The 576,716-nt window shown below is 43.9% G+C and overlaps 6 protein-coding genes and 1 long non-coding RNA gene across 9 annotated transcripts; 5 read left to right on the top strand and 2 right to left on the bottom strand.

Annotated features, from left to right (window-relative positions):
- Positions 1 to 33,012: 33,012 nt before the first annotated feature.
- Positions 33,013 to 50,004, top strand: SMARCB1 (SWI/SNF related, matrix associated, actin dependent regulator of chromatin, subfamily b, member 1). The gene is made up of 9 exons (XM_044275536.1): positions 33,013 to 33,170; positions 33,454 to 33,574; positions 36,090 to 36,219; positions 38,007 to 38,144; positions 39,887 to 40,014; positions 41,193 to 41,359; positions 41,722 to 41,912; positions 47,121 to 47,252; positions 49,529 to 50,004. The coding sequence occupies exons 1-9, from the start codon at positions 33,081 to 33,083 to the stop codon at positions 49,566 to 49,568; spliced, it is 1,137 nt and encodes a 378-aa protein (XP_044131471.1). The 5' UTR covers positions 33,013 to 33,080; the 3' UTR covers positions 49,569 to 50,004.
- A 747-nt stretch (positions 50,005 to 50,751) lies between these two features.
- LOC122934357 (derlin-2-like) lies at positions 50,752 to 100,168 on the bottom strand. The gene is made up of 7 exons (XM_044289760.1): positions 100,019 to 100,168; positions 99,875 to 99,940; positions 55,824 to 55,897; positions 53,295 to 53,388; positions 51,516 to 51,711; positions 51,309 to 51,399; positions 50,752 to 51,001 (listed from the first exon to the last, which is right to left on the bottom strand). The coding sequence occupies exons 1-7, from the start codon at positions 100,088 to 100,090 to the stop codon at positions 50,899 to 50,901; spliced, it is 696 nt and encodes a 231-aa protein (XP_044145695.1). The 5' UTR covers positions 100,091 to 100,168; the 3' UTR covers positions 50,752 to 50,898.
- A 117,808-nt stretch (positions 100,169 to 217,976) lies between these two features.
- On the top strand, positions 217,977 to 321,952 carry SLC2A11 (solute carrier family 2 member 11). 2 transcript variants are annotated; one of them, XM_044289749.1, is made up of 12 exons: positions 217,977 to 218,012; positions 297,621 to 297,713; positions 310,414 to 310,574; positions 313,628 to 313,752; positions 313,866 to 313,995; positions 315,471 to 315,619; positions 315,699 to 315,886; positions 315,999 to 316,109; positions 317,826 to 317,927; positions 318,568 to 318,643; positions 319,251 to 319,378; positions 321,309 to 321,952. In XM_044289749.1, the coding sequence occupies exons 1-12, from the start codon at positions 217,992 to 217,994 to the stop codon at positions 321,507 to 321,509; spliced, it is 1,485 nt and encodes a 494-aa protein (XP_044145684.1). In that variant the 5' UTR covers positions 217,977 to 217,991; the 3' UTR covers positions 321,510 to 321,952. The 2 variants fall into 2 exon arrangements, with proteins under 2 accessions (XP_044145684.1, XP_044145679.1); XM_044289744.1 differs by lacking the exon at positions 217,977 to 218,012 and adding an exon at positions 256,967 to 257,414.
- A 10,045-nt stretch (positions 321,953 to 331,997) lies between these two features.
- LOC122924437 (solute carrier family 2, facilitated glucose transporter member 11-like) lies at positions 331,998 to 365,790 on the top strand. Of its 2 annotated transcripts, XM_044275534.1 has the most exons (14): positions 332,108 to 332,122; positions 332,210 to 332,250; positions 339,119 to 339,259; positions 342,879 to 342,977; positions 343,825 to 343,985; positions 344,848 to 344,972; positions 345,298 to 345,427; positions 345,569 to 345,717; positions 345,804 to 345,988; positions 354,990 to 355,100; positions 355,217 to 355,318; positions 361,366 to 361,441; positions 361,958 to 362,085; positions 364,749 to 365,790. In XM_044275534.1, the coding sequence occupies exons 3-14, from the start codon at positions 339,239 to 339,241 to the stop codon at positions 364,938 to 364,940; spliced, it is 1,479 nt and encodes a 492-aa protein (XP_044131469.1). In that variant the 5' UTR covers positions 332,108 to 332,122; positions 332,210 to 332,250; positions 339,119 to 339,238; the 3' UTR covers positions 364,941 to 365,790. The 2 variants fall into 2 exon arrangements, with proteins under 2 accessions (XP_044131468.1, XP_044131469.1); XM_044275533.1 differs by lacking the exon at positions 332,210 to 332,250 and having other exon boundaries at positions 331,998 to 332,122.
- Positions 357,583 to 366,703, bottom strand: LOC122924439. The gene is made up of 3 exons (XR_006387401.1): positions 366,548 to 366,703; positions 364,724 to 364,890; positions 357,583 to 357,645 (listed from the first exon to the last, which is right to left on the bottom strand). It is a non-coding gene; the product is annotated as an uncharacterized LOC122924439 (long non-coding RNA).
- Positions 366,704 to 381,488: 14,785 nt separating this feature from the next.
- On the top strand, positions 381,489 to 471,078 carry LOC122924438 (solute carrier family 2, facilitated glucose transporter member 9-like). Its single transcript, XM_044275535.1, has 12 exons — positions 381,489 to 381,527; positions 403,307 to 403,405; positions 407,748 to 407,908; positions 408,483 to 408,607; positions 409,184 to 409,313; positions 409,561 to 409,709; positions 448,365 to 448,552; positions 458,192 to 458,302; positions 461,714 to 461,815; positions 461,929 to 462,004; positions 465,759 to 465,886; positions 468,878 to 471,078. Exons 1-12 carry the CDS (start codon positions 381,504 to 381,506, stop codon positions 469,061 to 469,063), a joined length of 1,479 nt encoding a protein of 492 aa, XP_044131470.1. The 5' UTR covers positions 381,489 to 381,503; the 3' UTR covers positions 469,064 to 471,078.
- Positions 471,079 to 534,954: 63,876 nt separating this feature from the next.
- On the top strand, positions 534,955 to 576,469 carry LOC122924436 (solute carrier family 2, facilitated glucose transporter member 9-like). The gene is made up of 12 exons (XM_044275532.1): positions 534,955 to 535,144; positions 535,978 to 536,076; positions 538,664 to 538,824; positions 540,959 to 541,083; positions 542,542 to 542,671; positions 547,541 to 547,689; positions 555,497 to 555,684; positions 557,785 to 557,895; positions 558,403 to 558,504; positions 560,307 to 560,382; positions 562,406 to 562,533; positions 575,081 to 576,469. Exons 1-12 carry the CDS (start codon positions 535,118 to 535,120, stop codon positions 575,279 to 575,281), a joined length of 1,497 nt encoding a protein of 498 aa, XP_044131467.1. The 5' UTR covers positions 534,955 to 535,117; the 3' UTR covers positions 575,282 to 576,469.
- Positions 576,470 to 576,716: the final 247 nt, after the last annotated feature.

Raw genomic sequence — 576,716 nt, 5'->3', positions numbered from 1 at the left:
GCACTGCCCTTAAAAAAGGCCTCCTCCAAGGCTATCGCCAGAGAGCTTTTTCAGATCTTTTCCAGAACAGGGCTGCCCAAGGAGATCCCGACTGACCTGGGGACCACGTTCATGTCAAGAGTAATGCAGGATCTCTGTAAAATACTGAAAGTTACTCAGTTATGTACCTCGGTTTACTACCCACAGACAGAAGGCTTGGTAGAATGTTTTAACAAAACCTTGAAGGCCATGTTGAAGAAAGTAGTTGAAAAGGATGGCCGGGATTGGGATTACCTGTTGCCTTACCTACTGTTCTGAATCAGAGAGGTGCCTCAAGTGTCAACAGGATTCTCACCTTTTGAGTTGTTATATGGCAAGCATCCTTGAGGGCTGTTAGATATAGCTAAGGAGACCTAGGAGAGCGAGGTCACGCCTTACAAAAGCGTGATTGAACATGTCACCACCCTGCAAGAGCGAATAGCTCAAGTAATGCCCATTGTGAAGGTGCATCTTCTCCAGGTTCAAGAGGCACAAGCTAAAATATACTGTATAACAGGTGCGTGAGTGAAGAGGGCACCTGTTGGAGTTGTGTGTCAATGCACGCTTTGTGTTGCTTCCTGTAGCAACCAAAAAATGTCCCAATCACTCAATATAATGGACCGCAACAGGCAGTATAATCTGTTGGAAATGTTCAACTGTTCCAAGATAGTCTGATTAGACTCATCGACTGGAGTCTTACCTCTGTCTCGAGGGTATGAACAATCTTACCTCCATATAAAGAGGTTGCTGGTTTCGAACGCTGGAAAGGACCGCTAGGCTCACCGCTGCGTCTTCACGGCTTTGCAGGAGCTGACAGTCCAACCCGGTATCGCGATAGTACGAGTGAGACTTGCGTCCGGTCTCAGTACTTACTCAGATGATTAGAGCTGTTTCGCTGATTATCCGGTGCCAGGTTCTTAAATAAATCTTTCCCTTTGTTGCATGGCCATGCAAAGTCCTTTGCAAGGAGGTGTGAACGGAGTGTCTGATAGCCCAGACGCGTTTCGGGATATTACTAATCCCTTCCTCAGTGGTATATCTTGTACTCCTTACCTCCTCCTTTTTTATACGTTCCTAGGGTCCTCCGTGAGACCCGGTTTCCATATTCCAGGATTGGAGTCATTTTGACTATTTCTGCCATGTTGCGGTTCTGGTGCGTTTTTGTTGTGTTTTTTTCTCTTATAGGTGCGTTTTCATTTGTTTAATCTTCTTATGATCATAATCAGTTAATAAACCCCAATAACAAATGTGTATCTATAACTCATGTATTTAAACCATGATAAACCTATGACCACATAGGACGATATAGAAGCCTTCCTCACAATCCTTGAACGGGTCGCTGAGCGTGAGAGACTACCAGCTGAGCAATAGGCCGAGGTCTTGGCCCCATTTCTCTCAGGTGAACCCCAGAAGGCTTATTATGACTTGTCACTGTAGGATGCACAGGAATACCCAAAACTAAAAGCAGAGATCTTGGCACGTCTGTGGGTAACCGTCACAGTCTGGGCTCAGAGGGTGCATCAATGGAGGTTTAGGAGAGGCAAGCCCCCAAGGTCCCAAATGTTTGGCCTACTACACCGCATCCAGAAATCGCTACAGCCGGATGTCTGTTCCCCAGTCAAAATGGTGGAGAGGGTCGTAATGGACCGCTTCATGCACGCTCTCTCCAAGCCAGTGCAGTGCTGGGTTGCGCAAGTAAACCCACAGACTGTGGATGACTTGGTAGGCTTGGTAGAGAGATTTTATGCAGTGGAGAACACCATAGTTGACTCAGGCTCCCTGACCTCCCCATACTGGAATGACCGGAGTGACTCTGAAGGCCAGAGGAAGGGACAAAACACTCCTCGGGAACAACGTTCTAAGGCCAAGATCATACACAAGCCAACGCCAAGACCTTCCCTAAGAGAGATCATCTGGTCACCCAGTGCCTCCCCAGCTCTGACCTAATGGACTGTTCCGTGGGGAGACGGAGCTCCATGTTTTCATGTAGTGCTGTTCCAAAGTCTGGGGAGGGACTTCTATTGTGTTCAATCAGCGTTAATGACATTCCCACAACTGCACTTCTGGACTCAGGGAGCTGGTCACGCTCCTAACGGCCCGTATCCCTCATAGGTTGGTCCCTGGGAAAACCTTTGGGGTCACCTGCATTTATGGCGATACCACGGTTTACCCAATGGCCCAGGTCACCTTAAAAACAGATTAGGGTATGGTGTCCCACCAGGTAGAGGTGGTGCAGGGGCTGATGCACAAGATGATCATTCACCAGGATTGTCCTTTGTTCTGGGATTTTTGGGCCAGGGCGGTACCGCAGCAACGCCCTGTGTGTAAAGACAGCCCCATGCTCATTGACCCTGAGGTGGTCCCCGAATTTCCATTCTCGGCCATAGTAGGTAATAATGAGGAGGAGTCTGCCCTTGAAGCAGCAGTCCCTGACTTAGAAGTATCTCAGGGAAACTTTGGGACGGCCGAACTCCGAAATGAGACTCTAAAAGGGGCCTTAAATATTGTGGGGGTAGTCAATGGGGCACCCAAGAGCCAGGGGCAGGCGAAAGGTACCCTCATTTTGCCATGAATGAAAAATTGTTGTACAGGGTGACTAAAATCCGTGAAAAATTAGTGGAACAGCTCATGGTCCCCAAGCCATATAGATGCATAGTAATGGACTTGGCACACGGCCGTGTCTTAGGGGGACACTTGTGGGCAAATAAGTCCCTTGAAAGGGTTTTACAAAGGTTTTATTGGCCAAGGTGTTACCGAGAAATTAGGGATTACTGCCAGTCCTGCCTTATGTGTCAAGTAACCTTCCCAGTCACAAACTTCCGCAGCCCTCTAATACCATTGCCTATTATCGAGGTCACCTTTGAGAGAATAGCAATGGATTTGGTAGGGCCTTTAGTGACGTCTGCTAGGGGGCCAATATATATTACTTGTAATGGATTATGCCACCTGGTACCCTGAGGCACTGCCCTTAAAAAAGGCCTCCTCCAAGGCTATCGCCAGAGAGCTTTTTCAGATCTTTTCCAGAACAGGGCTGCCCAAGGAGATCCCGACTGACCTGGGGACCACGTTCATGTCAAGAGTAATGCAGGATCTCTGTAAAATACTGAAAGTTACTCAGTTATGTACCTCGGTTTACTACCCACAGACAGAAGGCTTGGTAGAATGTTTTAACAAAACCTTGAAGGCCATGTTGAAGAAAGTAGTTGAAAAGGATGGCCGGGATTGGGATTACCTGTTGCCTTACCTACTGTTCTGAATCAGAGAGGTGCCTCAAGTGTCAACAGGATTCTCACCTTTTGAGTTGTTATATGGCAAGCATCCTTGAGGGCTGTTAGATATAGCTAAGGAGACCTAGGAGAGCGAGGTCACGCCTTACAAAAGCGTGATTGAACATGTCACCACCCTGCAAGAGCGAATAGCTCAAGTAATGCCCATTGTGAAGGTGCATCTTCTCCAGGTTCAAGAGGCACAAGCTAAAATATACTGTATAACAGGTGCGTGAGTGAAGAGGGCACCTGTTGGAGTTGTGTGTCAATGCACGCTTTGTGTTGCTTCCTGTAGCAACCAAAAAATGTCCCAATCACTCAATATAATGGACCGCAACAGGCAGTATAATCTGTTGGAAATGTTCAACTGTTCCAAGATAGTCTGATTAGACTCATCGACTGGAGTCTTACCTCTGTCTCGAGGGTATGAACAATCTTACCTCCATATAAAGAGGTTGCTGGTTTCGAACGCTGGAAAGGACCGCTAGGCTCACCGCTGCGTCTTCACGGCTTTGCAGGAGCTGACAGTCCAACCCGGTATCGCGATAGTACGAGTGAGACTTGCGTCCGGTCTCAGTACTTACTCAGATGATTAGAGCTGTTTCGCTGATTATCCGGTGCCAGGTTCTTAAATAAATCTTTCCCTTTGTTGCATGGCCATGCAAAGTCCTTTGCAAGGAGGTGTGAACGGAGTGTCTGATAGCCCAGACGCGTTTCGGGATATTACTAATCCCTTCCTCAGTGGTATATCTTGTACTCCTTACCTCCTCCTTTTTTATACGTTCCTAGGGTCCTCCGTGAGACCCGGTTTCCATATTCCAGGATTGGAGTCATTTTGACTATTTCTGCCATGTTGCGGTTCTGGTGCGTTTTTGTTGCGTTTTTTTCTCTTATAGGTGCGTTTTCATTTGTTTAATCTTCTTATGATCATAATCAGTTAATAAACCCCAATAACAAATGTGTATCTATAACTCATGTATTTAAACCATGATAAACCATATCATGGTTTAAATACATGAGTTATAGATACACATTTGTTATTGGGGTTTATTAACTGATTATGATCATAAGAAGATTAAACAAATGAAAACGCACCTATAAGAGAAAAAAACGCAACAAAAACGCACCAGAACCGCAACATGGCAGAAATAGTCAAAATGACTCCAATCCTGGAATATGGAAACCGGGTCTCACGGAGGACCCTAGGAACGTATAAAAAAGGAGGAGGTAAGGAGTACAAGATATACCACTAAGGAAGGGATTAGTAATATCCCGAAACGCGTCTGGGCTATCAGACACTCCGTTCACACCTCCTTGCAAAGGACTTTGCATGGCCATGCAACAAAGGGAAAAATTTATTTAAGAACCTGGCACCGGATAATCAGCGAAACAGCTCTAATCATCTGAGTAAGTACTGAGACCGGACGCAAGTCTCACTCGTACTATCGCGATACCGGGTTGGACTGTCAGCTCCTGCAAAGCCGTGAAGACGCAGCGGTGAGCCTAGCGGTCCTTTCCAGCGTTCGAAACCAGCAACCTCTTTATACGGAGGTAAGGTTGTTTATACCCTCGAGACAGAGGTAAGACTCCAGTCGATGAGTCTAATCAGACTATCTTGGAACAGTTGAACATTTCCAACGGATTATACTGCCTGTTGCGGTCCATTATATTGAGTGATTGGGACATTTTTTGGTTGCTACAGGAAGCAACACAAAGCGTGCATTGACACACAACTCCAACAGGTGCCCTCTTCACTCACGCACCTATTATCACCATTTAATATTACGGACTTTATTTAAAACTCACCACCTTAATAATTTATCACTTTATCTTCATTTCACTATTTATTTGGACACCATTGGAAGATGTGTATGTATTAAGCAAGTTTTATGTGCTCAACTAAGGTCCCATACAACAAATGTGAATATCAGTGCTATATTAAGGTCGACCTTATTACAGTTTTATTATATTTCTTTTTATTTAGTGTTTTAACCATTGTGTTTCATTGTATTTTAAGTGCAATTAACTAGCATTTTATACCAATAAATCTGAGTATTGCCATAGAGCGAGTGCTCGCTTCACTTTTTCTACAATTCTTATTACATTAAGGTAGGGCGTCCTTAATTTTTAGTTTGAAGCACCGTGCCACCCACCAGCAATAAGTGAGCCACTCCATTCAGCTAAACCAATACTGTATAACAGGTTGGCCCGTCTTAGACAGTTTAGTCCAGGGGACCAGGTTGTAGTCCTAGTGCCCACAGTGGAGAGCAAATTCCTGGCATAATGGCAAGGGCCCTTTGAGATACTTGAGAAGGTTGGTGAAGTAAACTATCGGGCACACCAGCCAGGTAGGAGAAAGCCCTATCAGATTTACCATATCAACTTACTTAAGCTATGGAAAGATTAGGATCCTCCTGAGGCCCCTTGTCTGATGACCCAACCAGACACCACCATAGAGAATGTGAAGATTTCTGAAGCCTTCCCCTTCCCAAAAATACTAATGCAAGCTTCTGTTGCAGCAGAATAGGGACTTATTTACGGAAACACCAGGGTTAACCAATGTCATGGAACATGAGATTATCAAGACGCCTCATGCGCAAGTAAATTTAAAACCGTATAGGATTCCCGAGGCCCGTAGGGAGGTAGTCTCCAAGGAGATCCAGAGAATGTTAAAGCTGGGGGTGATTGAGGAATCTAAAAGTGGGTGGTCCAGTCCCATAGTGCTGTCCCAAAGCCCAATGGAGAGTGGCGATTCTGTAGCGACTACCACAAGTTAAACGAGGTATCCAAGGTAGATGTATATCCCATTCCCCGGGTGGATGAGCTTATTGAGAGACTAGGGCCAGCTTGCTAAATAACTACCCTAGATCTTACCAAGGGGTATTGGCAAATTCCTTTATCGAAAGAAGTTAGAGAAAATACTGTGTTTTCCACACCAGAAGGGTCCTTCCAGTACATAAGGATACCATTTGCTTTGCAAGGGGCCCCTGCCACTTTTCAGAGGGCTATGAACCAGATCTTACGCCCACACACGGAATATGTGGCAGCTTACTTAGATGACATAATGATCTTTGGTAGGGATTGGGAGAGTCACCTCAGTAAAATTCAAGATGTCCTGGATGCACTAAGAAAGGACGGCTTCACTATAAATCCAAGTAAGTGTGACATGGGGATGGATGTACTTGGGGTACATCGTGGGAAGAGGGGTGATAAAACCCTGAGTAAATAAGGTTGAAGCTATCCAAGAATGGCCCTGCCCAAAGGTTAAGGCATTTCTTGGTTTTGTGGGATATTATAGGAGATTTGTACCCAAGTTCGCGGAAATAGGAGTACCCCTGACCGACCTTACAAAGGGAGGAAAGTCTATCATAATCAAGTGGTCCCCCGAGGCTGAAGAGGCCAGAAGCTTAAGTCGGCCCTCTGTAGACAGCTAGTGTTGGTAGCTCCTGACTTCTCCTGAGACTTTATCATTCAGACAGATGCATTAAAAGTAGGCCTAGGGGCAGTGATGTCTCAGGTCATAAATGGGGAGGAATATCCTGAGTGTTACCTCAGCAGAAAGCTGTCCCCAGCAGAGCAAAATTATTCTATAATTGAGAGAGCATGCTTGGCCATTAGGGGGGCACTTGATTACCTCTGATACTACCTCCTGGGACGAAAATTTAAGCTGGTATCGGATCATGCCCCTCTGTAATTGGGAGAAAAAGGGTAACAATGCCCATGTCACCCTCTGGTTTCTGGCTCTACATTTTGGGTTTTCTGTGGAGCATAGGCCAGGCAGGCTGCAAGGGAATGCAGATGCCTTATCTAGAGTACACTGCATGCTCACTGAAGTTGCCCAGACCCCCGGCTTTGGACAGAGGGGAGGGGGGTATGTAGGAAGGCACAAGGGACCATCGTTGATGGTAGATATGTGTCACTGAGGTTCCTGGACTCGGTGAAGTAAGAGCCAGTATTTCAGGTGTCAGGGGCAGTAGGTGGTTGACACTGTTTATTTAGTATAGCTGTGAATAGGTGATCTGGGACGGCTCTTACTAGGGGTAGTTATAGTGCTGGGTGGATGACTAATCCCCATGTTCCAGGCCGGGTCTTGACTGGCCTACAAAAAACAGCCAGCAGTGTCAGGTGGGGGTGATTACCTTTCTCTGACAGTGGAGCTCTGTGGAGTGCTGTGTGGGATCAGAGTCTGAGCTGGAGTTGCTGTGCCTGAAAGACTGAGGACAAAGCAAGGTACACATACACCCCGTGGGGTTACGGTACTGTGCAAATCCATACCTGTGTTGTGCTATAGATACGGGACTTTACTGTTTCTTTAAGGCTGGCTGGAGCAAGCCTGGTCACTGCCGATAACTGCCTTATTGTTTTGTCAAGAATAAAAGACAACCGTTGATTTGCTTTCACTGCTAAAAGGCTGCTGTGTTCTTAACTAAAGGCTACAATTGGGGCAGATCCCTACAATATACACTGCCTGTCCCCCCCAAAAAAAGTCGCCACCTAGATTTAACTAAGCAAATAGTTATGAGCCTCCTATTGGATAATTACTGCATGGGCGATTATCTTTCAGCTGGCAACCAGTTATTTAACCCTAACTGGTGCAATGAGTTGCTTCTCATTGTCAGTATGGGATCTGCGTCTCCACTGCAGGGTGGCAGATCGCTGTCTACACATGGCAGCACTATGGGTCCCAGTACAGGCTTACCTTGTAGGAGATGCAGGTGCCCGCCAGCATACCGCCGCAGTCGTCCTCTCTGCCAGGTGTCATCTGATGCGCTATAGCACGCGCGCGCACCTCTCCCTTTCTTATAGGAGTAGGCAGCTGGTTCCTGATTACCATTCCCACCCGGAGGCGGGACTATTTTGTATTTAAGGCAGCTTCCCTCATCATGAAGTGCCCAAGCGTGGTTGTTGTACCTCTTGACTCCCGCTGAAGCATCCCACTGTGTCTGTTTATTGGATTTCCTGGATTCTGACCTCCGCTTCATTTGACTACGCATCTGCCTGCCGTCTGTTTATTGGATCACCTGGATTATAGACCTCTGCACTGCCTGACTACGTGTCTGCCCATCTTCTCCTGTAAGCCTGCCTGGATCCAGACCCTGCACTGCCTATGAGACTGCTTATATCTGCACTGCCTGACTACACATCTGCCCATCTCCTCCTGTAAGTCTGCCTGGATCCAGACCCTGCACTGTCTATGAGACTGCTTATATCTGCACACTATAGTGCTATGAACTTTATGTTGCCTGTATCTGTCAAGTGACTTTTGAATACTGTCTGCCAGTAAAGACCATCTGTTCCTTTATTCTGCCTTTGTTGGACTCTGTTCACACTACTGCAGGTAGCTGCATTCAAGGTAACAGGTGCAGACACCAGGGTCCTGACTCTGAGAGTCAGCAGTCAGCAATATTGAACTAATTCCCAGTCCTCTATCAGCTGACACAGAGGATCCACATCCTCTGGTTGTAACACTCATTTCCTAAACAACCATGTCAAAAGACACATCTCGTGGTCGAGGAAAAGATGTTAGTCTGTTTGAGAAGGGTCAAATCATTGGCATGCATCAAGCAAAGAAAAGATCTAAGGAGATTTCAGAAACTACTAAAATTGGGTTATTAAAAACTTAAAGGATAGTGGGGACCCATCGTATTCGATGAAGAAATGTGGCGGGAAAAAAATTCTGAATGATCGTGATCGGCGATCACTTAAACGTTTGGTGAAATCAAATCGAAGAAAAACAATAGAACTCAGGGCTATGTTTTATAGTGAAAGTAAGAGCATTTCCACACGCACAATGCAAAGGAAACTCAAGGGATTGGGACTGAACAGCTGTATAGCCGTAAGAAAACCACTAATCAGTGAGGCAAACCAGAAAAAAAGGCTTAAATTTGCTAGGGAGCATAAAGATTGAACTGGAGCAATGGAAGAAAGGCATGTGGTCAGATGAGTCCAGATTTTCCCTGTTCCAGAGTAATGGGCGCATCGGGGTAAGAAGAGAGGCAGATGAAGTGATGCACCCATCATGCCTAGTGCCTACTGTACAAGCCTGTGGGGGCAGTGCTAGGATATGGGGTTGCTGCAGTTGATCAGGTCTAGGTTCAGCAACAGTATGTGCTCCAAGAATGAGGTCAGCTAACTACCTGAACATACTGAATGACCAGGTTATTCCATCAATGGATTTTTTCTTCCCTGATGGCACGGGCATATTCCAAGATGACAATGCCAGGATTCATCGGGCTCAAATTGTGAAAGAGTGGTTCAGGGAGCATGAGACATCATTTTTTACACATGGATTGGCCACCACACAGTCCAGACCCTAACCCTATCGAGAATCTTTGGGATGTGCTGGAGAAGGCTTTGCGCAGCAGTCAGACTCCATGCAAGATCTTGGTGAAAAATGTATATAACACTGAATGGAAATAAATCTTTTGACATTGCAGAAGCTTATCGAAACAATTCCACAGCGAATGTGTGCCATAATCAAAGCTAAAGGCAGTCCAACAAAATATTTTTGGTGGCGACTTTTTTTTTTGGGCGGGCAGTGTATATTTATATATAATACTTTTTATTTTTATTTTTTATGATGGAGTGGGGGTGGTCTGTAGCTTGCACCAAAATACGTTTTCACACAGGGTGCCAACTAACCTAAAGCCGACCCTGCTACTGATGAGAAAATCACCAGAAACGATATGTTTGTCCCTATCCCCGACCTAGGACTGGCAGCAGCTTAACACCTTTTGGAACTTTTCCCGATAGTTGTGGCTATGGAATTATGGGGTCCTCAGATGAGGAACAAGCGTATTTAGTTTTGGTCAGACAATGAAGGGGCAGTTATAGCAATTAATAGTCTAACCTCTAATTCTCTGCCTGTATTGGCGCTGTTGCGTCATCTTGTTATAACGTGTTTATTGCATAACGTGGTTTTCAAGGCATGTCACATGACGGGTAAGTGTAATGTAGTGGCTAACGCTCTTTCTCGTTTATAGTTTCATTGTTTCAGGATGCTGCAGCCAGCTGCGGACCTGATGGGCTTCCTATGACCTCCTTTTCTATGGGACCTTCCACTGACAGATTAATGCCTCTGATTCAGAATGCAGTGGCTTCTTCCACCTGGTCCAGTCATGGTAAAGCATGGGTTGAATGGTTGTCCTTTTCTGAGGTGGAACGCGTTTCTTACATCGTACTATTGCCGTAGGGTCACACAGTTATATTTGTGTCATCTTCGTGATATGGGCCGATTGTCAGGCGTCGTACAAAAACGGCTATTGGGCGTTTCCTTTGCATTTCGTCTATTGGGTATCCACAAAGTCACTAAAGAATTAGCAATTTCTTTGATTATAAAAGGGTGGAGAAAGGAATCTTGTCCAGTTGACAAACGGCGACCTGTGTCATTTGCCTTGCTGCGCAGACTTTGCAACGTCCTCCCTTTAGTCCCCCCGGACAAATTGGAAGTTGGATGTGGCCCTAGAGCAATTTAGGAAGGATATTTAACACTGAGTCTGAGGGAATTCAGTTCCTCAACCCCTGACGAAGCCTAAGGCGAAACCCGGGTCGGGTGTGATTTTATGAAATGTCTTTTATCACATGGACTTTGTAAGTGCAATAAATTGGATACTTACTTTTACCACTTGGGTATTGCGCTATGTGTCTCTTTGTCTTGTGAAAGAATTGGTGCCGTACATTGAAGTTTTCGGTTGGTATCAAGACGCTGCAGGAGACGTCCATAGGAGTGGATTTATAACAGCTGCCTGCTGGAGCGTGTGTTGAAGTCTGAAAGTGGCTATTAATGCTGGTATCAGCGCGGTCCCTGCAACTACTTGTGGATTTGACTGTTTTAAGGAGACTGAACCTACTCCTGGATAAGCGTTCCGCTGCTTATTTGTGACTGTGCATTTAGGGCCCCCCCCCTTTTTTTACCCTCTCTGGTGTTGCAAGGGTTAACTCCCTCCTCTTGTGTGTGTGTGTGTGTGTGTGTGTGAGTGGGTGTGGCCGCTTGGGCTATTTAGCTTCCGCTGGAGACCTGAAGCTGAGGGGTACTCCAGCCCTGTATGCTGGAGTCATCCTCCTGGTCTCTTATACCATCTGTCCAGTGAGGGCCACCCTTGTGGTCATAAAACAAATGTATAGATGTTAAGATTATGTTTGTGTGGTGTCTGTCCTTATTGCAGCTATGGTTCTGGTTTCCTGTGTGATTTGTGTGTGTGCTGTGTCCTTTTATGTGTGTGTGGAGATCAGCACTTGTGCACGGGTTCCGGTCAGTGTGTCTGTGGCCGGTAGGTGTGGAAGTGGTTTCACTTACCTGCCATTTCCATATGCTGTATATGTTACTCCTCTACTTGCGGCTTGGCCAGTTGAGACTCCTGTTCGTCCGTGATGTGGAGGAACGGGTCGTCTTACCCTGCTCCTAGTCCAGGGATTTCCTGAGGGCTAGTAGGGACCCGAGGTTCTGGAGTATGAGCCCTCCTACCATCTGGGTTGGCTCATACGGTTAGGAGTCAGGGTCAGAATTAGGGATGCATTAGGAGGTGACCTGCTCCCTGTCGTCCTGGCCTAGCAGCTTCCCTATTCCTTTAACATCGCACGGTTGAGGGTTTCCCCCACTCTCAACCGTGACAGCGGGTTGTTCGTTCATTTTCCGACATCCGTCCCAGGGCGCCTAGTTTTTTAGTTCACGCTGATGGTTCTCCTCTTACCAAATATAAATTCACAACGATATTTAAACACTATTGCTAAGTCAGGTTTTTCCCTGTCCGAATTCGGTACATATTCGTTTTGCATCGGGGCAGCTATGGTCGCAGATGCAGCGGGTATGACGGAAGCGCAAGTTAAGAGACTTGGGAGAGGGAAATCTGATTGTTTTCGCAGATACATAAGGCCTGATTTATTAACTGGTTAATAGTTGCTTGTTTTTCCTTCTAGGTTTTAAGAGGCCGGCGGTGTGGTTGATTGGTCATTCTTATATTTACTGGGCCGTGCAAAGGGCATTATATCCCGCCGGTGAGGCTTGCAGTTGGGGTTCATGCAAGCATACGTGTCCTGGAGAGGTGTTCGGGGTCTTAAATGGCTGCAGGTGCTACTGGAAGTGTACAGCGGCTTGGGAGTTAAGTGTAGACAAGGTCCCCCTGTCTTTGTAATAAAGCTGTGGCTCCCCCCCCCCCTTTTTTTATCACAAAGATAAGATTCTGTGTATTTATTTGATAGATAGAGAACTCCCTGAGTGTGTTGGATGGTGAATGTCACTTTAGTCGCAGCCACATGGCATGTCAAGGCATGTGTTGAGTCTATATGTTTCTATTAAACTTAAACTATACGTTTGAACTTACATCAGTACGAATTTTATCCGAATATTATTCGATTCGATTTTATTCCATTGTGCACAATTGCGAATTTTACATAGGACCTATATGCAGACTGATCACCTGCATGTATAGGCCATTCCTTCTTTCAACATATGCTTATGATGTAATTTGATGTATGCTCATTTTGCCAATCATACAGGGAAATTTGTTAATTTATTTTGTGACTATCACACTACCACTATCGATCTACTGATCGATTTATTGAGTTATTCTATCTTGTATGATAAATTTTAAACAATAAATAATAGGTTATATACCATATCTATTATCTGATTCCTTATATATACCCAGCCATTTTGAGTGCCCTCCATTTTGTTAATCTTTATAATATACCCAATACCTTGGCATTAGGTACTGCCATATTGGAGAGAGCACCTATCCGTGTCTTTGCTATCAGTAGAGCCTCTGTAATCTTTCTATACTTATGTTTAATATACTGTATGTCAGACATATAGCCTTATAGGTATAAATCCAAGTGCTACAACAAATAACGCATCTAGACTATGATACAAGCTGCAACTGATCTGTGACTCCCCCGCACTGTCTCTTACTTGGTTTGTACCTTTCTCCAACTGCCACTGTGTTTCCAGCTTCAAAGAGAACATGGTGTCGAGTGGGGCAAGAAGTTTGCCACCATAAATGTGATATCAGTGGGGATCAAACTTTGCAAGATCTCCTCTGATCCCAAAGATGAAGGGGCTGTGACACACTACAAGAACTCTGGACCTTCGACTCCCATTGGGCACACTCAGTTTTGCATAGGAGGCACCTTTATAATGGGCTATGGGTAAATATGGGCATCGAAGGTTTATGGTACCAGGGAGAGTGCTTCATTTTTACCAATTGGCGGTGTTCTCAGTGATAGGACAGTATAAGAAAATGGGAAGATTATGGTGGAGCTACAACACAGAATAAAAATACGAGGGCTCCCCTTTAATGTGATGTCATCCTGGATCTTATGACATCACAACAATTTCCATGGATACAGAATCTTAAAAAGAATGCAAGGAGAACCCAAGTCTCAGACAAGGTATCAGCTCTTGTATCAAAGATTTACTGTGTATCAGATGGATATTTCATAATGTCAGGTCAGAGGCTAAAGCCAGATTACTGCGGGATTATCATGTACATCTTGTCTGTATACCTCTATAGGTGTCCACATTTATTTATTGTATTGTCCTTTTTCTATAGGACGTGCTGATAATGCGGCGGCCGCACCCAGCGCAAACCCTGTGATACCGAACAGGCTTATCTATGGGGGACGTCAGCTCCGTGTGGTCTTACCAAGACTGGATATTGCACGGATTCATCCATACAGAAGATACCGGAGGAGACATTGATGAGAAATTAAGGAGGTATGGGAATAAAGCAACAGGAAGAATAGGAGGAGGGGAGAAGTGTAACGAGGGGTGAGAATGTATTTTCAGCTGTTATCTGTGTGTACAGAACAGGATTTTGGCAAAAATATTGGGTCACGTTTACAAAACTATCTAAAAGCTGCCTTTGTTGCCCATAACAACCATCCCAAAGTAGCTTTCATTACTCAAGAGCAGGATACAAAATGAAAGCTGCACTTTGGTTGCTATAAAGAGAAAAAAGTTTGTTAGATTTTAGAATGTATACCTAAATATCTCACCATGGTCTCTCCAACTTGGGAAGGTCTCAAGTCAACACTGAGGCCCCTCCACTGGTCTGAAAGCCAAAAACCAAAGACGCTCGCTGTTCTGTATTTCCTCCATGTTTGCATTATTTTTTTCAAATTTTTATTTATTTTATTCTTTAGGTGGATATTGCCCCTGTCCAAGTGATGACCCCAGCAACATGACATGGTCGGAGGACAGGGAGCAGGAAGTGGAAGGGGGGGGGGGGGGTTAGACAAAGAATTGAGCATGGATAAGTAGTAGATAATAAAGGTCAGAGTTGAGGAACCAATTTGTGAAAGGGCTGAGGTACAGCTGATGACCATGGATCCGATCTTCAGGTTCCTGGAAGTGGAGTTGTTCTGAAATCACCACTTGGAATCTATATGGAGAGTGAGAAGATGATCCTGTATAAATGGATAGAGAGGTTCACCCTCAGCACCACCGGACAAGGTATGACATCAGAATGCTCTCACGGAGGACACCACTGTCATCACAACTAGAGATGAGTGAATCTGAAAAAAGTTGTTACTCCGCTGTCTTTCCTACAGATACATTTCCCATTACGGAGATTCGGCTCCGTAACTGGAAATACGTCCATCAGTGGAGCCGGTGGAGATTTGCTCATTTCTAACCATGGTCATAGGGTAAATTTGGGTTTTCTATGTGTGATTAATTTTTATTTTTTTATTTCTTTATTAGGTCTCATGTCATGACTAACAGAAGAGTCAGAAATATCATAAGGATGTAGATGAGAAGATGGACATCACATAGACAAAAGGAATGCAAAGGAGAATGGAGAACTTCTCCCAAGGAGAAGGGCCAATGGGCTAGTTAGGAGAATGGTTGACAATTAGGGATGAGCGAACTCGAACTGTATAGTTCGGGTTCGTACCGAATTTTGGGGTGTCCGTGACACGGACCCGAACCCGGACATTTTCGTAAAAGTCCGGGTTCGGGTTCGGTGTTCGTCGCTTTCTTCGCGCTTTTGTGACGCTTTCTTGGCGCTTTTTGAAAGGCTGCTAAGCAGCCAATCAACAAGCGTCATACTACTTGCCCCAAGAGGCCATCACAGCCATGCCTACTATTGGCATGGCTGTGATTGGCCAGAGCACCATGTGACCCAGCCTCTATTTAAGCTGGAGTCACATAGCGCCGCCCGTCACTCTGCTCTGATTAGCGTAGGGAGAGGTTGCGGCTGCGACAGTAGGGCGAGATTAGGCAGATTAACTCCTCCAAAGGACTTGATTAACTGATCGATCTGCAGCTGTGGATCATTGAGCTGCTGATCCTCAATTGCTCACTGTTTTTAGGCTGCCCAGACCGTTTGTCAGTCACATTTTTCTGGGGTGATCGGCGGCCATTTTGTGTCTTGTGGTGCGCCAGCACAAGCTGCGACCAAGTGCATTTAACCCTCAATGGTGTGGTTGCTTTTTGGCTAAAGCCTACATCAGGGTGAAGCTGTCACACCAAGTGCATTTAACCCTCAGTAGTGTGGTTGGTCAAGCTATCACACCAAGTGCATTTAACCAGCAATAGTCTGTTCATTTTTTGGCCATATACTAAATCAGGGGCAAGCTGCGCCCGTCACCAAGTGCATTTAACCCTCAGTAGTGTGGTTGGTCAAGCTGTGACACCAAGTGCATTTAACCAGCAATAGTCTGTTCATTTTTTGGCCATATACTACATCAGGGGCAAGCTGCGCCCATCACCAAGTGCATTTAACCAGCAATAGTGTGGTTATTTTTTGGCCATATCCCAGTCTAATTCTGTCACTAAATCCATACCGGTCACCCAGCGCCTAAATACTAGGCCTCAAATTTATATCCCGCTAAATCTCTCGTTACCGCTGTCCTGTTGTGGCTGGGAAAGTTATTTAGTGTCCGTCAAAGCACATTTTTTGTTCTGGGTTGAAATACAATTCCCAATTTAGCAATTTAAAAATTTAGTGGTTTCTGCTGTATCAGAGCTATTTGAAATCTATCCCTAAAAGGGTATATAATATTCAAGGTGCACATAGGGTCATTCAGAATAACTTCACACACCCGCTACTGTGCATTTCCAAGTCTAATTCTGTCACTAAACCCATACCTGTCACCCAGCGCCTAAATACTAGGCCTCAAATTTATATCCAGCTAAATCTGTCCTTAGTGCTGTAGCTGGGCGAGTTATTTAGTGTCCGTTCAAGCACATTTCTTGTTCTGGGTTGAAATACAATTCCCAATTTAGCAATTTCATAATTTAGTGGTTTCTGCTATATCAGAGCTATTTGAAATCTATCCCTAAAAGGGTAGATCATATTGAAGGTGCACATAGGGACATTCAGAATAACTTCACACACCCGCTACTGTGCATTTCCAAGTCTAATTCTGTCACTAAACCCATACCTGTCACCCAGCGCCTAAATACTAGGCCTCAAATTTATATCCTGCTAAATCTCTCGTTAGTGCTGTAGCTGGGCGAGTTATTTAGTGTCCGTTCAAGCACATTTCTTGTTCTGGGTTGAAATACAATTCCCAATTTAGCAATTTCATAATTTAGTGGTTTCTGCTATATCAGAGCTATTTGAAATCTATCCCTAAAAGGGTATATAATATTCAAGGTGCACATTGGGTCATTCAGAATAACTTCACACACACCCGCTACTGTGTATTTCCAAGTCTAATTCTGTCACTAAACCCATACCTGTCATCCAGCGCCTAAATACTAGGCCTCAAATTTATATCCTGCTAAATCTCTCGTTAGTGCTGTAGCTGGGCGAGTTATTTAGTGTCCGTTCAAGCACATTTCTTGTTCTGGGTTGAAATACAATTCCCAATTTAGCAATTTCATAATTTAGTGGTTTCTGCTATATCAGAGCTATTTGAAATCTATCCCTAAAAGGGTATATAATATTCAAGGTGCACATTGGGTCATTCAGAATAACTTCACACACACCCGCTACTGTGTATTTCCAAGTCTAATTCTGTCACTAAACCCATACCTGTCACCCAGCGCCTAAATACTAGGCCTCAAATTTATATCCTGCTAAATCTCTCGTTAGTGCTGTAGCTGGGCGAGTTATTTAGTGTCCGTTCAAGCACATTTCTTGTTCTGGGTTGAAATACAATTCCCAATTTAGCAATTTCATAATTTAGTGGTTTCTGCTATATCAGAGCTATTTGAAATCTATCCCTAAAAGGGTATATAATATTCAAGGTGCACATTGGGTCATTCAGAATAACTTCACACACACCCGCTACTGTGTATTTCCAAGTCTAATTCTGTCACTAAACCCATACCTGTCACCCAGCGCCTAAATACTAGGCCTCAAATTTATATCCAGCTAAATCTGTCCTTAGTGCTGTAGCTGGGCGAGTTATTTAGTGTCCGTTCAAGCACATTTCTTGTTCTGGGTTGAAATACAATTCCCAATTTAGCAATTTCATAATTTAGTGGTTTCTGCTATATCAGAGCTATTTGAAATCTATCCCTAAAAGGGTATATAATATTCAAGGTGCACATTGGGTCATTCAGAATAACTTCACACACACCCGCTACTGTGTATTTCCAAGTCTAATTCTGTCACTAAACCCATACCTGTCACCCAGCGCCTAAATACTAGGCCTCAAATTTATATCCTGCTAAATCTCTCGTTAGTGCTGTAGCTGGGCGAGTTATTTAGTGTCCGTTCAAGCACATTTCTTGTTCTGGGTTGAAATACAATTCCCAATTTAGCAATTTCATAATTTAGTGGTTTCTGCTATATCAGAGCTATTTGAAATCTATCCCTAAAAGGGTATATAATATTCAAGGTGCACATTGGGTCATTCAGAATAACTTCACACACACCCGCTACTGTGTATTTCCAAGTCTAATTCTGTCACTAAACCCATACCTGTCACCCAGCGCCTAAATACTAGGCCTCAAATTTATATCCAGCTAAATCTGTCCTTAGTGCTGTAGCTGGGCGAGTTATTTAGTGTCCGTTCAAGCACATTTCTTGTTCTGGGTTGAAATACAATTCCCAATTTAGCAATTTCATAATTTAGTGGTTTCTGCTATATCAGAGCTATTTGAAATCTATCCCTAAAAGGGTATATAATATTCAAGGTGCACATTGGGTCATTCAGAATAACTTCACACACACCCGCTACTGTGTATTTCCAAGTCTAATTCTGTCACTAAACCCATACCTGTCACCCAGCGCCTAAATACTAGGCCTCAAATTTATATCCTGCTAAATCTCTCGTTAGTGCTGTAGCTGGGCGAGTTATTTAGTGTCCGTTCAAGCACATTTCTTGTTCTGGGTTGAAATACAATTCCCAATTTAGCAATTTCATAATTTAGTGGTTTCTGCTATATCAGAGCTATTTGAAATCTATCCCTAAAAGGGTATATAATATTCAAGGTGCACATTGGGTCATTCAGAATAACTTCACACACACACGCTTCTGTGCATTTCCAAGTCTAATTCTGTCACTAAATCCATACCGGTCACCCAGCGCCTAAATACTAGGCCTCAAATTTATATCCCGCTGAATTTGAATACAATACATTGGGCCAAATAATATATTTGTTGTTGTGGTGAACCATAACAATGAGAAAAACATCTAGTAAGGGACGCGGACGTGGACATGGTCGTGGTGGTGTTAGTGGACCCTCTGGTGCTGGGAGAGGACGTGGCCGTTCTGCCACATCCACACGTCCTAGTGTACCAACTACCTCAGGTCCCAGTAGCCGCCAGAATTTACAGCGATATATGGTGGGGCCCAATGCCGTTCTAAGGATGGTAAGGCCTGAGCAGGTACAGGCATTAGTCAATTGGGTGGCCGACAGTGGATCCAGCACGTTCACATTATCTCCCACCCAGTCTTCTGCAGAAAGCGCACAGATGGCGCCTGAAAACCAACCCCATCAGTCTGTCACATCACCCCCATGCATACCAGGGAAACTGTCTCAGCCTCAAGTTATGCAGCAGTCTCTTATGCTGTTTGAAGACTCCGCTGGCAGGGTTTCCCAAGGGCATCCACCTAGCCCTTCCCCAGCGGTGAAAGACATAGAATGCACTGACGCACAACCACTTATGTTTCCTGATGATGAGGACATGGGAATACCACCTCAGCATGTCTCTGATGATGACGAAACACAGGTGCCAACTGCTGCGTCTTTCTGCAGTGTGCAGACTGAACAGGAGGTCAGGGATCAAGACTGGGTGGAAGACGATGCAGGGGACGATGAGGTCCTAGACCCCACATGGAATGAAGGTCGTGCCACTGACTTTCACAGTTCGGAGGAAGAGGCAGTGGTGAGACCGAGCCAACAGCGTAGCAAAAGAGGGAGCAGTGGGCAAAAGCAGAACACCCGCCGCCAAGAGACTCCGCCTGCTACTGACCGCCGCCATCTGGGACCGAGCACCCCAAAGGCAGCTTCAAGGAGTTCCCTGGCATGGCACTTCTTCAAACAATGTGCTGACGACAAGACCCGAGTGGTTTGCACGCTGTGCCATCAGAGCCTGAAGCGAGGCATTAACGTTCTGAACCTGAGCACAACCTGCATGACCAGGCACCTGCATGCAAAGCATGAACTGCAGTGGAGTAAACACCTTAAAACCAAGGAAGTCACTCAGGCTCCCCCTGCTACCTCTTCTGCTGCTGCCGCCTCGGCCTATTCTGCTGCTGCCGCCTCGGCCTCTTCCTCCGCCTCTGGAGGAACGTTGGCACCTGCCGCCCAGCAAACAGGGGATGTACCACCAACACCACCACCACCACCTCCGTCACCAAGCGTCTCAACCATGTCACACGCCAGCGTTCAGCTCTCCATCTCACAAACATTTGATAGAAAGCGTAAATTCCCACCTAGCCACCCTCGATCCCTGGCCCTGAATGCCAGCATTTCTAAACTACTGGCCTATGAAATGCTGTCATTTAGGCTGGTGGACACAGACAGCTTCAAACAGCTCATGTCGCTTGCTGTCCCACAGTATGTTGTTCCCAGCCGGCACTACTTCTCCAAGAGAGCCGTGCCTTCCCTGCACAACCAAGTATCCCATAAAATCAAGTGTGCACTGCGCAACGCCATCTGTAGCAAGGTCCACCTAACCACAGATACGTGGACCAGTAAGCATGGCCAGGGACGCTATATCTCCCTAACTGCACACTGGGTAAATGTAGTGGCAGCTGGGCCCCAGGCGGAGAGCTGTTTGGCGCACGTCCTTCCGCCGCCAAGGATCGCAGGGCAACATTCTTTGCCTCCTGTTGCCACCTCCTCCTTCTCGGCTTCCTCCTCCTCTTCTTCCACCTGCTCATCCAGTCAGCCACACACCTTCACCACCAACTTCAGCACAGCCCGGGGTAAACGTCAGCAGGCCATTCTGAAACTCATATGTTTGGGGGACAGGCCCCACACCGCACAGGAGTTGTGGCGGGGTATTGAACAACAGACCGACGAGTGGTTGCTGCCGGTGAGCCTCAAGCCCGGCCTGGTGGTGTGTGATAATGGGCGAAATCTCGTTGCAGCTCTGGGACTAGCCAATTTGACGCACATCCCTTGCTTGGCGCATGTGCTGAATTTGGTGGTGCAGAAGTTCATTCACAACTACCCCGACATGTCAGAGCTGCTGCATAAAGTGCGGGCCGTCTGTTCGCGCTTCCGGCGTTCACATCCTGCTGCTGCTCGCCTGTCTGCGCTACAGCGTAACTTCGGCCTTCCCGCTCACCGCCTCATATGCGACGTGCCCACCAGGTGGAACTCCACCTTGCACATGCTGGACAGACTGTGCGAGCAGCAGCAGGCCATAGTGGAGTTTCAGCTGCAGCACGCACGGGTCAGTCGCACTACAGAACAGCACCACTTCACCACCAATGACTGGGCCTCCATGCGAGACCTGTGTGCCCTGTTGCGCTGTTTCGAGTACTCCACCAACATGGCCAGTGGCGATGACACCGTTATCAGCGTTACAATACCACTTCTATGTCTCCTTGAGAAAACACTTAGGGCGATGATGGAAGAGGAGGTGGCCCAGGAGGAGGAGGAGGAGGAGGAGGAGGAAGAGGGGTCATTTTTAGCACTTTCAGGCCAGTCTCTTCGAAGTGACTCAGAGGGAGGTTTTTGGCAACAGCAGAGGCCAGGTACAAATGTGGCCAGCCAGGGCCCACTACTGGAGGACGAGGATGAGGAGGAGGTGGAGGAGGATGAGGATGAGGATGAAGCATGGTCACAGCGGGGTGGCACCCAACGCAGCTCGGGTCCATCACTGGTGCGTGGCTGGGGGGAAAGGCAGGACGATGACGATACGCCTCCCACAGAGGACAGCTTGTCCTTACCCCTGGGCAGCCTGGCACACATGAGCGACTACATGCTGCAGTGCCTGCGCAACGACAGCAGAGTTGCCCACATTTTAACCTGTGCGGACTACTGGGTTGCCACCCTGCTGGATCCACGCTACAAAGACAATGTGCCCACCTTACTTCCTGCACTGGAGCGTGATAGGAAGATGCGCGAGTACAAGCGCACGTTGGTAGACGCGCTACTGAGAGCATTCCCAAATGTCACAGGGGAACAAGTGGAAGCCCAAGGCCAAGGCAGAGGAGGAGCAAGAGGTCGCCAAGGCAGCTGTGTCACGGCCAGCTCCTCTGAGGGCAGGGTTAGCATGGCAGAGATGTGGAAAACTTTTGTCAACACGCCACAGCTAACTGCACCACCACCTGATACGCAACGCTGTTAGCAGGAGGCAACATTTCACTAACATGGTGGAACAGTACGTGTGCACACCCCTCCACGTACTGACTGATGGTTCGGCCCCATTCAACTTCTGGGTCTCTAAATTGTCCACGTGGCCAGAGCTAGCCTTTTATGCCTTGGAGGTGCTGGCCTGCCCGGCAGCCAGCGTTTTGTCTGAACGTGTATTCAGCACGGCAGGGGGCGTCATTACAGACAAACGCAGCCGCCTGTCTACAGCCAATGTGGACAAGCTGACGTTCATAAAAATGAACCAGGCATGGATCCCACAGGACCTGTCCGTCCCTTGTCCAGATTAGACATTAACTACCTCCCCATAACCATATATTATTGGACTCCAGGGCACTTCCTCATTCAATCCTATTTTTATTTTCATTTTACCATTATATTGCGAGGCTACCCAAAGTTGAATGAACCTCTCCTCTGCCTGTGTGCTAGGCCTAAATATATGCCAATGGACTGTTGCAGTGGTGGCTGACATGAAGCCTGATTCTCTGCTATGACATGCAGACTAATTCTCTGCTGACATGAAGCCAGATTGTCTGTTACGGGACCTCTCTCCTCTGCCTGGGTGCTGGGCCTAAATTTATGACAATGGACTGTTGCAGTGGTGGCTGACGTGAAGCCTGATTCTCTGCTATGACATGCAGACTGATTCTCTGCTGTCATGAAGCCAGATTGTCTGTTACGGGACCTCTCTGCTCTGCCTGTGTGCTAGGCCTAAATATATGCCAATGGACTGTTGCAGTGGTGGCTGACGTGAAGCCTCATTCTCTGCTATGACATGCAGACTGATTCTCTGCTGACATGAAGCCAGATTCTCTGTTACGGGACCTCTCTCCTCTGCCTGTGTGTGTGCTGGGCCTAAATATATGCCAATGGACTGTTGCAGTGGTGGCTGACGTGAAGCCTCATTCTCTGCTATGACATGCAGACTGATTCTCTGCTGACATGAAGCCAGATTGTCTGTTACGGGACCTCTCTCCTCTGCCTGTGTGCTAGGCCTAAATATATGCCAATGGACTGTTGCAGTGGTGGCTGACGTGAAGCCTCATTCTCTGCTATGACATGCAGACTGATTCTCTGCTGACATGAAGCCAGATTCTCTGTTACGGGACCTCCCTCCTCTGCCTGGGTGCTGGGCCTAAATATATGCCAATGGACTGTTGCAGTGGTGGCTGACGTGAAGCCTCATTCTCTGCTATGACATGCAGACTAATTCTCTGCTGACATGAAGACAGATTCTCTGTTACGGGACCTCTCTCCTCTGCCTGTGTGTGTGCTGGGCCTAAATATATGCCAATGGACTGTTGCAGTGGTGGCTGACGTGAAGCCTCATTCTCTGCTATGACATGCAGACTAATTCTCTGCTGACATGAAGCCAGATTGTCTGTTACGGGACCTCTCTCCTCTGCCTGGGTGCTGGGCCTAAATTTATGACAATGGACTGTTGCAGTGGTGGCTGACGTGAAGCCTGATTCTCTGCTATGACATGCAGACTGATTCTCTGCTGACATGAAGCCAGATCCTCTGTTACGGGACCTCTCTCCTCTGCCTGTGTGTGTGCTGGGCCTAAATATATGCCAATGGACTGTTGCAGTGGTGGCTGACGTGAAGCCTCATTCTCTGCTATGACATGCAGACTGATTCTCTGCTGACATGAAGCCAGATTCTCTGTTACGGGACCTCTCTCCTCTGCCTGTGTGTGTGCTGGGCCTAAATATATGCCAATGGACTGTTGCAGTGGTGGCTGACGTGAAGCCTCATTCTCTGCTATGACATGCAGACTAATTCTCTGCTGACATGAAGACAGATTCTCTGTTACGGGACCTCCCTCCTCTGCCTGGGTGCTGGGCCTAAATATATGCCAATGGACTGTTGCAGTGGTGGCTGACGTGAAGCCTCATTCTCTGCTATGACATGCAGACTAATTCTCTGCTGACATGAAGACAGATTCTCTGTTACGGGACCTCTCTCCTCTGCCTGGGTGCCGGGGCCTAAATATCTGAGAATGGACTGTTCCAGTGGTGGTTTCAAAGGAAAGGACCGGCACTTCGCTGATGTAGATCACAATGTAGATTTATTCAGTCACATATTCAAAATGGCATAGTGACGCGTTTCAGCACAGATGTGCTTTCATCAGACTGCATAAAACATCTTACACTCCAGCTATTTATACATAAATGAAACACAAAGGAACTGACATCATCAAAGAAGCTCCGCCTCCCTCATTAAATAAAATTCGCATATCAAATAATCGCAATGAAAAATTCGCAATTGAAAAATTCGCAATTGAAAATTCGCAACTGAAAATTCGCAATTGAAAATTGAAAATTCGCAATTGAAAATTCGCAACTGAAAATTCGCAACTGAAAATTCGCAATTGAAAATTCGCAAAAAACATATCCACTCTATACTGGCGAAGATTTTCAGTCACATAGTCCATTCTTGCAGTGATTAATCACGCTGAAGAAAAAAAGAAATATATTTATCAGATTGCATAAGGCCGAATGCCTTATAGGAAGCAGGACACATTGTACTCACGATTGAGGCCCCTGGGCTCCATTGTCTGAAGACGATGGATCCAGTAAGCCTCCCTTTTCAATAACAATTTATTTCTGTCACCCCCTCGACGGGGTAATGATACACCTTCAATAATCTGATACCTCAACTGCGAGATGTTGTGTTTTTTATCATAAAAATGAAGGGGTATTGGGAGTAATAAATTCTGTTTACGGATAGTAGATTTGTGTTTACTTAGTCTGTCCTTCATTCTCATTGAGGTTTCCCCCACATATAGTAATCCACATGGACATTTAAGAATGTAAACCACAAATCTACTATCACAAGTGAACGTGCCCCTTATTGGAATATTTTCACCTGAGTGAGGGTGGGAGAAACATGAACCCTTTATAACGCTGGAACAATTGACACAGTTTAAACAAGGAAAAGTGCCCCGTCTAGGTGTAGATAAAGTACTCTGTCCTCTTTCTATTTTATTACTTCCCACATCCGCCCGGACTATTTTATCCCTAATATTTTCTGCCCGTTTATAGCATATCATGGGTGGCCTCTGGAACTCTCCTATCCGTGGATAGGACTTAGATAATATGTGCCAATGTTGATTAACAATAGTCCTAAGGCGCTGGGACCAGGGATGGTATTTAATCACTAAGGGGATCCTTGTTTCTTTCTTAGTTCTATCTGGTGGTGTAATCTCAGCTTTATTACGCTGTATTTTCAATAGATCAGGGGGGTAGCCTCGCTCTCTAAATTTATTGGTCATATCGTCTAATCTTGTTTGACACATATCCCTATCACTAACGATCCGTCTAACCCTCTGGTATTGCCGCCCTGCTTCTTACTAGAATTGTTCCAGTGGTGGGTGACGGGAAGCCAGATTCTCTGCTATGGAACCTCTCTCCAATTGATTTTGGTTAATTTTTATTTATTTAATTTTTATTTTAATTCATTTCCCTATCCACATTTGTTTGCAGGGGATTTACCTACATGTTGCTGCCTTTTGCAGCCCTCTAGCTCTTTCCTGGGCTGTTTTACAGCCTTTTTAGTGCCGAAAAGTTCGGGTCCCCATTGACTTCAATGGGGTTCGGGTTCGGGACGAAGTTCGGATCGGGTTCGGATCCCGAACCCGAACATTTCCGGGATGTTCGGCCGAACTTCTCGAACCCGAACATCCAGGTGTTCGCTCAACTCTATTGACAATGCAAAACTGAAACAACCGAATGACAGACGAAACATACCTTTAATCTACAGACATCAATGTGTCAACTTCTAGATATAACAGTCTATTTATCACCTTAAGGAGGTCATCTGCCTTTTGACAATTGGATTAAAGGATGAACAAACTTTAGTATTTCCTCCAGACATTTTAGTTTGAGCTTTTTTTGTTTGTTTTTGCTACAGTGGTTCTATTCTGAATTCATCATTTTATTTCACAACACGTTTCGGCCTCTGGAGGAAACATCAATGATTTCCAACTTTTTAACTCCTAGTGCAAGAATCAATTGTCCATGATTTCCAGGAGACCAAAAATGATGCAAAATGCAACAGAGTATATTATCCATAGTATTCTTAAAGGGGTTGTGTCACTTCTGCAAATAGAATTTATTAGTAGAGGAAGTTAATACAAGGCACTTACTAATGTATTGCCATTACCCATATTGCTTCCTTTGCTGGCTGGATGTATTCTTTCATCACATTATATACTGCTCCCACGGTTCCAGCCACCAAATAGGCCGGCGCTTTTCTTATACTGTGTGAGCACGACCACCACTGATGGATAGAAGGGTGGTCATAACCATGGAAACGAGCAGTGTATAATGGGATGGAAAAATGAATCAAGCCAGCAAAGGAGGCAATATGGACAATCATAATACATTAGTAAGTGCCTGGTATTCACTTTTCTACATGATAAATGCCATTTGCTGATGCGAGACAACACCTTTAACCCCTTCAACCTGTTTTCACCTTCCTGCCCAGGTCATTTTATGCAAATCTGACGTGTCACTTTATGTGGTGATAATTTTAAAACGCTTTTACTTATACAGGCCATACTGGGATTGTTTTCTCGTCACATATTGTACTTCATGACAGTGGTAAAAATAAGTTTAAAAAAAACAAATAAAATTTAAAAATTATTGGAAGCAAATCTTGACATTTTTTGGAAAATTTCCAAAACCCACTTTTTAAGGACCAGTTCAGGTCTGAAGTCACTTTGTGAGGCTTACATAATAGAAACCACCCAAAAATGACCCCATTTTAGAAACTACACCCCTCAAGGTATACAAACTTTGTTAACCCTTTAGGTGTTCCACAAGAATGGATGGAAAATGGAGATGAAATTTCAGAATTTCACTTTTTTGGCAGATTTTACATTTTAATCCATTTTTTCCAGTAGCAAAGCAAGAGTTAACAGCCAAATAAAACTCAATATTTATTACCCTGATTCTGCGGTTTACAGAAACACCCCACATGTGTGTCACGGAAGGTGTACAGAAAACTAGAAGACACAAAATGAAGATCCGACTGACTGGATCCAAAACTAAGGAACAAAAGGGAGAGCCCTGCATCAGACCTGGCTCTCTCCCTAACTGCTCAGCCTATGCAAAAATCCCAATGGTAGATGATCGCATATCCTCGTACCTCGACTGTATAACACCTGAACACCCTATAATAGTGAGGGGACACGACCACCGGCTCCCTACACTTGATACAGAGAGAGTCAGGGTCACCTGGGATCCAGCAAACAGGAAAACACAAATGAACGAACAAAACTTATCTGTAGAAGACTCAGTAGTAGGATCAGCATGCACACACTCCAGGAAGTAATATAAACCGCAAAGTGATGCAGTATGGGGAGGGATTTAAAGGGATGCAATCAGTGCAACTACATGACAGCTGAGAGAGGCTAACGAAAGCAAAACAAAAGGAACCTCAAGGAGGAGGTTCTGAAGGACGTCTGTCAGAGCTTCTCAGATGTCTGGTGGTGACAATGTGATCGTAAACTGCTGTACGGGCACACGGCAGGGCGCAGAAGGAAAGGAACACCGTATGGTTTTTGGAAGGCAAATTTAGCTGAACTGGTTTTTAGATGCCATGTCGCATTTGATGCACCCCTACAGTAGAAACTCAAAAAAGTGACCACATTATGGAAACTAAGGGATAAGGTGCCAGTTTTATTGGTACTTTTTTGGGGTACATGTGATTTCTTTTTTTATTGCTCTATATTACGTTTTTTGTGTGGCAAGGTAACAAAAAAATTGATGTTTTGGCTCCGTTTTATTTTTTTATTTTTACAGCGTTTAACCGAGGGATTAGGTCATGTGACTTTTTTATAGAGCTGATTGTTACGCACGTGGCAATATCTAATATGTATACTTTTTCTTATTTATTTAAGTTTTACACAATAATAGCATTTTTGAAACCGAAATAAAGATATTTTAGTGTCTCATAGTCTGAGAGCCATAGCTTTTTTATTTTTTGACCGATTCTCTCAGGTAGGGTCTCATTTTTTGCGGTATGAGGTGACTGTCTAATTGGTACTACTTTGGGGGCATACGCCTTTTTGATCACTTGCTGTTGCAATTTTTGTGATGTAATGTGACAAAAATAGCTTTTTTTTTTATGGTGTTCACCTGAGTGGTTAGGTCATGTGATATTTTCATAGAGCTGTTTGTTACGGACGTGGCGATACCTAATATGTATACTTTTTTTCTTTAATTTTCACTTTAGCACAATAATAGCAGTTTTGAAGCAAAAAATAATCATATTTTAGTGTCTCATATTCTAAGAGCCATAGCTTTTTTTATTTTTTGACCGATTCTCTCAGGTACGGTCTCATTTTTTGCGGGATGAGGTGACGGTCTGATTGGTACTATTTGGGGGCATATGCGGCAGACGAGGATTTTTAAGTATGCTTAAAAGTCACAATTGTCCGATGAACTATTTCCTTGTTCATTGGGTAATCGGAGGCAGTATTAGGCTACTTTCACACTAGCGTTCGGGGCTCCGCTTGTGAGTTCCGTTTGAAGGCTCTCACAAGCGGCCCTGAACGGATCCGTATGGCCCCAATGCATTCTGAGTGGATGCGGATCCGCTCAGAATGCTTCAGTCTGGCACCGTTTGGCCTCCGCTAGGCAGGCGGGTACCCGAACGCTGCTTGCAGCGTTCGGGTGTCCGTCTGGCCGCGCAGAGCCAAACGGATCCGTCCAGAGTTACAATGTAAGTCAATGGGGACGGATCCGTTTGAAGTTGACACAATATGGCTCAATTTTAAACGGATCCGTCCCCTATTGACTTTCAATATAAAGTCTGGACGGATCCGTCTGACTTACTTTCACACTTAGAATTTTTTCTGAGATATAATGCAGACGGATCCATTCTGAATAGATCCCATCATCTGCATTATAGGAGCGGATCCGTCTGTGCAGACACCAGACGGATCCGCTCTGAACGCAAGTGTGAAAGTAGCCTTACACTGCCAGATCATCGCTAACAAATGTTCCTGTGGATGCTCGTTAATGATGAACTAGCCGAGAACTAGCCAGTACAAGGCCTCATGCACGCGGCCATTGCCGGCTGTGGCCCGTATTGCGGGTCCGCAATATGCGGGCACCAGCTGTGTGCTCCCTGCATCACGGATGCAGACCCATTCACTTGAATGGGTCCGCAATATGGAGCTGCGGTGCAGAACAGAGACATGGAACCCCACTGAAGTACTACGGAGTGTTTCCGTTGGGTTTCTGTCCGTGCCTCCGCACCGCAAGGTGCAGACGTATCACGGACCCATTCAAGTTGAACGGGTCTGGATTCGTCGCGGCAGCCACACGGATGGTCCCCTTGCATTGGGGACTGCAAACTGCCGTGAGCTAGAGGTCTAATACAGGCTTTACCCTTCACATTTCTTGACATTTCTTTGTTTATTGACTCGCAGATGTAGTCAGCAGAAGTGGACCTAGCTGATAGGTCAAGTTGTCTATGGATCATGGGCTATGGTTGTAGATAAAGTAATTTGATATATGAGCTTCTGTGAAGAAGTGCGTTTTGATGGCACAATGAATGCAAGGAGCAAGTCTGATGGACCAGGACAATGAGCTCTTTGCGAACAAGAATAAGCATTTGAAACATAGGGCGGGACCTGTGGAAGGGAAAATGTGGGATGCACAAGGAAGGTATCCGCGTTTTGTGGACCACAAAAACGGATACGGCCACATGCATGAGGCCTTAATGTCATACCTACCCCTGCCTTCTCAAACATCCTGAGGATAGGTCATCAGTAGTAAAATGTCAGAAAACCTCTTTAAAGGCAAAAAAGGGACAATTTATTGCATTTTGGTCACCTTGCCAACTACAAGTCGCCCTGCAAAAAAAACAAGCCCTCATGCATCTTTCTCAGGAAATATAAAAAAGTTACGGGTGTCAGAATAAGGTGATGCAAAGAAAAATATTTTTTCAAAGGTTTTCATTTTTTTAAGTAGTAAAACATAAAAACTATTTCATATAGCTGTAATCGTACTAACCTGCAGAATAAGGTCGTCATGTCATTTTTAGTGAACACCGTGAAAACAAAACCCAAAAAACAATGGCAGAATTCAGATTTTTATTTTTTTCCATTTTCACCCCACAAAGAATTTTATGCTACTTTTCCAATACAGTATATACCTTACTCCCCGGCACCCGCGTCCCTTCTGAAGCCCACACAGCCAACTCTGCTTCTCCCCATGCACAGATGAAAGTATCCGGCCTCGGGAGGGGGGGGGGGGGGGGGGGGGGGGTCAGCCAATGGCAGGCGGTGACCGGGGGCTCAGGCATATGAAGGGGGGGGGATTGATCTTGGATAACCACTTTAAGTTTCCCAGGTGTTCTTTTTTCATTTTCTAGTAATAGATAGATTACAAATTGTACTTGTATACTATCCTCACTGTAAAGTCCTTAGGCCTCTTTCACACTTGCGTTGTCCGGATCCGGCGTGTACTCCACTTGCCGGAATTACACGCCGGATCCGGAAAAACGCAAGTGTACTGAAAGTGTACTGAAAGCATTTGAAGCGTCTTCAAAATGCTTTCAGTGTTACTATGGCACCCAGGACGCTATTAAAGTCCTGGTTGCCATAGTAGGAGCGGGGAGCGGGGGAGCGGTATACTTACCATCCGTGCGGCTCCCGGGGCGCTCCAGAATGACGTCAGAGCGCCCCATGCGCATGGATGACGTGCCATGCGATCACGTCATCCATGCGCTTCGGGCGCCCCGACGTCACTCTGGAGCGCCCCGGGAGCCGCACGGATGGTAAGTATGCTGCTCCCCGCTCCTCGCTACACTTTACCATGGCTGCCAGGACTTTAGCGTCCCGGCAGCCATGGTAACCACTCTAAAAAAGCTAAACGTCGGATCCGGCAATGCGCCGAAACGACGTTTAGCTTAAGGCCGGATCCGGATCAATGCCTTTCAATGGGCATTCATTCCGGATCCGGCCTTGCGGCAAGTCTTCAGTTTTTTTGGCCGGAGCAAAAAGCGCAGCATGCTGCGCTATTTTCTCCGGCCAAAAAACGTTCCGTTCCGGAACTGAAGACATCCTGATGCATCCTGAACGGATTTCACTCCATTCAGAATGCATTAGGATAATCCTGATCAGGATTCTTCCGGCATAGAGCCCCGACGACGGAACTCTATGCCGGAAGACCATAACGCAGGTGTGAAAGAGCCCTTACATTGAGGAGCGTATATGGTTAGGTAGAAGGAGCACAGTATATACAATGAAGTCAGTATATAATTGATATTAGCATATACAGATGAGAGAGAGTTTGTACTGTTAGCGGGGCAGATTGGCCATAGACCTTACAGGGAAATTTCCCGGTGGCCGATGCCCAGGGGGCCGCCTGGGCCCTCCTCACGGCCGGCCAGTGGAAGTTTTTGGGGATGTATTTTGTGCTGCTGGCAGTATTTTGTGATGGACTGTGGTATTTGGCTCTGTTAGTATAATGCACCAAAATATGGTATTACTGGCCCTGCCTTCCCTCAATTTGGACCCAACTCCAAAACAGGGCCACTTTTAGTATTTTTGCAGGGCCACTTTAAAGGGATTCTGTCACCAGGTTTCACCCCTGTCAGCTAAACATATGCTGATGTTCAGGGCCTCATCAGGATTCCTAATGTGGGCTTCTAAATGTGATCTGTAGCCTTATTTTGCTAAAAAACAGCTTTTACTAACCTGTCACTCAAAGAAATAAGGTGCCCAAGGGGATGTCAAGGGATGCAAGCTGCCGGCCGCACCCGCCGCTGTTCGTGCCCAGCGCCGCCTTTCCAGACTTCTGCGCCGCCTCCTAATCCTCTGTGCCGCCTCTCGCTCTCCCTCCCTTACCCTCCTCCTGCTGTAAGATCTTGCGCGTCATACAGGTCATACAGGGGTTGAGCGAAGTGCCGGCGCATGCGCACCTCGTTTTTAGAAGCCAAATGGAGAAGTCCGCACGGGCGCATCAGGCAGAGCCCTGTGCGCACGCGCGAGATCTTACAGCAGGAGGGAGGGAGAGCGAGAGGCGGCACAGAGGATTAGGAGGCGGCGAAGTCTGGAATGGCGGCGCTGGGCACGAACGGCAGCAGGTGCGGCCGGCAGCTTGCATCCCTTGACATCCCCTTGGGCACCTTATTTCATTGAGTGACAGGTTAGTAAAAGCTGTTTTTTTTTTTAAGCAAAATAAGGCTACAGATCACATTTAGAAGCCCACATTAGGAATCCTAATGAGGCCCTGAACATCAGCATATGTTTAGCTGACAGGGGTGAAACCTGGTGACAGAATCCCTTTAAGTTCCCAATCCACCCCTGACTGTTAGGGCTCATGCACACAAACGTATTTTCTTTCCATGTCCGTTCTGTTTTTTTGGCAGACCATATGCGGAACCATTCATTTCAATGGGTCCACAAAAAAAAAAAAAGGGAAGTTATTCCGTGTGCATTCCGTTTCCGTATTTCTGTTCCACAAAAAAATAGAACATGTCCTACTATTGTCCGTACTACGTTCTATTATGACTGTTCTATTAAGGCCAGCTGTTTTGTTCCGCAAAATACGGAATGCACACAGATGCACGCAGACCGCAAAATACATACGGTCGTGTGCATGAGCCTTTAGACTGCATGTACTGCACTATTTATGAAATCTATGAGGGAAGAGTCAAGACTTTCCCTCCTTGCACTGCACTATGAATAAGCACGTGCCTCTCTCCTGACAGGACCCAATGTAATACTAAACTGAAGGACCAGTATTATTTATATAACATACTGAGAGCATTTATTAAAAACGTACTGGAGAAAACCAGCTCCATAGGAAACAGCCAAAATCTTCTACAGTCGACCTCATGATCCACCCCTCTGCGCATGCGCCACAACGCCAAGGTACTTGATCCCGAGTGTGACGTACGAAGTCAGCCCCTTGCTGGCTTGTTCTGCGCATGCTCGCCGTCACCTTGCTCAGCATAGGTTTATTGGCGGATAGTCCCACGCATGCTCACAGTGAAATAAATTTAATGCGCATGCTCGGTGAGCCGGGCCAGGCGCTGGAGACGGCAAAATGATCATGGCGCTGAGTAAAACATTCGGCCAAAAGCCGGTGAAATTTCAGCTGGAAGAAGATGGGGACTTTTACATGATCGGCTCCGAGGTATGAGACTAATAAGTTCGGGGGTAGAACCCTAAAACACCGCAGAACTGAGCGGCTTAGAGCAGCCTCAGAGACAAAGGCTGTGGAGGGGGTGGGGGAGCTGTAGACAGGAATATGTGGAGAGCATAACAAAAGGGTGATTGTTCCAGCTCTACCTGCATGGCCTCTTCCCGTCTCCCTTGGTAACCATATTTTGGGGTACACGGGGTGACTGGCTCATGCCGGGCATATTACAGGGGGATCTCCTATGTGTAGGGTCTGACAGATGTGTTTCTGTTCACAGGTGGGGAACTACCTGCGCATGTTTAGGGGTTCACTGTACAAGCGGTACCCCTCCCTCTGGAGACGCCTGGCCACAGTCGAAGAAAGGAAGAAAATTGTCGCCTCTTCACACGGGAAGAAATGTAAATGTCACTTTTATGGTTTTCTTGCAGAACTGGTGTATGTGCCATAGGTTTACAGCCCACCAGGGGGAGGTCTGCAGAAAGCCTGTGCCTCCGCGTTAGATTCCTTCTTATAGGACAATCTGCAGAAGGTGTCTGTGCCCCCGCGTTAGATTCCTTCTTATAGGACAATCTACAGAAGGTGTTTGTGCCCCCGCGTTGATTCCTTCTTATAGGACAATCTGCAGAAGGTGTCTGTGCCCCCGCGTTAGATTCCTTCCTATAGGACAATCTGCAGAAGGTGTCTGTGCCCCCGCGTTAGATTCCTTCTTATAGGACAATCTACAGAAGGTGTCTGTGCCCCCGCGTTAGATTCCTTCTTATAGGACAATCTGCAGAAGGTGTCTGTGCCCCAGCATTAGATTTCCTTCTTATAGGACCATCTACAGAATGTCTGTGCCCCCGCGTTAATTCCTTCTTATAGGACAACCTGCAGAAAGTGTCTGTGCCCCCGCGTTAATTCCTTCTTATAGGACAACCTGCAGAAAGTGTCTGTGCCCCCGCGTTTAATTCCTTCTTATAGGACAACCTGCAGAAGGTGTCTGTGCCCCCGCGTTAGATTCCTTCTTATAGGACAATCTACAGAAGGTGTTTGTGCCCCCGCGTTGATTCCTTCTTATAGGACAATCTGCAGAAGGTGTCTGTGCCCCGCGTTAGATTCCTTCCTATAGGACAATCTGCAGAAGGTGTCTGTGCCCCCGCGTTAATTCCTTCTTATAGGACAATCTACAGAAGGTGTTTGTGCCCCCGCGTTAGATTCCTTCTTATAGGACAATCTGCAGAAGGTGTCTGTGCCCCCGCGTTAGATTCCTTCTTATAGGACAATCTACAGAAGGTGTCTGTGCCCCCGCGTTAGATTCCTTCTTATAGGACAATCTGCAGAAGGTGTCTGTGCCCCAGCATTAGATTTCCTTCTTATAGGACCATCTACAGAATGTCTGTGCCCCCGCGTTAATTCCTTCTTATAGGACAACCTGCAGAAAGTGTCTGTGCCCCCGTGTTAATTCCTTCTTATAGGACAACCTGCAGAAAGTGTCTGTGCCCCCGCGTTAATTCCTTCTTATAGGACAACCTGCAGAAAGTGTCTGTGCCCCCGCGTTTAATTCCTTCTTATAGGACAACCTGCAGAAAGTGTCTGTGCCCCCCCGTTAGATTTCCTTCTTATAGGACAATCTACAGAAGGTGTCTGTGCCCCCACGTTAGAATCCTTCTTATAGGACAATCTGCAGAAGGTGTCTGTGCCCCAGCGTTAGATTTCCTTCTTATAGGACCATCTACAGACTGTCTGTGCCCCAGCGTTAGATTTCCTTCTTATAGGACCATCTACAGACTGTCTGTGCCCCAGCGTTAGATTCCTTCTTATAGGACAATCTGCAGAAGGTGTCTGTGCCCCAGTGTTAGATTTCCCTCATGTCACATTTGTCATTGGGAAATGGTTGTGGCTCTGGGAGACGACTGATGCACGAGGGCCACACTATTCCCTTGCTATGGCTACATCTGTATAGGATGTAATACAGGAGACTGCTTAGTGTTCATGAATAGTTGAAAGCTGCAATACAATTGTCCCTTCTAAAGAGGACCCATCACCTCTCCTGACATGTCTGTTTAGTAACTACTTGCATTCCCCATGTAATAACAATTCTGGAGCATCTAGTCTTATAACTATATGTTGTGCCATTCCTTTATTATTCAGACTGTGCAGGGACACACGCCCAGCTGGTGACACCCATCTGGACCTTTATTGCAAGCTGCTAATAATTCACTCATAAGTTCTAATGGGAATAATAATGGAATGGCACATCCTTGTCATAAGACTAGATGCTCCAGAATGATTACATGGGGAATGCAAGTAGTTACTAAACAGAGATGTTAGGAGAAGTGACAGATGCTCTTTAAATTATTTCTTACCGATGGCAAACCTCAGGGGTGAGAAGGATCAGACAGTTTGATTTCAACATGCTTGATCTTTTTACACTTGAGGATGTAAGGCACTGCCAGCAGTTTCTGTCAGTGGCTTACTCCCTAACCCATTCAGAGCACATGCATGCTCAGCGAGCGGTGTATGGGGAAGGGAAAAATAACTTTCGGCCAAATGAGCATTCGACTGACAGCTTCTGAAATGTATGGCCATCTTGACTGGTGACAACCAGTTGGCGCTCGTCTTTCCAGACTCCTGAATAGCAGATCTGCTTATTGCTGTATGACGAAGCTTTTGGGGTCTGAGAAGACTAGATGATAAGCTGTGAGATCACTTGTGGCTTTGGTGGCCACCTCCATAGAAGCGGAGAAGGTGGTTAGGTTGTTTGCCACCCACATTCTTCAGATACTTAAAGTTGAATGAATATTTGACAAAATGTTTTAAGGGTTCTTGTTGGAGTCCCTAGCTAAGCCAGCACTAGAAGGGCAGGTAGCACCGTAGTGGTCGTTGCTTGGTATTGTGAAGTTGGTATAACATGTATTTTTTATTCTTTTGTAGATCACGGGTACACAACATTAGCTACTAGTGTCACCCTATTGAAAGCATCAGAAGTAGAAGAGATTCTTGATGGGAATGATGAAAAATACAAAGCAGTTTCTATTAGCACAGAGCCTCCAACTTACCTCAGGTAAGCAGGATTTGGTATACTAAAGTTTTAAGCTGCCCATACACCTTCGATAGCCGTGGCTGGCAGCTATTCCTCCAAGTACACATGCATGCTCAGCCAAGGATCAGACATGTTTAAAGGCAACATGGCAATTCCTTCTTTTCTATAACATCTGCTGTTATAGGACAGTAGGCACACCTTTATACATACAAGAGGGTTAGCTGGCCCTGCAGAATTTGGCAGGTTCAGACAACTTTGCTCTTTTTCTGTATGGTCGATTTTACGCCAGATCTGCAGAAAGCGCAGTTTACGAATAGACTGATTGCACTCTGTACGGTTTGTGCTAGAAAGCGGCAGTAGCGTTGAATGAGCGTTCTGAGAGTAAGGCCCCTTTCACACTGTTAGGTATTCTCTCAGGGTGCATTCAGTGAAGCTCACGCAATTTTGCAAGCAAATTCGGTCAGTTCTGTCTGCAATTGCATTCAGTGTTTCATATATTTTTTTTTCGTATAGGTGCAATCAGCTTTGCTGCGTTTTTCAGAGTTACATCCTAGCAACCATCAGTGGTGAAAGGAATGGGTCAGCATTCAGTGCGGGTGCTATGCGTTGACATCACGGATCATACCCGCGCGGAAAACTCGCTCGTGTTAAAGGGGCCTAAGGGTCCTTTTTTTGGCCAATTATTGGGAACAAGCATCTATAGGAATGCTCTTTCACAGTGAGTGGCCCATATAATCGATCAGCTGATGAACGAGCAAGCGCTTTTTTTGTCGGTTGATGGGCATCTATCATCAGGCTGAAAGATACCTGATAATCGTCAGTACATCTCCCTGTGTAATAAGGGACGCCCTGCCGATAATATTCAATAGAACTAAATGAGGAAGGAACAACTGCAGTAGCAATGCTTCCTCTGACATTCATTTTGCATCTGTCTGTGTAATCAGACTGGTACAAACGAGCGCTGATGGATGTGTTATCGGCCAGTGTAATAGGAACCTAAAGCACGTCTTCTCAGTTTGTGTACGTGCAAACAGGATGGTGGAAATGAATCATGAGGGTTGAATGGCATTTAAATCTAATATCCCAGTATGGTAAATTCCAGATGGCCACAATATTGCTGCATAATATGGCCCATATTACAGCAGCAAACAACCTCCCCTAATGTTTTAATGAACTGACCATAGAGCTGTGCAGTCACCTGAAATACCAGGTCATTGTAGCGTCCCCCGTGCTACAGATCTGGACATGGACCGTGCTGGTGGTTGACATAGTAAGTTCATGGAGAGGACGGCTGTCGGCAGTGATCACGTGCTATTGATCTTCTTTTGACATAGTCCGTACTTGTGGTCCCTCTTTGGGTATACACTGCTTGTGTACTTTTCAGCTGCCCAGAAAAATAAAATGGCATAGTATTGTGGTGTCGCACTAGCTGGCAGCCATATGTAGTGTTTGAGCAGTGCTGATTGAACGCGATTTGTGAGTCTGCTAGTACATATTTGACAGTAGGAACACTTCATGTAAAAAGGATGGACACCGTAATAAATCCCTGACTGACCCCAGTGTGGTGGTTTGGGCACCATTTTGTATCTTATGCAGTGATCTAGAAGAGCTTGGTGGCATTCATTATAAACCAATGCCATGACCCAGATGTGAACCGGGTAAAAACCCCTACTATATACTTTACAATAGCCTTAGAAGCATAGATTTACCTGCACTTGCGTTCTTTACGATGTATACATGTATTATTTGCTCTTCTTGGGTTCCATTTTTTGGGATGTGCCTAAGCTACATGTATGTTTTCACTGTAGGGAACAAAAAGCAAAAAGAAACAGCCAGTGGGTTCCAACTCTGCCGAACAGCTCTCACCACCTGGATGCTGTGCCCTGCTCTACTACCATCAATAGAAACCGCTTGGGTCGTGACAAGAAGAGGACCTTCCCGCTGTGGTGAGAGGCTTACTTTTTTTTTTCTTGCATCGTTGTGTATCTATTATCAACATTAGTGCTTTTTAATGTGGGAGCTGATCAGTATTTCATATTGCCCGTGGTTAAGGCAGCAGGAGTCTACTGACAGGTTCCTTTTTATGGGGTTGTCCAGTGATATAATATGGACGATCTATCCTCAGGATATGTCATCAGTATCAGAGCAGCGAGGGTCCGACACCAAGCAGCCCCGTCGATCAGCTTCTTGAAGGGGATGCAGCGCTCGTGCGAGGACTGTGTCTTCAATATTTACCTGCACACATTGTAGTGGTGGCGCAGTACAACTACAACTGCTCGTCCCATTCAAGTCAATAGGAAGAGTAGTTTTGACGGGAACCTGTCATATTGAACATGATGTCTGAGCTGCAGGCAGCGTGTTCTAGAGCAAGAGGCGCTGAGCAGTTTAGTATTTAGTTTTGTGGGAAAAGGTTCAGTATAAATGATAATGTATAGAATTGAATTCCTGCTCATTCTGTGTTTTAAAGTCAAGGAGGCGGTCCTATCAGTGATTGACAGCCTGCCCTCTATTACTGTGCATACAGAGATAGCTGTCAATCACTGATCGGACTGCCTCCTTGACTTCAAAGCCCAAAATGAGCAGGAATTCAATTCTATACATTATCATTTATACTGCACCTTTTACCACAAAACTATATATCGGTCTGCTCAGCTCCTCCAGCTTTACTGCCTGTAGCTTCCATTGCATTTTCATGGTGACAGGTTCCCTTTTAATAATTACAAGAGAGATGGCGTGCAGTTAAACTTTGAAGAAGATGCAGTGCTAGCATGAGCACTGTAGCCCCTGCCCCATGCTGATATGATAGTGATAACCTGCACAACTTCTTTAATCCCTTCCCAACCAGCGCCGTAATAGTAGTGCTGGCCTGGTCTTTAAAGATGGAGCCTGCTCCTGAGCGCTGTAGGCGCCATAGCTACGGGGGGCCCCCTGCTTCCTATAGCAGACAACTGTGGTGCATGTCCACAACTGGCAGTAATGCCTCCAAACGGCAACCCAAAACCCACTTATTTATCGCAAAGTGCCAAAACGGCAATTTACCCGGAATAGTACAGTCCAATTCAGTATATCTTCCATGTACTTTATAATTTAGCTATAATAGACTGCCTACATTCAGAGTGCTGCCTGTGCTGTTCATGGTGCGCCCTGCGCAGGAAAAGTCTAAGGCATATTGGTACACCATAGAACTTTTCCAGGGTGCGAGTGCCCACATAGAGGGCTCAGAGTGCTGCCTCTGGAACCAGTGCCATAGGTCCGTCACCACTGTACTATGGGATCGCTGGTGTCTCTTAAGCCAAGTAAACTATTAGGCCCCATTCACACGTCTGCAATTTCGTTCCGCATTTTGTGGAACGGAATTGCTGACCCATTCATTTCCATTCCCCCAAAAAATAGAACATGTCCTATTCTTATTGCGGACAAGAATAGGCATATTCTATTAGTGCTGGTGATGTGCGGTCTGCAAAATGCGGAACGCACATTGCAGGTATCAGAGTTTTGTGGATCCGCAAAACGCGCTACAGACGTGTGAATGGAGCCTTATTCTCAATTTTTACCTTACAGGCTGGCGTTGTACCGCTCAGTAAATCTTCCTCCCGTTAGTTGTATGTCACAATAAAAGTTGTCTGTGAGTTGATTGCCCATATTACATAGCAATACGTTTCATGGTTTTGTTTTTTCCCCCTCGTAGCTTTGATGATCATGATCCAGCAGTGATTCATGAAAATGCTTCTCAGCCAGAGGTGCTTGTTCCTATCCGACTGGACATGGAGATTGATGGGCAGAAATTGCGTGATGCCTTTACATGGAACATGAATGGTACTTTTGGCTTCAAATCAAATGCGTTGTATTTTGTGATCAATGTTTTGTAAAGCGCCTTAACTGAAAAATGCATCACTGCAAGTAGAATTTACTGGGAGTTCCTCCAAAAGGAGACTTCACATGGTGGTTTTGTTTCCATAGGGTATATTCTGTACTACTTATAGGCCATACAAATACATTATTTTGATGGAAATGTGTATATGTGGACACATTCAGTTACTTCAGACAATACTCGCTTGTTGGTGGTCAGAACGCTGAGATGTGCACTGATCGCTAGAACACTTCAGAGATCTTCGGGAGAATGTAATCACTTTTTTCCCTTCCCCATATCACTATCAATATTAAAATAATAACCTGCAGCTCTTACTTTGGCCACTGCATAAACGGGTTGCAGAGCTTGTCGGGAAAGCTCCTATAGAAGTCAGTGAGTTATCTCCTGTCTATTGTGTCCTGTTGTCCATTTGGCTGCTGTAAACTGTATGTCTAAATGCTGAAAACGGAGCTAAAGTAAGAAGGCTTTCCCCTTTAAAGGGCCACTGACAGGGCCAATAAGCATATTGAGGTATATATATGGCAGTACAGGTCTTATAATGGGTATTACAATCATCTAAGTATCCCCCCCTGCCCACATTATACATACAGTAAACTTACGTTTTATAACCTGCTCCAATGGTCTTCAATCTGCCCAAGGGGCGGCGTTTCACCTCTCTTGCGCCCAGCCAGCCTCCCCCAACTGCCGCTTTGAAGCGCCGCCCAGCTCATGAATATTCAGTTTGCTGGGCGGCTTCTGCGGTCCCCGCTCTGAAGCGCTGCGCTGAACAGTGCCCTGCGCATGCGCCGGATCTTGTGAAGTCGGGGACAGTAAGCGCCGCCCAGCTCATAAATATTCACTTCGCTGGGCGGCGCTTACTGTGGACCGTGGACCCAACTTGTGGGACAACAGGTTATTTTGCAGCACCTTGCCAGGCAGAGGTTTGAGTGAGGCTTGTTGCAGAATTGATATGTATGCTGTTTTAGTGGGACAACAGGTTATTTTGCAGCACCTTGCCAGGCAGAGGTTTGAGTGAGGCTTGTTGCAGAATTGAGATGTTAGATGCTTTGATATGTATGCTGTTTTAGTATGTTTTGGGTTTTCTGGGGGTTATGATTGTTCTTTTTTTTTTTTTCATCTACAGAGAAATTGATGACTCCAGAAATGTTTGCAGAGATTCTCTGCGACGATCTAGACCTCAACCCTCTTGCCTTTGTCCCAGCTATTGCTTCAGCTATCCGCCAGCAGATAGAGTCTTATCCTACTGACAGCATTCTGGAAGACCAGTCTGACCAGAGGGTCATCATCAAGGTACATCTGAGAATGTAATCGGTCTTCACTGTGTGCCATAACATTGCAACAATGGCTTATGTGCATTTTCAGCTGACTCCATTGCATGTTGTTGCGGTGTGTTGCATGGGTTTCTTAGAAGCCTGCAAGATGATTGCATATTTAACAGTTTGATTATCCATGGACATTGTGTTGATTTCATACTTGGATGATGTTTTTTGCATGGCACTTCTGTATGAGTATTTTCCTAACATCAAAAGGCTGGCCGTGTGTGTTCCGAATCTGCATAATGTCTCCGTATCGAGACTATTGCTGTGTTGGTGAATGAAAGATAGCGGCCTCACTTTGTGGTTTGCGGTTTTTCTCCTTTTGCTCTTCCTCAGCTAAATATCCACGTTGGGAACATTTCCTTGGTTGACCAGTTTGAGTGGGATATGTCAGAAAAAGAGAACTCTCCAGAGAAGTTTGCCCTGAAGTTATGTTCGGAGCTTGGCTTGGGTGGCGAGTTTGTTACCACTATTGCATACAGCATTCGTGGGCAGCTCAGCTGGCATCAGAAGACTTATGCATTCAGGTAGGAGATGCTACTGGTGCAAGTACAACAGCAAATTGTGGCAAAACACATCATGTGCAAACACCTTGTGTGAATGGAAGTTTGATTTTTTTTTATTTTATTTGATACTGGGGGAGATTTATAAAAAAAAAAAAAAAAAAGTGATGTAATGGAAAACTGGATTAGTTTCCCCTAACAGCAAATCGGAGTTCACCTTTCATTTTCCAGAGGAGCTCTGAAAAATGAAAGGTGCAATCTAATTGGTTGTCATGGGCAACTGAGCCAGTTTTCCTCCACCACTTTTGATAAATCTCCCCCACTGAGTTTATTTTAGTCTCTGGTCTGACATTAGAAATAGAAAGATGTAACTGTATGCTGGGTGGGTCAGGTTGCAGAGCCAATATCTGTCTGCCCAGCGAATATCCTGTATAAGTCCCATTCATTTGAGTAGGACCTGTACACAATACCTGCTGGGCAGCCGATCATTGCCATGGTAAGCTGACCACCCATAGTGCACTTGTGGCTCTCTGCGCTCTGCCGGCTGGGCTGGGGATGAACATGCAGTTTTTGAGGCAAAGCCAGAAGTGAGTCTTGGAGGAAGCAGAAGTCGTTCTTTTATATTTCCCGATCCCTTTGACGTTGCCTGCTCCCATGACCACTGGTCAATCACAGGCCACAGCAGCTTGAATGGTATATCTCTGCTGTGATGTAGCGTTCAAGTCGCTATGAGATTAGCCCTGTATTCGCTGTAGGATTTCTATAAGACTGTGCCAGGATCTTGCAGAAAATGCTGCAGGCTTGTAAACGGTGAGGGCAACTATAGCCGTTATTCCACTGCAAGGTACCGGTTCTACCATACTATACTCTGTTTTGGTACCTAACAGTTTGTTATCCACTGTAGATATGGTACCTTCTCAGTATAACCGTTAGCTGTGTTTTGACTAATAACCGGTGTGGTTATGTAACCTTCATGGTGCCGGCTTGGAACCTCCTCATATGTGATACCAAAAAAGTGCTAGGTACTGTCTGCAGCTGGCCAGTTCCATGCAGTGGAAAAGGAGCTTATATTTCTTTTACTTTTTACATTCATTTCTAGTTTTAGTTTTACTTTTAAAGGGGTATTCCCATCTTAGACAATGGGGGCATATCGTCCACCACCAAAGCGCTAATCCCCGCCTCTCCCATAGAAGTGAATGGGAGCATGCCACGCATGCACGGCCCATGCTCCCATTCAGTTCTATTGGGCAGACGGCAATAGCCGAGCCAGCGTTCGGCTATTTTCGGCGGCCCCATAGAAATAAATAGAGGGCGGCTGCGCATGAGCAGTGCGCTCTCCTTCACTTTCGGGGCTCCGTTCTCGATATAGGTGCCAGTCCCAGTGCTAGGACTTGCACCTATAAGACAATGGGGGCATATCCTAGGGATATGCCCCCATTATCTGAGATGAGAAAATCCCTTTAAGGGTAAATGCACACGTTCAGGATTTATGTGCTGACAAATTAGTGCGGATTTGCATGCAGATTTTCCTGTCCCCATTGAACCAAATGGAGAAAATCCGGACAGGAAAAATAAAATTGACATGCTGCGGATTTTAAAATCTGCGCGGGAAAAAAAATCTGCATCTTGTGCAGAAAATCCGCACACAATCCTGATCGTGTGCATTTAGCCTTAAGGATTGTCCCACAATAAACACTTAGCCAAGCACTATTCTGTGTAGGGGTGCACCGAAATGAAAATTCTGGTCCGAAACCGAAAATTCAGGATACCCCTTGACCGAAACCGAAACTGCCTTTTTGCCCAAATACTTTTAAAAGACCCCCCCACCCCATAACAGTGCCATCCACAGACCCCCCCCACCTCATAACAGTGCCATCCACAGACCCCCACCCACCCCATAAGTGCCATCCACAGACCCCCACCCACCCCATAAGTGCCATCCACAGACCCCCACCCACCCCATAAGTGCCATCCACAGACATCCACCCACCCCATAACAGTGCCATCCACAGACCCCCACCCACCCCATAACAGTGCCATCCACAGACCCCCACCCACCCCATAACAGTGCCATCCACAGCCCCCCCCCCTTGTACAATTAATAGAAAATAGCGGGGAGGGACTGGGAGGAGGAACTGGGGGCCGGTGCGTTCACTGTTCTCCGGCCCCCAGCTCCAGTAGTTATAAAATGTTGTACAATTAATAAGCATTCTATTCATGAGGCCCCCCTCTGCAGTATTACATTCAATACAGCCACATCCTACTCACAGGGCTGTGCTGGCCGGCCGGGCAGAGGAGCGGCAGCGTCACAACTGACGTCATGTGCCCGGCCTACTTTCTGAATGAAGGAGGCGGCGCAGGCATGTGATGTCAGTCGTGACGCTGCCGCTCGTCTGCCCGGCCGGCCAGCACAGCCCTGTGAGTAGGATGTGGCTGTATTGAATGTAATACTGCAGAGGGGGGCCTCATGAATAGAATGCTTATTAATTGTACAACATTTTATAACTACTGGAGCTGGGGGCCGGAGCACAGTGAACGCACCGGCCCCCAGCTCCTCCTCCCAGTCCCTCCCCGCTATTTCCGGCCGATATGTAAAAATATCGGCAGAAACAGATTAGGTGCATTCTCGGCCGATATTTTCGGTGTACCCCTAATTCTGTGGATAGGGGATATCTTCTGCTGTCCATGGAGCACAGATCCCTGCTAAGCTGACACTTATCCGCTATACACAGGCTAGGGATAAGTGTTTGTGGTTGGACAACACCTGTAAGGAGTTTTTTCACTTGTTGGCTTTTTTAAGTGTTTCAGTTGGGGTACTTTCACACTAGCGTTTTTGATTCTGGCAAGCCGTGTACAAACGGAAAGCCTTTTTTTTTCCTGATCCGGTATTATTTTTTTTTTCAAAGATCAAAAGTAAAAAATAGCTCCTCCTAAGTCCCGGCGTATGCGCAGACTTGAAAACCGGATGCCGCAATTTCCGGAACACTTGGTACCGGATTTAGCATTTTTACATCTCTATGGAAATGGATGCCTGATCCGGCAAGTGCGGTCATGTTTCGGGACTTTGGCCAGAAAAAATACTGCAGCATGCTGTAGTATTTTGTCCGGTCAAATATCGTACAAGGGACGGAACAGAAGATATCCTGATGCATACTGAACGGGTTTGCTTTCCATTCAGAATGCATTAGGACGAAACTGATGCGTTTTTTTTCCTGGTATTGAAACCCTTTACCGGATTTCAATACCAGAAAAGAATAACACTAGTGTGAAAGTACCCTTAGACATGTCACAGAAGTTTAATTGGTGGCATCCAACAACTGGGACACCCTTGTCTGGGGAAAAAGGGACACTGTAGCCATTCTATTTGAACAGTGACAACATGTGTGTCTTCACGAATTCTGCTTCCATACTACTTCTGATTTTGTTTTTAGAAAATGGAAAGTCACATGCTGCAGATATTTTTTATGCTGAGAGTGCGCAAAGTGTTAGTATTTTTGTGGATTCTTTGGGCACAAGCAGGATGTTTTCAGATTATGCAGCATTTGTGGTTAACTCAAGTGTTCTTGTGAATTGCTGCGTGTCTGCATATTCTGAAAATGTGAAACAGTGTTTTTGTGTCACTGTCAGGATGGAATGCAGATGAATCCCTTTTACCCTCCTTTAAACTCTGCACAAAATAGTTCTCCCTTGGGTCCTTTCCAGAATTTGTGATAAAACTTAAAGGGGTGGTTACTTCATGTACTGTTGCCAGCACATGCAAAGTAATATCTACTGCTCTGCCGGAGGATGCTCCTAATTTATGATGTGATTTATGCTGCAGGCATGTATTACTATAATGGAAACTGAAAATTATATTACTTGTAAATGTGTGGTATAGGACACCGGGGGGCTGAAAAAAAAAATGCTAATGGCTGCAGCTTTACAATATGGTTTATATGTAATTTTTGCATACAGTGCTCACACAAAATAAAAGGTCACATACTTAGAAGCCACTTTTAAAGGCTATGGACACCTTCTGGGATTTTCTATTTATTTTTTATTTACATGTTTTGTTTTTTGTTAATTTTGTATTGGAGGTTTTATTGCAAACTTTGCGCCATTTGGCTTGTTTATACAGTGCATAGTAGCTGCACAAAGCTGTTCTTTGATGAACTTGTTTCTGACATAAAACAGCTTAGAACAGGTATGCTCAACCTGTGGCCCTCCAGCTGTTGTAAAACTACAACTCCCACAATGCCCTGCTGTAGGCTGTTTGGGCATGCTGGGAGTTGTAGCTTTGCAACAGCTGGAGGGCCGCAGGTTGAGCATGCCTGGCCTAGATGATCAATCAAGAAAAGTTGGAGGGGGCTGTAGGACAAAAAGCCAGCCAGCCTGACGGATCGATCACTGAACAGCTTTCTGCACCTGCTATATGGTGTGAAACACAGAAGCTACAGAAGCCAGCTAATGCAAAATCTTAAATAAAAACCTGTTCCAAAAATGGTTTTGCTCAAAATACATGTAAATCGGTATTGAAAAGGGTGTCTATAAGTTAGGGACACATCTTTTGATTTAAATATGGGATGGATGCAAATAGGGATCATAGTAACCCAAATTCTTTATCCCCCCCCCCCCCTTTCTGCCTCCATAAGTACTGTATATGTCGCCTATATTTACTGACTGGAGACGAGACATTACCTAGCTTTTTTTGGAATTGTGGCATATGCAGTTCTGTACTAGATCTATATTTGCCTATGATTCAATAGAAAAAAGTGATAAGAGTTTAACAGAAATAAACAGTTATTTCTATAGAAAACTTTTTTTTTTAAGGTCTCATGCACACGAATGTAGGCGGCTCGTGCCTATATTGCACCTTCAAACAGCGGGTCAGCAATATACAGGCATCGGCCGTGTGATCACCGTGTCACGGATGCAGACCCATTCACTTGAATGGGTCCACAATCCAGAAGGTGTGTGTGGAACGGAGGCACGGAACCCCACGAAAGCACTACGGGGTGCATATACATTTTTGTGGTGCGGATTATGGACCCCATTCAAGTGAATGGGTCTGCGTCTCCCGATGGTGGGCACAGGATCTGTGCATTGCAGACCTGCAGCACTGGCATGGCCGGCACGTGGTCTAAATATTTGTAACTGAATGAGGGGTTGCCAGTAGCAGCTGATACCGTATTGTTGTGGAGTCTGTCATTTTTCTGATATTTGTTACATAACATCTTAATACTTTTATTTCAGTGAAAACCCCTTGCCAACAGTGGAAATCGCTATCCGAAATACAGGTGACGCAGACCAATGGTGTCCTCTTCTAGAGACCCTCACAGATGCAGAAATGGAAAAGAAGATCCGTGATCAGGACAGGAACACCAGGTGCCACCGTCGTTTCATACGCTTTTCCTTCCGGGCTTCTCGCCGGGGTAGAATATAGACAACCATGTGGCACTTCCTCGGAGCATCCGCGAGGAAGACTTTTCAGCTTTTGCGCACCAGCCTATGAAGTGATGTGTGTCTATCCGTGTCTGTGCTGTCGTGCTTCAGCCAGTGGAGCTGCTCTTTTAATTATCGCACTTTGCAAGTGTTGTGTTGGTATTTTATTTGACTATAGCTGGTGGGATTGGACATTTCTCCCAGTGCTCGCCATTAGCTTAGTAGCACCATCTGTGCCCAATTCCCCTTATTAGAAAATAATTTCTGTTTAAACGCTAATCCCGGTTCTTGGCCCTGAGGCTTAATGCACTTATAATTGATTCCCAACTTCTAGCATCTTTGTCTCACATTGAGATAGTCACCCTCTTGCCTCATAATTATTATGTTTTTATTCCCTCTTACTGGGACCTACAATTTTGCAGGTTCCTCTAGCAAGAATCCATCCCTGTGACTAAAGAGTGCCCACAGCAGAATCTTTAATGTTCTTTAGTATTCTTTATATTGATAGGTGATACTTAAACCTGGTGCCAAAAATATGCGTGTGTAATGTCGATATAGATATAGCTTTGCTGCTTCAAACGCTAATAATAATCCTTAACTTTTGCTAGTTCCTTTTAAAGTATAAGGCTACTGGTACATGCTGGGTTAATGGAACACGAATCGCCACTGGTCATATTACAGGTGGTGGCTTTATGAAGTTCTTATGTGCAGTGTTAAGACTTTTTTAATTTTCCTTTTACGTGTAATGGCAGTGTAGTGACAGTATTAATGTTTTTATGGACGGTTAGGAGCTATGTTTTGGGGAAGGTTGGCTCACGCTGGTCGGAGAGCCTCTTTCGGCAGAAGTCAGAATTGAAACGGTACACGTGGACGGACGGATTTATCTGAGGTTTAGAGTTCCTTGATTTTGCCTGTGCATTACTTATCATAGAGTTGATCAAAATTGGAGAAACTCATAGCGGATCTCTCTTCCCCTCTTGAATTTTAAAGGGCTTACGGACACTAATGACTGTAGCACTGCCCTCTTTGTTGTGTAAGCTGGAATTGCATGAGTAATCGACTTGGTGGTATTGTGAGAACCTTCGTGTAGCTTCTAGTTTTTGATATTTTATTTTTAATTTCTTTTGTCATTGAGGACATTCGGATCTATATTGAATGTAGGCATGAGAGTTGGGTTCCGTGTTTTAGTGGAATACTTTCTTATATAAACTGCAGCAGCACGTGCCTTTGTGAAGAGTGTATGTTCTTGTGGTTGATGTTTGCCCAAATAATGGTGGCAGAGATGGCTTGGAAGAGCACAAGAGGCGTAGGTCATGTTTCCTAGTAGCTGTAGTGAAAGATCACAGAAAACGCTGTGAATGTACTAACATTTTGAGTCTGTACATAAATTCCTTACCTACCATAGGCAAGGAGAGCCTTCAGTTTGGCACTTTACCTAGTAAAAAAAAAAAAGACCACGATGAAGGAAATTTAAGGGGTATTTTTATTGCCTCAAGTGTTCTAATGATACACAAATGCATGTGTAAATATGTTCTAGATAGGTTTTCTCTTTAAACTAATAAGTAGGTGGTTTTGATTTCATTTTAACCCTCAGCACTTATTGTGGTAGGTCATAGCGGTAAAACACGCCACCATGTTGAAATCAATGAGCTTGACCATTTTAATAAGGTAGTGCTAAGTTGTGCACTAGCTGACATCTCATAGTACTGTGGTTTTTAATAAAAGGCTCCTTTTAGGCTTCAGTATTTTTCATCATCAGGTGTGCGTTTTCACTTCTCCAGCACTAGGCTGTGAGATTACAATAATGTCTTTCCCCATCAACTTGATGTAGAGCAGAAATGTTTAACATTTGGCCACCGGCATGCAGACGTGTATACAATGGCCTTAGCAGTTGGCATTTCGCGTTTTGAAGTAGTGCCATTGTTACATATTATGCTGCCGTTTTGTATAACGTGACTCTTGGCAAGACAGTTGATTAGGAGATGGTTTTTGGTTTTATGTTGGCTTGTTGGAGAGCGCCTGGAAGGGTATCTGAATTCTATTCAGCAAAGAATGTTTTTTTTTTTGTTTTTGTTTTTTTGTTTGTTTTTCAAGTGGCCAGTGTGAAACTAAAACCCCTCCCCCCATGAACATAACCTGATCCTCTGCCTTAGTGTTAAGAAAACGCCTACAACCTCCTTATCATTTACCTTGCCCCTCTTCTCTTTTCCTCCCTATAGGCGTATGAGACGTCTTGCCAACACTGCACCAGCCTGGTAAACAGTCCCCTCCCGACGAAACTTGCGGTTCACATCCTGGAGATGGAACCTCGCCCCATAAATAAACAAAAAAGTAATCATAAAAAAAGAAAAGAAAAATGTAAAAAAAAAAATTCTAAGACTAAAGAGTTGTGGAGGAGAGGAGGGTTACCTTAGCACCTCTTGAGCCCAAATCAGAAGGTGTAGAGGACCCACACATTCCACTTTCAAAGCAGCTGGGTGCTGCCTAGTTTGACTCCCTCATCCTTTCCTTCCATGTACAGAGTGTGAAGCTTTAGTGCTACCTGACTACCGGAAGACCTGAGACAGATGTCCCAAGCCCTCCTTTATACCTGTGTACGTGATATGTAAAGCTTTTTTGTGTTCTATTTTTAATTTGTATAGGTGCATCATGCACTTGTAGAGAACTTTTTAAATAAACCTAATGCTCAATATTTTGTATTGAGGGTTTTGCCTTTTCTTTCCTATACCTTTGCTCTAACCTGGCAGGTCTGTCCTGCTTAAAATCGCATGTTTGGTAATGGATATAATCTGTGCTTCATCCAATTATTACTGTTGTGAATGGATCAAGCTACGGTAAGAATGAGACCTATTTTGTTGACCATTAAATTGATGCACAAGTCTAAAGATTAGAAAACGTATTTATTTAAGATGTCCAGGAAATCTGGGTTTAAAGGGAAACTGTCATCACCTTTGTGCTGCCCATACTAACGGCAGAATAAAGTAGAAACGGGTGAGAGGATTTCAGCGGTCGGTCGTTTTTAAGTTAAAAGTAAGTGGTTGCCGAGAACAAACATCACAATCATTGCAGATTAGGCCTAGAAGAGTCACGGCCACCTGAGAAGAGTCATGGTTATTCAAAAATTCCTGCCCACCTGCCGATGACTGACGGGCTTCTACCTAGTTTTCTCTCTTCCTCTCTAGAAGAGAACTGCCAATTATCAGCAGGTGGGCAGGAGATTAGGAATAACCAGGACTCTTCTCACTTGGTTTGACTCATTTTTTTTTTCAAGGCCTGGGCTGCCATAATTATGAGGCTGGTTCTCAGCAACCACTTACTATTAGCTCATGAGTGACACATCGCTGATACTAGCATTTCTGTCACTATTTTATGCTGCCCCCAGTGAGGTCAGCATAAAGATGATGACAGGTTCCCTTTAATACAGTTGGGGTATGGCCACATGGGCAGGTTTCCTGATGCAGTTTTGGAAACCAAAATCAGGAGTTAATAAAAAAAATTGTCGTATACGTTCTCTCCTTTTATGATCCAGTTTTGATTTTGGCTTCCAAAACTGCATGGAGAAACCTGACCGCGTGGCCGTACCCTTGCTTTAGTCGTCTTGAGGCTGTTGATCGGTGTCCCATTGGTTTCTTAGATCTTCTGGTAAAGGGTTGTAGTTGGGGTCTGAGGGAGGATCATCAAATAGTTGTTTCCTGCAGAAGACATTAAAGACTAGGCTGATCATCATAGCACAATGAATAAAGTTCTTGGTTGTAGGAAGCATTCATACTTAAGAAGGTAATAGGTATGCTTGGTTTTTCAGAGTGCACTCCTTGAACACGTCCTTGTCTCCATGCCATATTTTGTTTTAATACAGTGCATTATCCAGTACAAGATGTTCTGATTTAAAGTCTCTGCAAATAGTGTCTTAACCCAACCACTGCCTATTAGCTGAACTCCTGCCAGCATACTATATAAACACATGGCTGAAGACACGTCATCTGGGTTTATCATACTCACAGAATTGCTGGCGTAACTAACAGCTTCTTTCCCCCTGGTTGGTTTGGGAAAACATCCTCAAGAAAGAAGTAAATGTGCCCAGCTGCGATGCCTAAAATGGGGGGGAAAAAAACATTCAAATGACGTGGTGTGAAAAGAGAGCCAACTGTGAACATGTGTAACATAAGGTTATGACTTCACAGTACACCTAGAAGAAATAGATCTTACCTAGTGCATCCACAAGGATGGAATCGCCCACTAGTACGGAGATGCATATAAACACCCAGGGCAGGTAAGGGGCCTGAACGGTCACAAGTCCAAGGATGTTGATTTGGACAAAAGGGTTTCTGCGGCACCAAATGTACATTAACATCAGAGTAAAAGCCTGGCCCAGGAACAAGAGATTGACGAAAAGACCAAATGTCTGTTTCTTGTTTAGGAGAAAAGGGGGGTATTGAAATATTTAGGCGTACCTGATTATATTAAAGGGGTTTTCAGAAATTTTGATAATCTATCTTTAGGATAGGTAATCAGTATCTGATGGGTGGGGTTCTGACATCCGTGACCCCTGCCGATCAGCTGTTTCAGAAGGCACCGACGTTCCTGTGAGTGCCGTGGCCTTCTCGCTGCTTACCAAGCACAGGCCGTACATTGTATAGCAGCTGTACTTGTTATCTTGCACAGCCACTGTACGGCACTGTGAGAAGGCGGCGGCAGAAAACCCCTTTAATAATTATATCCTGTTAATGAAGTCGCTGGCCTATTGTCCGGATACACATTCACTTTTATACAGTGTTGATGGTACCAACAGAAAATGTCTAGGTTCAACAGTTTTGATCAGTCTTAGGGCTCATTCAGACGGCTGTATGCGGATCCGTTTTTTTTTAGGTGCTGTCTGATTCACTTCTATAGGGCCCTTTTCTTCCATTGCACGGCTCAGCAAAACAAATGAAACATGTTCTATACTTGTCCGTGAAAATCAGGACATGGCCCTTTTGGAGTCTATGGATCAGCAAAAAAAATGGATCTGCATTTTTGCGGACAGTATACGGCCGTCTGAATGAGCCCTTAGTCTATATGATTTTTGCAGAAAGACAAAAAAAAAAGCTGAGGTAAGAGCCTGCACAAATAAATCCATGATGTAGGTAATCTGACTGATACATGTAGGGACTATACAGGCATGGCAGTGCAGGAATTGGCTTCTCTTTGGAAGCAATGTAATAGGCAGGATAGTGGCATTTTTATTGAACACTAGGTGACTATAGGCATTTCATTTAAGGCTGGGTTTACATCAGCGTTATGCATTCAATTTACTGTTTTTCGTTATAGCGGAATCCTTAAGACGGAAATCAAAATGGAAGCCTTTAAGAGGCGTTCTGTTTCGATCCGTCATAATAGAAGTCTATGGGCAAGTATAACGGATCTGTCTGGTTTCCGTCCTGCAGGACAGAAAACAAAGTCCTGTTGACAGGACTTAGGGCTGTTTCACACGAGCGGATGCCGTGCGTGACATCCGCTGCGTGAATGACAGCCAAGACCCCATGCGGACAGCAGAAGCACTGAGCATTTAACATGATTGATAATGCTCCGTGCCTCTCTGATCTCTTATCAATCATGTTAATGCTCCGTGCTTCTGCTGTCTGCATCTGGTCTTGGCTGTCATTCACGCAGCGGATGTCACGCACGGCATCCGCTCGTGTAAAACGGCCCTTAGTTTTCTGTCCTGCATAACGGAAACCAGACAGATCCATTCTGCTTGCCTATAGACTTCTAACAATAACTGTTCAAAACGAAATGCCTCTCAAAGGCTTTAGTTTTGCATTCTATTCGGAACCTATAACGGAATGTCCTAACGCAAGTGCGAGCCTACCCTTACTTGATGAATGTGTGCACCACCATGCAAGCTGTGTGCATGAGCCTAAGACTGCATTCTAACATCCATATTACGGCACAAAACCTGACCTTCAGCAGTCAAGCAATCTGCGCTTTTTTAGCATAAAAGGATACGGTAATGATGAGTCCTCCAAAGAGAAACATGAATACAAAATCCGCTGTGCGCCCCCTAAAGGACGTTTCTTCTAACATTTTACAATATCTATACCTGGATAGAACAAAATATCTGTAAAGGAAACTAACAAGATAACAGAACCAAATGAAAGGAGTTGTCTGATTGGGGTGGCAGGGCATGGGCTGAAAATAAAATACACTCCTCACCTTGTCATACCCTTCTGGTGCCTTCCGTCCCTGTGTATATTCATGTGACACTTTTGCTTCAGCAGGTACCATTAAACCTGGGCTACACTGACTTTTTGTAGCTAGACTGATTGATTTTAACTATTGAGTGACAGCTGCAGTCCACAAGATTGTATTCAACTGAATGCATTTGTTTGGACTGCAGTTGTAGCTCAACAGTTAAAATCAGTCAGTCACACTACAAAAAAGTCATAGTGTCTGGGACAGGAGGTGCAGCACTGGAACTGGGGAGAGGGGGCGTCTGACTAGGTTAGTAGTGTGTGTATTTTTATTTTTTATCCCTAGCCCATGCTCATCAATCGCTAAATATTTTTAGCTCTCCGGCAACAACCCCTTTTTAAAGAGGACCGGTCACCTCTCCTATTATGTCTGTTTTAGTTCCTCCTGAGTAACAGTTCTGGAGCATCTGTTCCCTTTCTCCAGGATGTCTGCTAGAATTTTTTGAATAAATTTACAACCAGGGGGGGTGTCCCTGCACAATCTGCCACTGCCAGCACAGATTGGATAGTGTTAGACTGTAGGGACCCACCACCCACTGGTAGCACAATGATGGGCCTTTATTTGTGAACTTCTAGCACAGGGATGCTCAACCTGCAGACCTCCAGCTGTTGTAAAACTACAACTCCCACATGCTCTTCTGTAGGCTGTGCGGGAACAATGGGAGATGTAGTTTTGCAACAGCTGAAGATCCGCAGGTTGAGCATGCCCGTTCTAGCAGGAACAAGAGAGGAATGCCCAACACAGAGTCATAAGAATAAATCCTCCAGAACTGTAACACACTCTGTATTTAAATATGATTGTGATGTGATACTCGCTTTATTGCGCTTATACTATCTGATGATCTTTGTTTATTTGATCAATAAAAAAGAGATTTCAAACAGAACTGTAACACATGGAATAGTTATTTACTAAAATGGGCATATCAGAAGAGGTGACGGGTCCGATTTAAGATCATGCATCTTAGGCTACTTTCACACTCACATTTTAGGCAGATCCGTCATGGATCTGCAAAAACCGATCCGTTACAATAATACAACCGCATGCATCTGTCTTGGATGGATCTGTTACAATAATACAACAGCATACATCTGTCGGATCCGTTTGTATTATCTGTAACATAGCCAAGACTGATCCGTCATGAACTCCATTGAAATTCAATGGGATCTGTTTTCTATTGTGTCAGAGAAAACGGATCTGTCTCCGTTGACTTGCATTGTGTGCCAGGACTGATCCATTTGCCTCCGCTTCATTAGGCGGACAGCACAACACTGCAAGCAGCGTTTTGGTGTCTGCCTCCAGAGCGGAGGCAAACTGATGCATTCTGAGCGGATGATTTTCAATTCAAATGCATTGGGGCAAAATTGATCCGTTTTGGACCGCTTGTGAGAGCCCTGAAAGGATCTCACAAACGGAAAGCCAAAATGTGAGTGTGAAAGTAGCCTTATATTGTCACGTTAAAGGGCTTCTGTCACCCCACTAAACCGTTTTTTTATTTTTGGTTTACTTATCTCTATAGTGCGATTTCTGCATACATAAGCTAAATAATCATTTCGGTTCAGTAGAATTTGTTAAAAACGTAATTTTAAAATATGCAAATTACCTTGCTACCAGCAAGTAGGGCGGCTACTTGCTGGTAGCAGCCGCATCCTCCGATCCTAAAGATGTCCCCTCCGCATGTTGATTGACAGGGCCAGGGAACGGGATCGTTCTCTGCTGGCCCTGTTTGAATTCAAAATCTCGCGCCTGCGCTGTACCTGTCTTCAATCGGCGCAGGTGCACTGAGAGGTGGCCGCTCCATCCTCAATGCGCCTGCGCCGGGTGTAGATGTGACGTCATCGGCGCAGGCGCATTGAGGATGGAGCGGCCGAGCAAGCGGCCACCTCTCAGTGCGCCTGCGCCGACTGAATACCATTACGGCGCAGGCGCGAGATCTTGATAGCAGACAGGGCCAGCAGAGGACGATCCCGTTCCCTGGCCCTGTCAATCAACATGCGGAGGGGGCGTCTTTAGGATCGGAGGATGCGGCTGCTACCAACAAGTAGCCGCCCTACTTGCTGGTAGCAAGGTAATTTGCATATTTTAAAATTACGTTTTTTAACAAATTCTACTGAACCGAAATGATTATTTAGCTTATGTATGCAGAAATCGCACTAAGTAAACAAAAAAAAAAAAAACTGCTTAGTGGGGTGACAGAAGCCCATAAGGCCAGTGACATACCGTATATTCTTTTTATTAAACTTGTCATTATTTAGTGGTCAGGTCCTTACTTATAGGTGAGGATACGTAAAAACCATATTGAAAAGAAAACTGAAACTCAGCTCTCCAAAGTACAGAAAATTGGTTACTAATCTCCAAATCTGAAAAGAAAACATCAAAATATTAATGAACTTATTGATCAAAGTTTTCTCTTTGGATATGCACCGAGTATATTTGTAAAACTGAATAAATACTAAATAAGGAATAATAATAGTGCTGGGGAAAAACAAATCTCTTGCAAGCCAATAGACCAAATTTACTACAAATGATGATGGCTCGGGCACTATTTAAAGAAATACTCCCTGATACTGATTATATGACTGTATTCTAAAGATGTTATATGAAGTAAAAAAATTTACAATAAAAATCTAATTAAAAAAAACTACTTTTTTTTTTTTTCGGACTTGCATTTGAAATAGATATTAAAACTCTTTTACTAATAAAGTTACATCATGATTACATCATACATTAGATGCTTACTTTATACAAATTCACATTTATTTTCAGTTACTGCATCATGTGGCTTAGACAGGACTAACCATTCTGTCCTTCTACTTGTAGTGTAACTGTCATGTTTCCATATAAAGAAAATCTATGTTAGCATATGTTACTGCTGCTGTTTTCCTTGAGTATTTCTTCGTTACGGTTTTGAATCCTCTGCCAGTTCTGAGGCCAAAGCTGCCTTCCCGAACTTGACATACACATGTCCTTTTTCCAGCAGCCAATCAGATTGGACTACAGTGACACATGCCTCGCCCCTCTGTCTTCTGCTTATACTAAAGGACCGACAGACAAGCCATAGCAACAATCTTTTAAGGGACCAGTGGAAAGTGACAGGGGTCATTAATGAAAGCTGTTCTTATAAGATAATTACAGATCTTTTGACAATCATTGACAGACTAACTCAGGTATACATGCCTAGCTCTAATAAACTAGAAAATAACAAAATATTGACTTTGTGTACCCCAGAAAGTCATTTTCTCTCCTTCCTGTGCAAAGAGAAACTACAAGCAGAGTCTGAAGGAAGATTATCATCTGCTGTATCTCCGCCACTCAGCCGCTCTTCTTTCCTCCTACTACAGCCCCCACCTCCTCGACACCAGCATAGAGTGCCTAGGATCACTAAGGTATGAAAACATTAGATATTTCACGAAAACTTAAGCGTGATCATCACGCTATTAAGAGATTTGTGGCTGATTCAGAGCACAGACCGGTTCATGCATATAAAGGCACATTGAGGAAGATTTCTGCCAGATCCATGCATGGGATCAAGAGAGCAGCTGCTAAAATACCATTACATAGCAGCAAACAGATATTTGAAGCTGCTGGAGTCCCACGGACATCAATGTGTAGAGTCTTGCAACTGTGCATAAACCTTCTATTCGGCCACCACTAACCAATGCTCACAAGCAGAAACGGCTGCATTGGGCAGAAAAATACATGAAGACTAATTTTCAAACAGTCCTGTTCACTTCGGCAGATTATATCCCCTATATACTGAACAGAGCCACATCCACGGCACCTCCCTTTTGGAAACTTCTTAAAAATGTGATTATCCATTCGATCCTGACAACAAAAGGATCCCAAGACTCGCCCATTTCAGCATGCTACCAAGTCATAGGGACAGGCAAAAGCTAAACTTGAACACTCCTGCAATAAACCCAGAAAATTATTGAAGTGTTTAAAGCTTGTCTTTCACACTGACAAATGCTGCAAAGGCACCAGATGTAGGGTATTGCACTGATGCCCAACCACTTATGCTTCAAGATGAGTACATGGGAGGACCAACTGCAGCATGTCTCGGATGATGACGAAACACAGGTGCCAACTGCTATGGCTTTCAGTGTGCAGACTGACAAGGAGGGCAGGGGTGAAAACTGGGTGGAAGATGATGTGGAGGACGATGAGGTTCTCGACCCCACATGGAATCAAGGTCATGCGAAAGACCTGTGTAGTTCGGAGGACGAGGCGGTGGTCAATCAGAGCCACCAGCACAGCAGAAGAGGGAGCAGGGTGCAAAAGTGGAGAGGCCGTCCCCTAGACAGTGCGCCTGCTACTGCCCACTGCAGCAAGGGACCGAGCACACCAAAGCCAGCTTCAAGGAGTTCCCTAGCGTGGCAGTTCTTCCGACAATGTGCTGACGACAAGACACGAGTGGTTTGCATGCTGTGCAATCAGAGCCTGAAGCGAGGCATAAACGTTCTCAACCTGAGCACAACCTGCATGACCAGGCATCTAAGTGCAAAGCACGAGCTGCGGTGGAGTAGACACCTCAAAAACCAAGAAAGGTCTCTGGCTCCTCCTGCTTTCTCTTCTGCTGCTTGGCCTTTTCATCCACCTCTGGAGTGACAGTGCCACCTGCCACCCCGCAAACAGAGGATCTGCCAGCAACACCACCACCTGGGTCACCAAGCATCTCCACAATGTCCCACGGAAGCGTTCAGCTTTCCATCTCCGAAACCCTGGAGTGGACGAGGAAGTACCCCCCTACCCACCTGCGATTCCTGGCCCTGAATGCCAGCATTTTAAAATTACTGGCCTTTGAAATGCTGTCATTCCGTCTGGTGGAGATGGAGAGTTTTAAAAGCTTTATGGCGTGCCATCCCTTCCCTGCACAACCAAGTGGGGGACAAAATCAGGTGTGCACTGCGCAACGCCATCTGTGGCAAGGTCCACCTAACCACGGATGCGTGGATCGGTAAGCATGGTCAGGGACGTTATATCTCCATAACAGCACACTGGGTAAATGCAGTGGCGGCTGGGCCTGAGGCGGATAGCAGTTTGGCACATGTCCTTCCACTACCGAGGATTGCAGGTCGCTTCAGTTTGCCTCCTGTTGCTTCCTCCTCCTCCTCTGCTTCCTCATCCTCTACCTGCTCCTCATCCGGTCAGCATAACACCTTCACCACCAACTTCAGCACAGCCAGGGGTAAACGACAGCAGGCAGTTTTAAAACGTATCTGTTTGGGGGACAAACCCCACACTGCGCAGGAGCTGTGGATGGGCCTTGAACAACAGACCGATAAGTGGTTAGTGCCAGTGAGCCTCAAGCCAGGCCTGGTGTGCGATAATGGGCGAAATCGTAGCAGCTCTGGGACTAGCCAGTTTGACGCACATCCCTTGCCTGGCGCATGTGCTGAATTTGGTGGAGCAGAGGTTCCTGAAAAATTACCCCGATATGTCAGAGCTGCTGCATAAAGTGCGGGCCGTCTGTGCGTGCTTTCGGCGTTCTCACCCTGTTGCTTGCCTGTCAGCGCTGCAGCGTAACTTCGGCCTTGCAGCTCACCGCCTCATATGTGACGTGCCCACAAGGTGGAACTCCACCTTGCACATGCTGGCCAGACTGTGCGAGCAGCAGCAGGCGATAGTGGAGTTTCAGCTGCAGCACGCACGGGTGAGTCGCTCTGCGGAACAGCATCACTTCACCACCAATGACTGGGCCTCCATGCAAGACCTGTGTTCCTTTTTGCGCTGTTTCGAGTACTCCACCAACATGGCCAGTGCCGATAAAGCCGTTCTCAGCGTTACTATCCCACTTCTATACCTCCTGGAAAAAACGCTTCTGGCGATGATGGAAGAGGATGTGGCACAGGAGGAGGAAGAGGGATCGTTTCATAGGGTTTCCGGCCAGTCATTCACAAGTGGCTCCGAGGGTGGGTTCCTGCACCCACAAACGCCAGGTACACAATTGTCCAGCCAGGGCACAGTTCTGGAGGATGATGAGGTGGAGGATGAAGAGGAGGAGATGGAGGAGGAGGAACCGCAGCAGGGTGGCACCCAAACCAGCTCATGGCCATCACTGGTGCGTGGCTGGGGGAATACAGAGGACACAGACGATACACCTCCCACAGAGGACAGTTTTTCGTTGCCTCTGGGCAGCCTGCGATTACATGCTGCAGTGTCTCCGCAACGACCGCCGAGTTGACCACATTCTAACTTGTGCTGATTACTGGGTGGCCAAGCTGCTGGATGCCTTTTACAAGGACAAAGTACCGTCCTTAATTCCGTCACTGGAGCGTGATCGTCAGATGCGCGAGTACAAGCGCACGCTGGTAGATGCACTGCTGGTGGCATTCCCACCTGACAGCAGGGGCACAGTGGAAGCACAAGGCGAAGAAAGAGGTTGCCAACGCAGCTGGGGCACCACCAGCACCTCAGAAGGCAGGGTTAGTTAGCATGGCCGAAATGTGGAAAAGCTTTGTCAGCATGCCACAACAACCAGAACCACCAGCTGATATGCAACGTCTTAGCAAGAGGCAGCATTTCAGCAACATGGTGGAGCAGTATGTGTGCACACGCCTACACGTACTGACTGATGGGTCTGCCCCATTCAACTTCTGGGTCTCCAAATTGGGCACATGGCCTGAGCTTGCCCTTTATGCCTTGGAGGTGCTGGCCTGCCCTGCAGCCAGTGTATTATCTGAACGTGTGTTTAGCACGGCAGGGGGCGTTATCACAGACAAGCGCAGCCGCCTGTCCACAGCCAATGTGGACAAGCTCCTGTTCATTTAAATGAACCAGGCATGGATACCACAGGACTGGTCCGTACCTAGTGCAGAATAGACATGTATACCGGCCTTACCCAGCCGTTGTTATACAACAGCGCTATTGATCATTGTTGTATTTTCGATATTTCCCACTCTTTTGGGGTGTACCCTAATTTAAAAAAAATAAAAAATATTAAAACCAAAATCCAGTGTTGGCTACCTCGTCCTCCTCCACTGCCGCTTCCACCTACACCGCTACGTCCACCGCCCCCTCAAACTCCTACTCCATATGGACCTCCACTTCATAAATCAAGATTTTTTTTTTTTTATTTGTACGTATTTTATTTTGTTTTATGTCATTTCACAAATTTGTCAGTTACATTTTTGGGTGAAATTCACCACTGCTATACCTAGTAGACAGGTAAAAACATTTCACTAATTTGTCTGTTACATTTTCTGGTGAAATTCACCAGTTTTTGGGCGTGATATACCACTGCTATACCTAGTAGACAGGTAACATTACTCTAATTTGTCTGTTACATATTCGGGTGAAATTCACCAATTTTTGGGTGTGATATACCTCGGCTGTACCTAGTAGACAGGTAACATTTAACTATTTTGTCTGTTACATTTTCGGGTGAAATTCACCAATTTTTGGGTGTAATATACCCCTGCTTTACCTAGTAGACAGGTAACATTTCACTAATTTGTCTGTTACATATTCGGGTGAAATTCAGCAATTTTTGGCTGTGATATACCACTGCTATACCTAGTAGACAGGTAAAAAAATTCACTAATTTGTCTGGAAAACATTCGGGTGAAATTCAAGAATTTTTGGCTGTGATATACCCCTGCTGTACCTATTAGACAGTTAAAAAAAAACACTAATTTGTTACATTTTCGGGTGAAATTCACCAATTTTTGGCTCTGATATACCCCTGCTATACCTAGTAGACAGGTAAAAACATGTCACTTATTTGTCTGTTACATTCATGGGTGACATTTGACCATTTTTACCGTGATTAAACCCCTGCTCTGCATAGGTGACAGGGACATAAATTTCAAAAAATCGTCTGTTACATTGTCAAGTGACATTTTACTAATTTTGCCATATACAAACCCCTGCTCTGCATAGATGACAGGGAATTAAATTTAAAAAATTCTTCTTTAACCCCTTAAGGACCAGGCTCATTTTCACCTTAAGGACCAGGCCATTTTTTGCAAATCTGACCAGTGTCACTTTAAGTGCTCATAACTTTAAAACGCTTCGACTTACCCAGGCCGTTCTGAGATTGTTTTTTCGTCACATATTGTACTTCATGACACTGCTAAAATTGGGTCAAAAAAGTTAATTTTTTTGCATAAAAAAATACATTTTTTACCAAACTTTTTGAAAAATTAGCAAATTTCAAAGTTTCAGTTTCTCTACTTCTGTAATACATAGTAATACCCCCAAAAATTGTGATGACTTTACATTCCCCATATGTCTACTTCATGTTTGTAGCATTTTGGGAATGATATTTTATTTTTTGGGGATGTTACAAGGCTTAGAAGTTTAGAAGCAAATTTTGAAATTTTTGAGAAATCTTCAAAATCTAACTTTTTATGGACCAGTTCAGGTTTGAAGTAATATTGTGAGGCTTAGATAATAGAAACCTCCCAAAAATGACCCCATTCTAGAAACTACACCCCTCAAGGTATTCAAAACTGTTTTTTCAAACTTTATTAACCCTTTAGGTCTTCCACAAGAGTTAATGGCAGATGGAGAAACAATTTAGAAATTTCTATTTTTGGGAAAATTTTCCAATATAATCAATTTTTTCCAGGAGTAAAACAAGGGTTAACTGCCAAACAACACTCAAAATGGGTTGCCCTGATTCTGTAGTTTGCAGAAACACCCCATATGTGGTTGTAAACTACTGTTTGGCCGAACGGGAGCACATAGAAGGAGGGGAACACCATATGGGTTTTGGAAGGCAGATTTTGCAGGACTGGTTTTGTTTATACCATGTCCCATTTGAAGCCCCCTGTTGCACCCCTAGAATAGAAATTTCAAAAAAGTGACTCCATCTAAGAAAGTACACCCCTCAAGGTATTCAAAACTGGGTTTACAAACTTTGTTAACCCTTTAGGTGTTCCACAAGAGTTAATGGCAGATGGAGAAACAATTTAGAAATTTCTATTTTTTGGAAAATTTTCCAATATAATCAGTTTTTTCCAGGAGTAAAACAAGGGTTAACTGCCAAACAACACTCAAAATGGGTTGCCCTGATTCTGTAGTTTGCAAAAACACCCCATATGTGGTCGTAAACTACTGTTTGGCCGAACAGGAGCACATAGAAGGAGGGGAACACCATATTGGTTTTGGAAGGCAGATTTTGCAGGACTGGTTTTGTTTATACCATGTCCCATTTGAAGCCCCCTGTTGCACCCCTAGAATAGAAATTTCAAAAAAGTGACTCCATCTAAGAAAGTACACCCCTCAAGGTATTCAAAACTGGGTTTACAAACTTTGTTAACCCTTTAGGTGTTCCACAAGAGTTAATGGCAGATGGAGAAACAATTTTGAAATTTCTATTTTTTGGAAAATTTTCCAATATAATACATTTTTTCCAGGAGTAAAACAAGGGTTAACTGCCAAACAACACTCAAAATGGGTTGCCCTGATTCTGTAGTTTGCAGAAACACCCCATATGTGGTGGTAAACTACTTTTTGGCTAAACGGCAGGACATAGAAGAAGGGGAACGTCATATGGTTTTTGGAAGGCAGATTTTGCTGGACTGGTTTATTTACACCATGTACCCTTTCAAGCCCCCTGATGCCCCCCTAGAGTAGAAACTCCATAAAAGTGACCCCATCTAGGAAACTACGGGATAAGGTGGTTGTTGTTTTGGGACTATTTTTGGGGTAAATTTGATTTTTGGTTGCTCTATATTACTCTTTTTTGAGGCAATGTAACAAAAAAATTAAATTCTAAAATTGTTTCTACATTCGCTATTTAGTTTTGTGGAACACCTAAAGGGTTAACATAGTTTGTAAAGTAACTTTTGAATACCTTGAGGGGTGTAGTTTCTTAGATGGGGTCACTTTTTTGGAGTTTCTAGTCTAGGCTACATCAGGGGGGGCTTCTAATGGGACATGGTGTAAAAAAAAAAACTGTCCATCAAAATCTGCCTTCCAGAAACCGTATGGAGTTCCCTTCGTTCTATGCCCTGCCGTGCGGCTATATAGCCATTTACGACCACATATGGGGTGTTTCTGCAAACTACAGAATTGGGGCAATAAATGTTTAGTTTTGTTTGGCTGTTAACCCTTGCTTTATTACCGGCAAAATGGATTTAAATTTAAATTTTGCCCAAAAATAGGTGTTTTGGCACCGTTTTTATTTTATATTTTTAACACCGTTCATCCGAGGCGTTTGGTAAAAAGTTATTTTTATAGCGACGACTTTTACGCACGCGACGATGCCCAATATGTATGGCTCTCAGACTTTGGAGACACTAAGCAGGCATCCTAAAACTGCGGCCCTCCAGATGTTGTAAAACTACAATTCCCACCATGCCCTGATGATGGCTGTAGGTTGTCTGGGCATGCTGGGAGTTATGGTTTTACAACATCTGGAGGGCCGCAGTTTGAGGATGCCTGCACTAAAACTAATATTTTTTGGGGAAAGAAAAATTGTTTTCGTGTCTCCAAAGTCTGAGAGCCATAGTGTTTTATGTTCTCTAGTGAACTGTTGGGGATTATAAAAATTTAGTACTCCATGGAAGTGTGATACTCCCTGAAGCAATCGATAATGCAGAGGCCCGGATGATCGGGGCACGTGTCACATTGAGTGGTGGTGTCCTTCCGTATCCCCCTCTTGTGACACACTCTGCACTTTTTTTGGGTTCGTCCCTTCTTTCCAGTATGGGGGACCACACCTGGAAAGTGTTGGCCAGGGACGATCCGGGCGCCTCCAGTTCCCGAGGTACTCCGGCCTGCTCTTTCCCGGTCCGAAAAGATCAGGTCCTTGAGGACTGCCTCATAGAATTGGAGGAATGTCCCTGTGCTGCCAGCGCTTCGGGATAGTACAAAAGAGTTGTACATGGCAACCTGCACCAAGTAGACCGCAACTTTTTTGTACCATGCCCGGGTTTTGTGCATGGCGTTATATGGTGTGAGGACTTGATCAGAGAGATCAACTCCTCCCATATACCGATTGTAGTCGACGATACAATCGGGCTTGAGGACCGTTGCCGCGGTACCTCGCACAGGGACTGGGGTGGTGCTGTTACCGTGGATTGTGGACAGCATAAGGACATCCCTCTTGTCCTTATACCTGACCAGCAACAGGTTTCCACTGGTAAGTGCACGGGTCTCACCCCTGGGGATAGGTACCTGGAGGGGGTAGGCAGGGAGGCCGCGTTGATTTTTCCGCACGGTCCCACAAGCGAACGTGGATCTGGCGGCAAGGGACCTGAACAAGGGAATGCTGGTATAAAAGTTATCCACGTACAAGTGGTAACCACTATCCAGCAGTGGGTACATAAGGTCCCACACGAGTTTCCCGCTAACACCCAGAGTGGGGGGACATTCTGGGGGTTGAATACGGGAATCTCGCCCCTCGTACACACGAAATTTGTAAGTGTACCCTGAGGTACTCTCACAAATTTTGTATAGCTTCACGCCATACCTCGCCCGCTTTGTGGGAATGTATTGGCGGAAACTGAGTCTCCCCTTGAACGCAACGAGAGACTCATCAACCGCGACCTCCCTTCCAGGTACGTAGGCCTGCTGAAATGTGGCCCCAAAGTGATCGATGACCGGCCGTATCTTATACAGCCGGTCATAGGCAGGATCACCTCGGGGTGGACATGCTGCATTATCGGAATAATGCAGACATTTCCGGATGGCCTCAAACCGGTGACGTGTCATGACCATACTGTACAGTGGGGTCTGGTACAGGACGTCCCCACTCCAGTATTGCTTGACACTGGGTTTTTGGACTAGACCCATATGCAGCACGAGGCCCCAAAATGTCCTCATTTCGGCTGCACTGACCGGCGTCCAGCCACCGGGTCTAGCCAAAACTGAGCCTGGGTTTTGAGCGACGAACTGTTGGGCGTACAGATTCGTCTGCTCCACCATCAAATTCACCAGTGGGTTACTGAAAAAAAAACTAAAAAAGTCTATTTCAGTAAACCCCACTGTGGGAATCTGGATTCCAGGATTGCCAGCGAAATCCGGAATCTCAGGCTCAAAGTCCACTGGGGGACACCAGCTAAGTTCATCGGCAGGGGGCTCCGGTGGACTTATTTGGTGGGCCGGGAAACCAGTACGAACCCCAGGGCGGCTCGTACTAGGGTGGGCCACAGGATCTGGGGAGCTGGTGGGGGGGGGGGGGGGCAAGTGGCAGGGGGGGTCGGGGTTAGGGTTAGATGGATAGATGGAAGTTTGGAATAAAAGTGCTTTTTTTTTTTTTTTTTTCCCTAACTTACTTTTCCCTTCTTTCCCTGCCTAACGGTGCCTCTCCCTCACTGACCCTAACCTACCTGGGTGGCGATGGGTGCAGGAGGGTGATGGATGGCGATTAGGGGGACACAGGAGCTGGTGCTGGACGATGCTGCCGGGTGCTCGTGCAGAACAGGAAGAGGAGGGGAGAGAGGAGCGCAGGAAGTTTGAATCTCGCGCCTCTCTCCCCTGCACCAATCAGCACCCTGGACAGCAGTGTTCAGCACCAGGGCCAGCACCGCCTCCTCAAATCCTCGGACTGCGATTGGTGGTGTAAAATTACGCCACCGATCGCAGTCTTTTTCCGGTTCATCGGGTCACAGGACACCCGAATGGACCGGAAACGCAGAAAACCGCAGGTCTGAATTGACCTGCGGTTTTCTGCGATCGCCGATACGGGGGGGTCCAATGACCCCTCCCTGCGTTGTTACGGGATGCCGGCTGAATGATTTCAGCCGAAATCCCGTTCCGATTAACCCCCGCGGCGCCGGAATTACATTTTTAAGTCAGGACGTACCGGTACGTCCTCGGTCCTTAAGGACTCGGGAAATAGGGCATACCGGTACGTCCTATGTCCTTAAGGGGTTAATTGACGCGCGCCTCCTCCTTACATTTAATGCTTAAAAGATAACTGTCATATTTATTATTATTTTTTGCTAAAGTGTAGGGCAAGTGATAGGTAACAATTTTGCAATAGACTTTATTTAGCCAAAACGTTTATTTTTGGTAGAAAACTGGGGCTGAAATGGCCCTTAGCAGCACTCTTCAAATGTGCGTTGCTAAGAGCCATCCGTCTCCTGATAGCAAAGGGGAGACGGGCTGTGCAGACGCTATGCTTTAGCCTCCCGTGCTTCCCTGGGAGGCTGGGCACAGGAGTCTTAGGAGTTAAAATTACATTTATATTCAACCTTTCTATGCAATCAAATGCTCCGTTACATTCACTGACCTGCGATCCCTGTGATAATAATTCATGAAGCAGCCGCGGGAAGTAAAATCACTGTGCGCAGTGAGCCGGTTGCTGCTTCATGAATTATTATCACAGGGATCGCAGGTCAGTGAATGTAACGGAGCATTAGATTGCATAGAAAGGGGGAATATAAATGTAATTTTAACTCCTAAGACTCCTGTGCTGAGCATTCTGTCTCCCAGGGAAGCACAGGAGGCTGAAGCATAGCGTCTGCACGGCCCGTCTCCCCTTTGCTAATAGGAGACGGTTGGCCCTTAGCAACGCACATTTGAAGAGTGCTGCTAAGGGCCATTTCAGGCCCAGTTTTCTACCAAAAATAAACGTTTTGGCTAAATAAAGTCTATTGCAAAATTCTTACCTATCACTTGCCCTACACTTTAGCAAAAATAAATAAATATGACAGTAATCCTTTAAACTTTAACAACTTGTCCCACATTTGCGCTTCCATAATTTGTCACACTTTTCCGCTCGATCATATTTCATTTCAAACAATTAACCTCCCTTGGATGTGGTATGCCTTTCTCACGCTCCCTCTCCGGCATGGAACCCTGATTCGCTGCTAACCGCGATCAACATGGTTGGCGCAGAAAAGAACATCGAAAGTTGATAGAGCAGATATCCAATTGGATCGTGGACATCACGGGGACGTGCAACATGGTGGAACAGTATGTGTGCACTATTCAATAAAAAAAATCCCATAAAAAAGTACACTTTTTTCCATTGGAAATACACTTTTCAATAAAAAAAAATTGCAAAAAAATAAATCTTCCTCATATGTTTGGTATTGCCGCATCCGTAACGACCCGGACTACATAAGTATCATGTAAATTATCCCCTATGGTGAATGCCATAAAAAAGACAGAATTGCTAATTTATTCTTAGTTGCCACAGAAAAAACTTAATGACAGAGGCATGGAACCCTGATTCGCTGCTAACCGTGATCAACATGGTTGGCGCAGAAAAGAACATCGAAAGTTGATAGAGCAGATATCCAATTGGATCGTGGACATCACGGGGACGTGCAACATGGTGGAGCAGTATGTGTGCACTATTCAATAAAAAAAATCTCATAAAAAAGTACACTTTTTTCCATTGGAAATACATTTTTCAATAAAAAAAATTGCAAAAAAATAAATCTTCCTCATATGTTTGGTATTGCCGCATCCGTAACGACCCGGACTACATAAGTATCATGTAAATTATCCTCTATGGTGAATGCCATAAAAAAGACAGAATTGCTAATTTATTCTTAGTTGCCACAGAAAAAACTTAATGACAGAGGCATGGAACCCTGATTCGCTGCTAACCGTAATCAACATGGTTGGCGCAGAAAAGAACATCGAAAGTTGATAGAGCAGATATCCAATTGGATCGTGGACATCACGGGGACGTGCAACATGGTGGAGTAATATGTGTGCACTATTCAATAAAAAAAATCCCATAAAAAAGTACACTTTTTTCCATTGGAAATACACTTTTCAATAAAAAAAATTGCAAAAAAATAAATCTTCCTCATATGTTTGGTATTGCCGCATCCGTAACGACCCGGACTACATAAGTATCATGTAAATTATCCCCTATGGTGAACGCCATAAAAAAGACAGAATTGCTAATTTATTCTTAGTTGCCACAGAAAAAACTTAATGACAGAGGCATGGAACCCTGATTCGCTGCTAACCGTAATCAACATGGTTGGCGCAGAAAAGAACATCGAAAGTTGATAGAGCAGATATCCAATTGGATCGTGGACATCACGGGGACGTGCAACATGGTGGAGTAATATGTGTGCACTATTCAATAAAAAAAATCCCATAAAAAAGTACACTTTTTTCCATTGGAAATACACTTTTCAATAAAAAAAATTGCAAAAAAATAAATCTTCCTCATATGTTTGGTATTGCCGCATCCGTAACGACCCGGACTACATAAGTATCATGTAAATTATCCCCTATGGTGAACGCCATAAAAAAGACAGAATTGATAATTTATTCTTAGTTGCCACCGAAAAAACTTAATGACAGAGGCATGGAACCCTGATTCGCTGCTAACCGTGATCAACATGGTTGGCGCAGAAAAGAACATCGAAAGTTGATAGAGCAGATATCCAATTGGATCGTGGACATCACGGGGACGTGCAACATGGTGGAGCAGTATGTGTGCACTATTCAATAAAAAAAATCCCATAAAAAAGTACACTTTTTTCCATTGGAAATACATTTTTCAATAAAAAAAAATGCAAAAAAATAAATCTTCCTCATATGTTTGGTATTGCCGCATCCGTAACAACCCGGACTACATAAGTATCATGTAAATTATCCCCTATGGTGAACGCCATAAAAAAGACAGAATTGCTAATTTATTCTTAGTTGCCACCGAAAAAACTTAATGACAGAGGCAGGTGGCAGCAGGCCACGCACAGAGGCAAGTGGCAGCAGGCCATTCACAGAGTCAAGTGAAAGCAGGCCATGCACTGAGGCAAGTGGCAGCAGGCCATGCACAGAGGCAAGTGGCAGCCATGTACGGAGGCAGATGGCAGCAGGCACAGCACAGAGGCAGCAGGCCACAGACACGGAAGCAACAAGCCGGGCACAGAAGCCCTGAGGCGACACCCCGGGCACAGAAGCCATGAAGCGGCACGCTGGGCACAGAAGCCGCGAGGCGGCACACTGGGCACAAAAGCCGTGAGGCGGCACGCCGGACCCAGGCACAGTATAATTTTTCCTAGATAAAGGAAACAAGTCAGACAAACTAAGCCAGGTTGCTAGACATGAAAAGATTTAAGTCTGCGACCTTGGCAATTTAATGCAGCCTGAAAATTTTAACTCCACATTCAGTCCTTAAACAGGTGATGCTACTATTGTTTGAGCTCCCATTTAGATCCACACACGGGTTCTTAATTAAAGCAATTAGAACTGTAGAGGCAATCCAGCTGGTTAAACACGTCTGATTTATTTACCTGACGAGTAGTTTGCCTGGTTTACTTACCAATCTTGGCGTATGTGCCGCCAAAGCAAGCACCAATATTGTCACACAGCTTCTGCCAACACCTGCATACAGAGCAATGGTAAGGAGAGGAGAAAAGGCCCCATTCCAGCTGCTGATTTTTTCAGGCACACTGACGCAAGATCCTATTGAATTCCACATGCACAGGCAGGGTTAAGGAACAGCGGATCTAAGCTCCATAAACCCATAGCCATCCATAATGAGGTAACCACCAGCTGCATTACTCACTTCATCAGGGTTAGGAGCAAGACAGGGGACCTCCGCATAAGAGGGCCATCAGAGAACCCATCTATAAATTCGGACTCCACAGAGTCAGGCAGTAAGCCATGCACCGCCAGGTGGGTTTCGGGCTGCTAAGGGACCTCTAGCCCGAGAGGTTTTAGCAAGGCTATTTGAGACCTGGAAGGGGAGGACCGACACCTCCCAATCCTAGTGCCAGTCTTAGGCCCTAAAAGTTCTTGTAGAATCTCTTCAACTCTAGAGCAGGGAACCTCTCTGAGTCCTTCCAGGAACAGGACAGGAAGAACACTGGTGAGTGGAGGTGGGAGGGACCTTTTTAACCTCTCTGTTTCCTGTCCTAAGAAGGCCAAAGGGCAGCATCCTCCTGTTGTGCTGTCATGAGGGATGAACTGGAAAGTAGTAAAATGTAAAAAAGACTATATGTATTTGGGATCACTGTAATCGTACTGACCCAAAGAATAAAGATATTATGTTAGTTATACCGAAAAATGAACATCGTAAAATTTATAACGTAAAAACGCAGTGTCAGTATTGCTGTATTTCCATCTCCCTCTGAGGAAGAGTTAATAAAAATTAATCAGAAAGTTATGTGTACAACAAAATGGCACCATTAAAAACTACAACTTGTCCCACAAAAAACAAGCCCTCATAAAGTTATATAGATGGAAAAATAAAGAAGTTATAGTTCTTGGAACACGACGGTGAAAAAAGGAAGAAAAACGCTTGGTCGGTAAGGCCCAAAACAGGCTGGTCATTAAGGGGTTAACCATCTCTGATTTTGTAAAAAAAAAAAAAATCTGAAGAGAGAAATCAGTTCAATCTTAAAAAACACAATGGTTTATCTTTTAAAGTGTTATTAAAAAAAGAAACATCCATAGACCGGTCCGTGAGGACAGAGTCAATAAAAAGGTCTGCTTCTTTCCTTAAGGACATTTTTTTAACTGGACTCCGGTCCCAATAGAAGTGGATTGTCTAGGGGTATGGCTAACCTCCGGCACTCCAGCTGTGGTAAAACTACGACTCCCAGCATGCTCTGTTCATTTCGATGTAGTTGTTAGAACAGCGAAGCAAGTGTGCATCTTCATGGTCGTAGTTTTACCACAGCTGGAGTGCCGGAGGTTAGCCATCACAGGTCTAGGATCTTTTTCCACAGTCCAAAGGATATACAATACATACCCTGATAGTTGTGTCTTCCTGCACAACAACTCTAGGTGAGTGTGTTACCCTATCTACCTACAAACTGACATGTTTGCTACAATCTTGTCTGTGATGAGTCCCTCTCTTTTTCTATTGCACACCACTGTTATGGTATATAGAGTGAAGAACACATGGAGAGATAGCTTCCTGCTATGGAGCATTTGGCACACCAAGTTTTACACGGTTATGCCAAGCAGAGGTATTTCATTCCCAGGCGACAGATCAGACAGGTCACTGGCTGCAACAGCACAAACTTCCCTCCATAGTATGAACACTATGCAAAGAAGAGGAACAGGTCAACGTCCAACCCGCAGAGAGCCTTCAGCTGAAGATGGCACAGAGACAAAGTTTGTCCTGTTTTCTCTTGCATTGTCTCAGGACAAATATGTGCCGTTCTGTTTCACTGGAAGAATAAATGTCACATTATCTGACCATAAAGAAAAGGTAATGCTACTGAACGTGCCCTACATGTTGTAGGTGACGGTCAATGAGAAGCTTTAAAGGAAATCTCTCCCCACTTCCCAGTGTATAACAAATTGCCATACCTTCTAGTTCACTTTACCATCATGGCAATTATACCTTTGTTAGGAATATCGCTGTTTCCTTTCTGCAGAAAATCAAGTTTGATATGCTAATTCATCTTCAACGACAGGGCGTGATTAATGGTTGTAAGTGCCCAAGCCCATCTCTACTCAACTTCCCATTGCTGCCCTTTGCGCCTTCATGTTCGCCCCCTTCCCTGCAACGTCACGATCTACACAAAACTTAACTGCTCTGCACATGTGCAATATTTCAGCGAGACACACAGTGACCAGGTGGGTAGAGTTTTGTGCAGATTGTGACATAGCAGACATGAAGGCGCAAGTGGCGGCACTGGAAATGTGAGTAGTGGCATGCCTGGGCTCTTCATGAAGGAATATCTGGGCACTTGAAGGGGGTGTCCGCTTTTTTATATTGATCACCTATCCCAGAGGTGTATCCAGGTGTAGTGCGGCACGCAATTTTTTTTACCCTTAGACACTCCTATAACTCCGCCCAACGCATAACTACAAAGCCAATCCCCTTTTCTATCAGACACACACTTGTGTGTCTACTGTCTGATAGAAAATGGGGATTTACTTTTTTTTTTCCCCACCATGAACATTAACCCCTTCCTGACCATATATATTATGCACTGATCAAGCAGTTGCAGAAGCTGCATTTGTTTGATCAGAGGCAGATGTCTACTCTGGCAGCTGGTACCTGGAGTCCTTGCTGTACCTGTCACGAATACAGGGGAGGGGAGGTACACAGCACTAGGCCTCAAGGCTAGGGAAGAGGGACAAGGTCACCTCCTAGTAAGCCCCAAAACTTGGCCCTGACTCCTGTCAGTATGTACAGTGAGGAATGGAAGTATTTGAACACCCTGCGATTTTGAAAGTTCTCCCTCTTAGAAATCATGGAGGGGTCTGACATTCATACTGTAGGTGCATTCCCACTCTGAGAGACAGAATAAATAAAAAAAATCTGAAAATCACATTGTATGATTGATAATGAATTTATTTGTCTTGCACAGTATTTGAACAGCTCAGAAAATCAGTGTAAATATTTGATATAGAAGCCTTTGTTTGCAATTACAGAGGTCAAACGTTTCCTGTAGTTCTTGACCAGATTTGCACACACTGCAACATGGATTCTGGCCCACTCCTCCACACAGATCTCCTCTAGATCTGTCAGGGTTAGGGGCCTTCACTGAGTTTCAGCTCCCTCCAAAGATGTTCTATTGGATTTAGGTCTGGAGACTAGCTAGGCCACTCCAGAACCTTGATGCTTCTTACGGAGCCACTCCTTGGTTATCCTGTCTGTGTGCTTCGGGTCATTGTCATGTTGGAAGACCCAGCCACGACCCATCTTCAATGCCTCTGACTGAGGGAAGGAGGTTGTTGCTCAAAATCTCACAATAAATGGCCCCATTCATCCTCTCCTTAATACAGTGCAGTCGTCCTGTCCCCTTCACAGAAAAGCACCCCCAAAGCATGATGTTACTACCCCCATGCTTCACAGTAGGGATGGTGTTCTTAGGATGCAACTCATCCTTTTTTTCCCTCCAAACACGACGAGTGAAGTTTAGACCAAAAAGTTCTACTTTGGTCTCATCTGACCACATGACTTTCTCCCATGCCTCCTCTGGATCATCCAGATGGTCATTGGCAAACTTCAGACGGGCCTGGACATGTGATGGGTAACCTTCCGTGCAATGCATGATTTAAAACAATGACGGCGTAGTGTTCTACCAACAGTGACCTTTAAAACTTTGGTCTCATCTCGCTTCATGTCATTGACCAGCTCCTCCCTTGTAGTTCTGGGCTCATTCCTCACCTTTCTTATCATCAGTGATACCCCATGAGGTGAGATCTTGCATGGAGCCCCAGTCCGAGGGAGACTGACAGTTGTCTTTAGCCTCTTCCATTTTCTAACAATTGCTCCAACAGTTGATCTATTTTCACCAAGCTGCTTGGCAATTGCCCCGTAGCCTTTTCCAACCTTGTTGAGGTCCACAATTTTGTCTCTGGTGTCTTTTGACAGCTCTTTGGTAGTGCCCCTGGTAGTAGTTGGCATCTGACTGACTGTGGGGTGGACAGTTGTCTTTAAAGAGCTCAGACAGTTGCTACTAAGTTAGATTAATCAGTGGAGTAGGGGTGAACTTTTTAAAGGCACAGTAACAAGTCTTTGAGAGCCAGAATTCTTGCTGTTTCTCATGTGTTCAAATACTTATGTTCAGCAGTGCAAGACAAATACATTCTTTAAAAATCATACAATGTGATTTCCTGATATTTTTTTTTTTTTTTTTTTGTCTCTCAGAGTGGGAATGCACCTCCAATGTGAATTTCAGACCCCTCCATGATTTCTAAGTGGGAGAACTTGCAAAATCCCAGGGTGTTCAAATACTTCTGTTCCTCACTGTATAGACCCTGAAGGTGAGAAAATACATACGCCATAACCTAGACCCTAGGAGCCCTGAAATGCCCTAGGTAGTGGCAGGGAATGAGACTACTGGTTCCTACCCAGGTGAACAAACCAGCGTCTCCCTGAGGCCTAGTAACAACAAGCACAGGGGAACAACCAAATACAAAGAGCAGTACAACTTATCTTATAGAACATGGATGAGCAGGAACACAGGTAAGGTCCACACACCAACTCTTCCAAATCCAAGCAGAGAATATCAACCTCATGGTATAAAGTGTGAGACCAAACTAAGTAGGGAATGCAGTAATGACCATGGGCTGCACCTGACAAGAGGTGTGGTCATTACCAAACAACAACACTGAGAATCAAGAGACTGTCAGTTAACCCCATGTGCAGTCAGTCTCTCCGATCTTCAAACCTCTGTCACAGAAAGTATCGTGACAGTACCCTCCGACATTGCTTGATGCCAGTGGGTACAGCAGGGGCCCCGGGCATGTCTGTCAGCAACTGACTGCCGGGGTAGACACCAACCTCGGATCCAGCAAATGCAGCTTCTGCAACCGCTTGATCAATGTGTACTGTGCATAGCATGAGCCAGGAAGGGGTTAATGTTCATGGAGGGGAGAGCGTTTCTATCCCTGGAGTCTGAGTAACCACACCAATATAGGGTAAAAACATGGTGGCAATACTGGTACATACAATACACTGGCTCTGTACTATATAATTGTACATTGCTTGCTCTTGCTACAGTTGAGTCTATAATGACTGTCTGTGCCCCCTGCCTGCCCCTGGGCTGGCTGAAGATGGAGGGGAGACAGTGGGGTCACTTGACTACAGTCTACAGGCCACTGGCCAGGCCAGTCAAGTTGGCAACACCAGGGCAGAGCTTCTCCAGGCTCCTCTTGGGAAACACAGAAGGGCGGGACCACTGTTCCCACATAGAGATGGCCTTGTGGTTCGCCCGGCGGTCGTTTCGCGGCAAACTTTGCTTGTTTGCTTTTCGCTAAACATGCGAACATATGGCGATGTCCGCCAGCGCCATATTCTTTTGCATTGCGCCAAACTTTGACTCATGACACATCCATCAGGTGGGACAGGACAGCCAATTGAGACGTTTCAGCACATGCACACACCCCCTACCCTATAAATAAACCCAATCTGGCCGCCATTTTACATTCAGTCTTTTGCCAGTGTATGGAGAGGTTGCTGTGTGGAGCAGGGACAGACTGTTAGGGACACCAAATGCTAGCTAATAGGGTCACAAAAGTCTTTTTAAGGACTGGTATAGGTGTGCTATCGATAGGTGTGACATACTGAGGGGTGTGATATACTTATAATATACTTTCTAACAGTTGTGTGCGGTTGTGCTGCGATACTGCAGCTATACAGAGGGACAAACGCTATTGGAATAACTAATTGCAACTGGTGTGATATACCAGTTGGCCCTCAAAAAAACTGATTGAGGCAGGGGTGTGATATACAGTACAGACCAAAAGTTTGGACACACCTTCTCATTCAAAGAGTTTTCTTTATTTTCATGACTATGAAAATTGTAGATTCACACTGAAGGCATCACAACTATGAATTAACACATGTGGAATTATATACATAACAAAAAGGTGTGAAGCAACTGAAAATATGTCATATTCTAGGTTCTTCAAAGTAGCCACCTTTTGCTTTGATTACTGCTTTGCACAATCTTGGCATTCTCTTGATGAGCTTCAAGAGGTAGTCACCTGAAATGGTTTTCACTTCACAGGTGTGCCCTGTCAGGTTTAATAAGTGGGATTTCTTGCCTTATAAATGGGGTTGGGACCATCAGTTGCGTTGTGGAGAAGTCAGGTGGATACACAGCTGATAGTCCTACTGAATAGACTGTTAGAATTTGTATTATGGCAAGAAAAAAGCAGCTAAGTAAAGAAAAACGAGTGGCCATCATTACTTTAAGAAATGAAGGTCAGTCAGTCCGAAAAATTGGGAAAACTTTGAAAGTGTCCCCAAGTGCAGTCACAAAAACCATCAAGCGCTACAAAGAAACTGGCTCACATGCGGACCGCTCCCCGGAAAGGAAGACCAAGAGTCACCTCTGCTGCGGAGGATAAGTTCATCCGAGTCACCAGCCTCAGAAATCGCAGGTTAACAGAGCTCAGATTAGAGACCAGGTCAATGCCACACAGAGTTCTAGCAGCAGACACATCTCTAGAACAACTGTTAAGAGGAGACTGTGTGAATCAGGCCTTCATGGTAGAATATCTGCTAGGAAACCACTGCTAAGGACAGGCAACAAGCATAACAGACTTGTTTGGGCTAAAGAACAAGGAATGGACATTAGACCAGTGGAAATCTGTGCTTTGGTCTGATGAGTCCAAATTTGAGATCTTTGGTTCCAACCACCGTGTCTTTGTGCGACGCAGAAAAGGTGAACGGATGGACTCTACATGCATGGTTCCCACCGTGAAGCATGGAGGTGTGATGGTGTGGGGGTGCTTTGCTGGTGACACTGTTGGGGATTTTTTCAAAATTGAAGGCATACTGAACCAGCATCTTGCAGCGGCATGCTATTACATCCGGCTTGCGTTTAGTTGGACCATCATTTATTTTTCAACAGGACAATGACCCCAAACACACCTCCAGGCTGTGTAAGGGCTATTTGACCATGAAGGAGAGTGATGGGGTGCTGCGCCAGATGACCTGGCCTCCACAGTCACCGGACCTAAACCCAATCGAGATGGTTTGGGGTGAGCTGGACCGCAGAGTGAAGGCAAAAGGGCCAACAAGTGCTAAGCATCTCTGGGAACTCCTTTAAGACTGTTGGAAGAGCATTTCAGATGACTACCTCTTGAAGCTCATCAAGAGAATGCCAAGAGTGTAAAAAGCAGTAATCAAAGCAAAAGGTGGCTACTTTGAAGAACCTAGAATATGACATATTTTCAGTTGTTTCACACTTTTTTGTTATGTATATAATTCCACATGTGTTAATTCATAGTTTTGATGCCTTCAGTGTGAATCTACAATTTTCATAGTCATGAAAATAAAGAAAACTCTTTGAATGAGAAGGTGTGTCCAAACTTTTGGTCTGTACTGTACCTATAATATAATTTTGATATAGTGGATTTGTATTGTGCAGCAGTTGTGTGCGGTTCTGCAGCGATACCGCAGCTATACAAAGGGACAAAGGCTATTGGAACAACTAATTGCAACTGGTGTGATATACCAGTTACCCCCAAAAAAACTGATTGAGGCAAGGGTGTGATATACCTATAATATATAGTGCATTTTTATTGTGCAGCAGTTGTGTGTGGTTCTGCAGCGATACCGCAGCTATACAAAGGGACAAACGCTATTGGAACAACTAATTTCAACTTGCCCCCCCCAAAAAAACGGATTGAGGCAGGAGTGTGATATACAGACGTGGACAAAATTGTTGGTACCCTTTGGTCAATGAAAGAAAAAGTCACAATGGTCACAGAAATAACTTTAATCTGACAAAAGTAATAATAAATTAAAATTCTATAAATGTTAACCAATGAAAGTCAGACATTGTTTTTCAACCATGCTTCAACAGAATTATGTAAAAAAATAAACTCATGAAACAGGCATGGACAAAAATGATGGTACCCCTAACTTAATATTTTGTTGCGCAACCTTTTGAGGCAATCACTGCAATCAAACGCTTCCTGTAACTGTCAATGAGACATCTGCACCTCTCAGCAGGTATTTTGGCCCACTCCTCATGAGCAAACTGCTCCAGTTGTGTCCGGTTTGAAGGGTGCCTTTTCCAGACTGCATGTTTCAGCTCCTTCCAAAGATGCTCAATAGGATTGAGGTCAGGGCTCATAGAAGGCCACTTTAGAATAGTCCAATTTTTTCCTCTTAGCCATTCTTGGGTGTTTTTAGCGGTGTGTTTTGGGTCATTGTCCTGTTGCAAGACCCATGACCTGCGACTGAGACCAAGCTTTCTGACACTGGCTAGTACATTTCTCTCTAGAATTCCTTGATAGTCTTGAGATTTCATTGTACCCTGCACAGATTCAAGACACCCTGTGCCAGACGCAGCAAAGCAGCCCCAGAACATAACAGAGCCTCCTCCATGTTTCACAGTAGGGACAGTGTTCTTTTCTTGATATGCTTCATTTTTTCGTCTGTGAACATACAGCTGATGTGCCTTGGCAAAAACTTCGATTTTTGTCTCATCTGTCCACAGGACATTCTCCCAGAAGCTTTGTGGCTTGTCAACATGTAGTTTGGCATATTCCAGTCTTGCTTTTTTATGATTCGTTTTCAACAATGGTGTCCTCCTTGGTCGTCTCCCATGTAGTCCACTTTGGCTCAAACAACGACGGATGGTGCGATCTGACACTGATGTTCCTTGAGCATGAAGTTCACCTTGAATCTCTTTAGAAGTCTTTCTAGGCTCTTTTGTTACCATTCGGATTATCCGTCTCTTAGATTTGTCATCAATTTTCCTCCTGCGGCCACGTCCAGGGAGGTTGGCTACAGTCCCATGGATCTTAAACTTATGAATAATATGTGCAACTGTACTCACAGGAACATCTAGTTGCTTGGAGATGGTCTTATAGCCTTTACCTTTAACATGCTTGTCTATAATTTTCTTTCTGATCTCTTGAGACAGCTCTTTCCTTTGCTTCCTCTGGTCCATGTCGAGTGTGGTACACACCATATCACCAAACAACACAGTGATTACCTGGAGCCATATATATAGGCCCAATGGCTGATTACAAGGTTGTAGACACCTGTGATGCTAATTAGTGGACACACCTTGAATTAACATGTCCCTTTGGTCACATTATGTTCTGTGTTTTCTAGGGGTACCATCATTTTTGTCCATGCCTGTTTCATGAGTTTATTTTTTTACATAATTCTGTTGAAGCATGGTTGAAAAACAATGTCTGACTTTCATTGGTTAACATTTATAGAATTTTAATTTATTATTACTTTTGTCAGATTAAAGTTATTTCTGTGACCATTGTGACTTTTTCTTTCATTGACCAAAGGGTACCAACAATTTTGTCCACGTCTGTACCTATAAAATAATTTCTATATAGTGCATTTGTATTGTGCAGCAGTTATGTGTAGTTTTAAAGCGATACCGCAGCTATACAGAGGGAAAAACGCTATTGGAAAAACTAATTGCAACTGGTGTGATATACCAGTTGCCCCCCCAAAAAAATTATTGAGACAGGGGTGTGATATACCTATAATATAATTTCTATATAGTGCATTTGTATTGTGCAGCAGTTATGTGCGGTTCTGCGGCGATACCGCAGCTATACAGAGAGACAAATGCTATTGGAACAACTAATTGCAACTGGTGTGATATACCAGTTGCCCCCCCAAAAAACTGATTGAGGCAGGGGTGTGATATACCTATAATATAATTTCTATATAGTGCATTTGTATTGTGCAGCAGTTGTATGCGGTTCTGCAGCGATACCGCAGCTATACAGAGGGACAAACACTATTGGAACAACTAATTGCAACTGGTGTGATATACCAGTTGCCCCCCAAAAAAACTGATTGAGGCAGGGGTGTGATATACCTATAATATACTTTCTATATAGTGCATTTGTATTGTGCAGCAGTTGTGTGCGGTACTGCTGCGATACCGCAGCTATACAGAGGGTCAAACGGTATTGGAACAACTAATTGTAAATGGTGTGATATACCTGTTGTTGCCCCCCAAAAAACTGATTAAGGGGTTTGATATACCTAATTCCAGCAAATAATCATTAAGGGGTTCTATATACCTGCTTCCACAAATAGTGCTCTTCTATAGGGACTTTGTCACAGGGTCATTTTAAAAATGACAGGCAGAGGAAGAGGCAGGCAATTCTGCAGAGGTGGTAGGGGTCGGGCAGGTGCACCAGGCCGTAGCCTAATAGGGAAGTTGTAGAAGGTGCATGCGATTACGTCAGCCTTCCGCTTCTGCACCCTCCTCATCCTCTGTATCAGCACCCTCCTCACTCTCTGCTGTGTGCCCCCCCAAAGACACCACCACCACCATAGCCCAGACCTTACTGATGCGCAGCCATTCTTGATGAGGAAGAGGAGGTAGCAACGGCCACCACCCAGGGGTCTGACGAGAGTACCCAGATCAGCCCAAGGAGGGTGGTCCCCGCTGTTGCTGCCTACTCCGAGATCTCTAATGTCAGTGGTGGTGGTCACGTGGGTGTCCACAAGAGAGGAGGAGGAGGGGAGTTCAGAGGTAGAGACGGAGCATCAGATAGGGAGGAGAAGGAGGAGACGCAGGCAGTGCACAGGAGGCAAAAAGCAGACTGCAAATGTATCTGGAGCGAGCTATCCACCATGCACAGTCATCTATGGCGCTCCCAGGACGCCGGCACATGGCTCAGCAGTGTGGGCTTTTTTTAACGTGTCAGCTGCTGACAATAGTGTTGCAATCTGCAGCCTGTGCTGTTAACGCATAAGTCGCGGTAAGCCCAACACTCACCTAGGGACAACCATCTTAAGAAGGCACCTGGCCTCCCATCACCGAGCCCAGTGGGAGCAACACTATCAGAACCCACAAAGCCAAACTCCCGGTGCTCCATGTCCTGCCTCTTCTCCTCTCTCCTACCATTTGTCCTCCACTCCACCTTCCACCGTGCCGTAGTCGCATTCATCTGGCAAAAGGCAGGCTTCCGTGGCCAAAATGTTTGAACGTAAAAAGTTGATGATGCCGGATAACCCTCTTGCCCAATGACTGACTGCCGACTTGTCAGAACTGCTAGCCTGCCTACTACTGCCATATAAACTGGTGGACTCGGAGGCCTTTAGAAAATTTGTGGCCATTGGCACACCGCAATGGAAGGTCCGCGGAAGGAAATATTTCTCCCAGAAGGGCATCCCAGAGCTATATGGCCATGTTCAGCAGCAAGTGAATGTATCTCTGGCACACAGTGTCGGTGCCAAGATACATCTTACCACAGACATGTGGTCTAGCAAACACGGGCAGGGAAGGTACATAACTTTTATTGCCCACTGGGTAAACCTTCTGACGACTTTCAAGCATGAAACCCGTGGCACTCATGTGGATTTGGTGTTACCGCCACGGATTGCATGCAGGCCTGCCTCTTCTTCTCTTCCTCCTACTCCATCCTCTGTCTCCTCCTCGGCTGACTCCTCCTTTTCCACTACTACTGCGTCTTCCGCTGCACCCCCACAGCTCCCCAGAACCTATTCGACGTGCCAGGTGAGACGTTGCCATGCTGTGCTGTGGCTGTTGTGCCTGGAAGCCAAGAGCCACACCGGTCCTGCACTCCTTTCAGCTCTGTGGTCACAGGCCGATCAGTTGCTAACCCACTCAATTTAACAGTTGGAAAAGTGGTGTGCGACAACGGTGCCAATCTGCTGAGCGCACTGAAACAGGGCAAAATGCATGGCACACGTCCTGAACTTAGTCGTGCACCGATTCGTTGCCAAATACCCCGGGGTCCAGGACGTCTTGCGGCAGCCCAGGAAAATCTCTGGCCATTTTAGAAGATCTTACACGGCCATGGCTCGCCTTGCTGATGTTCAGCGGGGACACCACTTGCCCGTCAGACTTCTGATTTGTGAGTGCTCGACACGCTTGCGGGTACCAATCCTACCGCACATGCAAGAAGAGAGCGGTTTGAAGATGTGTTGGTCACTTCGAATATGAGATCATTTTTGCAACCAACCCATCGACAGCCGCCCTCCAGATCCAGCCTCAGAGAATGCCTAGACCGACAGATGTCCGACTACATCGGGTTAACGGCCGATGTGGACGCTCTGAGAAGCGAGGAACCCCTTGACTACTGGGTGTGCAGGCTTGACCTGTGGCCAGACCTGGCCCAATTTGCCATGGAACTCCTTGATTGCCCCTCGTCCAGTGTCCGGTCCGAAAGGACGTTCAGCGCAGCAGGGGGGATCGTGACCAATAAGCGCACTCACCTAGCTCACAACAGTGTGGACTACCTCACATTTCAAAAAATGAATGAGACATGGATCTCAAAGGAATTCAAGACCTGTGATGACCATGTTTAATTGAATTTCACCTATTACCATTGGGGGGGGGGGGTTTCAAGAGGGGGGATTTCGTTAACCATGTTTTTAATCCAATTTTATATTTTTAGTTCTTTTAAACAAATGTATTTGACATGTATTTGTACTGGCCTGCAGTAAAATTGATATCCAATGACCGTCTAATATACCTCCAGCCACATAATCACTTGATGTTTTATGTCCGGTGAATGCCTAATGTTTGGGGCCTGTACTCCACTGGCCTGCAGTAAAATTGATATACAATGACCGTCTAATATACCTCCAGCCACATAATGACTTGATCTTTTCTTTACGGCGAGTGCATAATTTTTTAGGCCTGTAATCTAACTGGTCAACAGTAAAATTGTTTTACGGTGACCGCCTAATGTACCTCCGGCCACATAATCACTTGTTCTTTTCTGTACGGTGAATGCATCATTTTTGGGGCCTGTAATGTAACTGGCCAATAGAGTTGAGCGAACACCTGGATGTTCGGGTTCGAGAAGTTCGGCCGAACATCCCGGAAATGTTCGGGTTCGGGATCCGAACCCGATCCGAACTTCGTCCCGAACCCGAACCCCATTGAAGTCAATGGGGACCCGAACTTTTCGGCACTAAAAAGGCTGTAAAACAGCCCAGGAAAGAGCTAGAGGGCTGCAAAAGGCAGCAACATGTAGGTAAATCCCCTGCAAACAAATGTGGATAGGGAAATGAATTAAATTAAAAATTAAATAAATAAAAATTAACCAAAATCAATTGGAGAGAGGTTCCATAGCAGAGAATCTGGCTTCCCGTCACCCACCACTGGAACAGTCCATTCTCAGATATTTAGGCCCCGGCACCCAGGCAGAGGAGAGAGGTCCCGTAACAGAGAATCTGTCTTCATGTCAGCAGAGAATTAGTCTGCATGTCATAGCAGAGAATGAGGCTTCACGTCAGCCACCACTGCAACAGTCCATTGGCATATATTTAGGCCCAGCACCCAGGCAGAGGAGGGAGGTCCCGTAACAGAGAATCTGTCTTCATGTCAGCAGAGAATTAGTCTGCATGTCATAGCAGAGAATGAGGCTTCACGTCAGCCACCACTGCAACAGTCCATTGGCATATATTTAGGCCCAGCACACACACAGGCAGAGGAGAGAGGTCCCGTAACAGAGAATCTGGCTTCATGTCAGCAGAGAATCAGTCTGCATGTCATAGCAGAGAATGAGGCTTCACGTCAGCCACCACTGCAACAGTCCATTGGCATATATTTAGGCCCAGCACACACACAGGCAGAGGAGAGAGGTCCCGTAACAGAGGATCTGGCTTCATGTCAGCAGAGAATCAGTCTGCATGTCATAGCAGAGAATCAGGCTTCATGTCAGCCACCACTGCAACAGTCCATTGTCATAAATTTAGGCCCAGCACCCAGGCAGAGGAGAGAGGTCCCGTAACAGACAATCTGGCTTCATGTCAGCAGAGAATTAGTCTGCATGTCATAGCAGAGAATGAGGCTTCACGTCAGCCACCACTGCAACAGTCCATTGGCATATATTTAGGCCTAGCACACAGGCAGAGGAGAGAGGTCCCGTAACAGACAATCTGGCTTCATGTCAGCAGAGAATCAGTCTGCATGTCATAGCAGAGAATGAGGCTTCACGTCACCCACCACTGCAACAGTCCATTGGCATATATTTAGGCCTAGCACACAGGCAGAGCAGAGAGGTCCCGTAACAGACAATCTGGCTTCATGACAGCAGAGAATCAGTCTGCATGTCATAGCAGAGAATGAGGCTTCACGTCACCCACCACTGCAACAGTCCATTGGCATATATTTAGGCCTAGCACACAGGCAGAGCAGAGAGGTCCCGTAACAGACAATCTGGCTTCATGACAGCAGAGAATCAGTCTGCATGTCATAGCAGAGAATGAGGCTTCACGTCACCCACCACTGCAACAGTCCATTGGCATATATTTAGGCCTAGCACACAGGCAGAGCAGAGAGGTCCCGTAACAGACGATCTGGCTTCATGTCAGCAGAGAATCAGTCTGCATGTCATAGCAGAGAATGAGGCTTCACGTCAGCCACCACTGCAACAGTCCATTGGCATATATTTAGGCCCAGCACCCAGGCAGAGGAGGGAGGTCCCGTAACAGAGAATCTGTCTTCATGTCAGCAGAGAATTAGTCTGCATGTCATAGCAGAGAATGAGGCTTCACGTCAGCCACCACTGCAACAGTCCATTGGCATATATTTAGGCCCAGCACACACACAGGCAGAGGAGAGAGGTCCCGTAACAGAGAATCTGTCTTCATGTCAGCAGAGAATTAGTCTGCATGTCATAGCAGAGAATCAGGCTTCACGTCACCCACCACTGCAACAGTCCATTGGCATATATTTAGGCCCAGCACCCAGGCAGAGGAGGGAGGTCCCGTAACAGAGAATCTGTCTTCATGTCAGCAGAGAATTAGTCTGCATGTCATAGCAGAGAATGAGGCTTCACGTCAGCCACCACTGCAACAGTCCATTGGCATATATTTAGGCCCAGCACACACACAGGCAGAGGAGAGAGGTCCCGTAACAGAGAATCTGTCTTCATGTCAGCAGAGAATTAGTCTGCATGTCATAGCAGAGAATGAGGCTTCACGTCAGCCACCACTGCAACAGTCCATTGGCATATATTTAGGCCCAGCACACACACAGGCAGAGGAGAGAGGTCCCGTAACAGACAATCTGGCTTCATGTCAGCAGAGAATTAGTCTGCATGTCATAGCAGAGAATGAGGCTTCACGTCACCCACCACTGCAACAGTCCATTGGCATATATTTAGGCCCAGCACCCAGGCAGAGGAGGGAGGTCCCGTAACAGAGAATCTGTCTTCATGTCAGCAGAGAATTAGTCTGCATGTCATAGCAGAGAATGAGGCTTCACGTCAGCCACCACTGCAACAGTCCATTGGCATATATTTAGGCCCAGCACACACACAGGCAGAGGAGAGAGGTCCCGTAACAGAGGATCTGGCTTCATGTCAGCAGAGAATCAGTCTCCATGTCATAGCAGAGAATCAGGCTTCACGTCAGCCACCACTGCAACAGTCCATTGGCATATATTTAGGCCTAGCACACAGGCAGAGGAGAGAGGTCCCGTAACAGACAATCTGGCTTCATGTCAGCAGAGAATCAGTCTGCATGTCATAGCAGAGAATGAGGCTTCACGTCAGCCACCACTGCAACAGTCCATTGTCATAAATTTAGGCCCAGCACCCAGGCAGAGGAGGGAGGTCCCGTAACAGACAATCTGGCTTCATGTCAGCAGAGAATTAGTCTGCATGTCATAGCAGAGAATCAGGCTTCATGTCAGCCACCACTGCAACAGTCCATTGGCATATATTTAGGCCTAGCACACAGGCAGAGGAGAGGTTCATTCAACTTTGGGTAGCATCGCAATATAATGGTAAAATGAAAATAAAAATAGGATTGAATGAGGAAGTGCCCTGGAGTCCAATAATATATGGTTATGGGGAGGTAGTTAATGTCTAATCTGGACAAGGGACGGACAGGTCCTGTGGGATCCATGCCTGGTTCATTTTTATGAACGTCAGCTTGTCCACATTGGCTGTAGACAGGCGGCTGCGTTTGTCTGTAATGACGCCCCCTGCCGTGCTGAATACACGTTCAGACAAAACGCTGGCTGCCGGGCAGGCCAGCACCTCCAAGGCATAAAAGGCTAGCTCTGGCCACGTGGACAATTTAGAGACCCAGAAGTTGAATGGGGCCGAACCATCAGTCAGTACGTGGAGGGGTGTGCACACGTACTGTTCCACCATGTTAGTGAAATGTTGCCTCCTGCTAACACGTTGCGTATCAGGTGGTGGTGCAGTTAGCTGTGGCGTGTTGACAAAAGTTTTCCACATCTCTGCCATGCTAACCCTGCCCTCAGAGGAGCTGGCCGTGACACAGCTGCCTTGGCGACCTCTTGCTCCTCCTCTGCCTTGGCCTTGGGCTTCCACTTGTTCCCCTGTGACATTTGGGAATGCTCTCAGTAGCGCGTCTACCAACGTGCGCTTGTACTCGCGCATCTTCCTATCACGCTCCAGTGCAGGAAGTAAGGTGGGCACATTGTCTTTGTAGCGTGGATCCAGCAGGGTGGCAACCCAGTAGTCCGCACAGGTTAAAATGTGGGCAACTCTGCTGTCGTTGCGCAGGCACTGCAGCATGTAGTCGCTCATGTGTGCCAGGCTGCCCAGGGATAAGGACAAGCTGTCCTCTGTGGGAGGCGTATCGTCATCGTCCTGCCTTTCCCCCCAGCCACGCACCAGTGATGGACCCGAGCTGCGTTGGGTGCCACCCCGCTGTGACCATGCTTCATCCTCATCCTCCTCCACCTCCTCCTCATCCTCGTCCTCCTCGTCCTCCAGTAGTGGGCCCTGGCTGGCCACATTTGTACCTGGCCTCTGCTGTTGCCAAAAACCTCCCTCTGAGTCACTTCGAAGAGACTGGCCTGAAAGTGCTAAAAATGACCCCTCTTCCTCCTCCTCCTCCTCCTCCTCCTGGGCCACCTCCTCTTCCATCATCGCCCTAAGTGTTTTCTCAAGGAGACATAGAAGTGGTATTGTAACGCTGATAACGGTGTCATCGCCACTGGCCATGTTGGTGGAGTACTCGAAACAGCGCAACAGGGCACACAGGTCTCGCATGGAGGCCCAGTCATTGGTGGTGAAGTGGTGCTGTTCTGTAGTGCGACTGACCCGTGCGTGCTGCAGCTGAAACTCCACTATGGCCTGCTGCTGCTCGCACAGTCTGTCCAGCATGTGCAAGGTGGAGTTCCACCTGGTGGGCACGTCGCATATGAGGCGGTGAGCGGGAAGGCCGAAGTTACGCTGTAGCGCAGACAGGCGAGCAGCAGCAGGATGTGAACGCCGGAAGCGCGAACAGACGGCCCGCACTTTATGCAGCAGCTCTGACATGTCGGGGTAGTTGTGAATGAACTTCTGCACCACCAAATTCAGCACATGCGCCAAGCAAGGGATGTGCGTCAAATTGGCTAGTCCCAGAGCTGCAACGAGATTTCGCCCATTATCACACACCACCAGGCCGGGCTTGAGGCTCACCGGCAGCAACCACTCGTCGGTCTGTTGTTCTATACCCCGCCACAACTCCTGTGCGGTGTGGGGCCTGTCCCCCAAACATATGAGTTTCAGAATGGCCTGCTGACGTTTACCCCGGGCTGTGCTGAAGTTGGTGGTGAAGGTGTGTGGCTGACTGGATGAGCAGGTGGAAGAAGAGGAGGAGGAAGCCGAGAAGGAGGAGGTGGCAACAGGAGGCAAAGAATGTTGCCCTGCGATCCTTGGCGGCGGAAGGACGTGCGCCAAACAGCTCTCCGCCTGGGGCCCAGCTGCCACTACATTTACCCAGTGTGCAGTTAGGGAGATATAGCGTCCCTGGCCGTGCTTACTGGTCCACGTATCTGTGGTTAGGTGGACCTTGCCACAGATGGCGTTGCGCAGTGCACACTTGATTTTATCGGATACTTGGTTGTGCAGGGAAGGCACGGCTCTCTTGGAGAAGTAGTGCCGGCTGGGAACAACATACTGTGGGACAGCAAGCGACATAAGCTGTTTGAAGCTGTCTGTGTCCACCAGCCTAAATGACAGCATTTCATAGGCCAGTAGTTTAGAAATGCTGGCATTCAGGGCCAGGGATCGAGGGTGGCTAGGTGGGAATTTACGCTTTCTATCAAATGTTTGTGAGATGGAGAGCTGAACGCTGGCGTGTGACATGGTTGAGACGCTTGGTGACGGAGGTGGTGGTGGTGGTGTTGGTGGTACATCCCCTGTTTGCTGGGCGGCAGGTGCCAACGTTCCTCCAGAGGCGGAGGAAGAGGCCGAGGCGGCAGCAGCAGAATAGGCCGAGGCGGCAGCAGCAGAAGAGGTAGCAGGGGGAGCCTGAGTGACTTCCTTGGTTTTAAGGTGTTTACTCCACTGCAGTTCATGCTTTGCATGCAGGTGCCTGGTCATGCAGGTTGTGCTCAGGTTCAGAACGTTAATGCCTCGCTTCAGGCTCTGATGGCACAGCGTGCAAACCACTCGGGTCTTGTCGTCAGCACATTGTTTGAAGAAGTGCCATGCCAGGGAACTCCTTGAAGCTGCCTTTGGGGTGCTCGGTCCCAGATGGCGGCGGTCAGTAGCAGGCGGAGTCTCTTGGCGGCGGGTGTTCTGCTTTTGCCCACTGCTCCCTCTTTTGCTACGCTGTTGGCTCGGTCTCACCACTGCCTCTTCCTCCGAACTGTGAAAGTCAGTGGCACGACCTTCATTCCATGTGGGGTCTAGGACCTCATCGTCCCCTGCATCGTCTTCCACCCAGTCTTGATCCCTGACCTCCTGTTCAGTCTGCACACTGCAGAAAGACGCAGCAGTTGGCACCTGTGTTTCGTCATCATCAGAGACATGCTGAGGTGGTATTCCCATGTCCTCATCATCAGGAAACATAAGTGGTTGTGCGTCAGTGCATTCTATGTCTTTCACCGCTGGGGAAGGGCTAGGTGGATGCCCTTGGGAAACCCTGCCAGCGGAGTCTTCAAACAGCATAAGAGACTGCTGCATAACTTGAGGCTGAGACAGTTTCCCTGGTATGCATGGGGGTGATGTGACAGACTGATGGGGTTGGTTTTCAGGCGCCATCTGTGCGCTTTCTGCAGAAGACTGGGTGGGAGATAATGTGAACGTGCTGGATCCACTGTCGGCCACCCAATTGACTAATGCCTGTACCTGCTCAGGCCTTACCATCCTTAGAACGGCATTGGGCCCCACCATATATCGCTGTAAATTCTGGCGGCTACTGGGACCTGAGGTAGTTGGTACACTAGGACGTGTGGATGTGGCAGAACGGCCACGTCCTCTCCCAGCACCAGAGGGTACACTAACACCACCACGACCATGTCCACGTCCGCGTCCCTTACTAGATGTTTTTCTCATTGTTATGGTTCACCACAACAACAAATATATTATTTGGCCCAATGTATTGTATTCAAATTCAGCGGGATATAAATTTGAGGCCTAGTATTTAGGCGCTGGGTGACCGGTATGGATTTAGTGACAGAATTAGACTTGGAAATGCACAGAAGCGTGTGTGTGAAGTTATTCTGAATGACCCTATGTGCACCTTGAATATTATATACCCTTTTAGGGATAGATTTCAAATAGCTCTGATATAGCAGAAACCACTAAATTATGAAATTGCTAAATTGGGAATTGTATTTCAACCCAGAACAAAAAATGTGCTTTGACGGACACTAAATAACTTTCCCAGCCACAACAGGACAGCGTTAACGAGAGATTTAGCAGGATATAAATTTGAGGCCTAGTATTTAGGCGCTGGGTGACAGGTATGGGTTTAGTGACAGAATTAGACTTGGAAATACACAGTAGCGGGTGTGTGTGAAGTTATTCTGAATGACCCAATGTGCACCTTGAATATTATATACCCTTTTAGGGATAGATTTCAAATAGCTCTGATATAGCAGAAACCACTAAATTATGAAATTGTTAAATTGGGAATTGTATTTAAACCCAGAACAAAAAATGTGCTTTGACGGACACTAAATAACTTTCCCAGCCACAACAGGACAGCGTTAACGAGAGATTTAGCAGGATATAAATTTGAGGCCTAGTATTTAGGCGCTGGGTGACAGGTATGGGTTTAGTGACAGAATTAGACTTAGAAATACACAGTAGCGGGTGTGTGTGAAGTTATTCTGAATGACCCAATGTGCACCTTGAATATTATATACCCTTTTAGGGATAGATTTCAAATAGCTCTGATATAGCAGAAACCACTAAATTATGAAATTGCTAAATTGGGAATTGTATTTCAACCCAGAACAAGAAATGTGCTTGAACGGACACTAAATAACTCGCCCAGCTACAGCACTAAGGACAGATTTAGCGGGATATAAATTTGAGACCTAGTATTTAGGCGCTGGGTGACAGGTATGGGTTTAGTGCCAGAATTAGACTTGGAAATACACAGTAGCGGGTGTGTGTGAAGTTATTCTGAATGACCCAATGTGCACCTTGAATATTATATACCCTTTTAGGGATAGATTTCAAATAGCTCTGATATAGCAGAAACCACTAAATTATGAAATTGCTAAATTGGGAATTGTATTTCAACCCAGAACAAGAAATGTGCTTGAACGGACACTAAATAACTCGCCCAGCTACAGCACTAAGGACAGATTTAGCGGGATATAAATTTGAGGCCTAGTATTTAGGCGCTGGGTGACAGGTATGGGTTTAGTGCCAGAATTAGACTTGGAAATACACAGTAGCGGGTGTGTGTGAAGTTATTCTGAATGACCCAATGTGCACCTTGAATATTATATACCCTTTTAGGGATAGATTTCAAATAGCTCTGATATAGCAGAAACCACTAAATTATGAAATTGCTAAATTGGGAATTGTATTTCAACCCAGAACAAGAAATGTGCTTGAACGGACACTAAATAACTCGCCCAGCTACAGCACTAAGGACAGATTTAGCGGGATATAAATTTGAGGCCTAGTATTTAGGCGCTGGGTGACAGGTATGGGTTTAGTGCCAGAATTAGACTTGGAAATACACAGTAGCGGGTGTGTGTGAAGTTATTCTGAATGACCCAATGTGCACCTTGAATATTATATACCCTTTTAGGGATAGATTTCAAATAGCTCTGATATAGCAGAAACCACTAAATTATGAAATTGCTAAATTGGGAATTGTATTTCAACCCAGAACAAGAAATGTGCTTGAACGGACACTAAATAACTCGCCCAGCTACAGCACTAAGGACAGATTTAGCGGGATATAAATTTGAGGCCTAGTATTTAGGCGCTGGGTGACAGGTATGGGTTTAGTGCCAGAATTAGACTTGGAAATACACAGTAGCGGGTGTGTGTGAAGTTATTCTGAATGACCCAATGTGCACCTTGAATATTATATACCCTTTTAGGGATAGATTTCAAATAGCTCTGATATAGCAGAAACCACTAAATTATGAAATTGCTAAATTGGGAATTGTATTTCAACCCAGAACAAGAAATGTGCTTGAACGGACACTAAATAACTCGCCCAGCTACAGCACTAAGGACAGATTTAGCGGGATATAAATTTGAGGCCTAGTATTTAGGCGCTGGGTGACAGGTATGGGTTTAGTGCCAGAATTAGACTTGGAAATACACAGTAGCGGGTGTGTGTGAAGTTATTCTGAATGACCCAATGTGCACCTTGAATATTATATACCCTTTTAGGGATAGATTTCAAATAGCTCTGATATAGCAGAAACCACTAAATTATGAAATTGCTAAATTGGGAATTGTATTTCAACCCAGAACAAGAAATGTGCTTGAACGGACACTAAATAACTCGCCCAGCTACAGCACTAAGGACAGATTTAGCGGGATATAAATTTGAGGCCTAGTATTTAGGCGCTGGGTGACAGGTATGGGTTTAGTGCCAGAATTAGACTTGGAAATACACAGTAGCGGGTGTGTGTGAAGTTATTCTGAATGACCCAATGTGCACCTTGAATATTATATACCCTTTTAGGGATAGATTTCAAATAGCTCTGATATAGCAGAAACCACTAAATTATGAAATTGCTAAATTGGGAATTGTATTTCAACCCAGAACAAGAAATGTGCTTGAACGGACACTAAATAACTCGCCCAGCTACAGCACTAAGGACAGATTTAGCGGGATATAAATTTGAGGCCTAGTATTTAGGCGCTGGGTGACAGGTATGGGTTTAGTGCCAGAATTAGACTTGGAAATACACAGTAGCGGGTGTGTGTGAAGTTATTCTGAATGACCCAATGTGCACCTTGAATATTATATACCCTTTTAGGGATAGATTTCAAATAGCTCTGATATAGCAGAAACCACTAAATTATGAAATTGCTAAATTGGGAATTGTATTTCAACCCAGAACAAGAAATGTGCTTGAACGGACACTAAATAACTCGCCCAGCTACAGCACTAAGGACAGATTTAGCGGGATATAAATTTGAGGCCTAGTATTTAGGCGCTGGGTGACAGGTATGGGTTTAGTGCCAGAATTAGACTTGGAAATACACAGTAGCGGGTGTGTGTGAAGTTATTCTGAATGACCCAATGTGCACCTTGAATATTATATACCCTTTTAGGGATAGATTTCAAATAGCTCTGATATAGCAGAAACCACTAAATTATGAAATTGCTAAATTGGGAATTGTATTTCAACCCAGAACAAGAAATGTGCTTGAACGGACACTAAATAACTCGCCCAGCTACAGCACTAAGGACAGATTTAGCGGGATATAAATTTGAGGCCTAGTATTTAGGCGCTGGGTGACAGGTATGGGTTTAGTGCCAGAATTAGACTTGGAAATACACAGTAGCGGGTGTGTGTGAAGTTATTCTGAATGACCCAATGTGCACCTTGAATATTATATACCCTTTTAGGGATAGATTTCAAATAGCTCTGATATAGCAGAAACCACTAAATTATGAAATTGCTAAATTGGGAATTGTATTTCAACCCAGAACAAGAAATGTGCTTGAACGGACACTAAATAACTCGCCCAGCTACAGCACTAGGGACAGATTTAGCTGGATATAAATTTGAGGCCTAGTATTTAGGCGCTGCGTGACAGGTATGGGTTTAGTGCCAGAATTAGACTTGGAAATACACAGTAGCGGGTGTGTGTGAAGTTATTCTGAATGACCCAATGTGCACCTTGAATATTATATACCCTTTTAGGGATAGATTTCAAATAGCTCTGATATAGCAGAAACCACTAAATTATGAAATTGCTAAATTGGGAATTGTATTTCAACCCAGAACAAGAAATGTGCTTGAACGGACACTAAATAACTCGCCCAGCTACAGCACTAGGGACAGATTTAACTGGATATAAATTTGAGGCCTAGTATTTAGGCGCTGGGTGACCGGTATGGATTTAGTGACAGAATTAGACTGGGATATGGCCAAAAAATAAACAGACTATTGCTGGTTAAATGCACTTGGTGTGACAGCTTCACCCTGATGTAGGCTTTAGCCAAAAAACAACCACACCATTGAGGGTTAAATGCACTTGGTGACAGGCGCAGCTTGCCCCTGATTTAGTATATGGCCAAAAAATGAACAGACTATTGCTGGTTAAATGCACTTGGTGTGACAGCTTCACCCTGATGTAGGCTTTAGCCAAAAAACAACCACACCATTGAGGGTTAAATGCACTTGGTGACAGGCGCAGCTTGCCCCTGATTTTGTATATGGCCAAAAAATGAACAGACTATTGCTGGTTAAATGCACTTGGTGTGACAGCTTCACCCTGATGTAGGCTTTAGCCAAAAAACAACCACACCATTAAGGGTTAAATGCACTTGGTCGCAGCTTGTGCTGGCGCACCACAAGACACAAAATGGCCGCCGATCACCCCAGAAAAATGTGACTGACAAACGGTCTGTGCAGCCTAAAAACAGTGAGCAATTGAGGATCAGCAGCTCAATGATCCACAGCTGCAGATCGATCAGTTAATCAAGTCCTTTGGAGGAGTTAATCTGCCTAATCTCGCCCTACTGTCGCAGCCGCAACCTCTCCCTACGCTAATCAGAGCAGAGTGACGGGCGGCGCTATGTGACTCCAGCTTAAATAGAGGCTGGGTCACATGGTGCTCTGGCCAATCACAGCCATGCCAATAGTAGGCATGGCTGTGATGGCCTCTTGGGGCAAGTAGTATGACGCTTGTTGATTGGCTGCTTTGCAGCCTTTCAAAAAGCGCCAAGAAAGCGTCACAAAAGCGCGAAGAAAGCGACGAACACCGAACCCGAACCCGGACTTTTACGAAAATGTCCGGGTTCGGGTCCGTGTCACGGACACCCCAAAATTCGGTACGAACCCGAACTATACAGTTCGAGTTCGCTCATCCCTACTGGCCAACAGTAAAATTGTTATACGGTGACCACCTAATGTAACTCCAGCCACATAATCACTTGTTCTTTTCTGTACGGTGAATGCATAATTTTTGGGGCCTGTAATCTAACTGGCCAACAGTAAAATTGTTATACGGTGACCGCCTAATGTACCTCCAGCCACATAATCACTTGTTCTTTTCTGTACGGTGAATGAATAATTTTTGGGGCCTGTAGTCCACTGGCCTGCAGTAAAATTGTTATCCAATGACCGTCTAATATACCTCCAGCCACATAATCACTTTTCTGTACGGTGAATGCCTAATGTTTGGGGCCTGTACTCCCGTGCCCTAAAATAAAAATTGTCTAGGCTCCAGCATTCATTTCTATGGGGCTGTTCACATGAGCGGTGATTTTCATGCATCACTTATGCTTTGTGTGAAAATCGCAGCATGCTCTATTTTGTGCGTTTTTCACGTAACGCAGGCCTCATAGAAATGAATGGGGTTGCGTGAAAATCGCAAGCATCCGCAAGCAAGTGCTGGATGGAGACCTGATCATTATTATTTTCCCTTATAACATGGTTATAAGGGAAAATAATAGCATTCTGAATACAGAATGCATAGTAAAATAGCGCTGGAGGGGTTTAAAAAAATAATAATAATTTAACTCACCTTAGTCCACTTGATCGCGGAGCCGCCATCTCCTTCTGTCTTCATCTTAGCTGTGTGGAGGAACAGGACCTGTGGTGACGTCACTCCGGTCATCACATGATCCATCACCATGGTAAAAGATCATGTGATGGATCATGTGATGACCGGAGTGACGTCACCACAGGTCCTGTTCCTCCACACAGCTAAGTTCAAGACAGAAGGAGATGTCGGACTAAGGTGAGTTAAATTATTTTTTATTTTTTTCTAACCCCTCCAGCGCTATTTTACTATGTATTCTGTATTCAGAATGCTACTATTTTCCCTTATAACCATGTTATAAGGGAAAATAATACAATCTACAGAACACCGATCCCAAGCCCGAACTTCTGTGAGTTCAGGTTTGGGTACCAAACATGCGCGATTTTTCTCACGTGCGTGCAAAACGCATTACAATGTTTTGTTCCCGCAACGCACCCACACATTTTCCCGCAACGCCCGTGTGAAAGAGGCCTAAGATGCATAAAAATGGCCCCTGATTAAAATACATATTTTTTGTGGGAATTGTTGCCATTGATCCCCCTCTGGTATGTCACTGTCCATGTTGTGGGCCGATTTGTGCACTTCTAGTAAGTATTTGGTGGCTGCAAATATGACCTGAAGATTTTTCAGGTTTGCCTGCCATTAAAGTGAATGGGGCCCGCCACTAACTTTTGGTTTGCGAACATTTGATCGCGTTCACGAATTGTCCCGGCCGATGTTTGTCCATCACTATTTCCGCATTCATCTCTCCCGCCTGTTTTATGCCCGGCCTGCAAGGGCTGCGTCTCAGTCACTGGCCTTACCACACAGTGAGAGCAGCCCTGGCTGTCTGATGGATCATGCCTTGCTAGAGGCTGTCAGCAGCAGCCTTTAGCAAACAAGCTAACGAACTGTGATCAGCTGTTCTGAAGTTCAGAAGGGGAAGGGGTTGCGCCCGCGCAGGCATGTAAACACTGTATTCCGTGTGAGCAGACGGCCTGTCTTTGTGATGTCTTCCTTCCACCTTGACTGTGCGGCCTGTGCCATCAATAGAAAAAAAGTAGACAACCCCTTTAACTGCTCATTTTCATATGAAATAAAACTACATTCTCTCTAGAACGAAGCCAGTGAGTGAAAGGTATCATTACATTCAGTTGAACTAGCCCTACAAGGCTTTGTGCCTGGTTTAAAAGTGAATTTCACAGTGATAGATTTAAAGGAAACCTGTCACCAGGATTTTGCGCATAGAGCTGGGGACATGGGCTGCTAGATGGCCACTAGCACATCTGCAGTACCCAGGTCCCATAGCTCTCTGCGCTTTTATTGTGTTAAAAAACAGTTTTGAGTGATATGCAAATTACCTGATATGAGTCCTGTAGCCGGAGATGAGTCAAGCGGAAAGGAGCCCAGCACCGCCCCGCGTCCTCCGAATCTCCTCCTTGCTGGCTGACGTCACAGAGCTGGAGCGTGAGCTAGCGCATGCGTAGTTCGTTCCCTGTGCTGATGCCAGTACAGGGAATGAACATGATGCCGAGACTGCGCATGCGCTAGCTCGCGCATCGCGAGATTTCGCCGCTCCAGCTCTGTAACGTCATCCGGCAAGGAGGAGATTCGGAGGACGCGGGGCGGTGCTGGGCTCCTTTCCACTTGACTCATCTCCGGCTACAGGACTCATATCAGGTAATTTGCATATCACTCAAAACTGTTTTTTAACACAATAAAAGCGCAGAGAGCTATGGGACCTGGGTACTGCAGATGTGCTAGTGGCCATCTAGCAGCCCATGTCCCCAGCTCTATGCGCAAAATCATGGTGACAGGTTTCCTTTTAGAAATCTCATCCACACACTGTAAAAAAAACTGACCTCCGATGCAGAAGACGACATCCAAATCTGCAGTGGAAAATCTGCGGTGTATCTAACCAAAATCCATAACACATTGTGCAGATTTTGATGCAGCAACTCTGAGGACCTGCGATATATAATGACATGCTGCCAATTTAAAATCCACAACACAGATGAAGTTATGGGCGAATGCTCCGCAGGGCGTGGATGACTTCTTAAAATCTCATCTGTTTCGCTGCTACTATAAGGGTGGGTTCACGCTAGCATTAAGGATTCCGTTATGGCTTTCTGTTATAACATGGATATAACGGAAAATAACGGAATACCCAGACAGAATGCAAAACGGAAGCCTTTAAAAGGCATTCCATTTGCTTTCCGTCCGAATAGAAGTCTGTGGGAAAGATTAACGGATCCGTCTGGGTCCCATTATGCAAGACGGAAAACAAAGTCCTGTCAGGATTTTGTTTTCCGTCTTCCATAACGGGACCCAGACGGATCCGTTTTGATTCCCATAGACTTCTATTAGGACGGAAAGCAAAAGGAATGTCTTTTAAAGGCTTCCGTTTTGCATTCCGTCATAATACAAGTCTATGGGCAGAAGAACGGATCCGTCCTTCCGTCTTATGGATTCCGTTATTTTCCGTTAAAACCATGTTATAACGGAAAGCCATAATGGAATCCCTAACGCTAGTGTGAACCCACCCTAAACGGTGCAGACAATTCCACTAAGAATATCTTAGCAGTTAGGGCTCATGCAACTGACCGTGTGTCGGCCGGGCCTGTATTACGGCCCGCAAACAGCGGTTCAGCAAAATACGGGCCCGTCCTTTCTGGCACCGCATCACTTATGCGGACCCATTCACTTAAATGGGTCAGCAATCCGGAAGGTTGTGTGGAACGGAGGCACGGAAACACCATGGAGTGCTTCCGTGGGGTTTCTGTCTGTATCTCCTCACTGCAAAAAAGTAGTCCATGCACTACTTTTTTGCGGTGCAGACTTTCGGATGCGGTTCGCAGACCCCATTTAAGCCTCTTTCACACTACCGTATGGCTATTTCAGTGTTTTGTGGTCCGTTTTTTGCGGATCCGTTTTTTGTTTCCGTTGTGTTTCAGTTTCCGTTCTGTTGTTCCGTTCCGTTTTTCCGTGTGGTATATACAGTATACAGTAATTACATAGAAAAAGTTGGGCTGGGCATAACATTTTCAATAGATGGTTCAGAAAAAACGGAACGGATACGGAAGACATATGGATGCATTTCTGTATGTGTTCTGTTTTTTTTGCAAACCCATTGACTTGAATGGAGCCATGGAACGTGATTTGCGGGCAATAATAGGACATGTTCTATCTTTCAACGGATCGGAAATACGGAAACGGAATGCATACAGAGTACATTCCGTTTTATTTTGCGGAACCATTGAAATTAATGGTTATGTATACGGACCGTATACGGAACGCAAAAAACGGCCCGCAAAACGGAAAAAAAAACGGTAGTGTGAAAGAGGCCTTAAGCTAATGGGTCGGTGCCCGGCCGCGTGAATGAGCCCTTACACTGTGTAGATGTATTCATAGGTCAGGTCCACACGTGACTGATTAGCTATGGATTTGCTGTCATGGATTCTCAAGCGGCAAATCCACTGAGTTGTACTGTACTAGGAAAGCGGATGAGAATTTCTCAACTCTCATCCACACGCTGCGTACAAAAAGCGCAGCATAAACTGACTTGTGGTTTGGAATAGAAATCTGAAGTGCGTCAATTTACACCGCAGACCTCTCCTGCAGATTTTACCCTTAGCAATGGAGAGGATGAAGTCCGCTGGATTTTCAGCCACTTGTTAACCTAGCCTAAGGCCTCATTCACATTTCCGTTTTTCACCGACGCGTGCTGTCCGCATTTTCTGTGGACAGCACATGTACCCATTGTTTGTTCACATATCAGTATTTTTTGACTGATGAAAAATCCCGGAGACAAGCACTACTTTGGTCTGTGATGTGGCCCAAACACGTCTATTATAGTCTATAAGTCCGTGAAAAAACACAGACACGACACGGCGTCTGTGTTAGGTTCGTGTTTGGTCCATTTTTCACTGACCACCAATTGGAGATGTTTTTAAAAAAAAGAATTTCAGTTGAGCAATGTCCGTGGAATACGAATGGCACAGAGGGCAAAAAAAGGACACACGGACCAAACACGGACATCTTCACCAATGAAACATGGAATGATTTTTTTCACGGGCTTGAAACAGACACGGAAATGTGAGCGACGCCTTAGGACTCATTAACAACAACATCATTAGCAAACAGCGGGTCCACAATATGCGGGCACCAGCCGTGTGCGCTCCGTATCATGGATTCACTTGAATGGGTCTGCAATCCGCAAGATATGGAGCGGTGCGGATTGGAGGTATGGAGCAGAAGCACTACGGATAGCTTCAGTGGGATTTCTGTCCGTATCTCCGCACTGCAAAAAAATAGAACATGTTCTATTATTTTGTGGTATGGACTGAATCTTCTCACATCGCAGACCCATTCAAGTGAAAGAGTACGCAAATGGCAGGTACGCGGCTGGTGCCAGTGCATTGTGTAGCGCTATTTGCGGTTTGCTGCACGTGACGCAGACGACTGTGTGCATGAGGCCTAAGGGTTCATGCACACGACTGTATGTATTTTGCTGTCCGCAAAACATAGATCCACAAAAAATACGGATGATGTCAGTGTGCATTCCGTATTTTGACGAACGGAACAGCTGGACCCTAATAAAACAGCCCTATCCTTGTTCGTAATGCGGACAATATTAGGACATGTTTTATTTTTTGGGCAGAACGGACACATGGAAATTGAATGCACATAGAGTCATTTCCATTTTTTTGTGGCCCCATTGAAGTGAATAGTTCTGTATATGGGTCCCCCAAAAAACGGAACAGACACGGAAACAAAATACCTTCCTGTAAGTGAGCCTCTGTTATGCTGACCAAACACCATGGGTCCATGAAAACTGGGCATCGTAGACTTGGCTATACCATATATTAGGGATGCCCAACCTGCAGCCTCCCAGCTGTTGCAAAACTACAACTCCCAGCATGCCCTTAAAGCCTACAGCGATTATCCTACAGCTGAGCATGATGGGAGTTGCAGTTTTACAACAGCTGGATGGCCACAGGTTGAGCATCCCTGCCATATATGATACCCCCTGCTCTGTGTTTATGGGGAATACCAGTGTATGGGCAGTGTACTCTGGGTCTTACACACCAGTGGGCACCTTATGTGGCACTTCCAGCTGCTCCACAGACACGCACCTGCAGCCTTTTGAAGATCAGATCTGGGTTGAAATAAATCTGGAATGGGCTGACCAGTTCCATCTGCTGCAGAGGAGACAAGGACCGAGGTCAGTCACAGGGATCACATCTGGTACTGGATGACAGGTGGCAGCGGGCACTTACCACAGCGGCTGTGGTGAGGAAGCAGGCTGTGGTGTACGCCCGGGTGACGCTCGGGACGTGCTGCTGAGCCATGTCTCTCGTCCGGTGCCCGCGGTTCTGGAGCAGCTGCTGCGGTCCGGGACAGTCGTGTTCTTCAGAGCAGGTGGCTCCCATGGCATCCTCATCTGTGAGGTGAACCCTGGAGGCGCTGGACCTGTGCCAGCACTTCCTGCATTACCAGTCTGCCCTGCTGAAGCTTCACACTATGTATACCTCTCCTTGTATTAGGGGAATATCTAATCCCCTTAATTTCAGAGGGAAATCATTGTAATCGTCTGAGGAGGACTTCAGGCTGAAATCAAATCGGGGATCATCTGGTATCCAGTGCAAGAAGGGGGCATTATACACCATGGGCCCAATATTACAATTATATTTGATATTAGAATGCCCTATATTATAATTATATTTTAGATTACAATGGGGCTCATATTACAATTATTCTGTGCGGATTTTCCACCTGAATTTTTGTGTGGAAAATGCACATCTAAATAGATAAGATTTTCAAAATCTCATGTACATGGTGCAGACATTTTTTACGTGGAAATTGACCTGCGGTATGAATTTTAAAATTCACAGATCGCCAATCGTTTGTGTGGATTTTCAGTGAAATGAAAAGGGTGAGATCTGTGGCTAATCCATATTAAAATCTGTGACAAAATCTGCAAGTAACACATGTAGATTTTGATACGGATTCAGAGCAGAAACGCTGCAAAAACTGCATGAAAATCTGCATAAACTTCACTGCTGTGTGCATATAGCCTTCCTGAGGTAGATTTCCAAGGAAGAATATGGTGTCTTACGGAGGCACCTGTAGTTACTCTGGATTCAGCTCTGCTGAACCCGGACATGTCCCCATTTTCACCCAGGCAGGTCAAGGGAATTTTCTGGAGATCCGGTGACGTGCAAGGCTCTCCATAGGGTAAGCTAGGCGGAGGCTTTCGCCTAGCAGTGAGCCCAGTGACGTCAGCAGCACTGATGGGTGGACTTTAGCTCTGCCCTAGCCTGTAAAACGGCAAGGGCAGCACTAAAGCCTGCCCATCAGTTCCGGTGACATCACCGTCAACACCGGTAGGTGAAAGCCTCCGCCTAACATTGAAAATCTAAACAAACAAGCACTTGCCCTGCGCGATTCAGCACAGGGAAATGGATGGCATTGGGGGATGAAATGCTTATGTCAGAGGGGCTGCCTGGGTGAAAAACGGGATATGTCCGGGTTCCTTTTTTTTTTTTTTTTATAAAACCTTCTTTTTTACACTTCTTTTCATAGTTCCCATAGGGAACTATAACAAGCAATCATTGGATTGCTATTTTTATAGACTCCAATGCATTAGCATTGGAGTCTATGAGGATTTTACTATATTTCTATGGAGCACTGCTACAGGCAGGGGCTCCATAGAAATGACTAAGCAGGAGGCCAGGGGTTGCTGCTAACACTCCCTGGGGGAAGCCGGAGCACACCCGGAAGTGCCCGCTTCTGGGTTTTCAACATTCAGATGTCATGGTCAGGATTGACCATGGCATCTGAGAGGTCAAATGTCCACGATCGTCATTACCGCCAGTCTCAGACATGATGCCTGCTATATGAAACAGAGCAGAGCAGGCATCATACTTAAAGTCCGAAACGTCAATGTATATAGCCGTATGGCGGTCGGGAAGGGGTTAACAACTTATGTCTGGACCTCACAGTTCAGGGTACTGCAATGAAGGAGCCATGGCACTTATACTTTAACCCCTTAACGCATAATGCCATACATGTACAGCAATTTTATGGAACAGGCTGATAAAGTGAGCGGCAGGCATCCGACCGCAGTGACAGGGAACGGCCATAACTCTGAAACACGTAATTTAACCCCTCAGATGCCGCGTTCAACAGTGATTGCGGCATCTGTGAGGTAAGGCAGAGGTAGGCGGCTCCCTCTGCCTTCCGATCAGAGCCCCCACAGTGAAATCGTGGTGCTCTGATTGGTTACCATGACAGCCCTGGGGCCTGCTGAGGCTTCCTAGGGCTATCATAGTAAACTTCCTGCTCAGCTGTGCATGAGGCACAGTTCAGTTGGGAGCGCATCAAAATCCCATTGGGACAAGGGATCAAAAAAAATTCCGGTTTCTAGCACCCTAAACGGTCTACTAGTTATCAATGGGAACCTGTCACTGGGATTTTGTGTATAGAGCTGAGGACATGGGTTGCTAGATTGGCGCTAGCACATCCGCAATACCCAGTCCCCATAGCTCTGTGTGCTTTTATTGTGTCAAAAAATCGATTTGATATATATGCAAATTAACCTGAGATGAGTCAGGCTAATCACTGAGCCACTGTGCTCAATCAGAGCCCTCATTGGAGAAAGATCTTCGTAACCTACTGTAAATGGCTATTTCTCCATTGACAGCTTTAATCCACAGGAATAGACTGGGGGATAGTTATTTACTCCTTACATTCCCGGAGTCATAACTTTTTTTTTTTTCCGTTCATATAGGTCTATGAGGGCTTCTTTGTTTTAATATTGCATATGATGTAGTGGGAAGCTGAAAAAAAAATTGCGCTACAGATTTATGGGTTTAATTTTTACTGCGTTCACTATGCGCTAAAACTGACCTATTAGGCCAGCACCACATATCTCTGGCGATCCAATTCAATTCCGCTCTGGTGTGAAGTAGAAAATTCTAGAGGGGAACTGAAGCCAGGACTGATTCCATAGTTTTCTACAGGATCATTCATATTCATCCGATGCATTACTGATCAACAGTCAAATGTGCTGGACAGAAAAACGCTACATGCAGTGTTTGCATGTCCGGCGCATCAGATTATAGATGCCAGATCTATGCACTGAAGTGATATGCACTTACCATATTTTTTGCCCTATAAGATGCCCTTTTTTCTCCCAAAAGTGTGTGTGTGTGTGGGGGGGGGGGGGGGGGGGGGGTGTCAGTGCATCTTATGGGGAAAATACTAAGGAGCACTCCCTTTATGGAAGCACTCATTAGTACAGGAGGATCGGGAAACGAAACAGTGAATGCAGCGCTTCCCGGGCTCTGTACTCACTGCTTCCTGGTCCTAGGTTGCTCACTGTGCTGTGACTGTGAAGAGCATGAGGATGTCGCGTGCTGTGACCTTACCCTGTGCGTGTTGTGTCACAGCACAATGCGCAGCAGGCTGAACTAGAAGAGTGTGGATGTGAGGAGCGACAGCGGTGTCCAGAGCAGGAGAGGTAAGTTAATTGTTTATTAATGTTTGCTCTGAGCCTGGGGGTCTGATCTGAGGACTTCATGGGGGTCATTCACATCCGGCTCTGATCTGAGGTCTGCTTGGGGGGTCATTCACATTAGGCTCTGATCTGAGGTCTGCTGGGGAGGGTCATTCACATTGGGGGTCTTATCTGAGGTCTGCTTGGGGGTCATATTCACATAAAGGGTCTGAATGGGGGGTTCTTATTCACATTGGGGCTGTGATCTGAGGTCTGATTGGAGGTCTTATGAACATTGGGGGTCTGACCTGAGGTGTGATTAACATTGGGGGTCTGAATGGAACTCTGAGCTGAGGTCTGATGAAAAATATTTATTTCTTATTTTCCGACTCTAAAAGCTAAGTGCGTCTTATGGGCAGGTGCATCTTATAGGGTGAAAAATATGGTATATCAGTTGTGTCCGTCTACTAGTCTGAAGTAGCTGTCCGGACACAACTTATACTATAGATGTGAAGGGGCCTTGTCTTCATTCTCTGGGTAAGTACTATTACAGTGATACCACATTTATATAGTTTTTCTTGTGTTTTAATAATAAAAATAAAAATAACTTTGGAAAAAAATATTTCCCTAATTTCCATCTACAGGGCTGTGTGAGGGCTCATTTTGGTGGGGTGATATCTAGTTTAAATTAATATTAATTTGGACTGTCTTGACTTTTTATAAAAAATTTTTGGTAAGGTGATGCGTCGGAAATCTGCTTTTTTCCCATTATGCATTCGCCATATGGGATAAATATGTTTATATTTCAATAGTTCAGGTGTTTTGGGATACACTGGTTCATTTGATCTTCATTTATTAATTTTTATTATGAGGAAAAATAGGTGATTACATTTTTTGGATATTTTTGATATTTTTTAAAACTCTTTTTCTTTTTTAAGGGGCATGAGGGTGCAATGATTAGATTGCTTCTCACATACTGTCACGGCTGAGGATGGGGAAAACCCTCAGCCCTGCGATGCCAGAAGATGTTAGGCTGCTCGGCCAGGACGACAGGATTAGGGAGCAGGTCACCTCCTAAAGCGTCCCTAACCTGACCCTAACTCCTAGCTGCATGGGCCGACCTTGAAGGTAGGAGGGCCCATACTCAGGAACCTCGGTTCCCTAACTCACCCTCCGACCGGTCCCTGAACTAGGAGTCAAGGTAAGACGGCCTGTTCCTTCTGGACACGGAGGAACAGGGGTCTCACTGGCCAAGCTACAAGGAATGGGGAAACACATACAACATACAGATATGACAGGCGAACAACTAGTTCCACACGTACCTGTCACAGCCACGCTGACTGGAACCCATGCATGCACTACTAATGTCTACAAAACAACTAGAGGACACAGCACACATAACACACAAGTAACCAGGACATCCGTAGTTGCAAATAAACAAAGACAAAGGAAAACATCAACTGAACATCAAGACATAAACTTCACAGATAAACCTATGACCACAAGGGTGGCCCCCACTGGCAGATGATATACACAGGAGGCTGCTCCAGCTAAGCATGGCTGAAGCAACCCACTGACACATGCCAAACACTGAGGCTTTACAGGCCTAAGAGGCCACACCCACACAGACACACCCAGTGTCTCACACACACAGAAAGGGAGTTAACCCTTCCAACACCAGGGAAGGGAAAACACCACTTAAAGGGGAAGTGTACACAACACATATAACACCCCGTGCACACTGATAAAAGGCACACCTATAGGAGAGGTTGCCAGGTGCAACCGCATGCCTACTGCAGCAAGCTGCCTAGCACCGCTCAGGCTGCTCTGCTGCCACATACCCACTGTTGCCAGCGGCAACCACAGGTGAGGCAACATACTATAGCCCTCACCTGTGATTGACAACAACACCAGGACGGCAGGCAACTGCATGCGGCCACAAGAGTCACGACCATGACCAAGGGTCGTGACACATACATACATGATTTTAGTGCTGTGGCTAATCGGACTAAGAGTGGTGTCAAAATGCAAGCGTGATGCCGCCAAAAGCCCTACATCAATACGGTTCTAGGCAAACCACACAGAGAAACAAGTTAACACTTTATTTCATCAGCTAACTGTGTTGACAGCGGTCTTTAGGCCGCATTGTGGGGACACTTCGTCTGTGGTTCAGTTGTGGCTATATGTGGGACACCACCCTATAACCAACCAGCAACCCTATTCCAGCTGTATGTGGTGACACTTTAAGAGACATCTTGGGAGAGACTGACAAACCCTAAAGGGTTCTCATGGTAAACTATAAAAAAAAATTAGATTCCTCAATTGTTGATACCCTTTAATGGCTAACTGAAAAGATGATAACACAATTGCAAGCTTTTAAGACAACTGAGGCTTCTTCCTCAGGCAACTTTTTAACAGTATCTGATTATTCACATATTTATACACCAAAGTACATATGAATAATGAACTAGACGAGACAAGTGATGTAAAGCAGATCAATATAAATGGAGGAGGAAACCAACAGTTGCAGTAGTAAATTAAAGCAATTATAGATAACGAGTGTGAAAGTGTAAAAGTCTTCCAATAGATATCCAGTCCATGAATGCGATCAACCCAAGAAGTTTGAGGATGTCCTTCTACATCTATACAGAAACGAAGGTGGAGATGTGAACAGAGCCAGATGTCTACATTGTGTCTATCTAATAGTGTGTATCTGTGAACTTTATGAGTTAGATGAAGGACCAGGATTCTTGTTATAATAGAAAGTCGCAATCAGGACACTGTACTGGTCACAGTTCTCTTGAATTCCAGAGGAGAATAAAGAAGGTCTGGCTGTAATTTTACTTTAGTATGTGAATAACCTTAAGGGTCAATGTCTGGGACAATGAGTCAGTTTATGTTTAGCTTTAGCCAGCAATAAATTTTAAAGAGAAACAAGAAATCCCACAAGGAGCGAAGCAGCAGCTGCTACGAAAAGCAATTTTCTCCTTCATAATTTCCATATCCCACTGACCTAATTTTACCTCGCTAATCTGCCATCAACCACAAGAAATAGAAGCTATGTGTCTAATGATAAGTCGGGGGAGCCAGGCAGCGTCTTATTTCCTTCTTCAGCTCCTTTTTGTGCTTAATATAGAAAATTTGTTTTTCTTTTGTCCCATTGCAGATATGCGTCATGGTTTCTGGGGTTTACAACAAAACAGGAACAGGGTCAAGTCTGTAACCCATTAAAAGTACAGAACACATTTCCATCAGCTGCAGATTCTATGTGTCCTCAATCTATAGTTCAGCAGGATGCAAATACTTTTAGTAAATGTGCTCTCAATTCAGTATTTCTTTTCTTTCTGAACATTAGGCTCTTTCTTAAAGCCTCACTGAATGAAGTTTACATGCCATTTCAAAATAGATCAAAATACAATTGTCATGGCTCTGTGGTTGCTCCAGCTTGGGAAGTAGAGCAAGGATAACTTGTCCACATTCATGTAACCCATACATTAGCAGCAGAGCTAAGGTTCATAATGCAGTTTATGCTGATGTGCTTTCACTGCCACCTAGTGTTTACTAGGAAGCATAGCATTATTCTGTAATTGAGCTACACTGGAACGGCTATTGAGCCTAACTCCCAGCTTCTCTGCAGATCAGCTGTTTGCGGGAGCTCTGGTCCTGGGAGCAGGCACCACTGTGTACTGGTCTTGCCAGAATACTGCAGAGCTGTTCCATGCAGTAAATGGTCAGTAAGCAGGCACTTTAGTAGGAGCAGCCAGTCACCAGTAGTAACCAGGCATGGCCGCTACACAGTGGATATAGTTTGGTAGCTCTGGACCCTCACTGATTTGATATTGATAACCTATCCTCAAAATAGGTCATCAATATCTGATTGGTAGGGGTCTGACTCCTTGCACCCCCGACTTCTGGTGCTTGCTATTAGGGTCATTTAACCTTCTCTATTTATACACTAAACAAAAATATAAACGCAACACCTTCAGTTTTGCTCCCATTTTGCATGAGCTGAACATCTGAAACATTTTCTACTTACACAAAAGACCCGTAGGAGCAGTTTTATAGCAGGGTCCATCACGTGGTGAAGGGCGTCCATGTGCCTTTTTCTGGAGGTGGTGATTTTGAAAATCCGAGTCCTATACTGTCGGAAAGGGTGGTGATATCCACTCTATACCCTTAGAGGTGAAGGTGTTACAGGCCCAGGGAGAACTACGTGACAAGGTGACAGGATGATAGGTGACAGTGAAATTTGAATCTTGTGAAAAACTAAGACCATATGGCCTGCTTCGGGTTCAGTCTTTTAGCCGACTCCAGGTAAGCCAGGTTTTTGTGATCTGTGAACACCGTGATCGTATGAATCGCCCCTTCCAACCAATGACTCCATTCCTCAAAAGCCAGCTTAATGGCCAGTAACTCTGTGTTCCCCACATCATAATTTCTCTCTGCGGAAGAGAGTTTTTTTTAGAGAAAAAGGCACATGGACACCCTTCACCACGTGATGGGCCCTGCTATAAAACTGCTCCTACCCCCACCTCGGACGCGTCCACTTCCACAATGACAGGTTGTGATACATCTGGCTGCACCAATATAGGGGCGGTAGAAAAGCATTCCTTAATCACAGAAAAGGCTTGCAATGCCAAATCAGACCACACTGAAACATCTGTCCCTTTCTTAGTCATGTCAGTTAAGGGTTTTACTATTGTCAAATAGTTCTGACTACATTTCGGTAATAGTTGGTGAACCTCAAAAACCGCATAAGAGCCTTCAGATTTTAGGGTCGATCCCAGTCCAATACAGCACGTACTTTCTCTGGATCCATTCGAAAACCTGAAGATGACAGCAGGTAGCCTAAAAACTGCACCTCGTCTACAGCAAAAACACGTACAATTTATTATCTCTTAGGATCTGTAACACCTGTCTAACGTGATCCTGATGTATCTCCATATCTGGAGAATAAATTAGAATGTCATTCAAATACACAACTACAAACTTCCCCACAAAGTAATTAAAAATGTCATTCACAAAATGCTGGAAAACCGCAGGACCATTGGTCAACCCAAAAGGCATGACCTGGTTCTCAAAGTGCCCCTCAGGAGTATTAAAAGCTGTCTTCCATTCATCCCCTTCCTTGATCCTAACCAGATTATAAGCCCTCAAATACATCGGCAAAATCAGATATAAAAGAGGGTAATGTCATAGTAGTTAAAACAGAAAAAGAAGTATTCAGACAATTGTCAATGCAATAATCACCCCAATCAAAAATCTGTCTAGCTTGCCAATCGATGGTGACAACCCGTGCATACGGACGAACTGAGCATCAATCAGGTTCACCCCAGCCCAACTGTCGATAAACACCTTAATCCCCACAGTTTTTGACTCTAGCGCAACTTCAGCAGTCAGGAGAAAATGCAAATTTTCTGACTCTCCTCTCACCCCACCAAAAATCAGATGGGAATTAAATGTCCCTCATTTTTTCTTTTTGCCGTTGAATGTATGGACATACTCTGATAAAATGTCCCTTCTGTCCACAGAAAAAACACATTCCCTTCCTATTACCAATATGCTTAAAAGCGGATCCAGGCGTAGCTCCCCCTAATTGCATGGGTTCGTCCCCAGACATAAACAGAAGTATCTTCACCCAAAGTGTCAGAGGAGGATGATACAACATGTGATAGTACATCCTGAGAGTGGGGGCCCCTAGATCTCTCTCTCAGCAGCCTCCAGAGACACTGAAAAACGCATTGCATCCGCAAGCAAGTGCGGGTGCGATGCGTTTTTCACTGATGGTTGCTAAGAGATGTTGTTTGTAAACCTTCCGTTTTTTATCACGCGCATGAAAAACGCATCAAAACGCATTGCACCCGCGCTGAAAAAACTGAACAACTAAACGCAATCGCAGACAAAACTGACTGAACTTGCTTGCAAAATGGTGCGAGTTTCACTGAACGCACCCTGAACGCATCCGGAACTAATCTGTCACACTCGTGTGAAACCAGCCTAAGAAGGGCAGTTTTTGAGACTCTGTTTGCTGAAGTGAGGGATTATCCTGAAAAATTCTTTAACTACTTACGGATGACCGTAGAAAGTTTTGATGATCTTTTGCAACATGTGTCACCTCACATTCAAAGACAAGACACAACTTTTCGCTGCTGTGTTTCCCCAGCAGAATGCCCATTGTTGACCATAAGGTAAAGTACATACTTAATTTTATATAGTACCAATTCATTTCTGTCTACATTTTTTTAAAGCTGCTCTTTAGTAGTGTGAAACCATAAAAGTTTTTGAACCTAAATTTGCTCAGTTTTTCTGGGGTCACTGTACAAAGTGCCTGATTTTGGCCACAATTGATGCTCAGCATTATTATTTTTAATTCTACATCTTGTATGTTAAAGTTTTAATCCATATAATGGTCATTAACCCTTTCATGACCAAAGGTCATTGATGCCCCAGTGTCCAGGTCAAAATTTACAAATCTGACATGCGTCACTTTAAGTGGTAATAGCTTTGGAACACTTTTACTTATCCACACCATTCTGAGATTGTTTTCTCGTGACACATTGTACTTCATGACTTCATAAATTTGAGTCAATATATATCTCCAATATATATATTTTTTTATCCCAAATTTACCCAAAAATTTAAAAAATGAGCAAATTTCTACGAAAATTTCCAAAACCCACTTTTTAAGGACCAGTGCAGGTCTGAAGTCACTTTGTGGGGCTTAAATAGTGGAAACCCCCCATAAATGACCCCATTGTAAAAACTACACCCCTCAAGTTACTTAAAATCAATTTTACAAACGTTATTAACCCTTTAGGTGTTCCACAAGAATTAAAGGAAAATGGAGATGAAATTTCTAAATTTCACTTTTTTAGCAGATTTTCTATTTTATTAAATTTTTTTCTTTAACACATTAAGGGTTAACAGCCAAACAAAACTCAATATTTATTACTCTGATTCTGCGGTTTACAGACACTCCCCACATGTGGTCGTAAACTGATGTAAGGGCGCGCGGCAGGGCGCAGAAGGAAAGGAACACCGTATGGTTTTTGGAAGGCAGATTTTGCTGGATTGGTTTTCTCAAACGCCATATGTTTTTTATTTTTCTACCGATCGTCTTGTGCAGGGGCTCATTTTTTGCAGAAAGAGTTGAGGTTTTTATTGGTACCATTTTTGGGTACATAGGATTTTTTGATCATTCATTATTACACTTTATGGGACAAGGTGGGCAAAAAATTGGCTGTTTTGGAACATTTTTTTTTTTTTTACAGCGTTCATCTGAGGGGTTAGGTCATGTGACAGTTTTATAGAGCAGATCGTTACGGACGTGGCAATACCCAATATGTATACTTTTTCTTATTTATTTAAGTTTTACACAATAATAGCATTTCTGAAACCAAAAAAATGATGTTTTAGTGTCTCCATAGTCTGAGAGCCATAGCTTTTTTATTTTTTGGGCGATTGTCTTAAATATGGGCTCATTTTTGGCGGGATGAGGTAACGGTTTTATTGGTACTATTTTGGGGTATAGTCGCCTTTTTTGATCGCTTTGTGTTGCACTTTTTGTGATGTAAGGTGACAAAAATGGCTTATCTTTTGCAACGTTTTTATTTTTTATTTTTTATGGTGTTTATTGGACGGGGTTGATGATGTGATATATTCATAGAGATGGTCGTTACGGACGCGGTGACACCTAATATGTGTGGTTTTTGTTTGTTTTTTTGTTTGTTTTTTATAGGAAAAGGACATTTATTTTTTACATTTTTATTTATTTTTACTTTTATTATTTTCACTTTTTTTTTTTATCAGTTCCCTCTTGGATCTTGAAGATCCAGTGGGGCTGATGGTTGTACTATACTTTGCAATGCTCTTTCATTGCAAAGTATAATACAATCAGATGCCTGTAGGTGGCAGCACTGGACGCCTATACCATGGCAACCGGACTCCTTTGCAAAGCGTCCGGTTGCCTTGGCAACCATCGGGCGCTGCGATCACAGCAGCCCTGATGGTTGAGAGAGAGGGAGCCGCCGCCATCACACACACAAGGGGGACCGCATCGGGGGCAGGGGACAGGGGGCAGTGGACAGGGGGCAGTGCTGGAAACGGGGGGGGGGGCATTTTACTTACAGATCGGGGCAGGAGGGGGCGGACCGCATGGGGGGGTCAGCATAAGAAGATTGGTAAAAAGGGGGCACAGATCGGGGCAGGAGGGGGCGGACCACATCGGGGGCAGATCAAGAACAAGGAGCACAGATCGGGGGCTTCAAGGGGGCACAGATCGGGGGCTTGAGGACACATTACCGATTTCAGGCTCTGATCTGCAGAGCGCAGATCAGAGCCTGAAACCGGCATTTTAACACTGCCGCGATCCGATTGGTTAGTCTGCACAGACTTACCAATCGGACCGATTGCCGGCAAGGGGCCACTCTGATTGGTCCCTTGCCGACATTACTGCACTGTATGCTGTCCGTGACAGCATACAGGGCAGGGGCAGAAGCTTTAATCCAAGCGCTTTGCAGCACTTGGATTAAAGAGCTGCCAGAACGTATATATACGTGGTAGCTGCACGGGGTATGTGCAGCTATCATGTATATATACAGATTGCAGACGTGAAGGGGTTAACGATGTAGAATGAACTGTGATCAATATCGGTCACAATGGAGAAGAAACCATTTTAGTTGTTTTTTCCAAAAATTTGAATTGCCCACATAAAAAATCTTGTCTAAACAAAAATATTGAAATAAGGTGCCGTCGACGTAGGGCCTATGGACGCACCAACGATTCAATGGTATTTAAAAATTCTTATATGGGCCGTAGTCTATGTAACAGACAATTTGATTTCCCTCTGCCTCAATTACTGCCAGGTACTGATGCCCCACCCATGCCGTTTGTATTGGTTGGTGATGAGGTGTCACGGCTGAGGATGGGGAAAACCCTCAGCCGTGCGGTGACAGAAGATGGTAGTCGCTGCTCAACCAGGACAACAGAATTAGGGAGCAGGTCACCTCCTAATCGCATCCCTAATCTGACCCTGACTCCTAGCTGTGTGAGCCGACCCTGATGGTAGGAGGGCTCATACTCCGGAACCTTGAAGTCCCTGCTAGCCCTCAGGGTGGCCCTAAACTAGGAGCAGGGTAAGATGACCTGTTCCTTCTGGACACAGAGGAACAGGAGTCTCACTGGCCAAGCTGCAGGGAAAAGGGGAACACAAACAGTCCTATGGATATGGCAGGTGAACTGAACTAGTTCCACCTACCTGCCACAGCCTTGCTGACTGGATCCCTGTGCTGGCAAGCTGATGTCCACACAACATTAAATGAACCCAGCAAACACACATCCACACACAGGAACCCAGATCCATAGCTGCACCAAATAACAAAAGGAAAATATCAACTGAACATCACATAGACATAAACTTAACATCACATAAACATCTTGTATCATAATTTATGACCACAAGGGTGGCCCTCACTGGCAGATGGTATATAAGACCAGGAGAGTGCCTCCAGCTTACTACAAGGCTGGAGTACCCCTCAGACCTCAGGTCTCAACTGAGTTTAAATAGCCCATGTAGCCACACCCATGCAGACACACCCAGTGCTCACAGACTAGGAAGGGAATTAACCCTTCTCACACCAGGGAAGGGAAGACAGCAACTAAAAGGGGAATACACACAATAAACCCTGTGCACAACAGACAAGGAAAGTGTACACATAAACACACGTTGCCAAAGACAACTGCATGCACATTGCAGCAAACTGCCTAGCACCAGCTCAGGCTGCTATACTGCCACATACATAATAAAAACATGTTGCCAGCGGCAACCACAAGTGTGGCAACAAATAAGCGGCCCTCACCTGTGGTTGAAACAACGAAACGAGACCGCAGGCAACAGCATGCGGTTCAAGAGTCACGACCATGACCATGGTCGTGACACTCCCACCCCTCAAAGCCCCCCCACCAAAAAAAAGGGAAATTGGTGAGGGACCCAACAAGAGGATAGGAGAAGGGGAATCAGAGTCATATTATGCGTGTCTCCCCAGGACTGCTGCCGGCCCCTGAAACAACAATCAGGAACCAGGAGCCGACTGCCAGGTTCTGGAACAACACACAGGAACCGGAGACCAGCAAAGAAACAGCCCGGGGAGAGCGCACTGACCCTGCGTCCCTTCTCCACACACATCCCCACTCCAGTCGCTGCCAGCAGACACCCCTAACCAGCACACAGCCGGACCACTAACGGAATGCTGCCAGCAGACGACCAGAGATAGGAACATAGAGAGGGACGAGGGATCACCAACACGGACACGGAAGGTAAGGTGGCGGCGAATAAGCCACCAACCGCGCCGTTAACGGTGATCCCCAAAACGCTCTCCCTCCGGAGAACGCGCATGCAGGCCAAAAGCAGGTGGCACTGCATGCTGCACCCTCTTTCAAAGGTGTGACACCGCACACCAAACTAAAGAACGGTGAGGGAATAAAAAGTAAGGGGACGCCAAGACAGACAACGGTGAAGGAATGACGGGGAAAAGCCTCTCACCGGGCCATCAGCGGCGAAACCCTCATAACGCTCTCCCTCTGGAGAATGCACATGCACCCCATCAGCAGATGGTGGTACATGCTGCACCCTCTTTCGAGGGAATCGCCACGTGAGGAGCCTTTGTGGTCATACTGTCACGGCTGAGGATGGGGAAAACCCTCAGCCGTGCGATGACAGGAGATGGTAGTCGCTGCTCGACCAGGACGACAGAATTAGGGAGCAGGTCACCTCCTAATCGCATCCCTAATCTGACCCTGACTCCTAGCTGTGTGAGCCGACCCTGATAGTAGGAGGGCTCATACTCCGGAACCTTGAAGTCCCTGCTAGCCCTCAGGGTGGCCCTAAACTAGGAGCAGGGTAAGACGACCTGTTCCTTCTGGACAGGGAGGAACATTAGTCTCATTGGCCAAGCTGCAGGGAAAAGGGGAACACAAACAGTCCTATGGATATGGCAGGTGAACTGAACTAGTTCCACCTTCCTGCCACAGCCTTGCTGACTGGATCCCTGTGCTGGCAAGCTGATGTCCACACAACATTAAATGAACCTAGCAAACACACATCCACACACAGGAACCCAGATCCATAGCTGCACCAAATAACAAAAGGAAAATATCAACTGAACATCACATAGACATAAACTTAACATCACATAAACATCTTGTATCACAATTTATGACCACAAGGGTGGCCCTCACTGGCAGATGGTATATGGGACCAGGAGAGTGCCTCCAGCTTACTACAAGGCTGGAGTACCCCTCAGACCTCAGGTCTCAACTGAGGTTAAATAGCCCATGTAGCCACACCCACGCAGACACACCCAGTGCTCACAGACTAGGAAGGGAATTAACCCTTCTCACACCAGGGAAGGGAAGACAACAACTAAAAGGGGAATACACACAATAAACCCTGTGCACAACAGACAAGGAGAGTGCACACATAAACACACGTTGCCAAAGACAACCGCATGCATGGACAGCGAGCCGCCCAGCAACCAGCTCAGGCTGCTCCACTGCCCAACAACCACAAGTTGCCAGCGGCAACCACACGTGAGGCAAGATACTGGCCCTCACCTGTGGTTGACAACAATACCAGACCGTGGGCAAATGCATGCGGGTCTCAAGGAGTCACGACCATGACCATGGTCGTGACATGAGGCCTTCCAAATGTGTGGAAATCTTCTGAAACTGTATTCAAGCTGCGGAATAGATAAAAAAAACCTCACATACAACTACCGGTTGACTAGGGCTCGAAGATTGTTTGAATGCACATTTGGAATTTTGGTCGCAAAATGGAGGATTTTCACCAAACCAATTCATATGAAGGTTGAATTGGTCGACAAGGTTGTAAAGTCTGCTGTTGTGTTACACAACTACCTCCTTAAAAAAGAACAACTCAATTTGGAACAGATACCGGAGGACAGCGAGATGGCAAGCATTCAAAGTTTTGGACCTCGGTCAAGTGTTGTGGTTTCACGTATGAGAGACTGTTTTGCGGATTATTTCTGCTATGAAGCAGGATGGGTGGACTGGCAGGACCGATTTGTATAAACATTTTGCGATTAATTTTCAAATAACTGTTAATTTCGGTTTATTTGCCTGTTTTTTGTTGGTTACAGTTTGTTGCATTTGTTTTCAATTGGATTTGTGGTTCAATAAATATTGTTTTTCAACGTACTTGAAATTTTCATTTTATATATTTATTTGTCCACGATAGAGGAGAAACACATTCTTGCGTTGCTACGCTGACGACGTTATATTATGTGAGGCATGTTTATAGAGACTCATTTTCAATCTCCCCACGAGAGAAGCGACACATACTTGAGTCGCTCCACTGGCACAGGTAGATTTTATTAGGCCTGTTATGTAGTGAGGTTAAATCTGCCCACGCTAGAGGAGCGACACATACTTGTGTCGCTCCACTGGCGCAGGTAGATTTTATCAGGCCTGTTATGCAGTGAGGTTTAATCTGCCCACGCTAGAGGAGCAACACATACTTGTGTCGCTCCACTGGAGATTGGACATTTTTAAAGACCTGTTCTAAATACACTAAAGTTATCTCCCAACGCTGGTGGAGCGAACCGAGTATAGGTCGCTTCAAAAGCGATGTGAGATGTTAACTTTTATTAAAAACATTAAAAAAAATACAAAACAAATACAATTTTGAAACAAAAAATATTTTATTTGAAAAATAAATATATTTAAATAATATAAAAGAAATTTTTTAAAGAACAAAAAAAAGGCTACAAATGCCTGTAGGTAGGACCGGTGAGAGTAGAAGGTTGGGTGGTGGAGGGGCGAACACTAGTTGGTCCCCCTCGTTCCTGTTCCTGTGCCCCTGTGGACATACAGTATATGTGTGTGTTGGGGCAAGCACAACAGAGGGAGTATGCAATCTGGATGGGGGAGTAGGAGAAGGAGTTGACCGAGCAAGAGTAGAAGGAGTGGTAAAACTGGTAGCAGGAAAGTAATGAGGAGGAGACGGAGAAAAGTGTTGAGAAAAGTGCTCGGTGGATTGGGAATGGGGATGGGGAGGCTGGGATAGGGGCTGAGGAGGTTGGAAAGGGGGTAGGTAGTTTGGGAAGGGGGTTGTTGAGGTTGTGATGGGGGATAGGGCATGGATTGTGGATAGGGCATGGACGGGGGATAGGATGTGGGGCGGTGCTGTACTTGCCACAAGACACTGTCCACCTGTCTTCGGGCCTCAAACAGCTGGTCGGGCGTAAATCGTTCCATCACAGGGAGCAACGATAACCAATAGTGATGCACAGGACCCAATTGCAACGTATGCACCGCCCCCTACTGCAGATATCGCACTGTTTCCTCCAAAGCGGCAACTCTATTGTTGAATCCCATCAAGGACTCGTAAACGAGCCTTGTGAGATCCTCGTAGTCCGCCTGACGGCTCCTACCGGTCCTCTGGCGACGCATCGATGCCTCATAAAGTGGTGCCATTGTGGCCATTGTTGAGTCGCCAGAGGGCACAGGTAGGGGAACATTGAGCTGTTGGAGTGGGACGAGAGGGACCGCCTCTGGTGCTCCAGCCTCTGGAAGGACTTTACGAGGAGGTTTGTGCGCCTGAGTACTGCTAGATGTGCTGTAAAGGAAACAAAAAAAAAATGTAATTAAAGAATAGAGAACTATATGTGGATGTCCCGGACAGAGTGTCAAATGACAGTCTGCCTGGGCCACACACATAGATTGGAGATTAACATTCATAATTATTTTAAACATTAGAGCTTACCTTCGCAGCTGTAGGGTTAGTCTGAGAAAACCGCATACCGGTACGGCCGCATTTGGCTCACTCTTGAAGCACTCCGGCGCTTGACCTCCTCGTCATAGTCCTTCTTATAGCGGTCCCTCATTGACCGCCACCGCACCAGGATCGTCGTTACTGTCCACAATAAAAAATAAAAAATAAAAAATTAATATTATAATTTTTTTTTATCATACATCAAAAATGGTTTAGTATTTGATTGAACCTGCCACAACAACAATAAAAAAATATTGATGTTCACTATAGGTAGCAGTGACCAACTTCAACCAGACACAAAACCAATTTTGAACGAAAAGTAGACATGTGCATTATACAAAGTTATACTGTATACTTACGCCACTCCTCCCGTTGACTGTCATTGAGGTCGTCCCAATTTGGCACTATAACTTCGCATATCTCAAGCCAGAGGAGCCGGGTAGCATGATGGTCTGCGTGGCAGCAGTCGGTGTGGTCCCACAGGGGTGGTCTGTCCTCCACCATCTGGATAAGGAGTTCATTGTCGATAATCAAACCACCAAATTCCTCCTTATCCGTTCTGGTGGAGCCTCTGGAACCCTAAAAATAGAAAATAAATAAATAAATTAGAAACTCATGTTTGAAAGATTTACAATTAAAAAGACTCATTGAGGAAATACTCACACAAACACGACCTCCGCGTGCTCCCTGACTTCCTCTGGCTTTTGCTTGATAACCTCTATTGGAGTCAACGGGACGAGCGGCCTGTAATAGAAATAACAATAATTTAAAAATTCCAAAAATAAAAATTCATATTATTGAGCAAAAAAATAAAAAATATTTTAAAAAATTACTGCTTGCTGTCCTCCTCCACCGACTTCCTCCTCTCCTGCGGTCTCTAAAAAAATTTAATATTTAAAATGCGTTTATAATATTTTGATGCTGAATGCTTACAACATTTTCTTACCGTATCATGTCTACGACGATGTCTTGGAGGAGAGGTCCCGGCCTCAGTAGAAGATGATGAACCTGTATAAAAAAAAGTAAATAAATTAGATTTGAACTATTAATAATACAACAAACCCACACAAATAATACTTACTTGACATTCTAGTAGAAATTTTTAAAATTCGAAGTTCTGGCTGGCCTGTTCTGTTTTCCTTTTTCAGGATCTTGCGAGCAAGGCAAAAAATTATTTTTTTCTTTTAAAAATATTTTTGAGTATATTTTTTGGACTACATGAGAAAAAATAATAATAAGAGAGTTACCATGTTGTAGGAGTACTACCCATAGCATCCACTAAGTACTTGCACCACATGCATTGCCTATGCAAAATTACATAGGCACTGCATGTGGAGTAAGTACATAGTGGATGCTAGGGGTAGTAGTCCTGATGACTACTACCCCTAGCATCCACTATGTACAGTACAGACCAAAAGTTTGGACACACCTTCTCATTCAAAGAGTTTTCTTTATTTTCATGACTATGAAAATTGTAGATTCACACTGAAGGCATCAAAACTATGAATTAACACATGTGGAATTATGTACATAACAAAAAAGTGTGAAACAACTGAAAATATGTAATATTCTAGGTTCTTCAAAGTAGCCACCTTTTGCTTTGATTACTGCTTTGCACACTCTTGGCATTCTCTTGATGAGCTTCAAGAGGTAGTCACCTGAAATGGTTTTCACTTCACAGGTGCGCCCTGTCAGGCTTAATAAGTGGGATTTCTTGCCTTATTAATGGGTTTGGGACCATCAGTTGCGTTGTGGAGAAGTCAGGTGGATACACAGCTGATAGTCCTACTGAATAGACTGTTAGAATTTGTATTTTGGCAAGAAAAAAACAGCTAAGTAAAGAAAAACGAGTGGCCATCATTACTTTAAGAAATGAAGGTCAGTCAGTCCGAAAAATTGGGAAAACTTTGAAAGTGTCCCCAAGTGCAGTCACAAAAACCATCAAGCGCTACAAAGAAACTGGCTCACATGCGGACCGCCCCAGGAAAGGAAGACCAAGAGTCACCTCTGCTGCAGAGGATAAGTTCATCCGAGTCACCAGCCTCAGAAATCGCAGGTTAACAGCAGCTCAGATTAGAGACCAGGTCAATGCCACACAGAGTTCTAGCAGCAGACACATCTCTAGAACAACTGTTAAGAGGAGACTGTGTGAATCAGGCCTTCATGGTAGAATATCTGCTAGGAAACCACTGCAACAAGCAACAGGCAACAAGCAGAAGAGACTTGTTTGGGCTAAAGAACACAAGGAATGGACATTAGACCAGTGGAAATCTGTGCTTTGGTTTGATGAGTCTTTGTGCGACGCAGAAAAGGTGAACGGATGGACTCTACATGCCTGGTTCCCACCGTGAAGCATGGAGGAGGAGGAGGTGTGATGGTGTGGGGGTGCTTTGCTGGTGACACTGTTGGGGATTTATTCAAAATTGAAGGCATACTGAACTAGCATGGCTACCACAGCATCTTGCAGCAGCATGCTATTCCATCCAGTTTGCGTTTAGTTGGACCATCATTTATTTTTCAACAGGACAATGACCCCAAACACACCTCCAGGCTGTGTAAGGGCTATTTGACCATGAAGGAGAGTTATGGGGTGCTGCGCCAGATGACCTGGCCTCCACAGTCACCGGACCTGAACCCAATCGAGATGGTTTAGGGTGAGCTGGACCGCAGAGTGAAGGCAAAAGGGCCAACAAGTGCTAAGCATCTCTGGGAACTCCTTCAAGACTGTTGGAAGACCATTTCAGGTGACTACCTCTTGAAGCTCATCAAGAGAATGCCAAGAGCAGTAATCAAAGCAAAAGGTGGCTACTTTGAAGAACCTAGAATATGACATATTTTCAGTTGTTTCACACTTTTTTGTTATGTATATAATTCCACATGTGTTAATTCATAGTTTTGATGCCTTCAGTGTGAATCTACAATTTTCATAGTCATGAAAATAAAGAAAACTCTTTGAATGAGAAGGTGTGTCCAAACTTTTGGTCTGTACTGTACTTGCACCACATGCATTGCGTATGCAAAACTACATAGGCACTGCATGTGGAGCAAGTACATAGTAGATGCTAGGGGTAGTAGTCATCAGGACTACTACCCCTAGCATCCACTATGTACTTGCACCACATGCATTGCCTATGCAAAACTACATAGGCACTGCATGTGGAGCTATGGGTAGTAGTCATCAGAAAGAAAAGATGGATCTAATGCATTCCTATAGAGAAAAACGCCGGATCCGTCATTCCGGCAAGTCTTCAGTTTTTTTTCGCCGGAGAAAAAACGTAGCATGCTACGGTATTCTTTTTTGTCTGATCAGTTAAAACGACTGAACTGAAGACATCCTGAATGGATTACTCTCCTTTCAGAATGCATGGGGATATGACGGATCAGTTGTTTTCCGGCATAGAGCCCTTTTGACAGAACTCTATGCCAGAAAACAAAAACGCAAGTTTGAAAGTAGCCTTACATACCTATTTTGGCCTGTCTGCTTCCATAAAACACAGCTCTTAGTGGAGTGAATGTCTGTTCAGCTTCTCTCTCTGGTGAATAATGATTTCTAGCAGCTCCTGCTAGGGAATTTCCCACTCAGGCTGTGTGTGAGGCTGGCTGTGTTTGGCAAAGACTCCTGCTGTGTGTGAGGCTGGCTGCGATTGGTCTAGACTCCTGCCCAACAACAACAGTTTAACTCTATGCTTTCTGTTGTTTCTGCTGTGTCATTGAGCTTACCTCACATCCATATAATGAATCTTAAAGGCATATTATCTCTCTGCATCTGTGAACACAATATATATAACAGTTATGTGACATCCAAACATAAAATCACTGTAAATAACTCTTCTTTTGTCTTTAACACACAAACATAGGAACTGTATTAAGGTTATTGACTGGTCTAGCTGTATCAACATAAAAGCTATGTTAGCAACCTGGGACAGGTCTTAGCTGGCCAGCTACACTGGTGTCAGACTTTCCCTGTTCTTCCTCCATCAGAAAGCGTCATCCCTGTCAGAAAGTGTTCAGGCAGGCGCCATCTTGTCATGTTGTGTGGTAGGTGACATTGCTGCAGTATTTGATATGTGAGATGAGATGGTACCACCTACAAGTTGGATGATCTCTGGTAATCTCTGTGTGTTGGTATGACAATTTGCACCGGTCAAGGATAGCCCGTGCGAAGAGGGAACTGGTCAGGAGGTTAGATGTAACAGAAGCATTTCTCTCCCTCGTCTTTACATGTCGGCGTCGGAACCGGAAGTCCCGTGAGGAGACTTTTCAATCAAGCGGCAGTTGGTGACATGAGATAAAGATGAGGGTCTAAAATAAGCGTTGTCACTTAACTTGGGCAATTATCTGAAAAAGAATATCTGAGAAACAGAAAGATGAAAGAAATGAGTGCCATTTGCTGAGGAAATCCTGTCTGAATGTGTTAGTTTGAACATACTAGAGGTTCTTTGCACATAGTGGCAAAACTGATTCTGGAAGGATGAATTAAATTATACCACAGGCTTTTTGTCAGTAAGAAGATACATAGAAGTATGACTCATTGAACAGAAAGACTTTAATAAAGTTGTTTCATTTAACAAATGGTTGTGGTGAGCTATTCTTTTTGGAGTGCCTAGATGAATGCAGCAGACCAGTGCAGTGTTAAGGAGTCTTATGTTATACAGGCTCATTACTGCCCCTCAGTGGCTTACATTTGGAAAACATTTATTCTGTATGGACCTTGAACAATATTATACTAAATAATTTTATTTTACTCTTTATCCATGCAAACATTTTAAATAGTTTCACATCTGTGACGTGGGAACAGCTCTTCAGTTTCCAATTTTCTTTATAAAAAAAAAAGCTGATTAGAGTTCACAAGGAGAATTTTTAAAAAAGATAAATGATTTAATAAAAAAGAGATTCGGTACCTGCTGCTTTTTACTTCTTGGTCCTGTCTCAACATGCCAGAACTGCCAGGAGAGGAACACTTAGACAATTACTGGCCTTAAGGAATAAATGCAGTACAGTGGCTCTGACCTCTCGTATCAGCTGGGTATGATAGCTTTGATAAAAGTGTTTTTTGTGATGAATCTATTAAATCTACAGATGACATTTTCAAAGACTTAAAGAAATTCCTGCATAAACAATTGAGGAATAAATGGGAAATCAGATCGCTGAATCAATTTTTACACAGCGGTCTGATTCCCAAAGGTTTACAATTGAGTAAAGAACCAGCTCAGGATTTAATATGTGACTTGTTTAAATTAGAATGGGAGATGTTCCTAAAAGAACAATCCTGCCAACTCATAAGACTGATCTTTAAGAGATGTACAGAAATTCTAGAAGACATAACAAAATAAATAGTGAGTTTAAAAACTACTATAGATATGTTACCACAAGACGCCACCTATACCAAGTGGCAAGAAAGAATTTGTCTGGACTCTCTAGAGAGAGAAATAATAAATAAGAAAACCAAAAAGTTCAGACATACTAACAAAATGAACAGTCAAATACAGGATACCCCAATACAGGGATACACTCAGACACAGGAATCGATAGAACTGCAGAGCAATGACAACTACAACCACAATAGATTTGAAGATCTGTCATCTCCCCTTTTTTTAGATCACACTCCCCCACATCACAAGACAAGGAGACGTCAAGCACAGTCCCCCACCCCACCTCGGGGTCCGATAAAACCACAGACACAGGCACGAACACACGAATTACAATTTGCGATAGCACCATTACAACTACAGAGGCACAACAGGGAACAGAATTACCCACAGAGACATCAACAACATCACAAGTAACACTACAACTCCAGGGCACCTATAAGGACACACAACCACGATTACAGAGACCAATACGTAGAGGAAGATACAAACAGAATAAGACCAGTACACAACCGAAACAGGAGACATCTATAATAGTAAATCTTAGTGACACTGAATTAACCCCAAGACAAACTTTACTTTTGAATAAAGGTCTCAAATGTTCACCCACTACTCCCCTTGACGAGTTTTCTACCTTTATAGGGATAGAAAAATTTGTAAGAAAACTGTGTTTGAAAAAAATACTTTATAAAAAACCCTATAATTAAGGAACAACCCGACCCTATCCCGTTTGCACATACAGACCTTAAGATCTCTAAAAAGAATGTAGAAGCAGATTTACGCAAACTGAAATACCCTAGGGTTATAAATAATCTTACTAAAAAAGAATTTGAAGCCATCAAACAATTACAGTCTAGCAAAAATTTAACAATAAGACCTGCTGACAAAAGCGGGGCGTTGGTGATCCTAAATACGACAGACTATGAGAAAGAGTGTAGGAGAGTGAGACAACTCATGGATACAGTCACATACAACAAACTCCCATCAGATCCAACACATGAATATCATCAGCATTTGATTGCCCTAATCAAAAGTGGTTTGGATAAAGAGATATTGTCAATCAATGAGTGTAGATACATTATTGAAACTTAAAAGCAGATACCAGTCTTTTACTGCATCCCTAAAATTCACAAAAGCCTTATTAATACACCAGGAAGGCCAATTATATCAGGCATAGGTTCTATCTCCTCCAATCTATCACAATATATATATATAAACTTTTACAACCTACAGTAAAGAAAATTCCATCTTTTATAAAACATACCACGGATATCATTACAACACTTGAAGATATTGCATTTGAGGATGACTGGACCCTAGGCACCATAGATGTGACTGCCTTATATACAAGTATAGAACACACACAAGGCATGTCAGCCTTAAAAAAGCAATTGAACAGTAATAGTGGTCTCCATAAGGATCAAATCTCCTTCCTATTGGAGGGAGTCCACTATATTCTTCACCACAATTATTTTTCATTTAATTCAGATTTTTTCGTACAAAGGCGGGGGACAGCCATGGGCACCAGATATTCCCCCAGCTACGCCAATCTATTAATGGCCCAATGGGAAGAGGATACCATCCAACCCAAGCTGGGGACAAGTCAGGTGCTCTGGCGACATTACATCGACGATTTTATCTTTAGTTGGAGAGATTTAGACACGTCTTTAGAAGATGTCCTACATAATATCAACATAAACGACAGGAATCTACATTTTACTAGCTCTATCGGTAAGACCCAAATTGAATATCTTGATCTACTGATAACTAGGAGTGCTGAAAAATTGGTGTGCAGCACATATTATAAACCCGTCATGCGCAACAGCTATATTCCCTATAACAGCTGCGACCTTCCTAGGTGGCTTCTTAACATCCCTACCAGTCAGTTTTGGAGAATCAAGAGAAAATGTTCGAACACAACCCAGTGTACAATTGGATGTACAACCAATAGTTTAAAAGTCAGAATTTGTAAACACCTCTCAGACATCCCACATACCAAAGAAAGAAATGTTTCAGCGGCCAGTCTACATTTCGCGGTCTCTCATCAGGGAGACACCGCAGGTTTTCAGGTACAGGCCCTAGAAAGGGTTAATCCTCCTGCTAGAGGTGGTGACTATAAGAGAAAGCTCTTTAACAGGGAATCCTACTGGATTTTTTGTATGGGATCCCGGGTCCCAGCAGGGTTAAATCGCAAACATGATTTAATCCTGCATTACTGATCTTTGCTCAGATATACTTTTAAAACAGTTTATGTGTTTTTTGACATATCCAACTTTTTATTTCTATATGTGTCTTTGCCCTTATACTCACATGGCATTTGGATAGTAGGCGGAACCCAATTTGTGTGTCCACTCCTGCTAATCCAAACCATCTGTGAGTGCTAGGAAGTTCAGCTATTTAAGTATGTAGCCATTCAGCAACCAATGTGTCATGAATAAGGATCAGTATTAGAGCATCCGAAACATGTAGACCTGCTTGCCGTGTTGGATTGTCTTTTATCCTGTGTTATTTTGGAATAAAGAACAACGTCTTTTTTGGAAAGCTGGACATCCCGTCTTATTTTCATACAGTTTGCAACTGGTGCCCCTTCCAAGCACCGTCCGTGCTTCCACTGCAAGACTGACCAGGTGAGCGCCGCCTACGGAACTTTTATACTTTGTACTTTATCATTTAGCTATTAAAGCCTGCCTACATTCATTGCCCTGCCTGTGCTGTTCATAGTGCGCTGATGAATGGCAGGAAAAGTCTAAGGCATATTGGTACACCATAGACTTTTTTCACTGTGCGGGTGCCCACAGAGAGGGCTCTGAATGCCGCCTCTGGCACCCGTGCCATAGGTTCGCCATCACTGTTCTAGGTGATAAAATTATTGGTAGCACATTAACCGATCCACAAATAGTTTACACCAGAGCACCCAATTTGGGCTTACAATTGGCACCTACAGTCAAAAATAGGACTACACATAACGATTCCAATTGGCTCAGTTTTAAGGAATTCTTTAGGTGCGGAAGATGTAACAATTGTCGCATTACAACATTCCCAAAAAAAACATGCATCCAGTCCACCCAAAATCCCTTCACATATACGATAAGAGACGGCTTAGCATGTGATTCAACGGATGTTATCTACCGTCTTGAATTTCCTTGTCGTAGGCAGTATATAGGCAGGACAAAAAGAGCCCTAAAAACAAGAGTGTCTGAGCAAATATTAAAAAAGGTTTTGAATCCCACACAGTATAACTTCATTTCAAAAACTTTCACAATAGTGATCCATCCTTGTTGAAGTTCTTGGCTTTTGAGAGGGTCAAGAAACCATGGAGAGGTGGCCACCATATCGTTAAAATGTCATGAACTGAATCAAGGAGGATCTTTGAATTCAATATCCCATCTGGTTTAAACGCCGAATTTGAACTGTTCGGCTTTTTGTAATATCCTGGGGTACATGTCGGTCGGCAATGGGACATCGAGTGTCAGGCTGTTTACCAGCACCTCGATCCCCCCTTTCCGTCCGACAATTACCTCAATGACTCCTCCACCTCTACATCTACACCTCAACTGTATAGTGATATACAACTTTCAGTTCTCTCTCTATATCTCTATCTCATCTCACATACATCATCACTTAATCATAGGGATACACATATCCCCCTCCTCCACGATTTTTGATACATAACTTTATTAATCCATACATGGGTTACATCCATGTAAAATGTTTTTTTACTTCATCCATCTTATATAATCACCATTTTGCTATGTTCCTATATTTACCTATGAAAACGCATATAAATCGCATATGAATATATAATTAACTAGAATCGCAAGAATGTGTCCTTTGCAAAGAATGAGACTAATTGCCGACTAGACGAACAGTATAGCTATTTGAACAATCATTTAGGTTTGTGGAATTAAAGGTTTAAATGCTGAATATCACACACGTGATGATAGACTGTCTATGTAATCTTGGGACATTCTATCTATATCTATTAGGATAGAGAATTATAGAAGTTTTAGACAAGACAGAATGACTTACGACAAATACGCAAGAAAGACGCAAGACATCCATAGCATTTTTAATAAATCGCAGCAGCGTTATTTAAAAAAAAAAAAGTTTTTTTAACTTCAGGACTTCAAGAAAATCCAGTATTCGTTATTTGATATGCTATGTGACATTTCATTACCCGCTTTTTCAATCATTTTGTGTTTTTAGTGATATCGATTGTGTACATCACACTTTTATATATGAGATTCTAAGACCTTTTTTTATTTTCCTTTGGATCATTGTATATAAATGTCATCTGTATTTTAATCATATTCTGGTATATACCCGGTGTAATTCATACGGTACATCGTAACAAGTCAGCTCCAGTTCTGCTTTTTCAACCATTCCTTTCAAAAAGAGACACCTCCCCATTTAGGTGCAATCTTCTATAAAAGGACAAGGATCCCACTATGCTGTTGACCACTGAGGAAGGGGCAAGTTCAGACAGCTACCATCATCTAATGGATTCCACAATATTACATCTGTGGATATGAACACTACAAATACCAGCTATACTTTGCTTCCAGTTTAATAGGCGCGCACCTCAAGCAGCGAAATCACCTAAGGAAATCCAGCCTCTTGACCTCTCCCCTCCGATCACGTGGTTCTTCTCCAATCAAATAACCTGAGATCGCGTGGAACAAGGCGGAAGGTCCTAGACACACACTTGGCGTCTGACCGCATGAAGACCGGATCACCCAAGTGAACCACAACCGGACCAAACGTCTTCTGGAGGGGTAAAGTACTCATGGTATAAAGTACAAACCACACATGTACCCATGCTAATGTTATTTTTCAGCTGCCTATTGCTCATCATCATGCCCTTTATTGGGGCAACGGTATATAGAAAGCAGGCTGCATTAACCATTTCTGATACACAGCACTATATCTCATACAAGAGATTTTTGCTTGCACCTGGATACCCTGATCATCCGAAGTCCTTGTAGTTCACGGTACCGCAGACCTAAATAGACTTGTATATTGTGGACTCAAACATGCTTATATGTTTCAAACAAGAGCACTTAAGCTCCAACGATCATGCTCCTAATGCACATCACCAACCATTAGGAGCAATCAGTGACATTTTTTTATCCTCATTTTATTTTTTATTCTGATTTTTATTATTTTTCATTTTATGGGTACATTTTTTCCTTGGCGCCATATTGTGTGATGTTATGTTTCTATCTGTATATTTCTGTCCTACACGATTGTTTTTAGCGATACACCGAAGTGGACCACATCACCACTATTACCAGTTTCTATTCGAATAAATATAATTGCTAGATTACTGTTTATAGCATCCGTGTCCATCTGGCACCAGATAGTTGAGTGCCCCCTACCACTTGACATATCTGCTTAATCACTGGCCTTAGGCTTGTTCCACACTGCCGGCAGGCTGTTTGGCCTAGAATGCCGGAAATTGGCTGAACAAAAACCATTGCATGTAGCAGTATTTGTATGGCTGATTCTCTGCATATTTGCTGGATCATGACTGGATCACCACTGGACAGCTGGTCAGAACAAGTTCTAGGACGGGCAAAAAGCAAATGTGAAACAAGCCTTAGCAGTAACCTGTGATTGGTTGAACAGGCCTTTCCTAAATGGCTTGTTTAACTGGAACCAGGAAGTAAAGAGCACAAGGACCGAAGATATACTTTGCCCTTAAATATTTTGACTAACTCCTAGCATTTGCAAAATTCTCCAGTTGTAGTCATGAAACATTCATTGCAGGAGATTTACTAGTGACTAGGATATTTTTTAAACCTCCCCATTCAGTGGTACCTGTGAAGAAATCTATATTTACCCCATATCATCAATAAAGTTTAATTGGCTTGTAATAGTATAATCAATAAAGTCTAATAGGTTTTGAATCAAATACTTTTTTTGTCTGGGCCCACCAGAGGATCGTCTGGTACTCTGGTGGGCAGGTTTCTGCATGCACGAACAGGACATATGCTTGTGTTGGGCAACCCCTTTTAACTAAATTGGCAGTACCAGAAGGTGGTGCCATTGTAATTACTGCTTCCACTCCATTGTAATTCTGCTTATAAGAGGGAATCCACATGTTAGATAAACTGCAAAAATTTCTGCCACTGAAAACTCATTCCATTCATCCTTATGGGCTTGTTGCAGCGGTATGCACATGGATTTTTGCAAGCCCCTCGATATAAAAAGGACAGTTACAGAAACTGACCAAGATCAACACAGAAAAACCACATGCGGTTTTACAACCTGTTGTCACTGTTTTGACAGTTTTAATGAACTTCACCTTTGCTGGATGCATGTGGTTTCTGCCATGTGGCTCTCAGCCAGGCAGCAAAAAACTGGTCACAACTTCACTCTCTGCATATATCCTAAAGCACTCTTAGTAGTTATCATGTAGTCATAATATTGCATAAATAGCAATGTATCAGTATGTGGTTCAGCTAGCAGAGGCAGATGTACAAAGTTAATTCAAGTGGTAATTCAGTTATAAAGATTTACAGTAAGTTTACACCTACAGTAGCTACTGGATAGGTCATAATTGCTAGACTGATGGAGGTCTGACTGCTGGGACCTCAACCAATTGCCAAAATAGAGGGTCCCATGTGTCCCATTTGGATGGCACAGTAGTTGATCATACATACTACCATTTCATTTCAAGTCTATTATTGCTGGATGGAAAACAACACATCTTTTAGGTGCTGGTTTGTTTGGCATCCACTAGTACACAGGGTTGGACTGGCCTACCAGAGGATTCTCCCAGGAGCCCAATCGTAGAAGCCATTGTGGGCCTTGAAGGCCCAGGAGGAAAAAAAACAATTTGGAGCTGCATCTAGAGCTAAATACTTGACACTAGGGTCTATTTCTTTCATTAAAAACCTATTAGACTGTATTGATGATATATCATTGTATTAATGAATAATTTTCTCTGGTTGCCCCAAGAAACCCCAGTTTTACTCTTCTAGGATGGGTCCATATACAAAGTAGAGACAGAACTCAAGGGAACATCACAGTGAGACAAGCAACATTTCAAGTGATTGCAGTGCCCTTCTTCAGGATTTGAAAACTGGAAGTTAACAGAATACAGTAAATACATGTGCTTATCTAGGGAATATACATATGCAATGACTTAACTCAAGTCTGGAAGCTGTACAATCACTATTAAACTAATTACAACGCCTGGTAGTGGTGCATTTCTGTGTTGTAAACATACCTTTTGATTTCAGGTGTGATCCTGAAATCTGGAGAAAATCATGTTTTAATAAACATGCAAATTAGGTATTCAGTTCACAGAGGGCAAGCCCAAGCCACTTGGTGCACCATAGTTCCCATCGCCAATCTACTTTATTGTCAAGGCCAGACATCCCCAGGATCATTGCACTTGGCCCTGAAATCCTGCAATGCTCTGATTTAGACCTCGGCGTCTGCATAGTAGTATGCATTGAGGCCAGGCTAGTACAGAGCAGTGTACAGAGTGTGTCCCAAGGTTTGAGACAACAGCACTTACAAGGGATTTCAGGGCCAGGTGTAATGACGCTAAGGAAACCCAGCCCTGTCAATCTACACAGCCTATGTGATTCTTTACATGTACACAAGGAATACATACGTACTTACTGTGCTCAGTTGCCTTTTCATATTTTTGTTTTGCAGCCTGAAGAAGGGAGAATTCATTTTCCCTGTCTGAAGCCATTGAGTAAGGCTACGTTCACATCTACATTTCTGATATCTGTCTGCTTCTGGCACAAATGCCGGCTATCAGTTGGACAAACAAAAGTTGCAGTCTTTGGCCAAAACTGGTATTTATGCTGGAAATCAACTAGATCACTTGCGGACCTCATTGCAGTCAATGGGGATTCGGCAGTGAAGTAGAGGATCCGGCAGGCTGCTCTGTGCTCGAACAGCCTACCAGAACTCCTAACGGAGATGTGATCAAGGCCTAAGTGAGAAGCAATGCTCTTGCTGACTCATCAGTCTACAGAAGTTAATTTGAATCCGATTCCAAAAAGGAATTGTGTTTGTGAACTATGAAATCACTGGAAATGGCCACAGATGAAAGGCAAATCTATCATTTACTGAGCATGTATTTTAGAATAAGAATGCCAGAGCATTTATAATAATTAGGGTAATGGTTCTCTTGTGTTTCTCATGCCAAAGCTTACATGAATGGCAATATCATGCCGACTGATCGATGATAAAGAGGCTAATTTTACATCTGTAACATAAGACTTGTAAAGTTTCCAGAACTTAATCGTTCTTGTAAAACATTAGGAGGGCATTCATTCCCTGTGTGCCAGAACTAATGTTTGCAAGCTGTACAGTTTTATGGAGATGACAGATGTTGCCCACTTCAAAACACTTTTTATAAGCTAGGGACCTGCCGAATGCTGATATCCATGCCGGCATGCGGGATACCCAAGAGACCTCATTATAGTCAATCAGATCCATCAAGCGCTGGCACTGTCCAACATGTAACATAGTAACATAGTATATAAGGTCGAAAAAAGACATCTGTCCATCCAGTTCGACCTGTTATCCTGCAAGTTGATCCAGAGGAAGGCAAAAAAAAAACTTTCAGGTAGAAGCCAATTTTCCCCACTTAAGGGGAAAAAAAATTCCTTCCTGGCTCCATTCAGGCAATCAGAATAACTCCCTGGATCAACGACCCCTCTCTAGTATCTATAGCCTGTAATATTATTACACTCCAGAAATACATCCAGGCCCAGCTTGAAGTCTTTTAGTGAACTTACCATCACCACCTCTTCAGGCAGAGAGTTCCATAGTCTTACTGCTCTTACCGTAAAGAATCCTTTTCTATGTTTGTGTACAAACCTTCTTTCCTCGAGGAGCAGAGGATGTCCCCTTGTCACAGTCATAGTCCTGGGGATAAATAGATGATGGGAGAGATCTCTGTACTAACCCCTGATATATGTATACATAGTAATTAAATCTCCCCTCAGTCGTCTTTTTTTCTAAAGTGAATAACCCTAATTTTGATCATCTTTCAGGGTACTGTAGTTCCCTCACTCTTGTAATTACTTTAGTTGCCATCCTCTGAACCCTCTCCAGCTCTGCTATGTCTGCCTTGCTCACAGGAGACTAGAACTGTAAACGGTACTCCATGTGTGGTCTGACCAGTGATTTGTAAAGTGGTAGGTCTATGTTCTCATCACGGGCATCTATGCCCCTTTTGATGCAACACATTATCTTATTGGCCTTGGCAGCAGCTGCCTGACACTGGCTTTTACAGCTTAGTTTGCTGTTCACTAAAATTCCTAGGTCCTTTTCCATGTCAGTGTTACCCAGTGTTTTACAATTTAGTATGTACGGGTGACTTGTATTATTCCTACCCATGTGCATAACCTTACATTTGTGAGTTTTAAACCTCATCTGCAACTTCTCTGCCCAAGCCTCCAATCTATCCAGATCCATTTGTAGCAGTATACTGTCCTCTTCCGTGTCAATTACTTTACACAGTTTAGTGTCATCTACAAAAATGTATATTTTACTGTGCAAGCCTTCTACAAGATCATTAATAAATATATTGAAGAGGATAGGGCCCAATACTGACCCCTGAGGTACTCCACTAGTGACAGGGACCCAATCTGAGTGTGTACTATTAATAACCACCCTCTGTTTTCTATTACTGAGCCAGTTACTTACCCACATACAGACATTTTCTCCCAGGCCAAGCATTCTCATTCTATAGACTAACCTTTTATGCTGTACAGTGTCAAATGCTTTGGAGAAGTCCAGATATACAAGATCCATAATTCGCCAATATCAAGCCTAGAACTTAACTCCTCATAGAAACTGATTAAATTAGTTTGACATGACCGATCCCTCATGAAGCCATGCTGATATGGCGTTATTTGATTATTTTCATTGAGGTGCTCCAAGATAGCATCTCTTAGAAAACCTTCAAACTGTTTATCCACGACGGATGTTAAACTTACTGGCCTATAGTTTCCGGGCTCTGTTTTTGGACCCTTTTTGAATATTGGCACTACATTTGCTATGCGCCAATCCTGTGAAACATTCCCTGTCAGTATAGAGTCCATAAATATCAGAAATAAGGGTCTGGCTATGACATTACTTAATTCTCTTATGATACGGGGGTGTATGCCATCTGGTCCCGGTAATTTGTCTATTTTAATCTCTTTAAGACACTGCTGTACTTCTTCCTGGGTCAGACAGGGCACTTTTAATTCTACATTTCATCTAAAGTTTTTTTTTCTTCAGTGAATACAGTGGAGAAAAAAAATATTTAATAGCTTTGCTTTCTCCTTATCGCTCTCTGCAACTCCCCCCTCATCACTCTGTAAAGGGCCGACACCTTCAGATTTATACTTTTTACCATTTATATAATTGAACAACATTTTTCGGGTTAATTTTGCACTTTGGCAATTAATCTCTCGGTCTCTAGTTTGGCAGCTTTTACTAGTTTTTTTACATGTTCTATTTTTTTTCTTATAGTTTTTCAGTGCTTCCTCACTACCCTCCTGTTTTAGTGATTTAAATGCTTTCTTTTTGTCATGTATTGCCTTCTTTACAGTTCTATTTATCCACATTGGTTTCTTCTTGTTCCTTAACCTTTTATTCCCATAAGGTATGCACAATTAGATTTTAGGAGGCTTTTAAAAATATCCCATTTTGTCCCAGTTAGTTAGGCCTATGGCCTCTCTTAGTTGTCTAAATTTAGCTTTTTTGAAGTTTGGTATTTTTGTTCCTCCCTGAAGAAACACTCTTTTGAATGATAATTGAAGGTTATTACTTTATGGTAACTATTTCCCAGGTGTCCCCCAACCTGCACATCTGTTGTTCTGTCATGTCCATTGGTTAATAATAAGTCTAGTATGGCCGTCCCTCTAGTCGGTCCTGAACCAATTGGGAAAGGTAATTGTCTTTCGTTATTGCCAAGAACCTGTTTCCTTTATGATATGTACAAGTTTCAGTTTCCCAGTCTATATCTGGGTAGTTGAACTCCCTCATAGCAACGACCTCATTATGTGTCGGGTTATTCTGGTTTTCTGTTCCTATGCCACAATAGAAAGGCAGAATTTTGGTAGAGATGTGAACCTAGCCTAATTCATCAGGTATGCTCATATCAATTGAAAATCTGTCAGCACTTTTGACCATGCTAAACTGCTGACAGCACCAGGTAGGGTCTGGAGAGGGCAGTACAAGCATACCTTTTTGGGAGCTTTTCTCATCAAGAGTAGTAAATAGAGAACTTACTCTAGGAATATGATATGATTGTATATCAACACAGAGTAGTATGATAGGTCACTCTCTATACTTGAACATGTCCACTTGACATACAGGGCTTTTGGCTTAAGGCTTTTATCAGAGTAACATATGTAGTTTTGACCTCACTAATGGAATTTCACCTAGACATTGTCGTGATTGCATTGTTCACACATCTACTTTTTTACCTATTTGTGAATCAAATGTGACAAAAAAAAAAAAAAAAAAATCGCTGTCCCTAGCTTGCCAGGGGGGCATGACTTAATGGGAAAGGGCATGACTTAATATGTAACTATGGGTGCTAAAACTAATAAAATTAGAGAAAAGTGTCTAGCCTTGCAATAAATGTATCATCCAGCCACTCTGATAAAAATCTAGCACATGTTTAAACTGTTTAAAGGCTATGAAAACCTTTGGGGGCATTTTTTTTAAGAATTTCATTTTACTTATTTTGGGCTTAAAATATTTTTTTCAATTGGTCTTTATTAAAATTATTCAGCAACTTTGTCATAAAGGGTTAACTTCTGCCTAGCTGTGAGAATCGTACTTTCACTTTGTGCCATCTAATAACTCTTATCTCTAAATTACTAATAGCTCAAAAACACTTATTTAAGCTACATTCTTATCAGTAAGAAAATAATTGAGCTATAAGGAGTGTTTATAAGGTCAGAGATATGGAGCCGTCAGCTGATCTGCCTGACAGAACACAGTAAAAAACACAAAGCATGTTACTAGAGAATTTAGAGGCTGTACAGAGAAAAGGGAACAAAATGTTTAATAAAGACAAATTTAAAAAAAGATTTTTAGCTCAAAATTAGTACAATGCAATAATAAACAAAGGTGTCCTGCTTAGAGCAGGTGCTGTCTAAAATGAATTTTAAAATAATTTACCTGTTAAATGTCAGACAGGTAGGGTATTACACCGCCACTCTGGTCCTGATGTTAATTAATCATGTGACTGCTACAGCTAATTACTGGTTTCATTGGACACTTGAAAATTTAAGCACACATAACTGCTGAGGCCAGTTGTTAACTGCAGCAGTTAGATGAACGGAACGTTAAAAGAGCTCAGCGGTGAACTAGCAAAACCATTAACAGATTTATTTAACCAATCACTGGCAACAGGAGTCATCCCAGAAGATTGGAAATTAGCAAATGTTGTGCCCATTCACAAGAAAGGTAGTAGGGAGGAATCGGGCAACTATAGGCCAGTAAGCCTGACATCAATAGTAGGGAAATTAATGGAACCCATACTTAAGGAGAGGATTGTGGAACATCTAAAATCCCATGGATTGAAAGATGAAAAACAGCATGGGTTTACTTGACGGAGATAATGTCAAACTAATCTTATAGATTTTTTTGATTGGGTGACTAAAATAATAGATGGCAGAGGTGCAGTTGACATCGCTTATCTAGACTTTAGTAAGGCTTTTGATACTATCCCACATAGAAGGCTTATCAATAAATTGCAGTCTTTGGACTTGGACTCCCATATTGTTGAATGGATTAGGCAGTGGCTGAGGGACAGACAACATAGGGTTGTAGTCTATGGAGTATATTCAGACCATGGTCTTGTTACCAGTGGGGTACCTCAGGGATCTGTTCTGGGATCCATATTGTTTAATACAAACCGGATTCCAAAAAAGTTGGGACACTAAACAAATTGTGAATAAAAACTGAATGCAATGATGTGGAGATGGCAAATGTCAATATTTTATTTGTAATAGAACGTAGATGACAGATCAAACGTTTAATCCGAGTAAATGTATAATTTTAAAGGAAAAATACGTTGATTCAAATTTTCACGGTGTCAACAAATCCCCAAAAAGTTGGGCCAAGTAGCAATAAGAGGCTGGAAAAAGTAAATTTGAGCATAACGAAGAGCTGGAAGACCAATTAACACTAATTAGGTCAATTGGCAACAATTGGATATAAAAAGAGCTTCTCAGAGTGGCAGTGTCTCTCAGAAGCCAAGATGGGTAGAGGATCACCAATTCCCACAATGTTGCGCAGAAAAATAGTGGAGCAATATCAGAAAGGTGTTACCCAGCGAAAACTTGCAAAGACTTTGCATCTATCATCATCAACTGTGCATAACATCATCCGAAGATTCAGAGAATCTGGAACAATCTCTGTTCGTAAGGGTCAAGGCCGTAAAACCATACTGGATGCCCGTGATCTCCGGGCCCTTAAACGACACTGCACCACAAACAGGAATGCTACTGTAAAGGAAATCACAGAATGGGCTCAGGAATACTTTCAGAAACCATTGTCAGTGAACACAATCCACCGTTGCCAGCTGAAACTCTACAGTGCAAAGAAGAAGCCATTTCTAAGCAAGATCCACAAACTCAGGCATTTTCACTGGGCCAGGGATCATTTAAAATGGAGTGTGGCAAAATGGAAGACTGTTCTGTGGTCAGACGAGTCACGATTCAAAGTTCTTTTTGGAAATCTGGGACGCCATGTCATCCGGACCAAAGAGGACAAGGACAACCCAAGTTGTTATCAACGCTCAGTTCAGAAGCCTGCATCTCTGATGGTATGGGGTTGCATGAGTGCGTGTGGCATGGGCAGCTTGCATGTCTGGAAAGGCACCATCAATGCAGAAAAATATATTCAGGTTCTAGAACAACATATGCTCCCATCCAGACGTCATCTCTTTCAGGGAAGACCCTGCATTTTTCAACAAGATAATGCCAGACCACATTCTGCATCAATCACAACATCATGGCTGCGTAGGAGAAGGATCCGGGTACTGAAATGGCCAGTCTGCAGTCCAGATCTTTCACCTATAGAGAACATTTGGCGCATCATAAAGAGGAAGGTGCAACAAAAAAGGCCCAAGACGATTGAACAGTTAGAGGCCTGTATTAGACAAGAATGGGAGAGCATTCCTATTTCTAAACTTGAGAAACTGGTCTCCTCGGTCCCCAGACATCTGTTGAGTGTTGTAAGAAGAAGGGGAGATGCCACACAGTGGTGAAGATGGCCTTGTCCCAACTTTTTGGGGATTTGTTGACACCATGAAATTCTGATTCAACATATTTTTCCCTTAAAATGGTACATTTTCTCAGTTTAAACTTTTGTTCCGTGATTTATGTTCTATTCTGAATAAAATATTAGAAGTTGGCACCTCCACATCATTGCATTCAGTATTTATTCACGATTTGTATAGTGTCACAACTTTTTTGGAATCCGGTTTGATGGAAGCATCTCAGGGCACTATAACAGTCATTACTGAGGGTATTATAGGGATCATTACTGGAGCCATTATGACATAATTTTAATATTGGGGGCACTATGGGAGCACTATTATTACAGGCAACACAATAGAGGGCATTATTATTGGTGGAAGTACTATAAGGGGCATTATTACTAAGGGTACAATGGGGGGCATTATTATTGCTGGGGGCACTATAGCGGACATTATTAATCCTGGGAGCACTATGTTTCATGCTGGGAACACCATACCACGCACACTATGGGAACATTATTATTACTGGAGACATAATACGGGGCATTGGTATAGGTGAAGGCACTGTAGGGGAATTCTTGCTGGGGGCACTATAGGGGTAATATTATTACTGGGGATGTTATTGACACTGTTGGGGCACCAAGATGGGGAGTTTGGGGGGAGACTGGGGGATGATGTAAAAGTGAGGAATCTAAGATTTCGGTGTGACAAATAGTGCAGAGACAAGATGTGACTGAAAAATGGGAATCTGGTCCAAATAGAAAAGATGAGGAAAGACAATATCTACAAAAATACGTCACTGGATGAATAGGTACATAGTGTTGTATTCTAAACATGCTAAAGGTAGGGTTGACTCTGTGCTGTGGCCCATGTCTGATCTCCTCTGCCCTACTCCACTGTGGTATTTAGTTCTGTTAGGGCCGTATTTTGTGCTGTATTGTGGGATTTGGATCTGATGGGGCAGTATTTTGTGTTCCATTGGTGTTATTAGGTTCTGCTGGGGCAGTATTATTATACTAGCAGTCCATGGCAACTGCTGTCCCACCTCATCTGATGGGTATGGCTGCCAGAACACTTTCTCTGGTGATAAATACCCATTAGTGTCTTCCTGTTGGTTATTAGAGATGGCCTTGCGGTTCGCCCGGTGGTCGTTTCGCGGCAAACTTTGCGCGTTCACAGTTCGCCGAACATGCGAACATATGGCGATGTCATGCCGGTTCCATATTCTTTTGCATTGCGCCAAACTTTGACCCATGACATATCCATCAGGTAGGATAGGACAGCCAATTGAGACGTTTCAGCACATGGACACACCCCTACCCTATCACAGAACCCGATCTGTCAGCCATTTTACATTCTGTGTTTTGCCAGTGTAGGGAGAGGTTGCTTTGTGGAGCAGGAACAGGCTGTTAGGGACACCAAACGCTAGCTAATAGGGCCACAAACATCCATTTAAGGACTGGTATAGGTGTGCTATCAATAGGTGTGATGTACTGAGGGGTGTGATATACTTATAATATATTTTCTAACATAGAAAGTATATTATAGTGCATTTGTATTGTGCAGCAGCTGTGTGCGGTTCTGCGATACCGCAGCTATACAGAGGGACAAACGCTATGGAACAACTAATTGCAATGGGTGTGATATACCTGTTGCCCCTAAAAAAACTGATTGAGGGGTGTGATATACCTTCGTCCACAAAATACTGAATGAGGTGTTCGATATACCTGCTTCCATCAAATATTGATTGAGGGGTGCGATATACCTGCTTCCACAAAATACTGATTAAGGGGTTTGATATACATGCTTCCACAAAATACTGATTGAGGTTTGTACGCCTGTCTCTTGCACGTATGCTAACTTGTTCTTGACCGTCTTTGAGGACAGGTTTGTCTTCACCATGGCCAATCCAATATATACAGCTATTTTTAAGATATGTCGGCGACGTATTTATAATCTGGTCGGGCACTGAGATGCAATGCAGGGAGTTTGTGTCCTATCTCAACAACAATAACAATATGAACATGAGATTCATCCTCAATTTTGGGGGTCAGTCTCTTGAGTTCTTGGATGTACATGTTGAGGCTGGTGAGAAAGGTATGCATACTAGCGGTCACCGTAAGACTACAGCCACGAACTCCCTTCTGCATCACAGGAGCTTTCACCCGGAGAGTGTCAAGAAATCCATACCTTACAGCCAATGCATGTGGTTAAGGCGGATTAACAACACGGAAGAAGGCTATAGGAGACAGTCAGTTTCCACCAAATATTGATTGAGACCTGCTATATAACTGCTTCCACAAAATACTGATTAAAGGCATTGATATACCTGCTTCCACCAAATATTGATTGAGGCCTGCCAGATACCTGCTTCCACGAAATACTGATTAAGGGGTTTGATATACCCGTTTTCACAAAATATTGATTGAGGCCTGCGATATATACCTGCTTCCACAAAAAAACTGATTAGGGGATTGATATACCTGCTTCCACCAAATATCGATTGAGGCCTGCGAGATACCGGCTTCCACAAAATACTGATTAAGGGGTTTGATATGCCTGCTTCCACCAAATATTGATTGAGGACTGCGATATACCTGCTTCCACAAAATACTAATTATGGGGATTGATATACCTGCTTCCACAAAATACTGATTGAGGTCTGCGATATACCTGCTTCTACAAAATACTGATTATGGGGATTGATATACCTGCTTCCACAAAATACTGATTGAGGACTATGATATACCTGTTTTCACAAAGTACAGATTAAGGGGATTGATATACCTGCTTCCACCAAATATTGATTGAGGCCTGCGAGATACCTACTTCCACAAAATACTGATTAAGGGGTTTGATATACCTTTTTCCACCAAATATTGATTAAGGCCTGCGATATACCTGCTTCCACAAATACTGCTCTTCTCTAGGGACTTAGGCACAGGGTAATTTTGAAAATGACAGGCAGAGGAAGAGGCAGGCCGTTCCGCAGGGGTTGGAGAAGGTGCGTGCGATTACTTCAAAGGACAGACCAGAGTTGCTTGAGTGACTCATTCAGCCTACCACTTTTGCATTCTCCTCCTCCTCTGTATCTGCACCCTCCTCACTCTCTTCTGTGTGCACCCCCAAAGACACGACCACCACCATCATAGCCCCTCCACTCGAGTCAGAGGAATTATTTTCCCATCCATTCCCAAACCTTACTGATGTGCAGCCATTCTTGACATCGGATGAGGAAGAGGAGGTAGCAACGGCTGCCACCCAGTGGTCTGACAACAGTACTCAGATCAGCCCAAGGAGGGAGGTCTCCTCTGTTGCTGCCTACTCCGAGATCTCAAATGTCAGTTCTGGTTAAGGTGACGATGATGACGTGTTGATGGACGTCATGTGGGTGCCCACAAGAGAGGAAGAGGAGGGGAGTTCAGAGGGATAGACGGAGCAGCAGAGAGGGAGGAGAAGGAGGAGAAGCAGACAGATCTCGCAGGACACAGGAGGCAAAAAGCAGACTGCAAATGTATCTGGAGCGAGCCATCCACCATGAACGATCACTTCTGGCGCTACCAGGATGCCGGCACATGGCTCCGCAGTGTGGGATTTTTTTTAACGTGTCAGCTGTTGACAATAGTGTTGACATCTGCAGCCTGTGCTGTCAACGCATAAGTCTCGGTAAGCCCAATACTCACCTAGGGACAACCGCCTTAAGAGGGCACCTGGCCTCCCATCACCGAGCAACGCCGTCTGAACCCACAAAGCCACACTCCCGGCACTCTACGTCCTGCCTCTTCTCCTTCTCCTCTCTCCTCCCATTTGTCCTTCACTCCACCTTCCACCGTTCCGTTGTCGCGTTCATCTGGCAGAAGGCAGGCTTCCATGGCCCAAATGTTCGAGCGTAAAAAGTTTATGACGCCGGATAACCCTCTTGCCCAACAGCTGACCCCTGACTTGTTGGAATTGCTAGGCCGCCAACTACTGCCATATAAACTCGAAGATTTTTTGAAAATCTGTGGCCATTGGCACACTGCAATGGAAGGTCCCCGGAAGGAAATATTTCTCCCAGAAGGGCATCAAAAAGCTATATGGCCAAGTTAGGCGGCAAGTGAATATATCTATGGCACACAGTGTCGGTGCCAAGATACATCTGACCACAGACACGTGGTCTAGAAAACACAGGCACTGGGTGAACATTCTGACGGCCATCAAGCATGTAACCCGTGGCTCCCGTGTGGCTTTGGTGTTACCGCCATGGATTGCATGCAGGCCTGCATCTTCTTCTCCTTCTCCATCCTCCGTCTCCTCATTTTCCACTGCTACCGCCTCTTCCTAAGCATCCCCCAAGCTCCCCAGAACCTATTTGACGTGCCAGTTGAGACGTTGCCTGCTATGCTTTCAGCTCTGCGGTCATGGGCCGATCAGTGGCTAACCCCGCTCAATTTGACAGTTGGTAAAGTGGTGTGCGAAAACAGTGCCAATCTGCTGAGCGAGCTGAAAAAGGGCAAAATGACACATGTGCCGTACATGGCACACGTCCTGAACTTAGCCGTGCAGCGATTTGTTACCAAATTGCGTCTTGCGTCAGGCCAGGAAAATCTCTGGCCATTTTAGAAGATCTTACACGGCCATGGTTCGCCTTGCTGACTTTCAGATGTCTGATTTGTGACAGCCCAACGCGCACCTTGTATATGCTTGATAGGCTGCTCCAGCAGCAACAAGCCATTAACGACTACATGTACGAACTCTGCAGGAGGACAGGTTCTGGGGAGCTTGGTTTCTTTTCACTGCACCACAGGATGCTCATGCACAACGCATGCAGACTTCTGCGGCCATTTGATGAGATCATCAAACTGGACAGTCGCAGCCAAGGCGCCATCAGTGACATCGTACCTTATGACTTCTTTCTGGAGCGTGCATTGTGTCGCGTCATTGATCAAGCCGTTGAGGAGCAGGAAGATGAGAAAGTCGCAATGCGGAATGAATTCCCAGGGGGGGGCTACTCCATCTGAGACAAGTCAGCAGTAATCTGAAGAGGAGTCAGAGGAGGATGGTGGCTGGAGGGAGGAGGAGGAGGAGCAAGAAGAGCAGGCTTTGAGGGGGGCTTTAAACTTTTCGGGGATCCCTGGTATTGTCCCTGGCTGGGGGGAGGAGACCGAGGATGACATTCTCCTGGGTGATGATCAGGATACAGGGTGCTCCACTGCTTCCAATTTAGTGGAAATGGGGGCCTTCATGCTCCAGTGTTTGAAGAGGGACCCCCGTATAAAAAGCATAAAAGGCAAGGACCAGTACTGGGTGGCAACATACTTAGACCCCCGGTACAAACACAAAATGGCAGCATCACAGGGTTACCAGCATCACAGGGCTGGCAGAATGCAGCATTTCCAGGCCTTGCAGGCACTGGCAGAGGAATTTTCACCCACAGCTATAAAGGTGCGGGTACCAATCCTTCCATGCCTGCAAGAAGAGGGTGGTTTGAAGATGTGTCACTTCGGATATGAGATCGTTCTTTCAGCCAACCCATCAACAGCCGCTCTCCGGATCCAGCCTCAGGAAAATCCTAGACCAATAGGTGTCCAACTACATTGGGTTAACAGCAAATGTGGATGCTCTGAGAATCGAAGAACCCCTGGACTACTGAGTGTGACTTGACCTGTGGCCAGAGCTGGCACAATTTGCTATGGAACTCTTGACTTGCCCCTCATCGAGTGTCCTGTCTAAAAGAAGGGAGGGGGGGGGGGGAATCGTGACCGATAAGTGCACTCGCCTAGCTCACGACAGTGTGGACTACCTCACATTTCAAAAAATAAATGAGGCATGGATCTGAGGAATTCAACACCTGTGACGACCACGTGTAATTGCATTTCCTCATGCCAGCCCACACACATCTGCCACCACCCAGAACAAAGAATGTTCCTTGTCTTATGTATATACAGCTGCATAAAAGATCTTTTCTGTCAGGTGAATGCCTATTTTTGGGCCCTGTACTGGCCTACAGTAAAATTTGTATCCAGTGACCGCCTCATGTACCTCCAGCCACATCATCACTAGTTCTTTTCTGTAAGGTGAATGTCTAATTTTGGGGGCCTGTACTCCAGTGACCTCCAGTAAACTTTTTAGCCAGTGACCGCCTAAAGTACCTCCAGCCACATCATCACACGTTCTTTTCGGTCAGGTGAATGCCTAATTTTGGGAGCCTGTACTCCAGTGGCCTACAGTAAAAATTGTATCCAGTGACCGCCTAAAGTACCTCCAGGCACATCATCACAAGTTCTTTTCTGTGAAGTGAATGCCTAATTTCTGGGGCCTGTACTGGCCTACAGTAAAATGTGTATTTAGTGACCGCATAATGTACCTCCAGCCACATTATCGCAAGTTATTTTTTGTCAAATGAATGTCTAATTTTTGGGGCCTGTAATGGCCTACAGTAAAATTTGTATCCAGTGACCGCCTAATGTACCTCCAGCCACATCATCACAAGTTTTTTTCTGTCAGGTGAATGCCTAATTTTTGGGGCCTGTACTGGCCTACAGTAACATTTGTATCCAATGACCGCATAATGTACCTCCAGCCACATCATCGCAAGTCCTTTTCTGGCTGGTGAATGCCTAATTTTGGGGGCCTGTACTGGCCTACAGTAACATTTGTATCCAGTGACCGCCTAATGTATCTATAGCCACGTCATCACAAGTTCTTTACTGTCAGGTGAATGCCATATTTGTGGGGCTTGTACTAGCCTACAGTAACATTTTTATCCAGTGACCGCCTAATGTACCTCCAGCCAAATCATCACAAAATCTTTTCTGTCAGGTAAATGCCTAATTGTTGGGGCCTGTACTGGCCTACAGTAAAATTTGTATCCAGTGACTGCCTAAAGTACCTCCAGCCACATCATCACAAGTTCTTTTCGGTCAGGTGAATGCCTAATTTTGGGAGCCTGTACTCCAGTGGCCTACAGTAAAAATTTTATCCAGTGACCGCCTAAAGTACCTCCAGGCACATCATCACAAGTTTTTTTCTGTCAGGTGAATGCCTAATTTTTAGGCCTGTGCTGGCCTACAGTAACATTTGTATCCAGTGACCGCTTAATGTACCTCTAGCCACATCATCACAATTTCTTTTCTGTCAGGTGAATGCTTAATTTTTGGGGCCTATACTGGCCTACAGTAAAATTTGTATCCAGTGACCATCTAATGTACCTCTAGCCACATCATCACAATGCCTAATTTGTAGGGCCTGTACCAGCCTACAGTAAAATTTTTATACAGTGACCATGTAATGTACCTCTAGCCACATCATCACAAGTTTTTTTTCTGTCAGGTAAATGCCTAATTTTTGGGTCCCGTACTGACCTACAGTAAAATGTGAATCCAGTGACCGCACAATGTACCTCCAGCCACATCATCACAAGTTCTTTTCTGTAAGGTATATGCCTAATTTTTGGGGTATGTACTGGTAGACAGTAAAATTTGTATCCAGTAACCACCTAATGTACCTCTAGCTACATCATCATAAGTTTTTTTCTGTCGGGTGAATGCCTAATTGTTGGGGCCTGTAATGGCCTACAGTAAAATTTGTATAAAGTGACCGGCCAATGTACCTCCAGCCACATCATCACAAGCACTTTTCTGTCAGGTGAATGCCTAATTTGTAGGGTCTGTATTGGCCTACAGTAAAATTTTTATACAGTGACCATCTAATGTACCTCTAGCCACATCATCACAAGTTCTTTTCTGTCAGGTGAATGCCTAATTTGTAGGGCCTTGTACCGGCCTACAGTAAAATTTTTATACAGTGACCATCTAATGTACCTCTAGCCACATCATCACAAGTTCTTTTCTGTCAGGTGAATGCCTAATTTGTAGGGCCTGTACCGGCCTACAGTAAAATTTTTATACAGTGACCATCTAATGTACCTCTAGCCACATCATCACAAGCTCTTTTCTGTCAGGTGAATGCCTAATTTTTTGGGCCTGTACTCCCGTGGCCGACAGTAAAATTTGTATCCAGTGATCGCCTAAAGTACCTCCAGGCACATCATCACAAGTTACTTTCTGTCAGGTGAATGCCTAATTTGTGGGGCATGTACTGGCCTACAGTAAAATGTCAATCCAGTGACCGCCTAATATACCTCTAGCCACATCATCACAATTTCTTTTCTGTCAGGTAAATGCCTAATTTTTGGGGCCTGTACTGGCCTACAGTAACATTTGTATCCAGTGGCCACCTAATGTACCTCCAGCCACATCATCACAAGTTCTTTTCTGTCAGGTGAATGCCTAATTTTTGGGGTCTGTACTCCATTTGCTTACAGTACAATTTTTATCCATTGACCGGCTAATGTACTTCCAGCCACATCATCACAAGTTCTTTTCTGTCTGGTGAATACCTAATTTTTGGGTCCTGCACTTCTGTGGCCTACAGTAAAATTTGTATCCATTGACAGCTTAAAGTACCTCCAGCCACATCATCACAAGTTCTTTTCTGTCAGTTGAATGCCTAATTTTTGGGGCCTGTACTAGCCTACAGTAACATTTGTATCCAGTGGCCGCCTAATATACCTCCAGCCACATCATCACAAACTCTTTTCTGTCAGGTGAATGCCTAATTTTTGTGGCCTGTACTGGCCTACTGTAACATTTTTAGCCAGTGACCACCTAATGTACATCCAGCCACATCATCACAAGTTCTTTTCTGTCTGGTGAATGCCTAATTTTTGGGGCCTGTAATTTGTATCCAGTGACCGCCTAATGTATCTATAGCCACATCATCACAAGTTCTTTACTGTCAGGTGAATGCCATATTTGTGGGGCTTGTACTGGCCTACAGTAAAAAAATTTATCCAGTGACCGCCTAATGTACCTCCAGCCAAATCTCTTCCCACCCCAAAGAAATCTCAGTAGAATATCCAGTATTTTTTTAAAGAATGATTTGGGAATGGGTATCGGAAGAGTCTGAATATAGTACAGGGTAGTAGGCAGAAGGATAGTTTTAAATAAAGTCCTACGTCCAAACCATGAGACATATGGACGTCCCATGAGCTAATAGTATCGGAGGGGTACAAAGTTTTCATGACATAAGCGGGAGAAATCCGGGGTAAGTTTTATCCCTAAAAATGTAATATGGTTTGTAGACCATAGAAAGGGTGTAATCTTTTTCAAAACTTCAAAATCACTTGACTCTATAGACATGTATAGCACTATAGATTTAGTCAGATTCACCGAAAAGTTGGACATGTCGGAAAAAATTTGAAGCGTCGACATGATGGCTGGAAAGGCAATTATAGCGTTAGAGATCAGCAACAGAACGTCATCAGCGAATGCTGCTGTCTGATGTACTGATGATCCTACTGAAAGTCCTGCTATCTCCTCATGTTTTCGAAAGGATTGCAAAAAAGTCTCAATCACTAGTACGAACAACAATGGAGAGAGAGGGCAACCCTGTCTCGTGCCATTTGATATTTGGAACATGGGAGACAGCATGCCATTCACCAGAATCCTTGCAGTAGGTGAGTTATACATTGCCATGACAGCGGCAATAAAGGAATCCAGGATGCCTACCTGTTCAGGGGAGATAAGGTCCAGCAAATATACCTTAAGCCTATTGGCAAGTAATTTTGCATATAGTTTTAGGTCATTATTAAGTAATGAGATATTATTAAGTAATGAGAAATGGTCTATAGCTGGCACACAGTGAGTGATCTTTCCCGGGTTTGGGTATAATAGTCACCTGGGCTGATAGCATATCCCTTGTAAACTCTGCTCCTTCTCTGACAGCGTTGCAAACTTTCAATAGGTCACATAATAGTCCACTGGCAAACCATCTGGTCCAGGGCTTTTGTGAAGAGGAGAGTCTTTCAATGCAGTTTGTAATTTGCCAAGTGTGAAAGCGGTGTTCAATGTTGCAACCCGTTCATAGCTGAGGGACGGCAAATTTATGGTTTTTAACCATTCGTCAATTAGACGATTTCTTTCTGCATATTGTGCAGGGGATTGTGCCTCCCTTAAATTATAAAGTTGGCTGTAAAATTTGCTAAACTGTTCAGCAATCAATTCAGTCAGGCCGGACGAGGAGCGCAGCGGTGGGGGAGGCCGTTCATGAAGAGGCGGCTGGCAATGAAGGGACAGGCGAGGTAGCGGTTAAGTGGTTGAGGTAGGGAAAGCTGGGGGCGCGAGTTGCTAGGGGAGCGAGGGGTGTGGCCAGCAGACAAGAGGGAGGAGGAGGCGGGAGCAGGAGCATTGCGGCCAGGGCAGGAAACAAAGCGGTCAGGCTGTGCGATGGCGGCGCCGGTGATGTCTGTGGAGGAGATGTTGGAGTGTCTGAGGAGGGAGGCGGAGGTGCGGGGGCCTGGCTGGCTGCAGGAGCAGGTGGGTGCATGCAGAGTTTTGCCTGCTCCTGTAGCAGCCCCTACTGAACGGGCGGCCCAGCCGCGGCGGGGTCACCCACCGGCGCGCCTAAGCTCTGAAAGCACCCCCTGGGTCCGGCGCCGATTAGGGAGCCCCTCTGCGGACCCTCCACGGCGGAGAGTGGCCGCTCAGCCATCAGCGAGTCGCTCTCGCCGCTGGAGGAATCCCACTACACGGCGGGGCCCTGAGAGGAGCGGGACGCCCCTTTCCACGTTCCCTGCGGCAGTCATGGTGGATGCGGGACCAGCAACGGTGGACCGGCCCGGTCCTTCCTACAGCGGGCGGTCCACTCGGCTTCTTGATGGGATCCGGGTGCTTGGGGCTGCATTGGATGGAGGGGAATACCCGTGCAGGCCCAGGGAAGATCAAGGTGGAGAGGAAGAGTGTCCCCCTGTCGTGGCGGACGCCGTGTTTCCGGCCCGTGGGCCTTCCAGCGTGGTCCAGAGGGTCGTGCAGGTGGTCCAGGAGGAGCAGCCGTCGACGTCCAGGAGCTACGCCGGTGAAGTGTCCGTGTGATGGGAGTCAGGATCGGCGGCAGCGGGAGTCGCAGCGCCCGTGGTGCCTGGTGAGATTCGATGGGGTCCCATTTTAGCGCAGGTCTTCCCAGTGGGGGGTGCTGGGGGTGGGACGGCCATGGGCGAGTTAGGTAAGGGGTTGGGGCAGTTTTTGGGTGGACTGGCGGGATGGTTGTCTAGCTTGGGGTCGGTCGGGGGGTCGCCATTGCCGGGATGGGGAGTGTTGCCGGGGTCGGTGGCTGGGACGCCGGGGGGGGCGGCTGGGTCGGTGTTGGTTGAGACTCAGGTGGGGGAGGATGAGGAGGGGCAGAGGTTGGATGACAGGGCGCGCGGCAAGGTGTATGTGTGCTTTGAGGGCCCCCTGGGGGCCCATTTGAAGCAGGAGGTGAGGGAGAGGATATGGAAGGGGGAGTATGTGGAGATATTTTCGCTGCTCCCATTGGAAAGGTTTAACTTGGATAGGGGGAAGAAGGATGAGGGTAAGAAGGTGGAGGAGGAGGATAAGCGGCGGCATCGGTTGATCCCACGCACACTTGCTAATTGGCAGCAAGCGTTTGCCATATTAGCAAGTGTCATTGGGGAGAGGTCCCCGGAATGCTGTTCAGCCCTGTTTTGCTATCAGGATGCCATAGGGGAAGCGTATCGGGTTTACGGGGGGGGTGGGCTGGCTCTGTTATGATGAGCAGTTCCGGCAGCGTAAGGCGGTGAGGCCTGATATCCGGTGGGACCATAAGGATATTGGGTTATGGCTGAGGGTGACGGCACCGCCTAGGGCTGGGCAGTCCTTTTGGGGGGAGCCCGGGGGGTCCTCTCCGGGGGCGTTGGCGGCTGCGTCGGCAAAAGGGCTGTGTTTCCTCTTTAATGAGGGAAACTGCAGAGTTGGGGCTAAGTGCAAATTCAAGCACGAATGCACAGTGTATGGGGGCTCCCATGGAGCTAGCCGTTGCTTTAAGGGGGGAAAGCAGAGGGGGGGTGAGGGTGCTGGAAAAGGGACTGACTCATGTGCGGGTGGCAGAGATGCAGGAGTTTCTAGATAGGTATCCGGATCGGGAGGCGGCCAGGTTGTTGGGGGACGGGTTTAGGTTTGGGTTTCGCATTCCTTCAGTTGTGGCGGCGGGGCCTATTGTCCATAAGAACCTTAGGTCTGCGCTTGAGCATGCGGGGGTAGTGGAGGAAAAATTGAGGAGGGAGGTGAAGTTGGGGCGGATGGCGGGCCCGTTCGGGGAGCCGCCGCTTCCGAATCTTAAGGTGTCTCCTCTGGGGGTGGTGCCAAAGAAGGAGCCGAATAAGTTTCGGCTCATTCACCATTTGTCTTACCCGAAAGGTGCGTCGGTCAATGACGGTATAGATCCTGAGCTTTGTTCGGTGGTCTATACTTCCTTTGACGCGGCTGTTAGTTGGGTGAGGCGGTTGGGGCGGGGGACATTGTTGGCTAAGGTTGATGTTGAAGCGGCTTTTCGTTTGCTTCCGGTTCATGTGGAGAGCATGGGTTTGTTGGGCTGTTTTTGGGAGGGGGAGTATTTTGTCGATAGGTGTTTGCCTATGGGGTGCTCCCTCTCGTGTGCATATTTTGAGACTTTTAGCTAGTTTTTAGAGTGGGTGGTGGTGGAAGTGTCGGGTTGTCCGTCGATTATTCATTATCTGGATGACTTTTTGTGTTTGGGGCCGGCGGATTTGCTGGTCCGTTCTTTGTTGTTGCACACGGTGCAGTCGGTTTTTGCGCGTTTTGGGGTGCCGTTAGCGCGGGAGAAGACGGTGGTTCCGGTGACTGAGTTGTGTTTTCTGGGGATTGTCATAGATACAGAGCAGATGGAGTGTAGGCTTCCGGAGCATAAGTTACTGGATTTGCGTCGGGGGATTGATAGGGCTATAGGGAAGGAGAAGATTAGGTTGCAGGATTTGCAGTCGTTGTTAGGGAAGCTTAATTTCGCATGTCAGATTATGCAGATGGGTAGGATTTTCTGCAGACGGTTGGCTGCAGCAACGTCAAGGGTGTCAGCGCCTTATCACTTCATTAGGTTGGGGAAAGAGTTAAAAGGGGATCTGAGGGTGTGGGCGGAATTTTTGGGTCAATACAATGGGCGGACGTTAGTGGTGGGGGAGTTGTGTGATAGTGTGGATTTTGAGTTGTATACAGATGCGTCGGGGGTGTGGGGTTTGGGGCTTATTGCCAGGGTCAATGGTGTGCGGGCGGGTGGCCGGAGTCGTGGGTGATTCGGGGTTGGGTGAAGAATGTGGCGTTGTTAGAACTTTTTCCCATTATCATGGCGGTTGTGTTGTGGGGGGAGAAATTTGAGAATAGGAAGGTGCAGTTTCATTGCGACAATCTGGGGGTGGTTCAGGCTATCAACAGTTTGTCCGTGTCTTCCCCGCCGGTGGTTCGGCTTTTGCAGTTTTTGCTATTGCGCTGTTTGTCGATTAATGTATGGTTGGTGGTGGTGCATGTGGCTGGTGTGTCTAATTCTGTGGCTGATTCTCTTTCTCGTTCACAGTGGGAGCGGTTCCGGCTTCTAGCACCAGAAGCGGAGGTGGAGGGTCTGGAGTGTCCGCCGTGGCTCTGGGGGATCCTGGAGGAGAAGTGATGGGGTTGTTACTTGGAGGGAGTATGGTAAGGCGTGGACGACCTGGGAGTGTTGGAATAGGACCGGGGGGACTGGTGTTGGTTCCGGTAGTATGTGTATGAGCACCAATGTTTATCTATATGATTGGTTTAACACTGTTGTTATGCAAACTTTTCTACTGCCTATATAAGGCCAAGCAATAGCATAATAAAGTTAGAGTGATACCTGTGTATGTGTGTCATGTTATTGCCAACTGAGAAATATCTCTCCTGACGTCAGTGACATCCAACCAAGGTGGTCGTAGAGGTCAAGAAAGGTCCAAATCCTTTCAGTCCGGGTGAAGGCCATACAGCCTCTTCTAAAAGGAGTAGAACATCTAAGATAATGGTGGAAGCTAAATGTTCTTCTGACTCAGATCCTCCATCTCCAGATATAAATGAAGGAGGAGACATTGTTGCACAGTACGATGTTGACAATGCTGGAAACTCCTTGAAGTCCTTTAAAAAACTAGACAAAGATCTAAAGCCAAAATTCAGAAAGAGCGAGCGTAAAAAAGAGCGCAACCTTTATAAGTTTCGGTGGAAGCAGGTACAACATCTCTCCAGTCAGTTCTGGAAAAGGTGGAGAAGAGAGTACCTCTGCCTCTTGTAAGAGCACAGAAGGTGGCAAGAACCAAGGCCTAATTCAAAGGAAGGAGATTTTGTTCTGTTAAGAGACAAACAAGTTGATCGTCTCGACTGGCCTACTGGACTTATTACTAAAGTTGTTTCCAGTTCGGATGGGAAGGTTCGTAAGGTGGAAATAAGAACCGTGAGAGATTGAGTAACCAAGACCTTCTTCCGCCCTGTTACAGAAGTTGTGTTACTCATGCCTGCAGAACTTCCATGTTGAGATCCCTTTCTACCAAATATGCTCAACATCTTCTAAGACTGTTTCCAGTACCAGATCTATGGCCCGAACTGAAGACTTATCCTTTTTTGATTTGATTAATGTTCATTGCATGTTTCCTTTTCAGGTAGCTGGACATTATTTGCATCTGCAAGCTATTGGTATTTTTACAATTCCATTGTATGCATATATATAGTGGTATCTACCGATACCAGACGGGGAGTGTTCTGTTCCAGTATCTTGCATTGCATTTTGGTATGCTCCTCTCTCCCCCCACCCCCTTGTTTTCAGGCTTCTAGTTAGTTTAGCCTAGCCACTCCCTGTTTTCCCAGTGATGCCTTGCGCTCATAGTGTGCTCATCTTTCTGAGTAGCAGCATCTATCTTCTGAGTTAGGAGTTATTGTTGGCATAATTCTTTTACCATCTGGATTACCCTGCAACATCTTGTAATATAATCTCTGTATTAAAAGGCTACTTGATTAACGCCTGGGTGTCTGATACGTAAGCTGTAAGTGGAGAAAGTCAAATTCAACAAGTCACTCTCGCTGCTCTACACAGGTGCGTGATTGTATATAGCTGACTTTTGAAACGCCACATAAGCCTTCTGCTTGCACTCACGTATTCAGTTGACAAAGCGATTATATTTTCTTTAAGAAATTTAGCCACAGCTATAAAAAAAGCTTGAGATTAATGTCCATTTGAAATACCCATTTGTGCCCAAGCTTTAACTTCCTCACAGATTTCTTGAGATTCTTCAAAATCTCCACAGAATTTTCATTCCTTGTAATGGCATCTATTTTATTAAGTGCACTGGTCCCTCTTGCAGCAAAGCATCCCCACAACATGATGCAGCCACCCCTGTGCTTTACAGTTGGAATGGTGTTCTTTGGCTTGCAAGCCTCCATGTTTTTCCTGCACACATAACGATGGTCATTATGACCAAACAGTTACATTTTTGCTTCATAAGACCAGAGAAAATTTGTCCAAAAAATAAGATGCCCCCAGGTGCAGTTGCAAACTTTAACCTGGCTTTTTAATGTCGGTTTTTGGAGCAGTGGCCTCTTCTTTGCTTGAGTAGCCTTTCAGGTAATTTCAATGCATCAACCCAGAGGGGAGGCGAGGAGGATTGGAGAGGCAATTGTCACCTTGAGGGAATGTAGTAGTAGTAGTAGTAACAGTTTACAGTAGCAATCTCTGTGGCTGTCCCTGGGGCTGTGTACTGATCGGAGGGTGCACTCTTTCTATCCTTAGGGCTCACTCTGGTCTTGGGGCACCCTTGATTTTAGGTTTCTCTGAATGCAAGTCAGGATGTCAGGTGGAACGGCCGGCGAATAGTGGAGTCAGTAACTAGGCCAGTTGGTATCAATAAATAAGTCTCTCTTTAATAAATAGCAGAATATGAATAGTAATGGCAGCTTATGGACAGTAGCAATGATAGAGATAGTAGTACTCCCTGCCTCTCTCTAAAGTCTGTCTGCACAACCTTAGTCAATTCATGGGCTCAGGGGTGCAGATTTGCGATACAGTTGGCCACACTGTCTCCAGATATGGAAAGATGTGGTAGCAATGTTCCCTCTCGCCGCAGTAAGGTCTCTCTGCCATAAACGTGCACAATACCTTGCTGTCTAACTTCAAATACACAGCCTTGTAGATTCTGAACCTTCTAATCTTCCTTCTCTCTGGAGCACTTTTAATGATAAAGTAGGTTCCTTGGCTGTAGAAGTCTCAGAGATGAAGGATGTGGCCTAGCTTTGAGGGGGTTGCACATGTACCTCTTCACTGTTTCTCAGGCAGAACTAGCATAATTAATCAGGGGGCAGACCCAGGTTCATCAACAGTAAGAGACAATGTCTTAACGCTTAACTGTTCATACGATGCCATTAGGTACACAAACAGCAAATCACAACATTTAACTTAGCAATATAACATTATAGAACTTAAAGGGGTTTTCTCATCTCAGACAATTGGGCCATATCGCTAGGATATGCCCCCATTGTCTCATAGGTGCGGGTCCCACCGCTGGGACCCGCACCTACAGTACAGACCAAAAGTTTGGACACACCTTCTCATTCAAAGAGTTTTCTTTATTTTCATGACTATGAAAATTGTAGATTCACACTGAAGGCATCAAAACTATGAATTAACACATGTGGAATTATATACATAACAAAAAAGTGTGAAACAACTGAAAATATGTCATATTCTAGGTTCTTCAAAGTAGCCACCTTTTGCTTTGATTACTGATTTGCACACTCTTGGCATTCTCTTGATGATCTTCAAGAGGTAGTCACCTGAAATGGTTTTCACTTCACAGGTGTGCCCTGTCAGGTTTAATAAGTGTTATTTCTTGCCTTATAAATGGGGTTGGGACCATTAGTTGCATTGTGGAGAAGTCAGGTGGATACACAGCTGATAGTCCTACTGAATAGACTGTTAGAATTTGTATTATGGCAAGAAAAAAACAGCTAAGTAAAGAAAAACAAGTGGCCAAAATTACTTTAAGAAATGAAGGTCAGTCAGTCTGAAAAATTGGGAAAACTTTGAAAGTGTCCCCAAGTGCAATCACAAAAACCATCAAGCGCTACAAAGAAACTGGCTCACATGCGGACCACCCCAGGAAAGGAAGACCAAGAGTCACCTCTGCTGCGGAGGATAAGTTCATCCGAGTCACCAGCCTCAGAAATCGCAGGTTAATAGCAGCTCAGATTAGAGACCAGGTCAATGCCACACAGAGTTCTAGCAGCAGACACATCTCTAGAACAACTGTTAAGAGGAGACTGTATGAATCAGGCCTTCATGGTAGAATATCTGCTAGGAAACCACTGCTAAGGACAGGCAACAAGCAGAAGAGACTTGTTTGGGCTAAAGAACACAAGGAATGGACATTAAACCAGTGGAAATCTGTGTTTTGGTCTGATGAGTCCAAATTTAAGATCTTTGGTTCCAACCACTGTGTCTTTGTGCGACGCAGAAAAGGTGAACGGATGGAATCTACATGCCTGGTTCCCACCGTGAAGCATGGAGGAGGAGGTGTGATGGTGTGGGGGTGCTTTGCTGGTGACACTGTTGGGGATTTATTCAAAATTGAAGGCATACTGAACCAGCATGGCAACCACAGCATCTTGCAGCGGCATGCTATTCCATCTGGTTTGCGTTTAGTTGGACCATCATTTATTTTTCAACAGGACAATGACCCCAAACACACCTCCAGGCTGTGTAAGGGGTAGTTAGTTGACCATGAAGGAGAGTGATGGGGTGCTGCGCCAGATGACCTGGCCTTCACAGTCACCGGACCTGAACCCAATCAAGATGGTTTGGGGTGAGCTGGACCGCAGAGTGAAGGCAAAAGGGCCAACAAGTGCTAAGCATCTCTGGGAACTCCTTCAAGACTGTTGGAAGACCATTTCAGTTCTTGAAGCTCATCAAGAGAATGCCAAGAGTGTGCAAAGCAGTAATCAAAGCAAAAGGTGGCTACTTTGAAGAACCTAGAATATTACATATTTTCAGTGGTTTCACACTTTTTTGTTATGTATATAATTCCACATGTGTTAATTCATAGTTTTGATGCCTTCAGTGTGAATCTACAATTTTCATAGTCATGAAAATAAAGAAAACTCTTTGAATGAGAAGGTGTGTCCAAACTTTTGGTCTGTACTGTATATATGCTTTTACTGCTGTTTGTTGTCCTCTTTAAACGGATAGTTTAGCCTTATGTTGTGTTCATTTTTACCAAATGCTGCATTACAGAGGCAGAAGGTGTATTGCATACACTCACATATAAAGGTATTTCTATAGATGAGCTGCACTCTAGCTGCATACAGTATTTAACATTCAGTATATGAGGCCATTGAGTAACCCTTATTGGTGACCTGTAGACATTACCAAGTTGCTCAATCCCTGTCTCCAATACAGTTCACTAAATTTCTATCCGCTTGCATTTTAATACTTTTGCCTTAAAAGTTAGGCTATTTTCACACTTGCGGCAGAGTGATCCGGCAAGCAGTTCCATCGCCGGAACTGCCTGTCGGATCCGGCAAAACGTATGCCAACTGATGGCATTAGTAAGACTGATCAGTCTTAAAAATGCATGATCAGTCAAAAAAATTCATTGAAATCCCAGATCCGTCTTTCATCCGTGTAATCCAGCAAAACGGTTCCGGCATTTACTTTTTTCACCTTTTTTTCGGCCTGCACAAGGACGAACCCGGCATTCCGGTATTTTGAATGCCGGGTCCGGCACTAATACATTCCTATGGAAAAAAATGCTGTATCCAGCATTCAGACAAGTCTTCAGTTTTTTTCGCCAGAGATAAAACCGTAGCATGCTACGGTTTTCTCTTTTGCCTGATCAGTCAAAATGACTTAACGGAAGAAATCCTTATGCATCCTAAATGGATTACTCTCCATTCAGAATGCATGGGGATATACCTGATCAGTTATTTTCCGGCATTGAGCCCTTTTGACGGAACTCAGTGACGGAAAAGAAAAACGCTAGTGTGAAAGTACCCTAATACTGCAAAAATGAAAGCAACTTTATATTATTTTTAAAAGGATTTGACAAAATAAAATCTTTACAGTTGCATATAGTTAGCAATAATTTTGTATTATTTAAATGGACCAAATATATGTTTCTTTTATTATTTTTGAGATAAAGAAATGTTTGGATGTGTTTCTATTGTCTACCATAAGCTATTACAAAGGGCAAAAAAATGGGAAAATAAAATGAAAGATGATGACGTTCGACACATACTGTACTTTCAAATACGTTGCACTCTGAGAAAACTTATGCATATTATACTTATACATTTTCTATACATATTTTTAGGCAAAAAAAAAGTTTCCAAGGGAATACAAAAATGCTTCTGTCCACTTTTATCTAACAGGTAAGGGCAGCTGTAGCCCAGAGCTGTCTATCATAATGAATGTTTCACCCATTCAGACCCTCATAATATAAGTTGGTAAGGCTGATTAGCCAGCCTGCATTTGTGGGAGGGGCGGAGGCTCTTTATATACGAGCCACACCCTCACTCACAGGCGTGTGTTTTCAGGTGCACAGCTGCCGCTGGGTGTCATTAGCAAACTAGCTTCTCTGGTGGTAGGAGTCTTTCTTTGCAGCATGGAGCTTGTTATTTTGCTCTCTGCAACCGTAGCATGCACGCGCCATACTACGTAAGTAGGTTGGGCCGGGGCTGTCTCTCCAGGCCGGTCGGATCCGACTTTGCTAGCGAACGTGAGGCTTTGCCTCAGAATCTGCTACCTCAGGTTTGCTCGTTGGGCCTAAATACTTCTATTTGCTTTTCAATTTAGTTTGTTGGTAATAGGAGTTAGTTCCTATAAACCTTACAAGTTTCACTTTGCTTCGTTAGTCTCGTATGAAAAGTTACTTCAGCCGGTTTGCTGTAAAGAAAGCGTTACCTGGGCTGCACGTGACGTCATGTTTGGAGATCGGACGCACCGTTTATTGTTTAGGCCTTTTGCTGTAGCTGTTCCTTGCCATGTGTCTACCCCCCCTCCCCCCACTACCACCATCTTTAGACTTCATGTATTTCACTTTGTAAGCCGTGTACCGGGGTGGGCTCCCCAGGATACAGCAAAGTCACAGACAAGGAAGCAACACTGACACCAGCTTTATATGCAAGAATATAAACTTTACTTTGGAAACAGTATTAACACAAGTACAAACAGTATAAGTAATACCCCAGGCCCACAGTCACCGTCCCTGTCCAAGGGACAGGCCTAGCCCGTTGGCGTACACAGCAGAGCCTACAAGTCGTACTGTGCCGCTATAGAGGACACACCTAACAGACGCAGCAGAGCCTGCAAGTCAATTACTGCGCTGCAGTCCAGTACAGTAAGGCCTATCAAAGCTATAACCCTATCTAACTAGCTAATACAAGGCCTAGGCTAGTCTCTGTTACTTTAGGCACCAAACATTAAAGTACAATTGGTAATCAGGTATACTGACCTGCTTCCGTTCTGGGCCCTAGGATGCTGCTTACCCGGGATGGCCGACTAAGTTCTCAGCAACCGTGCGGCCTTGCTTGATGCTAAGGTTTTCTGTCCATACACTGGAACTGGTCTTCCTGGGACAACCTCTCTTTCAAAGAGCTGGATCCTGACAGGGGACAGCAGATACTCTCCTTCCCTTGAGTGTCCATTCACTGCCGGACATCCGCAAGCCAGGATGGTTCGGATTCAGTCCCTCACAGCACAATCCTTCCACCATGTCAGATCAACACTTCCTGGTTCACACAGAAGCATGCTGACTGTGCTGCAAAACAGTGGCCTCTAGTGCCTGGCATGCCAAATGACAGCTCCAATACAATTTAAACATAAATATACAGGCAGAGCTTATCCACAATCTCACACTTTCATGCTCTGCTGTTATCCTGAGCGGCGTTTACACTTTTGGCTTTTATTTAATGTCTTATGCTGCATCCGCACGTCCTTACTGTACTGCACTTTTCTACTCTTGGTTCGTATTCACTGAGATTGGTCTCACATTCAAGCTGCGTTCACCTGTTGGCTGTTACATCTCATTCCGTCCCCAGCCGACAGCCGGATCCGTATTACATGCCTGTTATTACATGTTGTATACTCGGCTTACAGCCATAGCTGCTACTGTTACTCCGTTTTCATGCTCTGGACGCACCACCCTGGTGTTCCCACCTTGCTCCACTCAGAACCAGAGCTGCGTTTGTACCAATTTTCATGCTCTGCTTATACCCAAAGTTGTGTTCACACTTCTACTGTTACACCAGGTCGTATACCCCACTTGCCAAAACCGCTTTCCATGTCTGCTGTCACATCAAGTTAATATTCCGTTCACATCCAAAGCTGCGTCCGCATGTCTGCTTTTCACATCTTGTCCTATACTCCTTTTACTACTAGAGCTGCGTCCATGTGTCTGCCTTCGCATCACTTCAATACTCTGCTCACTTTCAGTTTGCATTTATACGTCTGCTTTATACCATGCTTTGTTGTTACATCATGTGTTGTACTCTGCTCCACCCCATGTCTTTGTCTTTCTAGGTTATCGAGTCCCGGTTGCTTACTAAACCCGTTGGGTTAAGCCCCAATCTTTTCCCCAGCCGTCCTTAATTCTAAGGTTCGCATCCCGGCGGCTGCCTGGCCCCATGGGCCCCTGGTGGTTGCTTCAGCCCCATGGCTTCAGGGGTCTGACCAATGGTTGTCTGTCCACCTGTGCAGCTATGCTTTTGAATGACTCATATCTTTACCTGCTTGCCAGCTTATGTTATTAATTTTTGTTAATGTCCATTATTATCTCCATTTGCTGTCACGTTTCCCTTCGTCTTTTCAGATCATGCAGTTGAACTATTGGGGTCACCTTCCACGTCGGTCAGGTCTCGTTCCTAACAATATTTCGCCTTGCATGTTATTCAGGCCACGTAGTTTATCTTGGGTATCGCCTGCCACATCGGTCAAGCTCATGGTTTAATTTCACCTGCACCTTATTCAGGTCACTTTTTATAGTTATAATTCTAAAAAAAAAAAAAAAAACTCGGCCCCATGGCTTCGGGGGCCCGACGACTGCTTCGGCCCCATGGCTTTGGGGGCCCGATGACTGCTTCGGCCCCATGGCTTTGGGGGCCCGACGACTGCTTCGGCCCCATGGCTTTGGGGGCCCGACGACTGCTTCGGCCCCATGGCTTTGGGGGCCCAACAACTGCTTCGGCCCCTTGGCTTCGGGGGCCCGACGACTGTTTTCAGTCCTGCTGGGCTGATTGCCTGGTTGGTTGTCCATCTGTGCATCTAGGCTGATTTGGGCCCTATGTATCGCATATATACCTGCTTCCCTAATTTCCTAATAATCCATGTTGATCGCTCACTTTATGTTTTGACCGCAAACTGGTCCGGTTCGCCCTACAGCATCATTGTCATGTCTTACTGTCATGGTCTTACCTTCTCACTGTTCTCCTTCGTTTGACATGTGCTGGCGGCCATCTTGGTTTCTGGGTTTCTTGTAGCCTCCCACCCTGCGGCTCCTCCTTCCCACTGGGAGGAGCTGGATGCCTAGCTCATATATATAGAAGGTCTGTGGCTTCAGTTCCTTGCTTGGTCCTCCTGTGTGCACATGCTTCAAAGACTGCTGCTGCTTCTGGTTCCTGATCCTGGCCTCGTCTGACTACCCCGTTGGTTCCTGATCCTGGCTTCGTCTGACTACCCCGTTGGTTCCTGATCCAGGCTTCGTCTGACTACCCCGTTGGTTCCTGATCCTGGCTTCGTCTGACTACCCTCCTGGTTCCTGACCTCCGTCTACGCAAGACCCTGCTTCGGTTTAGCCATCCGTTTGGACTTTAGCTACGGCTTGATTTTCAATAAAGCCTTCTTATTTCCACCTATCTCTTGTTGTACGTCTGGTTCATGGTTCCATGACATTAGGACCAAGCCATGAATTCTGACGGTGCAGGGCCATCCTCGCTACCTACGCTGGTTGCCAGACTTGATCAGCAGGATCACCTGTTGGGTCGGTTCGCTGTGGCGTTACAAACCCTGCTTGAACGCACGGCTCATTTAGCTTCCATTGCCGATGGGTCGGTTGTCGCTCCTGGGCCCGCTCCTACTGCCGCTCCGGTTGTTGCGCCAGAGTCTACCCCGACACCTGTTGCTGCGCCTGCGGTGTTTCGGGGTATGACCGGTTCTGCCCCCCTTCCACAGCGCTTTGGGGGAGAGCCAACTCAGTGCCGAGGTTTCCTTAACCAGGTGGGCATTTATTTCGAGTTGCTGCCACATGCCTTTCCTACTGAGAGATCAAAGGTGGGCTTCTTGATCTCGCTGCTCTCGGACAAGGCCTTGGCCTGGGCCAGCCCTTTATGGGAGAACAACAATCCGGTGGTTGCCGAGTTTTCCGGTTTTGTTGCTTCTCTTCGGAAGGTATTCGATGTGCCGGCTCGTGCTGCCTCTGCTGCGAAGCTCCTTATGTCCATCAGACAGGGTTCACGATCCGTAGCTGAATACGCCATTGAGTTTCGTACCCTGGCAGCAGAGGTGGGCTGGAATAATGAGGCTCTGGTCGCTGCTTTCTCTCATGGTCTCTCGGATGCCTTGAAGGATGAGGTTGCAGCCAAGGACCTACCAGTGGAGCTCGAGTCCCTTATTTCTTTCCTGATTTTGATTGACACCAGACTCAGGGAGAGACCTTCCTTTAAGGAGAGCCTGCGGAGGCCTTCTAACAGATTGGCGCCTACGTTTGCTGTCCCACCCGTGCCTCCCTCTCCTCCCACGCCTCCTGGGGATGACTGGTCTGGGGGTGAACCCATGCAGCTGGGGTTTGCTCGCCTGTCCGAGGGGGAGAGGGTACTCCGGAGACGCGAGGGCCGATGCATGTACTGTGGTCTCGGTGGGCATTTTCGGTTGGCATGCCCGAACCGTCCGGGAAACGCTCGCACCTGAGATCCTGTCGGGGGCAGATCTTGGGTGGAGTCTCCTCGTCCCCGGTTTCCCGTGTTGACAAACCACTGATTACTGTTGTCCTCTCCTGGGTCGGGGGCTCGGTGACGACCCAGGCGTTGGTGGACTCTGGTGCTGGTGGTTTGTTCATTGATAGTGTGTTCGCTGCCGCCAATTCCATTCCTCTGCAGCCTCGAGGTTCCCCACTGGCTCTTGAGGCGATAGACGGCAGACCCCTTCTGCCGCCACACGTGACTCAGGAGACCCTTCCAGTGGGGATGGCCATTGGTGCCGTTCACAGAGAGTCGGTCTGTCTCCAGGTTATTTCGTCTCCACACTACTCGGTGGTCTTGGGGTACCCCTGGCTCCAGAAGCATAATCCGACTTTCGATTGGAGATCGGCCGAGATTCTCTCGTGGTCACCGCAGTGTGGGGCTAGTTGCATCCATGGGCCTGTCAAGTTGCTGTGTACTTCCTCGGACTCTCTGTTGCCTCCTGAATACGAGGAGTACCGGGAGGTATTCGATAAGGTGCGTGCGGTTGCCCTACCTCCGCACCGCCCATACGATTGTGCCATAGAGTTACAATCTGGTGCCGTTCCTCCTCGTGGCAAAGTCTATCCACTGTCGGTAGCGGAGAATGAGGCCATGGAGGAGTACGTGAGGGAGGCGCTTTCACGCGGACACATTCGCAAATCCTCGTCCCCGGCAGGGGCTGGATTTTTCTTTGTGAAAAAGAAGGGCGATGAGTTGAGGCCTTGCATCGACTACAGGGGTCTCAATCGCATCACGATCAAGAACGCTTACCCGATACCCTTGATTTCCGAGCTGTTCGATCGCCTCAAAGGGGCCACGGTCTTTACCAAACTCGACCTGAGGGCGGCATATAACCTGGTAAGGATCAAGGCGGGCGATGAGTGGAAGACCGCGTTTAACACCAGGACCGGTCATTATGAATCCTTGGTTATGCCCTTTGGGTTGTGCAATGCGCCCGCAGTCTTCCAGGAATTCATCAACGATGTTTTCCGTGACCTGTTGCAGCAGTGTGTGGTGGTCTATTTGGATGACATCTTGGTATATTCTGCATCCATGGAGGCCCACATTCTGGATGTCAGACGAGTGTTGCAACGCTTACGAGAGAACAAGCTGTTCGGTAAGCTTGAGAAATGCAAATTTCACCGATCCCAGGTAACCTTCTTAGGTTACATCATTTCCGCTGAGGGGTTCTCCATGGATCCTGAGAAGGTTTCGGCTGTCTTACAGTGGCCCCAGCCCAGTGGGCTTCGTGCCCTGCAGCGCTTTTTGGGCTTCGCCAATTATTATCGGAAGTTCATCAGGGACTTTTCCATGCTAGCCAAGCCTCTCACGGATCTGACCAGGAAGGGCAGTAATCCTCAGGTCTGGCCGCTCGAGGCCATCCGAGCTTTTGAGGCTCTAAAGTCCGCCTTTGTGTCGGCTCCGATTCTGTCACATCCCAACCCTGGGTTGCCTTTTGTCCTCGAGGTGGACGCGTCTGAGACGGGAGTAGGCGCCCTCCTGTCTCAGCGTAGAACACCAGAGGGTCCTCTGCTTCCTTGTGGGTTTTACTCCCGGAGACTGTCTTCCGCGGAGTGCAACTATCAGATTGGTGACAGGGAGTTATTGGCCATCGTGCAGGCCCTTAAAGAATGGAGGCACTTGCTCGAGGGCTCGGTGGTTCCGGTTCTCATCCTGACGGACCACAAGAATCTGACCTACCTCTCTGAGGCCAAGAGATTGACACCACGTCAGGCCAGATGGGCTCTGTTCTTGTCACGTTTTAATTACGTGGTCTCCTACCTACCCGGTTCCAAGAACATCAGAGCGGATGCCTTATCACGGCAGTACTCCGAGCTGTCCGGGGAGGAGTCGATTCCGACTACGGTCATACCCCCGAATCAGATCCTGGCCGCTATTCGCACCAGCCTGACCTCTCCTCTGGGTGAGCAGATTTTGGCGGCTCAATCTGGTGCTCCCTCTGGGAGACCCAACGGCAGATGTTTTGTGCCTGAGGAGTTGCTGCACTCGGTTGTTGCGAACCTACCATAACTCCAAGGCCGCGGGGCACCCTGGAAAGAATCAGCTGTCCTGGGCGGTTTCACGTCTGTTCTGGTGGCCTTCTCTACGTTCCGACATCGCCGCATATGTAGCGGCATGCTCCGTTTGTGCCCAGAGTAAGTCCCCTCGGCACCTTCCGTTGGGCCTTTTGCAACCCATAGCCACCGGGGAGCGTCCATGGTCACACCTGGGGATGGATTTCATTGTGGACCTCCCTGCATCCCGAGGCCATACGGTCATTCTCATGATTGTGGATCGGTTTTCCAAAATGTGCCACTGTGTTCCTCTCAAGAAGTTACCCTCTGCACAAGAGTTGGCCTCGATTTTTGCCAGGGAGGTCTTCCGGTTGCACGGTTTGCCCAAGGAGATTGTGTCGGATCGGGGGAGTCAGTTTGTGTCCAGGTTCTGGCGCGCCTTTTGCTCCCAGTTGGGGATTCATCTCTCTTTCTCCTCGGCCTACCACCCTCAGTCCAATGGGGCCGCAGAACGATCCAATCAGGCCTTGGAGCAATTCCTTCGTTGCTATGTCTCCGATCACCAAGACAATTGGGTTGACCTCCTGCCTTGGGCTGAGTTTGCCAGGAACACGGCGGTGAACTCTTCCTCTGGGACGTCTCCCTTCATGGCCAATTATGGGTTCCAACCTGCCGTGTTACCAGAGGTATTCTCTCCCCAGGATACTCCGGCTGTGGAGGATCACCTTTCCGTCCTACGTACTTCTTGGGTACAGATCCAGAGACTCCAGGCTAATCGCAGACGAGCGCCCGCTCCTTCCTACCAGGTCGGAGACCGTGTATGGTTGTCCAGCCGCAACCTCAACCTTCGAGTGCCCACTCCCAAGCTGGCGCCTCGCTTTGTTGGTCCCTTCCGAGTGCTTCACAGGGTAAACCCGGTAGCCTATGCCCTTGCGCTTCCTCCTGGCATGCGGATCTCCAACGTGTTTCATGTCTCCCTGTTGAAGCCATTGGTGTGTAATCGTTTCACTTCCTCGGTTCCTCGGCCCCGTCCGGTCCAAGTGGGCAATCGTGAGGAATATGAGGTGAGCAATATCCTGGACTCACGCCTGGTCCGCGGTCGGTTGCAGTTTTTGGTCCATTGGCGTGGTTATGGTCCAGAGGAGCGTTCCTGGGTTCCCTCCGCAGATGTCCATGCTCCTGCGTTGCTCCGAGCCTTCCACGCACGCTTCCCTCTGAAACCGTTCCTTACTCCGCGGAGGAGGGGCCCTTGAGGGGGAGGTACTGTCATGGTCTTACCTTCTCACTGTTCTCCTTCGTTTGACATGTGCTGGCGGCCATCTTGGTTTCTGGGTTTCTTGTAGCCTCCCACCCTGCGGCTCCTCCTTCCCACTGGGAGGAGCTGGATGCCTAGCTCATATATTTAGAAGGTCTGTGGCTTCAGTTCCTTGCTTGGTCCTCCTGTGTGCACATGCTTCAAAGACTGCTGCTGCTTCTGGTTCCTGATCCTGGCCTCGTCTGACTACCCCGTTGGTTCCTGATCCTGGCTTCGTCTGACTACCCCGTTGGTTCCTGATCCAGGCTTCGTCTGACTACCCCGTTGGTTCCTGATCCTGGCTTCGTCTGACTACCCTCCTGGTTCCTGACCTCCGTCTACGCAAGACCCTGCTTCGGTTTAGCCATCCGTTTGGACTTTAGCTACGGCTTGATTTTCAATAAAGCCTTCTTATTTCCACCTATCTCTTGTTGTACGTCTGGTTCATGGTTCCATGACACTTACGCAGATATTTCGTCTTTCTTTAATTGTTCATGCTTTCGTTCAGGTCCTGCCAGAGGAAGAACAAGTAGGGCAATTCCCTCTAGCATTTCAGTCTCTGATCGTAGTCAATCATATCTTGTTAACCAGGTCCCCGCGCAAAGTCTTTGCCTTTTTACCACGACCAGGAATTCATTTTCGCCAGTAGCTTCATTGCATTGCATTCCCTCACTCATGGGAGGGCACTAACCTCCGACTCCCTACAACCACGTCGAATCGGATTTTGGACAAGGTCCAGCATTTCCTCACGGTAGAAGATTCAGATAGTAGGTCGGTCTCAACCGTAAAAACAATTCTCAGGGGTGCACAGTAGAACGCGCGGATAGCTGTTGTCTGGGGAACTATTCAAGGGTTCTCTTCCTATCTACATGGTTCTTTTTGGCCCTCATTCCTGCATAGTCTAGGCAGTTAGGTTTCGGTCCAACGATCTCCTGACGCTAGAGCATTGCCAGTACTCGCACTAGAACAAAACTTTTACAAGTTTTAGTTGGTTTTTATGATCCCTTTCACAACGTATTCCTGGTCCTCCATTCCGCTTTGGGGCAGTATCCGCAATATTGAGCATCATGTCTCTGGCCTTGTCATCCACAAGATGGGTTGTAGGTTTCCTACTGGTCTTGCCTCACATACCCCGAATTTTCGTTCTAGATCCCGGACGCCTTGCAGTTGTCTTGGGAATTAGTTTGTACATGCCATTCAAATTCCTTTTCTACCCTACTTGGCTTGGTTTTTGCCCACTTATAGGCCTACCCACGATCATGGCTTAGGGCACACAACAAGCCATTTAGTCAGGTCAGCTAAGACACGCCTAGCTGGGTTAGGTTGTTCCTGTTGTTTTCTCCCTAGGGTTCTTCGGATAGCTCTTGGCCGTAGCCATGACCACAAGTTGGTAAGGCTGATTAGTCAGCCTGCATTTGTGGGAGGGGCGGAGGCTCTTCATATACGAGCCACACCCTCACATACAGGTGTGTGTTTTCAGGTGCCCCACCCTCCCTCCCTTATCTTCTCATTTCCATAGGGTATGCCCACTTATAGGCCTACCCACGATCATGGCTTAGGGCACACAACAAGCCATTTAGTCAGGTCAGCTAAGACACGCCTAGCTGGGTTAGGTTGTTCCCGTTGTTTTCTCCCTAGGGTTCTTCGGATATCTCTTGGCCGTAGCCATGACCACAAGCAGGGAATATAGAAGTGTCCAGGTTCGAATAATCAAGTATTTTTTTTATTACAATTTTTTCAATAGATTAATACAATAAATAATAGCACTCATAAACAACTAAAATGCCCCCCCCCCAAGTGAACCGCCGCCGCCGGGCACAGGGAGATGAGCGCTTCCATTGCGCTCATCTCCTTAATCTGCCTGTGCCAGCGGCGGTGCAGGGAAGGGAGAGGCGTGTCCCTTCCCCTTGCTCTGATAGGCTGCAGGCACTAGGCCAGCAGCCTATCAGAGGCCGGCGCAGGCGGCGCAATGACGTCAGCCATACAGCGTGGGACACAGGCCAGAAGAGGCCTGCATCGCATCGCTGACACTGAGGTAAGTATAAGTGTTTTTGTTTTTTTTAACAATAGTGATCCTGGCACATTGGGGGGGGACTTACTTAATACTGGCACATGATGGGGGGGACTTACTTATTACTGGCACATGATGGGGGGGCTTATTACTGGCACGTAATGGGGGGCTTATTACTGGCACTGTCATGGTCTTACCTTCGTTTGACATGTGCTGGCGGCCATCTTGGTTTCTGGGTTTCTTGTAGCCTCCCACCCTGCGGCTTCTCCTTCCCACTGGGAGGAGCTGGATGCCTAGCTCATATATATAGAAGGTCTGTGGCTTCAGTTCCTTGCTTGGTCCTCCTGTGTTCACATGCTTCTAAGACTGCTGCTGCTTCTGGTTCCTGATCCTGGCCTCGTCTGACTACCCCGTTGGTTCCTGATCCTGGCTTCGTCTGACTACCCCGTTGGTTCCTGATCCAGGCTTCGTCTGACTACCCTGTTGGTTCCTGATCCTGGCTTCGTCTGACCACCCTCCTGGTTCCTGACCTCTGTCTACGCAAGACCCTGCTTCGGTTTAGCCATCCGTTTGGACTTTTGCTACGGCTTGATTTCCAATAAAGCCTTCTTATTTCCACTCATCTCTGTTGTACGTCTGGTTCATGGTTCCATGACATTAGGACCAAGCCATGAATTCTGACGGTACAGGGCCATCCTCGCTACCTACGCTGGTTGCCAGACTTGATCAGCAGGATCACCTGTTGGGTCGGTTCGCTGTGGCGTTGCAAACCCTGCTTGAACGCACGGCTCATTTCGCTTCCGTTGCCGATGGGTCGGTTGTCGCTCCTGGGGCCGCTCCTACTGCCGCCCCGGTTGTTGCGCCAGAGTCTACCCCGACACCTGTTGCTGCGCCTGCGGTGTCTCGGGGTATGACCGGTTCTGCCCCCCTTCCACAGCGCTTTGGGGGAGAGCCAACTCAGTGCCGAGGTTTCCTTAACCAGGTGGGCATTTATTTCGAGTTGCTGCCACATGCCTTTCCTACTGAGAGATCAAAGGTGGGCTTCTTGATCTCGCTGCTCTCAGACAAGGCCTTGGCCTGGGCCAGCCCTTTATGGGAGAACAACAATCCGGTGGTTGCCGAGTTTTCCGGTTTTGTTGCTTCTCTTCGGAAGGTATTCGATGTGCCGGCTCGTGCTGCCTCTGCTGCGAAGCTCCTTATGTCCATAAGACAGGGTTCACGATCCGTAGCTGAATACGCCATTGAGTTTCGTACCCTGGCAGCAGAGGTGGGCTGGAATAATGAGGCTCTGGTCGCTGCTTTCTCTCATGGTCTCTCGGATGCCTTGAAGGATGAGGTTGCAGCTAAGGACCTACCAGTGGAGCTCGAGTCTCTTATTTCTTTCCTGATTTTGATTGACACCAGACTCAGGGAGAGACCTTCCTTTAAGGAGAGCCTGCGGAGGTCTCCTAACAGATTGGCGCCTACGTTTGCTGTCCCACCCGTGCCTCCCTCTCCTCCCACGCCTCCTGGGGATGACTTGTCTGGGGGTGAACCCATGCAGCGGGGGTTTGCTCGCCTGTCCGAGGGGGAGAGGGTACTCCGGAGACGCGAGGGCCGATGCATGTACTGTGGTCTCGGTGGGCATTTTCGGTTGGCATGTCCGAACCGTCCGGGAGAACGCTCGTACCTGAGGTCCTGTCGGGGGCAGATCTTGGGTGGAGTCTCCTCGTCCCCGGTTTCCCGTGTTGACAAACCACTGATCACGGTTGTCCTCTCCTGGGTCGGGGGCTCGGTGACGACCCAGGCGTTGGTGGACTCTGGTGCTGGTGGTTTGTTCATTGATAGAGTGTTCGTTGCCGCCAATTCCATTCCTCTGCAGCCTCGAGGTTCCCCACTGGCTCTTGAGGCGATAGACGGCAGACCCCTTCTGCCGCCACACGTGACTCATGAGACCCTTCCAGTGGGGATAGCCATTGGTGCCGTTCACAGAGAGTCGGTCTGTCTCCAGGTTATTTCGTCTCCACACTACTCGGTGGTCTTGGGGTACCCCTGGCTCCAGAAGCATAATCCGACTTTCGATTGGAGATCGGTCGAGATCCTCTCGTGGTCACCGCAGTGTGGGGTTAGTTGCATCCATGGGCCTGTCAAGTTGCTGTGTACTTCCTCGGACTCTCTGTTGCCTCCTGAATACGAAGAGTACCAGGATGTATTCGATAAGGTGCGCGCGGTTGCCCTACCTCCGCACCGCCCATACGATTGTGCCATAGAGTTACAATCCGGTGCCGTTCCTCCTCGTGGCAAAGTCTATCCACTGTCGGTAGCGGAGAATGAGGCCATGGAGGAGTACGTGAGGGAGGCGCTTTCACGCGGACACATTCGCAAATCCTCGTCCCCGGCAGGGGCTGGATTTTTCTTTGTGAAAAAGAAGGGCGGTGAGTTGAGGCCTTGCATCGATTACAGGGGTCTCAATCGCATCACGATCAAGAACGCTTACCCGATACCCTTGATTTCCGAGCTGTTCGATCGCCTCAAAGGGGCCACGGTCTTTACCAAACTCGACCTGAGGGCGGCATATAACCTGGTAAGGATCAAGGCGGGCGATGAGTGGAAGACCGCGTTTAACACCAGGACCGGTCATTATGAATCCTTGGTTATGCCCTTTGGGTTGTGCAATGCGCCCGCAGTCTTCCAGGAATTCATCAACAATGTTTTCCGTGACCTGTTGCAGCAGTGTGTGGTGGTCTATTTGGATGACATCTTGGTATATTCTGAATCCATGGAGGCCCACATTCTGGATGTCAGACGAGTGTTGCAACGGTTACGAGAGAACAAGCTGTTCGGTAAGCTTGAGAAATGCGAATTTCACCGATCCCAGGTAACCTTCTTAGGTTACATCATTTCCGCTGAGGGGTTCTCCATGGATCCTGAGAAGGTTTCAGCTGTCTTACAGTGGCCCCAGCCCAGTGGTCTCCGTGCCCTACAGCGCTTTTTGGGCTTCGCCAATTATTATCGGAAGTTCATCAGGGACTTTTCCATGCTAGCCAAGCCTCTCACGGATCTGACCAGGAAGGGCAGTAATTTCCAGGTCTGGCCGCTCGAGGCCATCCGAGCTTTTGAGGCTCTAAAGTCCGCCTTTGTGTCGGCTCCGATTCTGTCGCATCCCAACCCTGGGTTGCCCTTTGTCCTCGAGGTGGACGCGTCTGAGACGGGAGTAGGCGCCCTTCTGTCTCAGCGTAGAACACCAGAGGGTCCTCTGCTTCCCTGTGGGTTTTACTCCCGGAAACTGTCTTCCGCGGAGTGCAACTATCAGATTGGTGACAGGGAGTTATTGGCCATCGTGCAGGCCCTTAAAGAATGGAGGCACTTGCTCGAGGGCTCGGTGGTTCCGGTTCTCATCCTGACGGACCACAAGAATCTGACCTACCTTTCTGAGGCCAAGAGATTGACACCACGTCAGGCCAGATGGGCTCTGTTCTTGTCACGTTTTAATTACGTGGTCTCCTACCTACCCGGTTCCAAGAACATCAGAGCGGATGCCTTATCACGGCAGTACTCCGAGCTGTCCGGGGAGGAGTCGATTCCGACTTCGGTCATACCTCCGAATCAGATCCTGGCCGCCATTCGCACCAGCCTGACCTCTCCCCTGGGTGAGCAGATTTTGGCGGCTCAATCTGGTGCTCCCTCTGGGAGACCCAACGGCAGGTGTTTTGTGCCTGAGGAGTTGCGCACTCGGTTGTTGCGAACCTACCATAACTCCAAGGCCGCGGGGCATCCTGGAAAGAACCAGCTGTCCTGGGCTGTTTCACGTCTGTTCTGGTGGCCTTCTCTACGTTCCGACATCGCCGCATATGTAGCGGCATGCTCCGTTTGTGCCCAGAGTAAGTCCCCTCGGCACCTTCCGTTGGGCCTTTTGCAACCCATAGCCACCGGGGAGCGCCCATGGTCACACCTGGGGATAGATTTCATTGTGGACCTCCCTGCATCCCGAGGCCATACGGTCATTCTCATGATTGTGGACCGGATTTCCAAAATGTGCCACTGTGTTCCTCTCAAGAAGTTACCCTCTGCACAAGAGTTGGCCACGATTTTCGCCAGGGAGGTCTTCCGGTTGCACGGTTTGCCCAAGGAGATTGTGTCGGATCGGGGGAGTCAGTTTGTGTCCAGGTTCTGGCGCGCCTTTTGCTCCCAGTTGGGGATTCATCTCTCTTTCTCCTCGGCCTACCACCCTCAGTCCAATGGGGCCGCAGAACGATCTAATCAGGCCTTGGAGCAATTCCTTCGTTGCTATGTCTCCGATCACCAAGACAATTGGGTTGACCTCCTGCCTTGGGCTGAGTTTGCCAGGAACACGGCGGTGAACTCTTCCTCTGGGACGTCTCCCTTCATGGCCAATTATGGGTTCCAACCTGCCGTGTTACCGGAGGTATTCTCTCCCCAGGATACTCCGGCTGTGGAGGATCACCTTTCCGTCCTACGTGCTTCTTGGGTACAGATCCAGAGGTCCCTTGAGGTCTCTGCGCAGCGCCAGAGACTCCAGGCTGATGGCAGACGAGCGCCCGCTCCTTCCTACCAGGTCGGAGACCGTGTATGGTTGTCCACCCGCAACCTCAACCTTCGAGTGCCCACTCCCAAGCTGGCGCCTCGCTTTGTTGGTCCCTTCCGAGTGCTTCGCAGGGTAAACCCGGTAGCCTATGCCCTTGCGCTTCCTCCTGGCATGCGGATCTCCAACGTGTTTCATGTCTCCCTGTTGAAGCCGTTGGTGTGTAATCGTTTCACTTCCTCGGTTCCTCGGCCCCGTCCGGTCCAAGTGGGCAATCATGAGGAATATGAGGTGAGCAATATCCTGGACTCACGCCTGGTCCGCGGTCGGTTGCAGTTTTTGGTCCATTGGCGTGGTTATGGTCCAGAGGAGCGTTCCTGGGTTCCCTCCGCAGATGTCCATGCTCCTGCTTTGCTCCGAGCCTTCCACGCACGCTTCCCTCAGAAACCGTTCCTTACTCCGCGGAGGAGAGGCCCTTGAGGGGGAGGTACTGTCATGGTCTTACCTTCGTTTGACATGTGCTGGCGGCCATCTTGGTTTCTGGGTTTCTTGTAGCCTCCCACCCTGCGGCTTCTTCTTCCCACTGGGAGGAGCTGGATGCCTAGCTCATATATATAGAAGGTCTGTGGCTTCAGTTCCTTGCTTGGTCCTCCTGTGTTCACATGCTTCTAAGACTGCTGCTGCTTCTGGTTCCTGATCCTGGCCTCGTCTGACTACCCCGTTGGTTCCTGATCCTGGCTTCGTCTGACTACCCCGTTGGTTCCTGATCCTGGCTTCGTCTGACTACCCTGTTGGTTCCTGATCCTGGCTTCGTCTGACCACCCTCCTGGTTCCTGACCTCTGTCTACGCAAGACCCTGCTTCGGTTTAGCCATCCGTTTGGACTTTTGCTACGGCTTGATTTCCAATAAAGCCTTCTTATTTCCACTCATCTCTGTTGTACGTCTAGTTCATGGTTCCATGACAGGCACGTAATGGGGGGCTTATTACTGGCACGTAATGGGGGGTCTTATTACTGGCACGTAATGGGGGGTCTTATTACTGGCACGTAATGGGGGGTCTTATTACTGGCACGTAATGGGGGTCTTATTACTGGCACGTAATGGGGGGTCTTATTACTGGCACGTAATGGGTGGTCTTATTACTGGCACGTAATGGGGGGTCTTATTACTGGCACGTAATGGGGGGCTTATTACTAGCACTATAGGGGCATCTACTGAGGCCACAAAGAAGGGGTGTTTTATATGGGGGGCTCTGTACAGTAGCATTTTATACTGGGACACATTATGGTGGGTACTATGGGGAAGGGGGGAGAGGAGTACTATGGAGTCATCTACGGGGGCACTAAGAAGGGGTAATTTATACTTGCAAATTATGGGGGACACTGAGGGCATTTACTGGGGCATTTTATACTGGTACATTATGGGGGGCACTAGGAGGAAGGGGGAGAGGAGCACTTTGGGGGCATTTACTGGGGGCACTATATAGGGGTATTTTATACTGGCACATTATGGGGGACATTAGCTCAACTGGGGGCATAAGGGGGTATTTTTTGCATTGTCACATTATAAGGAGAATTATTTCTACTGGGGGGGGGGGCATTATGGGGGGGTTTTATTACTCCCACATGGTATGACCCCCTAGTAGCAGCACAAGCCTCTCCCTGCTCTGCTATCCCTCTGCCCCTTCTCCAAATCCTTATTATGAAATCTTTCTCATTAGGATAAAACACAACATCAGCTCCGCCGAGCCCCCGGCCAAAGTGTGGAAGTGGCGTCCGAGACCCCCAAGGGCCAAGTAACTGTAAGTGTTCATGTGGAATATGTTTATGTTACACACACATAGCCTACACTGTGCCTCACAATATACAGTATACCTCTACACTGTGCCCCACAATATACAGTATACCGCTACACTGTGCCCCACAATACACAGTATACCTCTACACTGTGCACACAGTATACAGTATACCTCTACACTGTGCACACAATATATAGTATACCTCTACACTGTGCCACACAATATACAGTATACCTCTACACTGTGCCACACAGTATACAGTATACCTCTACACTGTGCCACACAGTATACAGTATACCTCTACACTGTGCCCCACAATATACAGTATACCTCTACACTGTGCCACACAATATACAGTATACCTCTACACTGTGCCACACAATATACAGTATACCTCTACACTGTGCCACACAGTATACAGTATACCTCTACACTGTGCCACACAGTATACAGTATACCTCTACACTGTGCCCCACAATATACAGTATACCTCTACACTGTGTAGTCTGTTCTATAAGCACCCTTGTTCTGTGGTGGCGGACAGAAAATAATCTGGAAGTGCCCCTCCCGAGACCAGGCTCTGGATCCGTCACTAGACCGCTCCCAGGAGTGTGCATTTCTTCTAAACTGTAATCCGTATCCTCTGACCTGCAGAAATCAGCACTCGCTCGATAACAACTAACAGGCAGGACCTGTAGGCTGTAGCCTGGCCCTGTTACCGAAGCTAGCCGAGTGATGTTAAGGTACTAGTAGAGATGAGCGGCCGCTTAATCCTGATTTAAAGTTACAGTTACTGCAGGATATGGATTACGGTTTAGAAATGTCAAATGTACACTCCTGTGAGAGGCGGGGAGGGAGATCTGTGGATGACACTGTTATGGAGGGGGAAATGGGTATAACACTGTCATGGGGTGGATCTGTGGATGACACATAAGATGCTATACACGGTATGTGGCATCCACAGATACCCCCCATAGCAGTGTCATCCACAGATCCCCCTCTCTATAAAAGTGTCATCCACAGACAGCTGGACTTTTCTTCCCTGTTGCAGTTTTAGGTATTGGGTAAAGTATCGCAGCATTTCTAAGTGTACTTGTGTAAATGTATCGTTGTTATAGCTGCCCCCCCCCCCCTACTTTTGTCCTGGCCCCCAGTGTGCCCCCCCAAAATTTGAAAGCTAGAGACGCCACTGAACAGAGCCAATAAAAACTGAAGGTGTAGAGAGCGCTGAGAACTATCACCTTTGCCTTTAGGTATGCTTTAAAGATGGGAATTTCCCTTTAACAGACATTCTTCTAAAAACTTTGATATGAAAATGCTGTAAAAAAAATGCTTTCAGTGCTGCATTTTGGTTGCAACAGCTTTTGCTATATTATTATTTAAGCATAATACTAAAAAATGTGAGATTCATGGGAGACGAGCTCAGGAGCATGCAGCATTGTGAAATGCTTACAATACGGGCTTTATCTAAACTGCTACATCAAAAATAAGGCAATTATAATAACTAGAATTGTATGTTTCCAACAGAAATAACTACTTAATTTACTGTTGCCAAGAAAGTTTTCAGTTTTTACGTGATAGGAATACATTCAAGCCCTACTGGATGTGTTGCAACCAAAAAAATAAATAAATGATCATGCTAATTGACTGGACTTTGCTTAGTTTGTGAAATCAAGCACGCTACCCTCTTGTGTATAAAGGTCATAGCCCTATCTCGTTACACTGGATCTACACACATTTGCTTTAAGCTCCATTTAATCTTAATGTCAGACAGAGGAAACAATATTTCTTCATTCCAAATTACTGACTACTAAAGGGCGTAACAGTGCTGAACCAATATCCTTTTGTCTGCCTGAATTACAACTGGGAGTATACAGTTACATACGGTATACATATGCATGAGTACTAGTGAAACAGACGCAGAGTTCTCAGCACAGATGTCCAGGGTTCTTTGTAAGAATCACGAAGTCATATAAGGATTAGGCATCATGCACGTGACCGTGTGCCGGCCATGCGGGCCTATTCATTTGAATGGGGTCTGCGATCCGCATTCGATGAATGCACTACTTTTTTGCGGTGCAGAGGCACTGACAGAAAACCCACGTGTAGTGCTTCCGTTCCACCCTGCACCGTATCTTCCGGATTGTGGACCAATTCAACTGAATGAGTTCTCATCCGTGATATGGTGCGCACACAACCGATGCCCATATATTGCGGACCTGCTATTTGCAGGCCGCAATATGAGCATAGCTGGGCAACGTCAGTGTGCATGAGGCCTAATAGGTTGAATTGAGTGGAAGTCTCTTTCTTTCAACTTTGAAATGTGTTTAAGTTAAGTGTATATGTAGAGTTGAAGTCATAAGTGTACATACACCTTCATTAAAACGTAGGTTTTCCCAATTCCTGGCGTGTAATCCTAGAACACATTGCCTCTGTTAGGTCACTTAGAGTCATTACTGACCTAAGAGAGGGAATGTGTAATAGGATTAAAGGTCAGGAATTGTGAAATTACAGTTTTAATAGCCTCATGCATGCGACCATCATTTTTCCGCCTCTGATCTGCATTATTTTTGTAGCAGATGGGATGCAGACCCATTAATTTCAATGGGGCCGCAAAAATGCGGGCAGCACGCTGTCCCAATGTCTGTCCCGCAAAAATAGAACATATTCTTATCTGTTTTACTGTCAAGAATATGTGAAGCCTGTACTGACGCCTGGACAGCGCGATATAAGCGCTGTGCAGGAGTGTCAGCATAGCGATCAGCCACAGAGGTTGATCGCTATGCTGTGCATGTCACAGGGGGCCCTTGCAGGCACAAAAGGGGGCACTGGATGGCACAATGGGGGCACTGGATGGCACAAAGAGGGCACTTAATGGCACATAAGGGACACTAGATGGCACAAGGGGGGCACTGGCAGGCAAAAAATTGGCACTAGAAGTCACAAGAGGGCACTAGATGGCACAAAGTGGCACTGGATGGCTCAAAGGGGGCACTGGAAGGCACAATAGGGGCACTGGCAGGTACAAAGGGGGCAATGGAAGTCACAAAAGGGCACTGGATGGCACAATGGGGCACTGGATAGCAAGTAGGGGGCACTGGAAGGCACGAGGAGAGCACTGGGTGGCACAAGGGGGCATTGAAAGGCACAAGGGGGCAATGGCAGGCACAAAGGGGCATTGGAAGGCACAAGGGGGGCACTGGACTTTACTGTTATGGGTGCTCAGTATAAGTGATAGGGCTCATGCAAATGACCAGATCCATTTTGCAGTCTGCAAGTCGCGGATCCACTAAAATAAGGATACTGTCTGTGTGCAATTTGCGTTTTTTTTAATGTCCCATTGAGTTTTATGGGTTTTAGATCTGCATTTTGAGGACCAGAATAGGCCATGTTCTATCTCTCAAAGAACTGACATACGAATGTGGACAAAATGAAAGTGAGAGGAAAAGAGGAAATATTTACCATTGTGCTGTTCACCTCTGTGAGATTCATGCTCCCCTGTGGATTTTGTTGCCTCGGGCCCCCATGTCTGGTCCAAGTTGTTTCTAGGCTGGTTCTCTATTAGAATTCCTTTTATTATTTTTCAAGTCTCCCTGCCACATGTGTATATATAACCCACAGTGTAGCCCTCCATATCCCTTTGCTATTGTCTCAGTTTGTGTCACTGCCAGTTCTGTGAGAAGGTCTGGCAAACGTTCTTCTCTACCTCTTGCATGACGTTCTTTGTTTTGGTTTCACTTTGTCATCTCCTTTCCTTCTCCCAGGTGTCACCTATTTAGACTAATTGTCTCCCTTCATATTCCCTCCCATACTGCCTCACTTTGTGGTTTATACTACTTCCTGGATGAGGTGTTCACTGCTGGAGGCTGCTGCTGTTTCCTCAGATAAGTCTTTTTCCTTTATTTGTGTTTCCTTGCTGGCTTGATTCTAGGTGACCCTGACTCCGTCCGTATTAAGTGCAGGGAGCCGGTGGTCATGTCCCCTCACTATTATAGGGTTTTCAGGTGTCACACAGTATTAGGTACGTGGGCATGCAATCGTCTACCATAGAGACCCTTGCATGGGCATAGCAGTCAGGGAGAGCTCTAGGGGTTTTATAGGGCTCACCCATATGCTCCTTAGTTTGGGATCAAGCCAGTCGGATGTTTATTTATAAGTTCCAGCTATCTGCAACACCATCTGTGACAGTTTGGTTGCCTGCAATTCATTTTTCAGTTTATCAAAATGGTTGGTACAGTTAGTAACATATTTGTAAAAGTCCACAGTTGATAAAAACACATTTAGATTTGTTGTATCTTCATTTTTAGAGAGGCTACCTCCATTTGGAGGAACTCCACATTTAACAAAATGATATCAAATGTATATTTTTTGGTTATTTGTAAAAAAATGAGCACAAAAATCAGCGTTATTTATAAATAGATCAGGTCTCAAATGGGAACGCTTTCCTCTAGGGCAGTGGTGTCCAACCTATGGCACGGGTGCCAGAGGCGGCACTCAGAGCCCTCTTTTTGGGCACCCGCACCCTGGAAAAAGTCTATGATATATCATTATACCTTAGGCCCCTTTCACACGAGCGAGTTTTCCATGCAGGTGAACCGCGCTGAATCCTATTACTTATGTGCTAAATGTATTTTGCTGATGATAATAACATGTGACTTGACAATTTTTTTTTTTTTAAGTGAGTTCATATGTTAATTAACATGTTCTGTTTTTTTTTTTATTGTAAAGAACAGAGAACAACCTTGAGGAGGAAGCAGAAGAGTCCACTCCACAGCTCTCCAGCGCCTGCGAGGAGGACACTCCCCCTGGTCCACCTCCTACAGAGAGTGCTGAAGGACCCTGCACCTCGTGTCCCGCTGCTTCTGGAGTGGATTCCCCCCCCCCCCACTTTTCCTCTACCCAGCCGGCAAGGAAGATGGCCCATGCCTCCTGCCAAAGCTCTCTCTGGTCAATAGCCAGGTCCTGGACTATTTGTCCAGATTCCGGCAGGAGGACCACGTAGACCTCTATGCCCAAAGTCTGGCACATTATTTGAGGAGTGTGCCTCCAGAACAATTACTGAGATCCAAAGCGGCTCTCGGAATCGTTTTGGAGGCAGCCACTCTGCCAAATTACCCCACTGAGATGTTTGTGGCCCTGGAGAATTGGCGCACCCATGGGCACATGTCTGGCCCCTGCCCAATGCCAATTCCTTAGGGTTCACAGGCGCCGCCACATTTCCCTACTTCAAGGGTAACATTATGGGCAACCAAGTCGGCCATATGGCCAACCTTATGGCAACACATCATATGAGCAGCCTGTCCCCTCCGCATCCCAAGCTGGCCCAACTCAGCACTCTGGCCTCCCTTCACAGCCCTCCTACCATGGCCCTCAGTTTCAGGGTCCCCCATCGCCACCTGGGCGGTTTTTTTAATTAGTAATTTTTCTTTTGTATTTTTTTTTATGTTTATTATGTTTGAATAAACAGAGTTTTATTTTCATGATTTTTATTGTTTGTTCTCTTTATTATAAGCAGTGCATAATGCTATTTATGTAGCACAAACACATAGACCACAATAATAATTGTAAATGTTTAATATACATTAATATAACCCAAATACACTTACTATATAAACCTGATTTCTCAATCATTTACACACACTAATATAAATTTTGTTATAAACAATATCAACAAATGTAAACACTTTATTCAACATATTTTTATTTATAATACATATCTTCCAAAAATTTCAATTAACATATAATGTACATTATGCACACAATGGTAAAAACAATACAGATGGAGTTAAGTGCCATGATATATGTAATGATAGTGTTTATCAATTCATAATGAGGGTAACTCCAACTTTATTAATGATGATTATGAAACAAGCATACATTTAGTGCTAAAAATTCACTTTATATTAATGAGGTATTAGTACTGTGAGGGATTAGCTCTCGTTTCGGGGGTCATTCTCACAGTTATCTTCAGGACACCAGGTTCAAGGTCCAAACAATGCATTTATTGTGGCACCCCAGAAAAAAATAGAACAACAAAACAATAATAAATAAACACCCTGCCGTCTGGGCTCTACCTAAACACAGTCATATCCCTGACTTACCTAAAGTACCATTCACACATGGTCATCACATGTGGCTTTTCCAGCCAATCAGTCCAGGTGATCCTTCCACCTTTTGGGGGATTGTGGCCCAGTAGTCCTCCCAACTTTGGCCTCGTGACCCTTGTTCCCAGGCGTTCCCCAATGTCCCGGCTAGCACCTAGACTTGTGGACCCTCAGCCAGCCTGGCTAAGACCACTCTTACAGAGCCTATAGCAGGACTCTGTTTCACAAAGACTCTCTCTCTCTGACTGACAGTCTGGGCTTTTATCTCAGACTGATTGTGTCACCTGGTGCTGCCTCAGACCTGATGACTGATGGGGAAGACATGGAAACTCCTGCCATAAATCTCCCCTAGCAGCTATGAGGCCTGTCATTGCCTCACAGTACATATTTCACATACCGTGTCCTAAACAATATACACTCACCTAATTATTAGGAACACCATACTAATACGGTGTTGGACCCCCTTTTGCCTTCAGAACTGCCTTAATTCTACGTGGCATTGATTCAACAAGGTGCTGATAGCATTCTTTAGAAATGTTGGCCCATTTTGATAGGATAGCATCTTGCAGTTGATGGAGATTTGAGGGATGCACATCCAGGGCACGAAGCTCCCGTTCCACCACATCCCAAAGATGCTCTATTGGGTTGAGATCTGGTGACTTTGGTGGCCATTTTAGTACAGCAAACTCATTGTCATGTTCAAGAAACCAATTTGAAATGATTCGAGCTTTGTGACATGGTGCATTATCCTGCTGGAAGTAGCCGTCAGAGGATGGGTACATGGTGGTCATGGGGTCAGAAACAATGCTCAGGTAGCCCGTGGCATTTAAACGATGGCCAATTGGCACTAAGGGGCCTAAAGTGTGCCCAGAAAACATCCCCCACACCATTACACCACCACCACAAGCCTGCACAGTGGTAACAAGGCATGATGGATACATGTTCTTATTCTGTTTACGCCAAATTCGGACTCTACCATTTGAATGTCTCAACAGAAATCGAGACTCATCAGACGAGGCAACATTTTTCCAGTCTTCAACAGTCCAATTTTGGTGAGCTTGTGCAAATTGTAGCCTCTTTTTCCTATTTGTAGTGGAGATGAGTGGTACCCGGTGGGGTCTTCTGATGTTTTAGCCCATCCGCCTCAAGGTTGTGCGTGTTGTGGCTTCACAAATGCTTTGCTGCATACCTCGGTTGTAACGAGTGGTTATTTCAGTCAACGTTGATCTTCTATCAGCTTGAATCAGTCGGCCCATTCTCCTCTGACCTCTAGCATCAACAAGGCATTTTCGCCCACAGGACTGCCGCATACTGGATGTTTTTCCCTTTTCACACCATTCTTTCTAAACCCTAGAAAGGGTTGTGCGTGAAAATCGCAGTAACTGAGCAGATTGTGAAATACTCAGACGGGTCCGTCTGGCACCAACAACAATCCCACGCTCAAAATTGCTTAAATCACCTTTCTTTCCCATTCTGACATTCAGTTTGGAGTTCAGGAGATTGTCTTGACCAGGACCACAACCCTACATGCATTTAAGCAACTGCCATGTGATTGGTTGACTAGATAATCACATTTATGAGAAATAGAACAGGTGTTCCTAATAATTCTTTAGGTGAGTGTATGTAAGCAAAATATGTAAGCTTGCAACCCACATCAAGGGTCCTCATTATCTTGCGAGTCCCTAACTAAAAAATACAAACACTAATTAAAAATTAACCATCCAGGTTGTGAAAAAAAAAAGATGGCAAGTACAACCTCCCAAAATGCAAGTACTGGTGTTGGAAAGGGACAGAACCGATAGGGGACATAAAATAATCGGAAAATAACTCCTTCACTCTCAGTCCAGCAAATCCTGAACTTCCAAGTTGGAAAGTGTCTCATCCAGATGGCGGACTATATACTTGGGCGTCTTCATCAGGTGTCGACTCATAGGTGCGTATGTAGTTGTTCAGCACTACACACGCTTTGATGACCACATTCACATTTTCGGGGGCCAACTGTATAGCCGAAAGAAAAACCCAGCATTTGCTTGAGAAAATACCAAAGGCGTACTCCACAAACCTTCTGGCCCTACTTAGACGATAATTAAAAGTGCGCCTGTTTTCATCCAAACCTTGCCTAGGAAAGGGACGCATAAGGTGGGTAGAAAGGGCAAAACCCTCGTCCCCTACAACCACATAAGGTGCAGGTGGACCAGAGGAGCAAGGAAGGTTTGCTGGCTGTGGTACGTTCAGTTGATTGAACTGAAGCCACCGACCCATTCTAGAAGCCCTGAAGATGCGAGCATCTTCAGTACTTCCATAGGACCCAATATCTACAATTATAAACCTGTAGTTTGTGTTAGCCAAGGCCAACAAAACTACAGAGAAAAACTGTTTATAATTATAGAATCGGGACCCTGAGTTCGGTGGCTTCTTAACCCGTATGTGCTTCCTGTCAAGGGCACCTATACAATTTTGGAATTGAGCCCTCTCTAGGAAGCCCTGGGCTATATCAAGCCACTGCTGCATAGTTGGATGTGGCAGCACCAAAGCTTTCAGTCTCAACCAAATGGTGGCACATGTAGCCCGTACCACGCCAGCAATTGTGGAGGTCCGCATTTAAAACTCAAAATGTAAGGACGAAAAAGAGTTGCCAATCACCAGTTGCTGCTACAGACATCAGGAGCAACCCCGAGCGTCCACGATGCCCAGAAAGCAGTCCGTACCACGATTCCTAAGATGACCCCCGCAGATGACATCGAAACCTACCTGGTGATGTACAAGAAAGTGGCCATCAGGGAAAAGCTACCCTGTGACCAGTGGGCTGAGGTCGTCGCTCCATTCCTGGCATCCGATTCCCAGCAGCTGTATTTCGACTTGCCGGACAATCAAGCGGCTGACTATCAAAAAGTAAAGGGTGAGATTTTGGCAAGAATGGGGGTGAATCTGTTGGTCCGGGCCCAGCGGGTACATCAGTGGGGGTTTAAGCCGGCTGAGCCTGCGAGGACCCAGTATTATGACTTACTCCACCTCTTGAAAAAGTGTCCCCATCAGGTGGAACCCATGGATACTCACTATGGCTAACGTCAGTCACTATATGCCAGGAAGCTGTGTGCAGCAGGTACCCCAAAAACTCTAATCCACCTGTGCCAGGTGGAGGTAGGAGACACTCTAGCAGAGGCTCTGCTTGACTCAGGGAGTCTGGGGTCCCTAGTAAGGGCTCCCCTGGTACAGTCAGCGGAGTATACTGGCCAGAAAGTCTGGGTCATGTGCATCCATGGAGACTTAAAAGACTATCCCACTGCCCTGGTGTCTCTAACCACAGGTGCTGGCAGATGAACTCACAAAGTGGCATTTGCCCCATGAAGAAAAGGAGCTGGAGACAGTTGCCTCTGCTACAGAGGGTAGTACCCATGGAACTTTCATTCTATCTGTTCAGTGTGTATGGGCAGAAGAGGATGAGGAGATGGAGCGTTATCCTGATGTCGACATTGACATCTTGCCTGTTGGTACTCTGGCACACATGGCTGGCTTCATGTTAGGCTGCTTTTCCCATGACACTCGCGTTATACACATTTTAGATAACACTGATTACTGGGTGTTCACCCTTCTCGACCCCCGCTACAAAGAGAACTTCTCATCTCTTATTCCTGTGGTGGAGAGGACTAGTAAAATGGTGCAATACCAGAAGGTACTTGTTGAGAGATTGCTCCAAAATTTTCCATCTGACAACGCAGCCAGCAGAGTCCATACTTCCTTAGGCAACCGATGAAGGGAGACAAGGGGGACACACAGCAGTTCCAACAAAGGCAGGGCAACACTCTCCAAGGCATGGGACACTTTCATGACACCCCGCCAGCAACCTCAACTTGAAGCGCGGCCTAGTGGTACAAAGAGGGAAAAGTTTTGAAAGATGGTGAAGGAATACATAGCAGACCGTGTCAGCATACTAAATGATCCCTCAGTGCCTTACAACTACTGGGTGTCCAAGCTGGACACATGGCACAAACTTGCGCTCTATGCCTTGGAGGTTCTGGCCTGCCCTGCCGCCAGCGTTTTGTCTGAGCGTGTATTTAGTGCTGCTGGTGGCATTATAACAGATAAGCGTATCCGCTTGTCCACTGGCAATGCTGACAGGTTGACTCAGATAAAAATGAACAAGGCCTGGATTCCCCGTGACTTCTCAACTCCACCAGAGGAGAGCTGATCGGATGATGAACATAAAGGCAATTTCAATTATTTATAATGTACTCACAGCATGCACCTGCATATAATGTTTTAGAGCGTCAGCTCACCTGCAGGCACTCACATATAATGTTTTAGAGCGTCAGCTGAACAGCATGCACTCACATATAATGTTTTAGAGTGTCAGCTCACCTTGCAGGCACAAGCATATAATGTTTTAGAGCATCAGCTCACTAGCAGGAACTCACAGATAATGTTTTAGAGCGTTAGCTCACCAGCAGGCCCTCACCCCTAATGTTTTAGAGGGTCAGCTCAGCAGCAGGCCATCGCCCCTCATGCTTTGGATGGTCAGATCAGCAAGCCCTTGCTCCAAATGTTTTTGAGGGTCACCAATCATAATTTTTCAAGGGTGTGTATGATGCCCTCCTCTATGTGTAATAAAGGGTGTATTGTAGTGCAGGTTCCTTGTAATTTTTGGCAGCCCTTTCACTTAGTGTATAGGCTTTATGAGTGTAGGATTCTCACTACCTGAACTATTGTACCACAATGTGAATGAGGCCCTCCTTTATGTGTATATTGTTGAATCTTCATTTTCTCATCCTCCTCTTCCATCATATTAACATGCTTATTCATCGCATATAATTTTTTACAGGGTGAGCTCATCTGCAGGCCCTCGCATATAATATTTTGCAGGGTCAGCTGACCTGCAGTCCCTCGCATATAATGTTTTACAGGGTCAGCTCACCTGCAGGCCCTCACATATATTGTTTTACAGGGTCAGCTCAACTGCAGACCCTCGCATATAATGTTTTACAGGGTCAGCTCACCTACAGGCCCTTGCATATAATGTTTTACAGGGTCAGCTCACCTGCAGGCCCTCACCTACAATCTTTTACATGGTCGGCTCACCTTCTGATGACGACAGCGAAGTCTTGCCTGTTGGTACTCTGGCACACATGGCTGACTACATGTTAGGCAGCCTTTCCCACGACTCGTGCGTTATACGCATTTTAGACAACACAGATTACTAGTTGTTCACCCTTCTCGACCCCCGCTACAAAAAGAACTTCCCATCTCTCATTCCTCTGGTGGAGGGGACAAGCAAAAACGGAGCTATACCAGAAGGTCCTTGTTGAAAAATTGCTCCAAAGTTGATAGGGCAGACATCCAAATAGATCGTCGCCATCAAGGGGATGTGCGATTGCCTAGAAGTTAACTAGAGTCAACAAGGGCCTCACCTACAAGTCCAGTCTCAGTAGTCAAGAGTCTGGTCAACACAATCCTCACCATGATGACACACTGTGTGAACGTTGTGGAGGCCGGGAGCAAGTTGGCTGCTGGCACCAGACTTGCCCTCCAATAGATCCTTGTTAACGGAAAGAGTACTCATTCTAATAACAGGGCCGCTTAGGAGTGCTGTATTGTTATTTATCATCACTACCTCCCCGAGTCGGGAGTGGGTAATTGGCGCCCACCTGCTGCCTTTCTTGGATTCTTCTGCTTTAATACCCTCTCTGGGTGGTTCACAATTAGGAAAAAAAAAGGGGCAAGGCAACAACAGCCAATCAGATTTCAGCCATTGACCTCCCTTGGATGTGGTATCCCTTTCTCAAGCTCCCTGTCAAGTATCAAACCCTGATCACCATGGTAGGCGCAGAAAAGAACATCGAAAGTTGATAGGGCAGACAATCAAATGGATCCTCGCTGTCACGGGGACATGCAATCACCTAGAGTCACCAATATGGCAGCAGGCCCTCGCCCCTAAGGTTTTATATGGTCAGATCAGCAGGCCCTTGCTCCAAATGTTTTTGAGGATCACCAGCAGGCCATCAATCATAATTTTTCAAGGGTGTGTATGATGCCCTCCTTTAAGTGTAATAAAGGGTGTTTTGGAGTGTCGGTTTCCTTGTAATTTTTGGAAGCCCTCACTTAGCGCATAGGCTTTATGAGTGTAGGAGTCCCACTACCTGAACAATTGTACCACAATATGAATGAGGCCCTCCTTTTTGTGATATACAGGGTGTTTCGGAGTGCCTCTTGCTTGTAATTTTTTGCAGCACTTGCACTTTATATACAATTGAATATACAGGAAAGAATGTTTCCTAACAATTTTTCCAGTAAAATAGATTTTTTTTTGGGGGGGGGGGGGGGTTTGTGCATATAAAAGTGGCGTACAACTTGGACAACATGGTTCCCAGCAGTGACCTGGGTGTCCAAGATGCATTCAGACATGGTCCCCATGCTGTTCCCGATCCATTTCGGTGGTGTTTCTGTCACTTTCTGAGATTTTCCAATGGACCAGGCACCCTCCCCTCTTCAGAGCAGGGGGTGCCTGGTTGCATCCCATTGACTTCCATTATACTCGGGTGCTCGGCCGAGCACACGAATATAGCAATGTGTTCGGGTTGCCAAATACTTTGGTGCTCGATCATCACTAGGTACTGGCAGGTGCCCTTAACGGAGGCTGCCAAAGAGAAAACTGCCTTCATCACGCCTGAGAGGCTGTATCAATTTAAGGTCTTACCCTTTGGTCTGCATGGTGCCCCCGCCACTTTTCAGCGACTAATGGACATTGTGCTTCATCCACATCGTCGGTAAGCTTCCCATTTTTTTATACAAAGTTGGCATTTGACCAAGATATTTATCTCACCCAGCATGGGTATATGTAAAATGACACCCCAAAACACATTCCCCAACTTCTCCTGAGTACGGCGATACCACATGTGTGACACTTTTTTGCAGCCTAGGTGGGCAAAGGGGCCCACATTCCAAAGAGCACCTTTCGGATTTCACCGGCCATTTTTTACAGATTTTGATTTCAAACTACTTCGCACGCATTTGGGCCCCTAAAATGCCAGGACAGTATAACTACCCCACAAGTGACCCCATTTTGGAAAGAAGACACCCCAAGGTATTTCATGATGGGCATTGTGAGTTCCTGGAAGTTTTTATTTTTTGTCACAAGTTAGTGGAATATGAGACTTTGTAAGGAAATAAAAAAAAATCATAATTTTCCGCAAACTTGTGACAAAAAATAAAAAGTTCTATGAACTCACTATGCCCATCAGCGAATACCTTAGGATGTCTACTTTCCGAAATGGGGTCATTTGTGGGGTTTTTCTACTGTCTGGGCATTGTAGAACCTCAGGAAACATGACAGGTGCTCATAAATTGAGAGCTGCTTCAAAAAGCGGAAATTCACATTTTTGTACCATAGTTTGTAAACGCTATAACTTTTACCCAAACCTTTTTTTTTTTTTTTACCCAAACATTTTTTTTAATCAAAGACATGTAAAACAATAAATTTAGGGAAAAATGTATATATAGATGTCATTTTTTTTGAAAAATTTTACAACTGAAAGTGAAAAATGTCATTTTTTTGCAAAAATTTAGTTAAATTTCGATTAATAACAAAAAAAGTAAAAATGTCAGCAGCAATGAAATACCACCAAATGAAAGCTCTATTAGTGAGAAGAAAAGGAGGCAAAATTCATTTGGGTGGTAAGTTGCATGACCGAGCAATAAACGGTGAAAGTAGTGTAGTGCAGAAGTGTAAAATGTGGCCTGGTCATTAAGGGTGTTTCAGCTAGGGGGGTTGAAGTGGTTAAAGGATCTGCTTCTCATCGTCACGAGTGTAAGAGAAAATGTGAAGGTGATTATATCCAGTGGCTTGATCCATGTGATTGGTGCTAAGCTATTGATGTCCAATGATAATAATACAAAAAGTACAAATAGCAGCACTACAATTGAAAGTCCAGGAGCTAGAAAATCATAATAATTTGCATATTTTTTTCCAGAAGTCACGAGGTGCTTTGTTTATGTAATAGTGTATATCAACTGGACTCAAAGAGAGAGTCGGAAGGAAGGAAGGAACGGTAGTACTGTTTCCTATGTACAAGAATATAACTACTGTAATATTTGTACCTACTAAGCGAGAGAAAGTTAATCGTATTGTTTTTAATAATTATATGACTATTGTAGTATTACCTTCTACATGCAAGAAGATAACTGCTATAATACTTCTCCAAAAATGATAATAGCCAACAACTGAGAGAGAGAGAGATAATATTACCTCCTTTGTATCACAATATGACTACTGTTCTGCTTTGCGTTATTGAACTGTTGTATAACACTAGTCAGACAGTCTAACAATAATTCAGAAGTCAAGAAACGTGAGACATCAGATCTGTATGTATTCTTTGTTCTCACGGACAATTCTACCATAAGTCCAGGAATAGCTCAGAGCTCCACTGAATGCTGCTTGCTAGATCCAGAAGCAGTCACGAGATGGAGGATAGAAAGTTTCAGGTTAAAGGTTACTATTTCCTGTCAAGTCCTGGCATAATAATAACTAACTCTGACCACTAGATGGTAGCAACATCAAATTAACATCACAGTATAATCTATAACAGTAAATTGCATACATTTGCTTTAACAATATGGGCAGAACACTCCATGTCTGGCATTATTTATTATGCCACTACCTATATAACTATTGCTATGCAGAAAAAACACAAACAGGAAAATGGAATCCTAGCTAGTCTTTCCCAGACACCACCCATTTTTACATTTGGGCGATCCTCAGTCCATTTCCTACGGCACTGCAAAGTTGACAGATACTCCCTCTAGTGCGACGGATTAAAACTGACCACGGACCAAACACATCTAAGCCCACATTGGTGAAAGGTGGTTGTGCAATTACTCTGTCCTCTGGTAGCTCTGCCGTCTTTTGATTTTGTAATCTCTTGCAGCTTGCCATAAATGACACATTTGTGTATAACAGCCGATACTAAGCATTTGCCACCAAGAATCAAGAAACCTGCAGATCTAATTGTACCTTCTGTGATATGGCGCCCTTGGCGAACTACGAGTTCATGACAGTATCTAACAAGCAGTGTAGCAATGTGGTGATCATGAGGTATAATGATAGGCTGTTTCTCTACCTCTGAAAGTTCACCAAGAGACAAACGTCCACCTACTCTCAACAACCCATTCTTGTCTACAAAGGGGCTAAGCTACCTAAGACAGCTTTGCTTTGGGAATGTCTTTTGTTTCGTGATACAGTCAATTTCCTTCTGGAAATGTTTGTTTTGAATGGACTTTGCCTGTGCAAGTTTTTCTAGATTGACCTGATCGCCATTCAGGTCACACCTTCTGACCTGATCGCCATTGGTTTCTCTCCGGAAGGTTTTAGCGACATGGATGAGTCTGGCTAGGGTCTTAACTAATATCTTCCAGCAAGAAAATATCTTGAAACAATGTGAGTGAAGTGTGGCTTCAGAAGCTTTGGTAATTTCCGATCTAATTTCAGGGTCAGCTTCGGGCTCTAAGAGTGGATAAACATTAGCAGTGTTTATATCCTCACAGTGTGGTTGGTACAGAAAGGATGGGCCTGAGAACCATATAAAGTTCTGCAGGCATGCTGCCTGAGTAGGTCTAATGGCAAAATCTGAAGGGTTTTGCTCTGTAGATACATAGAACCGCTGATCTGGGTGTGTAGATTGCCTGATTCTATTCACTCTGTTGGAGACATACAGATAGAATCTACTAGTGGTGTTGCAAACGTACCCTAGGACAATCTTGCAATCAGTGAAGAATTTCACAGCATCAAAGTCAGTGTCTAGTTCATCTGTGATTAGCTCATACATTTCAACACCAAGTACAGCAGCACACAACTCTAAACGAGGAATCATGTAGGCTGGTTTAGGGCTTAATTTGGACTTTCCCATGACAAATTCAACATGACACACCTTTTCTGCATCAATTACTTTCAAGTAGGCTACTGCACCTATCGCTATGCTGGATGCATCTGAGAACATGCACAGTTCTTTCCTGCAAGCTGATGACAGAGATACAGGAACATAGCATCTGTCCATCTTTAGGTGCTCTAACGCTTGCAAGGATTCTGTCCATTGAACCCACTCACATAGTCTCTCCTGTGGAAGCAATGCATCCTATTCACTTTTACCAGATGACAGTTCCCAAACTAAGGCCTCACCTTTTATTATCAGAGTTGATACAAACCCTAGGGGATCATAGAGGATATTTACTGTGGATAGAATATCTCTACATGTAAAAGGATTTTCCTCTGAGGAAACAGAACTATCCATTTCTAGATACCAACTTAGGCCTAGGCTTTTCTGCAAGGGAAGAGAGTATGTACCTAGGCAAAGATTTTTAAGGTCCTTAGCTCTGTCTGCTACAGGGAATGCTTTCATTACTTTTTGGCTGTTGGAAGCAATTTTATGAAGACGCAGATTGGATTCCGCCAGCATTTTCTTTGTTTTACTGAGGATGGAAATTGCATTTTCAGGTGTGCTAGCAGAAGCGAGTCCATCATCTACATAGAAACGCTTCAATACAAAGTGCTTGGTTTCTTCTCCATAGTACTCTGCATTTTTCTGGGCCGTCTTTTGCATGCAGTATATAACGACAGCAGGAGAGGGGCTGTTGCCAAATATGTGCACTTTCATTCTGTACTCGACAATTTCTTTGTCTATGTCATTGTCTTTGTACCAGAGAAAACGTAGAAAGTCTCTGTGATCTTCTCTGACAAGGAAGCAATAAAACATTAGTTGCACATCTGCTGTGAAGGCAATGGGCTCTTTTCTGAAGCGCATGAGTACACCTAGCAAAGTATTGTTTATGTCAGGGCTTAGCAATACGTCATTTAAAGAAACTCCTTCATACATTGCGCTGGAATCAAAAACTATTCTGATTTGGTTAGGTTTGTGTGGATGATAAACACCAAACATTGGTAGATACCAGTGTTCCCTATCTGTCTCAAGTGGTCCTGCAACTTCAGCGTGATCATTGTCTAACATCCTTTCAATGAATTCAGTGAAATCTCTTTTCACTTATGGCTTCCTCTGTAGTGTTTTGCTGAGTGAATGCAAACGCTTCATGGCTTGCTCCCTGTTACAAGGCAAAACACGTCAGGGTGTGCGAAAGGGGAGAAGGGCCACCCAACTGTGATCGTCATCTTGGTAGGCCTCTCTATCCATAATCTGCTAAAAGGTCTGATCCACTATAGAGAGGGCCTGTTTATCATCATATTTAGTTGTCTGGAACACTGTAATCCCTAGATTGTCTGTCTCAATGTTGGAATTGACTTCTTCCTTGCCATATAGTGTAGAAGAGTCCCAGTGTTATGTTGACCTGCCAAAAAATTTCTTGACAACGAAGCTGTTGTGACAGAGACTGAGAAGAGATGTGCATCTATTTGTTAACACAGATGTCTTCAAAGTGTTAATGTTGTCAGGCTGGTGCACTGTCCCACAGGCAAACTTCTACAATGGAAATAAAAATAAAACAGGCACTCAACAGCTGGTATGTCTATAGTAGAATATTTATATAGTAAAATTTGCAATAAAATATCACATAAAAATTATAAAACATATAAAATATAGCATATTCATGAAAGCACTGCGCTTGGTTTAGCTTATCTGTGGTTAACAAGTACTGTTGGGGTTCAGAAAATTGCTTACATCAATAAATGCATTGTGATATTAATAAGTGACAATTTGTGAAACATAAATAAAAATATAAGAAAAATTAATCCTTGTGGAAAAAAGAAGAAAAGATAGATGGTGATGAACTGTGTCCATATAAAATTGTTGTAGCAACTTGTTTTAAGTCCAGTATTTGGTAACACTGCTGTAGCAGAGTGAAGATACAAATGTAGCAGCACACAGAGTCCGCACTCCAAGTACAAGGATATAGGTAATATTCGGGTTATTTGAATGGGGCGTCCCCCTCACTGTAAGCCCTCTTACCTTGACTTTCAAAGTGCTTGTTGCTGTGTATAGGGTACTTTGTAGCGCTCGGTTGTAGAACTTTTAAACTTCCCGCTTGTTGCTCTCCGGTCTCGGCGTTACCACGTGATGTTGATACGTGTCACCTTCCAGGAAGCAGCGTGCAGGGATCGCGTAGTCTCGCGATAATTCCAATCAGCTCCTCTATCGCTGGTATCAAGAAGCTTTTGTTCGCTGATAATATTACCGATGATTTGTAAGTCTCTTTCCTCGGGTTCGGATGGGTAGTGTATCACTCGCAGGACCAGCCAGACGCGTTTCGAGGGGTCTCCCTCTTCCTCAGTGGCTATATTGCGAGTGCCTCTACCCTCTTCTTTATATACTCCTCCAACACGAACCTCATCAAATACCCGGCATGGATTCTTGATCTTCATATATAGCTTTTACTCAATGCATATCATTATATATCTCTATAGACAATTTTATTTATAAACTGACATTAAAAATAAACATTGATAAAAATGTAGGTTATACATTTAAATTCAGAAAAAATATTCAGAAAAAATATTGAAAAGAATATTTAAAAGAACGTCTTTGGATAACCCTTCCTTTGTATACTCACTCAATTGATTGATATTTCTATCAATTCATTTTACATTCTAGATTCTTCGGTTGTTGCAATCAATAATAGTCTATAATAGAAAAAACGCATCGAATTTTGGAAAAAACGCATCATGCTTAAAAAACCGCATATGCGTTTTCGATGCGTTTTCTCCACCATGGGTTTCCCTATAATTTCTGTATTGTCCCTAATGCTTGGGGACTAAAATAGATTATTTTAGAGACACAAAAATGGATGTTTCTTAATTCCAATCTTATTACTTCTCATTTTTTGGGTTGTTCTGCAGAGTAGACTTTGCACAATAGATAGATGAGTTTAGATTAATTTGCACAATATCTGCATGGATTTTGGATGTATTATGGGGAGCGGGCCCAACTCCGAGGGGAGATCCTGGTGCTGCTAAACAGCCCGACTCAGGATGTCACCATCAGAGGAGGGCACCCATCCCCAATGTCTACAGGAAGCCAAACAACTCAAAGTCCGAGTTAAGTCCTCGTGGGAGGAGTGTTTCAAAATCGAAGATTCTTCTGGATTCCTGCCTCGACATCCTGGCGATGTGGTCTCCCCCTCTCCAGTGCACATCCACTTTTTCAAAAGCTGCGAAGACCATACCCTCAGGGTTTTTATTGTGATATTCTTTATAATGCAGTGAGAGAGAATGCTTCTCATAGCCATTTCTTATATTTGTAATGTGTTCTGACAGTCTTTTTTTCAGTGTATGTTTTGTTCGTCCAATGTATTGTTTTTTGCACTGACATTCTATAACATATAAGATATTGGTTGAGCTACACGTCAGAAATTCCTTTATTTTCCATGTAAAAGTGTTGACGCATGATTGTATTTCAGTGGTCTTCTTGGGAAATGATGTGATTTTACATATTGCGCACTTCCCACATTTATAGAAGCCACTCAAATTCAACCAACCCTGCATGGATAATTTATTCCTTTTATTTGGGACAGTTGGTGCTATTTTTAATAAGAAATTCTGAGCTCTTGAGTATGTTATTTGAGGACCATTGCTAACCAAAGGGCCTATTAATCTATCACTTAATAAATGGTGCCAATGTTTCCTCACAATTCCTTCTATTTTTCTGTGTTGTTTGTTGAAGGGTAATATCATTCTCAACTGATCATTGTTTTCTTCTTCTCTGTCCTTCTTTGTTTTTTCTACAAAGAAGGTATCTCTATGCATATTTTTAACTTTTGTGAGTGCTTTATCCAATACAATATTTGGGTAATTTTTCTCTAAAAAACGTTTTTTCATAATCTCGGCCTCAACTTCAAAATCATTTACATCTGTACAATTCCTTTTTATGCGTTTAAATTGGCCCTTTGGTACTTCCAGCAACCATCTTGGTAGATGGCAACTTGAAAACAGTATATAACTGTTTCGGGAGACCTCTTTTTGGTATGTGCTACAGATTAACTGGTTATTCCGTACTTTAATTAATAGGTCTAGGAATTCTATTCTCTCTTTGTTTATATTGGCAGAAAACTTTAGATTATATGCATTGGTGTCGATGTTTGCAAGAAATATATCGAGATTTTCTCTTGTACCTTTCCAGATAAATAGGATATCATCGATAAACCTATGCCAGAGTACCAGGTCTGCCCCCAGGATGGGCAAGATCTCTTCACATTCCCAATTTGCCATGAATAAATTGGCATAACTGGGGGCAAACCTGGTACCCATGGCGGTTCCCCTGGTCTGGAGATAATAGTCCAGATTATAAGCGAAATAGTTACGAGTTAGAATAAATTTTACCCCCTCCGCTATAAAGTCTATTTGTTTCTCAGGGAAATCACTATGTATCTTTAGTTGGTTCCTCAATGCCTGTATTCCCTGATTATGATTTATGACTGTATAGAGGGAACTTACATCTAAAGTCCCCAATATCCAGTCTGTTTCATATTTTAATCCCTCCACTATTTTAATAACTTGAGTTGTGTCTCTAATATATGCAAAATTCTTTTTCACACTTGGCTGTAGAAGTTTGTCAATGTATTCTGACAAATTGGACGTTAGTGAACCTATGCCAGAGATGATTGGTCTGCCAGGCGGGTTCATCTGGTCTTTATGAACCTTTGGAAGACAGTAGAATACAGGTAATCTACTGTGAGTGGTACTGATATATCCAAACTCTTGTTCATTTATTATTCCCTTTTCCCAACCATCTCTGGCATAGTCCACCAACTGCTCAATGTATTCTTTTGTGGGGTCCTTCATCAGTTTGGAGTATGTGTCAGTGTCTGACAATTGTCTTTGACATTCTACATCATATTTTTCTGTCTCCAAAATGACAATGGCTCCTCCCTTGTCAGCAGGCCGTATAGTAATTTTTTCAATCTTTTGTAATTGTTTTAGGGCCTGTATTTCCTGTGTTGTTACATTGTTTCCTATTCTTCCGTTTATATTCAGTTTTCTTATGTCTTTCTCTACAGACTTTTTAAATGACGCCATCTCATGGCCTATTTGTTGCCTTGGGTACATCTTACTTTTTACTTTTAAATTTGTGTGTGTGAAAATATCTTTCTCCCCAGAGTTTCTAATTATAGGGTTCCTCATAAAATGTTTCTTTAAGCACAATTTTCTAACAAATTTCTCTATTCCAATGTAAATATCGAATTTGTTAGCCTGTGCCGTAGAGGCGAATTTGAGACACTTATTTAACAGTTGAATCTGTGCTGGAGTAAGTACTGTTTGGCTGAGATTAATGATTGAATCTTTTTCTTTCTGGAGTTTTATTATCTGTGATTCCTTCTTATTTTTTCTTTTTCCCCTCCTTGTCCCCTTTGATCGTAATGGCGTTGGTAACGGTTTGGGGTATATTTTGACCTCCTGCCCTGATAATCCTCCTCCCTGAAGTTGTATTGTTGTTGGTCCCTGTATCTTAGATTGTATTGGTGACCTGCTTCTTGGTGATAAACCGTCTTTGGGGGGGATTTTTCTCGTTCCGGGGTTGCATGTCTCATTTGGCGTGTTTTCGCTTTGTGGTGCGGGGGGGTCCCATCTAAAAAATGATTAGTCATAATTGGTTCATACCTGTTTCTCACTGGGATTGCATATTCAACATGTTGTCTACTTTCTCTAATATGATCTTCATTTATCTCTGTATTTGTATGGTGATTCTCAACTGGTATGTGTTTGTCTATTTCACCCCTGGTAGTTTTTTTTAATTTTTTACTCTTTTTATTGATTATTTCCTGTTCTATTGATCCTAAATTTTTACAGATTCTCTGTTGCCAATTTATGATTTCATCATTGAGAGGAAATTTTTGTATTATTTCTTTGATTTTTAGGATTTTTTCTGAGGTTTCCTCTAAAATCTGGTTCCTCCTTTTAATAATTAATTCTACCAGTGCTATAGACTGTTGTAGTAAGAGTTTATCCCATTCTTCTTTAAAGGAATCAGTGATCAAATCCATGGCTGGATTCTTAGAGAGCTGTAATCCTTTGGGTATTATACCCAATTCTAGGTGTTTCCCTAGGGATTTGATCTCCCATTTTTGCTTGAGCTGTCTAATAAGCAAGGTTTCCAGCTCTCTAAAAGATTCCGTAATGGATTTTTCCATAGGTTCATCTATGTTTTTATCTTCAAAGGAAAAGGTTTCCAATCTGACATTTTGATTCTCTATAAACTGCCAGATGTCCATACTAGCAGACAGTGGGGAGCTCGCCGATATGTAGGTGAAAAATGACAAGAAAAGGCACAAATATAACGTGGCTCACCCGTGTCTGTTAGTGTGGTCAAGGTGCTCTGTTTTGAGGATGTTTCACCTAATCATCCAATATAATAATTGCGTAATAGAAATAAAAATAAAACAGGCACTCAACAGCTGGTATGTCTATAGTAGAATATTTATATAGTAAAATTTGCAATAAAATATCACATAAAAATGATAAAACATATAAAATATAGCATATTCATGAAAGCACTGCGCTTGGTTTAGCTTATCTGTGGTTAACAAGTACTGTTGGGGTTCAGAAAATTGCTTACATCAATAAATGCATTGTGATATTAATAAGTGACAATTTGTGAAACATAAATAAAAATATAAGAAAAATTAATCCTTGTGGAAAAAAGAAGAAAAGATAGATGGTGATGAACTGTGTCCATATAAAATTGTTGTAGCAACTTGTTTTAAGTCCAGTATTTGGTAACACTGCTGTAGCAGAGTGAAGATACAAATGTAGCAGCACACAGAGTCCGCACTCCAAGTACAAGGATATAGGTAATATTCGGGTTATTTGAATGGGGCGTCCCCCTCACTGTAAGCCCTATTACCTTGACTTTCAAAGTGCTTGTTGCTGTGTATAGGGTACTTTGTAGCGCTCGGTTGTAGAACTTTTAAACTTCCCGCTTGTTGCTCTCCGGTCTCGGCGTTACCACGTGATGTTGATACGTGTCACCTTCCAGGAAGCAGCGTGCAGGGATCGCGTAGTCTCGCGATAATTCCAATCAGCTCCTCTATCGCTGGTATCAAGAAGCTTTTGTTCGCTGATAATATTACCGATGATTTGTAAGTCTCTTTCCTCGGGTTCGGATGGGTAGTGTATCACTCGCAGGACCAGCCAGACGCGTTTCGAGGGGTCTCCCTCTTCCTCAGTGGCTATATTGCGAGTGCCTCTACCCTCTTCTTTATATACTCCTCCAACACGAACCTCATCAAATACCCGGCATGGATTCTTGATCTTCATATATAGCTTTTACTCAATGCATATCATTATATATCTCTATAGACAATTTTATTTATAAACTGACATTAAAAATAAACATTGATAAAAATGTAGGTTATACATTTAGATTCAGAAAAAATATTCAGAAAAAATATTGAAAAGAATATTTAAAAGAACGTCTTTGGATAACCCTTCCTTTGTATACTCACTCAATTGATTGATATTTCTATCAATTCATTTTACATTCTAGATTCTTCGGTTGTTGCAATCAATAATAGTCTATAATAGAAAAAACGCATCGAATTTTGGAAAAAACGCATCATGCTTAAAAAACCGCATATGCGTTTTCGATGCGTTTTCTCCACCATGGGTTTCCCTATAATTTCTGTATTGTCCCTAATGCTTGGGTACTAAAATAGATTATTTTAGAGACACAAAAATGGATGTTTCTTAATTCCAATCTTATTACTTCTCATTTTTTGGGTTGTTCTGCAGAGTAGACTTTGCACAATAGATGAGTTTAGATGAATTTGCACAATATCTGCCCCCTCCCCATAATTCATCCAAAATCCATGCAGATATTGTGCAAATTCATCTAAACTCATCTATCTATTGTGCAAAGTCTACTCTGCAGAACAACCCAAAAAATGAGAAGTAATAAGATTGGAATTAAGAAACATCCATTTTTGTGTCTCTAAAATAATCTATTTTAGTCCCCAAGCATTAGGGACAATACAGAAATTATAGGGAAACCCATGGTGGAGAAAACGCATCGAAAACGCATATGCGGTTTTTTAAGCATGATGCGTTTTTTCCAAAATTCGATGCGTTTTTTCTATTATAGACTATTATTGATTGCAACAACCGAAGAATCTAGAATGTAAAATGAATTGATAGAAATATCAATCAATTGAGTGAGTATACAAAGGAAGGGTTATCCAAAGACGTTCTTTTAAATATTCTTTTCAATATTTTTTCTGAATATTTTTTCTGAATTTAAATGTATAACCTACATTTTTATCAATGTTTATTTTTAATGTCAGTTTATAAATAAAATTGTCTATAGAGATATATAATGATATGCATTGAGTAAAAGCTATATATGAAGATCAAGAATCCATGCCGGGTATTTGATGAGGTTCGTGTTGGAGGAGTATATAAAGAAGAGGGTAGAGGCACTCGCAATATAGCCACTGAGGAAGAGGGAGACCCCTCGAAACGCGTCTGGCTGGTCCTGCGAGTGATACACTACCCATCCGAACCCGAGGAAAGAGACTTACAAATCATCGGTAATATTATCAGCGAACAAAAGCTTCTTGATACCAGCGATAGAGGAGCTGATTGGAATTATCGCGAGACTACGCGATCCCTGCACGCTGCTTCCTGGAAGGTGACACGTATCAACATCACGTGGTAACGCCGAGACCGGAGAGCAACAAGCGGGAAGTTTAAAAGTTCTACAACCGAGCGCTACAAAGTACCCTATACACAGCAACAAGCACTTTGAAAGTCAAGGTAAGAGGGCTTACAGTGAGGGGGACGCCCCATTCAAATAACCCGAATATTACCTATATCCTTGTACTTGGAGTGCGGACTCTGTGTGCTGCTACATTTGTATCTTCACTCTGCTACAGCAGTGTTACCAAATACTGGACTTAAAACAAGTTGCTACAACAATTTTATATGGACACAGTTCATCACCATCTATCTTTTCTTCTTTTTTCCACAAGGATTAATTTTTCTTATATTTTTATTTATGTTTCACAAATTGTCACTTATTAATATCACAATGCATTTATTGATGTAAGCAATTTTCTGAACCCCAACAGTACTTGTTAACCACAGATAAGCTAAACCAAGCGCAGTGCTTTCATGAATATGCTATATTTTATATGTTTTATAATTTTTATGTGATATTTTATTGCAAATTTTACTATATAAATATTCTACTATAGACATACCAGCTGTTGAGTGCCTGTTTTATTTTTATTTCTATTACGCAATTATTATATTGGATGATTAGGTGAAACATCCTCAAAACAGAGCACCTTGACCACACTAACAGACACGGGTGAGCCACGTTATATTTGTGCCTAAACTTCTACAATGACCCACCCCAAGTCCAGTCTCTGTGCATGGGGGGCATCATAAGGTCCATTGATTTGCTGGCGCACCTTGTGTACCCGAAGGATGTCTCTTCCAAAAAGTAGGATAGAAACATCTGGCTCAACAGCTGGTATAAGGTGAGCAATTGAGCGTAGGTGAGTGTGATGATGGGCTACTTCTGGAGAGGGAATCTCAGTTTTGTCGTCAGGTATCATGCCACACTCTATTAGGGTAGGAAGTGGGAACTGCGCTTTCTTATTGAAGGCTTCAATGGTAGAGTCAGTAGCTCTTCTCCCTGTGGTTTTAATTGTCCCTGCACATGTCCTTAGAGTGTATGGAACTGCACTTGCTTTAAGGTTAAAGATATCAAGGAAGTCTGACTTTGCAATAGATCTGTTGCTCTGTTCATCTAGCACTGCATACATTTTCACTGACCTTTCTCTCTTGTTGGTGGGATACACAGTCACTAAACAGATTTTAGAGCATGATCATGCACTCTTGCCATGTTCACATACTTCACTGCAATTAGACATTACTGAGGAGAGTGGGGTCTCTTGTTGCTCCCTGCCCTGATCTTTCATGGGTTCTACAGTCTCTAGTGGTGGAGGAACAGGATCAGGGTGCAAAGCAGCAATATGTCTCTCACTGCCACATTCTGTACATTCTACTGGTATGTTACAGTCTTTGGCTATGTGATCCGCAACACTTGAAACAGTTGCCGTTTTGTTTAAGGAAGGACATTCGCTCTGCAATGGGTTTGCTTCTAAAGCCTTTGCATTTCTTTAGTTTTGTGTGATTGCCGCCGGTGGTGAAGGCGAAACTGGGATCACTTCGGATTTTCGCTTGCTGTCAGACTAACCTAGAAAACACAGAGAAGGGGGGAAAAGTGACTCCTTAATCCTCTTTGAATTTACCTCCTACAGACATCCACTTGTCTTGCAGATTTGAAGATAGTTTCTCTACTATGGGATTAGTGCCTCTAGCTGTATCTAGATATGAAAGTCCTGGCAACTAGCCATCCTCTTTGGCATATTCTATCTCTAGCAGAAGATCACTCAGTTCTTGTAGCCACACGTTGTCTCTGTAGCCCACTTTAGGAAAGACTTCACGCTTTTTCAACAATGCTCCTTCAATTACCTCTGGGGATCAATACGTTTTTTCTAGTCTTTTCCAGGTTATGTTGAGTCCTGCTGCAGGGTTGAACAGGCTTGCTCTTCCCATCCTTTTTGCATGCTCTGCTGACTCAGTACCAAGCCATTTTATCATTAAATCAAGCATCTCGGCTGGTGATAATTTCAGTCCTCCAGTGGCATTCAGAAAGGAAGACTTCCATGCCCAATAGTTTTCAGGACGGTCATCAAATTGGAGAAAGCCTGAGCTAACCATCTCTTTGCGGATGAGATATTTGGTGACATCCACTGCACATTGTTGTTCGCACATATAATCTTTAGGTTGAGGTGGTGGGAACGCTAGTTTTTTGTTCCTAGGGGGTTCTGGTGCTTTATTCTTGGTTTGCTGGCAGCCATTGACCTCATGTGTTGACCTCAGCCTGAATTCCTTTGCTTCAGGTTTAGGAGACTGCTCCTTTGTATGCATATCAATAAGGTTCTGGATGTACTCACTTGTACGATCTGCAGAGGATAGAGGTTTTTCTGGAACCTTTAGGTCTTTATACGATTTTTCACTTCCTGACCGACTTGTTCCCATGTAGGCAGCGGCCTCTGCTTCAGCAACTGCAGCTACAGTATGTAGCTGCAGGATGAGCAATTTCGATTCTAATTCAGCTTCTTCTTGGGCCATGGCAGCTTCCCTAGCTGCTCTCTCTTGTGCTATGGCAGCTTCTTTAGCTGCACTCTCTTCTGCTATGGCAGCTTCCTTAGCTGCTCTCTCTTGTGCTAGGGAAGCTTCTTTAGCTGCTCTCTCTTTTGCTATGGCAGGTTCCTTAGCTGCTCTCTCTTGTGCTATGGCAGCTTTCTTTGCTGCTAACTCCTGCATCATCATGGCTTCTTTTTTCTGCGTACTGTAGCTGGACATAGGCAGCTTCTGCCTTGGCACGAGCTCTAACTGCTGAGAAACTTGCTGAAGACATCTTACTAATCCGATAAAATCTGGATGCCTGCGATTGTGCATTGTCTTGCTGAGCACTGGGAATGTTCTCCCTGCCTTGCTGTGTCAGCTGTAACGTGTCATCAGCCTGGTATTTTGTTCCAGATCTAAGACTCATACTACAGTAATGGCCTCTCCGTTTTTTCCAGACCGTCGCATGGGTGTGCTTTTACTGTTCTGCTTTGCGTTATTGAACTTTTGTATAACACTAGTCAGACAGTCTAACAATAATTCAGAAGTCAAGAAACGTGAGACATCAGATCTGTATGTATTCTTTGTTCTGATTAACTTTGTAAAACCACAACATAAGCACAAACAAAACATATGTATCAGCACATTAAACATTATACAACAGCCTGATTGCATCAGTGAGAGTACTCACGGACAATTCCACCATAAGTCCAGGAATAGCTCAGAGCTTCACTGAATGCTGCTTGCTAGATCCAGAAGCAGTCACGAAATGGAGGATAGAAAGTTCCAGGTTAAAGGTTACTGTCTCTCTCTCTGTGAGAATTACCACTTCCTGTCAAGTCCTGGCATAATACCACTAGATGGCAGCAACGTCAAATTAACATCACATTATAATCTATAACAGTAAATTGCACACATTTGCTTTAACAATATGGGCAGAACAACTACCATAGTATTGCCTTCTATATTTAAGAATAACTGCTGTAATACTGCTCCCAAATTACAAATTCTCACCAAAGGAAGGGAGAGAGAGAGGAAGACAAAGAGAGAGAGACACAGTTATGATAATCTGCTCAACTCTATAAGGCCCCTTTTACACAAGCGAGTTTTCCGCGTGGGTGCAATATGTGAAGCGAAGTTCTGCGTTGTGTGAGAATCGCAGCATGTTCGATATTCTACATTTTTCACGCAGCCCTGGCCCCTAGAAATGAATTAGGCCTCATTGAAAAATGCATTGCATCCGAAAGTAGGAGAAGTTGTTTGTAAACCTTCAGGTTTTTTTCACGTGCGTGAATAAATGCATCAAAAATGATTGAACCCCTGCAGAAATAACTGAAACACTGAACACAAATGCAGACAAAACTGACTGAACTTGCTTGCGAAATGGTGCGAGTTTCACTGAGCGCACCCCGAACGCATCATGACACAATCCATATCGTTCGTGTGAAACAGGCCTAAATTTGTTTTCTGGATATCAGTATATACAAATTTACTTAATCTTGATATGTGTTAGGGTGGGTTCACACTAGCGTTAGGGATTCCGTTATGGCTTTCCGTTATAACATTGTAAAACGGAATGCAAAACGGAAGCCTTTAAAAGGGATTCCGTTTGCTTTCCATCCTAATAGAAATCTATGGGAAAGCATAATGGATCCGTCTGGGTCGTGTTATGCAAGACGGAAAACAAAGTCCTGTCGACAGTACTTTGTTTTCCGTCTAGAATAACGGGAACCAGACAGATCCGTTTTGATTCCTATTCTATTAGGACGGAAAGCAAACTGAATGCCTTTTTTTTTTTTACAAAAAAATTGAAATTCACAATCTATTGATACAATATCCAAGGAAATGTTATACAACATAATTTCGTTTTATGTTAAATCTCCCTCTTGTCTTTTCCCTTCTGTCCCTCCCTCCACCCCCCTTTTTCCGCGGAGCTACTGTCAGGTCGCCAAATATTCTCATTTGCAATTACCCCATATCCGCAGCCAGGCTGCTTTTTTTTTTTTTTATGTTTGGGCAATACCATTTTCGTATTCCTTAACCCTATTCATGAGTTCCATCCATTCCTGGAAATTTGGATATTTCATGGAGCCCCAATGTTTGACTATTATTATTTTAGCCAGAGCTGTATCCCGAAGCCAAAGTAGTTGCTCAGTTTTGTTATTGTCTGTTTCTGAGAATAAACCCAGAATAACATATTGGATACATACGGTACTTCATATTTCATAGGGGTACTATTCTGCAGTTTCCGGAATATTTTAATCCAGTAGTCTTTTATCACCGGGCATTCCCACAGTAGATGTTTGTAGTCTCCTCTGTCTTTATTGCATTTATGACAGTTCTGTTCTCTATCTTTGTATATAGTATGCAATAGTACTGGTGTATAATAGAGACAATGTATAATTTTTAAAAGAATCCCTGTATGGGCAAGGGAGACTGCAGATCTTTCAAGATGTTTCTATATACAGTATTTCACTGGATTAATTCCACATTCTGCAAATCTCTCTCCCATTTAACCTCACCTCTAAATGTGATTGATTTTGTATATTCGTATTTTAACTTTGAGTAAATATGTGATATAGGGGAAGTGTTTAACGTCATATCGTGACAAAAGTCTAAAAAGGTGTCCCGTGCAATATTTAAATAATTCTTATTTTCCGTATAGTGTATAGCGTGTCGTAACTGTTCATATCGAAATTTATCAAGAAATCCTCAAATAGTATCTGGAAGGATTTCGGTTAGCGACTTAACCTGTCCTTTATAAAAAAAAAACTGTGTGATTAAGTGTATCCCCTGTTTTTCCCAATACTCAACATCTGTTAACTGTATAACTTATGGTAAGTGTATATTCCCCCACAAGGGGGTGTAATGAACCGCTTGGGATACTCCGGCCATTAGCCTAACTTGTTTCCAGCTGTACCCAAGCATTCTACTAAACGGATTTGTTATTATTTTATTCTCAAGAATACCAGTTTCCAGAATGTGAAAAAGATCCTCCCAGGGTCTGCAGTGCTCCCCAAAAATAAGCCATATACAGTTATTCTTTCGATTTCTCACACACCATCTCAACTGTGCAGCTACATAATATCCTTTTAGAAAAGGAACGGAAATTCCGCTCTCATCTTTAAACAGGTATTGTATTTTGATTCTAACCCGCTTGCGCCCCCATATTAGTTCGTTAAACAAAGTCTCTAATTTATTTTTTTAAAAATCTTCAATCGTTATTGGGCTAGCATTTAGTACATATAGTAGCATTGGTAACAATGTCATTTTTATGAGAGCTATACGATTGATTTGTGACAGAGGCAGTTTTAACCATGTTGGGAGAATATTCAATTTCGTGTAATATTCCAGTTTAGTCCCTATGTGGATACCCAGGTATAATAAAGAGTCTGATGGGGTCAATGTACTGACCCGAAAGTTGTAACCCGATGGAACTGGGCGTATTAATGGGAGGAATTTCGATTTTTCCCAATTTATTTTATATCCAGATAGGCATCCAAAGTTGTCCACGCTTTCCATAACCCTGGGCAGGTTTATGTACCCCCTCTGTAAAAAAAGTAGAATGTCGTCTGCATATAAACTTATTTTGTCATTTGCTCCCTCACACCCGAAGCTCTGAATTTCCTCATCTGCTCTAATTATACATGCCATTGGCTCCAGGAACAACGAAAAGAGCAGAGGGGAGAGGGGGCATCCCTGACTCGTCCCTCGGGTCAGGGGGAAGGGAGAGGAATATTCCCCATTGACACGAACTCTGGATAACGTTTTTTGATACAAAATGCAAACCCATCTAGAGAAGTATTCACCTATTTTCACCTGCGACAACACTCTCCAGAGAAAGGGCCACTCCACCCTGTCAAAGGCCTTGGCCGCGTCCAAAGACAGGATGGAGCAGTCCTCCCCGCCCCCCATCTGTATATTCAAAAAGGCCCTCCTTACATTGTCCTGTATGTTCCTTTTGGGAATGAACCCGGTTTGGTCAGCGTGAACAACTTTGTGAATAACAGTTTTTAATCTGTTAGCTAACAATTTGGCAAGAATTTTATAATCTGTGTTCAACTGAGAGATGGGGCGGTAGGAAGTCACTAACAATGGGTCTTTCCCTTTTTGGGGGATTCATGTAATGATTGCTTCCATCCATGACAGTGGCAGAGAGCCCAATGTCCACAATTGATTTAATACTTCCATCATCGATATAATTCGAATGGAAAACCATCCAGCCCTGGGGACGTATTACCTTTAATAGATTTCAGCGTGGTTTGTAACTCAGACAAAGAGTGACGCACAGGAATGGCACAAACGATGGGGGAGGTGCTCTCAGTAAAAAGGAATCACCCTTCCTTTTAGAAAATGAAAATTAGTAAAAAGATACTGGGCACTCTCAATATATATGAACCTCACAGTTTATTAGATAGCATATGCAAACAATTCATAAAACACACATATTACTTAAAACATTAATATCATAAAATCTGGGTAGATTAGGGAAGATTATACACAGAATGAGTGGTAATGGCCTCTGAGTGTTGAGAATAAAAGTACTTAATGTAGATGTCCATCCAACCTTGGTTGGAATATAGTAAAAATTGCTCTTTAGGGTATATGAAACCCACAGTGATCGTCTCCTCCGAACAGGGAAAAAGTAACGCAGCTGATGAATACAGTGATTGAATCGTGCGGCGTCCCGCTTTACTCACTGTTAAGTTGCGATATAAGGCTCCGCTGCTGTACCAATGCCAATAGGAATTGCGATTCGGATCTGTACTTTATTCGACCCTTTCCCCTCTCTGTCTCTCAGGCGCCGCTCCGTAGATGTGAGCACCGGCGCTTAGTGTATTTGCAGGTTCCCTCTTCAGCGCTGGACTCTGAGTTCAAGTGAGCGTCATGCGCCCCTCTAGTGGTCCTGTTAAAAAGCGCATCGGGTCTCTGGTTAGACGGGGTTAATTTAGGTACATGCGATCCTTTGGCTGGCGGAATCAATGTCCATAGGGGGTTCTTTACATCAAACGCGTTTCGGGGTCCGTTGTCACCCCTTCCTCAGTGGTAGTGAAGTCCCCCTTCTAACTTCCTTTTTATAGTCATTAGTAATTAGATTACTATCGTCTGCTGTGTGATTTGGGCTTGCTTCGCAAAACCTGGTGCGGATTTCAAACTGCCCATTTTCCCGTATATTCCCTCTTTATTTTCCATATTGGATTTACTTGTAAAGGAAATCTTTCCCATTAATTTACCAGCTAGTATTTCCGATCCTGGCTGCAAAGTTATAGTGTCATTTAACATTTATAATGTAACCACACTCCATTTCAGTGTATTTGCTTTGTAACAATTCATTTCGATACATATAATTACAACTGTGTCCATTTATAGTCTTTCATCTGAACGCCAACAAAAAACGCAATCTTTCCTGCGGCATTCGTGCGATTTTGTTCAGACTCGCTGCTATTGCAAAGACTAATATCTCCCCGGATATATATATATCCACACCCCGGCTTTCTTTTCTTTTGTTTATTTGATTACATACATATATATAGAATAGATACTAAAAAGTGCATATAATATAAAATAAAAATATATAATAAAACCATTTAATAAAAATATTACTATTCCAATATAAAACACAAAAAAAATCTTCAGGTCCTAATCTTTTTTTTATCTCTTATATTACATTATTTTATTATTGTTCTAAAAAGATATTTTCAAAGGGTAACGGAGAAAGTGTGGATATGCAGATCGTATATGAAATGTAACAGGTCTGTGACTGGTGGACCGGTGGAAGTCCGCCGCGAAGGACCGGACCCCCCCCAGAAACAAAATCACTGGGAAGGATCCCATCCCCCACGGCAGGCCCCCACCCATCTCACAGGAATCCGAATAATTAGAACTCTGCGTTCAGTCCTCCCGGTACAAGTGTGTTTAATTCATATATTCTCTGCGTCTCCAACCTCAACATTTTACTGATATGGTCTCCCCCCCTCCATTCTTTGTTCACCTTATCAATTGCGGCGAATTTTAAGCCAGACGGATTCTGATTATGTAACACCTTGAAGTGTTTAGACAATACATGTGTTTCTAACCCTTTTTTGATGTTAGCTACATGTTCAGAAATGCTCTTTTTCAGGGTTCTTTTCGTCCTCCCCACATATTGTTTCCCACATGGGCATTCTATAATGTATATAACGTTTTCGGAACTACAGGATAGGAAGTTTTTTATCACGTGTTTATGTTGATTCACTGATGATATCACTTCTCCTATCTTACGTGGGAATGAGGTGATTTTGCAGTTTCCACATTGCCCACATCTGTAGAATCCCTCCATGTGGATCCAATTTTGTACGGAAGGTACATGTCTTTTCTGCCTTTTTATTGTTGATGCTACAATATTTGCCAAATTTCGGGCCTTAGTAAAGGTGATGCACGGGTTAGGTGGAATTAGGGAACCTATTGTTTTTTCTTTCTTTAATATATACCAGTGTTTACGTATAATTCCCAGAATTTTTCTATACTCATTATTAAATGGTAGTATAATTCTTATTTGTTCCTTTTTGGCTTCTATATCTTCGACTTTTTTATTTTCGAAAAAATCTTTCCTTTGCATTCCTCTTACTTTATCTAGGGATCCATTAATTAATTTTACAGGATACTCCTTTTCCCTAAAGGCTTCTGTCATTAATATCGCCTCCTTCTCAAATTGTTCTTCCACTGTGCAGTTGCGTTTTATTCGCTGAAATTGTCCCTGTGGGATGTTTATCAGCCAGTTCGGAAGGTGACAGCTACTATACAAAATGTAGCTGTTTCTAGATGTGGGTTTAATATATGTGCAATTTTTTAGCATGTCATCCTCTACATATATTTTTAAATCTAAAAATTCCAATGACTCTTGACTGATGTTGTGAGTAAATTGTAAGTTAAAATCATTTACATTAATATTGTTTAAAAAATCTTCCAGACTACTCTTACCCGATTTCCAAATAAAAAACACGTCGTCTATATATCTTTTCCAGAGCACCAGGTCCGTCCCCAGTCAGGGGGGGAATGATCATCTCTTCCCAATACGCCATAAACAAATTGGCGTAACTGGGGGGCGAACCTGGTGCCCATCGCCGTGCCCTGGGTCTGCAAATAAAAACTACCCTCATAATAAAAATTATTGTGCGTTAGTATAAAATCTATCCCTTTTAATAAAAACTCTATTTGTTTGTCCTTTAAGCTCCCTTCTTTTCTTAATTGGGCACTCACTGCCTCCTTGTGGTTTGTAACTCGATCAATTCAATCGGTCGATTCAACCAATCTGTGTCTTGTTTATCAAATTCCGGAATCTTAATGTTATCTAAATATTGATCTATTTTTTCTCCGTAATCTATAGGCCCGGCCTGGTATAACGTGGAGAAGTATTGAGCAAATTCCCCTAAAATATCTTCAGGGTCTCGTAAAAATGTTCCTGCCTCTGTCATGATTCCCGTAATGTTATTACTCCCTCTTTAATTTTTTACTATTATAGATAGCAATTTACTTGGTTTACCAGATTCGCTGAAGGTCCTCTGCCCCAAAAAGAACATTTTATTCTGCGCTTTTTTATATAGATATTGTTTGTAATCATCTCGTGCTTTTTTTTAATTGATCTTGTTTTTCAGGCCTTTTTAAAGGCTTCCGTTTTGCATTCCTTCATAGGATAAGTCTATGGGCAGAAGAACGGATCCATCCTTCCGTCTTATGGATTCCGTTATTTTCCGTTATAACCATGTTATAACGGAAAGCCATAACAGGATCCCTAACGCTAGTGTGAACCCACCCTTACGTTGGTTCCGTTTGTTTTTTTTTCCTATGGATTCCGCATGCTTGAAACCCCTATTATAAAGAATACATGTGTGCAGTATTGTAGGCCAGGCGATGCCTCTCTGGAATGGTGGGAAAGATATTCAAATGAGCTTTTCAAAAGCCTATAGCAGGAGATGTTAGATCTAATAATTTGCATATTTTTTACCCAGAAGTCACGAGTTGCATTGTCTATGTCATGGCATATATCAACTGGTCTCCAAGAGAGAGTCATGACCTATATCACAAGTAGTCTCCCTAATCCAAATAGTACCCAACTAAAGGTATCCACCGTGTGCTAAGCTCCTACTAATTAGACATCCATCTGTTTGTCCGTCTGTCCAACATCCTAAAACGCCAGTATTATATATACTGTCAAAGATTCATAAGTCTTAGATAATTCCACCAGGCCATCCTATTGTATCAGGACAGGAGTCCTTAGTGTCCTGTATAGCTACGTATATTTTTGGATCAAGCATTACGACCCTATGCCACGTCAGCGAAATAATATATTGAACATACCACTAACTTTCTGAATGCAATACATGAGCTACAACTACAGTAACAGATAAGGGCCATTTTAGCATCATTCGATTAATCACGACAGGGGCATTGAAGCTGTTAAGGAGTGCCTTAATAACACTTCATATTCTAATAATGCAAAGAGTCTTTGATTGAATTACTTGAATGTTTTTTGCGTAAATACTTTTAGAATGTAAGAAACAGGCACTCACCATCTGTACTACATATTCATATCTAAAATTAATAGTGGTAAAAAATCTACTATTTATTATATAGAAATACAAAAATATTACCAATATGAAATAAAACAACTTTGGCACAATGAATAGCAAGTAGTAATGCTGCAAATAACTTCCTTTACAGGATACACATGCTATCTAATATACCAAAATGGATATGTGTTAGTAATCGTTAAGAAGGTTAAATTTATCTTTATATTGAGTCCAGGACAGTTAGAAAACTCTTATATTGAGTCCAGTGCAGTTGGAAAAAGAGCTGCAGGGGTGGGTGGTTGACTTTCTCCCTGCATCTCACACTCAGACAGCACAGTGCTGCTGTCTGAGAGTGAGCTGTTCAAAAGGACATCCCTGTGTATGTCCAGGTACTGCCTAAAACCGGACCTCTGGCCACCCTATGGGCAGGCTGCTGTGGAGGTCACAATTAAGGGGACAGTCCGCTATGTAGGTCAGTGTTAAGGGGCAGATTGCTGTAGAGACTACTGTTAAGGGGCGGGGTGTTGTGGAAGTCACTGTTAAGGAGAGGGGTATTGTGGAGGTCACAGTTAAAAGGGGCTTGTGAGTTCGTGTCCGCCTGGCCTTGCGGAGCCAAACGGATCCGTCCAGACTTACAATGTAAGTCAATGGGGATGGATCCGTTTGACGTTGACACAATATGGTGCAATTTCAAACGGATCCGTCCCCCATTGACTTTCAATGTAAAGTCTGGACGGATCCGTCTGACTACAAATTGGACTTTTTTCTGAAATATAATGCAGACGGATCTGTTCTGAGCGGATACCATCGTTTGCATTATAGGAGCGGATCCGTCTGTGCAGATACCAGACGGGTCCGCTCCGAACGCAAGTGTGAAAGTAGCCTTAAGGGGGCAGGGTACGGTGGAGGTCACAGTTAAGGGGCCGGTCCGCTATAGAGATCAGTGTTAAGGGGCGGGTGCTGTAAAGGTAACTGTTAAGGGGGCGGGGTGTTGTGGAGGTCACATTTTAAGGGAACGAAGCTCTGTGGAGGTCACTGTTAAAGGAGAGGATGTTGTGGATGTTACTGTTAAAGGGGCGGGCACTGTGGTGGTCACTGTTAAGGGAGGAGAGGACTGTGGAGGCCACTATTAAAGGGGCAGCGGTGTACTTTGAGGTCATTGTTAAGGCAGCGGGGTACTGTGATTTAACTGTTAAGGGAACGGGGTAGTCGCTGTGGAGGTCTCCGTTAAGGGGGCCGGGTCTAGTCCAGACACAAATTTCTTTTGGAGCCTATTTTGGATTAAAAATAGTAGGATGTTTTCCTTGTCATGATTGTATTAATTTCCCATTAAAGGGAACCTGTTCACTGGGATTTTGTGTATAGAGCTGAGGACATGGGTTGCTAGATGGCCGCTAACACATCCGCAATACCCAGTCCCCATAGCTTCTGTGTGCTTTTATTGTGTAAAGAAAACGATTTGATACATATGCAAATTAATCTGACATGTGTCTTGTCCCTGAGATGAGTCAGGGATAGGAATCATCTCAGGTTAATTTGCATATGTATCAAATAGTTTTTTTTAACACAGTAAAAGCACACAAAGCTATGGGGACTGGGTATTGCGGATGTGTTAGCGGCCATCTAGCAACCCATGTCCTCAGCTCTATACACAAAATCCTGGTGACAGGTTCACTTTAATGCTGAAAGGCTCCAGTTTCACACACTTGGTTACAGGAGAACTATTTCAAATTAGGAGATATCTGACATGTGATTCTGCATATGTCAAATACACTGAGCAAAAATATAAACGCGACACTTTCGGTTTTGCTCCCATTTTGCATGAGCTGAACTCAAAGATCTGAAACATTTACTACATACACAAAAGACCAATTACTCTCAAATATTGTTCACAAATCTGTCTAAATCTGTGTTAGTGAGCACTTCGCCTTTGCCTAGATAATCCAGTCCACCTCACAGGTGGGGCATATCAAGGTGCTGATTAGACAGCATGAATAGTGCATAGGTGTGCCTTAGACTGCCCATAATAAAAGGCCACTCTGAAATGTGCACAGTTTTGCCTTACTGGGGGTGGAGGTCAGAAAACCAGTCAGTATCTGGTGTGGCCACCATTTGCCTCACGCAGTGCAACACATCTCCGTCGCATAAAGTTGATCAGGTTGTTGATTGTGGCCTGCGGAATGTTGGTTCACTCCTCTTTAATAGCTGTGCGAAGTTGCAGAATATTGGCAGAAACTGGAACACACTGTCGTATACGCCGATCCAGAGCATCCCAAAAATGCTCAATGGGTGACATGTCCGGTGAGTATGCTGGCCATGCAAGAACTGGGATATTTTCAGCTTCCAGGAATTGTGTACAGATCCTTGCAATATGGGGCCATGCATTATCATGCTGCAACATGAGGTGATGGTCGTGGATAAATGGCACAACAATGAGCCTTAGGATCTCGTCACGGTATCTCTGTGCATTCAAAATGCCATCAATAAAATGCACCTGTGTTCGTTGTCCATAACATACGCCTTCCAATACCATAACCCCACCGCCACAATGAGCCACTCGATCCACAACGTTGACGTCAGCAAACTGCTCACCCAGACGATGCCACACAAGCTGTCTGCCTTCTGCCCTTAACTGTCAAAACCGGGACTCATCCATCAACAGCACACCTCTCCAACGTGCCAGACGCCATCGAATGTGGGCATTTTTCTCACTGAAGTCGGTTACGACGACGAACTGCAGTCAGGTCCAGACCCCGATGAGGATGACGAGCATGCAGATGAGCTTCCCTGAGACGGTTTCTGACAGTTTGTGCAGAAATTCTTAGGTTATGCAAACCGATTGTTGCTGCAGCTGTCCGGGTGGCTGGTCTTAGACGATCATTGAGGTGAACATGTTGGATGTGGAGGTCCTGGGCTGGTGTGGTTACACGTGGTCTGCAGTTGTGAGGCCAGTTGGATGTACTGCCAAATTCTCTGAAACGCCTTTGGAGACGGCTTATGGTAGAGAAATGAATTCATTGGTCAGGCAACAGCTCTGGTAGCAATTCCTGCAGTCAGTATGCCAATTGCACGCTCCCTCAAACGTTGCAACATCTGTAGCATTGTGCTGTGTAATCAAACTACATCTACAATCTCTTAAACCTACGGGTTTAACCCCTTAAGGACACAGCCTTATTACACCTTAGGACCAGGCCATTTTTTGTAAATCTGACCAGTGTACTTTAAGTGCTGATAACTTTAAAACGCTTTGACTTATCCAGGCCTTTCTGAGATTGTTTTTTCGTCACATATTGTACTTCATGACACTGGTAAAATGAAGTAAAAAAAATTATTTTTTTCCACCAAAAAATACCTAATTTAACAAAAATTTGGAAAAATTTGCAAATTTCTAAGTTTCAGTTTCTCTACTTCTGTAATACATAGTAATACCCCAAAAAATTGTGATGACTTGACTTTACATTCCCCATATGTCTACTTCATGTTTGAATTATTTTGGGAATGATATTTTATTTTTGGGGGATGTTATAAGGCTTACAAGTTTAGAAGCAAATCTTGAAATTTTTCAGAAATTTACAAAAACTTACATAATAGAAACCACCCAAAAATGACCCCATCTAAGAAACTACACCCCTCAAGGTATTCAAAACTGATACATACGTTGTTAACCCTTTAGGTGTTGCACAAAAGTTATTGGCAAATGGGGATGAAACAAAGCAAGGGTTAACAGCCAAACAAGACTGTATCTTTATTGCCCTGACTCTGCCGTTTACAGAAACACCCAATATGTGACCGTAAACTACTGTACGGCCACACAGCAGGGCGTAGAGTGAAAGGTGCGCCGTTTGGTTTTTGGAAGGCTGATTTTTATGGACTGGTTTATTTACACCGTGTCCTGTTTCAACCCCCCTGATGCACCCCTGGAGTAGAAACTCCCTAAAAGTGACCCCTATCTAAGAAACTACACCCCTCAAGGTATTCAAAACTGATTTTACATACATCGTTAACCCTTTAGGTGTTGCACAAGAGTTATTGGCAAATGGGGATGAAATTTGAGAATTTAATTTTTTTGCCTTATTTTCCATTTTAACCAATTTTTTTCTAACAAAGCAAGGGTTAACAGCCAAACAAGACTGTATCTTTATTGCCCTGACTCTGCCGTTTACAGAAACACCCAATATGTGGCCGTAAACTACTGTACGGCCACACAGCGAGGCGTAGAGTGAAAGGTGCTCCGTTTGGTTTTTGGAGGGCTGATTTTTATGGACCAGTTTATTTACACCGTGTCCTGTTTCAACCCCCCAGAAGCACCCCTGGAGTAGAAACTCCCTAAAAGTGACACCATTTTGGAAACTACGGGATAAGGTGGCATTTTTGGGGGGACTATTTTTAGGGTAAATATGATTTTTGGTTGCTCTGTATTACATTTTTGTGAGGCAAGGTTACCAAAAATTGAAATGCAGAAATTTCATCTCCATTTGCCATTAACTGTTGAGGAACACTTAAAGGGTTAATAAAGTTTGTATAATCAGTTTTGAATACCTTGAGGGGTGTAGTTTCTTAGATGGGGTCACTTTTAGGGAGTTTTTACTCTAGGGGGGCTTCAAAAGGGATCTGGTGTCAATAAAAAAGGCCATCAAAATCGGCCTTCCAGAAACCATGTCGGTCCTTTCCTTTTGCGGCCTCCCTTTTACTGATGCAGCAGTTTATGACCACAAATGTGGCGTTTCTGTAAACTGCAGTATCAGGGTAATAAATTTTAACTTTTGTTTGGTTGTTAACCCTTGTTTTGTTACCGGAAAAGAGGGATTGAAATGGAAAAGTGTCAAAAATAGCGGTTTTGGCAGTTTTTTTTTTTTTTTAACAGTGTTAATCTTGGGGGTTAGGTCATGGGATATTTTTATAGAGGAGATTCTTACGGACGCGGCAATACCTAATAAGTCAACTTTTTTTTTTTTCTTACAATTATTTAGGTTTTTGACTATATTATCTTTTTTGATACAAATTTTTTTGGGGGTATCTCTAAAGTCTAAGTGTCATTTTTTTAATTTATTTTTTATCCAAGTTTATGTGGGGGCTCATTTTTTGCGGGATGAGCGGGCGGTTTTATTGGCACTATTTTGGGGGCTATATGACTTTTTGATCGCTTGCTATTAAACTTTTTGATATGATATGTAAGGTGACAAAAGAAATTTGCACCTATTTTTTATTTTATCTGATTATCTTATATGGGGGCTCATTTTTTGCGGGATGAGACGACGGTTTTATTGCCGTCTATTTTGGGGGCTATATGACTTTTTGATCGCTTGCTATTAAACTTTTTATTATGTTAATCTGCGGGGTTAGGTCATGGGGCATTTTTATAGAAGAGATTATTACCGACGCGGCGATACCTAATATGTCTACTTTTAATACATTATTTTAGTTTTTTGGGGTGTCTCAAGTCTGAGAACCAGTTTTTCTTATCCGATGTCAGTGCTAAATTGGGATATAAATTTAGTACTCCATGGAAGTGTGATACTCCCTGAAGCAACCGTCAATGCAGAGGCCCGGATGATCGGGGCACGTGTCGCACTGAGTAGTCGTGTCCTTCCGTATACCCCTCCTGCGACACTCTCTGCACTTTTTGGGGGTTCGTCCCTTCTTTCCAGTATGGGGGACCACACCTGGAAAGTGTTGGCCAGGGACGATCCGGGCACCTTCAGTTCCCGAGGTACTCCGGCCTGCTCTTTCCTGGTCCGAAAAGATCAGGGCCTTGAGGACTACCTCATAGAACTGGAGGAATGTCCCTGTGCTGCCAGCGCTTCGGGATAGTACAAAAGAGTTGTACATGGCAACCTGTACCAAGTAGACCGCAACTTTTTTGTACCATGCCCGGGTTTTGCGCATGGCGTTATATGGCTTGAGGACTTGATCCGAGAGATCAACTCCTCCCATATACCGATTGTAGTCGACGATACAATCGGGATTGAGGACCGTTGCCGCAGTACCTCGCACAGGGACAGGGGTGATGTCGTTACCATGAATTGTGGACAGCATAAGGACATCCCTCTTGTCCTTATAACTGACCAGCAACAGGTTTCCAGTGGTAAGGGCACGGGTCTCACCCCTGGGGATAGGTACCTGGAGGGGGTGGGCAGGGAGGCCGCGTTGATTTTTCCGCATGGTCCCACAAGCGGACGTGGATCTGGCGGCAAGGGACTGGAACAAGGGGATACTGGTATAAAAGTTATCCACGTACAGGTGGTAACCCTTATCCAGCAGTGGGTGCATAAGGTCCCACACAAGTTTCCCGGTAACACCCAGAGTGGGGGGGACATTCTGGGGGTTGAATCCAGGAATCTTGCCCCTCGTATACACGAAATTTGTAAGTGTACCCTGAGGTACTCTCACAAATTTTGTATAGCTTCACGCCATACCTCGCCCGATTGGAGGGCACATACTGGCGGAAAATGAGTCTCCCCTTGAACGCAATGAGAGACTCATCAACCACGACCTCCCTTCCAGGTACATAGGCCTCCATGAATTTGGCCCCAAAGTGAATTTGGCCCCAGAGCTGCTCGTACTAGTGTGGGCCACAGGGTCCCTAACATGGCGGTCCCCTTGCTCCGCCTGGCAGCGTCTCTGCCGCCTTGGGGGCTCATCATCATCGCTAGATGATGAGGAGGACGCGGATGACAACAGGAATGTGGGGTTCCTCATCCTCACTGGGACTCTCGGAGTCGGAGGCAAGTTTGGCGTATGCCTCATCGGCCGAGAACGTCCGGCGGGCCATAGGGGAGTGTGTGTCTGTGTGTGTGTGTAACTCTTTATTTGGTGTGCGTGGGGGCACGGGTGTTCACGAACTCACCCTAAAAATGTGGGGAAAAAAATTCAAAACCGCTGATCAACCGTCTGAAGTTGATCAGCGGTGGGGTGTGCGATGCGCTAACAGTGGCCGGACGCTAAGGCTGAGTTCACACGGGCGAGATTTCCGCGCGGGTGCAATGCGGTAGGTGAACGTATTGCACCCGCACTGAATCCGGCACCATTCATTTCTATGGGGCTGTGCACATGAGCGATTTTTTTCACGCATCACTTCTGCAATGCTTTAAAATCGCAGCATGCTCTATATTCTGCGTTTGTAACGCAGGACAGGCCCCATAGAAATGAATGGGGCTGAGTGAAAATCGCAAGCATCCGCAAGCTTTTCACTCATGGTTGCTAGGTGACAGTCTATTCACTGTATTATTTTCTCTTATAACATGGTTATAAGGGAAAATAATAGCATTCTGAATACAGAATGCTTAGTACAAGGGCAATTGAGGGTTAAAAAATAAAAAATAAATTAACTCACCTTGTCCTTTTCATCGCGCAGTTCCCGGTCTCTTCTGATGAGCTGTCGGCTAAAGGACCTTTGGTGACGTCAGATCACATGCTCCAATCACATGGTACATCACCACGGTGATGTACCATGTGATTGGAGCATGTGATCTGACGTCACCAAAGGTCCTTTAGCCGACAGCTCATCAGAAGAGACCGGGAACTGCGCGATGAAAAGGACAAGGTGAGTTAATTTATTTTTTATTTTTTAACCCTCAATTGCCCTTGTACTAAGCATTCTGTATTCAGAATGCTATTATTTTCCCTTATAACCATGTTATAAGGGAAAATAATACAATCTACACTACAACTAACCCAAACCTGAACTTCTGTGAAGAAGTTCGGGTCTGGGTACCACAGTCGGTTTTTTATCACGCGAGTGCAAAACACATTGCACCCGCGTGATAAACACTGAACATCGGAACGCAATCGCAGTCAAAACTGACTGCAATTGCGTACCCAATCGCGCGGGTTTGCCGCAATACACCGGGACGCATCCGGACCTAATCCGGACACGCCCGTGTGAACCCAGCCTAAGAGTGCCGGCCACAGTCAGCGTACACCAAAAAAAATGCACCCCAAAAAAGGTAGGTGGGGGGGGCAAGTGGCAGCACCCCTGGGGGGTCTAGGGTCACACAGCTGTGCTGTGGACCCCAGACACCCTAACTTAGGGTGATGCAATCAAAGTTCACAAACTAACTTTCCCTTTTTTTTTTCCTGCCTAACCCAAACTTTCCCTATGCTTTCCCTATGTACCTGATGGGGGGTGCTGGGGCACAGATCGGGTCCTGGGGGCACAGATCGGGGGCTGCTGGCAGCGATGGCGGACACGTGAAGGCAGCTCCTCTCTCCTCCGGCTCCGGAACACAAAAGAAGGAAGAGAGGAGCGCCTGCCTCTTTTGAATTTGCCGCCGGACCGCCCACAGACCAATCAGAAAGTGATCCTGAGTGGTGATGTCACCAACACCACTCAGGATCGCTGGATGGTGATTGGTGGGGTGAAATCACACCACCATCACCATCCTGTTCCGGGTTATTTGGTCTTCAGAGACCTGAATAACCCGGAAACGCAGAAAACCGCAGGTCTGATTTCCCTTACAGATTTGGTGGACATAGGCATGGCTATTAGGAGAAGGGATCCATGGCTGGGGGTCTGAGCTGCAGGAATGCTGTTTGGACCCTCCGAGCCTCAGGGTTCTCTGGGCCGGGATGGTTATCTCAATCTATTGTGTCCCTGATTGGAACCCCACGGTTAGCAGCATTGCCGATCATACCAAAGATATAAATATAAACATAACTTTGCATTGTATATAAGACAATTGATTCACTTGAATTACGGGAGATCTTCAATATACTTGCATTACCTTGCTTGTATATTATTCTCACTATGTGGGTCTCTAATGACTGTATATTTCTGTTTCCTTACTTATGCGTATTCCATTTTGAATGCATGGATGTGCCTATATTAGTTGTGGGCATGGTGACGCAGGTGCATAACGTACACGTAAGGCATGGGCCCTTGCGCACTATACAGTTTTGATACCATAATCGGGAATCCTCTGAGTAAGGCGACTTTCACACTTGTGGTAGCCTTTTCCAGTAGGCTGTTCCAGTGGGGGAACAGCCTGCCAGAACCGTGCTACCGCAAGTCCACCCCGGCCGCAGCATGGCAAACATGCTGAGAGGCTGACAGAATGGCACGGCTGAGAGGCGGACACCGGACTTCCGGTGGCACGGTGGACTTGCGGTAGCATGGATCCAGCAAGCTATTCTCCCGCCGGAACAGGCTACCACAAGTGTGAAAGTAGCCTAACCTATAACCGCGGAGCACTGACGCAGGCGCACTGTGATTTTCAAAACACCATTTAACATGCTTTGAATAGAAGTCTGAATTATGGTGAGCTCACCAATTACATGTCCAATTATTGATTTTAAATGAAATACACAGCACTTTAATATTATAATTGGCACAATCAAATGTATTACCACTTTATGAAATGTACAGTTTAATTATATGATCACAGATATTACGGTTTGGCATGAAATGAGTATTGTTGTAATAATCATGAATTTCCTGAGTATTGAGGATAAAATTAATGTTTGAATTATGTTTTTTACACAATTAGATCAATCATGACATAATTAGAATAATCACATGTGTGTGTTGTATTTAAACCTGATGAGCACTTGTAGTCACTGCTTGATAAAGACTACATGGAGCAGTTGAAACGTTGCATTGAGTGAATAAAGGGATCCTATTTTTTTCACATCATCTGGAGTGCTGCCTCTTTGCTTTTCTTTATATACTGTTGATCTGCTGTCCAAGATTTCTTGAGGATTTTCTAGCACCTGGACTTTCAATTGGAGTGTTGTGTATATATATATGTACAGGACAACATATTCATGCAATTTATATGTTTTTCCATGTTTCCTTCGGGTACTTTGGTTTCCTCCGACACCCCAAACCATAATGGTAGGGAATATAGATTGTAAGCTCCATTGGGGCAGCATGTGTTTGTAAAGCGCTGCGGAATATGTCTGCGCTATATAGGCAAGTTAATGAATTAAAAGTCAGAGTTCAACTAATCTGAAAGAATCAGGGGGAGCTGTAAAATCAGATACATTTTGATTATACAACTAGAATAAGACTGCTGTTTGATATTCTTGGATCTGACTGCTTAGATCAGACCATAATGGATAACTAAACTGACATTCCTTCAAGGGAGAGGTCTAGAATTATATTTCTTAATATTTAACACAGAAAGAGAATGGAAGAAAAGCAGAGCTTGGTAAGTCTGTGAGGGTGGTATGTACCTGACATATATCTATTACTCTTTTATATTTAGAATGGAATTTTATGATTGCAGAGTGAGGCATGGGGCTCTTCTTAAAATGTTTCAAACTCTGGATTATTTAAAAGGTACCAATCATATGTAATGGTTAAACTGGTGACCTCACCAAAGTAATTTTTCTACAAACGACATCTATATTGCACCTCAATGAACTTCATTCAAAGTCTGTGGGACTGATGGAGACAGTTGATAAAGAAAATAATCATATATGGCTTTGCTAAAATTCAATTGCCAGTTTTATATTTTATGCACCTACTAAAAGGTTTTTAGATACCTACATGTGCTAGAAAGGAATTTGTGGTGTGACACCCACTGCTTCCTCCCTGAGGAAGGGCGCAGCCGGGGAAAGTCAATCTCAGAAAAGATGGTCAGAAGACAATAAGGCTAAATGTACACGATCAGGAGTGCATGTGGATTTTCCGCATGTACATTGTATTCTACGAAAATTGGAAATTCTCCATGCACACGATGCAGATTTTTTCTGTGCGGATTTTAAAATCCGCAGCATGTAAATTTATTTTATTCTTCCTGACCGGATTTTGTTCATTCACTTAGTAAAATCCGCATGCGGAAAATCTGCACCAAATCTGCATCAAATCCGTACCAATTGATTCACCACACAGATTTGCCTGCGAACACCTGCGGATTTCAGTGCAGATTCTCCGCACAGATGTTGCAAAACTACAACTCCCAGCATGCCCAGACAGTCTACAGCTATCAGCCTACAGCAGGGCAGGGTGGGAGTTGTAGTTTTACAACAGCTGAAGGGCCACAGGTTGAACATTTCTGTTCTAGACAAAATATTCTTATTGTTAAAGGGATTCTGTATTTTTTATAAATCATCAGTATCTGATCGGCAGGGGTCCGACACCTGGGACCCCCGCCGATCAGCTGTTTGAAAAGGGAAGCGGCACTGGCAGAAGCGCCGCAGCCTTCTCTCAGGCTCAATGATGTCATGACTAGTATTACTGGCCTGGGTGTGGCTTAGTGTTAGCATGTAAATTGTGAAGAGAACACCCAAATGGCAGGTCGCCATTATAAAGCCCTTGCTTTAGCAAAAAGCTAGACCTCTTGACCATCTGTCTCTGGTTGGGGACGATCCATAAACATGTTTCCAACTTATTTCTATTTCCTTAAAAAGGTTTTCTGGGATTTTAACCCCTTAGTGACTAGCCTGTTTTGGGCCTTACCGACTAAGTGTTTTTCTTCCTTTTTTCATCGTCGCTGTCCAATTTATTTATTTTTTCCGTCTATATATCTGTATGAGGGCTTGTTTTCTACGGGAGAAGTTGTAGTTTTAATGGTGCCATTTTGGGGTACACATAACTTTTTTTATTAACTTTTATTAACTGTTTATGGGAGGGAGATGGGGAAAAACAGCAATACTGCCACTGAGTTTTTAAGTTATAAATTTTGTGGCGAACATTTTTCGGCATAAATAACATGAATATCTTTATTCTCTGGGTCAGTATGATTGCAGAGATACCAAATACATATATATTTTTTTTACTTATTGTTTAGTTTACTTTTGTGCAATAAAACCCCCCCTTTTTTTTTTTATAAAAGAAGAAAATATTTTTGCATCACTGCTTCCCATGACCCATATCTTTTTTATTTTTCTATCTATGGAGTTGTATGAGGGCTTTTTGCAGGACGACTTTTTGTTTTCATTGGTATCATTTTGGGGTAAATAAAACTTTTTGATCACTTGTTATTACGTTTTTTCGGTGACTACATTTCACAGCAGCTGTGCCGAAGGTTGGTGATCCCTGAACTATAAGGATAGTGCATTGTATTTTAGAAGCAATCAAAACATTGAAAAATAAACAAAAAATTCAAGAATTGCTAACTTATTGTTAGCAATTCTTGAATTTTTTGGTTTCTTTTTCAATGTTTTGATTGCTTCTAAAATCTAATATCCTTATAGTGCAGGGATCAGCAACCTTCGGCACAGCTGCTGTGAAACTACAACTCCCAGCATTCACACATACTAGGCTGCTCTTGTAACTCCCACAGAAGTGAATGGAGGATTCTGGGAGTTGCAGTTTGAGAACATCTGGATTGTCGGAGGTTGCTGATCCCTGCTATAGTGCATTGCATTTTAACGTCAGTGCTAGACTGACATTGACCAGCAGGATGCGCCAGAGAGGGACAGCTTGTAGTTATACCTGCTCACCGCTGCGAGCAGGTAAACAAAGAAGGGAAGGCTGCGCTCGCACTGAGCGCGGCCTTCTCTTCAAACAGCTTAGCAGCGGTGCGATGGCCTATCCTTTATGGCTGACCCCCATGCGTGGCCAGACCTGCCTAGAGAATCAAACTTTTAGGCTACTTTCACATCTGTGTTTTTAATCCACGTTTGAGATCCGGCAAAGAATCTCAAAACCTGAATTAAACAGATCAGTTGCATTTAACCTCTTGGGGACACAGGGCGTATTAGCGATCGCAGCAAACCGCAGGTCAATTCAGACCTGCAGTTTGCTGCGTTTCTGGGTTATTTGGGTCTCCGGTAACCCGGAATAGGATGGTGATCGGTAGTGTGATAATACACCACCAAGCACCATCTTTAGATCCTGGGAGGTGGCGGTGACATCACCACCCAGGATCGCTTCATATTGGCTGCACGGGTGGGCGGGGGTTAACTTCCCCCAGCTCTGTTTAACTCCTCCACACTGCGTCCTGGAGCAGTGGAGAGAGGAGCCACAGCAGCGCGGGGACTGAATGCGCTCCCTCACCTGCTGGAAACAACTTCTATGTTGCGGTCAGCATGGACCGCGGCATAGAAGGGGTTAATCTGCCGGCATCACTGTAAAGGTGATGTAAGGTGACAAAAAATTGCTTTTTTGACACACTTTTTATTTTTTATGGTGTTCATCTGAGGGGTTAATTCATGTGATATTTTTATACAGCAGGTTCTTACGGACGCGGCAAAACCTAATATGTATACTTTTTTATGTATTTATGTTTTACACAATAAGCGCATTTTTGAATAAAAAAAAATAATATGTTTCAATGTCTTCATATTCTGAGAGCCATAGTTTATTTTTTGGGGAGATTGTCTTAGGTAGCATCTCATTTTTTTGCGGGATGAGATGACGGTTTGATTAGTACTATTTTGGGGTGCATATGACTTTTTGATCGCTTGGTATTACACTTTTTGTGATGTAAGGTGACAAAAAAATTGCTTTCATGACACCGTTTTTTTTTTTTTTTTTTTTTTACGGTGTTCACCTGAGGGTTTGGGTCATGTGATATTTTTATAGAGCAGGTCGTTACAGACGCGGCGATACCTAATATGTTTTTTTTTTTTAATTATGTAAGTTACACAATTATATCATTTTTTTAAACAAAAAAAATCATGTTTTAGTGTCACCATAGTCTGAGAGCCATAGTTTTTTCAGTTTTTGGGTGATTGTCTTAGGTAGGGTATAATTTTTTCAGGATGAGATGACGGTTTGATTGGCACTATTTTGGGGTGCATATGACTTTTTGATCGCTTGCAATACCTAATATGTCTGCATTTTTTAAACAAAAAAAAAAAACATGTTTTAGTCTCCATAGTCTGAGAGCCACCGTTTTTTTAAATTTTTTTAGCGATTGTCTTAGGTAGGGGCTCATTTTTGAATGCTTGGTGTTGCACTTTTAGTGATGAAAGGTGACCCCAAAAATTTTGGGGATGGTTGAAACGTTTAAATATTTTTTTTTACTTTATTTTTTTTTCCCACTCTGTGTTTCAACTTTTGGGGGTCTGATCCCCTTTACAATACATGACAATACTTCTGTATTGTGATACATTGGCTGTAAGGCCTCTTTCACACGGGCGAGATTTCCATGCGCGTTTTCCCGTGACGCACCCGCATCTTATCCGGACCTCACACGCGACGCCCGTGTGAGGCTACTTTCACATTAGCTTTAATAGAATTACAATTAGTTACAATAACAGTTATAAAATGAATTGCCCACTAAGTATTAGACATATCCTAATAGCATATCAACTCAATAGCATAAATGAATAGGTATTTTAAATGCGGAGCTCACGCATATACCCAAACAGCAGGAGTACTCCAAAAAGATAATAGGACCACTTGGTTATATTGCGTGGTGTCTGTCAATAGCACATTAGATTTGAACTTAGTCAATGCTCTGATACTTAAAACTAACTTGCTGAGAAGGTATCCACCCTGCGGTCACCGGTATGTGGTTCTGGCGTCCAGAAAAATACTTACAAAAGAAAGTACAAAGTATTTTTCTGGACGCCAGAACCACATACCGGTGACCGCAGGGTGGATACCTTCTCAGCGACTTGTATGTAGAGCATTGGCAAGTTAGTTTTAAGTATCAGAGCATTGACTAAGTTCAAATCTAATGCGCTATTGACAGACACCACGCAATATAACCAAGTGGTCCTATTATCTTTTTGGAGTACTCCTGTTGTTTGGGTATATGCGTGAGCTCCGCATTTAAAATACCTATTCATTTATGCTATTGAGTTGATATGCTATTAGGATATGTCTAATACTTAGTGGGCAATTTATTTTATAACTGTTATTGTAACTAATTGTAATTCTATTAAATGTAATAAATGCAAAAATACTGTGAGCCAGTCTGATTGTTTTTACAAAATTCTTTGGTTTTCAGTTGGTATCTGAAAGACTGGGCTCCAGTAAGTTGCTGGTGAGCTCCTCTAAATTGTTTATTACTTTCACATTAGCGTTCGGGGCTCCGCTTGTGAGTTCCGTTTAAAGGCTCTCACAAGAGGCCCCAAACGCATCTGTCCAGCCCTAATGCATTCTGAGTTGATGCGGATCCGCTCAGAATGCATCAGTCTGGCAGCGTTTGGCCTCCGCTCCGCAGGCGGACACCTGAACGCTGCTTGCAGCGTTTGGGTGTCCGCCTGGCCGTGCGGAGGCAAACGGATCCTCCAGACTTACAATGTAAGTCAATGGGGACGGATCCGTTTGAATTTGACACTATATGGCTCAATTTTCAAACGGATCCGTTCCCCATTGACTTTCAATGTAAAGTCTGGACAGATCCGTCTGAAGCTACTTTCAGACGTAGAATTTTTTCTACAATATAATGCAGACGGATCCGTTCTGAACGGATCCCATCGTCTGCATTATATGAGCGGATCCGTCTGGGCAGACCCCAGACGGATCCGCTCTGAACGCAAGTGTGAAAGTAGCCTGAAAGAGGCCTAAGTGTATTACCAGTGTAACACACTAACAGCTTGCTTGCCTGTGAGATCCAGGGGGCTGGATCTCACAGGCTAAGAGGGAAGGCAGCCACGATGCCTAAGTAAAGCATCGGGCTGCCATTGGGTCCCTGTCACAGGAGCGTGGCGACCCGATGGATCCTCCCTCCCCATACATCGCACGTGCCGCGGTCAGCGTTGGCCGCAGCACATCTAAGGTTAATGTGTTTTCACCGATGCTGGCGCATATGGCAGGGGTCCGGCAGTGACTGATAGCCGGACCCCTGCTGTTACGGTGCTGGTCTGGAAGGGGATAAAAGGCCAATCACTTAAGAGAGTCGCCACTGCAACCAGTGATCACATCAGCAGACATCATGTTTTGTTGACGGGACGGGACCAGCATGACAATGGGCTGGTGATACTGCTTCTTTTTTTTTTTTTTTTTTTTTTACACATTTAGAAAAAATATAGCAGATAAAAAATAGATTTAAAAAAATTATTAAATATATATATATATATATATATAAATACTTCAGGAGCTTTACTCTTTATTCTCAACACCTCTGCCTGCCTGTCAGTGAATGAAAACCTTTGTTTGCTCTCAAGAGTGAGGAAAGATTGCCTATATTCTAGTGCTGCTCACTGTGTACCGTAACTGTGGCCGGACATGGACATTCAGTCTGTGACTGTCAACCTTGAAGGTTTCCATTCACTGCCAGCAAGCAGAAGTGTGGGAAAGGTAGGAGACCTCTTCTGGCAGCTGAACTAGCCTGTGCTTAACCCCTTATAGGCTGCTTTAGTGTCATTATCCCTCTTTTTAACTTCACTACATGTCTTTGGAGCAGAAAGGTGCCGTGCACTAACACTTTCCTTGATCGTGCGCAGTATAGGCAGCAATCTCTCTTTGTTAGGCCCCTTGCAGACGAGCGTGTATTCCGCGCGGGTGCAAAGCGTGATGCGAACCATTCATTTCGATGGGGCTGTGTACATGAGCGTAAAAAAAAATCATCGCATCCGCAAGCAAGTGCAATGCATTTTTCACGGATGGTTGCTAATTGTTTGTATACCTGCAGTTTATCATGCGCACGCATGCAAAACGCATTAGATCGCATTGTACCTGCGCGATAGAAACTGAACGGGATCGCAAACAAAACTGAATGACTTTGTTTGCGAAATCGCGCATTTTTAACTGAACGCATTCGCAACGCATCTGGGCCTAATCCGCACACGCTCGTCTGCAAGGGGTCTTAACCTTCTGCCGTCACACTAACGCCGAAAGGCGTCAATGCTGCGGCGCTGCCAGGTCACACTAACGCCGATTGGCGTCATCTCGCGTGAGCCGAGATTTCCTGTGAACGCGCGCACACAGGCGCGCGCGCTCACAGGAACGGAAGGTAAGCGAGTGGATCTCCAGCCTGCCAGCGGCGATCGCTCGCTGGCAGGCTGGAGATCCGAATTTTTTAACCCCTAACAGGTATATTAGACGCTGTTTTCATAACAGCGTCTAATATACCTCCTACCTGGTCCTCTGGTGGTCCCTTTTGTTAGGATCGACCACCAGAGGACTCAGGTAGGTCAGTACAGTCGCACCAAACACTACACTACACCCCCCCCCCCCGTCACTTATTAACCCCTTATAAACCCCTGATCACCCCATATAAACTCCCTGATCACCCCCCTGTCATTGATCACCGCCCTGTCATTGATCACCCCCCCTGTCAGGCTCCGTTCAGACGTCCGTATGATTTTTACGGATCCACGGATACATGGATCGGATCCGCAAAAAGCATACGGACGTCTGAATGGAGCCTTACAGGGGGGTGATCAATGACAGGCGGGTGATCACCCATATACACTCCCTGATCACCCCCTGTCATTGATCACTTCCCTGTAAGGCTCCATTCAGACGTCCGCATGATTTTTACGGATCCATGGATCGGATCCGCAAAACACATGCGGACGTCTGAATGGAGCCTTACAGGGGGTGATCAATGACAGGCGGGTGATCACCCATATACACTCCCTGATCACCCCCCTGTCATTGATAACCCCCCTGTAAGGCTCCATTCAGACGTCCGCATGCGTTTTGTGGATCCGATCCATGGATCCGTAAAAAATCATGCGGACGTCTGAATGGAGCCTTACAGGGGGTGATCAATGACAGGCGGGTGATCACCCATATACACTCCCTGATCACCCCCCTGTCATTGATAACCCCCCTGTAAGGCTCCATTCAGACGTCCGCATGCGTTTTGTGGATCCGATCCATGGATCCGTAAAAAATCATGCGGATGTCTGAATGGAGCCTTACAGGGGGGGTGATCAGTGACAGGGGGGTGATTACCCTGATCACCCCCTGTCATTGATAACCCCCCTGTAAGGCTCCATTCAGACGTCAGCATGCGTTTTGTGGATCCGATCCATGTATCCATGGATCCGTAAAAAATCATGCGGATGTCTGAATGGAGCCTTACAGGGGGGGTGATCAGTGACAGGGGGGTGATCACCCTGATTACCCTGATCACCCCCTGTCATTGATAACCCCCCTGTAAGGCTCCATTCAGACGTCCGCATGCGTTTTGTGGATCCGATCCATGGATCCGTAAAAAATCATGCGGATGTCTGAATGGAGCCTTACAGGGGGGGTGATCAGTGACAGGGGGGTGATTACCCTGATCACCCCCTGTCATTGATAACCCCCCTGTAAGGCTCCATTCAGACGTCAGCATGCGTTTTGTGGATCCGATCCATGGATCCATGGATCCATGGATCCGTAAAAAATCATGCGGATGTCTGAATGGAGCCTTACAGGGGGGGTGATCAGTGACAGGGGGGTGATTACCCTGATCACCCCCTGTCATTGATAACCCCCCTGTAAGGCTCCATTCAGACGTCAGCATGCGTTTTGTGCATCCGATCCATGGATCCGTAAAAAATCATGCGGATGTCTGAATGGAGCCTTACAGGGGGGTGATCAATGACAGGGGGTGATCATGACAGGCGGGTGATCAATGACAGGCGGGTGATCACCCATATACACTCCCTGATCACCCCCTGTCATTGATCACCCCCCCTGTAAGGCTCCATTCAGACATCCGCATGATTTTTTACGGATCCATGGATACATGGATCGGATCCACAAAACACATGCGGATGTCTGAATGGAGCCTTACAGGGGGGGTGATCAGTGACAGGGGGGTGATCACCCTGATTACCCTGATCACCCCCTGTCATTGATAACCCCCCTGTAAGGCTCCATTCAGACGTCCGCATGCGTTTTGTGGATCCGATCCATGTATCCATGGATCCGTAAAAAATCATGCGGATGTCTGAATGGAGCCTTACAGGGGGGGTGATCAGTGACAGGGGGGTGATCACCCTGATTACCCTGATCACCCCCTGTCATTGATAACCCCCCTGTAAGGCTCCATTCAGACGTCCGCATGCGTTCTGTGGATCCGATACATGTATCCATGGATCCGTAAAAAATCATGCGGATGTCTGAATGGAGCTTTACAGGGGGGGTGATCAGTGACAGGGGGGTGATCACCCTGATCACCCCCTGTCATTGATAACCCCCCTGTAAGGCTCCATTCAGACGTCCGCATGCGTTCTGTGGATCCGATACATGTATCCATGGATCCGTAAAAAATCATGCGGATGTCTGAATGGAGCCTTACAGGGGGGGTGATCAGTGACAGGGGGGTGATCAGGGAGTCTATATGGGTGATCACCCCCCTGTCATTGATCACCCCCCTGTCATTGATCACCCCCCCCCCCCCCTGGTAAGGCTCCATTCAGACATTTTTTTTGGCACAAGTTAGCGGAAATTTTTTGTTTGTTTTTGTTTTTTCTTACAAAGTCTCATATTCCACTAACTTGTGTCAAAAAATAAAATCTCACATGAACGCACCATACCCCTCACGGAATCCAAATGCGTAAACATTTTTAGACATTTATATTCCAGACTTCTTCTCACGCTTTAGGGCCCCTAAAAAGCCAGGGCAGTATAAATACCCCACATGTGACCCCATTTCGGAAAGAAGACACCCCAAGGTATTCCGTGAGGGGCATATTGAGTCCATGAAAGATTGAAATTTTTGTCCTAAGTTAGCGGAAAGTGAGACTTTGTGAGGAAAAAAACAAAAAAAAATCAATATCCGCTAACTTATGCAAAAAAAAAAAAAATTCTAGGAACTCGCCAGGCCCCTCATTGAATACCTTGGGGTGTCTTCTTTCCAAAGTGGGGTCACATGTGGGGTATTTATACTGCCCTGGCTTTTTAGGGGCCCGAAAGTGTGAGAAGAAGTCTGGGATCCAAATGTCTAAAAATGCCCTCCTAAAAGGAATTTGGGCCCCTTTGCGCATCTAGGCTGCAAAAAAGTGTCACACATCTGGTATCGCCATACTCAGGAGAAGTTGGGCAATGTGTTTTGGGGTGTCATTTTACATATACCCATGCTGGGTGAGAAAAATATCTTGGTCAAATGCCAACTTTGTATAAAAAAATGGGAAAAGTTGTCTTTTGCCAAGATATTTCTCTCACCCAGCATGGGTATATGTAAAATGACACCCCAAAACACATTCCCCAACTTCTCCTGAGTACGGCGATACCACATGTGTGACACTTTTTTGCTGCCAAGGTGGGCAAAGGGGCACATATTGCAAAGTGCACCTTTCGGATTTCACCGGCCATTTTTTACAGATTTTGATTGCAAGGTACTTCTTACACATTTGGGCCCCTAAATTGCCAGGGCAGTATAACTACGCCACAAGTGACCCCATTTTGGAAAGAAGACACCCCAAGGTATTCCGTGAGGGGCACGGCGAGTTCCTAGAATTTTTTATTTTTTGTCACAAGTTAGCGGAAAATGATGATTTTTCTTTTTTTTTCTTTTTTCCTTACAAAGTCTCATATTCCACTAACTTGCGACAAAAAATAAAAAATTCTAGGAACTCGCCATGCCCCTCACGGAATACCTTGGGGTGTCTTCTTTCCAAAATTGGGTCACTTGTGGCGTAGTTATACTGCCCTGGCAATTTAGGGGCCCAAATGTGTGAGAAGTACCTTGCAATCAAAATGTGTAAAAAATGGCCTGCAAAATCTGAAAGGTGCACTTTGGAATATGTGCCCCTTTGCCCACCTTGGCTGCAAAAAAGTGTGACACATCTGGTATCGCCGTACTCAGGAGAAGTTGGGGAATGTGTTTTGGGGTGTCATTTTACATATACCCATGCTGGGTGAGAGAAATATCTTGGCAAAAGACAACTTTTCCCATTTTTTTTTATACAAAGTTGGCATTTGACCAAGATATTTTTGTCACCCAGCATGGGTATATGTAAAATGACACCCCAAAACACATTCCCCAACTTCTCCTGAGTACGGCGATACCAGATGTGTGACACTTTTTTGCAGCCAAGGTGGGCAAAGGGGCACATATTCCAAAGTGCACCTTTTGGATTTCACCGGTCATTTTTTACACATTTTGATTGCAAAGTTCTTCTCACACATTTGGGCCCCTAAATTGCCAGGGCAGTATAACTACCCCACAAGTGACCCCATTTTGGAAAGAAGACACCCCAAGGTATTCCGTGAGGGGCATGGCAAGTTTTTAGAATTTTTTATTTTTTGTCGCAAGTTAGTGGAATATGAGACTTTGTAAGAAAAAAAATAAAAATAAAAATCATCATCATTTTCCGCTAACTTGTGACAAAAAATAAAAAGTTCTATGAACTCACTATGCCCATCAGCGAATACCTTAGGGTGTCTACTTTCCGAAATGGGGTCATTTGTGGGGGTTTTCTACTGTTTGGGCATTGTAGAACCTCAGGAAACATGACAGGTGCTCAGAAAGTCAGAGCTGTTTCAAAAAGCGGAAATTCACATTTTTGTACCATAGTTTGCAAATGCTATAACTTTTACCCAAACCATTTTTTTTTTTGCCCAAACATTTTTTTTTTATCAAAGACATGTAGAACAATAAATTTGGCGAAAAATGTATATATGGATGTCGTTTTTTTTGCAAAATTTTACAGCTGAAAGTGAAAAATGTCATTTTTTTGCAAAAAAATCGTTAAATTTCGATTAATAACAAAAAAAGTAAAAATGTCAGCGGCAATAAAATACCACCAAATGAAAGCTCCATTAGTGAGAAGAAAAGGAGGTAAAATTCATTTGGGTGGTAAGTTGCATGACCGTGCAATAAACCGCTAAAGTTGTGGAGTGCCGATTTGTAAAAAAGGGCCTGGTCACTAGGGGGGTATAAACCTGTGGTCCTTAAGTGGTTAAACTGCATGCCTTGGGACTGCTGAGCGAATCCCTTGGTGGAGGGAACACTTGTCTTGTCGAATAATGATAATAGATATTACGATTTATGATCAGAAATGGTTACTAGTCTGTGCATTGATAGGACTACGCTGGTTTTACACCACAGTATGTCTGCAGGAGCTCTGTACTAATATATAGCATTATATTGATTTATGATGCTATGTAACCCTAAGGCCCCTTGCAGACGAGCGCGTCCGGATCTGTTCCAGATGCGTTCAGTGATAACTGCGCGATTTTGCAGGCAAAGTCATTCAGTTTTGTCTGCGATCATGTTCAGTTTTTATTGCGCAGGTGCAATGCGATTCAATGTGTTTTGCACGCGCGTGATAAAAAACTGAATGTATACAAACATCTCTTAGCAACTATGCATGAAAAACGCATCGCTTCCGCACTTGCTTGCGGATGCGATTTTCACGCAGACCCATCCATTTCTATGGGGCCTGCCTTGCGTGAAAATCGCAGAATATAGAACATGCTGCAATTTTCACGCAACGCACAAGCTATGCGTGAAAAACAACGCTCATGTACACAGACTCATTGAAATGAATGGGGCCGGATTCCGTGTGGGCGCAATCCGTTCGCATCACGCATTGCACCCACGTAGAATACTCGCTCGTGTAAAAGGGGCCTTAAAGTTCTGAAATGTATTGGATAACACTGACAGCATTATGTCAGTGTTACCCAGTACACTCCATACCTCTAAGGCCTCTTTCAGACGGGCGTTGCGGGAAAAGGTGCGGGTGAGTTGCAGGAACATTGTAATGCGTTTTGCACGCACGTGAGAAAAATCGGCATGTTTGGTACCCGAACCTCTTCACAGAAGTTCGGGCTTGGGATCGGTGTTCTGTAGATTGTATTATTTTCCCTTATAACATGTCCTGTTCCTGCACAATTTAATTTTTTTTTAACCCCTCCAGCACTATTTTACTATGCATTCTGTATTCAGAATGCTATTATTTTCCCGTTATAACCATGTTATAAGGGAAAATAATACAATGTACAGAACACCGATCCCAAGCCCGAACTTCTGTGAAGAAGTTCGGGTTTGGGTACCAAACATGATGATTTTTCTCACGCGCGTGCAAAACGCATTACAATGTTTTGCACTCGCGCATGTTCCCGCACCTTTTCCCGCAATGCCCGTCTGAAAGAGGTCTCCATCCCGATCGTCTCCTAGCAACCGTGCGTGAAAATCGCACCACATCCGCACTTGCTCGCGATTTTCATGCAACCCTATTCATGGGGCCTGCGTTACGTGAAAAACGCACAAAATAGAGCATGCTGCGAATTTCACGCAACGCTCAAGTGATGCGTGAAAATCACTGCTCATGTGCACAGCCCCATAGAAATGAATGGGTCGGGATTCAGTGCGGGTGCAATCTGTTAAACTCACGCATCGCATCTGCGCGAAATACTCGCCCGTGTGAAAGGGGCCTTAAGGGTTACATAGCATCATAAATCCATACAATGCTATGCGACCCGGTTAGTGCTACGCAGGTGAGGACGAGAGAACGCACCGATATACTGTAGTGTGAAGCCGGTGCTTTATACATGTTTTAACAGGGTTTACCTTCTGACCTCATGGGGACCCAGTCCTATAACACACACTAATAAATCTGCATGCCTAGTGTTATCAGTCGTGGACTGTGCGGGAGATCTGTGTGTCCCTAGTTGACATGTCTCCAGAAGATCACTTCCACCAGCAGCTCAGCTCCACAGCACAGATTCAAACTTGCCAGACTGCTGGAGGCGGGAGCCCAAGACGCAGGAACCCAATCCACGCCCTCTATGCCGGGTATTGTGAGGGGCGGATATTCACCCAGAAGATGTCTGCTGGATGAAAGCCTTTTTTTCTTAGACACAGAGCAGCGGAGGGTCTAGGAGCAAATGGCGACAAGACTACAAAGTCCATTTTGGTCGCCATCTGGAGCAGTGTGTGTGCTATATATGATCTATGTATCAGTGTTGTATGTGCAGCATGTACCACATTTGTTGTTCCATCCAGAGCAATTATTCGAGCAATATAATTAGTTAAGCAGTACAACCCCAACGTTTCGGTCGGTGTCTACCTTTATCAAGGTATCTGTGACTTTGGATATACAGGGTCTGCTCTGGAGGTGCAGCCATGTATAAGTGTCTTGTGTGCCACATGTGTCCAATGAGTGATTGGCGTGTGCTGCATGTGTCTTGTTTCTGACTGACTTAAGTACAGGATATCCATATACTGTATGTGTAAATTCTGCCACATGTATGTTTGTGCATTTTGCTATGAATGTCTGCCATCATACTTCATCTTTAATATTTCTGTTATCACTGTTAGGGTCCATTCACACGTCCGCAGTGTTTTTTGGATCCGCAAAACACCGGGCTGGCGCCCCAATAGAAATGCCTGTTCTTGTCCGTAGTTACGGACAAGACAAGGACATGTTCTATTCTTTTGCAGAGCTGCGGACCGGAAGTTCAGGGCCGCGGACCAGAAATGCGCATGCGGACAGCACACTGTGTGCTGTCCGCATCTTTTCCGTCCCAATTGGAAATGAATGGGTCTGCACCCATTCCGCATAATTGCAGAACGGATCCGGACCATTCATACAGACGTGTGATTGGACCCTAAGGGATTATGAACACGACCGTCAAATCTTTTGCAGTCCACAAGTTGCGATACGCAAAACATGGATACAGGGTGTGTGCATTATACATTATGCGGAACAGAACAGCCGGCCTCTAATAGAACAGCCCTATCCTTGTCTGTAATGCCGACAATAATAGGACAAGTTGTATCATTTTACAGAACAGCCATGCTAACATACAGACATGGAGTCATTTTTTTTTTGCGGCCCCTTTGAAGTAGAGTGGCCAGACGTCCGGTTTTCTGGCTCCCTGTTCTTTGTCCGGCGCAGGGCCTGGACGGACACAGGGATGTCCACCCTTTCAGTAGCTCACGCTCAGACAGCAGCACAGCGCTGTTTGAGTGTGAGCTGCAGCAACTGACTGAGGGTACTTTCACACTAGTGTTTTTCTTTTCCGGCATAGAGTTCCATCCTAGGGGCTCTATACCGGAAAAGAACTGATCAGTTTTATCTTAATGCATTCTGAATAGAGAGCAATCCGTTCAGGATGCATCAGGATGTCTTCATTTTGACTGATGAGGCAAAAGATAAAACTGCAACATGCTACGGTTTTATCTCCAGCCAAAAAATTGCCTGAATGCCGGAGTTCTAACAAATTTCCGTACCCGTGAAATTTCCCTACCCTCGTCACTTCCTGTTGTGACGCGGCCGCACCGGACATGACGTTCCCAGCTTTGGAAGGAGGTGTGTCGCACCACGCAGAACGACGGGATAGGGAAATTTCACACCAGAGTTGGGGAGAAGGGGTCACCTAATGCGTTTGCGCCTTACCTCTCAGCTGGCTCCAGATGATCAGACACCGCATGTGCGCAGTGAGTGGTAGAGAGATTTAACAGAACAAATGGCCATCATCTCCCTACCCCCACACTGCGCAGGCATGGTGATCGGATGGATGTTCGGTATAAGAGATCTCCCTGTCCGCTGGTGCGCACGCGCGGTGTAGCCCGTTTTCCCTACTCTCTAACCGCTGCTGAGTCTCCCGGCACATGCACAGTGTCCAGCTTGATAGGTAAGTCGCAAGCGCATTAGTTGGCCCCTTCGCCCTAACTTTGGTGTGAAATTGTCCTACCTCGTCGTTGTGCGCCTGCGCGGTGTACCTCCTTCCAAAGCTGGGAACATCATGTCTGGTGCGGCCACGTCATAACAGGAAGTGACGAGAATAGGGAAGTTTGTTAGAATACTGCATCCGGCATTTTTTTTACATAGGAATGTATTAGTGCCGGATCCGGCATTCAAAATACCGGATCCGTTTTTCCGGATGAAACCGGAAAGACGGATCCGGCATTTCAATGCATTTGTAAGACGGATCAGGATCCTGATCCGTCTTACAAATGCCATCAGTTGGCATACATTTTGACGGATCCGGCAGGCAGTTCCGACGACGGAACTGCTTGATGGATCACTCTGCCGCAAGGGTAAAAGTACCCTGAGGCTTCTTTCGTGGCTGACTAAGGCTACATGCACATGGCCATTTTGGCGGCTCGGATGAGGATCCATTCACTTCAATGGGGCAGCAAAAGATGCGGACAGCACTTCGTGTGCTGTCCACATCCAATTCTCAGTTTCGTGGCCCCGCTAAAAAAATATAACATGTCCTTTTCTTGTCAGCGCTTTGCAGACAAGAATAGGCATTTATATTAACTCCTTAAAGAGGACCTTTCACCTGTAAAAACAATGTGAACTAAGTATGCTGACATGGGCGCTGCTCCGTTCTCCCGTTATGCCCTCCGGTATCTCCGCTCTGTAAGTTATAGTAGGCGGTGTCTGCCCTTGTCCTGTGGGCTTCTCCCAGGCTGTGAGCAGCGATTGGCCAGCGCTGCAGCCTAGGAGGAGACGCCCACAGGACAAGGGCAGACACCGACTACTATAACTTACAGAGCAAAGATACCGGAGGGCATAACGGGAGAACGGAGCAGCGCCCGGGGATAATAGTAAGTGCAGTGAGATCCCCGGGCACCGCTCTCCATGTCAGCATACTTAGTTCACATTGTTTTTTCAGGTGAAAGATCCTCTTTAACCCCTTAAGGACCAGGCTCCTTTTCACCTTAAGGACCAGGCCATTTTTTGCAAATCTGACCAGTGTCACTTTAAGTGCTCATAACTTTAAAACGCTTTGACTTACCCAGGCCGTTCTGAGATTGTTTTTTCGTCACATATTGTACTTCATGACACTGCTAAAATTGGGTCAAAAAAGTAAATTTTTTTGCATAAAAAAATACATTTTTTACCCAAAAAAAATTAGCAAATTTCAAAGTTTCAGTTTCTCTACTTCTGTAATACATAGTAATACCCCCAAAAATTGTGATGACTTTACATTCCCCATATGTCTACTTCAAGTTTGTAGCATTTTGGGAATGATATTTTATTTTTTGGGGATGTTACAAGGCTTAGAAGTTTAGAAGCAAATTTTGAAATTTTTGAGAAATCTTCAAAATCCCACTTTTTATGGACCAGTTAAGGTTTGAAGTCATATTGTGAGACTTAGATAATAGAAACCTCCCAAAAATGACCCCATTCTAGAAACTACACCCCTTAAGGTATTCAAAACTGGGTTTACAAACTTTATTAACCCTTTAGGTGTTCCACAAGAGTTAATGGCAGATGGAGAAACAATTTTGAAATTTCTATTTTTTGGAAAATTTTCCAATATAATCAATTTTTTCCAGGAGTAAAACAAGGGTTAACTGCCAAACAACACTCAAAATGGGTTGCCCTGATTCTGTAGTTTGCAAAAACACCCCATATGTGGTCGTAAACTACTGTTTGGCCGAACGGTAGCACATAGAAGGAGGGGAACACCATATGGGTTTTGGAAGGCAGATTTTACAGGACTGGTTTTGTTTATACCATGTCCCATTTGAAGCCCCCTGTTGCACCCCTAGAATAGAAATTTCAAAAAAGTGACTCCATCTAAGAAAGTACACCCCTCAAGGTATTCAAAACTGGGTTTACAAACTTTGTTAACCCTTTAGGTGTTCCACAAGAGTTAATGGCAGATGGAGAAACAATTTTGAAATTTCTATTTTTTGGAAAATTTTCCAATATAATCAATTTTTTCCAGGAGTAAAACAAGGGTTAACTGCCAAACAACACTAAAAATGGGTTGCCCTGATTCTGTAGTTTGCAGAAACACCCCATATGTGGTGGTAAACTACTATTTGGCTAAACGGCAGGACATAGAAGAAGGGGAACGCCATATGGTTTTTGGAAGGCAAATTTTCCTGGTGCACCCCTAGAGTAGAAACTCCATAAAAGTGACCCTATATAGGAAACTACAGGATAAGGTGGCTGTTGTTTTGGGACTATTTTTGGGGTAAATTTGATTTTTGGTTGCTATATATTACTCTTTTTTGAGGCAATGTAACAAAAAAATTAAATTCAAAAATTGTTTCTACATTCGCTATTTAGTTTTGTGGAACACCTAAAGGGTTAACATAGTTTGTAAAGTAACTTTTGAATACCTTGAGGGGTGTAGTTTCTTAGATGGGGTCACTTTTTTGGAGTTTCTAGTCTAGGCTACATCAGGGGGGGGGCTTCTAATGGGACATGGTGTCAAAAAAAAAACTGTCCATCAAAATCTGCCTTCCAGAAACCGTATGGAGTTCCCTTCGTTCTATGCCCTGCCGTGCGGCTATATAGTCATTTACGACCACATATGGGGTGTTTCTGCAAACTACAGAATCAGGGCAATAAATATTTAGTTTTGTTTGGCTGTTAACCCTTGCTTTATTACCGGCAAAATGGATTCAAATTGAAATTTTGCCCAAAAATTGGTGTTTTGGCACCGTTTTTATTTTATATTTTTAACACCGTTCATCCGAGGCGTTTGGTCAAAAGTTATTTTTATAGCGACGACTTTTACGCACGCGACGATGCGCAATATGTATAGCTCTCAGACTTTGAAAACACTAAGCAGGCATCCTAAAACTGCGGCCCTCCAGATGTTGTAAAACTACAATTCCCACCAGGCCCTGATGATGGCTGTAGGTTGTCTGGGCATGCTGGGAATTATAGTTTTACAACATCTGGAGGGCCGCAGTTTGAGGATGCCTGCACTAAAACTAATATTTTTTTGGGGGAAAAAAATTGTTTTCGTGTCTCCAAAGTCTGAGAGACATCGTTTTTTATGTTCTCTAGGGGACTGTTGGGGATTATAAAAATGTAGTACTCCATGGAAGTGTGATACTCCCTGAAGCAATCGATAATGCAGAGGCCCGGATGATCGGGGCACGTGTCACATTGAGTGGTGGTGTCCTTCCGTATCCCCCTCTTGTGACACACTCTGCACTTTTTTTGGGTTCGTCCCTTCTTTCCAGTATGGGGGACCACACCTGGAAAATGTTGGCCAGGGACGATCCGGGCGCCTCCAGTTCCCGAGGTACTCCGGCCTGCTCTTTCCCGGTCCGAAAAGATCAGGTCCTTGAGGACTGCCTCATAGAATTGGAGGAATGTCCCTGTGCTGCCAGCGCTTCGGGATAGTACAAAAGAGTTGTACATGGCAACCTGCACCAAGTAGACCGCAACTTTTTTGTACCATGCCCGGGTTTTGCGCATGGCGTTATATGGCGTGAGGACTTGATCAGAGAGATCAACTCCTCCCATATACCGATTGTAGTCGACGATACAATCGGGCTTGAGGACCGTTGCCGCGGTACCTCGCACAGGGACTGGGGTGGTGCTGTTACCGTGGATTGTGGACAGCATAAGGACATCCCTCTTGTCCTTATACCTGACCAGCAACAGGTTTCCACTGGTAAGTGCACGGGTCTCACCCCTGGGGATAGGTACCTGGAGGGGGTAGGCAGCGTTGATTTTTCCGCGCGGTCCCACAAGCGAACGTGGATCTGGCGGCAAGGGACCTGAACAAGGGAATGCTGGTTTTAGGGGCCCTAAAGCGTGAGAAGAAGTCTGGAATATAAATGTCTAAAAGTGTTTACGCATTTGGATTCCGTGAGGAGTATGGTGAGTTCATGTGAGATTTTATTTTTTGACACAAGTTAGTGGAATATGAGACTTTGTAAGAAAAAACAAACAAAAAAATATATATATTTCCGCTAACTTGGGCCAAAAAAATGTCTGAATGGAGCCTTACAGGGGGGGGGGGGGGGGGGTGATCAATGACAGGGGGGTGATCAATGACAGGGGGGTGATCACCCATATAGACTCCCTGATCACCTCCATCATTGATCACCCCCCTGTAAGGCTCCATTCAGACGTCCGCATGTGTTTTGCGGATCCGATCCATGTATCCGTAAAAATCATACGGACGTCTGAATGGAGCCTTACCAGGGGGGTGATCAATGACAGGGGGGTGATCACCCATTTAGAATCCCTGATCACCCCCCTGTCATTGATCACCCCCCTGGTAAGGCTCCATTCGGCAAGGGACCTGAACAAGGGAATGCTGGTATAAAAGTTATCCACGTACAAGTGGTAACGACTATCCAGCAGTGGGTACATAAGGTCCCACACGAGTTTCCCGCTAACACCCAGAGTGGGGGGACATTCTGGGGGTTGAATACGGGAATCCCGCCCCTCGTACACATGAAATTTGTAAGTGTACCCTGAGGTACTCTCACAAATTTTGTATAGCTTCACGCCATACCTCGCCCGCTTTGTGGGAATATATTGGCGGAAACTGAGTCTCCCCTTGAACGCAACGAGAGACTTATCAACCGCGACCTCCCTTCCAGGTACGTAGGCCTGCTGAAATGTGGCCCCAAAGTGATCGATGACCGGCCGTATCTTATACAGCCGGTCATAGGCAGGATCACCTCGGGGTGGACATGCTGCATTATCGGAATAATGCAGACATTTCCGGATGGCCTCAAACCGGTGACGTGTCATGACCATACTGTACAGTGGGGTCTGGTACAGGACGTCCCCACTCCAGTATTGCCTGACACTGGGTTTTTGGACTAGACCCATATGCAGCACGAGGCCCCAAAATGTCCTCATTTCGGCTGCACTGACCGGCGTCCAGCCATCGGGTCTAGCCAAAACTGAGCCTGCGTTTTGAGCGACGAACTTTTGGGGGGGGGGGCTGGGTTAGGGTTAGATGGAAGTTTGGAATAAAAGTACTTTTTTTTTTTTTTTCTAACTTACTTTTCCCTTCTTTCCCTGCCTAACGGTGCCTCTCCCTCACTGACCCTAACCTACCTGGGTGGCGATGGGTGCAGGAGGGTGATGGATGCCGATTAGGGGGACACAGGAGCTGGTGCTGGACGATGCTGCACGGTCAGGGTGCTGGACAGGAAGAGGAGCGCAGGAAGTTTGAATCTTGCGCCTCTCTCCCCTGCACCAATCAGCACCCTGGACAGCAGTGTTCAGCACCAGGGCCAGCACCGCCCTTTCCAAATCCTCGGACTGCGATTGGTGGTGTATAATTACGCCACCGATCGCAGTCTTTTTCCGGTTCATCGGGTCACAGGACACCCAAATGGACCGGAAACGCAGAAAACCGCAGGTCTGAATTGACCTGCGGTTTTCTGCGATCGCCGATACGGGGGGGATGGGGGGGGGGGGTCAAATGACCCCCCCCCGCGTTGTTACGGGATGCCGGCTGAATGATTTCAGCTGAAATCCTGTTCCGATTAACCCCCGCGGCGCCGGAATTACCATTTTAAGTCAGGACGTAACGGTACGTCCTCGGTCCTTAACCACTTCAGCCCCGCTAGCTAAAACCCCCTTCATGACCAGGCCACTTTTTACACTTCTGCACTACACTACTTTCACCGTTTATCGCTCGGTCATGCAACTTACCACCCAAAAGGAGATTTTTGTGAAACTCACCTGTAAAATCTTTTTCTCGTCTTTTCCATTGGGGGACACAGACCATGGGTATAGCTTAGAGGTATTAGTAGGAGGGACACTATGCAAATGAAAGAGCTCCTCCTCCTCGGGCTATACCCCCAGACTCCACCAGGAGGAACTCAGGCGTTGCACAAGCAGTAGGAGAAGGAGCAAGAAAAAATCATGGAAACCATCGGACCAAGCCATAAGGTCCAACCAGAAACAGAAAAACCGAACTAAAGACCCCTCCTGCAACAGGAATAATGGGTGGGAGCTGTGTCCCCCAATGGAAAAGACGAGAAAAAGATTTTACAGGTGAGTTTCACAAAAATCTCCTTTTCTCGTGCTTTTTTCCATTGGGGGACACAGACCATGGGACGTCCAAAAGCAGTCCATGGGGTGGGAAAAAATATCAGCACCGCCAGGAGGAACGCCCCAACGGTCAAACAGGAACCACAGCCTGCAAAACCCTGCGGCCAAAGCCGCATCAGCCGAAGCCAGTGAATGCTACTGACAAAAATTTGCAAAGGTATGCAAGGACGACCAGGTGGCCGCCGTACACAGCTGAGACGCAGAGGCACGACTGCGTCTTGCCCAGGAAGCCCCCTCCGCCCCAATGGAGTGAGCGGCAATTCTAGCCGGGGGAACTCCACCACAAGCGTGACAAGCCGCGGAAATAGCCAAGCAGATCCAGAGCGCCAAGAACGGCGGACGGAAGCAGTAGCCGCGAGACACACCTTCAGGACCCGTACAACATCCAGGGAATGCAGAGTGCGTTCCTTGGGGTTAGCCGGAGAAGGACAAAAGGAAGGCAGGACAAGATCCTCATCAAGGCGGAAGGGAGAGACCACCCTGGGCAAAAAGAAGGGGACTGGACGGAGCACAACTTAATCCTGGAGGAAAACCATTAAGGCTCCTGATAGGAAAGAGCGGCCAGCTTCGACACCAGTCTGACCTAAAAGCTCGTGATGGGACGTGAACTCACAGCCACTGCATAATAGCCCAGAACTTTAATCACTACGCTATGTAGCTGTATCAGAAGCTATGGTCACAAGGAAGTCCAGATGAGAACAGTCAGAGAGACCCTCCTCAAAGGCTCGAAGGGAGCCGACTGCAGAGCGCGCAGAACCAAATTGAGATCCCAAGGAGACAAAGGGGGAACATACGGGGAACCGAATGCGCCACCCCCGAAGAAAGGTCACCACCGGACCCTTAAGAGCAAGGGACCTCTGACGGCCCGCGCCGAAACCTGACCTTACAGGGAACTAAGCGACAGTCCCTGCACAAGCCCAGACTGAAGAAAAGACAGTACCATCAAGATGGAAAACCGAAGGGGAGGGAACCCCGAACCCTCAAAAAAGGATAGGAAGGCCATCCAGGTACGATAGTAAATCCGGGAGGAAGAAGACTTCCCCGGACTGATCATGGTCCTAACCACTGAATCCGAGAACCCCATCTTTATCAGGATGGCGGTTTCAACAGTCACGCCGGTAAACGAAGAGACCGCAAATTCCGGTGGAAGAACGGGCCCTGAGACAGTAAGTCCTGTCCGTCGGGAAGAGGCCATGGGGCGTCCGCCAGCAACCGAGCCACGTCCGAAAAACCACGCGCGGCGAGGCCACTCTGGGGTGATGAGAACGGTCGGAGTCCCTTCCGCCTCGAACTGGCGTAGACCCTTTGGTAGGAGAGGAAAACAGAGGAGGCTGAAGTCCTGCCACGGAGACACCTGCGCATCCATCCGTACGCCTACGGATCTCGGGCGCGAGCCAGGACCACTGGGATCTTGTTGTTGAACCCGGACGCCATTAAGTCCACATCCGGACGGTCCCATCTGTGGCAGATTTCTTCGAACCCTTCTGGATGCAGAGACCACTCGCTTGGATCCACCGTGTTGTGGCTTAGAAAGTCCGCTGTCCAGTTGTCCATTCCTGGAATGCAAACTGCTGACAACACCGGAACGTGAGTCTCCGCCCACGTCAGAATTCACTTCACCTCCTGCATCACCATCCGGCTGCGGGTCCCGTCCTGATGGTCGATATAGGCCACGGCCGCGGCATTGCCCGTTTGAACCCGCACTGGGAGGCCCGCAAGGAGAGAGGTCCAATAGGAGAGAGAGAGCGGAAAAAATCGCCCTCAATTCCAGAAAGTTGATTGGAAGGCGAGACTCTGCCGCCGGCCAAATTCCTTGAACCGTGCGAGACTGGAAAACGCCCCCCCAACCCAGGATGCTGGCATCGGTGGCGGCGATCGTCCAGGAGAATGCGAGAAAGGAACTCCCCGACCTCAGGTTCTTTGGGAACAGCCACCAAGGGAGAACTGCCCGAACCCGCTGAAAGGTAAAGGATCTCCTGTTGCGCCAGGCGAGTGTGAAACTGGGCATATGGAAAGGCCTCGAAAGAGGCTACCATAAGACCCAGGACCTGCAAGTATTCCCGAATGGAGAGGCACGGGGAGCGCAGCAGATGCGACACTGCCCCCTGGACCTGGGAGGACTTGAAGGCTGGTAGAATACTTTGGCAGCCGAGGTGTCCAAAATCACCCTCCGGAAGGAGAGCCTCTGGGACGGGAAGAGGCAGGAGTTTGGGAAAGTTACCAGGCAGCCGAACCGTTCCAGGGTCTGAACAGTGATCCGGACGCTGTCCGTGGTCTGCGGTAGAGAGGGGGGCCTCTATCCGGATATCGTCCCGACAGGGCAGCAAAGGAATGCCCCTGGTACGAAGAAGCGCCATGAGCGGTCCAGGACCGTGGCAAGGACCCGCGGGGTGGTCGCCAACCCGAAGGAAGGGCGACAAACTGACAGTGTCGACGCATAATGGCGAAGCGCAGGAATCGATGGTGGGATTCCGCAATCGGGACATGTGATAGGCCTAGGAGCAGCAGGGCGGGCTGACTGGGCCCTCTAGTGCCGGGAAGGCTGGTGCAAAGGAAGGCCTCTTTGCGGGCGACCTGAGACCCCCGGCGGAGGAAGCAGGCGACGGCCTACCAGATGAGAAACGGCAAAAGGCATGCAGAGACGAACTCGTCCAGCTGATCCCCACAAGGCCTGGAAACCCCAAAGGGGAGATTAGCAAGGGAACGCTTGGTGGAGGCGTCAGCGTCCCACACCTTCAATCAGATCTCTTCGCGCTGAGTGACAGAGATGGCCAACCTGCGGGCAAAGAGGGAAACAATGTCCCTAGAAGCTTCGCAAAGAATGTTAGAAGCCTGAGACATCTGGAGAACCAACTCCAGTGTGTTAGTAGCCGCATCTCGTACCGCCAGTTCCTGGTGGTGGTGTTGTAACCACACCGAGAGAGCACTGGCTACCCCTGCTGAGTGAAAGGTAGGTCACAGGGACGCGCTGCCAGCGAAAAAAGGACCTGGAAGAGAGTCTATGCGTCTGTCTACAGCATCCTGGAAAGAGGAACTGACTAAGACAGGAAGGGCCACATAATTGGCTAATCCGGCCACCGGAGGATCCACCTTAGGGGGAGGAGACACCTCTCCTCGCCGTCAGCAGGGAAAGGAAAGTATATTCATGCGCTGGGTGGTCGAGAACCTTATTAAGACCACCCCAGGCCCTGGACATGACCGCGGAAAAATCCCTCATGGACCGGGAACATGGTAGTCTCCGACTGCCTGGACGGAAAAAGGGGGAACTCCTGACCAGTGGAAGGAGGAGAATCCCCTTGGAGAATAAAGGTGTCTCGGACAGTCACCACTAAGTCAGCCACCCTGGTGGAGAGCTTAGGCGAGGGGTCCCGCTCCATGACCTAATCAGAGCCGGAAATTCTCCTTCAGACTTGCGCTCCCTAAGGGAGGGGAGAGTCGCCCGAACGCGCCTCTAGACGAGGGGGGGGGGGGGGGGGGGGGGGAGAGCCAGAGCCATCCGAGGAGGGATGCTGCTGCTCACGCTCCCTGTTAGTATTCGGGCGTCTTCTGTGGAAAACCACTTAGAGAGGTGGTTGGCGTCACAGGATTTGAAAATGCCCTATAGTCCAAAAAGGACGTGGCTCGTCCGAGCCGGATAATTCTCCTTCGAAGTACTCTCCCTAGGGAGGGGGAAGAGCAGTCCGCAAGCGCCACCGGCGAGGTGAGGGGGGTGGAGAGACAGAGACATCCGAGGTGGGATGCTGCCGCTCACGCTGCCTCTTCGTAGTCAGTCACCCACTGTGGGGACCACTGAGAGAGATGGAGTCGTTAGCGCCACAGGATTAAAGGACATGGTTGCCTTGGTGACTAAGACCAATTTAGCGGCCGCGCTGGACATGGCAGATGCCCAAGCGGGGACCGCAGGCCCCCAGGGACGTGGAGGAGGGGTGGAGGAGGGGGGTAAGGCAGGGATGCAGGTAATACTTATCTGCTCCTGCAGAACTTCTCCCTCGACTCCAGGACCAGCAGGGATGCACCTCATCAGGCTTCTGACTCCTTGTCCAGGAGTGCAGTGTTCTGGTGGAGGGTGGCAGCAGGAGACCCAGTAGCTGGTGGGATACCGGAGCTGCAGGTCGAGCCCGGATCCACTTGTCTTCTTTGGGGGGCAATGGAGGCAGCCAGGCAGCGTCCAAGGACGGCAGCGGGCATTCCACGGGGGACCAGGAAGGCGCCATGCCGACCTGTGTCCCCATCTAGAATAATATAAACAATTTTTGAAGGCTGAAAGGGGCTTTGAACTCAGAAAGCCTGGACATGGGGCAACAGCAGCAGTACCACTGAGCTACCAGCTTGCCTGGCACAAAACGGAGTAGAGTGATGAGGAGCTGCACGGCCATGAGCAAACAGAGTCTCCGGTGTAAGGAGAGTCAGAGCGGCATGCCGAGGCTCCGCCTCCCCTAACGCGTCATTATGGCGCGAAAAAAGCGCGCGAAAATAAGCGCGCGCACGAAAAATAAGCGCGCGCGAAAATATGCGCGCGCGCGAAAATATGCGCGAAAATAAGCGCACCACGTGGAGGAGCGGCCTGCCGGCGGGCGCTGAGGGAGCGCAGCAGCCAAGGCCCGACGAGAGAAGCGCTGAAGCCCAGTTTAAGGGGAAGAGATGCCAGTACTCCAGTGCCAAAATGAAGAAAGTGCCCCATCAGGATCCTTCTTCAAGCTCACCCAGGCAGCCACAGACAAATAGACACAGAGGGAGGGGGAGGGATTGCAACACTTATCTGCTCAGCATGCTCCCTCGATGTCCAGACCAGCAGGGATGCGCCTCTTCAGACTTCTGACTCCAATCCAGGAGAACAGTGCTCTGGAGGAGGGTAGGCAGCAGGCGTCCCAGCAGCTGGTGGGATGCCGGAGCTAACAGGTCGAGCCCGGATCCACTTATCTTCTTGGGGGGAAATGGAGGCAGCCAGGCAACGTCCCAAAGACGGCGGCGGGCACTCCACGGGGGACCAGGAAGGCGCCATGCCGACCTGTGTCCCCATCTAGAATAAAAATAACAAAAAGGAGTAGAATCAGAGAGTGTCAACCTCCTTCACCAGACACTAAGCAAAGACTGAGTTCCTCCTGGTGGAGTCTGGGGGTATAGCCCGAGGAGGAGGAGCTCTTTCATTTGCATAGTGTCCCTCCTACTAATACCTCTAAGCTATACCCATGGTCTGTGTCCCCCAATGGAAAAAAGCACGAGAAATGAATTTTACCTCCTTTTCTTCTCACTAATAGAGCTTCCATTTGGTGGTATTTCATTGCTGCTGACATTTTTACTTTTTTTGTTATTAATCAAAATGTAACGATTTTTTTGCAAAAAAAATGACATTTTTCACTTTCAGCTGTACAATTTTGCAAAAAAAACGACATCCATATATACATTTTTCGCTAAATTTATAGTTCTACATGTCTTTGATAAAAAAAAATATGTTTGGGCAAAAAATAAATGGTTTGGGTAAAAGTTATAGCGTTTACAAACTATGGTACAAAAATGTGAATTTCCACTTTTTGAAGCAGCTCTGACTTTCTGAGCACCTGTCATGTTTCCTGAGGTTCTACAATGCCCAAACAGTAGAAAACCCCCACAAATGACCCCATTTCGGAAAGTAGGCACGCTAAGGTATTCGCTGATGGGCATAGTGAGTTCATAGAACTTTTTATTTTTTGTCACAAGTTAGCGGAAAATGATGATTTTTTTTTTTTTCTTACAAAGTCTCATATTCCACTAACTTGCGACAAAAAATAAAAAATTCTAGGAACTCGCCATGCCCCTCACAGAATACCTTGGGGTGTCTTCTTTCCAAAATGGGGTCACTTGTGGGGTAGTTATACTGCCCTGGCAATTTAGGGGCCCAAATGTGTGAGAAGTACTTTGCAATCAAAATGTGTAAAAAATGGCCTGCAAAATCCGAAAGGTGCACTTTGGAATATGTGCCCCTTTGCCCACCTTGGCTGCAAAAAAGTGTCACACATCTGGTATCGCTGTACTCAGGAGAAGTTGGGGAATGTGTTTTGGGGTGTCATTTTACATATACCCATGCTGGGTGAGAGAAATATCTTGGCAAAAGACAACTTTTCCAATTTTTTTATACAAAGTTGGCATTTGACCAAGATATTTTTCTCACCCAGCATGGGTATATGTAAAATGACACCCCGAAACACATTCCCCAACTTCTCCTGAGTACGGCGATACCAGATGTGTGACACTTTTTTGCAGCCAAGGTGGGCAAAGGGGCACATATTCCAAAGTGCACCTTTCGGATTTCGCAGGCCATTTTTTACACATTTTGATTGCAAAGTACTTCTCACACATTTGGGCCCCTAAATTGCCAGGGCAGTATAACTACGCCACAAGTGACCCCATTTTGGAAAGAAGACACCCCAAGGTATTCCGTGAGGGGCATGGCGAGTTCCTAGAATTTTTTATTTTTTGTCTCAAGTTAGTGGAATATGAGACTTTGTAAGGAAAAAAGGAAAAAAAAGAAAAATCATCATGTTCCGCTAACTTGTGACAAAAAATAAAAAATTCTAGAAACTCGCCGTGCCCCTCACGGAATACCTTGGGGTGTCTTCTTTCCAAAATGGGGTCACTTGTGGCGTAGTTATACTGCCCTGGCAATTTAGGGGCCCAAATGTGTGAGAAGTACTTTGCAATCAAAATGTGTAAAAAATGGCCTGCGAAATCCGAAAGGTGCACTTTGGAATATGTGCCCCTTTGCCCACCTTGGCTGCAAAAAAGTGTCACACATCTGGTATCGCTGTACTCAGGAGAAGTTGGGGAATGTGTTTTTGGGTGTCATTTTACATATACCCATGCTGGGTGAGAGAAATATCTTGGCAAAAGACAACTTTTCCAATTTTTTTATACAAAGTTGGCATTTGACCAAGATATTTTTCTCACCCAGCATGGGTATATGTAAATTGACACCCCAAAACACATTCCCCAACTTCTCCTGAGTACGGCGATACCAGATGTGTGACACTTTTTTGCAGCCTAGATGCGCAAAGGTGCCCAAATTCCTTTTAGGAGGGCATTTTTAGACATTTGGATCCCAGACTTCTTCTCACACTTTCGGGCCCCTAAAAAGCCAGGGCAGTATAAATACCCCACATGTAACCCCACTTTGGAAAGAAGACACCCCAAGGTATTCAATGAGGGGCCTGGCGAGTTCATAGAATTTATTTATTTTTTTGCATAAGTTAGCGGAAATTGATTTTTTTTTGTTTTTTTCTCACAAAGTCTCACTTTCCGCTAACTTAGGACAAAAATTTCAATCTTTCATGGACTCAATATGCCCCTCACGGAATACCTTGGGGTGTCTTCTTTCTGAAATGGGGTCACATGTGGGGTATTTATACTGCCCTGGCTTTTTAGGGGCCCTAAAGCGTGAGAAGAAGTCTGGAATATAAATGTCTAAAAGTGTTTACGCATTTGGATTCCGTGAGGAGTATGGTGAGTTCATGTGAGATTTTATTTTTTGACACAAGTTAGTGGAATATGAGACTTTGTAAGAAAAAACAAACAAAAAAATATATATATTTCCGCTAACTTGGGCCAAAAAAATGTCTGAATGGAGCCTTACAGGGGGGGGGGGGGGGGGGGTGATCAATGACAGGGGGGTGATCAATGACAGGGGGGTGATCACCCATATAGACTCCCTGATCACCTCCATCATTGATCACCCCCCTGTAAGGCTCCATTCAGACGTCCGCATGTGTTTTGCGGATCCGATCCATGTATCCGTAAAAATCATACGGACGTCTGAATGGAGCCTTACCAGGGGGGTGATCAATGACAGGGGGGTGATCACCCATTTAGAATCCCTGATCACCCCCCTGTCATTGATCACCCCCCTGGTAAGGCTCCATTCGGCAAGGGACCTGAACAAGGGAATGCTGGTATAAAAGTTATCCACGTACAAGTGGTAACGACTATCCAGCAGTGGGTACATAAGGTCCCACACGAGTTTCCCGCTAACACCCAGAGTGGGGGGACATTCTGGGGGTTGAATACGGGAATCCCGCCCCTCGTACACATGAAATTTGTAAGTGTACCCTGAGGTACTCTCACAAATTTTGTATAGCTTCACGCCATACCTCGCCCGCTTTGTGGGAATATATTGGCGGAAACTGAGTCTCCCCTTGAACGCAACGAGAGACTTATCAACCGCGACCTCCCTTCCAGGTACGTAGGCCTGCTGAAATGTGGCCCCAAAGTGATCGATGACCGGCCGTATCTTATACAGCCGGTCATAGGCAGGATCACCTCGGGGTGGACATGCTGCATTATCGGAATAATGCAGACATTTCCGGATGGCCTCAAACCGGTGACGTGTCATGACCATACTGTACAGTGGGGTCTGGTACAGGACGTCCCCACTCCAGTATTGCCTGACACTGGGTTTTTGGACTAGACCCATATGCAGCACGAGGCCCCAAAATGTCCTCATTTCGGCTGCACTGACCGGCGTCCAGCCATCGGGTCTAGCCAAAACTGAGCCTGCGTTTTGAGCGACGAACTTTTGGGGGGGGGGCTGGGTTAGGGTTAGATGGAAGTTTGGAATAAAAGTACTTTTTTTTTTTTTTCTAACTTACTTTTCCCTTCTTTCCCTGCCTAACGGTGCCTCTCCCTCACTGACCCTAACCTACCTGGGTGGCGATGGGTGCAGGAGGGTGATGGATGCCGATTAGGGGGACACAGGAGCTGGTGCTGGACGATGCTGCACGGTCAGGGTGCTGGACAGGAAGAGGAGCGCAGGAAGTTTGAATCTTGCGCCTCTCTCCCCTGCACCAATCAGCACCCTGGACAGCAGTGTTCAGCACCAGGGCCAGCACCGCCCTTTCCAAATCCTCGGACTGCGATTGGTGGTGTATAATTACGCCACCGATCGCAGTCTTTTTCCGGTTCATCGGGTCACAGGACACCCAAATGGACCGGAAACGCAGAAAACCGCAGGTCTGAATTGACCTGCGGTTTTCTGCGATCGCCGATACGGGGGGGGGGGGGGGGGGTCAAATGACCCCCCCCCGCGTTGTTACGGGATGCCGGCTGAATGATTTCAGCTGAAATCCTGTTCCGATTAACCCCCGCGGCGCCGGAATTACCATTTTAAGTCAGGACGTAACGGTACGTCCTCGGTCCTTAACCACTTCAGCCCCGCTAGCTAAAACCCCCTTCATGACCAGGCCACTTTTTACACTTCTGCACTACACTACTTTCACCGTTTATCGCTCGGTCATGCAACTTACCACCCAAATGAATTTTACCTCCTTTTCTTCTCACTAATAGAGCTTCCATTTGGTGGTATTTCATTGCTGCTGACATTTTTACTTTTTTTGTTATTAATCAAAATGTAACGATTTTTTTGCAAAAAAATGACATTTTTCACTTTCAGCTGTAAAATTTTGCAAAAAAAACGACATCCATATATACATTTTTCGCTAAATTTATAGTTCTACATGTCTTTGATAAAAAAAAAATGTTTGGGCAAAAAATAAATGGTTTGGGTAAAAGTTATAGCGTTTACAAACTATGGTACAAAAATGTGAATTTCCACTTTTTGAAGCAGCTCTGACTTTCTGAGCACCTGTCATGTTTCCTGAGGTTCTACAATGCCCAAACAGTAGAAAACCCCCACAAATGACCCCATTTCGGAAAGTAGGCACGCTAAGGTATTCGCTGATGGGCATAGTGAGTTCATAGAACTTTTTATTTTTTGTCACAAGTTAGCGGAAAATGATGATTTTTTTTTTTTTTTCTTACAAAGTCTCATATTCCACTAACTTGCGACAAAAAATAAAAAATTCTAGGAACTCGCCATGCCCCTCACAGAATACCTTGGGGTGTCTTCTTTCCAAAATGGGGTCACTTGTGGGGTAGTTATACTGCCCTGGCAATTTAGGGGCCCAAATGTGTGAGAAGTACTTTGCAATCAAAATGTGTAAAAAATGGCCTGCGAAATCAGAAAGGTGCACTTTGGAATATGTGCCCCTTTGCCCACCTTGGCTGCAAAAAAGTGTCACACATCTGGTATCGCTGTACTCAGGAGAAGTTGGGGAATGTGTTTTGGGGTGTCATTTTACATATACCCATGCTGGGTGAGAGAAATATCTTGGCAAAAGACAACTTTTCCAATTTTTTTATACAAAGTTGGCATTTGACCAAGATATTTTTCTCACCCAGCATGGGTATATGTAAAATGACACCCCGAAACACATTCCCCAACTTCTCCTGAGTACGGCGATACCAGATGTGTGACACTTTTTTGCAGCCAAGGTGGGCAAAGGGGCACATATTCCAAAGTGCACCTTTCGGATTTCGCAGGCCATTTTTTACACATTTTGATTGCAAAGTACTTCTCACACATTTGGGCCCCTAAATTGCCAGGGCAGTATAACTACGCCACAAGTGACCCCATTTTGGAAAGAAGACACCCCAAGGTATTCCGTGAGGGGCATGGCGAGTTCCTAGAATTTTTTATTTTTTGTCTCAAGTTAGTGGAATATGAGACTTTGTAAGGAAAAAAGGAAAAAAAAGAAAAATCATCATGTTCCGCTAACTTGTGACAAAAAATAAAAAATTCTAGAAACTCGCCGTGCCCCTCACGGAATACCTTGGGGTGTCTTCTTTCCAAAATGGGGTCACTTGTGGCGTAGTTATACTGCCCTGGCAATTTAGGGGCCCAAATGTGTGAGAAGTACTTTGCAATCAAAATGTGTAAAAAATGGCCTGCGAAATCCGAAAGGTGCACTTTGGAATATGTGCCCCTTTGCCCACCTTGGCTGCAAAAAAGTGTCACACATCTGGTATCGCTGTACTCAGGAGAAGTTGGGGAATGTGTTTTTGGGTGTCATTTTACATATACCCATGCTGGGTGAGAGAAATATCTTGGCAAAAGACAACTTTTCCAATTTTTTTATACAAAGTTGGCATTTGACCAAGATATTTTTCTCACCCAGCATGGGTATATGTAAATTGACACCCCAAAACACATTCCCCAACTTCTCCTGAGTACGGCGATACCAGATGTGTGACACTTTTTTGCAGCCTAGATGCGCAAAGGTGCCCAAATTCCTTTTAGGAGGGCATTTTTAGACATTTGGATCCCAGACTTCTTCTCACACTTTCGGGCCCCTAAAAAGCCAGGGCAGTATAAATACCCCACATGTAACCCCACTTTGGAAAGAAGACACCCCAAGGTATTCAATGAGGGGCCTGGCGAGTTCATAGAATTTATTTATTTTTTTGCATAAGTTAGCGGAAATTGATTTTTTTTTGTTTTTTCCTCACAAAGTCTCACTTTCCGCTAACTTAGGACAAAAATTTCAATCTTTCATGGACTCAATATGCCCCTCACGGAATACCTTGGGGTGTCTTCTTTCTGAAATGGGGTCACATGTGGGGTATTTATACTGCCCTGGCTTTTTAGGGGCCCTAAAGCATGAGAAGAAGTCTGGAATATAAATGTCTAAAAGTGTTTACGCATTTGGATTCCGTGAGGGGTATGGTGAGTTCATGTGAGATTTTATTTTTTGACACAAGTTAGTGGAATATGAGACTTTGTAAGAAAAAACAAACAAAAAAATATATATATTTCCGCTAACTTGGGCCAAAAAAATGTCTGAATGGAGCCTTACGGGGGGGGGGGGGGGGGGGGGGGTGATCAATGACAGGGGGGTGATCAATGACAGGGGGGGTGATCACCCATATAGACTCCCTGATCACCTCCATCATTGATCACCCCCCTGTAAGGCTCCATTCAGACGTCCGCATGTGTTTTGCGGATCCGATCCATGTATCCGTAAAAATCATACGGACGTCTGAATGGAGCCTTACCAGGGGGGTGATCAATGACAGGGGGGTGATCACCCATTTAGAATCCCTGATCACCCCCCTGTCATTGATCACCCCCCTGGTAAGGCTCCATTCAGACGTCCGTATGATTTTTACGGATCCATGGATACATGGATCGGATCCGCAAAACACATGCGGACGTCTGAATGGAGCCTTACAGGGGGGTGATCAATGACAGGGGGTGATCACGGAGTGTATATGGGTGATCACCCCCCTGTCATTGATCACCCCCCTGGTAAGGCTCCATTCAGACGTCCGTATGATTTTTACGGATCCATGGATACATGGATCGGATCCGCAAAACACATGCGGACGTCTGAATGGAGCCTTACAGGGGGGTGATCAATGACAGGGGGTGATCAGGGAGTGTATATGGGTGATCACCCCCCTGTCATTGATCACCCCCCTGGTAAGGCTCCATTCAGACGTCCGTATGATTTTTACGGATCCATGGATACATGGATCGGATCCGCAAAACACATGCGGACGTCTGAATGGAGCCTTACAGGGGGGTGATCAATGACAGGGGGTGATCAGGGAGTGTATATGGGTGATCACCCCCCTGTCATTGATCACCCCCCTGGTAAGGCTCCATTCAGACGTCCGTATGATTTTTATGGATCCATGGATCGGATCCGCAAAACACATGCGGACGTCTGAATGGAGCCTTACATGGGGGTATTTAATGACAGGGGGTGATCAGGAAGTGTATATGGGTGATCACCTCCCTGTCATTGATCACCCCCCTGTAAGGCTCCATTCAGACGTCCGTATGATTTTTACGGATCCATGGATACATGGATCGGATCCGCAAAACACATGCGGACGTCTGAATGGAGCCTTACAGGGGGGTGATCAGGGAGTGTATATGGGTGATCACCCACCTGTCATTGATCACCCCCCTGTAAGGCTCCATTCAGACGTCCGCATGTGTTTTGCGGATCCGATCCATGTATCCGTAAAAATCATACGGACGTCTGAACGGAGCCTGACAGGGGGGTGATCAATGACAGGGGGGTGATCACCCATATACACTCCCTCCCTAACAAAAGGGACCACCAGAGGAGCAGGTATATTAGACGCTGTTATCAAAACAGCGTCTAATATACCTGTTAGGGGTTAAAAAAAAAATCACATCTCCAGCCTGCCAGCGAGCGATCGCCGCTGGCAGGCTGGAGATCCACTCGCTTACCTTCTGTTCCTGTGAGCGCGCGCCTTTGTGAGGCTTACATAACAGAAACCACCCAAAAATGACCCCATTCTAGAAACTACACACCTTAGGTCCCTTTCACACGAGCGAGTTTTCCGCGCGGGTGCAATGCGTGATGTGAACGCATAGCACCTGCACTGAATCCTGACCCATTCATTTAAATGGGTCTGTGTACATGAGCGTTGTTTTTCAGGCATCAGTTCTGCGTTGCGTGAAAATCGCAGCATGTTCTATATTCTGCGTTTTTCACGCAGCCCTGGCTCCATAGAAGTGAATTGGGCTGCGTGAAAAACGCATTGCATCCGCAAGCAAGTGCGGGTGCGATGCGTTTTTTAACTAATGGTTGCTAAGAGATGTTGTTTGTAAACATTCAGTTTTTTATCACGCGCGTGAAAAACGCATCAAAACGCATTGCACCCGCGCGGAAAAAAATGACCTAAATGCAATCGCAGACAAAACTGACTGAACTTGCTTGCAAAATAGTGCGAGTTTCACTGAACGCACTCGGCCCCAATCCGCAACGCCCGTGTGAAACCAGCCTTAAGGCAGGCATCCTCAAACTGCGGCCCTCCAGCTGTTGCAAAACTACAACTCCCAGCATGCCCGGACAGCCTACAGGTATCAGCCTACAGCACGACATTGTGGGAGTTGTAGTTTTACAACAGCTGGAGGGCCGCAGTTTGAGGATGCCTGCCTTAAGATATTCAAAACTAATTTTACAAAGGTCGTTAACCCTTTAGGTGTTCCACAAGAATTAATGGAAAATAGAGATACAATTTCAAAATTTCACTTTTTTGGCAGATTTTCCATTTTAATATTTTTTTTTCCAGTTACAAAGCAAGGATTAATAGCACAACAAAACTCAATATTAATGGCCCCGATTCTGTAGTTTACAGAAACACCCCATATGTGGTCGTAAACTGCTGTACGGGCACATGGCAGGGCGCAGAAGGAAAGGAATGCCATACGTTTTTTGGAAGGCAGATTTTGCTGGACTGGTTTTTTGACACCATGTCCCATTTGAAGCCCCCCTGATGCACCCCTAGAGTAGAAACTCCCAAAAAGTGACCCCATTTTAGAAACTACGGGATAGGGTGGTATTAGTTTAGGGTACATATGATTTTTGTTATTTACAACATTTTTTTATTTACAGTATTTTTATAGAGCAGGTTGTCACAGACGCAGCGATAGCTAATATGTATAATTTTTTATTTATTTATGTAAGTTTTACACAATGATTTAATTTTTGAAACAAAAAAAATAATGTTTTAGTGTCTCCATAGTCTGAGAGCCATAGTTTTTTTTTTAGTTTTTGGGTGATTATCTTAGGTAGGGTCTAATTTTTTGTGGGATGAGATGACGGTTTGATTGGCACTATTTAGGGGTGCATATGACTTTTTGATCGCTTGCTATTACACTTGTTGTGATGTAAGGTGACACAAAATGGCTTTTTTTACACCGTTTGTATTTAAAAAAATGTTACAGTGTTCACCTAAGGGGTTAGGTCATGTGATATTTTTATAGAGCTGGTCGATACGGACGCAGCGATACCTAATATGTATACATTTTTTTTATGTAAGTTTTACACAATGTTTTTATTTTTGAAACAATAAGAGTCTCCATATTCTGAGCCATAGTTTTTTTTATTTTTTTGGCGATTGTCTTAGGTAGGGTCTCAATTTTTGCGGGATGAGATGACAGTTGGATTGGCACTATTTTGGGGTGCATATGACTTTTGATCGCTTGCTATTACACTTTTTGTGATGTAAGATGACAAAAAATAGCTTTTTTTTTTACACCATTTTTATTTTTTTACAGTGATTACCTGAGGGGTTAGGTCATGTGATATTTTTATAGAGCAGGTTATTACGGACACGGTGATACCTAATATGTATACTTTTTTATGTAAGTTTTACACAATAACAGCTTTTTAAAACAAAAAAATGATGTTTTAGTGTCTCCATATTCGGAGCCATAGTTACGGACGCGGCGATACCTATTTTATTTTAACTTTATTTGGGGAAAATGACGTTTTTGTTTATTTTTACTTGAAACGTTTAATTTTTTTTGGGGGGGGGGGGGGGGCTTTATTTTTTAAACTTTTTTTTTGTTCCACTTTGGGACTTCAATTTTTGGGGGTCTGATTCCTTTTACAATGCATTCCAATACTTCTGTATTGGAATGCATTGGCTGTATGAGTAATACTGTGTGTATTACTCATACAGCTTCCGGCCTGTGAGAGCCAGAGGGCTGGATCTCACAGGCTCGTCACCGGAAGGCAGACCTGTGTCCATAAAGCCTCATTCACATGTCAGTGTTTGGTCAATGATTTCCATCAGTGATTGTGAGCCAAAACCAGGAGCAGAGCCTCCACAGACATAAGGTATAAGGGAAAGATCTGCACTTTTTCTGTGTTTAGAGTCACACCTGGTTTTGGCTCACAGTCACTGATGGAAATCACTGACCAAACACTGACTGTGTGAATGAGGCATAACAGGTTAACCACTTCAGCCCCCCTAGCTTAAACCCCCTTAATGACCAGACCACTTTTTACACTTCTGCACTACACTACTTTCACCGTTTTTTGCTCGGTTATGCAACTTACCACCCAAATGAATTTTACCTCCTTTTCTTCTCACTAATAGAGCTTTCATTTCTGCTGACATTTTTACTTTTTTTGATATTAATCAAAATTGACCAACATTTTTGCAAAAAAATGACATTTTTTAATTTCTGTTGCAAAATTTTTCAAATAAAACTCAATTTCTATATACATTTTTCTCTAAATGTATTGTTCTACATGTCTTTAATTAAAAAAATGCAATAAGTGTATATTTATTGGTTTGGGTAAAGGTTATAGCGTTTACAATGGTGCAAAAAAATTAATTTACGCACTTTGACTTTCTGAGCACCTGTCATGTTTCCTGAGGTTCTACAATGCCCAGACAGTAGAAACACCCCACAAATGACCCCATTTCGGAAAGTAGACACCCTAAGGTATTCTGTGAGGGTCATGGCGAGTTCATAGAAGTTAGTTTTTTTTTTGCACAAATTAGCGGAAAATGATTTTATTTTTTTCTTACAAAGTCTCATATGCCACTAACTTGTGACAAAAAATAAAATTTTACATGAACTCGCCATGCCCCTCACGGAATACCTTGGGGTGTCTTCTTTCCAAAGTGGGGTCACATGTGGGGTATTTATACTGCCTGGCATTTTAGGGGCCCTAAAGCGTGAGAAGAAGTCTGGAATCCAAATGTCTAAAAATGCCCTCCTAAAAGGTACTCTTTGGGCCCCTTCGTGCACCTAGGCTGCAAAAAAGTGTCACACATGTGGTATCGCCGTACTAAGGAGAAGTAGCGCAATGTGGTTTGGGGTGTATTTTTACATATACCCATGCTGGGTGAGAGAAATATCTCAGTAAATTGACAACTTTGTATAAAAAAATGTAAAAAAGTTGTCATTTACAGAGATATTTCTCTCTCAGCTTCTCCTGAGTACGGCAATACCACATGTGTGACACTTTTTTGCAGCCTTTAGGATTTCACCGGGCATTTTTACGCATTTGGATTCCGTGAGGGGTATGGTGAGTTCATGTAAGATTTTATTTTTTGTCACAAGTTAGTGGAATATGAGACTTTATAAGAAGAAAAAAAAATAAAAAAAAATAAAAATCAATTTCCGCTAACGTGTGCCCAAAAAAAACTAACTTATATGAACTCGCCAGGCCCCTCAAAAGTGATCTTTATAGCGCCGCAGCGATTTTGCGGTGTTTTTGCAGTGAAAAAAAAAAATATTTCTGTCACTGCGGTGGGGCGGACTGAACGCAAGAGTGCGCACAAGATCAGGCCTGATCGGGCGAACACTGCGTTTTTTGTAGAGCCTATAGAACATGTCCTATTCTTGTCCGCAATTGCGGACAAGAAAAGGCATTTTCGATATAGTTCTGGCAATGTGCGGATCCGCAAAATGCGGAAAGCACATTGCCGGTGTCCGTGTTTTGCGGATCTGCAAAAACACCTACGGATGTCTGAATGAAGTCTGACAGGGGGTGATCAGGGGGTCTATATGGGGTGAGCAGGGGTTAATAAGTGACGGGGGGGGAGTGTAGTGTTTGGTGCTACTTACAGAGCTGCCTGTGTCCTCTGGTGGTCGATCCAAGCAAAAGGGACCACCAGAGGACCAGGTAGCAGGTATATTAGACGCTGTTAACAAAACAGCATCTAATATACTTTTCTGATGCCATTATTTTAACATCTACAGCCTGCCAGCGAATGATCATCGCTGGCGAGCTGTAGTATAACTTCCGAGCAGCGCGTCGCTGTGCGCACGCATTCATGCAAAATCTCACCTCTCACGAGATGACGCACCGGCGCGTCAACGAGGAACAACCCGACCGCCCGCAGGACGCATCCCTGCGTTAAGAGGGTAAAGGCTGTCCGTGCCGTTCTGCAAATTGCGGAACGCGCACGGGCGCCATCCATGATTTGCGGACCGCAAAACACCCTACTGTTGTGTGCATGAGGCCTTAGGGGGGAGAGAAGCACCCTGGCTGCCCCCAGCTCACCTTCAATTGAGAAAGTTCTTCCCTGTCCTCCTCCCTGGTGATGAGGGCCTAGCTTCACAGAGGCGTGGTGGGCCCGCCCTTAGTACCAGTCCGACACTGCACATACACCTGCAAATATGATTACAAAGAAGTAGAGAATCCCTATGTTATAACCTAATGTCTCTCTGAGGGAAAAGTGCGCGGTTATCAGCTCCTTGTAACAACGTGTGTCAGGGATCAGGAGGAGGCGGCCGCGTCTGGTCCTGCCAGTCACTGTGGAGCCGGGCAGCAGAGAAGCCGCACTGCTGTATGCTGCAGCTTGTCACCGTGCACGGCGCGCCCCTCAGCACTACCATGGATGAAGAGGAGGAGGAGACGAGGGCACGGACATCGGTAAGAGCGGGAGGCGGTGTGCACGGCGTGCGTGCTGACGTCTGCGTCCTCCTCATGAAGGGTGTGCGGTGTGGGGTACATATAACGTCTGAGGAGAAACAGGTGTCCCTGACGTTTATATTGGCGCATGTTCTGTCAATGTGTCAGCGTCAGACTGGCCCTGAGCTGCTCAAGACATGGCCGTTATCATGAAATGCGTTTATCTGCAGTCACACCTGGGCAGGGGGCGTCCTGTCGCCCCATACACAGAAATGGGCTTTTGTAAGCCATAACCAGAAGTGGGGTAAACAGAAAATATAGATTAGCGCCTTTTTAGAATTGGTTTGAGTCAAAGGGGGCGAACAGTGTGCCACCAGATCTGGCCATAGCTATATCACACTAAAGCCTGCGTTTTCTGAGATCATTCTACTGATGATCTGGATAGGTCATTGGTATCTGATCTGTGGGGGGGCCGATGCCAATCAGCTAGCACCGCGGCCTTCTCACGATTGTCAGAGGTCCAGGGTGTCGGACCCCCACGATCAGATACTGATGACGTATCCAGAGGATTAATCATCAGTAAGAAGACTGACGTGCTGACTGAAGGGGGGCGGGTCCTGGTGCCTTGAGGAACATTGTCTACCAGGGACAGCACCGTACATTTGGTGGTTGCTGCGCCCAGTATAGGTCACTTGAATGGGGAGAACTGCAGAACCAGACATAGCCCTTACAAAGCATTGTCAGCCAGCAATCTAATGTGTATGGGTACCTCCTGACTCTCCTCTACAAGATGTTGGGGGAAGGGGGCGGAATTGAGCAAACTGAATATTTTTTGCCCGATCCTTTAGTCCCTGGAGATAAGCCACAATTCAGAGGTGTCTATCAGTAGCTCTCTCCTCTTTCCTCATTGTGTGCACATATAAGAGTATAAATGTATTGGGGAGGAGGGACAGTTCACTGTAAGCCAAACTGAACATGTATGGGTATGGAGGAGTCGAGGGAGATAACTCTCAGCCAAATGATCATTCAGCCGACAGCTATTAACCTCTTGGCGACACATGACATACTAATATGTCACAGTGGGAAGTGACTTTGCGCAAATTGACGTACGTTTCGATGATCCGGCGGGCACAGGAGCTTTGCTCTGTATCTGCCGGAATCAGTGTAAACGCAGATGCCAGCAGATTAACCCCTTATATGCCGCAATCAATGTTGACCGCAACATATAAGAGGATCGCAGAGGGGGCTTCCTGTGGCTCTCCATTGGCCTCCTGCACTGTGGTGCCAGGGGGCCGATGACAACCTCAGGCCTCGCAAAAAAAAAAAGGCCTCTGTGTCTGCCATGTTCGGAAGAAGCATGTGAGACCCAGGCTGGGTCTCACAGGCACACTGTCATTGTGAAACTGACAGTTCAATGCAGTACAATACAGCATATACTGTACTACACTGAAACAGGGATCAGACCCTGTACAGGAACAAAAATAAAAAGTAAAGTGTTTTATAAAAAAAAAGTTTACAGTAAAAATAGTGCCCCTTTCTATTCATCAAGTGATTTTTAATAAAAAATAAAATGTAATAAAAATAAACATTAGATATCACCGTGTCCATAATAGGCGGCTCTATAAAAATATCTCATGACCTACCCCCTTAGGTGAACACCGTAAAAATCTGGAATTAGACATACCGGTAATTCTGTTTCGATTAAGTCACCATAAAGGCCACACAGGAGATTAACCCATGACCTCTGTAAGGGCAGGAACAGAGAAGAGGCTAAATTGCCCCGTCCAACCACCATTCCTCAGTGTTTCAAAGATTACTAAGTGCCAGAATCATAAACAAAATAATTCAAGGTATTACATCATACCACAAAAAGGGAAAACACAAGGTATTACTTCATACCAATAAAAAGGGGAAGGGAATTATGGGCCGTCATGGTGATTTCATGGAAACAGAATTACCGGTAAGTCTAATTCCGGATTTCCATTTCATCACCATGACGGCCACACAGGATAATTATAAAATTATACATTTGGGGGGGGGGCAACCGCTTGAAGGACTTTGCGTCTATATGAAAGGTCGGAAGACCTGGATAAGTCTAAGCGGTAATGTCTAACAAAAGTGTGTATGCTTAACCAGCTGGCTGCCCTGCATATGTCATCTAGGGAAGCTCCTGCTTTTTCTGCAAAAGTGGTGGAAACTGCTCTAGTGGAATGAGCCCGAACATTTGCGGGTGGATCCAGGTTCTGAAGTTTGTAGCAGGGCAATAGAGGACTTAGAGACTTTTAAGCCCTTATTCTTTCCTGCAAACTGGATGAGAAGACTGTCATATTTCCTAAAGTCTTTTGTGGCTTCCATATATTTTAGTACGGTACGTCCAACGTCAAGAGTATGGAAGTTGCTTTCCTTCTAGTTTTTTGGTTTGTCGCAAAAGGAGAGGAGGATGATTTCCTGGCTTCTGTGATAGTTGGAAACTACCTTGGGCAAGAATCCTGGATCCAGTTTTAAAACGATCTTGTCGTCGGAGATAGTGAGATATGGTTATCTTATGGAGAGTGCTTGTATCTCTCCCTGTCTCCTGGCTGAGGTAATGGCGATGAGAAAGGTGTTTTTGAAGGAGAGTAATTTTATTGTGCAGTCTTCCAGGGGTTCAAAAGGAGAATGCATAAGTCCGTTTAGGACTAGGCTTAGGTCCCAGGTAGGAGTACGAGATCTTAAGGAGGGCCTTAACCTGATTGCTGCCCTAATAAATCGCTTAACCCACCTATGATCAGCGAGACTGGTGTCGAAGAAGGTACTAAGTGAAGAGATTTGCACTTTCAATGTAGAGGGTCTAAGTCCCAGCTCTAGACCGTTCTGTAAGAAGTCAAGTATTTTCTGGATGTTAGGTTCCCTGAGGTTTAGTTCTATCTCCCCAGACCATGAGCAGAACTTCTTCCATATTTTTAGGTATATTGCGGATGTTACTTTCTTCCGACAGCATTTCTTTGTGGATATGACTTTGTCAGAGAGACCTTGGTGTTTTAGTATGGCGACCTCAGGATCCAGGCTGTGAGCTTGAGGAACTTTGGATGAGGGGGAAGAATAGGACCTTGATGAAGAATGTCCTGGATGGGCGGTAACTTTCAGGGTTCCTCTATTGCTAGTTTCTGAAGTAGGGGGAACCAGCTCCTCTTTGGCCAAAAAGGAGTGATCAGTATAACTGTGGTCCTCCCTTCCATGATTTTCAGAATTATTCTCGGAATCAGGGGGAGAGGGGGAAAGGCGTATGCCAAACCCGAATTCCATATTAGTGAGAGAGCATAGATTCTCCAGGGGTTGTCTCTTGGTTTCAGCGAATAGAATGTTCTTAGTTTTGTATTTTTTCTTGAGGTGAACAGGTCTATCATGGGGAGGCCCCATCTCCTGGTTATCGTCTCGAACACCTCCTGTTTGAATGACCACTCTGACTGGTCTATTTTCTGTCTGCTGAGGAAGTCTGCTTCCTGATTCAGAGAGCCCTTCAAGTGGACTGCTGAGATAGATTCCTCTTCTTTCTCTGCCCAAGAGAATATTTCTTCCCCAATGCTCTGGAGTTTTTTTGAACGTGTACCTCCCTAGTGCCTGAGGTTTGAAACAGTCGTCATGTTGTCCGATAGGATCTTTACATGGCGGTTCTTTAGAAACTCCCTGGCTGTGTTCAGGGTCTTCCAGACAGCATATAGTTCTCTGAAATTTGATGATTGATTGGACGTGTCCTTTCCCCAGGAGCCCTGGTAATATCTTTGACCTTTGCCCCCCAGCCTGATTTGCTGGCGTCCGTGAGAACTGTAATTGATGGGTATTTGCTCCATGGGACTCCTCTGGACAAGTTTTTTTTCCACTATCCACCATGAGAGGGATACCTTCACAGAGCTTGGGATCCGCAATCTAGTTTTTTGTTCCACAGATCCAGAAGCCAGTTTTGCATGACACGATAATGGGCCTGAGCCCATTCTACTGAGGGGATGCAAGAAGTTAGGAGGCCCAAGAGGCTCATTGCCTCTCTTATAGAACATTCTCTTTTTGATTGGAATCTTCTGACCTTTTGTTTGAGGGACTGGATTTTGACCTGGGGGAGAGCTTTTGCGAGTCCAGGGTTACACCTAGGAAGTTCACACTCGTGGAGGGATGTAGAACAGATTTTGATCTGTTCACTATCCAGCCCAGCTCCAATAGACGGGATAAGAATATTTCTAAAGGTGGTAGAAGGAGTCTCGTCGAGTTGCCTATGATTAACAAATCATCTAGGTAGAGTACTATGTTGAGTCCTTCCTGTCTCATAGGGGCTACCATCTCTATTACCAGTTTTGTGAAGAGTCTCGGGGCAGATGAGCTGTGAACTGGAAATGAAGGATCCGGTTGTATAAGTCGTGAACTGTGAATCGCAGGTATTTTTGATTGTTGGGATGTGATAATATGCTTCCCTTAAAGGATAACTGTCACACTTAGACCCTAATTTAAATTTTCATATATGTAGTTACTAATAACATGATATTCCAGAATCATTGGAATGAATGGACGGCACTCGCAGCAAGTGGGATACAACAATATAGTTTATTTAGATTATAAAGATAAGGGGAATTTAAAAAGTGTCAGTTGACTGTGTCAGATGATAGTTGACATATATGAATCTAGCTTGTCTGTTTGGTTTTGATAGAACTTGTGATGTGTATACTCATTAATAAGTGACTGAGTTTATAAATAAATAAGTGTATACATGAATTAATAGGAATTTGATAGGTGTCCTAATCGAGGTTAAATGTCCTTAAAATTATCAATTGATGTGTGTATGTATATATATATATATATATATATATATATATATATAAACAATTCATCAATAAGTATTAAAACATATTTAGTGTCCATCTGTGTTTTAAAAATTCATATTATCCACAAACAAGTTGATATACTCCAAAAAAGTCCATAAAAAAAGTTTGTAAAAAATTCAAATTGGAATTATACCTAAGAAATGTCTATAGATCAATAAATAATAGATCCCAAAAATTCATGTAGTTCCAAATAAGTTGTTTTGATTTCATAAATTCATGCAGATAATTTTATCGATCGATCTCAATAATAGATTTTTTAGTGATCACTAATAATCAAAGGAAGGAATTGAGGTGATAATGGATGCTGACAGATCCTTTTATAAGTAAATCTTTCATATAGTTGCTCCTATATTTGGATATGTGCTTGTGCTAATAGTAGTTGAATCTCCACCTGGAAGGGAAATGACACAGATGTACGTTACCACTCTTCTGTGTGTCTCCAGCTGACACCGCCGACTACCTGGACAGCTGTGAAAATACAGGTGGACAGTACTCCTTAGTAATAATGTTTTGGGTGCTCGTCTCCAGGAGGGGTGATAAAAAGCCCCTAGTAAAGCAACACGTAGGTATCCAAAAAAATATCTGTTCATACGTATTCATTATGCAACAGTATCCAAGGAAATTAACCTGTTTATGTTGGTGCATTATGTGAGTGTCACATAGGGATGGAGCCCTGTGACACAGTCAAAATCCATTTTGTAGGTGGCTGGGGCACACGCAGTGTTTGATTTCTGCGCATTGGCGGGGCACACTAGTTGCGCTCAGATATACTCATTATATGCATATATGCAGGCTTATTCCATTGCGCATACGCCCACTCCCTTTTCCCAGCCCTTTATTCTGCACTTAGACACATTGCAGATATATGCACTAAACGTTATTGCGCATGAACGCTATACAATATTGGAGCTTCCAATCCGGATTGAGTGCCGTGGAATACCATTGTTATTTTTCCATCATCTCCCCCACATAGTGCGCCCAACACCGACCCTCTGTACAAATATAGTGGCATTATATATTTAATAGAGCGCACTGTTGATTCTGGCTCTTACACTACCGGAAGAGTCGGGCTGGAACGCAAATGCGGTCCACATGTGACTGGCACCTGCATCCGGATGTTACCTAACCGGAAGTGCCGTTTTTGGAACGCAAATGCGTTCCACGAGGGTTCGGCACAGGAAGTGACGACCTCGGCAGCTCGTTGCTGGAACACAGATGCGTTCCACCTGCATTTGACTTCCCTAGGCGTCCCTCATGGCGTTACCAATGGCTCCAACACTACAGGCTACCCGCCCAACCTCACCTGCACATCATGGATAAGGTATGTTATCCCAAACTGCTGATGACAATGAAGTTAATTGTATCACAGGTCACTCCCACTCACATGTTTTTGTATGTGGGTATTTAATCCCCACCTTCTGATGTATATGCATGCTTGAAAAAGGCTAACACAGCCGAAACGTTGCATCTGGAATAAATTCCACTTTTTGCACCCTTTGGACGTGCTGTCTTCATTTTTATTTTTATTTTTTGGATACCTACCTGGACAGATGGAGACACACAGAAGAGTGGTAAAGTACCTCTGTGTCATTTCCCTTCCAGGTGGAGATTGAACTACTATTAGCACAAGCACATATCCATAGCTATTATTGAGATCGATCGATAAAATTATCTGCATGAATATAAATTCATGCAGATAATTTTATCGATCGATCTCAATAATAGCTTTTTTAGTGATCACTAATAATCAAAGGAAGGAATTAAGGTGATAATGGATGCTGACAGATCCTTTTATAAGTAAATCTTTCAAATAGTTGCTCCTATATTTGGATATGTGCTTGTGCTAATAGTAGTAGTTATTTGGAACTACATGAATTTTTGGGATCTATTATTTATTGATCTATAGACATTTCTTAGGTACAATTCCAATTTGAATTTTTTACAAACTTTTTTATGGACTTTTTTGGAGTATATCAACTTGTTTGTGGATAATATGAATTTTTAAAACACAGATGGACACTAAATATGTTTTGATACTTATTGATGAAGTGTTTATATATATATATATATATAGACATCAATTGATAATTTAAGGACATTTAACCTCGATTAGGACACCTATCAAATTCCTATTAATTCATTTATACACTTATTTATTTATAAACTCAGTCACTTATTAATGAGTATACACATCACAAGTTCTATCAAAACCAAACAGACAAGCTAGATTAATATATGTCAACTATCATCTGACATAGTCAACTGACACTTTTTAAATTCCCCTTATCTTTATAATCTAAATAAACTATATTGTTATATCCCACTTGTTGCGAGTGCCGTCCATTCATTCCAATTTTTCACTCTCCTTTACTTGAAGCTTTTTGGGTTAGCTTACTCGGACTGAGCACAGCTACCATTCTATTACTGGAAGTGAGCCACCTATATTGCACATTTTTATATTCCAGAATCAGTATTATTAGACTGACTTACCCCATATTTAATAAGATTCAGCACAAAACTGCAATTTTACTATTCAGTTAAGATGGCCGCCACTGCCCTCGCCCTGAGGCTAATCCCACCTGCCCTCACTAGCCAGTAACAATAGCCCCCCAAAGGTGTCAGTAACCAGAGCCCTCCCCCCCTAAAGGGTTAATCTCCTGCAGCACAAAGAGATCCTCTTACCTCATGTTGCTTTCATTTATACACTGAGCAGATGGAAGATCTCCCTTCCCTGGTCTGCGCTGGTTCAACTCTACTTCTCCAGCTCTGCTGAGTGAGGGAGCGTCTGCCAAGCGCAGGGACAGGGAGAAGTGCACACAGCCCAGGCACTGTTATCAGCTGCTGGGGAGGACCTGGCTTTAATCATTTACTTACAGTCCCTGGCTGTCAGTAATCTGACCTTGCACGCTGCGTGCTTCTGCGTCCTCCGTCCTTCAACAAATAGACGGACCATGCCTAGCAACCCTATTTTAAGCACAGGTAAAAGAAGCCTGTACAGGGAACAAAACTGTGGAATTAAGGGGTAATTGAATACACTGTGAAAAGTTGAAATAGGGCCACCAAGGAGATATTAATCACCACAATCCAATACTCCCCAAAAAAATATACGACAGTTATTCTTTAAATCGACCGAGCACATGAGCTCCCATGTTTATTAGAGGGGTAATCGACTTCCGGGATTTCATTTTCAATTTCCTGTATAGGATACGTTTGTTCAGGTGTTTCAGATTTATTATCGTGCAAAAGGATCCTTCTTTCTTCCTTACTAGGAAAAGAGTCGAGTAGAAACCCTGTTTTATTTGGGAAACTGGGACTGGAACTACCACTCCCTTTTCCACTAGTTCCTGGACGCCCAAAGGAATGTTTTTCTTGGAAATCCTGGAGCCTGCATTTGTGATGACAAATTTTGCTGGGGGGATGAAAGTGAATTCTATTTTGTATCCTGACTGAATGATTTCCAGAGCTCAGGGATTTCCAGAGCTCAGCCTCCCCCCGACTATGGCGTCATTGCTTGTCGTCAGACTTAGCCTGGGGTTTGAGAAGGATACCTCTTCCTTTACCCCTTTAGGGTAAGTCCAGCGACCAGATTTGCCCTTGCCTCTATAGGATTTGTTTTGGCTAGCGTAGGGACGAAAGGACTGGTTCCTTCTATAGGGTCTATCTTCTGGGAAGCCCTTCTTATTATCCGCAGCCTTCTCTAAGATTTTATCTAAGACAGGTCCAAAAACGTATTTCCCCGTGAAGGGGATTGAGCAGAGCTTCATTTTGGAGGCTTTATCGCCTGACCAGGACTTCATCCATAGGGCTCTACGAGCAGCATTAGATAAGCTTGCGTCCCTGGCGCTGAATCTAATAGATTTAGTCGAGGTATCAGCCAAGAAACCTGTAGCAGATTTTAACAACGGTAAGGACTTAAGGATTTCCTCCGTAGCGGTTTTCTTCTTTAAATGGTTCTCCAGTTCGTTCAGCCGTAAGAACATGGATCTGGCCACAGACGTGGCCGCTATATTAGTTTTAAGCCCATTTTTTTAGAAGAGCGTCCGCTTTGCGTTCCATGGCATCTTTAAGCTGAGCCGCGTTATCGAATAGCAAAGCAGTCTTTTTATTTACTTTTTCCACCTGAATGTCAATTTTTGGAATTTTATCAAACAGTTTTGACTGCGATGGGTCAAATACTAAGCGATTGTTTAATTCTTTAGCTATTCCAGGTCTTTTCTCTGGTTCGGACCATTCCTCCAACACCATGTCTCTGATGATTTCATTTATGGGGAATACTCTTGCCCTTTTTACTCTCAGTTCCCCCAAAATTTCACCCTGGATGAAATGAGTCTTGGGGACCTCCTCAATCCCCATGGTGGCACGGACCGCTTTTAGCATCTCATCCCCATGGTGGCACGGACCGCTTTTAGCATCTCATCCGCAGAGAAATAGCATTTCTATCGCCCTCTGAAATTCCTCCTTCAGAAAGGGAGACATCCCCGTCCCATGTTCTGGAGGAGAAAGCCTCATCCTCCATGTAATCCGAATCAGAACAAGAAAGGAGCTGTGGCCACTGCGCCACCAATGAATGTAAAACATATTAATACAAGTACAGGCAGCGGTATCACAGACCCGGCCTCAATAACAGGGCATGCGATGCATGGCAATTAACCCCTCAGGTGCCACATCTGAGGGGTTAATTGCCACGGATCGCATTCCCTGTTATTGAGGCCGGGTGTCAGGTCTGTGATACCGCTGCCGACACTTGTATAAATGAGTTGAAGAGGACCTTTCATGGGTCCAAAAAATATGAACTAAGTAGCAGGCTACATAGAGCGGCGCCCAAGGATCTAAGTGCACTTACTATTATTCCTGGGCGCCGCTCCGTTCGCCCGCTGTGGCCCCTGGTATTTTCAACATTTAGAGCAAGGAAGAGGAGACGTCAGTGTCTCTCCTCCCTGACAGCAGCGCTGTCCAATCGTAGCGCAGAGCTCAGAGTCAGCGATTGGACAGCGCTGCTGTCAGGGAGAAGGAGAGACACTGGCGTCTCATCCTCCTTGCTCTGAATGTTGAAAATACCACAGCGGGCGAACGAAGCGGTGCACAAGAATAATAGTAAGTGCACTTGGATCCCTGGGCGCCGCTCTATGTAGCCTGCTACTTCGTTCATATTTTTTGGACCCATGAAAGGTCCTCTTCAACTCATTTATACAAGTGTCGGCAGCGGTATCACAGACCCGACACCCGGCCTCAATAACAGGGAATGCGATCCTTGGCAATTAACCCCTCAGATGTGGCACCTGAGGGGTTAATTGCCACGTATCGCATGCCCTGTTATTGAGGCCGGGTCTGTGATACCGCTGCCTGTACTTGTATTAATATGTTTTACATTCATTGGTGGCGCAGTGGCCACAGCTCCTCCCTTTCTCCTCCCTGCTATCTCCCTATTGGTGGCAGTGGCGGCCGCGTCACAGTGGGGAGGGAGGGACTCCCTCCTTCTCCACTGTGCTAGTGAGGAGAACATGGCGCGTGCCATGTTCTTTAACTGATACTAGGCTGCGCAGCGGTCCAGTCGCAAATGGCGACAAGACTAAAAAGTCTTGTCGCCATCTGCAAATTTTAAGGCGCATTAACAACCTTTTTGGTCGCCATCTGGAGCCCTGTTATACTGTCAGTACTTCCTCACTACACACTGTTAGTGTATACTGTACAAAACAAGATTCCCACAGGACAAGTGTCTAATAGGATTCCAAGGTTCCTGGTTCTTTTTCATTGCATTCTCAATAATTCTATATATAATTCAAATAACAACAGCTACATTAATGCAGATACCCAACACAAGACCAAAGCTTTCCCAGTCAATTCCAACGTCCATGTCTCATTACTCAGCAATCATAGGAATCATGTGGTTCTTACTTACAAAATAGGCTCGACTGTGAGTAGACTTTTATAACTTCCCCTCAACCTCGAAGGCTGATTTTCAGACAACCGGAGAAACAGATGGTTGTAAGAATAAGCTTCTTAACTTTTACAACGCTGTTTGTTATCTGTGCATCCTTGTCCAAGCCTCAGCATGGTTTCGATGCCTCAGGGAAGAGTCCACTAGTCGAGCCCCACTTTCCGGCGCCAAGAATTGTTAGGGCAATCGGCCCTTCTCTATGGTTGCCGGGGTTCGAATTAAATTACAGACTTTTATGTGCACAGAGAAAACTGATACAGACACAATGGCTGGATCAAGTAATCTGTTTAATTTAAAGACAAGCTCATGATAATATAGGCTTCAAACCATCATGAGGAACATGAAATTTGCGGTTACAAGATACAGATTATAAGACAATACATATGATTTCCATTCCTCTCCCACCCCACCCCCACCCCCCACAGTTCTTGGCTCAGACTAGTTTCTGCTAAAGAGGAAACTGTCTTATTATTATCTGCATATTGCCTTTTTCTATTTAACCCTCTCCATCTCCCACATTGCCATATCAGCATTCTGTATTTTTCCACCAAGAACCATTGCATTCCCATCTCTCACACCTTACATAAGAAAATTGCTCAAAAAATAATAATAAATATAGCTCTCAAAACATAATTTTTTTGTTTCAAAAATACTTATTAAAGTGAAATAAAAAGTATACATTTTAGGTATCGGCGCGTCCGTAACAACCAGCTCACATGACCTAACCCCTCAGCTGAACTTTAAAAAAAAGCAATTTTTTGTCACCTTACATCACCAAATGATCAAAAAGGTGTATACCCCCAAAATATACCCCCAAAATAGTATACCCCCAAAATAAAACCAATCAAAAAATTTGCCCCTACCTAAGACAATCGGTCAAAAAATAAAAAACTATGACTCGCAGACAATGGAGACACTAAAATATGATTTATTTATTTTTTGCTTCAAAACTGCTGTTATTGTAGTTAGTGTAGTTATAAAGTGAAAAAAAAATAAAAAAAAATAGACATATTGGGTATTGCCGTGTCCGTAGCAATCTGCTCTATAAACTTTTCACAAGACCTAACTCCTCAGGTGAACACCGTAAAAAAAAAAAATATATAAAATGTCCCCCAGAAGTTAAAAGTTAAAAAGTTTTTTTATAAAAATAAAAAGACGAGGCGGGAAATCATAATGAGGTCGTTATTATGGGTGACTTCAATTATCCAGATATAGACTGGGAAACTGAAACCTGTACATCTCATAAAGGAAACAGGTTCTTGGCAATAACCAAAGACAATTACCTTTCCCAACTGGTTCAGGACCCGACTAGATCCATGGCCATACTGAACTTAGTATTAACCAATAGACCTGACAGAACAACAGATGTGCAGGTTGGGGGAAACCTGGGAAATAGTGACCAAAGAGTAATAACCTTCCAATTATCTTTCAAAAGAGTGTTTCTTCAGGTAGGAACAAAAATACGAAACTTCAAAAAAGCTAAATTTAACCAACTAAGAGAGGCCATAGGCCTAACTAACTGGGACAAAGTCCTCAAAAATAAAAATTAGGGGTGCACCGAAATTCCGGCGGCCGAAAATATCGGCCGAAAATGCACCTAATCCATTTCGGCCGATATTGATACATATCGGCAGAAAATAGCGGGGAGGGACTGGGAGGAGGAGCTGGGGGCCGGTGCGTTCACTGTGCTCCGGCCCCCAGCTCCAGTAGTTATAAAATGTGTACAATTAATAAGGATTCTATTCATGAGGCCCCCTCTGCAGTAGAACATTCAATATAGCCACATCCTACTCACAGGGCTGTTATCTTAATGCTGGCCGGCCGGGCAGAGGAGCGGCAGCGTCACGACTGACGTCATGTGCCCGGCCTACTTTCTGAATGAAGGAGGCGACGCAGGCATGTGACGTCAGTCGTGACGCTGCCGCTCGTCTGCCCGGCCGGCCAGCATTAAGATAACAGCCCTGTGAGTAGGATGTGGCTATATTGAATGTTCTACTGCAGAGGGGGCCTCATGAATAGAATCCTTATTAATTGTACACATTTTATAACTACTGGAGCTGGGGGCCGGAGAACAGTGAACACACGGCCACCAGCTCCTCCTCCCAGTCCCTCCCCGCTATTTTCTATTAATTGTACACATTTTATAACTAGTCTGTACTGGAGCGGCAATGGGGGGGGGGAGGGGGGGTCTGTGGATGGCACTGTTTTGGGGTGGGTGGGGGTCTGTGGATGGCACTGTTATGAGGTGGGGGGGTCTGTGGATGGCACTGTTATGAGGTGGGGGGGTCTGTGGATGGCACTGTTATGGGGTGGGTGGGGGTCTGTGGATGACACTGTTATGGGGTGGGTGGGGGTCTGTGGATGGCACTGTTATGGGGTGGGTGGGGGTCTGTGGATGGCACTGTTATGGGGTGGGTGGGTAATATGATTTATTAAATTCATGAAAAAGAATTATTAATAAAATCATTAAAAAAAAAGTATTTTAAAAGTATTTGGGCAAAAAGGCAGTTTCGGTTTCGGTCAAGGGGCATCCTGAATTTTCGGTTTCGGACCAGAATTTTCATTTCGGTGCACCCCTAAAAAAAATACAGCCACAAAATGGGATATTTTTAAAAACATCCTAAAATCTAATTGTGAGAGGTACATACCTTATGGGAATAAAAGGTTATGGGACAAGAATAAACCAATGTGGATAAATAGAACTGTAAAGAAAGCAATAAATGACAAATAGAAAGCATTTAAAAACTATAAAGAAAAAAGTTGAATATGTAAAAAAACAAATAAAAGGGGCGTGGCTTCGGCATGGCGGCGTGAAGACGCATGTTGGGAGAGCTCCGTGTCCTAGCTCAGAAAAACTAGTGGAGATCACCTTCCTCACCGCTCTCTTTGGGCCATGACCAAGGGGAGAAGATCGAGGAGTCAATCTGCGATCCCTCCTGAACAATCCATTGGCCGTTTCCTCCGTTCCAACCAGCAAGGAGGTTCAGAGTCGCCGGCAATGGCTGCCGCGTCTTCATCATTGCGGCGCCAGCCTCGGGGATCCCGCTCATACCAGACCACAACCAGGGTGAGCTCCATCCGCACGACTCTTTCCCACCCTCTCTAAGTGAGTTGTCCGCCCGACCGGATCCCCCACTGTGCCACTCAGCTCCGATCCAGCCTGGTCAGACAGATACCGCCGCTCAGGCGAGAGCGGGGCCTACTACGTGTAAAGGCCTGCACTCTCGCGCCTCCTCGCTACACCCGACGGATCGCTCTGCGGGCGGGACTCAGCATGTTCCCGGGAGAGATGTTGCCCATGACCCCCTGCCTAATGCTAGCTGCGCAAGGGGTGCTGCTGAGGGGTTGCCTCAGGCCCTACTCAACTCTACATCTGCGCTGGGCTGACCATTGTCCACCCCTGACACCCAGTCTCTCAGTCAGGACATACCTGCCATCTTCTCCTCTCATATGCAGCATCCTGAGGAGTCGCAGGGGCTCCCCCCACCTCCATCCACCATCGACCGCACGCTGGCGGAACTGTGGGAAATGGTGTGGGCTCTGCCTACACGGTCAGATCTAGAGGCGCAAGTAGCCCGTATTGAGACCAAACGGGCCCAAGCTCTTCAAGCAGTACGTGATGATGTGCAGCAGCTATACGACCGACTCGTTGCTTGAACGCCACTATTCAGCTACAGCCTCTAAGGTTCAATCTCTCTCTACGTCCCTGTCTTCACATGCCTCTCAATTGCAGGACTTTTCCTTACATCTTGACGACGTGGAGAATAGAGGTCGCCGAAATAACCATAAACTCCGTAATATTCCGGAGTCGATCCCCAGCGACCAGTTACACACTACTGTGGTCGACATTTTCAACTCGATTCTTGATAATCCGCCTCTGACCAAGATTGAGCTGGACAGGGTCCATAGGACCGCAGGACCCAGAAACCGTGACTTAGAAAGGCCACGAGACGTGATTTGCCGGGTTAATTTTTACACAGTGAAGGAGCGCATCCAATGCAAGGCCTGGGAAAAGAAGGAACTTTTCTTTGAGGATACACGATTACCATCCTGCCAGATGTTTCTCGTCTAACCCTATCCATGCGGAGAATGGTTAGACGCTTGTTAGAAGCTGTCAAAGAGGCTGGTGCATCCTACCGCTGGGGCCATCCGTTCCATATCATTGTTCGCCATAACGGCCAATCAGTGTTAGTTTGCTCTCCTGCCGATCTTCCAGAGCTGTTCAAGTTCCTTGACATTCATCCATTTGCGGTTCCTGATTGGACATTACCTCCGTTCCTGCAGGATCCACCACCAAGACCCGATTTTCCACGGAGATCAGCATCACCCTCATCAAGACGCACATCACCTGGTCTCTCCGGCTTCTCCCTTGGCCGTCCATCCAGGCCCCAATATCTACCTCCAAGAAGACTTCCACCGTCTCCCCGTTGAACCATCATCTTGATCTTCCTTGTTGGGATCCACCCTCTGCACTCCTGATGGGGACTTTGATGATTTACTTATCTCATCTCCTCTGTCTCCAATGACACTTATTGTTCTATTGCTCTCTTCTTCTCTTAATCTCTCTGATTTCTGTTTCTTGCCTGCGCTGCCTTTATTTCCTCTATCTCGTGGTCTAAGCCCCTGCTCTTGTCTTCTTTTCTCCTTGCTGTCAAAGTTACATCTCATTTCTGAAGGGGTCTCCTTGGTACATATCTTGGCTCCTTCCATTTTAGGTCACTGGGCTCCCAGATGTTATGTTCTACTACCTTCTTTAGGCGTCATCTGTTCTCCTTCCCCCACTAGGGCACTGTGAGTCCCTCCCTTAGGAAACCCTCCTGGAAAGGCTACTCACAGTTCATTATAGCTCTGAAGCTTTTTTCTCTTTTTACTCCTTTCTCTTATTACTTTTAGCTGTTAACCTATTTTTTCCCCCGAATTCAATTTAACTCCCCCCTCCTTTTTTTCTCCCTCTCCTGCTCCTGTCCATATCTCCCTTCCCCTTCCCATTTATTACAGTATACTTCTCTCTCACAAAAATATTCTCGGCGTACTTATTTTTGAATCTAACTATTACATTATGTCTGATGTTCTATTGGTCTCCCTTAATGCACAGGGTTTGAACCTCCCGGAAAAGAGATCATCCCTCTTGCGTCTCCTCTGGAAAAAACGGGCACAAGTGGCGTTTATCCAAGATACACATTTCCATTCTACCTCCGTTCCGAAGCTCTCGGACAGGCGTTTTCCTCATGTCTATCACAGCACTGCTCCTGATACCAAGACAAAAGGTATCTCTATTCTTGTCTCCAACGCTATCTCTTGGGAGCTGATTGACTCTCGCACTGATGGGTCAGGCAGGTACCTGTTTGTCAAAGGTAGGTTGGCAGGTACACTCGTTACTTTGGCGTCCATTTATGCCCCCAATACGGGATAGGTTTGTTTCCTATCCACGGCTCTTAGGGCCTTGGAGGACTTCACTGAGGGCCTCCTGATTCTTGGGGGTGACTTTAATTTTGTCTTAGACCCTCGCTTGGACTCCTCCAAGGGCCAAGTTTCATTACCCCGCTCAGCATTATCCAAACTCAAGGAGCTCCTTTTTTCCCACCAACTTGTAGACACCTGGCGCATCTTGTACCCAACATCTCGAGATGATACGTTCTATTCCCACTCACACAACTCCTACTCCAGAATAGACTACCTCCTCCAAAACCATGCTAGACTAGACCTCCTTACCAGGACGGAGATTGACCCTATAGCCTTCTCTGATCATGCTTTGATCTCTATATCACTCTCTTTTCTGACCTTCCAGACCAGGGCCTGGCATTGGCAGTTAAATGACTCGCTCCTACAAGACCTACAGGTTACTATCTGAGTTACAGGCAGCTATCAAAGACTCCCAAACTGGGAAGGCTCCTGGTCCAGATGGACTCACGCTATCCTATTATAAGCAGTTCGGGGACATTCTGTCTTCTCAATTTCTAGCTGCCTTTAACTCATTTGATATGGCCCATGTCCTCCCCAATGATACACTCAGAGCAGACATCACGGTCGTCCCGAAAGAAGGGAAAGACCTATCGCAAGGCCAAAGCTATCGTCCCATCTCATTGATCAATGTGGACTTAAAGTTGTTCTCTAAAATACTAGCCACGCGTTTTCTACCACATCTCCAAAAACTAATCTATTTAGACCAAACAGGCTTTTTACCCCTGAGAGAGGCCCGTGATAGTACCACGAGAGCGATAAACATGATTTACCAGGCCATCAACTCTAAGATTCTGTCACGGAAGGTGTACAGAAAACTAGAAGACACAAAATGAAGATCCGACTGACTGGATCCAAAACTAAGGAACAAAAGGGAGAGCCCTGCAACAGACCTGGCTCTCTCCCTAACTGCTCAGCCTATGCAAAAATCTCAATGGTAGATGATCGCATATCCTCATACCTCGACTGTATAACACCTGAACACCCTATAATAGTGAGGGGACACGACCACCGGCTCCCTACACTTAATACGGAGGGAGTCCGGGTCACCTGGGATCCAGCAAACAGGAAAACACAAATGAATGAACAAAACGTATCTGTAGAAGACTCAATAGTAGCATCCAGCATGCATACACTCCAGGAAGTTGTATAAACCGCAAAGTGATGCAGTATGGGAAGGGATTTAAAGGGATGCAATCAGTGCAACTACATGACAGCTGAGAGAGGCTAACGAGATGAGAAAACGAAAGCAAAACAAAAGGAACCTCAAGGACGAGGTTCTGAAGGACGTCTGTCAGAGCTTCTCAGATGTCTGGTGGTGACAGTACCACTCCTTCTAAGAGTGGACTCCGGACACTCAGAGCCCACCTTCTCAGGATGGGACCTATGGAAAGACCTGATGAGATGAGTGGCCTTAATGTCCGTCACTGGGACCCACATCCTCTCCTCAGGACCATAACCCTCCCAATGAACGAGGTACTGGAGAGAACCGCGGACAACACGAGAATCCACAATCCTAGAGACCTGAAATTCAAGATTCCCATCAACCACAATCGGAGGAGGAGACAAAGACGTGGGTACAATGGGTTGGACATAAGGTTTTAATAAGGACTTATGAAAAACATTATGGATCTTCCAAGTCTGAGGAAGATCAAGATGGTAGGCAACAGGATTGATGACGGACAAGATTTTGTAAGGCCCAATAAACTTAGGACCCAACTTCCAGGAGGGAACCTTCAATTTGATATTCTTAGTAGACAACCACACCAGATCACCAATATTCAGGTCCGGACCAGGCACACGTCTCTTATCCGCCACACGCTTATATCTCTCACTCATGCTCTTTAGATTATCCTGAATCTTTTGCCAAATAGATGACAAAGACGAGGAGAATATGTCCTCATCAGGTAAACCAGAAGACCCCTCTCCAGAGAATGTCCCAAAATGCGGATGAAACCCATATGCACCAAACAATGGTGACTTATCAGAGGACTCCTGACGACGGTTATTTAAAGCAAACTCAGCAAGGGACAAAAAAGAACACCAACCCTCCTGATTCTCCGCCACAAAACAGCACAGATATGTCTCCAGATTTTGACTGACGCGCTCTGTCTGACCATTCGACTGCGGGTGGAAAGCAGAAGAGAATGACAACCGAACCCCCAAGCGAGAACAGAAAGCCTTCCAGAATCTGGAAACAAACTGTGTGCCCCTATCAGAGACTATGTCTGAAGGAATACCGTGCAATTTGACAATGTGATCAATAAATGCCTGCGCCAGCGTCTTGGCATTGGGCAAGCCAGGAAAAGGAATGAAATGCACCATTTTGCTAAAACGGTCCACCACCACCAGAATCACAGTCTTCCCCGAGGAACGAGGCAGGTCCGTAATGAAGTCCATGGACAGATGTGTCCAAGGACGGGAAGGAATGGGTAACGGAAGGAGAGGACCTGATGGCCGTGAATGAGGGACTTTGGCACGAGTGCAGGTCTCGCAGGCTGCCACAAAACCCTCAACCGACTTACGAAGCGCCGGCCACCAGAATCTCTGAGCGATGAGATCCACTGTGGCTCTTGCCCCCGGGTGCCCAGCAAGGACAGTATCGTGGTTCTCCTTAAAAATCTTGTGTCTTAAAGCGAGAGGCACAAACAACCTCCCAGGAGGACAAAGATCAGGAGCCTCTGACTGGGCTACCTGAACCTCTGCCTCCAAGAGCAGAGACCACCACACCTTCAGCCAAAATGGGACCCGGGTCTTCAAAATTCCCACCTCCCGGAAAACAACGTGACAGGGCATCCGCTTTCACATTCTTAACCCCAGGGCGGAACGTGAGAAACAAAATTAAACCTTAAAGAGAACAAAGACCATCTGGCCTGTCTCGGGTTCAGACGCTTGGCTGACTCCAAGTAGGCCAGATTCTTATGGTCAGTAAACACGGTAATAGGGTGTCTGGCTCCCTCTAGCCAATGGTGCCATTCCTCAAAAGCTAACTTGATGGCCAACAACTCCCTATCTCCCACATCGTAATTTCTCTCTGCGGAGGAGAGCTTCTTCGAGAAAAAGGGCACGCGGTCGCCATTTGGCAGGAGAGGGACCCTGAGACAAGACCGCACCCACACCCACCTCAGAAGCATCAACCTCAACTATGAAGGGTAGAGTTATATCAGGTTGTACCAAGATGGGAGCGGAAGCAAAACTCTCCTTGATATTAGAAAAGGCCTTACGTGCCTCTACCGACCAGAAGGAAAAATCTACCCCCTTTCTAGTCATATCAGTGAGTGGTTTAACAACAGAGGAATAATTCAAAATAAACTTCCTGTAATAATTGGCAAAACCCCAAAAACGCATCAGCGCCTTCTGATTCTCAGGAAGCTCCCACTCAAGCACAGCGCGGACCTTCTCGGGGTCCATGCGAAAACCAGAAGCGGAGAGAAGAAACCCCAGAAATTGAATTTCTGGAACCGCAAACACACATTTTGCGAGTTTAGCGTACAATTTTTTCTCCCGCAGGATGAGCAAGACCTGACGTAAGTGTTCCTTATGAGTTTTGAAATCAGGAGAAAAAATCAAAATGTCATCCAGATACACTAATACAAATTTCCCCATTAAATGATAAAAAATGCTGTTCACAAAATGCTGAAAGACGGCTGGAGCATTCATCAAACCAAAAGGCATAACCAAATTCTCAAAATGGCCCTCAGGGGTATTGAAGGCCGTCTTCCATTAGTCTCCTTCTCTGACGCTGACCAGGTTGTATGCCCCTCTTAGATCCAACTTGGAAAAAACTTTAGCCCCAACAATCTGGTTAAACAGGTCCAGGATCAGAGGAAGCGGATAAGGGTCACGAATTGTGATACTGTTCAGCTCCCTGAAATCCAGACATGGTCTTAAAGAACCATCTTTTTTCTTAACAAAGAAAAAAACAGCGGCAACAGGTGACTTCGAGGGTCGTATGTGTCCCTTTCTCAGACTCTCAGAGATATAAGCACGCATAGCGACCCTTTCAGGTTGGGAGAGATTGTATAAACGGGATTTAGGCAGCTTGGCAATCGTACTCCCTGTGAGGGGGCAATTCCTGAACACCACTCTCAGAAAACACATCCGAAAATTCAGAGAGAAAAGATGGTACAGTCTTAGTAGAAACCTCTGAAACAGATGTCGTGAGGCAATTCTCTCTGCAGAAGTCACTCCAACCATTTATTTGCCTTGCTTGCCAATCAATGGTGGGGTTATGTTTAGTGAGCCACTAAAGGAGTAGGTAACCCACTTAGGACGAAACGTGACACATCCTCAACATGAGTATCACTCACAATCAAACGGATATTGTGAACTATGCCCTTTAACGATTTCTGAGAAAGTCGAACGGAATCAATAGCAAAAACAGGTATATCCTTTCCCAAAGTGCATACCTGGAAACCATGAGTTATAGCAAATTGATTATAAATGAGATTGACAGCTGCTCCACTATCTACAAAAATCTCACAAAAAATGTTCTTGCTCTCTAGCGCCACCCTGGCAGGTAGGACAAAACGGGAACTAAAAGCAAACGGAAAACCTTCAATTTCCGCATCAACCTTGCCAATAGTAACAGATGGAACGTCTTTAGAGGATTTTTTTCTTTTTGTTTCTTTATTACTCTCAAAAAAACTGCCTGAATCTCCTAGAGGGACAAACATTTGCCAAATGATTTATACCTCCACAACAGAAACAAACCTTCCTATGAGAGCTGAATCTTCTATTGTCAGAGGCAAGCAAACCCAGCTGCATGGGCTCCTGCTCGAAGGGATTGAGAGCGACTGAGACCCCTGTGCACTGAATGAGACCGCCGCACTGTCCTTGGACTGAGTATGACAGGAAGGAGTGATCTCTCCTCTCTCTCTAAGACGCCTGTCAATACGAACGGCCCGAGACATGGCAGAGTCCAAGGAGGTAGGTCTCTCATGAAAGGCAAATGCATCTTTCAATCCCTCTGAAAGACCATGGCAAAATTGACTTCGGAGTGCAGCATCATTCCAACCAGTATCAGCTGCCCATCTCCGAAATTCTGAACAGTATATCTCTGCGGACTGTTTACCCTGGCATAAAAGACGTAGTCTAGACTCAGCCAGAGCAATACGATCCGGATCATCATATATCTGACCCAGGGCTAAAAAAAATGTATCCACTGATCAGAGGGGCCGTGCCCCCACCGGCAGCGAAAAGGCCCAGGACTGAGCGTTATCCCTGAGCAGCGAGATGATGATCCCCACCCTCTGCTTCTCATCACCAGAGGAATGGGGAAGTAGGCGAAAATGGAGTTTGCAAGCCTCTCTAAAACGAACTAAATTCTCACTACCCCCGGAGAACGTATCCGGGAGCGAGATCTTAGGCTCAGAACAAACTCCATGAACGCAAGCTGAACCGGTCACCTGAAACTGAGAAACAGTCTTACGGAGATCTGCTACCTCCAATGAAAGACCCTGCATGTGTTCAGTCAAAAGTGAAACCGGATCCATGCTTGAGACGGTTTTGGCGGTTTTTAATGTCACAGAAAGTGTACAGAAAACTAGAAGACACAAAATGAAGATCCGACTGACTGGATCCAAAACTAAGGAACAAAAGGGAGAGCCCTGCAACAGACCTGGCTCTCTCCCTAACTGCTCAGCCTGTGCAAAAATCTCAATGGTAGATGATCGCATATCCTCGTACCTCGACTGTATAACACCTGAACACCCTATAATAGTGAGGGGACACGACCACCGGCTCCCTACACTTGATACGGAGGGAGTCAGGGTCACCTGGGATCCAGCAAACAGGAAAACACAAATGAATGAACAAAACGTATCTGTAGAAGACTCAATAGTAGCATCAGCATGCACACAGTCCAGGAAGTTGTATAAACCGCAAAGTGATGCAGTATGGGAAGGGATTTAAAGGAATGCAATCAGTGCAACTAGATGACAGCTGAGAGAGGCTAACGAGATGAGAAAACAAAAGGAACCTCAAGGAGAAGGTTCTGAAGGACGTCTGTCAGAGCTTCTCAGATGTCTGGTGGTGACAGATTCCAACACTACTATCAACCGACGCCGAAAAGGCTTTTAATAGGGTCAATTGGAAGTTCATGTTTGAGACCCTGCGACACATAGGATTGGGTGATAAGATGTTGGCTCGTATTAGTAATCTTTACTCCAATCCTATGGCTGTAGTCAAGGTGAATGGCCAGTTTTCCACGCCTCTTACCATTCGCAATGGAACGAGACAGGGCTGCCCCCTATCCCCTTTAATATTTGTCATTTGTCTGGAACCGCTTTTATGTCATATTGTCACCGCCAGACATCTGATAAGCTCTGACAGATGTTCTTCAGAACCTCCTGCTTGAGGTTCTTTTGTTTTGCTTTCGTTTTGTCATCTCGTTTCCCTCTCTCAGCTGTCATCTAGTTGCACTGAATGCATCCCTTTAAATCCCCTCCCATACTGCATCACTTTGTGGTTTATACAACTTCTTCCTGGAGTGTGTACATGCTGGATGCCACAACTGATGCTTCTACAGAAAAGTCTGTTCATTGATTTGTGTTTTCCTGTTTGCTTGATCCTAGGTGACCCTGACTCCCTCCGTATTAAGTGTAGGGAGCCGGTGGTCGTGTCCCCTCACTATTATAGGGTGTTCAGGTGTCATACAGTCGAGGCACGAGGGCATGCAATTTTCTATCATAGAGATCTTTCAGGGCTTAAATAGGGGTCACCCTTTTGTTCCTTAGTTTCGGATCAAGCCAGTCGGATCCTTATTTGTAACTTCTTGTTTTCTGTTACACCATCCTTGACTAATATGCGGGGGAATCCCAACATCTCAGGTTTACAGATCCAAGGGAAGTCGCAGCTCAGGTTTACAGATCCACACAAAGTCGCAGCTTATGCGGACGATCTGCTGTTTTTTATCACCAACCCGAGAATTACCCTCCCGAACTTGCAACATGAACTTAAGACGTATGCCCACTTCTCAAACTTTAAGATCAATTATCAGAAATCTGAAGCCTTAAATATTACTCTCCCACCTGCCCTGGTCGCGACGATATCGGATAACTTCCCCTTTAAATGGGCGAGGGCGTCACTAAGATACCTTGGGATATATTTGACCCCCTACTCTCTCTGACCTGTATCAGGTTAACTACCCGCCTCTTCTCCGAACCATAAAATCAGACTTAGAGCGTTGGCATAAAAGCACGTTTTCATGGTTTGGTAGGGTCTCTATTTTTTAAAATGAACATATTACCAAAGATTCTCTTCTTTTTTCAAGCCTTGCCTGTCCACATTCCCAGACTCTTTTTTTCACAATCTCTGACGCAATTCATTTGGGCCGGCAAACCATCCAGAATAGCCAGGTCAGTACTTTTCCGTCCCAAGCTGGAAGGAGGTCTAGGGCTACCAGACTTTCTTACATATCACAGAGCATCACACCTCTTGAGAATTGTCGATTGGTGTCGCCATAAGGCGTACAAACAATGGATCTCAGTTGAACAATCTTTCCTGCCTACTCCTTTAGCCGCTACACCATGGTTAGCTGCGCATATCCCTCTGGAGGTGCGCTTACACCCGACCATAGGCCCCTCTTTGAAAGTCTTTTCTTCCATACAGAATCGTCCTGGTGTCTCCCCATCCCCTTCTCCCATGTTCCCTATCCTGGGTAATCCCCAATTTCCCCCTGGGATGGAACGAGGTTCTTTTCGTGACCTAGTAAAATGTAACAAATTCAGGGCCCATCACCTGATTGCCTCGAATACGTGGCTCACCCCCCAACAGATCACAGAGATAACAGAGTCCCCTAATTTCAGCCCTTGGCAGTCTCGGCAACTTAAACATTTCATGACCACACTCCCTCCGGCGACGACGTATAAACGTGACAAGACAGACTTTGAGTCTCTTTGCGACCAACCTCTTTGGATGTACAGCCTGTTGCTCACACCGCCTGACCAACCTGTTTTTTATCACCAACCCGAAAAATTACCCTCCCGAACTTGCAACATGAACTTAAGACGTATGCCCACTTCTCGAACTTTAAGATCAATTATCAGAAATCTGAAGCCTTAAATATTACTCTCCCACCTGCCTTGGTCGCGACGATATCGGATAACTTCCCCTTTAAATGGGCGAGGGCGTCACTAAGATACCTTGGGATATATTTGACCCCCTACTCTCTCTGACCTGTATCAGGTTAACTACCTGCCTCTTCTCCGAACCATAAAATCTGACTTAGATCGTTGGCATTAAAGCACGTTTTCATGGTTTGGTAGGGTCTCTATTTTTAAAATGAACATATTACCAAAGATTCTCTTCTTTTTTCAAGCCTTGCCTGTCCACATTCCCAAACTCTTTTTTTCACAATCTCTGACGCAATTAATTTGGTCCGGCAAACCATCCAGAATAGACAGGTCAGTACTTTTCCGTCCCAAGCTGGAAGGAGGTCTAGGGCTACCAGACTTTCTTACATATCACAGAGCATCACACCTCTTGAGAATTGTCGATTGGTGTCGCCATAAGGCGTACAAACAATGGATCTCAGTTGAACAATCTTTCCTGCCTACTCCTTTAGCCGCTACACCATGGTTAGCTGCCCATATCCCTCTGGAGGCGCGCTTACACCCGACCATAGGCCCCTCTTTGAAAGTCTTTTCTTCCATACAGAATCGTCCTGGTGTCTCCCCATCCCCTTCTCCCATGTTCCCTATCCTGGGTAATCCCCAATTTCCCCCTTGGATGGAACGAGGTTCTTTTCGTGACCTAGTAAAATGTAACAAATTCAGGGCCCATCACCTGATTGCCTCGAATACGTGGCTCACCCCCCAACAGATCACAGAGATAACAGAGTCCCCTAATTTCAGCCCTTGGCAGTCTCGGCAACTTAAACATTTCATGACCACACTCCCTCCGGCGACGACAATAAACGTGACAAGACAGACTTTGAGTCTCTTTGCGACCAACCTCTTTGGATGTACAGCCTGTTGCTCACACCGCCTGACCAACCTCCTCCCGGTTATATCACTCAATGGGAAACTGATTTGGGTACTACTTTTTCTCCGGAACAACGGTTAAGACTGTTTACTTGCCTTCATTAAACCTCTCTAGCCAGCAATGTCCAAGAGGCGGGATTTAAACTCATGTCCCGATGGTATAGGGTCCCTGCTAGACTTAACGCCATTTTTCCTATAGTCTCACCTCTATGTTGGAGATGTGGCTCTGCCAGGGGCACTATCATACACATGTTCTGGGATTGCCCTAATCTCACGAGTTTCTGGGACTCGGTGTGGACGATCACATTTAAATTCACCTCCTATGTCCTTCCTAAGACGCCTGCATTCTTCCTGCTCCATCAGTGCAAGATTCCTCTCTCTACCTATGGCAAATCTGTGATTAGACACCTGGTCAATGCAGCGAGAGCTTGCATCCCGTGCATGTGGAGGCAATCTTCTGCTCCCACTATCTCTATGTGGATCAACAAAGTTCAGGAGACCATGAGAATGGAAGACCTCACTTCATCTTTGAGACACACAGAGAAGATGTTCACTAAAACCTGGAGTCACTGGATTGAATTCCACGAGTCCGTAGAGTGCCGATTGCTTTTATCCTCTGAGTGAGAGCGAAGTTTACTGTTTCTTTCCTCCTTCCCTTCCCTCTTCTCCCCCCCCCTTTTTTTGTTCTTTTCTCTCCCCTCTTTCATCTCACTAAGATATCTATTAGATGTCCAGTTTGTAGATCCGCTTTACAGATAACTGTTTAGATGCTCGCTTTGGGCGCTTTGTTTAATTACCAAGCCAACTGTCAGGTATTATATGCTTACATCATTTATTGGGCTACGTCCGATATTAACCTCATGGCTTGTATTGATTGGGTTAATAGAAAATTGAAAAACCTAAATAAAGAATTTACAAAAATAAATAAATAAAAGTGGCCAAACTAGAGACCTAGAGATTAATTGCCAAAGAGAGCAAAATTAACCCTAAAATGTTCTTCAATTATATAAATGGTAAAATGTATAAATCTGAAGGTATCGGCCCGTTACAGAGTGATGAGGGGGGAGTTGCAGAGAGTGATGAGGAGAAAGCAAAGCTATGAAATATTTTTTTCTCCACTGTCTTCACTGAAGAAAATAAACTGTCAGATGAAATGCAGAATGTAAAAGTAAATTCCCCATTAAAAGTGCCCTGTCTGACTCAGGAAGAAGTACAGCGGCGTCTTTAAAAGATTAAAATAGACAAATCGCCAGGACCAGATGGCATACCTTCCCCCCCCCCCCCCCCCCGTATCCTAAGAGAATTAAGTAATGTCATAGCCAGACCCTTATTTCTGATATTTAAGGACTCTATACTGACAGGGAGTGTTCCACAGGATTGGCGCATAGCAAATGTAGTACCAATATTTAAAGAGGACCTTTTATCAGTCCAAACATTGTGAACTAAGTGTCATGATCTGTACAGCGGCGCCCAGGGATACCACTGCACTTACTATTATCCCTGGGCACTGCTCCGTTCTCCTGCTATGCCCTCCGGTATGTTCGCTCACTTGGTTATAGTAGGAGGAGACTGCCCTTGTTCTCCTGGGCGTTTCCTTCTCCTAGGCTGTAGCGCTGGCCAATCGCAGCGCAGAGCTCACAGCCTGGGAGAAAAAAAACTCCCAGGCTGTGAGCTCTGCGATTGGCCAGCGCTACAGCCTAGCTAAAGGAGACGCCCAGGAGAACAAGAGTAGTCTCCTCCTACTATAACCAAGTCCCAGAAGTCTCCGCCTACTATAACTATACTATAACGGAGCAGCGCCCATGGATAATAGTAAGTGCGGTGAGATCCTTGGGCGCCGCTGTACAGATCATGACACTTAGTTCACAATGTTTGGACCGAAGAAAGGTCCTCTTTAAAAAGGGTCCAAAAACAGAGCCCAGAAACTATAGGCCGGTAAGTTTAACATCTGTCGTGGGTAAACTGTTTGAAGGTTTTCTAAGAGATGCTATCTTGGAATGCTCGGACTGGAAGAAAATGTATGTGGGTAAGTAATTGGCTCAGTAATACAAAACAGAGGGTGGTTATTAATGGTACACACTCAGATTGGGTCACTGTCACTAGTGGAGTACCTCAGGAGTCAGTAATGGGCCCTATCCTCTTCAATATATTTATTAATGATCTTGTAGAAGGCTTGCACAGTAAAATATAAATTTTTGCAGATGACATTAAACTGTGTAAAGTAATGAACACGGAAGAGGACAGTATACTGCTACATATGGATCTGGATAGATTGGAGGCTTGGGCAGAGAAGTGGCAGATGAGGTTTAACACTGACAAATGTAAGGTTATGCACATGGGAAGGAATAATGCTAGTCACCCGTACATACTAAATAGTAAAACACTGGGTAACACTGACATGGAAAAGGACCTAGGAATTTTAGTGAACAGCAAACTAAGCTGTAAAAACCAGTGTCAGGCAGCTGCTGCAAAGGCCAATAAGATAATGGGTTGCATCAAAAGGGGAATAGATACCCATGATGAGAACATAGTCCTACCACTTTACAAATCACTGGCCAGACCAAACATGGAGTACGGTGTACAGTTCAGTGTACAGAGGAGGGCAACTAAAGTAATAACTGGAATGGGGAAACAACAGTACCCTGAAAGATTATCAAAATTAGGGTTATTCACTTTAGAAAAAAGACGACTGTGGGGAGATCTAATAACTATGTATAATTATATCAGGGGTCAGTACAGAGATCTCTCCCATCATTTATTTATCCCCAGGACTGTGACAAGGGGACATCCTCTGCGCTTGGAGGAAAGATTTGTACACAAACATAGAAGAGGATTCTTTACAGTAAGAGCAGTGATATATGGAACTCTCTGCCTGAGGAGGAGAAGGTGGTGATAGTGAGTTCACTAAAAGAGTTCAAGAGGGGCCTGGATGTATTTCTGGAGTATAATAATATTACAGGCTATAGCTACTAGAGATGGGTCGTTGATCCAGGGAGTTATCTGATTGCCTGAATGGAGTCGGGAAGGAATTTGGGGGGAAAGTTGGGGAAAATTGGCTTCTACCTCACTTTTTTTTTTTTGCCTTCTGGATCAACTTGCAGGATAACAGGCCCAACTAGATGGATAAATGTCTTTTTTCGGCCTTATATACTATGTTACTATGTTACATGTAATGTTAAAAAACAAGTAATTACAAAAAATGTTAAAAATAGAAAACAAATTAATTAAATAGACATATTTGGTATTGCTGCGTCCGTGATATATAAATATATCACATGATCCACCCCGTCCAATAAACAACATAAAATATAATAAATGAATAAACTGTGTAAAAAAAACATTTTTGTCACCTAACATCACATAAAGTGCAACACCAAGCGATCAAAAAGGCATATGCCCCCCAAAATAGTACAAATCAAACCATCACCTCATCCCGCAAAAAATGAGGCGCTAACTAAGACAATCGGACAACAAATTAAAAAGATATGGCTCTCAGACTATGGAGACACTAAAACATCATTTTTTTTTTGTTTCAAAAATGCTATTATTGTGTAAAACTTAAATAAGAAAAAGTATTCTATAAAAATCTCACATGACCTAACCCCTCAGGTGAACGCTGTAAAAATAAATAAATAAAAACTGTGCTTAAACAACCAATTTTTTGGTCACCTTGCCCCATAAAGTGTAATAATGAATGATCAAAAAAATATCTTATGTACCCCAAAATGGTACCAATAAAAACATCAACTCTCCCTGCAAAGAATGAGCCCCTGCAATCATATTTACCCCAAAATATGACCAATAAAACTGACACCTTTTCCCTTAGTTTCCAAAATGGGGTGACTTTTTGGGAGTTTCTACTGTAAGGGTGCATCAGGGTTCCCTCAAATGGGACATGTCATCTAAAAACCAATTCAGGAAAATTGCCTTCCAAAAACCATATGGCGCTCCTTTTCTTCTGTGCCATGCCGTGTGCCCTTACATCAATTTACGACCACATGTGGGGTGTTTATGTAAACCACAGAATCAGGGTAATAAATATTATGTTTTATTTGGCTGTTAACCCTCAATGTGTTAAAGAAAAAATTTGATTAAAATGGAAAATCTGCCAAAAAAGTAAAATTTAGAAATTTCATCTCCATTTTCCTTTAATTCTTGTGGAACATCTAAAGGGTTTGAGTAACTTGAGTGGTGTAGTTTCTACAGTGGGGTCATTTATGGGTGGTTTCCACTATCTAAGCCCCACAAAGTGACTTCAGAACTGAACTTGTCCTTAAAAAAGTTGACTTTGGAAATTTTCTTAAAAATTTCAAAAATTGCTTCAAAAATTCTAAACCTTCTAATGTCCCAAAAAAAAAAAAAAAATATTACATTACCAAAATGATGCACACATAAAGTATATATATGGGCAGTGTCGGACTGGGATACCTAGGGCCCACCAGTAAAATTTATTTTGGGGGCCCACCGTACAGATACATTCAAATATAATAAATATTTTAACAAGTTTTTTATATGAACATAGGCTGGTTGAGGTGCTCTGCATTGAATACATGTAGAGCAGTAAATCTACTGTGTTATGTGCCACTTGTGCAGGGGGTGGAAGACTAGGGACCCACCTTACTCAGGGGCCCACCGGGGGATTCCCCTGTACCCCTGTGGGCTAGTCCGAGCCTGTATGGGGAATGATAATTAATGAATATTTTATGAGGCATCACTATCTGTCTTAAAAGCAGAGAGATTCAATTATTTTTTTTTTCAAATTGTCATCAACTTTTGGATTTTTTTTATAAATAAAGGTAAAACATATTGACTCAAATTTACCATTAACATGAAGTACAATGTGTCACAAGAAAACTCTGAATGGCTTGGATAAGTAAAAGCATTTCAAAGTTATTACTACATAAAGTGACACATGTCAGATTTGCTAAATTAGGCCTGGTCAGAAAGGGGGTAAATGGCTCGGTCTGGAAGTGTTTAAGATTAAAAATGGCTTGGTCCTGAAGGGGTTAAATGTATATGGCCATCTTAAATGGGTTTTACAAAAATTAATTAAAGGGGTTGTCCCATCTCGTTTTCTCGGCAAGATGGGACTAATCTTCAGCCCCTTGGCCGGGCTTACGGAAACAGATGAGCAGGCTGGCACTCCACTGTTTCCCTAACTCTGATTGTAGTGAATGGGAGCTACAGAAACAACAGAGCAGAACAGGCTACACTGCTTCCGTAACTCTGGTAGCTTTGGGAGATGGAGGTTGGTGACAGAACTACACAGCTCCATCCATTGTGTAGTGCTGCAGCAATCCTCACATTGAAGTGAATGAGAGCAGCACTGCAGTTACAAGCTCCATTTAGTGCACAATCAATGGAGCTGTGTACTTTTGGCACCAGCATAGAAGAGGATTCTTTACGGTAAGAGCAGTGAGACTATGGAACTCTCTGCCTGAGGAGGTGGTGATGGTGAGTTCAATAAAAGAGTTCAAGAGGGGCCTGGATGTATTTCTGGAGTGTAATATTATTACTCGTTATAGCTACTAGAGAAGGGGTCGTTGATCCAGGGAGTTATTCTGATTGGAGTCGGGACGGATTTTTTTCCTCTAAAATTAGGAAATTGGCTTCTACCTCGTGAAGTTTTTTTTTTTGCCTTCCTCAGGATAACAGGCTGAACTGGATGGACAGATGTCTTTTGGTCAGACTTTTAAACTATGTTACTATGATTTACCAACTTACATTGCTGGAGCTACTCAGAGAGAGCTGATTGGGGGTATCGGCCATGGTAAAGGATTAGAACCAGCCCTGTACCTCACATGGGTCCAGAGATCTCCCCGTTCATTGCTCTGCTAGATTTATATCAATAAGAACAAACAAAAAAAACAATAATTGTGTATATTGATTTGCAAATACACTACATCAGAAAAACACTGAAAAACTGTGTCACTGTTTTCACCTATTGGGAAACAATATGACCATATAGCAAATATAAAGAAAATCATATAGCTAAGGCTACTTTCACACTAGCGTTTTGGCTTTCCGTTTGTGAGATCCGTTCTGGGCTCTCACAAGCGGTCCAAAACGGATCAGTTTTGCCCTAATGCATTCTGAATGGAAAATGCATCAGTTTGCCTCCATTCAGTCACCATTCCACTCTGGAGGCGACACCAAAACACTGCTTGTCCGCCTGACGAAACTGAGCCAAACGGATCAGTTCTGACACACAATGTAAGTCAGTGGGGACGGATCCATTTTCTCTGGCACAATAGAAAACGGATCCGTCTCCCATTGACTTTCAGTTGGCGTTCAAGACGGATCCGTCATGGCTATAGAAGACATAATACAACCGGATCCGTTCATGAAGGATACATGCGGTTGTATTATTGTAACGGAAGCATTTTTGCAGATCCATGACGGATCCGCAAAAAACACTAGTGTAAAAGTAGCCTAAACCTACAAAAATTGCCAGTCTGCATAATTATCATTAAAAATACTTTATTAAGCAATTCATGAAACAAACAAAAAAAGAGTTTAAAAGCAACAGTGCAGGTAAGATGGCATCATCAAAGGAGGGGACTGCATGGGCAATGTACTATATCAATAAATTGTCAAAATACCAGGATATAGTGCAAGTGCAAATACTGGCTACAATAACATTGAAAAAACTGTAAGTTTACCCATAGTGTATCTCCGTCCAGGATGGCACCAACCCCGATGCACGTTTGATATATTACATTGCCCATGTGGTCCCTTCAGTGATGACACCATCTTACCTGCACTGTTTTTGTTTTTTTACTTTTTTGGTTATTTTCGTGAATCGCTTAATACAGTATTTTTTTATGATAATTATGCGGACTGACAATTTTTGTAGGTTTAGATTTATATCAAGGTGGCAGCTTTCTGAATGTCCTTTCTGGTGCAGCTCAGGGGGTGTATCCTTTCTGCTGCAGCTCTCTCCCTATCACAGCTCAGGAGGCAGTTAAATGATGGAACTGAGTATGTGTGGCCTTCTCAGTCAGCTGGACAAAGAAATAAACAAACAGCAGGTGGCGCTACACAGATATATTGTATTTAATAGCTCAGGGGCTATATTACATTTTACTTACATGCAATTACGAAAGTATTCAGATCCACATGCTGGTTTGAAAACTGAAGAATAGTTTTCGTGGGACAACCCCTATTCTACAGTTATCCAATAGTACAAATACCCCCCATAATGCCCGGGCCCCTCATATGGACGATACTTACCCGATCCCGGCACCCACATCCCTCTGGATCCCTGCACGGCCACCACTGCATCTCCCCGTCATGTGGATCAAAACATAAGGGGGAGAGGAAGAGGCCAATAGAAGGTTGCGATGGTGACCAGCCTCTAGCATCACTCGCGATGCTAGAGAGGCTGGTCACTGTCGCGGTCTGCTCCCACCCATGGTTCCCCAGCCGGACACAGCATGTTTTTATCTGCTCAGCGGGGAAATGCAGCGTTGACCATGCAGGGATTCGGAGGGACGCGGGTGTCAGGATTGGGTAAGTGTCGTCCATAGGAGGGACCCAGGCATTGTGAGGGGTATTTGTACTATTGGATAATCCCTTTAAGTACAGTACTACTAAATAGCACTACTGCCGCTGGCCTCTCCCTGTTACCTGCTGTGTTCCCACAAACTGTCTCTGGAATACACGGAGAGTACTCCATTATAGGGGTGGGTGATACAGACAATATGCAATATAAATTTGGCCAACGATAAAGATTTTGTTTATATCGCTATAGCGCGGTAGAACATGGCATGCACCGCTCTCGGCGCGCACCATGTTCTCCTGAGCCGGCACAGTGGAGAAGGAGGGAGTCCCTCCCTCCCCACTGTGTGCGGCTGCCGCTGACCATCAATGAGAACAGAGTAGGAGGAGGAGGGACTGTGGCTACTGCGCCACCAATGAGAACAGAGAGGAGGAGGAGGGGAGGGACTGTATCCACTGCGCCACCAATGAATATAGTTTATGCCTGAATACAAACGTAGCCTGCATATGCCGGCCATATCCCATACCCGGCCTCTATTACTGCTCGCTGTGATCCACAGCAATTAACCCCTCAGGTCCTGGTCCCTCAGGTCCTTATTTCCAAATCTGCCTTCATTTTTAAGATCTGGGTATGTAACTATATCTCCCTCCCGCCATACCTGCCCCAATCTAGAAATGCCATAGTTCCACCAAACCTTCTGTTCAATTGATTTCAATTCTGTAATGAGTATATTATCCCATAATAAAGAGACCACAATTCTCTTACCTCTTTATAAACTTTAGTCCATAGCTCAAATAGTAGTATTTTACTGCTTTGCTGCTGTGACAAAATGTCAGCTTTCACTATTTGAAAAATACTGCATTTATCCAGTTTTTTATTAATACTTGCCACCATGTTTTTATATCTTTGTGAGTTGCTCCATATTATCATATTTCTAATGTGGCCAGAGAGAAAGTATAGTTCCATATCCGTAGCTGATAATCCTCCCTCCTTCTCTCGAATCTGCAATATTTGTGCTCTTATTCGCGTTTTTTTGCCGCGCCATATTTAATCCGCCAGTAAAGAAGCAATTTTTTTAAAGATCTTTTTGGGAATTATGATCGGCGCATTCCATAGTATATAGTTCATAGAGAGTAAGATACACATTTTCACCAGTGAAATTCGGCCTGCCATAGAAACATGTAATTTTTTCCATACTTCTATTTTCTTCCTAATTTCTTGTATTTTGGGTATTACATTTAACTGAACATAATCTTTGGAGTTGGGCGTTATTTGGATCCCTAGGTATTTTACTGGTTCATCTACTCCCTTGATTTCCAGTTGTCCCGGTATTGTCCCAAGGGATCAATCGGGATACACGCCGACTTAGACCAATTTATATTGAGTCCGGCATATTCGCTGTACTCTTCAAAAATCTCGAAGATCCTGGTAAGTGAACCATGGGAGCCCACAAACAGCATGATGTCCTCTGCATACAAAGCGATTTTTTTCTTCATAAGATCCATACCTAAAGCCTTCGATATCTTTATCTTGCCTAATCAAATCTGCCAAAGGTTCCATAGCTATAGCAAATAGCAGGGGGAGAGGGGACAACCCTGTCTAACCCCCCTGCATATGGGTATACCTTCGGAGTGTACTCCGTTCAAGATAACCTTCAATGTTATATCAGTATATAAAAGTTTTATCCAAGAAACAAATATATCACCAAATCCCATTTTCTTTAGGGTTGCCATTTAAAAAGGCCACTCTATAGTGTTGAAGGCTTTTGAAGCGTTTATAGTCAAAATCATTCTCTCACCGCTGTTTGTGGGCGCCATTTGGGTATTCATAAAATACCTAATAATGTTTTCGGTTGTAGTTCTACCCGGCATGAATCCCGCCTGATCCTCATGTACAAGTCCTTGCATTACCCCCCCAAGCCTTGCTGCCAAAATCTTTGCTAATATTTTATTATCTGTATTGATCAATGAGATGGGGCGATATGAATCTGGTAACATTGGATCTTTCCCGGGCTTTAAAATCAGTGTGATTAAGGCTTCCCTCAGTGAGTCTGGCAATTTACCTGACTCTTTCGATGTTGTCCACATCTTTAATAATTTCGGGATCATTATTTCTCTATATTGGGCGTATACTTCGAACGGGATACCATCTATCCCTGGTGTCTTATTTTTGGTTATCTTTGATAATATTTTATCCACTTCTTTGGGGTTTCCAGACTTCCCCTTTGTTCTGGGGTTATTGTCGTGATAGCAATTTTATCTAGAAACTGTTGTATTTCGGGCATGTTTTTCTTTATTTTACTGCTATATACCTCCTCAAAATATTCCTTAAATAATTATATTTTAGCTGTTTGTTCAGTTATTTTATGTCCTAATTTATCTAACAGACAATGGATATAGTTATTTTTTTATCTGGGCTGCGACTATGGCCGCTAATTTTTTACCCGGTATGTGTACGTAGATGTAATTGTCCCTTATGTAATTTTCCTTTTGTTGTTCAGCCTGTAGAAACATTTCATCTTCCATTTTAGTAACTCTACTCCCCCATTCTTTGAAGTTCAGTTCTATGGGATTTTCAACGTATTTTTTTCCGTATATTTCCGCCTCCTGCTCCAATACTAATAATTTCTTCCTTAAACTTTTCTTATATAGTATAGTGTATTTTGTGATAATTCCCCTAATGAAGGCCTTTGCAGCCTCTCAGACCATGTTTACTGCTGAACCCTCATTTATGTCAAAATATTCCCTAATCTCTTGCAAAACCTTATCATGTGTGCTCATTATATTTATCCACCCTAAGTTTATATTCATATTCCTCTTTTTCTTAACCTCCCTTTTTATGTTTATGTTTATGGGGTTATGATCCTAAATCCCGCGTTGACCATACCTGACTCGTTCAATATCTAATATACCTTTAGTGTTAGTGAAAACTAAATCAATCCGTGAAAGACTCCTATGTGTTTTTGAATAGCATGAATATTTCTTCGGGTGCATTATCCTCCAAACATCCATCCCAACTCTTCTGTAATAGTTTTTAACCTAGTATCCGTTCCTCTTCCCTGTAAATTACCTATCCTACATCTGTCTATATTTCCATCTATTAGACTATTAAAATCCCCTAGTACCAAAAGTGACTTATCTCCCGCTTTAATCGCAAGGTCATGGATTTTCAATAAGACATCTGTTTTAAAAGGGGGAGGTATATAGACATTTGCTATCAGCCATGCTTTTCCTTCCAGTATACAGTCCATAAAAACATAGCAACCTTGGGTATCTATCACTGTTTTAATCACCTTGATATCTATGTCACGATGTATTAATATGCTTACTCCTCTTGCATATGATGAGTAAACTGAATGGAAGGCGCACTGAATCCATGATCTATCTATCCCACCCTTCGTATCATCCGTCAGGTGTGTTTCTTGTAAGCAAATTATAGCTGGTAATGCCCTTTGAATTGCATCAAATACAGCAGCTCTTTTTACACCCCTACTCAAGCCCCTAATAGTAGCGTCTGACCCTGGCTCTCTTCTACAGCATTACTCCCGCCCGACCCCCTCCCCAGCCCATTTTTCCGCCTCAGCTTTTTATATTGCCTCTGATCCATTCCCCCGCTGCCTCTGCAGTATCAAAAAAACAAGTTTTGTCCTCCCATTCGATCCGTAACCTAGCTGGAAACATCATTGATTACTTTACATTATATAAGCGCACCCTCACACTCCAGACTCCCTTTCTTCCTAGAACTACGGGCGATCTCCTCCTTGTCCCTTACTGACAGCAAATTTATAATTATTAATCTCGGTCTTGTTCCGGGAGGGGGTAGTTTCGACGGCACTTTATAGGCCCTTTCCACATAGTTTTTGTGATCTGAAATATCCTGGCCCAATTGTGTCCTTAACCAGGTTTGTATATAATCACGTAGGTCTCATCCTTCTACCCCCTCTGGGACCCCTAGGCATCGCAAATTGGCCCTTCTAGACCTATTTTCTAGGTCTAGTAGTTTATTTTTTAATTCTATATTCTCTGCCTTTAAGATGTTTTTCTCTTTGGCCGTAGCTTGTAAGAGATCCTCTGAGTCCGATATTCTTTTCTCTGCCTCTGTCAGTCTTTCTTTTTATTTTTGTAGGTCGGTTCTTAAAAGCCCCACCATTTCCTTAATATTTCCAGTCTGAAGAGAGAGGTCCTTTATTGCCAGGCTACAGTTCTTAATTTCCTGAAATATATCTTGTAAGCTAGCCGTCTGCTCCCCTCTATTAGTATTAGATTCAGCCGTCTCTTTTATCTAATTGATACCTCTCTCTCCAGTCTGGGAATCCTCACCCAGATTCTTCAAGCTAATGTTTTCAACTGACCCAGAAAGTTCCCCCTCCCCCTCCAGATCTTGGGATATATCCTCTTTTTTTTTTTTTTCGTGGGGGGGGGCCTCTGCATTCTCATATTGGTCAGAAGTTGTTGCTTATTCCTTTCTATTTTCCTGAGCCCTGGGGAGGTTGAGGTGTTTAATTCTAGTTGCCCTCACCCCTTTTTCCCAGCTCCCTGTCTAGCCATCTTATCCTAACGTGGATGCTCAGTTCTAGAACCAACCGTGGGCCACCGTGATTTTAGTATTCACGTCCTCCTACCCACATATAGATACCTCTCACTCTATAACTGTCTTCCACACCTGATGCCGTTAAATTTAAAAAATATATATATTGGTGTATTAAAGACAGACCACTCTCTCTTTATCTGTTGTAGTACCCATATACGCGGGAGGAGGAGGCTACACTTATATATATGCGGTGAACTTAATAACTTAGTAACAATTCATTCAACACATACAGCACACTTCAACAATTAAATCCACTGTCAGTGAATTTCAAGTTACTGTTGAAAGTCAATTGACTAAATCCAAAATTCCAACATATCTGTTAGTGGTCATTTCATCACCGCTCTCTGCCAGTTAGTAACATAGTACATAACATAGTACATAAGGCCGAAAAAAGACATTTGTCCATCCAGTTCGGCCTGTCATCCTGCAAGTTGATCCAGAGGAAGGCAAATAAAAAACTGTGAGGTAGAAGCCAATTTTCCTCACTTTAGGGGAATAAAAATTCCTTCCCGACTCCAATCAGGCAATCAGAATATTAATCCATAAGTTAGTATATACCACATAGTTAGTATAGTTAATATATTTAAAGGGAGTCTGTCACCTCCATATGGCCATATACAGTGCTTACATGGCTCTGTAGCACACCTACACAGGATTGTAACGGTACCTTTGTTCTTTTCTTTAGACTTGCACAAGCAGGAAAAACGAAGTTTAATTCATATGCAAATGAGCACTCGCAAGTGCCCAGGGGAGGAGTTCAGTGTGTAAATGCCCAGGCTGCTCTGCCTTCTTTTCACTTTACTCCTCCCCAGTCTCTGCCTTTGCCCGCCCTCCAAGCCTCTTGCCTCATCGATAGGTCTGGACTTGGAGGGCGGGCAAAGGAAGAGGCTGGGGAGGAGTAAAGTGAAAAGAAGGCAGAGCAGCCTGGGCACTTACACACTGAACGCCGCCCCTGGGCACTTGCGAGTGCTCATTTGCATATCAATTAAACTTCGTTTTTCCTGCTTGTGCAAGTCTAAAGAAAAGAACAAAGGTACCGTTACAATCCTGTATAGGTGTGCTGCAGAGCCATGTAAGCACTGTATATGGCCATATGGAGGTGACAGACTCCCTTTAACTCTATTATCGTTAGCCCATTGACATAGTCGGCTCTTTCCGTCCTGCAAGGAAAAGTGTCCTGTAAAAGATCCAAAGGTAATAGGGCAGAGCAACCCTTTTTAAAAAAAAAATGTATTACATATACCGTTGACTACATTAATTCATGTTGATTCATATAATAACAGTTCCTCAAAACGACTCTTGAAGATCTGTAGTAGTCCCCGAGTATTTTCCCTGAGGCACAATCAGATTTGTTATAGTTAGTACAATTAAGCAAGCTCTAATCCATCCGCCGTGGTGTTAGTAAGGGAACAGATGGTCGCTTTTTTTTTCCACTTTCTTTTCTGCTCTCTTTTCCCCATCCCCTGTACCCGGACTCAGAATTAGTTCCTCTCAATTCCAGCTTTAAGAAAACTGAGCCGTCGTACAGTATTTTCGTACATATCAGTAGCCCTTTCCCTCCAGTGATGTATTCCAGGCTTATCTTCTAGGTGTATGCTATCAGGGGGAGAGGGCGCCAATCGATTCCCAACGCTTAAACTTTAGAACCAGTTTTATGGCGAACTTAAGTCCCCTCAATTACCACCCCTTTAAACAGCTTGCCTCACCTCGATATATCAGCCTGTTTTGGCAGCCAGGGCTCCGGTCCAATACCAAAATCTGTGCATCTCACCTCAGCTCCGTTCTCATCCAGGGGAAGGGGGAGGAATGCGAGAAGTGAACATATGAGCAGGTACAGCTTCCCTCCTTCTATCTCACCCCGTCACCTCCAGTCTTCCTCCAGTGCTCCGCTCCCACTCTCCCTCCGTCCAGGGCCCAGGGTCAGCTGAACTCCTCACATAGGTGACCAGGTAGGCAGATAGCGGGTCAGCAGGATCAGGAGACAACAGGATGGCAGAGCGACGGCTTGAGGGGCTGGGGACTCAGCAGAGCGGTGGCCGAGCGGCGTCCCACATGGCCTGGGAGCTCAGAGCAGCGGCAGAGCGGCGTCTCACATGGGCTGGGAACTCAGCGGCCAAGAGAGGGTGCGCGCGTCACGTGCGTGCACCCGCACTCATGCTCCTCCCCCCGTCCACCCCACCACAGTACTACTTACATTGTAGTGTTTGTAATAGAGCTAGGGGGACTTGACAGATTCCTTTTAGAAGGATATATGACAACAGGTATGAAGCACTAAAGAGAAAATTTCACTTTCATGCTCAACGCCAAGCACTAGGCGTGCATAATACAGTGCATTCATTTTGTCGGGGTATTCCCTCAGCTCTTGCATGAAACTCTGTAAACACACCTCCCATTGACTCTTGCAGAGGTCAGGCCTTTCCATTCAGACAATCGGATAGAATGGTCAAACGTTATCGTAGTGTAACACTAGATTTAGAGTGGTCTCCTCTAGTGTCAGACTGCATTTGTACTGGTTGAAAATAGCAGTACTATACATGCAAATGTCATTTATTGCTGTCCTGTTAAAGGGGTTTTCTGAGATTGTGATATTGATGACCTATCCATCAGGATCAGCAGGGTCCGACACCCGGGACCCCCACGATCAGCTGTACTTGGTATCGTAGCTCAGTCCCATTTACGTGAACGGGACTGAGCTGCGCCTAGGCCCCGTGACTGGTGGAGATGCTGGGTGTCGGACCTTGACCAATCTGACGGGATAGGTCATCAATAGCAAAATCTCCTCCGCTACTGAGTACTGATTTACTCAGTGGCATAATTGTCAAGCATTTATGGATTTCGTCCGGTACAACACAACACAGTACCAGTTGTCTAATTTTACTTACAGAATCCATTTTTGTTTTCCAGGGATGGGTGCTGCTTCTTACTATGTGCGCAGCAGGTATCGGAGGCACTTTCCAGTATGGATACAACCTCACTATCATCAATGCACCCACAACTGTACGTACGCTGGATGGACCTTTCATTAATTCATTCATTTTAGATTAGTAAACTACAGCTTTCTCTTGCCTTTTATCACAAAAGTTCTGAAAATGCCTTAATCACATACTGTATCTGGAGATAATAATAGTCATCTTAATTTATATAGCACCAACATATTCCACAGCGCTTTACAGTCAGAGGGTTCATATACAAACAAGAGGAGTGAGGGTCCTGCTCACAAGAGCTTACAATCTAGAACCTGATCAAGCACCACAATAGTCAGTTCAGATACATGAGGCTCCAAATACCATGTCGCAATACTCTAACCGAACACTATAATTTCTGCTTAATGTTTTTATTCATCAAAAATATGTACACATTGAGTAAAATCTCTGTTTCAAAGTGCAACATAGTATAGTCAGTGATGGCTAACCTTGGCACTCCAGCTGTGGTGAAACTACAACTCCCAGCATGCTCCATTTATTTCTATAGAGTTCTGGGAGCAGCCAAGCAAGGGGGCATCTTGGGAGTTGTAGTTTTACCACAGCTGAAGTGCCAAGGTTAGCCATCACTGGTATAGTTGAACTATATAAAAAGAAAGACTTGAGTAAAGACAATCCATAAGAAGACATTGTGAAAACCATTTGGCTTTTGCAGCACATATTTTGATGGATTGATTTAAAAGGAACCTGTCAGCGGCAAAATCCACCCCAAACTACCAGCAGTAGCTTCAAGTACCCGGCATTGTGTTTCTAATTATGATTTTCTTCCTGCAGTCAGATGCGGTAAAGGCAGGAAAAAACTATCTTTTATCCCCTGAGCGCGCTATTTTCGAGTCACTCTTGAAGTCAAGCGGGCAGCGGCCTCCTTGCTTCAAGTCACGGTAACCACGCCCCCTTCGCTGTGACTGACAGCGCTTATGCCCAACAGCCGGCTGGCTTTGCCGAACAGCCGGCTGTCAGTCACAGCGAAGGGACAGGGAAGGGGGCATGCTTACTGTGACTTGAAGCAAGGAGGCCACTGCCCGCTTGAGTTCAAGAGTGACTCGAAAATAGTGCGCTCAGGGGATAAAAGATCGTTTTTTCTGCCTTTACCGCATCTGACTGCAGGAAGAAAATCATCATTAGAAACACACTGCCAGCTACTTGAAGGTGCTGCTGGCGGTTTGGGGTGGTTTTTACTGCTGACAGGTTCCCTTTAAGTGCGCCATGTTGTTTTAAGCAGTTTCTGGGATACCAGTACAAGTAGTAGACCGTTTTAACTGAATCCTCCACTAATTTCTTGGGGTAGCCCTTCTCCCTAAATCTATTACTCAAAATCTTGACTTGTTCTTTCATATCGTGGTCATTTAAACAATTCCTTTTCACCCTCTTCATCTCGCTGTAAGGAATGTTCTTTTTCCATTTTTGATAGTGGCAACTTTTGTAATCGAAATAACTATTTGCGTCTACATCTTTAAAGTGTGTTTTAGTGAAAATCTGGTATTGCTTAATATTAAGGTGAAAATCAAGGAAAATTGATTCTTTAGGTCTTTGTTCGAGGGAGAAGCTAAGATTCCACATATTTATATTAAGATTATCAACAAATTGGCGTAAGTCTTCTGGTTTCCCTCTCCAAATTCAAATCAGATCATCTATGTATCTCCGATAAAAAAGAATATTAGAGTGGCCTAATTGGCCCGCTTGTTCCTCAAAAGCCCTCAGGAATAAGTTAGCATATGATGATGCAAATGTAGTCCCTATTGCTGTACCCTTCTTTTGTAATTTAAAAAGTATTATTAAAAATGAAATAATTATGGTGTAGTATGAAATCAGTGGAATCCAGGATGAAAGCTTTTTGGGCAGAGGGCATGTCCAGATCGTTTTAAGGAATCCCTCTATCGCTTTCATTCTTAGGTCATGTGGAATGTTACTGTAAAGTGATGTCACATCTTGTGTAGCCCATAATAATCCATCTTCCCACTGGAAAGATTCTAGAGTCTCAATAAGGTGATAAGTGTCTCTAAGGTAGGAGGGTAGATGGGGAACATCACTGGAGCATATTGTCAACGTATGCAGATAGGTTTGAAGTGATCGAATTGATCCCTAATATAATTGGTTTGCTGGTGGGTTTTGTATTGATTTGTGTATTTTAGGTAGAAAGTAAAATTTTGGGATTGATGGATGGATAATTTTAAAAAAATCCCTCTCTCTTTTATTAATCACCTCTTTGTCGTAGTTAAATTCAATTAGGTCAAATAGAGATTTTTTATAGATTTTAGTTGGTATCAGATAAAATTCTACTGGATTCCTCCTCATAGTAACTGAAATCCATAATTATTACTCCCTCACCCTTATCAGCATTTTTTATTACTATCTCCCTATTCTTTGTTAGATTCTTAAGTGCCCTACACTGGCTGGTGGAGAGGTTATTCACATCAGTATTATCAGTTGAAGTCTTGTTAAAACTTTCGTAAAAATTGCTCATGACCACGTTATAAAAACTTTCTAATCGGGGTCCCCTGCTTTCTAGTGGGTAAAAACTAGACTTATTTTTTAAATTGGATTGTATCGGTGTGATATTTTCAGGTACTCCAGATGGATCGATTTAAGTAGTGAAAATTTGAACCGCAGTGGTTATCTCTTTTGGAGGTGCTTTGAGGATGATTTTAAGTGTTGAATCTTTTAGGCTAAAATGATGTTTTAAAATGAGCTTTGTGATAAACTGATTTAGGTCTACGAAAAGTTCAAACAAATCTGGTCCTGTAGTAGGACAAAATGACAGGCCTTTGCTGAGGAGTTCTATTTCATCAGTTTTAAGTGTATACTTAGATTGAATATACCCCTTTTTTCAGATATGTCGTGGAGTCCACATTATTTGTTGTATTGGTATCGTCATAAGTTCTTATTGTTTGGGTCTTGGTTTGAGTTTTTTGTTTGATGGGGCCTTGATGTCTCCCTCCTCTGCATCCTCTTGGTCTAAATTTGGTCTTTTTTTCGTTTCTGTCTTTTTGAGGGGGGTGTAAAATTGGGTGATATTTAGTGATCAGCAATTTATAGAGTTTGGTAGATTTTATTCTGTTAACACTGGGCTCAAGAGCTGTATGCTGGATAGGATCTATCTTATGGGAAGGGGAGGTGTACGGGTTTTGTCTCGTGTACCCAGAGTTGGGGAGAGATGTTCTAAAAAAGGACTACCCGTGATATTGATGGGTAGGGCTAAAAAAGGTTCAGGGCTAGATGAAGACACAGCGTAAGTTGAAATATTGAAACTAGGGTCTGGAGACATGAGAGAGCTAGATGTTTTATCAGATTTTTCTGTGTTCCTGGATTGACTGGGAACGGGGGTGGATGAATCCTTATCCTTTGTTGTATTAGTTGTTGTGAGTGGATTTTTATTGGATTTGGGAGTGAAATAGATCGAATTGTTATAGTTGCTGAAGGGTGTGGCCGCTATGTGTGAAACTGGAAGTTGCTCAGTAGATTCTACTGATAGGGTGGAATCTTTTTCAAGTGCTATAATCGTCTGAAGCTTAGTTTTTGGTGAGAAGTTTATTTGGAGACAGTTTGTCTTATTTAGGATGGGATTGTTATTTTCCTTGGGGCAAAACTGAACTGAACAAAACGGAATGCTCCAAAATGCATTCCGTTCCATTTAGTTGTGTTCCCATACTGGAGAGCAAACCACAACATTTTGTAGTTTGCTTTCCGTCCTGGGATGCGGAGCAAGACAGATCTGGCAGGACCCCCAATGCAAGTCAATGGGGATGGATCAGTTTTCTCTGACACAATCTGCCACAGTAGAAAACGGGTCCGTCCTCCATTGACTTTCAGTGGAGTTCATGACGGATCCGTCTTGGCTATGTTAAAGATAATACAACCGGATCCGTTCATAACGGATGCAGATGGTTGTATTATCAGTAACGGAAGCGTTTTTGCTGAACCCTGCCAGATCCAGTAAAAACGCTAGTGTAAAGTAGTCTTACTTTTTTCTTGTGAGTATTTTCCATTCGGTGAGTCATTGACAGTGAATATATTGCCTTTTTATTATATTTAACAAATGCTACAACAATCTGAAAATATTTAATTATATATGTTCATTTGTTCTTCTAACCATTGATCTAGTCACTTAATATTGGAGTTTGACATGCAAATTATCTCCATATCATTCCGTCATTAATCAACATCTACACTGACCTAGTGGCACTTGGCGCTCGTTGTTTTCCCCTTTTTCCTTTTCTTCCCCTCATCTCCTTTGAGGGGGTTTTCTCTTCCCCCTCAAAGTCTATACATTGCACTACTTAAATTAAGTTGTGGACATTTGTTCCATGTAACTGAGCTGCCTGAATTCACTGTGGTCTTGCTTTCTTTACATCTATACTAACCCCACCACCACGGAGAACTTTCAAACGATTTATCGGATATAGATGTTATTATTAACATTCCCCCCCCCCCCCCCCCCAGCGCCCATCCACATATTTCACTTTTGGAGAAAACCCTTTTTCTAATAGTTTGGAATATGACCCTCAAATTTTTCTTTTCTTTACAATGAATACCAGTACAGCCATTTTTATTAGAAACACTGCTATTTGTATTTTTATCTTAACTGAGCTTTGTGGTGTCTTATTTTTTGCGAGATGAGTGTTCATTATCATTGGTACTATTTTGGGGTGCATACAGCTTTTTGCACTTTATTTGCTCTTTGGGAAGCAGGGTAAAGAAAAGGCAGTAATTCTGCCATTGGATTTTTAATGACATACACCGTACGAGTAAAATTACATGTTAACTTTATTCTTCTGGTCAGTACCATTACAGAGATACCAATTTTATGTCGTTTTTTTTGTTACATTTAAAGGGATATCCCCATTTTCACCCAGACAGCCCCTCTGACATGTCATAGGAGCAGTTCATGCTCCGATGCTCTCCCTTGCCCTGCTCTGTATTGCGCAGGGCAAAGGCTGTTTGTTTATATTTTTTACACTGCTAGGCGGAGGTTTCTGCCTAGCAGTGTTCCTGGTAATGTCACCGGCACTGATGGGTGGGATTTAGCTCTGTTCTAGCCTGTTTTACAGTCTAGGGCAGTGCTAAAGCCCACCCATTAGTGCTTACTGCTAGGTGGTAGCTTTACCCATGGAGAGCCCGATATGTCACTGGATATGCAGAAAAAGCCTTTGCCCTGCGCAATTCAGTACAGTACAAGGGAGAGCATCGGCGCACGAAATGGCCCAATGCTCATATCAGAGGAGCTGCCTGGGTGAAAATAGGGATATGTCTGGGTTCAGTTCTGTACCCAGACAACCCCTTTAACCACCTTATACACAGTAAAAGTGTAGCGAAAAACTTCAGTATAGCCAAAAACTTTTTCTGCCAATGGCCTGTGTGAGGACTGTTTTTTGTGAGATGAGGTAATGTTTTCTTTGGTACCATTTAAGGAACATTTTTGGATTGCTCGATATTGTGCTTTTTGTGAAGCAAGGTAACCAAAAAATGGCTGTCCTGTCACCATTTTTTGTTTTACACCGTTCACCTGATGGGATAGATCATATGAGATGTTTATAGAACTAGTTGTTACAGACACAGTAATACCTATGGCTATTTATTTTTTTTATTTTTTTTTATAGTAAATTGATGAGGTGAAAGAGGTGCATTTTTTTACTTGAAATATATATTTTTTATTTTTATAAAACACCTATTTTTTTACTCTGTATTTTTTCCTACTAGAGGCTTTTTTTTGAGGGTCTAATTCCTTTTCCAGTATACATAAAAATCATAAATAAAAAAATTAAAACAATCTTGCGTATATGATGTAGAGATCCACCTGAACTAACCAGCACAAGCAAAGTTGTGCTATGAAGGAGGGGGCAGGTACGTATCACATCAGAGACGCATAATTATTAATATGAGCAAAATATCCCTCCAGAGTCATGATATCCCTCGTCATATCCCAAATCAATATGTATCAGCTGAGGATAGAATTTAAAGAATACTTGTATCACTCAAGAATGTCCACATTTCATGTAATGAAATGAAAGAAGATGAACTCAATTATATATCTCATTGGGGTTATAGCTGCAATAAAGTTGAATTCATATTTAAATCAATCCACATGATTAATACCAGTCAAAAATGAGGAATCAATGACATGATCTTGAATAAAAAAGGAAATGTTCAGTCTCTTTCATAGGTCCATATTCATAATGGTTAGTGGTCTGCTATGCATAGAATCAATTAGCTTGACTTTATGCATAGCAGACCACTAACCATTATGAATATGGACCTATGAAAGAGACTGAAATTTCCTTTTTTATTCAAGGATCACTGTAATCGTACTGACCCAGAGAATAAAAATATTATGGTATTTATACCGAAAAATGAACGCTGTAAAATTTATAACGTAAAAACGCAGTGGCAGTATTGCTGTTTTTCCCATCTTCCTCCCAGAAAGAGTTAATAAAAGTTAATCAGAAAGTTATGTGTACCCCAAAATGGCGCCATTAAAAACTACAACTTTGTCTGCAGAAAACAAGCCGTCATACAGCTATATTGATGGAAAAATAAAAAACTTGTAGCTGTTGGAACGCGACAATGAAAAAAGAAAAACGCTTGGTCATTAGGGCCCAAAACAGACTAGTCACTAAGGGGTTAAATGGAAAGGATGGGCACTCTTATAACTGGTCCACGGAGTAAGCAAAGTGATATAACTTTAATTATAACAGTACATAGATATATACAAATAATCACTATAATATGACCTAAACAGAGCTATACCCTCAGTAGGTTAAATAAAATAAAATATACTAAAATATCTAATAAAAGATCATAGAATATCGGTCCACTGATATGGCCAATCATCGATACAACTATAGATAAGAATACTAAATGTAAAAAAGGATCTGTCCAGACTGCAATTGAGCTGGCGGACTGCCTATCCTCTATTGATTATAGCAATGCCCGATACCGAGTGGTTCTCCACAAATAAATAAATAAATTCTCCACAAATAAATTCAAGGTGTTGATGTGTAAATCCCAGGTGTTAACAAAATAATAAATATTAATAAAAGGTATAATACCGGTGATAGTGCAATAAAGTGAAAATAAGTAAATGGTTATAACATTGTTCAAATCATTTTAGTGTTCATTGTCCGTGTAAAAACATATAGTGTCTCTGGAGACTCGGCAATAGGTAGGCAGTTCGTCTTACTAATGGTTTTATTTCTAAAGGTCGATCTTTCTGTGATATTATAACAGATCTCCTGGAAAATATATAATTGTGATCTCCTGGGAATCGGCTTTAAATTTCAGTGTTCGATCCACCCGATTCCTAGGGATGCACTATAATTCGCAAATTTGCAGTCCAACAGGTGTCTAGTTAGGCAAATTTTGGATTCGAAGACATCAGTGCAGTAGAATACAATAGGATGATTATATTACAGTACACAGAGGTGCAGCAGTATTTGATTGCTTACTCACGTATAGTCCTGCTATTCCCACCGTGGCGTCCCACGTGGTGTAGTTTCAGGATACGATTAATTTCTCGGCAGTATATTGAAGAGCTGCCTTACTGCTGAGCAGAAGTACTGTGCAAACTGGTCTTGTAAGTGTACAGATCCGGCTGTGAATGAGAGCAGTTGCTCTAACACGTTACAAGTTCACAATGGATTTCCTTGATTCGGATCGGTGTCCCACCTGTCTTAATCAGCAAAGGTGATTCAATCTCACCCGTTGATCGCTGCACTGTGTCCAAAAAGGCCGTAATTCATTTGTCCTTAGAAAGCGCTTTCTTAGTCCAGCAGATGATTTTAGACTATCATTGTTGAAAACTAGCCGTTTTTTTTATCAGGTCCAGTACCTCCACGCCAGACGCGTTTCGAAGGTTAGCTTCCTTCTTCCTTAGTGGCTCTCTTGGATCTGACTAACTTGCCGGCTATTTATTAATTTTCCCTCCCAGGGGACTCTATGTTAAGCCCGGGATGGATCTAAGGGATCTGGGCTCCGCAGATACAATTTTCCATTTATTGCGGTATTCATGCGATTCATCTGCGGTTTTCTATGTATTCATGCGTTTTTTGTGTCATGTGATCTTGAGTCCACCAGAAACATTATTCATGTCTAGTTTTTGTTATAACTAGTTGCGTTTTACTCTTATATAAATAATTAGGTCACATGTCATAATGTCTAACTTAATTTTGCGCATTCTCAAGAGCACATTTCTGCATGTAAATATATAAATTCTATGAATGTATAAAATCTACTACAAAGTCCTTTAACATTTTATATTAAATATTTGACACATCCTATCTATTTTGTCTATCAGCGGATATATATATATATCTATAAAATTCAGTTAAATGATGGTGCTAGATTGCCTTATATATTACAATTTGTTATTGAGGCTTATTTATTTCCTTGTTAAAACTTATTTATTTATTAAAAATATAAAAAATGTACTATATTAAGAATGAATTAAATGGTGAGGGGCATCTGTAATAGGTTTAAAATATATGATGTATAAAATATAATATAAAATATACAATATATAAAATATACTAGGGTATTGCAGTCTGATTTCAAAGTTAATATACATAATGTGACTGGAGAGTGCCGCAGAGATAGTCAAGACTCCCGGGAGTCCAAGGGATGTAATATATAAGGCAATCTAGCACCATCATTTAACTGAATTTTATATATATATATATATATATATATATATATCCGCTGATAGACAAAATAGATAGGATGTGTCAAGTATTTAATATAAAATGTTAAAGGACTTTGTAGTAGATTTTATACATTCATAGAATTTATATATTTACATGCAGAAATGTGCTCTTGAGAATGCGCAAAATTAAGTTAGACATTATGACATGTGACCTAATTATTTATATAAGAGTAAAACGCAACTAGTTATAACAAAAACTAGACATGAATAATGTTTCTGGTGGACTCAAGATCACATGACACAAAAAACGCATGAATACATAGAAAACCGCAGATGAATCGCATGAATACGGCAATATATGGAAAATTGTATCTGCGAAGCCCAGATCCCTTAGATCCATCCCGGGCTTAACATAGAGTCCCCTTGGAGGGAAAATGAATAAATAGCCGGCAAGTTAGTCAGATCCAAGAGAGCCACTGAGGAAGAAGGAAGCTAACCTTCGAAACGCGTCTGGCGTGGAGGTATTGGACCTGATAAAAAAACGGCTAGTTTTGAACAATGATAGTCTAAAATCATCTGCTAGACTAAGAAAGCGATTTCTAAGGACAAATGAATTACGGCCTTTTTGGACACAGTGCACAGCGATCAACGGGCGAGATTGAATCACCTTTGCTGATTAAGACAGGTGGGACACCGATCCGAATCAAGGAAATCCATTGTGAACTTGTAGCGTGTTAGAGCAACTGCTCTCATTCACAGCCGGATCTGTACACTTACAAGACCAGTTTGGACTGCAAATTTGCGAATTATAGTGCATCCCTAGGAATCGGGTGGATCGAACACTGAAATTTAAAGCCGATTCCCAGGAGATCACAATTATATATTTTCCAGGAGATCTGTTATAATATCACAGAAAGATCGACCTTTAGAAATAAAACCATTAGTAAGACGAACTGCCTACCTATTGCCGAGTCTCCAGAGACACTATATGTTTTTACACGGACAATGAACACTATAATGATTTGAACAATGTTATAACCATTTACTTATTTTCACTTTATTGCGCTATCACCGGTATTATACCTTTATTAATATTTATTATTTTGTTAACACCTGGGATTCTTGAATTTATTTGTGGAGAATTTATTTATTTATTTGTGGAGAACCACTCGGTATCGGGCATTGCTATAATCAATAGAGGATAGGCAGTCTGCCAGCTCAATTGCAGTCTGGACAGATCCTTTTTTACATTTAGTATTCTTATCCATAGTTGTATCGATGATTGGCTATATCAGTGGACCGATATTCTATGATCTTTTATTTGATATTTTAGTATATTTTATTTTATTTAACCTACTGAGGGTATAGCTCTGTTTAGGTCATATTATAGTGATTATTTGTATATATCTATGTACTTTTATAATTAAAGTTATATCGCTTTGCTTACTCCGTGGACCAGTTATAAGAGTGCCCATCCTTTCCATATTACTATTGTCTTCTGGTGACTAGGGTACGACATCCGATTGGTGCACCTTGCCATCCTGGGTTAGAGGAGAGCCGTCTTTCACTTGTTATATACACTAAGGGCTTAAACCATTTGTTTTCCCACATATGAGGGGGGAGACCAGTGGATCACCAAGCCCGCTGCTTGTTCCCCAACTGCCTTTTTCTCTAGCTCATATTTTTTTAGCAGAAGTGTATGCTGCGTTTTTTTCAATTTTATATGCTTCCATGAGTGTACTTAGTGGCGTTTCTAGTTATTCCTGGAGGCTCTCTTATTTTCATAGTGCAGTTGCACTTAATAAGTGACTATATTCCATCATTTTTCCTGTGTTCACATATCCCTTCCTAGTATTTACACATTTGGTAAGGGTTTTTGTCCAGGTCCATCTGTTGCTAGGGTTGGCTGGGTCTCCTCATACATACCCATATCCTACAGACCCATTTCTGTTTCAATAGACCTCCCTCGGTCTTTCTAGGTACTATTGTCCTGCGAGACATCCTGGATATCCTGCCCTGACGTCTTCATCATCGTCCTGACATGTTGTTCTTCCCTTTTCTGTCAGCCATGGCCAGGCATGACATTTGGGGTTTTCTTTTTTAGCACCCCTACTTCTTGTCCCCATGGGAGACGAGACCTGTCGCAACAGCAGTTCATTGATCCTTGATCTCTTGATGTGCCTTCCTGGACGTCATTTTCAGTGTGTCTCCATCCAATTGGTGTTCCACAGGGTGTGTTTTTTTCCTGTGCTACTTCTATACAAGCTGCCTATTGCCAGTCTTCGCTGACTTCTTTTTTCTTTCTTCGTCCCATATTGTCACAGTTGATTACTCTATGGTAGTTTTCCTATGGTTCTGGTCCTATGGTATCAGTTTCCTTCTGAGTATTCTGGCCCATGCTATGTCTCCTTTCTCCTTCAGCTTCTGTAGTCACTTCGTTCCTTTCTGGTGACTGACTCGTCTTCATGATTGTCCTTCTTTGTGTATATTCTGTGCTGCTATCCAGTTTTTCTGAAGTCTCCTGAGCCCTTGGCTTAGTTTACCTGGGCTATCTATGCTCTCTCTGTGGAATGGCCTACCTGTTACGTGTTCTTCCTGTTGTATTCAGGGTTTCCTGTGCATCCTTCCCCTGCATTTCCTTGCAGGGTCTTATGGCCAGCCTTAGTCTGCTCTTTTGTTCCCTTCCCATGGTACTTGCTATTGAACGTCCATATTTTGTGTCCCCCAATCATATGAGTGAGAAAATAGGATTTTTTTTGCTTACTTTGTAAAATCCTTTTCTCGCGGAGTTTGCTAGGGTCCCACCTGTTCTTGCTTATGACCCATCTCCAGCTCGCTGGCATCAGAGTTTTCAGTGATGCTAGCACATACCACAGGTGCCCCTGCCACTGATCACAGCTCTGTGCTTGCTTGATCACTGCACCGTAATAATGTGCCGCTGGTCCTTAACCCCCTTCTGGCTGCACTGCACCGAATTCCACTTCCATTTATAAAATACAATTATATTGGTTCCAAAACCTTCTGTAATAAACCAGCATAGCTCCCTGAGATGTAGCTTGACAATGAGATGTGGTTCACACACTCGCCACTAAATGGTGATACAACAGTACTTACCAAACTTTTCTATATAAACACTCCAAAGTTGCAGACATCATTTAACCCCCTGACCGAGAATTGAACAGATCATTGCTAATGAGCATTCATAGTAACGCTTGTTAGCTCTGATCTGGCGGTGTAAATGCACTGCTAATTACTCGATGAACGAGTGAAATGCTCATTCATCAGGTAATTGGGTCATTTGTGCTGCGCAAAAAATCCTTGTTTCCCAGTAGCAGATTCTGCTGTGTAAATAGGATATATTGCTGAGAAACAACCAGTCTGTATAGGGAAGAGCAATGCCATTAGCGATCTCTCCTCCCACATACTGTGGAGGAGCTGGAGAAAATCGCTACATGTAAATGGACAGGTCTCCTCCGATAGCGATCAGCAGAGTGTCTTTTGAAAAAACCTCGTCAAGCATCGGCATTCCACCAAGCTTTGAGATTAGTTCTATTCCACCCCTTCCTCCCCTGCATAAAAAATAATCCCTCACATATATCCCTAGAGATGCATATGATATACAACGACCTACAATTTCCTTCTTCCCTAACTAGGGGAGAGATCTATATATGTGTATATATATTTCTTTGACTTTAAAAGTAGGGATAAATGAATGAAAGACAGGTGTCTGGACCAGGTGGACCAGAAGAATAAACAGCCAAGGGCACTGCCAGAAAGAAAAAATGTAATGTACTTAACTATACATAAAAAAAATATATATATATTTTTTTGGCATGCATATTGCAAAATACTTCATTTGCAATGCCCTACTCATCGCATAGTAATACTTTTCATGGGTTAAGCCCTATAATAGAAATATAAAGAGAGGCAAATAAATAGCAGATTCACAATAGACTCATTTTGCATATTTAAGTGAAATTTTACACCAATAACCTGTATATTACTAACTAAGAAGTTAGATATTGCTATAGTTTATCATGGAGGGTCACATCTTTCTCATTATATTTTATTCCCTCTGCAGCATGTTCAAAAATTTGTGAATGAGACATGGCTAGAGCGGTATGGATCAGAGCTGGACAGCTGGATAATAACCCTCATCTGGTCCATAATGGTCTCTGTGTTCCCACTTGGTGGTTTCCTGGGAGCACTACTGGCAGGTCCTATGGCTATCAGGCTGGGAAGGTAATGTACTGTTTTAACAGTTTTGGAAGCCAAAATCAGGAGTGGATCTTAAAACGGGAGAAAGTATAAAAGACAGATGCAACTTCTCCTCCACTCCTGGTTTTGGCTTCAAAAACTGCCTCAAATAACCTGAGTGTGTGGCTGCACCATAATTTGCCTTTATTATTTATTTATTTCCTAGGCGAGTTTCACATCAGTAGTGAAAATTATTTTTTGTGTTTTGGTATGTCAGGCACCTATAACTCTTAAATATAATTAGGGATGAGTGAATTTCATATTTTGAAGTTCGTGTGCGGGTTCGTGTTGTGGTATTTACTGAATTGCATTATGGATTCAGTTACCACAGACCATAACGCAATTCCATGATGGAATGCATAACAGACGGATCCGTTATGCATAACAGGACGGATCCGTTATGAAGGAATGAATTATTATGATGGAATGAATAACGGAATGCCTCTAAAGGCATTCCGTTATGGAATTGCGTTATGGTCCGTGGTAACGGAATCCATAACGCAATTCAGTAAATACCACAACACGAACCTGCACACGAACTTCAAAATATGAAATTCGCTCATCCCTAAATATAATGTCCATTGGGTTCCCGTTATGGATTACTTTATTTTTTGTCCTTTTTTTTTTTTTTTTACATCAAACAGTGATGGAAACCCCTGGTGGAACGTCCACCGCCAAAGTGAACCTTGTGTGTTTTGAGAGTAACGGATGTTGGCATGAGTTTCTCAGATTCTCCACTGTCACCCATAGTGAGGAGGGGCCTGAATGATGTGGAATTCAAACATGTGTCCTGCTTCATTCAGTGTCTATGGAGCTAGATTTGGCTGTCTCCAGCAGTCCCATAGTCTTGAAATGGAGCAGCAGGGCACATGCTTGAGGGCCACTCCATTCAATCTCGTCCTCACTGCAGTCATACACAGAGGAGGAATAGGAGGCTCAGGACCCCTGTTCTAGTGATCAGACATTTATCATCTCACGTGTGGATAAGAAATAATACGTCCACTTGGAATGGAAATGCCGGTTTTGCTGCAATTCTTTGGTGAATTCACAGCAAAATATGCATATTTCCATGTGGAATTTGTTGTCGCTTTGCCTACAGGATTAGGTCTGGGTGCTCTTATTAAAGACATTGGTTTTTTTATAGCAAAATCCAATACCCACCTTGTACAATCTTTACTTATGTTCTTACTGCAGTCATAATTGACTATGATTTACAGTAGATAAAGTATATAATAACACAATAATTTTTATGGAGCAGAGTTCAGAAAATAACCAGATAACAGCCTTGCCAAATCACAACCGTCGTACTCATCAAGGTTGTCACTGGTTGTCAGTAGCAGGATTTTTCAGATTTTTTTTACCTCCATAGACTCAGTCATGACTGGGTTTTCTTATGTGCATCTCACCACACTCTCAAAATCATCACACAAGTGGTCATGAAATTACCTAACTGTATATGTGATGAGATCATATATTAATTCACATACAGCATGGACATGAGGGCACATGTACAAACCAATACCTGAAAGAACTCTGACGCTTTAAAGGGTATGTCCAGATAATGCATTTTCATCGTGGATTTAGGGACGAAAACTGGTCCGAATCTGCTCTGGAACCGCATCCCATTGTTTTCAGTGAGAGGCCGTGCCGCAGTTCATGTGGCTGAGGATTTTGGTTGTGCGGTTTTCAAGACTGCACCAACAATGTACAGGTCCATTTATGGCGTGGTCACCGTGCAGACCCCTCGCAAAGCTGCAGCCACAGCCTGCTCGCAGTTTAGCTACATTTAATTGAAACCCATGGCAGAAACCGCAGCACAGCCGAGCAGTTTCTTCTGAGTGATACGCAGAGGATTTTGCCGTCTGCACATACCCAAACATACTGTGGAACAGCTCTGATCCTGGAATTGACATGAGCAATGGTACCCGGTGGTTGCAGTTGGAACTGTGCCGCTGCTACCAATGAGAGGAGAGAGGGGAGGGGCTCTGGCCTCTACACCACCAATGAAAATAACCAAAGTTTAATACAGATACAGGAGGTGGGTGCCGGGTGTAGAATCACATAGCCGGCACCCGTCCACTATGGTAGGGAGCTGCTATCAGCTGCAGTTAACTCCTAAGGTGCCACACCCGAGGGGTTAACTGCCGCTAATCGCAGCTCCCTGTCATAGTGGACAGGTGCCGGCTATGTGATTCTGCCGCTGGCACCCGCCTCCTGTATCTGTATTAAACTTTGTTTATTTTCATTGGTGGTGAAGTGGCCAGAGCCCCTCCCCTCTCTCCTCTCATTGGTAGCAGCGGCACAGGGGGAGGGAGAGACTGCTTCCTTCTCCCCTGTGCTGCTGAGGGAACATCTGAGAGCAGCTCGTGCCATGTTCTGTAATAGCCTAGTATCAGTAAAAGGCAAATCCCGGTATCGAATCGATACCCATACAAAAGTATCCGTGCAACCCTAATTGGTAGGGTTTGACTCCTGACCTATCAGCTGTTTGAAGAGGCTTCTGTGCCCCTTTGAGCTGGTCAGGCTCTTCCTAGGCCAGTGATGTCATATTCGGTGGTCACATAGCCTGATTGAAGCTCAAGTTCAGTGAATTGGCCTGGGCAGCAATATCAAGCACAGCAGTTATACAAATGTGCGGCACTGTGCTTGGTATACTGGTATACTCACCAGAGCGCTACAGCCTCTTTAAACAGCTGATTGGCGGAAGTGCCAGAAGTCAAACCCCCTCTAATCAGATACTGAGGATGGGCCATTAATATTGAACTCCTGGAAAATGCCTTTAATATCCACACCATTTGTCAATTGACGCAGAAAACTTTTCCACTACACGTGGATGAGATTTGTTAAAACCTCATCCACTTTGTTGGTATTGTATCTCACAGAAGATCTTCTGCCCCCAAATCTGGAAGGAAAATCCACATAATTTTCACTACACGTGGACGCAGCCTGAAAAGTCACATACTCATTTTGCTTCTTACTGACTTTTTCCATAATAAAAATTACAATATTTTTTGTCTGTCATTATCTTTCTTTTGTAGAAAGAAGTCCTTGCTCTTTAATAATCTGTTTATTATACTGTCTGCAATCTTTTGTGGGTTCAGCCGCTATGCCAAGTCCTTTGAGATGATCATACTGGGGAGAATCTTAGCTGGTGTGAATTCTGGTGAGAACTGGCCACTTGACATGGGTGAATTAGTGTTAAAATCAAAATAATACATTGCTTTGTTTGCAGAATAATAAGGCTTTAATGTGCACTTTTGTCTTCCCTTTCTCCAGGAGTCAGCATGTGTATTCATCCTATGTATCTTGGGGAAAGCGCCCCCAAAAAACTACGTGGCACGGGAACTTTGTCGTGTGCAGTCAGTACTGCCACTGGGCTGGTATTGGGCCAAGTGGTAGGACTCAGGTATAATGGAAATAACTCAACAGTCCTGAGAATGTAAAATGTGTTTTTTACATTGACTTCACTATGGTATACTTTACGTTAGATCATTTTACACCATATTTCTGTAAATGGCAGGTTGTGCAGGACTACATTAAAGGGGTCTCACTCCAGAAAATGGCATTCCTTAAGTGGACAAAGTTAAAACCTCATATCTGCGCTTCAGTGGTGGCAGTAACCCCTGGATACGAGTAGTATATAATGCCATTGAAAAATGAATCAAGCCAGCAGAGGAGGCAAAATGGACAATCACAATTTAATTCTAATTATTAATTTTAATTGTTTTGCAATTCCCTGCAGTCATGACGGTTATTATCTAGTTGATCCCAACTGTAAAGAACACACATGTAACAATATATTAGGGATTTGTAATTCCTTATTATAATATTTGGCATTAAACCAAATGAAAGTTTAAGGTTACGCAATTTTTTTCATCCAGAGGACAGAAAATCCATTGTGGAGTACAGTAGCAGCAAAGGGGATGCGGTTTTATTAATTCTCATTGACACAATGTCTATGGTGCAGATCTTTTAGGTAATTCGCTAGATTTTTTCCAGAGAAAACTCAGCGCTCTGAGCATTAAAATTATATGAACATGGTTTAGATATAGCAAGGTTAGTCATTTACTAATATATTTTCTGCAGGAGAAATGGCTGTGTAGGCCAGACTTGCATGCAGTCATATGAATATGCTTCTGGTGTTTATCTCCTGCTTATTTGCCTCTTACTTATCTCTACTGCTCCCTCACTCTCCCTCCCCATCTCTGGTGGGATTGTGTTTCATATGCAGGGCAGCAGATAATGCAAAGACAGTTTGCAATAGAATTGCAGTGCAAACAGGGAGCAACTACAGATTTTACTTTAACACCCTGTAAAAGAGAAGAATGCATGTACCTGAAGCAATGTCTGTGAGATCAGAGAGTAATCATGGGGACTGTAGTTCTTCACATTGGTATTCCCACCCACAGCAAGCCCTGGCAGCATCAAAGCCAAGGTTCAGCACAGTTAGGTCAGATAAGGAAAATTAAAAGAATTACTTTTGCGCTATAGTTATATCATCTGATGAGTATACAGGCATATACATATCGTTTTCTGTATTTATAGGTACAGAAAACCTCTTTAAATTAATGAAAAACACATAAGCTGCAAAAACATGAGCTTTCATTTGTGTAGCTTTCTGTACAGAAACCACAAGATGTGTGTGGCTTTTATAGCAGATAAAGAAAGCAAGGGTAAACATTTGCAAAGCTGTGGATTTCATTAAAAAAATGACTGAAATTCACTTCAGTATGTACAGTGGTTCCTAACAAGAGAATTTCAATGCAAGCATGCATGTACGGTAATTGGAACAATTCTGACTGGTACAAAAGAAGCAACTATTCCAGTATATCTCTTCACATGTCTTTGTGTAAATCCTATGCATGTTATATCTAATTTTAGGGAAATATTGGGCAGCGAGGAGGTATGGCCTTTTCTCCTAGCTAGCAACGTGGTTCCAGGTATCCTACAGTTGATTTTTCTACCTTGGGTTCCTGAAAGCCCTCGATATTTGTTAATTGATTTGAAGGACAAGGAATCCTGCATGGTTGGTAAGAATCTTGTCAATAACTGATAAGAATGTACCCATTGTAAATTTGTCTTGTTTGCTGAACTTATTGTTGTGTACAGCTTTACGCCGGCTTCGGGGAAACTGCGATTTTAGTAGTGAGGTGGAGGAGATAATGGAGGAGCAAGCAGCTATACAAGGACAGAAACCAAAGAGCCTTTGTGAGCTTATACGGGAGACATCCCTGCGCCCGCAGCTTCTCACAATAGTGGTTCTCAGTAGTGCCATGCAACTCTGTGGTAATGACTCGGTGAGACAAAATATGACCTCTCATTTATACTTGTGTATATTCAGGTCTGTTGATCTTCCATGTTTTACCACATTAACATTACTTATCGATATTACATCTTTTGTCTCCCTAGATGTATTTCTATGCATCCTATGTATTTCAAGCAGCTGGGATCTCCTCGGAGAAGATTCAGTATATTGTGATTGGCACAGGAAGTTGTGAGCTCCTCACTTCCATCGCTTGTGTGAGTAGTATTCTACTGAAGGACTTTAGTAGATGAGGAAAAGCGTAATGCTTTGAACGTTTGAATTTCAGGCTCCATATTTCACCATTCACTGCAGCTTCGAATGTGAGGCTACCATCATCTTTTAGACTTGGCTACTTCATACATAAATTGGACTTGAAACTGTTTAGCATATGATTAGTTATGCAGATTCTTGTCATGTAACTGCATTGTTACTGTTTTGCACCTAAAATTCTAAATTTTGATTTGTATTATTTTGTTAGTATTTTGTAAATCCACCTTTGGCTTTCAACACTGCCTGAATCCTTCTGGGCATGCTCTCGATCAGATTCAAGCATGTATTTACCGAAATCTATTCCTAGGTCTCTTCCACACGTTCCCAATGTCGATGCATACTGGTCGACTTATTTGAATACAGCTTTTTTCTTCAACTCTACCCACAATTGTTCAATTGGGTTGAGGTCTGGGGACTGTGGGGGCCAATCCAGCATCTTTACTTCATTGTCATTGAACCATTTCTCTGCCAATCTCGACGTATGCTTCGGGTCGTTGTCCTGCTGGAACGCTAAGTCGTCCTTTTCATACCCATAGTACTCGAGTGTATGAAGTAACTTGTCTTGTAGGATACTCACATATAGCATTGAGACCACATCGATGCTGGTCAAGTATCCAATGCCTTTGGCTGTGAAACAACCCCATATCATCAGGCTTCCTCCACCAAACTTGACAGTTCCTTTGTTTCTTCGAGACCAATTTGTACCCATTATAGTCCAGTCTGTTGTCTGTCTCGTCGCTCCAAATGTAGTATACAAGCAGAAAAAGATTGTTCCACCACCAGGAGCAAAACAGTAACAATGCAGTTACACAATAAGAATCTGCATAACTAATCATATGCTAAATAGTTGCAAGTCCAATGTATGTATGAGATAGCCAAGATGATTGTCTATAAAATGATGGTAGTCTCACGTTCGAAGCTGTAGTGGATGGTGAGATATGGAGCCTAAAGATCAAAAGTTCAAAACATTGTTACCCTTTTGCTCATCAGTTTATATTTATAATTTATGCAACCCAAAATGTGTAAGCAGTGTACTGCCTTCCTGTGATGAATTTTAACTGGTACCAATAAAGCCATGTAGGGTATGTTTTATTCATGCGGCATGCTGGATTTTCTGCCTACACAAGTCACGGGCCTTGGCTTTTCTGTGCATCCTTACAGCACTCATGTGAGCTGGACTTTTTTTGTTTCTCTCATGTAGTACTGTACTGTAGGAAGGCTCTATTAAATAGCTAATAAGTGCATGCACTTCAGAAATGCTAATGTTTTACTAGTGAAATGTACATGCTGCTTGGCTGGAAGATCAAAGATTGGCACTGCTACATTGTATGCCGAACGTGGTTTTAAGTTACAATAATCCAGGATTGTATATTGGAAATATTGTAGCCTGAGGCCAATTCAATGTGGTTTTCCCACGACAAACACTTATATCCTATTTGTAGGATAAGGGATTCTTGTCTAATCGGCAGGGTCCAACCGCTGGGGCTCCGATCAGTTACGAGAATTGGGGCCCATGTTTCCACCACCTGAATAGAGTCATGGCCACGCCTGTATGCTGTCATTCCATTCATCTCCATAGAACTAGAGATGGGTGTCGTTAACTTAAGGCATCACTGTACGAATAATATTTGTATGTACCTTACAATGATTTTATCTTCCAGACTTTAGTCATTGATCGTGTTGGACGCCGTGTACTCTTGATCGGAGGGTACAGCTTGATGTCTGTATGGGCCGTGGTTTTTATGGTATCCTTATCTCAACAGGTACAAATGTTTTGGATTTTCTAAAACCACTGGGGCAAATGTTAAAGACTGATATAAGTATAGTGGAAAATAATTCTAGTTTCTTAACACTTGTTTGGTTCTTAAAAATAGGACAGATGCCCCTGTGCCTAAAACATATTGCAGACTAATATTTCAATATCTGTTAGGCTGCACTACTGAATATATAATGTGTTAATATATAATAATAAATTATAATCTTTATTTCCCGATCCTCCCATACATACAGTATGTAGTGAATAGAGAGAGGGTAGAAAGTCACTGACAGACTCCTTTGACAGCTGCAGCTTATATACTGTACCTTCTAACAAGGAATCAGCAGTTGAAATCCAATATGCATGATCCTCATTACCCATGACATCAAGGAAGAGTCGTGAGGTCTCATACACATTAGATGGTCTGCTGAGCCCGTCAACATCTTCAGGTTTGGACGATGCACCTGTAATGTCTATGGCCAGATTAAAACACTATCAAAACATTGCTTTGTTAACAATTGACTGTTGTTCTGAGCACAGAGAACTTTTGGTTGTATTTTAGTAGTTTAGTAGTTTAATAAACCCTAGCGGACTTCATTCAGACTGTGCTCAGCTCCTGAACTAAACAAAGGTTTCCTGTTTACTAGGATCACCTTATGTGGATGCCGTATCTCAGCATGGTCTGTATTTTTGCCTACATCTTGAGCTTTGGAATTGGTCCAGGTAAATAACAAACAGGAACATAAATGTCCATGAATTTTCCAGGGGGTATGTGTTCAGGCACACAACCTGGAAACAGGGGCGTAACTACCATAGCGGCAGACCATGCTACTACTATGGGGCCCAGTCTTAGTTGGGATTATCTCATCTTCTACTGGAGGTGAAAACCTGGTCAGGATTCTACCTTCTAAAGCAGGGCTGGCCAACCTGAGGCTCTCCAGCTGTTGCAAAACTACAACTCCCAGCATGCCCAGGCTACCTACAGCTATCAGCCTACAGCAGGGCATGGTTGGAGTTGTAGTTTTACAACATCTGGAGAGCCTCAGGTTGGCCATGCCTGTTCTAAAGGAACAACTTTTAGCAAATGAAGCAGTGGAAAAATGGTCCAAGGGTCATTGAAAAGGGTTTAGGCAGAACCTTTCTGTCCTGTGTGGGGGAGCCTGGTTTGATCCTTGCTATTGGGCCCTTACTTCTCTATGTACGCCACTGCCTGGAAATATAATTTATTTAAATATACAATCATTCTTCTCATACAGTTGCAGTGTTCACACATTTCTCTGTATTTTTAGCACCATAATTACTTGTTTTTCTGTTTCTGCCTAAACTAAAGCTGGAGTTACTGGTTTAATGCCGGCGGAGATATTTGACCAGATGGCCCGACCTGCAGCATACATGATCTGCGGCTCCATCATGTGGCTTACACTATTTGTGGTGGGCTTGGCTTTCCCTTTTATTGTGGTGAGTACAGACTATTGACATGTTTGTGGAGTTCATTCAGGCAACCATATACTGTAACATTCTGTACAGTGAGGTGAAACAATTGAAAAACAATAGGCCTGGCTTCCTTATATATTTTCTATATGTGCTTTTCATACAGTGTGCCCAAACCAACATTCATGTGTAAAGATGCATTCACACTGTGCAGTTTTTTTTATACTGCTAACTAATGATCCAGAAAACACAGACTTGTTACGATACTAAAGATGAATGCAGGACACACTACAATTCTTTTACGAACAAGAAAAGCCAGACAGTGAATATTGCCATTTAAAGGGGTTTTCCAGGTTCCTCATATTGATCGACTGGTATCTGATACCTGGCACCGGCACCGAACACCTGTTTTCTGCAGCCACTAGTGCTGTAACTACTACTTTGAAGCCAGAAGCACAGCTTCGTTCCAAGTGTAGTGGTTGCGCCAGGTTACTGCAGCTCAGCTCCCATTCACTTCAATGTGTGGGGGGTCCCATAAACTCTCCTGCTATGGCAGATGTCAGGGGAGAGTAGGATCAGCTGTTGGATGTCAACATGCCTGACAAGAATAGGACATGTTCTATTTTTTGTGGGGCAGCAGAACGGAAGTGTGCACACACTGTGTGATGTCCGCATCTTTTGCGACCCCATTGAAATTGAATGGGTCCGCACCCGTTCTGCAAAATTGCGAAATGGATGCTGACCCATTATGTGGTCATGTGAATGGACCCTCATCGTGACTGTTCGGAAAGTGAGATTTTATGCCACTTAAAGGGAAGCTGCCATTGCAATATGTAATTTTTAGTTAATATAATTAACTTAAGGCTAGAATCATGTAGTGCCCAGTGCATCCCCTCTCTTATTTTTCAGTGGCTTGGTTTTGGAGATTTTAATCTTTATGTTACTCCATATGCTGATTTTCAGTTCAAGTTAAGTGGGCAGTGACTTGCTTCCTTTAAGTCACTGTTGCTGCACCCTAATCCTGCGCCATGTTTGCTGCTTTCCCCCGTCATCCTGCTGCATACGACAAACAAGAGTGTGCGCGCCTCCCCTGGTTGCGCGCATTCCCACACTCTTGTTTGACGTGTGCAGGTCCATTCCAGAGATGACGTCAGCTGGAGAACACAAAGCTCCCAAGCGCAGACGCACTGGAGAAATCTGAGTTTATCTGCGCGAGAACAGAACAAGATGTCTCAATGCAGCAATATGACGTGGGCACAAGGAGAAGAAGCAAACATGGGGCAGGAGGCAGGAGTAGAGTGTGGCAACAGTGACTTCAAGGAAGCAAGCCACTGCCCCCCTGACTTGAAACAGAAAATTAGCACATGGAGAAAACACAGTATAAAGATTAAAATCTCCAAAAGCAAGCCACTGAAAAATAAGAGGAGGGATGCATCGGGCACTACATGATTCTAGCCTTAAGGTAATTATATTAACTTAAAAGGACATATCAACATGGCAGGTTCCCTTTAAGATGATACGGTAAACGTGCATTTAGATAGGACAATTGAGCAGATGATTGGCGGCACTTTTACACTGCCAGATAATCGTTAACGAGCGTTCAAGTGAACATTTGTTAGCGATTATCTTGTGGATTCTCAGCTTGCGTAAAGGGGCTTTAAGGCACTCTTCTCAATGCATTTCTGCCCTATGCTCGTTGTGTATGTTGAGAAGTTCCCCCACATACATGGCAACATGCCAGTAGACTCAATAACCAAATGTACAGTATATGTCGTATTGGTATGGTATATGAGGCCGTTATATGTTGCCATGGCTTTTTTTCCCTTTTTTTCATTTCTTGCAAACGTACGTGTGTACTTATCCTCGATCATACACTTGGTTTTCCAATTCTTGCCAAAGGTTTTTGCCTGCGAATATTTATACTGCCACAATCTAATGAATGTTCCTTCTGTTTCAGCAAGGACTTGGTCATTTTTGCTTTATGCCGTTTCTACTGGTCTGTGTCACCACTGCTGTATATATTGGATTCTTCATCCCAGAAACAAAAGGAAAAAGTGTTTTAGAAATCACTGAAGAATTTACAGCGCGTAGAGCTAAACCACACAGTGAGGAAAATGGCTGGCTTGGTTCTCAAGAGATCAAAACGACTAGTTTGTGAGAGGAAGGAATATTGTACATTATAGAACTGAGCGCACTGAAATAGTGTAGCTCATCCTTTACTTGCAGCAATAGAGCTGGAATTTAAGAGAGAAATGGAAAATCTTATCTAAAATGTCTTCCGAACCTGCCTGTACTTGCACAGTTTGCACATTTTTAATTGCCCTTCACATTAATGTGTGTCCATCCACTCCAAAAGAAAATTACCTTCGCATGATCATCTGTCTTAAAAGCTGCTAAAGAATTCTGTAATACTTGAACTAGTCATATCATTGGTTTATACCACTTATAATGGTGTTATATTATTACTGCTTTACTTTTCCTAATGCAGCATGATATTGTTGTCCCCAAAATCTCTGTATTTATTATGAGATGTAAAATTTACATAGACTTGCTGTACCACATATATGTAGTCATTTGAAAATATATGTTAATTGTTCTGTGCTTGTTTTTTTTTCATGACAATCACATCTTTACATGGATCTCCCCTCTGTCAAATTAATTTTTAATTTAATTCAGAAATACAATAATTATGGAATTAGGAAGAATAGCTAAAGAACCATAACATTAAAAAGGTTGGACGCTCATTCATTACTTTCCTAAATGTGGTGGAAATAGCGAATTATCTTACTAATACAATGTATTGAGAATATTTGCGCCGCTTCCGTGCTTTCAAGCCATTGTAATGCCGGAGATATGAACTGGGATAAGCAGTTGGGCCACTGTTTTGAAAGCAGAGAAGAGGCACAGATATTCTTAATACTGTACATTATATTAGTTAGATACATCATGTCCTGTTTTTAACACATTTTGGGAAAATAAGATGAGTGGCCAACCTCTTAAAAGTCTATAGACAACTTTAGAGAACTTTTTGTTTAGGATTGCATTTTAGTCATTTTGGGCTAAAAAAAATTTCAGTAGGACTCGGCTAAAGGGTTAAAAATCAGTCTGTTTGCAGGCTGTCAGTGTCTGTTTTCTTTGAATCCTGTCATCTGACAGCCTATGTGTAACTCTTATCTCTGATCTCCTGACCTCAAAAACTCAAGAAGAATAAGGCTTAAATAAGTAGATAAGAGCTAAACATGAATCTTTGATGGCAGGATTCAAAGAAAACAGAAACTGCAAACAAACTGATTTTTAACCCTGTATCTCAAAATTGGCTAAACAAAGACCAATTGAAAAAATTATTTTAGCTGAAAATGAGTAAAATGCAATGATAAAAAAAAGCCATTAAAGGTTCTTGGATAAATAAGAATAGTGTTAGGGTTTGCTTCAGCATGGAGAGTACTGAAACCTTGCGTTGTACTTCCCAGAATACTGTGGCCCTCAAGCTGAGGTAATAGACAAGCTGTGTGCATAGGTGTTAGAATATGACTCCATGGTGAATTTCTGGTACACAGCCTTGTCAGAATTCTTATTGCGGCTTTGTGAAAGTCAACTGTAGACTTCTTGCCTTTATGCAAAAACGTTACTATTAAAGGGAATGTGTGATCCGAAAATGACCTATTGCTTAAACCAAGTTTTTATGTTAAACACATTTTTTTAGAATGCTTGGTAATTTCTTTTAATTTCTGATGTCTCTTTCTATATCTAAAATATCAAAAATCCTGCAGTTTTCATATTGACCAGAAGGCCCAAAATATGTAAAGACTTCCTGTTCTTTGAGAACATCCACATGGGCCATAGACACAATGGGCAAGAGAGGACCTCATTGTAATTCTGCCTGTGATAATGCGGTGGCTGTTGAAAAGTTACCTTTACAGAACAGGAAGTCCTAACATGTTCTAGTGACCATTGCAACAACTGCATGAACTAAGGATTCTTTTAAAAAAAAAACATAGTGAAATGGAAAATGAAAACAAAATAAAATAAAATAAAAAATGCTTAACATAACATTTTTATTTAAACAATAAGTTATTTTCTGATGACACATTTCCTTTAACTTAACTCTACAACAACTTGTGTCTTGTCGGCTGATCGTGTTCAAGGTTTCAGTAGAGTGGTTAGAGGGCTTTGCAGATCAATCAGGACAATAATTTGCACTTTACTTAAAGTACCACTGAACTTTCACAAAACGTTTGATATGTCCTAGCGACGTACTGTATCAAATGATTTGATCTGTGGGGTTCTGACTGCTGAGACTCCCCCCTCAGATCGCTAGAACAAGCACACTCTCTCCAAGCTGCAGGAGACGGAATTGAGATGGGCTCAAGGACTTTCTATTGACACCCTCTCCTGCTGCGAGAAGAAAGAGAACGCTATCTCTCTGCTCATTCTAGCAGTCCATGGGGATCTCAGCACTCAGACCCCCGCAGATCAATCCTTTGATACACTATGTCACTATGACATACCAAAAGTTTTGTGAAAGTTGAACATGCTGGAGGAACTTGGAGAGACAATGGTGAAGAGTTGTGGAACAGTTGTTCAACCAACAGATATCCTTTTCTTTGTCCACCTCAAAACCTACATGGCCTTGCCAAAACTTCAGGTCAAAAGAAATAAAATTGTAACAGCAAATGTGAAATGTAGCAAATCTTAAAGATCTCCTGTGAGATTACATATGACATACTAAAGCTTCTCTTTTAGGGATAATTATAATATGGTTTAGGGTGCTGCCACATATTCTGTTTTTATGCAGTTTTTGAAGCCAAAATCAGGAGTAGATCATAACAGGAGAGAAAATATTAAAGGGGTATTCCCATCTGGGACATTGATTACATATCTGAAGGATATGTCATCAACATCAAATAGGTGCGGGTCACACCTTTGAGATCCACTCTTATCTTCAGAATGGGCTCTCCTTCACTTCAGGGGCCCGTTCTGGACATAGGAGTGGGTCCCAGAGGTAGGACCTACATCTCCCTGACATTAATAGTATTTCCTAGCGATATACCATCAATGTTTTTTACTCCCAGAACTCTCAGAGCCATAACTTTTTTATATTTCTATTCACATAGCCATATGAGGGCATATTTTTTGGCAGAACAAGAGGTAATCTCTAATGACACAATTTAACCGCCTCCGGACCGCCTAACGCAGATGTGCGGTCCGGAGGCGGCAGCCCTGCGCACGACGACGCATATACGCGTCATCTCGCGAGGGCCGGGATTTCCTGTGAACGCGCGCACACAGGTGCGCGCGCTCACAGGAACGGAAGGTAAGCGAGTGGATCTCCAGCCTGCCAGCGGCGATCGCTCGCTGGCAGGCTGGAGATCTGATTATTTTAACCCCTAACAGGTATATTAGACGCTGTTTTGATAACAGCGTCTAATATACATGCTACCTGGTCCTCTGGTGGTCCCTTTTGTTAGGATCGACCACCAGAGGACACAGGTAGGTCAGTAAAGTCGCACCAAACACCACACTACACTACACCCCCCCCTTCCCGTCACTTATTAACCCCTTATTAACCCCTGATCACCCATGATCACCCCATATAAACTCCCTGATCACCCCCCTGTCATTGATCACCCCCCTGTCATTGATCACCCCCCTGTCAGGCTCCGTTCAGACGTCCGTATGATTTTTACGGATCCACGGATACATGGATCGGATCCGCAAAACACATGCGGACGTCTGAATGGAGCCTTACAGGGGGGTGATCAATGACAGGCGGGTGATCACCCATATACACTCCCTGATCACCCCCTGTCATTGATCACCCCCCTGTCATTGATCACCCCCCTGTAAGGCTCCATTCAGACGTCCGCATGTGTTTTGCGGATCCGATCCATGTATCCATGGATCCGTAAAAATCATACGGACGTCTGAATGGAGCCTTACAGGGGGGTGATCACCCATATACACTCCCTGATCACCCCCTGTCATTGATCACCCCCCCTGTAAGGCTCCATTCAGACGTCCGTATGATTTTTACGGATCCATGGATACATGGATCGGATCCGCAAAACACATGCGGACGTCTGAATGGAGCCTTACAGGGGGGTGATCAATGACAGGGGGTGATCAGGGAGTGTATATGGGTGATCACCCCCCTGTAAGGCTCCATTCAGACGTCCGCATGTGTTTTGCGGATCCGATCCATGGATCCGTAAAAATCATACGGACGTCTGAATGGAGCCTTACAGGGGGGGTGATCAATGACAGGGGGGTGATCACCCTGATCACCCCCTGTCATTGATCACCCCCCTGTAAGGCTCCATTCAGACGTCCGCATGTGTTTTGCGGATCCGATCCATGTATCCATGGATCCGTAAAAATCATACGGACGTCTGAATGGAGCCTTACCAGGGGGGTGATCAATGACAGGGGGTGATCAGGGAGTGTATATGGGTGATCACCCCCCTGTCATTGATCACCCCCCTGGTAAGGCTCCATTCAGACGTCCGTATGATTTTTATGGATCCATGGATCGGATCCGCAAAACACATGCGGACGTCTGAATGGAGCCTTACATGGGGGTATTTAATGACAGGGGGTGATCAGGGAGTGTATATGGGTGATCACCCTCCTGTCATTGATCACCCCCCTGTAAGGCTCCATTCAGACGTCCGTATGATTTTTTCGGATCCGCAAAACACATGCGGACGTCTGAATGGAGCCTTACAGGGGGGTGATCAATGATGGAGGTGATCAGGGAGTCTATATGGGTGATCACCCCCCTGTCATTGATCACCCCCCCCTGTAAGGCTCCATTCAGACATTTCTTTGGCCCAAGTTAGCGGAAATATATATATATTTTTTTTTTACAAAGTCTCATATTCCACTAACTTGTGTCAAAAAATAAAATCTCACATGAACTCACCATACCCCTCACGGAATCCAAATGCGTAAACATTTTTAGACATTTATATTCCAGACTTCTTCTCACGCTTTAGGGCCCCTAAAAAGCCAGGGCAGTATAAATACCCCACATGTGACCCCATTTCGGAAAGAAGACACCCCAAGGTATTCCGTGAGGGGCATATTGAGTCCATGAAAGATTGAAATTTTTGTCCTAAGTTAGCGGAAAGTGAGACTTTGTGAGAAAAAAAATCAATTTCCGCTAACTTATGCAAAAAAAAAATAATTTCTATGAACTCGCCATGCCCCTCATTGAATACCTTGGGGTGTCTTCTTTCCAAAGTGGGGTCACATGTGGGGTATTTATACTGCCCTGGCTTTTTAGGGGTCCGAAAGTGTGAGAAGAAGTCTGGGATCCAAATGTCTAAAAATGCCCTCCTAAAAGGAATTTGGGCACCTTTGCGCATCTAGGCTGCAAAAAAGTGTCACACATCTGGTATCGCCGTACTCAGGAGAAGTTGGGCAATGTGTTTTGGGGTGTCATTTTACATATACCTATGCTGGGTGAGAAAAATATCTTGGTCAAATGCCAACTTTGTATAAAAAAAAATGGGAAAAGTTATCTTTTGCCAAGATATTTCTCTCACCCAGCATGGTTATATGTGAAATGACACCCCAAAACACATTGCCCAACTTCTCCTGAGTACGGCGATACCAGATGTGACACTTTTTTGCAGCCAAGGTGGGCAAAGGGGCACATATTCCAAAGAGCACCTTTCGGATTTCACAGGCCATTTTTTACAGATTTTGATTGCAAGGTACTTCTCACACATATGGGCCCCTAAATTGCCAGGGCAGTATAACTACGCCACAAGTGACCCCATTTTGGAAAGAAGACACCCCAAGGTATTCCGTGAGGGGCACGGCGAGTTCCTATAATTTTTTATTTTTTGTCACAAGTTAGCGGAAAATTATGATTTTTCTTTTTTTTTCTTTTTTCCTTACAAAGTCTCATATTCCACTAACTTGCGACAAAAAATAAAAAATTCGAGGAACTCGCCATGCCCCTCACGGAATACCTTGGGGTGTCTTCTTTCCAAAATGGGGTCACTTGTGGCGTAGTTATACTGCCCTGGCAATTTAGGGGCCCATATGTGTGAGAAGTACTTTGCAATCAAAATGTGTAAAAAATGGCCTGCGAAATCCGAAAGGTGCACTTTGGAATATGTGCCCCTTTGCCCACCTTGGCTGCAAAAAAGTGTCACACATCTGGTATCGCCGTACTCAGGAGAAGTTGGGGAATGTGTTTTGGGGTGTCATTTTACATATACCCATGCTGGGTGAGAGAAATATCTTGGTCAAATGCCAACTTTGTATAAAAAAATTGGAAAAGTTGTCTTTTGCCAAGATATTTCTCTCACCCAGCATGGGTATCTGTAAAATGACACCCCAAAACACATTCCCCAACTTCTCCTGAGTACGGCGATACCAGATGTGTGACACTTTTTTGCAGCAAAGGGGCACATATTCCAAAGTGCACCTTTCGGATTTCGCAGGCCATTTTTTACACATTTTGATTGCAAAGTACTTCTCACACATTTGGGCCCCTAAATTGCCAGGGCAGTATAACTACCCCACAAGTGACCCCATTTTGGAAAGAAGACACCCCAAGGTATTCCGCGAGGGGCATGGCGAGTTCCTAGAATTTTTTATTTTTTGTCGCAAGTTAGTGGAATATGAGACTTTGTAAGAAAAAAATAATATTAAAATAAAATCATTATTTTCCGCTAACTTGTGACAAAAAATAAAAAGTACTATGAACTCACTATGCCCATCAGCGAATACCTTAGGGTGTCTACTTTCCGAAATGGGGTCATTTGTGGGGTTTTTCTACTGTCTGGGCATTGTAGAACCTCAGGAAACATGACAGGTGCTCAGAAAGTCAGAGCTGTTTCAAAAAGCGTAAATTCACATTTTTGTACCATAGTGTGTAAACGCTATAACTTTTACCCAAACCTTTTTTTTTTTTTGCCCAAACATTTTTTTTTTATCAAAGACATGTAGAACAATAAATTTAGCGAAAAATTTATATATGGATGTCGTTTTTTTTTTGCAACATTTTACAGCTGAAAGTGAAAAATGTAATTTTTTTGCAAAAAAAATCTTTAAATTTCGATTAATAACAAAAAAAGTAAAAATGTCAGCAGCAATGAAATACCACCAAATGAAAGCTCTATTAGTGAGAAGAAAAGGAGGTAAAATTCATTTGGGTGGTAAGTTGCATGACCGAGCGATAAACGGTGAAAGTAGTGTAGTGCAGAAGTGTAAAAAGTGGCCTGGTCATTAAGGGTGTTTTAGCTAGCGGGGTTGAAGTGGTTAATATTGAATACAATGTAGTGGGATGCTGGAAAAATGCCATATGGGATGATACTGGGGAAAAAACACAATTCTGCCATATTTTTATGGGTGGTAAAACTGGCATGTTAATGTCATTCTGCAGGTCAGTATGATTATATTGATACCAAATGTATGTAATCTTGTGTTTTAAATATTTAAAAAAAAAATTTGAAAGAAATTGTTTTCTTTGCATCACCATATTCTGCCACCCATAACTTTCTTATATTTACATCAACAGAGTTGTTTGAGGTCTCATTTTTTGCAGGATGATCGGTAGTTTTTATTAATACCTTATTGGGGTGTGTATGACTTTTTGATCGCATTTTATTCAAGTGACAAAAAAAAGTGAATCAGCCATTTTAATTATTTTCTGTTACAGCGTTTACCGTACAGGATAAATGCATTTTATTTTTCCGGTAGGGGCTCAATACCGGAAAAAAACTATTCAGTTTTGTCCCCATTCATTGTCAATGGGGACAAAACTGAACTGAACAGAACGGAATGCTCCAAAATGCATTCCATTTGTTTAGTTGCGTTCCCAGACCGGAGAGCAAACAACTAAATGTTGTATTTTTCTTTCCGTCCTGGGATGCGGAGCAAGACAGATCCGGCATGACCCCCATTGCAAGTCAATGGAGACGGATCCGTTAGCTATGGCATTTTGGGAAGTGGCGATACTAGAGATCTTTACTCGCTTTTTAATTGTTTATTTTTAACCCTTTCGGCCTAAAGTCATTTGTCAGATTTTGAGTTTTCCTTTTTCACTCCCTGATTTCCCTGAGCAAATTTTTAGTGTTTTTCCATTCACATAAACCAGGGGTGCACAACCTGCGGCCTGGGGGCCACATGCAGCCCTTGATATCGTTCTGTCGGCCCCCAACCATCTGGTAACAGACATGTATGCCTATGTTTTGTGGCTGCTCACATGTATTTTTCATGTATTTCTCCCATTAGATGGGAGTCCTGGAAGTGTAACTGGAAAAAAAAACTAAAACATTCTGCCATGGTTTTATGGGTTTCATTTTTACGACTTTCCCTATGTTTGTTTATGCTTACGTCTACGGAGATAAGTGATTTTTTGCAGGGCGATCTGTAGTTTTCAAAGATTCCATTTTAGAGTGTGTATGACATTTGATCACTTTTTGTAATAGGAGATAGAGCAACAAAAAATTTTTTTTTCCATTACAACATTCGCTGTATAGGATAAATACATCTATATTTTAATAGTAGGGGCATTTTGGAATGCGTTAATGCCTATGATATTTATTTTTATATTTTTTATATTTATTTTCATTATAAGGAAAGTGGGTAAACCCCCCACCCCCTTCCTTCAGGGGACCTGAACATGCCTTACACTACAATGAATTATCATTGCAATGTATTACAGATTCACTATGCTGTCATGGAGCCCTGCCACCTACAGGCCTTCATAAGAACTACAGCTGGATTTCTTCAGAGATACCCAAGTTATTACCATAAACAAATGGCTTCCTGGATCTCAGTGCAGGGAAGCCGTTTGGGCTCTGGGAGCACAATGTTGCCAGGGAAAGCATCCTCAGATGCCGTAGTGATAACTGACTACGGCATCTGAAGGGCTAAATGTCTGCGATTATCGTTATCGGCCAATTACAGACATTAGCCTCTGGGCGGGTGCCATCTTTAAAGACCACACTTCCGTGGTGCATGTACAGTGCTGGTCGGGAAGGGGTTAAAATGGGGAAAGGGGATGATCTGAATTTGTGTGTGTATATATTATTATTATATATATATTTTTTTATACATTTATTTTTATTTCCCCTACGGGATTTCAGCATGTCTGGTTGCTTATGCCATAGACTGCAATGGCTTACCATTGCAGTCTATGGAAGGATAAATACATTCATATCAAGTATATCAAGGGCTTGATAGAAACTTCGCCATGGCAGGCCTCAGAGTCTTTAGAAGGCCAGAGGCGGACATAGCATCTGAGGATTAACAGTTTGTAATCAGTGCTGTCACAGATCACAATCTCTGCCACTGGGTGTCTGCAATGTAATACAGCAGGCCCATGGCAGCTTTGAGGCTCAGCTGAAGAGTAGGCGACATCTTAAAAAAATTATGTTGTGAGTGGGTTAATGACATATGTGACTTATTTTTGTTGAATCCACTCTTGGTTGCAAAAACTGAATGTGTTGCAGCACCATTAGGTTCCTTATTACATAGGCAGATGAATTGCCTGTAACAAGCACTGATATAGAAGTCTATTGCGGCTAATTTTATTTTCACAGGGCAATTATCAGGATGGGTTTAAATGATCGTTCTTGTAAACATCAAGATATGTGTTCTCTGCCAGGCAAGAACACTATTTTCGCAATTTTTCACTTGCCATCCATTTGGTATGATGTATGACCGCCTCCATAGAGCTTATAAAGCCCACAAATAAGAATAAAATGATATTGTTCGGTTATAAGATTCTGTCTTTCTTTGTTTATATACTTATTTGCACATATGTACAGTATATTAATTATGTATATACATACGTGTGCTTTAAAGGCCTTTTACACAAGCCGACTAACAGGCAATTTTTATATGCAGCAGTCATACTTATTTGCACATATGTACAGTATATTAATTATGTATATACATACATATGCTGTAAAGGCCTTTTACACAAGCCAACTAACAGGCAATTTTTATATACAGCAGTCATACTTATTTGCACATATGTACAGTATATTAATTATGTATATACATACATATGCTGTAAAGGCCTTTTACACAAGCCGACTAACAGGCAATTTTTACATGCAGCAGTCATCCCTCTGTACGGGGACAAACGGTCACTACTGTGATTGTTCATTCCCATACAGATTCCTACAGGCTGATCTGCTGTCAGCAAACAATAATTGTATAGGCCACATAAAAAATGGGATCACCTATTGGGTGAACGTCAGCACATTTGTATGGGACCATTATCAAGAACAAGCGTTTGTACAAACGCTCATCCTTGACAATTCCCCCAATCCTTGTCTTTGATGAATTTGATATTGGTTTACATGTATCAGTTGAATACGAGTGTGTACGTAGGACTATGTATGTATAAGTGTATGTGAGATGCAGCATATCCCGGACTGCCCTCTAACTATAAGAAAGCAATCATGTTTACATCTGAAAAACCTGGAGACCCTTTCCTCTCATGCACTGGATCTAATTTACACGTTCAGAAAGGGAATGGGGACTACTCCCAATTACAAGATGTAAATTGTGTTTATGCAGCATCTTACAAGACAAAAGTAGAGGGTGGGAACAGTCACTAGCTAGTTCCTGACCTACCGAGTTCTTTTTTTTTTTTCATTTTACTAAGTTGATCGTTTACACCAACAAAGGGGGCAGAGCCTGGTATGTACTGTTAGTCATAATCCCAGTAACAAGATAGTTTTTCATTTCTTTCTGAAGAGATTGTCCTCTAGAGGAAGGAACCCCATGCTTAACATGGTAAGTACATTTTTTGTCTTTATTGCTGTGGCTGTAGCATGTTTTACACTGCAAGTTAAAACAGTATTTTTTTGTTACATTGTGTAGGTTTATATTTAGAGTTGCCTCTTAACGTTCTACAGACTGAGGTAAAAGAACAAAATGTCAAATTTATACATTTTCCTGCCCATTACATTCCCATTTTCTAAAACTCACATCCCCATCATACCTTGGTTGAATTTGATGGACTTATGTCTTAGGCTACTTTCACACTAGTGTTTTAAGTTTTCCAGTATTGAGTTCCATCATAGGGGCTCAATACCGGAAAAAAACAATTCAGTTTTGTCCCCATTCATTGTCAATGGGGACAAAACTGAACGGAATGCTCCAAAATGCATTCTGTTTGTTTAGTTGCGTTCCCAGACCGGAGAGCAAACAACTAAATGTTGTATTTTGCTTTCCGTCCTGGGATGCGGAGCAAGACAGATCCGGCATGACCCCCATTGCAAGTCAATGGAGACGGATCCGTTTTCTCTGCCACAATAGAAAACAGATTCGTCCCCCATTGACTTTCAATGGAGTTAATGACAGATCCGTCTTTGCTATGTTAAAGATAATACAACCGGATCCGTTCATAACGGATGCAGACGGTTGTATTATCAGTAACGGAAGCGTTTTTGCTGGACCCTGCTGTATTCAGCAAAAATGCTAGTGTGAAAGTAGCCTAACTGTATAACTATGTAACTATATTAAGAACTAATGCTTTGTCATGGTCATACACCCCACTGTCTGTTTTTTAAACATACATTTTTAACCTCTTGCCGTCACGGTAACGCCGATAGGCGTCCGGACGGCAGAGTTCTCAGGTCTCAGTGACGCCTATTGGCGTCATCTCGTGAGACCTGAGATTTCCTGTGAACGCGCGCTCACAGGAGCGCGCGTTGACAGGATTGCGCAGTATTCAAGTTTAACTACAGCCTGCCTGCACTGATCATTGGCTGGCAGGCTGTAGATTTTTAAAAGAACCAATCAAATGGGTATATCAGACGCTATTTTGTAAATAGCTTCTGATATACCTGCTGCTCTGGTGGTCCCTTTTGCTTAGATTGACCACCAGAGGACAGCTCTGTAAGTAGCACCAAGCACCACACACACATTACACCCCCTGTCATTGATCACCCCCCTGTAAGGGTCCCTTATCACCGCCAGTTAGTTAGCTACTTGTTAGGTAGTAAGCACCCAGCCCACCGCACCGCAGTCACTGATTAGTCGCTGCTTAGCGTCATCGCTTTCGCTAATCAGCACTAGTACTATATAGTATCTGTAAGTGATCAAGACTGATCGCAATCAGATCTATATCAGTACATTAGGGTCACCTTAGGCTCTACAAAAAACGCAGTGTTCGCACGATCAGGCCTGATCTTGTGCCCACACTTGCGCTCAGTCCGCCCGTGTCACACATGTGGTATCGTCGTAAGAAGTAGGGCAATGTGTTTTGGGGTGTATTTTTACATATACCCATGCTGTGTGTGAGAAATATCTCTGTAAATGACAACTTTAAAAAAAATTTATACAAAGTTGTCAATTTACAGAGATATTTCTCTCACCCAGCATGGGTATATGTAAAAATACACCCCAAAACACATTGCCCTACTTCTTCGAGTATGGCGATACCACATGTGTGACACTTTTTTGCAGCCTAGGTGCGTAAAGGGGCCGTTTTACAGCGTGTTCCTACGCGCTGTAAAACGCTCAATAGGCAATTCCCTATGGGAATGGTTCTCACCTGAGCGTTTTACAGCGCGTACGATCGCGCTGTAAAATGCCAGACGCCCCGAGAAGTACAGGAGCTTCTTTGGGGCGTCTTGTCGCGCGTTCCCGTACATAGACTTCAGCGGGAACGCGCGTCAATGGGCGTTCGCTTTTCTCTGTATGCACAATTGCAAACGCCCGTACAATCGCGCATACAGAGCGTACGTTCAGTACGCTCAGGTCTGAACCCAGCCTAACAGCCGGTTCTCACCTGAGCGTTTTACAGCACGTACTATCGCGCTGTAAAACGCCCGACGCCCCAAAAGGTACAGGAGCTTCTTTGGGGCGTGTTGTTGCGTGTTCCCGTACATAGACTTCAGCGGGAACGCGCGACAATGGGCGTTCGCTTGTCTCTGTATGCGCGATTGGAAACGCCTGTACAATCGTGCATACAGAGCGTACGTTCAGTACGCTCAGGTCTGAACCCAGCCTTAGGCTTTACAGGGTTGCTCACAATTTAGCCCCGCCCAAAATGCCAGAACAGTAAACACACCCCACAAATGACCCCATTTCGGAAAGTAGACACCCCAAGGTATTCACTGAGGGGCATAGTAAGTCTGTTATTTTTTTTCTTGCCAGAAGTTAGCAGAAATGCAAACTTTATTTTAATTTTATTTTTCTCAGAAAGTGTCCTTTTCCGGTAACTTGTGAAAAAAAAAAAATCATACATAAACTCACAAAGCCCCTCCGTGAATACTTTGGGGTGTCTTCTTTCTAAAATGGGGTCATTTGGGGGGTATTTATACTATCCTGGCATTCTAGCACCTCAGGAAACATGACAGGTGCTCAGAAAGTCAGAGCTGCTTCAAAGTGCAGAAATTCACATTTTTGTACCATAGTTTTTAAACGCTATAACTTTTGCGCAAACCAATAAATATACACTTATTGGATTTTTTTTATCAAAGACATGTAGCACAATAAATTCTGACACAAACTTGTATAGAAATGTAATTATATTTGAACAATTTTACCAGAAAAAGTTAAAAATACACCTTTTTGAGAAAATTGCGGTATTTTTTGATTAATATCAGAAAAATTAAAAATCTCAGCAGCAATCAAATACCATATTTGTGAGAAGAAAAGGAGGTAAAATTCATTTGTGTGCCAAGTTGCATGACTGAGCAATAAACTGTTAAAGTTGTGAAGTGCCGATTTGTAAAAAAGGGCCTGGTCACTGGGGGGTATAAACTTGTGGTCCTTAAGTGGTTAACCAAGTCTTCTGGGTGGGTGACACCTATTGTAGTGATTTTACACATTTGTGGATTTTCATGATATGATAGAATATAGTCCCCGTTCCACTATTAGCTGTAGTATTGTTATGACTTCAGCCATAAATATCTGTAGTATACAATCATCTGAAATACAATCATTACAAGATTTACTTCACAGCGGTACGTAACTCATGTAGCAGCCACGTAAATCTAAGGTCCTGCTTTAAATCAGCAGAGCATTCCTCTGCAAAGGCTCATCAGTGTGGTCCTAAAGCCTTCACCTACATCAACCAAGTGATAAATGATATAATGGGGTCTGTTCTTCGGCATGTGATCGCCATAAAAAAGCTAATCATGGTGATCACCATGGAGGTTGTGATAATCCTTTAGTGGTCAGTGGGACAACTACAGGATTTTAGGATTTTATTTTAAATATAGATAGCGACTTGGAAAATAAACCCATAAACACGTAATTTAAACAATAGGTGATTTTCTGATGACACATACCCTTGAAAAAGTTTTTTTTTTTTTTTATCCACCAGCCAGTGGTACCTTGGGTTAAATGAATATTGACCTCCTGCTTGCCGCTCTGTTCCAGCTCCATAGCTCCTGATCTTATTTCACTGGACTTTCGGTCTCAGTCTATCAATTTCCACAAAGGCATGTCACGTGCTCCGCTGCAGCCAACGACTGACCTCAGTAGAGACATGCCCCCAAATAGCACATCACTGGGTCATGTACTGCTTGGTGACATGTTCAGCGATGCATTTTACCCTGTATATGAGAAAGTTGATAGACAGGGACCGGAAGTCCAGTGAAGAGAGCTTGGGAGCCACACAACCAGAACGAAGCTGTGGAGAAAGGGTAAGTATGGATTAATTCACAGGTACCACTGGCTGGTCGGGAAATTAAAAACGAACTTTGACAATCCCTTTAAGCCTTCTTTACTCAAAAAATTGATAAGGATACTGATACAGGCAGCTAGTGTGAAGAAAAGAAAAAAAGCTACTGTAGTAAAATATATATTGTATCCATTAGGTGTGTATACACAATATATACAGTGGATATAAAAAGTCTACACACCCCTGTTAAAATGTCAGGTTTCTGTGCTGTAAAAAAAATTAGACAAAGATAAATCATTTCAGAACTTTTTCCACCTTTAATGTGACCTATAAACTGTACCACTCAATTAAAAAACAGCAGCAGCATTAAAGGAGCTGCAGAAATATCTGGCAAGTACTGGCTGCGTGGTACACGTGACAGCAATCTCCTGTATTCTTCATATGTCTGGGCTATGGGGTAGAGTGGCAAGATAAAAGCCTTTTCTTACAAACAAAAACATCCAAGCCAGGCTACATTTTGCAAAAACACATCTGAAGTCTCCCAAAAGCATGTGGGAAAAGGTGTTATGGTCTGATGAAACCAAGGTTGAACTTTTTGGCCCTAATTCCAAAAGATATGTTTGGCGCAAAAACAACAATGCACATCACCAAAAGAACACTATACCCACAGTGAAGTATGGTGGTGGCAGCATCATGCTTTGGGGCTGTTTTTCTTCAGTTGGAACTGGGGCCTTAGTTAAGCTAAACGGAATTATGAACAGTTCCAAATACCAGTCAATATTGGCACAAAAGCTTCTGCTAGAAAGCTGAACATGAAGAGGAACTTCATCTTTTAGCATGACAATGACCCAAAGCATGCCTCCTAATCAACAAAGGAATGGCTTCACCAGAAGAAGATTAAAGGGAACCTGTCACCGGGATTTTGTGTATAGAGCTGAGGACATGGGTTGCTAGATCACCGCTAGCACATCCACAATACCCAGTCCCCATAGCTCTGTGTGCTTTTATTGTGTAAAAAAAACCAATTTTCTAGATATGCAAATTAACTTGAGATGAATCCTGTCCCTGACTCATCTCAGGGACAGGACTCATCTCAGGTTAATTTGCATATGTTTCAAATCGTGTTTTTTTTTTACACAATAAAAGCACACAGAGCTATGGGGAATGGGTATTGCAGATGTGCTAGCGGCGATCTAGCATCCCATGTCCTCAGCTCTATACACAAAATCCCGGTGACAAGTTCCCTTTCAAGTTTTGGAATGGCCCAGCCAGAGCCCAGACCTGAATCTTGCCAAAGTCAAAATGTGCCATGCTGATAGACTCATACCCAAAAAGACTAAGTGCTGTAATAAAATCAAAAGGTGCTTCAACAAAGTTTTAGTTTAAGGGTGTGCACACTTATGCAACCATATTATTTTATTTTTATATTTTTTCTTCCCTCTACCTAAAAGATTTCAGATTGTTTTTCAATTGAGTTGTACAGTTTATAGGTCACATTAAAGGTGGAAAAAGTTCTGAAATGATTTATCTTTGTCTAATTTTTTTACATCACAGCAACCTGACATTTTAACAGGGGTGTGTAGACTTTTTATATCCACTGTATATATAGTATGTGCAATATATACATTATTCTATACCCTTATATTCCCTTAAAAAATCACGTTAGGAATGTAGGTCACAAGACTCTTGTGTTAGGTGACATTATATTAAAATAGCTTAATTAAAAATGTCTCACCCCCCCAAAAAAATTACATAAAGCCATGGTTTTCATTAAATACTTTATATTTTTAAAAATACATTAGTTCACCATAAAAATACATATCTGGTACCACCAGAAGCCTAACAATGCTTGTAATAGTTATTATTTTTACAGCATATTAAACAGTGAAAAATAAAACAAAAACATCAATCGTGGTAGAGTTGCTGTTTTTTTTTGTTTGTTTTTTGCATTACCAGTAAAAAAAATTATAATGAATAAAGGATAAATAATATGCACCCTAAGATGGTACCACTGAAAAAGACAACTTGTCCCACAGAAACAAAAAACCTCATACAGATACATTGATGTAAAAAAAAGTTGTGAAAAAAACTGTTTGGTTCTTAAAAGACCATTCCAGTTGTAACAAGTTATCACCTATCCTCATGATAGGGATAACTATTAGATTGGTAGGGGTCTGACTCCTGGACCACAAGAATGTGGGCCCTGTGATAGGCAGGTGTTATTTGGACTTAATTTATAATTTGAAACAATAAAAGACCACTTTGTCAACAATATTTTGAGGGGCTCAATAAGCTTTTACACAAGGATGATATTGGGACTGCCTGAATAGAGGGCTGTCAATTGAAGAGGAATAGGGCATGCGCAGAGGAGATGGGCATCAGAATAATGGTGCTGCAAGTCTTCTGCCCACCCCTTGATGCTCAAAAGGGCTAATTAGTTGATACCTCATGAAAACTTGTACAAACATAACTGAGGTTTTCTTTTTAATCATCATGATCAACCCTACTAGGTAATATACCTGGTTTAATAAGGTTGATCATGCTGACATAGGTTCTTTAAAGAGGTTCTCAATGAATGATTTAAAATGGCTGCCAATAACCCTTTCTAGAATGTGAGCAGGACTGGTTGGAGGGTTAAGGGTGCATGACCTCACTACACACGTCTCCCTGGCACTTGCATTTACTGGATATAGATGAGTTTTCCTGTCAGACTGCTCAGCCATGAGGGCATATCATAGATAAGATCACATTATTCACATCTATTGTAGAGCAGTGTGATGTGTTTTGAGGCCCCGACCCCTCACCACTCTAGGCAGCTCTGCAGATGGGCAGCAAGCACATGGAATTCTGCAAGCCTCATTAAGGTGAGTGCAACAGATTTTTAGTTGCAAAATTTTCTGCCACAAAATCTGCCACGTGTGAAGGCACCCTAGGAGAGGTTGCTGGGGGCCATTTTAAATAATTCCCGGAGAACTATTTTAATATATGAATACACTAACATTTGCATGCAATTTCAGAAACATAGCATCCAATGTGAAAGTCGTACTCCCTCTGTTGCTGACAATGGCTCTTTTAAGTGTCCAGCAGAAATCAGACAATATTTGAGAATTACACAACGTGTTAAAGCGGCCATCATTCTGTAATTTCTTTAGATAACAGAGTGGAAGCTAATGAAAAACCAGGAGTTATAGAGTGAACCCACCAAGGTGTGACCACATGAACTTCAATCCTCATTAACCTAAGCCTCAGATTTACTGCCGCATCATCCTGTTATGGCTCTACCTACCACTGGGGTATGTACTTCTTTAACCACTCCTTTATAGCTAGTAGAATACTATGATATGTTGTTACTAATGTTTACATTATTAATAATGAAAATACGAATTTAAATATGAAAAAAATGTTACAAATATTCCCAGAAAACTCAGATTTATGTGATATATCTCTTCTTTCTTTAAATTGGAAAACTGTATTGCTATTGTAATAAAAGAGGCCATTGTGACACCAAAAGAGGTAGAATACAGTGTGGGCTCAGCATGCATGTGGAACCTGCATTCCCTGAATTTAATAGAGGCCAGTATGGCAGCGGCAGAGGTAGTATTTAATGTAGGTTCCTGTCCAAAAGAGATTGCCCTGTCGTTGGCGGACAGGCACAAATGATTTAGTAGACAATGTATTTGTCAAGAATCTCACATTTATAACATAGCATTTTTTAGCAATTAGAATTTTACATTTTCTATAGTGAGTATGGCACTATTGTGTTTTATTTCTGTTTGCAGAGTGTTGTTGCATTGTGTTTGTTTTTGCTTTTGTGCTTCCAGCCATGGCAATTTACACCTGCGCATGTGTACTCACATTTGTATTATGTCTCCCATCAGTTGTTATGTTAAAATGCTGTAGGCAAAGTGATAAAATAATGCAACAGATTATTTCCTTAGGCTTTTTTGAACAAACCAAATTGATAAAGTTAAATAATAGGTCAGAAAAGAAGCAAATTAAGTTTAATGTGGATACATTTAAGGTTATACAAATAGGAAATTGCATATGACTTGGACATATTACTGGATAGTCAGATGAGCTGAGCTTTAGCAATCGGTGCTAGGTAGCTGCTGCCAAGTCAAATAAGGTCATGGCTTCATTCAAAAGCGACCTACAGTAGATGATGAAAACCTTGTTTTACCTTTACTCAAATAACAAGTCCGGGTGCACATGTAATGTCTGTACAGATTTACTAATCTTTAGTAAAGTACACCAGTCTCAATCAGATGCTGCTCTGGCATAAGATGGGCCAAATTTATTAAGAGGTTCAAGCCTCTTTTTAAGAGCTGCAAAGGCCCATTCTTCTCCTGCCCATGCCCTGCCTACTTTGTAGAAAAGTGGCAAGTGTGGCATAAACAAGCAAAAAGTCTAAATTTTTGTGCAAAAGGAGGTTTTGGTAAATATTTGCAACTTTTCTACACCAGAAAACTAACTTTAAAAGCTTTGATACATCTCACCCACAGTGTGCTATACCTCGGATTAGACACATTTCTTTTCTTTATGCCATCTCATGGCTGTTACCCACCAACAGTTTGCGCCAAGAACAAAATTAAACATGGTGCACTTTTCTTAGAAATAGCAGGGCAGATTTACTAGACAATATAAACTTAGTCTAGGCAGTCTAAAGATGCCATGGGATGCGGACCGAATTGTTCCAACTACAGTGTAAACTTGCCATCTGCTCTACCTCATCCTGATGTGGGTGCTTGGGAATCATGAATTCTAGCTGGGTTCCTGCTGTAGGTATATTTAGCATCCTCTAAGCAGTACAGCTTGAGCAGTACCTTTTGACTGTACACACATAGGAAGGAAAGACAAAAGTATAGTGCAGACCACTGGGGGGAGGGGGCAATTTGTTTTATTATTGCATTGTACTTTTTTTGAGCTAGATAGTTGGTCTTTATTGAACATATGGCATCCTCTTTTCTGTACAGAGCTGACATGCGTACCAGCAGCCTGTGGATTTTCTGTCTTTTCTGTCATCAGAGGAGCAGACAACTTCTTATGTCTGCTCTCTGACTGATAAGAATGAGGCTAAATAAGTGTTTATGACCTCTTAGTTTAGAGATAAAGATTATTAGATGACCAGCAAAAGTGAAAGTGAAAGAACCAGTTACAAAGTTAGAAAAACAGTTAACTGTTTGTGACAGAAAGGCTCAATATTTTTATTAAAGGCCAATTGAGAATATGATTTTTAGCCAAAAATAAGTACAATGCAATCAAGAACAAAAATTGCCTCCAAAGGTGTACATAGACTTGAAACATAAATATTGAGAGTGCTACAACCCAGGGTTTTGGCCATTTGCTTGCTTCTTTTGGGGCATGAACAGCGCATGTACACTTAAGTATTAATAGATAAACTGGATATAAGATATACAAACTTAAAAACAAATTGTGTTAATTAAAATTATTGCTATAAAATCCTTCTTATACGTGTACACCCCAGCGTAATAACCTAATCAAAATTCCTAAAAAGTTGGAATATTGAAATGATTATCAAGGCATGTCATCAGGAAGTCTGTATCCCATGACCAGAGATGGGCCAACCAGTATCTGGCAAATAAGTCAACCCTGCCACAAGACACGCCAGAGGGAATCACTAGTAACATGCCCCTCTATTAACCAATCAGACCAAAAGAGAGAAGCCCGAAGGCTAAAAACTATACTTCTATACTTCTGTAACTACTGTTCAGAAAAAAAACACTTCTAATAATACTATCTAGGATGGTGTTTTAATTCAAAATCAGTATTTAGACCTCAGTATTTAGACAAGTTATAAGAGATCTAACCCCCCCCCCCCCCCCCCCCGTCTGGTTAACGTCTTCTCATGCAGCTGCTGCTGCTAAAGTTAATAACACCATGGGTTGCATCAAAAGGGGCATAGACACACATGATGAGAGCACAGTCCTATCACTTTACAAATCACCAGTCAGACTACACATGGAGTACTGTGTACAGTTCTGGGCTTCTGTGCACAAGACAGACATAGCAGAGACTCCTAGAAGGGCAACTAAAGTAATAGGTGGAATGGGTGGACTACAGTACCCAGAAAGATTGTCAAAATTAGGGTTATTTAGTGTGGAAAGAAAAAGGCTGAGGAAAGATCTAATGACCATGTATAAATATATCAAAGTTCAATACAGATATCTTTCCCATGATCTATTTATATCCAGGGCTGTGACCATGACAAGGGGACATCTTCTCTATTTAGAGGAAGGAAGGTTTCTTCAACAACATAGAAGAGGATTCTTTACTGTAAGAGCAGTGAGACTATGGAACTCTCTGCTTGAGGAGGTGGTGATGGTGAATTCACTAAAAGAGTTCAAGTGGGGCCTGGATGTATTTCTGGAGTGTAATACTATTACTGGCTACAGTTACTAGAATTTTGGAGAAGGGTCCTTGATCCAGGGAGTAATGCCCTTCTCTGTCAATATGTAAAGAATATAGCACCCACAATCTGCATACTGTAGCCTCATACCAAATACTGATTGTTGGATAATGGAGTGCCTGTTACAGCTTATATGAATTAGATACAGTATATCCTGATTAAGGGCCACATATTTGTGTTGGCGAGAATTTTGTCCAACAAACACTATTGTGATCACAAGTAAGCAGTCTTTTATATCTCTCCTCATTTTGGCCCCACCGATACCTCTCTTTGCCAGTGTCAAGATGAATATTGTGTTAAAACAAGGCCAGGCCAAACTTCTTGCATCTGGTTATATTTCTACTAGCATGATTATCATATACAAGACAGCATAGACCGCATATTGAACTCCATAGACCAAATCCAGTCCCATGATTGTTAAAATGTTTTTTTATATATTCAGAAATATTAACATCACGCTTTTTTTTAATTTATTGTGTTCCCAGGTGCTGCCTCTTAATCTGCCACTTCTTACTCTGGTTTTGGGTATTGGCGGCACATTCCAGTATGGTCTACACATTTCCATCATTAATTCGCCCTCAAAAGTAAGGATTTTATACTGTAGACTTCACTGCACACAGTTTGGGTTATATTACTTCTGGTGCCCTTCCACCACTGAGATGGACTGGCCATCCATTGCAGGACTGTGCATCCCACAGCTGGGCATTGCAGAGATATTAATCCAGAAATTGCATGCCTTTGGTCAATTGGGAAGATTTGCATTGTATATCTGAAGAGAGACTTAGAGGGACTGTTATTATTTGCATCCCCTATACACAGCCTTTGGGAAATATCTGGTGTATATAATATCTGGGGGTTTTGCTCATTACTTATACTTGTACTGAGTGGGTGATGGATGGCACAGTACAAGAGAGACTATATTTTGCTTAAACCAACCTGGCTTGGTAATTTGTCCGCTTATCTGACCTGGTCCCCTGTTCTCCTTACTTGTACCCCACTGCTCATCTAACACCAAGTGCACCCCAGCCACCATCAGGCAGGAGCCCACAAATCCAGGGTGTCCACCAGGGGAAAGAAAAGGTGCGCCCCTCAAACCACTGCACAGTCGGCCTGGTGAAGCACTAGAACAGGGCTAGCCACCATGAGGACTACAGCCATCTTCATCGCCACCACTCCTATCATCCCCACTCCCATGTTTTCCTCTGCAGGACGGTGCCCTGCATAAGAATGCCTTAAATGCTTCTGCCAAGAAAATTGCTATTGTGTGTCTTGGTTAAAATGTCTTTCTAAAGAGAAATGCTTAGTAACCATTATTTGTAGCTACAGCAGAAAATAGCATATGATACAAACATGAGAAATTACATTGTTTTTACTTGTATTATAAATTGATGTAAGTATACTACACTTTCACCTTACATTCTGTTTCTTTAGTATGTTCAAAGGTTTATAAACACCACATGGGAGGAACGGTATGGAACGATCCTACATCCAGACACCATCATGTTACTTTGGTCCATTATTGTTTCTATATACAGTATAGGTGGACTCCTGGGCTCCCTAATAGTGGGATATCTGTCAGTCACGTTTGGAAGGTACCTACTGTACATGTTTGATATATAACTTGAAGTTTAAAGGCTATGTACACCTTCAGGGCCATTTTTTTTTTATGACTGAATTTTACTCATTTTGAGCTAAAAATTATTTCAGTTGGTCTTTATTAAAAGTATTTTGCTCTTCTGTCACAAAGGCTTAATTGTTTTTCTAGCTGTATAAATGGCACTTTCACTTTGTGCCAGTCATCTAATAACCATTATTTCTAAATTACTAAAAGGTCATAAACACTTATTTTAGCCACATTCTTATAAGTTAGTCTACTTTCACACTCATGTTTTGGCTTTCCGTTTGTGAGATCCGTTCAGGGATCTCACAAGCAGTCCATAACGGATCAGTTTGCATTCTATTGCATTCTGAATTGAAAAGGATCCGCTCAGTTTGCATCAGTTCAGTCTCCATTCCGCTTTGGAGATGGACACCAAAACGCTGCTTGGATCCGTCCTGGCACATAATGTAAGTCAATGGGGACGGATCCGTTTTCACTGACACAATCTGGCACAGTAGAAAACTGATCTGTCCTCCATTGACTTTCAAAGGTGTTCAAGACGGATCCATATTGACTATGTTAAAGATAATACAAACGGATCCGTTCTGAAGGGATGCAGACGGTTGCATTATCTGAACGGATCCGTCGACGACGGATCCGCACAAAACGCGAGTGTGAAAGTAGACTAAGATAGGAATTGAGCTTTAATTCATTTTTAATAAATACCAAATGAATAAAAAATATTTTTTAGCTCAAAATGAGTACAGTACAATAGTAATGAAAAAAGATTGCCTCCAAAGGTGTGCATAGCCTTTAATTGATAGAGCTACACGTCTAACAAACTTCTCTTGCAGAAAGAAGACTCAACTATATAATAATCTGGTTGCTATAGTGGGAGCTGCGTTGATGTGCATGAGCCGCTCTGCCCAATCATTTGAGATAATTATTTTGGGGAGGTTCCTCTATGGAATTAATGCAGGTAAAATGAAGGTTAACACTTGCAAATAAACACTTTATTCTATATGTAAGTTATGATTATGCATTAAAACTACTTACATCAAAGGCCCTTACATTTTCCTTTTTACATCACTAACTACAAAACCTCATGTACTGCAGAACGCACCAAATACACACAGTTATGCATTCAAAAAGAAGGATCAGAGAGACCCCGTTGTCAAGATCACTGAGGGCCCTTGGTCATTTCCAGTAGTCCTCTGGATAGTTTATAAATGCTGGTCATTACTTTTATTATGATTTTAATCTTCTGTCTGTTTTACTATATACCATATTGATGTTTGTTCTAGGTGTGAGTCTGAATCTTCACACAATGTATATTGGGGAGTGCGCCCCTCAGAGTAAGCGTGGGATGGTCACCGTATCAGTTTCTTTTGCCATTGCTACTGGGAAATTGATGGGGTTCGTTATAGGACTCAGGTACTGTCAATTACAATTGTTGAAGGAGTTTATTAGGTCTTCTCGTACTCATTTGTGCTAGAAGTAACCATTTTTTTTGTTGTTCTCTTTTTGTAATTAAAATAGTTTTCTTCATTGCATCTTTACCCACTTTCATTCTAGGGAATTATTGGGGACAGAAGAATTGTGGCCATACCTTTTGGCATGTAGTGCGGTTCCAGCACTCTTTCAGTTGGTGACATTACCCTTTTTTCCAGAGTCTCCCAGATACCTTCTTATCGACAAAGGTGACAAAGACGCCTGTCTAAAAGGTAAAGTGTGGTTGCACCATTCTCAGTAAATAGTTATACTCAATACATTGTCTCATCAGATTTCATAGGTGTATTCTTTCTTCCAGCTATGCAGCAGCTGTGGGGTCCAGGAGAACATAATTTTGAAATGGAGAACATGTTGACAGAGAAGGAAGCAGTAGGAGAGCAGATCAAAGGCCTGAAGGATCTCCTGGTGGATCGCACAGTGCGCTGGCAGATGATCACATTACTGTTAATTTGTGGAGCTATCCAACTTATAGGCATCAATGCGGTAAACATTTTCTTCTCATTTTATGTATCTCAGTTTTTTTGCCAAAATTATAGAAGCAAATATAAAAATTCTGACATCATTGGATGGGCTCAAACAAGATCATGCACCATCACAAGTCTGTTTCTGACCAATAGCTTTACAGCAGCAAATAATGGTCACAAATGGTCTCACACTAATCTAGTTGGGTCACAGCTCAGACATTTCTGAGATTCAGCTTGTTACAAAATCTAAAATAATGTCCTATATAGATTCATACGTTATGAGGGCGTTATATGCTTTTACTTAATTAATGCATGTGTTTACAATACATAGTGTCCTTGTTTTGCTGCTCATGTAACACATACTGTGGTGCGATTAGCAATCTTTTATTTCTACGACCCTTTTTCAGATGTGGTATTGGCCCGATAATAATGCCAGCCACTGTACCCACATAACAGTGCCAGTCACTTTATGGTGCAGTACCTGTTACATGTGAGCATCCAGTCTTCTTGATTGAAGTGACATTGTACAGAACTTTTACTCAAGAGAAGCAATCTAGCTGATCTCTTCTGATTTAAGGTCATATGTATTTGCGGGTTTTCTGGCATATAAAATTCACACTATATTTGCTTTAAAAGTTCCACCTTTTTAATTCTGTTGCCAGTTTTGAAAAGTGGTGAAAATTGTTGGTAGGGTGAGATGAGTGGGGGCAGGTCCAATGTCGGTCTGAGATGCTTATATAACTTTCACTAGAAACTAGTCTACATCTGCTGATAGCAGGTATATAAAGGAAATGTACTAAAGGCTCAAGCATATGAACAATTTTCATGTCTGGTTGCTGTCTGTTTAAAGACAACAGCACCCCGGCTAAAAAACTGTAAAGTGGCATTCCAATACGGGATATTTATGGCATATCTGAGGCCTGCTCCTATCTCAAGGATGGGGGCCCAAAGTAAACAGATAGCAAGCTGCGCATTTGAAGCTGTGGGACTTATGAAAGTTGTCAAATGATGAATGATGGCTATTTTCAAAAGGCTCATAGCTGCAATGGAGGGATGGCTACACATGCGCGACTTGCTGTCCATACACTGCTATCGGACTTTCCTTGCTCAGCTATTTTCAGAAGTCCCATAACAGTGAATAGAGAGGAAGCTCCTCATGGACATTGTACTCTCCATTCTTTTTTGGGCCCCATTTTTTAGATAGTAACCAGTCCAAGAGATGGGACCCACACAGGCTCGGACTGGCCCACAGGGGTACAGGTGAATCCCCCGGTGGGCCCCTGAGGAAGGTGGGCCCCTAGTTTCCCACCCCCTGCACAAGTGGCACATAACACAGTAGACTTACTGCACTAAATACATATATTCAATGTACAGCTCCTCAACCAGCCTATGTTTATATATTATTTTTTTTTATATAGATTATTAACCACTTAAGGACCACAGGTTTATACCCCCCTAGTGACCAGGCCCTTTTTTACAAATCGGCACTCCACAACTTTAGCGGTTTATTGCTCGGTCATGCAACTTACCACCCAAATGAATTTTACCTCCTTTTCTTCTCACTAATGGAGCTTTCATTTGGTGGTATTTTATTGCCGCTGACATTTTTACTTTTTTTGTTATTAATCGAAATTTAACGATTTTTTTGCAAAAAAATGGCATTTTTCACTTTCAGCTGTAAAATTTTGCAAAAAAAAACGACATCCATATATACATTTTTCGCCAAATTTATTTTAATAAATGTCTTTTATAAAAAAAAAATGTTTGGGCAAAAAAAAAAATGGTTTGGGTAAAAGTTATAGCATTTGCAAACTATGGTACAAAAATGTGAATTTCCGCTTTTTGAAACGGCTCTGACTTTCTGAGCACCTGTCATGTTTCCTGAGGTTCTACAATGCCCAAACAGTAGAAAACCCCCACAAATGACCCCATTTCGGAAAGTAGACACCCTAAGGTATTCGCTGATGGGCATAGTGAGTTCATAGAACTTTTTATTTTTTGTCACAAGTTAGCGGAAAATGATGATGATTTTTTTTTTTTTTTTTTTTTTCTTACAAAGTCTCATATTCCACTAACTTGCGACAAAAAATAAAAAATTCTAAAAACTTGCCATGCCCCTCACGGAATACCTTGGGGTGTCTTCTTTCCAAAATGGGGTCACTTGTGGGGTAGTTATACTGCCCTGGCAATTTAGGGGCCCAAATGTGTGAGAAGAACTTTGCAATCAAAATGTGTAAAAAATGACCGGTGAAATCCAAAAGGTGCACTTTGGAATATGTGCCCCTTTGCCCACCTTGGCTGCAAAAAAGTGTGACACATCTGGTATCGCCGTACTCAGGAGAAGTTGGGGAATGTGTTTTGGGGTGTCATTTTACATATACCCATGCTGGGTGAGAAAAATATCTTGGTCAAATGCCAACTTTGTATAAAAAAATGGGAAAAGTTGTCTTTTGCCAAGATATTTCTCTCACCCAGCATGGGTATATGTAAAATGACACCCCAAAACACATTCCCCAACTTCTCCTGAGTACGGCGATACCAGATGTGTCACACTTTTTTGCTGCCAAGGTGGGCAAAGGGGCACATATTCCAAAGTGCACCTTTCAGATTTTGCAGGCCATTTTTTACACATTTTGATTGCAAGGTACTTCTCACACATTTGGGCCCCTAAATTGCCAGGGCAGTATAACTACGCCACAAGTGACCCCATTTTGGAAAGAAGACACCCCAAGGTATTCCGTGAGGGGCATGGCGAGTTCCTAGAATGTTTTATTTTTTGTCACAAGTTAGCGGAAAATGATGATTTTTTATTTTTTATCTTTTTTCCTTACAAAGTCTCATATTCCACTAACTTGCGACAAAAAATAAAAAATTCTAGGAACTCGCCATGCCCCTCACGGAATACCTTGGGGTGTCTTCTTTCCAAAATGGGGTCACTTGTGGCGTAGTTATACTGCCCTGGCAATTTAGGGGCCCAAATGTGTGAGAAGTACTTTGCAATCAAAATGTGTAAAAAATGGCCGGTGAAATCCGAAAGGTGCACTTTGGAATATGTGCCCCTTTGCCCACCTTGGCATCAAAAAAGTGTCACACATCTGGTATCGCCGTACTCAGGAGAAGTTGGGGAATGTGTTTTGGGGTGTCATTTTACATATACCCATGCTGGGTGAGAGAAATATCTTGGCAAAAGACAACTTTTCCCATTTTTTTATACAAAGTTGGCATTTGACCAAGATATTTTTGTCACCCAGCATGGGTATATGTAAAATGACACCCCAAAACACATTCCCCAACTTCTCCTGAGTACGGCGATACCAGATGTGTCACACTTTTTTGCTGCCAAGGTGGGCAAAGGGGCACATATTCCAAAGTGCACCTTTCGGATTTTGCAGGGCATTTTTTACACATTTTGATTGCAAAGTTCTTCTCACACATTTGGGCCCCTAAATTGCCAGGGCAGTATAACTACGCCACAAGTGACCCCATTTTGGAAAGAAGACACCCCAAGGTATTCCGTGAGGGGCATGGCGAGTTCCTAGAATTTTTTATTTTTTGTCGCAAGTTAGTGGAATATGAGACTTTGTAAGGAAAAAAGAAAAAAAAAAGAAAAATCATCATTTTCCGCTAACTTGTGACAAAAAATAAAAAATTCTAGGAACTCGCCGTGCCCCTCACGGAATACCTTGGGGTGTCTTCTTTCCAAAATGGGGTCACTTGTGGCGTAGTTATACTGCACTGGCAATTTAGGGGCCCAAATGTGTAAGAAGTACCTTGCAATCAAAATCTGTAAAAAATGGCCGGTGAAATCCGAAAGGTGCACTTTGCAATATGTGCCCCTTTGCCCACCTTGGCAGCAAAAAAGTGTCACACATGTGGTATCGCCGTACTCAGGAGAAGTTGGGGAATGTGTTTTGGGGTGTCATTTTACATATACCCATGCTGGGTGAGAGAAATATCTTGGCAAAAGACAACTTTTCCCATTTTTTTATACAAAGTTGGCATTTGACCAAGATATTTCTCTCACCCAGCATGGGTATATGTAAAATGACACCCCAAAACACATTCCCCAACTTCTCCTGAGTACGGTGATACCAGATGTGTGACACTTTTTTGCAGCCTAGATGCGCAAAGGGGCCCAAATTCCTTTTAGGAGGGCATTTTTAGACATTTGGATCCCAGACTTCTTCTCACACTTTCGGGCCCCTAAAAAGCCAGGGCAGTATAAATACCCCACATGTGACCCCACTTTGGAAAGAAGACACCCCAAGGTATTCAATGAGGGGCCTGGCGAGTTCCTAGAATTTTTTTTTTTTTGCATAAGTTAGCGGATATTGATTTTTTTTTTGTTTTTTTCCTCACAAAGTCTCACTTTCCGCTAACTTAGGACAAAAATTTCAATCTTTCATGGACTCAATATGCCCCTCACGGAATACCTTGGGGTGTCTTCTTTCCGAAATGGGGTCACATGTGGGGTATTTATACTGCCCTGGCTTTTTAGGGGCCCTAATGCGTGAGAAGAAGTCTGGAATATAAATGTCTAAAAATGTTTACGCATTTGGATTCCGTGAGGGGTATGGTGCGTCCATGTGAGATTTTATTTTTTGACACAAGTTAGTGGAATATGAGACTTTGTAAGAAAAAACAAAAACAAACAAAAAAATTCCGCTAACTTGTGCCAAAAAAAATGTCTGAATGGAGCCTTACCAGGGCGGGGGGGGGGGGGGGGTGATCAATGACAGGGGGGTGATCAATGACAGGGGGGTGATCACCCATATAGACTCCCTGATCACCCCCCTGTCACTGATCACCCCCCCTGTAAGGCTCCATTCAGACATCCGCATGATTTTTTACGGATCCATGGATACATGTATCGGATCCACAGAACGCATGCGGACGTCTGAATGGAGCCTTACAGGGGGGTTATCAATGACAGGGGGTGATCAGGGTAATCAGGGTGATCACCCCCCTGTCACTGATCACCCCCCCTGTAAGGCTCCATTCAGACATCCGCATGATTTTTTACGGATCCATGGATACATGTATCGGATCCACAGAACGCATGCGGACGTCTGAATGGAGCCTTACAGGGGGGTTATCAATGACAGGGGGTGATCAGGGTAATCAGGGTGATCACCCCCCTGTCACTGATCACCCCCCCTGTAAAGCTCCATTCAGACATCCGCATGATTTTTTACGGATCCATGGATACATGTATCGGATCCACAGAACGCATGCGGACGTCTGAATGGAGCCTTACAGGGGGGTTATCAATGACAGGGGGTGATCAGGGTAATCAGGGTGATCACCCCCCTGTCACTGATCACCCCCCCTGTAAGGCTCCATTCAGACATCCGCATGATTTTTTACGGATCCATGGATACATGTATCGGATCCACAGAACGCATGCGGACGTCTGAATGGAGCCTTACAGGGGGGTTATCAATGACAGGGGGTGATCAGGGTAATCAGGGTGATCACCCCCCTGTCACTGATCACCCCCCCTGTAAAGCTCCATTCAGACATCCGCATGATTTTTTACGGATCCATGGATACATGTATCGGATCCACAGAACGCATGCGGACGTCTGAATGGAGCCTTACAAGGGGGTTATCAATGACAGGGGGTGATCAGGGTAATCAGGGTGATCACCCCCCTGTCACTGATCACCCCCCCTGTAAAGCTCCATTCAGACATCCGCATGATTTTTTACGGATCCATGGATACATGTATCGGATCCACAGAACGCATGCGGACGTCTGAATGGAGCCTTACAGGGGGGTTATCAATGACAGGGGGTGATCAGGGTAATCAGGGTGATCACCCCCCTGTCACTGATCACCCCCCCTGTAAGGCTCCATTCAGACATCCGCATGATTTTTTACGGATCCATGGATCGGATCCACAAAACGCATGCGGACGTCTGAATGGAGCCTTACAGGGGGGTTATCAATGACAGGGGGTGATCAGGGTAATCAGGGTGATCACCCCCCTGTCACTGATCACCCCCCCTGTAAGGCTCCATTCAGACATCCGCATGATTTTTTACGGATCCATGGATACATGTATCGGATCCACAAAACGCATGCGGACGTCTGAATGGAGCCTTACAGGGGGGTTATCAATGACAGGGGGTGATCAGGGTGATCACCCCCCTGTCACTGATCACCCCCCCTGTAAGGCTCCATTCAGACATCCGCATGATTTTTTACGGATCCATGGATACATGTATCGGATCCACAGAACGCATGCGGACGTCTGAATGGAGCCTTACAGGGGGGTTATCAATGACAGGGGGTGATCAGGGTAATCAGGGTGATCACCCCCCTGTCACTGATCACCCCCCCTGTAAAGCTCCATTCAGACATCCGCATGATTTTTTACGGATCCATGGATACATGTATCGGATCCACAGAACGCATGCGGACGTCTGAATGGAGCCTTACAGGGGGGTTATCAATGACAGGGGGTGATCAGGGTAATCACCCCCCTGTCACTGATCACCCCCCCTGTAAGGCTCCATTCAGACATCCGCATGATTTTTTACGGATCCATGGATACATGGATCGGATCCACAAAACGCATGCGGACGTCTGAATGGAGCCTTACAGGGGGGTTATCAATGACAGGGGGTGATCAGGGTAATCAGGGTGATCACCCCCCTGTCACTGATCACCCCCCCTGTAAGGCTCCATTCAGACATCCGCATGATTTTTTACGGATCCATGGATCGGATCCACAAAACGCATGCGGACGTCTGAATGGAGCCTTACAGGGGGGTTATCAATGACAGGGGGGTGATCAGGGAGTGTATATGGGTGATCACCCGCCTGTCATTGATCACCCCCTGTAAGGCTCCATTCAGACGTCCGCATGTGTTTTGCGGATCCGATCCATGTATCCGTAAAAATCATGCGGACGTCTGAATGGAGCCTTACAGGGAAGTGATCAATGACAGGGGGTGATCAGGGAGTGTATATGGGTGATCACCCGCCTGTCATTGATCACCCCCCTGTAAGGCTCCATTCAGACGTCCGTATGCTTTTTGCGGATCCGATCCATGTATCCGTGGATCCGTAAAAATCATACGGACGTCTGAACGGAGCCTGACAGGGGGGGTGATCAATGACAGGGCGGTGATCAATGACAGGGGGGTGATCAGGGAGTTTATATGGGGTGATCAGGGGTTTATAAGGGGTTAATAAGTGACGGGGGGGGGGGGGGTGTAGTGTAGTGTTTGGTGCGACTGTACTGACCTACCTGAGTCCTCTGGTGGTCGATCCTAACAAAAGGGACCACCAGAGGACCAGGTAGGAGGTATATTAGACGCTGTTATGAAAACAGCGTCTAATATACCTGTTAGGGGTTAAAAAATTCGGATCTCCAGCCTGCCAGCGAGCGATCGCCGCTGGCAGGCTGGAGATCCACTCGCTTACCTTCCGTTCCTGTGAGCGCGCGCGCCTGTGTGCGCGCGTTCACAGGAAATCTCGGCTCACGCGAGATGACGCCAATCGGCGTTAGCGTAGCCTGGGAGAGCCGCCGCGATGACGCCTTTCGGCGTTACAGTTGCGGCAAGCGGTTAAAGAAACTCCCCAGTTTATTATTATAGACACGATCAGAGTTGAGATGACTTCTAGGTATAGAGGAAAGCTAGTCAGTGTCCTCTTTTCCCCATGACCTAACTTCTCCAAGTTACCGCAGGGACTCCCATATTCAATAATCCGGTAGCATATTGCTGCTGTGTGAGCAGGTAATATTTTAATGTATCCGTACAGCCCAAAATAAATTTTACTGGTGGGCCCTAGGCACCCCAGTCCGACACTGGACCCACACCTATTGTATATGTTCTGCATCTTGCATTTTTTCACCTAGGTCTTGCCCTTTCAAGTCAATAGGTCAGTGAAACAAAATTCAACCCCACTGAAGTGCACTGAAGCTTGGTCCGTTTGTTACTGATGGTTGCTAGTAGATGCTGTTTGTCATTCTTCAGGTTTTTTGCATGTGCATGAAAACTGATGACATGAGTACATGAAATTAACAGATCAGAGAGAATTCTGAAGCAAATAGAGAAGAACAGTTTTTCAGTGGCAGAGTTTCAAATCGTTTGCTGCATGGATGCCCAAAATAAGGCCCAAATTTGGGTCTATTATAAATGTGGTGCATTGTATCCTAGTACACTGTAGGTTAAGACTGGTGTATAAAAATGACACATTTAAGATGTGTAAGCCACTGAATATTTTTGTTGTATCTTATCCTAATGTACTGTACTTAAAGGGGTTTTCCGAGATTTTTTTGCTGACTATCCTCTGCATGTGTCATCAGTATCTGATTAGTGGGAGTCTGACACCCGGGACCCCCTAATGATCAACTGTTTGAGAAGGCACCAGCACACTCAGTAGCGCCACAGCCTTGTTATGTGCTTGGTATCGCAGCTCAGCCCCATTGACTTCGCTGAGCAGTACCTAGGCCAAATGACTGATGAACGTGACATCACATAGTCTAGGGAGAGCTGGACAAGGACACTGCGCTACTGCGAGCGCCGCGGCCTTCTCAAACAGCTGATCGTCGGGGGTCTCAGGTGTCATAACCCCACAGATTAGATAAGTCTCTGGAAAATCCCTTTCAAGCAAATTACAGTATATTGGAATACGATGCTGCAAATGTATTCAGTGGCTCACACATCTTAAATGTGGGAAAATATGGCTTAGCATTGCCTGTCCGTGTGCAAGAAATTGAGATGCCCGTATATATAGTGTGCATGGTGCCCAATAAGGTAGGGCAATGTTAGTAATACAAAACTCTGATGACTCCTGGACACTTGGGAAGGTTCTCCCAAAAAAATAATTTAGGTTTAAAGACAATTATAGTTTTTTGCAGTTGTTGATGATAGGATAAAAAAAGCAAGAGTTTTTTCAAATGACGATTATTCCATTTATAAATGTCATCAGCACCTTACGTGTATACAGTTTTACATTCAGTATCTCTATCTGAAAATAACACTTCCTTTTTTTTCTAATGACAGGTTTACTTCTATGCGTATGACGTTTTCCAAAATGCAGGTATTCCAGCCAGTGAGGCCCCATACGTCTCTCTTGGAATCGGGATCATGGAAATTCTCACAACAGTGCTGTGTGTAAGTACTGGACTAATTTGGTTTCCACCCCATATTCATTCATGAACAAGACCCAGCTTTACTGGCACATGTAATTCCTTTTCATGCTTTTCAGTACCTTTACTGTATTTTTATAGGGCTTTCTCATTGATCGTCTGGGCAGAAAAACACTACTATGGGCGAACTATGTGATCTTGGCGTTAACATTGACCTTGCTCACTGCCACACTCTCTCTTCAGGTAAGAGCTATGCTGCTTAAATACACAAACAAATTATATGACCCCAAATAGTGTGTGGATAGGCGTATTATGGCACATATTTTATTTACATATAGTCCTTTTCGACCAAATATAGCCTTTTTTCCTATTGCTTATTGAATTAAAACTTAACTTTTATTATTTTCTATTTTAATATGTCTATTTAGTGAGGAAGTATTTAAAAGTATCAGTGGGTGGCACAGTTTCGGCACCATGACAAAATTATATTCAGCGTCCTGCTTTAAGTCTCTGTAGCAGGAGCTTAGATTAGTATACTGTGTCCGTGGCCACGTGCTGCCACCCACACTCTTAATCTCTCTATGCCCTGTATTCCAACATATGTTGGTGTTTTAGTTGATCTGTGCCCCTAACTGGTATTAAAATGCCTAACAGACACTGCCCATGGCATGTTTCATCGGCGTCTTCAGGGGATCGGGCAGTGCGTGAGTGTGCAGCTGCGGGACAATTTATAACCTAGCGTGCTGACATCATAAGGCTACTTCCACACTAGCGTTTTGGCTTTCCGTTTGTGAGATCCGTTCAGGGCTCTCAAAAGCGGTCCAAAAAGGATCAGTTTTGCCCTAATGCATTCTGAATGGAAAAGGGTCCGCTCAGAATGCATCAGTTTGCCTCCGTTCAGTCATAATTCCGCTCTGAAAGCGGACACCAAAACGCTGCCTGCAGCGTTTTGCTGTCCGCCTGATGAAGTGGAGCCAAACAGATCCATCCTGGCACACAATGTAAGTCAATGGGGATGGATCAGTTTTTGCTGACACAATATTGCACAATAGAAAACGGATCCGTCCCCCATTGACTTTCAATGGTGTTCAAGACGGATGCATTGTACTCGCCGAAGCGTCATGGAAGTCGGGCGCTGTATTTTCCTACATATATTTTGGGGCAGTCACATTTGATAACATATACCACACCTGTTGATTTACAATTTATACCAAATAAAAGACTATATAAATGGTAAATTAACAGGTGTGGTATATGTTATCAAATGTGACTGCCCCAAAATATATGTAGGAAAAACAATACAGGAATTAAAGGGTTTCTACCACTTGAATATCACATATTTGGTGTTCAGACACTAGCGATCTGCTAGTGTCTGTTCTTGCCTACAAGCTAATTATCACATTAATCCGGCCTGCCGATATCTCAAAAAAAGCACTTTTATCTTTATGCAAATGAGCCTCTAGGTGCTATGCAGGCGTTTTTCATAGCACCTAGAGGCTCCGTCTACCTTGCAGTTTGCCGCCCTGCGCCTCGCTCCAGCACGCCCATCTCTGCCTGTAATCGATCCTCCCCCTGCTTCAGCCTTCCGAAATCTCGCGCCTGCGCCGTCCGTCGCGGCAGTCGGAGGCATTCGGCGCAGGCGCAGTCCATGTCTGATCGCTCCGTGCTCAGACATTTCCACTGCGCCTGCGCCGATGTCATCGGCGCAGGCGCAGTGGAAATGTCTGAGCACGGAGCGGTCAGACATTGACTGCGCCTGCGCCGAATGCCTCCGAATGCCGCGACGGACGGCGCAGGCGCGAGATTTCGGAAGGCTGAAGCAGGGGGAGGATCGATTACAGGCAGAGATGGGCGTGCTGGAGCGAGGCGCAGGGCGGCAAACTGCAAGGTAGACGGAGCCTCTAGGTGCTATGAAAAACGCCTGCATAGCACCTAGAGGCTCATTTGCATAAAGATAAAAGTGCTTTTTTTGAGGTATCGGCAGGCCGGATTAATGTGATAATTAGCTTGTAGGCAAGAACAGACACTAGCGGATCGCTAGTGTCTGAACACCAAATATGTGATATTCAAGTGGTAGAAACCCTTTAAGAAGACGGATTTCTAGACACCTGAGCAGTATCAAGACAGAAGAGAATACTTCTATATCCAGACATATAAGATCTCAACATCAGGGAAACACCTTGAACCTCAAATTTTGGGGCATTACCAAAATTAAATCTGGTCCGAGACAAGGGAGTATTGACAAAAGACTATAACAGGAGGAGACAAGATGGTTTACCGTCTCAATAGTCTCGCTCCTCATGGCCTAAATGAATGCTTTACCTATTCATCCTTCCTGTAATAAGCTCATAGCAATATAAAGATACAAAATGTAAAGAAGAATTATCATTGAGGAAATAAATGGAAAAATGAATAGACGGGGACAGTTTTTTTCTAAAACAAAATGTATTTAGTTAATAAATCATTATACAGTACAAGTACCTAAATTCTAGAACTTTAAATTGACCTGGCAATATACAATGTTGATGGATGGTGTTGTTCTGTAGTATAATCTCTATTTAGTAATGATCCTATGAAAAAGAGAAGAAATGTGGATTTGAATGAGTATTAACAATAAACATAAAATAAATGCAATAAAAATTATCTGAAGCAAAAATCTACGAGAATATGATTTGTAATAATAAGATGACCTATATATATTCTGAGCTTCAAGAAGAATAGGAGAATATACTAACGGATGTGAATAATAAATAATTAATTCCTTTATTTCCAAAATAAATAAAGGAAAAATAAATTAGAGCAAATTACCACAGTGAATAAATTAACAAATTTGGTGACCCTCAAGAAGTACTCCATATACAGTGAGGAACAGAAGTATTTGAACACCCTGCGATTTTGTAAGTTCTCCCACTTAGAAATCATGGAGGGGTCTGAAATTCACATTGTAGGTGCATTCCCACTCTGAGAGACAGAATTTAAAAAATAATTTCAGGAAATCACATTGTATGATTTTTAAAGAATGTATTTGTCTTGCACTGCTGAACATAAGTATTTGAACACCTGAGAAACAGCAAGAATTTTGGCTCTCAAAGACCTGTTACTGTGCCTTTAAAAAGTCCACCTCTACTCCACTCATTAATCTAACTTAGTAGCACCTGTCTGAGCTCTTTAAAGACACCTGTCCACCCCACAGTCAGTCAGACGCCCACTACTACCATTTGCAAGACCAAAGAGCTGTCAAAAGACACGAGACAAAATTGTGGACCTCCACAAGGCTGGAAAAGGCTACGGCAATTGCCAAGCAGCTTGGTGAAAATAGATCAACTGTTGGAGCAATTGTTAGAAAATGGAAGAGGCTAAAGGCTCTCCAGCTGTTGCAAAACTCCCAGCATGCCCAGACTGCCTACAGCAGGGCATGGTGGGAGTTGTAGTTTTACAACAGCTGGAGAGACGCAGGTTGGCCATGCCTGGTTTATGACCTCTTAGTAGTTTAGAGATAAGGGTTTTTAGATGACCGGCACAAAGTAAAAAAGTACCAGTCACACAGTTAGAAAAACAGTTAACCCTTGGTGACAGAATGGCTCAATATTTTTAATAGAGGCCAATAAGGAAAATATGATTTTTACCCAAAAATGAATAAAATGCAATCATAAACATAAATTGCCTCCAAAAGTGTGTATAACCTTTAAACACCAAAGAGGGTATGTGAAGTGAATAACATTTTAGATTATATGATAATTTTTAGCTGTGACACCAGGGTGCTCTCTGTGTCGGGAGGATTCCCCATCTATTCAGCAGCTTCCATATATTTTGTCTTTATTGATTTGTTTAATGTAGTAATAAAGTTATAATATTTGTATCAATTGGACCAAAACTTTTCAGTTTTCTTTATGCTTGGAAGAGCCATGCTGCTGCCATCATGTGAATATCAATTTCATAAATCAGGCAGTGCACATTAAAAAGATAAGACTTCCAGTAATCTTTTATGTTACATTTCTTAGGCTACTTTCACACTTGCGTTCGGGGCTCCGCTTGTGAGTTCCGTTTGAAGGCTCTCACAAGCGGCCCCGAGCGGATCCGTCCAGCCCTAATGCATTCTGAGTGGATACGGATCCGCTCAGAATGCATCAGTCTGGCAGCGTTCAGCCCCTGCTCCGGTCAGCAGGCGGACACCTGAACGCTGCTTGCAGCGTTCGGGTGTCCGCCTGGCTGTGCGGAGGCAAACGGATCCGTCCAGACTTACAATGTAAGTCAATGGGGACGGATCCGTTTGAAGTTGACACAGTATGGCTCAATTTTCAAACGGATCCGTCCCCCATTGACTTTCAATGTAAAGTCAAAACGGATCCGTTTGCACTATCATGAACCAAAAAAAAAAAAAAAAAAAAAAATGTTAATTTTTTTTTTTTTTTTTTGTTCATGGTAATGCAAACGGATCCGTTCTGAACGGAGCCACCGTCTGCATTAATATGAGCGGATCCGTTCAGAACGGATCCGATCGAACGCTAGTGTGAAAGTAGCCATTTAAAGATGCGGAAAAGGGCAATTCATCTTATGCAACATTATACTATAGTATTTTACACTTTTTGTAAGAACACCATAGCAGAAACAGGAAAGGACAATGTTCTATATATACGGCATGCTCACATATTCCATTAGTGGTGGAACTGTATTACTATTACATCTGTGAAACTATACCAAATAAATTGGTGTTTTGGCATGATGTATCGCAACAGAAAGGAGCAGTTGTAGAAGCTTTCTTCAGGAAGCTTTCACATACGCCGCTTTTGATTTTATGTAATTTTTTAAGCCAAAATTAGGAATGAATTGCTTTGGCTTCAAAATCTGCATACAGATGGCATGTGTGAGAGCACCTGTAAAGCCCCATTCACATGGCGGGATTGGGTGCCAAAAATCTGCCGGCGGACGTGCAGAATCTGCCTTTCATTGTTTTCAATGTGGGGCTGCAGTTCAAATCCGTGATTGCTTGGAAAAAAAGGGCATGCACTTTCTTGATGTGATCACAGCTGTAAACCACAGCCTCATGAACAGCAGTACAGCCCTCTATTGAAAACAAGGGGAGGAGTCTTCACTGAAACAAGCAACCATTTTGGTGCAGAAGCCAAATTGTGCTGACAAAGCTGATGTGTGAATGGGCCTTTAACTCGAATAACACCTTTCGATGGAGTTTTTTTGGAGCCAAAGCCAAAAGTGGGTCCTAAAAAAAGAGTAAGTGTAAAAGGAAGATTGATGATAAGTCTTATTGTGTCTGCTCCTGTGTTTGACTCAACACACTACATGATTCCATGTAGATTCCAGCCTCTAAATATGTAAATGGTTTAAATATATTAATGGCATATTTTTTTAAATCAGTCCATGTATTCGGCTTCTAGTCTTAGTTCTTAACTTCTTCCTTTGTTTGGACTTTGCCGTTCACTTCGTTTAGAGAGGGAAGTGGATTAGTTATCGCATCACAGATTGCACTGATAAGGACACAGGCAGAGCTCCAAACAGTGCAAAGTATCATACTGAAAGCAAACACATTCCTAAATTCACATTAGTAAGTTACCAAATGCCATCTAACCATGTTTTTTTTAATCTGTGTCTGTATATGCATATACAGTGAGATTAACTCCACTACAGGATCAGACACACAGGCCCATATTTACTACTCCTAAAGATGGTGTACACTTAGACCGACTGTGTAGACCTGCATCTGATTTATCACAGGGGCTCAGGCTGGATGATACATGTGGTACAGGGATAGACCCTTTTCTTTGACTCTATACCAACTACTGGTTGGCTTACGATGAGACTTCGAGATTTATATGCCAGAAGTGTAGTGTAGTTTTGATGCAAAATTGTGCATCTCTGGCCCTGTCCTTTCCAGCAAACTTAGGGCTATTTCTGTTAAGTCTTTCACCCTTGGCAAACATGTCAGAAGAAAGTATAGAAATCCTAGATGCAGCAAATTGGACCAGTTTTCTCCCCTTTTAGACAATTTTTTGCCGCAGACACATTAGTAAATCTGGGCCACAGTTTGTTTCTAGTTTACAATTTGAAGAGCCCACATATTTGCATATGAACTGTATAAATAAATCTGTAGGATTAAAAAAATAAATAAAGACTATTTACAAAGTTGCCCTATTTTCTATATTAATATTAATTAATATTAGCTAAAATTGGTTGTAAAGGTGGACGTATCCTGTTTATTCGAATAAATGCCAACTCCCTTCATATAGAAGATTTTTTCGATGTGCTGTTTACACAATACTTCTGTTTTCCTGCAGGATTTATACTCTTGGATGCCATATGGTTCTTGTATGTTGATCTTCATCTTTACATTGAGCTACGGCTTGGGACCAGGTCAGTAGAATAAATGCACCATTTTCGTCTGCATTCTTCTGCTCTTTAGAGGGAATCTGTCAGCGCCACCCCTTCTTCCCCCCAAAGTATAATAAGCAGTGAATAGTGTAAGTGAGTCTGATTAAATAATTTATATCTTCGCACTCACTTTCATTCTGACACTGAGCTCCTACAAACCAGCAATGAAATGCTTCGAGAGGACTCCTCTTTGAGTCCTCTCTACTATGTGCATTATGGGCACGGGAATCCTCTTATTGAATTTCAGAGTGTGAAGATAAAAATCACATAACCGGACTAGGCGTCACTTACTACATACACAGCTTATTCTAGTTTGGGTGGTGTTTCAGGGCTGACAGATTTCCTTTCACATGATAAAAATTAGTCTTATGTTATTGGGATATTATCTTCTGAAATATTATGGATAAAGTCAAGTGAAAAATAGCAAATTCATATTTTCATGTTTGTAAATGACTAAATTGTTAGTGATGGATATTGTTTTTAATATTTATTTTATAGGAGGAGTTACTTGTGTCCTGCCCACAGAGCTATTTGTTCAGTGCTACAGACCAGCTGCATATGCCATAACTGGAGCCCTCATTTGGCTGGGATTATTTGTGATAGGCTTGGCATTTCCTTTTGTTGAGGTAGGATCTTCAACACAGCAGGTGTAAACTACATGAGTTGCATAGAGAAATGAAGGCTCTGTCATGTTTAGCTGTTATTTTGGCCTACTCTGGTTTTCTAATCTAAAATTCACAGAGCACTTAGAATGATTGCTCGTTATGCTAAGTAGTGATGATTTAAAATGGCCACAAGCAACGTAGAATGTGAGCAGGATTGTTTTTTTCCACCTGCAGAGCTGCCTGGCGGAAGGGGGTGGCGGCTCACTAACCACGCTCCGGCACTTGCATGTACAACACATAGATGAGCGTTCCTGTCAGGCTGCTGAGCCATGATTACATATTATAGACAGGATTGCATCATTACCATTTATTGTAGAGCAGTCTAGTGAGGCCCTGTCGCTTCACCATTCTAGGCTGCTCTGCAGGTATCAGAAATGTATTAAGGGATTTGTGCCAGTTCTGTAGCATAAACAAATTTTCTTGCTTGAAAGTCAATTTTGAAAAAAGATGAGAAAAGTAAGCAGGGTTAACAAGGAGGGGCATGGTTCCATCGCTCCGACAAATGTATTATTACTTAAAGGCTATGGAACCTTCTCCAACTTTTTTTCTTTTGCCCATTGCATTTATAGTATGGAGAAAATGATTTCTCCAATTGACTGTTCCTTTTGAACAGCAAGCTGCTGTGTTCACTTTTGTAGAAATCCATCAGGTTTGATATCAGACGGGGAGCCTACAGCCCCTCACATCTGCTCTAGGGGGTGTGTCTCTAGTCTCTGTATATGCCTATGTATAAGGAACCAGTGCTGTCTTTCCCTAAAATGTGTAGGCACATGGTACATGATTATACTGGCATCAGCAGGCAGGAGATCTTCCCTCTGCTCCGACAGTGTAGGAGTCATTCTACAGCAGCACTCACTGACTGCTCTGCCGCCTCTGCACACTCCCACTACTTTCACTTTCTCATCAGACTGCAGAGGTGTGCAGGGAGGAAGGTATGTGCCTCTGTAAACTGATGCAGGGGAGGAGGCAAGGATGTGTAGACAGGTCAGGGGTGCAGTCATGGGGAGGTGGTGGAGCAGGGACAGAGCTGGTCGACCGGAGGCTATGTGTTTAATATCAGCAGCACAGACCAGAGGCATGGAGTAGGAGCCCTGTCTGTGAGGCTGGTAAGTAATGCAGCTGACAAGGGTCACCAGTTTTCTGTCCTACTGCTACTAATAGGTTACTCAATGATAAAGACACATCACACTTACAAAATCTGAGCTATTATGGGGGAGATTTATCAAAGCTCACTATCCTGGTCCTATGCAGGTCTAGGTAGAACCTGGTCAAGAGAGTGGGTTCTACATAAACCTGTAAGGGACCAGGGCTGTCTAACAGTGAGTAGGTGGAGTTATGCAAACCGAGAGAGTAGAGGAGTAGGGGAGCAAAGCTGAAGGGAACCCCCACAGAGCCAGAATTGAGAGTGTAGAAGAGTCTAGAAGAGTTGCTGTGTGTATAGAAAAGGTAGCTCAGTACAAAACACAGATATTTGTTCTACAGTAGTTAAAGGGGTTCTTCACTTTCATTTAACTGATGATCTATCCTCTGGATAGGTCATCAGCTTCTGATCGGCAGGGGTCCGACACCCAGGACCCCCGCCGATCAGCTGTTTGAGAAGGCAGCGGCGCTCCAGCAGCGCCACGGCCTTCTCACTGTTTACCGCCGGGCCGCCCGCCCACTGACGTCACGACTTGTATCAACTAGAGTGGGCGCGGCTAAGCTCCATTCAAGTGAACAGAGCTTAGCCGCGCCCACTCTAGTTGATACTAGTCGTGACGTCAGTGGGCGGGCGGCCCGGCGGTAAACAGTGAGAAGGCAGCAGCGCTGCTGGAGCGCCGCTGCCTTCTCAAACAGCTGATCGGCGGGGGTCCCGGGTGTCGGACCCCGGCCGATCAGAAGCTGATGATCTATCCAGAGGATAGATCATCAGTTAAATGAAAGTGAAGAACCCCTTTAAGTAAGATAAGTGTTTATTGGATTTTCATGCACAAAAGGTGCCCATAGCCTCAGATTTCAAGGGTCCGACAGCTGGGACCCTCATCTATCTTGAGAACAAGGACTTCCTGATTCCACTCTGTAAATGGAGTGGTAGTAGTCATAGCTGTTCAACTCTCTATTCCTTTATATGGGATTCATTGAGTGCTTTCTTACAAGGGTGGTTTGAGCATCAGAAAGCAGCAAACAAAATCTCTAATTTGTACAAAAATTCAAAAATGCAATTATTTGTCACCAGAAAACGAGTGCACAGGGCTTCATAAACCCCCACCATCACCACCACCATTCTATAGTAAACATTGTGAACATTATGCTAACCCTGTTGACTATTATTAAAGATTATTTTAAAACTTTTATTTTAGAAATGTCTCTAAGGTTAGCCACAAACTCTCACTATGGATGATACAACCAAAAGCAATATTTTGTGCTAGTAATTGGTAGATCTATCAGAAAAATGCATCACATGAAAGATTAATGTCATATATAAAAATGTGTGAGGTCTCTGGTACATTTATTAAATTGTTGCACTGTTAATGTAACTGTTTGTAGTCATAGACTAGCCAAACACTGAAGCCATACAAAAATAATACATGTGAAAAGATTCAGCCACACTAGAAGTTACATTACTGTACTCTGTTTTTCAATAGGAGGCATTGGGGACATTCTGCTTCATTTTCTTCTTGGTTTACTGCATCTCTGCGGCTATATTTTCCTTCTGGATACTACCAGAGACCAAGGATCGGAGTATGATGGAAATCCTGGAATCCTTTAGCAAGCTTAATTTTGGATCTAATAAAGACAAGGTCAACGAGAATAACGTTTTTTGTACTAGACTTTAATATAAAGAATAACTGCTGTTTCATTTTTTCCCATAAATCATTAGTACAAATGAAGATAAGAAACTTTATAATATCTTATTTCTTTTCGCCACTTATCAAACTCCTCTCTTGCTCCACGATTACCTCTTTCACACTGATCACTCACTCTGAATTCACTGCTAAAATGCATCTTCAGGCTGGGTTACCAGCTTACTGAGGGATCAGGTTTCAATTAGATCCTATTAAAGTCAATGGAAAGTGCAAGGATGAGGAGTGAGCTGCTGGAGGGAGGCACAGACACACAGAGATGCTGGTTAAGGCTGTAGTAGGTTTTCTGTCCCACCCAGTGCTGAATTTATAGCCACACTTCCCAGTTCTGATATATAATGTCCTCCATGCTGTTGCTGCTTCTGATGGTGTGCTAAAGAACAGAATTTCCTCTTATTTATATGTGTGCTGTGTATGGGAGACATCGAAGTACCTAGTCTCCACCTCTCCTGGTGAAAACTGCATATTTTGAAACAAAATCTCCCTACACGACAGTTACTCTTAAAGACTGGAAACACACTGGGGCACATTTATTAAGACAGTGTTTCAAACAACAGTCTTAAAAAAAAACAAAAAAAACATTGGAATACATTTTTCCAAATTTTTTAAAAGCGCATATCATAATATTAATAACCCTGTCTCAAAGGTTTGCATATTTATTTTTGCATTATTTGTGATTTTGTTTCCAGTTTTTTGTAGAAATTGTGACTTTACGCTAAACAACTGACACAAAGCTGTTGATAAATTATCCTTGTTGTGTGTGAATATATGTATTTATTGTTTAACCTCAGGACCATGAATTTCTAGAAAATAAAGCGTTAAGGAATTTTATTGTGGCTCCTGTTATTGGATGGCATAACCAGGCTTTTATAGTGTTGAAGCATTAACTAATTTTTAGGGCTAATGCATATGTTCATGTCATACAAATCCTGAATGTAATACCCAAAAAAATCTACAGATCCATACTCTAGACTCAGAAGTGAACTTCGTTTTTATTGTCACACACTTCTTGAAACTCTATGGTGCCAATGAGTACATTAAATGGCAGCTAACAGGTGGATTATGACATAATATGAAGCTGCCAATAGCCACAATTGCCACAAGTAAAAAAAAACTGTGAAAAAGTTGTTGCAGTAATCCTAATTATTCCACTATTATTTTTTCAAGTCATGAAAATAACCATACTCAGCCAATGTAGAATTAAGTCTTTCTGTACACCAATAAACAGCCAGCTAGAGCATATATTAACAAATGGCTATGTATATATAGAAGTAATTGGACAGCCACTCAGTTTTCTTGCCTCTGTACACCGTCACAATGGATTTGAACTCAAGCTATTGAAATGTGATTTTTTTTTTCCATCAAACCCCTAATCTTTGTGAGACCTCAGATCAGATCCACAATTTTCCTCAGGCCTCAGATCAGACCCCCAATATTTTTGAGATCTCAGATCAGACCCACAATCTTCATCAGACCCCCTATCTCCACCAGACTTCAGATAAGACCCCAAGCTTCATCAGACCCCAATCTTTGATAGGCCTCAGATCAGACAAAAAAAAAAAAGAAATAAAACACCTTACCTCTTCTGCTCTGGATGGGTCTGCCACTTGGAAGATCAAGCGCGCTCTTCCTGCAGCACTGCACTGTGACCTGATTTCACACAGCGTCAGGTCATAGTGCACGTCAGCGAGCACCATGTGCTTACTCTGTTAGGACACGGTACAGTGCCCGAAGAAGACCAGGGAGCGGGGAGTAATAATAGTGCTAGCAGTGCTACACTCACGGCTCCCCATACCTCCTGTGTATTAACGAGTGCTTCAATAAGATGCACTGCCATCTGCAGGCCTGCATTGGAATATAACAGTAAAAGGATTGGAAGCCTTGTACAGGATCTGGCCCTTTACTGCTAAGGAACGCCTTCCCCGATATCAGCAAAGCGAAGGCGTTCCTGCGCTAAAGTCTCTCTCTCACAAACACTGTATAATATGCTGTTAAAATATGAACACACTAACCAGCAGAGTGTGTATATTTAGTTATTATGTTTATTTGCCCACTTTTACATGATTAGCTTGGGGACAGGTGCAGTGTCGGACTGGGGTGCCTAGGGCCCACCAGTAAAACTGACTTCGGGGGCCCACCCTATATATGCAAATATTGAAAATTCTTTTTTTTTTCAGCCCGTTAGAAAGCTGTTTATTAGATTTTTCATCCTAGCATTTGAAGATCCATCTTTTTATTTTCCCACTTACTTTATTAGTGCCACAATGTGGGGGTACATATCTTTTATGGATTAGCCTTTATTTTTATTTATTTTTAGGGGGGGAGAGACAGTAAATCTGAAATAGTTTTTCATCTTTCTAATGATATGTACTGTGCAGTATAAATAACTATATAACTCGTGGCAATACGAGATATGTCTACTTTATTTCACAGTTTACCAATTTTGCTCTGCAAAAGCATCCTTTATGGAAAAAAGGTAATTTTTGTGCATATCTTTTTCATTTGTCCACCAATACTACCTAATGACGGCTTTTTGATTCCTCTGGTATCACTGCCGTATTGTGATAAGTCAGGTTACATGAGCACAACAGCAAACCCAAGCCGCAGTGAATGGATGTTACATGGACGCCTGAGTCTGCCAGAGCAGGATTCACTCTTACAGGGCGGGTCTCTGCTCTTGCTGATGGAAAATCACTTATGCTCAAAAAGGGCATGTACAGAGATTGTTCCATTCCATTGTTTCTAATAGGTAAGTGACATTTTGTTTTGTTTTGTTTTTACACTATTTCCTGCTCACGCTCAAAGTTCTTATAATTCTGCAGAATTTAGTTCCTTATATTACCATTGGAAATTAACCAGATTTTTACGAAAATTTCACAATAATCATAGCAACATAAAAAATGATGTTTGTTACTAAATTGATCACTACGCTATAGTTGGCATTGCTATGTGTATTTAGTAAACTTTATGTAGTGTAAAAATTGAGGACTACTTTTTGATTAGGGTTGCCACTTTTCACAAAAAATAGCCAGGTGAAGGCCTCATGCGCACTACCGTATTTAGCATCTGTGTCCAATCTGCAGTTTTTACAGATTGAACGTTCTTTCCATTCATTTCTATGGGGGTCCACAAAAAAAAAAAAAAAAAGGCAGCACACTGATGTCATCTGTGTGCTGTCCATAGCCATGTGGCTGTTCTGCAAATGATCTGTGGTTTGCAGACTGCAATATGAATGTGACCTTGTGCGTGAGACCTTATACAGGTTATAAAAGCTGAATAAATGGTGGGCTTAACAATACCATGTTTGTTAAAAAACAAATTACTCTCCTTGCTGTGACACATACTGAATCGAGCACCATTGCTACAATAGTAATGGCATATAGACCCAAACACTGCAAACAGAGGCTTTCCAGTTGTGGCTGAGACTTTCCATGCTGCAGCAGGGAAAACCTCTCTAGTGCGATGAATGGGCCTGAATGCCGCTGCGATTTTTATTGATTTATTTTAGCAGTGGCACTCAGTTCAGCACTGTATATGTCAAAGGGAAGGAAATCTTTTTTTTTTGTATGTATGTATTGTTACACTAGCTTCACATTTGCAGTTTGCAGGCTGTTGGAGATCACCGTATATGGCATAGTTAGATAATGCTGTGAACTGCCAGCATGTGCAACTTTTTGTCTGACTGAAAGCCAGCATTTCTGCCAGAAAGCAGCCAGATGCCGGTGGGATACCATGAAATTGAATAGGGATCCAATGACGCGTCTGCCTTTTCTTGACAGCGACTCCACTTGTGAGCAGCCCCTCTCTGCTTCCGGGTGTGGGGAGAACTGATCTGGGCACACCACTAAGCCTGTCCCTGCTCTCCACACGTTACACACTAGAGCAGAGCCAGTACTTAACTTTCAGGCAGCTCCCACGCTCCACTCTTGCTGTCGCTGCCTTGTGATGTCATGCCTGCTGGTGCTGCCCTAATCTTTAAAGTGATCAGCGCTCGAAATAGCTTTTCCTGTGGCGGTTGGCTGTTGCACATACAGTTTAAAGTTCTGCTGCTGTCTTAGCCGCCTGTCAGGGGGCTTGGTGGGTCTCCCTGACACACGGGGGCCCTACTGGTTATATGATCTCCAGCAAGAGGGGGTGGTGCACAGAAATACAGTGACAGCGCTTGCTTGCGCAGAGAAGAGGACAGAAAAACTCCTTACTGATTAGCTCAGGGGCCCAGCGAGGGATTCACTGGCTCCCCGGTGGGCTAGTCCGAGCCTGAACAGGCGTGTCCTAGGGTACGACTAGCACTTTTTGGCACACCATGAACACAGTTCACTTCAGTCAAATGTGGTGCGAGTGGTTGCAACTTGCTTTCAGGCAAGTCCTGCAAAACATAAACAACACAAAAATAAAATCCTCGGCTGTCTAGCCACCAACTAGCAAGAGCTGAGCCTACTGCACAGCATCCCAAACAAAACATACAGCAGTTGTATTACAGCAGTTTGTCCTAGTAGCAGAGAGACATCATCCTCTGCATTCTCTGAGCTTATGAATTCATATCTCCACTCTGCTGGTGATTAGCTAGAATCACTCCAAATACCTGGAGTGTCTAAATCGGAGTAGGCACACATCCAGCTTTCCTACTCTCTGACTGTTCCTACCATGAATAATGCATAATTCACACAATGTTTGGTCAGTGATTTCCATGAGTGGCTGTGAGCCAGTCTTCTACACTCTACAGAAACTGCCCTCACCAAAGTGACAAATGACAGCTACTGTAATTGCAATGGTAACTGTTCTCTGCTTATTCTTTTGGATCTCTCTACAGCATTTGACACTGTAGACCACTATATCCTACTCACAATGTTCCTTAAGGACACTGTTCTCTTTTTTCCCCTATATCTTTGGCTGCGCCTTCGGTGTATCATTCGCTGGTTCTACTTCCTCTACTCATCAACTTGTTGTTGGGGTTCCTCAGGGTTCAGTCCTACGTCTCTTTTCTATTTATACAGCCCCTATTGGACAGACTATCAGTAGATTTGGTCTACAGTACCATCTGTATGCTGATGACACATAACTATACACTTCATTTTGAATCACCCCTGCTGTACTACAGAACACCAATGACTGTCCACTGTCTCTAACATCATGTCCTCTCTACCTAAAATTGAATCTATCAAAAACTGAACTTCTTGTATTTTTATCTACTAACCTACCTAAACCTAAAATCTCCCTCTCAGTGTGTGGCACTATTACCTACTACCTAGGCAGGATGTCCCATGTCTCTGTGTTATGTTTGACACTGATCTTTTCCACTCACGCTCTTTATTCAATTGCTTGACCGCTCATGCTGCCTGCACCTGAAAAACATCTCTACAATCCACCCCTTTCTTACTGTGGAAGCAACTAAAACTCTCATTGTCTCCCTGATCCATTCTCAGTATCCACCACACCCCATGCCCTCAGAAGCACTACAAATATTGGCTGGTGACTGGCTCATGCAGCTTTATATCTATGCCTCTATTTATTCAGATGGCTGGACCATTGTTCAAAACAAGCACGTTTTACCTTAGTAACATCGTTTATAAGGCTGAAAAAAGACATCTGTCCATCCAGTTCAGTCGGTTATCCTGCAAGCTGATCCAGAGGAAAGCAAAAAAAACAAACAAACTGTGAGGTAGAAGTCAATTTTCCTCACTTTAGGAGAAAAAATTCCTTCCCAACTCCAATCAGGCAATCAGAATAACTCCCTGGATCAACCACCCCTCTCTAGTAGCTATAGCCTGTAATATTATTACACTCCAGAAATACATCCAGGCCCCTCTTGAACTCTTTTAGTGAATTCACCATCACCACCTCCTCAGGCAGAGCGTTCCATAGTCTCACTGCTCTTACCGTAAAGAATCCTCTTCTGTGTTTGTGTACAAAGCTGCTTTCCTCCAGACACAGAGGATGTCTCCTCATCACAGTGACAGTCCTGGGGATAAATAGATGATAGGAGAGATCTCTGTACTGACCCCTGATATATTTATACATAGTTATTAGAGCTCCCCTGAGTCGTCTTTTTTCTAAAGTGAATAACCCTAATTTTGATAATCTTTCTGGGTACTGTAGTCCCCCCATTCCAGTTATTACTTTAGTTACCCTCCTCTGAACCCTATCCAGCTCTGCTATGTCTGCCTTGTTCACAGGAGCCCAGAACTGTACACTGCACTCCATGTGTGGTCTGACTAGTGATTTAGTGGCAGGACTATGTTCTCATCACGGGCATCTATTTCCCTTTTGATGCAACCAATTATCTTATTGGCCTTGGCAGCAGCTGCCTGACACTGGTTTCTACAGCTTACATAGTTTGCTGTTCACTAAAATTCCTAGGTCCTTTTCCATGTCAGTGTTAACCAGTGTTTTACCATTTAGTATGTACGGGTGACTTGCATTATTTCTTCCCATGTGCATAACCTTACATTTGTCAGTGTTAAACCTCATCTGCCACTTATCTGCCCAAGCCTCCAATCTATCCAGATCCATCTGTAGCAGTATACTGTCCTCTTCCGTGTGAATTACTTTACACAGTTTAGTGTCATGTGCAAAAATTGATGCTTTACTGTGCAAGCCTTCTACAAGATCATGAATAAATATATTGAAGAGAATGGGGCCCAAAACTGACCCCTGTGGTAACCCACTGGTTACAGTGACCCAATCTGAGTGTGTACTCTTAATAACCACCCTCTGTTTTCTATCACTGAGCAAGTTACTTACCCACATACAGACATTTTCTCCTAGTCCAAGCATTCTCATTTTATATACTAACCTTTTAAGTGGTACAGTTTCAAATGCTCTGTTTTTGGACGCTTTTTTGATATTGGCACCACATTTGCTATGCGCCAATCCTGTGGAACACCCCCTGTCAGTATAGAGTCCATAAATATCAGAATTAAGGGTCTGGCTATGACATTACTTAATTCTCTTAGGACACAGGGGTGTATGCCATCTGGTCCCAGCGATTTGTCTATTTTAATCTTTGTAAGACGCCGCTATACTTCTTTCTGGGTCAGACAGGGCACTTTTAATGGGGAATTTACTTTTACATTCTGCATTTCATATGATAGTTTATTTTCTTCAGTGAACACAGTGGAGAAAAAAATATTTCATACTTTTGCTTTCTCTTCATCGCTCTCTGCCACTCCCCCCTCATTACTCTGTAAAGGGCCGACACCTTCAGATTGATAGTTTTTACCATTTATATAATTGAAGAAAATTTAAAAGTTAGTTTTACTCTCTTTGGCAAGTAATCTCTCTGTCTCTAGTTTGGCTGCTTTTATTTGTTTTTTACATATCCTTATGGTTTTTCAATGCTTCCTCGCTACCCTCCTGTTTTAGTGATTTAAATGATTTCTTTTTGTCATTTATTGATTTCTTTACATTTCTATTTATCCACATTGTTTTTTTCTTGTTCCTTAACCTTTTATTCCCATAGAGTATGTACCGCTCACAATTCGATTTTAGGATGCTTTTTTTTGTGGCTGTATTTTTATTTTTGAGGACTTTTTCCCAGTTAGTTAGGCCTATGACCTCTCTTAGTTAGCTGAATTTAGATTTTTTGAAGTTTGGTATTTTTTTTCTGCTTGAAGAAACACTCTTTTGAATGACAATTGGAAGGTTATTACTTTATGGTCACAATTTCCCAGGTGTCCCCCAACCTGCATATCTGTTGTTCTGTCAGGTCTATTGGTTAATACTAAGTCCAGTGTGGCCGTCCCTCTAGTCGGTCCTGAACCAGATGGGAGAGGTAATTGTCTTTGGTTATTGCCAAGAACCTGTTTCCTTTATGAGATGTATAGGTTTCAGTTTCCCGGTCTATATCTGGGTAGTTAAAGTCCCCCATAATAACAACCTCATTATGATTTTCCGCCTCGTCTATTTCGTTTAGTAGATTTTCTGTAGACTCAGGTATATTAGGTGGCTTATAATAAACTCCTATTAGTATTTTATTATAGTTTTTTCCTCCATGTATTTCTACCCACAGTGACTCCACATGTTCATGTCCCTAACTTATATCTTCCCGGGCTTTAGACAGGACTTTACATAAAGGCAGACCCTTCCCCTCTCTGGTTTTGACGATCCTTTCTAAACAGACTGTAACCCTGTATACATTAACCGCCCTGTCATAGTTAACATCCAGCCATGTCTCAGTTATTCCCACTATGTCATAGTCCTCCTCACACATCACTAATTCCAGTTTACCAGTTTTATTAGTCAGGCTTCTGGCATTAGTGTACATACAAAAATGAGGTTTATGTATATTTTTTACCCTACACCTTTCCTTATGAACCGTTCTAGTCCCTCCTTCCATTCCTCCCCCAGTTCCAATACCTTGCCCCAAGTCTCTATCTGCACTATCTTCCCCTCCTATAACATAAGTACCCTCACCCCCAGTCCCTAGTTTAAACAGTCCTCCAACCGTCTAGCCATCTTTTCCCCCAAAACAGCTGCCCCTTCCCCATTGAGGTGCAGCCCATCCCTACAATAGAGCCTGTAGCCGACAGATAAGTCAGCCCAGTTCTCTAGGAACCCAAACCCCTCCTTCCTACACCAGTTCTTGAGCCACTTGTTAAACTCCCTAATCTCCCACTCCCTTTCTTGTGTGGCTCCTGGTACAGGTAGTATTTCAGAAAACACTACCTTTGAGGTCCTTGCCCTAAGCTTGTGACCTAAATCCCTAAAGTCATTTTTAAGGACGCTCTACCTACCTCTAACTTTGTCATTGGTTCTAATATGGACCATGACTGCTGAATCTTCTCCAGCCCCTCCCAGTAATCTGTCAACCCGATCTGCGATGTGTCGAACTCGAGCGCCAGGAAGACACACCATTCAATGATCCCGGTCTTTGTGACAGATCGCCCTATCTGTACCCCATAGTTGTCTCCCCTATCCCCTCATAGATTGTCATGGGAACGTCCATGACTATAATACAGAGGGAATGGCAATGACAGGGAATGGCAATCATGCCGAACCCCGTCATTTGAACTCTCTGATGGTGTGGTCAACAGCGATCGCGTCATCTGATAGAGGGATGTGGCTCCCTCTGCCTTCTGATCGGAGCCACTGCATTGAAATCATGGGGCTCCAATTGGTTACCATGACAGCCTGGGAGCTGCTGAAGCATGAGGCACAGCTCAGTGTGGAAAACATCAGAATGCCATTCACCCTAATAGATTAGGGTGAATGGCACAAGGGATGAAAGGATCCCAGGTTCTAGCCCTCTAAGGGAGGTAAAAGTAATTGTGAAAGAAAAGAAACATCTTATAGTCTGAATGCTAATGACCGCTTCTATTATGGAAGCGGTTATTAGCATGCAGTAGGCATGGGGAGGTGAGGGCAGCACTGCGGTGGATGTACTCAACTCCCATGGTCTTCTTCCGGGACCCATTGTGGTGTCCCGACTGCACACGGCGGCAGGACGTAGTACGCGTAGGTGTGCGCTATGATCTGACACAGTGCGCGTCAGGTCACAGTACACAGCGGGACCCGGAAGAAGCAGTGCGGTGAGTCCTGGATATGTTGTGTTCGGAGCAAGCGAGTTAAGTTTAATTTTTTCTTTTTTAAACATCTGATCTGAGCGTTGGGGGTGCAATCTGAGGCTGAGTGGGGCTCTAGGGTCCAATCAGAGGCTGATAGGATCTGATTGGGGGTCTGATTTGAGTCTGATGCGGGCTGATCTAAGGCTGATGGGAGCTGCGGGGTCCAATCTGAGTCTGATGGGGCTGGGGGTCTAATGAGGGCTGATCTGAGGCTGATGGGGCTCCATCTGGGTCTGATTGGAGCTGGGGGGTCAGATCTGAGGCTGATTGGGCATCTGATCTGAGTCTCATGGGGGCTGGGGGGTCTGATGGGTGGCTGATCTGAAGCTAATGGAGGCTGGGGGGTCTGATCTGAGGCTGATGGAGGCTGGGGGGTCTAATGGGAGGCTGATCTGAGGCTAATGGAGGCTGGGGGTCTGATGGGAGGCTGAGTGGATCCAATCTGAGGCTGATTGGTGGTCTAATCTCTGAGTCTGATGGGACTGGGGGGGCAATGGGGGGCTGATCCGAGGCTAATGGAGGCTGGGGGGGTCTGCTCTGAGGCAAATGGAGGCTAGGGAAGACTTATGGGAGGCTGATGGGGCCTAATCTGAGGCTGATGGAGATAAAGGGGTCCTATACCTATTCCATCCAGTGACATCTCCTCTGATGTAGATGTTCTCTTTCTTCATCTTCTCCATTAATGGGGTTGTCAGTATTTTACTATTAATGACCTATCCTCAAGGTCATCAATATCAGATTAGTGAGGGTCTGACTACAATAGGTTGATGTAATTATCACAGGCAGGAGAATACATAGTTTTAAACAATGTCTTCTGTCCTGGATACAACCGAGGAGTAATTCAATTATCTCTCTGGACAAAGGGAAATCGCTAATACACACGTGAGGACAATAGGACAGACATCACTATTCAAATATACAATGTCCCAACCATTACAGTAAATATAGACATTTAACATATCCCCAGATGGCTTGGATCTGAGCGCTCAATATATCCAAACAGCGCTCAGATGCCATAAACACAGCCAAATCGCCATGGGGTTTAAGTTTAGCATGGGCTGATCAGAGGGCCCATAATCCTGGGGCAAGAGGCTGGCAACCAGGCTTCTCCAGCACCCAGTGGCAAGGTTGGTTTCGCCACATTTCTCCCCTTTTCCACACAAACAGGGTATCTGACCTTCTGCCGGTCAGTGCCCTTGTTAGTCCAGCAGCCCACCCACAAAACAGAAACAGCAGTACAGCCCACCCACAATAAATGGTTACTACACCTGAGCAAGGGATAAACCTGTTCATGTCCATGTGCCTCACCACGGCTGTGTGGGGGACTGGTAGACTGCCTTGGTGGGTTGCTGAGTGGGCAGAGACCAGTGGTACTCTGCCCTGGTGCCAGCGCTACCACGGAAGTAGCCTGGTTGGAGCTTTGTTGTTGGAGGGGGAGACTGACTGTCTCCCCTTTAGATACACAGCTCTGCTGTTGTAGGGAGAGGCCGACTGTCTCACCTTTAGATAAACCACCATGCTGCTGTGGGGGGAGACCGACTGTCTCCCCTTTGGCTAAATAGCCCTGTTGCTGGGGGACAGGACTGACTGTCCCTACCCCCTGTGCTGTGAGTGCAAAGACCACGGTCCCATCTGCACTGTTGTGGGGCTTAGTGTCTCCCCCTGGTGCGTTAAACTGCCGCTAGCGGATGGAGACTGGGCTCCCAATTCCCTGTAAATCACACGATCGATGGGGAATGGAGACCGTGCTCCCAATTCCCTGTAAAATATACTGCCGCTGGGGAGCAAGACCGACTGTCCCTACTCCCTGAAAATCCGGCTGCCGCTGGGGATCTGGGCCGACTGCCCTGCATCCCTGTAGGGCCGGTGGAGAGATCTCGGTCCCATCTCCACCTGCCATATGGGGTTTCCCCCCAGGACCAGTCTATGAGGTCCCCTACCTCTGTAGCTGGTACTGAAGCAGGGGATACTTCAGTCGGGTCTTCCCAGCTGAAGGGCTCTGGACCTGGGTCTGACACTCTGCTCTCTCGCTGAGCCCTCACTGGAGTGGAACAACTGCTGGTAGTCCTGTTCCAGCTCCATCTCCCGGGTCACCAGGTGGACCAGGTCTTGCTCAATTTTGTGAGTGTCGTCCCAGTCATACCTGCTCTCCTGCCACTCAAAGAGGTCCCTGAACCGGGCTTGTGTAGTGCTCCCAAACTCCAGCTCTGAAAAAGTCTCCCATAACTAGCCAGGACCATCAAACTCCTCTCCCTCTGGCTTGTCATGCTCAGCTGTCCTGGGTAGGTACTGTGCCCCATACCACCAGAGCGCCTGGTAGGCATCTTCCAGCCACAGCTCCTGCCATGCTAGGTGTTCCAATTCCTTTACCCATTCCTCCCGGGGCTGCTCTCCCAGGAAGGGCATCTGCAGGGCTACTCGCTTCTGCAACCACTGGTCTTCCGTGGGGAGTCTCTCGTCCCGCAGATACTCCACAATACCCAGTGCCTGGTACCAGAGGCCTTTTTGCGGGCTGTATCTCGGTCATCCATGACACCCTCATCGTACTCCACTGCTGTTTCCATTCTGCTATAGCCAGGGGCGCTGTACGGATACTAGCGTTGCCCTCAATATGTTCAAGGAACGTTGTCTCCGAGCTGCTCCTCCTCGCGCTAGGATGCCATCCCACTGCTTGCCCCCAATGTAACGGATCTCCTGGCACCCGACCGGGTACCTCCGTCGAATGATGCTCCTATTGCTTTCTGAGGACTCCAAGCACTCCACTTGACACCGTAAGAGCTGCAGACCCCATGAACAGCCGAAGCATGGTTGAGGTCTCATCGTCTCCTACCCACCCTGGACCTACAACAAGGCTCCAGGCTCCAGTGGGTGAACCTCTCCTAAATCCAGAGAGCAGGAACAGCTCTTACAAGAGCTAGTAGTTTTAGCCAGGGGAGTATACAGCGTATAGCAATCCCCATACACATGAGACGAGGCTCTATGTTGAATATAAAACAGGAACTCTTTGGTGAACACACAAGCATTGACTTATACACATTTTCCAACAAGGTTACCACCCCCGTGGACCTGGTTGGGAACTGAGGACATGACCTAGCAGCCAATCCTTTACAGCTTTACAGTTTAAACACTCCCATACAAAATCCCCCCCTCTGCCTGTGATCCAATTAACTTACACAATAGGTTGATGTAATTATCACAGGCAGGAAAATACATCGTTTTAAACAATGTCTTCTGTCCTGGAGACAACCGAGGAGTAATTCAATTATCTCTCAGGACAATGGGAAATCGCCAATACACACGTGGGGACAATAGCACAGACATCACTATTCAAATATACAATGTCCCAACCATTACAGTAAATATAGACATTTAACATGTCCCCAGATGGCTTGGATCTGAGTGCTCAATATATTCAAACAGCGCTCAGATGCCACAAACACAGTCAAATCGCCATGGGGTTTAAGTTTAGCATGGGCTGATGAGAGGGCCCATAATCCTGGGGCAAGAGGCTGGCAACCAGGCTTCTCGAGCACCCAGTGGCGAGGTTGGTTTCGCCACAGCAGCGCTCATACGAGCACTGCTTATTCTTCAAACAGCTAATCAGCGGGGGTGCCAGGAGTCGGAATCCCTCCAATCTAGTATTGATCTAGGTCATCAATAGTAAAAAGCAGACAACTCCTTTAAGACCTTTAAGGCTTTGCAGAGTTTGTCAGACAGACATCTTAAAATCATCCTTTTTCCATCATCCTTCCAACCCTGATGCCCCAACAGTGTAATTCTGCTGCCGTCTGCAATGTGCCTGTTGCATTTGCTTATAGGCCTGAGGCCTATGTGAATGGCGGAGTAGGGAACTGTTAGTTCCCATGCCCCAGTGCAGGAAGGCAATACAGTTAAATTGAGGAGGGCACAGACAGGTACTTAAGCACATGGCGCTTCAAACATTAATTAACACTGGGAGTGCCAGAATGCTTTACAGCTGCCCGGCGACCGTGATGACTTCAGTGGCCCACTGTGCATCAGCCCACCGGAATTTATGCTTGTGCGGTCTATGGTTATGAAAAAAAAAAATCTGCAATTGGCAAGATGATACAGCTCACTATTTTACCACAATTTCCATCTTTTCCTATCAGTGAATATAGGACACACAGAAATAGTGAGCAATAAAAAAGCAGTAAAACGCTGCACTGTGCACAAGCATCAGATGTTGAACTGTGCATTGCATCATTATTTCTGACAAATAGATATATTACATTTCAGAGACAAACTTTGGACTATGAAAATTGGAACTAGCAAGTTCTTGGAACTGGAAGATCTACAAACATATGTAATGCCAGAACTTACAGATACTGCAAAGTCATCCTAATTATAATACTGGGAATTCCTCCAGCATAAGACAATTACTCGCCATAATAAAGGTAATTACTGTATTTTTCAGACTATAAGACACACCTGACTGTAGAATGCACCAAAAAAATAAGAAAAAATATTTTCATATTAGTTTAGCATGTGACTTATGCTGTGTGTTAGTACAATTATGACAAAACCAAATATGTATAGTTTTTTTTTTGCATTCAAACAGCCATGCCTTTATTATTTTTCTGTCAATTGAACTGTGTGAGTTTTCTTTTTTTCTGTTGGATGAGTTGATGTTTTCATTGGTACAAATTTGGGATACATACTGTATGCTGTTTTGATAGACATTCCTCTCCATTGAAAGCCACTATCTCTTTTACTGCAATGTGTAACTAATAATACAGACATGGAGAGCGGCGCCCGGGGATCTCACTGCACTTACTATTATCCCTGGGCGCCGCTCCGTTCTCCTGCTATGCCCTCCAGTATCTCCGGTCACAAAGTTATGATAGGCGGAGTCTGCCCTTGTTCTGCTGTAGCGCTGGCCAATTGCAGAGCTCACAGCCTGGGAGAAAGTAACTTCCCAGGCTGTGAGCTCTGCGCTGCGATTGGCCAGTGCTAGAGCAGAACAAGGCAGACTCCGCCTACCATAACTTAGTGACTGAAATCTCTGCCTACTATAACTTAGTGGCCGGAGATACCGGAGGACATAACGGGAGAACGGAGCGGCGCCCAGGGATAATAGTAAGTGCAGTGAGATCCCCAGGCGCCGCTCTCCATGTCTGTATTCTTAGTTCACAGTGTCATAATCGGTGAAAGGTCCTCTTTAAAGCGGATATACTCACAAGCGCAGATGGGAGTCAGACACATCAAACCAGTATATTCATCTGAAATTCCTCCAAATATGGCTCTTCAGTTTCTGTCCTCTAGAGCATAAAACACTCCAATAGTGAAGAACCGCTGTTTACTTAAAAAAAATCCTTTTAATATACTCACAAGCGTAAGTTAGTATAAAACCGATAAAACAATTCACAACAATGTGCTCCTGCCCGACCCAGGTTTCGTTTCCAAGCTTCATCAAGGGCATTTATCATATTGTTAATAAGAAAATATGAACCATAAAAAATAAGATGTACACAAACTTTGTAATATACATGACTACAGTATTCTTTTTATCACAAACATCATCGATATGAATAGAACACCAATAAGCCATAACTTTAAAAGAGTTTTCAGGTAATAATTATACAACCCCAGTTCCAAAAAGGTTAGGACATTGGGTAAAATATAAATAAATGTAAATAAAAATAGAATGCAATGATTTGCAAATCTCATAGAACCAGTGGGTGGTTAGCACTAGTGCCTTGCGGTGCGGGGTTTCTAGGTTTGAATACGACCAAGGACTACATCTGCATGAAGTTTGTATGTTCTCCCTGTGTATGGCTCTTCAATTTCTGTCCTCTAGAGCATAAAACACTCCAATAGTGAAGAACCGCTGTTTACTTAAAAAAAATCCTTTTAATATACTCACAAGCGTAAGTTAGTATAAAACCGATAAAACAATTCACAGCAATGTGCTCCTGCCCGACCCAGGTTTCGTTTTCAAGCTTCATCAGGGGCATAAAAACATAAAAATGCATACTGACTTATGAACTGAGCCCACTTTACTCCTGGGACCTGCAGCAGTAAAATCTTTGTGGAGACGTGTGGGAGTTTTATTTTCTGTTTTATTGCTAGAGAAACGGGCTGCATATTTTATGGTAAAGACTGGCAATGGACATGAAAGGAGCAGTGTAAAGGGTATACTTTACTTATGTTTGTGGTAAACGTGTGGGTCATAGTGTCAATCAACGGCCAAATTAGGAACAGAGGAGAGATTAAATAAGCAAGTGCTCATCTTATCACTACTTTTCTGGAAAGAAAAAGACCCTCCTATATGTGACAATCAGAGAACAAGTATGATCTCTGATTGATGGAGCAGATGATACAATATGCAAAAGTTCATGTTACCCCTCCCCCTGGGGCCATGTACAGTTACACATCGAGAGGATGTCTATGCCTCTCCTGCAGGCTTCTGACATGAGAGTCAACTGAAGGGGGTTGTTTCCTCTTTCTCTATCTCAGGCTACATAGCAGCTAGAAATATGAGCCAGGTCTTGTTTTATAGCCATGGCCTTTAAAATGTGTAGGTCTTCAGTGCAAAAGATTTCAGTAAACTTGCCACTAAACAATGCAAGCAAAAAACAATGCAATGCAAGCATAGTACCCAATGTTCAGTCCCTGGATAATGAGCTGAGAGGTGCTGAAAGCTGCTTTAGCAGTCTACCTGAAAATAACATGTACATTAGGTAACATTTCAAAAGAAATAAATTTGTGGTCCTCTAATCAATGTTGCCACTTGGCACTGACCATGGCTTACAGTATGTGGTTACCTTTAAATGCATTTTCTTCTTCATATGTACAATATTGTCAGTAATTCACGTATCTGGCTTAGATGACCATTTATGAATCCAAATCAAACATTGATAACCCTTTGCACTGTTTTCTGAGTCCAGGAGTGAAGTTCTCAGCACAAAATTTTATTTATGTGACAAACATTTGTCATCTCATCATCTAAAGCATGGCTGGGTTTCTCTCACACCTGGTAAGTACACCTGTAACTAACCATAGAGCTATACTAAATGGATTTTTATATTATTAAAATGTGTCATAAAAAGTTTGTAAACTTAAAAGTTTTACGAAGCTTAAAATCTGCTTAGGTGCCTAGATTTCTGTACTGCTTATTTTATACTTTTAGTGAAAAGCAATGTATTTTTTCTGCATATCATTAATACAATTCTACAATGCAATAAATAACCCTTCAACTTAAATTTAATTGATCTAAAATAATTACTACTTTCTACAACTAAGTGGAAAGGACAACGAGCTTTGTGGGAAGGGGTGTGGCCTAAGATGTGCCAATTTGTGCCAAAATTGCTCTACACATTTGGTGTAAAATTCTGTCTCAAAGTCAAACAATAGTTGGTATAGAGTCAGAAAAAAGTGTTTCTCCCTGCACCACATGAATCATCCAGCCTGAGCCCCTGTAATAAATGTGGTGCAGGTCTGGACAGCCTGTCTAAGTTAGGGTTCATTCAGACATCCGTAGAATGGGTCCTGATTCGTTCTGCAATTATGCATGAAGTTCCGGTCCGCTGCTGTGCAAAAAAATAGAGCATGTCCTATTCTTGTCCGCAGCTGCGGACAAGAATAGGAATCCTCTATTAAATGCCGGCGATGTGCGGCGTCAGTGTTTTGCGGTCCACAATATGCGGATCGCAAAACACTACGGACATCTGAATGGACCCTTAATGCCATATATATAGGATGAGCAAATCTGGGCCTGTGTATGTTTGTACATTTCCTCCTGTTTTGTGGGAGGATTAAAAAAGGGTTAATTAAACTACAGTTTGTATATTTTTTTATCATATTGTTAATAAAAAAATATGAACCATAAAAAATAAGATGTACACAAACTTTGTAATATACATGACTACAGTATTATTTTTATCACAAACATCATCGATATGAATAGAACACCAATAAGCCATAACTTTAAAAGAGTTTTCAGGTAATAATTATACAACCCCAGTTCCAAAAAGGTTAGGACACTGGGTAAAATATAAATAAATGTAAATAAAAATAGAATGCAATGATTTGCAAATCTCATAGAACCAGTGGGTGGTTAGCACTAGTGCCTTGCGGTGCGGGGTTTCTAGGTTTGAATACGACCAAGGACTACATCTGCATGAAGTTTGTATGTTCTCCCTGTGTTTGTGTGGGTTTCTTCTGGGTTCTCCAGATTTCTCCCACACCAAAGACATACTGATAGGGACCTTAGAATGTGAGCTGCATTGGAGACAGCAAACAATGATGACGTATGTAAAGCATTGCAGATTATGTCAGCGCTATATACAAGTGAGTAGAATATCATATGTTGAAAGTGAGACATTTAGCTATTTCATGAAAAAATGAACTCCTTTAGAACTTTATGGCAACAACACACTTCAAAGTTGGGGACAGGGCATGTCTACCATAGTGTAGCATCCCCTCTTCTTGTAAGAGTCTGTGAAGTGAGGAAACCAATTGCTGGAGTTTTGGGAGTGGAATGTTGTCCCAGTCTTGTCTGATGTAGGATTCGAGCCGTTCACCAATCCTGGGTCTTCATCTGGTGGTGCTGCTTCCTCTGTGTGAACCAGCTATCACGTGATCATCACGTGTCTCTAGAATAGTAGAGCTGCAGGCAGACCCTGATCTCCTCTGCATGTGTACAACGTTCCCACAGAAATAAAGATTTAAAGTAAAAATACCTACGCCAACAAAAAAGGTCATCATTATTGCCCCATTTATGTAAAATTCTACATATTATATAATATTATATATGCAAACTGACATATTATATAACGACCAACAAAAAGTCGGGAACTCAAATTAATAATTTATTTCAGTTAGTTTGCATATTTAAAGAATAAGGAGCTATAGATTGGAAAAAATGACTTAAAAAAAAAAAGAAAAATGATTTTGGTAGTCAAATAAAAAAGTTGTAACAATTAAACTACCACAAAAAGTGTCAGGTCATTAAGGTCTTTTCAGTCCTGGTCATTAAAGGGGTTGTGCAAGAGTTAAAAAGACCTCAGAGACATCCATCAACCGGATGTTGATGCTAGAGCATCACGGAGCTGCAGAGATTGTCGGGGATCAATGGAACCGGAATCCAGCGAGTGTATAAGGAAAAAGACCAAGTGAACATACAGACAGCTGTCAGCAATGTGAAACATCTTAGACTACTTTCACACTTGCGTTTCTTGGTCCACTTGTGAGATCCGTCTCAGGGCTCTCCCAAGCGGCCCAAAACGGATCAGTTCAGCCCCAGTGCATTCTGAATAGATAAGGATCCGTTTTGAATGCATCAGTTTGGCTCCTTTCTGCCTCCATTCCGCTCTGCAAGCAGCGTTTTGGTGTCTGCCTGACGATGCGGAGCCAAAAGGATCCGTCCGACTTACAATGTAAGTCAATAGGGACGGATCCGTTTTCACTGACACAATATGGTGCAATTGAAAATGGATCCGTCCCCCATTGACTCTCAATGTAAGTCAAGACGGATCCGTTTTGACTTAGACTTTTTTTTTAAAGAATAATGCAAACGGATCCGTTCTGAACGGATGCAAGCGTTTGCATTATCGGTGTGGATCCGTCTGTGTAGATACAAGACGGATCCGCACCGAACGCAGGTGTGAAAGAAGCCTAGGGCCACTTTCACATGGTAAGGCCTCTTTCCCACGGGCGTGTGCCCCCCGTGGTCATGCCGCAATACACGAGCACAGTCTGTGGGGCAGCCGCATCGGATCGCGGACCCATTCACTTGAATGGGTCCGCGATCCAGCCGTTCCGCAAAAAGATAGGACATGTTCTATCTTTTTGCGGAACGGAAGTATGGGACGAAACCCCACAGAAGCACTCCGTAGTGCTTCCGTAGGGTTCCGTCCCGTGGTTCCGTTCCTCACCATTCCGCATCTCCGGATTTGCGGACCCATTGAAGTGAATGGGTCAGCATCCGTGATGCGGAATGCCCACAGAATGCCACCTGTGTATTGCGGATCCGCAAATGCGGTCCCAAATACGGCAACGGGGCGCACACGCCCGTGGGAAAGAGGCCTTAGTGTTTGGTTGGTGTTTGATCAGTGATTTCCATCAGAGATTGTGAGCCAAAACCAGTAGTGAAGTCTACACAGAGATAGTGTTGTTAGTTGTTTCACATTGCTGTGCTTTCAGTTGGTCTATTAAGCTATACACTTTCTGGTTGTTATCTTGCTACTGCTGACTGTCTGGGCTTCTAACCCTTTGAGGTTTTTTTAGGTTATTTTATTCAAAGTTATATTTTGTATTGGTAGATATTGTTGATAGAGTGAATCAACTTAGGCTACTTTCACACTAGCGTTCAGAGCGGATCCGTTCTGAACGGATCCGCTCATATAATGCAGACGGTGGCTCCGTTCAGAACGGATCCGTCTGCATTATGTTGTATAAAATTTTCTAAGTGTGAAAGTAGCCTGAGCGGATCCGTCCAGACTTTTACATTGAAAGTCAATGGTGGACGGATCCGTTTGAAGATTGAGCCATAGTGTGTCATCTTCAAACGGATCCGTCCCCATTGACTTACATTGTAAGTCTGGACGGATCCGCACGCCTCCGCACGGCCAGGCGGACACCCGAACGCTGCTAGCAGCGTTCAGGTGTCCGCCTGCTGAGCGGAGCGGAGGCTGAAAGCCGCCAGACTGATGCATTCTGAGCGGATCCGCGTCCACTCAGAATGCATTAGGGCTGGACTGAAGCGTTCGGGTCCGCTTGTGAGCCCCTTCAAACGGAGCTCACAAGCGGACAGCCGAACGCTAATGTGAAAGTAGCCTTAATGCTTGCCTTCCGTTATTTGTTTTGCTACCATAAAGGTTATACTCACACCTCTCTGGGTCCTTTTTTGGAGTTTTATTTTAGTACTTAGATGAATGAAGTATGAATTTTTGTGTTTGATGTGCCCATATATGACCAGAACACTCATCAATAGTGACACATTTGCTTGTCCTCCCAACTTTTTCTGCACCAGTGGCATAACTTGTGCAACAGGCAAGAGTGTAGCTAGAGGGGGCTGGTAGAGCATATTCTCTAGGTTCTAGGTCTCAAGAGCAGCATCAACAAACCACTCTGCCTTGGCCAGGGTATTAACTAAGGCAGCAAACTGCAACTGCCTCAGTGAAAGGTATGCCTTGCTACTTCTCTTAGTTAAATACAACAGATCAATACTAATGTGCAAAAAAAAAAAAAGAAACGGTCCAACAAAAAAAAAACACTTTAGAACAAGTCAGTTAAATGTAACAACTGTTGAGAAGTTACTTATCTTTACTTAAAGGGATTCTGTCACCTCCCCTAAGACAAAAAAACGATTTTAAAGCAGCCATGCAGCACAGCTTACCTGGATTAGGCTGTGCTCTTTTATCTTGAAATCCGTCCAGCAGTTACTGCAAAAAACGACTTTGATTGATAAGGAAATGTGTCCTGAAGGTGCCCAGAGGGGCGTTTTTTTCTTCTTAGAGAGCCCAGTACCGCCCCTCTTTCAGTGCCCAGCCCGCCTTCCTTGTACTGTCTAACCGTCGCCCCCAGCCTGCCACAGCCTCTCCTCCCTCTCCTCCCCCTCCCTCACGCCGAACGAACTCTCGCACAGGCGCAGTACCCACTGAGGGCTGCGCCTGTGCGATCAGCAGGAGACTGAGGGCAGGAGCTTCATCCTCGTCACTGGGCATGCGCCGAGCCCAGTGACGTCCGATGCTCGCTCTTCCCTGCTGACTGAGGAAGGCGGGCTGGGCACTGAAAGAGGGGCGGTACTGGGCTCTCTAAGAAGAAAAAAACGCCCCTCTGGGCACCTTCAGGACACATTTCCTTATCAATCAAAGTCGTTTTTTGCAGTAACTGCTGGACGGATTTCAAGATAAAAGAGCATAGCCTAATCCAGGTAAGCTGTGCTTCATGGCTGCTTTTAAAATCGTTTTTTTGGCTTAGGGGAGGTGACAGAATCCCTTTAAGGTAAATTCAACTAGCACAGATCATGTGTGCACTGATGTGAAATACTGGCTGGAACCTGTGGCTCCAGGAACTCTCCCCTCTCTTTCCAGCATCTGGTGCAGTACCCCAGAAGATGACTGCAAAGAGTTAATTGCTGCAAAAAGGTCAGGAGATTAAGGCTGGGTTCACACCTGAGCGTTTTACAGCGCGTTCCTACACGCTGTAAAACGCTCAACAAGGAGAAACCAATGCTTCCCTATGGGAATGGTTCTCACCTGGGCGTTTTACAGCGCGTACGAACGCGCTGTAAAACGCCCGACGCTCAAAAAAGTACATGAGCGACTTTGGGGCGTTTTGACGCGCGTTTGTGGCCATAGGACACTGTAGTCAATCACACAAACGCGCGTCAAACGCGCGTTTACTATTACAAAAAACGCGCATAAATATGCGCGACAAAAACGCGCGTAAAACGCGCGTTTGCGCAACGCTCAGGTGTGAACCCAGCCTAAAGATAAGGCTTCACACTAGCCATCAACTTATGGGACTGAGAAGTGATGTCTGCAAATAGACATAAATAATTTCCCTGCAGTTGTCCATAACTTAATTTATTGTTATTGAATTAAATGCTTTATTGTTAAAGCACTTATTGTATTTCTTTATGCACTAATGGCCATGTATGAGTAACATGTGCAGTAAGCCGGATTGGAATAATGCACTCTGACGCTATAATATGCAATGACTGGGTCAGGTGTAAATGATAGTTAATAGTTTTGTTTGTGACGCCAATTGCAGCGTGCGCAGGGTACAGTCTCAGGGCCCTTTAGGGTGTTGCAACTCGCGTACCAGGTTAGGAATGCCATAGTGGTGTAATGTCTCTGTGTGGTAGTAGCAATAGTGTCAACGGTGTCTCCTACCTTGGTACGGCTGGACTCCTGAATCCGGGCTCACTTGCAATAAAATGAATGTGTTGCTAGTAGGAGTAATTGAGGGATTTGCAGCAATAATTGAGATCCAGACTTGGAATATAGTTCAAACTGTTCTTTACTTGATGCATATTTCATCCAATGAGATACAGGAATAGTCTGAAGTCCCAGCAGGTATTGGCAATGTATGGCAGGAATATATCTCTTCTGATTCTATCATGTGCCTGGAGCTCTTTGCAGGATAAGTCGTCTGCTTGTGGCTCTGTAATGTGGCAGGAATTTATATCTTCTGCGCTATCTGTCTTCTGCTGTATTGGGGACTGACTAGCATAGGAGTAATTTGGCTTCTCCTGGTTTCTGGACGGTACTCACAGTTGTGCTCACAGGGTATGGTTCTTCCTGGTATACTAGAGGTGGCGGCTTGCTTTCCACCAGCTGAGGCTGAAGGCTCAGACTGGGAATGATGATCTTTTGTCTCAGCCGAGACAAGAGACTGGCTTGGATCCCTAGAACTGGGAGCTCCTACAAGCACAGCCTTCCCCTAGCCGGGGTGGCTGGCACACTGGCTCTAACTTCCTTCTCTCCCCATGAGGCAGGATATGGGCGAGCCCACTCTGCTAAACCACCTCCGGACCGCCTAACGCAGATCTGCGGTCCGGAGGTGGCAGCTGTGCGCTCAACGACGCATATACGCGTCATCTCGCGAGACGGGAGATTTCCTGGCACAGGCGCGCGCGTTCACAGGAACGGAAGGTAAGAGAGTGGATCTCCAGCCTGCCAGCGGCGATCGTTCGCTGGCAGGCTGGAGATGTGATTTTTAACCCCTAACAGGTATATTAGACGCTGTTTTGATAACAGCGTCTAATATACATGCTACCTGGTCCTCTGGTGGTCCCTTTTGTTTGGATCGACCACCAGAGGACACAGGTAGCTGTGTAAAGTAGCACCAAACACCACTACACTACACACCCCCCTGTCACTTATTAACCCCTTATGAACCCCTGATCACTTCATATACACTCCCTGATCACCCTCCCCCCCGTCATTGATCACCCCCCTGTCATTAATCACCCCCCTGTAAGGCTCCATTCAGACGTCCGTATGATTTTTACGGATCCACGGATACATGGATCGGATCCGCAAAACACATACGGATGTCTGAATGGAGCCTTACAGGGGGGTGATCAATGACAGGGGGGTGATCACCCCATATAGACTCCCTGATCACCCCCCTGTCATTGATCACCCCCTGTAAGGCTCCATTCAGACATTTTTTTTGGCCCAAATTAGCGGAAATTGTTGTTTGTTTTTTGTTTGTTTTATTTCTTACTAAGTCTCATAGTCCACTAACTTGTGTCAAAAAATAAAATCTCACATGAACTCACCATACCCCTCACGGAATCCAAATGCGTAACATTTTTTAGACATTTATATTCCAGACTTCTTCTCACGCTTTAGGGCCCCTAAAATGTCAGGGCAGTATAAATACCCCACATGTGACCCCATTTCGGAAAGAAGACACCCCAAGGTATTCCGTGAGGGGCATATGGAGTCCATGAAAAATTGACATTTTTGTCCCAAGTTAGCGGAAAGGGAGACTTTGTGAGAAAATACAAAAAAAAAAAATTTCCGCTAACTTGTGCCAAAAAAAAAAATTCGAGGAACTCGCCATGCCCCTCACGTAATACCTTGGGGTGTCTTCTTTCCAAAATGGGGTCACATGTGGGGTATTTATACTGCCCTGGCATTTTAGGGGCCCGAAAGCGTGAGAAGAAGTCTGGGATCCAAATGTCTAAAAATGCCCTCCTAAAAGGAATTTTGGCCGCTTTGCGCATCTAGGCTGCAAAAAAGTGTCACACATGTGGTATCGCCGTACTCAGGAGAAGTTGGGGAATGTGTTTTGGGGTGTCATTTTACATATACCCATGCTGGGTGAGATAAATATCTTGGTCAATTGCCAACTTTGTATAAAAAAATGGGAAAAGTTGTCTTTTGCCAAGATATTTCTCTCACCCAGCATGGGTATATGTAAAATGACACCCCAAAACACATTCCCCAACTTCTCCTGAGTACGGAGATACCAGATGTGACACTTTTTTTGCAGCCTAGGTGGGCAAAGGGGCACACATTCCAAAGTGCACCTTTCGGATTTCACCGGTCATTTTTTACAGATTTTGATTGCAAACTTCTTCTCACGCATCTGGGCCCCTAGAATGTCAGGGCAGTATAACTACCCAAGGTATTTTGTGATGGGCATAGTGAGTTCATGGAAGTTTTTATTTTTTGTCACAAGTTAGTGGAATATGAGACTTTGTAAGAAAAAAAAAATCATCATTTTCCGCTAACTTGTGACAAAAAATAAAAAAGTTCTATGAACTCACTATGCCCATCAGTGAATACCTTAGGGTGTCTACTTTCCGAAATGGGGTCATTTGTGGGGGTTTTCTACTGTCTGGGCATTGTAGAACCTCAGGAAACATGACAGGTGCTCAAAGTCAGAGCTGCTTCAAAAAGCGGAAATTCACATTTTTGTACCATAGTTTGTAAACGCTATAACTTTTACCCAAACCATTTTTTTTTTTACCCAAACATTGTAGAACAATAAATTTAGCGAAAGATGTATATATGGATGTCGTTTTTTTTGCAAAATTTTACAACTGAAAGTGAGAGGTCATTTTTTTGCAAAAAAATCGTTAAATTTTGATTAAGAACAAAAAAAGTAAAAATGTCAGCAGCAATGAAATACCACCAAATGAAAGCTCTATTAGTGAGAAGAAAAGGAGGTAAAATTAATTTGGGTGGTAAGTTGCATGACCGTGCAATAAACAGTGAAAGTAGTGTAGTGCAGAAGTGTAAAAAGTGGCCTGGTCATTAAGGGGGTTTCAGCTAGCGGGGTTGAAGTGGTTAAAGAGGGAGGGGACTAAACTGGAATGTACTATTCCAGTCTAGAAACACTAAACTGAACTGAGTCCCTGCTAAACATTGCTGCCACCTGCTGGTGAACATGAAAATTACAGCAAATTATATTTACAAGGCTTTCAATGCACATTAGTGAGGATGTTAGATAAAATCACACTAGATGACAGTACAAATACACTTAAGAGATTGTAGCGGGGTAAAAGAGTTTAGTAACATAATTCTGGGATGTTACATTCCCCCTTCGAGTTAAGCCTCCCTCGGCTTATGCTTAGGAGGGAGAGAAACCAGCTCTGGGGTACCCAATTAAGTACAAAGTGCTGCATGTATTACACATAAAGACATACAAAGACAAACATATAATGGCTATCCCAAGGTTCCTGCCTGCATGAGTAGGGTGTCCAATTCAGTTTCCCTCTATCGGTATAACCGGTGAACCAAATACTGCACTAAGCAAACATTACTGACTGACTTTGACGTGTTCTGGCCCTAAAACACCAAAGAAAGCATGGGGGTGTCTTTACTCCGTAATCCCACCATTATGTAATGGAATGCCTGCAAATGGAAGGGTGGCTTTGTCCTGTATTCCCTTCCCTGCACCAAAGTCTGAAAAATATGGCTTAAAGCACGATCACTAAGGTGACTAAAGGGTAGCTAAATGTGGCTCTAAGGCTTGAGGTACCATACCTTAGGCAAAGGCTGAGTCGGGGAGGTATTTAGCTTCTCCATACACTTCTGGCAATGTCACAGGAGGAGGGTAGTACAATCCCATGGAACTTCTGGAAGTAAAACACCTCAGGATGGGAGCAATCCTTAACATATAACAAACGGGAAGGAGGGGTCTCTGACTTCTAACCATTCCCGAAGCAGCGGGGTTACCCGTGTAGTTACTGGACCTGCCAGGACTTACCACTTGGTCCTACCTGGGTACCTAGGATATAACTCCAGATGTAGGCCATTAGTTTTAAGTATCCGTATAAAGGCAGTCCGTATAAAGGAATAAGAGCTGTAAAATAAGGCATACTTGAGTAAGTTGCAAGCTTTTAACGTTGCAATACACATTTTATTTTGATTTTTTTTTTATAAAAGTAGTGCAAATTCGGTTCTGTTGGCACACAATTCAATTCGTATCCTGTTGGCACACAGCTCGATCCTGTTCGTGACGCCACTTTAATGCAATGAGCCGGACCGTGGCTGCAGTTACACGGACACCAATTATGCAGTGGGTCAGGATATGGGTGTAATAGTCTATTGTTCGTGATGCCAAAATATGCAGTAAGCCGGATTGGAATAATGCACTCTGACACTATAATATGCAATGACTGGGTCAGGTGTAAATGATAGTTAATAGTTTTGTTCGTGATGCAAATTGCAGTGTGCGCAGGGTACAGTCTCAGGGCCCTTTAACCGCCTCCGGACCACCTAACGCAGGATCGCGGTCCGGAGGCCGCAGCTCCAGGCAGAGTCACGCAGTAATGCGTCATCTCGCGAGACGCGAGATGACGCGATTAGCCGGCCCGAACATGCGCATCGCGGGCCGGCAATAGTTAGAGGGGGGTCGGGTCATCAGCTTGCCAGCCAATGATCGTGGCTGGCAAGCTGATTTAAAAAAAAAACAATCAGAAGCCAGTTAACACATTATATTAGTAAATATAATGTGTTAAATGGCTTCCCTGCTCCTCTGCTGGTCCTTTTGGTCGGTTGGTCTCAGCAGAGGAGCAGGAATCACAGTGAGTAGCACCAAACACCACACACTTAGCCCCAGATCACCCCCCTGCACCCCAATTAACCCTTTGATCGCCCCTGTCAATCACCTAGTGAAAGGAAAAAAGTGATTAGTGTAAACTGTCACTTTTTTTTTCACTGGTATTGAATGTTAGGTTTTAGGATAGTTTAGGCCCCTTGGTTAGGCAGTTTAGCGATCGTTTAGCGCCCAGCCCACTGCACCGCAGTCGCTGATTAGCGTATCGCTAATCAGCATTTGTACTTTTATAGTATCTGTAAGTGATCAAAACTGATCAGTCAGATCTATAATAGTATTAGTGTCACCTTAGCTCGCCCTCCACCCAAAACGCAGTGTTTGCCCGATCAGGCCTTATCGGTCGCTTACATGTGCGTTCACCCACGCCCGCCCTGCCGCAGTGACCAAAAAAATATATTTTTTGATCACTGCACAATCACTTTACAAGCGCTGCGGCGATAAAAAAAAATCAGTTTTGATATTTTTTATCAACCGCAGCGGCCTCCGGTACTTCGCTAGCCTCCCATTTGTAAGACAGGCTTGCTTTTTTTTTCTTGGGTAGTCTCAGGGAATACCCCTAAATTTAGTAGCCCAAATGTCAAACAAGGGGTATTCTTCTGAAGAGGCCTACTGGCTTCTGACCCAGTCGGATGAGGAATGGGAACCCTCATCTGATGAATCTAGCGGGTCAGAATATGAACCTGTAGAAAGCAGTGGCAGTCTGACTCAAAGTTCGGACGAGGAGGTTGAGGTCCCTTATAGCACCAGGCGTACCCGGCCCCGTGTCGCTAGACCACAGGTTGCGCAGGATCCGCTTCAAGGGCAGCAGAGTGGGGCTGGCGCTGTCGGATTACGTGGTGAGGCATACACCAGCAGCGCAGCCCTCCCTGGACCTAGTACCAGCACTGCCGTACAACATGGTGAAGTGGCGAGCACCAGAAGGGCAGTTGAAGCTGGTACGATGGCACGTGCAATAGTTACCCCGTCGCAGCCACCGCACAGACAGGCCCGTAGACCCCCTTGAATCCCTGAGGTGCTGGCAAATCCTGATTGGCAGTCCCCAACTTCAGCCGCACCATTAGTTCCCCCTTTCACCGCCCAGTCTGGAGTTCGGGTTGAGACAGCTCAGATCTGGGATTTTTTTAGCTGTTCTTGACTGCGGAGCTCTTGGACATAGTCGTGGCAGAAACAAACTGTTATGCCACACAATTTATAACCGCCAACCCGGGAAGCTATTATGCCCAGCCTTTCCGGTGAAAACCAGTCCAAGTTTCCGAAATTAAAACTTTTCTGGGCCTTCTCCTCAACATTGGTCTAACCAAAAAGCATGAATTGCGGTCATATTGGTCCACGAACCCAATTCATCACATGTTCTCTGCTGCCATGTCCAGGGCATGATTTGAGGCCATCCTGCGTTTCCTGCACTTTAGCAACAACACCACCTCCCGTCCCAGAGGCCACCCAGCTTTTGACCGGCTCCACAAAATTTGGCCCCTCATAGACCACTTCAACCAGAAATTTTAAGATTTGTATACCCCAGAGCAAAACATCTGTGTAGATGAGTCCCTAATACATTTTACCAGGCGCCTTGGCTTCAAACAATACATCCCAAGCAAGCGCGCCCGGTATGGGGTCAAATTGTATAAGCTCTGTGAAAGGGCCACAGGCTATACCCACAAATTTCGGATCTATGAGGGAAAAGATCAGACCCTGGAGCCGGTCGGTTGCCCTGACTACCTGGGGAGCAGTGGGAAGACAGTCTGGGACTTGGGGTCACCCTTATTTGGCAAGGGGTACCATCTTTATGTGGACAATTTCTACACAAGTGTGGCCCTCTTCAGGCATTTGTTTCTAGAACAGATTGGCTCGTTACCACCCGTCTTGCAAGGGGGGAGAGGGCTGCCTTGTGTAACGAAGAACTGCTCGCGGTGAAATGGAGAGACAAGCGTGACGTTTACATGCTCTCCTCCATTCACGCAGACACGACAATCCAAATTGAGCGAGCAACCAGAGTCATTGAAAAGCCCCTCTCAGTCCACGACTATAACCTTCACATGGGAGGGGTGGACTTCAATGACCAGATTTTGTCTCCGTATTTAGTTTCCCGGCGCACCAGACGCTGGTATAAGAAGGTGTCTGTATATTTAATTCAATTGGCTCTGTATAATAGTTTTGTTCTCTACAGAAAGGCTGGGAGAACAGGATCCTTCCTCAAATTTCAGGAAGAGATCATCGAGAACCTCCTGTATCCAGGAGGTTCCGTGGCCCTATCCACCAGTGTAGTTAGCCGTCTACACGAGCGACATTTCCCCAATGTCGTTGCTGGTACCTCAACCCAACCGTCGCCCCGAAAAAGATGTCGTGTCTGTAGCAGGAGCGGAATAAGGCGTGACACCCGCTATTTCTGTCCTGACTGCCCTGACCACACTGCCCTATGCTTAGGGGAGTGTTTCCGGAAGTACCACACACAGGTACACCTAGCATAGGGATCACATCTCACCAGGACAGGCACACAGGGCTATTAGGGCCCATTCACACACAGCTGCTGCAAACCTCTCCTTTCACCTGGGACAAAGTGCATAATGCACTTTGCCACATCTTTGGGCGATTTGCGCTTTGCACATTGTCCCATGGGGAAGGAGAGGTTTGTCCTATAAAAGGTAAAAAAAAAACAAAAAAAAACAGTAAGCAAAAAAGTTAACGTTCAGTTCCAAAAGTTAAATAAAGTTTATATGTTCTGTTCAAAAGTTATTATAAAGTTAATAAAATTATTGCGTTGCGGCCTGGTTTTCTTTTTTTTTACCTTCCAGGTGGACCAACCGATCGACTAGCTGCAGCACTGATGTGCATTCTGACAGAAGCATTGTGCTGCTGTCAGATTACACACAAGTCGGTGTATGCGGCGCTGCAAGATGAGATTTCTCCTCTGCAGTAAAAGATACGTTTGCCGAGGCATATGAGCTGAGGAGGTGGCGGTGTTCATATGCTTTGGCAAACACTTTGTATATAAAAAATAAATAAAAAATCCCGGCAATGATTTATTCATCCACATCGATTGATGTGAATAGAGAAATCTGGTTTGCCAGGGCATACGAGCTAAGTGGGTATGGATGTTGGGCGGAGCTCCTATGTCCTGGCAGACGCCTTTCCCCCTCCTTTTTTTTTGGCAGAGATGGGAAAAGTTGTCTTTTGCCAAAATATTTCTCTCACCCAGCATGGGTATATGTATGTAAAAGACACCCCAAAACTTCTTCTGAGTACGGCGATACCAGATGTGTGACACTTTTTTGCAGCCTAGGTGGGCAAAGGGGCCCACATTCCAAAGAGCACCTTTTGGATTTCACATGCCATTTTTTACAGATTTTGATTTCAAACTACTTCCCACACATTTGGGCCCCTAAAATGCCAGAGCAGTATAACTACCCCACAAATGACCCCATTTTGGAAAGAAGGCACCCCAAGGTATTTCATGATGGGCATAGTGAGTTGAGGAAAGTTTTGTTTTGTCACAAGTTAGTGGAATATGAGACTTTGTAAGGAAAAAAAAAATCATCATTTTCCTCTCACTTGTGACAAAAAATAAAAAGTTCTATGAACTCACTATGCCCATCAGCGAATACCTTAGGGTGTCTACTTTCCGAAATGGGGTCGATTGTGGGGTTTTTCTTCTGTCTGGGCATTGTAGAACCTCAGGAAACATGACAGGTGCTCAGAAAGTCAGAGCTGCTTCAAAAAGCGGAAATTCACATTTTTGTACCATAGTACCCAAACCATTTTTTTTTACCCAAACATTTTTTTTTTATCAAAGACATTATCAAAGACATGTAGAACAATAAGTTTAGCGAAAAATTTATATATGGATGTCATTTAAAAAAAAAAAAAATTTACAACTGAAAGTGAAAAATTTCGTTACATTTCAATAATGAATTTAAAATTCATTTGGGTGGTAAGTTACATGACCGAGCAATAAACGGTGAAAGTAGTGTAGTGTAAAAAGTGGCCTGGTCATTAAGAGTGTTTCAGCTAGGGGGGGTTGAAGTGGTTAAGGTGTTGCAACTCACGTACCAGGTTAGGAATGCCAGAGTGGTGTAATGTCTCTGTGTGATAGTGGCAATAGTGTCTCCTACCTTGGTACAGCTGGACTCCTGGATCCGGGCTCACTTGCAATAAAATGAGTGTGTTGCTAGTAGGAGTAATTGAGGGATTTGCAGCAATAATTGAGATCCAGACTTGGAATATAGTTCAAACTGGTCTTTACTTGATGCAGCTTTAATACATGCGAGATACAGCATTTGTAGTTCATACTACACATGTAGTTCATAAATTAGCAAACTGGTTAGGTTACCAGGGGGATGGACTCAGCCTGCTCCCTGATTAAGTGAGTGTAGTCAGAGCAGAGCAAGGAAGAAGACCTACATGTGCAAGCTTCTGAGAGACAGGCTCGTCTAAAGAACCTTTGTCTCTGGGACTACAGATGCCAGAGAAGTTTCTTTACCATCAGAGTAATCCTGAGAAAAAGAGACCAGACATGTTAGAAGATCTAGAACCATCCAGATCCTGCAAGCTTCAGATAAGCATTTGCTTGTTTATGGTATTGAGTAGAGATGAGCGAACCCGAACTGTATAGTTCGGGTTCGTACAGAATTTTGGGGTGTCCGTGACACGAACCCGAACATTTTCGTAAAAGTCTGGGTCGGGTTCGGTGTTCGTCATTTTCTTGGCGCTTTTTGTAAGGCTGCAAAGCAGCCAATCAACAAGTGTCATACTACTTGCCCCAAGAGGCTGTCACAGCCATGCCTACTATTGGCATGGCTGTGATTGGCCAGTGCAGCATGTGACCCAGCCTCTATTTAAGCTGGAGTCACGTAGCGCCGCACGTCACTCTGCTCTGATCAGTGTAGGGAGAGGTTGCAGCTGCGATGTTAGGGCGAGATTAGGCAGTGATTAACTCATCCAAAAGACTTCATTCAGTGATCGATCTGCAGCTGTGGATCATTGAACTGCTGCTATCCAATTGCTCACTGTTTTTAGGCTGCCCAGAGCGTTTTTCATTCACTTTTTTCTGGGGTGATCGGCGGCCATTTTGTGTATTGTGGTGCGCCAGCACAAGCTGCCACCAAGTGCATTTAACCCTCAATAGTGTGGTTGTTTTTTGGCTAAATCCTACATCAGTGTCAAGCTGTCACACCAAGTGCATTTAACCATCAATAGTGTGGTTATTTTTTGGCCATATACTACATCAGGGGCAAGCTGAGCCTGTCACCAAGTGCATTTAACCCTCAATAGTGTGGTTGGTCAAGCTGTCACACCAAGTGCATTTAACCATCAATAGTGTGGTTATTTTTTGGCCATATCCCAGTCTAATTCTGTCTGTAAACCTATACCTGTCACCCAGCGCCTAAATAATAGGCCTCAAATTTATAGTCAGCTAAATCTGTGGTTATTGCTGTAGCTGGTCAAGTTATTTTGTGTCCGTCAAAGCACAGTTTTTGTTCTGGGTTGAAATACAATTCCCAATTTAGCAATTCTCTAAATTAGTGGTTTCTGCTGTATCAGGCCTACTTTAAATTTATCCCTAAAAGGGTATATTAGATTCAAGGTGCTGATAGGGTCATTCTCAATAACTTCACACACACTCTACTGTGCATATCCAAGTCTAATTCTGTCTGTAAACGTATACCTGTCACCCAGCGCCTAAATAATAGGCCTCAAATTTATATTCAGCTAAATCTGTGGTTACTGCTGTGCCTGTATTAGTGTAATACGGTACCTAAATAGATAGCCAGATAGTGTTAGGTGTCTGTAAAAAAAAAAAAAAAAAAGGCCTGAATTTGAATTCAATACATTGGGCCAAATAATATTTTTGTTGTTGTGGTGAACGATAACAATGAGGAAAACATCTAGTAAAGGACGGGGACATGGTCGTGGTGGTGTTAGTGGACCCTCTTGTGCTGGGAGAGGACGTGGCCGTTCTGCCACAGCCACACGTCCTAGTGTACCAACTACCTCAGGTCCCAGTAGCCGCCATAATTTACAGCGATATTTGGTGGGGCCCAATGCCGTTCTAAGGATGGTAAGGCCTGAGCAGGTACAGGCATTAGTCAATTGGGTGGCCGACAGTGGATCCAGCACGTTCACATTATCTCCCACCCAGTCTTCTGCAGAAAGCGCACAGATGGCGCCTGAAAACCAAGCCCATCAGTCTGTCACATCACCCCCATGCATACCAGGGAAACTGTCTGAGCCTCAAGTTATGCAGCAGTCTCTTATGCTGTTTGAAGACTCCGCTGGTAGGGTTTCCCAAGGGCATCCACCTAGCCCTTCCCCAGCGGTGGAAGACATAGAATGCACTGACGCACAACCACTTATGTTTCCTGATGATGAGGACATGGGAATACCACCTCAGCACGTCTCTGATGATGATGAAACACAGGTGCCAACTGCTGCGTCTTTCTGCAGTGTGCAGACTGAACAGGAGGTCAGGGATCAAGACTGGGTGGAAGACGATGCAGGGGATGATGAGGTCCTAGACCCCACATGGAATGAAGGTCGTGCCACTGACTTTCACAGTTCCGAGGAAGAGGCAGTGGTGAGACCGAGCCAACAGCGTAGCAAAAGAGGGAGCAGTGGGCAAAAGCAGAACACCCGCCGCCAAGAGACTCCGCCTGCTACTGACCGCCGCCATCTGGGACCGAGCACACCAAAGGCAGCTTCAAGGAGTTCCCTGGCATGGCACTTCTTCAAACAATGTGCTGATGACAAGACCCGAGTGGTTTGCACGCTGTGCCATCAGAGCCTGAAGCGAGGCATTAACGTTCTGAACCTTAGCACAACCTGCATGACCAGGCACCTGCATGCAAAGCATGAACTGCAGTGGAGTAAACACCTTAAAAACAAGGAAGTCACTCAGGCTCCCCCTGCTACCTCTTCTGCTGCTGCCACCTTGGCCTCTTCCTCTGCCTCTGGAGGAACGTTGGCACCTGCCGCCCAGCAAACAGGGGATGTACCACCAACACCACCACCTCCGTCACCAAGCATCTCAACCATGTCACACGCCAGCGTTCAGCTCTCCATCTCACAAACATTTGAGAGAAAGCGTAAATTCCCACCTAGCCACCCTCGATCCCTGGCCCTGAATGCCAGCATTTCTAAACTACTGGCCTATGAAATGCTGTCATTTAGGCTGGTGGACACAGACAGCTTCAAACAGCTCATGTCGCTTGCTGTCCCACAGTATGTTGTTCCCAGCCGGCACTACTTCTCCAAGAGAGCCGTGCCTTCCCTGCACAACCAAGTATCCGATAAAATCAAGTGTGCACTGCGCAACGCCATCTGTGGCAAGGTCCACCTAACCACAGATACGTGGACCAGTAAGCACGGCCAGGGACGCTATATCTCCCTAACTGCACACTGGGTAAATGTAGTGGCGGCTGGGCCCCAAGCGGAGAGCTGTTTGGAGCACGTCCTTCCGCCACCAAGGATCGCAGGGCAACATTCTTTGCCACCTTCCCCCTCCTCTTCTTCCACCTGCTCATCCAGTCAGCCACACACCTTCACCACCAACTTCAGCACAGCCCGGGGTAAACGTCAGCAGGCCATTCTGAAACTCATATGTTTGGGGGACAGGCCCCACACCGCACAGGAGTTGTGGCGGGGTATAGAACAACAGACCGACGAGTGGTTGCTGCCGGTGAGCCTCAAGCCCGGCCTGGTGTTGTGCGATAATGGGCGAAATCTCATTGCAGCTCTGGGACTAGTCGGTTTGATGCACATCCCTTGCTTGGCGCATGTGCTGAATTTGGTGGTGCAGAAGTTCATTCACAACTACCCCGACATGTCAGAGCTGCTGCATAAAGTGCGGGCCGTCTTTTCGCGCTTCCGGCGTTCACATCCTGCCGCTGCTCGCCTGTCTGCGCTACAGCGTAACTTCGGCCTTCCCGCTCACCGCCTCATATGCGACGTGCCAACCAGGTGGAACTCCACCTTGCACATGCTGGACATAGTGGAGTTTCAGCTGCAGCACGCACGGGTCAGTCGCACTGCGGAACAGCACCACTTCACCACCAATGACTGGGCCTCCATGCGAGACCTGTGTGCCCTGTTGCGCTGTTTCGAGTACTCCACCAACATGGCCAGTGGCCGTTATCAGCGTTAGAATACCACTTCTATGTCTCCTTGAGAAAACACTTAGGGCGATGATGGAAGAGGAGGTGGCCCAGGAGGAGGAGGAAGAGGGGTCATTTTTAGCACTTTCAGGCCAGTCTCTTAGAAGTGACTCAGAGGGAGGTTTTTTGCAACAGCAGAGGCCAGGTACAAATGTGGCCAGCCAGGGCCCACTACTGGAGGACGAGGATGAGGTGGAGGAGGATGAGGATGAAGCATCGTCACAGCGGGGTGGCACCCAACGCAGCTCGGGCCCATCACTGGTGCGTGGCTGGGGGAAAACGCAGGACGATGACGATACGCCTCCCACAGAGGACAGCTTGTCCTTACCTCTGGGCAGCCTGGCACACATGAGCGACTACATGCTGCAGTGCCTGCGCAACGACAGCAGAGTTGCCCACATTTTAACGTGTGCGGACTACTGGGTTGCCACCCTGCTGGATCCACGCTACAAAGACAATGTGCCCACCTTAGTTCCTGCACTGGAGCGTGATGGGAAGATGCGCGAGTACAAGCGCATGTTGGTAGACGCGCTACTGAGAGCATTCCCAAATGTCACAGGGGAACAAGTGGAAGCCCAAGGCCAACGCAGAGGAGGAGCAAGAGGTCGCCAAGGCAGCTGTGTCACGGCCAGCTCCTCTGAGGGCAGGGTTAGCATGGCAGAGATGTGGAAAAGTTTTGTCAACACGCCACAGCTAACTGCACCACCACCTGATACGCAACGTGTTAGCAGGAGGCAACATTTCACTAACATGGTGGAACAGTACGTGTGCACACCCCTCCACGTACTGACTGATGGTTCGGCCCCATTCAACTTCTGGGTCTCTGAATTGTCCACGTGGCCAGAGCTAGCCTTTTATGCCTTGGAGGTGCTGGCCTGCCCGGCGGCCAGCATTTTGTCTGAACGTGTATTCAGCACGGCAGGGGGCGTCATTACAGACAAACGCAGCCGCCTGTCTACAGCCAATGTGGACAAGCTGACGTTCATAAAAATGAACCAGGCATGGATCCCACAGGACCTGTCCATCCCTTGTGCAGATTAGACATTAACGACCTCCCCTTAACCATATATTATTGTACTCCAGGGCACTTCCTCATTCAATCCTATTTTTATTTTCATTTTACCATTATATTGCGGGGCAACCCAAAGTTGAATGAACCTCTCCTGTCTGGGTGCCGGGGCCTAGATTTATGACAATGGACTGTTCCAGTGTTGGGTGACGTGAAGCCTGATTCTCTGCTATGACATGCAGACTGATTCTCTGCTGACATGAAGCCAGAGTCTCTGTTACTGGACCTCTCTCCTCTGCCTGGGTGCCGGGGCCTAAATATATGACAATGGACTGTTACAGTGGTGGGTGACGTGAAGCCAGATTCTATGGGACCTCTCTCCAATTGATATTGGTTAATTTTTATTTATTTTTTATTTTTATTAATTTCCCTATCCACATTTGTTTGCAGGGGATTTACCTACATGTTGCTGCCTTTTGCAGCCCTCTAGCCCTTTCCTGGGCTGTTTTACAGCCTTTTTAGTGCCGAAAAGTTTGGGTCCCCATTGACTTCAATGGGGTTCGGGTTTGGGACGAAGTTCGGGTCGGGTTCGGATCCCGAACCCGAACATTTCCGGGAAGTTCGGCCGAACTTCTCGAACCCGAACATCCAGGTGTTCGCTCATCTCTAGTATTGAGACTTTGCTGTTGTGGAATGGGTATATTGTTTTGGCAACTACCACATTTTGAGATGGACTAGCCATCTGTACCTAAAGATCTGCATCCCTCAGTCTGGAAATTGCAGAGATAGTTAGCAAAAACTGAGTTTCATGCCTGTAGTTATTCAGAGAGACTGCAAAGTGTATCTAGAAAGGAAGACTCAGGGAGTAATACAACTAACATCATCGAGGTTGCCTATACATAGCAACTGGGAGAAGACTGCACTGTTTTATACTTTGAAACTGTGCCTTTTGCTGTTATATGTACTACTGCTCCCACTATCAATACACTAAAATGTAATGTATGTAATGCCACCAATGGGCTTGGTTATTGTCTTCAGCTGTTGCTAGTTCTGCATCCGCCCTCTTGCCTTGTAGCCTGCTAACTATTCATTATCAAGAGCATCTCAATTACCACCAGGCAGTAGGCCCAATACCATGGTGTGCCCTGAGGGAGGAAAGGGTGCGCCCGTCAGTCACTGCATGGCCCCAGGGAGCACCAAGGAGAGGATTGCCTCTGTGAACTGTTAGTACCACTACCACCATCATAGCTACTATCACTCCTCCCATCCACCTCTCCCCTTCCTGGGATAGCTGCACTAGAAGCAGTAGCAACTAACTTTTCCTTATTCAGAGGATCTCAGTGGAGCCATGTCCAGGAATCTGGATAATATAACAGGTTTCCAATGAAGGTGAAGTATGTCATACCATAATTACTGGTAGTTTTGTGGGAAAAGATTCATTATAAGTTGTATTTCATTCATTTAAACTCCTGCTCATTCTGGGCTTTGAAGTCAAGGAGGCGGTCCTATCAGTGACCGACAGCTATCTCTCTATGCACAGTAATAGAGGGCAGGCTGTCAATCACTGATAGGACCGTCTCCTTGACTTCAAAGCACAGAATGAGCAGGAATTAAAATGAATAAATTTCAAGTTATAATTAATCTTTTCCCGCAAAACTATGTATCAATCTGCTCTGCTCCTCCTGCTCTTTAACATAGTGCTTGTAGCTTATATTGCATTTTCATGGTGATGGGTTCCCTTTAAGTGTACTCTCAAAATGTATCAGCGCTATTCCAAGTAATCTGGAGTCCATGCCTATTGCATTTAATGAAAACTGTTTGTTATGCAACAACATTTTTAGGTAAGATTCTCATTAACAGTGTTTAATGTTTAACTCTAAATCTGCCTAGCAGAATAATCAAGGCTTTTTTTTTCACAACTTTGTGATCATTTACCAGCAAAGTCAAAGCAAAATATGCATCTCAATCGGGGAATACACACATTTTCTGTTTATTGTACTACTTGTGATATTGGAACAATATTACCCTTTAATCTTTACATACACATCTCTAATCAAATACTTTGCATTATATCAGGTCCAACACTGGAGAATTCTTCCATTGATTATTGTGCTAGGTCTTGGTAGTGGTTTACCATATGGCTACCATATATCAGTGGTCAGCTCATCATCTTTGGTAAGCAAAAGTTCCCTTCTTTTTTTTTTTTATGCAACCAAGTCAAATCAAACTTAATTTATTGAATATAATAATACCTATAGCAAGCATTACAAATATTAAGGGGATTGTCTGATACCTAAAAGGTGGTTGGGCATGGGTTAAAAAAAAAAAAAAACACGACTCGCCTTATCGGAGCTTCCCAGTTCTTGTACTGTGGCTCCTGTTGCCAATAGTTCTGCCCCTGCCAGACCAGAAGTGTGATGTACCATCTAACTGCAGGTCACCACTGCTGGCCAATCAGTGCATGTAGACTGCACATCACACTTCCAGTTTGGTGGAGACGGATAGCATAGGGGCCAGGAGACACAGAGCAGGAACCGGGAGGCTCTGACCTGGTGAGTGGTATTTCTTTTTATTTTGAGCCCATGCTTGGCTACCCCTAAAATGTTTTTGGTAGGTGCCCCTATGAAAAAAACCACACAGGACACATAGCACACATATGGCAATTGCATATAGGATACAAGGCACATTCACCGCTAACATATAGCACTAATGTCACACGCTCCACTCACATATAGGACTAATACCATACATATACACCTCCCATACATGGCACATCATTTATACATAGGACACATGCCGCACATATAAATGCAGACACAATAGCACTGACATGTCTGCCAAAGCAGTGTACAGCATGCAATATCTCTATCATCAATCAATGAAGGGATATTCCAGGTGTAAAAAAATCTGAATTACAGAATACATGTAAAAATACCAAAACATCCATTACTCACATGTTAAATCCCCACTGCTCCAATACCAATGCCTCTTTTGTCCTCCGTTGGTCTTTGTTTACATGGCAGCAACCATACTGGCACAGACCACTGCAGCCAATCTTTAATGACAGCAGACACATTCTTTAGGGCAATTAGCCTCAGTGGCCATAGGCCAATATGGCTTCCACCGTGTAAATAAAGACTGGTGAGGACTACAGGACCATCATTGGTGGTGTAGTGGGGTAACTAACAGTATTGTTTATTTTATTATTTTATCTTTTTTTTTTTTACAGCTGGACAATCCCTTTAAAGGTGGGCAGATTATTGTTAAAATGATCGCTAACCAGCTTTTCATATGAACGCTCCTTAGCGATCATCTTTCAGTGTAATACTGCTGCTGATTACCCGATGAATGAGCAAGCACTTATTTATTGGGTAATCGGGATCTTTTCACATGTTATAAATCGCTTATTTCCGGCGGCAGATCACGCCGTGTAATAGGCACTCTGCTGCCGGCAAACAATGAGACAGCATAGGAACAAGCGATGCATTAGCAATTGCTCGTCCCTATACTGAGGAGGAAATCACTGCATGTTATTGCAGCAGTCTCCTCCTCTAGCAAGTATGCGATTGATGGGAGTGAACGCTTCCCTCCCTACAATCGTCTGCTCTATCTGCCCGTGTAAGGCTCCATTCACACATCCGTATAATGGGTCCGCATCCGTTCCGCAAATTGCGGAATGGGTGCGGACCCATTCATTCTCTATGTACTCTCCGCATCCGCATTTCCGGAGCGCGCCCCTGATCTACTGGTCCGCGGCTCCGGAAAAAAATAGAACATGTCCTATTCTTGTCCGCAATTGCGGACAAGAATAGGCATTTCTATGAGGGTGCTGGTCGGGTGTATTGCGGATCCGCAATGCACTACGGATGTCTAATGTACCTGATACAAGCTTATATACACAGTATTGCAACCCTATCCTTACACAGCTCCTATAAACAAAGGCATTCCACGCTAATTGAATACATATCAGTGACAAATTTATTGCTTTGGGCTGGCGACTGCCACTGCCGTCTGTATTCTGTTCACACTGTGTATTTAATCCATTTATTATTACTCTTTCCTCCACTATGGATTAATTATTTAAATACAGTATTAGCATTTGCTCTTTATTATTGTGTATTGATCCTAGTGATAGGTCACCCCTTGGTGCATTGTAGTTTTCTCTATCATATTTTGCTTGTTTTTAAATGTATTATTTAATAAAATGGTTAATGATTTGTATTTAATTGGCGTAGAGTGCCTTTGTTTATAGGAGCTGTGTTTTATGTGTTAACTGTATGTCTCCCATCTTTACTATGTACCCCCATATAGGACACCTATCCTATGTCCCCTATTTGCTCTTTACATGCTGTCTTACTTCTGAACATGCACTATTGAGGCTGAACTGACCCGTGTAGTCTGCTCAGCACTGCAAAGGACTCCCTTCAAAATCCTCTTCTGGTTGACACTTCAGCTCGTTCTCTTCTTCATCCTCTTTCATTCCCCAGCAGCAGCCTCCATGAATCATATTGCTGAACCCTGTGAGGCTGTCTCCTACTTCAAAATGATGTCTCCTCTAAACAAGAAGAGACATACTCATTAGAGTCTTCTTACTGCTGACCCCCTTCCTCTTGGCCCCGGTGCAACTGAAACAACCGCACAAAATGTTAATGTATTGTATTTTATGCATTTTTTTGTACCCAAAGACCAGTCCATTCTAACCCCCCTGTGGAGGAGTGGGCGAGTCACATGTCCTGCAAGAAGGGTGGGGACCAGTTAGTTCCAGTTAGCTAGTGCTAGCTGACCCCCTGCTAAGGAAGCAGGTGTGCAGTGCTGCGTCCCTCCTGGACGTGTGTTGCCGGGCACCTCCAGTTCTGCTGGAGAAGAGAGACCACTTCTAGAAGTCTCATTAGCCAGAAAGAAGTTGCCCTGTGCCTTGCCATAGAGTCAGACAAAGAGAGAAGTTGCAGTAAAGTTCTTATTTAATCCAGTCAACATAGTAGAGCCGAAAGGCTTTGCCTACCATTTTCATGCTAAAGCTTGCTGGATACCAACACCAAGTCTGTAAACCATTTGAAGAAACGTTTATGCAAAGTAAAGCTGTAGTTGAACTTCGTACAAAGTCTGGACTCAATTTCTTTCATCATCCTATTCACCCTTTTTGCTCTGCTTTGTCCGGTGACTCCTGGGGTTCCCGGATATCCAGGTAGTAACTTTGTGACAAGTGCACAGCTACAACACCTAAAAGGGAAATTATAGGCCACTCTTACACCACTCTGGCATTCCTTCACCTGGGTTCCACCATCACCTTCTACATAAGGGGGCTTAGTCCCTCGTTGCTGAAATGCAACTGGCATTACATTACATTTATCACATCTTAGAAGGACCCTAGTCACACGTACATACGTTGCAGAAGTTGGTAGTCATTCCGGAATTAGCTTGAACTCCTAAGAGAGCAGTGTCACTGGGAATCTCCCTGGCCCATGCATCACAAAGCAGCAAATTTACCAGCCCTTGAGGGAACAAATTTACTGAAAGCCAAAAAAGGTAACTGTCTACACTAAGGTTACATCTGCATGCAGTGAGAGAAAGCTTCAGGCCTAAGGACAGGAAATCGCCCTTCAGAGATTGTATTCCATTGTGGATACTTCAGAGCTAATATATAGCTCAAGTGAAAAAAGGTCAGTTGCACCCCTTGATTGGTTTGGAAGGATGGTACAGATTGCAGCAAAGGGACCCCTCCCTCCATCTCTCATACACATACTTGAGAATTGCATTGACTAACTGTGGAAACTGCATTTGATGTACACCATGCTTGTGTAACTTATCTATTGACTGCTGCAGTAAAGTACAGTGAAGTTGTTGCTGGTCTCATAATTGATTCCTGCATCACTACCACACTGCAAAGTGTTGGCATTACCACAACTGGGAGCCTGCCTTACACCTCAAAACTACTAAGAGAACCACAGAACTGGAGTTTGCCCTGAAGGGAAGAAAAGTTGTTCCCTTCCCATCACTACACACCAGCCCAGGGAGTGTCAGACCCTTGAGTACTGCAACTTATACTACCACCTTCTGGCCACTCACACACATGCTCCTGTGCCCTGGGTCATTGCACGGACAGTTTGTCTGCCATTGGTCTTATGTTTGAATCTGCAGATTTTCCCGTAGTTATGATTACCTTCTCCTAGGAGAGGATGCCTGAGCTTTAGATTTCCTAGTTCTCTAGTTACCAGTGAAGGTATGCTATTCTGACCAGCTTCCTGTAAATCATACCTCTTCCTGTGTTACTGACTCTGATTCTCTGCTACCTGTATTGACCTTAGCCTGTTTCTCTTATTAACCCCTTTGCTGCCTACCCTGAACTCGGACTAATCTCTCGTTTACGCACATACTTTGCCTGTCCTGATCTTAGCCTGACTATGTGACTGCATATATTGCCCAACCCTTCGCTGATCTGCATCGTGTCACTGACCCCCTTGGGGTAATCTCTTTTCTCTGGCCAGCATTGCCCCAACACCTCTCATGTCCTCTGCAGTTTGTCAAAGGCTTTATCAACCAGACCTGGATAAAAAGGTATGGATCAGCTGTGCCCCAAGAAACAATCACTCTGCTGTGGTCCACAGCTATTTCTCTCTACAGTCTTGGAGGACTGATGGGATCACTGGTATCCGCGTACCTGAGCAGAAGGTTTGGAAAGTGAGTACTTTTATTCCACAATTTATGTCATCTTCAAAAATTGACCAGTGGATTTTCCTACACCTCATCAGAATAATTATATCTGCTATATCCACAAACCTTAACAAAATTGTTTGCAAGAATATAGAGAAGACAGGAGAATACATAGTTTGTCATTTGTATTACTGGATTTGCATTGCTTGGGTTATGTGCAATGTAGCCAAATGTATGTAGGAAGATGCAAGGCTCCTAATGTATCCCTCAAATTTTCTTCATTACAGCACTCTGAATGTATAGAATAGTTCTTCTATTTCCTGTCTAAAATTATTTCAAGTTTTCAAATTTGTTATTCTCAGTACGTTTAATTATATCATCCAAGCAAATGTTTAGGTTTTACTACCTTAACCTTTAAGGTCCGGGATGTTTGGTCTCCTGCTATATTGTAATAATGGTCTGAGCTTTTTTTATGATTCAGTAGACTACATTTATAAGTACATAGTGCATGCATTTCTAACTGTATACTGCTGATGCATTTCCAACTTGTCCATGCCAGTCAAAACCATGTGTGATACTTCTTTCCTTTTCTTCTCTTTAGGAGAAGGTCTCACATCTTCAGTGACCTTTTGGGTATAACTGGCTCTCTGTGCCTTGGTATTAGCAAGATTGTAGGATTATATGAAATGATTTTTGTGGGACGGTTTCTCTATGGATTCACAGCAGGTACATGTTAGGAACAAGAGTTCTATTTCTGTAAATTGTCTTCAAAAACATGGGTCACAGTGACAGTTATTATGTTTCACCATATAGTTAGCCAGTTTTCTAAGAAAGTTATTTACATTTGAATAGTTGTACATACCTTGTACAAGACCTTATCAAATATTACGTAGTAATGCACACCCAGTTAAACGTAGTCTCCTGCAATATTAATCAAGAGGAAGGAAAAATCCCCCATGGAGCAGAACCCTCACTTCCTTAACTTAGAGGAAAAAGGCTTTCTTATGTTCAAAGTGAATCATTGGATCAACAGTCCATTCCTAGTAATCTGAACCATATCTTGTATTATTATTACTACTAAAAAAGACATCCAGGCCCCTTTCAAACTCTTTCAATAAATTAACCATGACAACTTTAGAGTGCTACAGTCTCTCTGCTCTTACAGGACAGGACCCCATTTATGTTAGTGTACAAACTTTTTTGCTACCAACAGTGGATGGTCCTCTAGGCATAGTTATGTCTTACCATAGCTGATAACAGAACTGCTACTTTGCAGATACATCAGCTTTTTATTTCTGGCAGGTTTGGCACTTAACATTTATATTCAGTATCTTGGAGAAATCTCTCCCCGTAACCTTCGAGGATTCATCAGCACATCGGCCCCAATCTTTGTAACATCAGGGAAACTCTTTGGTCAACTTGTTGGACTCAGGTAAGAGCCAGGAACAAATATCATATAAAGGAAAAATGTAATATACCTAATATCTGATATTAAAATTGACCAATTTCTTAACAATGTAAAGCAGGGTTGTCACCTGGAGCACCCCTATAATTTAGAGTTTAATTCCAAAGCATTGTTCATACAAACTCTGCCCAGTTTTGCTTCTATCAGTAGATTTATTTGGCAGATTCACATTTATGCATTTTTTTTACAATTTTTTTTCCCATATCCTTTCCAGGGAGGTTCTTGGCACAGCGACATTGTGGCCCTGGATGCTCTCACTTTGTGGTTTTGCACAACTGCTGCAATTAATAGTAATGCACTTTTATCCAGAGACTCCTCCATATCTGATATTAGTGAAGAAAGACCAGGATCGCTGTATAAAAGGTAAACTACTATTTTAATTACAGTATTTTTTTTTTTAAAATAGAATTTACAGAATTGACTAGTTTACTTATAGGGGTTGTCTGGGAATACCTAACTTTTCTGTGATGTCTTCAGCCTGCCTCTGCTATCGAAAGATTCATATTTACCTGCTCCCCACCGATTCAGTATGGCGTTTCCATCTTCTATAATAGTCTTGTTTACTTCTAGCTTTGTATGGTGATGGTCACCTGCTCCACTACGGCCAACCACTAACTTCAGTGGTGACGTGTTGCTTGTGGACAAGTCACAGCTAAAACCAGTGGTTGGGTATGGCAGAGCAGGTGACCATGCCTGTGCTCATTTATGTGACACACACAGAATCCCTCAGGAGGTTGCAATGCTCTACTTAATATGCTATAGGGTTAATGGTCACTAGGACCTTAGCGTGACTTTTGCAACCTCTCTGACTAGTAGATTATAAATTATATCTTTATTATTTTCTCTTAAAATACATATATTTCTTGGGAACTAGTTTAAAATTCCTCAGGGAGAACAGGATCCGGGTTCTATCTCCTGTTTATTTTATAATGTGTATTCAGATTCGACTTGTATAGTACGAGATATCTGGTCACCTCTAGAGAGTCACCAGACTCTGCTAATTTGCCTTGTCTATCTGTATACACTGTCCCACTATGGGGTCTCTACCTCTAATCCCTGAACTAAAATCTATTCCTGCATCCCTACATGTTTCGCCATTTACTCGGCGTCTTCAGGGGATGACATGCAGGTTATGCTTGTGGGGGCGGTATCTAAGCTTTACCTCCTCGGTTTCTGCAGGTGAGGTTGGCCCATCCAATCACCACGTTCTATTTCAGTGATGGATGTTGCCTCGACTAATAGGTCATGGTTTCCGGCGCGCCTCTATACCGTCACCAAGGACGCGCCACTGACGTCATCGCGCCATTGGCGTCATCATGATGATGCATCGCACCTGTGTCCATACTTACGAACTATTGGGCTGTCACTTTCGAGCCTCTGCGCTTGCGTCTGTGTTACATCCATGACGCATGTGCTAGTACTTGGAGATTATTCATATTGTTCTGTCCCCTGCGCATGCGCTAACACTTAGAAATCTTCGTTGCACTTGCGTCAGTACTTGGAACTTATTCCTGTCACTCCGTCCCCTGCGCATGCGTTAGCACTTGGAATTATTCATAGTAGATTCCGTTCCATTCCGATATGGCCTTCAAGGCTTGGAGATCCATCCCTCTACCTATGTATGTGCTCATGTAGCTCTGCTCATCCTTCTATGTTTAACTAATATTAGCTACTCTTTACCTTCGCACTTAATAGGTTTGGGTTTTTTATACCATTCGTTCTTACTTTTAATTTTTTCTCACAATAGATGAAATACCTGTGAATAATAGATGGGAATATAAATGGCAATAAATTATAATAATACAAATAATAAAAAACAAAACAAATAATAACAGCAATCAAAAATTGTGAGAAAAAATGAAAATTAAGAACGAATGGTATAAAAACCCAAAACCTATTAAGTGCGAAGGTAAAGAGTACCTAATATTAGTTAAACATAGAAGGATGAGCAGAGCTACATGAGCACATACATGGGTAGAGGGATGGATCTCCAAGCCTTGAAGGCCATATCGGAATGGAACGGAATCTACTATGAATAACGCATGCGCAGGGGATGGAGTGACAGGAATAAGTTCCAAGTACTGACGCAAGCGCAACGAAGATTTCTAAATGACATTAGCTGCACCACATCTCCTGTGTAAAGTGTGCGCATCCCAAAAAATATCTGACATAGTGTACTTTTTCAATAGACTGTGTCCGCTGTGGACAGTGACATTAGCTGTGCCACATCTGTAGTGTAACGTGTGCGCTTAAAAAAATGTATCTGTGACATACAGTGTACTTTTCTGTAGACTGTGTCTGCTGCGGACAGTGACATTATCATCGCCACATCTGCAGTGTAACGTGCGCGCTTCTAAAATTTATCTCTGACATATAGTGTACTTTTTCTGTAGACAGTGTCTGCTGCGGACAGTGATATTACCAGCGCCACATCTCCTGTGTAAAGTGTGCGCATCCCAAAAATATCTGTGACATACAGAGTACTTTTTCCGTAGATGGTGTCTGCTGCGGACAGTGACATTACCAGGGCCACATCTGCAGTGTAACGTATGCGCTTCAAAGATTTATCTGACATACAGTGTACTTTTTTTGCGTAGACACTGCGTACAGTGACATTACCGGTGTTACCTCTACTGTACTTCCTCATCCCAAATGCCTGTGACATTCCCTGTAATTTTTCATTACCCGCTGGTGACAGCATTGACATTATCTGCGGGATATCTCCTGTGTGATGTTTTCACATCCCAAATACCTTTTTAAATTTGTTTGCGCATACACTTCCAAATCCTACGCTACTGTACGGGTGACAGACTTTCAATCATATATAACATTTAATATGAAGAAGGCGAGCAGTAAGGGACGGGGCAGTGGCCGTGATGCTAATGGTGCACGCAGAGGCCGTGGCCCTTGGCGCAGTGAAACTGTGCCTGCTGCCAGAGCACAAGAAAAACAACCATCCACGATACCCAGCTTCATGTCCCAGTTTGAAGGGCGGCGCAGGACACCACTCTTAAAGTCAGTCCAGTGAGACCAGGTGGTAGGTTGGATTGCAGCAGATAATGCGTCCAGTCGCTTAAGCACCACCCTGTCTTCCACCAAGTTCAGTCTCAGTAGCCAGGAGTCTGCTCAACCCAATCCTTACCCTGCTCCTCCTTCCTCCCACCATGGAGAGTCTGGGCAAACAAGTGATCCCACACTCGGATATTCAGAGGAGCTCTTTTCAGCGCCATTCCTTGATTTGGACCTGTCGCCAAGCACGCTTGAAAAGGGACAGATCTCGTGCCCTGATTCCCAAACTCTTGAGCATCCACAATCACAAGAAGATGATGGTGGGGAAAGGCAATTATTGTTTAATGAGGTGGATGATGATAAGACACAGTTGCCAATAACTCAACGGCAATTACTGTCTCAAGAGGTTGATGAAGAGGATGAGACACAGTTGTCAATCATTGAGGTTGTCAATGGTTAGGTAAACAAGTCAGGAGGATGAGCAGAGTGAGGAAGTGGAAGAGGAGGTGGTGGACGATTAAATCACTGACCCGACCTGGGAAGGTCGAAAGCCGAGCGAAGACAGCAGTACAGAGGGGGAGGTATCCGCAGCACCGCAACAGGCTGGAAAAGGCAGTGGGGTGGCAAAAGGGAGAAGGCGTGCCACACCAAACCCGCAACTGTTCCCCGGAGCACCCCAAATCTCCCTTGTCAGGGGAGAGTGCGGACGACAAAAGAATTGTAATTTGCAACCTGTGCCATACAAAAATGGGCATTGATAAAAAAAAAGGAGGATATGTATGTCTACATATGTATGTAATCCAGCAGTGGTTTCGATTCGGACCAATGTCACTACTGGATTCCAGAATTCCTCTAACAGTAAATAGCGCCACACCCCAAATTGAATAGTAAGTGTATGAGTGTATAAAAATGCTCATTTGTCCATTTAAATGGCTATTTTAGCCAGAGAGTAGAAGTTGATCGCATCAGCTATATAAGACACATCCTGGAAGGAAAATAATGTTATATTATGGTAGAATATGGCTGAAATGAAGCAGATAAAAATAGTATAGTGTTACAGTCCGTAACAAAATTAATGTTCCACTCACTTCACAGGGGGTTGTCCACAGGTTAAGCTCAAGACGCACAAGACTGTGACAATACTCCCCCTCCGGCCAGGATCGCTTAATAGATGTACAGTCATGTGAAAAAATTAGGACACCCTTTGAAAGCATGTGGTTTTTTGTAACATTTTTAATAAAAGGTTATTTCATCTCCGTTTCAACAATACAGAGAGATTAAAGTAATCCGACTAAACAAAGAAAACTGAAGAAAAGTCTTTTCAAGATCTTCTGTAAATGTCATTCTACAAAAATGCCTATTCTAACTGAGGAAAAAGATAGGACACCCTTGCCCCTAATAGCGAGTGTTACCTCCTTTGGCTGAAATAACTGCAGTGAGACGGTTCTTGTAGCCATCTACCAGTCTTCGACATCGGTCTGAGGAAATTTTACCCCACTCCTCAATGCAGAACTTTTTCAGCTGTGAGATGTTTGAGGGGTTTCTTGCACGTACAGCCCTTTTCAAGTCACCCCACAGCATCTCAATGGGATTCAAATCTGGACTTTGACTTGGCCATTCCAGGACTCTCCATTTCTTCTTTTTCAGCCAATCTTTGGTTGATTTACTAGTATGTTTTGGGTCATTGTCATGTTGCATGGTCCAGTTCCGCTTCAGCTTTAATTTTCTAACTGATGGTCTCACATGTTCTTCAAGCACCTTCTGATACACAGTAGAATTCATCGTGGATTCTATGATGGTGAGCTGACCAGGTCCTGCTGCAGCAAAGCAGCCCCAAACCATGACACTTCTACCTCCATGCTTCACAGTTGGTATGAGGTTCTTTTCTTGGAATGCTGTGTTTGGTTTACGCCAAACATGTCCTCTGCTGTTGTGTCCAAATAATTCAATTTTGGACTCATCTGTCCAAAGAACATTATTCCAGAAGTCCTGGTCTTTGTCAACTTTATCTCTGGCAAATGTCAGTCTGGCCTCGATGTTTCTCTTGGAAAGCAAAGGTTTCCTCCTTGCACACCTCCCATGCAAGTTAAACTTGTACAGTCTCTTTCTGATTGTAGAGGCATGTACTTCTACATCAACAGTAGCCAGAGCCTGCTGTAGTTCTCGAGATGACACTTTAGGGTTTTTGGAGACCTCTTTTAGCATCTTGCGGTCTGCTCTTGGGGTGAACTTGCTGGGGCGACCAGTCCTGGGCATGTTGGCAGTTGTTTTGAAAGCCCTCCACTTGTAGACTATCTTCCGGACAGTGGAATGGCTGATTTCAAAATCTTTTGAGATCTTTTTAAATCCCTTCCCAGACTCATAGGCTGCTACAATCTTTTTTCTGAAGTCCTCTGACAGCTCTTTTGCTCTCACCATGGTGCTCACTCTCACTTCAACAGTCAGGAGCACACCAAACTAAATGTCTGAGGTTTAAATAGGGCAAGCCTCATTCAACATGCAGAGTAACGATCTACTAATTATGTGCACCTGGTGTGATATACCTGTGTGAGATCTGAGCCAATTTAAGAGGGAATACATGTGAGGGTGTCCTATCTTTTTCCTCAGTTAGAATAGGCATTTTTGTAGAATGACATTTACAGAAGATCTTGAAAAGACTTTTCTTCAGTTTTCTTTGTTTAGTTGGATTACTTTAATCTCTCTGTATTGTTGAAACGGAGATGAAATAACCTTTTATTAAAAATGTTACAAAAAACCACATGCTTTCAAAGGGTGTCCTCATTTTTTCACATGACTGTAAGAGGTTGCAGTCAGCAGAAAAATAAGAGCTTCAATCTCTTTATTCGTGATATAGGCTCAATACGTTTCGGGGTTCTAGTATAGGTGACCCCTTCCTCAGGAGCATGATTGTTATCTGAGGCTTGTGGACACTGAGGCCTTTCGCAGCCTGATGTCGGTGGCTGTCCCGCGTTACTATTTTTTAAGGTGTGCCATGCCCGCCTTAAACCAACATGTGTCCCGTAACATCACACGTGCCCAGACCAACGCAGTTACTGAGAAGGTCCACTTAACCACGGACACATGGACAAGTGCATTCAGCCAGGGACACTACATTTCCTTGACGACACACTGAGTGAATGTTTTGGAGGCTGGGAGCGAGTCGTACCTTGGGATCGCACAGGTGCTACCGACGATAAGGGTTTCCGCCAGCACCTACGTTAGTGGCTCCAACCCCCACTTCTCCTCCTCCTCCACTTCCACCTCCGAATTATCTGTGTGCAGCACCAGTCAGTTATCAGTCGGTAGCTGGAAGCAGTGTAGCACTGCAGTGGGGAAGCTGCAACAGGCCGTGCTGAAGCTGATATGCTTAGGGGACAAACAGTACACCACCTCAGAGCTGTGGCAGGGGATAAGAGACCAGACTGAGCTGTGGTTCTCGCCACTCAACCTAGAACCAGGCATAGTGTCTGATAATGGCTGTAACTTGGTGGCGGCTTTGGAGCTCGGCAAGCTCAGACACATCTCATGCCTAGCCCACGTCTTAAACTTAGTGGTTCAGCGGTTTCTCAAAACCTACCCCAATTTGCCAGAGCTACTGGTGAAGGAGCACCGTGTGTGTGCACATTTCCGCAAGTCATCGACAGCTTCAGCCGGTCTGTCAACGCTGCAGTAGCGCTTGAAATTGCCAGCTCGCCGGCTGTTGTGTGATGTGAGCACGCGCTGGAACTCGATATTCCACATGTTGGCCAGGCTTTGTGAGCAGCAGAGGGCAGTTGTGGAATACCAGCTGCAACATGGGCGTCGCCTTTCCATTCAGCTTCCGCTATTCACAAGCGAAGAGTGAGCATGGATGTCTGACCTCTGTGAGGTTTTAAGAAATTTAGAGGAATCAACACAGATGGGGAGCGGCGATAACGCTATTATCATCCCACTTCTGTGTCTACTCAAACGCTCGCTGCTAACAATTAGGGATGACGCATTGCATGTGGAAGAGGTGGAAATGGGGAAGACATTACACAGGGTGATAGCTAGACCACCCTCAGTACTTCTTCTCAGCGCGAATTGGATGAGAGGAGGAGCAGGAGACGGTTGTCTCTGCTACAGAGGGTAGTACCCATGGAAGTTTAATTCCATCTGTTCAGCGTGGGTGGGCAGAAGAGGAGGAAGAGGATGAGGAGATTGAGAGTGATCCTCATGATGACGACAGCAAAGTCTTGTCTGTTGGTACTCTGGCACACATGGCTGACTTCATGTTAGGCTGGCTTTCCCGTGACCCGCGCGTTATACGCATTTTAGACAACACGGATTACTGGTTGTTCTCCCTTCTCGACCCCCACTACAAAGAGAACTTCTCATCTCTCATTCCTCTGGTGGAGAGGACGGGCTAAACGATGCAATACCAGAAGATCCTTGTTGAAAAATTGCTTCAAAAATTTCCAGCTGACAACGCTGGCAGCATAGTTTGTAGTTCCTTGGCCAACCGACGAGGGGAGACAAGCGGAACACACAGCAGTTCCAAACAGAGGCAGGGCAACACTCTCCAAAGCCTGGGACAGTTTCATGACACCCTGCCAGCACCCTCACCCTGATGCACGGCCTAGTGTCACAAGGAGGGGAAAATTTTGGAAGATGGTGAAGAAGTACATAGCAGACCGTGTCAGCGTCCTCAATGATCCCTCAGTGCCTTACAACTACTGCTTGTCCAAGCTGGACACGTGGCACGAACTGGCGCTCTACGCCTTGGAGGTGCTTGCCTGCCCTGCCGCCAGCATTTTGTCTGAGCGTGTGTTTAGTGCTGCTGGTGGCATTATAACAGATAAGCGTATCCGTCTGTCAACTGAAAATGCTGACAGGTTGACTCTTATAAAAATTAACAAGGTTTAGATTGACCATGACGTCTCGACTCCACTAGAGGAAAGCTAATGAACATAAAGGCACTTTAACCCCTTAAGGACTCAGCCCTATTTCACCTTAAGGACTTGGCCATTTTTTGCAAATCTGACCAGTGTCACTTTAAGTGCTGATAACTTTAAAACGCTTTGACTTATCCAGGCCGTTCTGAGATTGTTTTTTCGTCACATATTGTACTTCATGACACTGCAAAAATTGGGTCAAAAAAGTTAATTTTTTTGGATAAAAAAATACCATATTTACCAAAAAATTGGAAAAATTTGCAAATTTCTAAGTTTCAGTTTCTCTACTTCTGTAATACATAGCAATACCCCCAAAAATGTTGATGACTTTACATTCCCCATATGTCTACTTGATGTTTGCAGCATTTTGGGAATGACATTTTATTTTTTGGGGATGTTACAAGGCTTAGAAGTTTATAAGCAAATCTTGAAATTTTTCAAAAATTTACAAAAACCCAATTTTTAGGGACCACTACAGGTCTGAAGTCACTTTGCGAGGCTTACATAATAGAAACTGCCCAAAAATGACCCCATTCTATAAACTACACCCCTCAAGGTATTCAAAACTGATTTTACAAACTTCGTTAACCCTTTAGGTGTTGCACAAGAGTTATTGGCAAATGGGGATGAAATTTGAGAATTTCATTTTTTTGCCTAATTTTCCATTTTAACCCATTTTTTCTACTAACAAAGCAAGGGTTAACAGTCAAACAAGACTTTATCTTTATTGCCCTGACTCTGCCGTTTACAGAAACACCCCAAATGTGGCCGTAAACTACTGTACGGCCACACAGCGGGGCGTAGAGTGAAAGGTGCGCCGTATGGTTTTTGGAAGGCAGATTTTGCTGGACTGGTTTTTTGACACCATGTCCCATTTGAAGCCCCCCTGATGCACCCCTAGAGTAGAAACTCCATAAAAGTGACCCCATCTAAGAAACTACACCCCTCAAGGTATTCAAAACTGATTTTACAAACTTTGTTAACCCTTTAGGTGTTGCACAAGATTTAATGGAAAATAGAGATACAATTTCAAAATTTCACTTTTTTGGCAGATTTTCCATTTTAATATTTTTTTTCCAGTTACAAAGCAAGGGTTAACAGCCAAAAAAAACTCATTATTTATGGCCCTGATTCTGTAGTTTACAGAAACACCCCATATGTGGTCGTAAACCGCTGTACGGGCACACGGCAGGGCGCAGAAGGAAAGGAATGCCATACGGTTTTTGGAAGGCAGATTTTGCTGGACTGGTTTTTTGACACCATGTCCCATTTGAAGCCCCCCTGATGCACCCCTAGAGTAGAAACTCCATAAAAGTGACCCCATTTTAGAAACTACGGGATAGGGTGGCAGTTTTGTTGGTACTAGTTTAGGGTACATATGATTTTTGGTTGCTCTATATTACACTTTTTTGTGCGGCAAGGTAACAAGAAATAGATTTTTTGGCACCTTTTTATTTTTTGTTATTTACAAAATTCATCTGACAGGTTAGATCATGTGGTATTTTTATAGAGCAGGTTGTCACGGACGTGGCGATACCTAATATGTATACAATTTTTTTTATTTATGTAAGTTTTACACAATGATTTCATTTTTAAAACAAAAAAAATGTTTTAGTGTCTCCATAGTCTAAGAGCCATAGTTTTTTCAGTTTTTGGGCAATTATCTTAAGTAGGGTCTCATTTTTTGCGGGATGAGATGACGGTTTGATTGACACTATTTTGGGGTGCATATGACTTTTTGATCGCTTGCTATTACACTTTTTGTGATGTAAGATGGCAAAAAATGGCTTTTTTTACACCGTTTTTCTTTTTATTTTTTTACGGTGGTCATCTGAGGGGTTAGGTCATGTGATATTTTTATAGAGCTGGTCGATACGGACGCGTCGATACCTAATATGTATACTTTTTTTTTTTATTTAAGTTTTACACAATGATTTCATTTTTGAAACAAAAAAAATCATGTTTTAGTGTTTCCATAGTCTAAGAGCCATAGTTTTTTCAGTTTTTGGGCGATTATCTTGGGTAGGGTATGATTTTTGCGGGATGAGATGACGGTTTGATTGGTACTATTTTGGCGTAAATGCGACTTTTTTGATCACTTTTATTACCTTTTTTGGGAAGTAAGGTGGGCAAAATTTCAATTTTCTCATAGTTTTTTTTTTTTTTTTTTTATGGCGTTCACCGTGCGGGGAAAGTAACATGACCGTTTTATAGATCAGGTCGTTACGGACGCGGCGATACCTAATATGTGTAGTGTATTTTATTTTTTTATTTTTATTCAGTGATAAATGTTTTTTTTTTATCTTAACTTTTTTCACTTTTTTTTTACATTTTTTTTGACCCAGACCCACTTGGTTCTTGAAGATCCAGTGGGTCTGATGTCTGTATAATACAGTACTGTACAATATATATTGTACTGTACTGTATTTTACTTACCACTTTGTCTGAACAGATCTCTGCTTTCAGCACAGATCTGTTCAGCACCATGGACAGCAGGACGCCTGAGAAGGCGTCCTGTTGCCATGGGAACCTTCCCCGTCTGCTCAGTAGTGTTCAGAACTTCGCAGACGGGGAAGGGTAAGGACGGGTCTGTCGGGGGGCTGCCTGGGAGCTCTCTCCCTCTCCCATCGGGGGGCTGCAAAGGCACAGCAGCCCCCGATGGGAGAGGGAGGGAGCTCCCTGACCTGTTAACCTTTTCCATACAGCGGTCCGTACGGACCGCTGTATGGAAAGGGTTAAACGGCTGACATCGCATCACCGATGTCAGCCGTTTATACCAGGGTGCCAGCAATGTGCTGGCACCCTGGTATACCCACTAGAAGCCAACGATTATTCAAGGGGAGGCGGGCGGGGGATCGTGATCCCGCCTCCCGCACCGCCCGCCTCCCGCACCTCCCGCACCGCCTGCGACACCCCCCCTGCACCTCCCACCCACATAATATCATTCAGGGGTGCAGGGGGGGTTAATAAAAACTTAATTTCTGGCATTTTAACGTTTGATCCCCGCGGTCTCTGACCGCGGGGATCAAACGTTAGAATCGGCTAAAAGCGCAGCAAACCGCAGGTCTGAATTGACCTGCGGTTTGCTGCGATCGCCGATACGGGGGGGTCACATGACCCCCCTCGGCGTTGTGACAGGATGCCGGCTGAATGATTTCAGCCGAAATCCCGTTCGGATTAACCCCCGGGGCGCCGCAATCTTATTTTAAACTCATGACGTACCGGTACGTCATGGGTCCTTAAGGACTCGGGAACCATGCCGTACCGATACGTCCTAAGTCCTTAAGGGGTTAAATGTGTTGTTTATAATGTACTGAATACACTGTATTCCCATGCACCCCTTCCACCACAAACAGGGTATATGGTCGAATCTTCCTTTTCTCATCCTCCTTCTCCTCTTCCATCATATGAACATGCGTATTCGTCGCATATAATGCCCTCGCATATATGCCCTTCGCATATAATGTTTTACATGGTCAGCTCAGCTGGAGGCCCTTGTATATAATATTTTAGAAGGTCAGCTCCCCAGCAGACCCTCAACTACAATGTTTTACAGGGTCAGCTCACCAGCAGGCCCTCGCATATAATTTTTTTACAGGGTCAGCTCACCAGCAGGCCTTCACCTACAATCCTTTACAGGGTCAGCTCACCTGAAGACCCTCGCATATAATTTTTGGGAGGGTCAGCTCACCAGCAGGCCCTTGCTGAAACCAATTAATATTGTAACTTGAGGGACCACTGTATTTGCCGTTCAGCGGTGTAGTTATCTGTTTTAAAGCCATTTTTGCTATGTATTAGTGGCAAAATATAAATATGTTTGCCGTTCAGCTGTGCAGTTATATGTTCTAAAGCCCTTCTTTGCGTGTATTGGTGGCACAAAAAAAGTATTTGCCGTTGTGTGGTAAAGTGAGAAAATTACAGCCCTTTTTGGCGTGTATTAGTGGAAAAAAAACGGGCTTACATAGAAACATAGAATGTGTCGGCAGATAAGAACCATTTGGCCCATCTAGTCTGCCCAATATACTGAATACTATGAATAGCCCCTGGCCCTATCTTATATGAAGGATGGCCTAATGCCTATCCCATGCATGCTTAAACTCCTTCACTGTATTTGCAGCTACCACTTCTGCAGGACGGCTATTCCATGCATCCACTACTCTCTCAGTAAAGTAATACTTCCTGATATTACTTTTAAACCTTTGCCCCTCTAATTTAAAAATATGTCCTCTTGTAGCAGTTTTTCTTCTTTTAAATATTCTCTCCTCTTTTACATTGTTGATTCCCTTTATGTATTTAAAAGTTTCTATCATATCCCCTCTGTCTCGTCTTTCTTCCAGGCTTATTAGCCGTTGTGTGGTGAAGTCAGAAAATTACAGACTTTTTGGGGGTATTTTAATTTTCTTTTTTTGATCTAACAGTATGTCAGGCAGAGAAGTGCCAGGCCCTGCATAGGGGAGTGGCAGAGGCCTGAATGTTTCTGGCGCAGGCACAGATCGCAGCAGAGTTAAGGGGCGTTGCAGCAGGAGTCGCAGCGAGAGGCCTGAACTCCCGGTGTCATCTAGCGGTTGTGTCTTGACCAGCAATCCAGCGGTTCTTGAATGGTTGACTCAGTCACCCACTTCCTAACAAGTGACATCAGACGCCCCCAGCCAAGAGTCGGTGGGTTTGTCAGACACAACCCTTAGTTGGTATGGCCCGGCAGCAGGCCCTGTGCCCTCACCTGTCCTCTGTCCTTTTCTGTTCCAAGTTGCTGGTGCTGCAGTCCCTCCCTTTCAAAGTGGTGGACTCTGCAACTTTCAGAGAACTGATGGCTTCTGCCGAGTCACGGTAGAGAGTCCCAAGCCGTAATTTCATTGCCAAAAAGGCAGTACCAGCCCTGCACACACCTGTAGAACAGAAGGTGGGCCAGTCCTTCAACCTGTCGGTGTCTGGCAAAGTGCACGGCAGCGCCGACATGTGGAGCTGTAACTACGATCAGGGACAATACATGTCCTTTACAGCCCACTGGGTGAATGTGGTTCCTGCACAGCCACACCAGCAACTTGGCCAGGTGATGCCGCTTTTACCACCACATTGTCACACTGTTAGTCCTGCAACAATGCCTGCCTCTGCCTCCTCATGCTCCACCATCTCCACTGGAGGGACAATTTACAGTGCCCTTCCAGCATGCCACATGTGCAGGGCATGGTGGTGTCATGCTGTTCTGCACCTCGTTTGCCTGGGCGAACAGAGTCAAGTTGATATAGTGTGGAGATGGCAGCAGCATCAGGAGACCCCAGAGTGGCAAGGTGACATAGTGTGGAGGTGGCAGCAGCATGATGAGACCACAGAAGGGCCCTATGACAGTCTGGAGGTGGTGGCAGCATCAGGGGGCCACGGAGTGGCACAATGACAGTGTGGAGGTGGTAGCAGCATCAGGAGACCACAGAGTGGCAAGGTGACATAGTGTGGAGTTGGCAGCAACATGAGGAGACCACAGAGTGGCAAGGTGAAATAGTGTGGAGGTGGCAGCAGCATGTGGAGGCCACAGAGTGGCACAATTACAGTGTGGAGGTGGCAGCAGCATCAGAAAACCACAGAGTGGCAAGGTGACATAGTGTCAGGAATCGAACCAGGAAACTCCTGTATCGCAGGCGGTAGCCTTTCTCACTGAGCTACCACCGGCTACTTAGGACAGCTCCGCTCCTGAACCTAGTGAATAGTTTCCTAGTCTTGGACAATCTCTGCTCATTTAGTCTAATCAGTCACACCTTGGAACTTCCTATATAAACCAGACCTGGTCACTTCCTCCTTGCCAGATTATTGTGCTTCCTGCCTCTATCTAGCTCCTGTGCCTTATACTAATTTGCGGTGTTTACTCGTGTACTGAATTTGGATTGTTACCTGACCACGCTTCTGCCTTATCCTAGCTGCTGTGTTTACCTGTTACCAACCCGGACTGTTATTCGACACCTGTGTCAGGGGCAGAGATAGGAAGAATATTAGTGAAAACAATAATTTTTTTTCCCATAATTTATCCACATTTTTGCCATGTGTCATCTGTGAGTTGTCAGATTTGCGCTGCAATACCTTGTGTAGTTGTCAGGGCCAGAAACAGGGAAAAAATTTGAATACAGAAAACACTATTTTTTCCCCATAATCTATCCACATTTTTGCTGTCAACGGTGCAATCCGTGAATTGTGTGATCTGCGCTTCAATACATTTTGTTGTTGTCAGGGCCAGATATAGGGAAAAATATAAATATCAATATAAACTACATCAGAAAACAGTGTCTGTATCGCAGATTCCAAAATTCTGGGCCTAAAATAGTGTCCATATTCTGTGTGTTTCTGTGACATATACTGTCCTGCATTAGAAAACTGTATATTTAGGTCAAATTCCAAAAATCTGGGCCTAATCTAGTGTCCATATTCTGTGTATTTCTGTGACATATACTGTCCTGCATCAGAAAACAGTGTTTTTAGGGCAAAATCCAAAAATCTGGACCTAATCTAGTGTCCATATGCTGTGTATTTCTGTGACATATACTGTCCTGCATCAGAAAACAGTGTCTCTAGCGGACTGTAAAACATTCTACGCCACATCTAGTGAAAAAACAATTAAAATGAAGAAGGCGAGCACTAAGGGACGGAGAAGTGGGCGTGATGCTGATGGTGCACGCAGAGGCCGTGGCCCTAGGCGCAATGAAACTGTGCCTGCTGCCAGTGCACCAGAAAAATCCACTGTACCCAGCTTCATGTCCAACTTAGCTGGGCGGCGCAGAACAACACTGTCCAAGTTGGACCAGTGCGAACAGTTGGTTGGTTGGATTTCTGAAGATAATGCCTCCAGTGGGTTAAGCACCACCCTCTCTGTAGCCAAGAGTCTGGTCAACCGAATACTCTCTCTTATCATCCTTCCTCCCACCATGAAGAGACTTGCCAAACGAGTGATCCCACACTCAGATATTCCGACAAGCTCTATCCAGCTCCGCTATTACATTTGGCCCTCGCGCCCAGCACGCTTGAAGAGGGACCTGAGATATTATTCCCTGATTCCCAACATCTTGAGCCTTCACAGTCTCAAGAAGATGACGGTGGTGAACGGAAATTATTCGTTCACGAGGTGGATGATGATGAGACACAGTTACCAATCACTAAGATTGTGGTTAGATCAAGTCAGGAGGATGAGCAGAGTGAGGAAATGGAAGAGGAGGTGGTTGATGATGAGGTCACTGACCCAACATGGCAAGGTGAAAAGCCGAGCGAGGACAGCAGTACAGAGGGGGAGGTATCCGCAGCACCGCAACAGGCTGGAATAGTCAGTGGGGTTGCAAAAGGGAGAAGTCGCCCACACCAAACAGGCCCCCAACTGTTACACCGAACACCCCCATGCGTAAATCTACCTTGCCAAGGGGTAGTTGTTCCACAGTATGGTGCTTTTTTGAGGAAAGTGCGGACGACAAAAGAGTGGTAGTTTGCAACCTGTGCCGTACCAAAATGATCCGGGGCGTGAACACTAGCATCCTCACCACCATCAGCATGATCCGTCACATAGCATCCAAGCACCCTAACAAGGCCGAACGCCTGTGTCCACAATCTGGGTCTGCGGGTCACACCACTGCCTCCTCTTCCCCTGTGTTACGCACTGCTGGCCAATCCCCTGTTGAAGGTGCAGGCCCGGATGCCCCTCGCCCTGCACCTGGATCTTCGCATGAACCATCAGCAACAACATCCACTTCCCTGTCCCAGTGCAGCATCCAAATGTCCATAACACAGTCATTTGAACGCAAACGCAAAACGCAAATACCCACCCACAGGCCATAGCACTAAATGCGCAACTTTAGAAATTACTGGCCATTAAACTGTTGCCATTTAGGCTTGTGGACACTGTCCCTCTGTACGCAGTCCCCAGCCGCCACTATTTTTTACGGTGTGCTGTGCCCGCCTTACACCAGCATGTGTCCCAGAACATCACCCGTGCTCTGACCAACACAGTTACTGGGAAAGTCCACTTAACCACGGACACATGGACAAGTGCTGGTAGCCAGGGATGCTACATTTCCCTGACCACACACTGGGTGAATGTTGTGGAGGCCGGGAGTTAGTTGTACCCTGGGATGGCACAGGTGCTACCCACGCCCAGGATTGTGGGCACTACGTCCATCAGGGTCTCCGCCAGCAGCTATATTACTGGCTCCAACCCCCACTTCTCCTCCTCCACCGCCTCCACCTCCAGCAGCAGTCAGCCATCAGTCGCTAGCTGGAAGCAGTGTAGCACTGTTTTGGGTAAGCGTCAACAGGCCATGCTGAAGTTTATCTGTTTAGGGGACAAACGGCACACCGCCGCAGAGCTGTGGCAGGGTATAAGGGACCAAACTGAGCTGTGGCTCTCGCCACTCAACCTACAACCAGGCATGGTTGTGTCTGACAATGGCTGTAACTTGGTGGTGGCTTTGGAGCTCGGCAACCTGACACACATCCCATGCCTAGCCCACATCTTAAACTTAGTGGTTCAGCAGTTTATCAAAACCTATCCCAATTTGCCAGAGCTACTAGTGAAGGTGTGCCACGTGTGTGCCCATTTCTGCAAGTCATCCACAGCTTCAGCCGGTCTGTCAACGCTGCAGCAGCGCTAGTGGCTTCCAGCTCAGTTGATAGGGCAGACATCTGAATGGGGTTGTGCGTATTTTTGTCAGTCTATAAAAGTGGCGTATGACTCAGACAACTGGGTTCCCAGCAGAGACCTGGGAATCCAAGATGCATCCAGACATCGTCCCCATGGTGTTCCCGATCCATTTCGGTGGTGTTTGTCACTTTCTGACCTTTTCCAATGGACCAGGCACCCTCCCCTCTTCAGAGCAGGGGGTGCCTGGTTGTCTCCCATTGACTTCCATTATACTCAGGTGCTTGGCCGAGCACACGAATATAGTAATGTGTTCGGCCCAAACACCCGAATACTTTGGTGCTCGATCATCACTACAGGCGAGTTCTTCTTGGGGTAACTATGGCCCCCGCCATACTAAACACCTGCTCTGATGCCACACTAGTGGCTGGGATGAAAGGACACTTGACTTTTTCAGTCGAATGTATGGACAGTAGGAGGCACACTTTCACAACTGGGTATTTTGCAGTTTTCAGGTTTATTGGTAGACAACGCTTTTTGGGGTACTCCTGACCCCCAAGTCTAAAAAATACCAGAGACACATGTACAAAATATACGACAATATACGTGTGAAGGTCTAAGAGAAGAATAAAAATCATAATGATGATAAAAGAGAAAATATTGTCCATACTAATATAAATACACATACGTGAATATATGGGTATATAGGTCAATAAAAATAGATACAAACAGATACAAATGAATGCATAAATATATATAAAAATATATAAATATATAAAAATGCACATAAATACATCAAAGTAAAAATAGATTTAAAAAAATGGGAAAACCATTTATGAATCTTATTTTATGTAAAATGTAAATGCTGACCCAAAAGATTTTTTTTTTTTTAAATAATTATAATATCGGTGATACATAATATAAGGTATAAAAGATAGCTTGTACATACCGGGGATTTTTGGGGGGATGTTAATAAAAACCTATTTGATAAGAAAATGTATTAATTAATACCAGATGCTCATGTGCGGATGTAAGCTAAAAGGGACATGATATGTATATATATATATATATATATATATATATGTGTGTATACACAGAACTCTGGAGCAGCCACATTTACAGAGGGAATTGCGCTTGTAGTGATTTGCCAAGACTCACATGAGAACATGAGATGCAGGGGCGGATTAAGTGCATGATAGGCCCGGGGCTGTCTACCCAACTTGCCGCCCCCCCCCCCCCCCCCCCCCCTCCATTTTAGTTTATTTTTTTATTTTTTTTGTATGAAGAGGCTGCGGTGCTTTATGAGCGCCACAGTCTCTTCTTAGGCCATATGACATCTTCAGACAAAAAAAAAAATACCCCAAATTGGGTCCTAAACTGAAAAATTTGGTCGTCAAATTTAAAATACATATAATTGTAATAAAAAAGACATGGAGGAGAATACAGCACCACATACCTGTTACATCCAGTGACATCTCCTGCCATGTAGACCTTCTACTTCCTCTTCTCCTCCATTTGACCCAGACCACCATGGCAAATTCTTTTAGCTGCATCTCGTCTCTACAGTTTGTAACACAGACACGTTAGATTTCTCAATTTTTCCATCAACCTCCTCATCCTGGTGTCCCCACAGTGTCATCCTGCCACTCCCCATAACTGTGCCCGTTGTGCTCCACAATGCCCCAGGAACTATACTGCTGAAAAAATAGTGACCCTGATAGATATATTTGGGGTAATTTATCAAACTGGTGTAAAGTAGAACTGGATTTCCAAAAGAGCTGTCAAATATGAAAGGTGGAATCTGATTGTCTGCTATGGGCAACTAAGCCAGTTCTGCATTACACCAGTTTGATAAATTACCCCAAATGTCCCTATAGTGTCCACAGCAGCTATAATGTCCCCTAGAGACCCCCAGTAATAATACCACCCTCTATTGTGCTCCAGGCAATAATCCCTGTATAGTGTCCCCAGAAATAATAGAATTGCCCCTATAGTGCCTCCCCAATAGCAACACCCCCATATAGTAATTTCTACCACACTGCCCCCACATAGTAATCCCCCATAGTAATTTGCCCCCACACAGTAATTTCCCCCAAACTGCCCCCATATAGTAGTTTGCCCCCACACAGTAATTTGCCCCACACTGCCCCATATAGTAGTTTGCCCCCACACAGTAATTTGCCCCCACACAGTAATTTGCCCCACACTGCCCCCACATAGTAATTTGCCCCACACTGCCCCCACATAGTAATTTCCCCCACACTGCCCCATATAGTAATTTCCCCCACACTGCCCCACATAGTAATTTCCTCCACACTGCCCCCACATAGTAATTTCCTCCACACTGCCCCCACATAGTAATTTCCTCCACACTGCCCCCACATAGTAATTTCCACCACACTGCCCCCACATAGTATTTTGCCCCCACATAGCAATTTTCCCACATAGCAATTACCCCACACTGTCCCCACATAGAAATTACCCCACACTGTCCCCACATTGCAATTTCCCCACACAATAGTTTCCCCCACATAGTAATTTGCCCCCACACTGCCCCACATAGCAATTTGTCCCCACATAGCAATTTGCCCCCACACTGCCCCATCTAGTAATTTGCCCCCACACTGCCCCATCTAGTAATTTGCCCCCACACTGCCCCATCTAGTAATTTGCCCCCACACTGCCCCATCTAGTAATTTGCCCCCACACTGCCCCATCTAGTAATTTGCCCCCACACTGCCCCATCTAGTAATTTGCCCCCACATAGTAGTCCCTCTCATAATAATTTGCCTCACATAGTAATTTGTCCCTACATAGTATTCCCTCTCATAATAATTTGCCCCCACACAATAGTTTTCCCCACACTGCCCCCACATAGTTATTTGCCCCCACATAGCAATTACCCCACACTGTCCCCACATAGCAATTACCCCACACTGTCCCCACATAGAAATTACCCCACACTGTCCCCACATAGAAATTACCCCACACTGTCCCCACATAGAAATTACCCCACACTGTCCCCACATAGAAATTACCCCACACTGTCCCCACATGGCAATTTCCCCCACACTGCCCCCACACAATAGTTTCCCCCACATAGTAATTTGCCCCCACATAGTCCCCACATAGCAATTACCCCCCACACAATAGTTTCCCCCACACTACCCCCAGATAGAAATTTGCCCCCTCATAGTAGTCCCTCCCATAATAATTTGCCCCCACACAGCAATTTCCCCCCACACAATAGTTTCCCCCACACTGCCCCATCTAGTGATTTGCCCCCACATAGTAGTCCCTCATAATAATTTGCCCCCACATAGTAATTTGCCCCCACATAGTATTCCCTCATAATAATTTGCCCCCACACTGCCCCATCTAGTAATTTGCCCCCACATAGTATTCCCTCCCATAATAATTTGGCCCCATACAGCCCCCACATTCCCCCCCCATGTAATCGATTTATCTTCCCTAATAGGTCCTCCTGTGTCCCCCCCAAATAGGCAAAATAAATACTTACCTATGTCCAGGGCCAGGCGCTTGCTCGCAGAGGAAGGCGGGCGGGATGAGTCAGGCGCGTCACAGTGCTGCGTCCCGGCACAGGCGCGTGATGACGTCATCACGCACGCCTGCGCCGGGATTTCACTACCGCATAGGCCTCAGGCCTACAAGGCCTGAGGCCTATGCGGTGAATGCCGGTGATCGGCGACGGGACAGGGAGCTATGCGCTCCCGTGCCCCGCCGCAGTATGTGGGTGTTCGGGTCAGCGTTGGGCCCCCCAGCGGTGCTGGGCCCGGGGCTGCCGACCCGAACGTCCCTATTGTAATCCGCCACTGATGAGATGGGTTCTATAACTAATGCTGGGAATAAAGGAATGATAGATACAAGGTTGTATACCATGGCCAGTATTAGGGATAGAGAGGGGAAGGCTTGAATTACCTTATATAGGTCAACAGTGCGGGCGGCACAGCTGGTGTTTCGGCAGCACATAGAGAACGCTGACAATCGCAGCGTGCTCTCTCTGCTGCACAAGATAAGGGGGAGTGAGGAGGAACGGCGGCGCTCCATTGGAGGAGAATCAATGGGGGGCGGGGCTAGGGCGGCAGTTCGTGCGGCAGTGGAGAATAGGCAGGGGATTGTGTACCGCTGGATATTGCTGTTTCGAGCATTGGAACCACTAGTGTGTATTAAAAGATGATGCGAGGATCAGGTAGATAATGATGGCAACATCAGAATGAATGATGCCACATATCTTCTGGTGGGATAAAGGGGAGAGAAACGTTATGATTGTATGAAGGGAAAAAATTTAACAGATGGTACGAGGGCGGATGAGGGGGATTGACGGAAGATGGGGAGGGTAAATTGAGGGAATAAATGGGATTGGGACCATTGATAGGGTGGTGGGAACAAGGTGTAAAGTTATAAACGAGAAACACCATGTCACCACTTAAAGGAACGGAAATACATTTATATATATATAGTGTTTGTCGGGCACTCGCAACAATGATTCACTCAGAGAGCAGGAGATTTAAATAATTAAAATCCTATTTTATTGTTCTATAAGCATATATGTTAGGTTTGACGATTAAAAAAAAAATATACATAAAAACTCAATAAAAGATAATAAGTAATATATAATGCATGTGCTTTAAAACTTCTATGACAGGTCGACCTGCCATCTAGTGTCCAAAAAACAAAATACACTAGCAACTTTTATTAACAGTTGGTCATAAGAAAAATATACCACCAACTCTCACTAACAGTGTACCATAGGAGCTTTATTAATAGTATGTTATAGGAGTATACCAACAGTGGGTCATAGAAGTTTTAAAGTATTATATATTACTTATTATCTTTTATTGAGTGTTTTTATGTATCTTTTTTGTGATTGTCAAACCTAATATATATATGCTTATAGAACAATAAAATGGGATTTTAATTATTTAAATCTCCTGCTCTCTGAGTGAACCATTGTTGCGAGTGCCCGACAAACACTATATATACAAATTTATTTATTTATCCTCTGACAGGGTGAGTCAGTCAAAGGCACCCACCCTACCCTTGCTAGCGGGTAAGCCTCTTAAACAAAAATTCAATTTGACTTAAAGGAACAGATTCACAAACAAACATGTCAATTGACCAATTTTTTATACACACACAGAATACACCAAGTATGATAAACTCATCACAGGCCGACTTCTCCAACTCGAGTGCGAAGTCATCTAAAAGACCATAAAGCTGTCCAGGGACAGATCCGATTTCCAAAACAATAATATCAAGTTTTGGTTAAAAGATAAGACAAGAACTAACAATAGGACACAGCCCCAGAGAACTAGTGAGCCTGCGGGTTCCAACATCCCTAAGCATCATGCCAAACCATCTAACTACAGGCCTCAGACTTACACCAGATCTCACGATGATCACTCCAATCACAAACGTGCTCCACACTCACCCCCTAGAGCTCATTCCACCTGCAAGGAAACCGGTTCAGGGCCCACCCAGCCTCTCAACAAACAAAATGTTCCTCACAATAATCAGGATCAATTATCCACTAAACATATTAATCCCATTAAACTAACTAACCCACAAACATCTCCTTCTACTGACAACAAAACCAGCACAACACACACACATTCCTTATCGTCTCATACTCTACCCCAATCTGACATTCCCATTTGGTTCACCCTGCCATCCATCCCACTGCTACCACAGCCTCACCCCTCCTCTAGTCCCGCTCTTGAACTATCTCAAGGTTGCCCCCTCAACCTGGCCCCCAATGTCCTTTCCTTCGTTAGCCATCATTATATCCAACGGAGACCGATCCATCCATGTTGGAAGACTCTTTGATCACTGTCCATAATACAAGTACATCAGAAGATGCGCAGACTTCTCAGAATCATACCAACAACCAATCAGAGTCTTTTTATATTGCTACCCGGGGCACTGACCCTGCAAGCAACGTATGCTTTAAAACAACCGTCAGGCCGAACAACGATCATATCATATTTTTTCAGAACAAGAACAGGACCCCCATAGGGCACGAAAAGGGGGAATACTCATCCGAGAGAAAGGAAGGAACGTTGAACATGGAAGGAAACAGACAGAACCCACACAGCCCAAAGAGGAACAAAATCATGCCACAGTAAAAATATTCAACCTATCTGGATTCACTCTCTCTCGTGTACAAAGATCAGTTCTCCAGAGAGACTTGTCCTTCTGTCCGGCTGAAAAATTCAACGAGTTTGAACTTTTCATTAATTTCATTAATTTATCAGTAATATTATACTCCAAAGACACTTCGCCATCGAGTCCAGACAAACTATGGCTGATGGCAAAGAGGAGGACCTGGGAGCACTGCCGAAATATCTACCCCTCTCACTAGTCTGAAGCCCAAATCTACCATCCCACACACCACAGGGGTAATCACATCAATACCTTTTTTTTTCTCTGGTCGCCAGAGAGACGAGAAGCATTAATTAAAGCATTATGGTCAAAAACAACCTGACTAAAGAGGAAAACTAAGCATTGGCCGAACTTAATAACAACGATCTCCTGGTTATTAGGAGCGCAGACAAGGGAGGTGAAATTGTCTTACAAGATAGAAAAGACTATATAACTGAAGCCAACAGGATACTAGATGACCCGTTCTACTAAGAACCACTCCAGGCCAATTCACTTATAGAGGATAAGAAGAATCTGAGCATCCTTTTGAAACAGGCCGAGGAGAACCACATTCTAACCAAAAAAGAAAGGGAGTATATAACGATTGACCATCCGAATACTGCACTGTTCTACCACAAAAATCCACAAAGGACACTAGGAACCCTCCCGGAAGACCGATCATCTCTGGGATTAATGCTCTCACCAGCAATCTTTCTCATTATGTGGATATATTCCTACAAAAACATGTTATGAACCTTCCATCCTATTTGAAGGACTCAACTTAATTGATCACCTTATTGAAAGATATTAACTGGGAACCGCATTACAGCTGGCTTATACTTGACGTAGCAGCCCTCTATTCAAACATCCCACATATAGCAGGAATCAAAACTACAAGCCACTATCTGGAAACCAATAGCCGCCTTTCTTTCGACCACAAAGTTTATTTTGGACGCTATCCATTTCATCCTGACACACTATGGGCCAGATTTATCATGACTCTGACAGCTCACTCCACTTTCACATATGGCTAAAGTCAGTTTTAGCCAAGTCAGATTTATGATCGCCCCTTTAAGACTGTAATAAATGTGGTTTGACGGTAGCAGTTTATCCGTCAGTAAGCAGCTTTACAAAAGTCGCAAGTTTTTATGAAAAAGTCGCATGTTCTATTAAAAAGTCTCATAAGATAAGCATGGTCCTCACTGGAGTGAAGTTGCGACTTTTTTGCGACTTTTTTGCGACTTTTAAAAAAAGTCCCAATAGTAAATCTGTCTAGAGATTCATTTACATAAGAAAACACGCCCACTTTCAGAAAACTGGCGAGCATAGTGCAGAGCAGAAAAAAGTCGCAAATTTGTGCGCAGTTTTAGCCTTTGGGACTTTTTTGCGACTTTTCCACTCCACAAAAGTGACTTTGCCTAATGATATATCTGGCCCTATGTGTTCTCATTCGAGGGGAGGATCTATAGACAAAGGAATGGGACCACGATGGGGACGCGTTTCGCGCCAAGTTTCATGAACCTATATATGGGCCTATATATGCGCCGTTTTGAAGACGAATTTATGATGGTCACTGCTGGAAAGACAATATCGTTTTCTATAAACTACATACAGGTCCTTCTCAAAAAATTAGCATATTGTGATAAAGTTCATTATTTTCTGTAATGTACTGATAAACATTAGACTTTCATATATTTTAGATTCATTACACACCAACTGAAGTAGTTCAAGCCTTTTATTGTTTTAATATTGATGATTTTGGCATACAGCTCATGAAAACCCAAATTTCCTATCTAAAAAAATTAGCATATTTCATCCGACCAATAAAAGAAAAGTGTTTTTAATACAAAAAAAGTCAACCTTCAAATAATTATGTTCAGTTATGCACTCAATACTTGGTCGGGAATCCTTTTGCAGAAATCACTGCTTCAATGCGGCGTGGCATGGAGGCAATCAGCCTGTGGCACTGCTGAGGTGTTATGGAGGCCCAGGATGCTTCGATAGCGGCCTTAAGCTCATCCAGACTGTTGGGTCTTGCATCTCTCAACTTTCTCTTCCCAATATCCCACAGATTCTCTATGGGGTTCAGGTCAGGAGAGTTGACAGGCCAATTGAGCACAGTAATACCATGGTCAGTAAACCATTTACCAGTGGTTTTGGCACTGTGAGCAGGTGCCAGGTCGTGCTGAAAAATGAAATCTTCATCTCCATAAAGCTTTTCAGCAGATGGAAGCATGAAGTGCTCCAAAATCTCCTGATAGCTAGCTGCATTGACCCTGCCCTTGCTAAAACACAGTGGACCAACACCAGCAGCTGACATGGCACCCCAGACCATCACTGACTGTGGGTACTTGACACTGGACTTCAGGCATTTTGGCATTTCCCTCTCCCCAGTCTTCCTCCAGACTCTGGCACCTTGATTTCCGAATGACATGCAAAATTAGCTTTCATCCGAAAAAAGTACTTTGGACCACTGAGCAACAGTCCAGAGCTGCTTCTCTGTAGCCCAGGTCAGGCGCTTCTGCCGCTGTTTCTGGTTCAAAAGTGGCTTGACCTGGGGAATGCGGCACCTGTAGCCCATTTCCTGCACACGCCTGTACACGGTGGCTCTGGATGTTTCTACTCCAGACTCAGTCCACTGCTTCCGCAGGTCCCCCAAGGTCTGGAATCGGTCCTTCTCCACAATCTTCCTCAGGGTCTGGTCACCTCTTCTCGTTGTGCAGCGTTTTCTGCCACACTTTTTTCTTCCCACAGACTTCCCACTGAGGTGCCTTGATACAGCACTCTGGGAACAGCCTATTTGTTCAGAAATTTCTTTCTGTGTCTTACCCTCTTGCTTGAGGGTGTCAATGATGGCCTTCTGGACAGCAGTCAGGTCGGCAGTCTTACCCATGATTGCGGTTTTGAGTAATGAACCAGGCTGGGAGTTTTTAAAAGCCTCAGGAATCTTTTGCAGGTGTTTAGAGTTAATTAGTTGATTCAGATGATTAGGTTAATAGCTCGTTTAGAGAACCTTTTCATGATATGCAAATTTTTTGAGATAGGAATTTTGGGTTTTCATTAGCTGTATGCCAAAATCATCAATATTAAAACAATAAAAGGCTTGAACTACTCCAGTTGGTGTGTAATGAATCTAAAACATATGAAAGTCTAATGTTTATCAGTACATTACAGAAAATAATGAACTTTATCACAATATGCTAATTTTTTTAGAAGGACCTGTATAGATGATCTGATCTTGATCTGGAATGGCTCTAATGAATAAGCCCAAGCATTCGTATCCTATCTCAATAAGAACTCATGGAATTTCTCTTTCACTTCCAATCTGGCAGCTCTGTATACTGAATATTTAGATTTGATACTATATTCAGATAACAACACCATTAAGTCTAAGACATATTGTGAGAAAGTGGATGGTAATAGTTATCTCGATTATAGGAGTGCCCACTATAAAAAAAATTTAAGACAACCATACAGTCAGTTTAAATGGATCAGAAGAACTTGTACAGACACCAGCGACTTTCTCTCACAGAGCGACATATTACGGTCCAGATTTACAAACAAGAAATATCCCAAGGGGATCATAGAAAACGCCTTTCAATTAGCAAACAGTCAGAGCCAGGAGGAATGTTTGAATGTTAAAGGGAAGAACAAACCCGTTGAAATAACAAGTACCAAGAAATACACAACTTCATTTATTACCACATAATTCCAACCACGAGGCTCTAAGAACCATTCTTATAAAACACTGGCATATACTCAAAAACGATCCACACCTCAAAGACATCATACCACCTAAACCACAGATCACCTTTAGGAGACCAAGAACGTTAAAAAACATACTTGCACCAAGTAAGCTAAAAAGGAAGAATACCACTATAGCCACAAACAATATGATGGGTCTTCCCAAACACGCTGGCAGCTATAAATGCAACCACAAGCTATGCAAATGCTGTATCAGTAGTACAAACCGCGTGCAAAAGTTCAGGAGCAATGTGACAGAAGAATTCACCATAAAAAGTTTTTTGAACTGTTCATCCTCCTATATAGTGTACCTAATGGAATGTGAATGTAGATTGCAATATGTGAGCCGTACGATACAGTCTTTGAGGGAGAGATTGAATAAGCACTGTTGGAACATTTTGCGGGGGAATCTCAAGGAAAACATCTCCCGACATTTTCTTTCCAGCCATAACAAGGACCCATCTAAATTGACAATTTTACCAATTGAATGTATCACTGAAACCGCTTCGGATAGATTCAGAACATTACAGAAGAGGGAAATGTTCTGGATCTTCAAATTACAAACCCTGGAACCATATGGACTAAATGAAAGTCTAGAAAGCAAGTGCTTCTCATCCCCTCCAAAGGTTCTCCCTCTTTATCTTCCCCCCTCAGTCACAGCTAACTTTACACCTTGTTCCCACCACCCCTATTAATGGTCCCAATCCCATTTATTCCCTCAATTTACCCTCCCCATCTTCGTTCAATCCCCTTCATCCGCCCTGGTACCAGCTGTTCAATTTTTTCCCTTCATACAATCATAACGTTTTTCTCCCCTTTATCTCACCAGAAGATATGTGGCATCATTCATTCTGATGTTGCCATCATTATCTACCTGATACTCTCCTCATCCTTTAATACACACTAGTGGTACCAATGCTCAAAACAGCAATATCCAGCGGTACACAATCCCCAGCCTTTTCTCCACTGCCGCACGAACTGCCGCCCTAGCCCCTCCACAGATTCTTCTCCAATGGAGTGCCTCCGTTCCTCCTCACTCCCCTTTATCTTGTGCAGCAGAGAGAGCGTTCTCAATGTGCTGCTGAAACACGTGCCGTGCCACCCGCACCGCTGTCCCATACAAGGTAATTCAAGCCTTCCCCTCTCTATCCCTAATACTGCAGATAATGGCCAATAGGATAGAGAAGGCGCTCATAGGGTAAGTAAATTCAGCAAATCAGATTTCTAATGAAAGAAATGGTTTGCTCACCTATTGTGGTTGCATCAATTGGATGCAACTGCAATGGAGAACGAGTGTAGATAAATGACGGTTGGTGCAGCCTATATTCGTCCGATCGCCTTGGGCAGGAGCCACCCTGCCACTTGGGTAACGATATGAAGAGGAGTACGCTAGACCTTAGGTAGAGCGTGTGGACCACAGAGGGCGCACGAAACAACTGGTCAAAGACAATATTTTGGTTTCAGCAGTATTCCATTTATTCGTAAGACAACGCGTTTCGGGGTGCTAGGGTCCCCTTTATCAAGTCTGAGCCGGAAAGCTGGAGGGATGTCACGGCTCGTCTGCAGAGGCACGTGTAGAACGCTGACCAAAGTTCTACACGTGCCTCTGCAGACGAGCCGTGACATCCCTCCAGCTTTCCGGCTCAGACTTGATAAAGGGGACCCTAGCACCCCGAAACGCGTTGTCTTACGAATAAATGGAATACTGCTGAAACCAAAATATTGTCTTTGACCGGTTGTTTCGTGCGCCCTCTGTGGTCCACACGCTCTACCTAAGGTCTAGCGTACTCTTCTTCTTTATCCCTAATACTGGCAATGGTATACAACCTTCTATCCATCATTAATTTATCACCAGCATTAGTTATAGAACCCATCTAATGTTCTCATGTGAGTTTTGGCAAATCACTATAAGTGCAATTCCCTCTGTAAATGTGGCTGCTCCAGAGTTCTGTGTATACACACATATATATATACATATCATGTCCCTTTTAGCTTATTCCATGCTTATATATAGACACATATATGTCTATGCACGTTTCCATACTCTATATGTAGTTTTGTTATATATATATATATATACAGGTCCTTTTAAAAAAATTAGCATATTGTGATAAAGTTCATTATTTTCTGTAATGTACTGATAAACATTAGACTTTCATATATTTTAGATTCATTACACACCAACTGAAGTAGTTCAAGCCTTTTATTGTTTTAATATTGATGATTTTGGCATACAGCTCATGAAAACCCAAATTTCCTATCTCAAAAAATTAGCATATTTCATCCGACCAATAAAAGAAAAGTGTTTTTAATACAAAAAAAGTCAACCTTCAAATAATTATGTTCAGTTATGCACTCAATACTTGGTCGGGAATCCTTTTGCAGAAATCACTGCTTCAATGCGGCGTGGCATGGAGGCAATCAGCCTGTGGCACTGCTGAGGTGTTATGGAGGCCCAGGATGCTTCGATAGCGGCCTTAAGCTCATCCAGAGTGTTGGGTCTTGCGTCTCTCAACTTTCTCTTCCCAATATCCCACAGATTCTCTATGGGGTTCAGGTCAGGAGAGTTGGCAGGCCAATTGAGCACAGTAATACCATGGTCAGTAAACCATTTACTAGTGGTTTTGGCACTGTGAGCAGGTGCCAGGTCGTGCTGAAAATGAAATCTTCATCTCCATAAAGATTTTCAGCAGATGGAAGCATGAAGTGCTCCAAAATCTCCTGATAGCTAGCTGCATTGACCCTGCCCTTGATAAAACACAGTGGACCAACACCAGCAGCTGACATGGCACCCCAGACCATCACTGACTGTGGGTACTTGACACTGGACTTCAGGCATTTTGGCATTTCCCTCTCCCCAGTCTTCCTCCAGACTCTGGCACCTTGATTTCCGAATGACATGCAACAGTCCAGTGCTGCTTCTCTGTAGCCCAGGTCAGGCGCTTCTGCCGCTGTTTCTGGTTCAAAAGTGGCTTGACCTGGGGAATGTTTCTACTCCAGACTCAGTCCACTGTTTCCGCAGGTCCCCCAAGGTCTGGAATCGGTCCTTCTCCACAATCTTCCTCAGGGTCCGGTCACCTCTTCTCGTTGTGCAGCGTTTTCTGCCACACTTTTTTCTTCCCACAGACTTCCCACTGAGGTGCCTTGATACAGCACTCTGGGAACAGCCTATTCGTTCAGAAATTTCTTTCTGTGTCTTACCCTCTTGCTTGAGGGTGTCAATGATGGCCTTCTGGACAGCAGTCAGGTCGGCAGTCTTACCCATGATTGCGGTTTTGAGTAATGAACCAGGCTGGGAGTTTTTAAAAGCCTCAGGAATCTTTTGCAGGTGTTTAGAGTTAATTAGTTGATTCAGATGATTAGGTTAATAGCTCGTTTAGAGAACCTTTTCATGATATGCTAATTTTTTGAGATAGGAATTTTGGGTTTTCATGAGCTGTATGCCAAAATCATCAATATTAAAACAATAAAAGGCTTGAACTACTTCAGTTGGTGTGTAATGAATCTAAAATATATGAAAGCCTAATGTTTATCAGTACATTACAGAAAATAATGAACTTTATCATAATATGCTAATTTTTTTTAAAGGACCTGTGTATATATATATATATATATATATATATTATAGTTATAGGTATATGTATATTCCCACACTCTACACTCACCTAAAGAATTATTAGGAACACCTGTTCTATTTCTCATTAATGTGATTGGTTGACTAGATAATCACATGGCAGTTGCTTCAATGCATGTAGGGTTGTGGTCCTGGTCAAGACCATCTCCTGAACGCCAAACTGAATGTCAGAATGGGAAAGAAAGGTGGGCTACAACAGCATAAGAACCCACCGGGTACCATCTCCACTACAAATAGGAAAAAGAGGCTACAATTTGCACGAGCTCACCAAAATTGGACTGTTGAAGACTGGGAAAATGTTGCCTGGTCTGATGAGTCTCGATTTCTGTTGAGACATTCAAATGGAGTCCGAATTTGGCGTAAACAGAATGAGAACATGTATCCATCATGGCTTGTTACCAGTGTGCAGGCTGGTGGTGGTGGTGTAATGGTGTGGGGGATGTTTTCTGGGCACACTTTAGGCCCCTTAGTGCCAATTGGCCATCGTTTGAAAGCCACGGGCTACCTGAGCATTGTTTCTGACCATGTCCATCCCTTCATGACCACCATGTACCCATCCTCCGATGGCTACTTCCAGCAGGATAATGCACCATGTCACAAAGCTCGAATCATTTCAAATTGGTTTCTTGAACATGACAATGTGTTCACTGCACTAAAATGGCCCCCACAGTCACCAGATCTCAACCCAATAGAGCATCTTTGGGATGTGATGGAACGGGAGCTTCGTGCCCTGGATGTGTATCCCTCAAATCTCCATCAACTGCAAGATGCTATCCTATCAATATGGGCCAACATTTCTAAAGAATGCTATCAGCACCTTGTTGAATCAATGCCACGTAGAATTAAGGCAGTTCTGAAGGCAAAAGGGGGTCCAATTAGTATGGTGTTCCTAATAATTCTTTAGGTGAGTGTATATATTACATTTTATTACCACATAACATTGATTTTTAAACCACGCAGCATCTGGTATTAATACATTAATTTTCTTCTATACCTTATATTATGTATCACAGATATTATCACAGATATTATAATTATAAAAAAATTTGGGTCAGTGTTTACATTTTACATGAAATAAGATTTTTTTTAATTTTGAGCACTCTAGATAAATGGTTTTCCCCTGTTTTTATCTTATCATAGCTTTACTTTGATGTATTTATGCACATTTTTATATATTTATATATATATTTATGCATTCGTGTGTATCTGTTTGTATCTATTTTTATCGACCTATATACCCATATATTCACTGCTCCATATTATTAGTATGGTCAATATTTTCTCTTTTATCATCATTATGATTTTTTTTCTTCTCTTAGACCTTCACACGTATATGGTCGTATATTTTGTACATGTATCTCTGGTATTTTTTAGACTTGATAAAGGGGGTCAGGAGTACCCCGAAACGCGTTGTCTACCAATAAACCTAAAAAAATTGCAAAATACCCAGTTGTGAAAGTGCGACTCCGACTGTCCATACGTTTGACTGAAAAAGTCAAGCGTCGTTTTTATCCCTACTGTCTCACCTGAGTGGTGGGGTGGCTCTCGCCCAAGGTGTTTGGACAACCCCGGGCTGCACCAACTGTAAACCATCTACTTTTAACCTTCATTGTGGTTGCACTCAAATAGGTGAGCAAACTAATTTTTATTGTGGATCATCCACTTATCGAACATACTCACCCTTTGAGCACCTCTCTCTACCCTCTGGCCATTATTTACACTACTGGACGGGCAGGACAGCTTTTCCAGGGCAAACACTGCCACTTGCAGCCACAAATCCGGTTTGGCTGCCCAGTAGTCCAGTGTATCTTCAATGTGTTCAAGTATGCCACCACCTGCTGGTTCAGGTCCTGCTCTAGGTGAGTAGTTTCTTCACTAGGCAGGTGAAGAAAGCTGCTCATCAGCGACTCTAGACTCAAGTTGCCGCTGATAGAGCTGGAACTGCTCCTACCCCCCCCCCCCCGCCACAGCAGCCATGGAAGAGGAACGTGAGCACAGAGGGCCCCCCGGTCCTGCAACTGGCTACATAGGATCTCTCTATAGTAGTTAAGTTTGTCCTCCGTCTAAGCGGGTGTAAAAAAGGACCCCATTTTGAAACAGTAGCGAGGGTCAAACAAAGTGGAGAGCTAGAAGTCATCGCTCTGCCGAATGGTGACAATTTGACTGTCACTACGCGAGCAAGTGAGCATGCAGCATTTGTGCAAGTGACTCGGAGGGACTCCCTGCCTCCATCTCCACTGCATACTGCCACGATGTGTCTGGGTCCTCTGCCTCATCTTCCTCATCGCCCTGTAGCTCCTCTGGCTGCTCCTACTCCTCCTCTCCTGTCACCTGTGTAGAAATACCACCCATTTCGCTACACATTGCTTGTGCTCCAATGTCTTCCTCCTCCTCCAGTTCAGCCCCCACAGTCCCCTGACCAGCTAGATTTACCAGCATCTGGTCTAAGAGATGAAGCAGTGGAATTACATTATTCATCCCGTAGTCCTGGCCTCCTCTAAGGACCTGAGCAAACGGCAGTTCTCACACATGAGCTGCCTCTGGCTGAAATCGAAGTTACACAGGGGAGTACTCCTGTCCGCTTGGATCATCCAGAAATCGTTGATGGCCTTTCTCTGTTCGTATAGTCGGTCCAACTGTCACGGCCATGGTCATGGTCGTGACTCCTGTGTCCGCATGCTGTTGCCTGCGGTTTGGGTCTTGTTGTTCAGCCACAGGTGAGGGCCGCTAGTTTGTTGCCTCACTTGTGGTTGCCGCTGGCAACATGTGTTTGTACTTGGCAGTATAGCAGCCGGAGCTGGTGCTAGGTAGCTTACTGTCAAGTGCATGCGGTTACTCCTGAGTGGTGTGTGTCCTGCTCCCTAATTCTGTCGTCCTGGCCGAGCAGCCATTAACATCTTCCGGCATCGCACGGCTGAGGGTTTTCCCCATCCTCAGCCGTGACAGTATGACCACAAGGGTAATTCACCATCTGCCAGTGGGGGTCACCCTTGTGGTCATACTGTCACGGCTGAGGATGGGGAAAACCCTCAGCCGTGCGATGCCGGAAGATGTTAATGGCTGCTCGGCCAGGACGACAGAATTAGGGAGCAGGAAAACCCTCAGCCGTGCGATGCAGGAAGATGTTAATGGCTGCTCGGCCAGGACGACAGAATTAGGGAGCAGGAGTGTCACGGCCATGGTCATGGTCGTGACTCCTGTGTCCGCATGCTGTTGCCTGCGGTTTGGGTCTTGTTGTTCAGCCACAGGTGAGGGCCGCTAGTTTGTTGCCTCACTTGTGGTTGCCGCTGGCAACATGTGATTGTACTTGGCAGTATAGCAGCCGGAGCTGGTGCTAGGTAGCTTACTGTCAAGTGCATGCGGTTACTCTTGAGTGGTTTGTGTCCTGCTCCCTAATTCTGTCGTCCTGGCCGAGCAGCCATTAACATCTTCCGGCATCGCGCGGCTGAGGGTTTTCCCCATCCTCAGCCGTGACAGTATGACCACAAGGGTGACGCCCCTGGCAGATGGTGAATTACCCTTGTGGTCATACTGTCACGGCTGAGGATGGGGAAAACCCTCAGCCGTGCGATGCCGGAAGATGTTAATGGCTGCTCGGCCAGGATGACAGAATTAGGGAGCAGGATGGGCTTGTGATTTGGTAACCAAAAGCAGAAGTGGATACAAAACACAGAAGACATGCAAATATTCCATTCATGTGTCATCTCTGTTTTGGATCCTCCACAGACAGGATCAGTTTTTTGGGGGTTATTGTTCTGACAATCAGAAGATGGACAAAATAGTGAAAATCAACACAAACTTACTGCTGACACCCTCTCCACTCTGGTGGGGCTCTACTTGTATAAGCGTTTAATAGAACAGGTTCTGTAGAGATCTATGTGTAATCAGCTGCCGACGGTGTAAAAGGAGTGCGCTTCTTCTTGGCGCTAACATCAACCTGTAAGGCTGAGTTCATACTTGAGTTATTTGGTCAGTTTTGGCCCTGTAACTGCCCAAATAAGAGAAGTGCGCAGTGATTCTAAGAGCGACACCTGTCATCTGCATGTCATACGGACTCACAGTATTATTTCACTATCAAAGCAGACTCCCTATGCGTGTTACTGCAAGGCACAGTGTTCTACACCACCATAAAGGCTCTCTGAAGACAGGAAATAGACATTTTTTAACGCGATTCACTGTGAATATATTCGGAGCAAACCAAATCTTTAAAAAAAAAAAATTGGCTAACCAGCAATTAATTTTTTTTTCAAAATTCGCTCATCTCTAATTAAAATGTATTTTGTTGAAAATCACATTGCAAAACTGTGGCAATTCTCAATAAAACAGTAATACTTTTTAGTATCTGGTTTCTATGTAGCAAATTTTATAATAGCGGTATGGGCAGTGGATGTGGATCCACTGTGCCAACCAACTGGTTTGACTTTGGGCTAGTCCTGAAGGCATTATCCTGGTGGTCCCCTGCTTTTCACCCATTAGCACCTATTACAGGATCTGTCCTTTGCTGCAGGGGAGCCACCAGGTCACTACCTCTTAAAACAGACATAGGTCAGGTACTCAGGAAGGCAAATAGAAAAAAAAGTTAATTTACAGGTTCTAGAGAGATCAGGAAGATCTGTTGAGACCTATTGCACAGGCAAGGACTGAAGGAAACAGCCAGGTATATATAGGAGTTCTGATTAGCAATTGGGAACAGCCTTGGCAGCAGCTAAAATACACAGCAAGAGAAGGTTAACCCTCGCAGTGTTGAAGACAAATGTTCTATGAATACACAGAAGGCCAGCACCTGTGCCCACAGGATAGTGGTGGTCACCATTGTAACAGTGGTCCTTCAAGGTACAATATTAATTGGTTCTGGAGCAACCATTGTAAGTTAAACAATTCAAAATACTTAGGCACTCCTTAAGATGTGTTTAAAATACTGTGCTTATTTTTATTTGGTTTTCATATGCAAGCCTACTTCAAGTGTGTACATGTGACGTTTAGGTCCCTCTGGGACCTTTATCAAACACTAGATGACAAGAGTACAGAAAATAACATACATAAATATCGGAAAATAATAAAATAAAATATATAAATATCTATATATACTCTTACAGTCAAGTGAGTAAAATTGAACAGGGTAACATGATGTGATTATGAAATTATGTCAACAATCAAGAAGGATGTCTAATGTAGTAAGAGCATGATTAGGTAGAGTACGCATAGTAAGTAATTCCTATATAATGCTTGAGGGGCATGATTATACGTAGGAATAAAATGAACATGATATTATACTAAGAAAATTAAACAAAGAATAAACCAAAAAATCTATTAAATTAAACACTTGCTAGTAAACTGAGAATAAGGATAAAAGTAGATATAGTGTATAATATGTTGCCAAATAATATAAAGACTGTTCTCTAGTACAGGAAGGTAAGAGAGTGGATCTCCAGCCTGCCAGCGGCGATCGTTCGCTGGCAGGCTGGAGATGTGATTTTTTTAACCCCTAACAGGTATATTAGACGCTGTTTTGATAACAGCGTCTAATATACCTGCTACCTGGTCCTCTGGTGGTCCCTTTTGTTTGGATCGACCACCAGAGGACACAGGTAGCTGTGTAAAGTAGCACCAAACACCACTACACTACACTACACTACACCCCCCCTGTCACTTATTAACCCCTTATGAACCCCTGATCACTTCATATACACTCCCTGATCACCCGCCCCCCCGTCATTGATCACCCCCCTGTCATTGATCACCCCCCTGTAAGGCTCCATTCAGATGTCCGTATGATTTTTACGGATCCATGGATACATGGATCGGATCCGCAAAACACATACGGACGTCTGAATGGAGCCTTACAGGGGGGTGATCAATGACATGGGGGTGATCACCCATATAGACTTCCTGATCACCCCCCTGTCATTGATCACCCCCCTGTAAGGCTCCATTCAGACGTCCGTATGATTTTTACGGATCCACGGATACATGGATCGGATCCGTAAAACACATACGGACGTCTGAATGGAGCCTTACAGGGGGGTGATCAATGACAAGGGGGTGATCACCCATATAGACTTCCTGATCACCCCCACTGTCATTGATCACCCCCCTGTGATTGATCACCCCTCTGTAAGGCTCCATTCAGACGTCCGTATGATTTTTACGGATCCACGGATACATGGATCGGATCCGCAAAACGCATACGGACGTCTGAATGGAGCCTTACAGGGGGGTGATCAATGACAGGGGGGTGATCACCCATATAGACTTCCTGATCACCCCCATGTCATTGATCACCCCCCTGTCATTGATCACCCCCTGTAAGGCTCCATTCAGACATTTTTTTTGGCCCAAGTTAGCGGAAATTTTTTCTTTTTTTTTGTGTTTGTTTTTTCTTACTAAGTCTCATATTCCACTAACTTGTGTCAAAAAATAAAATCTCACATGAACTCACCATACCCCTCACAGAATCCAAATGCGTAAATTTTTTTAGACATTTATATTCCAGACTTCTTCTCACGCTTTAGGCCCCTAAAATGCCAGGGCAGTATAAATACCCCACATGTGACCCCATTTCGGAAAGAAGACACCCCAAGGTATTCCGTGAGGGGCATATTGAGTCCATGAAAGATCTCCCTTTTCCCAAGTTAGCGGAAAGGGAGACTTTGTGAGAAAATACAAAAAAAATCTATTTCCGCTAACTTGTGCCAAAAAAAAAAAATTCTAGGAACTCGCCATGCCCCTCACGGAATACCTTGGGATGTCTTCTTTCCAAAATGGGGTCACATGTGGGGTATTTATACTGCCCTGGCATTTTAGGGGCCCGAAAGCGTGAGAAGTCTGGGATCCAAATGTCTAAAAATGCCCTCCTAAAAGGAATTTGGGCCGCTTTGCGCATCTAGGCTGCAAAAAAGTGTCACACATGTGGTATTGCCGTACTCAGGAGAAGTTGGGGAATGTGTTTTGGGGTGTCATTTTACATATACCCATGCTGTGTGAGATAAATATCATGGTCAAATGCCAACTTTGTATAAAAAAATTGGAAAAGTTGTCTTTTGCCAAGATATTTCTCTCACCCAGCATGGGTATATGTAAACTGACACCCCAAAATACATTCTCCTGAGTACGGCGATACCACATGTGTGACACTTTTTTGCAGCCTAGGTGGGCAAAGGGGCACACATTCCAAAGAGCACCTTTAGGATTTCACAGGTCATTTTTTACACATTTTGATTTCAAACTACTTTGCACACATTAGGGCCCCTAGAATGCCAGGGCAGTATAACTACCCCACAAGTGACCCCATTTTGGAAAGAAGACACCCCAAGGTATTCCGTGAGGGGCATGGCGAATTCCTGGAATTTTTAATTTTTTTTGTCACAAGTTAGCGGAAAATTATGATTTTTTTTTTTTCTAACAAAGTCTCATATTCCACTAACTTGTGACAAAAAATTTAAAATTCTAGGAACTCGCCATTCCCCTCACGGAATACCTTGGGGTGTCTTCTTTCCAAAATGGGGTCACTTGTGGGGTAGTTATACTGCCCTGGCAATTTAGGGGCCCTAATGCGTGAGAAGTAGTTTGAAATCAAAATCTGTAAAAAATGGCCGGTGAAATCCTAAAGGTGCTCTTTGGAATGTGTGCCCCTTTGCCCACCTGGGCTGCAGAAAAGTGTCACACATCTGGTATCGCCATACTCAGGAGAAGTTGGGCAATGTGTTTTGGGGTGTCATTTTACATATATCCATGCTGGGTGAGATAAATATCTTGGTCAAATGCCAACTTTGTATAAAAAAATGGGAAAAAAAAAATCATAATTTTCCGCTAACTTGTGACAAAAAATAAAAAGTTCTATGAACTCACTATGCCCATCAGTGAATACCTTAGGGTGTCTACTTTCCGAAATGGGGTCATTTGTGGGGTGTTTGTACTGTCTGGGCATTGTAGAACCTCAGGAAACATGATAGGTGCTCAGAAAGTCAGAGCTGTTTCAAAAAGCAGAAATTCACATTTTTGTACCATAGTTTGTAAACGCTATAACTTTTACCCAAACCATTTTTTTTTGACCCAAACATTTTTTTAAATCAAAGACACGTAGAACAATAAATTTAGCGAAAAATTTATATATGGATGTCATTTTTTTTGCAAAATTTTACAACTGAAAGTGAAAAATTTCATTTTTTTGCAAAAAAATCGTTAAATTTCAATTAATAACAAAAAAAGTAAAAATGTCAGCAGCAATGAAATACCACCAAATGAAAGCTCTATTAGTGAGAAGAAAAGGAGGTAAAATTCATTTGGGTGGTAAGTTGTATGACCGAGCAATAAACGGTGAAATTAGTGTAGTGCAGAAGTGTAAAAAGTGGCCTGGTCATTAAGGGGGTTTCAGCTAGCGGGGTTGAAGTGGTTAAATAGGACACGAGTGCCACATCTTTCCTAATTGTAAGCTAAAACCATTGGAACTTGAGACCATAATGTTATGGAAAACTGGTAATTGGTTCCAAAGCCCCAACATATCATCCTAAAATAACATAAAATTTAAGGAAATTAAGCAACTAACTACTACACATAACGTAAGTCCTTACATATAACAGCCAGAAAGAGCTGCTGAAAGCTGTAAATCCCTTTCTGTTTAGAGGAGAGGAGCTTTTTCAGGGTTTAGAAAAATACAATGGAGCTTCCCTCATCTGGTGTCCAAAGGAGAAGCTCATCTTGGCACATGTAGTAGCACTACTGTATTGAAGAGAGGCACTAGTAGACAGTCAATACAGGTGTTTTACCTTTGAAATGGCCATGATGATTGGTTGGATCTTCCAGTCAATCACATGGACCAGAGATCAGCAGTGTCGGAGGCATTGTATGTTGAGTCTGGTCTCAAGTTCCGATGACCCAGGAAAGACCCCCCATATTTGATTCATTTGATGATCTCAATAAGTTAATTCCAAGCAATTTTCCTGGTATTCTAGCTATGCACAGAATTTGGGGGCCTGGAGACTATCAATCAGAGATGAATGAAATTTTGTCAGTGCAGGAGATGCACAAGAAATCTAAAAGCATGACTGTAATGGAGCTGGTGAGAGATCCATCCCAACGTTGGCAGCTGTACGTCTTGATTGTCATTACAGTTACTATTCAGATGTCTGGCATCAATGCAGTTAAGTCATTTCTTTACATATTCAATGTAAACATACAAATGGACATTATAAGAAAAAAGGCCTCCACAAGTAATAAAAAAATAGGTGTTACAGTGATCAAATTTTGGCTGGATATCTATTCAAATTGGTCTTCTGATATGGCTAAATTCAAGTCCGAAGACCACATTGGTCAAGCTGTGATCTATTGTGGGCAGATTAACTATTGAAAATGCACTAGAATTTTGGTGCAATTTGTGCCTAAAACTGACATATATACCTTTCAATACATTTATTAATTATTTAAGGAGCATTTGTTAGCATAATCAACCCCATTAAGTCAGGCATATTGCCTGGTACAGTTCATTATGCCGTGCTAAATGATACATTTCTTTTGTCTGTAGGGTGGACTGCTGCAGCAATAGCTACCTATTTATATTAATGTAAATTAGCAAATTTGAGTGTCAAGGGGCTGGCTGGAGCCCTTGGAGCACCCCTGTGCTCTATGCACTCCTCTCTCGACTTTGATTGACAGGGCTAGACATCTAGTCTAGTTTGCAAGGGTCAACTTACTGAGGCACTGCGCAAGTGCTAGAACACTGGGCTGGATAAGATGTCTAGCCCTGTCAGTCACAGGGAAGGGGGAGTGTATAGAGCACATGGCCATTGTGTTAACATTGCTCCAAGGGCTCTGGCTAGCCCTTTGGTGCCCAAAATTTCTAATTTGCATAAGCATTAAAATTAGACATCTCTGATTTAGTTCACCCAACAAAAGAAAGCTATATTTTTACTCAACACCAACCCTACCAGGCAATAGGACTGTTTTAAATGGGTTCATCATATTGACTGATGTTCTTTAAAGGCTATGTACACCTTTGGGGACAATTTATATTAGTGCATTGTACTCATTATGAGCTAAAATACTTTTTTTCAATTGGTCTTAAATATGGAGGCCTTTTTCTGTACATAGCTGAGATGCTCTAGTAGCAGCCTGTGGATTTTCTCTCTTTTCCATCATCGAGCAGACGGACTCCTTATCTCTGCTCTCTGATCTTCTAAACACTCATTGATAAGAATGTGACTTAAATAAGTGTTTATGACCTCTTAGGGTACTTTCACACTAGCGCTAAAGTTTTCCGGTATTGTTGTCCTAATGCATTCTCAATGGAAAGCATTCCTTTTAGTATGCATCAGGATGTCTTCAGTTTAGTCACTGTACGGTATTTGGCCGGAGAAAATACTGCAGCATGCTGCAGTATTTTCTCCTGCCAAAATTTCCGGAACACATGCTGGAATGCCGGATATGGCATTATTTTCCAATGAAATGTATTAATGCCAGATCTGGTACCAAGTGTTCGAGAAAAAACTGATCCAGTTTTCCAGTCTGCGCATGCATAGATCCTTAAAAATGAGAAAAAAATAAATACCGGATCCGCTTTCCGGATGACACCAGAGAAACGGATCCGGTATTTCAATGCATTTGTCAAATGTATCCGCATCTGGATCTGGAAACAAATGGTATCCGTCTGCAAACAGATTTCCGGATCCGGCAGGCAGTTCTGGCAACGGAACTGCCTGTTGGATTTCTCTAACGCTAGGGTGTAAGGTTATTAGATGTTAGAAAAACAGTTAACCCTTTGTGACAAAACAGCTCAATATTTTTAATAAAGACCAATTGAAAAAAAGATTTTTAGCTCCAAATTGATGAAACGCAATCACCTTACCAGGCAATAGGACTGTTTTAAATCGGTTGATCATACTGACTGTTTGTTTTTCTTTAAAGGCTATGTACACCTTTGGGGCCAATTGATATTAGTGCATTGTACTTATTATGAGCTAAAAATATATATTTTTTTCAATTGGTCTTAAATATGGAGGCCTTTTCTGTACATAGCTGAGATGCTCTTGTAGCAGCCTGTGGATTTTCTCTCTTTTCCGTCATCGAGCAGACAGACTCCTTATCTCTGCTCTCTGAGCTTTTAAACGCTCATTAAAGCCCAATCCTTATCTTACTGATAAGAATGTGACTTAAATAAGTGTTTGGGTTCGAGAAGTTCGGCCGAACTTCCTGAAAATGTTTGGCACTAAAAAGGCTGTATAAATAGCCCAGAAAAGGGCTAGTGGGCTGCAAAAGGCAGCAAAATGTAGGTAAATCCCCTGCAAACAAACGTGGATAGGGAAATGAATAAAAAAAAAATAATTAACCAATATCAATTGGAGAGAGGTCCCATAGCAGAAAATCAGGCTTCATGTCACCCACCACTGGAACAGGCCACTTTCAGATATTTAGGCCCCGGCACCCAGACAGAGGAGAGAGGTCCCAAAGCAGAGAATCAGGCTTCATGTCACAGCAGAGAATCAGGCTTCATGTCACCCACCACTGGAACTGGCCACGTCACATATGAGGCGGTGAGCGGGAAGGCCGAAGTTACGCTGTAGTGCAGACAGGCGAGCAGCGGCAGGATGTGAGCGCCGGAAGCGCGCACAGACGGCCCGCACTTTATGCAGCAGCTCTGACATGTCGGGGTAGTTGTGAATGAACTTCTGCACCACCAAATTCAGCACATGCGCCAGGCAAGGGATGTGCGTCAAACCGGCTAGTCCCAGAGCTGCGACGAGATTTCGCCCATTATCGCACACCACCAGGCCGGGCTCGAGGCTCACCGGCAGCAACCACTCGTCGGTCTGTTGTTCAATACCCCGCCACAACTCCTGCGCGGTGTGGGGCCTGTCCCCCAAACATAGGAGTTTCAGAATGGCCTGCTGATGTTTACCCTGGGCTGTGCTGAAGTTTGTGGTGAAGGTGTGTGGCTGACTGGATGAGCAGGTGGAAGAAGAGGAGGAGGAAGCCGAGTAGGAGGAGGAGGCTACAGGAGGCAAAGAATGTTGCCCTGCGATCCTTGGCGGCGGAAGGACGTGCGCCAAAGAACTCTCCGTCTGGGGCCCAGCCGCCACTACATTTACCCAGTGTGCAGTTAGGGAGATATAGCGTCCCTGGCTATGCTTACTGGTCCACGTATCTGTGGTTAGGTGGACCTTGCCACAGATGGCGTTGCGCAGTGCACACTTGATTTTATCGGATACTTGGTTGTGCAGGGAAGGCACGGCTCTCTTGGAGAAGTAGTGGCGGCTGGGAACAACATACTGTGGGACAGCAAGCGACATGAGCTGTTTGAAGCTGTCTGTGTCCACCAGCCTGAATGACAGCATTTTATAGGCCAGTAGTTTAGAAATGCTGCCATTCAGGGCCAGGGATCGAGGGTGGCTAGGTGGGAATTTACACTTTCTCTCAAATGTTTGTTAGAGAGAGAGCTGAATGCTGCCGTGTGACATGGTGGAGATACTTGGTGATGGAGGTGGTGGTGTTGGTGGTACATCCTCTGTTTGCTGGGCGGCAGGTGCCAACGTTCCTCCCGAGGCGGAGGAAGAGGCCGAGGCAGCAGCAGAAGAGGTAGCAGGGGGAGCCTGAGTGAGTTCCTTGTTTTTAAGGTGTTTACTCCACTGCAGTTCATGCTTTGCATGCAGATGCCTGGTCATGCAGGTTGTGCTAAGGTTCAGAACGTTAATGCCTCGCTTCAGGCTCTGATGGCACAGTGTGAAAACCACTCGGGTCTTGTCGTCAGCACATTGTTTGAAGAACTGCCAAACCAGGGAACTCCTTGAAGCTGCCTTTGGGGTGCTTGGTCCCAGGTGGCGGTGGCCAGTAGCAGGCGAACTCTCTTGGCAGCGGGTGTTCTGCTTTTGCCCCTGCTCCCTCTTTTGCTACGCTGTTGGCTCGGTCTCACCACTGCCTCTTCCTCTGAACTCTGAAAGTCAGTGGCATGACCTTCATTCCATGTGGGGTCTATGACCTCATCGTCCCCTGCATCGTCTTCCGCCAAGTCTTCCTCCCTGACCTCCTGTTCAGTCTGCACACTGCAGAAAGATGCAGCAGTTGGCACCTGTGTTTCATCATCATCATAGACGTGCTGAGGTGGTCTTCCCATGTCTTCATCATCAGGAAACATAAGTGGTTGTGCGTCAGTGCATTCTATGTCTTCCACCGCTGGGGAAGGACTAGGTGGATGCCCTTGGGAAACCCTGCCAGCAGAGTCTTCAAACAGCATAAGAGACTGCTGCATAACTTGAGGCTCAGACAGTTTCCCTGATATGCATGGGGGTGATGTGACAGACTGATGGGCTTGGTTTTCAGGCGCCATCTGTGCGCTTTCTGCAGAAGACTGGGTGGGAGATAATGTGAACGTGCTGGATCCACTGTCGGCCACTCAATTGACTAATGTCTGTACCTGCTCAGGCCTTACCATCCTTAGAACGACATTTGGCCCTACCAAATATCGCTGTAAATTCTGGCGGCTACTGGGACCTGAGGTAGTTGGTTCACTAGGACCGTTGTCTGTGGCAGAATGGCCACGTCCTCTCCCAGCACCAGAGGGTCCACTAACACCACCACGACCATGTCCGTGTCCGCGTCCTTTACTGGATGTTTTCCTCATTGTTACCGTTCACCACAATAAGAAAAAAATTATTTGGCCCAATGTATTGAATTCTAATTCAGGCCTTTTTTTACAGGGCACCTAACACTATCTGGCTATCTATTTAGGTACCGTATTACACTAATACAGGCACAGCAGTAACCACAGATTTAGCTGAATATAAATTGTAGGCCTAGTATTTAGGCCCTGGATGAAAGGTATCCTTTTATGGACAGAATTACACTTGGAGATGCACGGTAGCGTGTGAAGTTGTTGAGGAGGACCCTATAAGCACTTGAATTTGCACCTTGAATGTAATATACCCTTTTACGGACAGAAATACACTGAGATGCACAATAGTGCGTGCAAATTTAAAGGCTTATGCTTTCAGCAATTGTAATTTAAAAGTTTGTGTAATATACCCTTTTACGGAAAAAAATACACTTGGAGATGCACTCTGAGTGTAATATACCCTTTTACGGACAGATTTAAACTTGGCCTGCAACAGCAGAAACCTCTGTGATTTAGGGTATTGCTATTTTGGGATTTGAATTTCAACCCAGAACAAAAACTATGCTTTGACGGACTCTAAAAAATTTGTGCAGCCACAGCTGGAACACCAGATTTAGGGTATTGCTATTTTGGCAATTGAATTTCACCCCAGAAAAAAATATATCCTTTGCCAGACAGCAGACAGTATTACACTTGGCTAACCACAGCTGGAACACCAGATTTAGGGGATTGTTATTTTTGCAAGTGAATTTCACCCCTCAATAAAATATAGAAAATTCTATCCTGAGTTTCTAGGGGTGACAATAAGCACAGCCAAGCCCCTGATGTAGGATATAGCAAAAAAAAAAAAAAACTACTATTGATGGTTAAATGGACTTGGTGGCAGCTTGTGCTGGCGCACCACAAGACACAAAATGGCCGCCGATCACCCCAGAAAAAAGCTCTGGGCAGCCTAAAAACAGTGAGCAATTAACTAGCAGAAGTTGAATGATTCAAAGCTGTAGATCGATCACTTCATTAACCCTGGGTTCACACCTGAGCGTTTTACAGCGCGTTCAAACGCGCTGTAAAACGCTTAAGACATGAAAACCAATGCTTCCCTATGGGAAGGGTTCACACCTGGGCGTTTTACAGCGCGTACGAACGCGCTGTAAAACGCCCGACGCTCAAACAAGTACTTGAGCTTCTTTGGGGCGTTTTGACGCGCGTTTGTGGCCATAGGACACTGCAGTCAATGACACAAACGCGCGTCAAACGCGTGTTTACTATTACAAAAAACGCGCATAAAAACGCGCGACAAAAACGCGCGTAAAACGCGCGTTTGAGGAACGCTCAGGTGTGAACCCAGGGTAAGTGTTTTTGCTGAGTTAATCCCTGCCTAATCGTGCGGTGCTACGTGACTCCAGCTTAAATAGAGGCTGGGTCACATGCTGCACTGGCCAATCACAGCCATGCCAATAGTAGGCATGGCTGTGATGGCCTCTTGGGGCAAGTAGTATTACCCTTGTTGATTGGCTGCTTTGCAGCCTTTCAAAAAGCACCAAGAAAGTGCCGAACACCGAACCCGAACTTTTACGTAAATGTTTTGGTTCGGGTCCGTGTCACGAACACCCCAAAATTCGGTACAAACCCGAACTATACAGTTCGGGTTCGCTCATCCCTATTTATGACCTCTTAGGGTACTTTCACACTAGCGTTAAAGTTTTCCGGTATTGAGTTCCGTCCTAGGAGCTCAATACTGAAAAAAAACTCTTTAGTTGTGTCCTAATGCATTCTGAATGGAAAGCATTCCGTTCAGTATGCATCAGGATGTCTTCAGTTCAGTCACTGTACGGTATTTTTTCCGGAACAAATGCCAGAATGCCGGATCCGAAATAATTTTCCATGGAAATGTATTAATGCCAGATCCGGTACCAAGTGTTCCGGAAAAACTAATCCAGTTTTCCGGTCTGCGCATGCGTAGGCCCCTTAAAAAAATTTAAAAAATAAATACTGGATTCGTTTTCTGGATGACACCAGAGAGATGGTCCGGTATTTCAATGCATTTGTCAAATGGATCCGCATCCGGAAACAAATGGTATCCGTTTGCACACGGATTTCCGGATCCGGCAGGCAGTTCCGGCAACAGAACTGCCTGCCTGATTCCTCTAACGCTAGTGTGAAAGGTTATTAGATGTTAGAAAAACAGTTAACCCTTTGTGACAAAACGGCTCAATATTTTTTAATAAAGACCAATTGAAAATATGATTTTTAGCTCCAAGCTGGTGAAATGCAATAATAAAAAAAATATTCCCCAAAGGTGTAAGTAGCCTTTAAGTCTCCCTACACAAATGCATTTTGTCTGGCGGTTTTTTACCACTCTAATAACTGCCAGAATAATGATATCCCTTTTTTCTTGCCTGTGTGTTTGAACCTTTTTTTAGCCGTTTTGTTGCAGTGTGTTTGCTCATTATCATTGGTTACAGCATGTTGTATTTTATTTTTAAAAGAAGCCAGTAAGCTGGTGGTTTTACTGAAAAACAGGTGTAAAAAATTCCATTAAAATGCAAGAGTGCAGAAAAAAGGCCTTCAAAAACTAAACTTCTAAAGATGTGCCAGGTTTATCATCCAGGGTCAGCCGCTATGATAAATCTGGTGCCAGCACGGAACTGACGTAGATATCAGATGAAATGTACACAAGTTTTCTGGTGTACATATTGGTAAATGAGTCAGGCCATAGAGAACCTGCCCATAACCCAACACCCTGAGGGGCGGACTGGGAACTTAAAGTGGCCCTGGAAAAAAATAAATAAAAGTGGCACCTATGTTGTAGTGTTGATTGCAAATATTCTAATCGCAAATTTTATCACGAATATTGGAACTTCGAGAATTCGCGAATATCTAGAATATAGTGCTATATCTTTGTAATCGCGAATCTTCTAGATTTTTTTCATCAGTACCCATGATCCCTAACTGCTTCTTGCTTGTGGGCCAATGAGAAGGCTGCAATATCTTTGACTTTAGGAGTAGTGTTGATCGCAAATTTTTGTATCGTAAATTTTTATTGCAAATTCTCCAATTTTTGCAATCAAGAAAATAATGACTGGAGATGACGAGTTCTCTAATATATATGAAGAATATTTGCCCAAATATTCGCGAAATATCACAAATTTGAATATTGCCCCTCATCACTGCTATGTTGTAGGCAGGTCCAAAGGTGACAGAAGGTGTGGGGCCAGCAATACCGCAGTGCAACACAAAATACCATCCTATCACCATACTGGACGATGGTTATACAGTTGAATTCAGGAAGGCAGCTGCGACTGCTGGCCAGTAGTGTTGATCACGAATATTCGAATTTTTATCGCGAATATAGGTACTTCGCAAATTCATGAATATTTCGAATATAGTGATATATATTCGTAATTTCGAATATTCCATTTTTTTTTAAATCAGTACACATGATCCCTCCCTGCTTCTAGCTTGTGGGCCAATGAGAAGGCTGCAGTATATTTGACTTAAGGAGTAGTGTTGTTTGCAAATTTTTGTAATGCAAATTTTTATTGTGAATTTTTCAACACAACTATTAGACAAAGAAGATTATAGCACTATATTAGCTAAATTGCTCTGTATTAATTTTTTTCCCCGAATATTCGCAATATTGCTATAACTTTGTTTTTTCAAATATTCGTAATATTCTAAAACAGGAATATATAGCAATATAGCGAATATTCGAAAAAAAACTAATATAGAGCAATTTAGCTAATATAGTGCTATAATCTTCTTTGTCTAATAGTTGTAATTTTTTTTCTCATCTGAAGTTCAGATTGGAAAAACATTACAACTATTAAAAAAAAGATTATAGCACTATATTAGCTAAATTGCTCTATATTCGTTTTTTCGTATATACTCTATATTTCTATATATTCTTGTTTTAGAATATTACGAATATTCGAAAAAACAGTTATAGCAATATAGCGAATATTCAGAAAAAAAAACAAATATAGAGCAATTTAGCTAATATAGTGCTATAGTCTTTTTTTTTTATAGTTGTAATTTTTTTCCAATCTGAACTTCAGATGAGAAAAAAATTACAACTATTAGACAAAGAAGATTTTAGCACAATATTAGCTAAATTGCTCTATATTCGTTTTTTTCGAATATTCGCTATATTGCTATATATTCTTGTTTTAGATTATTACGAATATTCGAAAAAATTAAGTTATAGCAATTTAGCTAATATAGTTCTATAATCTTCTTTGTCTAATAGTTGTAAGTTGAAAAATTTGCAATAAAAATTCGGATTACGAAAATTCGCATATTACACGATCATTACCTTGCCGAATATAACGAATATTCGATTTTGCAAATATTCAACGAAAATTCTACAAAATATTTGTGAAATATCGCGAATTCGAATATGACCCCTGCCGCTCATCACTACTGACCAGGGGCATAAGTACCTAATGCTCCTAGCATTAATTAATGCTGAGAGCATCATACCATTATGTACCTGGTCAGCGTCCATGAGGAGGGCTTGGTCCCTTCATTTGGTGCAAAACCTTAGTAAATCTGCCCTGCTGTTCTAAATTCTGTTCTTTGGAAATGTTAAGAGTTCGAAAAATCCATACTTGCAGACATTTAGAGCTGTTATTTGGCCCGTTAGCTTAATTAAAATGTTGTTTTAATGTTGTTTTTCCTTTTTAAAGCACTCAATTGTATAAAATTGCACTAATACTAGCGAGATGCTGATGTTGGATCTTCCAGTTTCAAGTTCAAATCTGCGTTGGAAGCGCCATTCGGGGCCTCCGTTGCAGATTCAATTAAGAAGACCAGATGATAAAGTCCTGCATGCACTACAATGGAGTCCATTCAGTTACTGTTCAGAATCTGTTTTATTTTACCAGATGAGAAAGTCCTGCATGCAGGACTTTTTCGTGCACTAAGAAAAACAGGATTACGAACGGAAACTGAACTCCATTGTAGTCTGTTCAGCTCCATTCGAGTCAGTTATGTGCCCAATTCTCCACTTCCGTTGTTCTCCTCCTGTAACAGAGCAGAACAACTAGCAGTAATGTGATCCTGGCCTAACAGTGACCCAGGAAAAACAATTGTATGTTGAAAATATGGTAGCTTGAGGCTACTGTCACTTGATGGACCACTGTACAAATTTATTTTTTTCTCCTTAAACTGTTTCAGATTTTCTATTATGCAAGAAGTATTTTTCTCACTGCTGATTTGCCTCTGGAGAAAATCCCCTATATGACTATAGGAATGGGAGGTTTTGAGCTTATGGCTGTCATTCTATGTGTGAGTATTTAGATTGGTTACATCTGATATTTCAGAAACACTGCTTGGCCACCCACCATAAGGCTACTTTCACATGTGACCAATACTCCACATGTATAACATTTGCTTTTTGATGTGAAAATGGCGGTGGATTTTACCCTCTCCCCATTGCAAAGACTGATAGCTGCAGTGGAAATCCACAACATAAACTGACATGCTTCAGATTTCAAATCTGCCTATTAGGAAAACATTCTGGGAAAGATTGGGTCCCCACACTATCGCATCCATGTCCTGAGCTGTCAGTCATGCAATATTAGGCGCAATGAACCCCTTCTTCCCCATCCCGAACTACTGGATTGAGGTAAAGACAAAGCTTTAGAATATGTAATTTGTATCTTTCAACTCACTTGTATTTTCCCACAGTAAGCGCACAAAGTGCCCATTCTCTATGTGTATAGCAAGGACCCCTTAGCTGTGATATATAATGAACAGGACTCTAGTCCAAAGTGCTTCAGAACACATACACTTTGTGGGCAGACTGCAGAGGAAGGCCAAATAGAAGACATTAGGGTACGTTCACATCTGCGGCATACTGGATCCGGCAGGCTGTTGCTCACCAGATCCCATTGTAGTCTATGGGGTTTGGGGGTGCGCAGTACTATCTGGCAGCGCCGGATCCAGAGAACTCCAGCAGGCTGTTCTCTGCTGGAACAGCCTGCCGAATCTGGGATGCCGGAGATGTGAAGCTACAGTAGGCTAACAATAAAATATTCTGCATTTGTGTCACTTGAACTATCCAGCAATTACAGTAGTTCATTTTTGGACCCCATTGTGACAGATTCTTTTTAAAAAGTATGCCTAAAATTATTGAAAAAATTATTAAAATCTACTATTAATGCTCTAAAATTATTTTTATAATATACTTGATTATTCCTTATACCTTACTGAAGTTCAGGTGTCTATAGTGCTTTGCAATCCATACTACCATACACACCAGTGTACAATGCTGCCTGTTCCGGTCTGCATGGTGTAGGTTCTAGCAGAGCGGAACAAGTAGGCACAGGAGCTTAGCATTGCACATCGCTGCTCTGCCTGTGCCCGTTCTGCTAAAGCATGGCATAGCATATCTATACCATGCTTTTGGAGAGCAGCGCTGGCACAGATAGGAGCAGAGATGTGCTATGGAGCGCTTACAGCACTCACTGCAGCCACAGGGTAATCTGTACTCCCACACACACAGTATTGATTGCAAGGCGCCATAGGCCCCTGAGCTTTTTGCATGGAAAAAAAAAATGTATATTAGAAAAAAAAAACATTTTAGGGCATTTACAATAGGTTTTAATACTTTATTCAACTTTTTTTTTAGATACACTTTAATAAAGTCATTAAGAGGTTATGAAAGTTTTATGGGTGAGCAACCTGCAGTAAGCTGGTATTTTGGCAGCAATGGATGCTGTTCTTTAGTTTTAGACTGGAAAGCCATGTTTTTCGGGGCCTTGCAAAGTGTTAATGTGGTACATTACCAAAATAATTCATGTTTTGTATTATAATTTGTATGTATTCCCAAAAGCTGTCTATAGGTGTTTAGTTAATTATGCCCTGACTCAGCAGAAGAAACTAGCTTTCCCCTTTGAGGGATTCTAGACAGTATCACATTATCCAAGGCTCAGTTAAGCTCTACATACTGTTCAGTCATGGGCAGACTGACAATAGACCCTAGAGGGAAATTTCCCAGTGGGCCAATGCCAAGAGAGCCCCCCAAGCCCTCCTTTTGGCCACCAGCCAGGTATATAATGATCTGATGCTCTTAACATTAATTAATGCTAGGAGCATCAGGCACTTATGCACCTGCCAGCGGCTGCTGGTGCAATCCTAAATTCAACTGTATTGCCATCATCAGGACGATGATACAGTTTCATAATGTGGCACGGGCGACAATATATTGTGTTGCATTGTGGTATTTGGTTTGGATGGAGGCAGTATTTCGTGCTGCACTGTGGTATCTGGTTCTGCTGGGGCATTACTTTTGCGCTGCACTGTGATATCTGGTTCTGCTGAGGCAATATTTTCTTCTGCACTACAGTATTGCTAGCCCTGCCTAATTCTCTTGTCCTGCCTTCTGTCAATTTGGACCCGCCTACAACATAGGTCCACTTTTAGTTTTTTTCCAGGGCCACTAAGTTCCCAGTCTGCCCCTGCATTCAGGTCAGATACCAATTTGTTTTTGGGCTTTACTTGTGACAGACGCCTATGCCATCATTCCTGTGAAGGAGAGAATCCCTGAGGGAAGGAGAAACAGATATCCATAGACTGTCTAAGAACACAAGGCCATGCATGCTAGCAAGGTATTCGCTGTTTATGGCTATAGACTTTGCTGCTTGTGGAAGGATTATCAGTTAACGGCACGTTTCACACTTATAAAATGGTTTGGCAGACCGTTTGACAATATGCATCCCCCAGTCTGGGGATTGCAGAGCTGATAGACTGTTTGCATGTGGATGGTTTGTAGTCTGGGATAGCTACCACATTTTTAAGAGTTTCATCTCGGAAAGGTTGCAAAGTGTTTAGAAGGCGCTCAGGGACTACTACTCCTATTATCATCATTGTTGCAATTTGCCTATATACAGCTATTGGGAAGAGAATGCACTGTGACTTGCCTTGGAACTGTGCCTTAATATCATTGGATGTGCAAATGGAACCCTGCTAGGCACAAAGACCTCCGGCAAGATCAAATTAGGAATAGATCAATTCTACTTTTTATTAAATAAGATGCATCAAGGATAAAACTACTCGTTTCTGGGATACTCAGGTCCCCTTCCTCAGGTTACAAAGCTTAATATAATTGGATGTACTACAACTCCCGTTCTGAAGTTTAGTAAAGAGATAAATTAATCTTCTACAACTGGCCTGGTTACTAACTCCCGCATCATACACCAAACACTGCACCTACATCTCCTGACTTGCATCAAACCCACAACACCAAGGGCATCCAAACTATCATCAGGCAGGATCCCCAACACCAGGGTGTGCCCCGAGGGAAGACAGAGTGCACCCTCTTATCACTCCCTGGCCCTACAGAGCATCGATGTGAGGATTGCCACAGTGAATAATTATTGCAGCCAGAGCCACTACCACGCCCATCCTATGCTCTGCTCCTCCTGGGTTTACGGCAAAAGTCCATTTTCTGTTCATAATTATCCCCCTCCTGTTTAGTAAACCCTAGTTCACAGATTAGTGTTTTGGTCAGTGTTTGTTCAGTGATTTCCAGCATTGATTGTGAGCCAAAACCACGAGTGGAGCAGGTACAAATCTTTTCATTATACCTTATCTCTGAGTAGGCTCCACTTCTGGTTTTGGCTCATGGTCTCTGACCAAACAATGACATAGTGAACTACAGTATGCCTTAATGACACTTGATTATTTTAATTGCAGAGTGTGATAACAGGACACTGCAGAAGAAAAGTCCTCCTGCTTGGGTGTTACGGCTGCATGGCTATGATGCTTGCTGGTCTAACAGTCACTCTCACTTTTTCGGTAATAAAAATAATTTCAGAATAAAACTGCTCCCCTGATGATTTTAGGGGTAGCGGTGAATAAAATAAATGAACTAATACAATGAAATAATATATATTATCTCTTTACCTTAGAGCTGGGCTTCTTGGATGCCATATCTCAGTGCTGTGCTCATTTTCTTTTTCATCTTTTTCTATGGCTTGGGTCCAGGTATGTATTGCTTGCCCTTAAAAATGTGATTAGTGCACGCATGCCCCTGGACTACCGCTCCGGCCCCATTGACTATAATGGGGGCGGGGCGGAGTTCTGGCGGCAGCACATGCCGAGAGGCGGCCGGGATAAAAGTACGACATGTCATACTTTTATTCTGGACGCCTCTCAGCATGCGCTGCCGTACTGCCGCCAGAATCCGCCCCGCCCCCATTATAGTCAATGGAGCTTGAGCAGTAGTCAGGGGGCTGGCATTGCACTAGCAGCACCACATATCTGACAGGCTGCTCACCCACTGGAACAGCCTGCTGGAGCTCCGTGCCGCTAGTGTGAAACTAGCCTAAATCTTTCTATATGCTATGTTAAAGGAAATCTGTCACCTGGATTATCCCTATTCATGTAAAAATATTGCCTAATAGTACCCAGTACCTCATTTTCAGGGTTACATCAGATGATGCATTAGGCTAACCTAAAAGATGTGTTTTTAGGGAGCGTCTAAAACTGTGGGATTAACCTAATTGCTTGCAGTATTGCTTTCCTAAATATTCAAGGCGGGAATGGATCAGGGCAACAATGAGAGTTTTTTGTTTTTTCCACAGTAAGAAAGGGGCAGATTCTAGAGATGTTTTTGAGGTGCAGGCGGCATGAGCAGACAAGAGATTGAATACCGGGGGTAAAGGAAAGATTAGTGTGAAACATAACACTGAGACAGCGGGCATGCTGCCCAAGAGTTATCATAGTGCCACACACTAAGGCCTCATGCACACGACCGTTGTGTGCATCCGTGGCCGTTGTGCTGTTTTCCGTTTTTTTTTCGCAGACCCATTGACTTTCAATGGGTCCGTGGAAAAATCGGAAAATGCACCGTTTTGCAGCCGAGACCATGATCCGTGTATCCTGTCCGTCCCAAAAATATGACCTGTCCTATTTTTTTGACGGACAACGGTTCACGGACCCATTCAAGTCAATGGGTCCGTGAAAGAACACGGATGCACACAAGATTGGCATCCGTGTCCGTGATCCGTGGCCGTAGGTTGCTTTCATACAGACGGATCCGAAGATCCGTCTGCATAAAAGCTTTTTCAGATCTAAGTTTTCACTTCGTGAAAACTCATATCCGACAGTATATTCTAACACAGAAGCGTTCCCATGGTGATGGGGACGCTTCTAGTTAGAATACACTACAAACTGTGTACAAGACTGCCCCCTGCTGCCTGGCAGCACCCGATCTCTTACAGGGGGCCGTGATCAGCACAATTAACCCCTTCAGGTGCGGCACCTGAAGGGGTTAATTGTACTATCATATCCCCCTGTAAGAGCTCAGGGCTGCCAGGCAGCAGGGGGCAGACCCCCCCTCCCCAGTTTGAATATCATTGGTGGCCAGTGCGGCCCCCCCCCTCCCTCTATTGTAATAAATCGTTGGTGGCACAGTGTGCACCCACCATCGCCCCCCCTCCCTCCCTCTATTGTAATAAATCGTTGGTGGCACAGTGTGCGCCCACCATCGCCCCCCCCCTCCCTCCCTCTATTGTAATAAATCGTTAGTGGCACAGTGTGCGCCCACCATCGGCCCCCCCTCCCTCTATAGCAGTAACAACATTGGTGGCAGTGTGCGGCCTCCCATCCCCCCCCCCCCCGATCATTGGTGGCAGCGTAGTTCCCAGTTTAATCGCTGGGGCTCCGATCGGTAACCATGGCAACCAGGAAGCTACTGCAGCCCTGGTTGCCATGGTTACTTAGCAATAGTACAATAGTAGAAGATTCATACTTACCTGCTTGCTGCTGCGATGTCTGTGACCGGCCGGGAGCTCCTCCTACTGGTAAGTGACAGTTCTTTAGCAATGCGCCGCACAGACATGTCACTTACCAGTAGGTGGAGCTCCCGGCCGGACACTAACATCGCAGCAGCAAGCAGGTAACTATGAATCTTCTACTATTGTACTATTGCTAAGTAACCATGGCAACCAGGACTGCAGTAGCGTCCTGGTTGCCATGGTTACCGATCGGAGCCCCAGCGATTAAACTGGGACTCCGATCGGAACTCCGCTGCCACCAATGATCGGGGGGGGGGGGGGGGGGGAGATGGGAGGCCGCACACTGGCCACCAATGTTGTTACTGCTATAGAGGGAGGGGGGCCGATGGTGGGCGCACACTGTGCCACCAACAATTTATTACAATAGAGGGAGGGAGGGGGGGGGGCAATGGTGGGCGCACACTGTGCCACCAACGATTTATTACAATAGAGGGAGGGAGGGGGGGGCGATGGTGGGCACACACTGTGCCACCAACGATTTATTACAATAGAGGGAGGGGGGGGGCCGCACTGGCCACCAATGATATTCAAACTGGGGAGGGGGGGTCTGCCCCCTGCTGCCTGGCAGCCCTGAGCTCTTACAGGGGGATATGATAGTACAATTAACCCCTTCAGGTGCCGCACCTGAAGGGGTTAATTGTGCTGATCATGGCCCCCTGTAAGAGATCGGGTGCTGCCAGGCAGCAGGTGGCAGTCTTGTACACAGTTTGTAGTGTATTCTAACTAGAAGCGTCCCCATCACCATGGGAACGCTTCTGTGTTAGAATATACTGTCGGATATGAGTTTTCACGAAGTGAAAACTTAGATCTGAAAAAGCTTTTATGCAGACGGATCTTCGGATCCGTCTGTATGAAAGCAACCTACGGCCACGGATCACGGACACGGATGCCAATCTTGTGTGCATCCGTGTTCTTTCACGGACCCATTGACTTGAATGGGTCCGTGAACCGTTGTCCGTCAAAAAAATAGGACAGGTCCTATTTTTTTGACGGACAGGATACACGGATCACGGCCTCGGCTGCAAAACGGTGCATTTTCCGATTTTTCCACGGACCCATTGAAAGTCAATGGGTCCGCGAAAAAAAACGGAAAACGGCACAACGGCCACGGATGCACACAACGGTCGTGTGCATGAGGCCTGAGAGTGTCATTATAATGTTTAGCAGCCAGTTCTGGATAGCAGAGGGAGGAGTTTGGGGACAGTAATGAGTGCAGAGAGTCTGTAAGTTTAATAGTGTCAATGGCTTGTAGATTTCTGAATGTGTGATAAGTAACATAATGTGCTGAGATGGATAAGGACTTGTGACAGTGAAGGGGGGGAAAGTTGTGGTCAGAGAGCAGGAGAGGAGAGTTACTAAAGTTGGAAACGGAGCTAAGCTGGAAGAAAAAATGGTCAAGTGTGTTACTGACTTTATGCGTCTGAGAGTTAGGGCTCATGCACACGACCATATGTATTTTGCGGTCCGCAAAAAACGGATCCGCAAAAAATACGGATGACGTCCGTGTGCATTCCGTATTTAGTGAAACGGAATAGCTGGACCCTGATAGAACAGTACTATCCTTGTCTGTAATGCGGACAGTAATAGGACATGTTCTATTTTTTCGGAACAGAAATACAGACATACGGAAACGCAATGCACATGGAGTAACTTCCATTTTTTTTGCAGACCCATTGAAATGAATAGTTCCGTATACGGTCCAAAACAGGAGGTTAGAGATAGAAACTGGGAGGCACACGTGGAGATAGGGCTGTTAATGTTGTCAAGTCTTGTACTTTGTACTGTATATAAAAATGACATAGAACATAGAACATTCTCATAGAACATATGTTGCTAATACAGTATGTGATGAAAAAAATTCATGGAAGTGTTTCTTTATTCCATGGTGATCAGGCATGTGTTCAGGTCTGGTGATATGGTGAATTGTCTTTACTCCACAGGGACATTAACGGTTGCAATAATTATAGAGATATCCAATCACAGTTCCCGAGCTGCAGTGTTTGTGATCATTGGTGGCCTCAACTGGATCGGACTCTATGTGATAGGGATGGTATTTCCATATGTAGAGGTAAGTATGTACTCATTATACTGTACAAATGATTGATCCTTATCCTGTGATATGACATTTTACAATATAATTGTTCACATAATTAGTGCAGAGAAGAGACTGCAGAAACCACTGCAGTTTCAGATAAACCTATCTAGACTTTGAAGGGGGCTCCCCTCTGAAATGACACAGCCACAGACCTTTTGCAGTTGAGCAATAAATTGTTCATTTGCTTAAGGTCTCATGCACACAACCGTTTTTTTTGCGGTCTGCAAAAATGGGTTCCGTTATCCGTGTCCGTTTTTCCTTCCGGACACGGATTTTTGGAGGATCCACGGACATGAAGGAAAAAGTCGTTTTGGTGTCCGCCTGGCCGTGCGGAGCCAAACGGATCCGTCCTGACTTACAATGCAAGTCAATGGGGACGGATCCGTTTGATGTTGACACAATATGGTGCAATTGCAAACGGATCCGTCCCCCATTGACTTTCAATGTAAAGTCAGGAGTCCCTATTATACCATCGGATCAGAGTTTTCTCCAATCCGATGGTATATTTTAACTTAAAGCGTCCCCATCACCATGGGAACGCCTCTGTTAGAATATACCATCGGATTTGAGTTAAATCGTGAAAACTCATATCCGACAGTATATTCTAACACAGAGGCGTTCCCATGGTGATGGGGACGCTTCAAGTTAGAATATACTAAGAATTGTGTACATGACTGCCCCCTGCTGCCTGGCAGCACCCGATCTCTTACAGGGGGCTGTGATCCGCACAATTAACCCCTCAGGTGCCGCACCTGAAGGGGTTAATTGTGCGTATCATAGCCCCCTGTAAGAGATCAGGGGCTGCCAGGCAGCAGGGGGCAGACCCCCCCTCCCTCCCTAGTTTGAATATCATTGGTGGCCAGTGTGCGCCCCCCCCCTCCCTCCCTCTATTGTATTATCATTGGTGGCCAGTGTGCACCCCCCCCCCCGGACCCCCCTCCCTCCCTCTATTGTATTATCATTGGTGGCCAGTGTGCGGCCTCCCCTCTCCCCCCCCCCCCCGATCATTGGTGGCAGCGGAGAGTTCCGATCGGAGTCCCAGTTTAATCGCTGGGGCTCCGATCGGTAACCATGGCAACCAGGACGCTACTGCAGTCCTGGTTCCCATGGTTACTTAGCAATATTAGAAGCATCATACTTACCTGCTGCGCTGTCTGTGACCGGCCGGGAGCTCCTCCTACTGGTAAGTGACAGATCATTAAGCAATGCGCCGCACAGACCTGTCACTTACCAGTAGGAGGAGCTCCCGGCCGGTCACAGACAGCGCAGCAGGTAAGTATGATGCTTCTAATATTGCTAAGTAACTATGGCAACCAGGACTGCAGTAGCGTCCTGGTTGCCATGGTTACCGATCGGAGCCCCAGCGATTAAACTGGGACTCCGATCGGAACTCTCCGCTGCCACTAATGATCGGGGGGGGGGGGAGGCCGCACACTGGCCACCAATGATATTAATACAATAGAGGGGGGGGGGGGCCGCACACTGACTTGAATGGGTCCGTGAACCGTTGTCCGTCAAAATAATAGGACAGGTCATATTTTTTTGACGGACAGGATACACGGATCACGGAGGCGGATGACAAACGGTGCATTTTCCGAGTTTTCAACGGACCCATTGAAAGTCAATGGGTCCGCAGAAAATCACGGAAAACGGAACAACGGCCACGGGTGCACACAACGGTCGTGTGCATGAGGCCTAACAGTGACACAATAAAATTCTGAGTGGTCCTTGACTGGGACCAGACCCCCACAGTTACTACTGATATTACACAAAATTTGGGTCGCACCAAAGTGAATGTTGGCTTCTGCCTGTCCTGCTGTGGAATTGTTTAAAATTATCACTAGCAACCTGTCCTAGTAATGATCTGACCCTGTGTGTGATATGTTGTTATGGCTGAGTAGCCTGACAAAAATGGGGATCCTTCCCCTGTTCCTGTCAGGCTGCTCAGGTATGATGGTATATTGTAGATAGGATTGCAGGATTAGCATTGCAAATCCTGTGTGTGATATTCTGTCAGGCTGAGCAGCCAGCCAGAAACACTCGTTACTTTTTTGCAACTACCAAAGCAAAGTGTAATGATGTGAGACCCCCTCACCCCACACAGCTCAGCAGCTAGATGCAACCTGTTTTAATCACAATCTAGGATGGTTTGCTAGTGGCCAGTTCTCACAGTACTCCTTTAAGTATGTTCATGTAGGGTTGCAACAGCCACTAAGTAAGTATGGTGCTCTGTGCCTCCATGCGTCCTCAAATTTTTACGGACTGCCCCATTACTCTTGGCTGCAAACCTCTGCATATTGCCATCACAGTTCCAGTCCAAGTCTGTGATAAATAAGGGGTACAGACTCTTTCAGAAACCAGCAATAACAGCAATACAACTGTAATTTCACACTGGTCAACTTTAACTTTGGATTAGTGCTTCCACAGTGACACAGCTTCTTTTTGAATGACAACACCCAGGCCTACTTTTGTGGCTCCTTTACACACTCTGGATCTCTTGATCTCTTACTCTCACCAATAATTATGGACCAAAACCAGTCCTCTCAGGCTCCCTCCTGCCTATGCACACACCCCACTGGTCCCTCCATGGTGGCGGTGCCTAGACCATGGTGGCTGTGCTCACACACACACAGAGTATGCACCTCTGCTACTTTCTTAAAACTCTTTGATTTAGTTCTCTTGACCCCCTCCCTAAAAGTTTTCTACCATGACAGTGAGGGCCAAAACACTCAACTCCGCATTGGCATCAGGGTCTGGGAAGCAGACATGAATATTGTAATGTGGCACTGCAACATTGCATCTAATGATTGTAGTTGGGGTTGTGATGTGACATAACAGTTGCAAAAAAAAAAAAAAAAGACAACACTGTTGGATTTTTGCACGCTAGTTGCACCTAACTGGGCATCATATACCACAATCCAAGTTGCGAGTTCATTGATCTCACTTTATTTTTCTTATTTTCAGGCTGTCCTTGGCCATTACTGTTTCCTCATCTTTTTTGCTAATCTTGTGGCCTCAGGAATATTCCTGTTTTTCTTCCTTCCGGAGACAAAGGGGAAGACAATACAGCAAATTACAACAGACTTCAACAGATGGAATTTTAAAAATAAAAAATGGCAGCAACCTATAGAGTTTTCCACCAGCCTGTAGTAAACTATTAACGACTGTCACTGGAGTGGATATTCCTGCCCTGTATACAGGGTATTGGGGATGTCTTCAGACCCTTTCACTTTTTTCACATTTTATTATATTGCGTCCTAGAGCTAAAAATAAATAAATAAATGTTCGCCAATCTTTTAAAAAGGAAAAACTAAAATTTCACCTGGAAATAAGTATTCACACACTTTACTATGACTCTTCATCTTTTAGAAGGTTCTACATTTTGATTGGAGTCCACCTGTGGTAAATTCAGTTAATTGGGCATGATTTGGAAAGACATACCCCTATCTATTTAAGGTCTTACAGCTAACAATGCTCATCAGAGCAAACAACCAAGCCATGAGGAGTGAAGAACTTCCTGTAAAGATTAGATATATGTTTGTGTGGAGGCACAGATCTGGAGAATGGTACTAAAAATGTATGTTCCACATAGAAGACGATTGGAACAAACTGAACTAGAGCTGGCTGCCAGTCCAAACTAAGTAATCAGGCAAGACAGATGAGGGAAAGAAGGGTGGCTAACCTAATTGTCACTCTGGCTGAGCTCCAAAGATCCTATGAACAAATGGTAGAATCTTCCAGAAGGTCAGCCATCACTGCATTCCACCAATCTGGGCTTTATGGCAGAGTGGCCTAAAGAGAATACTTTCCTCAGTAAATGACACAAGTTTGAAAAACAAAAAAAATACTTAAAGGTTCTCTGGTCTGACGAAACCAAGACTGAACTTTTTGACCTCAACTCTAAGGCTACTTTCACACTTGCTTTATTAATTCTGTATTGAGAGCCAGCAGAGGATCTCAATTCTGGAATTAAACGGATTCGTTTTGATTTTGCACATCAGGGTGCATCCGTTCTGTTAGGATGTGGTTGTGTGAAATCAAAACGGAAAAAAATGGATCTGTCACTAAATACATTGAAAGTCAATGGGTGACGGGTCTGTTTTTTTAGGCTCTGTCTACATTGACATCCATTTTTTTCTGTTATTATGACTGGACAAAAAAAACGCAACTTGCAGCGTTTTGTGTCCAGTCACAAAACAGAATGCTGATGGAACAGACGACATCCTGATGCATCCTGAACAAATCTCTTTCCATTTAGAATGCATGAGGACTAAACGGAAACATTTTTCCAGTATTGAGATCCTCTGTCAGATCTTAATACCGGAAAACAATAACGCAAGTGTGAAAGTAGGCTAAGCTGAAAATGGCTGTCTACCGATGGGCCCCATCCAAGCTGACAGAGAGGATCTGCAGATAAGAATGGTAGAAAATCCCCAAATTAAGATATGCAAACCTTGTGGCATCATACCCAAAAAGACTGGAGGCTGTAATCACTGCTAAAGGGCCTGAATACTTATGTCAATGCAAGATTTTAGTTGTTTCTCTTCAATAAATTAATAAAGATTTTGAACATTCTGTTTTGAAATTGACATTATTTGAGTATTGAGTGCAGAATGATGGGGAAATACTTGAACTTTTTATTTTTTATTTTAGCGCAAGGCTGCAACATAAAATGTGAAAAAAGTGTGTCTGAATACTTCCTTAATGCACTGTATTGTGGACAGCGGTAATGTAAATGTTACCCTACAGTACACATGCTTTAAGAACACAATATACACTATAAAGCATTTCTATTATAAAGTCACACGGCCCCAGCCTATACACTAATTGCGATGTGTAGACATATTCAGCATGTAATTATCTCACCCCTGTTATATCACACTCCTAGGTTATCTTTTACGTAATGTTCTCAGAGTATAACTGGAAGATGAAGTAGTGATTGTAATATGAGCTTTGCAGAGAACTCTTTCTAGATATAGCATTGACATTTTCCCTCCTCTAGGAACACTTAAGGCAGATTCTCTTATTCTATATTAAAGTATAGCTTTTATTAGATCATCGGGCCATACAAAATTCTCAACTTAAAAATTTGACTGCTATATTTAGTCAAACATATAATTGACTTCGGGGTAAGTTACAGAAATTGTGCTTCAATGAAAAAAAATCTGTGTTGTATTTTTTAAATCAGATAATTTTTATTGAAATAAAAGCAAAAACAAAGACAAATGTCTTCATTAAATACAATAACAAAATCCCCCATAACACAAACATTGAATGAGATGAGCAGCAAATATAACATATCATCCAGATACATTAGAATATGTGCAATACAAAGATTACAATAGTACACTCAACAACGGAGACAATGGAGACAGACCCGTGATACCAATTCCATGGGCCAACGAGCAAAGATGGTAAGTATGGTTTCAATAGCGGAGGTAAGGGAGACAACGGTAGACTCCCCCCACAAATTACGCTGACTGACAGGTAAGGATGGTAAATATAGCCCCTGTATTCAAGGATAAGGAGACAGTGGTACACCCCCAGTACACATTCCTTTGGCTAATAGTCATACATTGTCAGTTGCAATCGCACATGCGCCACCATTGCACTAAGGACGACCTGGAATAATCCAGCTACCATGGTGCAAGGACAGCCACTGGCTGCACACCCCAGATCTATCTATCCACGGTCCCCATACGGAATCAAATTTCGATAAACAGTTTCGCTTCAAGTACGTTCCCCTCTCCAGCCTTATGACCACATTCATCCTAGCCACAAATTCAGCAAAGCTAGGAGGAGACGGCTGAATCCATTTAGCAGCAATGGTTTTTCTAGCCTGATATAAAATTCTGTTAATACCTGTCTTAATGGGAGGTTGCAGGGACTCGAACAATCAGAGTATGCAAATTTTTGCATCTAATGTATATGTAGCACAGTATATTTTATTAATCAGGGTTATTATCTTAGACCAATACCTATGCAGAGTGCTGCATTGCCAGATCATGTGGAACAACCCGGCGTCATCTGTCCTGCATTTTGGACATGAGGAATCAGGGCGACACCCTATCATCTTCAAAAAGAGTGGCGACCTGTATACTCTATGTAAAAGAAAAATCTGGGATAATCTAGCCGCCTCACTTAGTAACAGAGCTGGAGTCAATGCCAGCACCTCCTCCCATTGAGCATCCGAGATAGGGCCCACATAATTTTCCCACTTGCTCTTAACTAGTGGATATTTTTTCAGATTCTCCTCCTCCATCACCCCATAGGCCCTAGAGATCGCTCCTCTGGAGGACTCTACCTCCATTAGTTTGGACACAACCTGATGGGAGGCGAAAACCATCGGCCCTATTTTTATTTGTGAGCTTATGGCATGTCTAAGTTGTAGGTATTTGTAGAATTGCCTGGATTCCAACCCAAATTCCGTGCATAATTGTTCAAATTGTTTTAGTACTCCCTGGGAATATAATTGACCAATATTCCACAGCCCCTTACGCTCCCATCCTTGGAAGTCTGACAACTGGGATATCTCCTTCAGTTTGGGATTGTTCCATATCGGTGACAGGTCAAGCAAATTCACCACATTTAAAACCTCCCTAGATTTAGTCCACACAGTACGCATTAATAAAAAAATTGGGAGAGACTTTACTGGCTCCACTACATCTTTTTCCAATACCGTTATTGGGGGGTTACAACTAGCGACCCACTTAACCAATTCCCCACTTCTCCCGGTCCTTCCTATCCCACCCAACCTTTAAAATGCTGTAATTGAGCTGCCAGAAAGTAGAGATAGGGGTTTGGCAGAGCCAGTCCTCCCATGTCTTTACCTATCTGCAGGGTTTCGTAACGGATCCTACCGTACTTGGCCTTCCACACCAGAGAACGGAAAATCTGCTGTATCTTGTAAAAGTGGTGCTGGGCCACTCAAACTGGCGAATTGTGAAGTACATATAGCAGTTGTGGCATAAAAATCATTTTGATAAGATTCCCCCGACCTATCACTGAGAGAGGAAGCTTATTCCATATAGCTGTTTTCATTTTAAATTTGGCCAATAACGGTATCAGTTTATCCACAATATATGCCTGGGGGCTGGTGGAGACTTCAACACCAAGGTACTTAAAGGACGAAACCACTTTAAGGTTAATGTGGTCCAAACATAGGGACCGAGGCAGAGGGGACAGCGGAAAAATGACAGATTTATTCCAGTTAATATACAGACCCGACTGTCTTCCAAAGTCCGATATTAAGGAAATAATTGGGATGATCGATGAAGCCAGATCTCCAACATACAGAAGCATATCATCCGCGCATAGCGGAATTCTTTCCACCATCTCCCCCCATCCCATGCTCCTAATCAAGGGAGTAGATCGCATCATACAATCCAATGGTTCGATTGCAATGGCGAAGAGGAGGGGCGACAGAGGACAACCCTGCCTAGTGCCCCTCTCCAATGCCATCACCGGCGATAGCATGCCATTAACCCTGAGACGGGCCCTTGGTTGGCTATATAGTAATTGTACCCGTTTAATATACACCGGACCAAACCCCAATTTTGACATGACCGCCCACAGGTAATCCCACTCAACTCTGTCGAAAGCTTTGGCAGCGTCAAGCGAAATCACTGCCGGACACTCCCCCACTGACAATGTCTGAATCTGTAGTTGAGGAACAGCCGGCGCAAATTAAAGGAGGTAGCCTTTCCTGGCATAAATCCGCACTGGTCGTCATGGATAATATGGGAGATGACCGACAACAACCTATTGGCCAAAGCCATGGCCAATATTTTGACATCTACCGTGAGAAGCGAAATGGGCCTGTACGAATCTACTTTAGTAGGTTCTTTGCCGGGCTTTGGAAGAACCACAACTATTGCCTCTCTCATGGAACTCGGCAACACTCCAGACTCATAAGAGTCCTTGAACACAGATAGAAGGTGCGGGAGAAGGACCTCCTGATGTTTCTTATAAAACTCTTCTGGCAACCCATCTCCCCCTGGCGCCTTATTATTGGGAATAGATCTCATCGCCAGATCCAGGTCCTCTAGCTGAAGGTCACTGTCTAACATCTCTCTGTGAGCATCTGTCAGATAGGGCATTTGGATGGCTTGCAAATAGCTATCCCTCTCCCCCGCCCTGACCTGGAGCCTGGACCTACAGTATATACCTCAGCAAAGTGGGCATGAAACACACCCAGCACCCTCTCATCACCCCCCACCACAGTCCCCTGTGTGTCCATGATAGCAGAGATACATGAGGGGCCCTCCTGTGCCCTAATGACAGTTGCTAAGAGGTGACCAACCCTTTCTCCCTCCATATAATATTTCTGCTGTGTAAAGAACTGCTTCTCTCCCGCCCTATGAGTTTGGTGTTCTTTTAATAATTCCTGCGCTTCCAACCAACTCGCAGCATTGGCCTCCGTTGGATTAGCTATATATACAGCCTCTGTAGCTTGGACTTCACTAGAGAGCTCAATATGAAATGACCTGCTATTAGTTTTGTGGGCACTAATCAGTTTGATGTAAATGCCAAACGGTAAATGCCAAACGGTAGTGGGGCTGGCTGAGCCATCATTAATGTTAAAGAATTCTGTCAAAGTGGAGGAGACATCTCCTGTGTCCACAAGCTGCAACCAGAAGGGATTAAGCTTGCACATCTGTCTCTGCACACGCCTATTTTCACCTAGATTTAATGCCACTAAGAACGGGAAGTGATCAGAGATGCTACGGGGCAGGTAAGCAATCTCGCTGATCCTGTCCAGCAGAATCGGAGAGCCCAAAACCAGATCAATTCTGGACAGTGAGTGATGAGAAGAGGAGTAACAGGAATACTGTCTCACCCCGGGGTTCTTGACTCTCCAGAAGTCATAAAGATCGACTTCCTGGAGCAGTCTAGCCAGCGAGGTAGGGGAGGGGCCCACTCCCGCTCCATCCGGCTGACATTTATCGAGTCTTATCTAGGTACATATTAAAATCACGCACCAGAATGGCCGGCACCCCAGGAAACCTGGAAATAAAGGTCAGGACAGACTAAAGTATCTCACAGGAGTAAGGAGAAGGTATGTAGATTGCAATTAAAACAGACGGAAATGGAATATGGTGCAGTCTATGCACACAAAACGGCCCTCACCATCCACTGACACCTCCCTAGACTGGAAAGAGAGGCTTCTGTGTACCAGTACACTCGCCCCTCTCGAGGTGAGTGGAAATGGTGTGATACCCACGCCTTACAGATACTTTTTGTTTTTTCCGGTATAAGGTGAGTTTTATATAACCGATTGAAGGAGTAAGGTAGGTAAAACGTAATTTAATATAAAGAAAATATACTGCAATAGTACAAAAATACTCAATTTTATTAAGAAAATCACAGAAGACACATGATCAGCACTGGTCACAAATAAAACAATACATACAGGTTACAGTACATGTTAAAAACCAAGTGAACCGATGGTGGGCTGCCAATACATATATATATCTAGGGTAAAGTGCAAGTGCAAGATTTTATCCAAATGGTCATTGGTAGTGGACATATAGTATCCCAAAGCTGTAGCTATTAGACACCACAATTATCCACATGTATATATGTGTCAGAATTTGCCACAAGCTGGTGTGAAGATATACACCAAAGTTATCAAAATTAGGGCAATAACAATAATCAAAATTATATTTGACACATGATGGAAACCATTATATATACTGACCAATTGATTCGATTGTATCGTGCAGCAATACCACCGGTCCACTCCCCAACGCACGTTTCGCGTACAGCTTTTTCAAGGGGTGTTGGTTGGCAGAGAGGAGGGTCATCCATAAATAGGTCAGGTGAATACATTTGATTGGTTATTGGACTAGTGTTTGATTGCATTTAAGGCTCACCTGGGTATTATCACATGGCGGGGATTACTGGCGCCTGGCCTCTCAGCCGCATGCCACCACATCCGGTGACGCCGCGCCGGTCCAGAGGAAGGCAGTCACGCACATCCTGTGCGACACGCGTCACTCTGGAGCGGCCGGCGGCACACGAGCGCGGAGCATGCGCAGATCACCAAGCACACCAGATCCGCCATATTAGATGAGGGCGCATGACATAACATGGGGATGTATCAGAAAAATCAAATTACTTTGCATGAGATGATGGTGTCTTATCATATATAAACCACACTATGATAAACACAGTTGCTATCCTGAGGCATGAACATATATATACTGACGTCCACATCCAATATTGGTCAGTCTATCAAAGTGTGTATACACGTGCACAGAACCTCATCACAGTTCAACTTCAATGTATATGCATATATATATATATATGTTTGTCAGGTGACAGTACCCGAAGTGCACTTGCACTAGACAGATATTGTACAACCGACAGCCACAAAAGTCGTGCACATCGAATAACAATTAATTCGATATGCGATACTAGGGTGGTGACGCATGCGCAGGAAAGGGCAAGGACCAAGCCTATGCCAAATGCTGTGAAAATTAAGTGATAAAAGATTATTATTACATTTGAAGACAGGATTACAAGCAAATTGTCATAATAATTAGTTTTACAATATACTGAGGCCATAATTTGACCAAAACAGTGTTATCACTCGACCTCAGTGGGGGGCCTTAAACTACAAATTAAGAGGATATTAAGCGTTGTTATTCCTATCAACCTCTTTTCCTCCTGACATACACAATTAGCCATGGCAGGAGTAAGTAGTAATAAGGTCTCCCAAATCAGAGGCCTCGAAGTGCAAAGTGAGGTACTAAAAAAAAAGAATTGTTAATTGCATAAGAAAAAAAGCAAAATAAAGTGAATGAATAACAATATAAGTTACATCAATTCTACATATTAATAGTATCTAAAATGTCACCATTACATATAATTGGCTATATATGCCATAAGTCAAAAAGATATATGTAAGCATCCCAAATTGTTCAAACATAAGGAAAGAACAAATGAGGATGTACCCTACCAAGCCGTGAATATTTCGCATACACCCCTATCCAAGCACCAATCACCTGTACACCGATGGAACCGATGTTCAAACTGATCACATCCCCAGTCACACTAAAGGTATCATGCGGCCACTCATCATACCCCGAGCCTCTATATGCATAAAAGATTCACCCATCCTATCCACCACCCATTCATGAGTGCCCTACAATCATCGCCATACACATAAACATAAAGAAACCTGGACAGATCACGGAGATTCAAGGAGGAGGCATTCACAGGAAAGATGCAAAAGGCACCTTATCATTCAACCCATATGGCACCTGGGTTTGAAGTTTAATTATCCATTTACTTTCCACTTGTTCAAGTCGTCTGAAGAGATCGCCTCCTCGAGATCCTAAGATTTACCCTATCAATGCCACGAACCCTCAGGTCCTGCCATCGATTATTGTGTTTCAACCGAAAGTGTCGTGCAACTGGTTTGAGTTTCAATATTCGTTCTCTATCATCAGCTGGCACTTTTGACGCCATCCGAATATCACTCTGATGTTCCTGAAGGCGTATACGCAATTCACGTGTCGTCATGCCAATGTAGATTAACCCACATGGGCATGTTGCGTAATAAATAACGCCACAGGTACTACAGTTGATAAAATGCACAATTTTGTATACATCTTTACCAGATGAATCGCTAAATGACACACTTTTTACCATAGCCTTGCAAATGCTACAAGTGTCCGCACGGTGTCGAGCCCCACTTTGGTCCCTTGGACTGAAACAGGAATTCCTGGTTGTTAGGTGGGACATAATGGCTAGATACCAGAATATCACTAAGATTCCTGCTACGTCTAGAGACCAGAGTGGGGGCCGAGGTGAGAACCGAATTCAAGACATGATCACTTTGCAATACAGGCCAATATTTTACAAACGTTTTTCTAATGTTATTCCATTGTGGATTATAATCCGTGATCATACAGACTGGTCGAACTTCATCCACTGATGCATTTTGGACTTTTTTAGGCTTTGTTATAAGGAGGGTCTGTCGTGATGTGTTGACAGCTCGCTGGTACCCCCGTTCAATAACCACAGGGTGATATCCTCTTTGTGCAAAGCGTTGTCGAAGCTGAGTCGATTCTTTTTCAAAGTCCTCTGTTGTAGTGCATAATCTTTTGGCTCTTAGAAACTGACCAATCGGTATAGATCGTTTCTGATGTTGTGGATGAAAAGACGATGCGTGCAACAAAGCGTTTACAGCGGTATCCTTGCGATGAATTGCCGTCGATAGAGTGCCATCCGTAGTCGTCTTGATGTTGATATCCAAGAATGTCATTTGACTTTGGGAGATGGTTTGGGTCAATCTTATATTCCAATCATTCGCGTTCAGTTGTACCAAAAATAAATCAAGTGCCCTCCTGGATCCCTGCCAAACAAACAGAATATCATCTATAAAGCGGATCCAGGATATGACCTGTCCATCCGCCCCATCCATGATCTGTTGTACATATTCACGTTCCCAAAGACCCAAAAATAGGTTAGCGTATGAGGGCGCACAAGTCGCCCCCATCGCCACACCTCGTAATTGGAGATAGTGTCGGTCTTTGAAAAGGAAGTGATTATGTGTGAGTACAAAATCCAACAGAATTAGTATGAATTCCACCAGTTCCGGCGACAAATTCCTTGTCCGCAAAAAGAAACTGGAGGCCTTCAAACCAAGTTCATGCTGAATGCAGGTATACAGCGATTCTACATCGCATGTCACAAGATACATATCGTCTTCCATATGGACATTCTCCAACCGCTTTAACACATCGGTGGAGTCACGGACATATGATGGAAGACATTGGACACATGGCTTGAGGTAAAAGTCCAAGAAACGACAAATGGGTTCGCTAAGCCCACCACACCCCGACACTATCGGTCTACCCGGAGGTCTCGTTGAAGATTTATGCACCTTCGGTAGTAGATACAGTGTGGGGGTTATTGGATGCTTCACCACCAAGCCATTGTATACAGTCCTATTAATAATTGATGACTCCACCGCTGTCAGCAGAACGGCCTGTATCTGCATCTGATAGTCATTGGTAGGGTTAGAGGTCAATCTACGGTAACAGGCAATGTCACGCAATTGACGATGAGCCTCCGCCTCATACATCTCGATAGGCCAAACTACCACATTTCCACCCTTGTCCGCCGGCTTGAATACCACCTTCTTCATTGCTTTTAATTGTTTCAGGGCCACTCTCTGAGAGTGGTTCAAGTTGTCATATGAGCGTTTCGTGGGGAGGATAAATAAAATCCTTCACCACCATTTTTACAAACGTTTCAATTGCCGGACTCAAAGACAAGGGTGGAAATGTGACAGACCGGCCACGGGTGAAGGGCGGAAATTTCGACTCACCTCCTTCCTGCTCCATCAGTAGTTCCTCTAATGTTCGAAGCGCCTCCAATTCCTCCGGGGCTGTAAAGATATCATTTGAACATGTCTTAGAAAAGTGTTTTCTATAGACTAACTTCCTTGCAAACAGGAACGTGTCCTTGATTGCAGTGAAGTTGTCATATACAGACACAGGACTAAAAGATAGTCCAAAAGACAGCACTTCCAATTGGGGATCAGAAAAGGTTATATCCGAAAGGTTAATTACCTTTAGTTCCCCATTTTTGGAGTCATCCAGATTGTTATATTTTCGTTTAATTGGAGTTTTTGATGTCGGCATCGTCTGTCCCACTATTGTTGAACCCTCAGCACGTTGTGAGTGATTGCTCCGTATGGATGTCACCGAGCTTGAGGCAGAACGATCGGTGTTGCGTTTATAGTGCCACCGAAATATTCTTTCATTTTGGTAATCTGCAATATCACGCTGAAATTTCTTTGCCTTTTGTTCTTGAATTTCTTTTTCCCATCGGGCTTGATCGTTATTTAAATCTTGCTCAAATCGTGCCATCATCTCCGGGCTACCTATCAGTCGCAATTTATCTTGTAGTGGTGCAATTGACTTTTCTATATCCTCAAGTTGCTTTTTTTCATATCCAATTAATAGCTCAATGAATGTACGTGAGCATAATTTACAGGCATCTTCCCATCTCTGTTTTAGGATATCATCTCCCAATGGGAATGAGGGACATACCTGAACTCGAAGGCCCCTAGGTGCCAGATCTCTGGTCAGGTACTGTTCAAGCGCGGCTTTATTCCACCATGTTTTGGTTCTACTGCGGTATAGATTCTTGAGAAGTTTCTGTGTCTCAGATACATCAGGTTGTATAGAATTAGGGTTGGGAATGCTCTCCTCCTTGAAAATCCTTGTGACCTGTGCCAGCCATTCCGTCTCTTTAGAACGTAAATCCATTACGTAGGGCAAATCTGTAACACAGATAAATATGAAAAACCTATATATAGCCCTAACAAAATTGCGGGCTTACCCCTAATTAGAATATATATAACCGATTGAAGGAGTAAGGTAGGTAAAACGTAATTTAATATAAAGAAAATATACTGCAATAGTACAAAAATACTCAATTTTATTAAGAAAATCACAGAAGACACATGATCAGCACTGGTCACAAATAAAACAATACATACAGGTTACAGTACATGTTAAAAACCAAGTGAACCGATGGTGGGCTGCCAATACATATATCTAGGGTAAAGTGCAAGTGCAAGATTTTATCCAAATGGTCATTGGTAGTGGACATATAGTATCCCAAAGCTGTAGCTATTAGACACCACAATTATCCACATGTATATATGTGTCAGAATTTGCCACAAGCTGGTGTGAAGATATACACCAAAGTTATCAAAATTAGGGCAATAACAATAATCAAAATTATATTTGACACATGATGGAAACCATTATATATACTGACCAATTGATTCGATTGTATCGTGCAGCAATACCACCGGTCCACTCCCCAACGCACGTTTCGCGTACAGCTTTTTCAAGGGGTGTTGGTTGGCAGAGAGGAGGGTCATCCATAAATAGGTCAGGTAAATACATTTGATTGATTATTGGACTAGTGTTTAATTGCTTTTAAGGCTCACCTGGGTATTATCACATGGCGGGGATTACTGGCGCCTGGCCTCTCAGCCGCATGCCGCCACATCCGGTGACGCCGCGCCGGTCCAGAGGAAGGCAGTCACGCACATCCTGTGCGACACGCGTCACTCTGGAGCGGCCGGCGGCACACGAGCGCGGAGCATGCGCAGATCACCAAGCACACCAGATCCGCCATATTAGATGAGGGCGCATGACATAACATAGGGATGTATCAGAAAAATCAAATTACTTTGCATGAGATGATGGTGTCTTATCATATATAAACCACACTATGATAAACACAGTTGCTATCCTGAGGCATGAACATATATATACTGACGTCCATATCCAATATTGGTCAGTCTATCAAAGTGTGTATACACGTGCACAGAACCTCATCACAGTTCAACTTCAATGTATATGCATATATATATATATATGTTTGTCAGGTGACAGTACCCGAAGTGCACTTGCACTAGACAGATATTGTACAACCGACAACCACAAAAGTCGTGCACATCGAATAACAATTAATTCGATATGCGATACTAGGGTGGTGACGCATGCGCAGGAAAGGGCAAGGACCAAGCCTATGCCAAATGCTGTGAAAATTAAGTGATAAAAGATTATTATTACATTTGAAGACAGGAATTACAAGCTAATTAACATAATAATCCGTTTTATAATATACTGAGGCCATAGATTTGACCAAAAGGTGTTATCACTCGACCTCTGTGGGGGGCCTTAAACTACAAATTAGGAGGATATTAAGCGTTATTATTACTATCGACCTCTTTTCCTCCTGACATGCACAATTAGCCATGGCAGGAGTAAGTAGTAATAAAGTCTCCCGAAACAGAGGCCTGGAGGTGCACAGTGAAGTACTAAAAAGAAGAATAGATAATTGCATAAAAAAGGGAAGCAAGAGCAAAATCAAAGTGAATAAATAACTATTTAAATTGCATCGATTCTACACATTGATAATATATAGAATGTCACAATTACATATAATTGGCTATATATACCGTGAGCCAAAAATATATATATATAAACATCCTAAATTGTTCGAACATAAAGAAAGAACAAATGAGGATGTACCCTACCCAGCCGTGAATATTTCGCATACACCCCTATCCAAACGCCAATCATCTATACACCGATGGAACCGATGTTCAAACTGATCACATCCCCAGTCACACTAAAGGTATCATGCGGCCACTCATCATACCCCGAGCCTCTATATGCATAAAAGATTCACCCATCCTATCCACCACCCATTCATGAGTGCCCTACAATCATCGCCATACACATAAACATAAAGAAACCTGGACAGATCACGGAGATTCAAGGAGGAGGCATTCACAGGAAAGATGCAAAAGGCACCTTATCATTCAACCCATATGGCACCTGGGTTTGAAGTTTAATTATCCATTTACTTTCCACTTGTTCAAGTCGTCTGAAGAGATCGCCTCCTCGAGATCCAAGATTTACCCTATCAATGCCACGAACCCTCAGGTCCTGCCATCGATTATTGTGTTTCAACCGAAAGTGTCGTGCAACTGGTTTGAGTTTCAATATTCGTTCTCTATCATCAGCTGGCACTTTTGACGCCATCCGAATATCACTCTGATGTTCCTGAAGGCGTATACGCAATTCACGTGTCGTCATGCCAATGTAGATTAACCCACATGGGCATGTTGCGTAATAAATAACGCCACAGGTACTACAGTATATATATGTATTGGCAGCCCACCTAGATATATGTATTGGCAGCCCACCATCGGTTCACTTGGTTTTTAACATGTACTGTAACCTGTATGTATTGTTTTATTTGTGACCAGTGCTGATCATGTGTCTTCTGTGATTTTCTTAATAAAATTGAGTATTTTTGTACTATTAAGGTGAGTTTTAGACAAACATAATATGGCTGGCTGATGCGATTGCAGTGCGTAAAAAACGGCGTTACGCTTAGCAGCCTGGCCCAAGCCTCTCACGTTCCAAGCAACAATTTTAAGAGTACCCATTGATACAGTTAAACCATAAATTACAGGGTCTGCCACTGCCTCCGAGTTGTACATCAATATATCTCCTAAAGTCTCCAATATCCTTCAGCTCAACGTCCCAATAAACCCGACCCTCCCTTCCCATCCATGGAAAAACGCATAAAACCATCTCACACACTAGCGAGAAACTAGGGAACAATAAATTCCTGAACTAGAGGAAAACAAGTAGACTCTTTGCGGTGTAGCTCCTTGTGGTGTAGCTCCGGGTTTGCAGTCCTGGCTGCCTTGCAGAGATTAAAGCTACCCAGAATGACCCTGTAACCGGTGATAATTTTAGCTGGGAAAATGGCCCTAATAACAGAAGTAGTGTACACTGCTCATAGCATCAAACAGCTAGCAGATTTTACACATGTACCTCATGGCAATAAATGTAAAAAAAATAGCAGAGGGCAAATTACACAGAAGTGATACAGAGTAACAAATACCACATATACTGGTAAAAACATACGGCGATTCAGGGGGTATTGCGGATGTTTTGCTCCATAGTGTCCAGCCATTGACACACTGCCACCGGATCCTCGAACATATGCGACTTGTCCTTGGCTATTACCCGCAGCCGCGCAGGGTAGATTATTGCATAAGGTAACTGCAGCTGTCGCAATCTTCTTATCAAAAAACTGTTCTCTTCTTTTGAACTTCGGCCGAGAAGTCTGGATATAGAGAAACATGACTCCTATTAATGTTTAAATCGATGCAGTCTCTAGCACTCCTCAGTATGGTATCCTGATCCCGGAAATGAAGCACTCTCAGTAGAAATGGGCGTGGCGGCGCCCCAGGTGGTGGCGGGCGGAATGGCCCATGGTGTGCTCTCTCCACGGCAAACAATGGTGACAGCTTGTCTCTGCCAATTTTTTCCAGCAGCCATTTTTCAACAAATGCAACAGGGTCAGCGCCTTCAGCTCGTTCTGGCATCATGCGAACGTTGTAGCCGATTCTCCATATCGTCGGTTTTTGCAATGAGCATGGTGACATTGTGGATCACTCTTTGCATATCTCGCTGAACTGGCGGCATTTGATCTTCCAGCACACTAATGCGACTTTCCATCTCCCCCATCCACTCCTTAACCTGCCGCATGTCTTGCCGAATGAAGCCTATGTCCTCCTTCATACCGCCGACTGTTGTGGTTAATGCAGTCAATGCAGCATTACATTGTGCCACTGCCACAAATACATCCCTCATAGTGGGTTCTGGCATCATCTCCGCAATGTTTGTTGTGCTACCGCTGATCTGGGAGGCAGCTGCTGTGGCATCGGAGGGTTCCTCCAGAGCATTATCTGACGGCCAGTCATGAGGGGGAGACTCTGAAGTAGGAGTAGGTGGCACAGAAGCTGGTATGTGCGCAAATTTCTCCAGGCGCCCGCCTCACCACATGCGCGGCGCCATCTTGTTTCAGCGGGGTAGCGCTCTCACAGTACTTTCCGTCCCTCTCCTTCGGTTTTTGTCACACTATTTTGCAGCCGCTATGGACCGGAGCTTAGAGGGGATACTTTGGAGCCCAAGGCAGGGTTTGTAGACCACCGGCAGGCGGGTAGAAGGGGTATTTTCCGGATAACTAGCTGGGAGCTCAGAGCTACACGTCTGCTCACATCCTCAGTCAGGCCACGCCCCCAGCACTGTATTTTTGCAGTACAAAATGGTGCATGTGCTGTATATATTATATATAGTACAGGCGCCATTTTGATTAAATATAGCAGTCTAATATTTAAGTTGAGAATGTTATATATTCAGTTCTTTATTTCTTTATTTGGTATTAATGGCAGCCAAGCTCATCCCAGAGGGATCCAGAGAGGGTTCACCCAGCTTTCACTATCCCTGGCACCAGGGGTGGACACAGACAGAAGAGGGCCCCTGCGCATAGAATGTGCCTGGGCCCCCTCAAGCCAAATTCGCAACCTAACCTAATCCATCCTAACATTACTTGTAGCAATACAAAACATACAGTGTAAGGCTCACACCTACGGCACTACGCTCCGGCCACCTGATCCGGCAGAAAATGCAAGGAATCTGACAGCAGTGTCCCTCTGAGTCTCTGCATTTTTGCCAGATTGTGGCTGGATCTCTGCTATACCCCATTATAGTCAATGGGGCCGACGGGCATTCTGTCTGCATCCAGCAGTGCTGGATCCAGTGAATTCCAACAGGCTGTTCTCTGCTGGAACAGCCTGCCAGAATAACTAATGTAGATGTGAAAGTAGCCTAATACAGGTACACATATCTCTTCCATCCAGTGACGTTTCCTTTGATGTAGATGTTCTCTGTCCTCATCTTCTCCTTTTAGACCAGACCACCATGATGATTTCTTTCAGCCATCTCTTCTATCTGCAGAGTTTGAAAGATATCTTAGTTTCCTACTTTTCCATTATCCTCCCACCTTCTGAACGTCCCATCCTGCCACCCCCAATACTGTGCCAGCTGTGCTCCCTATACAAGTTACACATAGATAGTTCCCCTTCAATAATTATTGGCACACAGTGTCCTAAAAAATAATTGTGCCCAGGAAACAGTGTCCCTGACACTAATAGTGTAAACATAATGTTCCCCAAAAATAATTGTGCTAAGCTGATACCGTGCCAGGGTGCCCCCCACAGTAATACTGCTCCCTAAAGTCCCACCAATAAAAATAATTATCTACCGGACAACACGTAGTAGTAATAGTGCCCCTACAGTAATAATGTCCCCATTGTGTCCCAGAAGTAATAATGCTCCCATAGTGCTCATACTAGTATTCATGTTCCTCATAGTCCCTCAACTGTAATAAAGCCCACCATAATGTCCACGGTAGTAATAATTCTCTTTATAATGTGTGGCAGTATAAAAAATACCTCCTCTTAGTGCCCTCATGTGTGCCAATGCCCCCTACTGTGTGCCCAAAAAACCCTCTTAGTGCCCCCAGTTGAGACAAGGTCCCCATAGTGCCCTATAATTTGCGCCAGTATAAAATACTCCTATATCGTGCCCAATAGTGCGCCTCCCCTTATGCCCATAGTGCCTGACAATGTGCCAGAATAAAATGCCCCCATAATGTGTGCCAGTATAATTTCCCTATATAATGACCCCAATAGTGCTCCTCTCCCCCTTCTCCATAGTGCCCCCCATGTGTGCCAGTATATATGATAGGGTCCCCAGTAGATGCCCCCATAGTGCTCCCCCCTTCTCCATAGTGCCCCCCCATGTGTGCTAGTATATAAAATAGTTGAATATTACAGCCTGTGTGGCTCACCTGGTTTCAACCATGCATCGGGTGCTCAAAATCTATCTGATTCACCCAATCAGTAAATTTAAATCTGAAATATAATGTATAGACGAGCATTCCTCATCTGGTCTTATGCAGAAATTTATATTTCTTGATAAAAAAATTATAAAAATCTTTTTTTTAAAAACAATATCTATATATAGAGGGTATGATGCAAAGATAAAATGGCGTGTGCAAATACTTATTTGAGTTCCCACACAAACATAAAAATCAATATGAGCTTGACTGTATTGGTGCAATTTGTGCAAAAAAAGTGCATGTGCAGTGAATTAGAGTAGAAAAATAAAAATAAGAATAAAAAGTAAAAATATAAAAAAATGAAAAAAATATATAGAGTAAACTAGAGTATTCAATCTAGTTGACAAGTTAATCCTAGTTGAGGTGAGTTAATTGGTATTGATATTCTTGATAGATGATCAAAAAATGGATGAAAGATAAAAATAAGTGTAAAATAAGAAAAATATATATCGTTGTGGTATAAATAGTCCAATGTCTTCTCCTATAGTGTTCTCCTTTTCTCTGTGCAGTGATTTTTATTCTTCTGTAGTGGTTGATACTTTATTATAAATATATTCCCAAGTAGCTTTCTTTAGTTATAATGGCTCGTTTTGTCTGGGGAGCAATCATTAGGAGAAATAAAATGGCCGCCATCCTATTAGTCCACACAAAACCTGTCCTAACACACAGGAGGACAAGTTACTTCAGAGCACTGAGGTAAAGAGGTGCCTCATCCTCCTCTCTGCTTGTCAGGGTCCTGAATACAGTTTAATATGATCTTTAGTGGGGAAAATTGGGTTCTACCTCCAGGTTTTTTTTTTTTTGCCTTCCTCTGGATCAACTTGCAGGATGACAGGCCCGAACTGGATGGATAAATGTCTTTTTTCGGCCTTATGTACTATGTTACTATGTTACTAATGGAGTCCATGAGGAGACATGAAGTACAGAGAGGAGGTGGGGATGTGGCTGTGTCCTGCTGTGTGATTAGGACAGGCTTTTTGTGTACTAGTAGGATTGCGGCCATTTTATTTCTCCTAATGATTGCTCCTCAGACAAAAAGAGGCATTATGACTGATGAAAGATATTTGGGAATATATTTATAATAAAGTAATATTTAGCTATTTTCATTTTCTTAATTCCCGGAGAACCCCTTTAAGTTAAATATCTGGACTGACATTCTGCTGTTTGGCCACAAGATGCTGCTGTTTCCTAAACAGAGCTACAGACTGCATATTGTTCCATATTCATAAGAGTTGGAGTTACAAGAGCCTGAAGAGGAAGAAAGGGAGCAGTCATCTTAGAGGAAGCTGAGACTGAGGAACTGGGTGAGCAGAGGATCCGTTGACATCCAGGTGTGGGGCATCCCTCAGTGACCAGAGCTGCAGGTAAGTGAGGCTGATCATGTCGAAGACTCTGATCCTGTCTAGAGGAACGAGGATTGCTTCTAGGAATGCTGATGAGAACTGAGGAGCAAATCAACATACACTGCTGTACCGCATGCTTGTGGGAGAGTCATTTGTTCGGTTCACAGTCCCCAGTTCATGCAGAGCAGACCCGGGTCGGTAAGATTGTGCACACACCTCATTATAGTTGGCACCTAGAATCCTAGAGACCGAGGCCAGGCCTTCAGTTAGTTAGATAGGGTTACTGTTTGTGTCAGGACACAAGTGTTGCTGGCTGTTCATTGCAAGGAATCCACAATTTAAAGTGACATTTCACACCGGAGGGCTGATAGACTTTCCCACAAACTCAAGCCAGGCTGGCGTTTTAGCTCTGAAGGAATAGTCTGGCATGTGCTACAAGACCAGTTATGGGAGGGGGAATACTGTAGAGCATTGTAAGATTGTAAGCTGTTGTGCTGCACTGCATGCTAGTCTGCACCTCGCACCCAAACAATTGTTCTTGATTTTCTAGGGTAATAACAGGGTAAGCTGTTTAGTTGTGCCCGCCAGTAGGTAAATTACTGCGCTTTCATCCTTCATCCATCGGAGGGTGCGGTGCGGTGCAGCACAAGGGTCTCAACCTTTGGGCTAGGTGTCTGTAAATTTATTGTATGTTCCCAGCATTTGTGGTTGTGTTCATTACCACGTTTAAGTAGAATACTGTTTTAGCAAAAGCTGGTGTTGGAGTTGCTTTCCTCGTTTGTGACTTCGCTGTATCCTGGGGAGCCCACCCCGGTACACAGCTTACAATATTGTTAGAGATAGAATACGAAATGATTTGTAATTTGAGGCTTATGTATTAAAGGGAGCAGTAGCAAAATATAAAACCTAACTTTTAAAATTAATCTAGGTAAAACTTGTATAATACAGAAATAGATCCCCTAGAGCAAGACCCCCAATTCCAAGCAAGTCGAGCCATGTGCGTGGCTTCTCGGGGGCAGTGTAGTGACTGTACGAGGTGGTCCCTCAAGCTTCTGCCCCTTCTGTATGTAATGGCCGGTTGAGGGCCCACCACGTCCGTTAAGCCTGGGTCATTAGTAGGATGTCCCTGAGGGGTTAAATAGAATAAGCTATATGATCTGTATGAAAGACAGGATGATGGTTGACATCATACTAGAAGGTGAATGTATTTTTAATAGCCTTATTTCCATATAAGGAATTGTTTCTACTCAGCATCATTGTAATGTGAACCACATCTGTTTCCTATATTGATGTATGTATATATAAAAAGCCTATTGTCAAGATAAAATCAGAGCTGTTTCAGAGACCATACTGTGTGTGTGTGTCATTGATAGCTCTCCAGGCGCCTGTCATTGTGGATGGAGGAGGAATTAGGGTGCAAACAGAAGCAGAACACTTTTAGCTGGGTGCTCTGTCCAGGATAGAACACACAGGAATTCGGTAAGTACGGAAAATCCCTGTCTTTAGGACTGGGGAGATTCCAATGCTTTCCGAAAACTCTGTTGTTTCTATCTTGAATCCACGTCTGACATACTGAAAGGAATAGTATCTATCTTTAGGCAAGATAGACTATAAATATACTACTGGTAAAAGTCTAAAAGATAAATTCTTTAGGGAAGGATTTAAAAGAGGAATTATTTTGGGAAGAATTTAAATATTGTCTGCACCCTGGTTTCTCTTGTCAGCCAATTTCTATCGCTTCTTATCTGTCGCTTTGTTATGCTCTCTTTTATGTTATGATGTTATGAAGCATTAAGTAATTTTATTTTATGCTGAAGGTAAGCAGCAAATGATACTGTGAAAACTGTACTAACTTTATTGTGTGTGTCCTGAAGAGGTTTTAAGGGATAATACTAACAGACAGTTGAGAAGGAAGTTGAGCATAGACATAAGTCCTCTCTACCCAGTTGACAGGAATTGTCAGAGCCTTTATGGTTCAGTACAGCCAGTCCTGGGGAGAGTTCTGCTCTGCCTCCATCTCAATTAAGTTATAAGAAATGGGTGCAAAGCAAGGAAAGGTCTCTCCACCCCCTCCATATGTAGGAGAAACATGTAAGGTTTATTTAGCCCGGGTCTGTGGGACTGATTATTATTTAGTTACTCCCTGGGTGGATAATATGGCAGGATGGACAGAGAGGATGAAGAGAATAAATGACACCTTCCATATGGACATGTTAAAAGGGTTATGTTTGGGTGACACTGAAGCTTACCCATATTATGGTCCAGACCCCCTGTGGGACATGCATTATATGAAGTTGGGAGGGGAAAATTGGCTTATTTATGCACCATATTTGTGTGACAGACCAAATAAAAAGGTTAAGAAACAGAAGGCAGAGAACCAGGAGGGATATAAAAAGAAACATGAGTTAGAAAAAGAATTGACAAGGGGTTAGCTTCAGAAGCCCCCTCCTCCCTATTTAGGAAATATCCCACAGATATATCCATCCTTTTCAAAAGATTACTTAGATTTACTGGCTGGATATACTGCTACCAACATCCAACCACCTACAGCTCCCCAGCTCCCGCAGCCACCTCCGCAGTTTCCCCAACCTATGCCTAATCAGAGTGGTCAGGTTCCAATGGCTGGTGCTGTTGGTGTTGGGGATGTCATATCTCCCAGGCGCCTTAGATCACAAAAGTCTTTTCCCAAACCTGGACGTATACCTCATCCTGATAAGGACAGCGACCTTGAGAAACAGTTCCCTTTTATGACTGTAGGGGACACCTTGTTAAAGAAACCTATTGTAGTAGATGATATTTATACGATTGTTAAACACTGCCCTAAACCCTCTTTATCCTTATCTGGGACATTTCATTATTTGAAGAGAGCTTGTAAAGGGAGATGCGCCTTATAATAGATGGGATCGTTTGGCAGAATTCCCCCTGGGATTGGAGTAAGGTCCCCTGTATAAGCACTGTAGAGCCCCCGAATACGCCGACTGGAAATTATAAATTAAATACTAAGGCAGGCATAGACACAATGTGGGAAGAAATTAAGTGTGAAATGGAGAGGTGTTTTCAAACTAGGTCCTCGTTGCCGACTGCTGTAGCCTGTAAACTAAAATCAGGAGAGTCTGTTATACAGTCGGATGCGATAGTTTGGGCAACCTTGTTAATCGTCATGATTTTCCTGTATAAATCGTTGGTTGTTACGATAAAAAATGTCAGTTAAATATATCATATAGGAGACACACACGGTGATATTAGAGAAGTGAAATGAAGTTTATTGGATTTACAGAAAGTGTGCTATAATTGTTTAAACAAAATTAGGCAGGTGCATAAATTTTGGCACTATTGTCATTTTATTGATTCCAAATCCTTTAGAACTAGTTATTGGAACTCAAATTGGCTTGGTAAGCTCAGTGACCCCTGACCTACATACACAGGTGAATCCAATTGTGAGAAAGAGTATTTAAGGGGGTCAATTGTAAGTTTCCCTCCTCTTTAAATTTTCTCTGAAGAGTAGCAACATGGGGGTCTCAAAACAACTCTCAAATGACCTGACGACAAAGATTGTTCACCATCATGGTTTAGGGGAAGGATACAGAAAGCTGTCTCAGAGATTTAAGCTGTCTGTTTCCACAGTTAGGAACATATTGAGGAAATGGAAGACCACAGGCTCAGTTCAAGTTAAGGCTCGAAGTGGCAGACCACGAAAAATCTCGGATAGACAGAAGCGACGAATGGTGAGAACAGTCAGTCAACCCACAGACCAGCACCAAAGACCTACACCATCATCTTGCTGCAGATGGAGTCACTGTGCATCGTTCAACCATTCGGCGCACTTTACACAAGGAGATGCTGTATGCAAGAGTGATGCAGAGGAAGTCTTTTCTCCGCCCACAGCACAAAAAGTGCCGCTTGAGGTGGGCTAAAGCACATTTGGACAAGCCAGCTTCATTTTGGAATAAGTTGCTATGAACTGATGAAACTAAAATTGAGTTATTTGGCCATAACAAGGGGCGTTATGCATGGAGGAAAAAGAACACAGCATTCCAAGAAAAACACCTGCTACCTACAGTAAAATATGGTGGTGGTTCCATCATGCTGTGGGGCTGTGGGGCGAGTGCAGGGACTGGGAATCTTGTCAAAGTTGAGGGATGCATGGATTCCACTCAGTATCAGCAGATTCTGGAGACCAATGTCCAGGAATCAGTGACAAAGCTGAAGCTGCGCCGGGGCTAGATCTTTCAACAAGCCAACGACCGTAAACACTGCTCAAAATCCACTAAGACATTTATGCAGAGGAACAAGTACAACGATCTGGATTGGCCATCTTAGTCCCCAGACCTGAATATAATTGAAAATCTGTGGTGTGACCTAAAGAGAGCTCGGAAGCCATCAAACCTGAATGAACTAAAGATGTTTTGTAAAGAGGAATGGTCCAAAATACCTTCAACCAGAATCCAGACTCTCATTGGAACCTACAGGAAGCGTTTAGAGGCTGTAATTTCTGCAAAAGGAGGATCTACTAAATATTGATTTCATTTCTTTTTTGTGGTGCCCAAATTTATGCACCTGCCTAATATTGTTTAAACAATTATAGCACACTTTCTGTAAATCCAATAAACTTAATTTCACTTCTCAAATATCCCTGTGTGTGTCTCCTATATGATATATTTAACTGACATTTTTTATCGTAACAACCAACGATTTATACAGGAAAATCATGACGATTAACAAGGTTGCCCAAACTTTCGCATCCCATTGTAGACTTTTGGAAGAGGTTTAATGAAGTTTGGACTCTGGAGGCAGAAATGAGTATTCAGGATAATATGCATTCTATGCTCATTCAGCCTTTCCTTACCAATCTACAGCCACATCTCCAGCTTACTGTTAAACAAATGATCTCCGAATGGCCTAGTCTTAATAAAGATCAATTCCAAAATAAGTTAATGGAAAAAGATGCGGCGGGTTGTTTTGAAATGGTAAGGATTATTATAGTGGTCCAAGAGAGAATGCTGAGACCTCTGTGGGAATTAATGGGATACTGAGAAGATGTTATAAAACTCCTCCCCTCTCGATCCAACATCCATACAAGCACTTAATTTCTGTGTTCACACACAGTTTTAGGATCATTCCAAATTGTCCTGTGAATTTATTAGGGAGAGATCTGTTTGTCCTGTTAAGGTTGCAGTTGGGGATTAGCAAGACGGGACACCTACATGTCACATCCTCAATTATGCCCATTCATGTACCAAAGGATAATTGTTTATATTTGGAATGCTAACCTCAGAATCCGCTACTTGATCCAGTTCCTGCTGAGGTTTGGGCAAATACTGACCAAGATGTTGGCCTTATCTCTTGTACACCATATAAGGCAATGCTTAAGCCCAGCGCTGCACCTGTTTATATTAAACAATATTCCCTTTCCCCAAAAAAAGAAAAGGGGATTGAGTCAATGTTGATGGAATTCCTAGAGGCAGGGGTTATTGAGGAAATTTTTTCCCCCTATAATACACCTATCAACCTAGTGAGAAAGGCAGATAATACCTTTAGGTTTGTCCAGGATCTTAGAGCGGTAAATGCACAGATCATACCCATAGCCCCTATGGTTCCAGACGTACCATCTCTGCTATCAGCTATTCCTGCCCATGCAGAGTTTTAAAGAATGCATTTTTTTCTGTCCCAGTTGACAAGGAGACACGGCCACTATTTGCCTTCACATTTAAATTTAGCCAGTATACTTGGTGTAGAATGCCTCAGGGTTATGTAGACTCCCCAGTAGTCTACTCCATTGTCCTCCAAGTTACAGTGCACCCTTGGACTGCTCCTCATGGTTCTGTCCTTCTACAATATGTGGACGATTTGTTCTCAGTAAAGGTGAGAGGAAAATCAGCCATACCAAAATTACCGCCGTACTGGGTCTGCCACGCCCACAAACCAAAAAAGACATGTTGACATTTCTTGGCATGATTGGTTACTGCTGCCAATGGATTGCTGATTGTTCCTACTATGATAATATTCTGAGACAAGCCACTAATACTGATATGCCTGACTTCATTAAAGGGTCTGATGAAATGTTACAAGCTTTTAGTCATTTGAAATGTGCAATGGTTTCAAGTCCTGGTTTGGGCCTACCTGACTATGGCATGATGTTTCACTTATTTGCAAGGGACAATTGTAAAACCATGGCGGGCGTCCTGGCGCAAGATTATGGAGGCAAATTCCGTCCTGTTGCTTTTTCTCAAAAGTGGTTCCCGTACAGGTTCAGGGCATGCCTGCGTGTCTCAGGAGTTTGGCAGCTTGTGCTATGGTCGCCGAGATGGCCATGCCTATCACCCTAGGTCATCCCACCACTCTGCATACCTCACACAATGTTCAGGCCCTGTTGAAGAACATACATACACAACATATGTTAGCACAAAGACTGAGTGGATATGAAGTTTTGTTGCTATATAATCCTCAACTTCATATCAAATACTGAGCACCCACATTTGGTCCAATGGCTATACTGAATGCCCTACTTGGCTACCAGGGAGAGCAGGATGATTTGCCTCCTCCCCATGCATGTACTGAACTTATGCATGAACATACCTCACCTAGGCCTGACTTACAGTCCACACCCATTGAAGGAGCACCTGATATTTTTGTGGATGGATCCTGTTCCCACCCTAATGACAACACTTATCATGCAGGATATGCTGTGGTTCAACTCCCTGATGTTATTCTAGAATCAAATCCTATACCTTTTCAGGCAGCTGAACTGATTTCCCTCACTAGAGCTTGTTGTATTTTTGAGGGGAGAGATATAAATGTATACACCGATTCCAAATATGCCTTTGGGGTTGTACATGATCATGGGGTAATCTGGCAGAGGAGAGGCTTCATAGCTGCAGATGGGAGGCAAATCTCACATTCCACACTAGTACATGATCTCCTGGCCGCCATCCAATTACCAAGCAAAGTTGCTATTATCCATTGTAAGGCACATACTGGTCTCCAAACGCACATAGCTAAAGGGAATCCCCTAGCTTATAAGGCAGCAAAAGAGGTTGCTATTAGAACGGCAGCAACAGTTCAAATGCCCTCCCTAGTTCCAGACAATTACTCTTACTGTCAATCTATTGCTAAGCCTCCAGGATTTGGCTACCAGTAGTGACAAAATAGAATGGCAGTCGGTAGGTGCAGTACAAGACCCTGATACGGGTCTTATCAGCAAAGAGGGGAAACCATGTATTCCAGTTGCAAGCGCCCTGATTTTAATTGCACAATATCATGGTCTTGGCCATAAGGGAGCACAGGCAACCACAGACCTCATTCAGAGAGATTTTTTTTATACCAAGTCTTAGATCAAAGGTACAATCTTATGTTCCACGGTGTCTTTTATGTCTCAGAAACAACCCAAATAATTCAAAGAAGGACCAACACCAGCATCTGAATTACCCGACTTCGCCATTCACTCACTTGCAAATTGACTTCACCCATATCCCAAAGACAGGAAGAAAGCAGGAGTATGCCCTTGTAATTGTGGATATGTTCTCTAGATGGCCAGAGGTTTTTCCTACTACCAATTAAACCACACAAATTGTGGTAAAAATTTTGTTACAAGAGATCATTCCCAGATGGGGGTGTCCTGTTTAAATTTACTCAGATAATGGCCCAGCTTTTGCTTCCAGGGTATGTTAGGAGCTTTCCAAAGCCCTTAGGATTGACTGGAAGTTCCATCTTCCTCCTCCCTTATCACCCACAGAGTTCCAGGGTAGTAGAAAGGATGAATAGAACAATTAAAGAAAAAATAAGGAAAATTACTGGAGGCACGTTCACTAATTGGAAAAAGTTCTTGCCTATAGCCCTAGCAGAAATTAGGATGCGGCCTAATAAGAATACTGGTTACTCACCATTTGAGGTCCTAATGGGAAGACCCTTCCCCGCCCCTTGGGGTCCAAAGGCCCCCGTGATAGAAAAAGGGGATCTAGAAGTAGTACAGGCAGAATATATGAGGAAACTTGTAGAAACTTTAGATCAAATTGAACGAGATGTTGCTTGTGCTTCTCCTTCCTCTCCACAGGAACCTATGCATCCTTTACAAACAGTTCAATGCCTTGCAAAAGGACGAAAACAGACTGAGTTCCCGTTTGGACCACCCACCCGAGTGAAAAGGGTCCCTGAGGCTTTTTCTCCGTTGACGGACAAAGACAAAGAGGGTGAAGCAGGTGTGAAATCCCTGAACAAAGAAGGGAGCTCAGAAGAAGTTTCACTGAAAAGTGCCTTGCCACAGGCTGAAGATGATGACCCCACAATATTCTGGGAGATTTGTTTGTCTGCTGATAATTATTCATCTTTGGGTTTTCTTGCCAGTCTGGCTTATTACTACATGTATTTATCACCCAGAGGAGTTGAGCTTCTTCTGCGGTGCCCCAAATAATCGGTCAGTATATAAAAGAGCTCAGGAGCAAGATCCCTTTGCTCCCTTCCCCTTTTATTCTGGACAGAATAGTATAGTCAGAATGGCAAATGCCCTAAATGTTAGTTCATTTTGCCTTAAAGACTTACAGAGCCCACGGGATCTTATACAAATATGTGTTATTGCTGTGCCTACACCCGATGAATCCTTCCTTGAAGTGGCTAACAATACAAAATCTTTTATTCCATTGTATGACTTCTGTGGGGAGTGTCAGAAATTAGGAAATAGCAGGGATAATATTAGAATAATTACTATTAATGTCACTACAGCAGAGACTTGTTTTACCTTTTCCCAGGATATGACTTTATATTGTGATAGTAGAGACATAAAAAGTGGATTACCTAAGAATAGTGTATATGATTATATTGACGACACCTGTAAAAAGAATAGTATGCTTGCTAGCTCCCTGAATAATTTCATAAGTTGTAATAAGACCATTGTGATTCCCAGTTTTATCTATAATATAATGCTCCCTAAGGGATGGTTTTTGTCTTGTGGTAACAGCACTTACAATTACATTCCTGCTAATGTTATTGGAGGTCCCTGTGCGTTATCCATGCTGACTTTGGCCCTTCCCAGTCAACCCCCTATCAGGAGAGCTTACAGATCGGTTACCAAGACTTTATCAGAAGACTGTGACTCTACTTTACCCCTTCTCAGCCGTGCAGAATATACAAGTTTGGGCGCCTCTATATTAGGAGTGCCTGGACTGACTATATATAATACTCGTACTATAAATTCTATTGCATGTGACTTGGCTAAATCTCTGAATCATACCTCTATCGCCTTATCAGACATGCTTTTAGATCTACAAGGCGTAAGAGGAGCAGTGCTAGAAACTAGATTTGCTATGGATTATCTGTTACTTAAACATAATATAGGATGTCAAGATTTTAAAGGAATGTGTTGCTTTCATTTATCTGACCATTCCAGATCAATCCAGTCCCATATTCAAGCGTTACATGAAATTGCCAATAATATCAAGAAGGATGTTCATTCATCCTCTTGGACGGACTGGTTATTGAGCTGGCTGACGGATTTGAGTTGGATAAGAACATTATTTATCAGTATTATAATTATAATTGCTCCCTTGATTGTCATATGTTGTTGTATCCAATGTATCCCTTCCCTCATACAGATTTTTTGTGTTTAATGTGTTTTGTTAATTTAATGTGTCCAAAACCAACAGATCCTGGACAATCATATGCTACTTACCTCTCTTTGAGAGAAAGAAGATAAGTTATATTCATGACTTAAGAGGGGATTGAAGGGTATCATTGAATAAGCTATATGATCTGTATAAATGACAGGATGTTGGGTGACATCATACTAGAGGTTGAATGTATTTATATTAGCCTTATTTCCATATAAGGAATTGTTGCTACTCAGCACCATTGTAATGTGAACCACATTTGTTTCCTATATGGATGTATGTATATATATGAAGCCTATTGTCAAGATAAAATCAGAGCTGTTTCAGAGACCATACTGTGTGTGTGTCATTGATAGCTCTCCAGCGCCTGTCATTGTGGATGGAGGAGGAATCAGGGTGCGAACAGAAGCAGAACACTTTCAGTCCCTGTGAGGAATATGAATTAATATTTACTGTCAGCCATGTCCTCACACCCCCCATTTGCTGACAGACAGCATAGGTAAGGATTTCCCTGCTTCAAAGCCCCCCAGCCCTGATTGTAATTTTATGCATCTCTTGGCATGACTCAGGGTACATGCAAAATAAGTTTACACCCCCCATGTGCTGACAGATTGCAGAGGTAAGGAACTCCACAGGAGGGCCCTGCTTCAAGGAAAAGTTCACACCTCCATGCACCAGTTTGGAGCCAGCTGAATCTTGCAGGAAACCCCCCCCCCCCCAGCAGGGGGTATCTGCTTTTGCCTGGTTCAATGAGATTTCCTAGACATATTGGCACCTACCTCTCATAAGGAATTATGAATCACCTGGCCACCGCAGACGCAAACCGGATACATATTTGTGTCCCGGTGGCCACGAGGTACGGTCCCATGGTCTTTGTTTACTCGTACCCAGTCGGGGTAGGGAGATACCCATATCTCCCCATAGAAGCCACCTACCGGTACCAGGTTTGGGCTCTAATTGTAGCCTGAACCCAGGCAGGTCCATTAGTCCCAGAACCATCTCCCTGTGACCCTCTGGTCTGGAGCTATGACCCCTAAAGTGTTTTGTGGGTCATTCACCGTCAGCCCAGAAGAGGGGGAGTGGACCCCTCCCTGAGGCAGGGAGGGGATGGACCAGCTACAGGTTAAAAGCCTGGTGCCAGCAAGTAGGGGGCGTCTTTTCTCTGAAGAGGGGTCACATTCTACACATGTGTTTAGAGGGACCCAGGAAATAGCAGGAGATCACAGCCCCTCGTGTGGCCTCCGGTTCAGGACATCGCCAAGGAACTTTCATCATACTTGGTAACTTACTTTCACACTGCTTAATCCTATTGTAACCATATACCCTGTAATCCGTAACCTCAGACCACTGTATATATATTGTCTGTGTATAGTGTGTTATATCTAGTGTGCTCTTATAGCGATTAAATCTATAATTTAATCTTGTGCTATCTTGTATCTCGATCACGAATCCCCACGTCCGTGTTTTGGCCTAGTTATAAGCTACCGCGGGTTGGTTTCTGACCCTATATAATCCCGTTAGCGGACCGGGCTTATATCAAACGAGAAACTGGTGGCAGTTACCCGGGCTGAGTGTGGGCTGTTTTCACTGCGGCAGTGAAAAGGCCCTTCCAGCTTGTTGCCTCTCTGTGCCCGCGTGGACAGGAGGTGTGTGTGTAAACTATACCAGCCTGACCTTACGTGCTCCTCTGGAGGGCGTAACTTCACGTTTTTGGTAAACCCCGTGATCATACCAGGTCTCGTGAGCTCGACGTGGTTGACGTCAGCGGACACGAGGGGTGGTATTCATCACATATTGGTGGCAGCAAAGTGGGATCGAGATACTAGTGTTTGTGAGTGTGAGACCCATACTTCCAGACACTAAAGACGACCAGCAGTAGCTCTTGCTGCTGGAGTCTTAAGATCAGTTCAACACTAGACTGTCTGAGGGCAGATACAATAAGGTGTGTGTGCATCAGGTTGCAGTGGTGTCAGTGACCATCCGTTGCAATGACGGCCAGTATCACAAGGAGCAAATCGAAGGAGATGGCCGATGCTTTAAATGGGGGCGGAGAGGAGGTGGAAGGCGAGGGGGAGCACAACCAAAGCTCCCCAAGGAGCCAGTCGCCAGAGGTGAGGTCCGCGGCGGGCCTCGCTCCACCTGCCCCTCCCCCCAGCCAAGCTGGCTCAGCTGCTCTCCTACAAGCTGCCATGGACCGTCTCCAGGCTGGAGACCAGGCAGCCTCTGAGCTCCTACTGGCGGCTGCAGAGCGTCGCGAGCAAGCAGAGGCTGCAGAACGTCGCGAGCAAGCCCAGGCCGAGCGTGAGCACCAGCTACAAATGCTCCAGCTGAAGCTTCAATTCCAGCAGCCCTCCCCAGCCCAATGTGAGTCTCCAGAGGTCCGGATTCCCAAACTGCGGGCGGAGGACTTTCCCCTACTGGACAAAGATGGGGACCTGGACACCTTTTTGTTGGCATTTGAGACAGCCTGCCATCAATACCAGCTGCCAGAGGACCAGTGGGTCAGATTCCTCACGCCACGGCTCAGGGGAAAAGCCCTTGAAATCTTCGGGTACCTGCCCAGCGAGACCATCCTGAGCTATGAGGACATCAAACAGGCTCTGGTCAGGCAGTATAACTTAACCCCTGAGTCGTACCGGAAAAGGCTCAGGAATTTGCACCGGGGTTCTACCCAGAGCTGGGCCGATCACATGCGGGCCTTGCTGAGAGCGGTCGACCAATGGACCACAGGATTGGAGCTCTCCACCGTCCAGCAGCTGAAGGAGCTCATCGCCACAGAACAGTTCTTGTGGAACTGCCCAGAGGATCTCCAGCAGTACCTCCGTGACCGGAAGCCAAAGGGGGCCTCCGCAACCGCAGCCCTGGCCGATGAATACACCAACAACAGGACTTCAGAGGCCCGGAAACCTGTCGGCTGGAGAGGGGGTAAGACGCACGCTGCACCTGCTACCCCTGCCCCTAGGCCCAAGTGGGCACCGGCCCCTGCTGCACTTTCCACGTCGGTGGGGGAACCCCGACTTTGTCACCTGTGTAAGCAGCCAGGACACTTCCAAGCCATGTGTCCCCAGCGCCCGAGGGATCCGTCCCAGTCATCAACCCGGAAACCGTCCACTGTGTTGTGTGTGGGTGGGGGTGGTGGGAGGTCCCTTGACAATGTTCAACCGGTCACCGTGGGCCAGGCTGTGGCCATGGGACTTAGAGACACCGGCGCTGAAATGACACTGGTACGGCCTGAACTGGTGACACCCCATGATTTACTGCCCGGGAGATCCCTCACTGTCTCCGGGATTGGAGGAGTGGACCCGGCGCTGCCCGGCGCCAAGGTTTATCTGGACTGGGGTGCCGGTCGAGGAGTAAGGGAGGTGCGGGTATCCGCAAATATCCCTGCCAGTGTTTTGCTGGGGACGGACCTGGGGCGGCTTGTGTCTAAGTATGTGGCCGCTGACGCCCCAGGGTCCGATTCCCCAGAATGTGATGCAATGTCCCCCCCTGATAATACTGTGAATGTACCTATTATGCATGTTGATGGGGATGTGGGGGATGTAATGTGTGCCTCTCCCCTCAGTGGGGAGGGGGTCATTCCTGTCAGCTGGGCTGAAGCCCCAGGATGTAGCCAGCAAGCATGCTGGGACCTGTTGTCCTCCAGTGTGGTGACTGGGGGGACAAGCAGGGGGCAGACAGCTGCGGGGGAGGAAGATGCAAATGAGGTCAGGGCTGTCCCAGGAGAAGTAGGGCTCCCAGGTAAAGCCTCAGTGCAGTGTTCCTCCACCACTGGGATGTCAGAGGGCCCGGTTGGTCCGTCTGGACTGGCGACTTGGTCGGGAGCTGAGGGGAAGCAGGCACTACCAGCGGTGGCAGCGGCTGTCACGCGCAGTGGGAGTGCCGGGGCCCTAGGGGCCCCTCAGGGGTCTGATGGCTTTCCCCCTTCCGACCAAGTGGCTGCCAAGTCCGATGGAGGCCCAGAGACAGGTCCCAGGGACCTGACAGAGGACGTGGCAGTCTCATCTATTCTGACCACGTCCAGTCAGGGGTTTCAGGTGGCGTTAGTGGCTGACGCCAGCCTGAGCGCTCTCAGGGAGCAAGCGGCACTGCCTCCCTCGGACTCAGACCTCAAGCAGGTGGTCTGGGACCAAGGAAGGCTGTGCCGGGTCACGGTCCAGCAGGGCTCACCGGAGGAGTGGCCTAGGGACCAGCAGTTAGTAGAACTGACAGGGGACGTGGCAGTCTCATCCATTCTGACCACGTCCCACCAGGGGTTTCAGGGGGCGTTAGGGGCTAGCGCCAGCTTGAAAGCTCTCACAGAGCATATGGCACGGCCTCCCTTGGATTCGGACCTCCAGAGGGCGGTCTGGGACCAAGGTCGGTTTTGCCAGGAAACGGTCCCACAGGGCTCACCAGGGGCGTGGCCTAGGGACCGACCATTTGTGGTATCCTATCCGTACAGGGCAGAATTTCTGTGGGCTGTGCATGAGACTCCGGTAACCAGATACCCAGGGGCCGCTAAGGCAGAGGCTTGGAGTGGAGACCTAGCCACCCCTGGGGCGTCGGTCATCGAGTGTGTCGTGCGCTCCCAGGAAAAAGCGCCGGCCTTGTCGCGGTTGGTGCACGACAGTATGGGGCAGGCCCAGACCGTCCAGAAGCAGGGGTACGACCAGTTAGCTTGTGAGAGGACCCATCACGTGGGTCCGCAAGCATGGATACTGGTTTCGGTACCTCAGACTAAGCTTCAGGCGGCCTGGGAGGGACCGTACCTCGCACACCAGCAGCTCAATGCCAGGATGCACCTGGTCACCCTGGACCATGCCCGGGGAAGGCAGAAGGCACGGGAGGCAGGTGCCCTCCCAGAAGGCCACCCCTTCCGGGAAATGTTAGCAAACAAGCATGGAAGGACTGCGTCCACCAAGATGCCCTTGGGCATGGAGTATGCCCCTGCCACTTCTCAGCGGATGGTCAAGCTGCTTAAGGGACTTGAAGGGTACGCGGCTGCGTACCTGGAGGTCATTGCCGTCTTCGGTCCTACATGGGAGGATCCCCGAGAGCATCTGGCGCAGATGCTCGGGCAGATCGGCCAGGCAGGCTTGACCCTTACGCCAGGAAAGTGCCAGCTGGGCATAAGTGAGGGGCCCCGGGTAGGCAGGGAAGCCTGGGAGAAGGGATGCCAGCTCATCCTGGATCACCCTCCGGGACAAGCACCAGGCGATATCCTTCCTGGGCTCCGCCGGGTACTATAGGGAGTTCGCACCCCACTATAGTAGCCTGGCGAGGCCCCTGACGGACCGCACCAGGAAGAAGCTGCCCTCCGCAGTCGATTTGACCAACGGCTGTGAGACGGCCTTCCAGGCGCTGGAGCATGCCCTTTCCAGCTTCCCGGTACTACAGGCAGCCGACTGCGTGCGGCCGTTTATGGTACCGTCTGAGGCCAGCCATTGTGGCCTCAGGGTCAGGCTCAATCCAGGTGACCACCTGGGTCAGGAACGAATGGGAGGTTGGTACGCAGGAGCCTGGCTCTCCGGCCGTACCATTTTGCCATTAACCACCAGGGAGGGCGCGGATGGGCGCACGGGGGAACACAGGAATGTGCTGCCCCCTGGCGCCCTCTAAAAGGGGGAGGTGTGAGGAATATGAATTAATATTTACTGTCAGCCATGTCCTCACACCCCCCATTTGCTGACAGACAGCATAGGTAAGGATTTCCCTGCTTCAAAGCCCCCCAGCCCTGATTGTAATTTTATGCATCTCTTGGCATGACTCAGGGTACATGCAAAATAAGTTTACACCCCCCATGTGCTGACAGATTGCAGAGGTAAGGAACTCCACAGGAGGGCCCTGCTTCAAGGAAAAGTTCACACCTCCATGCACCAGTTTGGAGCCAGCTGAATCTTGCAGGAACCCCCCCCCCCCCCCCAGCAGGGGGTATCTGCTTTTGCCTGGTTCAATGAGATTTCCTAGACATATTGGCACCTACCTCTCATAAGGAATTATGAATCACCTGGCCACCGCAGACGCAAACCGGATACATATTTGTGTCCCGGTGGCCACGAGGTACGGTCCCATGGTCTTTGTTTACTCGTACCCAGTCGGGGTAGGGAGATACCCATATCTCCCCATAGAAGCCACCTACCGGTACCAGGTTTGGGCTCTAATTGTAGCCTGAACCCAGGCAGGTCCATTAGTCCCAGAACCATCTCCCTGTGACCCTCTGGTCTGGAGCTATGACCCCTAAAGTGTTTTGTGGGTCATTCACCGTCAGCCCAGAAGAGGGGGAGTGGACCCCTCCCTGAGGCAGGGAGGGGATGGACCAGCTACAGGTTAAAAGCCTGGTGCCAGCAAGTAGGGGGCGTCTTTTCTCTGAAGAGGGGTCACACTCTACACATGTGTTTAGAGGGACCCAGGAAATAGCAGGAGATCACAGCCCCTCGTGTGGCCTCCGGTTCAGGACATCGCCAAGGAACTTTCATCATACTTGGTAACTTACTTTCACACTGCTTAATCCTATTGTAACCATATACCCTGTAATCTGTAACCTCAGACCACTGTATATATATTGTCTGTGTATAGTGTGTTATATCTAGTGTGCTCTTATAGCGATTAAATCTATAATTTAATCTTGTGCTATCTTGTATCTCGATCACGAATCCCCACGTCCGTGTTTTGGCCTAGTTATAAGCTACCGCGGGTTGGTTTCTGACCCTATATAATCCCGTTAGCGGACCGGGCTTATATCAAACGAGAAACTGGTGGCAGTTACCCGGGCTGAGTGTGGGCTGTTTTCACTGCGGCAGTGAAAAGGCCCTTCCAGCTTGTTGCCTCTCTGTGCCCGCGTGGACAGGAGGTGTGTGTGTAAACTATACCAGCCTGACCTTACGTGCTCCTCTGGAGGGCGTAACTTCACGTTTTTGGTAAACCCCGTGATCATACCAGGTCTCGTGAGCTCGACGTGGTTGACGTCAGCGGACACGAGGGGTGGTATTCATCACAGTCCCATTGTTGGCCGATAATATTTCTAACCTCTGTTGCTGCTGCATCAAAAGTCTCTATCAGTCTGATCACATCAGATGTTGTCCAGAGAGACCGATTCACAGGGTGCAGTAAAGTGGTATTTGTCTGTTGTAGGGCCCGCTGATAAGATGCCCATAGAATTTTGAACGGGTAACCCCATCCTGGAAATCTTCCTCTGAGATCCCTAGCCTGGTCTATAAACTCTGTTTTATCAGAACAGTTTTGTCTCAAACTTAAATACTATCCGATGGGTATTTCGCATTTGAGGGAGTTGGATGATTACTCTCCCATCTTAACAGTGAATTTGTTGCAGTCTCCAGAGTCCCTTGGTCGCTTTTCAGGATCGATATTTCCAGAAATGCTAGACAATCTTTCTCAATTACTGAGGTGAAACTCAGATTTAAGGAATTCACATTTAGTCTGGTGACAAACTCTTCAAAGCCTATCTCTGTCCTGCTCCAAATGATGAAAATATCTTCTATGAAGCGGGACTAGAGAATCACATCATTTACCCCTTCCATGGGAGTCTCTCCAAAAACAACTGTCTCCTCCCACCAGCCCAGGAGTAAATTAGCATACCAGGTTGGTTATGAAATCATGACAACGGATCCCACTAGACAGTACCAGATTGAATTACGGGAGATTCTTTTGGAAGCAAAGATAAGTCGTCTGATCAGCAAAGACAAGTTTGATTATCTTTCTGCACCCCATCCAGTTATTGCAACTTTTTACTGCCTCCCCAAAGTACACAAGAGTACTGCCTCCGTGAGGGGTCGACCCATAGTGTCGAGGGTAGGCAGTTTATCTCTGGGGTGTATGTGGACCGTATACAGCGGTCATTTGTACAAAGCCTGCCTTCATACATCAGAGACACTGGTGACCTCCTTACGAAATTGGAAGGTATTACAGTAGAACTATATTGGTTTTGGCATCAATAGATGTGGAGGCACTGTATTCCACGATTCCACATGAAGCAGGGATAGGGACTACTGCTCATTTTTTGAGGGCCAGAGGTAAACAATTTGCAGCACACAACAATTTTGTTTTGGAGCTTTTGAGATTTATACTCTCCAGAAACGACTTTCTCTTTGACGGACGGTTCCATTACCAGCTGAGGGGTACAGCGATGGGCAGTTCCTGTGCACCATCGTACGCTAATTTACTCCTGGGCTGGTGGGAGGAGATGGTAGTTTTTGGAAAGACTCCCATGGAAGGGGTAAATTATGTGGTTCCCTGGTCCTGCTTCATAGATGATATTTTCATCATTTGGAGCAGGACAGAGATAGCCTTTGAAGAGTTTGTCACCATACTAAATGTGAATTCTGTAAATCTGAGGTTCACCTCAGTAATTGAGAAAGATTTTCTAGCATTTCTGGACATATCAATCCTGAAAAGCGACCAAGGGACTCTGGAGACTACAATATACCGTAAACCCACTGCAACAAATTCACTGTTAAGATTGGAGAGTAATCATTGAACTCCGCTCAAATGCATAATACCCATTGGACAGTATTTAAAGTTGAGACGAAACTTGTATGAAAAAACTGAGTTTATACACCAGGCTAGGGACCTCATGGGAAGATTTCAGGGACAAGGTTACCCGGTCAAAATTCTACGGGCATCTTATCAGCAGGCCTTACAACAGACACGTTCCACTTTATTGCACCCTGTGGATCGGTCTCTCCGGACAACATCTGATGTGATCAGACTGATAGGGACTTTTGATGCAGCAGCAACAGAAGTTAGAAAACAATGGGACATCCTACTAATGGACCCAGACTTAACGGATGTGGTGGGCCCTCAACCAGCCATTACATACAGAAGGGGCAGAATCTTGAGGGACCACCTTGTAGCTGGCCAGCTAAGACCTGTCATAGGTTGCTAACATAGCTTATATGTTTATACATCTAGACCTGCCAATAACCTTAGTACAGTTCCTATGTTTGTGTGTTAAAGACAAAAGCAGAGTTATTTACAGTGACTTCATGTTTGGATGTCATATAACTGTTATATATATTGTTAAATGATAGGAATAGCTCACTTCTATGTGATACGGATCAGGTGCTCTAGTCCAAAGAAGCTGTATCACCCATACAGATGAAAATATTGAAAATAAAGAAAAAGTTATGGACTGGCACTCTGTATGTGTGGATAAAAACAATACTTAATACAATATAAAGTGATCACATACATTTAATATTTAGAACAATAAACAATATAATATAATACACAGTAAAATTCAATATGTCACCTGAGAATATACAAATGAATGAAATATAGCTGGGGGTCAATGGTATGGAACAACACAGACAAATGGTGCTATGTTTCTTGGAAAAAATAATGTATATAGTCTGTTCCCCAACACACAGTTCTCTGTGGGAAGAAAGCGTCCTATCTGACTGCAAATAGTAGGTCAATGTCCAAATTCAGTTATTGAAGCAATATAAAGTGCTGGTTTGCGTTATCCTGAACCCTGTATAGGGTCTTACCTTCTCCTTGGTCGAGGCAATGTATTCAGAATTGCAGCCTTCCAGACCTGGATATTGAAGGAAATGTTCTTTTAAACAAGCGCTGCTGTATTAGTTGTCTCTAGCTTGTTCGTACGGACGCCAGCATGTCACGTGGTCTCTTCCAAAGCTGTAGCGTGTGATTCACCGCGTTGTCTGCGTTGTTCCATACCATTGACCCCCAGGTATATTTCATTAATTTGTATATTCTCAGGTGACATATTGAATTTTATTGAATTTTACTGTGTATTATATTATATTGTTTATTGTTCTAAATATTAAATGTATGTGATCACTTTATATTGTATTAAGCATTGTTATATATATTGTGTTCACAGAAGCAGGAACAGATAATATGCCTTTAAGATTCATTATATGGATGTAAGATAAGCTCAATGACACAGCAGAAACAACAGAAAACATAGAGTTAAACTGTTGTTGCTGGGCAGGATTCTAGACCAATCACAGCTAGCCTCACACATAGCAGGAGTCTTGGCCAATCACAGCCAGCCTCACACACAGCCTGTGTGGGAAATTCCCTAGCAGGAGCTGCTAGAAATTATTATTCACCGGAGAGAGAAACTGAACAGACATTCACTCCATTAAGAGCTGTGTTTTATGGAAGCAGAGAGGCCAAAATAGGTATTTAAAGCAGTTATATAATGTTCCTACTGTTAATATAGTGATTTGAACTGTATACTGAACCAGTTATATGTGTGTTTACTTACAGTACCACCAAACTACAAAGTTCATAATCCAAATTCAAATTCCATATTGCAATCCAAATTGCATACAACCGTACCAGATCATACTCAACCAATCTGAAAATAGTTACTGCTAACTGCATACTGCAAATTGCAACCAAATTCAGCAAGTAGAACTATTAGTTAGACCTCAGATATACCTCTCAGAGAGCTCATAAAGTGCTTAACCACATCCTGTCCGCCCATTGACTATAAAAGTCCGGGAGGTGGATCTCTATCTCTGAATGGACATTTCTGAACGTCTATATAGAGATCGCAGCTGCACGCTAATTGTGCAGCTGCAAAACGGGTTGCCCACATCAGTGACAGCAGGGAAACCCAGAGAGAAGGCAGGGACAGTTCCCAGTATACACAGCGCTTCCTGTCCCAGCAGTCATGTGAACGCCGGGGCCTGGAGAGTACAGGAGCTGTCGGGTCTTTTACGGACCTCTATCAGTCCTGCACTGAGGCTGTACAGCGCTGTATAGTGCTGTACAGCCTCTCTGGGGGGTGTATTTACCCTGTAATTGGGGCTACTATGTCAGCCCCAGTTACAGGAGAAACCAATAGTGGAAAAAAAAAAAGCTAAGTTAAATGTCCCCTAGAGGTCTTGTATGAACTTTAGGGGATGCAAAGTGTAAAATAAAAAATAAAGGTTTCACATGTAAAAAAAAAAATTCCCCAAGTAAAGAATTATTATTATTTTTTTTAATAGAAAAAACAAATAAAACAGACATATTTGGATTTGCAGCATCCTTGACGGTTGGCTTTAAAAATATATCACATGATCTACCCAGTTTGATAAACACCATAAAAAATTAAAATAAAAACAGTGTCAAAAAAACACCAAGTGATCAAAAAAACGTATGTCCCACAAAATGGTACCAATAAAACCGTCACATCATCCAGCAAAAAATTTGCCCCTTCATTAGAAAATTGCTAAAAAAAATAAAATAAAATAGCTCTCAGAACATGGACAAATTAAAACATCTTTTTTTTGCTTCAAAAATGCTATTATTGTGTTAAAGTGAAATAAATAAAAAAAGTATACATATTAAGTATCGCCGCATCCGTAACAACCAGATCTATAAAAATATCACATAACCTAACCCCTCGGGTGAACACCATAATAAAAAAAAAAATGAAAACTGCCAAAAAAAACTTTTTTTGTCACCTAACATCACATAAAGTGCAACATCAAGTGATCAAAAAGGTATATGCCCCCCAAAATAGTACCAATCAAACCGTTACCTCATCCAGCAAAAAATGAGTCGCTAACTAAGACAATCGGTAAAAAAAATAAAAAAGCTATGGCTCTCAGACTATGGAGACACTAAAACATATTTTTTTTTGGTTTAAAAAATGCTATTATTGTGTAAAACTTAAATAAATAAGAAAAAGTATACATATTAGGTATCGCCACATCCGTAACAATCTGCTCTATAAAAATATCATATCACCTAACCCCTCAGGTGAACGCTGCAAAAAATAAATAAATGAAAACTGTGCTAAAACAACCAAATTTTTGGTCACTTTGTCCCATAAAGTGTTATAACGAATGATCAAAAAATCATATGTACCCAAAAATGGTACCAATAAAAACATCAACTCTTCCTTCTAAAAACGAGCCCCTGCACAAGACGATCGGCAGAAAGATAAAAAAAATATGGCGTTCAAAAAATGGAGACACAAAAACATAATTTGTTTTCAAAAATGCTTTATTATGTAAAACTTAAGCAAACAAACAAAGAAAGTAGACCTATTTGATATCATTGCATCTGTAACAACCTGCTCTATAAAAATAGTGCATGATCTACCCTGTCAGAAGAATGTTTTAAAAAATAAAAAATAAAAACAGTGCCAAAACAGCCATTTTTTATTTACCTTGCCTCACAAAAAAACATAATATAGAGCAATAAAAAATTATATGTACCCCCAAAAAAGTACCAATAAAACTGGCACCTTATTCCCTAGTTTCCAAAATGGGGTCACTTTTTGGGAGTTTCTACTGTAAGGGTGCATCAGGGGGGCTTCAAATGGGACATGGCATCTAAAAACCAGTTCAGCAAAATCTGCCTTCCAAAAACCATATGGCGCTCATTTTCTTCTGTGCCCTGCTGTGTGCCCTTACATAAGTTTACGACCACATGTGGTGTGTTTCTGTAAACCGCAGAATCAGGGTAATAAATATTGAGTTTTGTTTGGCTGTTAACCCTCCATGTGTTAAAGAAAAAAATGGATTAAAATGGAAGATCTGCCATAAAAAGTGAAATTTAAAAATTTGATCTCCATTTTCCTTTAATTCTTGTGGAACACCTAAAGGGTTAACAAAGTTTGTAAAATCATTTTTAAGTAACTTGAGGGGTGTAGTTTCTACAATGGGGTCATTTATGGGGGTATCCACTATGTAAGCCCCACAAAGTGACTTCAGACCTGAACTGGTCCTTAAAAAGTGGGTTTTGGCAATTTTCTTAAAAATTTTAAGAATTGCTTCTAAAATTCTGAGCCTTCTAACGTCCTAAAATAATAAAATGACATTTACAAAATGATGCCAATATAAAGTAGACATAGGGGGAATGTTAAGTAATATAATATTTTATGAGGTATCACTTTTTGTTTTAAAAGCAGAGAAATTTAAATTATGAAAATTGAGAATTTTTCTAAATTTTGGGTAAATTTGGGATTTTTGTCATGAATAAAGGTGAAATATATTGACTAAAATTTATGACTATCATGAAGTACAATGTGTCGCAAGAAAACAATCTCCGAATGCCTTGGATAAGTAAAAGCGTTCCAAAGCCATTACTAGAGATGGCCTTGCGGTTTGCTCGACGGTTATTTCGTGCTGCGAACTTTGCATGTTCGCGATTCGCCGAACATATGGAGAAATTCGCGTCTGCCATATTCTTTTACATTATGAAGAACTTTTACCCATGACACATCCATCAGGTGGTACAGGACAGCCAATTGAGACATTTCAGCACATGGACATACTCCCTACCTTATAAATAAACCTGATCTGGCCGCCATTTTACATTCAGCGTTTTGCCAGTGTAGGGAGAGGTTGCTGTGTGGAGCAGGGACAGGCTGTTAGGGACACCAAACGCTAGCTAATAGGGCCACAAAAGTCATTTTAAGGACTAGTATACAGTCGTGGCCCAAAGTTTTGAGAATTACATAAATATTGGAAATTGGAAAAGTTGCTGCTTAAGTTTTTATAATAGCAATTTGCATATACTCCAGAATGTTATGAAGAGTGATCAGATGAATTGCATAGTCCTTCTTTGCCATGAAAATTAACTTAATCCCCAAAAAACCTTTCCACTGCATTTCATTGCTGTCATTAAAGGACCTGCTGAGATCATTTCAGTAATCGTCTTGTTAACTCAGGTGAGAATGTTGACGAGCACAAGGCTGGAGATCATTATGTCAGGATGATTGGGTTAAAATGGCAGACTTGACCTGTTAAAAGGAGGGTGATGCTTGAAATCATTGTTCTTCCATTGTTAACCATGGTGACCTGCAAAGAAACGCGTGCAGCCATCATTGCGTTGCATAAAAATGGCTTCACAGGCAAGGATATTGTGGCTACTAAGATTGCACCTCAATCAACAATTTATAGGATCATCAAGAACTTCAAGGAAAGAGGTTCAATTCTTGTTAAGAAGGCTTCAGGGCGTCCAAGAAATGCCAGCAAGCGCCAGGATCGTCTCCTAAAGAGGATTCAGCTGCGGGATCGGAGTGCCACCAGTGCAGAGCTTGCTCAGGAATGGCAGCAGGCAGGTGTGAGCACATCTGCACGCACAGTGAGACGAAGACTTTTGGAAGATGGCCTGGTGTCAAGAAGGGCAGCAAAGAATCCACTTCTCTCAAAAAAAAACATCAGGGACAGATTGATCTTCTGCAGAAAATATGGTGAATGGACTGCTGAGGACTGGGGCAAAGTCATATTCTCTGATGCAGCCTCTTTCCGATTGTTTGGGGCATCAGGAAAAAGGCTTGTTCGGAGAAGAAAAGGTGAGCACTACCATCAGTCCTGTGTCATGCCAACAGTAAAGCATCCTGAGACCATTCATGTGTGGGGTTGCTTCTCATCCAAGGGAGTGGGCTCACTCACAATTTTGCCCAAAAACACAGCCATGAATAAAGAATGGTACCAAAACACCCTCCAACAGCAACTTCTTCCAACAATCCAACAACAGTTTGGTGAAGAACAATGCATTTTCCAGCACGATGGAGCAGATAACTAAGTGGTTCAGGGACCAAAACGTTGACATTTTGGGTCCATGGCCTGGAAACTCCCCAGATCTTAATCCCATTGAGAACTTGTGGTCAATCCTCAAGAGGCGGGTGGACAAACAAAAACCCACTAATTCTGACAAACTCCAAGAAGTGATTATGAAAGAATGGGTTGCTATCAGTCAGGAATTGGCCCAGAAGTTGAGAGTATGCCCAGTCGAATTGCAGAGGTCCTGAAAAAGAAGGGCCAACACTGCAAATACCGACTCTTTGCATAAATGTCATGTAATTGTCGATAAAAGCCTTTGAAACGTATGAAGTGCGTGTAATTATATTTCACTACATCACAGAAACAACTGAAACAAAGATCTAAAAGCAGTTTAGCAGCAAACTTTGTGAAAACAAATATTTGTGTAATTCTCAAAACTTTTGGCCACGACTGTAGGTGTGCTATCTATATGTGTGATACACAGAGGGGTGCGATATACTCACACTTTTATAATGAGTCAAAAACACATAGATCTATATAGTGATCACCTGGAAGTCAGGGGCCTAGGGGCTTTCTAGGGCCTTTTTTATATAGGGTAAGGTTCTGGATGGGGTCTCTCTTATCAGGGCGGGTGGTCTGTAGTTAGGCTATCAGGGTCAGAATAGCACCCCCTGTAGGGAAATATCAGGGACAGTTCTTTGCCCACCCTGTCCTTCAATACAACATCATCATCTAGCCCACGGATAGATGGTTTTTGTTTTCCATCCGGGATTCATGGATGTGCACTGGAACCCCCCGGATTGTGGTAGGACATATGGTTTCTGATTTGGTGCCGCCGAGCACTTGTTATTGCCTACCACATCTATGCTTTTTGCTTAAAGGGGTTCTGCACTTTGTTTTAACTGATGATCTATCCTCTGGATAGATCATCAGCATCTGATAGGCAGGGGTCCGACACCCGGGACCCCCGCCGATCAGCTGTTTGAGAAGGCAGCGGCGCTTCAGCAGCGCCGCAGCCTTCTCGCTGTTTACCACTGGCCCAGTGACGTCACGACTAGCATCTACTAGCGTGGGCGGGGCTAAGCTCTGTTCACTTGAATGGAGCTTAGCCCCACCCACGCTAGTTGATATTAGTCGTGACGTCACTGGGCCAGCGGTAAACAGTGAGAAGGCCGCGCCGCTGCTGGAGCGCCGCTGCCTTCTCAAACAGCATCCAGAGGATAGATCATCAGTTAAAACAAAGTGCAAAACCCCTTTAACTTTAATAATTTAGTTTATTTTCATTTTAAGGGGTATCTTTTCCATTCACACGTCCGCAAAATGGGTCTGCATCCGTTCCGCAATTTTGCAGAATGGGTGCAGACCCATTCATGTTCAATAGGGCCAGAATGTGCTGTCCGCATCCGCATTTATGGATCCGCATCCGTATTTGCAGATCCGCACTTGCGCATCTGTGCTTCCGTTTCCGGAAAAAAATTGAACATGTCCTATTCTTGTCCGCATTTGCAGACAAGATTAGGCATTTTCTATTATAGTGACGGCGATGTGCGGTCCACAAATTGCGGAATGCACTTTGCCGGTGTCCGTTTTTTGCGGATCCGCAATACACTTACAGACGTGTGAATGGACCCTCATAGTAAAATTATTAAAGGTTACGTTTTATCTTTATGTATATCCTAATGGATTGCCTTCCTTGTACAATGTTATAATACACTTTCAATGTTAGAAAGTATATTACAGTGCATTTGTATTGTGCGGCAGTTGTGTGCGGATCTGCTGCGATACTGCAGGTATATAGAGGGACAAGCGTTATTGGAACAAATAATTTCTACTGGTGTGATATACCAGTCGTCCCCCCAAAAACTGATTCAAGCGGGGTGTTATATACCAATATACTTTCTTTATAGTGCATTTGGGGACAGTACAGTGCATTTGCGCATGTGCGTACGTGAAAATTATATTGCCGATATTTCGCATTGAAAAAAAAAATAAATGGAGATCGCAATTTCGAATAATACTTCTGGTATGTCACTGTCCATGTTGTGGGACTACAGGGAGTGCAGAATTATTAGGCAAATGAGTATTTTGACCACATCATCCTCTTTATGCATGTTGTCTTACTCCAAGCTGTATAGGCTCGAAAGCCTACTACCAATTAAGCATATTAGGTGATGTGCATCTCTGTAATGAGAAGGGGTGTGGTCTAATGACATCAACACCCTATATCAGGTGTGCATAATTATTAGGCAACTTCCTTTCCTTTGGCAAAATGGGTCAAAAGAAGGACTTGACAGGCTCAGAAAAGTCAAAAATAATGAGATATCTTGCAGAGGGATGCAGCACTCTTAAAATTGCAAAGCTTCTGAAGCGTGATCATCGAACAATCAAGCGTTTCATTCAAAATAGTCAACAGGGTCGCAAGAAGCGTGTGGAAAAACCAAGGCGCAAAATAACTGCCCATGAACTGAGAAAAGTCAAGCATGCAGCTGCCAAGATGCCACTTGCCACCAGTTTGGCCATATTTCAGAGCTGCAACATCACTGGAGTGCCCAAAAGCACAAGGTGTGCAATACTCAGAGACATGGCCAAGGTAAGAAAGGCTGAAAGACGACCACCACTGAACAAGACACACAAGCTGAAACGTCAAGACTGGGCCAAGAAATATCTCAAGACTGATTTTTCTAAGGTTTTATGGACTGATGAAATGAGAGTGAGTCTTGATGGGCCAGATGGATGGGCCCGTGGCTGGATTGGTAAAGGGCAGAGAGCTCCAGTCCGACTCAGACGCCAGCAAGGTGGAGGTGGAGTACTGGTTTGGGCTGGTATCATCAAAGATGAGCTTGTGGGGCCTTTTCGGGTTGAGGATGGAGTCAAGCTCAACTCCCAGTCCTACTGCCAGTTTCTGGAAGACACCTTCTTCAAGCAGTGGTACAGGAAGAAGTCTGCATCCTTCAAGAAAAACATGATTTTCATGCAGGACAATGCTCCATCACACGCGTCCAAGTACTCCACAGCGTGGCTGGCAAGAAAGGGTATAAAAGAAGAAAATCTAATGACATGGCCTCCTTGTTCACCTGATCTGAACCCCATTGAGAACCTGTGGTCCATCATCAAATGTGAGATTTACAAGGAGGGAAAACAGTACACCTCTCTGAACAGTGTCTGGGAGGCTGTGGTTGCTGCTGCACGCAATGTTGATGGTGAACAGATCAAAACACTGACAGAATTCATGGATGGAAGGCTTTTGAGTGTCCTTGCAAAGAAAGGTGGCTATATTGGTCACTGATTTGTTTTTGTTTTATTTTTGAATGTCAGAAATGTATATTTGTGAATGTTGAGATGTTATATTGGTTTCACTGGTAAAAATAAATAATTGAAATGGGTATATATTTGTTTTTTGTTAAGTTGCCTAATAATTATGTACAGTAATAGTCACCTGCACACACAGATATCCCCCTAAAATAGCTAAAACTAAAAACAAACTAAAAACTACTTCCAAAAATATTCAGCTTTGATATTAATGAGTTTTTTGGGTTCATTGAGAACATGGTTGTTGTTCAATAATAAAATTAATCCTCAAAAATACAACTTGCCTAATAATTCTGCACTCCCTGTATTTGTGCACTTCTAGTAATTATTTCTTGGCTGCAAATATGAGCTGAAGGTTTTTCAGGTTCGCCTTCCATTAAAATGAATGGGACCCGCCGCAAACTTGCGGTTCGCGAACATTTGATCGCGTTCGCGAACTGTCCCGGCAGATGTTCGTCCATCACTAGCTATTACCACATAAAGTGACATATTAATCACTAAATGGTCCAAAACACTTCACCATAAGAAGTATAACGGTACACTCCTCAGCATACTACTAAACACCACAAAAATTGCGAAAAAACCCTTGACGATTAAACATTTATTTCATTAAATCCAATATTAAAAAGTAATAATCATGACATTACATAATATAATATACTAGTAGAGAACAACAGCCGCACACCACCACTATAACTTCCCCAAACTATCAATAAAAGGAGAAATGAATAGGCAGTGCCGAATGCTAATCATAGACAGAGCATGTCAAAGCATGTCCGCAGCTACAAAAATAGGGTACAACCAGCACTCACTAATGAGCTCTACGCTCACCTAGTATCGCTCTGATGGCTGACAAGACACATGCTTCATTTCATATACCAATGAGCAAACTCTGATGTATGATAAACATACATAATACAGAATGAAAGGAACGGAGGTGGTGGCGCTCCTCGACACGCGTTTCGCGTACAATCGCTTCCTCAGTAGGAGTGGTTAATAGTCCATTCACACGTCTGCAATTTCGTTCTGCAATTCCGTTCCCGAACAAATAGAACATGTCCTATTCTTGTCCGCAATTGCGGACAAGATTAGTCATTTTCTATTAAGTGCCGGCGATGTGTGGTCCGCAAAATGTCCATGTTTTACAGATGATCCGTGAATCCGCAAAACACACACGGATGTGTGAATGGACCCTAACAGGGGGAACGTAATCACATAAAAACTACAGCCACACCAATAGCGAGTGCAAGCTGGAATCATGTGATATTGATTACACTGAGTCATCACGCAAGCGGCGCATGACCAATCCTGAACCGCCACGTCACATGTCTTCTGCCCTCACCCTGAGGCCGACGCAAGAGAGGGCAATCAATGCGTGGTAACGCAGATTGCCATCGCTCACATCCAAACCAAATAGGAGAAAGACAGAAGCAAGCAGGCGGGCAGAGCGGTCATACGCACAGACGACTGCGCAGCAAGGGCAAAAAACCCATCCAGATCAATTTCATATCTATACAAAGGCCACATTATCGCTGCTAAACTTGCATAATATCAGCAATACATGAAAGAATGAATATTAACCTACGGCTAAAAATGGTGATAATATAAAAATATATAGATTTCATTACAGAATACATCATAAACAATTGCTCAATCTTGAATAAAGTGCAAGGTGCTATTCCTAATCTACAATACTAATAAATAATTCCTGTTGATGTACATGAAAAGGTCCGTATTTTGTCATAAATGAATCTGTAAAATGTATGGATTTATCCATATTTGAACATGCTTTGCAGGATCCGCATGGAAAAAACCCTTTGATGGACCTCTTACGTTCAGTCTCCACTATAGGCGTATAATGGCTATGAACCAACAGATCTTTAAGATTTTTTGACCGTCTTGCAGTCATTAATGTTCTCTTCGGGATACAGTCCTTTAATCTATCAAAGCATGATAAATCCATAAATTTTACAGATTCTGACACAATATGGACCTTTAAAATAAGGGATTACATTTCATGTACATCGACGGGAATTATTTATTATGCTCTCTGTCCCTGTGATAAAATCTATATAGGTCTCACCACAAGAGAATTTCGGAAAATAATTTGTGAGCATGTCAGGGACATTGAGAAGGCAAAAGATGAAGAAGAGTTGATTCACCTGAAAACTATCCCGAAACATTTTAAACTCTACCATCAGAGCAACCCCAATCTGTTGAGATTTAGGGGTATTGATTGTGTTCATCTGGGAATAAGAGGAGGTAATTATGGAAAAATACTAGCTTAAATAGATAGCAAGTGGATCTTTAGGCTGAAGACTTTGACGCCAAAGGTGCTTAATGAAAATCTGAGTTTTGCTCCCTTTCTTTGAATAGTAGTATATTTTTAGGGGACTGGGATAGGTTCTATTTTAACTTGTACACTTAGGGCCTTCGAGGTGTAATTATCATGGTCATTTTTAAATTCTTCTTTTCTTTCCCTGTAGAGTTTGTAATATGCCACCAGTAGAAGCAAGTGATGTCAAGAATAGAGTTGAGCGAACCCGAACCTAAAAGTTTGGGTTCAGTGTTTTAGTGATTTTTATAGGGCTTTTTGAAAGGATGCAAAGCAGCCAATCAACAAGCGTCATACTACTTGCCCCAAAAGGCCATCACAGCCATGCCTACTATTGGCATGGCTGTGATTGGCCAACTGCAGCATGTGACCCAGCCCCTATTTAAGCTGGAGTCACGTAGCGCCACCCGTCTCTCTGCTCGGATTAGTGTAGGGATAGGCTGCAGCTGCTGTGAGGGAGAGATCAGGGAGAAATCTTATGAAGATTCAGAACTGCTTCTTTACTCAGCGATCTACAGCAAATGTGTTTTGTGGGTGCAGTGCACAATTTTTTTAAGCCTGCCCTGAGCCAACTTCTACTGAAAACAAACTTTTTTTCCTTCAGTTAGTCAATTCAATATCAATACATAATCGGCAGCCATTTTATGCAACGATAGAGGACCAGCACAGGATATCTGCATGTCTGCAAGTCCAGAAATACCGTTTTTTGCTTACTGGGGTGAAAAAAATACATCTGTTTTATATAGTGCACATCTGGGATTAGACGTGCATAAGTGAGTGTCACATTTAGGCCAGAAATACAGCTTTTTGCTTATGGGGTGAAAAAAAAACCCATCAGTTTCATATAGTGCACATCTGCGATTAGACGTGTATAAGTGAGTGTCACATTTAGGCCAGAAATACAGCTTTTTGCTTACTGGGGTGAAAAAAATACATCTGTTTCATATAGTGCACATCTGGGATTAGACATGCATAAGTAAGTGTCACATTTAGGCCAGAAAAACAGCTTTTTGCTTACTCGGCTGAAAAAAAACTCTGATATACTGCACATCAGGGATTAGACGTGCATAAGTGAGTGTCACATTTAGGCCAGAAATACAGCTTTTTGCTTATGGGGTGAAAAAAAGCCCCATCAGTTTCATATAGTGCACATCTGCGATTAGACGTGTATAAGTGAGTGTCACATTTAGGCCAGAAATACAGCTTTTTGCTTACTGGGGTGAAAAAAATACATCTGTTTCATATAGTGCACATCTGGGATTAGACATGCATAAGTGAGTGTCACATTTAGACCAGAAATACAGCTTTTTGCTTACATGGCTGAAAAAAACCTCTGATATACTGCACATCAGGGATTAGACGTGTATAAGTGAGTGTCACATTTAGGCCAGAAATACAGCTTTTTGCTTACTGGGGTGAAAAAAATACATCTGTTTCATATAGTGCACATCTGGGATTAGACATGCATAAGTGAGTGTCACATTTAGACCAGAAATACAGCTTTTTGCTTACATGGCTGAAAAAAACCTCTGATATACTGCACATCAGGGATTAGACGTGCATAAGTGAGTGTCACATTTAGGCCAGAAATACAGCTTTTTGCTTACTCGGCTGAAAAAAAACTCTGATATACTGCACATCAGGGATTAGACGTGCATAAGTGAGTGACACATTTAGGCCAGAAATACAGCTTTTTGCTTATGGGGTGAAAAAAAACCCCATCAGTTTCATATAGTGCACATCTGCGATTTAGACGTGTATAAGTGAGTGTCACATTTAGGCCAGAAATACAGCTTTTTGCTTACTGGGGTGAAAAAAATACATCTGTTTCATATAGTGCACATCTGGGATTAGACATGCATAAGTGAGTGTCACATTTAGGCCAGAAATACAGCTTTTTGCTTACTCGGCTGAAAAAAACCTCTGATATACTGCACATCAGGGATTAGACGTGCATAAGTGAGTGTCACATTTGGGCCAGAAATACAGCTTTTTGCTTATGGGGTGAAAAAAAACCCCATCAGTTTCATATAGTGCACATCTGCGATTAGATGTGTATTAGTGAGTGTCACATTTAGGCCAGAAATACAGCTTTTTGCTTACTGGGGTGAAAAAAATACATCTGTTTCATATAGTGCACATCTGGGATTAGACATGCATAAGTGAGTGTCACATTTAGGCCAGAAATACAGCTTTTTGCTTACACGGCTGAAAAAAACCTCTGATATACTGCACATCAGGGATTAGACGTGCATAAGTGAGTGTCACATTTAGGCCAGAAATACGGCTTTTTTTCTTACTGGGGTTATAAAAACTCTCTGATATAGTGCACATCTGGGATTAGACGTGCATAAGTTACTGTGAAATTTAGGCCACAAATACCGCTGTCATATGGAGTAAAAAAATAAAAAATTTAGTGCAATACCCTACATCAGGTTTTTTATTGGCGGTTAATTTTTTTTTAACAGACTTAACCGCTTTTTACTTTGCTTTGTGAACGCTAACTATGAGGCAAACATCTAATAAGGGACGCGGTCATGGTTGTGGTGGTGGTGTTGTCGGAGCCTCTGGTGTAGGGAGAGGACGTGGCCGTTCTGCCACAGCTGCACGTCCTACTGAACCTACTACCTCAGGTCCCAGTAGCTGCCAGAATCTACAGCGATATTTGGTCGGGCCTAATGCCATTCTAAGGATGGTAAGGCCACATTTTCTGATACAATGGATATTTATATTTTTTCTTTGCACTTTGTTATTTTCATGAATTTTCACACATATGCACTTTTTTCGCATATGCACTTTATTGAGTATTGCTGCTACAGAGTGCACTTTATTTGTGAAGTGCTTCTGCGTCTTAATTATGTAATGTATATCATCATATGTTGGTTTCACCCCTAGTTTGGGAAGCATTAGCACTTTATTTTAGTTAATTCTATTTGTGTGGGTTTGGTCCTAAAATTAGAGATAGCACCAATGTATTTCTTATTTGTAAAAAATGCTTAAAGGGCTTCCTTCTGTCAACCCCAAAACACTTTTTTTTTGGGGGGGGGGGGGGACTTGTTAAAATCGTTATTTAATGACTATTCCCTATATAGGGATCTTACCTTTGTCTGTGGCTTCTTTTCATAAAAAAACGATCTTTTAAAATATGCAAATCGCTTTACTACCAGCAAGTAGGGCGTCTACTTGCTGGTAGCCGCCGCAAAAAACCGCCCCCTCCTCTTGTTGATTGACAGGGCCAGCAGCGATCTCTTCCTCCGGCTGGCCCTGTCAGCATTTAAAAAAATCCCGTGCCTGTCTTCATTCAGCGCAGGCGCTCTGAGAGAAGGAGGCTCGCCTCCTCAGCACTCCCTCAGTGAGCCTGCACCGATGACGTCTTCTCTTTCGGTGAAAGGGTTTTGGGGTGACAGAAGCCCTTTAATCACTTGTCAGTATTGTAGATTAGGAATAGCACCTTGCACTTTATTTAAGATTGAGCAATTGTTTATGATGTATTCTGTAATGAAATCTATATATTTTTATATTATCACCATTTTTAGCCGTAGTTTAATATCCATTCTTTCATGTATTGCTGGTATTATGGGAGTTTAATGGCGATAATGTGGCCTTTGTATAGATATGAAAATTATCTGGATGGGTTTTTTGCCCTTGCTGCACAGTCGTCTGTGCGCATCACAGCTCTGCCCGCCCGCTTGCTCCCGTCTTTCTCCTATTTGGTTTGGATGTGAGCGATGGCAATCTGCGTTACCACACATTGATTGCCCTCTCTTGCGTCAGCCTCAGGGTGAGGGTGGAAGACATGTGACGTGGCGGTCCAGGATTGGTCATGCGCCACTTGCGTGATGACTAAGTGTAATGAATATCACATGTTTCCAGCTTGCACTCGCTATTGGTAAGGCTGTAGTTTTGAAGTGATTACTTTCCCCTGTTAACCACTCCTCCTGAGGAAGTGATTAAAGCAAAACGCGTGTCAAGGAGCGCCACCACCTCCGTACCCTTCATCCTGTATTAGGTATGTTTATCATACATCAGAGTTTGTTCATTGGTATATGAAATGAAGCATGTGTCTTGTTACCCATCAGAGCGATACTAGGTGAGCGTAGAGCTCATTAGTGAGTGCTGGTTGTACCCTATTTTTGGTAGCTGCGGACATGCTTTGACATGCTCTGTTTATGATGATTAGTATTAGGCACTGCCTATTTATTTCTCCTTCTTTTATTGATAGTTTGAGGGAGTTATAGTGGTGGTGTGCGGCTGTTGTTCCCTACTATTATATTATGTAATCTCATGATTATTACTATTTAATATTGGATTTAATCACATACATTTTTAATCGTCAATGTGTTTTCGCACTCCATTTTTTGTGGTGTTTGATAAAGCGACATATGTCATATTTGCAAAATTAGGCCTGCTCAGGAAGGGGGCAAATGGCCCAGATGTGAAGTGGTTAAATAACTTAACCACCTCAGCCCCCCTAGCTTAAACCCCCTTAATGACCAGACCACTTTTTCCAATTCTGCACTACACTACTTTCACGGTTTATTGCTCGGTCATACAACTTACCACCCAAATGAATGTTACCTCCTTTTCTTATCACTAATAGAGCTTTCATTTGGTGCTATTTCATTGCTGCTGACATTTTTAAATTTTTTTATATTAATCAAAAATGACAGAAATTTTTGCAAAAAAATGAAATTTTTCACATTCTGTTGTAAAATTTTTCAAATAAAACTACATTTCTATATAATTTTTTCTCTAAATGTATTGTTCTACATGTCTTTGATAAAAAAAAATGCAATAAGTGTATATCGATTGGTTTGGGTAAAAGTTATAGCGTTTACAAACTATGGTGCAAAAAAATTAATTTACGCACTTTGACTTTCTGAGCACCTGTCATGTTTTCTGAGGTTCTACAATGCCCAGACCGTAGAAACACCCCACAAATGACCCCATTTCGGAAAGTAGATACCCTAAGGTATTCGCTGATGGGCATAGTGAGTTCATGGAAGTTTTTATTTTTTGTCACAAGTTAACAGAAATTGAATTTTTTCTTTTCTTACAAAGTCTCATATTCTACTAACTTGTGACAAAAAAATTAATTTTACATTAACTCGCCATGCCCCTCACGAAATACCTTGGAGTGTCTTCTTTCCAAAATGGGGTCACTTGTGGGGTATTTATACTGCCCTGGCATTTTAGGGGCCCTAAAGCGTGAGAAGTAGTTTGGAATCCAAATGCGTAAAAAATGCCCTGTGAAATCGTAAAGGTACTCATTGGAATTTGGGCCCCTTTGTGCACCTAGGCTGCAAAAAAGTGTCACACATGTGGTATCGCCGTACTTAGAAGAAGTAGGGCAATGTGTTTTGGGGTGTATTTTTACATATACCCATGCTGGGTGAGATAAATATCTCTGTAAAAGACAACTTTTCCCATTTTTTTTATACAAAGTTGTCATTTTACAGAGATATTTCTCTCACCCAGCATGGGTATATGTAAAAATACACCCCAAAACACATTGCCCTACTTCTCCTGAGTATGGTGATACCACATGTGTGACATTTTTTTGCAGCCTAGGTGCACAAAGGGGCCCAAATTCCAATGAGTATCTTTAGGATTTCACTGGGCATTTTTTGCGCATTTGGATTCCAAACAACTTCTCACGCTTTAGGGCCCCTAAAATGCCAGGGCAGTATAAATACCCCACAAGTGACCCCATTTTGGAAAGAAGACACCCCAAGGTATTCCGTGAGGGGTATGGTGAGTTCCTAGAATATTTTTTTTCTTACAAAGTCTCATATTCCACTAACTTGTGACAAAAAATAAAATTTTACATGAACTCGCCATGCCCCTCACGAAATACCTTAAGGTGTCTTCTTTCCAAAATACGGTCACTTGTGGGAGACTTCTTCTCACACTTTAGGGCCCCTAGTGTCACACATGTGGTATCGCCGTACTTAGAAGAAGTAGGGCAATGTGTTTTGGGGTGTATTTTTACATATACTCATGCTGGGTGAGATAAATATCTCTGTAAATGACAACTTTTCCCATTTTCTTTATACAAAGTTGTCATTTTACAGAGATATTTCCCTCACCCAGCATGGGTATATGTAAAAATACACTCTAAAACACATTGCCCTACTTCTCCTGAGTACGGCAATACCACATGTGTGACACTTTTTTGCAGCCTATGTGCGCAAAGGGGCCCAAATTCCAATGAGTACCTTTTTGGAGGGCATTTTTAGGCATTTGGGTTCCAGACTTCTTCTCACGCTTTAGGGCCCCTAAAATGCCAGGGCAGTATAAATACCCCACAAGTGACCCCATTTTAGAAATAAGACACCCCAAGGTATTCCGTGAGGGGTATGGTGAGTTCATGTAAAAAAAAAATTGGGGGTCACAAGTTAGTGGAATATGAGACTTTGTAAAAAAATAAAATAAAATCAATTTCCGCTAACTTGTGCCAAAAAAAAAAAATCTTCTATGAACTCGCCATGCCCCTCACGGAATACCTTGGGGTGTCTTCTTTCTAAAATGGGGTCACTTGTGGGGTATTTATACTGCCCTGGAATTTTAGGGGCCCTAAAGCGTGAGAAGTAGTTTGGAATCCAAATGCGTAAATATGCCCTGTGAAATCCTAAAGGTACTCATTGGAATTTGGGCCCCTTTGCGCATCTTGGCTGCAAAAAAGTGTCACACATTTGGTATCGCCATACTCAGGAGAAGTTGGGCAATGTGTTTTGGGGTGTATTTTTACATATACCCATACTGTGTGTGAGAAATATCTCTGTAAATGACAACTTTTTACATTTTTTTATACAAAGTTGATATTTCTCTCAACCAGCATGGGTATATGTAAAAATACACCCCAAACCACATTGCCCTACTTCTCCTGAGTACGGCGATACCACATGTGTTGAACTTTTTTCAGCCTAGGTGCGCAAAGGGGCCCAAATTCCAATGAGTACCTTTTAGGAGGGCATTTTTAGGCACTTGGATTCCAGACTTCTTCTCACACTTTAGGGCCCCTAAAATGCCAGGGCAATATAAATACCCCACATGTGACCCCATTTTGGAAAGAAGACATCCCAAGGTATTCCGTGAGGGGCATCACGAGTTCATAGAAGTTTTTTTTTGGGGCACAAGTTAGCGGAAATTGATTTTTTTATATTTTTTTTCACAAAGTTTCCCTTTCCGCTAACTTGTGACAAAAAGTTCAATCTTTCATGGACTCAATATTCCCCTCAGCGAATACCTTGGGGTGTCTTCTTTGCAAAATGGGGTCATTTGTGGGGTGTTTGTACTGCCCTGGCATTTGAGGGTCTCCGCAATCATTACATGTATGGCAAGCATTAGGAGTTTCTGCTATTCTCCTTATATTGAGCATACAGGTAATGAGATTTGTTTTTTCCGTTCAGCCTCTGGGCTGAAAGAAAAATGAACGGCACAGATTTCTTAATTCGCATCGATCAATGTGGATGAAAAAATCTCTGCCCAAAAATGTGCAAAAAAAAAAAAAGAAGGGAAAGGCGTCTGCCAGGACATAGGAGCCTGTCTTACAAATGGGAGGCTAGCGAAGTACAGGAAGCCGCGATTGATAAAAAATATCAAAACTGATTTTTTTATCGCCGCAGCGCTTGTGTAGTGATTGTCCAGTAATAAATAAATAAATAAAAATGTTGTCACTGCGGCGGGGCGGGCGTGGGTGAACGCACGTGTGGGCGACCGATCATGCCTGATCGGGCAAACACTGCGTTTTGGGTGGAGGACGAGCTAAGGTGACACTAATACTATTATAGATCTGACTGTGATCAGTTCTGATCACTTACAGATACTATAAAGTACCAATGCTGATTAGCGATTCGCTGAAATACGCTAATCAGCGAACCAGTGACTGCGGTGCGGTGGGCTGGGCGCTAACTGAAGCTAACTACCTACTAAAGGGGCCTAAACTAACCTAAACCTAACAGTCAATACTGGTGAAAATAAATAAGTGACAGTTTACACTGATCACTTTTTTCCCTTTCACTAGTGATTGACAGGGGTGATCAAGGGGTTAATTGGGGTGATGGGGGTGATCTGGGGCTAAATGTGTTGTGCTTGGTGTACTCACTGTGATCTGTGCTCTCTGCTGGGACCAACCGACGATAAGGAACCAGCAGAGAGCACAGAAGCCATTTAACACATTATATTTATAAATATAATGTGTTAAATGGCTTGTGATTTGTTTTTTTAAAAGTCACCAACCTGAGCCGACCAGAGCTGATCATTGGCTGGCAGGCTGGTGACCAACTCCTTCTGATTCTTTTGCCGACCCGCACTGCGCATGTGCGAGCCGGCATGCACGTCATCTCGCGTCTCGCGAGATGACGCATCAATGCGTCTAGGAGGAATTACCCGGCCGCCCACAGGACGCATCCCTGCGTTAGGCGGTCGGGAGGAGGTTAAAGTGAGAGTACAGATACTCAAGAGAGAAATATATCCACCATTTTATGTTGAATGACAAGATTGAACAGTTGAACCACCATGTTATGCATACCGCCATTTTGTGATATCTTTTCAACACGTGTTTTGTACATGGACTATCTGCTGCGGAGGCGGCTGTGTTATATGAAGAAAATTTGAAGTTAATAAAGAAGTTATTTCAAGCATTTGGTGTGCTCTTTAAACCTACCGTTTTCATAGAACGGCGCTAGAGGAATTACAGAGTAAGGCCTCATGCACACGACCGTTGTTGTGTTCAGTTCCGCAAAATGGGGTTCCGTTGTTCCGTGATCCGTTTCCGTTTTTGTTTCCATGTGTCTTCCTTTATTTTTGGAGGATCACCAGACATGAAGGAAAGTAAAAAAAAGTCTAAGTCAAGTTTGCCATGCAAAAGATAGGAAAAAAAAAACGGACGCGGATGACAATCTTGTGTGCCTCCGCGATTTTTCACGGACCCATTGACTTGAATGGGTCCGCAAACCATTTTCCGTGAAAAAAATAGGACAGGTTATATTTTTTTGACGTACTGGAACCACGGATCACGGACGCTGATGACAAACGGTGCATTAGCCGAGTTTTCAACGGACCCATTGAAAGTCAATATGCCCGCAAAAAATCACGAAAAACTGAACAATGGACATGGAATGAAACAACGGTCGTGTGCATGAGGCCTAATAGACAGTCTGGTTAGACTAAAAGTCAGAGATATCAAAATTCTTCTAATGCCACAGCGCAAAAGGCACTTCATAGTGCTGCGCCTGCCACATACCTCATACATAGTCACTCCACTCCACCTGAGAAGCCATGCACATGGCTTGGAATTGGGGGTCTTCCTCTAGGGGATCTAGTTCTGTATTATCCAAGTTTTACCTAGATTAATATTAAAAGTTAGGTTTTATATTTTGCTACTGCTCCCTTTAATACATTGGTCTTGACTACTGCAGTAGAGTGTGGGAGGTGCCTTAACCCCCCCACCCCCACCCTCTTCCCACACACACATATTTTTCAGTTATTCTAGTAATTTGAGGCTTGCTGAGTCACGTTGATGTGGTAGATTTGGACAAGTTACTGATTACACTTTCAGGTCACTTCTCACACCTTTCCTCCAGTTACTACAAATGTAATGAGTGATCTGTCACAATATTAACAAGAGAAACATGCCTACATGATGTAAAAAATGAAATAATTCTGTCATCAAATAACTGCACATTCATGTCATACTGTTACCATACATAATAGGTCTATATATATTTATGGATACATATATAAATGGAGTAACAAAAAGCCTGTGTTCTGCTATTATTCACGCGTCTGCTGTTTTCTTGCCATCAGACACATCCTTAAGGTCCCTTTCACATGGGCGAGTTTTCCGTGCGGGTGCGATGCGTGCGGTGAACGTATTGCACCCGCACTGAATCCTGACCCATTCATTTCTATGGGGCTGTGCACATAAGCGTTAATTTTCACGCATCACTTGTGTGTTGAGTGAAAATCTCAGCATGCTCTATATTGTGCGATTTTCACGCGACGCAGGCCCCATAGAAGTGAATGGGGTGCGTGAAAATCGCATAGCATCCGCAAGCAAGTGCGGATGCGGTGCGATTTTCACGCATGGTTGCTAGGTGACAGTCTATTTACTGTATTATTTTCCCTTATAACATGGTTATAAGGGAAAATAATAGCATTCTGAATACAGAATGCATAGTATAATAGTGCTGGAGGGGTTAAAAATAAATAAAAAAGTTAACTCACCTTCTCCTCTTGATCGCGTAGTTCCCGGTCTCTTTACTTCTTGAATGATGAGCTGTGGGCTAAAGGACCTATGGTGACGTCAGATCACATGCTCCATCACCACGGTGATGGACCATGTGATTGGAGCATGTGATCTGACGTCACCATAGGTCCTTTAGCCCACAGCTCATCATTCAAGAAGTAAAGAGACCGGGAACTACGCGATCAAGAGGAGAAGGTGAGTTAACTTTTTTTATTTATTTTTTACCCCTCCAGCACTATTATACTATGCATTCTGTATTCAGAATGCTATTATTTTCCCTTATAACCATGTTATAAGGGAAAATAATACAATCTTCAGAACATCAATCCCAAGCGCGAACTTCTGTGAAGAAGTTCGGGTTTGGGTACCAAACATGCGCGATTTTTCTCACGTGAGTGCAAAACGCATTACAATGTTTTGCACTCGCGTGGAAAAATCGCGCATTTTCCCGCAACGCACCCGCCTCTTATCCAGGCCAAAAATAAGACGCCCGTGTGAAACAGCCCTTAAGGGGTTGTACAGCCTTTACTAAGTGGCATAGACATAGGCCATTACTAGCTGATTACCAGTGGTGCTACACCAAGTACCCCTGCCGATCAGCTGTTGAGCGTAACTCCATTACTGGACGTCAGTGCCAGAACTACTTATCATTGTCAACCTTGTTGTGAAGGAACTTAGTTAATACAGCACTGATGCTAAACAACTCAGTCAACCTTGTAGGGAACAAGCCAATGGCAGCAGCAATGTAGTAATGCGCTCACACCACTGTAAGGTGGAGGATGCTGTGTAATTCTGGGACTGACTTCCAGTGACGGAGCTACACCGGAATAGCTGATCGGAGGACCCCTGCCGATCAGCTAGTAATGAACTATCCATCACTTAGTAAAGATTGGACAACCCCTTTAAAGTGAAACTGCCAGCTCTCCTGACATGTCTGGTTTAGGCTCCATGCTTACTTCTGCATTGTGGTTTCTGTTAAAAAAAACAATGCAGTGACCCAGCGCTGAGTCCATCTCATGGCCGACAGAAATATGGGCCTGCCCGGTGACCATCATTTTGACACATGCTGCACTAGTCCTCCCACATGTCAGCATCTGATAGAGCCTTTTGATGTACATTGAAAGGATTTGATCTTTTTTTAAGGCACACAGTGGCGTGAAAAAAAAAAACTGAATAAATCATAAATCAAGAACTCTGGAGCATCATGAAACGCATAAGTCCACATCTGATCTGCATTTATTTATGCAGACCGAAAATACGTTTGGCTTTGAGCAAGAAGTTTAAGAAGCACAGTACAAAAGCCAGACCTGCACCCCTTCAACCTACAGTCTGATGAGAACAGTAAGCTATGTCTCTATGTGATGTACGGCCACACGGGCAGGTTTCCTGATGCAGTTTTGGAAGCCAAAATCAAGAGTGGATCATAAAAGAAAAGATCTCCTCACAGCTTATAGCCTATATAGCAGTGCTGCCCCTCAATTAAAAAATAAATAAATAAATTAACCCCTTGTTCTTCCTGTGATATCCCCCATCACTCCCACTGTATAAGCACCATTGTCAGTAAGCGTTAAATTGTCAGCGTCAGAGAGTCATTGTCTGTCAGCATTAATCCATCAGCGTCAGAGCATCATTGTCAGCCAACGCATCAGAAGGTTAACGTCAATCAGCATTAATCTGTTAGCATCAGAGCATCATTATCAGTAAGCGCTAAATTGTCATTGTCTGTAAGAGTTATTCCGTCAGGGCATCATTGTCAGTCAGAGTTAGCCCATCATTGCCAGTCAGCTTAATCTGTCCAGCGTCAGTGAAAGTCAGCATTAGTCCATTACATTGTTAGTGTCTGATCGTCAGTGTACTAGTTAGTAAGCTAGTCAGTTAGTTAGTAAGTGTTAGTGTTAGTAAGTGTTAAAGGGGTTATCCAATAGTACACAAACATAGAAGAGGATTCTTTATGGTAAGAGCAGTGAGACTATGGAACTCTCTGCCTGAGGAGGTGGTGATGGTGAATTCACTAAAAGAGTTCAAGAGGGGCCTGGATGTATTTCTGGAGTGTAATAATATTACAGGTTATAGTTACTAGAGAGGGGTCGTTGATCCAGGGAGTTATTCTAATTGCCTTCCTCTGGATCAACTTGCAGGATGACAGGTCGAACTGGATAGACAAATGTCTTTTTTTCGGCCTTATTTACTATGTTACTATGTTACAAATACCCCCCACAATGCTAGGGCCCCTCCTATAGACTATACTTACCCGGTCCCAGACAATCCCGTTCCTCCAGATCCCTGTACCTCTGCATCTCCCTGTCACATGGATCAAAACATCCGGCAGCAGGGGGAGCAGCCAATAGTAGGCCACAATGATGACCAGTCTCCCTAGCATCACCCGCGATGCTTCGAAGGCTGGTCACTGTTGTGGCCTGCTATCTACTGTTCCCCCCATTTCTGGATGTTTTGATCCGTGCAATGAGGAGATGCAGCAGTGGTCATGCAGGGATACGGAGGGACAAAGGCGTTGGGGACCGGGTTAGTATAGTCTATAGGAGGGGCCGGGACATTGTGGGGGGTATTTGTACTATTGGATAACCCCTTTAAGTGTGTAAAAAAAAAAAAATCTTAGTGCACGTTAGAGTTATTTAGTGGTGTTAGTAGGCTTAAGGGTTTTATGTAAAAAATAATAAAAAGTTCTATATTATAAACTGAAGATGGCATGCAGAATATACACTGCCGAAGAGGCATATGCGATGATCAGATACTGACACTACGAGTGAGGGAGGATCAGAATTTGTTCTGTCATCCTCCTTCTCAAGTGGTATTGAGGAACCTCCTTGCAGTCGCCGGAGGCTTAGTGCTCTGGTGGTGCCTGTACCTGATTTTACTGCTGCTGCAGGGGTCCGCATAGAGATGGCAGGGTTCTCAGAAATAAAATTTTTCTAATATTTTTTTTCTGATGATCTGCTCCAAATTTGTATTTTGCCAGGCCATACAGGTGGCATCCTACAAATAGTGGCGAAATCCTGCAGTGTGGGGGACTGGTTCTAAATATGGCACTTACAAAAAAAACTTCAGTAAGGGCCTATTGGTCTACTGACGTCCTGCACCACTGCCCCCTGTACTGCAGAACAATGCCCAGGGCTCTCCTTGAGGCCATCCAAAAATGTATTCATTGCAATGATAATTCCCTATGCCCCCCCCTCCAGAATAACCCCAATTTTGACCACTTTTTTAAAATCAGACCCCTAATTTATTTTATGGCCAAAACATTTTTGGAAATGTATATGTAACTGACCGTTTCAGCAGACAAGGGGTTAAGATCCGTTTAGGCGATATGCCCCTTTCTGAGAGACAGGCACAGCTACTGCAGAACACCAACCTCCCGAACTGGATACAAAATAGCACTCCAAACTGGAACCTCGCAAATAGCTGTCAGCAGACGAACAGGAAAAGCGTACAGTCAGCTTACACTCCTGGCAATCAGTCTCCAACAGCATACAGGGAATCCCCCAAATAACGAGACAAGGCTCCGTCTTGAGGGTCAGCAGTGGTCTGACTGTACTTCAAGTACAGCCTCTTTTATTCATAAGAAACATACATAGTACTGCCCACAGGGTTTTGAAATCCAACCAATCAATACCTTACAACACACACAATGCAAGTACAGCAACCAATCGTTCCCGCCCCCTAGAGGACCAGAAGGGAGACTGCGACACAGGACGGATACAACACATCCCCACAATGCATCATGGTTTCCTCCTCTCTGTCCCAGAGACAACCGAAGGCAATCCAATTATCTCTGAGGACAAAGGGAGATCACCAATACACATGTGGAGACAACAGGACCGACATCACCATTTAAACACACAATGGCACACCCCCACAGCAAACACAGACATTTAACATATCCCCAGATAGCTCAAGTCTGAGTGCATATCATTAGGTGAATGGCACTCAGAATACACAAATACAATAATATTAGCTATCTGGGTACCCTCACATAACATACAATTTAACCGAACGCATAATAACATAAAATACAATTCTACAGACAGATTTAAGCTGTGCGGCCGGTCTGTCTTCTCCTTTAAAGTTACTATGGGCCATAATCCTGAGGCAAGAGGCCTTCAAACAGCCCCCTCCAAAACACCGTGGCGAGGTTGGTTTCGCCACAGTATACACCTCGCCAACACATTTCAAGTGATGTGTCCCAGGTGCATTTGAAGGGGAGGGTGAAATTTAGACAGTATTTGCTGAGCAATAGCCGCAGTCAGGCTACACACATTTCGGATTTATGAGGAGAGAGACAGTCACATTGAACTCCCAGACTGTCTACCCTTCCTAACCAAAAGTGAGAAGATTGTGTGGGACCTCCTGCACCCATTGTTTGCTCAGGGGTACCAAGTGTACCTTGATAATTGGTACACGAGTGTACCCCTGTTCAAATGCCTGGCACAGAGAAAAACGTTGGGATGCGGAATAGTTTGAAAACCCCAAAACACCTCCCAAAGTCCCTTGCAAGCCAAACTCTGCAGATTGGTGAGAGCAGGGCACTACATAGTGAAGGGGTCCTTTTTAAAAATCGGGGACAAAAAGGATGTCCTAATGCTGAAATCAATGCATGATGGCCAGCTGCTCCCCTATTTCAATGCGTGGCTCAACATCCACTCAGCAAAAGCCAAAATGCATCCAGGTGTATAAGTTCATGAGGGGAATAGACTTATCAGATGCTTAAGCCGTACAATGCCATGCGAAATGTATATAACAATATAGATGACAAATCTAGACCACCTGAGTCATACAGAAAATTGAGATAAGTGATCAATTTAAAACTTAACTTTTCATAGAATATGAAATAATATTCTATAATATTCTATTCATAGAAAATTGGCCCCAAGATAATTAGATAACAACATAGAAGATACAACAACAAAAAAAGAGAGAAGCAATACGGAAGGTCACCCCACAAATAGTTGTGGCACTCGGTGACCAGAACACACTTAGATAACAAGAGGTGCTCGGCGGCACCAAAAAAGGTAACCAGGTGGTTCTACCGCTCTGATGAGATGCTCCTTGGTACAGCGAATGCCTCACTGGTGTTAGATGATGAACATACACCGTTGCTAGAGGCAGTTGCCAAAACGCAGGGTTAGGGATGCTAGGCTAACAAGCCCTAGTGATGCCCTAGGGGACCTACACTGGCCCAGGTGACCTGATCACAGATCCCCGTGACCAGGCACAATCAGGAACCTAAACTTGGAATTATTGCTCCCTATAAAGCCCTCTCCTGCCTAGTCCCTACACGCATGTTTCACTACAAAGATGAGTGTAAAGCTCATCAGGGGAAACAGGGAAGCTTGGGCTATTTAGCTGAGCCGGGTACACTGGCAACGGTATCAGCCGTGTCCCCTAAACAGCAAAGTAGTGTGTCCACAATCCTGATATGGATTCAAGTGGACAGACTAGCAGTAGAAAAGGAAGAGAACCCCTGATACTGGACCCCTCTTCTCCTACCAAAGTACTGGTGCATGGACTGATGTAGGCTACATCAGTCCATGCGCCAGTACTTTGGTAGGAGGATCACTTATCTCAATGCCATGCGAAAGTCTAAAATCTGGTACAAAACACTGGCTGTGTACTTCATCCAAATGGCATTGTAGAACTCCTTTGTCATCTACAGGACCACTGGTCATGAGGGGACATACTTGGAAAATAACAAAATCAAATGAGACATGGTGCCTGAAAATTATTCTTGTGAAATCTGTCCTACAAAAGCCATATGGCGCACCTTCGCTTTGGAGCTTTGCTGTGTTCTCAGACAGTCGTTTACAACCACATATGGCAGGGATGGCCAACCTGCAGCTCTCCAGCTGTTGCAAAATGACAACTCCCAGCATGCCCAGTCTGCCTACAGCTATCAGCCTACAGAAGGGCATGGTGGGAGTTGTAGTTTTACAACAGCTGGAGAGCCGCAGGTTGGCCATCACTGACATATGGGGTGTTGCTGTATTCAGGACAAAATTTTTCATTTTCACAGCCGTTTTTAAATTTTATGAAACGCCTGTTGGGCCAAAGTGCTTACTACACTCCTTGAAAAATTCCTTTGGGGACACTTGGAGAGGTGGGGGGGGGGCATTCCACTGTAAGTGTGCCTCAGGGTCCCTTTAAATGTGATGACAAGGCGTCTGAAAATTATTCTTGTGTAATGTGACATGGTGCCTTCGCTTTGGAGCTTTTCTGTGTTCTCATACAGTAGTTTACAACCACATACATGGGTAAAACATTGTGGGGTGTTTTTTTTCCTATTAAAGTGGATCTAAAGTTTTTTTGTAATTTTTTATTTTCACGGGTAAGTATTTTTAAATTACATGAAACGCCTGTTGGGCTAAAGTGCTCACTACACACCTTGAAAAATTCCTTAGGGAGTGTAGTTTCCAAAATGGTGTCACATTTGGGGGTTTTCATTGTAGGGGTACCTCATGGTCTCTTTAAATTCGACATAGCCATATGTTGTGATCATACAGAAGTTTATAACCTCAAATGGGGTGTTTCTGTAATCAATATTTAGGTTTGTTTTGCTGTTAACTCTTGCTATTTTACAGAAATAAATGGATAAAATGGAAAATCTGCAATCTAAAAATTTTCTTGAAAAATTGCCTCTAAAATTCTAAGCTTTGTAACGGCTAAATACATAAAATGATGCCTATTTTATGAGTTATCAAAATTGCAATTTTTACCAAATTTTCGGTAAATTTTGTATTATATATATATATATATATATATATGTAAAACATATCAACTCAAATTGACCTTTAACATACAATGTGTCCTAAAAAAAGCTGGCTCAGAATGGCATGGGTAAGTTAAAGCATTCCAAAATTCTAAACACATAAAATGAGACATATCAGATTTGTAAAATTAGGCTCGGTCACAAAGGTGAAAAATAGTGTGGTTCTGAAGGGTTTACTTCACATCTGGTTCTAGCTTCCCCAACTGCCTGTATGCTAGGATTCCTTGCTTCAGCTTGTGTCTGAGCAATGGAGACAGGAGAGATGCGCTTAAAAAAAAAAGTGGCAGTCTGTAGTGTGCTGCTAAGGAGGAACTAAGGAGCAACTGGAAGATTTAAATATCATGGGTGATCCTCAGTAAGAATGAACCTTTCACTATTAACTAGTCAACTAGTATATTTGCCATTATATAGATATTATCATCATCATCATTATTATAAGAAACCTGAAGCAGGAATGGCCGTAGTGAGTATGGGGTATAGAAATCTGCACAGTAATCGCTGTCATCCTCTGTTTAATCTTGGCCTCATCACTATACTTGCTTAGCAGAGTTTTGGGTTCACTGACCACCTGACGTTTTCTGTGTAATGGCCGTTAATGTTTTGTCATACTCCAAGCCTCTCTCTGTCTCCTTGCATGTGCTCAGTTGCCGGCTTAAATAGATAGTGATAGTGATAGTGTGCGCTTCTTCCACCTGTCACCTAGACCTTGTATCACGGATTTGAAAGAGCAAAGAATTAGTTACCATTTTAAGGACAAGCAGCTGACCACCAGAGGAGAGAAGAGTTTCAGCAGCAGCAATGACTATGGATGGTTCTTCAGAACTGGTGAGTACACAGTATAATACTGACAAAGATTTTCTTAGGTAAAATCTGACATCCCATTCACATTGGTTCCTTGTGCATCCTTAAACGTCCTATAGTTTTATCTGGAATGATGGATGACCTTCCCTTCTCACGTCTTCCGTGAAGCCTTGTGTATGGGTTCTTGCACTGTTAGCAGGTCTGATGCCGCATTTCATGAAAGAAGAATTACACCAATAGTACAATGCCTTTTGGAGAGGTCTTTTTCCTTTCTACTGTTACCAGTTAACACCGTGCATTCCATGTTTTAAAGCCAAAACCAAGAGTGGTACACAGAAACATAAATAGTCATTTCCACTTTTATTTTTATTTTTTATCCCACTCCTGATTGAGTGCCAAATACTAGCCAAATGTGAATAAGGCCTGAATACAGATGAAACACTGATGCGTCTGCATTTTTAATATTCTCCACAAATTTCATTGGCCATTTTTCCATCTGCAAAACAGATATAACTAGTGCACTCCAAAAATACACCCTTTTTTTATAAGCTCCGTACAGTAATGAATGGCATACTGATGAAAATACGCTTATGTGAAAGCAGCTTATGAACACTTTCACCCAGCAGTATTTTGCTTCAGTATTTATGAGCCAAAATCAGGGTCCAAAACCTGGAAGAGGTGCAATGATTTCCACCGTATCTTCTCTCTGTAGGTTCCACTCTTGGTTTTGGCTAACAAATATAAATGCAAAATGCCGGCCAGTATGTGACCATGTAAAAGTAGCCTATGACTGTATTGGCAGAGTATCACACATGTATTATTACATACAATCCTTCTCTTCTATACAATTGTTTCAGGTGCACTACCGGAACCTATTCCTGATGATCTTTGTGTTGGGCATTGGAGGTACCTTTCAGTACGGCTACCACATGTCAGTGATGAATTCTCCTTCTCCGGTGGGTGTGACGCCAAAGCCTTTTTATATTGTAATATAATCCTTATAAAATGTTGTGAAGTTAAATTTATATGTTACATTACCTTTTTTATACTGAACCGAGTCACAGCCTCTCATAGCCAAGAATTTCATTTACAATTCTGCTAGTTGCTACTGGAAACAGTCATCAAGTTTGCTGTTTGTTAGCTTATTTGATGTCCTTTATAGCCTACAATAGTTACATGTTTCCAACCATCTGTTATTATTGTAAATAATTTTAACTTTTTTCTGTTTTTATTTTTTGGTTTCTGCAGTACCAATGGAGACTTATTTGTTTCCATGGTAACAGACGACAAACAAACCCTGTGCAGTCTGATCCTGCAGTCATGCTCCCTTGTATTTCTATCCTACATATTGCCAAGCTAGAGGACAGATAGAAGGACGTGTGGCTGTAGGATAAGTCTTGTTTGTAGCCTGTTAGATGCACATATCTGCCTTGGACCTGCAGACACAAAAACAACATGTTAAAGCATAAAAATGCAGAATGCAAAGCAGCAGCAAGCTAGTAAGGAATCTTGGAAGATTTGGGCTGCAATTCTAGCAAAGTTTTGAAAAATTTGATTTGGCCGATTCAGCGAAGAGCAGCCACTAATATCTGCGACCAGCGGTAATGACGGCCGCTGACTTTTAACCCTTCAGATGCCGTTACCCCATACCAGCAACAGCCCCTGTTTGGTCACCATATTATATGGCAGCTAGTTTTCAGGCTCCTGTCCCTTATGGCAACAATCCAATGGCCATGTTTGATCTATCCACTATGATCAGTCATCTGGTTTTCACTCTAAAGCCTCATGCACACGTCTGTGAAACACGGATCGTGTGATGCCGGGCTGGATTTCTTCTGAGTGCAGGAGCACACTGGGTCATTGGTTGCTATGATGCCGTGTGCTTCCTGCTGCCGCCGCAGTACAGTAATACGCTGGCATAGATCATAGAAGAAATCCAGGCCGGTATCACACGGTCCGTGTTTTATGGACATTATGAGGCATAATACATTTCTTTAGCAAAATACTAGTTGGTTCATTGTATGGAGGGATCCAGGACACATCTATTTTGTTTTCACGGACACAAGAAAAAAAGTCATCTATTTTTATGAACTGTCCAGAAATTTCTGAACAGTTGGCAACCCTGCCGTGTACATAACTGCAGTGCACCAAGATTTATAGCTAATACCTTCTGTTAGCTATAGACTCACAGCTCCTGCCTCTCGGTACCACTGATGTTTTTGACTGAGTGTCCCAGGGGCCCAAAGCTTTTACTATGATAATTTGAGTGTTCAACGCGGGCCGGGTCGCCTGAATACTTCAGCTAGGAATAATGGAATAGGACTCTGGTTCTATTTTGTTGGTTTTCGGAACTGGAGCCATGATTAAAAGGGGTGGCCGGGGGCATCTGTATTGTGCCGCCAGAGGTGAAATTCTTGGACCGGTGCAATACAAACCAAAGTGAAAGCATTTGCCAAAAATGTTTTCATTAATCAAGAAGCAAAGTCAGAAGTTTGCAGAATAATCTTTTCGTTAACAGAACGTGATATCTAGGAATGATGAATTTTGGTCCAGATGGTGGAGCAATTTGTCTGGTAATACTGTCGTAGTTATTACCATAAACGATTGCAATAACAAGGCATATAAAATTTTTCGCTAAAAGAACGTATTAGGTACGATGAATTTGGGTCGAAATGGTAGTGCGATTTGTTTGGTTTGTTATGATAACCAACGAGACTCCTCTGTGCTAAGTAGTTATTAGACCCCAGGCAATCCGCATTCAACATCTTTGAAGGACAAGTGACATGAGATGTCCAGGGCTGCACGGGTTCTACACTGAAGGGATCACCATGTGTATACCCTTCGCCTACAGATGCGGGTAACATGCTCAACGCTGTTCGTCAGAGGGATTGCAATACGGACGCAGAATAATTTTTCACTAACAGAACATATTAGCGAAGATGAATTTGGGTCCACTGCACACTAACTAACTGTATAAATAAAATAATGAACTAATTCTGAATATTGGTGCAGTAGATTGTGATGCACATGTCAATATATTACACCTACAGCCGCAGTTATTAAAGATCCAGCGTGAATTAAAGATTCATGAAGTTAGGAAGCTCATAGCTGAATCTTCAACCGTGGCCTAATACTGACGCTATGTAATGCAACAGCTAACAGAAGCCATTCGCTATGATAAATTTCACTCCACTCCACAGTTGAACAGGTCAAAATATTGAACCGTTGTCTAATACTGCCGCTATCTAATGCAACAGCTAACAGAATGCATTTGCTATGATCAATTTTGCTCCACTGCACAGTTGAACAGAGTGAAATATTTAACTGTGGCCTAATACTGCTGCTGGGTAACGCAACAGCTAACAGGTCTGACTCCTGGAAACCCCACCAACCATTTATGTGAACAGGAGCAGTGCTACAGTACCATTTATGGCCACAACCCAGTGTACAGAGCTGTGCTCTACCAGCCAACTACAGATTTCTATTGATTAAGCCTTCTACTTCAGTCTATATGGACCTCATATATTGTCACTTTTATATTAGTTTATCAAACAGTTCATCAATGACACATGGATAAGAAGACACGGGACCAGCATCAGTGATGGATCGCTTACTCTGATCTGGTCTTTGGTGATTTCTTCCTTCAGCATCGGAGGGCTAATAGGATCCACTGCATCCGGCTACCTCACTGGAAGGTTTGGGAAGTAAGTGGATATGTATAATGTATTTTATTTTGAGCTGTCTTCCTTGGGATTCTCTCAGTTTACAAGTGTATTTTATATATTGTTTTATGACCATCCAATAATCTAAAATGTGCAACCTTGCACCTATTAGTTTTCAATAATAGAGGTTTGAAAGCATTTATGTATTGTTTTTTATTGAGTTTAGAAAATTAATTTTTTGCTACCTTGATTGCTCTGTTGAATTGTAGAAATGGCAGCAACTTTTCTTTCATGAAGCAGACTATAATTCTAGACCCAAAATAAATTTTTGATTTCAGCGAAATGGGCCGATTTCACAATTACCTGCTCTTGAACTAAATAGGAGTAATTTGTTAACCTAAAAAAAAACTTAAAGGGGTTGTCTCACCTCAGTAAATGGGATTTTCCATGTAGAGAAGTTAATATAAGGTATCTACTAATGTATTGTTATTATCCATATTGCTTCCTTTGCTGGCTGGATTAATTTTTCATCACATTATACACTGATCATTTCCATGGTTACAGACCACCCTGGAATCCATCATTGGTGGTGGTGCTAACACACGATAGCCAAAAGCGTCAGCCTCTTTGGTGGCAGGGACCATGGGAGCGCACATATATTCCAATATTGTGCAAGCACGACCACCACTGACCCACTGACCCATGGTGAACAAACATGAAATCAATGTAAACGAGCTTTACCATGTGAAAGTGGCCTAAGGCTACTCTACTAACACAGCTATGCTTATACAGTCTGAAGCGGCACCCAGGCCGATGAGGAAACAGAGAGTATCTAAGAAGGAAGTAGTACTTACCTGTGATAGTTGGAGGAACCCAGTTCAGATTTTGCCTTAGGGCCCAGGACCTTGGAGCCTTAAGGGCCAGTGCATGCAGGAATATTGCTATTACCTAGCAATGCTACCCATTGGAACTTGGAGCAAAAATGCATATTAAGTGGGTCTCTTGCTTTCCCATTGTAATCTTTTATGCAACGTTCTAATATGCATTTTGTCTCAATTCTTCTTGTCTTCAACTTACCTGCTTGCTGTCACCACATTTTTTTTTATATCCGGATGCTGAGAACAAGACTGTTATATAACTTGCCCCCTCCCCCAACTAACAATTTAGCTACAATCTTGTCATTTTCCAGTATGGCAATCCATCTCCTCTTGTCACTTCTGGACATATGGAAGTTTGGAGTCTGCCCAGGGGATGTTCATATAGGAGAGAAGTCTTATTGGAGGTGTAGATAGCCTACCTACAGTATACAGTAGGCTGTAGATGCTGGGGATTTCAACCTTGGAAGGACAGATTGTAAAAGGAAGAAAAATTCAGTGAAGCTAATATATAGTTAGGGTTAGGGCTTGTTCAGATGAACATCAGGAAACTCATCCATGTTTCAGACGGTAAACACGGACGGGTATTTAAACAGATCACACACTGATGGTGAACGTTTACTATCTGTTTTTCTCACAGACCCATTCCTGTGAGTCTTGTAGGATAATCGGATCTCGAAGATGCATGTTGCAATTTTCTCAGCTTGGACCAATGCTTCATGCTGAAAACTGGAAGTCAGTAATAAATGTATCATTCACTGGCAGCAAGCAAAGCAATTAAAACACAAAATAAATTAGAAAGTTGTCTAATTTTTCATTATATAATTAGTAAACGTCTATACCCAGTAAATACTATATTCTGTTTATAGAAATTCTATCTCTCTGCTGTACAATCATTTGCTGATCCTTACCTAATAGTGACATATGACTAAGGGTACTTTCACACTAGCGTTGTTTCCAGATCCGGAAAAACGTGTAAAAACGGATTACATTTGAATCCTGATCAGGATTCTGATCACAATGAAAAAATCATTGGAAAAAACAGATCCGCCATTCGGGTTTAACATGCAAAAGCCGGATCCGGTTTGACGGCATTAATGCAAGTCAATGGGAAAAATCACAGATCCGGCGTTCAGTCAAAGTGTTCCAGATTTTTGGCCGGGGACAAAACTGATCTGTTATTTTCCGGATTTGAGCCCCTAGGACTGAACTCAGCGCCGGAAAAGAAAAACGCTAGTGTGAAAGTACCCTAAGCTGAAGGGTGGAGTGACCGCATAGTAATGTCCATGTTTCCATTACAGGAAGAAGTGCCAGCTATGCAACGCGGTGCTGCCTCTGATCAGTACTGTGCTCATGGCTCTCAGCCACACTGCTGGTTATTTTGAAATGGTTGTCGCTGCGCGTTTTCTTGTTGGATTTTACGCAGGTTTGTGCTAAAACAAACTATTTTCTGATTTCTGTAAAAAGTATGAAAAAGCAACAATGAGAATATAAGAAATCTGCAATGCACAGATCATAGGCACAAGTATTATAAGCATTCATAATCATAATGGTTGTCCCCATGCTGCCATAACTATTATTTTCACAATAGTGCCATCCATGTGCTGTACCTGTTCTCATTACAAACAGGAATCTGTAATTTTGTATTTGTGGCATATTGGGCATATTTATTATATACAATCCATTGGGGTCTTTCTATCCGCTCAACAGCTGCCGCTCTGGTCCATGCTACAGTTCTCCCCGCTGTTCAGGGAGAGACAGGGATGGCCCATGTCGCATGGCTGTTCCATTAAGGTTGCTCTGCTGACTAGTCCAACTCTAACTGGTTGGCCAGTCAGAGGCTTGGGACATCGAGCCAATCAGGGCTTTGGCTTGGTGTCCTATCAGAGGTGTAGGGAGGGGATATAGACCAGTCACTGACACTAGGTCAATACCTATAATTGTGTATCATGTCCTGGCCCTAGGTTGTGTTTCTGTGCTTTGTTTCTGTATGCTATACCTGCTCGTATACCCTCTGTGCTGACTTTGGCTACTTCCACCGATTAAAGATGTTTATCGGGAGTTTCTATCCTCTGGATAGGTCATCCGTATCTGATTGGTGGGGGTCCGACACCAGGGCTCTCTCACGATCAGCTGTTTGAAAAGGCAACAGCGTTGACAGTAGTGCTGTGGCCTTCTCCAGCTTTTCCTAGGCCATGTGATGTCACGTTTATCGGTCACATGGCCTAGGCGCAGCTCATCTCCATTGAAGTGGTAAACTGCGAGAAGGCCATGGTGCTACTGTAGTGCTGGTGCCTTTTAAAAAAGCTGATTGGTAGGGGTCCAGTTGTTGGACTCCCCCTTCCAGATTAGATACTGATGGCTCCCAGAAAACACATTTAAACTCTCGTCTACTGATTTGACTGTATCTGTACTCTTCAGGTTTGTATTACTTTCTACTGTTGTAGCTAAATCTGTACTCCACAGCTTTGGCTTTGGCTTATTCTACTAATTAACCCCTTGTCTACTGATATAGCTATATCTGCCAACCTGCTCTGGTTTGTTTTCTGTTCTTTTCTGCTTTCCATTGATTATCTGGTTAGGTCTGTGACTTACAAACTTGCACCTATTTTCTTTCACTTTAATCCACAGACACCTCCTGGGTCCCTAGCTCCCAAGTCTATTCTGCCTTGCAATAGGCTCTGGTAAATACCTAGGGGTAGCTGTAGTCTCTGGTACCCGGAGCAGTGTATGATGATAAGTGGCTGTTTCTGAGTTTGTTGGCTGTGGTTCTGGTCAGGGATCTCTGGAGTAAACATTACAATATTTTTGGTAATCAAGCATATTAAAAAGTCTACATTGCCTGTAGTATCATGTGCAATCTATTGTCTTTTTTTCCTTTCAGGTTTGGGAATTAATATTCATGCACAATATGCTGGAGAAACTGCGCCTCGAAAATTTCGTGGTTTCATCAATGCAACTGGACCCTTGTTTGTAACTCTGGGCAAACTTTGTGGACAAATTGTAGGACTCAGGTAAGCACCAGGGTCCCTACATACATGGATTTTGTCTGGCATATTTACATCACTAAAAAAGGCTTAGAAATTGCTCATGCTCACATGCAGATGTAAGGTACCTTTTTTAGAAGTGTTTTTTATAAGAATTTAAACCATTATTTTTTTTCTAGTGCTATTTTCCTTAATAGAGAAGGATATGCAAATGGCAGATAAAATTGCAAAAGCTTCAACATGCAGCTTCAAGATGCATTTTATTTTAAAAAAAATGTCAGGGACGCAAAAACACCACTTTAACAAAAATGCCAGTGGAATAAAACACTTGTGTGTCTTGCTTTTCATATTTCCTTATTGACCTTTAGCTAATATCCAAAGCAGGAGATTTTTCCCCTAAAAAAGGCAAAAACACATGTTCAAAAATGACCACTAAAATGGAAACATGCACAAAAACGCCATTAAAATTGCCATTAAAAACCTACGGTATGTGTGACCCTATCCTTAAACCACATGCACATGGCTGTATTACTGATCAGAAGACACTCATGTTGTGGAATATTCAATTTTATTATTTATTATTCCAAGGAAGAATATGATACCTCACATCAGAATAATATGTATATACCGTACAGTACAGACCAAAAGCTTGGACACACCTTCTCATTCAAAGAGTTTTCTTTATTTTCATGACTATGAAAATTGTAGATTCAAACTGAAGGCATCAAAACTATGAATTAACACATGTGGCATTCTCTACATAACAAAAAAGTGTGAAACAACTGAAAATATGTCATATTCTAGGTTCTTCAAAGTAGCCACCTTTTGCTTTGATTACTGCTTTGCACACTCTTGGCATTCTCTTGATGAGCTTCAAGAGGTAGTCACCTGAAATGGTTTTCACTACACAGGTGTGCCGTCAGGTTTAATAAGTGGGATTTCTTGCCTTATAAATGGGGTTGGGACCATCAGTTGCGTTGTGGAGAAGTCAGGTGGATACACAGCTGATAGTCCTACTGAATAGACTGTTAGAATTTGTATTATGGCAAGAAAAATGCAGCTAAGTAAAGAAAAACTAGTGGCCATCATTACTTTAAGAAATGAAGGTCAGTCAGTCCGAAAAATTGGGAAAACTTTGAAAGTGTCCCCAAGTGCAGTCACAAAAAACATTAAGCGCTACAAAGAAACTGGCTCACATGCGGACCGCCCCAGGAAAGGAAGACCAAGAGTCACCTGTGCTGCGGAGGATAAGTTCATCCGAGTCACCAGCCTCAGAAATCGCAGGTTAACAGCAGCTCAGATTAGAGACCAGGTCAATGCCACACAGAGTTCTAGCAGCAGACACATCTCTAGAACAACTGTTAAGAGGAGACTGTGTGAATCAGGCCTTCATGGTAGAATATCTGCTAGGAAACCACTGCTAAGGACAGGCAACAAGCAGAAGAGACTTGTTTGGGCTAAAGAACACAAGGAATGGACATTAGACCAGTGGAAATCTGTGCTTTGGTCTGATGAGTCCAAATTTGAGATCTTTGGTTCCAACCATAGTGTCTTTGTGCGACGCAGAAAAGGTGAACAGATGGACTCTACATGCCTGGTTCCCACCGTGAAGCATGGAGGAGGAGGTGTGATGGTGTGGGGGTGCTTTGCTGGTGACACTGTTGGGGATTTATTCAAAATTGAAGGCATACTGAACCAGCATGGCTACCACAGCATCTTGCAGCGGCATGCTATTCCATCCGGTTTGCGTTTAGTTGGACCATCATTTATTTTTCAACAGGACAATGACCCCAAACACACCCCCGGGCTGTGTAAGGGCTATTTGACCATGAAGGAGAGTGATGGGGTGCTGTGCCAGATGACCTGGCCTCCACAGTCACCGGACCTGAACCCAATCGAGATGGTTTGGGGTGAGCTGGACTGCAGAGTGAAGGCAAAAGGGCCAACAAGTGCTAAGCATCTCTGGGAACTCCTTCAAGACTGTTGGAAGCCCATTTAAGGTGACTACCTCTTGAAGCTCATCAAGAGAATGCCAAGAGTGTGCAAAGCAGTAATCAAAGCAAAAGGTCTCTACTTTGAAGAACCTAGAATATGACATATTTTCAGTTGTTTCACACTTTTTTGTTATGTATATAATTCCACATGTGTTAATTCATAGTTTTGATGCCTTCAGTGTGAATCTACAATTTTCATAGTCATGAAAATAAAGAAAACTCTTTGAATGAGAAGGTGTGTCCAAACTTTTGGTCTGTACTGTATATATATATATATATATATATATATATACAGCGAAGAACAGAAGTATTTGAACACCCTGCGATTTTGCAAGTTCTCCCACTTACAAATCATGGAGTAGTCTGAAATTCACATTGTAGGTGCATTCCCACTCTGAGAGACAGAATTTGAAAAAAAAAATCTGGAAATCACATTGTATGATTTTTAAAGAATGTATTTGTCTTGCACTGCTGAACATAAGTATTTGAACACCTGAGAAAAAGCAAGAATTCTGGCTCTCAAAGACCTGTTACTGTGCCTTTAAAAAGTCAACCGCTACTCCACTCATTAATCTAACTTAGTAGCACCTTTCTGAGCTCTTTAAAGACACCTGTCCACCTCACAGTCAGTCAGCTGCCAACTACTACCATGGGCAAGACTAAAGAGCTGTCAAAACCAGAAACAAAATTGTGGACTTCCACAAGGCTGGAAAGGGCTATGGGGCAATTGCCAAGCAGCTTGGTGAAAATAAATAAACTGTTGGAGCAATTGTTAGAAAATGGAAGAGGCTAAAGACGACTGTCAGTCTCCCTCGGACTGGGCCTCCATGCAAGATCTCACCTCGTGGGGTATCACTGATAATAAGAAAGGTGAGGAATCAGCCCAGAACTATAAGGGAGGAGATGGTCAATGACATGAAGAGAGCTGGGACCACAGTTTCAAAGGTCACTGTCGGTAGAAAACTACGCTGTCATGGTTTGAAATCATGCATTGCACAGAAGAGTCCCCTGTTCAAGTCATAACATGTCCAGGCCCCTCTGAAGTTTGCCAATGACCATCTGGATGATCCAGAGGAGGCATGGGAGAAAGTCATGTGGTCAGATGAGACCAAAGTAGAACTTTTTTTGTCTAAGCTTCACTCATCGTGTTTGGAGGAAAAATAAGGATTAGTTGCATCCCAAGAACACCATCCTTACTGTGAAGCATGGGGGTGGTAACATCATGCTTTGGGGATGCTTTTCTGCGAAGGGGAAAGGATGAGTGCACTGTATAAAGGAGAGGATGAATGGGGCCATTTATTGTGAGATTTTGAGCGACAACCTCCTTCCCTCAGTCAGAGCATTGAAGATGGGTTGTGGCTAGGTCTTCCAACATGACAACGACCCGAAGCACACAGACAGGATAACCAAGCAGTGGCTCCATAAGAAGCATATTCTGGAGTGGCCTAGCCAGTCTCCAGACCTAAATCCAATAGAACATCTTTGGAGGGAGCTTAAAACTCTGTGTTGCTCACCGACAGCCCCAAAACCTGACAGATCTAAAGGAGATCTGTGTGGAGGAGTGGGCCAAAGTCCCTGTTGTAGTGTGTGCAAACCTGGTCAAGAACTACAGGAAACGTTTGACTTCTGTAATTGCAAACAAAGGCTTCTGTACCAAATATTAACACTGATTTTCTCAGGTGTTCAAATACTTATGTTCAGCAGTGCAAGACAAATAAATTCTTTAAAAGTCATACAATGTGATTTCCTGATTTTTTTTTCTTTCAAATTCTGTCTCTCAGAGTGGGAATGCACCTACAATGTAAATTTCATATATATATATGTATATATACACTCACCTAAAGAATTATTAGAAACACCTGTTCTATTTCTCATTAATGCGATTATCTAGTCAACCAATCACATGGCAGTTGCTTCAATGCATGTAGGGTTGTGGTCCTGGTCAAGACAATCTCCTGAACTCTAAACTGAATGTCAGAATGGCAAAGAAAGGTGATTTAAGCAATTTTGAGCGTGGCATGGTTGTTGGTGCCAGACTGGCCGGTCTGAGTATTTCACAATCTGCTCAGTTACTGGGATTTTCACGCACAACCATTTCTAGGGTTTACAAAGAATGGTGTGAAAAGGGAGAAACATCCAGTATGCGGCAGTCCTGTGGGCGAAAATGCCTTGTTGATGCTAGAGGTCAGAGGAGAATGGGCCGACTGATTCAAGCTGATAGAAGAGCAACGTTGACTGAAATAACCACTCGTTACAACCGAGGTATGCAGCAAAGCATTTGTGAAGCCACAACACGCACAACCTTGAGGCGGATGGGCTACAACAGCAGAAGACCCCACCGGGTACCACTCATCTCCACTACAAATAGGAAAAAAAGGCTACAATTTGCACGAGCTCACCAAAATTGGACTGTTGAAGACTGGAAAAATGGTTTCTTGAACATGACAATGAGTTCACTGTACTAAAATGGCCCCCACAGTCACCAGATCTCAACCCAATAGAGCATCTTAGGGATGTGGTGGAACGGAAGCTTTGTGCCCTGGATGTACATCCTTCAAATCTCCATCAACTACAAGATGCTATCCTATCAATATGGGCCAACATTTCTAAAGAATGCTATCTGCACCTTGTTAATTCAATGCCACGTAGAATTAAGGCAGTTCTGAAGGCAAAAGGGGGTCCAACACCGTATTAGTATGGTGTTCCTAATAATTCTTTAGGTGAGTGTATATATATATATATATATATATATATATATATATATATATATAATATTATCCTGTGTTAACACTATGATGATGAGTGTAACTGGCTGGAATATATACACATTATTGCAACCAATATCCAGGTGTGAACGGCTTGTGGTCTGAGCTTCATCTAATGTGATTTGATCTCTACACAGAGAAATATTTGGGACAGAAGTCTTGTGGTCTTATGTTACGCTCTGCAGTGGCATTATATCCCTTGTTCAGCTGGTTACTCTGCCCTTCTTCCCAGAATCCCCAACCTATTTACTATTAGTAAAAGGTGACAGGGAAGGTTGCAAGAAAGGTAAGTTAAAGGATATGGAGACCTTTGACATTAAAAAAAAATACATTTTCACATGTTAAAATCGTTGCTATAGTCTGCATTCCTTAATTTATTTTTAGACCCTCTGATGTGTAGTTTTCAAACTGTTCTTAGTTCCAGACTTTTCTGATGTCCTTCCCAGTAATAGATGCTCGTTGTAAGCTCTGTGTATCCAGGATGCTGCTGCTTTCATTAGCTATCCTGTATGAGTACAGCTTAATTAATGGACTAATTTCCCCTTCTATACCTCATGAGGGATTTTGTTTACCCTATGCTGTCAGCCATTGATGGTGATAAGTATGTGATGGCCTCATTCTTTAGTGCTCTCTCTGTGCACTTACTATATACATAGCCTGTGAGATTCCTCCTTCTCTCTTCTTGCACACTGTAGTGTGATGGATCTGCCCTTCCTAAAAGCTTGGTTGCTTTCCTTTTTCTTTGCACTCTAATCTGCTGTGTACAACCTCTTCCTCTTCTCTGAGAGAACGAAGGAAGAAAGCTGAGACAGTTGACACACTCTGGAGCAGCAGTTCTTCCCTATCTAGGATAACCATTTGTGTGAAGGAGTTGCCCAGATTCTACAACAGCAAAGTGTTAGAGAATATGTAATGTAGCCTAATTAGGAAGTTAATTAGGGACCCACTGAACAATACAAAAAAACAGTTCAAGGGTATTTAAAGATAGCCTTTAATCACAGAAGACTTTGAAATGAAAAATTAGAACTAAGCTTTGGCAAGCAGAAGAGGAAGGTTATTGTTAGGGGTCTTTCACACAAGCATATCCCTTGTGGGAATCACGCTCCGTGTTAGAGAGGACTTACAGAAGCGCAGGGCATTATCATGATTCGTAATGTTGTGTGCTTCTGCGTGACCTTTCTGTAATGGAATCATACTGACATAAAGCTGTCAGTATGATTCTGTAGAAGAAAGGTCACACAGAGGCACATAGCATTATCAATCATGATTAGGTTTAAGCGAATCGGGTTCGGATTGCTGTATCTGAACTCAATTATTTTAAAAACTTAATTGAGAATATCAGCTCCATCCTACTTTAAAATGTATTGCCTCTGCAGAGGTCTTTCCGGATTTTCAGCAAATATTGTGTGTCACTTTATTTTGCATAAATTATTGTATGAAAATACAAAGCCGAACTGGGCTTTGTGCCTCATTAACAAAGCTAAGTTCAGCTTTGTATTTTGATACAGTAATGTATAAAAGTAATGCGAATAAACAAAGTGACAAATGATAGAGGCGAGATGAAGTAAGTGTCGCAATATTTGCCAAAACTGCAGAAACACTTCCGCGGAGGAAATACATTTTACAGTAAGACGGCGCTGGTATTCTTAGTGTTGTTTTTAAAAGAATCAATCGGGTTCCGATTGCTGTATCCATTCAATCCTAAATATGATAATGCTCTGTGCTTCTATAAGTCCAGAACGCAGGATCCCTCTCTCACATGCAGCGTGATTCCCACAAGTAACACATTTGTGTGAAGGAGCCGTTAGATGTTGGCAACATAATTATACTGATGATTATAATCTGTTGTCGCTTTCAAGAACATTTCCAGCAGTTAGATTACAACTCCTGTAATATTATGGTCTAAATATTGCAGAAATAGGCTAAAGACACCAGGACAGATTTACTAATCAAATTAAAGGGAACCTGTCACCGGGATTTTGTGTATAGGGCTGAGGAAATGGGTTGCTAGATGGCCGCTAGCACATCCGCAATACCCAGTTCCCATAGCTCTGTGTGCTTTTATTGGGTAAAAAAAACTATTTGATACTGTGGGAGATTAGCTCGTGGGGATCACCTTTTTCTGAACAGACAGTCCGTAAGCAGGCAGTTTCCTTGAAAATCTGGCTTGTTGCCAGGTTTATTTAGGCACAAAGGTTTGCACAGCAGAAAACAAACAAAACATAAAGTAAATCCTTGCCGTCCGGCGCTAAGCTATACAGTCGTGTCCTGACTATACGTGTGGGGCTGCTCCCTGACACCCCCAACACAAATGGTAAAGCAAACCTTTTGTTTTTCCCGCATCCAAACATAGCTCTCTCTTCAGCAACACAGGTTACAGACCTGAGACTCAGCACATGAGAGACCTGTTGTGCTCTCTTCCTGTTTATTTAAAGTCCACCTGGAGGTGAACTCCAGTGGACCATAATCTCTGGACCGGAACCAAGCCTGCCACAGAGGCTGGAAAAACCCGGGCCGGATTCCGGTTCAGTCCCTGACAACAGAGCGCATGCGAGGTGAAACATACCTATCATCCACCACCTCACCTCGCATACCGTCACATATCCCCCCCCTCTGCTCTAGCCCCCGCGGCTGAGCAACTGTCCCCAGCATACAATGCATGCGGGAGAGGGCATCTGCATTGTTTTGGAGCTTGCCCGGCCTATGCTCTACTGAAAACTTAAAGGGCTGTAAGGCCAGAAACCATCTTGTCACACGGCTATTTTTTTCCCTGTTGTCACACATCCACTTTAGGGGTGCATGGTCGGTGACGAGCTTAAACGACCTTCCCAATAAGTAATATTTCAGCGAGTCTAGGGCCCATTTAATAGCCAGACACTCCTTCTCAACAATGGCATAGTTCTTTTCATGCTTGTTCAGCTTTCGGCTCAGGTATACCACTGGGTGCTCCTCACCATCTCTGGTTTGGGATAGGACAGCCCCTAGGCCCACCTCAGAGGCGTCCGTCTGTACCACAAACTCCTTTGAGAAGTCCGGGGTTACCAACACCGGTAGTACACAAAGGGCCCGCTTTAACTTCTGGAAGGCCTCCTCAGCTTCAGGATTCCATTTAACCATGGCCGACCCTCTGCCCTTTGTCAGGTCGGTCAGAGGGGCGGCAATGGTGGCAAAGTCAGGTATAAACCGCCGGTAATACCCCGTAATGCCAATAAAGGCCCGAACTTGTTTTTTGTTTATCGGTTGGGGCCATTTTTGAATTGCCTCAACCTTATTGGTCTGGGGCTTGACCAGTCCCCGGCCAATAACGTAGCCAAGGTATTTGGCTTCCTCCAGGCCTATGGCACACTTTTTTGGGTTGGCCGTAAGACCTGCTTTCTTAAGGGAATCTACCACTGCTTGTACCCGGAGCAGGTGCGATTCCCAATCTGGGCTGTGGATGACCACATCGTCCAAATAAGCAGCTGCATACGGGCGATGTGGGCTCAAAGTTTTATCCATCATTCGTTGGAATGATGCAGGAGCTCCATGCAGACCAAAAGGCATCCGCTTATACTGAAACGAGCCTTCCGGAGTGGAAAAGGCCGTTTTCTCCTTGGCCGATTCAGTTAGGGGTATCTGCCAGTAGCCTTTCGTCAGGTCTAGGGTCGTTATGTAGCGGGCTTGTCCCAACCTGTCCACGAGTTCGTCGACCCGAGGCATCGGGTAGGCATCGAACTTGGAGACACTGTTCAGTTTCCTAAAGTCGTTACAAAACCTAACAGTGCCATCGGGTTTTGGGACCAGCACTATGGGGCTCGACCAATCACTGTGGGACTCTTCTATCACGTCCAACTCTAACATCATTTTTATTTCCTTTGCGACTGCCTCTCGTCTGGCCTCCGGTATTCTATATGGCTTTACATTTACGCGAACCCCAGGTTCTGTCACTATGTCATGCTGAATCACGTTGGTTCGTCCGGGTAAGGGGAGAAAAAGTCTCTATTTTTGTACAAAAACGCCCTAACGTCACTTTGTTGCACCAGGGATAGGGACTCCGTTATGGGGACGTCAGGGATCACCGGTCGCCGGACTGTTGCGGCCGGAGACGTGGCCAACAAAGTCTCTCTGTCCTTCCAGGGTTTTAAGAGATTTACATGATAAATCTGTTGTGGCTTCCGTTTCCCGGGTTGGTAGACCCTGTAGTTTACCTCTCCTACTTTTTCAACCACCTCAAAGGGGCCCTGCCACTTAGCCAGGAACTTGCTTTCAACCGTGGGAACCAGTACCAACACTCGGTCCCCGGGGCTGAAAGTACGGACCTTGGCACCCCGATTGTAGACCCTCCTCTGGGCCTCCTGGGCTCGCTCCATATGTTCACGAACCAGGGGCAAGACAGCTGCGATTCGATCCTGCATCAAGGAGACATGCTCTATGACGCTTCGATACGGGGTGGCCTCTCCTTCCCATGTTTCTTTAGCGACATCTAGCAGCCCCCTGGGATGTCTACCATACAAAAGCTCAAAGGGGGAATAACCTGTGGACACCTGCGGAACCTCGCGTATGGCAAACATGAGATATGGTAGCAAAAAATCCCAATTTTTCCCATCTCTGTCAACCACCTTTTTCAACATACTTTTCAGCGTTTTATTAAATCGCTCCACAAGTCCATCCGTTTGGGGGTGGTAGACAGAGGTGCGGAGATGGGAAATTTTATATACTTTACACAGTTCCTTGGTGACCCTGGACATAAATGGGGTGCCTTGATCGGTTAAGATCTCCTTTGGGATCCCGACTCGACTAAACACCTGGACTAACTCCTTGGCGATAGTCTTAGCGGAGGTGTTACGCAAGGGGATGGCCTCAGGGTAGCGTGTCGCGTAGTCCAGGATTACCAGAATATGCTGGTGACCCCGGGCAGACTTCACCACTGGCCCCACCAGGTCCATGCCAATCCGTTCAAAAGGGACCTCAATTATTGGTAGAGCGACCAGGGGACTGCGAAAATGGGGTGCCGGTGCTGACAATTGGCACTCGGGGCACGACCCACAGTACTGCCTGACATCTGCATGCAACCCAGGCCAGAAAAATCTCTGGGCGATTCTCTCCCTGGTCTTTTCAACGCCGAGATGTCCCCCCATCACGTGACTATGTGCCAGGTCTAGTACGACCCTGCGGAAGGGTTTGGGAACCAGTAACTGTTCGACCTCGTCTTCTCCACGTTTTATCACCTGATACAGTAAATTGTTGTTGAGGGCCATGTAGGGGAAGGACACCACCCAGTTAGGGACCACCGGTTCCCCATCCACCATCTTAACATTTTCCCTAGCTCTAATGAGGGTGACATCTCGCAGTTGTTCGGTACAGAAATCCTCTCTCCTGACTTCTAAATCTGGCATAACATTTGGACTACTCTCACTGTCAGGGTCAGAGACGTTCTCCTGTTCATTACACTCGAACTGAGGGCTAGCTTCCCGGTCCTCCGGCTCCCCAGCCAGGACAGGGAAAGGAAGAGGATCTCCTGCTTCTTCAACAACGTCCCCTTCCCTTTGGAAAAAAGGATCTGGCGAAAGCTCCCGTGCTTCCCCAGCAGGGGGAGCTCTATCTACCAGTCTCCCCTTGCCTTCCCATAAGCTCCAAAAATGGGGAAAATCTCTCCCCACTAACGCTTCGTGAAGCAGCGACGGCACCACCCCGACTGAATGTGTCACACTGCCCCAAGGGGTATCAACCTCAACCACTGCTGTCTGGTAGTCCCGTGTGTCCCCATGAATGCAAATGACCCCGATAGTACTGGGGTGTAGTTTGCTGGGGTTTACACAATCCTTCCTGATTAGTGTCACCACACTACCCGAGTCTAGCAGGGCTGTGAGTGGTTTTCCATCCACAGAAATAGCACACATTTGTCTCTCGGTGTGACTCGAACATGCTGCAGTACACGCGACCTGTGCAAAAAGAGAAATGTGTCTTTTCCTGTAAGCATAGTCACACTGCATAGGTTCATCATTTAAAGGACAGTTTGCAGCAATATGCCCAAATGCATGGCACCGATAACACTGTATGTGCTCTACCCCCAGTCCTTTGAAGGGTCCCAAAGACCTTCCTGGCTTCTTTGGCCAGTCTCCAGGTCTAGGACCCACAGTCTCATTAGCTGCAAAATCAGTCTTAACATTACCCCTGCTTTTGAACCCTGGAACAGTCTTACCAGATCCTGGGGGTGATCTTGCGTCCCAAGACGCTCCACGGTGGGGCATAGACGGATTCAGCAAGTCCTCAGAAGCAAGGTACCTCTCCACTAGGTCCACCAACTGGGTTGCAGTGTTGGGGTCCCCCTGTCCGACCCACTTCTTCAGTGTTGCAGGGAGCGCACGCAGGTACCGGTCCATTACTACCCGCTCCACGATCTGAGGGCCGGTCAAGGTCTCTGGCTGCAACCACTTCCTGGTGAGATGGATCAGGTCAAACATTTGAGAACGAGGTGGCTTGCTGCTGGAGTAACTCCACTGATGCACACGCTGGGCTCGGACTGCCATGGTGACACCCAAGCGTGCAAGTATCTCCGTCTTCAGTGTCTCATAGTCCTGGGCCTTATCCGGTTCGAGATCAAAGTACGCCTTTTGAGGTTCCCCGGTCAAGAACGGGGCCACTAGACCCGCCCACTGTTCTTTTGGCCACTTCCTCGCGGACAGCAACTCTCTCAAAAGTCGCAAGGTAGGCCTCAACATCATCAGTAGGTGTCATCTTCTGTAGGTGGTAGGAAGCACGTACCAATTTTGGTTCCCCTGGCGCAGGAGGTGCGAACCCCTTTTTCAGTTCCACAAGAGCCTCTGCAAACTGTCGGTTCATCTCCTGTTGGGCGGCCTGTTGTGCTGCAGCGGCCTCTGCGACTTGGCGGTTGGATTCCCGCTGAGCGGCATTGGCCTGTAGCAGGGCCTTTAATATTTCCTCCATTTTCAGAAAATGCCCGCTGAGTCCACCACGTGTGGGAGATTAGCTCGTGGGGATCACCTTTTTCTGAACAGACAGTCCGTAAGCAGGCAGTTTCCTTGAAAATCTGGCTTGTTGGCAGGTTTATTTAGGCACAAAGGTTTGCACAGCAGAAAACAAACAAAACATAAAGTAAATCCTTGCCGTCCGGCGCTAATCTATACAGTCGTGTCCTGACTATACGGTGTGGGGCTGCTCCCCAACATCCACAACACAAATGGTAAAGCAAACCTTTTGTTTTTCCCGCATCCAAACATAGCTCTCTCTTCAGCAACACAGGTTACAGACCTGAGACTCAGCACATGAGAGACCTGTTGTGCTCTCTTCCTGTTTATTTAAAGTCCACCTGGAGGTGAACTCCAGTGGACCATAATCTCTGGACCGGAACCAAGCCTGCCACAGAGGCTGGAAAAACCCGGGCCGGATTCCGGTTCAGTCCCTGACAACAGAGCGCATGCGAGGTGAAACATACCTATCATCCACCACCTCGCCTCGCATACCGTCACAATACATATGCAAATTAACCTGAGATGAGTGCTGTACGTTAGATGAGTCAGGGACAGGACTCGTCTTAGGTTAATTTGCATATGTATAAAATCATTATTTTTACTCAATAAAAGCACACAGAGCTATGGGGACGGGGTATTGCGGATGTGCTATCGGCCATCTAGCAACCCATGTCCTCAGCTCTATACACAAAATACCGGTGACAGGTTGCCTTTAAGACAGAATTCTGGCACACATCATGTGTCCAACAGTTACTAATTGTTTTAGAAATTTTTTGCACCTCGCACAACAAGGGGCCATGACGTAGTGGGAAGGGATGTCACCTCTGGGGCAACATGTGCATCAAAAGTTTGCCACAAAATAGTGGTGCAATATAAGAAAACCACTTAGGTTACACTAAATTTAGCATCCACTGTGATAAATTTGGTGTACTTGTAGACTGTCTAGTCCAAGGATAAGCAATTCTGGCATTCCAGCTATTGTGAAAAAAAACTCCCAGGCAACTGAACAAGAACAATTACTTTAGTGTTGATAACTCCTGGGTAAAAACCATGCAAGGTACCTATAGGTGGTAAAACACTTACATAAAATATTCCTATTCAACCCTTCTTTTTTTTCTCAAGCACTGAAACAGTTGTGGGGAGATAGAGATCACCAACAAGTTATCGATGAAATGTTGAAAGAGCAAAATAGCCAAGGCAAAGGAAAACGCATGGGTGTCTTGGAACTATTAAGGGATCACTCTCATCGCTATCAGCTTCTTACTATGATTGGATTGATCTTAAGCCTTCAACTTAGTGGTGCTAATGCAGTTGAGTATTATATTAATATTAAATCTTCAACAAAATAATCCAGGAAATTTCGGTAGACACTGTTTTATGCTTTGTACAGGACCTGTAGCGGAACAGGGCATGGCTTAGCGTAAACTAAGCCAACATACGGATGTAGTAGAGTTTACACTCATGCTTTATGAGACGTGTTATCTACACTAAATGCATTAAGCAAACACCTTCAATTGCTTTTTAATGGCTTTTGTCTCAACATAACACGATGAGTTAAGAAATTTGAGTTAAGAGCTTGAGTGCTAAAGCTGCTACATCTGTATAGGTGATGTTAGACTAGACAGTCTAAAGATGGACAAGATTTCCAGCATCATCCACTGTAATAAATCTAGCACAGTTTTAGGCTATGTTCACATGGATTACATCCGCAATAGAGTTCATCGCCGGAACAGCTTCCTAACGACTATAATGGGAAAAAAGCATCAATGTGCACTTGGTGAAGCTTTTTTTTTTTACACAGCTGTTTTTAAATACATGTGAGAAGTTGCATATTACTTATTTAAAGTAGAGGTTAACTGCATTCCCCACTGAAGTAAATGGACTATAATGGTACGGCCACAAGGATCGTCCATGATCTGGTCGGGTTGCGGCCATGCCACTGTCGAGAACCGCACAGCCAATTAGCCTGCAGCTTCATTTCATTTAATTAATGAAGACTGCACTGTGTAGTCTGTCTTCTGGGTCATGAGTGGCTTGACACAAGGAATGCAACAGTTGTAGCCCATGTCCTGGATACGTCTGTGTGTGGTGGCTCTTGAAGCACTGACTCCAGCTGCTGTCCACTCCTTGTGAATCTCCCCCAAATTCCTGAATGACCTTTTCTTCACAATGATTTCAAGGCTGCAGTTATCCCTGTTATACTTCTGCACGTTTTTCTACCACACTTTTTTTTCCACTCAACTTTTCATTAATATTAATATACAGAAGCATCTACAGTCAGTGATGGTTTGGGGAGCCATGTTCATCTGCTGATGTTAGTCCACTGTGTTATATCAATTCTAGTAAGCAGTGCAGTCAGCACAGCCGTCTAACCAGGATATTTTAGAGAACTTTATACTACCTTCTGCTGACAAGCTTTATAGCAGGACTTGGCACATGCCCACACTACCGAAAGTACCAATACCTGGTTTAATAACCACAGTATCGCTGTGCTTTACTGGCTAGCAAACTCGCCTAAACTAAACCCTATACGTAATCTATGGGGTATTGTCAAGTGGAAGATTATAGACACCAGGCCCAGCAATGCAGATGAGCTGAAGGCTTCTATCAAAGCAAACTGGGCTTCCATAACACCTCAGCATTGCCACAGGCTGCTACCATGCCACGACGCATTGATACAGTAATTCATATAATAGGTGCCCTGACCAAGTATTGAGTCATATAATGTACATAGATAATGGAAATATCCAGCTCACCCTTATTTTGTGATGATGTAGATGTTCCACCTCGGGTGCACGGAAGTGAAGGTAAGGCCTTGGTAGTAGCAATAGGGAAGAATTTTCCAGCACCACTGTTTTCTTGAGTGAAAATTTTCTTCATTTTCAGTGACAAAGAGACTGGCAGTCATGAATAAGAACCCACCTGTTCGAAGCGCGTAAGTTGCCAACAGGACCTGTGAATATGTTTTATTGCTGTCTCTTTGTCACTGAAAATAAAGAAAATTTTCGCTCAAGAAAACAGTGGTGCTGGAAAATTCTTCCCTATTGCTAATATAATGTACATACTTTTCAGTAGGCCAACATTTCTGTATTAAAAAGATGTTTTTAATTGGTCTTATATAATAGTCTTATTTTCTGAATTACTGACTTTTGGGGTTTCATTAGCTGTCAGCCATAATCATCAACATTAAAAGAAATCAATGCTTGAAATAGATCACCATGCGTGTGATGAATCTATAGAATATATGAGCTTCACTTTATAAATTCAATTACTAAAATAAATAAACTTTTTGATTTTATTCTAAAAAAAATAAGCAGCTCAGATAATATTCTGTCATATTCATTTCTAGATAGGACTGAATTGTGTTTTCCTCCGCAAAGATTATTATATTTCTTTCAATGACTCAACAGATTTACTTCTACGCATATGATGTGTTTCGTGAGGCTGGTTTCCCTGAAGATCAGATAGCCTATGTTTCATTGGGAGTTGGGAGTTTTGAATTTGTTTCTGCTATGATCTGTGTAAGTTTTATTCCTGCTGAAAGTTATATTTTATTTAATGAAAAGAGTTAATTTGTACATGCTGGTTTAGTAGCATATTCCACATTCCATATTGCCCATAGACATCTATTATGACAGATCAAGACGGAATGCCTCTAAAGGTTTCCGTTTTGAATTCATTCTTACGAATACCTTTGTGTTCCGTTATAACCATGTTATAAAGGAAAGCAATAATAGAATTCATAACGGTGATGTGAACCCACCCTAAGCTGTTACATGACTATTTGCATCTGACACCTGTATCAGTAATTTAGTGCATTTAATATACAAAAATTGCTACAATATAGAAACCATACTGTAACAATGAATACAAATTTACAATTCAGAGAATACTTAATAATAGCCATGGCCAGGAATTTGAATCACGCTTACAAGTAAATAAAAAGTGGAGGCATGCTGGTATAGAACTAATAGTTAAAACTGAACAATGCTCCTTTTTTTCATCCTGATTTTATGTTTTTCTATTAGAGTCTCCTGATTGACCGCTTTGGAAGAAGAATTCTACTGTTAGGAGGCTACAGCCTTATGGCTTTGACCCTAGGACTTCTAACTGTGACACTGGCAATGCAGGTAACCACTATTGTTGAGCGCGAATATTCGAATCGCGAATATCCCCACTTTGAGAATTTGCTAATATTTAGAGTATAGTGCCATAAATTCGTATTCGCGAATAGTCTTGATCGCGAACATTAAAATCGTAAATTTATCACAAATTTATCGTGAATATCGGCACTTAGCAACATCCGTAGCAACCAATAGGAAAGTTGCCTACCCCTTAGTGTTGATTGCGAATATTCTAATTGCGAAATTTTATTGCGAATATATTACATTGCCGATTTTTGCAATCAAATAAATCATGACTGGAGATCACGAATTCTCGAATTTGCGAATTTATGGTGAATATTCGACCAAAAATTCTCAAAATATCATGAATTAGAATATTGCCTATGCCGCTCATTACTACTAACCACTACTACACGGAACACTGATAAGTTCTCAATCGGGATCTGCTTACATTGAGTTATGTAAAAAGCATCTGTCAGCATGGTCAACCCTATTAAACCATGCATGCCTGGTAGGGTTAATCATGCAGCTACCACTGCCTGGTAGAGATGTTCATGCTGATTGAAATTATACCTTTGTTATATCTGTGGGTAGAACTGTTGCTGAGAAAGCTGCTGTTTTAGTAATATGCAAATGAGCTGGTTCAAACACCAAGGGGCTTGGTGGAGGCCTTGGAGCACTGCTTTTGTAGCATCGATCTGATATAGACATTGCCCCTCCCCTTTCTTGATTTCCCCAGATCAGAGGGGTGTCACAAAAGCAGTGTTCCCAGGGCTTCAGCCAGCTCCCTAGTGCTCGAACCAGCTCAGTTGCATATTACTAAAAAGACAGATAGCTCAGCAACAGTTCTACCTACAGACTTAACAAAGGTATTGTTTTAACATGCCTGGTTTAGGATTGATCATCCTGACAGATGCTCTTTAAGTGCATTTTGCAAATATTAAGGATATTAGCGCTTTTGTACATGGTCAAAGTATGGCTCTGTTTTGTACAGTCACAATAGGGATAAGGGTATATAGGGCACCTCATCTGTACATCCCTATACCTCTAATTTTTTATAGATGCATACAGAGTTTTTTTCTATTAGATTTTTCTGTTAGATTCTGAGTTAACTGGACAAAAGCACCCAACAAATCCTGTACAGCAGCAGTAAGGACTGCTGTACAAGGCTCTGCTGTGTGCAGAAGTTGCAATGTTACTTACATATTGGGTATATGGGGGTTTATGTTGATCTATATACAGTATGTTGATATATAGTTTGTTGAGGTCGGAGTTTCAGCTGTAATATCAGACAATGGGGGCATATCACTCAGGGCCTATCCTAGCGATATGCCCCCATTGTCTTAGATGGGAAAACCCCCTTAGTAGCAAACCCTGCTGGTGTAAAAATGCTCCAAAATTATTAAGAGTTAATAAATGTGACACATCAACAGGCGTTGCTCTAGAAAAATAAATCTACACCAAGGGCATAGACATATGTATGGTGTAATGTGCACTGGTTTTCGAGTGCATGTGTTGTTAAATGAGTTGGGCTGTGGGGATCCCACCCACATCCACTTTTGGGGTGAGGGTGGTGTAAAAGGGCAAAAAGCTGCAATTTATGGTAAAAAAGTTAATTTCTATAAATAATTTGCAGCTTTTCTATGCAAGAAAACTGGTATACAGAAATGCTACATTCCCACCTTTCCCTGGGAAATTAATCTCTTAAAAATGTTTTTTAGTTTACGTATAATTGAACCTTTCCAAGTTTAAACATACAGAATACAGTAGTGTTGGAGTATACCTCTCTTTATTCTTGTATCTCATAGAAAGCATACTACTGGATGCCATATTGCAGTGTTGGCCTCACATTTACCTTTGTTTTTCTGTATGGAGCAGGGCCAGGTGAGTGGTTTACCTGTACATTATATATTGGACTAATTTACATACCGGTAGTTATGTAGATTGAAAAATGACACAGGTCCATCAAGTTCAACGTTCCTCAACCAATTAATAAAATTTGACAATGCATTTGCAAAAATCAAGACATATCACATCAGCCACATAACTAGCACACTTATACTTTGCTGATTTTTTTTTTTTATAAATGCAAACGAACCTCTAGGAGCAACGGGGTCGTTCCCCTTACAAGTGCAGAAGGTGCGACAGTTACAGAGAGAGCATGGTCTCTATATGTAATGAGAACGCCCCCGTTGCTCCTAGAGGCTCATTTGCATATGTTAAAACATAATTTTTCTTAGCAATGCAGAGACATACAGTATGAACATGGGACCAACATAGATGCCTTTAGCTGCCATGCAGACATGCAACAGGTCAGCCAGTTTCATAGGTAGAGTTCTGCTGACAGAGGCCTTTTAAGAAGATGAGATACAGTGATCTATCAATTACTGACCTTAATTCCCTGAATACCCATGGATGAATGCCACTGCTGGGGTCTTTATCAGTATTTAATGTGCTGTACTTCTTGTGTAAAGATAGTGATATTTGGTGGAGACTGTTCTGGAGAATCTTGATTACTTTCCCCCAAATGATATTTGGCAGTGACTGCTTACTGGTGAACACAGATAAAAATAATTTATTTTAAGAAGACCTTTCACCACTCCTGACTTGCCTGATTTAATAGCTTCATGGGCCCAGGTGTAGGAATGCCGAGTGGTATAGTGCGGCCTAAAATGTCTCTCTATGTGTGTCATGGTGCTCCTACCTGGATACGGCTGGACCCCAGGCTTTGGCTACGAAGCAATAAATAGGGGGAATAATTGAGGGATTTGAAGAAATAACGAGTCCAGACCTTGAGATGAAGTTTAATGGCGGCTTTACTTGAATAAACGTTTCTCCAAACAGTTTCAGGCTTTGTCTTGGTTCCAGCAGGCTTTAGCATTAAATTGCCAGGTAAACTCAACTCTGCTATATCTTTCTCTCACTCTGCTGTACTGACAAGCTAACTTAGTGTCTTTGTTTCCTCTTTATGCTGCACTTCACTCTTGTAGTCAGACTTATGTTCAGCCAAAAAGTAGGTTAGAATCCTAGCAGCTCCAACATGGAATCTCAACCAACACAAACCAGAACTGCCCCACCTCCTTCTGGTAGAAAGCAGGACTGGCCCACTTCTGCCCAAAGGGGCGGAGAATGGAATGGTAAGTTCCATTCTATCTAACTATAGCTCTGCCGTGTTTGCTGCCACCTGCTGGTGAACCAGGCAAATTACATGAACAGTTACACTGCATTATTATAAATGCACATTGTGGGGGACCGGGAAAGACATACATAAGATTACATTATATTAGCCCATTAGAGATAGTAGCAGGGTGCACTAGTGGTAACACCACTCTGGGGTGTTACACACGCATTCCCCATGTAATAACAATTCTGGAACATCTATTCTTATGGCTCTATGCTGTGCCATTCCTTTATTATTTCTTCTAGAAGTTATTAATTAATTTCTAGCAGTCTGCAGTAAGGGTACAGAGGGGAGGTAACCAGTTGGGGTTGTGTGCCTGCACAGTTTCACTCTATCTAGTCAGTGCTGCTATTATCAGACTGTGCAGTTACACCCCCCCCCCCCCAATTGGTTACCACCCCTCTGTACCCTTACTGCAGACTGCTAGTAATTAATTCATAACTTCTAGTTGAAACAATTAAGTAACGGCACAACATAGAGCTATATGAATAGATGTTTCAGAACATCTTAGACTTCCCTTTGTCCTCTACAGTTATATTTCTGTGCTTAGCCAGTAGCATTACATTTATTTTTCTGTTTGCTATTTATATATTTATAATATTGTTTGGGTTTTATTTAAATGTAATTTGCAATATATTTTGTTTCTAATTTAGCCTACTTGATTTCATTTTTACATTTCCTTTGAGCTCTGTTATGGCTTGTAACAATAACGCCTATCACCTACAGCTGGTGCTGCTATATCTACGTGTGTTGAAATCTTTGCACAGGCCCCTCGTGTTCCTGCCTTTGTCATCTCAGGAGTTTTCAGCTGGGTAGGACTCTACATCCTGGGTATGATTTTCCCATATATTGTGGTAAGTAAAAACTATTGTAAGTTGTACTAATGAGTTCTTTTTTGATTCATACATTTTGTCTCACACCACCATCGCCTCTTGGTTGGCTTACATTAGACCAATATTTTAACAGAATTTGGTGCATTTTAAGCCATGGCCCCTTTTTCTGTGCCATGCCTTTTTATATGTTGAGGGTTTTGCTATACAGGGTAGATTGGACTATCGCCATTATGGGTATGCAAACATATTTATGATTCTTTATGTGTTTTTTGGCCTAGTTGTTTACTTGTGCAGCCATATTGTATTCTTGTTCTAGTAATAGAAGTTTTATATTGCATTATTATATGTATGTTGGCTACTGACTCCCAACCTATCCGGACTGTGTATATACAGTCAGGTCTATAAATATTGGGACATCAACACAATTCTAACATTTTTGGCTCTATACACCACCACAATGGATTTGAAATGAAACGAACAAGATGTGCTTTAACTGCAGACTGTCAGCTTTAATTTGAGGGTATTTACATCCAAATCAGGTGAACTGTCTAGGAATTACAACAATTTGCATATGTGCCTCCCACTTGTTGAGGGACCAAAAGTAATGGGACAGAATAATTATCATAAATCAAACTTTCACTTTTTAATACTTGGTTGGAAATCCTTTGCAGTCAATTACAGCCTGAAGTCTGGAACGCATGGATTCAGGTCAGGTGATTGACTTGGCCATTGCATAACATTCCACTTCTTTCCCTTAAAAGACTCTTTGGTTGCTTTTGCAGTATGCTTTGGGTCATTGTCCATCTGCACTGTGAAGTGCCGTCCAATGAGTTCTGAAGCATTTGGCTGAACATGAGCAGATAATATCGCCCAAAACACTTCAGAATTCATCCTGCTGCTTTTGTCAGCAGTCAGATCATCAATAAATACAAGAGAACCAGTTCCATTGGCAGCCATACATGCCCACGCCATGATACTACCACCACCATGCTTCACTGATGAGGTGGCATGCTTAGGATCATGAGCAGTTTCTTTCCTTCTCCATACACTTCTCTTCCCATCACTCTGGTACAAGTTGATCTTGGTCTCATCTGTCCATAGGATGTTGTTCCAGAACTGTGAAGGCTTTTTTAGATGTCGTTTGGCAAACTCTTATCTGACCTTTCTGTTTTTGAGGCTCCCCAATGGTTTACATCTTGTGGTGAACCCTCTGTATTTACTCTGGTGAAGTCTTCTCTTGATTGTTGACTTTGACACACTTACACCTGCCTCCTGGAGAGTGTTCTTGATCTGGCCAACTGTTGTGAAGGGTGTTTTCTTCACCAGGGAAAGAATTCTTCGGTCATCCACCACAGTTGTTTTCCGTCATCTTCCGGGTCTTTTGGTGTTGCTGAGCTCACCGATGCGTTCCTTCTTTTTAAGAAAGTTCCAAACTGTTGTTTTGGCTACGCCTAATGTTTTTGCTATCTCTCTGATGGGTTTGTTTTGTTTTTTTCAGCCTATTGATGGCTTGCTTCACTGATAGTGACAGCTCTTTGGGTCTCATCTTGAGAGTTGACAGCAACAGATTACAAATGCAAATATCACACTTGAAATGAGCTCTGGACCTTTTATCTGCTCATTGTAATTGGGATAATGAGGGAATAACACACACCTGGCCATGGAACAGCTGAGAAGCCAATTGTCCCATTACTTTTGGTTCCTTAACAAGTGGGAGGCAGAGATGCAAACTGTTGTCATTCCTACACCGTTCACCTGATTTGGATGTAAATACCCTCAAATTAAGGCTACTTTCACACTAGCGTTCGGGGCTCCGCTTGTGAGTTCCGTTTGAAGGCTCTCACAAGCGGCCCCGAACGGATCCGTCCAGCTCTAATGCATTCTGAGTGGACGCGGATCCGCTCAGAATGCATCAGTCTGGCACCGTTTGTCCTCCGCTCCACTCAGCAGGCGGACACCTGAACGCTGCTTGCAGCGTTCGGGTGTCCGACTGGCTGTGCGGAGGCAAACGGATCCGTCCAGACTTACAATGTAAGTCAATGGGGACGGATCTGTTTGAAGTTGACACAATATGGCTCAATTTTCAAACGGATCCGTCCCCCATTGACTTTCAATGTAAAGTCAAAACGGATCCGTTTGCATCCATGCATTTTTTTTTTTCATGGTAATGCAAACGGATCCGTTCTGAACGGATCTAAGCGTTTGCATTATAGGTGCGGATCCGCTCCGAACGCAAGTGTGAAAGTAGCCTAAAGCTGACAGTCTGCAGTTAAAGCACATCTTATTCGTTTCATTTCAAATCCATTGTGGTGGGGTATAGAGCCTAAAATGTTAGAATTGTGTCGATGTCCCAATATTTATGGACCTGACTGTATATGGTTATATAACAGTATAGACTATTGTCTTTTATCAATGACACTTTACTCCATATTTATTACACTTATACAGATGGATTTCTTGGAGTTATTTGTCTATTATACATAATTGGTAACTGCTTGAGTAACAATCGACCTTTATTAGTTGGGATATTCATTGACATATTTGATAAGATATACCTGTACAAATATACTGGCCTAGTTAATTTACCCTGTACATATTATTCAATAAATTATATATTTTTTAATTGTTGAGTATTTCCTAGTTTATGGAGTTATCGGCATTCTGTTATAAGTTGAAGTCTAGTTAAAGAGGTTTTGCCACTTCAGCAAAAAGCATTTACTGTGCTGAGAAAGTTTCCATGGTTACGACCACCCTGCAATCCAGCAGCATGGCTGTGCTTGTACACTATAGAAAATAGTACCAGCCAACATGAGCTACCACGTTCCCGGCCACCAAACAGGCTGGCATTTTTTCTTATAGTGTGCAAGCACGAGCACCACTGATGGATTGCAGACTGGTCTGTAACCATGGAAACGAGCCGTGTATAATGTGATAGAAAAATGAATCCAGCCAGCAATAGAAGCAATATGGATAAGAACAATACATTATAAGTGGCTTGTATTAACTTTCTCTACATGATAAATGCCATTTACTGAAGTGAGACAGCCCTTTAAGACCACCCCCGGTCAACTATCAATGATTGAGAGCTTTTGTGCACACGAATGTATTTTAAGTTTGCATTTTTTACGGATCAAATGCGGACCCATAAATTTCTATGGGGCCGCGAAAAAATGGATAGCATACATTTATCATGTAGAGAAAGTTACTACAAGGCACTTACTAATGTATTGTCCTTGTCCATATTGCCTCCTTTGCTGGCTTGGCTCATTTTACACATCACTGCTCATTTCCATAGTTACAACCACCCTGCAGTCCATCAGTGGTGGTTATGCCAGCCTGTTTGGTGGCCAGGACCATGGGAGCTCACGTAAGCTGGTACTTTTTTTTTTTTTATAGTGTACAAGCACTGCCATGCTGCTGGACTGCAGGGTGGTTGTAACCATGGAAACTTTCTCTGCATTATAAATGCTTTTTGCTAAAGTGGCAAAATCCCTTTAAGGCTAGACCCTTTATATACACTGAACAAAAATATAAACGCAACACTTTCGGTTTCGCTCCCATTTTGCATGAGCTGAACTCAAAGATCTGAAACATTTTCTACATACACAAAATACCCATTATCTCAAATATTGTTCACAAAACTGTCTAAATCTGTGTTAGCGAGCACTTCTCCTTTGCCGAGATAATCCATCCCACCTCACAGGTGTGGCATATCAAGGTGCTGATTAGACAGCAAGAATATTTCACAGGTGTGAACTGGGATGTTTTCAGCTTCCAGTAATTGTGTACAGATCCTTGCAATATGGGGCTGTGCATTATCATGCTGCAACATGAGGTGATGGTCGTGGATGAATGGCACAACAATAGGCCTCAGGATCTCGTCACGGTATCTCTGTGCATTCAACATGCCATCAATAAAATGCACCTGTGTTCATTGCCCCTAACATACGCCTGCCCATGCCATAACCCCACCGCCACCATGGGCTACTCGATCCGCAACATTGATGTCAGCAAACCGCTCACACACAGGACGCCACACACGCTGTCTGCCATCTGCCCTGAACAGTGAAAACCGGGACTCATCCGTGAACAGCACACCTCTCCAACGTGCCAGATGCCATCGAATGTGAGCATTTTCCCACTCAAGTCAGTTACGACACCGAACTGCAGTCAGGTCCAGACCCCGGGGAGGACGACGAGCATGCAGATGAGCTTCCCTGAGACTGTTTTTGACAGTTTGTGCAGAAATTCTTTGGTTATGCAAACCGATTGTTTCTGCAGCTGTCCGGGTGGCTGGTCTCAGACGATCATGGAGGTGAACATGCTGGATGTGGAGGTCTTGGGCTGGTGTGGTTACACGTGGTCTGAGGTTGTGAGGCCGGTTGGATGTACTGCCAAATTCTCTGAAACTGAAAAATAGGGTGCAGTGGCTCCACCTCTCGTACCAGCTGGATTTGGTGCACAACCCTTGCGACCTACCCCTGGTCGCAGAAAGAAAAAAATGGAAATGTATCAAGTGGTAGGGGGCACTCAACTATGAACAGTGTTATATCAGGTATTTATTTATTGAGGATAATAGTGGAGGGATCCACTTCAATGGATGGCTAAAAACAACATATAGACAATATAGTATTGAAAAACATTAAAACATTACATCACACTGAATGGCGCCGCGCCAAAAAAAACAAAAATAAAAGCATAAAAATATCACTGGATGCTCCTGATATTGAGATGGGTGTATTGGAGCCCAATCGTTGGAGCTCAAGGGCTCTTGTATGGAACAGATAAGTCCATATGGGTCCACAATGCTGTGAACAATAAGAACTCCAGATGGTTTGGGTGTCCAAGTAAAACAACAATCTCTTGTGTGAGATACTGATGGCGGAAACAGTTAATGCAGCATGCTTCCTAACTACCGTTGCTCTGCTTGAGGGGCATATGCTATGGTAGGTATACAGTACTGAAAGAGGACATGAGCATAAGTACATACAGACGTGGACAAAATTGTTGGTACCCTTTGGTCAATGAAAGAAAAAGTCACAATGGTCACAGAAATAACTTTAATCTGACAAAAGTAATAATAAATTAAAATTCTATAAATGTTAACCAATGAAAGTCAGACATTGTTTTTCAACCATGCTTCAACAGAATTATGTAAAAAAATAAACTCATGAAACAGGCATGGACAAAAATGATGGTACCCCTAACTTAATATTTTGTTGCGCAACCTTTTGAGGCAATCACTGCAATCAAACGCTTCCTGTAACTGTCAATGAGACATCTGCACCTCTCAGCAGGTATTTTGGCCCACTCCTCATGAGCAAACTGCTCCAGTTGTGTCCGGTTTGAAGGGTGCCTTTTCCAGACTGCATGTTTCAGCTCCTTCCAAAGATGCTCAATAGGATTGAGGTCAGGGCTCATAGAAGGCCACTTTAGAATAGTCCAATTTTTTCCTCTTAGCCATTCTTGGGTGTTTTTAGCGGTGTGTTTTGGGTCATTGTCCTGTTGCAAGACCCATGACCTGCGACTGAGACCAAGCTTTCTGACACTGGCTAGTACATTTCTCTCTAGAATTCCTTGATAGTCTTGAGATTTCATTGTACCCTGCACAGATTCAAGACACCCTGTGCCAGACGCAGCAAAGCAGCCCCAGAACATAACAGAGCCTCCTCCATGTTTCACAGTAGGGACAGTGTTCTTTTCTTGATATGCTTCATTTTTTCGTCTGTGAACATACAGCTGATGTGCCTTGGCAAAAACTTCGATTTTTGTCTCATCTGTCCACAGGACATTCTCCCAGAAGCTTTGTGGCTTGTCAACATGTAGTTTGGCATATTCCAGTCTTGCTTTTTTATGATTCGTTTTCAACAATGGTGTCCTCCTTGGTCGTCTCCCATGTAGTCCACTTTGGCTCAAACAACGACGGATGGTGCGATCTGACACTGATGTTCCTTGAGCATGAAGTTCACCTTGAATCTCTTTAGAAGTCTTTCTAGGCTCTTTTGTTACCATTCGGATTATCCGTCTCTTAGATTTGTCATCAATTTTCCTCCTGCGGCCACGTCCAGGGAGGTTGGCTACAGTCCCATGGATCTTAAACTTATGAATAATATGTGCAACTGTACTCACAGGAACATCTAGTTGCTTGGAGATGGTCTTATAGCCTTTACCTTTAACATGCTTGTCTATAATTTTCTTTCTGATCTCTTGAGACAGCTCTTTCCTTTGCTTCCTCTGGTCCATGTCGAGTGTGGTACACACCATATCACCAAACAACACAGTGATTACCTGGAGCCATATATATAGGCCCAATGGCTGATTACAAGGTTGTAGACACCTGTGATGCTAATTAGTGGACACACCTTGAATTAACATGTCCCTTTGGTCACATTATGTTCTGTGTTTTCTAGGGGTACCATCATTTTTGTCCATGCCTGTTTCATGAGTTTATTTTTTTACATAATTCTGTTGAAGCATGGTTGAAAAACAATGTCTGACTTTCATTGGTTAACATTTATAGAATTTTAATTTATTATTACTTTTGTCAGATTAAAGTTATTTCTGTGACCATTGTGACTTTTTCTTTCATTGACCAAAGGGTACCAACAATTTTGTCCACGTCTGTACATATTAGATGCTTTGTGCCATGAGTACTTTACCCCTCCAGAAGGCGTTTAATCCGATTGTAGTTCACTTGGATGATCCGGTCTGCATGCGGTCAGAGGCCAAGTGTATCAAGGACCGTCTTGTTCCAAGTGATCCCTGGTCATGTGATCTGAGGATGTCCATGTGATCGGAGTGGAGAGTTAGGAGGCTGGATTAGCTGAGATAGTTTCGCTAGTTGGGCGCGCACCCGTTGAACTAGACCTAAAGTAGAGCTGGTAATTGTAGTACTTGTAGCCACAAATGTATCATGTGGGATCCCTTGGATGCTGCTTAAAACCAAACGTGTTTTGCGGTCTGAACTTGCTCCTTTAATGTTTTTCAATACTACATTGTATATATGTTGTTTTTAGCCATCCATTGAAGTGGATCCCTCCACTATTATCCTCAATAAATACCTGATATAACACTGTTCATACGACTCTTGTCCATCGGGTGCCAGCTAGTTGAGTTCCCCCTACCACTTGATACATTTCCAAATTCTCTGAAACGCCTTTGGAGACGGCTTATGATAGAGAAATGAACATTCATTGCACGGGCAACAGCTCTGGTAGACATTCCTGCAGTCAGCATGTCAATTGCATGCTCCCTCAAACATTGCGACATCTGTGGTATTGTGCTGTGTGATCAAAATGCACATTTCAGAGTGGACTTTTATTGTGGGCAGTCTAAGGCACACCTGTGAAATATTCATGCTGACGAATCAGCACCTTGATATGCCACACCTGTGAGGTGGGATGGATTATCTCGGCAAAGGAGAAGTGCTCACTAACATAGGTTTAGACAGATTTGTGAACAATATTTGAGAGTAATGGGTCTTTTGTGTATGTAGAAAATGTTTCGGATCTTTGAGTTAGGCTCATGCAAAATGGGAGCAAAACCGAAAGTGTTGCGTTTATATTTTTGTTCAGTGTATATAGTAATATTTTGAGGTATTATCGGTAATCTTGGAAAATGGAACTGACCAGCAATCAGAATCAGAACAAGTCAGTTCTCTTTCACTAGTCTTCTTTGTGGCAGCCAGGTCGCATCCCCAAGCAGTACAGTGTCCTTGTCATCATCAGCTGTTTCTTCTCCTGCTTAGACTCCTCCTCCTCCTTGTCCTCTGCTCCATAGTGAGGCATCCATAATGGAATGTGTGACCCTGAGAAAACTATTCGCGACCAGCAGTTAGGTTGTGTGCAAGCTTAACTCTGTTCGCTGCCATATCACTTGGTGGATTCCAATGCCTTTAAAGATCTGATGGTATGCATGCAGCCTCTCTCTCGAAAATACCTAGCAGCCATTATTTAAAAAAAAAAAGCCATCCCTGCCATGTACTGTCACGTGACTTGCAGAAGGTCCTGCCTATGTCCAAGGGACTAGCCTCAGATTTCAGCAACTCTTATGTGGCTAGGAACTCCCTCCTGGACTTGCAGCAACAGAACAATCTTTCTCTAAACCAACTGATCCACAACATTCCAACTCACTGGAATTCCATATTTCCTATGCTGGAGCATCTGTATGAGCAGTGTAAAGTGGTGAATGATTTCTTCATGCACCAGACAGCTACAGAAATGAGCATGTGTTTTTTTGAGGACAGGCAGTGACAGCTCATCAGAGGCACATATCGCTTACTTAGGTCCTGTGGCAAAGTGCATGGTAGAGGTGTGGAGGGGGTGTGTATCTCACCCAGTTTTCCAGTTGGGTGAGAAAACAGAAATCCAGAGATGTTTTACTTCATTATAAGGCATAGCTTGCTGGAGGTGGATTGTTTAAGTTATGTGGGCAGGATTTCTTTGGACTGGGAGACAGATGTGTAGTGGGAGTCTCTCAGTCCAGACCCCTAGTCCACTACAGGTTCCGTGGCCCCAGGTGAGGCCAGCTGTGGTTAATCACTGAGGGATAAAGCAGATATGCCTAGAGAGCAGACCTGTGTGATTAAAGGCTTGAAGCTTAGTGAAGCCGGATCTATCCTTTGGTGTGAACAGTGACTTAGAGGTGAGATAGCGGCCTATGCAGGCTCGGACTGGCCCACAGGGGTACAGGGGAATCCCCCGGTGGGCCCCTGAGCAAAGTGGTCCCCTAGTCTCCCACCCCCTGCACAAGTGGCATATAACACATTAGACTTACTGCACTACATACATATATTCAATGTACAGCACCTCAACCAGCCGATGTTCATATAAAAAACGTGTTAGATTATTTATTATATTTGAATGTATCCGTATGGTGGGCCCCCAAAATAAATTTTACTGGTGGGCCCCAGGTACCCCAGTCCGACACTGGGCCTATGTGTTAGTTAGAGCCCAGACGGGCAGGTGTTTATTTTATAATTATGCTTTGTAGTTCTGGTGCTGAAACCTCACCCAGTGATGTTACAGTCATGGCCGTAAATGTTGGCACCCCTGACATTTTTCAAGAAAATGAAGTATTTCTCGTAGAAAAGTATTGCAGTAACACATGTTTTTCTATACACATGCTTATTCCCTTTGTGTGTATTGGAACAAAACCAAAAAAGGAGGAAAAAAAGCAAATTGGACATAATGTCACACCAAACTCCAAAAATGGGCTGGACAAAATTATTGGCACCCTTAACTTTATATTATTTGGTTGCACACCCTTTGGAAAAAATAACTGAAATCAGTCGCTTCCAATAACCATCAATAAGCTTCTGGCACCTCTCAACCGGAATTTTGGACCACTCTTCCTTAGCAAACTGCTCCAGGTCTCTCTTATTTCCCAACAGCAATTTTAAGATCTCTCCACAGGTGTTCAATGGGATTTAGATCTGGCCACTTCAGAACTCTCCAGCGCTTTGTTGACATCCATTTCTCGGTGCTTTTTGGATATGTTTGGGGTCATTGTCCTGCTGGAAGACCCAAGATCTCAGACGCAAACCCAGCTTTCTGACACTGGGCTCTACAGTGCGACCCAAAATCCGTTGGTAATCCTCAGATTTCATGATGCCTTGCACACATTTAAGGCACTCAGTGCCAGAGGCAGCAAAACAACCCCAAAACATCAATGAACCTCGAGCATATTTCACTGTAGGTACTGTGTTCTTTTCTTTGCAGGCCTCATTCCTTTTTTGGTAAACAGTAGAATGATGTGCTTTACCAAAAAAGTCTATCTTGGTCTCAACTGTCCACAAGACATTTTCCCAGAAGGATTTTGGCTTACTAAAGTTCATTTTTGCAAAATGTAGTCTTGCTTTTTTATGTCTCTGTGTCAGCAGTGGGGTCCTCCTGTCTCCTGCCATAGCGTTTCATTTCATTTAAATGTTGACGGATAGTTCGCGCTGACACAGGACAGCTGCAGGACAGCTTGAATATCTTTGGAACTTGTTTGGGGCTGCTTATCCACCATCCGGACTATCCTGCGTTGACACCTTTCATCCATTTTTCTCTTCCGTCCACGTCCAGGGAGATTAGCTACAGTGCCCTGGGTTGCAAACTTCTTGATAATGTTGCACACTGTGGATAAAGGCAAGTCTAGATCTCTGGAGATGGACTTGTAACCTTGAGATTGTTGATATTTTTCCACAATTTTGGTTCTCAAGTCCTCAGACAATTCTCTTCTCCTCTTTCTGTTGTCCATGATTAGTGTGTCGCACACAGACACACAATGCAAAGACTAAGTGAACTTCTCTCCTTTTTATCTGCTTTCATGTGTGATTTTTATATTGCCCACACCTGTTACTTGCCCCAGGTGAGTTTGAAGGAGCATCACATGCTTGAAACAATCTTATTTATCCACAATTTTGAAAGGGTACCAATAATTTAGTCCAGCCCATTTTTGGAGTTTGGTGTGACATTATGTCCAATTAGCTTTTTTTCCTCCATTTTTTGGTTTTGTTTCAATACACACAAAGGGAATAAACATGTGTATAGCAAAACATGTGTTACTGCAATACTTTTCTGTGAGAAATACTTCATTTTCAGGGGTACCAACATTTACGGCCATGACTGTATAACTGGAAAGATCATCTCTACTGCTAAAGTGACACAATAAAGCACCATTTGGACTTTGGAACGCCCTGTTGGTTGAGAAGTTTGTCATTACCGACCACCCTATGAGAGAGCGATCCCTTACAGCCCCTTGAAGAGTCCACCGGATTTGTCAGTAGGGACAACTACAGCATTAATTATGTCAGAGCAAACGTTCACGTTAATGAAACAAGGGATAGAGAAAGAAGAACAGTTAACAGATTTTGCTGTCCAGACAAAGTGCCATAGAGGAGGAAGTGGAGGAGGATGAGAATGAGGAGCTACCACTGGAGGAAGAGCAGAAGGAGGAGTGCAGTTGTGCAGGAGGACGAGGCTGATGAAGATGGGCATCACCGTACCTCAGTGGTTAGAGTGTGCCTTCCTAATGCTAGGGTCAAATCTGAACAAGGATAACATCTGCATGGAGTTTGAGTGTTCTCGCTGAGTTTGCTTGTTTTCCTCTGGTACTCTGGTTTCCTGTCACACTCTAAAGACATACTGATAGGGAATTTAGATTTCGAGCTCCATTGGAGACAGCAAGCAATCTTAATGTCTATAAAACGTTGGCCATGATGACCAGTTATCGCAGTTGGGCTGTTCACAGGGCTGCAGATATAAATGCAAAATTTATAAGTTTTACTGAATCTTTTCCCACAAAAATATATATCAATCCGCTCAGCTTCTCCAGGTATAACATAGTTATTTCAAATTGCCTTGCATTTTTTGGTGACAGGTCCTCTTTAAGTCACATGTTTGTGTTATATGACTTTGTATGCCATGGTACACCATGCAAAAAAGTTTGCAAACCCCTGATGTAGAAAGTAAACGTGCTTGTACAGTAACTACAGATGTAGCAGGGTTAACACACAAACTCTTAACTCAAATTTCTTAACTCATCGCGTTATCTTGAAACAAACGCCATTGAAAAGCAATTGAAGGTGTTTGCTTAATGCAGGGATGGCCAACCTGCGGCTCTCCAGATGTTGCAAAACTACAACTCCCAGCATGCAAAGACTGCCTACAGCTATCAGCCTACAGCAGGGCATTGTGGGAATTGTAGTTTTACAACCGCTGGAGAGCCGCAGGTTGGCCAGCCCTGGCTTAATGCATTTAGTTTAGATAACACATCTCATAAAACACATGTGTTAACTCTACTACATCTGTACATATTCCTAAAAGTGGGATTCTTCAGATTTCACAGTTATTATTATTATTACAGATATGCCTACTTACAGATTAAACAGTTCATAGAATACAATGAGAGCACTGCATTCTATGGACTTACATCAATGATTTCCGACACGACCGACAAGCGTTTTTGAATATTTTCTTGGCTGGTCAATCACTCACAGCATATACTTGGGGAGGATAATTGTGTGGCATGTGTATTGTTTGTGTTCAAATCTGTGCAATTATCTGTCTGTGTAAATGGGTCTTTAGACCTAACAATGAATTTTTACAATTATTTCTAGAAGATAACGTTATGTATCAATGAATGTCAGGCATCAGTCGTTCAGTCATTTGAAATTATCGTATTGGCAATCACTATAACCATTATCTGTTTGTGTAAATGGGCCTTAAAGGGGTTCAACTAATGCTTATCCCTTACCCACAGGATAGGGAATAAGTGTATGTAAGACCCCCAGCAATCACAAGATCAGTGGTCTGCAAGTGCTGGAATGAATGGAGTGGCGTACATGAATGAGCACCACCGATCCATTCTCATGGGGCATTTTGGCGACACTTGTGGATCCTTGTTCTTGTGACTGCTGGGGGTCCAGCTTTCTGACTCTCAGTAGAATAGGATAGGGAATAAGTGTTATTAGTGCCACAAATCCTTTAACAGACAACTCATCTTACTGATCATTGTTTTCTAGTGAATATTAAACATTTATCTAACGTTCTCCATATTATTATTTTTTATTGATATCTTCCAGGAGACATTACAACATTTCTGCTTCCTTCTCTTCCTACTGGTTATCATTGTCTCCGGAACCGTTATATACTTTTTTCTCCCTGAGACTAAGGGGAAAAGCATAGCAGAAATCTCTCAGGAATTCAATAAGCTGAACTTTCGGAAGAAACACATGGAAGCAAAAACTTCAGCCTCTGATGGTGTACTGTGCAGCAGACTATAGGCACCGAGACACTAGGAAAAACATGTCCTAGGCATCATACAAAATGCCAATACAGGGATACGAGAGTGACTAGATAGAATATGAGGCAGGGATCGAGGATACAAGTGAAGGAAGGTGAAAACTGAGGACAGACTTTAGAGAGTAAGGGATGACCTCAGGTGGACAGCATCGATGGTGATCCAATTCATCTTGTAAGTTCAAGTTTAGAAAGATGCCGTTTATAAGGTGGTAATATATCTGCATACTATATTGTACAGCAACATATCTAATAGCACTATATTTGTTGTTGTTGTCAGATGAAGGCTACAGTAAATGAACTACACCACGTCATAATTTTCAAGCAGATAATTAATGTACAGTATTATGTAGTAATGTATATATAATTTATTACTGAATGTAATAATTCAAAGTAGCATGTAGTAGAACGCTACTTCTCAGCAGGAGCATAGATATAGGGAATGCAGATGTAGCAGTTGCACTCAGGTCCTAATGCTTGACGGGGAGAAAGGTCCTTCTACATGTAAGAAAATTAGTATTACAAATGGCCCATGGTTAGTGATAAACCCTGTTACAAATTGGGTATGTGCAAAAGTTGTAACTCTCCTCATCAATAAATGTACCGGTAGTTGCTATAAGCCTAAATTTGGAAGTTGAAGAATCACGCAGAAATATAAGGGGGAATTTATCATAGGCCAGTGTTCTATGTTTGTATATCCTCTGTGCTACCATATGACGTACCTAATTTATGAAGAGGCACAAAATTTACAAACCTTTTACCCTGTCAGATTATCAGGAACAAGCGTTTATCCAATTCCACACACAACCAGTGGCCAGGTGTCGAACTGTTAGTAGCCAAGTTTTTTTTTAAATCCTGCAGTAGTTTTTTTCACTGTAGTCATAGTGTAGCTTTTTTATGTACTACTACAAGTACAGTATAAGTGATTGTACTCAAATTTTGGGGTACACATCATTTACTACAAGGGTTAGTATGTTTAAAAACGCTAGCACTTTTAGCAAATGGTGGACTACTCAAAGTGCTGGACTGGATTCCAGAACAATGTTTCATGTACTTATAAGACTGCAGAAAAATGTACCAGGTAATTGGAGATATAATGTTTACTGTAAATGTGCATAACAATGTATTGATAAAAGGAAAAGTAAAAATAAATAAATATATATATACACATATCTATGTGTATCATTTATTATACCACAGATGCCCCAGATGGTACTCTTCATCTATTCAACGACTTACTGAAATAATTGGATATCTATTGATTTATTCAGAAATTTCATAGATGATGACTGAGTGCACAAGTTTACCACAACATTATGGGTGAAGGATCTTTTAAGCCACCCCGCCCCTCCTCAGCAGTCATGGCATTGGAGCGTGAGCGCAGAGGGTCCCCCTGGTCAGACCTTTGTGAGGATGGGC

The sequence above is a fragment of the Bufo gargarizans genome, chromosome 1 (assembly GCF_014858855.1).
Source record: "Bufo gargarizans isolate SCDJY-AF-19 chromosome 1, ASM1485885v1, whole genome shotgun sequence".
Classification (NCBI taxonomy): Eukaryota; Metazoa; Chordata; class Amphibia; order Anura; family Bufonidae; genus Bufo; species Bufo gargarizans.
This window is presented reverse-complemented; position numbering and strand designations above follow the sequence as displayed.

What these genes read in the sequence shown, in the direction of transcription:
- SMARCB1 (XM_044275536.1), top strand. Translation starts at nt 33,081, where the DNA reads ATGATCATGGCGCTGAGTAAAACATTCGGCCAAAAGCCGGTGAAATTT. An exon ending in CAGAAGACTTATGCATTCAG is followed by an intron (nt 41,913 to 47,120) that starts GTAGGAGATGCT and finishes CTTTTATTTCAG; the next exon opens with TGAAAACCCCTTGCCAACAG. An exon ending in GATCAGGACAGGAACACCAG is followed by an intron (nt 47,253 to 49,528) that starts GTGCCACCGTCG and finishes TCCTCCCTATAG; the next exon opens with GCGTATGAGACGTCTTGCCA.
- LOC122934357 (XM_044289760.1), bottom strand. Translation starts at nt 100,090, where the DNA reads ATGGCTCAGCAGCACGTCCCGAGCGTCACCCGGGCGTACACCACAGCC. An exon ending in TCCTCACCACAGCCGCTGTG is followed by an intron (nt 99,941 to 100,018) that starts GTAAGTGCCCGC and finishes TCTCCTCTGCAG; the next exon opens with CAGATGGAACTGGTCAGCCC. An exon ending in TTAGTTACGCCAGCAATTCT is followed by an intron (nt 51,002 to 51,308) that starts GTGAGTATGATA and finishes TGTCTTCTGCAG; the next exon opens with GAAACAACTATTTGATGATC.
- SLC2A11 (XM_044289744.1), top strand. Translation starts at nt 257,331, where the DNA reads ATGCTGCAGCTTGTCACCGTGCACGGCGCGCCCCTCAGCACTACCATG. An exon ending in CAAGGAATCCTGCATGGTTG is followed by an intron (nt 315,620 to 315,698) that starts GTAAGAATCTTG and finishes TGTTGTGTACAG; the next exon opens with CTTTACGCCGGCTTCGGGGA. An exon ending in GAGCTTTGGAATTGGTCCAG is followed by an intron (nt 318,644 to 319,250) that starts GTAAATAACAAA and finishes CCTAAACTAAAG; the next exon opens with CTGGAGTTACTGGTTTAATG.
- LOC122924437 (XM_044275533.1), top strand. Translation starts at nt 339,239, where the DNA reads ATGGCTCTACCTACCACTGGG. An exon ending in CCTCTATGGAATTAATGCAG is followed by an intron (nt 344,973 to 345,297) that starts GTAAAATGAAGG and finishes TGTTTGTTCTAG; the next exon opens with GTGTGAGTCTGAATCTTCAC. An exon ending in CAAAGACGCCTGTCTAAAAG is followed by an intron (nt 345,718 to 345,803) that starts GTAAAGTGTGGT and finishes TCTTTCTTCCAG; the next exon opens with CTATGCAGCAGCTGTGGGGT.
- LOC122924438 (XM_044275535.1), top strand. Translation starts at nt 381,504, where the DNA reads ATGGCTGGGTTTCTCTCACACCTG. An exon ending in CTGAGCAGAAGGTTTGGAAA is followed by an intron (nt 407,909 to 408,482) that starts GTGAGTACTTTT and finishes TCTTCTCTTTAG; the next exon opens with GAGAAGGTCTCACATCTTCA. An exon ending in CAGTCACTCTCACTTTTTCG is followed by an intron (nt 461,816 to 461,928) that starts GTAATAAAAATA and finishes TCTTTACCTTAG; the next exon opens with AGCTGGGCTTCTTGGATGCC.
- LOC122924436 (XM_044275532.1), top strand. Translation starts at nt 535,118, where the DNA reads ATGACTATGGATGGTTCTTCAGAACTG. An exon ending in TGGATGGTTCTTCAGAACTG is followed by an intron (nt 535,145 to 535,977) that starts GTGAGTACACAG and finishes CAATTGTTTCAG; the next exon opens with GTGCACTACCGGAACCTATT. An exon ending in TGATTTTCCCATATATTGTG is followed by an intron (nt 562,534 to 575,080) that starts GTAAGTAAAAAC and finishes GATATCTTCCAG; the next exon opens with GAGACATTACAACATTTCTG.